Here is a 576,716-nt window from a genome sequence, read left to right on the forward strand (position 1 = left end):
GATAACTCATTTATTTATAACTCATTTATTTATAACTCATTTTGTGTTTAGTTTGTTGTCCTTCCCCCGCACCTCCGAGTAGCACGGTTGGCTATGCACAGTACAAATGAAGTTCAACATACAAACCGCATGCAGCCAAAACATAACCCCGGTGTTCGGGAAAAGATAACTGATTGGGTAAAGCGTGCACTTTACTGGCATAGCTGAAACACGCATTCGATAAAGCCGCATTGGGCAAGGTTCTACCGTATTGTGTTTGTTTTTACTGGCAAACGATGGATATTGCTCTCATATGGCAAAGCGGCAGGGTGAGTGCTGCCCCTCTACTCTATGAACCAGAGGTCACTTTCAGGGATATGTAGAACTTTTTTCGCACCGTATGTAGCCAACTGTGCTACTCGGAGGTGCGGTATCTCTGTGATATCCACTTCCGTGGGCTATTGTCTAACATTAAGATTTGTATTCCTGCACGGGATATTAGAATGGCATGTCAAGTGTATTTGTTTAACCAGGCGTTCAACTCAAGAGACCAGAATAGTCTCGGGTTGCAAGAGTGGCCTGGGTCATGGTCACTTCCCCATAGATATTTTATACTGGTAGGAAGAACCAGGTGAACTATGAGGCTTTCTCTCACAACTGTTTTGTCTCAGGACAATAAACTGATAGCATAATTGGGATACAATTGAAGGAACATTCCCTTTTTTTCCCTTACACATGGATAAAATATGTAAAGTATAATAGTCAGTTTCCATATAAACCCCAATTCCTATACGGCAAGACCTCGCTTAATGCACGGTGTTCACACAACGTGTTTTTCGCTATAACGCGGTTCTTCCATTCGGGAACCCTTTTCGCACAACGCAGAACGTGCACCGCTGTAACGCGGTACATGCACCGTTATCACGCGGTTTCTGAGAGGTCGATGAAGGGCTACGTTGGCGCTGCGTGGCCGAGTGGTATGATGCTGTTTCGCGGAATGATACAGAAATGCGGCCGCGTACCCTCGGCTATTATTTGTCCACCATCTTACTGTGTGCGTGCATCGTATCTCGCCAAACTTTGCAGCATTATTTATGGGGACATTGTTTTCGTTTAAAGAAGGCCTTTTCAGGAGCGCATATATCGCGTTAAACGAGGACTTATTGTATTTGCTAGGAGTTTGAAGAGTGCACTTTTACACCATTGGGTCGGATGAAAGTTGTATATGCAGTAGACTCTCGATTATCCGCTGTAATGACGGCAAAGATGGGCGTGGATATATAGTGGGTTCTATTGAGGTGCACACTTGGAAGTTGGAGGCAAAACGTTTTATTAACTAACACAACAGGCAACTCTTAACTTTAACAGGATAACGACATAGGGTGGTGACCACCACTCCTAACTAACACTCGAGGGGATAGCTAAAAGGCCGCCTGGTCCACGAGCGAAGACCGGAGACCAAAGATCGTAGATGGCGGCCTCATTCTCAGAGTTGACCCACCAGAACAGCCGCGCTCCCTCTCGGGATTTGGCTTATAACCGCTCTGGCATAGCCGGCTCTGCCCTTGGCCACGCCCCCTTCCAGATCCTTCGGGGGGAACCCTGGGTCCACATCACGTGACCCTCACACCCCCATCTGAGGGTCCCCTTGCCCCCTCATGCAGTCACGTGCCCTCTCGGGTTCACCCAGGATATCATGTCCTGACCCGACCTCGGTGATACCCGGACCCTGCCGTCGAGTGAACCATTCCGTGCCATGCTCACACTGGTGCCATCGAGTGGCACCACGCATACAGTACCACTCTTCACTCGATACTGTCACAACACAGTAGTGACACCATTTATGTCACGACAGATAATTCAAAATCGCGTATAATCCAAGAATGTCACTATTTTCTGCGAATCTCCATGCCTAAAACCACTAATATCGATATAAATTGTATTCTTTGGTTCCTTCGGTCAAGATAGGTTCGAATAAAATAACCTATCTACGTGACTTTGTCGAAAGACCCAAAGAATATGAATTCCTGCAGTCACAAAAGCTTTAAGTCAAGGTATAAATTGTGTTTGAGTGAAGAAAGTTGAGTTTGTTAATGAACAAAAGAACATCATGGGACCTCCTTTGCCACTGTCAAAATATAAGAATAGGTTTTCCCCTTTTTTCTGGCAACAAAACAGGTGTTAAGATGTTAAAACACCAAACTGAAACCTTTTTGCAAGGAATTATGCTCTGACAGTATATGCATTGTCTTTGAAACTGATTGGTCCACACCAGAGACAGCTTTCTTTAGAGCCTCGTCTCTGAACAAAACAACAATTTGTAGTAAACAATGTATTAATCTTGTTTTATTACAACAGTTCATACATACACACTCGCTTAAACAGGTTTGAAAGAATCATAAAATCGCTCAAAATGAAGCACAACTAACGATTTGTATTGTTACTTTTGCGATTTAGAACGATCGATGCGCTTGCTTAGTGATAATAACACTTTGCTGTTCCCGCGCAGAAGACTCGGCCCACTAATTGGATGATAGCAAAGCCACGCCAATAAACATCAAACTCCACCCACTGTTGTAAAGATATTGCAACTACTGTACTGTAGTGGTAATTGCGTGGATTTAAGATTAACCGGAGGAACATATTTATTCGGTTGAAGTACGTAATTTGTAATAAGCATTTCCAAGAATAACTATGGATTACTTTTTTTAGATTATTAATTTGCGCTTAATGGAAAATCCACGAGTTATTCATTTAAGTCAATCTCAGGTGCACTGTTAATCTCCATATCGGATAAACCGCACACTGATAATCGAGAGTCCACTGTATTGATTATCAGTTTTGAATTGGCATAAGAATACCTCCATATGTAGTAGCTATTAACTGTATGCAAATTACGTCTCGTAATTAGCGTATTCTCCCGACGTGGAAGTAGGATTCATTATTAACATCAGCGGCTCTGGACGAAGACCCCGGGGCTGGCTCAGGACACGCTGGCGGGACGATGTCGCTCAGCTGGCCTGGGAATTCCCCAGGAAGAGCTAGAGTCTGTGCATAGTAATGTAGTAGTGTATAGTGATGTATAGCAGTGTGTAGTGTATAGTAACGTATAATAGTGTAGTAGTGTGCGGTAGTACATAGGAGTGTTACTAGTGTATGGTGCATTACAGTGCACGAGTTTATAGTCTAGAAGTGTAGTGTATAGTGTAGTGTATACATTCCAACGTGTTAAAGCATATAACAGTGTACAGTGTAGTATAGTCGTGTATAGTTGTGTATAGTGTAGGATATAGTAGTGTATAGTAGTCCGGAATTAGGTTTTTGGATTAGATCGAGTAAATATATAAATGTGTCGTGAAAACCCGCCACCACCCGACACAGCTAACTAGTAAGGGTTGTCACATAAACAGAACGTGCCAATTCGTCACTAGTACAACACACTGGTGTGTTGGAGAGCCAAGCCACAACATTTACAATCTGAGTATGACGTTTCGCCAGTAATTACAACTAGCTTCATCAGGCGACAGCCAGATTCTTGTAGAAGTCTAACTGTTTCGTTCCTTATTTAGAGGCGTAGATGTGTTGACCACGCTTCTGCGCTCAAGCACAATGTGGGGGGGGGGGGGGGATTACTGAGACAACGTACATTATGTATGTGCATTATGCGAGCCCTTTGAACTTGTTCTTCCTCTCTGTTGTGTTTATTAAAATAGCCCTACCAACGGTAATCCCTATTGAAGTAAGGCATGCATTTAAATAATGTATTATTTGATTATGCGCTTCCACGTAGCACTAAGGGGGTAGCTATCCGAACGGTTATTTCAATTTCGATAGATTATCTAATTAGTCTTGGCCAGTAGTAGCTAGTTTTGCACAAAACTTCAACATTATCAAAATCAATTGTGTCCTTGTTGGCACGCATGTTCTGCTACTGCTGACAGTTGCATTTGGGAGAATTTAATATTTATCTGATGTTCTTTTAGTCTCGTGCTGATCATTCGTCCTGTTTGCCCAACATTTACCACACGTGCAGTTAATCCTGTACACACCTTCTGTTGATAGCTTCGTTAATACATCTTTTGTACCAGATATTAATTTCTGTATTTTATGTACCGTGCCAAATCTAACTCGGATGTTATGTTTTTCCAAACATCTGGCTAGTTTATCAGTTACTCCCGCAATGTACGGTATTTTGATCGTTTTTATTCCTTGGGCAGTTTCAATGCTCTTGTTATTTTATTTGTTGATTTGTGCATCATTGTAACTGTTCACTTGCAGGGTTTCTTTAACATGTTGAATTCTACTTCTCAGACTGTCACCATCTGACACTTTCTGAGCCAGTGTATAGTTGTGTATAGTGTCGTATATAGTAGCCTATAGCGTAGTTGTGTATAGTGTAGTATATAGTAGTGTATAGTGTAGTAGTGCTGTAGTCTGTCGCCAAAGAACGCGAGGTGTGGACCGCCACTCCTCAACACGCTGCTGCTGCCGCTGCAACCCTCACCAAACCAATCGTATTGAGAAACGAGCATCGGTGTCTCTCTCTCTGTCTCTCTCTGTGTCTCTCTCCCTCCGTGTGTCTCTCTGTCTCTCTCCTCTCACTCTGTGTCTCTCTCTGTGTCTCACTCTATGTGTGTGTCTCTCTGTGTCTCTCTCCCTCCGTGTGTCTCCCTGTTTCTGTCCTCTCACTCTGTCTCTCTCTGTGTCTCACTCTATGTGTGTGTCTCTCTGTGTCTCTCTCCCTCCGTGTGTCTCTCTGTCCTCTCACTCTGTCTCTCTCTCTCTGTGTCTCACTCTATGTGTGTCTCTCTGTCTCTCTCCCTCTGTGTGTCTCTCTGTCTCTGTCCTCTCACTCTGTCTCTATCTCTGTGTCTTGTCGGGGCCGCTGTCCCCCGACTCCTCCGTCAGGATCTAGCTACTGCTCCCCGACTGCTCTGTCGGGTGCGGGCTACCGCCCCCCAATTCCTCTCTCCCCTGTACCCCCGACTTTGCTGCTGCCCCCTGCGTATTCATGATTCAATTGGTGGAACTGACCGCTCTACGCTTACGATGCGCTACGCGGGCTCAAGGGCGGGCACGCTGTAGTGAGCACGCCGCGGGGTGAAACCCCGTCTCGTGCGTAAATAAAAGGGATACAGCGTGCCGACGTGTAACTCCGCGGCTGCACCGAGCGCCCACGCACGGGACTCAGGGTCGGGGGTCAGAAGTCAGGGGCGTACACCGTGCGTGCGCCACTGATTGGAGGGAGTCACTCTGCCCCGATTTAAAGGCCGTTTAAACAGCCGCGCGTGTACGCGAACACCAGGCGCTCTACCGAACGGTCGGATGTAATTACCGTGCGCCCCGGCGACCCGACCCACGACACTCCACCCTCCTTTCCGCGCTCACAGAGACCACACGACACGGTTTATACCCTCCCGACGATTTATTCTCCGCAACAAATCCAACGTAGCTCAGAGTGCCAATGTGGGTCAGCAGATGCTAGTCTATCCCTCGGTTGCCTGGAACTTAACCCTAACCTATCTCTCGTAACCTATCCTGCTGGGCGCTCCCTTATTCTCCCGTTGTTATTTAGCCCAAACTCACCTCTCCCTTACTTACGCTTACTCCCACTCTGATGCGCCGGAAGCTGTGGAAGGGCGATGCTGTGCGTCGTCTCCATAGAGAATTGGGCCTGGTTGCGTTGAACCTCGTCACACGGACGACTCGAACGGCTGGCTCCAACACCCCGCTGATCTCGATGCCTTGAAGAACACTACTCCCCTCACTCCCTGGTTCACCCTCTTTTATTGTCCTCCCTCACATCAAAAGGCACCGCGCTGCCCCGCCCCCCTGGCGTCCCGTCCAATCAGGGGTCCGGATTTTCCCGCTCTTTTGATAGTCGGATCCTAGCTCTGGTGATGTCACCGCAGTGGTCCCCTCGACGTCGGCTTTCTGCTCCTCCCGCTACCAGCCCACTGACCCGTGTTGCGTGTGCCTGTTTCCATCCGCGGTGGCTCAACAGCCCCTGCCGTGACCATGCAATTACACTCCCAGGTCACGGCGCCGTGGTGCACGTTAGCCTCGGGGGTAGGTCGCCCAATTCCCCGGCCGTAGGAAACCGTGAAGCTTGATCCCATTAGGGGCTTCTGGACGAAAACCTGCCGGCCAGGTGACTTCCCCCCGGGCTCTATGTGGGGTATGCGTGCATTTATGTGGGGGGCGGTGAGGGGCGAGCAGCATCGGTGCTGTCGCTCCTTGGTGGCGGCGTCACGGCGGTGGGTACGGCCCCGGCGGAGCGGCTCCGTGGCGGCGGCATCACAGTCTCTCTCTGTGTCTCTGTCTGTCTCTCACTTTCTCTGTCTCTCTGTCTGTCTCTCTCTGTCTGTTTTTATATGTCTGTCTCTATCTGTCTCTCTCTATATGTCTTTGGAGCCGTCTATAAATAACGTCACGCACCGAGGGGGGGGGGGGGGGGGTGGTCAGACATTTGTGACGATGTGTGACGAAGGGGGGGGGGAGAAATGTGACGTCACATAAATATGCGCAACTTGAAATAAATAATTAATTCTGCTTAATTTAATAGACTTTTAAATAAATGTTTTCTCCTACAACATCAGAGTGCAGCGCCACATTAAATACACACTACAATGACAATAGTTTAAAGCGATTTGAAGCATCAAATTTTGATTTAAAGCTTTCGTGACTGCAGGGATTCATATTCTTGGTTTTTTCGGTAAAGTCACGTAGAAGCGAAACAATAAAATAATAAAAATATAAACGATACAATTCCCACGACGTTTCGACTGCAACACAAGCAATCATCATCAGGTGTGAAAACCACAAAAAGAAAATTTGAAAAAAGTGGCAATGTACGATACTTTTTTCAAATTTTCTTGTCGCGATTTTCACACCTGATGATGTTTGCTTGTGTTGCAGTCGAAACGTCGTGAGAATTTTATTGTTTTATATTTTTATTTCCCTTCTACGTGGCTTTACCGAAAGAACCAAGTAAAACGATTTGAAGCATGTTTTATTGTTTTGGGGCGGGGGGGGGCAGAGCTTTGACGTCATATTTGAGGGAGGTCTGACTTTTTGTGACGCCGTGTGACCAGGGGGGGGGGGGCAAAAATCGCGTGACGTCATTTATGGGCGGCCCCTTTCTCTCTCTCATTGCGTCAGAGGCGGAGCATAATTAGCATATCCCCAACAGGCGTCACTTCCCGTGGAGCCTTCTCTTTCCGGTTGAGCCGGCGGCGGCACGGCGGGCAACGGCGCCCGGCAGTACAGAGATCGTTTTAACTTTTACAACAATCCTCTATCATCACGTCCGACAAGCCAAGGAAGGAGCGCTTCGCTAGTACGGCTATTGCTCGCGCACAGCCGTCGCCTGTTTTATAATAATTAACCCTCGCCCCGAAGAGCGGCGCACGTGGCAGTCCCGTGCGCCGTGGTCGCGACTGGGCAAAAGAGCGGCGCAGAAATGGACAGCCGTGGTCACTCTACTGCTGGATGGAGGCCTCCCCCACTCCCTTCTCCCTCCCGCCTGCACACGCAGCCGATGCCGTCGATGGGTCTCCTCGGCGAAGAAGTCGCGTCACGCTCCGAAAGGGGGGCAGCTCCTTGAGCAGTTAAGGTAAATGACGATTTATTAAATTCGAAGCCTTTCGAAAGCTCCCGTTCGACGAAGGGGGCCTCCTATATAGCACGTCGCTTGTGGGGGGTGGGGGGGTTGTGGTGGTTCGTAACGTAGCCACGCTTCAACCGTGCCGGTCTCACACCCCAAAGAGCTTCACAGTTAATGGGATCATTCCTTCAGCAGGATGAGTAAATATTCTGTAAGCGCGCGCGAGGATGGCGGTGTACGAATGTCTCCTACTTGAGGGGGGGTCAGCGCTGCGCTACGAACCCTGCCCACCCGAGTTCGATTCCCGCTCACGGCCAACGTCGGTGACGATTATCTGAACCGGTCCCGGGCCTCCCCTCGGTTGACTCGGCCTCAAATGAGTACCTGGTGCGGTGTGTAGTAAACATCGCCGCTGGGGAGACAAAGGCGGTCGGGCGTGGTGCTGGCCACGCCACCCCCTCGTGTGCCGTGCCGGCGTTCATTAGATGCTTTGCTAACAACACTTGCCCCGGCACTTAAGGCTATACGGGGGGATCTTTGTCTATATCATCCTCTAGGTCGGTCAGAGAGAGAGAGAGAGACGTCGTGGTTTGTTTTATTTATAACTACGTGACTTTACCGAAAGAACCAAAGAGTACGGCCAGAGAATACGCAGGTCGAGCTGGCATGTGGTGGGGGAGGGGGGATTCACCTGTTTGCCCGTTCAAGGACGGGGCGTGTATATTGCAGTCAATTTGAAATATCCAATAGAAAAATTGTTCAGCTCATGATTATTAATGAGGAGGGCGTTGCCCGATGTGGAGTGACGTCACCCGCTAATGGTTATTATGGCGGGGTGCTGCACGTGGAGTGACGTCACCTCATGGTTATTGTGGAGGGTTGCGGCATGTGGAGTGACGTCACCCGCTCATTAATGAGGGGAGGGGTGTGGCATGTGGAGTGCGCGACCTTGTGCGTTCGTGTAAATTTCAACGTGGGCATGAATATTAATGAAGGGGCGGGTGCTCTTTTGCAGTGACGTCACGCACTAATGGTGCACTGGTGTGTCTATTTTTTACCGTCACTTTCTGTAAATAAACGTCATTTTAAGCGACTTTGCGTAATACATAATTTAATTCAGCTCGACCTGCGTTGGTGTAAAAATCCACCCACTCGTTAATGTTAATGTGGAGTGACATCACGCGGTGGGGTGGGCCTAATGTGGACTGACGTCACGTGCGGGACGGACAGACATTTCTGGGTGATTATAGGAGGTAATATGGTCTGGTTTAAGTCCTTTTTTATTTTGTTACACGGAATTATCCCGTTCAGCCAGTTGCCTGGCTATTTTACACGGGAGTTCCGTTAGCACAGACAACAACAAAAACGTCACTGCTGGCAGACCTCGTTTAGAGCTTCAAGATGCGTTCCTGGAGAAGTGAGCGCTATCGAATCGGCACTGAAAGGGATTGTTATACCATTGCGTGTTCTCGTAAGCACGTATTCAAATTGTAAATGTTGTGGATTTACTCTCCAACACAAGTAGTAAACGAATTGGCACGTTTTGTTTAGGGGACGAAACTTAATGGATGTTTGGTCGTGGAGGGTTACGACACATTTATACTTGCGCGATCTCACCCAAAAACCTTTATGATGAGTAAAAAAAATTGCTAAAAATGTTCTCCAGGACGAAGAGCGTTATAAAGGATCAGAGTTCTATGGGGTCGCGCTAATCTAGGTCTGCCTGTACAGGGTCCTTAACGAATATTGCACAACTAGCAAACGTGGTATTTGACCGGGGCTGCCTTTTGGGTTGAATAATATCAAAGTCTTACGTTCGTCCCAGCTGAAATTACCTGGAGTAGTACCCGTCTCTATTTGCAGCCATAAGACTGTTGGGAATTTTCCATTCGCATGGCAGGTTGATAGGCTAGGTCAACTCCCGGCTAGGATTTGAACGTGCGACCTGGTTGGATTCCGACCCCGTGCTGGACACAACAAATTAATACTGCCTTTGAGTCTATACGTCACCATTCTAGTCACCATGACCTGCATGGCCTGGGAGAGTCCTTCATCCAAAAGTGGATTGACACAACAAAAGGCTGTACGTGTGGATCTGGGCTGCCTATGGCCTAACAGGCACAGAATATTTAGTTTGGCCCCAGTAATTATCATTGGCTAGCGTTGAGATGTCACGGTGTTGAGTGGTATGAAAACCGGTGGTATTGTGGTTTCTGGTGATGATGGCGTACTGTGTGACGATGTCTCTTTGCAGGAAAGCCTGCGTTGCTGAATACGCCTGCTGTGATGTATCCTGTGAGGGGTGTTGGGTTTGCATTTTGCCCACCACAAGATCATCGTGGCCTTGGCAGCCCAGAGTGGAAGAACGCAAAGCTAAATGTGAGTGCAGATGGGTACAGCACAGCCTGAGGGGTTTAGCAGATCGACATTAGCCTGCATGTACATGTTTCTGCAAAACAAATACACAAGGATATTCCATGTAACCTACACCAGCAGTTCCAAATATCTGTATACATTGTCTGCGTATCCCTACCATGGTATAGGCATGATGTTAGAAGTAATTAAATACATTTTTAATTCCATTTTCCGTCAACTGACACCTCGGGAGTTTAGTTAACACTTCACAATTAACAAAATAGTTTTAATTATCTCGCGTATTCCTCAGAGATATCACTCATACCCCCAGGTGTGTGCGACCTCTATTGGAAACCACTGGCCTACACAGACAGTAACTTAGTTTGTTTATTTTGAATTGTCTTCTCGCTTGCACAGACGTCTGCATTACTCGATGCGGGGACGCTGGGTGCGTTGAGACAATGACACAGGCTCGCTGTCGGAACGATGATGATCTCTAAGCCGTTTACCCAATTGAAGGCTGCTGTGATTTTAGTGGCCGTGAAACCGCTTTACTTGAACTGAAGTCCCACTGTGCGAGCCTGTGTGTTGACGTTTTGGTAAAATATTTTCATCATCACTTAAGCGAATTACAGCCCTTGCAGACATTCACTCAGGTGTTCCTTAGGCGAGCAGGAAAATGTTAGTCACAAACATAATGACGAGTACATGGTTGATAGATTGCATGTTGCCCATCAGGATGAAGGAGAGCGACTGGATAATTTGAAGGAGCTGCACACAGGGAGATGAGTTCCCATGAGCCGGTGAGTGCCGTTCAGGGACATGAGGCGGGGACGCTAGGATTGTTGAGACGGTGACACAGACTCGCTGTCGGGACAATGATGATCTCTAAGCCGTTTACCCAATTGAATGCGGCTGGAATAACAGCTGCTGTGAAAACAGCATTCATAACCAACTGAGGTCCCCATTATATAATTTGTGTGATGAAAGTGATGTTTTCCTTAAGAGGTTATTAACGTTTGCGTTATTTTTTATCTCTTGCCAGCTTGGTGAATTTGTACCGGCTGAACCTGGCATGGGGTCTTGAGTCCTCTGAAGCCAGGTGGAGCTTGCAAGGTGAGGCACTGGCGATTTGGAGTGAGCACTGCAGAGCGTTGAGCGCCACTGGGACGACGATGATGACTCTTAAGCCGTTTACCCAATTGAAGGCCGTTGAAGTGGCCGTGAAACCGCTTTACTTGAACTGAGTTCCCAGTATGCGAGCCTGAGTGTCGACGTGTCATGATAACCCTGTCAAAGCACAGAGCCAGAATAGCTTGATTCAAATTCTGTTTTTTGCCACCTGCGGTTAAATCATCTGTCGAGTCATCAAATCACTGCTGGAGTGAATCAGTAGGATAATATGCCAGTATTGGTGTTTAACTGTATTACGTCTTAACAGAGGTGGGGTATTAGTTTGGGACACTTGACAGAAAATGGTCCATGTGGCATGGAAACCAACCTTGATAGTAATTCCCTTGTTTCAGATGATGGTCATGTTCTTTGGGTCTTTCGGTCAAGTCATGTAGATAGGTTAAAAGAAAATAACAAAAACTACGACGTTTCGATCGCAACACGAGCGGTCGTCTTCAGGAAAAGGGGATTTAACTTCCAAAGGCAAACTGTTTATAAAGGTTTGAAATGGGCGTAAAGCACAACTAACATCGGAAGGTGGTAGGATGGGAACATCATGATGGTCATACGAGCATACATTTTTTAAAATTAACATTCTGAATGGACGTGTGTCGTCATCAGGATGAAGGAGAGCCACCGGAGGATTTGAAGGAGCTCCACACAGAGCGCGGAGTTCCCATGAGCCGGTGAGTGCCTTTCAGAGACACGAGGCGGGGACGCTGGGATTATTGAGACGGTGACAGTCTCGCTGTCGGGACGATGATGATCTCTAAGCCGTTTACCCAATTGAATGCGGCTGGAATAACAGCTGCTGTGAAAACAGCATTCATAACTAACTGAGTTCCCCATTATAGAATTTGTCTGAAAAAAGTGATGTTCCTTGAGAGGTTATTAATTTTGCGTTATTTTTAATCTCTTGTCAGCTTGGTGAATTTGTACCGGCTGAATCTGGCACCTGATCTTGAGTCCTCTGAAGCCAGGTGGACCTTGCAAGGTGAGCACGGGCAATTCGGAGAGCACTGCAGAGCGCTGAGCACCACTGGGACGACGATGATGACTCTTAAGCCGTTTACCCAATTGAAGGCTGTTGTGATTGCAGCGGCCGTGAAACCGCTTTAATTTAACTGAGGTCCCAGTGTGCGAGCTCGAGTGTCAACGTTTTGCTAAAATCCCTTCATCACTTCCATCACCTTCTATTTGCACTCGTTCAAAAGAGCATTGGGTGGTTCTCATCTCTTGTTTATTGCTGTGTGCCAGTGGTGGAAGTTCCACATTTCCACGCAGGGGGGTGGACATGAAGTTATGAGTTCACGTGCAGGAGTTAGATGCATGGTAGCAGCATGAAACCCTGAAAGATTTTCACGCACCTCTGATTAGCACAGTTGGCTACATAGAGTGTGAAATAAGTTTTTACATAAATACAAATATGGTGACTGTTGGGAGGCCTTCCAGCACTTGTTGATATAGTTGGATAGTGTTGGGTAATCTGCCTTTGTTCGTGTTGAACTTTACAGTGATTTAACAGTGAAAAATATTAAAATTACCAGAGGTGGTCGGGACGCATGTCAGATAATCCTTCACATTTGGCATCAAAACCGTCCGCCATAATGATTACCTTGACGCTATTTAGCAGTTGGAATAATATGGTTATGTAAGATACTGACGAGTACATGGTTGAGTAATTGCGTGTTGCCCATCAGGATGAAGGAGAGCGGCTGGAGGATTTGAAGGAGCTCCACACAGGGAGAGGAGTTCCCATGAGCCAGTGAGTGCCGTTCAGGGACACGAGGCGGGGACGCTAGGATTGTTGAGACGATGACACAGACTCGTTGTAGGGACGATGATGATCTCTAAGCCGTTTACCCAATTGAATGTGGCTGGAATAACAGCTGCTGTGAAAACAGCATTCATAACTAACTGAGGTCCCCATGACAGAATGTATCTGATTAATTGAATGTTATTACTGAATAAGTCATTAACATTTGCGTTATTTTTTTAATCTCTTGCTAGCTTGGTGAATTTGTACCTGCTGAACCTGAAATGTGATCTTCAGTCCTCTGAAACTTTGCAAGGTGAGCATGGGCAAGTCGGAGTGAGCACTGCGGAAAGCTGAGCACCACTGGGACGACGATGATGACACTTAAGCCGTTTACCCAATTGAAGGCCGTTGAAGTGGCCGTGAAACTGCTTTACTTGAACTGAGTTCCCAGTATGCGATCCTGAGTGTCGACGTGTCATGATAACCCTGTCAAAGCACAGAGCCAGAATAGCTTGGTTCAAATTCTGTTTTTTGCCGCCTGCGGTTAAATCATCTGTCGAGTCATCAAATCACTGCAGGAGTGAATCAGTAGGATAATATGCCAGTATTGGTGTTTAACTGTATTACGTCTTAACAGAGGTGGGGTATTAGTTTGGGACACGTGACAGATAATGGTCCATATGGCATGGAAGCCAACCTTGATAGTAATTCCCTTGTTTAAGATGATGGTCGTACGAGCATGAAAATGTTTTTTCACGTTCTTAATGGGCGTGTGTCATCGGTATGAAGGAGAGGCACCGGAGGATTTGAAGGGGCTCCACACAGAGCGAAGAGTTCCCACGAGCCGGTGAGTGCCGTTCAAAGACACGAGGCGGGGACGCTGGGATTGTTGAGACGGTGACACAGACTCGTTGTCGGGACGATGATAATCTCTAAGCCGTTTACCCAATTGAATGCGGCCGGAAAAATAGCTGCTGTGAAAACAGCATTCATAACCAACTGCGTTCCCCATTATGGAATGTCTGCTGAAAGTTTTGTTATTTCTTAAGAAGTTATTAACGTTTGCATTATTTTAATCTCTTGCCAGCTGGGTGAATTTGTACCGGCTGAACCTGGCATGGGGTCTTGAGTCCTCTGAAGCCAGGTGGAGCTTGCTGCATGGTGAGGCATGGGCGATTCAGAGTGAGCACTGCGGAGCGTTGAGCACCACTGGCACGACAATGATGACTCTTAAGCCGTTTACCCAATTGAAGGCCGTTGAAGTGGCCGTGAAACCGCTTTACTTGAACTGAGGTCCCAGTGTGCGAGCCCGAGTGTCGTTTTTCTAAAAATCCTTTAGTCATCACTTCAATCACCTCTGTCCCTGTTCAAAATACCATTGGGTGGTTCTCATGTCTTGTTGTCACATGCCTGTGGTGGAAGTTCCACATTTCTATGCAGGGGGTGGACATTTAGTGATGAGTTCACGTGCAGAAGTTAGATGCATGGTAGCAGCATTGGACCCTGAAAGATTTTCATGCACCTCCAATTAGGACGGTTGGCTACGTACGGTGCAAAATAAGTTTAACATACAAAGATGCCGACAGTGTGCGGAGGCCTTCCAGCACTTTCTGATATGTTTGGATAACGTAGGGTAATCTGCCTTGGTTAGTGTTGAACTTTACAGTGATTTAACAATTACAAATATTAAACTTAACAGAGGTGGTTGGGACGTATGACATAATTCTTCACATTTGTCATCGAAACCAACCTCCATAATGATTACCTTGATGACGCTATTTAGCAGTAGGAGAATATGGTTATCGAACACAATGATGAGTACAGGCTTGATTGATTGCTTGTTGCCCATCAGGATGAAGGAGAGTGACCGGATGATTTGAAGGAACTCCACACAGAGCAAGGAGTTCCCATGAAGCCGGTGAGCACCGTTCGGAGACACGAGGCGGGGACGCTGCGATTGTTGAGACGGCGACACAGACTCGCTGTCGGGACGATGATGATCTCTAAGCCGTTTACCCAATTGAATGTGGCTGGAATAACAGCTGCTGTGAAAACAGCATTCATAACTAACTGAGGTCCCCATGACAATGTATCTGATTAATTGAATGTTATTACAGAATCAGTCATTAACGTTTGCGTTATATTTTTTATCTCTTGTCAACTTGGTGGATTTGTACCGGCTGAACCTGGCATGTGATCTTCAGTCTTCTGAAACTTTGCAAGGTGAGCATGGGCAAGTCGGAGTGAGCACTGTGGAAAGCTGAGCACCACTGGGACGATGATGATGACTCTTAAGCCGTTTACCCAATTGAAGGCCGCTGTGATTTGACTTGGCCATGAAACCGCTTTATTTGAACTGAGGTCCCAGTGCGCAAGGCCGAGTGTCAACGTTTCGTTAAAATCTTGTCATGTTTCACTCGGTTAAATGTCTGCCCTTGCCCACATGAGCATTAAGTAGCACTCATTTCTGTGGCCTTTTACCAGTGGTTAAAGTTCCACTTTTCCATAGTGGAGGCAGGCTATTCCTCAGACAAACTTTGCTGATACAGAACCTCTTGCAAATACAGTCGACTCTCGATTATCTGCGCTAATGACGGCAAGGACGGCCGTGGATAATAAAAAAAATTGTGGATGATCCAAAAATGTAAATTTTCATTGATCGCTTTGCCAAAAACCATTAATATAGGGGTATAAATTATGTTTAACTTAAGAAAACACACTTTATTGCTCACGCGCAGAAGACTCGGCCCACAAAGTGGATGATAGAGCTACGCCAATCAAAATCAATCAAACTCTGCCCACTGTTGTAAAGATATTGCAACTACTGTACTGTAGAGGTGGTCACGTGTATTTCAAATTAACTGGAGTAAAATATTTATTCGGTGTAAGCACGTGATTTGTAATAAACATTTTCAAGAATAACAATACATAACTGTTTATAGATGATTAATTTGGGCTTAAGGGAAAATCCATGAGCTATTCATTTATTTCAAAATCTCAGGTGAACGGTTAATCCGCAAATCGGATAAACCGCACCCGGTTAATTGAGAGTCTACCGTATGAGGTGGTAGCATACATCAGCGCACATAGCCACATTTTATGGTTGGAAAATTGTGTGTGATCATATTCTTTTCTGGAGATGAGTACAGAGAATTTAATTTATCTGTGAGGTGGCCAATTGACCCAGGGGGAGGCTCACGATAACAGTGTCAGAGCACAGAGCCAGAGTTCTTTGGTTCTTAGTGTGAATCCTGGTTCCAGTCGCCCGTTACTAAAACGCGCGACAAGTCATCTTATTTTGATTTAAAGCTTTCGTGACTGCAGTAATTCATATTCTTAGTTTTTTCGGTAAAGTCACGTTGAAGAGAAACAACAAAATAACAAAATATATATAAAACAATAAAAAATTCTCACGACGTTTCGACCATAACTCAAACGGTCATCATCAGGTCGAAACGTCGTGAGAATTTTTTTTTTATTGTTTTATATATATTTTGTTATTTTGTTGTTTCTCTTCAACGTGACTTTACCGAAAAAACTAAGAATAAGTCATCTTATCACTGAAACTGTTTAGATAATGAGGTATTAAAACCCTTCTTGGTGTTGGAACTGTATTGTGCCTTAACAGACGGTTTCAGTTGGTATATGTGGAAGATCTTATTCATCTTATTTTAATTTATAATATTGCCTTGCCCAAGGCGCTGAATTGGCTTTTTGTACAGCAGAAGTGTGATGAGATGCTGCTCGTGTGGCATTGAAACCAACCTTAATGATTCTCTTTACACACTTCATGGAGATATCGCTCATAGGAGTAGGAGAATATTACGCATACTATTATAACGAGCGTGTAGTTAATCGATTTTTTGTTGTTCATCAGGATGGAGAGCGACCGGAGAATTTGAAGGAGCTCCGCACAGCGAAGGAGTTCCCATGAGCCGGTGAGCGCTGTTCAGAGGCACGAGGTGGGGACGCTGGGATTGTTTACAAGGTGACACAGGACTCGCTGTCGGGACGATGATGATCTCTGAAGCCGTTTACCCAATTGAATGCGGCTGGAATAACAGCTGCTGTGAAAACAGCATTCATAACCAACTGAGGTCCCCATTATATAATTTGTCTGATGAAAGTGATGTTATTCCTCATGAGGTAATTAACTTTTAATTTCTTGCCAGCTTGGTGAATTTGTACCGGCTGAACCTGGCATGGGGTCTTGAGGACGAGGAATCCTCTGAAGCCCGGTGGACCTTTCAAGGTGAGTGCGGGTGAGTCGGAGTGAGCGCTGAGCACCACTGGGACGACGATGATGACTCTTAAGCTGTTTACCCAATTGAAGGCCGCTGTGATTGTGCAGTGGCCATGAAACCGTTTTACTTGAACTGATGTCCCAGTGCTACTGCGTGCATTCATCGTCAATATTCCGAAGCTAAACGATTCCTGGGTTGCAGCTATCCCTCCCTGTTCTTGTTCGGTGGTGGAAGTTCCATTTTACTGTGGCAGGGTTTGGCCTCGGTTCAGCAACAAGCAGCCTCACCACATGGTTTACTGACCCCTGAAGTGCTGATGTTGATTTGGAGTTGACCTGCAATGGGATTTGCAGCTGTACCCCCTGATGAGCCGTATCACGGGTAACACTATCAGAGACTGGAAACCGACAAATAAGTGGCACTGCCAGGTATCTGTAACTATGTATGTATGTTGAACTTCTTTTGCACCGTATGTGGCCAACTGTGCTAATCAGAGGTGTGGGGTAAGCACAATAGATGAAACATAAAAAGCATTTATAAAAAAAAAGTTTTCAATTTAGACTTAAAAGTGCATAGCTCCAGTGGATTCCTAATATCGGAGGGAAGAGCGTTCTAGACGGCCGCAGAAGCGCACCTGAAAGCGCGCAATGCGGCGACCGTCTTTGTTCGATGGTTAGCCAAAATATGCTGTGGGGTAGACCCCGGAGTGTTATGGTTTATGGCCATGACAATAAATGGTCATGGCATATTAGGTTTAGAAAGGGGGACTGGATGCTTAAAAATATCAATCATGATTTGTTTTTAATAGATAAATGCTAAAACTTATATTAAAATTTTTGGTTGAAATGTTGCAACAGTTATTTTAATAAAATCACAAGCAGTTTAGTGTGATTGTTTCCCCATTGTTTTTCCGCCTGTGAATTTCCCACAGTTCATTGCCTGACCACATCGGCCAAGTCCAGGCAGTAGCCAGAGTTTGGGTAGCAAGGCCAATGGCATCGCACCACGCGGACGCAGGAGATGGCGCCGCCCCGCTTCCCACCAGCGACGCGGCCCACCGAGCGCCACCCCACGACTCGCGCTCGACTGGACCGTCTCAAGCCGACTCGGATGCCGCTCCGACAAACGAGGTTGCCGCAGACGACGCGTCGGCGAAGCGATGGCCACGGAAAGCGCGTCGGCCAGGGCCGTGGGGTTGCCAGGCGGCGGCAGCAGCAGCGAAGGCGCCGACGGGGGAAGCGTGTGCGGACGGTGCTTGGGAGGAATTTGCCAGATCGACGCCAAGTCCCGGACGCGGGTGGCTCACGGGAACGTGCGAGCGCTCGACGAGGAAGACAAGGTGGTGACACTGGTCGGCCAGCTGAGGCGCTACAACGTCATGATCTGCGGGGTCTGCAACACAAAACTGGCCGACTCGGGCAGCACTGAGATAGAGGATTACACCCTCTGGTGCAGCGGGTCCAAGGATGGACGGCTCCAGCTCGGGGTCGGCATTGCCGTCAGCAATCGAATGGAGAAGCACGTAAGCAAGTTCGAGCTGGTGGACGAGCGGATCGTCTTGCTGAGGTTGAAATTCAAGGTGTGCAACGTGACGGTCATCGAGGCCTACGCGCCGAGCGAGCCTGCGAAGGAGGACTCCAGGAAGCGGTTCTACAACAAGCTGCAGGAGATCTTGGAGTCGGTGCCCAAGCACGACGTCCTCCTGCTCCTCGGAGACTTTGGCGCGCAGGTGGGCACCAACTATGATTACTGGGGGGCACGTCCTGGGCCCGCACGGGATGGGGCCCGAGGATGCCAACGGAGTGCGTCTGCTCGAGTTCTGCAGCGGCAATAAGCTCGTCGTCTGCAACACGCAGTTCCAGCAGAAGAACTCCCACGAGGCCACGTGGGTGTCGCCAGAGGACCAGAGGGAGAAGATCGTTGATTTTGTCATCACCAGGGAGCAGCACGCAACGTCCGTTCTGGACGTCCGGCCGTACAGGTCCGCGGACATCGGCTCGGACCACAATCTCGTCTTGGCCGAGGTGAGGGTGAAGCTGTTTGGTAAGCGGCACAAGAATGCGGGCAGGTACTCCAATGTCCCCAAGTGGAAGGTTCCCAAGACGTGGCGGTACAACTACTGACGTGCTTTGGGGCAATGATAGAGGTTGCCGAGGCGTCTTTAAATCCCAACGCTACAGTGTTGGTGTTGCATGCAATTTGGGCTCCCTCGTTACTGGGAAGCATTGTTTTAGGAGGACGTGGCTTGCTGATGAAGCTCGCTGAGGTTGAAACAAAGTCGGAAGTTGCCGTGTGGATTATTTGCCACCAAGACATTTGGAACAACGTGTTCCAAATGTATGGGTACTCGTTGGCCGATGAATAAAAATGTTGCACCCTGCCGACAATTGAACACTAACCCTTTTTGCCGGTTGTACGTGTTGTTTACTTTGAAAAGTGTTATTTATTAAAGATTATATTGTAAAATGTTTTGTATGTGTGAAAGTAAATATGGAGTACCACAATTATTCTGTGATGTCTGAAAGAGTGAATATTAAGGACCCTATTTTCCGTCGACTCCTTGCTCTAGTTGCTGCTGCTATGGAAACTAGCGCTGAAGCATTTTCGGAGTGTAAATTGTGTCAAGAGATAGCTGTCTGCTCGCACTATGGGAGGTCAACATGCTTCCACCTGGACTCTGTCCACTGCGCTTGGCACGGATCCGTTAACTAAATAATTCAGGGAGCGCCGTCTTGGAAACTCACACTGCATCGCCTCTCGCTGCTGGGCTGTGGCGAGGCTGCCCCCCCTCACCACTTCGTAAAGGGACTCTGCTACTTACGAACATTCTACTTACGAACTTTCCGAAATACAAACCCGTCCATAAATGTGTAAAGACAGTACGGAGCAATAGTGGGACAGTAGGGTTCCCCGGGACCATGGTTACTAATGGACGTGCTAATGATTGATGGGACAAGCGTTGACAGTGTCACGTGAGGAGGAGCACGGGATTCAAGGGCGGAGATGGACAGAGCCAGGTGCGGTGAGAATTCCAGAATAGGGGTGTGACCGGATCGGGCGAGGGATAAGAGCCGGCGCGAACCGGGCCTGAGGGGCTTGTTGGTGGGGAATCGTTGCCGTCTTAGAACGGGTCGTCTCCATCTTCGAGATGTCTTGAGACTAGAAGCTATGTGTCTCAGAATAGTCTACCCAAGCGTAAATAGTCACGCATGGTGACTCGTTGAATTGTCAGACTTTATTCGAAATATACAGAAAGACAAGACGGTGTCTGAGAGCTACGTTACACATGTAGATGGCACATGAAGAACCAGTGGCATCTACATCAACATGAACCAGTTGCATCGACATCTGCAGAACATGAACCAATGGCGTCTATAAGAGATATAACTTTTTAAACCATTCCCCGTGTTTAGTGTCCATGCCGTACAACTTGTTTGGAATCAACAGGGGCAAAGTTGGACTTAGGAACAAATCAACTTACGAACAGACTTATGGAACCTCGTTCGTAAGTAGAGGAGTCCCTGTTTTAAACTTAAAAAAAATATATTTTACCACTGAGCTACGTAGCTCTTTTTCAGAACTGACCTGGTCACACATGATAGCTGAACAAAGTGGCTTGTCATGTAGAAAGTTATAGCAGCCAAACACTAAATGCACGTTTCTGAATGTGGAGGTAAAAACCCGAGGACACGGGGAGAACACGCAAGCTCCAAATATAGAAGCGTACCAGGCAAGGGATGTAACATCTTGCCACCGTGGCGCCCATCAAGAGCTCGAGACACGTGATGGTGCGTCGCTGTAGCGGTTAGAAAAGATGTGGCCCCCGAGCGATGCACTTGTGTGGAGCTCGGTTCAGTCTACAACGATGGAACCGGTGACAGGCTCGCTCATGGCACCACGTTGAGGCTACTAATAGTCATTGAGCCCAGACCAGCCGAGGTGACATCGCTCACGTGCTTCTCAATGGAGTGAAACGACGCGGACGTCCGCAATAAACGCCTCATTCCAGACCCAAATATTGCACCACCTGGCTTTATGGCATTCCTCGAAAACATTGGGCGTAACCCATCAACGGGCAGTGGATGCGCACATCCTAAATCTAAGATTACAGACTTGTGGCCATGCAACCCAAACTATTTAACCGTATAGTAAACGACTCCGCTGCTACGACGGAGGATTGGCAAAGCTGTACGCACTGCTCAAACCGCCTCGCATTTGGTTTATTGGCTCCTGAATATCCGCGCCTTGAGACATTCGTGGAACGTGCCTTACAAATAAATGTACGTTATTATATTGCCATGCGCAAGAATATAAGTGGCTCTGGTTCATTTGTGGCCAGCAACAGTCGAGTTATGTGATGGCGATTCCAAACGAGTGGGATTATCAGGTAATTCACACAGCCATATAAATGCTCTAAATTGATACGGCTCAAGGTTTGTTATCTCCGCTGGAACCGAGCGCTGCTCTGGCCCGTGCACTATAAATGTGGCTGTGATGTCCCAGTCTCGTTATAGCCAAATTTCAGAGAGAGAGAGTTATAAAAAATATACTCAGTTGGAATAAACACATTAATCGCCACCCCTTGGTGCAGTGGTTCTGAACCTTTACTGCAGCCTGCACCCCCTTTGGTTCTCAGAAAGGGCATCTCGCGACCGCAGCGGGTGCGTGCGCCTCAGGCTCAGAACCACTGGCTTAGTGGAAGACTCTTCCCGAGAAGGCCGTGAATCCACAAGGCTTTCCTGCACCAGCAACTCGCGGTTCAACCTGAAATGCCACAGTCGATACGATGCTTGATGTGCAGTAAACATGAGTTGGTGATGCTGGCGCGCAGTGGTGCACAATCAAAGTTGACATTCGTCAATGACACTGAGTGACCTCCAACAGGATTTAAAAAAACGCCCTGGAACGCAGTGGTGGGAGTGAACATTTGATCCAGGTGACTGCTTTCCGGAAGAAATTACGGATTCATCTTTTTTATTTATTTGACGCACAGATAGACCCCTAGACTAACAGAACCACAGACACGCACATATACCCACAGACACGCTCAGAGACCCACAGACACGCTCACAGACCCACAACCCACATAAACTTAGAGACCCACATGTACGCTCACAACCCCACAGACACGCTCAGACCCACAAAACCCACAGACACACTCAGAGACCCACAGACACGCACCGAGACCCACATACATTCTCAGAGACCTACAGACACACTCAGAGACCCACAGACACGCTCGCAGACCCACAGACACGCTCACAGACCCACAAAAACCCACAGACACACTCAGAGACCCACAGACACGCACCGAGATCCACAGACATTCTCAGAGACCTACAGACACGCACAGAGATCCACAAACAGAGCGAAGCTCCTCAGATCGAGTGAACGGTCAGCATCTAATAGGGGGTGGGGGGAATCTTTGATGAGTTCCGCAATAATTTATTCCCATTTCGAGCCCTGTATAGCACATAACTAGAGAGGCCAGGGAGAATTGGAGACTATTCGATTATACCATGGTGATAAATAGTTTCCTAATTTAAGTACTATTTTCTAACTTCTTTCGCACCGTGTGTAGCCAACTGTGCTAATCGGAGGTGCGAAATAGCATCTTGTTAGTAACACACCCTTCAGTAATCGCTAAGTATTAAGAAGCATGGTAACATTTGACTTTGCTATAAATTAGTTTATTTTGTGACACTGTTTCATGATGGAAGGTTTTGACAGCTCATCAACTAATATTGGGTAACTATTCCTACGTCAACTTGAAAAGCAACTGGAAATTCACACTTTCAACTTTTCATTCTCATCAGGCTCCTTGGCCTAAAGTGTAGTCTCCAACTCGTACTATCCGCTCTGTCTCTCTGGCATATCTATTCATGCGATACGGAGAAGGACCATTGCCCGAAACGTCGTTGTGGCTTGCAATTGCATGAATGACGCTATATAAAATGAAATTATATATACTAGTTCATAAAGCCTGTTTTCGCCAGGCAAAGGTTTTTAATGAATATAATAATCAACTTGATATTTTTTACAATTTGAATCGACGATCAGACAACTAACAACTACTCCAAATAGTATATTTCCTAAAAAAATAGTTGATTTGATTCAACTTTTATTTAAAGACGTGCTCATCGGAAACCGCTCGATTTGAAGATTCCGTTCTTTTTTATTAGAAAGAACAAAAATTAACGAACTTAATACTCTATGAGGGGAAGCTCCTTTCTTTTACTGTTTCCGAATTATTCTGATTTGAACGTCATAAAATGCGGATTTTTGCCTTCAAAACCGCTTGAATCCGAAACATCTGAAAAAACAATGAACGTTAGAACAATGATTCTTGCTTTAATTTGATTTACCGTTTAATGTTCTATCAAACCAAAAAGCCGGCAATTTTGAACGGTTTCTGAATGTTTATGGGGCACTTAAAATCGAGATTTGGGGGTCTTTAAATAAAAAATCTCGGATTTTCTGATTTTTCCTGTACCAAATGTCAGCGTTCTATCTTGTCGGCAAGTACCATATATGTTTTTGAGACCATACCTGGTCAATCACTTCTCAGTGCCTACCTTTTAACAGACCAATGCATACCTTATTGGTACCCCGTGCCCTTTTACATCTCCACATTCATCCTACAAAGTCCCATCACAAGGGAGAAACACAAACAAATAGAGAAAACACATTTTTTTGCCCTTATTGAAACGGCTGTACGCCGCATGGACCTGAAAACTCAATTTCCCCTTACAAGAATACGGTTTGAACCATATGGTTTGACAGCTATGTGAGACGTATAGATTAAAGTTTGTTTTGCTTTTAAGGACACTCATTAAAATATTCATGAGGCCAGGGGGTGGGTCCCTGCAGGTGAAGGGGCGGGGCCAGCTTCCCTCCTCCACAGCGGTCGCTGCTGCAGGTGAGCGGGCGAGCGAGTTGAGTGAGCGATGTGATGGCAATTTCGCAAAATCACCGGGCAAGGCTTGACCTCTGCACAAAAAAAACCCCGAGCCGCTGTGCGACTTCGCTCATGTATCCTTGCACTACATACACCCCAATATCATCCCTTTGCGGGGTCGATTGCTACCACTTGCGCAGGGGCCGTGGATGGGTTGAGCGAGATGCATTACAACTATCAACGATTGCAGTTAAGGAAAGGTCTCATGACTCGAGCACTATGAATATCCTACGATAACAATCGACCTGAATGCACCCGATTTCGGAAGCTAAGCAGGTATCAGCCTGGATAGCGCTTAGATCGCTGAGCACGGTTCATTGACAGCTCGTTATTGTAGGTTACTGCAGCGCAGCAGCATCCATTATTGCACTGCACTGGAAAAAACACTGCAACTGGAAAATAGGTTTATTGTGCTTGAGTTCAGGCGCTTGCAGAAGACGCCAGGATGTGCGTGGCACGATAGGGTAAGACACTTTTGTTGTCCGGAATCGAATGTGAAAAGACAGTCGTGTATGTGTCATCGAAATGATGAGCTCGTGTGATGGGCGGGACACGTGGTGTGCAGGGTGGAGCAGGGTAACCGAGACAACTGTGGGAGTGGCACCCAGAGGTCGCCAACCAAGGGAAAAGGCCTTAAGATCAGATGGTGGTGGTGATGATGAGATCGTGAAGAGTGGTCCTTGGAGAATGTGTATCCTGCACACCAAGGGAACAACCTCAAACCAGATGATGATGGCGGTGATGAGACTGTAATCGCATACCTTGGGAATGCCAACTGCGTAACAGCTCAGGATTGAAGAAACGAAGCAATGATAACATGTGGGCCCTGATGGCCCACGTGATCTTGACCTGCACTAGCTGGCTTACCTGACCTCACCTAACTCTGGGCATTCACAAATGAGACCCGTTCATCCGCAGGGGATGCTCTGGTCTGGTGATTTTTGCAGGACCTCCCCACCACCCCCAACCACGAGTGGCAGCAGTTTCCAGTTGTCAGTATTAAAACCACGCAGAGCGGCAATAGACATTAAACGCACGCAAGCCAACACCCCACCCCCCACCCCCCAGGCTCGTGAGGCTCATGAAACTTGCAGGGAGACTTCGTGCATGATGCATGAGGCTGCGCACCGTGGCGGTGCGGTGGCGCAGGCGTTTGGCATTTGCGGGGTAAGGGAAATTCCGAGTTGATCCCCGGTCGTTTCAGAGCAAGCCGCAGGCACTGAAACACTGCGGGTGCAACGCTGCGACGGGTAAAGCAAGCTAGATGCTAGTTGTGGCGGGGGTTGGTGGATCACGCCGGGATCACTGTGTGTTGCCAACGATGCTGTCGCCCCGAACATGCCCGATGTTGACAGATTTCGGAAGCGAATTCATTTTGTTGCCTGGCTCGTACTCAGATGGGTGGCTGCCTGCGATTACCACGTGGGGCTGTGAATGACCAAGAAATGGCAGTACAGCAGTGGATTCTTAAATCTACCTGTGCGTGATTTGAGCGTCATCCCCCCTCCCCTCCCCCCTCCCAATACGCTCAACAGGGACTCTGCTTTCCTCACACCGACAAATATCCTTTTAGGAATGCTGCTGGCCAAACCGCGCAGTGCAGAACTCTCCTGGAAAAGATAACTAGGGAGGCTTTTCCTGGGTAAATAAAGGCCATGATGATGAGGGTTCTGCGAGACTACAACCCCCATTGGATTGCCAGGTGGCCAGGAGATGGTGGGTACAGGCAAGCGGGCTCCTAGCCTGTCTGCGCCGAATAGTTTTCGAGTTATCGCTTGATACGTGGTGGGGTTTTCTCCTGGTGTTCCTTACGCAAGCAACACCACTACACCCAAAGGGGGAATTGCAAGCAAACATCCCAATGCAGGACGCCACCTTAATTCAAAGAAAGTTATTAGAAAGGCATCGTGGTCCGAGCCGCGTTCAGATTCATTGCCATCACCAACACTTGCCACGCAGCCACTCGAAACGTGGAGGTATATATTTGTATCTTTAAAAATAGACAATGTAACGTCAACAATTGGAAAAAGCAGAGTGCAAGCTGTTTTCATGTGTATAACGAGTGTCGAGTATTATTTTTGCCCGAGTGTCAGTTGCATATTCATGACTGGCGCTCTGACTGTTAATTAAGAAGGAACTTGTTTGTATACTGTTTGGTTCTTTCGGTAAAGTCACGTAGGTATAAAATAAAATAAATCACGACGTTTCGGGTGCAACACAAGCGTCCGTCATCAGGTGGGAAAGCATGGCCTGCTGCTGAGGCAGACTATTTTAAAAAGGCTTGAAATGGGTGTAGCTCAAGGGTCATAAAAAAGTGGCCGGGGCTAGTGCTGTTAATGTGAGAAATTAGCACGTAACTGTAAGATAGGAGAGCGGCCTCCTAAACGAGGGCACGGAAGTGGCTATGTTAATGTGAGAGATTTAATCCCATCTGTAAAGGATGTGATTTCTGACATGCGATACCCTGGTGTCTACAAACTGAATTGTGGTTGAGGCAGCAGTTATATTGCAGTCACGAAAGCTTCAAATCAAGATTGAACTTGTTTGTGTTAAAAACTGGCTGTGCGTGTATGGTTTGACAGTGTGTGAAATACATCCGTTACATGCGAGGTATCTCTGAATCAGGGCAGTAAGGTTGGCTTCTGGCATTGTGTATTCCGAATCAATCGTACGCTAGGCAAATCAAGTATATTAAAATAAATTACAAATACCTTCCAAAGCAAGCAAACACTCCTACAGCATACAGCATACTGTACAGTATAACCAAACTTAGCAAAGTTTTTATTATGGACAAAAAAAATACTTTTTTTTTACGGCCCGATGTCAATCCACTGATGGATGAGGGCCTTGTCATTTCTGGGCAAGCTGTGTGTGTTCCTTGTAGCTGTTGGGATGTTGTAACACACAGGGCGCGTGTGATTGAACGTGAACCCTGGCAATGCGGTGATGAAGATTGGCCCTCCCTTGATGATTAAAATCGCTGAGCTGCTGTGTTTCCCCTCCGTTGTCAGGGCTGCGCGTGACATCAACACTCCAGCACCTTTGAACAAAGCACACAGAGACATACAAAAACAAAGATCTCACGCATAGCCTTCACATACTTTTTAGGGCGAGTGCTGTTAGCGAGCACTTATGAAGGCCCCGACGGGGTGGGTGGCCAGCAACACGCCCGACCGCCTTTGTCTCCCCAAAAGTGATGTTTACACATCGCACCAGGTACTCATTTGAGGCTGAGTCGACCTAGGGGACGCCCAGTGCCGGTTCCGATCATTATCGTCACTGGTGTTGGCCCTGAGCGGGAATTGAACTCGCGTCGCCGGGTTCGTAGTGCAGAGCGCTAACCACTGCGACACCGCTCCCCATTACATATATGCACAGGCACATGTAGACACATACTGTACTTATATTCAAACGTGTACACATCTCGCTCATTCATTCACATGCACACTATGTCCATCATCAATATCCGTCTCTCGTTTGATTCTGGGTAAATGTCTGGCGTTCACTGCCAAACTGCAAAATTAAAGGCTGCGCAGTCGAATTTAAAACCCATGACCTCGCTATGAAAGTCAATCATCGTGGCCGAGCCCCAGTGAAAGTGTCTCCCTTCTTCAACGAGTGTCAGGTGGTGCAATTGCCCATTGGTGGCCCTGAGCCAGTGGTGGACATTCCACATCCTCATGACAGGGCCCAGTCTCTTTAAGCCAAGAAAGTCTAAGTATAGGCGCGCCCTGGATTTGGATTTTTCTTAATGTCTTTAATTTACCCGGATGATGGTGTGTGTATACGTTGATAGAGAGAGTAGGTGTGTGTATACGCATGTTTATATGTATTTGTACGTGTGCACACGTGCGTGCATACGTGTGTGTGTGTGCGTCTATGCATAGGCCGAATCAGCCTCAATTGAGTACCGAGTATTAAGTTCCCCCACAACACGTGTCACGCCCTCCACAACACGTGTCAAGTTCCCCCACAACGCGTGTCAAGTCCCCCCACAACACGTGCCAAGTCCCCCCACAACATCGCCACTGGGGAGACAAAGGCGGTCGGGCGTGGCGCTGGCCACCCACCCTCTCGTGTGCCGTGCCGGCCTTCACAAGCGCTCGCTTACAACACTTGCCCGACAGTCTGTTGGAGGCTTTACGGGGTTATCGTTGTCTTTGTGTGTGTGCGCTTGCACTGTTTGGCATGGCCTGACTCGAATGTTGAGCAAACACGATAGCGGCCGCTAAAGGCTCCTTTACCTGCAATATGTGGTGTCTCCTGGCAACCCGGCTGTGTGTGTGTGCGTGAGTGGAACCACAGTGGCTGAGGGCGGTAGCGGCGGGGGGAGGTGGATCGCGCGTGCCGCACGCCTCGAGCCTGCCAGACGCGGCTTCAGCTAATGACCGCCACGCACATCACATCATCGCCGGAGAGAATGTAAACTTCGAAAGCCTTGTCAGGAGCCTTCCCTAAGGTCGACTCAGCCTTAAGTGAGTACCGGTCGTCTCACGCACGCAGTGGAGAGCGGTGCTGAATCTCGCCACGGTGGCGAGATGTTAACTACCTCGCCTGATTTACAGGAGGTCGTGGGTTCGACCCTGACGACCGTGTATTTGGAATTTGGATGTTTCCCTCGTGGCCGCGTGGATTTTTCTCCGAGTCCTCCGGTTTTTATCCACCACATGTAGAATCAAAATGCCTTTGGATTGTTTTGCTGCTCTAAATTGCCACGTGATAATCCACTACTTTGGGCTATAATTTGTGGTAGCCAGGGCGCGTCTAAAAAAGAGCTATATAGCTCAGTGGGTCTTACCTGGTGACATAAAAAAATACTTTTTTAATGTATTTTTACCACTGGGCGCTGATCTCAGAGGTCCTGGTTTTATTCCTGGCTATGCTGCACAACACGCTTTGATGCGTTTCCCTTGAGCGTGATGTGGATTTCTTCACAATCGGAACGTCGCAAGGTGAATTACTGGTTGGGCATCAACTCAGCCCATCATCACCATCATCATTACCGTCATCATCATTACGAGTCGTTAAAATAATCACCGTCTTTAATCTGGAAAGTCAACAGCAGTCTGGACTTCCTGGCTCCTGCCATTGGAATGTGGACTTTCCACCACCGGGCCCAACTTTAGATGGGAGCCACCTCACCTTACCGGACCTCCGATTAGCACGGTTGGCTACGTACGGTGCGAAAGAAGTTCAACGTACGTACGCACACTCCTGTGTGAAGAGGAGACACACTCCAGGCTTTGCTATGTATCATTGGTGCATCATTGTTGTCCTTCATTGTATTGTGGGAAATGTCTATTCCTTTATATGTATTGTGTGTTTGTATGTTATTGCCTGGCTCTGTGGCTCTAGGCCAGGGGCGGGGAATCTTTTTTTCTGCCAAGGGCCATTTGGATATTTATGACATCATTCGCGGGCCATACAAAATTATCAACTTAAAATGAGCCTGTTATATTTAGTCAAACATTTAATTAACTCACCCATAATGTGATGGCTGGAACTGCTTTTCTTTAGTGAGGCGTGTGATGTTAGCTGGTATTGATGATGTTGCTACTCGCAACTGCTTTTCCACGTTTGCTCCTAGATTTATTGAAATTCGAGTCCTGCCTGCGGTTGCCTTGGCATGGCCAGACCAAATGATTTCGAGGGCCTTATACGGCCCGCGGGCCGGACGTTCCCCACCCCTGCTCTAGGGCATGACCACACCCAATATTAAGGATTGTGAGTGTGTTCTGTCTAACAGAAATGTTTCTCAAATTGTTTTGCCACACGGAGCATTCGGCCGATGTAAACATTCCTGCGAACCACACAGCCCCACAAAACACATTCACTTACTTCGAAACACCAGTCATACAAAATTAGCCATATTCCCGGAACATAACGTTCTTTTTTAAAAAATTAAATGCAAGCAAAGTATTCATTCATACCAGAAATAAAAGGTCGTTATTGGCGGATCAACCTGAATTCACATCGCAGCTAACCGCGGACCATCTGGAGGACCGTCAGGGTCCGCTGGTGGTGTGCGGACCCCTTCCTGAGAACCACTGCTTTAGTCTGTCTCTGTGAGCTGGAGGCCTCACCACGGAAGCCTGTGAATCCTCGGGGTCAATTATTCAGTCTCTCTCTCCCATGGATGGGCTGCATACCTCATGGTTGGTAAGTGTGTCCTACCCATGGGAGGCATTTACAATGTAACGCGAGTCCATTCCTCCACGGCGTTGAGCCTTGCTGTGGCTGGGTTCGGATTTTACACAGGGTCAGGCAGTGGCAGGGGGCGCTGTCGTGGTATAACGGATAGCGGCACACCCGACTTGGAATCAAGAGATGGGCCGGTTCGCTCTCCCGGTGCAGCAGTTGAATCATCATCGGTGCAAGTTGGATTTACAGTGAGGGAAAAAGGATTTGATCCCCTGCTGATTTTGTACGTTTGCCCACTGACAAAGAAATGATCAGTCTATAATTTTAATGGTAGGTTTATTTGAACAGTGAGAGACAGAATAACAACAACAAAATCCAGAAAAGCGCATGTTAAAAATGTTATAAATTGATTTGCATTTTAATGAGGGAAATAAGTATTTGACCCCCTCTCAATCAGAAAGATTTCTGGCTCCCAGGTGTCTTTTATACAAGTAACGAGCTGAGATTAGGAGCACACTCTTAAAGGGAGTGCTCCTAATCTCAGTTTGTTACCTGTATAAAAGGCACCTGTCCACAGAAGCAATCAATAAATCAGATTCCAAACTCTCAATTGGTAACACACTACGCCGTGAAGGACTGAAATCCTGCAGCGCCCGCAAGGTCCCCCTGCTCAAGAAAGCACATATACATGCCCGTCTGAAGTTTGCCAATTAACATCTGAATGATTCAGAGGACAACTGGGTGAAAGTGTTGTGGTCAGATGAGACCAAAATGGAGCTCTTTGGCATCAACTCAACTCGCCGTGTTTGGAGGAGGAGGAATGCTGCCTATGACCCCAAGAACACCATCCCCACCGTCAAACATGGAGGAGGAAACATTATGCTTTGGGGGTGTTTTTCTGCTAAGGGGACAGGACAACTTCACCGCATCAAAGGGACGATGGACGGGGCCATGTACCGTCAAATCTTGGGTGAGAACCTCCTTCCCTCAGCCAGGGCATTGAAAATGGGTCGTGGATGGGTATTCCAGCATGACAATGACCCAAAACACACGGCCAAGGTAACAAAGGAGTGGCTCAAGAAGAAGCACATTAAGGTCCTGGAGGGAGCTGAAGGTTCGAGTTGCCAAACGTCAGCCTCGAAACCTCAATGACTTGGAGAAGATCTGCAAAGAGGAGTGGGACAAAATCCCTCCTGAGATGTGTGCAAACCTGGTGACCAACTACAAGAAACGTCTGACCTCTGTGATTGCCAACAGGGGTTTTGCCACCAAGTACTAAGTCATGTTTTGCAGAGGGGTCAAATACTTATTTCCCTCATTAAAATGCCAATCAATTTATAACATTTTTGACATGCATTTTTCTGGATTTTGTTGTTGTTATTCTTTCTCTCAGTCCCTCTCTCCCATGGATGACCATTTCTTTGTCAGTGGGCAAACGTACAAAACCAGCAGGGGATCAAATACTTTTTTCCTTCACTGTAGCTACTATTTTACTAATGCTTTTACTATTATTTTACCAGGTAAGGTCTACTGAGCAATTTTGCTCGTTTCAGAAGCGACCTGGCCACAAATGATAGCTCAATGAAGTGGCTTATCATGTGAACATTTAGAGCAGCCAAATACTGTAAACGCGTTGTGATGTTGAGTCCAAATGTGGAGTGAAAAACCGGAGGACCCGGAGAAAAATCCACGCAACCACGGCGAGAGAGAGAGAGAGACACGCAAACTTAAATTATACAACGGGCACCAGGGTGGGATCGAACCCACGACCTCCTTCATACCAGGCGAGGTAATTCACATCTCCGAGCCACCGCGGCACCCCAGGTCACGTGTGATGGGCCACAGTGCGGGTGACTGTCGCGTCTTCCACGACTTCTGGCGGCCAGTGTGGACGAATCGCGAAGGCCACTTTACCGCAACGAGTGGCCTGAGCAAGGGGGTCGTATCGCCTCCACCGCCACCACCGCCACGCTGCCTGGACTTGCCTTGCGACAGCGCTAAGCACACAGCCCACCCCACGCGCGCGCGCACACAAACGACAACATCGCCGCGCGTAACAACAGCCGGCAGCGGGGCAATGTGAACGGTGCCGTAAGGCTTCGAGGCACCGTGACCCTTCTGCGCTCGCTGCCTGCCATATGCTCAGCGTGTCCCCCCGTCACTAGGGATTAGCGCCGCGTCGTTGGGTTCACTGTTGGGGAGGGAGCTGAGGGTCATTAGGGATGTTGTGCAACTGATTCGTCTGTGAACGTCCATTCCCAAGGGTAACGGTGCAAGCGTTGCATTTTGTTGAGGCTGACAGTGCGAGCGAAAACCGGTGGGGTGAAAATGAGACGAATTAACTACTGCTGAGAATGGTCAAGGCTGGATTTTAGCTGGGTCCGCGACCCAACAAATTCCGACACCCGGCAGAACCGCGCCCAGTCTAGCTCTCGCGATGGCGACGAGTTACTTGCAAACTTCGACGCCAGTCTACCAGCGACCCGGACAATATTTAGTGAGAAATTAAGGCCTGGCAATGATGCAATCGACATGTCCAAAACAACACAATACTGGGGGACTTGACACCTGTTGTGGGGGTACTTGACACGTGTTGTGGAGGGCGTGACACGTGTTGTGGAGGGCGTGACACGTGTTGTGGAGGGCGTGACACGTGTTGTGGGGGCGTGACACGTGTTGTGGTGGAACTTGACACGTGTTGTGGAGGGCGTGACACGTGTTGTGGAGGACGTGACACGTGTTGTGGAGGGTGTGACACGTGTTGTGGGGGTACTTGACACGTGTTGTGGAGGGTGTGACACGTGTTGTGGGGGTACTTGACACGTGTTGTGGAGGGTGTGACACGTGTTGTGGGGGAACTTGACACGTGTTGTGGAGGGCGTGACACGTGTTGTGGGGGCGTGACACGTGTTGTGGGGGAACTTGACACGTGTTGTGGAGGGCGTGACACGTGTTGTGGGGGAACTTGACACGTGTTGTGGAGGGCGTGACACGTGTTGTGGGGGAACTTGACACGTGTTGTGGAGGGCGTGACACGTGTTGTGGGGGCGTGACACGTGTTGTGGGGGAACTTGACACGTATTGTGGAGGGCGTGACACGTGTTGTGGGGGCGTGACACGTGTTGTGGGGGAACTTGACACGTGTTGTGGAGGGTGTGACACGTGTTGTGGGGGTACTTGACACGTGTTGTGGAGGGTGTGACACGTGTTGTGGGGGTACTTGACACGTGTTGTGGAGGGTGTGACACGTGTTGTGGGGGAACTTGACACGTGTTGTGGAGGGTGTGACACGTGTTGTGGGGGAACTTGACACGTGTTGTGGAGGGTGTGACACGTGTTGTGGGGGAACGTGACACGTGTTGTGGAGGGCGTGACACGTGTTGTGGGGGGCGTGACACGTGTTGTGGAGGGCGTGACACGTGTTGTGGAGGGCGTGACACGTGTTGTGGGGGAACTTGACACGTGTTGTGGAGGGCGTGACACGTGTTGTGGGGGAACTTGATACGTGTTGTGGGGGAACTTGACACGTGTTGTGGAGGGCGTGACACGTGTTGTGGAGGGCGTGACACGTGTTGTGGGGGAACTTGACACGTGTTGTGGAGGACGTGACACGTGTTGTGGGGGAACTTGACACGTGTTGTGGAGGGTGTGACACGTGTTGTGGAGGGCGTGACACGTGTTGTGGGGGAACTTGATACGTGTTGTGGGGGAACTTTACACGTGTTGTGGAGGGCGTGACACGTGTTGTGGGGGAACTTGATACGTGTTGTGGGGGAACTTGTCACGTGTTGTGGGGGGCGTGACACGTGTTGTGGGGGAACTTGACACGTGTTGTGGAGGGTGTGACACGTGTTGTGGGGGAACTTGATACCTGTTGTGGAAGGCGTGACACGTGTTGTGGAGGGCGTGACACGTGTTGTGAGGGAACTTGACACGTGTTGTGGAGGGCGTGACACGTGTTGTGGGGGAACTTGACAAGTGTTGTGGAGGGTGTGACACGTGTTGTGGGGGAACTTGATACGTGTTGTGGAAGGCGTGACACGTGTTGTGGGGGGCGTGACACGTGTTGTGGAGGGCGTGACACGTGTTGTGGAGGGCGTGACACGTGTTGTGGAGGGCGTGACACGTGTTGTGGAGGGCGTGACACGTGTTGTGGGGGAACTTGACACGTGCTGTGGAGGGCATGACACGTGTTGTGGGGGAACTTGATACGTGTTGTGGGGGAACTTGACACGTGTTGTGGAGGGCGTGACACGTGTTGTGGGGGAACTTGACACGTGTTGTGGAGGGCGTGACACGTGTTGTGGAGGGCGTGACACGTGTTGTGGGGGAACTTGATACGAGTTGTGGAGGGCGTGACACGTGTTGTGGAGGGCGTGACACGTGTTGTGTGTGGCGTGACACGTGTTGTGGGGGCATGACACGTGTTGTGGGTGGCGTGACACGTGTTGTGGGAGGCGTGACACGTGTTGTGGGTGGCGTGACACGTGTTGTGGGTGGCGTGACACGTGTTGTGGGTGGCGTGACACGTGTTGTGGGAGGCGTGACACGTGTTGTGGGTGGCGTGACACGTGTTGTGGGTGGCGTGACACGTGTTGTGGGGGACTTTACAGGGTCGTGAAGCATCGATAGCAACGAGAGTGCGTGTTCTCAAGAGGAACCTGGGAGGGTCCCTGAGGCTCGCCACCACCGTGAACTCATGGGGTGGCCACTGGGGCACGACCGCTTTACCTGAAGCCAGGCGGTGTCCCGGAACAATTCAGAGCCCGCGAGGACGCGGGCGGGTGACCGTGAGCGTGACACGTGAAGTGGTTTTTCATTGCGGGCTTACAGCGTGCCGTCCAATGAGCACCTCGACCAGTTCGGACTGCAATTGATCACCAGATAATGGGCGCACCCTTTCTTGGCACGGCAGCGCAGGCCCGTGACCGACTGCGCTTGTAATATATCAGGTTATTCGAAAAGGCACTGGTGCTGTGCAATTTCAAATCTAGGTAGAAAACTCACTTCTTTAGAACTGCTTTTTGTGTTTAGTGTTGTTCTTCCCCCCCCCCGCACCTCCGATTAGCACGGTTGGCTACGTACGGTGCGAAAGAAGCTCAACTTACATACATACACACACAGACAAAGGTCATCCGTATATCCTGGTCGGGCAAGTGCTGTTCAGCGATTAGCACCTATGAAAGCCGGGACTACACGCACTCATACACACAGTCGCCCTTTAAGATGCCCTTCTGCGGCCGTCTGGAACGCTCTTGCTTCCGATATAAAGGGGCTCCTGGAGCTCTCCACTTTTAAATAATCCAGATCGGAAACTTATTTCTTTATAACTGCATTTTGTGCTTAGTGCTGTTGTTATCATTCGCCCCCCGCACCTCCGATTAGCACGGTTGGCTACGTACGGTGCGAAAGAAGTTCAACATATACAGCTGAAATCCCTGAAGGTGACCTCGGGTTCACACAGGAGAGGGGACAGCACTCACCCAGCCGCTTTGCCGAATGAGAGCGATGTCCATCGTATGCCAGTCAAACAAACACAGTGCGGTTAAACCTTGCCAAATGCGGCTTTGTCGAATGCGTGTTTCAGCGAAAGCAGCTCAACACGCGTGTAGTGGATTCCAGGACACGGAGACGGCAGAATAGAAGCAGCACTATTTATTTAAACCTTAACAAGGGTTACACTAGAAGGGGTAGCGGCCCCTCCACCCGTATAACTCAGGAACACACCCCAGGCTCTCTAGCCTAAGCTCTAGGCTCCCAGTTCCTCCTGGTAGGGCTCTAAGGGAGGCTATCAGATCCGGCCCTGGTTAGGCACAGATCTCGGCACCCCGCCGACCAGACCGGCCCTTAGAAGGACTCTGACTCTGGGGCTCTGGGGCCGCACCACTGGCTTGCTGTGCCGGCCCTGAAAAGGGCAGCGGTCACAGGAGTTCCAGGGTCTCACCTAGCTGGCCTTCTTTCTTCACTGGTTGCTTCAGCCTCGGGCCCCACACTCTGCCCCGAGCTCCCTGGCTCCCCGCACTTTATACCCACTGGAGCCTTAGCGGACGTTGTTGTAGCCACCAAGGTGTGGGTGAACCACACCTTCCCGTGTCATGTGTTTATTCCCCATAGCACCCCTACATCACCCCCTCCCGTGTAACCCGCAGCCGTCCCGGCTGCAACAATACTCGAACAATAAACACAACAAACCCCCACCCGTGCGTGCCTCATAAGAACGAACACCCCAATAAATAACCCAACCCACCTATACAAAATTACACTATATACACATATACATTGTACCCGCCCCCCCCATCAACGCAGCAAGAAAACTTAACAGTGAACAACAAGAGTAACAAGAACCATTTTTACAACAAGCGGCGCATTTTGGCGCGAGTCCGATTTGCGGGTCCATCGTAGGGGGAGGGTCCGGTCGGCCCGGCAGTGGGCACCGGCTGTGCAGGTGCACCGTCTTCCGTCACCCCGGAAGGGCAAACTCCGTCCCCACCGGGTGGCGCAGGCGCGCTGGAAGCCGTCATTCTTGAGGCGCCTGAAGGTGGAACAGTTAGCGAAGCATCAAGGGCAGGTGACGAAGACGCCGTCCGGGAGTCAGCGGAGACATCACATGCTCGGCCTGTGTAATGTGGTGGAGGGACGCGCGGCGCCACAAACGGCTTCAGACGCGAGGGGTGTACGTACCAGCGGCGTTTCCCCCACTGGATACGAACGCACTGCGGCCGCATAACCTTCACAATAACCACAGGGCCCCTCCAAGGCCGCAACAATTTCGCCGAGGTTGCCAACGGCACCTGAGGGCAGTGCAGCCAGGCTTGATCGCCTGGCTTCCACGCATGTGTGCGTGATTGGCGCGATCGCAACCTCTCGTTGGCCTTCTGCCGAGAGGAAGAGTTTTGGGCCGCTGCCTCCCGCGCCTCGGTCAACCTCAGGATATTAAATTTAACGTGGTCGGCCAATTTCGATTTTCTGCTGGTTTCCGAGACGCGGAGCTGATTCGCAATTGGTGGGTCAACGTCGCGACCGTACATCAAAAAGAACGGCGAGAAGCCGGTTGCCGCGTGAGGAGCCATTCTATAGGCGGCCAAAACCCCCGGAATGTGAAGGTCCCAATCGGTCTGGGAGTCACACACCTGGTGACACAACATAGATGTGAGCGTCCTATGCAGCCGCTCCACCATGCCATCGGTTTGTGGGTGATAGGGGGATGTGCGAATCTTTTTCGTACCAAGAAGCGCACACACCTCGTGCAGAAGGATGCCAGAGAAGTTCTTCCCTTGGTCAGTCAGCAGCCGTTCGGGAGCACCCTTGTCGAGGACATAGCCCTGGACAAAGGCCTCGGCAACGGCTGCTGCTGACTGGTTAGCAAGAGGCCATGCCATAGGCCATCGGGTGAAATATTCCACGCCAACCAGCAGGTACTTGTTACCCCTAGGGGTCGCAGGGAAGGGCCCCAATATATCGAGTGCGACGAGTTCGTTAACCCGAGAGACCGTGATAGATTGTAGCGGTGGGCAGGCGCCTTTCGCTGGTGGTTTTCGTTGGGCGCACTGAGTGCATGCACCCAGGAGGTCATCCACATCCCTTGCCATACCCGGCCAGAAGAAATCCAGCTGGAGCACGGCAAGGGTCTTGTGGGTCCCCAGGTGCAAAAGCCGCTCGTGTGCGGCCCAAACGGCCTTACCCCGCAAAGCGGATGGCACCACAAGCCTGTGACGGCAGGCCCTCCCATCCCAATGCATTAGGAGCCCCTGGAGCAGCCCGTATGAATCAATCCCCGCGACCCCCCGCACGGAACCCCCTGCGCGACGACGCAACGCGAGGAGGGATGCGTCCTCCATCTGGAGGCGCCCCCATTCAGCAACGGACAACCCCAGCAAGGAGTCCGCACCTCCCTCCCCGACAGGACCCTCAGGCAAGGGGTCCTCAGTGGCAGCAGCGAGAACCGGGATATCTAAGGGGGGGCTATCCTCTGGCGGCTTACAACGCCCCGATCCCCTGAGACAAGCGCAATCTGAGGCGGGCGGCAGGCGAGACAGCGCATCCGCATTAGTGTGCCGAGCACCCTTCCGATATGTGGTCGTGAAATCATAATCCTGAAGGATTTCGAGCCATCGGGACAATTGCCCCGAAGGCTGTGTCACCCGCAAGGCATATTGTAATGCCGCATGGTCCGTACGGACAGTGAAATGCCGACCGTACAGGTATGGGCGATACTGTTGCATAAAAAATACAATAGCCAAGAGTTCCCGACGCGTGACGCAGTATCTCTGTTCCGCCGGAGACAAAACCCTACTGCCATAAGCCACGACGCGTTCCACACCACAGATCACCTGTGAGAGCACACCCCCAATGCCCGTATTGCTGGCGTCTGTATCGAGCAGGAAGGGTTCCGAAAAATCGGGGTAGCTCAATGGAGGGGCCCGCACGAGAGCGTCGCGAAGGGAACAAAAAGCGACCTCCTCCTCCTGGCCCCAGTGAAATTTCACTCCCTTCGCCGTCAGAGCGTGTAAGGGCTTAGCAATGGTCGCGAAATCCGCGACGAACCGCCGGTAATAAGACGCAAATCCAATGAAACTCCTGACCTCAGCCACCGAGGTGGGGGTTGGCCAGGAGTTGACACACTGCGTCTTTGCGGGATCGGTGGATATGCCCGAGCGGCTGACGATGTGCCCCAAATAGCGTACGGATTCCCGTAGCAGGTGGCACTTTTGCGGCTTAAATTTCAAATTCGCAGCACGCATTTTGAGGAACACGGCGCGCAAGCGCAAAAGGTGTTCGTCAAATGTCTTGCTGAACACGATGACGTCATCCAGATAGATCAAACAGACGTTCCACTGTAAGCCAGCCAAAACCAGTTCCATAAGGCGCTGAAATGTCGCCGGAGCGGAGTGTAATCCCATAGGTAACCGGTTAAATTGGAATAGGCCGTGTGGTGTGCGAAACGCAGTCTTTGGCTTGGACTCATCATCCAATGGGAGTTGCCAAAATCCGGATAACAAGTCCAACGTAGAAAAAAAACGTGCGCCAGCCAGAGCATCCAGAGATTCGTCCATCCGGGGAAGTGGATACGCGTCGGCCACGGAGATCTTATTAAGGCGGCGAAAATCCACACAGAATCGCAAGGACCCATCGTGCTTTTTGACAAGCACTATGGGTGCTCCCCATGGACTGGTGGAAGGGGCTATAATGTCTGCAGCCAGCATGTCATCCACTGCCAATTTGACATGATCTTTTTCGGCCGGACTTAACCGAAAGGGATTCTGGCGTACCGGGGCATTGTCACCCGTGTCAATGTGGTGACGCAACAATTTCGTGCACCCAATGTCATATTTGTGTTTACTAAAAACATCGGAAAATTCCGTCAGAAGGGTGCGTAGGCCGGCACGCTGGGAGTCGGACAGATCACTCGTGCCCGAACATAGTGTGTCCATCCAACTATCGTCCCCCTCAGAATGCGGTTGAGCCAGAGGATCGGTCCCCACATTACCCATAACCGTGTCTACCACGGGGACCGGTGTCGCGTGCGCGAGCACAGTTCCCTGAGGAACGACGGCCGTCTGTACGCCAACGTTAAGGACGAGGATAAACGGGTCATCGCTCCCCTTAACGAGCGTTTGAGCGGCCACCAGATCCAGCCCGTTTTCCCCAGCCCTCGAGGGCCCTAACAGAATTCCCTGGTCCAGAACACCGGGCACGAAAGGCCGACGCAAGCGAAGGGGCACGAGCATTTGCGCCCCGGGAGGTACACGCACCGTCCGAGTGACGAACGCTTGTATCGACGCGCACGCTGCCCTTGAGGTGACAGGGGAAGGCAGGAATGTTACCCGTCGGCCCGAGGGAAGCTCGATGCAACCCTGATCAATTAGAATTTTAATCGGCATTTTGCCCAAAAAGTCCGTCCCCAACAAGCACGGAACCGCCAGCGAGGACGAGACTAATATCGGCCCGGAGAGTTTGATATCGCCAATGCAAATTTGTGCTCGAATTTGGCCTATGATACCCAGCGAACCCCCGTTCGCTGCGTAACACGGAACGGTGACTGGGAGCAAGGGGCGGCTTTGAACGGGAAGAATATTATAAATCAAGTCTGACACAATGGTCGCCGAAGCTCCCGTATCGACGAGGATACGCACCTCGACCCCGTCAATGCGACCCGCGACCACGGACGAGCCTGCCGACGCAGCAACAATGCGGTGGGCCAATTCCGTCCACTGCCCCGGCCCGAGCACCCTCTCGACCCCGCCGCCACCCAACAACCCAATGGGCGTACCCCGAGGCCCGTACACCGAAACGCGCGAGGTGGGGACAGGTGTGTGCACAGGCCGAGCATGTGGGGTGCCGCGACTTGCCGGGTTGCGATGCGGAGGCCTGTAGGCTGGAGCGCCGTCCGACCGTCCCGGCTGTCGTTGACGAGGCGCCCGGCATTCCGCAGCCACGTGGCCCTTGCGGCCACAGTTGTAGCACGTGATGAGCGCCTTGGGGTGCTCCTGGCGATCCGGTGTGGTCCGAGCCGGCCTCCCTCCGGATCTCCACTCCACCGGGCGACCCGCCGCGAAGACCTCCTCGGAGGGGGGGATGGTCGGCGTCCCAGCGCACACCGCAGCTGCGCCCTTGGGGACGAGAGGTGATCGACGCTGCGCTATCAGGTGCGCGTGGATGTGTCTTGCTGCCCGCAAGGAGCACATGTCCGCGTCGTCCTCTGCGACGATGACGATCTGTAGCTCCTGGGCCAACGCCAGGAGCTTCTCCGTCACCATCGCGTCCACCCCTTCGCCGTCCATCCGCGGGAAAGCCGCTTTTGCGAGGGCCAGGAGAGCCGTGCGATACGCCAGCGGTGGCTCCTTCTGGCCCCTGCACCGCTCGTGGAAGAGTTTGCGGCAGTCCGACGATGGCCCGTAGACTATGGTGAGGACCTGGAGCGCCGACTGTAGCGTAGATCGCGTTGATCTGGGAGCTGTGATGAGCGTAGCAAGGGCGTCATCGTCCAGCATGGCCGGTAGCGCACTCAACGCCTCGTTGTCCGTCCAGCCGGCCATCTCTTGATGAGCGAGAAAGCGGCGTTGAAAGGCCCCCCAGTCGCCGCCGTCTGAAACGAACTCCTTCAACACCGGCAGGCGTTGTTGAAACGATGGCTTCGTCTCTGAGAGGTGCCGCGCGCCATTTCCGGCCTCTCCACCGGTGTCTGTGGGGCTGGGGACACCCATCGGCGGTCGCGCAGGTGATGACGATGCGCCCGCCGATTGGTCCTGACAGCGGGCGTCCGTTGGTGATGACGTCACCACCGCTGATTGGCCCACAGCGTCCACGTGGCGCTGCGACCCTCCAATCGCCGTGGCGGACACTGTCATGGCGGCAAATCCGAAATCTGGTGGCTGTGTTTCGGCGGGAATGGCCGTTGAACGGCGTTCGTCTCTCTGCCGCCTTTGCGCCCGCAGCCCCGCGCGGTTGATTTCCTCCAGCGTGGAAGCCGCGGCATACAGCAGCTCAGCCAGTCGAGAGTGAGCCGCCTGCAACCCGTCCTCCATCGGCGGCCACTCCTCCAGCGGCGGCTGCTGTTGGGGCGTCTGGGACATCCCAGGATCGTCGGCCGCAGCCTCTGGCGCAATCCCAGGCGAGCCGTCCTCCTCCTGGGGTTCCTGTGATCGGTTTGTACTCCTTGTGTCCATTTTAAGACCACTCCTGACACCAGTTGTAGTGGATTCCAGGACACGGAGACGGCAGAATAGAAGCAGCACTATTTATTTAAACCTTAACAAGGGTTACACTAGAAGGGGTAGCGGCCCCTCCACCCGTATAACTCAGGAACACACCCCAGGCTCTCTAGCCTAAGCTCTAGGCTCCCAGTTCCTCCTGGTAGGGCTCTAAGGGAGGCTATCAGATCCGGCCCTGGTTAGGCACAGATCTCGGCACCCCGCCGACCAGACCGGCCCTTAGAAGGACTCTGACTCTGGGGCTCTGGGGCCGCACCACTGGCTTGCTGTGCCGGCCCTGAAAAGGGCAGCGGTCACAGGAGTTCCAGGGTCTCACCTAGCTGGCCTTCTTTCTTCACTGGTTGCTTCAGCCTCGGGCCCCACACTCTGCCCCGAGCTCCCTGGCTCCCCGCACTTTATACCCACTGGAGCCTTAGCGGACGTTGTTGTAGCCACCAAGGTGTGGGTGAACCACACCTTCCCGTGTCATGTGTTTATTCCCCATAGCACCCCTACACGCGCACAAATCAGGGTTCAGGGCAACTAAGTGGTAATGCTCGGCTAGAAGCGCTTATTCTATTTTGTTACAATTGTCATATTTCATAGCCACTCGACAGGCTCATGTCATAGTTGGGTTTTTTTTTAGTGTGTGAGTTCACCTCGCTCGTGCATTACCGAATAAAGAAGACAAAAGGCAGGGACAGAGAGAGAGAGATCCAGAGGCTTGTGAACAGTTCAATAACAAACCAAAAAAAATCATGAAAGTTTTCGTTAATCCTCGAACGCACGCGGTGGCTGCCAGGATGTCTTCACCGCTAGTGGATCTCTCTCGCGCGCGCGCGGAGCAACGCGAATCTCCAGCGACGGTGAAGCGACGTGAGCAGTGAGCGAGCGGTTTGAGGAGCGACACAGAGAGAGAGAGGAGTTATTTTGGGCTCGGGAGATGACAACCGCGGGCGACTGATGGTGACGAGGAGCCAAGTTCATTAGACGCCCTGGACGTTGCTTTCCGTCAGCCCCGAGGGCATTTCTCACATGCGCGCTGCCTGTGTTTAGCCAGCATGGGGAGCGGTGGTGCAGCGGTTAGCGCTATGCTGCGCTACGTACGAGGCGGTTCGAGTTCGATTCCCCGCTCATGACGATTATCTGAATCGGTTCTGGGGCTCCACTAGGTCGACTCAGCCTCTAATGAGTACCTGGCACAGTGTGTACACATCGCCACTAGGGTGACAAAGGCGACCGCGCGTGCTGCTGGACACCCATCCCCTCGTGTGCCGTGCCGACCTTCACAGGTGCTCGCAAACAGCACTTGCCCCAACAGTCTGTTAAATTTTGATTTAAAGCTTTCGTGACTGCAGGGATTCATATTCTTGGTTCTTTCGGTAAAGTAACGTAGAAGGGAAAAAATACAATAATACAAATATAAAACAATAAAATTCTCACGACGTTTCGAATAAATGTTATACGGGGGATCTTTGTCTTTGTCTGGCCAGATCTTCTCAGCGAGGAGTGGCGAGGAGCGAGGGACCATGGAGATAGCTTCCAACCACACAGGCCTGCCTCTGGGTACGTATCTTTCCCACACTCTACGGGACGTCTGGAAAAAAAACGCATGACCAAGCTGCCGAGTGTACACAATTCTCTGGCACGTGTCGTGACGGGTACTGCAATATCCGACCGTGTCCGTCCAGTGCTCGACGAGCTGCATTGGATTCCGGTTACCAAACGAATATATTATGAGGTCGCACTCATTATACACAAAGTGCTTACAACAAATGAACCACAATACCTTGCTGATTTTCGTCAAGGAGCATACACTATCATCACGCGAACTCTCACGGTCAAGGAGCATAAACCATCATCACGCGAACTCTCACGGTCAAGGAGCATAAATCATCATCACGCGAACTCTCACGGTCATGGAGCATACACCATCATCACGCGAACTCTCACGGTCAAGGAGCATAAACCATCATCACGCGAACTCTCACGGTCAAGGAGGATAAACCATCATCACGCGAACTCTCACGGTCAAGGAGCATAAACCATCATCACGCGAACTCTCACGGTCATGGAACATACACCATCATCACGCGAACTCTCACGGTCAAGGGGCATAAATCATCATCACGCGAACTCTCACGGTCAAGGAGCATAAATCATCATCACGCGAACTCTCACGGTCATGGAACATAAACCATCATCACGCGAACTCTCACGGTCATCCTCGCAGCAGCGCCTTTTGGCTCGCCATCGAACAAAGACGGTGACTGCATCGCGCGCACTTTCAGATGCGCTTCTGCGGCCGTCTGGAACGCTCTTCCTCCCGATATTAGGAAGCCACGGGTTGCTATGCACTTTTAAACAAAAATTGAAAACTAATTTCTTTAGAACTGCTTTGTTCTCCACCACCATCACCACCACCAAGCACCGCCGCCGCATGGCTCTCTGTGTGCGTGTGCCCATCTCTGTGTTAGCACGCCTTCTTCTATAGCAGGGGTGGCCAAATCTGCCGATTCTCTACGACCCACAAATCCAGCATCTTTCACACAGGGGGCTCAACCACAGCCGTATTATCCAATAGGCCACAGTCGGCACTGCGTCTAGGGCCTACGAAAACTAAAGGGCCTACGAAAATAAATATTGACCACGTGTTTTTGTTTGTATGATAACAAAATGTAACCAAGATATATTATAGAAAAAATATATTTATATAAGCAAAGATAGGCATCGTTTAATCGGTTTTTTTCCATAAGGTGAGAGAAATTAAACACCAGAGATTAACTCTTCGAGTTTTTTTTTCATTGCAAAATTAGCAAATAAACATCTTCAAATGGGGATTTTCACGCAATCAAGCAGAGTGGCAGCAGCGGGTGGTGGTAACAGCAGGAGCTGGAGAGAGTTATCAGTGAAGGCGTACGAAACAGGGCTTACAAGAACCTTAATCCGGCCCTGGGCGTAACTTCCGATTACAACGCGGCTGGCGGGGGGAGGGGCTATGCAAGATCTGCGAGTCCCCCTCATTTCTCCCGACTCACTTTTACTGAAATAGCTACGGAAATTTGTGTTAACCGCGTATTGGATTTAGAGGAAGACAGACTCACAGTGGCGCATTAATATAAACGATTCAAAGGTACAATGCGACTCACAATGAAGTTGTCGTGCTTTCATGCCGGCCCCATCGGTCTAGGATTTCCTCAAAGGGGGTTGATTGCGTAACTTCATACTGCTCCGTTGATTCGATAGCGAGATGTCTTAATCATCGGGCTTGGCCCATGACAGTAGACCGCAGCTAATTTTTTATGAATACATTTTTGTTGAATATGTTTTACAAATGTTTTACTTGTTTATGTGTAGTTGCGCCACTGCTTCCACATGATACCGACAGTCAGCCGCAAGACAACACAGCCGTCGGGGGTGGCCACACAGCCGGACCCACTCGCGCTCGTTGGTTGTGGAGTTTTTAATTAAAAGATCCGTGGTTGCGCCACCCCACCACCCCCAATAGTTGCGCCCCTGCTTCCACATAATATCGACAGCCAGCCGCGAGACAATACAGTCGTCGGGGGAAGCCACCCAGCCGGGTCCACTCGCGCTCGTTGGTTGTGGAGTTTTGAATTTAGAAATCTGCGGAAGCGCCCCCCACCACCCTCCCCCCATAGCTGCGACCCTGCTTCCACATGAGACCGACAGCCGCGAGACAACACAATTGTCGGGGGTGGCCACCCAGCCGGACCCACTCATGCTGGTCGGCTGTGGAGTTTTTAATTTAGAAATCCGTGGTCACGCCACCCCCCCCCCCATTCACCCCCCGGTAGTAGCCGTGACAGCGGGGCCTAGGGGGGCACCGGGACCGATGGTTCTCGCCACAGATTTCTCCGGTGTCAAAAATCAAGTTGCGGTTCAATTATAAATTCAAGTTACAGACATTCCCTGCGTCTCCAAATGAGCCTCGCTTGAAACATCGTGGGCACGCACGCATGCCGACCGTTCGTCACGGCCCTCCCCGGCCCGGGCGCCCCCTGGCGCAGGGAGAGGCCGCTGGCCCCGCTTTTCGGTCGAACGGGAACAGCGCCCGTCCCATGCGCCCGCATTCCTCATCTGATCGCGGAAGCTAAACAAGAGGCTCGCGCTTGGACAGCGTTTGGATGTGGGCGGGTGACCGCGACACTTAACGGATTATTACAGGCGGATAACTGCTGCTGTAGGACTGCCTTTTTGGGGGCAGCAGAGGGCAGTGCAGCAAAAAGAATGGTTGTACTCTATTTCTATGCTCCCCGCCTGCACCACCCCGCTGTTGAGCGGCTTGGTGAAGTATGGTCAAGTAACCCCAACGGCTTTTATCCAGGAGTGCATCGACACACGTGGGTTGTGCGAGCGTGCGTTCCTGAAGCAATGGAAACTCCTCTGAAGGTGCCCGCGTTAATCGCTTACGAGCGACATTGCGGATAACAGGCGGGTGAAGGAATGAATGAATGATTGATTGAACGAATGCCGACGTCGTTCGTGTCCCCGAGCAGGCGTGCCGGAGCGAGCGAGCGCCCAGAGGCGCCGCAAGGAGGTGTACCGCCAGGAGCTGCTCCAGCAAATGGGACAGCAGGCGAGCAACCGGAGGAAGTGAGCCATCAGCATCATCAACAACAACAACAAAAGACAGATTCCCCTGTGTAGCCTTAACAGGCTGTTGCATACCTGTCCACCCTTTATCAGTGCCCTACCTTATTACAGACCAATTCAGACCTTATTGGTCACCCCGTGCCCCTTATACATCTCAACGTTCATCCTACAAAGTCCCATCGCAAGGTAGAAACACAACACAAATAGACAAAAGTTACATGAATTAACAAAAACTGTATTACGTATTAATTTTGATAATTGGTGTCAATGATGGTACTTATCATGCTACAGTCTGTGATCTGCATGCTGATGCTGCTTGCTTGATATGTGGATGTACACACTCATGTTGTAAATGTACAACAATAACCACAGAAGATACAATACACTGCTCTCATTAATATACATCCCAATCCTGTTTGTATAAGGTTCAGGGAACCCTCAACAGAAATGCTTTACAGAATCATTGTCACCAACACAGGTGTTGGTGACAACACAGGCTAGGTGCACGTTAAGGCCACGCGACGTGTCGAACCGCCCGCTGGCCGGAGGTCACGGGGCAGACCCACATGGGTCGACTGACTGAGACGACTGCTGGCCGATGCACCGCCCGTGCCCCCTACCGTGCCTCCTGACTCTCTCACTCGCTCGCGACTCACAACTCACTGACGGCTCCCACTCGCGTGCTCTCGCCCCGCTCTCTTCGCTGGTGGCGCGCGCGCCGGTCGTGGTTTGCAGAGAGAAGGAGCTCGACCTGAAGGTGGCCGCGTCTGGAGCAGTTGACCCTGAGAAAGAGGTGCCGTGTCGTATTGCACTCGCCGTGCTGTCACTTCGTGTTGTACCAGACTACTGTGCATCGTATTGCAATACATTGCATTGTATTGCTCTATATTGCAATGTGTACCACATGGCGTTGTGTTATACCAGACTACTGTGCATCGTATTGCAATACATTGCATTGTATTGTATTGCTGTATATTGCAATTTGTACCACATGGCGTTGTGTTATACCAGACTACTCTGCATCGTGTTGCAATTCATTGCAATGTATTGTATTGCTGTATATTGCAATGTGTACCACATGGCGTTGTGTTATACCAGACTACTCTGCATCGTGTTGCAATTCATTGCAATGTATTGTATTGCTGCATATTGCAATGTGCATCACATCGCGATGTGTTGTACCAGACTACTGCGCATCGTATTGCAATGCAATGTATTGCATTGTATTGCTCTATATTGCAATGTGTATGACATTGGGTTGTGTTGTATTAAATTACTGTGCATGGTATTGCAATGAAATGCATTGCATTGTTCTATATTATATTGCATATCACATCGCGTTGCGTTGCACCAGACTGCTGTCCATTGCATTGCAATGCATTGTATTGCACTCTGTATTGCATTGTATATCACGTTGGGTTGCGTTGTACCAGACTGCTGTCCATTGCATTGCAATGCATTCTATTGCATTGTTCTATATTCCATTGCATATCACATCGCGTTGCGTTGTACCAGACTACTGTGCATTGCATTGCAATGCATTGTATTGCACTCTGTATTGCAATGTATATCACATCGCGCTCTGCGATGTATATAACATCGCGCTCTGTGATGTATATCCCATCGCGCTCTGTGATGTATATCCCATCGCGCTCTGTGATGTGTATCACATCGCGCTCTGCGATGTATATCACATCGCGCTCTGTGATGTATATCACATCGCGCTCTGTGATGTATATCACATCGCGCTCTGTGATGTATATCACATCGCGCTCTGTGATGTGTATCACATCGCGCTCTGTGATGTGTATCACATCGCGCTCTGTGATGTATATCCCATCGCGCTCTGTGATGTGTATAACATCGCGCTCTGTGATGTGTATCACATCGCGCTCTGTGATGTGTATCACATCGCGCTCTGTGATGTATATAACATCGCGCTCTGTGATGTGTATCACATCGCGCTCTGTGATGTGTATCACATCGCGCTCTGTGATGTATATCACATCGCGCTCTGTGATGTATATCCCATCGCGCTCTGTGATGTGTATCACATCGCGCTCTGTGATGTATATCCCATCGCGCTCTGTGATGTGTATCACATCGCGCTCTGTGATGTATATCCCATCGCGCTCTGTGATGTATATCCCATCGCGCTCTGTGATGTATATCACATCGCGCTCTGCGATGTGTATCCCATCGCGCTCTGTGATGTATATCACATCGCGCTCTGTGATGTATATCCCATCGCGCTCTGTGATGTATATCACATCGCGCTCTGTGATGTATATCACATCGCGCTCTGTGATGTATATCCCATCGCGCTCTGTGATGTATATCTCATCGCGCTCTGTGATGTGTATCCCATCGCGCTCTGTGATGTATATCCCATCGCGCTCTGTGATGTGTATCACATCGCGCTCTGTGATGTATATCCCATCGCGCTCTGTGATGTGTATCACATCGCGCTCTGTGATGTATATCACATCGCGCTCTGTGATGTATATCCCATCGCGCTCTGTGATGTATATCACATCGCGCTCTGCGATGTGTATCCCATCGCGCTCTGTGATGTATATCACAGAGCGCTCTGTGTAGCCTGACTCTACACCAGCGGTTCTTCCCCTTTGCTGCAACCTTGCACCCCATTTGGTTCTTAATCGTTAAAAAGGTGCAATATTAATACACACAGAAGGTTTGATGAAACAAAGTAAGCTGTCACTTACGTGCCCGTGCTTAGTTTGTGTTTTCAAATTATTTACCTTCTAAACAAAAATCTGGCTGTGTCTCGCACCCCCCCCACCCCCAAGAAAGGGCATCACGCACCTTCAACAGGATGCGTGCACCCCAGCTTAAGAAGAACCGCTGCCCTCCGCTGTATCGTTCTGCACCGTATCACTCGCGTCGCGTTGTACTACACCGCTGTCAAATTGTATTGCACCCCCCCCCCCCGTCTTCCACCCCTCGACCAGCCCGGGCGTCTTCGGGAGTTCTCCGCCGTGGTTCGCGAGCCACCCCGGAGCCGCGTGCGCCCGGGGGGCCGCGTGGTCGCTGAGTCGGGCCCTCCGCTCGGCCGGGCCACCCCTCGCGCCTGGCACCACGACGGGGGACGCGGGCAGCGGCCGGACGAGGTCCCCGGAGCGGGAGGAGGAGGAGGAGCAGGAGGGGGAGCAGGAGGGGGAGCAGGGGATGAGTTCAGGGGATCTGGAGGCCCGAACCCCTTCATGTCGTGGGACATGCTCGCTCTCATGATGTCTCCCCGGTGAGCCGCCCGCCCGTTCCATCCACTCGACGGTTTTACTTTTTCCTCCGTTTGCCTTTACCTCTTCCTCCCGATTGTGTCCCGAACGTCGCTGGTAGCGTCATCACACAAACAATCCATTGCAATCTCGCTCGAGGCAGGCGCGACCCTTTTGCGTTTGAGTGGTTGCCTGTAGTGGTGGTTGTTGTAGCGGTGGTGGTTGTTCTGGTGGTTGTTGTAGAGCGGTGGTGGCTGTGGTAGCCGTGGTAGTTGCGGTGGTTGTTGTGGTTGTTGTAGCGGTGGTAGTTGCGGTGGTTGTAGTGGTTGTTGTGGTGGTTGCTGTAGCGGTGATTGTTGCGGTGGTTGTTGTGGTGGTTGTAGTGGTGGTGGTTGTGGTGGTTTGATGTAGCGGTGGTGGTTGCGGCAGTTGTTGTTGTGGTGATTGTAGCGGTGGTGGTTGTGGTGGTTGTTGTAGCGGTGGTGGTTGTTCTGGTGGTTGTTGTAGAGTGGTGGTGGCTGTGGTAGCCGTGGTAGTTGTGGTGGTGGTGGCTGTTGTAGCGGTGGTGGTTGCGGTGGTTGTTGTGGTTGTTGTAGCGGTGGTAGTTGCGGTGGTTGTAGTGGTTGTTGTGGTGGTTGCTGTAGCGGTGGTTGTTGCGGTGGTTGTTGTGGTGGTTGTAGTGGTGGTGGTTGTGGTGGTTTGATGTAGCGGTGGTGGTTGCGGCGATTGTTGTTGTGGTGATTGTAGCGGTGGTGGTTGTGGTGGTTGTTGTAGCGGTGGTGGTTGTTCTGGTGGTTGTTGTAGAGTGGTGGTGGCTGTGGTAGCCGTGGTAGTTGTGGTGGTGGTGGTGGCTGTTGTAGCGGTGGTGGTTGCGGTGGTTGTTGTGGTTGTTGTAGCGGTGGTAGTTGCGGTGATTGTAGTGGTAGTTGTGGTGGTTGCTTTAGCGGTGGTTGTTGCGGTGGTTGCAATGGTTGTTGTGGTGGTTGTAGTGGTGGTGGTTGTGGTGGTTGTTCTAGCGGTGGTGGTCGCGGCGGTTGTTGTTGTGGTGATTGTAGCGGTGGTGGTTGTGGTGGTTGTTGTAGCGGTGGTGGTTGTTCTGGTGGTTGTTGTAGAGTGGTGGTGGCTGTGGTAGCCGTGGTAGTTGTGGTGGTTGTGGTGGTTGTTCTAGCGGTGGTGGTCGCGGCGGTTGTTGTTGTGGTGATTGTTGCGGTGGTGGTTGCGGTGGTTGTTGTTGTGGTGATTGTAGCGGTGGTGGTTGCGGTGGTTGTGCTGCAGTGCCGCGGCCCCACATCCGGCGCCACCGCCCCCGCTCGTGATGGACAGCACGAGGACCCCGTACGACGAGGCCTACTTCTTCTATGGGGCCCACGACCCCCTGGACCCCAGCCTGACCCACCGTAAGACCTGCACCCTCGGCGTCTCCTCCTCACCGCACCGCTTGGAGCCAACCGTGTTGCTGGGAGGCTCGGCCAAAGACAAGACGCGTCGCCTCTTTTCCACTGCCGCGTCCGTGCCGCTGAGCCGGCGCCGTGCCGGTTAATTTCCACCGGCCGTTTGCCGAGCTGAGCCAGAACTAAAACCACGGTGCAGTGGCCTCACGAGATGTTAACTGCCTCGCCTGGTATGCAGAAGGTCGGGGGTTTGATACTGACCCTGACGCCTGCTGCGTGTCTCTCTCCCCGTGGTCGCGTGGATTTTTCTCCGGTTCCTCCGGATTTCCCTCCACAATTCGAAGCAACATCACACGTTGAGAGTATTCGGCTGCTCTACATTTCCACACGATGATAAGTAACTTCGTTGAGCCATCATTTGTGGCCAGGTCGATTCTGAAAAAGAGCTACGTAGCTCAGTGGTACCTGGTAAAATCAAAGAAATAGCTTTAGTTTAATTCGATGCTACGAGACGTCCGACGTCAGGGGGCAGGGTTAACCGTTTTCGTCGCTCAGATGCGCCTCGTCTCGTGCGTCTCCGTACGGCGTAAGCTGCAGCGACTCGCGCTCCGTAGTGGAAAGTCGACCTCCAGAGCCGCGCGGCCCCGGAGCAGCTCGCTTGTGCAGTGGAAAAGAGGCGATGGTGAGCTGGGAACCCTTCCCACGGAGATGAGCCTCAGGCACACCTGTGTGAGAGGGGAGCCACCCCCCTGACCAACTGACACCCAGCACGACCCAGCACCACCCGGCACCACCCAGCACCACCCGGCACCACCCTTCACCACTCTACACCACCCGGCACCACCCGGCACCACCCAGCACCACCCTGCACCACCCGGCACCACCCAGCACCACCTGGCACCACCCTTCACCACTCTACACCACCCGGCACCACCCGGCACCACCCAGCACCACCCTGCACCACCCGGCACCACCCAGCACCACCTGGCACCACCCGGCACCACCCAGCACCGCCACGGTGGCGATGTCACCCCTCGCCACCGTCGCTCCCCGGCGATCGGCGCCTGCTGCTGCTGCTGTCGTCTTTCTTCAGGAGGGCGCCCGTTCGAGGTTCAGCACTCGGCGGACGACCTCGCCCCGTACAGGCATCGTCAGCAGGGTCCGGGCGCCTCTGTGGCGGTGCCAGCGCCCCAGAGAGTCACGGCCGTCAGGTGAGGTCGCAGGATGAATGCGCATGTTAAATTCAACGTGTGCCATGACATGAAGTCGCGAGGGACCCCACCCCGGGGGGGAATCAGTCGGCCCCGCGATTTGAATTCGCCGCCAGCGCATTTACGCACCGCCGTCTGGCGGTTGAAATCTGATTCTGTAAATGAACGAAGGGAAATGCCGATTCGCATTTTAAACTTGCGGCTGCCAGCTGCAGGCTGGAGTGGCGCCATCAACGCATTTCAAATCTCAACCCCCCCCCCCTCCCCACTACATGCGCCGGGCTCCGTGGACTGACCCGGAGCGGCTCCCAGGATGCACCGCACGTCGCGATGTGCCTGGGGGTCGCGGGGGTCACGGTGGTTGTGGTGAGGGGACTCCGGCCGGGCTGGCACGTCGTGAGCGGTTGCTGTGATGGTGCACCTGAATGTCAATGCCTGAAGGCCGTGTCTTGGTTCAGGCGAGCCTGATGAGGCACTGAATGTAGACACCGGTCCAGAATTTGCTTGTGTTGAACCAGTGCTAGTGAGATCATGCACTCTCAGAAGGGTGGGAGTGCATGTTCAAATATATATATTTTAAATGTGTTGGTACATAGATATGCGAGGAGGCGGTTGTGTAATGGTTAACGCGCTTCGCTACGAACCCGCTGAACCGAGTTCGATTTCCGCTCACGGCCACCAACACCAGTGACGACCATCTGAACCGCTCCTAGGCCTCCCCTAGGACGACTCAGTCTCAAATTAGTACCTGGCGTGGTGTGTAGTCAACATCGCCACTGGGTAGACAAAGGCAGCCCGGTGTGATGCTGGCCGCCCACCCGCTCGTGTGCCGTGCCGGCCTTCGTAGGTGCTACTCGCTAAGAGCACTTGCCGCAACAGTCTGTTAAGGCTGTTTGGGGGATCTTTGTCTTTGTAGCGTTGTGTCATTGCATTGCGTTGTGACCCCCCCCCCCCACCAGCGGCGCGCGCAGGGCCGTGGGCCCCACGTCCCAACTGGGCTCCGATTTCGTGCCGGGCTCCGCCGACCGCGGCAAACAGCGCGAGAAACACCAGCGCTACCAGGAGGAGCTGGAGGAGCAGGTGCGGTGCCGGGCGCGGTGCACGCGTTGACGCTCGCTCGCTCGCGCGCTGCTACGGCGCTGCTCCGGCCGCCACTGGGCCGCGCGCCGTGTCGCCCTCTTCCCTCTCCCGTGTTAAAATTAATCATCACATACATGCAGCAGTGGTCAGCAGCAGAACTACCTTCAACACGGAGCCTTTCGCGACCAATATTATGCGCGATAGAGGTTTTTAATTGGGTTAGATTGTGTAAATGCGTCATTGAAATTATAAATGCTGTAGGTGTGCTCTCCAACACGCCGGTGTGCTGTGCCAGTAAAGAATTGGCACGTTCTGTTTACATGACAAACCTTGCTCATTGGCTGTGTCGGGTGGTGGCGGGTTTAACGACACATTTATATTTACGCGATCTAACCCCAAAAAAAACCTTTAATGGAGAACTACCTTCGCAAGTTCCACAAGGTCATATTCCAGCTCATGAATACGATTACTAACTACGTATGTGTGTGTATGTTGAACTTATTTTGCACCGTACTTAGTCAACCGCGTTAATCGACGGTGTGGGGGAAGGACAACAAACCAAACACAGGAAGCAGTTCTAAAGAAATGAGTGTCCAATCGTAGCGCAGCACGAGGCCGTCCGCCGAATGAACGTGGCTCTAGGCCGCGTGGTGCCGGCTGCCCTGCATTGTGGCCTACGAATCCCGCATTGTGGAGGCAGCGAGGGTTGGGGATCGTAGAAATGTTCCTGTAGGGCGGAGAGGTGCCGTGCCCTGGCTCTCCTGGAGATGGCGGCACGGCAAAGTGCTGACGAGTACCGTCCCATCTCTACGGGGATAGAGCGTCGCCCTCCCCCCCCTCACCCTCGTGGATTTTCGCCAGCTGCTCCGGTGACCTCCCAAACGTGTGAACGCTCGCTCGTTGTAACCTACGTGCCGTCGTGGTCACCGATCGTGCAGCACGGTGTGACACAGTGGCATGAATGACGCGAGATACAATAAAAAAAGATTACGTGGAGGATCGGTGGTGCAGTGTGGTTTAGTGCCGTGCACTGCAAACCCAGTGAACATCAGTCCCAATTACCAGCCATGGTCAGCATCAATGGCAGTGATATCCAAACCTATCCTAGCCCTCTCCGAGGTCCGAGTCGGCCTTAAATGTGTCACTGATGCGGCGTGTGAACATCGGCGTTGGGGAGGTGGCGCGGTGCTGGCCACACCACCCCCTCGAGTGCTGTGCCGGCCTTCATAGCTGCTGCTCGCTAACAGCACTTGCCACAACAGTCGGTTAAGCTTATATGGGGTATATTTGTACGCATATATCTGTGTGCGCCCGTGAATGGTTGTGTAGTGATCAGTGCGCCGCTCTACGAACCCGGCAACCCGAGTTTGATTCCCGCTCACGGCCACTAACATCAGTGACAATTATCTGAACCGGTTCTGGGTCTGCCCTAGGTCGACTTAGCCTCAAATGAGTACCTGGTGCGGTGAGTAGTCAAACATCACCACTTGGGAGACAAAGGCGGCCGGGCGTGGCACTGGCCAAACCCACCCCCTCGCGTACTGTCTCGGCCTTCATAGCTGCTGCTCGCGAACAGCACTTGCCCCAAAGTATGTGAAAGCTGCAAGGGTGGTCTTTGTCTTTGTGTATGTATGAGTAATGACATAAAGGACCCAGACTGTAGGTGATGGAGAGTCACGGAGCAACATGCAATTGTGAACATTCGTCCACATCTGCATAGCAATGTCTGGCCAGTGTGCTCATGACCTACTCCGGGTTGCTCTGCGGATGTCTCAGATTCAGTCGAGTGCCGTGCCCTCTCTGTCTCTGCGTGAACCCCAGATGCGCGTGCAGGACGTGCGGCGTCAGCGTCAGCGGGAGGAGCGCGAGCGCTACGAGTCACGCATCGAGGAGGAGGCGAGCGCGTTCAGCCCCTGGGGCAAGGGCGGGGGCGGTGCTCCCCTCCGCGACGCCGAAGGGAACCTCATCAGTGAGACCGATCGCACCACCCCCCCCCCCCCCCCCCCCGGTCACGCACAGACAACCTCTCGTGGACACACGGACTGCCGGGGCGCCGTTAGCGAGCACACGTGGAGTGTTGAGGCTACCACAGCACACGGGGGTTGGGCGGGGTGGTCTGGCTAAACACCACGCGCAGACGCCTAGGGGATGCCCAGGACTGGACTCAGATGTTCGTCGCTGATGTGGGCCGTGAGTGGGGATTGTACGTGTGCTGCTGAACTTCTTTCGCACCGGGCGTGGCTGTAGCCGCGCCAATCGGAAGGTGCGGGGGAAGGACAACAAACCCATCGGCGGGTTTGTAGCGCAGTGCCCTCACTCCTCCAAACGTACGCACGCTGTTTGATATTAGTGCTTACGGCACTTGCCCCAAGGCCTTTGAAGGCTATATGGGGGATCTCTGCCCCTGTATGTGTGCACGTGTGTCTGACCATGAATGGATGAATATATGTGCCCACATCAACTTGGGACAGTGTCATCTCAGTCAGTCAACCCATAGCACCTGGGTCTTCCCTGTGACCTTCACATGTAATTGCTTCAAGCTGCACCTAGCCTGGCACGATCACTATGGTGACTTCACCTGCCATGTATTGGTGAATGGCGGTAGCTATCTGTGTCTGTGTACATATGTCTATGTATGTAGATATCTGTGTCTGTGTACATATGTGTGAGTCCCGACCATAATCAGTGGCGAATATTTGAACTGATCCTGGGCATCCCCTTGGTCAACTCAGCTTTAAATGAGTTTCTGGCGCGGTCCGTGTTTGCGTGCTAGCCGACCTCAAGCAGATGCACAAGCAGAATGAGGAGGCGTACAAGAACCCACACCACCGGCCGCGGGGAGACGCCCGTGCCGTCCTCTCCCTGGACCTCAACCTCGCCACGCCACGCGCAGACATGGGGGAGGGCGGCAACAGCCCCCACAAGTACCCAGGTGATCGGGGGGAGGGCTGCGTGCGTGTGAGCATGCGTGTGTGCATGCGAGCGTGCACAAAACTTCAAGTCTTCTCGGCCACGGTCATTCCCTCCCTTCTCTACGCTTGCGAAACGTGGACCCCCCTAATGGAACATCTTCGCCAATTGGAAACATTTAGACTGGCCTGCCTACGATCCATCATAGGTTTAACCAGGCTGAATTGTGTGAGGAGCTCACAAATCCTCGAAAGATCTGGACAAAGTTCCATTGGTGAGCTCCTCTGGCAAGCAAGACTGCATTTGCTGGGTCATGTAGCCCGCATGCCCAGCCACCGTATGTCCAAACAGCTTTTGTTCGGCCGGATCGAGGGGGCTAAACGGGCGCGGCACGGGCTAGGGAAGAGATGGAGTGATGTGGTACAGGAGGACGTGGAGCTGAGTGGACTTGCCGATGACCGGTACCAGCGGTGTCAAGATCGGCCTCTGTGGAAGAGGCTCGGGAAAGACGCCTCTGGGCAGTTGGAGGCAGTCGCCCTCCAACAACGGAGTGCGGAGGAGCGACGCTCACAACAACGAGCAGAGCGCCAGGTGGCTAAAGCACAGCAAGTTGGCACAGTAGGGGGCACAGGTGGTGCATCAGCCAGTCATCTCAGTCGTCTCAGTCAGTCGATCTGTGGCACTTGGGTCTGCCCCGTGACTTCCTGCCAGCAGGCGTTCGACACTTCACGTGGCCTCAAGGTGCACATAGCCTGGCACAAGCGTCGTGGTGACGTCACCGCCACTTAGTGGCGAATGGCGGTTGTTGTTGAATGGCGGTTGTTGTTGAATGGCGGTTGTTGTGCATGTGAGCGTGTGTGCATGTGTGTGTAGGGAATGGTGTAGTACGGCCCCAGGGTGGTAGCGGTTAGCGCGCTGCACTGACCAGATTTCACTATTTGCTCGCCACCAATAACAGTGGCGTATATTTCAACTGGTCCTGGGCCTCCCCTAGGTCGACTCAGCCTAAAACGCGTATCTGGTGGAATTTGCAAACATTGCCACCCGGGAGAGAAAGGTGGCCGGGCATGGTGCTGGCCACCCACCCCCTCATAGGTGCTGCACGCTAACAGCACTTGCCCCAACAGTCTATTAAGGCCACACAAAGGACCTCTGTGTTTGTGCACATGTGTGTATGCACGTGCGCACAAGCTAGAGAAGAGATGGATTGATGTGGTACAGAAGGATACGGAGCTGAGTGGACTTGCCGGTGAATGGTGTCAAGATCGGCCTCTGCGGAGGAGGCTCGTGAAGGACGCTGCTACTGGGCAGTTGGAGGCAGTCGCCCTCCAACAACAACGGAGGGCAGAGGAGCGACGCTCACAACAATGAGCGGAGCACCGCGCGGCTAAAACGCAGAGAATTGTCACAGTCGGGAGCACAGGTGGTGCATCTGCCAGTCACTTCATGGCACCTGGGTCTGTCCCGTGACCTCCTACCAGTGGCAGCGGGCCTAAAACACTTGACGCGGCCTCCTAGTGCACCTAGCATGGCACAAGCGCCGCCGTGACGTCCCCGCCACTCAGTGGCGAACGGCGTGTGTCGTGGTCATCGCCGTCGGGCGCGCGCGCTCGGCGTGTCGTTGAGACCCCGTGCTGCCCCTCCCCCCCAACCCAGGCTTCGGCTACGCCTACCGGGGTGCCCTGCAGCACGCGGGGCCCGTGACGGAGCAGCAGGCGCGGGCGCAGGGCCTCTACAAGGACTTCCTGAAGCAGCAGGCGAGAGAGCTCCCTGGCACGCGCCCTCGAGACCGTCGCTCTCGCGCTCCGCGTGGCCCCGTGGAGCGCGAGAGGGGCGCCACCCCCTCCCCCCCCCACCTTGTCATGTCGATTGTCTTTTGCGTGCGATCGTTGAAGAGCGACCCGGGGCTGAGACCGTCCAATCGCGTGCGGTGGCCAAATGTGAGGCCAGGATCTGAGTCGTGCCGGCTCGGTGATCTCACATTGCCAGTACGAGGCCTCTTCCTCACCCAGAGGTGGCAGAGCGGCTGATGTCAGAGCGCTTCTGCAAAATTTGATCTGGGTCACTTATCACGACTATCTCAGTGTGTCTCTGCATGTCTCTATGTATCGACGTGTCTCTACTTGTCTCTGTGTGCCCCTGTGTGTGTGTCCCTGTGTGTTTGCGTGTGTCCCTGTATGTTTGCGTGTGTCCCTGTGTGTTTGCGTGTGTCCCTGTGTGTTTGCGTGTGTCTCTGTGTGTTTGCGTGTGTCCTTGTGTGTCTGCGTGTGTCCCTGTGTGTTTGCGTGTGTCCCTGTGTGTTTGCGTGTGTCTCTGCATGTCTCTGCGTCTCTGTGTTCCTCTATGTCTATACCTCCCTGCGTGTCTCTTTGCGTGTCCCTGTGTGTCTGTGCGTGTCTCTGCACGTCTCTGCGTGTCCCTGTGTGCCTGTGTTCCTCTATGTCTATGTGTCCCTGCGTATCTCTGCGCGTGTCGGCGTGCAGATCGAGGAGAAGCGACGGCGCGAGGCCGAGGAGCGAGCTCGCACGCGAGCGGACGAGGAGCGCGAGGAGCGGCGCCTGCAGCAGCAACGCGAGAGCATCCGCGCCGAGTACGAGCACGAGCAGGCACGCCGCCAGCGCCAGGGCCTCGAGGTCAGCAACAGCACAGATGCACTCACGCAGCAGCAGCACACACGCAGTGGCAGCACACGCAGTAGCGGCGGCACACACAAAGCGGCACACACAAAGCGGCACGCACGCAGCTGCAGCCAAACACAGACACACACGCAGCAACGGCACGCACGGAGCAGCAACACACGCAGCGGCGGCGGCACACACGCATCAGCAGCAGCCGCAGCACAGACGCACACACACAGCAGCAGCACACGCAGCAGCAGTACACATGCAGCAGCACAGACACATGCGAAGCAGCAGCAGCATACGCGGCGCAAGCGTAGCAGCAGTGCAGACGCAGGGTGCAGCACCACAGATATGCACAGGCGTAGTGTGGCAGGAACGCTGTGCACACCCCCACAGCGCAGAGTTTAACTCTGCAGCATCACTCTTCCCACCTTCCCTCTATCTTACGTTTGCTGCACGTCCCATCGCTCAGTTTCCTTGGACGCTTCCATTTCCCTGCGTTCATCTTCCACCTTATCATTGACATTTCTGTTAACGATTAGCACGTTTGGAATTGTACGGTGCGAAAGAAGTTCGAGGAACATCCATTCTGTACATACCGAAACTCCTAGACCTCCCTCTCCTAAAGCTACAGAAACTTCCCGCTCTGTCTTTCTGAAACCACTCACGGCGGTTTCAGAAAGACTGCCTTGGTGGCTCCACGTAGCTTCATCGGTCTCCGATGTAACATTTCCCTGCCCCTCACGATGCGGGCAAAGGGGCGTAGCTATCCTCAGTGGTGGGCTGGGGGTTGACGGTAGAGAGAAGCGTGGGGGCGGTGCTAGCGGCCGAGTGGGCGTGGCCACGTCAAAGTGGGCGTGGCTGGTGGAGCGAGAATGGGAGACTCCCCGGCTCGCCTCACCTTTGCCCCCTCTCCGCACCGCGCCACCACCGCCCCGGAGCAGCACAGAGCCAAGAACGAGGAGGTGCTCAGGGAGGCGGAGGAGAAGCTGAGGAGGGAGAGCGAGGAGCGGAGGCTGCGCGACGACGCCGAGCGGAGGAAGCAGCGGGAGGATTCCGCCCGGGCACGCGAGCAGGCACGCCGCCTCCTTCTCCCACCGCGGCGCTCGCGCCAGGATAGGTGCACCTTGAGGCCATGCTGAGCGCTGGTGGGAGGTTGCGCGGGACAGACCCAGATGTGGGCGCCATGGTGGCGAGATGCTAACGACCTTGCCTGGTGTGCAGGAGATTGCAGATTCGATCCAGACGAGTATGCGTGTTCTTTCTTCCCACGGTCGCGTGGATTTTTCTCCGGGTCCTCCGGTTTATTCCCTCCACATTTAGAGTCAACATTAGCTTTTTGGAGTATTTGGCTGCTATAAATTTCCACATGGCAAGCCACCTCGTTGAGCTATCATTTGTGGCCAGGTCGATTCTGAAAAAGAGCTACAAAGCTCAGTGGTCCTTACCTGGTAAAATAAAATAAAAAATGTGTTTATTTTTGGTTTGCTGATCGGACGGACCGGCAGATGCTACCACATGTTGCACTCTGCATTGCTTGAGCATTTCCGCCGCTCAGCTCCAGGCACACAAAGATGGCTTGCACACTGCCTGGGGTAGTTACCGTGTGTCGAGTTACTGTAGTTAGTGTAGCCAGCGCGAGTATGTTTATGGGTATTCAAATATTTGGACCATTTGGCTCTTTTGTCCGTGCTAAGGTACAAGTCTGGTCGACTAACTCACGGCTCAACAGCAGCCGTGAGAAACGACGAGTGACCAAAGCCACCTGAGGGGTGGTCAAACTACCACAGGGAGGGGTCCAGGGGTCAAATCATAGAGAGGGGTCAGGAGCGTCCCTCACGCCGCCGTTTGTCTGTGCAGCCGCGCGGTGGCCAGCGAGTAACCGACTCCCCCCCCGTGCCGGCGCTCATGAAGGAGCGGAGGCGCAGCGCGGAGAGGAGGGCCGCCACTCCCCCTGTACGTACCACGCACACACGCGCACGCACCCACACACACACATGTACAAGCACGCAGACGCACACACATAAGCACACACACACACGCAACACATGCACACACGCACAGGCACCCACGCACGCACGCGTGCACACACATGTACACGCGCATGAACGCACACAAACGCACCCGCACGCGTGGCTGGAATCACGAAGAAGAAGAATCGTGCAGATGCTTGGATTCTGTAAAGATTGCCAACGCGCGCTTGTCCCCAGAGTTAATTAGCGATGACAATGTGATATGCCACGTGATGCGGGAGTGGTCTGGACAACACCTGTTGACGTTTTTACGAAATACAACAGCTACTTGTTTCAGATAAGCGGGCCTGTCGGCCATGGCCAGGATCGAACCCAGGTCACTGTGTTCGTAGCAGAGTGCGTTAACCCCTGCTCTTCCGCACACCCTATACATTCATACAAACGTCTACATACAAAGACACACATCCCCTGTATAGGCTTTACACACCATTCGGGGCAAGGGCTGCTCACGGTTTGTAGCGTGCACTTCCACTCCCCACAATATATGCATACAGAGACAAAGGCAAAGATCCCCCATATAGCATTTTGACTGTTAGGGAAAGTGCTGCGAGCGAACAACCATGAAGGACAAAAGATCTGGACACAGTCCCATATATACAGACAAAGATCCCCCGTATAGTCTTAACCGAATTTTGGGGCAAGTGCTGTAAGCGAGCACCTATGAAGGCCGGCACGCCACACGAGGGGGTGGGTGGCCAGCACCACTCTCGGCCGCCTTTGTCTCCCCAGTGGCGATGTCTTTACACACCAAACCAGGTACTCATTTGAGACTGAGTCGACCTTGCGGAGGATCGCTGATGTTGACCGTGAGTGGGAATATAACTCGGGTTGCAGGGGTTCATTACGCAGTGCATTAACCACTGTGCCACCGCTCCCCACAGTATATGCATACATGCAAACATTCACGCACATGCACCTAAACACACAGAGACACGTACACGCGCACTTATGAATGCGCTCACAGCTAATTAATCCATGTGGCTGGAGCCAAACGCCCAGCAGGAGGCTAAAGCATTCCCCAGGAGAGCCGATGCTGACACAGCAGTGCGTTGTTCGAATATCATTAGCAATGCATTCATAAAAAACTAAAATCAGCTGATGAACATAATTCTGCTTTCCCCAATGGACTCTAACTTTGCCATCAGTGTCGTGTGTAACGGGGTTTAGGAAATTGCCCCTCGAAGTTCGCAGTGAGCAGTGCATCGCCCGGTGTTCGTTAACGGAGTTTGAACATGGTCACGGAGCTACTCTTGGAACCCCTTCTGTGATTTTCTCCGGGTGGAAACTCCTCTCGCAGTGCCCGAATATTGACGGATCCCCCGTTATAGCCTGAACAGACTGTTGGGGCAAGTGCTGTTAGCGAGCAGCACCTATGAAGGCCAGCACGGCACACGAGTAGTACGTGCCCAGCAACACGCCTGACCGCCTCTGTCTCCCCAAGGCCCAAGACTTGTTCAGATAATCGTCACTGGTGTTGGCCGTGAGCGGGAATCAAACTCGGTTCGTCAGGTCCGTGGCACAGTGCACTAATCACTGATGAGGAATACCCAAACAACGATGGTGACTCCTCAGCGCCCAAAAATACCAAATTAAGTGACAAACCAAATTCTTCGTGTGTGCAATCATCGCTGGCCGGGCCCAGACAGACGATGAGCGATACACTGAAGCCTGGATTGGAACCCAGGACCTTGGTGGTTTCGATTTACCGCTGTGGCCTCTGTGCAGTGCCCTGAACTCAGCGAGCCTCCTCCCCCTCCTGTCGTCATCATCGAGTCAGAGTTTGAAGTTTACTCGTGCCGTTACAGAAAGCTCTCAAGTACGAACGACCGGATACGGCATCGAGCATCGGCTCTCCTCGGAGGCATCTGATGAGGGGTAAGCGGTGACGCCAGGCGGACTCCCCGCTCAACACAAACGTAGCAACGTCATTCGATTTGCAGAGAATCAAGGCTCGTTTCATTTTATAATCACGGACCGTACGGCAAGTTGTTTTGTCCGCATCCTTCCCACGCAGCGTGTTGCATGTGGTAGGGTAAATCGGAGCGTTCAGAGACGTCGCCGTCGACCGAGCATCCCAATGCGGGGCCCCCGACGGACGCGCCTCTTGACGAGATGCGTTCGGCGCGGTTCAACCGGGGCGGTGGAGCGCCCCCGAGCTTCTAGTTCACCGCGCCGCGCTTTCCCCCTCCCCCCCCCCCCCCGTCATGTTGCGCATACAGATGGCGAGCAGGGTGCCCTCTCTGACCTCTCGTACCTGCGGCAGCAGCTGCGCAGCGAGCGCCAGCAGCTCGAGGGGGAGCTCCGCGCGGCCGGGAGGGCCTCGCCCGAAGACCGGCCCTCGCCGGCGCCGCGAAGGTGATGCCTCGCGCGGACCCCCCAGCGTCCGTGGGCACGCTGCTGCCCCTGAGGTCGTGCTCGGGACGGTTCGGCGATCAGAACGGTTTCTCCCGCCGGGGGCGGGGGGGGGGCTCTCGTACCGGGGTGATGCACGACCGCGCGGGAGGGTCATATGACAGCAACCCGGCGAAGACGCCCGTCGGAGGCAGCTCTGCTCCCCGGCCGTGTTGGGCAGGAGTCCGAACCCTCCGGGCCAGCTTCGGTTCCGCGGACTCGGCCCGATTTCACCGCATCGGCGTTTGAGCCGGGCAGACCTACACCGCTAAATACGTGACAGTCAAACGTAGCATTAAATGACTTAATTAACCCACTCCGAGATGTCTGCAAGTTGCAGGGTGGGTGGTGTCCCTTTCACCGCTGAATTTCGGAACGGGCGAGCGGCTCAGCATTCATTTTATTTAAAGATACATAGCGACGTTTTTAAAGACATTGCACTCACCGCAGAGGACCGTAGCTACACGACCGCCACACTCCACAACAGCTGGCGCCAAACTTTGCCACGCGCCCTCCCGCGTGGTCTTGTGGGAGCCTCAGTCTTCTGACCTGAACACCCACCGGTAAAATTATTATTTAGTTTTTCTTCTGATTCCGTTTTCAATCACGTACACGTATGGCATCAGAATAAAAACTGATGTCGTACACGCATGTACGTCATCGGAAATGAACGTTAAACATGGGTGATGTGGTCTCCTTTGTGGGTGCAGGTGTGGAGGGGTATGGTGGTAAAATATCGATGGCGTGTCGACGGCGTGTCGATGGTGGCTCTATCATGTGTCGATGGTGTATCAACGGCGTCTCTTTGGCATGTCGATGACGTGTCAATGGTGTGTCGATGACGTGTTGATAGCGTCTCTCTGACGTCTCTCTGACGTGTTGATGACGTGTTTACAGCGTGCCGATGACATCTCTATGACGTGTCGACGGCGTGTCGATGACGTGTCGATGGCGTCTCTCTGACGTCTCTCTGACGTGTCGACGGCGTCTCTCTGACGTCTCTCTGATGTCTCTCTGACGTGTGGACGTCGTCTCACTGACATGTTGACGGCGTGTCGACGCGGTGTCGCTCGCGCCGGTGCAGGCGCCGTGAGAAGGAGAGGCCCCGCTCGGCCGTGCGCGTCCTCATGCCGCCCACACCCGTGGAGGAGCTCAACTTCCAGACCCTGCGAGACTTTCACGACCTCAAGTACCGCGGTGAGGACGTGGAGGCGGTGAGGGCGTGGACGCGCCGCTTTGCGCTCGCGAGGGACATTCACAGTGGGCTGCGCTGGGGCGCCCCGGGGCGTAAACGAGTGCCAGACGCCGGGAGTAACCCTAACCCCAAGGCAACGACGTTTGAGCGGCTGAGGGCCAAGGTCAAAGGTTGGCCACTCCCTCGACGTTTACCGGAACGCCGCTCGGCTTGCCTCGGCGTAGGCGTCGTCAGGAATAAGGCACGAGGTATGCCGATCCATACTCATCCTATGTAAGCACGCACCACCGCGCACGTGCGACCGTGCGCGCCACCGCACGTGCCGCGTGTGGTTACGTTTGGGGGTTCAGGCAAAGTGAGATGCTTTGACAATGTAACACCATGCTGAGGACAAACCGATGCACCTGTTTTGGCACTGGGGAGACAAAGGCGCTGTGTTATCCTTCACCGATGACAGGGATTCGCTAACATCACGGTTGGCTACGTACAGTGCGAAAGAAGTTCAACATCTATACAAAATACATATATGAAGGATTGTTGTCATGGTGTGTGGGGAGCGGTAGTTGAGCAGTAGCGAGCTGCGCCATGAACCCGACGGACCGAGTTTGCTTCCCGCTCACGGCCAACACCAGCGAGGAATATCTGAACCCGTCCTGAACCTGCCCTAGATCGACTCAGCCTCAAATAAGTATGTGGTGCGGTCTGTAAACATCGCCACGAGGGAGACAAAGGCGGCCGGGCGTGGGTGCCGGTGGCCACCAATCCTCCCTCGTGTCGCCGTGCCGGCACAGCATACGCGCCGGCCCACTGACACCCACTTGCCCCGACAGTCTGTGAAGGCCACACGGGGGATGTTTGTCTGCGTGTGTGGCTCCCAGTGGACTCGCCGTCCCGTGCCGCCCTGCGCCGCCTCTTCCCCGAGCCGGCCACGGACGCCGCGGCGCTGGAGCTGCAGCAGACGACGCTGCTGGGCGAGCAGCAGCGCAAGCTGCACGCGCTACACGCGCGGCTGCACGGTGTGCACGCACGCGCCCCCCCCACCCGCGTGTGTGCGTGCAACTGTGTTTGGTTATATGTGTGTAGAGCATGTGTGTGTGTGCGCGCAGTTGGGGAACCGTGATTAGCGCGCTGCGCTATGAACCCGGCGTCCCGAATTAAATTCCCGCTCACGGCCAACAACACCAGTGACGATTATCTGAATCCGTTCTGGGCCTCCCCTAGGTCGAGTCAACCTAAAAAATGAGTACTTGGTGTGGTGTGCAGACATTGTCACTCGTGAGACAAAGGCGGTCGGGCGTGGTGCTGGCCACCCACCCCCTCGTGTGCCGTGCCGGCCTTAATAGGTGCTCGCTAACAGCACTTGCCCTAACAGTCTGTTAAGGCTATATGGGAGATTTTTGTCTTCGTCTGTGTGTATCTTTTTGTGTTTCTATGTCTGTTTGTGTCTCTTTGTGTTTGTGTGTCTCTGTGTCTCTATTTATGTGTCCGTGTATCCATGTGTGTGTGTGTGTCTCTGTGTCCGTGTCTCTACATGTGTCTGTGTGTTTGTCTCTGTATGCCCGTGTGTGTCTGTGGATTCCCCAGGCACGGGAGACTTGTTCCCAGCAGCTGCTGCCCCTTTTACCGTGAACGCGGTAGGGACCGCACGGGCGCCTGTCTAAGCGCAAACCTCCACCCAACTCGCACGCAGGGCACCGCTCACCCGGCTCTGTAAACATCCACTGCTGCCGCACGGTCCACGCGGTCCTCTCCAGGAGCTCAGCACCCCACCCTCCTCTGGCGGCGCGGCATTCACTCTGTGTGCGATCCGGGAGGTTACAAGTTCAAATGCTGCCCGGGGTTCAGAATCATCGCTCCTGGGGCTATTAAAGCGGCAAGGCGCTTTGTTGAAACGCCGCTCTTTCGTCTGGAGGAGAGACTGCGTCCTTCCCATGGGATTGTAGAATTTGCACCATTGGCCTAGAGCTTTCAATGGCGATGAGTGCCGCCCCATGCAGGATTAACGCTTTGCCTTGTGGATGAATCACCCCCCTGTGCTTGGGATGATAAATGTCAGCGAGCTCTCATTGATAGTTGATCCCGATATTTAAATGTGCATGGGACTTTGCAATCAGGACATAGTAGGTCAGTAGGGGCCGACGATCATGAAGTCATGAGTTAAAATCCCGGTTCAGGTGAATTGTAAGAACAAAATCGATGGCATTTTCTTAGCGCAGCTGGGATACAATGCTGGCAGCCGAGTCCACGACCTGGAAACACCTGGCACACCACATCCAGTATACCCCTCGCTCTGTGGGCTGTGGCTACCAATACAAGCAACGTGCCACCTACTCCTCTAGTCTACGAGCAATGCAGGAAATATGCAGTGAGAGATTAACCCCTGAGCAGGGCTGGAAATGGGAAGAAATGACTGGGGGGGGGGGGGGCAACTCATCAATGATTCCCCCACCCCCCACTAGATCTGTGTGGGTCTCTGTGCGTGTCTGTGGGTGTCTTTGGGCATCTGTCAGTCTCTGCGTGAATGGGCTCGTGCCAGTGAGGTCACGGCGACCCGAGTTCGATTCTCGCTCACAGCCAACACCAGAGACGATCATCTGAACCGGTTCTGGGCCTCCCCTATGGCGACTCAGCCTCAAATGAGTACCTGGTGCGGTGTGTAAACATCGCCACTCGGGAGACAAAGGCAAGCTGGGCGTGGTGCTGGTCACGCACCACCTCGTGTGATGTTTTATCCATCACAGGTGCTCGCTTACAGCACTTGCCCCAACAGTCTGTTAAGGCTATACGCAGGATCTTTGTCTTTTTTTCTTTGTGGGTCTCTATGCGTGCCTCTTGGGTCTCTGTTAGTCTTAGGGGCTCTACCTGTGAGTCAAATTAAAAAAAAGAGATGAATCCTCAATTTTTTTGGAACGCAGTCACAGGGTTCAAATGTTCACTCCCATCATGGCGTTTTGGGGCATTCCGGTCCATTTCCACTGCTGCCCCTGAGTGCTGCTTTATGGGAAGTTTGTAGTGCTCGGCTGACCGGAAGGCCGGTCCTCAGCATGGGAATGTGAAATTCCCACCTCTGGGAGCCACCAATGGCTTTAATCAAGGAAACGCTCCGACTTTGCTGTGTATTCTTCCCCTTGAAATTTGCGACCGCTACTGATTGAAGCACGATTTGGAAAACGTTCAACATGAGTCGAGCTGTCTCAGTTCTACACTCCCCCTGTCCCCGCAGGCTACGCACGCTCGTGTGCGTGTGTACGTGTGCATGTGTGTGAACGGTAGTGGAGCGGTTTACGCGCTGCAGCTACGAACCCCGTGACCAGAATTCGATTCCCGCTCCTGGCCAACACCAGTGACCATTATCTAAACCGGTCCTGGACCTCCCCTAGGTCGACTCAGCTTCAGATGAGTACCTGGTGGCGATCTGTGAACATCGCTACCGGAGAGACAAATCCTCTCGTGTGTCGTGCCACAACTCACAGGTTCTACTCGCTAGCAGCACTTGCCCCACGTGTCTGCGAAGGCTATCCGGGGGACCTTTGTCTTTGTGTGTGTGTGCGCAAGCAGGCGGAGCGGCCACCGTTCTCTCACCCCGGCCTCGAGCCTCGAGCCCCATTTCTCAGTGAGTACCGTCACCGCGAGGAGTAGCCGCCGCCTAAGAAGCGACATCAAAGGCTTCCGCCAATTTCATCACCGGCAATTTTCGCGCACCTCGGGGAGGGAGGGAGAGAGGGAGGGAGAGAGCGAGGGGAAAAACAAGAAAACATTTGCAAGGGCGAAGAGGAAAAACATTCCTTTGGAAAGTTTTATTTTCACTCGGCAAATGGATTCGCACTCTCGGTATAACTCTTAAATGCTTCCACGTTTGCCCAATGCGCGTGGTGTTTTTTTACATGACCCCGGCAGAGGCTCCCTCGGAGGTTCCCTCGGAGGTTCATGCTCAGGTATTTCTAGAAGTGCCTTTGGGGGTAATGCAGGAGGCGCTCCGCAATAGGCGAGTCGTGACACTGATCCAGCACGGCTGAGAGCCCGGGTTCGGATCACGGCTTCAGGCCACGTGCGATTCAACCCGGCTTCTCACGCGCAACGAGTCGATTGGTTGCGGCTCAGTCGGCCGGTGACTGCACAAAAAAATAAAACAAAATTCAGTCCCGAGGGCTTAAACGTGCACGTAAATTTCGCCAATTAGTGTGCGTAGAAACCACCGTTTGCCCAGCACGTCTGAGCGCCATTTGGTGGCGTGCGAGCGGGGCAATTGAAGTGACTCGGAAGTAGTTCTGTGGCGTCAACGTTCAGTGACTGTGGTGGGCCCAGAACGTTCCTTCACAGCGCCGCGTCATCGTGCAGCCTGGCGTTGGTTCTCTCGCTGGGATGTTTGGCCAATACCAGTTTCATTGTACGGGTTTTTTTTAGCTATGGGAAGATACAGGGGGGGGGGGACCCAGAGGACATCCATGTGCAACAGGGGTTGAGAACATACGAAACTCTGCCCGGAAAGGTGCCCGAGTCGGGAATTGAACCTAGGCCCTTCTTGCTCTGAGGCACTGCATCTGAGACAGAGGATAGGCACATGTGGAGAGTGCGTTGGAGCGGAAGCCATCGGCTGGTGCCCCCATGGGTACAGCGGTTGATGGGTGGCGGGAGGGGGTTGACACCTGGGTGAGATGGATGCACAGATCCTTATACCGCACGGGAAACGCTACGCGGACCGCTGAGGCTCGAACGCTCTTCGTTCCCATATTAGGAAGCCACTGGGGCCATGCACTTTCAAAACTAAATTTAAAATGTAGAGACTGGTTATGCACTTGTATATTCTTCAACCCACAGCCACACTCGTTCCTAAAACCAACCCCGAACACGCGTCTCGCAGCCCCTTTTAAACCCTCCATCTCCTCCCTCGTTCCCAATACACATCTCCATCTCGCACGCTGAGTCCATGTAACGTCAGTGCCCTTTGACCCTTGGCCCCTGTCTAGTGTATTCCTGTGTGTGATTGGTGTATGCTATGCTGAGTGCAGAGATTTCATGTCTGCGTGGTGCGAGTGCGTGAGGATGGCTCGCAGATCCCTTACACATACGTACATCCAGAGATCCACAGACACCCATGCCCATAGAGACACCCATAGAGACCTACAGAGACCCACATATTAGCGCGGTTGGCTATGTACGGTGAAAAAGAAGTTCAACATACATACATAGAGACCCACATACACCCAGACCCATAGAGCCCCCCCAAAGACCTATAGAAACACCCACAGAGACCTACAGAGAACCATATATTATGAGGGTTGGCCACGTACACGAGGAAGCAAGGACCCTCGTGTAGTAATCGCCGATGCTTGGCTTGCTGTGTGTTGGGCGTGTAGGCTCACTCGGTGACGAGTTCATGGTGGGCGACCTGGCGGACGTGCCCAGAGCGCGCAGGGTGAGCTTTGTGGATCCCAGCAGCTCCCCGGTGAGATGTGTGACAGAAAGACAAAGATCCCTCAGTAAAGCCTTAACAGACTGTTGGGGCAAGTGCTGTTAGCGAGCACCTATGAAGGCCGGCACAGCACGCAAGGTCGGTGGGTGGCCAACACCACGCCCGGTCGCCTTTGTCTCCCCAGTGGCGATGTTTACACATCGCATCAGGTACTCATTTGAGGCTGAGTCGACCTAGGGGAGGCCCAGGACCAGTTCAGATATCCTCGCTGGTGTTGGCCCAATGCGGGAATCGAACGCGGGTCGCCAGGTTCGTAGCGCAGCACGCTAACCGCTACACTACCGCTCCCCATACGCACGCACACACACACAAGCACTCAGCATCATCGGTAGCAGCCGTGATCTGTCGACTGCTGGAAGAGGGCCTTCCGAAGTTGTCACCGCCCTAGGTGGCTGTGTTCGTAACGCAGTGCTACTTGTCGTATGACCAACGATCGCCCATGTAGACACACTATTGGAGCGAGTGCCGTTAGTGAGCACTTATTAAGGGTTTCATATTCTTGGTTCTTTTGGTAAAGTCACGTAGAAGGGAAATAATAAAATAATACAAATAACACATAATAAAATTCGCACGACGTTTCGGCCACAACGCAAGCAGCCGTCCTCAGGTGAAGAAACAGAGCTGTCGGAAAGACGGCGTCCTAATGAACACTGCTTAGCTTGGCAGCGTATTTTAAGCTGGGTGGGAGGAGGAGAGCGCCTTGACAAAGGAGTTACATATCATGAAGCACTGAAATTGCAGTGCAGTTAATTGACCTGCACTGAACAAGCTGGGCCACGTGAAAACTGCCATTTTCCACTCGTAAACATTTGTTATTTCTCTCGAGATGACAAATGTTTACGATAGCGTCTTCGTGGTAGCTCTTCATGAGATGAATGTCAGTAAAATGGTTACCGCCGTCTGTGTGATGGCCGATATGGTTTTTGAAGGAAGAAAAACACGAATGTGATGAGAAACATCCAGGGGAAGTGACGAAACGCGGAAAGGGCGTCGACGATGCAGGCCAGGTTGTCCGCCTGTAGTGGACCCTGCTCATGTACCACGTGTGTAAAGTGCGTGTGTAACGTGTGCATGCGTGCGTACCGTGTAACGTGCGTGTGTAGCGTGTGTGTGTAATGTGTCACGTGCGTGTGTAGCGTGTGTGTGTAACGTGTAACGTGCGTGTGTAATGTGCGTGTGTAACGTGCATGTATAACGTGCATATATAACGTGCGTAACTTGCGTGTGTAGCGTGCGTAATGTGTAACGTGCGTGTGTAACGTGTAATGTGCGTGTGTAACGTGCATGTGTAACGTGTAACGTGCGTGTGTAACGTGCGTAACTTACGTGTGTAACGTGCGTGTGTAACGTGAGTGCTTAACGTGCGTGCATAACGTGTAACGTGCGTAACGTGTAATGTGCATATATAACGTGAGTAACGTGCATGTGTAACGTGTAACGTGCGTGTGTAACGTGTAATGTGCTTGTGTAACGTGCATGTATAACGTGAATAACGTGCGTGTGTAACGTGCGTAACTTACGTGTGTAACGTGCGTGTGTAACGTGCGTGTGTAACGTGCGTGCGTAACGTGCGTAACATGCGTGTGTAACGTGCGTGCGTAACGTGCGTAACATGCGTGTGTAACGTGCGTAACTTACGTGTGTAACATGCGTGTGTAACGTGCGCATGTAACGTGCGTGCGTAACGCGCGTAACATGCGTGTGTAACGTGTGTGCGCAACGTGCGTACCCAGCCTGGCACGCCCCCCACGGCAGGGTCGGCTCTCCGCCTGCTACCCGACTCCTTTTCCCTGGGCTCCACCTCGTCGAGCCTCAACGTGGAGAGGATCCAAGCGCGCAACCACGAGCGGCTGCGACGTCTCCACGGCTGGGACAACGACGTGGCGGCCGGGCCTGGTGAGCCCCCCCCCCCCCCCATGCTGCACCCATGGGAGCCATCGTGCGATGCTCGCTACGAAATGAATGGGGAGGCGAACTCGGGAAGAGCGCGTGAGTGGGTTCCGTAGCACTTTCCAGAATGGGAATCTTTATTTTCGCAGATGTCCAGCGAGGGCACGAGGTCAGAACGTTACAAACGACAAACACGATAGGAGTACGAAGTTTTAGGAAAGGTAAACAAATCACTTGAGAAATATATACGCAAATAAAAGTCAACTATTTTTCATTTGACCTCAACGAGAGGATCGCATCTGACCGCACGTGATAGCGGCTGATCGTCACGTGCAAATAAATATAGCAAGCAAATGCTCTAACAGCGTGACGCTGATTCTAATTTTGGAGGGAAAAAAACGGAGAACCTGGAGAAAAATCCACGCGACCACGGGGAGAGAGACACGCAAACTCCAAATATACAGCAGGCATCAGGGTCGGGATCAAACCCACGACCTCCTGTATACCAGGCAAGGTGGTTAACATCTCACCACCGTGGCGCCCGCAGCTCGTGCATCACGGAGATGGAGCAATTAAATCTTGCATCTGACCCCCTCTTTATCCTCGTGACCCCACTAGGCGAGGCGTCACCCCTCTTCATCCCCGGGCGTCACCGTCCCGGATCCGCCATCTCCGCCGACTCCATCACCTCCGTTGCCACGGAGCCCTGGCTCAGGCCTGGCTCTCGGGGCAGCCTGCGCCTCGACTTGGGCGTTCTGTCGACTGGTGCTGGAGACTAGAGCTGCTCTATCCAGTTATTTAAGTAATTGGTCACTCACCCGATTACCGGTCACTCACCTGATTATAATGATAATTATTGGTCACTCACCCAATTGTCGGTTTAATTAATCGACTCATCGGCCATAACACGGGAATAGTTGGAATAAAAATCTCACCTCATTCTCCACATGTGCCACTGGACGGGAGGTGATGGGCAGGGCTTGGTGACATCATCGGCTGTTGCGTCACGCTGGGCGTGGCTTGCAGGGGTTTGCTGCCTTCAGAAGACAGGATGTTTTGGCCGCCACGATTTTTAAAGGGGCCCCCAAGTAATCGATCACAAAACAAGCAGTCGATCACGATTTGTAGCCAAGTAATGGACTTGCAGTGAGTGGGTTCATGAACCCGTCTGTTCGGACTGGCGAGTGTTGTCTTCTTGCATGCTCATTGGTTTCCTCCGGATACTAAAAATACTTCTTTTAGAGTAATTGAACCTTATGGTGGTACCCCAGGGTACCATAGTACCCCGGCTCTCACTTAATGTCCATGATGTAGCCATTTTTAGTCTGTTGATGGACTGTGATGCGGCAATCGACGAGCTGTACACGATGCACTATGGTGGATTCAAGCATTCAAGGTTTCAGCGCAATCGTCCTCGCTGCATATCGACATTGCGGAGTAGCACTGATTTCGGATTCATTGGTACCCCAGTCGCGGAGTTAAGTACACCCCTCGAAAACATAGTGTCCCAGAAATAAAATATTTAATTTTGTGTTATTTGGTAAACTTGGGTACCGCCATGAGGATCAATTGGCCAAATAACCAAAATCAGGATCAGCCCTGCAGTGGACATTGGGGTGAAGCTCTCTCGGAAGATAAACAGCTTCCATTTTCTACTTGGATGTAATTGTGTGCACCAGTGTAAACTAAAACTGAACAATTGTTTTTATTTTACCAGGTAAGGGCCACTGAGCTACATACTGTAGCTGTTTTTCAGAAGCCACCTGGCCACAAATGATAGCCCAACGAAGTGGCTTATTACCTGGAAATTTATATAGCAGCGAAAGACTCTTACGCATGATGTTGATTCTAAATGTGGAGGGAAAAACCGGAGGACCTGGAGAAAAAAAATCTACACGACCACTGGGAAAACATGCAAAATCCAAATATACAACCGGCTTAAGGGTCGGGATCGAACCCACAACCTTCTGTATACCAGGCGAAGTAGTTAACATCTCCACAGGAAGAGAGACACGCAAACTCCAAATATACAGCAAGCATCAGGGTCAGGCTCGAGCCCACGACCTCCTGTATACAAGGCGAAGCATTGAACATTTCGCCACCGCGGCGCCCCAGTCAGACCAACGGCAGGGCGTGTGCGGTGGGGTAAAGTGTGGGTACTCCTAACTCCGAGACACGTGGACAGCGTGGGCGGGTAGAGGCCAGTACCCTCCGGAGGGGAGGTTCTGGAGCTCCCTCCAGTGGAGGCCGACCTGCTAGCAGCAAGTCATTGCAGGGCTGCGCCTTTATCTGATGATGTCACATCTGCAGGTTTATGATTGTTTGCTAGCAGCATGGGTTGTGCATTAATGGGCACTACCAATGGAGTGCAGTCCGCAGGGGGCCAGCACCGCTCAGGACCTGGGTTCGAATCTAGGCGCTGGCGTGCGGCGCCCGTCATTGTCTCGACCCGGTCGAGACAATGACGGGCGCCACGGTGGCTATGAGATGTTAACTACCTCGCCTGGTGTACAGGAGGTCGTGGGTTCGATCCCGACCCTGACGCCTGCTGCTGTATATTTGGAGTTTGCGTCTCTCTCTCTCATCATCATCATCACGGTGGCTAGGAGATGTTAACTACCTCGCCTGGTGTACAGGAGGTCGTGGGTTCGATCCCGGCCCAGACGCCTCCTGCTGTATATTTGGAGTTTGCGTCTCTCTCTCTCATCATCATCATCACGGTGGCTATGAGATGTTAACTACCTCGCCTGGTGTACAGGAGGTCGTGGGTTCGATCCCGACCCTGACGCCTGCTGCTGTATATTTGGAGTTTGGGTCTCTCTCTCTCATCATCACGGTGGCTAGGAGATGTTAACTACCTCGCCTGGTGTACAGGAGGTCGCGGGTTCGATCCCGACCCTATAGTGCCTGCTGCTGTATATTTGGAGTTTTCCATGTTCCGCGCACGATGCCGGATCGCGGGGGGGGGGGGGGGGGGCGTGCCCCCCGCCACCCCCACCCCCCCATGGCAACTCGCGTGAGGCCGTTTTAAAGACTCGCCCCATGGTCCGAGCGTCTGATCAGTGCCCCGAGATGGCCAAATCGACATTCAACCGCACATTCCTAATCATGGGTTCATCATGATTATTATTTTTACTACACACAATTCCGTGCCTTGTTGTTAGTGCGCTGCACCTGCTGCTTTGATCCGAGGACTTCAAAGCTGCCCCTGGGAGTCAGCTGCGGGGCTCGAGGGCTGAGGCTGGACGTGCCGCTGCGAGGGTTGACACGAGAACCCCCTTATTAACGCCGCTCAAGTCACACGCTGCCGCTGCTGCGCGCACACGCCCCTCTCTCTCTCGTGTGGAAACAAACAGCCCCAGCATCAGAAGCAGCAGCAGCAGCCTCGCTGTAAATTTCTGAGCACAAAATCCCAGGATGCCACGTGCCATCTCAGGCCACGGTCAGTCCACAGCTGGAGGAGAGGACCAACAACAAAATCCGGCGCGACCTCTCGCGGTCCTGCGGTGTCAAAATTCACCCGGCACCTGCGCACAAACGGAGTTCATTGCTCTTCGGGGTGTAACAATAGAGAGGGAAGGCTTAACGAGAGCAGTGACTTGCGAGACGAGACGACGGGAGAGAACTCCAAAGGGGAGCGGTGCCAGGGAAGAAGCAGAAATGGAAGTGGTGTTGCCTGCAGTGTGGTGAGTGGGTGAGTGGGGTGAATGGGTGAGTGAGTGGGTGAGTGAGTAGTTGGGTGAGTGGATGAGTGAGTGGGTGGATGGCTGAGTAAGTGAGTGGGCGAGTGATTGAGTGAGTGATTGTTTGGGTGGATGAGTGAGTAGGTGGGTGGGTGAGCGGATAGGTGATTGAGTGGGTGGGTGGGTTTTGTGGACGGAGTGAGTGGATGGGTGAGTGGGTGGGTGGGTGAGTGATTGTAGTTGAACACAGTGCGAATGAGAGGAAACACCCTCTGGCAGACCGAGTCCTCAACATGGGTGGATGAATCAACGAGTGAAGTTGACGGGAAACAGAAACCACGGTGGTTCAAGTCGATGTTGCTTCACCAGTCGAGAACTCGAGAGACCAGGATAGTCTCATTTGCAAGCGTGACACCTGATAGATAACAGTGATAAAATAGTGACGAGAAGGCGACTGACGGATCATCGACCGCGCCGACTGCTCGAACACTGGAATGGCGTTGCTAAAGCTCCCATGCAGCCTGATCGGTTTACAATTTGTTACTTATTTTAATGACCATAGTGTGGTGATGGGGAACCGTGGCCACTTTGTTGGAGTGATTTGTCTGCTGAGGAACTGGCCAGTGCCATAGGAATGTGAAATTTCCACCACGGGGTTCATGGTCGCCATTGGTGCTGAGCACCAATTCACATTCGTTTGAGTGTAGGGAGGCACTTCCACTTGACAATTATTGTTAAACACTGCGAGTAAAATACGTGTTGTAGTTATACATTAGGAAGGTTTGTTCTTTTTATTGTTTGAACATTTATAATTTTATCAGCTCATTATAAATCCGCATGACTATTTTTCACATCGATGTTAATCGTTGAATTATGACGACGATGTGGAATCACGGTATTATTCGTGTTTATTGTGAAATAATCGTATTAGCAATCATTTTACTAGATTCGATATTAAATCACCAAATCGTGTTTCGTTACCGGATGTCGATGACTTGTGTTTTGTCTGTTTGCGATCTCACAGCGTGCAGGGACTGGATGGGTCATTTGTGTCTCTACGTGGAGGCTCTGATTACGTCAGTGCTTGTGTCATGTATGTGTGTATGTTGCATTTATGTTGCACCATACGTAGCCAACCGTGCTAATCGGAGGTGTGGGGGGATAATAACAAACTAAACATTAGTAGTTCTAAAGAAATTCGTTTTCGATGTAGATTTAAAAGAGCATAGCGCTAATGACTTCCTAATATTGGAAGGAAGAGCGTTCCAGACGGCCACAGTAGCGCATCTGAAGGCGTGCGATGCAGTGACCATCTTTGTTCAATGGCCAGCCAAAATCCGCTGTTGCTGCGAGGATGATCGGAGTTCGCGTGGTGATTTATGCTCCTTGGCGAGATCAGCAAGGTATTGTGGTTTATTTGCGGCAAGCACTTTGTGTCTAATGAGTGCGACCTTATGAGTTCAGAATATAAACACAAGGACGGGGAAGGAGCCGAGGTGAGTATGTGGTGTCCAGCTGAGCTGTAGCAGCCACCCTGAGGCAGATCGGCTGGGCACTTTAAGGGCCACTTCATGAGAAACCTAAGTGGCTGGCCTTTGGGTATACCGACCTCCGCCATGGGAATATGGAGTTTCCACCACTTGCTCAGTGTCGCAAACAAGAGATGAGTGCATCCCAATGCTCGATTGAAGTGCGGAGACGTTTGGGTGTCGAACTGATCGCTAAGCGTCGGTTCTAACGAGCTCATCCGTCATTATCGGGAAGCTCCCGAACACATGGAGCGAAACGTCAAGACATCGTGCTGAACAACGCGTGGTGCGACCACACAACACGCCTGAGAGCCGTGAGTCCGCAGAGGCAATCACGCAAGCCTACGCGGCGGTCCTCGAGCCCATTGTTGGACATTTGGCAGATTCGATGAGCTGGAGGCTTCACATGCACGGTGATGATGTCACATCTGCAGGTTTAATAGAACAATTGGGAATTCATTGGTAATACGTGTAACTGCAATCACACAACGGCTGTGTTGTAAGGTGCTGGAACATTTATTATTTTAATCGGCACGAGGGTCGTGCCAGCGAGGTCACGGCGACCCGAGTTCGATTCCCACTTACGGCCACCACCACCAGTGACGATTATCTGAACAGATCCTGGGCCGACTCAGCCTCAAATGAGTACCTGGCGTGGTGTGTGGTAAACTTCGCCACTGGGGAGATAAAGGCGGCCAGGCTTGGTGCTGGTCACCGACCCTCGTCGTGTCTGGCTGATGAAGCGAGTTGCAATTACTGGCGAAACGTCGTACTCAGATTGTAAATGTGGCTTGGCTCTCCGACACACCGGTGTGCTGTACTAGTGACGAATTGGCACGTTCTGTTTACGTGACAACGCTTACTAGTTGGCTGTGTCGGGTGGTTGCGGGTTTTCACGACACATTTCTATATTTACGCGATTAACCCCAAATACGCCCTCCCCCCCCCCCCCTTTCTGGAGTGTGCCGCAAATGTGGGGACGAGCAACTCGTCCCCACCCCCTCCCCATCTCTTCAGCAGTCCATCTCGTTTGCGCTGTGTGTGTGTGTAGTGACGACTTGACACACTTCTCTTGAGATGGCACTTTGTTGAAGACACGTTGGCTTGACATCAGGCGGAGATCCCCACTGCAACAGCCCCCGAATCTCCCACGCATCTCCCTGAAATATCAACACGAGACCCCCCCTTCTCGATTATTCTCGCTGACTCTGGACGCTCGCTCTACCAGCAGACTCCACCGTCTTGTTCCGTCACCTGACCACGCTCCCCTTCTCGAACATTCCCGTAGCTGCCAGTCCCCTTCGCACTCACAGCTGATACCCCCTGTCGTTACCTCGCGTGGCCACTAGTCCCCTCACACCGCATGCAGGCTCCATTGTCATTTACATGTGTACAAGAAGCTCCGACGACGTGTCGAAGAAGAGTAAGGTGAAACCCCTTGTTTTATTTTTTTTATTAACAGTTTACAATCGGCGTTTTCACAACTCTCGACGAGGAAACACTCCAGCGTGGCATGCACACACTCCGTCTTTGTCAACTGTGGGTGACGGTCCTTCTTTCCTGCCCGGCCCTTCATTCTCTGTCCGCTCGCTGACCACGTTTCATTTACTGCTACCTTCGTTAATGATCTCTCCACCGCCTGTTCCATTTCCAGTTTCTCCACACCAGTCAAGCCCTGATCAGTGCCCTTACCTCATTACAGACCAATTCAGACCTCATTGGTCACCCCGTGCCCCTTATAAATCTCAACGTTCATCTTACAAAGTCCCATCGCAAGGGAGAAACACAAACATAGATACAACAAATGTTTGCCCCTATTGAGACGGCTGTACGCCGTATGGACCTGAAAACTCAACTTCCCTGTACAAGAATACGGGGTAAACCGTTTGGGTTGACACGGTGTGTTTCTATCAGCACCTGTGTAATTTCTATGTTATATATATCTTTAGTAGCTCCAGGTAACGTTTCTTCTCAGTTTAATCCCCTACATGTGTGCTCTCACCTGCACCGTCTCACCTGCACCGTCTCACCTGCACCGTCTCACCTGCACCATCGCACCTGCACCGTCTCACCTGCACCGTCTCACCTGCACCGTTTCACTTGTACCGTCTCACCTGCACCGTCTCACCTGCACCGTCTCACCTGCACCGTCTCACCTGTCCGGTCTCACCTGCACCGTCTCACCTGCACCGTCTCACCTGTACCGTCTCACCTGCACCGTCTCACCTGCACCGTCTCACCTGCACTGTCTCACCTGCACTGTCTCACCTGCACCGTCTCACCTGCACCGTCTCACCTGCACCGTCTCACTTGTACTGTCTCACCTGCACCATCTCACCTGCACCGTCTCACCTGCACTGTCTCACCTGCACCGTCTCACCTGTCCGGTCTCACCTGCACCGTCTCACCTGCACCGTTGCACCTGCACCGTCTCACCTGCACCGTCTCACCTGCACCGTTGCACCTGCACCGTCTCACTTGCACCGTCTCACCTGCACCGTCTCACCTGCTCCATTAGCCTCGAGTCATTTGCATACATCATAGAGTCTTATGCAAATTGTATACCATTTGCCGCGAGCAACAGAGTGGATTGTACTTGGTCAATCGCTTCATCATTAAGTGGCAGCCTTTTTCTCTTCGCCTGCCTATGTCCCGCCTCTCTCCGCAGCATAAACGTGCCCACTGATTTTGTTTTTCTCGACAGCCACTTGAGATGTGGTCGCGTCGAGACGTCAGCTCTGTAAATCCGCAGAGTTCTGTATCTTCATTTGTGTAAAAATAAAAAAAACATTAAACACGTCCCACACTCAAGTGGTGTCACTCTGCAGAGGACTCGACACGCCAATTAAAGGTCGCGAGTTCATATCCAGGTCAGGGGTTTACTTTGCCGATCATCATCATATCTCCAGGGTCAATAACTCAGTACTACTTTATGGGGAGACAACAGTGGTTGTCCTACGCTTGTATGTATGTTGAACTTCTTTCACACCGTGCGTAGCCCGTTTGCGCGGGGCAGTAACGATGGCGCGAGTGCACGCCTCTTGCCTTGAGCTTTGCAATATCGGTATGTTGAGCAAAATTTCTAGGGCGCAATCATCATCAAGGGAATGAGAGGCTCATTACCTCATTATCACGCAACACCCGGGCAGGTTTTGTTGAAAATTGCTTTACACTTTGTAGGGTTAGGGTTACACACTCGTTATGTCATTGGCATGCGGTGGCTTTAAGGGGCTCTGACCTAGGATTTGAGACATCCGTGGTGGCGCAGATGAGCCTCCAGCAGTGGCAATGGCACCACAGACACTGGGACGGAAGTCGCTGCTGCTGCTGCTGTTCAGTGTTCCAACGCGCACCGCAACCATGGCGCAGGGCACGTCTTTCAGGCAAGGAAATGCTGCAGTAGGGCATTAGGAAGAGGAGGTTGCGATGTGTGGGACGCGTGTTGCGGGGTGGAAGGAGGGCAGGTAATGAGGCGTTCGGTTGGCACCCAGAGGTTGGCGGCTGAGACCTGGTGATTGTGGCGTTGGTGGTGGTGCTGGGAAGTGTACCGGTAAGCGCGCTGAGCAACGAACCCGGCGACCCGGGTTCGATTCCCGCTCACGGCCAACACCAGCGACAATCATTTGAACCGGTCCTGGGCCTCCCCTAGGTCGACTAAGCCTCAAATGAGTACCTGGTGCGGTGTGTAAACATCGCCATTGCGGAGACAAAGGCCGCCGTATGTGGTGCTGGCCACCCACCCCCTCGCGTGCCGTGTCGCCCTTCATAGGTGCTTGCTAACAGCACTTGCCCCAACAGTCTGTTCAGGCTATACGGGTAATCTTTGTCTTTATCTTTGGTGCTCGCTAAACATCGCCAGCAGGGAGACAAAGGCGGCCAGGTGTGGTGTTGGCCACCCAACCCCTTCGTGTGCCGTACCGGCCCTCGCAGGTGCTCGCTAACAGCACTCGCCCCAACAGTCTGCTCAGGCTATACGGCGGAGGGGGCATCTTTGTCGGCGGCGGTGGTAGTGGTGAGACTGTGAGAGCGGGCGCTTTAAGGCAGGGCGGGCGACCGCAACAGCCAAGCTATCGAGATTTGAGGTGTTGTTTGGGGGGGGGGGGCATCGACTGCGCCGGGCCGTGGTAGAGCCGCGCTCCCGGTTCGAGCGGCGGCGGTGGCTTTGAGAGCAGAGTGAAAATTTCCGCGAGCGGGTGGGCAGGCGGACTGGCGGGCGGGCGACTTCAGAGCCGCGCCGAATTGACTCTCGGGGACTTGCACCTGCGAGTCCTGTTTTTTTTTTATAGGCTCTCTCGGCCCAAAGAACCGAGCGACGATTTGCTATATTATTGAACCGTTTCACTTTTATTCATGATTTTAAAGTGACCTTGCCCGTGCCCTTTGACACAGCCGGATAACAGCCATGAGCTAATTGGTGGAAATTCCACATTCCTATAGCGGTGGTGGTGGGGCAGTATCCCCCCTAGGACAATCGCTGTCGATTTACCACAAAGTTCGTGCTCGTTGTATTCATCCCAACTGGATGAGCTACCCGCCCCCCCTCCACCACCGCCTGCCCCCCAAACTGGGATTTGAACTCACGACCTTCCGAATCGCTCTCTTAAGCACAGCGCCCACCTGGCCGAGACCAAAATATTTATGCCGCGCCCGGAATAAGACTTCATTCATACGATTTGTGCCACATTATGAATTCTGTTTCACAAGAGGCTCTGGGCCATGAGCCCAAGACTCCAGAACGGAGTTTTATTTTATTCTTTGGCCCCTGCCCTGGCAACAGCTGTGAGTAATTTATGAGCAGCAGTCCTTCTGGGTGCTGTGAACTTTTTTTTGTTGTTGCTGCTGCTGCTAAAATGTAACTTTCATTTGATTTTTGTAACTGAAGAGTGGGGAAATAAGTGGCTTAAAAAAAGCAAATCCCGTGTAATTGAATCGTTACTTTCCATCACAACATGTTTTTTGAATTTATATATGAAGTCAGTTTCCTTGGTCAAAAAAGAGCACGGAGTGGAGCTATTCACCTCTTACCGCTCTAAACATCATCGTAAGCAACGGTGGTCAATCTGCTGCTGGATGAAGTATCCGGGTACATTTTAAACTGACTGGTGAAGACATTCCTAAGAAAGTGTGAAGTTTTTTCTCCGAATCCTATCCAAATGTGGTTATCGCTCCTCTTCTTGTGGCTGATGTTGAAGCACAGCAGCGGCTGTGATTCTACTTTGAGGTGAGATCATTACGTAAGGAGTAGCGGAGTGGTGAATCGTCACTGTGCGTTGATGCCTCCTCTGCCTTTGTGAATTGGGCAATGAGAGTCGTCATGTGAAGTGTACCGAATCTAAAGGTTCACATGATTTTCCACACGTGGTTATTGAATGTAGAATCATGAGGATAATTTTTGGCCATTTGTTTAATCAGGTGATCATTATCTATTATTAAGATCTAATAATATTTTACGTTTTAAATATGTTAAATGTTGATTTAAAGCTTTCGTGACTACAGGGATTCATATTCTTGGTTCTTTCGGTAAAGTTACTTTACCGAAAGAACCAAGAATATGTTAAATGTGTGAAAATCCTAAGGGGTTCACAAACTTTTTCTCGGCACTGTATGTATGCATAACTTCTTTCACGCCGTACGTAGCTAACCGTGGACAGCAAACTCTTCTTGCCTGGTGACCGCAGTCGCACACCGGAGAGTTTTTAATTTTCCATTCGTGCATCGAGTACAGAAGGCCGCATCTGCTGCTGCTGATGTCATGGTTCGTGCAGCGGATGGCGGTTGAGGGTTTCTGGCCCAGAAGCGTCGTGGAGGATCCCTCGCCTTGTCACAGCCACCTCACGAGATGAAGAATCCACGTGGGAAAGAAAACAAACTCCAGCAGTGCAGTCACACACGTGTAAAGGAACATCCCGTGGAAGCAGATATCGCAGAACTAACGAGATATATTAGTATACAGGAGGTCGTGGGTTCGATTCTGACCCTGACGCATGTATATTTGGAGTTTGCATCTCTCTCTCATGGTCGCGTGAATTTTTCTCCGGGGTCTCTGGTTTTTCCCTTCCACATTTAGAATCAACATCACGCGTTAAGAGTATTTGGCTGCAATAAATGTCCATGTGATAAGCCACTTCGTTGAGCTATTATCTATGACAGCCAGGTCTCGCTTCTGAAAAAGAACTATACAGCTCAGTGGGCCTTACCTGGTAAAATAAAAAAAACAGTTTTCACAGTTTTTCATCTCCCAGTTACCTCTCGCCACCCTGCTGCAGGGTAACGTTCATCTCATGCCGGCCTAAACCGATACGGTTTAAATGTGGGAGCTGGCGTTACTAAGCGCATAACCAAATGTAATACGATGGTGATTTTTGTATGCAGTGAGTGGTGACCGGGCTGAGACACTCAACGCACTACACTCGAGAACCCGGTACGAATCACGGGCGGCCGAAACCTGGATTCGAACCCAGATCCTCAGCCACCAAACGAATAGTGAATATATCTTAATGTTCGTCGTCTGATGTTAATTCATTGGAAATGGTGTCAGCGGTTGGTTAGAATGTTTGACATATATTATATTGGCTTTGACGAGGGATCGGTGGGTTCCCAAGAGATGGAACAATGGTGATGTGTGTGAAACACACCTTGCAGGCAATACTTCTTATTGGGCAGTACGGCGAGTAGGTTGGTGACATGGTATCTGTTCAATGGTGGAGTGCGTTAACACCTCCTACGCGCGGGGTTCACTGGGGGTTACTCCGGTTTCCTTCCATGCACAGAAACATTCAGAAATAAATCGGCCGGACATGCTCGCAGGCAATCCGAACCTGTTCACCGCTCAACTGCGCACGCGCACAGCAGCAGTTGGTCACGCCGTCTTTCGCCGTACACTGCAGAGTCGTGGCGATTTGGTGCATACATATAAACATGCAAGTGTAGTGATACGCAATGGGTCACTACGGCATGCAGCGCTGGCTGCTGGCAAAAAGGAGCTCGGCTGCCATGGCAACCATGTCGGCCAGCAGGTAAGTGGGTAGGCGGAATGAAAGGATGTAGAGAGAAGGTGATGGAGGGGGTACGGGAGAAGCCCAGGAACCTTCTCGGAGGTTCTAGAAGGGGGGCGTAGCCAAGGGGGAGCGAGGCTGCGCTGGGGGAATAAAAGGGGGACCCCGGAGAGGACTCAGGGCCGATGTTGGAGTGGACCCCTGGAGCCCGTCAAGTCTCGTCAAGTCTTCGTCATCATCGACAACATCATCTTACCCTCGTCTTCAGCAGCCTGTTGCTGTCTTGACCTTATTGTAGTTTTCCCTGTGCCTGCGAATGCTATAAATAAACAGAGTGCCTCCTGAAAGAGTCTCTCAAGTTTGTCTCTACACAAGCAAAAGAGAAAGTCCCGGATAACCTGGCCAGCCGTGCAGCATGCCTGCTCGCGTGTAGCGATTCTATCCCTACCGACAATACTCACAGACAGTCGGCAAGTAAAAACAAAGCCCTCTTATTGTTTACTTAACGGTGCCTGAAAGGGGATTGGTTGAAGGCAGGGAAATTGAAGGGGATTGGAGGTAGAAATACAAAAATGAAAAGAGCGGGAAACGGAAAATTATTGGCAGGTAGGTCGGTTGGGAAAGTGGAAGGAGATTGGCTGGAGGGAAAGTGGGTCCAGGAAACTTCGAGAAAAGGGGCTTGAGGGATATACAGTAAGGAGGAAAGTGGAGTAAGAGCTCGGGACGCTTGGAGTGAAGAGAATCTTTGAAGACGGTGTCTCGTGCCGGAGGAAATAGAGACTATCGATTCTTGAAGACTGCTGTGTCGGGTGTCACTGCACGTGTATGAGGCGCCCACTGCCAGGTGCTGGGTTGATCTTCTGTCAGTGGCGTTCTTCGTGCCCATGCTCGTGACAACAGCGGTTTACTTGGCACGGTAAACTCTCCGCTGTTCACCGCGGGATGGGTGGCAGTGGGTGTACAATGTACGAGTTGCATGTGTGTATGTATGTTTGCACCGTACGTAGTCAACCGCGCTAATCGGGAGGTGCGGGAGAAGGACAACAAACTAAACACAACAAAAGTTGTTCAAAAGAAATACTTTTTTTTTGTTGAGCCTCGATGTTGAATATAAAAACAACACTCTGCTGACTCGGAGATCACGCATGCAGTATATACTATATGTTTAAATATATAATTATAATAACAGTGATATAACACATTTAATTAACAAATTTAATTTGTTATATCTTATTTCGTGATTTAATGATTTCCACCGAGTCTCAAGACTCGTTTTTAGGAGGTACCTGCTGGTGGCGTGTGGGCCCAGGCCTTATTTTGTACTTTTGACAGTGCCCAGATAAATCCCATGCGGATGGGGGGGAAATCTGAAAAACGATAAGACATTGCTGACAATGAAATAATACATACGGTCTGCTCTATAACGCGGCAGTAGTTGCATTCCTGAAGAGCACAGCGTTATGGGAAAATTGGGTTATAATAAATAATGTAGGGTAAAGCACAGTCCGCAATTACACGTGAGATGTACACGCAGGCTGAACAAAAACTGAGGTGCGTGGGTAGCATCTAGAAGCATCCAGCAGCATCCAGCAGCATCCCAATGCCTTACGTGATCCTACTCGCGCGACATAGTTCACTCGATCGCGTTATATCCAATTCGCATACAGCGTTATAATACATTTGTCGCATAAAACACCCAATTCGCGTTATGAAAACAGCACGCAGCATTATAGGAGAATAGACTGTATCCGAAACTGAAAATCTGACCATTATCAAACAACATTTACAAACGACCTGTCAACCCTGACTTTCTGTACTGCCTCCGGTGAGCTCTACTTTGTTGAAGGTGTGCGTCGCACAAAACCGCTCACATCAGCGAGCTCAAATCATGCTTGCGGGTCGACTCGCCCCCATCGTCTCTCATCAGGGCTGGACAAACTGAGTGCGGGAAACCAATAGGAGCTGTCTGTCCTTCGTGAGAGCGGTTCCCTGACTTGGCGGTGCCGTAAATCGTCGCCGGCTCTCCATTCCCTGGGCCGTTGGTGCCCGCTCCGGTGTTTCTTGCCTTGGTCGCCGGTCCTCTGCGGCTCCCCGTGCCCATACACTCCACAGGGTCTCTCCCCTTAGCAGATCTCAGCCGACCTTATCTTGCGCGCCGTGTCCTAATGTCCGTAATTGTGTTTATTTTTCTGCCCGGCGAATTGTAAAGGTCGCCTTTGTAGTTTGTTTGCTTTCTTTTGTGTGTGTTTTTTTAAAGCGAATTCCCTGCGATGTATGGATGTAATGATGCGTATCCACAGCACTTTTACCATGCCCACACACACACGCAGATCCACTGTGCAGACTTTCACATCACACAGGCGAGTGCTCTTAGCGAGCACCTATTAACGCCGGCGTAGAGAACCACAGGGTCGTGTGGTCAGGACCACGGTGGCGAGATGACTACCTCGCCTCGTATATACGGAGGTCATGGGTTCGATCCCGACCTTGATGCTTGTATCTTTGGAGTTTGCGTGTCTCTCTCGCTGTGGTCCCGTGGATTTTTCTCCGGATCCTCCGGTTTATCTCTCCAAATTTACAATCAACACGCGTTTAGATTAGTTGGCTGCTGCTATACATTTCCACGTGATAAGCCACTTCGTTTAGCGGTCATTTGTGGCCAGGTTCTTCTGAAAAAGAGCTATGTAGCTCACTGGGCATTACCTGGTAAAATAAAATAAAAACTGTTTAGTCTATGCCAACCGATCCACCTTCGTGTCACAATATCTATGTAGTGGAGTATGAAGGTGTGTTGTGGAAACTGCGCGATTGCATGATCACATGGACAGTGTGGGTTATCTTGGGTCAGCCTGTGGAGAAGGCGAAAACAGTGTGGGTCGTGTTAGGACAGCCAGGTGCAAAGGCTGGGATGATGAGGTAACAGTTGGGCCAATTAAGCCAGAGGATCAGCAACCGCGGTGATTGGCTGTGGCTGTTGTCAAGGGCGAGGAGGCGTCGAGATGTTTGGAGAAAGGCAGGTGTTTGAGGACGCGAAGTGTGTGGAGGCACGCGGGCCAATTAATTAGCGATAATGAGAATGGGGATAAATTGGGGGAGACACACAGAGAGCGGCAGAGTTGGAGTTGGGAGCTGGACGAGGAAGACGTGGAGTTGGAAACAGAGTTTGGAAACAGAGTTTGGAAACAGAGTTTGGAAACAGAGTTTGGAGACAGAGTGGGAAACGGAGTTGGAACAGAGTGTGAAGCAAGACAAAGTAGTTAGCAGTGGAGTGAGCGTAGCGATAGCGAAGCTGAAGCAAGACGAAGTAGTTAGCAGTGGAGTGAGCGTAGCAATAGCGAAGCTGAGGCAAGACGAAGCAGTTAGCAGTGGAGTGAGCGTAGCGATAGGGGAGCTGAAGACGCTGTGTACAGAGTTGCTGAACGGGGAGTCGCTGAGTGCGAAGCAAGTGAAGTAATAGTAGGGAGACAAAGGTGGTGAGCGAGACGAGCACGGTGAGCAAGCCGTGGTGACCAGGATACTGTGGAGTGTGGAGGACATGTTGAATGTTGTAAATAAAGCGGTGTTCGAAGAAAGACAGAAGTTGTCCGCGTAAAGTCAAACACTACATTTGGTGTCAGAGTAACTACGAACCACGCCGAGATGTCAAAGAAGGTGGCAAAGAAGAAGAACGTGCCGGTGGACTCTTCCGACGACAGCAACGATGAGGACGTGCTGCCCGTGTCCGGCCACGTGGCCGATACTCCTCCGGAGGGTCTGGTCGACCAAGAAATAACAGAACGAGGCGGCGGTTCGAGCGGGGCCGAGACCCCGGGACCGTCGGGGGATTGGAGAGTCCTCATGGCCCCGTGGGAGGCCAGAATGGCGACGCTGACGGAGGCGTTCAACCACTTTATGACATCGAACCACGTACGACCAATGGTGTCAAGTCAACCAGCAGATGTTGCCGCGGGGTCGGAGCGATTGGAGAAATCTGACGACGAGGAAGCGCAGCCGTCGGGAACAGCACGGCGACTTCATGTGCAGTGGTTCGAGGCCAAAGTTGGTGATTGGACGGCATTTACATGACGGTTCCGAGCGGCTTATCAATCTCTGGAGTGGACTGAGGGTGCCGCGCTGCGGGCACTGCCGACGGCCCTCGATGATGATTCTTTAGCGACATTTAATGGTTTCCCTGCCGCCGTCAGGTCAACGCTGGATGGGGCATTCGTGGCAATGAGAAAGGTGTACGAGCCGCGGTCGGTCGCCAAACGTCGATTTCAGCAAAGGAAGCGGGAGGGCATGGAATCTCCTCTTGCGTTCCACAGCGCGTTGTTGGCCCTTGCTCAAGTTACATACCCGGCGATGGACCAGGGGGCCCTAGATTCCTTGCTTCAGGAGAAGCTTTTGCAGTTGGCGAAGGAGCTACGGATCGTCCTTTCGCTTCCTGACAGCAACAACGACGACGACATGTCATCTCTACAGATCGCCAGGAACATCCAAGTCAACCTGGACCTCCGCGACGAGCCAGCGGCGGTGGGTGTGCAGCCGCTGCTGATGAGCGCTGTTGCGGCCGAGAGCGCGGTGGCGGTGAACGAGGTGCCGCCGATTGCAGCAGTGGCCGGGGTGCCACCCGCGGGCGTGCTGCATCGTCCCGCGGTGTATGGAGGTGGCATGCAACGGAGGTGCTACGAGTGCGGACGGAGAGGACATCTCGCCCGTGACTGCTGGCGGCGCAGGGGCGGCCTTCCAAGAGCGCCGACCAGCTACAACCAAGGATTTCCCCAGGACCGAGGATTCTGGGTGAGTCACGATATGCTCAATACACGGCCGCTCTTTCCACATCACCCATACGCGTCATCTCACCCGTTCCCATCTCATTCGTATGGTGTGGTGCATCGTGTGTTTGGAGCCGCGCCGGGGTCGTCGGATGTGATGGCACATATTCAAGGAGTAATGGTCAGGGTTATTGTTGATACAGGGGCTTCTGCGACCCTTATTTCGTTGCAAACTTTTCGCTAGCTGCCGACTTCACCCTAGGCCCTAGAACCGGTAGACGGGCCGTGCATAGCAGCAAATGGTGGCAGCCTTGGTATTATGGGTTGTATGGTCACGACGATTCAAATTGGAGAAGTGAGCATTACGGGGAATGTCTTGGTTTCTACGGCCTTGGCGGTATTGTGTTTGCTGGGCACGGATTTTTTGCAAAGGATGCCGCTTAAAATTTCGATAGAGAAGGGGTGTTTGGAATTGCCATCGGGGAAATGTCTGAAATTTTTGGCAACGCCTTCTAAGTTCGCAGTTGCAAACGCCGTGGTGCAGGCCGTGGTGAGCCGCACCATTCGCATTCCGCCTGCGACTCAGATGCTTGTGCCGCTGCGCTTTAAGAAACAGTTGCCGTTCGATGAGCAACAGGAGGGTATATTGCTGACGCCCTCAAATGCTGTATCTCGGATGCCCACCTTGGTAGGGGCCTTGACTATTGTACCGGAAAATTGCGACCCTTTCATACAAATTGTAAACGCGGGACACGAACCGGTTGTCATTCAGGAGGGTACCATGTTAGCGCATGCGATGGCAGCGCCGGGTCCGGAGGGGGAGGCGTGTTTGGCAACGGGACAGAGTGAGATGTTGTCGGGTGATGGAGATGATCCGGACTGATTGCGAGATCTTTATGTGCAAAACCCCGAACTAACGCCTGTGCAACGGTCGCGTCCTCATGGGTTGCTCGTGGAATTGAAAGATGTGTTCAGTTCAGGTAAATATGACGTGGGTCGTACGTCGTTGTTGCGGCATCACATTGATACTGGGAATGTACCCCCAATCAGATTGAATACCCATCATGTAAGTCAGCTGGAGAAAGATTGTATTCGGCGAGCCGTTGATGAGATGTTAGAACAGGAGATCATTTCTCCTTCATCCATCCTGTGGGCAGCTCCTATTGTACTTGTTAAAAAGCGTGATGGGGCCATGCGATTTTGTGTTGACTACCAAAAACTGAACAAGATTTCTGTGGCAGAAGCGTATCCGCTCCCACGTATTGATGATTCGCTAGACGCCCTGTCCGGTGCGAAAATTTTTTCGACCCTCGATCTGTTGTCGGGCTTTTGGCAATTGCCCCTGGATGAAGAGTTGTTCCAATTCAATGTACTCCCGATGAGGCTCCACTCGGCGCCGGCCACCTTCCGACGATTGGTGGAACTTGTGTTGTCAGGACTGCAGTGGGAGTCGTGCTTAATATATCTGGACGACATCATTGTTTGCAGTAAGGATTTTGACGAACATTTGCAACGGTTGCGCGCCGTTTTTGGCCGAGTGGGGTGCGCTGGATTGAAATTTAAATCCCAAAAGTGCCATTTGTTAAGGACGTCGGTTAAATTTTTTAGGCACGTTGTTAGCGCGTCTGGGGTGGCCACTGATCCAGAGAAGATGAGTTGCGTGCGAACGTGGCCAGTACCGAAAACGGTAGGGGAGGTGCGTAGCTTCGTGGGCTTCACGTCGTATTACCGACTATTTGTTTAGGATTTTGCCACGATTGCGAGGCCGTTGCACACGCTCACCAGTAAGGGTGTGAAATTTCAGTGGGGAGATGTGGAACAACGATCGTTTGAAGCGCTGCGGGCCGCGTTGGCGGATGCACCGCCGCTTGGATACCCGGATTTTACGAAAACCTATATTCTTGACACAGATGCCAGTGATACGGGCATAAGCGTGGTTTTGTCGCAAATGGTTGATGGTGTTGAAAATGTTGTGGCATATGGCAGCCGGGTGTTGTGTAACGCACAGGGAGTTGCTGGCCATCGTGCACTTTGTTCGACTGTACCGACCGTATTTGTACGGCAGAGATTTTTTGATCCGTACTGATCACGCGGCACTGCAGTACTCGTTGCGAGTTGACCAGCCGTCAGGACAGATGGCCCATTGGCTCGAGACCCTCCAGGAGTACTCTTTCACAATCCAACATAGAAAGGGGATACGTCATGTTAACGCTGATGCATTGTCAAGATCGCCGCAACCGACTGGCTCGTGTCGGTGTGCGGAGGGCTTGCTGCGTTGCGGTCCGCCGCTGCAGGACGTTCCGTCAATGGTCGCTGCAGCGGATTCAATTCGGCCAGAAGCGATTCCTGCGGTGGGATCGGGTTTGTTGGGGTTGACGGTTAGGTCAGTGGAAACAGTTGCAGGTGGATGACTCCTCCCTGACCAGGATGAGGTTTCGTGCCTCTCGCTCAAGGGGATCGGAAGATCGCCCCTTTCTAAAACTTGTCGATGGTCTCTTCGTTCGCTGGGATGTTGAAGCAAAGAAGTTTTGTATTGTTGTTCCGATTGTATTGCGCGGGAAACTCATTAGGTGATACTCATGACAAATTGATGCATTTGGGGGAGAAGACCACATTTACCTTGGGGAAAGATTTCTATTGGCCGGGAATGTATAACGATCAATCTAAACAGTTTTCGTTGAAACCTTCTGCTGCCAGGCCACCAAGATTATACGGCTTACCAAAAATACATAAAGTTGATACACCTCTTCGTCCCATAGTCTCTACTATCAGCTCCCCCACCTACAAACTAGCTCGTTTTTTGTCTGAAATCCTGCGTCCTTTCACTGGAAAGACCACCTCTGCGGTACAAAATTCTACTCACCTGGTATCAACAATCAAGGGTATTTCCCTGTCCCCAGACGACCTGCTTGTCAGTTTTGATGTAGTTTCCTTATTCACCAAGGTTCCTGTACCTGACACCATTGCAATCATTGAAGACTTGGTTCATCAAGGACTAAACACTGAGGTACCCCCCCTGGTGAGACACTGTTTAACCAATACATACTTCACTTGGAATGGAACTTTCTACAAACAAACTGAGGGCACCCCAATGGGCTCCCCCCTTTCTCCAGTTATAGCTAACATTTTCATGGAGAAATTTGAGACTGACGCCATCCAGACTGCCACTCTGCGCCCAACCTTATGGAAGAGGTACGTGGATGACACTTTTGTCATCTGGCCACATGGCCGGCCTGCTCTAGACCAATTCTTCGACCACATCAATTCCATACACCCAGCCATCAGATTTACCATGGAAGTCGAAATAGATGGCAAGATACCTTTTTTGGATGTCCTAATTAAAAAGAGACCTGATGGTTCAATGAGCCACTGTGTCTACAGGAAAGCTACCCATACGGATGCTTATCTGAAACCGGATTCCCACCACCATCCATCACAGAAGAATTCTCTCATCAAGACTCTGTATCATAGAGCCCAATGCATATCCGACCAGGAACACATAAGCAGTGAACTCAAGCACGTACACCAAGCTCTTAGGGCTAATGGTTACTCCGACTATACAATCCGCAAAGCTATCACTCAAACCATGAAGAAGAACCCTCTTGAGGAGCCTTTCAAAACCATCACTTTACCCTACATTGCTGGGATCACAAAAAAGATCTCCAAAATCTTGAATAAACACAAGATCCAGGTCCGTTTCAAAACATTACATAAAATCCGTGATCTGGTTCCGTCTGTAAAAGATGTGATTCCGGACATACAATACCCTGGTGTCTACAAACTAAGTTGCCTCTGTGGTAGTAGTTACATTGGAGAAACCAAACGCCATATCTCGGACCGCATTCGTGAACATAAAGCAGACCTTAAACACGGTAGGACCAACACCTCGGCCGTAGCAGATCATTGTTCTAATTCAGTAGGCTCACATGCCATTGACTTTTCCAAGACGGAGGTTCTTTGTAAGCCATCTGGCTTCCATGAGAGATTCGTTCATGAGGCTATCCACATATACAAACACAGAGACAATTTCAACCGAGAAGATGGATTCTATCTTAGCAATCATTGGAAAGATTTGATAAATCATTTCAGTTCTTGATTGATTGTTCACACTTACAGTGGCTTTCAGACAGCATACATAAAAACAAATTTCGTCTCCCCCCTCCTCTTTTCAAAAAATAGATGGACTAGTCCTGGCAAACAGCAATCGTTGCGCGTGACGCAAACGTTATTTTTATATATATAAATAAATAAATATGCCGTTTTCAAAATAAATTTATGCAAACCGACACACCTGATGATGACCGTTTGAGTTATGGTCGAAACGTCGTGAGAATTTTTATTGTTTTATATATATTTTGTTATTTTGTTGTTTCTCTTCAACGTGACTTTACCGAAAAAACTAAGAATATGAATTACTGCAGTCACGAAAGCTTTAAATCAAAATGTATAACGATGTTCAGCGATTTGTAAAAGCATGTCATGAATGTGCGCAGAGGAAGGCGCCGGCGCGACCCTATCGTGTACCGTTGCAATTGATACAGGTTTCGCGTGTCAACGAAATTGTCGCCCTAGATATGTTGGGTCTGTTTCCCGTCACCCCCGGGGGCAATGGTATCTGCTCGTCGGGGTGGAGTACCTTACTCGCTGGCCTATGGCATGGCCACTGGTGGACCAATCTGCGGCGTCGATCGCAGAGACTTTCTTGCAGGGATATGTTTTCGATAAGGGTGCCCCGGAGCATTTGCTCACTGATCAGGGCAGAAATTTTTCGTCACGATTGATTAAGGAGGTGTGTGATTCATTAGGGACCAAAAAGATTCGAACGTCCCCGTACCACCCGCAAACTGACGGGATGGTCGAGCGCCTGCATAGGATGCTGACGTCTATGCTTTGCCACCAGGTGAATGCTTCACAGGATGATTGGGACCTGCATGTTGCGGCGACGCTGGCCGCTTTTAGACTGGCCCTGCATGCCTTGACGGGGTACTCGCCGTTTTATTTGATGTATGGGCGCGACCTGGAAGCGCCGGCCTTGGTCAAATTTGGTGTACAGAAACAAGGGAAGTCATCGACGGTGCCTGCTCCTATGCAGGTGGCATTGCACCGTCTGAGAGAGGCTCGGGAGGCCTCGTTGGGTAACACGGCGCGACGACAAGCCGCTAACGAATGGTTGCATGGTACGCAGCGGCACCGAGAGCCGTGGTGTGTTCGGGACAAAGCGTGATTACATTGCCCCATGGTACTGGTGGGAACCTCTCCAAAGTTCCATCGGCCCTGGCAGGGGCCCGTTGAGGTTGTTGAGGTACTCTGAGACCAAAGTGTACGGATTCGATTCGGTCGTCGGATATATGTTCACCCGTCGCGCCTTAAGAAGTTTGTATTGCCGTATGATGCGTCATCTCCCATCCCAGAGTGGCCTGTATTGGATGTATCCGACGAGCCTGTGAGGAGGTCGCATGTGTACGCGCCTCAGAAATCTGCCTCTCGTGTGCCTGCTGGACCATCCCTATTGACTCGACGAGGGGGTTCTGGCAGGTTTGCTGGCCGGACGCCGGTTGACCGGCCGCAACCTCGAAATGCTGTCCGGCCCGAGCATGGATGAAGGACGGTCCCGCCACCGGATGGTCGCTGGGACAGGGACGGGTGTGCGTCGAGGACCAGAAGCAGCCCTCACTTAACGGAGGAGCGTGGCCCGCCCTTGCCCCACGGTGTCCCGTGTAGGAGAAATGGGCCGGCAGCTGGAACTCGCTCCCGAGGACGGACCTTCCATTGACTTTGCGTGTTGCTGTTCTTGTACAAAGTTGTTGTGTTGTTTCGTTGTTACGTCCGAGAAATCTGAAGCAAGACGAAGTATTTAGCAGTGAAGTGAGCGTAGCGATAGCGAAGCTGAAGCAAGACGAAGTAGTTAGCAGTGGAGGGAGCGTAGCGATAACGGAGCTGAAGCAAGACGAAGTAGTTAGCAGTGGAGGGAGCGTAGCGATAGCTGAGCTGAAGACGCTGTGTGCAGAGTTGCTGAACGGGGAGTCGCTGAGTGCGAAGCAAGTGAAGTAATAGTGGGGAGACAAAGGTGGTGAGTGAGATGAGCGGAGCACGGTGAGCGAGCCGTGGTGACCAGGATACTGGAGTGTGGAGGACATGTTGAATGTTGTAAATAAAGCGGTGTTCAAAGAAAGACAGAAGTTGTCCGCGTAAAGTCGAACACTACATCTAGATACCCATTTAAGACTGATTCGACATAGGGGAGGCTTCGTACAGTTCGATATGGTCAGGAATTGAATTGACATTACATATTAACATCGATTTGTGTGTTGTGCAATGTTTTAGTCACACAGTTGCTTTTCGTGGCGATTTCTATTTACGTCGTTGCTGTACTTTGTTAACCTATGCTTTTGTAATGTTTGTGACCAGCCAGGCCACTTGCCTCTATCATGGTATCTCGAGTTCTCACTGTGGTCACACAGAATCACCTTGAATCCGTGTCGCCGGGATTGTGTAGGAGCCACTATGACATTATACACACGTACAAAGTTCCCCCATATAGCCTAAAAAGATTGTTGAAGACTGGCATGGCACTCGGGGTGGTGGGTGGCCAGCACCATGCCCGGCCACGTTTGTCTCCATAGTGGTAGTCTTTACACATCTCACCAGGTACTCATTCGAGGCTGAGTCTATCTAGGGGAAGGCCCACGTCTGGCTCAGATTATCGTCACTGGTATTAGCCATGAACGATAATCGAACTCGGGTCGCTAACAGCTAGACTACCGCTGCTCACACACATGCACATTCATATATATACACCCACTCACAACATATAGACAACACTACAAAGACAAACCCATACACAATTACTGATGTGTACACACATACACAGCACACACAATGCATCTCTGCTTAACTCCTTATACTGGACAAGAGACTTGTTTTTATTTGCCAACAGGTGAAAACATGTTTATACACAAGCCCCACAAATGGCATTGTCACTATCATGTTATTCTTTTGAAATCGTTCCAAATCAAAGAGGGAATATTTAGACATTTGTATCACCGATGACCTTCTGGGCGAGCTATGACAGTGAGCGATGCCGTGCGTCGAATGAGTGTCTGTGTGGGTCTCCCACAGGCAATAGGGCCTCACGGCAATCCAGGGATCGGCCCTCGAGATGTGGACATCACAGAACTACTGCCTCTTGCTCCAACTCTGGGTGGCACTGCTACACCCTCTGGTTTATGCCGCAACTCAAGTGGCCCGTGACGTTTTTTGTATTCAGCGCCAAAAGCTTAGCCTCGTCAAATTAAATAAAAAGCTAATTTCTTCGGTGGATTTTTGTGTGAAATCACTGGCGACCAGGCTGAGACCATCAGCCCTCATGGCACTGGAAAAAAAACCGCGGCCTTACCATGGGCGGCTGAAACACGAATTCAAGTCTCACACCACAGTGACGTAGGTTCAGTGTTTAGACACGGCCACTGTGAACCTCACATCCAAATAGAAATGTCAATTGGCCATTAACAGGGCTTAATTTCTCACTAAATATGTTCGGCATCACCGGTAACTGGAGCAGGCGGCGCATGACTAGGAGCCGCAGCCAACGGTACACTGGGTGTGGTGAGCATTTTGCGTAAATGTTTGCTGGGTTGGTGATGCCAACCGACCCGACTCAAATTAAGCCCTTGTCATTACCGCCTGCTGCTCAAATGATATGTCCACTCGGACTGCTCAAGTCCAGTCCAGTTCAATGTGTTCCAGTCCTGCTTGGTCCAGTTCAGTCCAGTCTAGTCCAGTCCAGTCTAGTCCAGTCCAGTCTAGTCCAGTTCAGTTCAGTCCAGTCTAGTCCATTCTAGTGTAACAGCACGGCTTCCGAACTCGGGTCTCCCCCAACTTGAAGGACGCACGGATCGCGCTGGGAGAATCTGTAAGAGGAGCATGGACGCGACATCACTCTGAGCTCTTCCTGAATTGGCGAGCCTGGCCATTCTGCCAAGGCTGCCAGTACAGTCCATTCCCACCCTATTAAGTCCAGTCCAGTCATGTCCAGTTCATTTCAGGCCTACAAAGTCCAGTCCAGTATGCTCTAATCTGTTTTGGTCTAGTCTAGTCTGGTGTAGTGCACTAGAGCGTGGTTTAGTTCAGTCCGGTCCAGTCTAGCCTAGTTCGGTTCAGTCCAGTACAGTCTAGTATGCTCCAATCCGGTCTGGTCTAGTCCAGTCCGGTGTCATGCGGTAGAGCCTGGTTTAGTTCAGTTCGGTCCAGTCTAGTCTGGTTTGGTTCAGTCCAGTCGAAGCAAAGTCCACCAGTCACATCCCCTGGGCTACGCCACGCTCACTATCGGCAGTTGCGCAGGGCGGCCGCGGCGATCATGGACACGGCCCTCGTGGCCTCGGCGCACGTGGGGCCGATCTGGCGCTCGGGCAGCAGGAAGCCGTAGCGGCCCGTGTCGCGCAGCTCCAGCGCAAACGAGTAGCGTGCCCCCTGCGAGTAGGCCCAGTCCAGCGAGCTGCCTGACGTCACGTCTGTGGGGCGAGGCAGGGAGAGGAGTCAATTTTTTTTTTTACCAGGTAAGGCCCACTGAGCTAAACAGTTCTTTTTTAGGGGCGACTTTGCCAGAAATGATATCTCAATGAAGTGGCTTATCATGTGGAAATATATAACAGCCAGCTCTTTAAATGCAGAAAGTCTCCAAACGAACCTCAGGAGTTGCGATGTAAATCAGCAGACGACACGCCTCCTTGCAATTTATGTTCTTCCACATATACTGTTTTTATAAAAATTACTAAAAATACACACATCCCATCAGCCACATGGCCTTTCTGGAGTGATTTTTTTTCAGCAGTATTGGTTCAAACAAGCAAAATCTGGACATTAACCCTAAATGTGATAACATTCCAGCAATATGGCCCACAACAAAATAATATATACAATTTTATTCAGTGTCGTCCCTGATGTCAGTGGTAGGGGATGTGACGACGTGGCGTATTTATTCACCACTCGTGCGATTTTACAGAAGAAGAAAAAAGTTACGTATTTTTTTCACAAATCTTGTTTTGAAATGAATCCTGGTACGGCTGCTTTCCGACATGCGGCTGCGAAATTGGACGCGAAAGCAATTCTTGTCTCATATTAATGGCCTTCCGTTATGCCGGCCGTAAACACGCAGCTTTTTTTCTTCTCTCTCTTTTAAAAAATAACAAACCCAGCAAAAAAAAGAATAAATAAGTGGCGAGTATCCTTTGATTGTATAAACACGGCTCCATGATGTATGTCTCGAACAAATGCATTTGTCATCTGCATCTGTTTCAAACAGTCCGTTACAGAGAAAGAGTGGGAGGGGGGGACAAACGAGGCAGCCACGAATGGCCGGCTCAGCTTGTGCCTCCTTTTGGGTTGAGATGATCATTTTTAGATCACCCACCTGAAGCATCAGCCCGGAATGTGTGACGCACACGTCTGTACTCCGAGAGGCGGTTAATGGCACCGACTTGAACAATCTCTCAAACCCATTGAGCTGCAGAGTTGGCCAGATGATGGCAGTGCAGCAAGTGGGTTTTGTGAGCGCATCTGTGCGGACCCCTCCTATTGGTGGCGAGATGTTAACTACCTCGTCTGGTATACACGGAAGTCGTGGGTTGGATCCCGACCCTGACGCTGTTAATTGGGAGTTTGCGGTGTCTCTCCCGGTGCTCGAGAGGATTTTTCTCTGGGTACTCCGGTTTTTCCCTCCTCATTTAGAATCAACATCACACGTTTAGATTGATTGGCTGCTATTCAATTCCACGTGATGATAAGCCACTTCGTTGAGCTACCATTTGTGATAGCAAGGTCGCTTCTGAAAAAGAGCTATGTAGCTCAGTGTGGCCTTGCCTGGTAAAATAAAAAAAGTTTAGTTGAGTGCCGAGTACTCCAGTCTCCCTCCCACATGCAGCGCGGTCATAGGTTGAGCCAAACATTCAGACACAGTACCCTCCCGGGAGAGAGTCAGTGAGGTTCTCGTTGGTCAAAACTAAATCCGAGTTCTTACTATTTATTATACTGTATGAGTACAGTGCAGCCCTTTTGTCAATCCACTATTGGATGAGGGCCTCCCCACACCGTGCGAGTCGTGGGGGCAATTTGACCATACTTCACCACGCTGGTCAGTGCGGGTCGGTAAAGGTCGGGAGGCATGTATCTGGGAGCATAGAAGTGCAGCATCATGATTATTTTCATCATTACACGACCTTTGTAAAACGCAAACTAATCTTCACACGCGTGTGTTGATGCGCGAAGCGTGAGAATAAGAATGTATTTCAAACCGATTAACCGTATTGTGTCGCAATGTCTCTCTCCTGCTCCCTAGCGATACCCTTACTGGGCCTTTGGTTGGCGCTGAGGCTCAGATGTTTATAACGAGCCTTAAGAATCCCCAACGTGTCTGACCACAAGCATTGTGGTTAATGTAGACATGATTCCTTGTAAAAGGTTTCAGTTTGGTGTTTTAACATCTTAACAGCTGTTTTGTTGCCAGATATAAGGGGAAAACCCTATTATCATATTTTGGTACAGACAAAGCAGGTCCCGTGATGTGTCAAGGTAGCTTTATGAGTGGCAGACACCTCACCTCTGCCTTGAACGTCTTAACTGGACCCTGAGAGTCCACCTGGGCCATGAGAGTCCACCTGGGGCATGAGAGCCCACCTGGGCCCTGAGAGTCCACCTGGGCCCTGAGAATCCACCTGGGCTCTGAGAGTCCACCTAGGCCCTGAGAGTCCACCTGGGTCCTGAGAGTCCACCTGGGCCCTGAGAGTCCACCTGGGCCATGAGAGTCCGCCTGGGCCCGGAGAGTCCATCTGGACCCTGAGAGTCCACCTGGGGCATGAGAGTCCACCTGGGACCTGAGAGTCCACCTGGGCCATGAGAGTCCACCTGGGCCATGAGAGTCCACCTGGGCCATGAGAGTCCACCTGGGCCATGAGAGTCCACCTGGGGCATGAGAGTCCACCTGGGGCATGAGAGTCCACCTGGGGCATGAGAGTCCACCTGGGCCCTGAGAGTCCACCTGGGCCCTGAGAGTCCACCTGGGCCCTGAGAGTCCACCTGGGGCATGAGAGTCCACCTGGGCCATGAGAGTCCACCTGGACCCTAAGAGTCCACCTGGACCCTGAGAGTCCACCAGGGCCCTGAGAGTACACCTTGGCCCAGAGAGTCTACCTGAGATTCCACCTGGGTCATGAGAGTCCACCTGGCCCGGAGAGTCCACCTGGGCCCAGAGTGTCTACCTGAGAGTCCACCTGGGGCATGAGAGTCCACCTGGGGCATGAGAGTCCACCTGGGGCATGAGAGTCCACCTGGGCCCAGAGATTCCACCTGGGCCCAGAGAGTCTACCTGAGAGTCCACCTGGGGCATGAGAGTCCACCTGGACCCTGAGAGTCCACCTGGGCCCTGAGAGTTCACCTGGGCCATAAGAGTCCACCTAGGCCATGAGAGTCCACCTCGACCCTGAGAGTCCACCTGGGGCCATGAGAGTCCACCTGGGCCCCGAGAGTCCACCTGGGGCCATGATAGTCCACCTGGGCCATGATAGTCCACCTGGGCCATGATAGTCCACCTGGGCCATGATAGTCCACCTGGGCCATGAGAGTCCACCTGGGACCTGAGAGTCCACCTGGGGCCATGAGAGTCCACCTGGGCCCCGAGAGTCCACCTGGGGCCATGATAGTCCACCTGGGCCATGATAGTCCACCTGGGCCATGATAGTCCACCTGGGCCATGATAGTCCACCTGGGCCATGAGAGTCCACCTGGGCCCTGAGAGTCCACCTGGGCCCTGAGAGTCCACCTGGGGCATGAGAGTCCACCTAGGCCCTGAGAGTCCACCTGGGCCTTGAGAGTCTGCCTGGGCCCAGAGAGTCCACCTGGGCCATGAGAGTCCACCTGGGGCATGAGAGTCCACCTGGGGCATGAGAGTCCACCTGGGCCATGAGAGTCCACCTGGGCCATGAGAGTCCACCTGGGGCATGAGAATCCACCTGGGGCATGAGAGTCCACATGGGGCATGAGAGTCCACCTAGGCCCTGAGAGTCCACCTGGACCCTGAGAGTCTACCTGAGAGTCCACCTGGTGCATGAGAGTCCACCTGGGGCATGAGAGTCCACCTGGGCCATGAGAGTCCACCTGGGTCCAGAGAGTCCACCTGGGCCCAGAGAGTCTACCTGAGAGTCCACCTGGGGCATGAGAGTCCACCTGGGGCATGAGAGTCCACCTGGGCCCAGAGAGTCCACCTGGGCCCAGAGAGTCTACCTGAGAGTCCACCTGGGGCATGAGAGTCCACCTGGGGCCATGATAGTCCACCTGGGCCATGATAGTCCACCTGGGCCATGAGAGCCCACCTGGGCCATGATAGTCCACCTGGGCTATGAGAGTCCACCTGGGCCATGAGAGTCCACCTGGGCCATGAGAGTCCACCTGGGCCATGAGAGTCCACCTGGGGCATGAGAGTCCACCTGGGGCATGAGAGTCCACCTGGGCCATGAGAGTCCACCTGGGCCATGAGAGTCCACCTGGGGCATGAGAGTCCACCTGGGCCCTGAGAGTCCACCTGGGCATGAGAGTCCACCTGGGGCATGAGAGTCCACCTGGGGCATGAGAGTCCTAACTGGGCATCAGTTTGCATTCTGTTTGTTTTCTGAAGCTTGGGGAACGCTGCCTCTTAAGGGTGGGCCAAAAGTTAGGACACATTGGGTTATTTCATTTATTTTAATGCTGGCATTAAAATAATCGTTCATTCTTGATTTGACTGCAGGAAAACTCTTTGGTTCTTTCGGTAAAGTCACGTAGAAAGAAAATAAATTAAATAATAGCATACGACGTTTGGATTGCATCCCCTCTCTATTTAACGGTGGACTGCCCCCTCTCTATTTAACGCCTCGACACAGAGGCGTTGTTTCTCTGTGTGCCTATGTGTGTGTCTTTCTCTCTGTGTGTGTCTCTGTGTGAGTCTCTCTCTGCTTGTGTGTCTGTCTGTGTCTTCGTGTCTATGTTTTGCGTCCCTCTCAACTTTAGAAATCTTTGGAAGAACGTAATTAATCAGGTAGGGTGTTGACTGTTATGTTATCCGACTCTGTGTTGTATTGCATATTTATATGTTCGTTTTGTTTTACCTTTCATTTGTACCTGATGATGATTTCTTGTGTTGCAATCGAAACGTTGTATGCTATTATTAAAAAAAAAATTCTACGTGACTTTACCGAAAGAACCAAAGAGTAATCGTTCATTCTTTAAGTTAATATTTTATCTATTATAATTATTAATATTTATTTGTCGTCTTCCTTTTTAGATGACATTTAAACACGGAAAGAAAATTGACTAAAGACGAATTCATTTCATGGACGCTAAAGGCAGCTATAATGTTAGAAAAAGAGTCCGAAATAAATGAAAAAATAGAGTTCGTGAATCACGCATTCATGTTAATGGCAGGCAGCTTTAACATTTGTTGAAGTAAATTAGATCACCCTAATATGTGATTTGTTGAAATAAATGTCTTATTTTGCGATCGGTATATTGTACTGGGCTCGCGTTAAGTTGCAATCCATTAAAAAAATCATAACCTTAACCCGTCCTAACTTTTGGGCCACCCGTGTATAGGGACGATCAACGTAGTTTCTCTTTCATAAAAAAACGACCAATGCATTTTCTGCTCTAGCGCGTCCGCAACGCAAAGCCTTGTGGTCGTGGGTGCAGGCACGAGGCCACGTGGTCTTGGGTGCAGGCACAAGGCCAAGTGGTCGTGGGTGCAGGCACGAGGCCACGTGGTCGTGGGTGCAGGCACGAGGCCACGTGGTCGTGGGTGCAGGCACGAGGCCACGTGGTCGTGGGTGCAGGCACGAGGCCACGTGGTCGTGGGTGCAGGCACGAGGCCACGTGGTCGTGGGTGCAGGCACGAGGCCACGTGGTCGTGGGTGCAGGCACGAGGCCAAGCGGTCGTGGGTGCAGGCACGAGGCCACGTGGTCGTGGGTGCAGGCACGAGGCCAAGTGGTCGTGGGTGCAGGCACGAGGCCACGTGGTCGTGGGTGCAGGCACGAGGCCACGTGGTCGTGGGTGCAGGCACGAGGCCACGTGGTCGTGGGTGCAGGCACGAGGCCACGTGGTCGTGGGTGCAGGCACGAGGCCACGTGGTCGTGGGTGCAGGCACGAGGCCACGTGGTCGTGGGTGCAGGCACGAGGCCATGTGAACGTGAGCACGGTGCTTGTTGTTACACCACCTCCTCTCCCCGCCCCCCAGATGTTGTGCAGAAAATCACGTGTGGGGATATTTTAGTCGGCTGTCTATTTCTTATAAACCATTGGCGCTGGCAATTAAAAAAAAATCCCAGAAGGAACCAATAAGAGATGATTAGCTGCTGTTTGGCAGCGCTCGTTCAATGCCAAAAGAAACAAAGATACGAATTGAATACAACGATCCCCCGTGTAGCCTCAGCAGACTGTTGGGGCAAGCGCTGTTAGCGAGCACCTATGAAGCCGGGACGGTACACGAGGGGCTGGTGGCCAGCACCACGCCCGATCGCCTTTGTCTCTCCTAGTGGCGATGTTTACAAACCGCACCAGGTAACTGATTTGAGGCTAAGTCGACCTAGGGGAGGAGGCCCAGGACTGGGTCAGATAATTGTCACCCATGTCGGCCGTGAGCGGGAATTGAACTCGGGTCGCCGGGTTCGTAGCGCAGCGTAGCGCTAACCGCTAACACCACCGCTCCCTACAATACGCGTACACACGCACGTAAACAATGCCATCAAGGTAGGCAAATACATGAGTTTACAGCGCTGCTCAGTGAGTAATGGACCAGGCGTTGGTTCAGCAGGGGTCAAGTTTACGTTGACTTGAGGGGGAAACTCGTCGTGGTTCCCGCAAGTGACAGCTTCCCTCCGTGCGCACGCGGTGTTGACGTGCGGACGTCGATCTGTGTGGCTGCGTCACGAAGGGCGCGCACGGCTGCGGCTAGGGTGTGTGTGTCTCTGTTGTGTACAGGGTGTGTGTGTGTGTCTGCAGTGTGCAGGGTGTGTCTCTGTTGTGTACAGGGTGTGTGTGTGTCTCTGTTGTGTACAGGGTGTGTGTGTGTGTCTGCAGTGTGCAGGGTGTGTCTCTGTTGTGTACAGGGTGTGTGTGTCTCTGTTGTGTACAGTGTGTGTGTGTGTCTGCAGTGTGCAGGGTGTGTCTCTGTTGTGTACAGGGTGTGTGTGTCTCTGTTGTGTACAGGGTGTGTGTGTGTGTCTGCAGTGTGCAGGGTGTGTCTCTGTTGTGTACAGGGTGTGTGTGTCTCTGTTGTGTACAGGGTGTGTGTGTGTATCTGCAGTGTGTGTGTTGTGTACAGGCTGTGTGTGTTGTATACAGGGTGTGTGGGTTGTGTACAGGGTGTGTGTGTCTGCAGTGTGTAGGGTGTGTGTGTTGTGTACACGGTGTGTGTTGTGTACAGGGTGTGTGTATCTGCAGTGTGCAGGGTGTATGTGTTGTGTACAGGGTGTGTGTGTCTCTGTTGTGTACAGGGTGTGTGTGTGTCTGTTGTGTACAGGGTGTGTGTGTTGTGTACAGGGTGTGTGAGTTGTGTGCAGGGTGTGTGAGTTGTGTGCAGGGTGTGTGTGTTGTGTACAGGGTGTGTGTGTGTCTGCAGTGTGTAGGGTGTGTGTGTTGTGTACAGGGTGTGTGTTGTGTACAGGGTGTGTGTAATGTACAGAGTGTGTGTTGTGTACAGGATGTGTGTGTCTGCAGTGTGTAGGGTGTGTGTGTGTGTTGTGTACAGGGTGTGTATGTGTCTGCAGTGTGTACAGGGTGTGTGTGTCTGCAGTGTGTAGGGTGTGTGTGTTGTGTACAGGGTGTGTGTGTGTTGTATACAGGGTGTGTCTGCAGTGTGTAGGGTGTGTGTCTGCAGTGTGTAGGGTGTGTGTGTTGTGTACACGGTGTGTGTTGTGTACAGGGTGTGTGTGTGTCTGCAGTGTACAGGGTGTGTGTGTTGTGTACAGGGTGTGTGTGTTTGCAGTGTGCAGGGTGTGTGTGTTGTGTACAGGGAGTGTGTGTCTGCAGTGTGCAGGGTGTGTGTGTTGTGTACAGGGTGTGTGTGTTGTGTACAGGGTGTGTGTGTTGTGTGCAGGGTGTGTGTGTGTGTTGTGTGCAGGGTGTATGTGTTGTGTACAGGGTGTGTGTGTTGTGTACAGGGTGTGTGTGGTTGCAGTGTGCAGGGTGTGTGTGTTGTGTACAGGGTGTGTATGTGTCTGCAGTGTGTACAGGGTGTGTGTGTCTGCAGTGTGTAGGGTGTGTGTGTGCTGTGTACAGGGTGTGTAGGGTGTGTGTCTCTGTTGTGTACAGGGTGTGTGTGTTGTGTACAGGGTGTGTGTGTTGTGTACAGGGTGTGTGTGTTGTGTACAGGGTGTGTGTGTCTGCAGTGTACAGGGTGTGTGTGTTGTGTACAGGGTGTGTGTGTCTGCAGTGTGCAGGGTGTGTGTTGTGTACAGGGTGTGTGTGTGTGTCTGTTGTGTACAGGGTGTGTGTGTTGTGTACAGGGTGTGTGAGTTGTGTGCAGGGTGTGTGTGTTGTGTACAGGGTGTGTGTGTGTCTGCAGTGTGTAGGGTGTGTGTGTTGTGTACAGGGTGTGTGTTGTGTACAGGGTGTGTGTGTAATGTACAGAGTGTGTGTTGTGTACAGGATGTGTGTGTCTGCAGTGTGTAGGGTGTGTGTGTGTTGTGTACAGGGTGTGTATGTGTCTACAGTGTGTACAGGGTGTGTGTGTCTGCAGTGTGTAGGGGGTGTTTGTTGTGTACAGGGTGTGTGTGTGTGTTGTATACAGGGTGTGTCTGCAGTGTGTAGGGTGTGTGTCTGCAGTGTGTAGGGTGTGTGTGTTGTGTACACGGTGTGTGTTGTGTACAGGGTGTGTGTGTGTGTCTGCAGTGTACAGGGTGTGTGTGTTGTGTACAGGGTGTGTGTGTTTGCAGTGTGCAGGGTGTGTGTGTTGTGTACAGGGAGTGTGTGTCTGCAGTGTGCAGGGTGTGTGTGTTGTGTACAGGGTGTGTGTGTTGTGTACAGGGTGTGTGTGTGTTGTGTGCAGGGTGTGTGTGTGTGTTGTGTGCAGGGTGTGTGTTGTGTACAGGGTGTGTGTGTTGTGTACAGGGTGTGTGTGGTTGCAGTGTGCAGGGTGTGTGTGTTGTGTACTGGGTGTGTGTGTGTCTTTGTTGTGTACAGGGTGTGTGTTGTGTACAGGGTGTGTGTGTCTGCAGTGTGCAGGGTGTGTGTGTTGTGTACAGGGTGTGTATGTGTCTGCAGTGTGTACAGGGTGTGTGTGTCTGCAGTGTGTAGGGTGTGTGTGTGCTGTGTACAGGGTGTGTAGGGTGTGTGTCTCTGTTGTGTACAGGGTGTGTGTGTTGTGTACAGGGTGTGTGTGTTGTGTACAGGGTGTGTGTGTTGTGTACAGGGTGTGTGTGTCTGCAGTGTACAGGGTGTGTGTGTTGTGTACAGGGTGTGTGTGTCTGCAGTGTGCAGGGTGTGTGTTGTGTACAGGGTGTGTGTGTTGTGTACAGGCTGTGTGTGTATCTGCAGTGTACAGGGTGTGTGTGTTGTGTGCAGGGTGTGTGTGTTGTGTACAGGGTGTGTGTTGTGTACAGGGTGTGTGTGTCTGCAGTGTACAGGGTGTGTGTTGTGTACAGGGTGTGTGTTGTGTACAGGGTGTGTGTGTGTGTCTGCAGTGTGCAGGGTGTGTGTTGTGTACAGGGTGTGTGTGTGTCTCTGTTGCGTACAGGGTGTGTGTGTGTCTGCAGTGTGCAGGGTGTGTGTGTTGTGTACAGGGTGTGTGTGTCTGCAGTGTGCAGACCGTGCCTGTTGCATCCTGGGTGCCTCTGTTGTGTACAGGGTGTTTCTGTGTCGATCCAGCGTGTCTCTGTTGTGTCCAGTGCGAATGTGTTCCCGTGAGAATTTCACTGCTAATGTGTCATTGCGAGTGTGCCACCGCGAGTGTGTCGGTGCGAGTGTGTCACTGCGAGTGTGTCACTGCGAGTGTGTCGGTGCGAGTGTGTCACTGCGAGTGTGTCACTGCGAGTGTGTCGGTGCGAGTGTGTCACTGCGAGTGTGTCGGTGCGAGTGTGTCGGTGCGAGTGTGTCACTGCGAGTGTGTCGGTGTGAATGTGTCGCTGCGAGCGTGTCTGTGCGAGTTTGTCACTGCGAGTGTGTCGCTGCGAGTGTGTCGGTGCGAGTGTGCCACCGCGAGTGTTTCGGTGCGAGTGTGTCACTGCGAGTGTGTGGCTCACACATGGTGGAGGAGGCGGGCCCGTAGTCGTATTTGCTGCCGTTCACGGCGTGCAGCGCCAACACCGCTTCATTGGCCACCAGCTCCTAGTGCCCACAACGTAGGACAGACAAAGGTCCCCCGTGTAGCCTTGACAGACTGTTGGGGCAAGTGCTGTTCGCGAGGAGCAACCGATGAAGACCGGCACGGCGCACGAGGGGGTGTGTGGCCAGCATCACGCCCGGCCGCCTTTGTCTCTATCGTGTTGATGTTTACACACCACACCAGATCACTGGTGCGGTGTGTAAACATCGCCTCGAGGTACTCATGTGAAGCTGAGTCGACGAGTGGGAGGCCCAGGACTGGTGTAGACACTTGTCACTGACGTTAGTCGTAAGTGGGAATTGGGCACACCCGAATATATACACACATACACTCGTTCATACTCGTGTACACACACTCCACACACAAACACCGATATAAACTGCTTTGGCATGAGGTGCCTGGGCATATGGGCTGCATCACCCTGCCAGCACATCCGCACCCGATGGAGGAGCTAAATTCTAATGGAACATTTCGATTTAAAGCTTTCGTGACTGCAATGATTCATCTGCTTTGGTTCTTTCGGTAAAGTCACGTAGAATGAGAATAAAATAATAAATTGATAAAATAAAATAACACAATAATATTCTCACGACGTTTCGGCCACAACACAAGCGGCCTTCATCAGGTGAAGGGGCGAGACTGTCTGGTAGGACAGCGCTGGAGTGAGAGAGCCACGTTCAGATCACGGCTTTTAAGCTGTGTGAGAGGAACAAGGAGCCCTCAAATTTCAGCTGAAATTATTATTTTATTCTCATTCTACGTGACTTTACCGAAAGAACCAAAGAAGATCTAATGGAACAGTGCCCGAGATCTTTCAAGGATCCGTGACCTCACATAATCTCAACTGGACGAACCCAGGATGGATCGTCGGCAGGTCGGTCTGAATTGTTTTAATCTGGCACGGGGTCTCCCTTGAATGGGATCTACATTTTCTTCCACAGGCGTAAAGAGAGGCAATAGCCATGGCTGACAATACACGGCACCTTCGTGTGGAGCGACAGGCCAGGCGGCTTCCACACAGAGCATCGCTTCCACAGCCGATGGTGATAAGAGGGCACGGCGCTCGACTGATTCTGAGACCTACCACTGCCGAACGGGAGTAGGTCACGAGCACACTGGCCAGAGATTGCAATACAAGTGTGAACGAATGTTCACAATTACATGTTGCTCCGTCATTCCATCACCTACAGCCTGGGTACGTTATGTCACTCGTAAATATACAGACACAAAGATGAAGATCCCCCGTGTAGCCTTCACAGAATTTGGGGGAAAGTGCTGTTAGCGAGCACCTATGAAGGCTGGCATGGCACACGAGGGGGTGGGTGGCCAGCACCACAGCCGTCTGCCTTTGTCTCCCCAGTGCTTATGATGTTTACACACTGCACCTGATACTCATTTGAGGATGAGTCGACCTAGGGGAGGCCGAGAAACGATTCAGATAATTGTCACTGGTGTTGACCATGAGTGAGAATCGAACTCGGTACGCCAGGTTCGTAATGCAGCATAGCGCGAACCGCTACAACGACCCATCCCTGCGGCACACTTACACGCACACACGCGTGCACACACATGCACACATATACACGTGTGGGCATAGCGGCACACACACAAATGCGTGGTGGGTCTTGTTAGTGCAGCGCATGATGGGTCAGGACCAGAGCTGTATTTCACCCTTCACAGACTGGCAGCCACGGGTGGCACTGAGTAGCAGCCATAGCGAGAGAACGTACTGGATGTGGTGTTCCGTGTGCAAGTGTATTTATCATTTTAATGAAGCGGACACAAACGTGGAGAAGGCCGAATCACGTGCAATATTTTCAATGTCATTCTCTCGTCTGGCTTCGTGCACTGTCCGCATCGTTCGTGACCATTCGGCCTGCAGTCACTTTGGCGCTCAGAGATGATCTCACATGCCGCTTTGGCTCCGGCGTGTTGAGATGTGGTTCATGAGCCCCGAGTTCAAACCCCTTCAAGAGAGACCTCAAAGAGCACTGCGCATGCGAGATGATGTAGCGTTCCTTAAATGGCTATTGACATTACATTGCACGGGAGGCGTCGGGCAGATATGAATTAATGATGATGATGGATAAATACATCCCGGGTCACCAACCCAGGCAAGCCTTGGTTACAACGAAGTCCTGGCCCTGGTGGCGAGGTCTTCGGGGCCCTGTCGATGCGGTGCACGACGGTGGCGATGGCGGTGGTAGTGGCGGTGGTGGCAATGGTGGCGGTGGCGGCCGTGGTGATGCCGGCGGTGGCGGCGTCGCGCTCTCTCACCACGCAGTGACGGTTGGGGATGGCGCTGCGGCGGTGCGCGTATGGGTAGAGGAGCAGCTGGGCATAGGCGTGCACCGTCACGTAGGCGCGGAGGAGCCGCCGCTGGCGCTTCAGGAAGCGCGCTGCCGCCTTCACCTCGGGCTCCGACTCGGGGCGGCCCCCGCAGTACGTCTCATCGCACGGGTGCACGGAGGCGCCCGCTCCTGGGACGAGCGCCGCAGACGCTGATTACCCCCCCACCCTTCACCCCCCCACCCTTCACCCCCCCACCCTCCACCCCCCCCACCCTCCACCCCCCCCACCCTCCACCCCCCCCACCCTTCACCCCCCCACCCCCCCCACCCTCCACCCCCCCCACCCTCCACCCCCCCCACCCTCCACTTCCCCCACTCTCCTCCCTCCCACCACCCATCCCCCCTCCACCCTCTATTCCGGCCTCCACTCCACCCCCCCATACCCCCCTCTACCACCCACTTCCCTTCCCTCCCACCACCCACCCTCCCCCCCATCCCCCCTCCACCTCCCCACCCCCTACTCCCCCCTCGCCCTCCACCCCCCCAACCCCCCCACCCTCCACTCCCCCATTCCTCACCCATCTCCCCTCTCCACCCCCCACTCCCCCTCTCCCACCGTGTAGGGTAGCCAACACCACGTCCGGCCGCCTGGTCTCCCATACTGCCGATGTTAGCACGCCGCACTCATTTAAGGCTAAGTCGAACTAGCGGAGACCACCACCCCCCGCTCCCACCCCGCCAGCACAGGTTCGGGTGAATGCCACTGAGGTTGTACCGTGGCCGGGAATAAAACACTTTCACTAAGTGGGTGAACCACTCAGGATACGCACGCACACACGCATCTTGATGACTCGGCTCATTGCCTATGGACAAGTTGTGCTTTCTTGCCATGGGAATGTGGAATTCCGAGCACTCGTTTGAGCAGGAAGGCACGCAGACTGTTGTTTTTTTATTCCTGTTTTTCGTGAGCATTCGAATCGTGTTTTCTCCCTTTCTCAATTGTCAAAATAAAAACGTGGAAATATCAGCGCAGAAAAAAACATCACGATTTGAGAAAAAATCCACAAGTACAGTGCGGCGGTTAAAGTGTGTTCCTGAAAACTGGGTGCAGGGAATGCACATGAAGTAAAAAAAAAACTGTTCTAATGAATATTATATTGTAAACCATCCTGGAATCACGCAGCCGAGTTTCACGTGTGTATACATAGCCGGCGGTTAGACACAATTCATGGAAACATGAAATGTGTTACCAATATTTAGCTTAAAAATACTCGGCCGAGTATAAACTTAAAGGCTCCGGCACGTTGCGTCGTTGATATTTTTCACCTATTACATTTCGCGGAAACCGCGTGATTATGGAGCGCTTCCAACGTTTGGGTTTTTACTTTGAGAAATGAACCCACATCTTGTGCAAGCCGTTGGTCGAGGCGAGCGAGCGTGACATGGCCACCTCCACCGAGTGGCTTCCGGCCAACGGTGGTGGAGACTCCACACCGATCCTGCAGAGGGGTTTTCACGAAGCTATTCGGAGCAGAAGCTGTGACCGCGTGCGCCGTGTTCCGCGTACCGCTCCAGCCGACGTTCCAGTTGCGGTTGGCGTCCGCTCCCAGGCAGCCTTTGCGTGACGTTTTGGATCGCGTCTTCCGCCACAGGCGATCCTGCCGAGGGGGCGAGGAGGCAGAGGGGACACACGGGGAAGCGTGGTGACGCATGCGGCTCACGAGGCCTCCGCTTCGCCCGGGGGACGAAGGGAACGCGGAGACTCGTGGGGCCTCACCTCCGGAACGACGCTGGTGTCGTGCGTGTCTCGCGTCGTTTGTCATCCGCGCTTCGCGACTCAAAACGGTTTATCTCGTGGCACGGACACACGAGTTACACTCCAATGCTGTCCTGAAGGACATACGGTGGTCCACCAAAGCATCATTGACTGTTCGCACACGTTGTTTGGTGACCAGCTGCACATGAAACAAAGATCCCCCGTATAGCCTTAACAGACTGTTGGGGCAAGTGCTGTTAGCGAGCACCTATGAAGGCTGGCACGGCACACTAGAACATGGTGCTGGCTTGCCGACCCCCCTCGGTGCCATGCCATCCTTCACAGGCGCTCGCTAACAGCACTTGTCCCAACAGTCTATGAAGGCTGATACGAGGGCCACCATAGCAGGCAAATGAATGACCACTCTAGGAGGAGAGTGAACGGGAGCTGGGCCAAAGCGACATTTGGCGGTGCATGGCCCGGCGCCACACTAGCGCCGGGCTGGTGCGGCCTTGAACCTGGACCCAGTTGAAAGGAATCCACAGTGCAGACGATCGGGGGGGGTGGAGGGGGCAGTTGTAGATAGTGGAGACAGCTAATGAGAAAGAGCTACCCCCACCTCACCCCATTGAACGGAGGTTCTCAGCGGCAATGTGAACTAAAGTAAACTATTTTATGTTTCCAGGTAAGGCACACTGAGCTATTAGCTCTTTTTCAGAAGATAATAGCTCAGTGTTATCACAGGTAATAGCTCAACGAAGTGGCATATCATTGCGTGAAAATGTATAGCCGCCAAAGACTCTAAACGCATGACATCGTTTCTGAACGTGGAAGGAAAAACCAGAGGACCTGGAGAAAAATGCACGTGGCCACGGGGATAGAGAGACACGCACACTCCAAATATACAGCAGGCGTCAGGCTCGGGATCGAACCCACGACCTCCTGCATACCAGACGAGGGAGTTAACATCTCGCCACCGTGGCGCCCTGATACTGAGCGACTGACCTTGTTCCAGCTGTAGGCGTAGCCGTCCACATTGAGCACGGGCATCACGTAGAAGTCGAGGCGGTTGAGTAGACGGCGCATGGCCGGGTCACTGCGCTGGGTGCGTATGGCCTGGAGGCGAGGGGCGGCAGGGGGTGGGATGGGGCGGTAGGGGGGGTGAAGGAGGGAGGGCACGGGGGTGGTCAGCCACAGATTAACACACAACAACACATTAACACAACCACACGTGAACAAACAACCACAGAATAATACACGACCACATATTAACAAACAACCACAGATTAACACACGACTACACATTACCACACAACCACAGATTAACACACGACCACACATTAACACACAACCACATGTTAACACACAACCACACGTTCACACACAACCACACATTAACACACGATCACACATTAACCCGCCACCACACATTAGCCCAGCAGATGCTCTCATATCATTACAAGAGGGAGAGTGCATGGAGGTGAGTAGAGTGAGATGAAAGGGGAGAGGTAGGAGAGTGAGTGGAGGGGAGTGGAGTGAGACGAGATTGGAGAGGTAGGAGAGTGCGTGGAGGGGAGTAGAGTGAGATGAGAGGGGAGAGGTAGGAGAGTGCGTGGAGGGGAGTAGAGTGAGATGAGAGGGGAGAGGTAGGAGAGTGCGTGGAGGGGAGTAGAGTGAGATGAGAGGTAGGAGAGTGCGTGGAGGGGAGTAGAGTGAGATGAGAGGGGAGAGGTAGGAGAGTGCGTGGAGGGGAGTAGAGTGAGACGAAATGGGAGAGGTAGGAGAGGCGATCTGCGAGACAAACAGACCCAATCACACAAAAGCTGCACCTCCTTCACGAACCACTGGCAAAAGGCCGGGCTGATCCACTCGCGCGCATGCATCCCGCAGTCGATCCACACCGAGGGCTTCGTCCCACCTTTCTTTTTCCCCACCTGGACAGAGGAGAGCGAGAAAGAAGGAGAGACAGAGAGAATGAGATGGGATGGGACACACAGAGGGACAAAGAGAGAGAGAGAGTGAGATGGGATGAGACACACAGAGGGACAGAGAGACTTTTAACTTTTAAACAACTTTTATTGCCGCCAGCAGCAACAGCACTGGAGGCGATTTCGATACGAAATACACAGTCACCAGCAAACAAATAACAAACGCTATAAATCCACGTGCTGTGACGCTAAATGCGCCGCGCACAACACAAAAGAAAAGTCACTATTTTTACTTTACCAGGTAAGGCCCACTGAGCTACGTAGTTTATATACCGAGCTACGTAGTAGTTCATTTTCAAAAGCGGCCTGGGCCGTGCACTCGGAATGCAGACCAAACGGTGCTACCCCATGACAGTTCAGTTGGCGATGGAGTAACTCGGTATTTAAACTAAAGTCAGTTTAACACGTAAGCTTTGCATAATGCGCATGGATAATGTCTGTTGACTCACGCTTCTGCGCAAGAGCACAGAATATCTACGCCTCTATATAAGGAACGAAACAGGTGGACTTCTCCACAAATCTGGTTGTCGCCTGATGAAGCTAGTTGTAATTCCTGGTGGAACGTCGTACTCAGATTGTAATTGGCATGTTCTGTTTACGTGACAACCCTTACTAGTTGGCTGTGTCAGGTGGTGGCGGGTTTTAACGACACATTTATATATTTACGCGATCTAACCCCCAAAAATATCTTATGTATAAACTAACGTATATATATAACATTTTTTTAATTTTGTATCAGGTAAGGCCGACTGAGCTACTCTATATCCCTCTTTTTCAAAGGGACCTGGCTATCACAAAAGATAATTCAACGAAGTGGCTTTTTACGTGTCTCTCAAGCCAAATAATCTGAACGCGTGTTGATTCTAAATGTGCAGGGGGGAAAAATGGAGGTCCCAGAGAAGAGCAAACGTGACCACGTTGAGGGAGACACGCAAACGCCAAATATACAGCAGGCATCAGGGTCGGGATCGAACCGACGACCTCCTGCATACCAGGTGAGGTAGTCAACATCTCCTCGCCACCGTGGTGCTCCACAGCGGGCCAGCCACAAGAGACATTGAGCCTGCAGCTCAGGCACGTTACTTGGCCGCTTTACCTGAAGAATGTAGAGAGGCCTCCCCTCGTAAGACTTTCCGATGAGAATGCGCGAGACCAGTGCAGGATTCTGTTCCGCGACGTCTGACATCCACGCCACAATCTGCACATGCACACAGAAACAAAGACAAAGATCCCCCGTATAGCCTTAACAGACTGTTGGGGCAAGTGCTGTGAGCGAGCACCTTGCACCGCACGGGGCCCGCTGCCACTGGGGGTCCCCTGGTGCATCTGTGTGCGTGCGAGTGCGTGTGTGAGAGTAATTTGGGCCATTAAAAAATGTATGTCACAGCCTTCCACCCATTTAGCCGCTGCCTTAATCGAGCACTGCTAATCGCCATGAATGCGTGAGACCAGAGCCGTGACGAGGTGAGCGGCGCACCTCCTCCAGGGGGTGGTACACATTGTAGTTGTAACCCCGGGCATTCCTCTTGTCTCTGGTAGAGGTCTTGAGCTGGGCATCGATCACCTTCTGGACATCGTCCATCAGAACCCTGCCATCGATATCACCACCAACATCGTTGTCATCAGCAGAAGAAGCATCATCATCATCAATGCTCTTCTATGCACCGTCGAATATGTGTGCTGATGTCATCGATATTACGGATCATCGGTACTTCATGGCCATGTTGTCGGGTGGTATCGCGGATCGAGCGCCTGGCCCTAAAGGAAGTGCTGCGAGTTAAATTTTGATCAGGGGCTGACTTAGCCCATCATCCCTCTTCGAGGGGGTAAAATGCGTACCACTTTGTGGGAGATCAACAAGTGGTGTGTTGTGGATATACCGGCCTCGGGGGGGGGGGGGGTTCATCCAGCAATGGATGGACAGAGGGCCAGGCATTATTATTGGTATTCATTCGATCAACAAAATGTCAAATGCTGCAACCCTCCTCTCATCCGTGCCTCCTGTTACAAGTGTAGCGTGCACTCTCCTCACCAACACGCAGGAGACAGGTAAGGGTTCCAGCACTTTTATTCTACCTTGCCTATCACACACAGCTCCCTCCTTCATCTACAGCTCTCTCCCTCCTTCATCCACAGCGTTCTCTCACCTTCATCCACAGCTCTCTCCTTCATTCACAGCAATCTCTCACCTTCATCCACAGCTCTCCTTCATATTGAGCTCTCCCTCCTTCATTAACAGCTCTATCTTTCCTTCATCCACAGCTCTTTATCTCTCTCTTGTCTCCTTTCACCACCACCACGGCCCCACTCCCATTCCCTCCCCTCATCCCCATCTTCTTATTCCGAGCCACCAACCCCCCCTCTCTCTACACCTCGGGGTTACTCCCGGTCAACTCGGTCCCAGGGATTGAGGTCAGCGTGTAGGGGGGGGGGGTAGGGAATGCCGATGTTGTTGGGGGGCCGTTACGGGGGACGGTTGCACAATTTGACTGTGATTGACATGCAATGAAAACTCGTAGTTGGCGATATATAAAACCCTCATGTAGATAGTTTTATATATATATATAGCCTGCTACAGCAGTAGGTTTCTACTGAAGAGACTTGTGCCACCCTCTGTCGAGTGGACCAGAGGTCATTTTAAGGGAAATCAGGAGTAGTTCTGTGATACCCACTTCCATGAATCATTCTTTAACAAATAAGATACTTCCTCACGTAACATAAATACAGAGAGAGCACATTATAGATAACGTTTGAATAAAAAATAATTAGACGGATGCATTTTGACAAAATAAATAAAAAATCCCCGTGGTCGCCACGTGAATTCACGAGGTCGCGAGTGGCACCCACGTGTGCGAGACGTTGGCACGCGACAGGAAGGCCTTGACTTCCTCGGAGCTCAGCGAGGCTCCACGTCCTCCGCGGCCCGATCCGGCCACGACGGAGCGGGGGACGCGGAAGTCGGTGGGGGCGCCCGGGTGGATGAGGTCGCCGCTGCTTGGGTGCCACAGGTCCAGCTGCGAACGAAGTCGACTCCGTCAAATGTTGCGAGTTGCGTGGATCCGCCGTCAAGAGGGCACTGAATTTGAGATGTTTGGCGAACTTTATTCGCGTGGTCGTTGCGTGACAGGGAATGGGAGTGCCCGGTGGACGCCCACGTGCGTGTGGGGAGATAACGCTTGATGGTTCGCGCTCAGAGGGGTTCACTAGACCACGTGCTGTAGATACAGCCTGGCGGTCACATTGCAGCCCTGATGCTTTGGGCGTTTCATCAATATGACCCACCAAGCTTTGCCTTCCAAACCCGATTCACGCACGCGCATAGAGACAGCTGGAGGGTTGGCCGTGAATCGTGACGAACAAAACTCATCACGGGGCCCTGCCGCTGGACTTATGTCTCCGGGATTCGATTCCATCTCCCGGCGCGGCAGACGTAACAATGTGGCAAGGTTCTGAAATCCCCCCGCTCCCGTCCCCCCCCCCACCCCTCACCCCGTCACCTCTGTCTACCCAGTAGCATAACTGTGCATCACAGTTGATGCGCAGGTCACGTGTGTGGTGGTGTAAACTGTGTGCACTGCCACCTCTTCCATGCCTGACGAGTATAGAAGAGTGGGCCAAGTACCCTTCGGGGTGGAGGGGGGGGGCTCTCTAGAGCAGAGATTCTCAACCTTTTATGGATATTGCTGTACCCCACCTTGTTGAATCTTGTTAACAACCGAGTCTGACCCAGCGTGGTTCTGAGAAATAAATGTATGAATAATGAACGTCAATATGTTAACCGATTGTCCATTTTGCGAGGTATCCTACTTAACTAGCTAGGAACTGCAAGTGAATACAACTAAAATTCATCGGACGCTCTGCGCGCGTGACGTGATGTGTTCTCGCTCGCTGGTTACTCTTGGAAATCCGTGTTGTTGATGATCAAGGTGTTTAGAAAGGTCTTTCATATCGTTCTAGGTTACCATATAGACTTAAATTGTATGATAATTATATCATATTGGCAGATGCATACATCATTATTCACCAATGACTCTCACGTACGATATAATTTCACACATGTAGCAATCACCTCACGTACCCCCTGGGACATTGCCACGTTACCCCCAGGGGTCCAAGTGTAACCCCCGGCTGAGAACCACTGCAGTCTAGAGCACCCTCTAGTTGGTGGTCGTTGCGCCAGCAGTGGAGTAAGCAACCAATAGCAGGACTGCGCCTCTACCTTATTAATCAGAGTATTGACTCAAGTGAAGGTGTCTTGGTGGCCCTCAGCTACCTCATCCACAGGCTGGCCACGTGGCAATGAACACACGGCCAGCACGGCTAGAGACCCGGGTTTCATTCCCGGCCATGCATGCCTGTGGCAATTCGTATCCGATCCCTGAGGTTGAACATCAACCTCGTGACCTGGACCGCTGCTACGGTCCTTGGTCGGTGGTCGGGTGGCGCTCGGGCACTCTGGCGGCACAGCTGACATCCTGGCGTTTTGAATCAAGGTTTTGGCTGCCCTTCGTTGATCTTCTTTTGCACCGTACGTAGCCAACCGTGGTAATTGGAGGGTAAGCCGGGGTTCTCAGCGTAGAGATTTGATGTTCTCAGCCTGGCCACCAATGGCTGCACAAACACAAAAACCCCCCAGCACATTGAATCTGGCTTTAAGCGTTATTCAGCTCATTCCATTTTTTGAGCGTCAATTCGTTGGACGTGCAATGAACACGCCAGCAGGGCCTTGTATAATGTTGTACGCCTCGTGTGGCTGAAGGTGTATCTACAGAAGTATTTTTGTGATATTCTTATTATCCTGGGATCCCTTATCTTGACACAGGCTGGTGGCACTGACAGCTATATAATTCTCGTGCCGTAACTATGACTACAGGGTTTGGAACCATATTTTATATTTGAAGTTTTTGTGACTGCAAGGATCCATATTATTTGGTTCTTTCGGTAAAGTCACGTAGGTGAAAAAATAATAATAAATAAAATAAATTGAATCACGACGTTTCGATTGCAACACATGATGACGATTGCTTGTGTTGCAATCGAAACGTCGTGATTTAATTTATTTTATTTTGTTATTATTATTATTATTATTTTTTCCACCTACGTGACTTTACCGAAAGAACCAAATAATTCAGAACCATAGTTGACGGAAAGCAACGCACACAGTAAGGACCGTGGCGTGTCGGCGACGTTCGCGTAAGCGCGGGCGAAACAAAACCGGCATCCCGCCGGCCCGAATAGGCGCCCACAAAGAGAATCTGCCCGCATAAGCCTCTCCAAGTTCAAATAGCTGAGAGTGAGAGAGAGCTTTGCGTGCAGATGCAGTGCATGTGTTCGGGCATAACACACGCAGCGTGACAGAGGGCAGGAAGGTTTGAAAAGTGACCCATGAACAATTATATGCCCTGCAGATAATTTCCCACACATGTGCCCCCCCCCACACCCCCACCGCAATGGTGATTGTCTCGGGGCCAGGTGCGAGCAATGGCTTACGGTCACTGCCGTTAAATGTCATTCCTGAAAACCGTTCGCTCTCCGGCTTCAAGCGTTCGGGGCTCCGAAACGAACACCGCGCCTCCGTTAACTCGTACCCGCTCACTAATTGGCTGGCCACGTGGCGTTCAGATGAGTTGCGCTTGGCTCCCAAATGGCTTCTGCATTTAAATCGAGGATGGTGAGGATTTCAACCCAACAGCAACATCATCATCATCATCGCCACCACCACAATCATCCTACCGGCGTTGATAAATTCAGAACCACTCTGTGGCAAATCCGTTCTGGCTGAGCTGTGGAAGATACAGGTTCCTTGTTGGAGGAATGGACCGCGAACGATGAGTTCTAAAATCGTATCGACTCTCAAATCAAGATTGCAACAAACGAGTTCAAGCAATGGGCTTTGAGGCGCCGTTCCTCGTGCACGCAGAGAGAGCGCGAGACAGAGCAGAGCGCGCCATAGACGCGAGAGGCCGTTACTCATTCCCGCTCCAGCGTTGATCATTTGCTTAAAGTTTCTTTAACGACGCCTGTATCGTGCACCCCCCACCTTTAAGACAAAGTCACGCGCCAGGGCTGCGAATTAGATGGACGCGAGAGGTGTGGTGTGCAGGTGGTCGGTGCAGGACGCGTGCAGTACAACTCCGCGTGATGGGAGTGCTGACACTTTACACGATTTACAAGGCGATTCTTTTTTAACATGCGCCCTTTTGGCTGGGAGTCAAGAGAAAACGTCGAGCCGCAATCCCAAGGTGGAACGCGCTTGCCCGTGGACTGAGCAACTCTGTCAAACGCCGTGAGTTCAATTCCAAAGCAGGGTCGATTTGGCCTGTCATCCCTCCAGGGTTCATAAAAAAACATAGAGAACCACTTTGTAGCAGGGCCGGCGCGAGGTGGGGGAACTGGGCTGGGCCCTGCCTGGCCAAAAGTCCCTTTGACTCCCCAAGTTGCAAGATTTTAACCACCTCGCCGAGTATACAGAAGGTCGTGGGTTCGATCCCGACGCCTGTATATTGGGCATGTTCTCCCCGTGGTTGCATGGAATTTTTTCGGGTCCTCCGGTTTTTATCTCCACATATGAAAACATGTATTTGGCTGCTATATATGTGTCCACGTGATAAGCCACGCTGTTGCTTAGCTATCATTTGTGGCCAGTTCACTTCTGAAAAAGAGTAGGCCTCCGACACACACAAAAGCTCTACCCTCCGCCCCGCCCCTCACCCCCCCATCTGAGAGAAGTTGGAGCTGGGCCGGCGTTGTAGAGAGAATCGAATTGTCCTAAGTGGAGGGATGAGGAATCTCCGTTGTCACCGGAGCTCCGATGGAGATAGGCACCACTCAATAAGCCATTTAATTACAGAGACAACAAAAAGCACCATGCAACACAATACTGTACTGACCGATTTAATGTGCAATCTGTAATGAGGATGGTGATGAGATGGAGCAATGAGATCGGCCCACGTGCTGGAGTGAGACGGATGGAACCGCGACGGCATGGGGAGGAGGCCTTGATCAAGCAGTGGATAGACCATGACTGCTGATGATGATATCTCCCGTAATGAAGCCAGTGATGGATATTCCATCATCCTACGATTTAGGTGGAGAGCCTGGTTGGCCGTGAAACATGGACACACACATAGACGGTAACATATAGATGAGCAGCAATCTCTCACACACACACAAACACGGTGCAATGTTCATCCAGCAGTAGACTGAGAACGGATGATGAAAATTACGTTGATGATTACCTTGGCATCGCGTGCAAGTGTGCGCAACATCTCTGCTTGCCTCGAGTTGGCCGGAATAACGCGGATAACCTGCTGCCTGTGACAGACACGACGCGTCATTCCAGCTCACGAGGCCTGCATCGTCATCATCGTCGTCGTCGTCGTCATCATCATCGCCGTCGCGTCCACGGAGCTCACCACCCCCACCCCTCATTCAATCGCGCGCGCGCAGCCAGGCGAAAGGACGCGCACAGTATCCGCAATCATTTACGTCGTGCGGATCACCTTGCCTGGGCCGCCCACAAAAGCCCGAGCCGGTCAATCACCTTCATTGATCATTGTTGCAGGCGGAAGCCTCCGACATGGGCAACAGGTCCGCCACCCCTGACCACACTCCCCCCCCCCCTTGGGGGTAATAAATAAATAATATATACGGAGACAAAGGCAGCGGGGTTACAAAACCGCTGGTCACATAGCAGATGGATCTCACTGCTGCGTAGGTCGTGCCAGCTGTGCTGTACAGCCCTCCCAGGAATTTCCGGGTTGTACCGATGATGATGATGGTGGTGGTGATGATGTCCAACATTTCGCTCCACGTGCTCAGGGATTCTTCATGAGCTGAATAGGATTTCTCCCCCCCCCGCACCCCCCAAACACCCAACCACCCCCGCTCCCGAGTACGTGCAGCGAAACGTCGGACGTCTTGCTGAACATCACGTGGTACGACCCGACAACACATCGGATGAATACATACAAATAATGACGCGGAAAGGGATATGCTCATGAGTAAATGCTTCTTAAGAATATTTTACTTAAATAAAAGTCAACGGTGAAAGAGTGCATCCATAGCTGTCAACCCATACGTTTCACCTCGTATTCTTGTACAGGGAAATTGAGTTTTCAGGTCCATACGGCGTACAGCCGTTTCAATACCGGCAATTTTGTTGTCTATTTGTTTGTGTTTTTCGCTTGTGATGAGACTGCGTCGGATGAACGTTGAGATCTATAAGGGGCACGGGGTGACCAATAAGGTCTGATAAGGGGTTGAGAGGTATTGTGTATCCCTACTCAATCCTGTGTGGAGTATTTGCACATCATATTCGGTGGCCTTTGGCCAGTTTTGGACATTCCTGCGGCAGTGACCAGTCTCGGGACGCTGAGCCGAGTCGATGAGCCGGGATGATGATGATTTTGCCTGCTCGCCCGTAAACTCGCAGCAGGGTCGTACCCGTTGTGGTTTGGCACGATGTACGACGTTTCGCTCCACGTACCGGAACACGCGGTACAACCCGAAACCCGATCGGCGAGCTGAACAACAGTAATGGTAAAAGCCCTAACGCAGCAGCAGCGGCATTACGGACCCAGTGCGTTGTTGCGGGTGTTCGGCACTCGATTTAAATTCGACTGGCGGTTCCGTGGCGGGCGACGGCGATCCGACTTACAAATAAAAAAAAGGTCGTGAGTTCAAATCGTTGTCGGGGTTAACTCGGCCCATCATCACCACCATCATCATCATCGGCATGGATAGCTAAGCGGTGGTATCCTACGTTTTGAGTGTTAGTGTTGTTGTTGTTGTTCTTCCCTGCGCACCTCCGATGACCACGGTTGGCCTACGTACGGTGCTCAAGAAGTTCAACATACGGGACGTACACACAGGGCCCCTTTAGCCCGGGGCACGGCCCCGCAGCGATGTCGGGAGGGGCTGCAGCGGATCCGTCTCCCGCGAGGGAATGCGTCTCCTCCAACCACGCACAAACGCGGGTGTTTGCGGACGGCCGAGACATTTAACGTCTGCGTTGGGGAAGAGACTGGCTCCCGTTCGGGGAATGTGGAATTTCCACCGCTGGCTCAGTTGCCGTCCGAGAGAGAGAGAGAAAGGGGAGGGCGGGAGAGATGAGATGAGATGAACACAGCTCGATGCGTGTGTGAGCGGAGAGACACCGAGAAGTCTGCGACGATCGAGCCGCGAGTTGCTTTCGTTCGAGCGAAGAAGCCCCTGCAAGACTTGGACGTTACAAAGGAACGATCACTGACAGAGGCACGATATTGGCATTCGAAATGTATTGCTACAGAGGGATGCTTGCTGCATCTAAGCCGGACCCAAACAGCGACCCACGTATACGCAAGAACAAAGTTGCGCGTAGAAGAAGACGACCCGACGATGATGATGATGATGCAGCCAGTGATGAGAAGGAACCTGGCACTATTTGGACACACGTGTAGGATGGACGGCAACAGGTACATTAAAAGTTTGTTGTTGTTCGGAAGAAATGGAAAGAACCGGAAAGAGAAGAAGACTTCACGGAGAATGGCTTGACGACGACGACGATATAAAAAGAAGAAGAGGTCGGTGAGGTGCGCACTACTCGAGAATATTGACAAACAAGACAGAGAGGAGAGTGGAAACGAATGCCGAAATGTGCGGTGGACACCTCCTACGGGGGCTATCTGCCCACGGATCGTGATGACGACGACGACGATGAAGAAGAAGCGCCCAACCTTCTTGGCGCGGGTGGCGTCTGTGTGGCAGTGCGAGCAGCGGATCAGCGAGCAGCAGCAGCAGCGAGGCGCGCGAACTCACCCGGCGTAGCGAGCGCCGTAGCCTTGCCTCCAGCCCGGCGCTTCCAGCTGCACCTCCACGGCGGCGAGGCTGAGCAAGAGGGCGGCGCTGATGAGAAACGCGTGAGCGTGAAACTCGACGGCGAATGCCATCGTCGTCAATGAATGGACGAATGGTCGGTGCAGGTGTGAGTGTGCGCGCGCGTGTGTGTTTTTACTCTGTGCACCGTGCACGGACGCGCGCGTACACGAGTACGTTAGAAGGTAGTTCTAGCGATGTTGTATTTATGTATGTCTCCGCTGATGAAGTTGTTTTCCCCAAGTTGAACGCCTCTCTAATCCATAGAGATGATGCGGAGGAGAGGAGAAGGTGAGTGGGAAGCAGCGAGTGAGGAGGCAGTTGGCTGGGTGTGGGAGGGTTGCTGGGTGGAGGAGTGAGGGGAGGGAGAGGCAATGTGTCTTGGCTTCCTGTGCGCCTGTGATGTGTGGGAGGGTGTGTGTGTATGTGTGTGCATGACATGTGTTCACATGTATGCGCGTGGGTGTGTACGAATGTGCGTGTTCACATCGGTGAACAGTACGTGCATGTGGGGAGCAGCATTGGAGTGGTTAGCCCGTTACGCTACGAACCTGGTGACCCGAGTTCGATTCCTGCTCACGGCCAACACCAGTGATCATTATCTGAACCCGTCCTGGGCCTCCCCTAGGTTGACTTAGCCTCAAATGCGTACCTGGTGCGGTGTGTAAACATCGCCACTGGGGTGACAAAGGCGGTCGGGTGTAGTGCTGGATACCCACTCCATCGTGTACAGTTCTGGCCTTCATAGGTGCTCGCTAACAGCACTTGCTCCAACAGTCTGTTAAGGTTATACGGGGATATTTGCCTTTGTATGTGCGTGTTAGCATAAGTGTGTTAGTGTGTGGGGAGTCGTGTGTGGGGGAGTGGTGGCGCAGCAGTTAGCGCGCTACGCTACGAACCCGACAACGTTAGTTCGATTTCCGCTCACGATCAATAACAGGGGCAAATATTTGAACCGGTCCTGGGCGTCCGCTAGGTGGACTCAGAATTAAAAGTGTTATCTGGTGTGGTTGTGTAAAAACATCGCCACTAGGGAGACAAAGGCGGCCGCGCGTGGTGCTGACCACCCAGCCTTCATTTCACAGACTGTTGGGGCGAGCGATAACAGCACTTGCCCCAACAGTCTGCCAAAGCAAAACGGGATAATATGCGTCTTTGTGTTAGCATGTATGCAAAATCACACTGTATAATTAATGTACCATGGTATTGCATTATTCATATTTCAGTGATCTATTCACTACTGCATATAACCTGGGCTCAATTTCCCGCTGTAATATGTCCTGGGTCGTTGGTAAGCTGGCGATGGTGCAGATGTTGTGTGCCTGGCACTGAACCGGAGAGACACGGCTGAATGTGTCACGCACGCCCCAGTGGCGAGATGTTAACTACCTCGCCTGGTATACAGGAGATCGTGGGTTCGATGCGGACCCTGACGCCTGCTGTATAGTTGGAGTTTGCGTGTCACTCTCCCCGTTGTCGCGTGGATTTTTTTTCCGGGTTCTCCGGTTATTCCCTCCACAGTTAGAATCAGCATCACGCGTTCAGAGTAATTGGCTGCTGTAAATTTCTACCGGATAAGCCACTTCGTTGAGCTGTCATTTGTGGCCAGGTCGCTTCTGAAGAAGAGCTTACACAGCTCAGTAGGCCTTACCCCGTAAAATAAAATAAAAATGTGTTTAATATTTGTGAATAGTTTAATAAAGCCCAGCAGAGCACACGCTTCCACACTGTATTCCTATATGGAGGCTCCAACTCGCACTCTCACAGGGCCAGTAATCACAGCCAATCATCCGACAGAGTTGAAGAGTCAAAGCGAAGTGTTTCTCCGGGTGCGGCGGGCCTCGACCAGTCGTGGAAATTCCACATTCCTATGCTGCGAGCCAAACTCTCATAGGACAACCAACTGTTGACTTGTATGGACAAAGCGGCGGCTCATGTTATTAAGCCCGGAGGTGGAGGGACGCTTCACCATCATGGGCCGAGTTGCATCCCTCCGAGACCACGGCATCGCCCAGCTGCCAGGCGGGGCGATGATGAGAGTGAATAAATTAAATTCAAGGCGTTTAACAAACGCAAATCGCCTGCCACTGACTTCGTGGGAGGGGGGGGGGGGCAGAGAAGCCCTGGGCACTCGGGGGGGGGGAGGCTAGAGGTGGGGGTGGGTGGGGAGGTTAGAGGAGGCGTGCGTGACACATTCCTGCAAAGTGTTCCTTTTGGCAATTACGCGCGTACACTAACAGGGCCAGCGTTTTCACGAATATATTTACCCGGGAACGCCTCGGCATCAGGTGTTTGGCCGGGTCCCTTAAATACTCCGCTTGCAACTGAGTAGCGCCGTGGCCACCGTCGACTCGGCGTGGGCATCCTTCAGTGGTCCGTTCAATGAGTAAGCGGCACGTTGTGGGAAGCCGACCGGCCACCGCTCGACTGCTGTGGGACATCCGCTGCGGCTCGTTTGAAACGAGGAGACACTCGGAGCAGCAACGTCCACGCGCGACTTATCTGCACTGCGTCGGCCAGCGGACCAGAGGCGCGCGGAGGAAATCCCAAATGGCACGGATGAGGGAGTAAACGCTGAAAATCGCCCCACTCGCTGTACCGCCACCTCCTGGCCACCTTGATGATCTCTGAGTGATCCCCCCCACCTATTCCATAAGCCTGGACCACCACACATCCAGTGCTAAAAAAAACCTCTCCCATTCTAGCATCACCACGTTGACGACATGACAGCATCACGACGTTCAGCACGTCCTCCTCGACGGGAACACTTTGCGAATGTGTACACGGGAACGATCCGTTTATAGATGCCCCATTAAACGAATAATTGGAGACTGTACAGATGAAAGAACGTTTGATTTCGATGCCGCTACGCCTCTCCCGCTAATTTCAATCCCCGCAGTACATCTGTTAACAAGCTTCTCTCGTGGAGACGTGAAGCCGCCGCTCTTTTAACTTGTGCAAAAAAAAGTCAGAGGGTCGATGTAAAAACCAACGGGGCGATCTATACATTGATTACCATGCGTGCCTGTTGCAAAGTACGTTTGATAATAGCATGGAGCGTGTTGCTAATATTAATGCTCATTCAACTCTGGTGTTACAGCTGGCGGAGGACTTCATCCCGCGGTGGATTAACCACGGCCGGCAATGTTAATGCTGACGATGAGCCGAGGTTGAATGGGGTCGCGTCGTCATCTTTGTTATGATCTTTCCCAGCCGTTGAAACCCTCCAGCGGGGTGGTGACTCGAGCCGGGCTACCGTGGCCGCATGGAACCCCCGCGCCAACCACGTCCCAACAATTGAGAGAGGGCACCGTGCGCCGGACTGGCTTGTGGGGCTTGCGTTCAGCACAACCCACGGCTCGTCTCGTGTTTTCTTCAAGTTAATTTAAACTCCAGAGACCAGGGATGAGTCTCATGAGGGATCCCTCCCCCTCGCGTCTGTGTTTATGTATACCAATAAAATAACTTGCGGTGGGGCTGTAATTTTCTACTTTTTGGCAAAATGTAGAGCCTGATGCCGGCAGGCAATGGTCCACTCTCTTGCCAATGACGCCACGGGGATCGTTAACGTCCCACTCTGAGCGAAGCAGACGGCGCGTAATCGTAATTATTTTAGGGTTAGTTGCAACTGCGGCAATAACCAGGGAGGCCCCTTGGATTCGAACCGCGAAACCTCTGTAACCGCAAGGCCACGTCACCGTGCGTTTACTTGTCTTGGGCACGGGGTTGTGGAGCTGTGTGTCGCTGTGCGCGTTGCGAGAGGGCTGTGAGTGTGACGCGTCACACGCAGGAGCCATCACATCCACGCGAGATTCCTCAGTCGCCATGTGGAGACTCTTCTCACACCCGCACGAAAGCCAAAGATCCCCCGTGTACCCTTAACAGGCTGATGGGGCAAGTGCTGTCAGCCAGCAGCACCTAAGGCCGGCACGACACACGAGGCCATTAGGTGGCCAGCAACACGCCCGGCCGCCCTTGTCTCCCTCGTGCTGATGTGTAAACATTTGATGCCCATTCTAGATTTAAATCTTTCGTGACTGCTAGGATCCATACTCTTTGGTTCTATTGGGTAAAGTCACGTAGGTGAAAATAAAATAACAAAAAATCACGACGTCGTGATTTTTTTGTTATTTTATTTTCACCTACGTGACTTTACCCAATAGAACCAAAGAGTATTTGATGCCCAGTCGACCTAAGGGAGGCCCAGAGCCGGTTCAGGTAATCGTCACCGGTGTTGGTCGTGAGCAGGAATCGAACCTAGGTAGGCGGGTGCATAGCGCAGCACGCTAACCACCGCGCCCCCACTCCCCACACATGAATACGCTGACATACACATACATTCAAACGCACACGCACACAGACACTGAAGCACACAAACTCACCCTTTCTCGCTGTAACGCCACTAAAGGGTCTCTTTCACTAAGCCGCATTTACAGCCTGTCAGGACGTGAGGCCATTCTGGGAATGTCTTGCACCGCCAATTTTCAATGCAAACGCCTCTGCCACATCCCAGAGGCGTTTGCAAGCGTAATAACCTGATGCGTCTTCGACGTGCGACTGCTAACTTTCACAGAGATAGGTTGCATCTGTGGAGACTTCCATTTTCTCTGTTCTAAATCACCGATTGGTCTGTGTGAACACGGATGTGTTTTTTTTTATTAAATGGTGCGAAAGCAAAAATATCGTAAATTTAGCGTTTGCTTTTTCATATTCACATTCGCAGGTGGCAACTTTGAAAAGTCATGCTTCTGTTTTTGGCCCTCGCAAAGCCTTCTGATACGCCTCACTTTAGCACGAGGTATCTTGTGGGGAGGAGGGATAGAGCATAGGCATTAAGGTTCTATCCTCACAATTGTTCATCTTCATAGAAGATAGTTCACGTCATTGGTGGAAGCGCTCGAATCGTATTCAATTGGGATGCCAATGGGCGATTGTCACGACGAGAGCGATACCCCGAGACTGCAGACAGATCGTCCCAACACTTGGCTTGGCATCTGCATCGAGCTTGAACTTTATTTTAATCGTGAAAAAGGTGGCTGCCGCTGTTACCTCCTTGTTTGCGCGGGATTTGTCCACGCCCTCTGATTTCCTTCCAAATGAAAACCAAAGCTCACGAAAGTAAATAACCCAAACTTCCCCAATAGGACGCATAAGACCCTCCGGTAAGAGAGGGCTCAGCGAAGAGTTTGGAGGTTTCGAATCCACACATCGGTTGACGACTCCTCTCACCAAATCGTTCAGGGATGGTCAAATGAGCTCCGCGTTGTGGCGAACTGAAGAAGCTGCTATAATTATATACTGGCCTCCCAGCATAGCAATTTGGAATTTCCACGATTGAATCTGGAATGCCAGTGGAAATGCTCACCTGCCCAATGCTTCTTTGTGTAGGCTGACACTTTAACCATTAATGCTGGACATTGATATGAGGTGGAATTATGTAATCATACAGCTTGCTTGCGTAACGACGTATATTTGGTCACTAGAGCGTCTCGCGCGAGTCATTGACAGAAAGTGGAATTGTGTGTGTGAAACCCTCTCTCAGACACGAGTGTATGTTATGGCATGGAAGGGGACTCTAGGGGGCAGGGTCCCAGGTGGCTGTCAGGGAGAGACAGTATAGGATGTGACAGTATGGAGGAACCCGGGTGGGGACGTGACGAGAAGGACAGGTGGAGTGAGGTCCCAAAGCTTTCTGGGAAGATCTCGGAGGGGGCGGGGCCGAGGAGGAAGGAAGGTCCCGCTCAAGGGATAACAAGATGATCCGGAGAGCCGAGGGGGGCTGTCTTCTGGGAATCAACTCGCCGTCTACTTCTCTTCGGTCTCTGGGCTTCGGGGCTTGTTAGTCGTGGACCAAGCAGGATGTTAACGGACCTGGTCCGGTTATATAGTTACCTGTGGTGGTCACCACTAGATGGTATCCCGTTGTAGGGTTAGGTAGTGGACCAGAGTACAGAGTTAGCTACGTTGTACGTTAAGTAGTTCGCCCTGTTGGGGTTGTGAAATAAATGTGTTGCCTCCAAGAACAAGTGTGTGTCTCAGTAAAACCACTACACTTGTATTGGTTCAATGCTGCTGAAATTAAGCACTCTCAGCAGGCTGTGCAAGTGTAGCGTCGGTGTCAGGCATTGTATATAGCATTGTTATGCACACTTACCTGAAGTAGCACACATGTGTCCATAGGGTTTGGCAACCCGGGATGAGCCGGGCCGTTTGGACACTAGGCTCTCCCAACCCCAAGAGAGGGGTTGGGGGAGATATTCCAGAGCCCCCTAGAGAGTTCCAGAAGGGGGGCGTGGCCAGGGGCGGAGAGACGAGTCCGGCAGTCTTCGTCAAGCTGAAGAAAGAAGACCAGCTAGGCGAAGGCCACTGGAAACCACCAGACCCGCCGTCCATCTAAGGGCCGGGGCTGTAGTGGGCCAGTGGTCGACCCTGGGAACCCCCTGACCCGCCGTCCATCTAAGGGCCGGGGCTGTAGTGGGCCAGTGGTCGACCCTGGGAACCCCCTGACCCGACGTCCATCTAAGGGCCGGGGCTGTAGTGGGCCAGTGGTCGACCCTGGGAACCCCCTGACCCGCCGTCCATCTAAGGGCCGGGGCTGTAGTGGGCCAGTGGTCGACCCTGGGAACCCCCGGACCCGCCGTCCTTCTAAGGGCCGGTGCTGTAGTGGGCCAGTGGTCGGAACCCGAGGACCTTGGCTGGGTCGGGTCAGATAGCCTCCCCCTAGGTCGCCTTAGCCAGAGGAACGCGAGTGCAGTCCGAGTGTTTAGGACATGCTAGCCCGGAGGCTATACCTCCTTGGGTATCGAGTAGAGGGGCCGCTACCCCTCTCTGTTAGGGACCCGTGCATTCCGCAGTTGTATTGAATAAACGTGTGCCTCAAGCGCTTCGTCTCCGGTCTCCCTGGGAGCCACTACACAAGCGATAGGTTGTGTTTATACATTATTTTTTATGTGCAGAGACAGATATTAAGGACAGATATCTGCTTATTGATATTGTTTATATATTACACAATAATGCAATGATAATTTTAAGCCACGTGTTTTTATTTTGCATTGAACCCATGTCGTAAAGAGAGGGTTCTTGTCTATTACATTTGGCCGTTCACCAACATCGATTCAAGAAAGCCTGACTGTGCTGATGAAACACCGTATGTTGAAACTGGTTCAGACTTTGCTTGTATTGGGTTAATGCTACTGAAATTATGCACTCCCTTGAGACTGTGGGCCCACTGGGTTGTGTAATAAAAACACAGTACATCTCTTTTTTTTGCTACGTAGAGACGGTCATGTGGAGGAGTATTGTCTGTCGATCTATTTTCTTGCTTATGTTCTCCACAAAGACGCTAATGATCCTGCTGCGTTACAATGAATTATGGCACTTTACTCCACTGTGGGGTTTGTGAAAGAAAAACAACGGAGAATGCTTCGTCAAATTGGAGCAGCTGGCAGCTATCCAAACCCAATTGGGTTCATATTCTTGGATCTTTAGGTAAAGTCACGGAGATAGAAAATAAAAAAAAATTGAAAATAATAAAAGCAAAAATCCACGACGTTTCGATCGCAACACAAGCGGTCTTCATCAGGCGGAGAGAAACGAGGGATTCCATCAAAACCTCAACGGTGAGTGCGTGACGGCATTGAGCTGGTACCGTTAACAACTTGGGGTTTTAATCCAGGCTTCAACCGCCCGTGGTTAAACCGGGTTTTGCAGTGCTCGGCCCGGCCAACCATGGTGCCTGCACAAAACTGACTTGTAATATTAAATTTGGTTTTTCACTTATTCTTTTGCCAAGATTCCAACCCTGAGGATTTAAGAATTTCGTTTTAAATACAGTACCATGCGACAAACACTCTTTGCTGGGCACACCCAACAAAGGGGTGTGAGTAACAGGATTTTAGAAGTGGTTCGATAACTTTGTATATTCTTGGGGCCCATTCTTTGACATGTCAGAATGACAATGTGGGATTTTTATTGATTTATTTCTTGGCATGGTGCGGGGTTAAGGTGGCAGTGACAGCAAGATGTACCATACAGTAGAGCAGTGCTTCTTCACCTTTACTGCAGCTTTGCACCCCTCTGGTTCTCCATCGTAAAACAAGTGAATAAATACGTAGGTTTGATGAAACAAAGTAATTTGTACTTACGTCCCCGCGCTTAATTTGTGTTTTGCATGATTTACCTTAAAAAAAATCTGCCCATGTCTCGCTACCCCCAGAAAGGGAATCACGCACCCCCAGTGGGTGCGTGCACTACAGGTTAAGGACAACTGCAGTCGATCATGACAGTCACTAAATCATGACTTAAATAATTTGTTTTTTCTTGCACATTATTGCATAACATTATGTTTTAGATGTTGTGATATGTTTCAAATCAAATCAAGTTCAAATCAAGTGTGATATGTTTGTTTTTGTGTTTTAAATGTGTTTACTATACGAAATTGTCCTAAATAAACATACAAAGAGACAAAAAGAAATATCCCACGGTAAAAAGTCACTGCATCTACTGTACCGCACTTACCATTCCAATCTCAAAGACCCTGCACGGAGTGATGCACGCACTATGCTCTTGTTTCTACAACGTGTTTGACGATCACCGGACAGATGCAGCCTTTAGAGCGGTGCTCCAGGGAACGCCGAATTACACAAGGCACTTTTCGCCGGATCACGCTGTTAAATACTTTGTTTTTTTCACCGTAGTTATTAGTCATGAAAAACATATATACGTGCAGCATTTTCATCGTTTAAGTTGTATGCATGTAGTGTATAATGTACAGTTTATAATATTTGACACTGAAATCAAGCGTAGCTACTCGTTTTGCATCATGCACATGGTGTCGATCACCGGACCGGGTCACGGCCTATGGAGCGACGTGGCCCGGGACCGCTGGATAATGTTGGAAAGCAGCCGGATAACCGCGCTGTGCCGGATAATCGGTGATCGACTGTACTCTCTTCCCACTCTGTTCCCTCGGCTATGCTCCGCCGTCTTTTCACGAAGCCCTCCACGACCCGATGGATTGATGGCCTCTGCGCAAATCCACAAATCACGTTGGGTAATGACGCAAACGCCAACGTCATAAGCCTTTGATTGTGACCAGTGGGGTTCGTGCCAGGGTTGCAAGATGCTGGGCTCAGCATTTTTTAGATGAGCATCCGTGGAACCTTTGAGCGACGACCAATGGTTGATGGCACGAATCTATAAACAGCCCAGTGAAACGTCTCAACGCGTTCACTCACAAACACCGAAACGATCGAGCGGTACGTTTGTAAAATATCTTGGGTTTTATTTTTGTAATGTTTGTTTACGAAACAACAACAACAAAACGAACAAAAGAACACGTCTTTAAGATGAAGTTAAGAGAGGAATGTGCGTGAATGGTGCAGGGTTGCCGTGTGCGTGTGAAGTACTAACGAGTGCACCCAGTTTGTGATATGCCTGCAGACGGGAAAGCAGGCGTTCGCAAACAGCTGCGCTCTGCCTGCGCCCGGCTAGAGCAATGTCACGATGGGATCTAACATCATCGTCAAAGATACCTTTTGGAGGCAAAAATTACTTGCAGCCTTAAAAAAACACGCATAAAGCAAATGCCTGCGGAGATTTTTTTGTACAAAATGTAATTTTATAGAGGGATCGACTTTAGATTCGTAGTCACGGGCTGACATCAGTGAAGCGTTTGCTATTTGAACCAGTGACCAAATCTTCCCACAACTGATATGGCATAGGGGAGGCCTTCATCCACTCGTGGATTGAGGAAGGGCTGCACGTTAGTTGGAATGTAGTTGCTGTACGCACACATGCACGGCATTGTTTATTTTGTGAATGTTTATTTGTTTTTTTTAATGTTACATTACAGTGCTCTTGTTTCGCAACTCCTCAGTTGTTTTCGATTCAAAAGCCCGAGCTGGCCACACTTCCTTGCCTACATTCCGTCGGCTTTTAGAGGGGGGCATCTAGGCAAGAGGGCAGAGTGGAATCCCCTGGGGCCTACCTTAATCCTTCTATAATTATTCAAAAAATGCCCCAACAAATAAAGACTGCTCATGTTTATGTAGGTTCTAATGTTAAATACGTGTTTGCTAAATGCCTTGACACCCTTGCAAACGAGATATTCCATCTCAAGGGACGAGGTGACCTATGAATGAAAATATAACTGCCAGAGACAAAGATGCACCATGTAACTGCAAGGCGTTTAAATGTAAAAATAAAAAAAAATACTTCACACAATCTATACACAGGGATAGAAATGGAGCAGTTACATAAATTAGTATCAGGTCTTTATATACAAAATGTGTATTTACACTGGGGTAGCAGTTACTATTGCGGGAGAAGGGAAAGTTGCAGAGAGAGAGGAACTCAGATGATAAATCATCGGAGATGTCAGACTTCTTCTCTAGTTAAGTGCAAACATTAAATCTCAGCCGTGTATAGTGGAATGCGGCTACGGAGAGCTCTATCGTTAGGTCTAAGTACATACCAACTACCGTGTATGGTTACATTGAGTTGGATCAGTCACATAATTATTGATACAAAGCCTATAGAACGTTTCGTTAAAAAAGGTCGAAAATGTCATCGATGACGTTGCGACATTGATGCAGTAGTCGTGGTGTCACTGTGGTGGTTGTGTAGATGTAGTGGTGGTGTCACTGGTGGTAGTGAGGTGGGGTAGGTGTGGCGTTACTCTGGTGGTGGTTGTGTAGGTGTGGTCGTGGTTGTGTCGGTGTGGTCGTGTAGGTGTGGTGGTGGTTGTGTAGATGTACTGCTGGTTGTGTAGGTGTGGTGTCATGGTGACAGTGGTGGGTGAGGCGGTTGAGGTGGTGCTGTAATCATGGTCTTAATGCCACTATGGTGTTAACGTGATGCAAGTGGTGTCTGCGAGTTTTTATTGTGGAGTAAATATTGTCTGTAACGTGTGATCTTCACTCCCATCATTATGATCATCGTCATTATCAACATCGTGGTATCATCACCATAGTCATTTTTATCATCATGTCATTGCCATGTTATATTCATCATCATTGTATTATCGTTATCATGACTGTTATTTTTCTTCGATTATCACGATGTAGTGGTGTGTTTCAATACATTGGCGTGGTGGTGGTCATTATCATAGTGCCACTGTCAGGTGTCATGATTTTATCATCACCATCATGATTAAATACCTGTGTTATCATCATGGTCCCATTTGTCATCTGCATCTTTATCAATGTCACCATGATAATCGTGTGATCATCACTGGCTTAATTGTGTCTTCATCACTATCACCTTTGTCAATCACAATGGTGTCATCATCATCACTCACCACCACAATTACGATGACCACCACCAGCACCCCCACCACCACCGTGATGACCATCACACCTCGTTACCATCGTTGCCCGCGTCGTCGTCACCGTCGTCGTCGGGGCAGTGTCGGTGGCAGGCGCACGTGCGCACCACCATGACGTCCCTGAGGGTCACGCGGTCGCCCGCGCACCGCATGCGCACGGCCCGTGTCAGCGTGCGGTGCGGGGTGCAGCAGCGGCCGTCCGAGCAGCCGCCGCAGTAGCGCGGGCGGTAGCGGCGCAGCGAGGTGCATGCGGCCCCGCCGGGCCCCGCCGGGTCCCGCAGACGCACGGGCGACGGTGCGCGGAAAGTGCGAGTGCAGCGCTTGCTCGGCTGTTCGTGGGGAAGGGGTGAAAAAAAAAACAGAATATTTATCTTGACCGGAGGAGGAATCCGATGAGCTGTGAAGCGCTTTCTCACATGTTTAGTAGGGACGGGTCGGAACGTTACAACAACAAACAATACACAAACACGATAGGAGTGCAAAGTATTGGAAATGTAAACACATCACTTGAAGAAGTATTCAAATAAAAACTCAACTATTTTTTTTATCTTACCAGGTAAAGCCCACTGGGCTATTACCTTATTTTTCAGAAGCGACTTGGCCACAAATGATAGCTCAACAAAGTCGCTTATCACGTGGATATTTATAGCAGAAAAATAATGAAAATAATCTAAACGCACGTTGCAGAATGTGGAGGGAAAAAACGGAGGACCCGGGGAAAAAAATCCACGCGACCACGGGGAGAGAGACACGAAAACTCCTGACCTCCTCTATACCAGTCAAGCAAGACAACATCATGCCACCGTGGCACCCCTGAAATAAATGATAAAAGTTCGAATTTTACATACATACCCTTAACTGAGAATACGTTTTTCTACTTTTTTATGGCAACAAAACAGATGTTAAGTTGTTAAAACACCAAACTGAAACCTTTTACAAGGAATCATGTTTGCATTAACTACAATACTTGTGGTCAAAATGCAAACAAAAAACATACTCTGATAATATAAATTGAAACCTTTTAGGTTTCAGTTTGGTGTTTTAACAACTTAACACAGCTGTTTTGTTGCCAGATAACAGGGGAAAAACCTATTCTCATATTTTGCTACTGGCAAAGGAGGTCCCTTGATGCAGATGGTCAACCCGAGCTCTCATTACTCTGATAGTGGCATTGTCTTTGTGCTGTTCGCCTTTTGGCGTCCTCTGGTGAACACCGTTTGAGACGAGGCTCAAAATAAAGCTGTCTCTGGTGTGGACCAATCAGTTTCAAAGACAATGCATATATTATCAGAGTATGTTTTTTGTTTGCATTTTGACCACAAGAATTGTGGTTAATGCAGACATGATTCCTTATAACAGGTTCCAGTTTATTATACGGCTTACCAAAAATACATAAAGTTGATACACCTCTTCGTTCCATAGTCTCTACTATCAGCTCCCCCACCTACAAACTAGCTCGTTTTTTGTCTGAAATCCTGCGTCCTTTCACTGGAAAGACCACCTCTGCGGTACAAAATTCTACTCACCTGGTATCGACAATCAAGGGTATTTCCCTGTCCCCAGACGACCTGCTTGTCAGTTTTGATGTAGTTTCCTTATTCACCAAGGTTCCTGTACCTGACACCATTGCAATCATTGAAGACTTGGTTCATCAAGGACTAAATACTGAGGTACCCCCCCTGGTGAGACACTGTTTAACCAATACATACTTCACTTGGAATGGAACTTTCTACAAACAAACTGAGGGCACCCCAATGGGCTCCCCCCTTTCTCCAGTTATAGCTAACATTTTCATGGAGAAATTTGAGACTGACGCCATCCAGACTGCCACTCTGCGCCCAACCTTATGGAAGAGGTACGTGGATGACACTTTTGTCATCTGGCCACATGGCCGGCCTGCTCTAGACCAATTCTTCGACCACATCAATTCCATACACCCAGCCATCAGATTTACCATGGAAGTCGAAATAGATGGCAAGATACCTTTTTTGGATGTCCTAATTAAAAAGAGACCTGATGGTTCAATGAGCCACTCTGTCTACAGGAAAGCTACCCATACGGATGCTTATCTGAAACCGGATTCCCACCACCAACCATCACAGAAGAATTCTCTCATCAAGACTCTGTATCATAGAGCCCAATGCATATCCGACCAGGAACACATAAGCAGTGAACTCAAGCACGTACACCAAGCTCTTAGGGCTAATGGTTACTCCGACTATACAATCCGCAAAGCTATCACTCAAACCATGAAGAAGAACCCTCTTGAGGAGCCTTTCAAAACCATCACTTTACCCTACATTGCTGGGATCACAAAAAAGATCTCCAAAATCTTGAATAAACACAAGATCCAGGTCCGTCTCAACACATTACATAAAATCCGTGATCTGGTTCCGTCTGTAAAAGATGTGATTCCGGACATACAATACCCTGGTGTCTACAAACTAAGTTGCCTCTGTGGTAGTAGTTACATTGGAGAAACCAAACGCCATGTCTCGGACCGCATTCGTGAACATAAAGCAGACCTTAAACACGGTAGGACCAACACCTCGGCCGTAGCAGATCATTGTTCTAATTCAGTAGGCTCACATGCCATTGACTTTTCCAAGACAGAGGTTCTTTGTAAGCCATCTGGCTTCCATGAGAGATTCGTTCATGAGGCTATCCACATATACAAGCACAGAGACAATTTCAACCGAGAAGATGGATTCTATCTTAGCAATCATTGGAAAGATTTGATAAACCATTTCAGTTCTTAATTGATTGTTCACGCTTACAGTGGCTTTCAGACAGCATACATTATAAAAAAAATTCGTCTCCCCCCTCCTCTTTTAAAAAAATATAAATGGACTAGTCCTGGGCAAACTGCCAAATCGCTGCGCGTGACGCTAACGTTTTTTTATAAATAAATAAATGCGCCGTTTAAAAATAAATTTATGCAAACCAACACACCTGAAGATGACCGTTTGAGTTATGGTCGAAACGCCGTGAGAATTTTTTTTTATTGTTTTATATATATTTTATTATTTTGTTGTTTCTCTTCAACGTGACTTTACCGAAAAAACTAAGAATATGAATTACTGCAGTCACGAAAGCTTTAAATAAAAACTTAACGCCTGTTTTGTTTCCAGATAAAAGGGGAAAAACGTATTCTCATATTTGAAACTGGCAAAGGATGTCCCATGATACCCTTAACTGTTTTTAATGTATACGGTATCAGTTATAAACCATGGCGTTCCATTTGTGCTTTGTCCGTCAACTAAATTATGAGAGCCTTTCAGAAGGCCTGATCAAAACGTTATAGAAAGTGCCCCCCCCCCCCGCAACCAGATGTGGGGGTAAAAAGTAGATCCAATTTGTTTGTATATATCTACACACCCTACATACAATAGTCAGTAGTATCTGTGGCTTTGTAGGCAAATATACCTACACACCCTACATACAATAGTCAGTAGTATCTGTGGCTTTGTAGGCAAATATACCTACACACCCTACATACAATAGTCAGTAGTATCTGTGGTTTTGTAGCCAAATGTACCTAGACACCCTACATACAATAGTCAGTAGTATCTGTGGCTTTGTAGGCAAATATACCTACACACCCTACATACAATAGTCAATAGTATCTGTGGCTTTGTAGGCAAATATACCTACACACCCTACATACAATAGTCAATAGTATCTGTGGTTTTGTAGGCAAATGTACCTAGACACCCTACATACAATAGTCAGTAGTATATGTGGTTTTGTATGCAAATATACCTGCACACCCTACATACAATAGTCAATAGTATCTGTGGCTTTGTAGGCAAATATACCTACACACCCTACATACAATAGTCAATAGTATCTGTGGCTTTGTAGGCAAATGCACCTACATACCCTACATACAATAGTCAATAGTATATGTGGCTTTGTAGGCAAATATACCTACACGCCCTACATACAATAGTCAGAAGTATCTGCACACATTGTGGGGGTGAAGATGACATCAATGGGGGCGACGGGCAAGGCGCAAAGCACCGAGAAGCCCTCCACAGGAGCTATAATAAGGCGGCCGTAAGCCGTCGACATTATAGTCTTTCAAATACGAATGACACGGTAGAAAGGGCATAGTGTCAGCGTTGGGAAACGTGGGGGAGAGAGGAAGAGAGACAAAGAGAGAGCAATACTGCAGCACAGCGCTGGAGCAAATAACAACAACGAGCGCCAGCCACAGCCGGGGCAAACTCCAGAGCATCCATGGGGGACTCGGACCCTCCATGCTGTAGAGTGTATGTGTATTTGTTGTGTATTTGCTGGCTTATAGGCACGTAATGATCGAAACCTGCCACGATTGGATGAAAGTCGGTATTCAGGGTCAACAATTTTAACTCGTGTATCGAGTCTTTCTTTTATGAGGTGTTGCATGTTAACATCCCAGTCGTGCTCCACTTTTGAGTCATTTCCAGAGATGGATGGAAGCAAGTGTTCCTACGTAGCGCCTATAGCCTCACAGAAACTCGTGGCCAATCGGGGGCCGACCCTGGAGGAGGATGCCATCGAACTGCTGCTCAGGTCACGAGGTGGCGCTCTTCTGTGCAAGGCAAAGAGGGCTTGCACCACAAATGTAAATCTCATGCATTTAACAAAGTACGTATGAAAAACTCAAATACAAAACTCTGCGTGTCCCCATCGGTGACCAGGCCGAGACCACCGAACTGACCACATTTGAGAGCCTAGTACTGTACGCACTGTGTTAGATCCAATCAGTGCTCTTGGCTTGACACTCACGCTGGACGTGGCCATTTTGAGCCCTCGGCTGGAAAGTCCATCAAACAAAACGTAAAGGGGGGGGGGGGGGTGGAATTAATTGCAAATCGTTGGGGTTTATGATGATAAGCAGTGCAGCCAAGAGACGCCTCAGGGTACCCGAAGGTAGTTCCCTTCACGTGAGGCAGAATCAGATTCAGCCTCCACTCCCCAACGTTCTCTCGGAACCTGCCGCCAATTTGAGAGACCGTGATATTTCACGAAGGACTCGCAGCGCCATCTGCTGCAGTCAATTCCATGCACGACCTCGCACCTCCGTCCTAGCACACGAGGTCTACCATACTTGCCAGATCCTTATCAGTGCCTGCCTTATTACAGACCAATTCAGACCTTATTGGTCACCCTGTGCACTGTATAAATCTCCTACAAAGTTCCATCACAAGGGAGAAACACAAATATACGTTTTTTTTTTCCCGTATTGAAACGGCTGTCCACCGTATGGACCTAGAAACTAAATTGCCTATACAAGAACATGGGTATACTGTATGGTTTAGGTATGGGTCTACAGCAGCGTGGAAGCCGGAGGGGGATGGCTTCATTCACCTCCGCATCGGTGATTCAGCAAATCTCTAACACTCTATTTATTGAATGTCACGCGCCTCGTGGTGCATGTAGAATCTCTCGTGTATCGCAGAGTTTGAATGACCCAATGGGAACTTTTTGGCAGTATCAAAGTATGAAAAAATAAGAATAGGTTTTACCCTTTCTGGCAATAAACAGGTGTCAAGCTGTTCAAACACCAAATAGAAACCTTTTGCAAGGAATCAAGTCTGAATGAACCAAATGTACTTGTGGTGAACCTGCAAACAAAAAAAAAGATCTCCAAAATCCTGAATAAACACAAGATCCAGGTCCGATTCAACACAGTACATAACATCTGTGATCTGGTTCCGTCAGAAAAAGATGTGGTTCCAGACATACAGAACCCGGGCGTTTACAAACTAAGTTGCCTATGTGGTAGCAGCTACATTGGAGAAACCAAACGACATATCTCGGACCGCATCAGTGAACATAAAGCAGACTTGAAACACGGTAGGACCAACTCCTCAGCCGTGGCAGATCACTGTAATAATTCAATGGGCTCACATGACATTGACTTCAACAAGACGGAAGTTCTCTGCAAGCCATCTGGCTACCATGAGAGATTCGTTCATGAGGCCATCCACATATACAAACACAGAGACAATTTCAACCTAGAAGATGGATTCTGGCTTAGTAACCATCGGAAAGATGTTATAAACCATTTCGGTTCTTAATTGATTGTATTTTACGGTAACCTTCAGACCGCAGTCCATTCGCAGGCACTGCCTCTTAATACCTTTCACACGACGGTCAATGGTATGGCTTAAAGCATGTTGTATAATAATAAATAGTATAACATTGTAATGTTTAACATAATTCATGGGGCAATATATAGTATCGTAATTGTATAGTGAATATACAGCAATGTGGTACACAGCAGGGTTGATAGAATAAGACATAGTGTACTATTACAAGTCTAATATTTTATAGTCTAAAGTATAGGGTAATGTATAATAACGCATTGTATAATTCAAAGGTGGAATTTGTCTATGGATATGATATTATACCATGTAGTTTAGATTGAAAGGTATACAGTGAGGGAAAAAAGTATTTGATCCCCTGCTGATTTTGTACGTTTGCCCACTGACAAAGAAATGATCAGTCTATAATTATAATGGTAGGTTTATTTGAACAGTGAGAGACAGAATAACAACATGAAAATCCAGAAAAACGCATGTCAAAAATGTTATAAATTGATTTGCATTCTAATGAGGGAAATAAGTATTTGACCCCCTCTCAATCAGAAAGATTTCTGGCTCCCAGGTGTCTTTTATACAGGTAATGAACTGAGATTAGGAGCACACCCTTAAAGGGAGTGTTCCGAATCTCTGCTTGATCCCTGTATTAAAGACACCTGTCCACAGAAGCAATCAATCAATCATATTCCAAACTCTCCACCATGGCCAAGACCAAAGAGCTCTCCAAGGATGTTAGGGACAAGATTGTAGACCTACACAAGGCTGGAATGGGCTACAAGACCATTGCCAAGCAGCTTGGTGAGAAGGTGACAACAGTTGGTGCAATTATTCACAAATGGAAGAAACACAAAATAACTGTCAATCTCCCTCGGCCTGGGGCTCCATGCAAGATCTCACCTCGTGGAGTTGCAATGATCATGAGAACGGTGAGGAATCAGCCCAGAACTACACGGGAGGATCTTGTCAATGATCTCAAGGCAGCTGGGACCATAGTCACCAAGAAAATAATTGGTAACACACTACGCCGTGAAGGACTGAAATCCTGCAGCGCCCGCAAGGTCCCCCTGCTCAAGAAAGCACATATACATGCCCGTCTGAAGTTTGCCAATGAACATCTGAATGATTCAGAGGACAACTGGGTGAAGGTGTTGTGGTCAGATGAGACCAAAATGGAGCTCTTTGGCATCAACTAAACTCGCCGTGTTTGGAGGAGGAGGGATGCTGCCTATGACCCCAAGAACAACATCCCCACTGTCAAACATGGAGGTGGAAACATGCTTTGGGGGTGTTTTTCTGCTAAGGGGATAGGACAACTTCACCGCATCAAAGGGACGATGGACGGGGCCATGTACCGTCAAATCTTGGGTGAGAACCTCCTTCCCTCAGCCAGGGCATTGAAAATGGATCGTGGATGGGTATTCCAGCATGACAATGACCCAAAAGACACGGCCAAGGCAACAAAAGAGTGGCTCAAGAAGAAGCACATTAAAGTCCTGGAGTGGCCTAGCCAGTCTCCAGATCTTAATCCCATAGAAAATCTGTGGAGGGAGCTGAAGGTTCGAGTTGCCAAATGTCAGCCTCGAAACCTTAATGACTTGGAGAAGATCTGCAAAGAGGAGTAGGGCAAAATCCCTCCTGAGATGTGTGCAAACCGGGTGGCCAACTACAAGAAACGTCTCACCTCTGTGATTGCCAACAAAGGTTTGCCACCAAGTACTAAGTCATGTTTTGCAGAGGGGCCAAATACTTATTTCCCTCATTTATATGCAAATCAATTTATAACATTTTTGACATGCGTTTTTCTGGATTTTGTTGTTGTTATTCTGTCTCTCAATGATCAAATAAACCTACCATTAAAATTATAGACTGATCATTTATTTGCCAGTGGGCAAACGTACAAAATCAGCAGGGGATCAAATACTTTTTCCCTCACAGTAATATTGTATTGTATAGTAGTCCAGATTATAGCACAGTCATAACGCAACACAGGACAGAGCACCGTGGCGGTTTTGTTGTATCCCTTTTTTACCCCCCCTCCTCCGTTCCGAGCTTGTCCCTATTCATAGGGAGTGCTCACTCTAGCGCTGTCTTCTGAAGAAGGCTACTTGTGTTGTGGCCGAAGCGTCGTGAGAATTTTATTTGATTATGTTTCATTTTTATTATTTTATTCCATTCTACGTGACTTTACCGAAAGAAGCAAGATATATACATATACTGCATACATGAACCAATTATTATATACACATATTTATAGATAAACCAGTGAATTAATATGAAAAGATACTCATTAGTAAAGGTGTGAAAAAAAGGACTGTACACATATATCGTGTATTTTGTGGAGAAAAAAATAACGTGCACTGTAATTTTTCTGTCCCTGTAAATGATATTTATTTTATTTTATTATGTTTTATTTTTACTATTTTATTATTTCCCTTCTACGTGACTTTACCGAAAGAACCAAGAAGATGAATCCCCGCAGTCACGAAAGCTTTAAATCGAAATGTAAATGATATTTGTTTACATTTTATGAAGTGATTTCATTCGTGCACCAAACGGTGTATTCGTTTATTTGTGCTTATGTACCGCAGGTCTCATTTGCAAAGGCACTTTTGTCTTCATGGGCTTCCATCTGGCTATGGGTAAAGTTAATTGGCTGATTGATATACAGTACTGCGTATAGAGCTTCCACCTGTCAAGATATAAACCAGTACCACGTCACGATTTTAATAACCATCCCATCTGAGTACCAATGCAGTGGTGGTGTGGACCGTGGCGTGGTTGCCAAATCACAGCAGGGTTTCTCACAGCTTATTGGCGGACTGGAGTAGGCACGTGACAAGTAGCGACCGCCATAGCCAGATGAGGTATACTTGATGTGGTGTGCTGGGCGAGGAAATATTTTGTGGGCAGCGGACCCAGACAGACCTGGCTGGCGAGCATCAATCTGAAAGTTGTGGACCACACAGTAACGCCCGCTGCCCACGTTGATCGTTCGCTGCCAACATTTCAGATAATTCAACACGAGGCGACTGCTGAAGTCGTGCAAGTGGCTCGCTCACGAGCCTCCACGCGGACAGAGAATCGCTCCTTTTGTGTTTAGTGTGTTGCCCTTCCCTCCCGCACCTCCGATGAGCATGGTTGGCTACGTACGGCGCGAAAGAAGTTCATCATACACATACATGCACCCGCCGCTGATCAACTCGCCGCCACACGGCGGAGGAGGGAGAAGCGCTGCAACGGTGGCTGTCACCTTTCTCGGCGGAGGGACGGGCAGGTCACAGGGCCGCACGACGCAAGCGCGCGACTGCCGCTCCATGCGGCAGCGCGGATTCTCGGTGGAGACGCGCGTGGAGATGCCCGCCCCGCAGCTCCGCGAGCAGGCACTCCACTCGCTCGAGTCGCCCATCTTGCACGTGAAGGGGGGCCCGGCCGCCGCCGCTCCCCCAGCTGGTTCCCCAGCAGCAGCAGCCTCGGAGCCGGATGATGATGACCCCCCCGGTGGCACCACCACTACCATCATTGTGTCCTCCTGGCGAAACGCTGGGGGGGGGGGGGGCGAGACGTTTCACAGGGAGAAGGGAGCAGCTTGAGGATGGCATTCTGCAGATTGTGTAACCGCAGTGAAGACCGGCGTGGAAACTGAAACTAAGATATTTTTATTCTTGGTTCTTTCGGTAAAGTCATGTAGAAGGGAAACAATAAAAAAAATAAAAATATAAAACAATAAAATTCTCACGACGTTTCGACTGCAACACAAGCAATCATCATCAGGTGTGAAAACCACAGCAAGAAAAATTTGAAAAAAGTGGCTGGTTTTTTTAACGTTAGCGCCACGGAGAGCGATTTGGCAGTTATTCGGATGGACGAGTCCATCTATCTTCGGAAAAGAGGAGGGGGGAGACGAAAATAATGAATGCGATCTGAAAGCCACCGCAAGCGTGAACAATCAATTAAGACCCGAAATGGTTTATCAAATCCTTCCAATGATTGATAAGCAAGAATCCATCTTCTCGGTTGAAATTGTCTCTGTGTTTGTATATGTGGATAGCCTCATGAACGAATCTCTCATGATAGCCAGATCGCTTGCAAAGAACCTCTGTCTTGGAGAAGTCAATGTCATGTGAGCATCCTGAATTATAACAGTGATCTGCCACGGCCGAGGTGTTGGTCCTACCGTGTTTTAGGTCTGCTTTATGTTCACGAAAGCGGTCCGAGACATGTCGTTTGGTTTCTCCAATGTAACTACTACCACAGAGGCAACTTAGTTTGTAGATGCCAGGGTACTGTATGTCCGGAATCACATCTTTTACAGACGGAACCAGATCACGGATTTTATGTAATGTGTGGAATCGGACCTGGATCTTGTGTTTATTCAAGATTTTGGGGATCTTTTTTGTGATCCCTGCAATGTAGGGTCAAGTGATGGTTTTGAAAGGCTCCTCAAGAGGGTCCTTCTTCATGGTTGGAGTGATAGCTTTGCGGATTGTGTAGTCGGAGTAACCATTAGCCTTAAGAGCTTGGTGTACGTGCCTGAGTTCAATGGCTATGTGTTCCTGGTGGGATATGCATTGGGCTCTATGGTGCAGAGTCTTGATGAGGGAATTCTTCTGGAATGGATGGTGGTAGGAATCCGGTTTCAGGTAAGCATCCGTATGGGTAGCTTTCCTGTAGACAGAGTGGCTCATTGAACCATCAGGTCTCTTTTTTATCCATTATTTTCGTCTCCCCCCTCCTCTTTTCCGAACATAGATGGACTCGTCCATCTAAATAACTGCCAAATCGCTCTCTGTGGTGCTAACGTAAAAAAACGCCACTTTTTTCAGTAGGCTCACATGACATTGACTTCTCCAAGACAGAGGTTCTTTGCAAGCCATCTGGCTACCATGAGATGTGTTCATGAGGCTATCCACATATACAAACACAGAGACAATTTCAACCGAGAAGATAGATTCTGGCTTAGGAATAATTGGAACGATTTGATAAACCATTTCGGGTCTTAACTGATTGTTCACGCTTACGGTGGCTTTCAGACCGCATTCATTATTTTCGTCTCCTCCCTCCTCTTTTCCGAACATAGATGGACTCGTCCATCTGAATAACTGCCAAATCGCTCTCCGTGGTGCTAACGTAAAAAAAAAACGCCACTTTTTTCAAATTTTCTTGCTGTGGTTTTCACACCTGATGATGATTGCTTGTGTTGCAGTCGAAACGTCGTGAGAATTTTATTGTTTTATATTTTTAGTATTTTATTGTTTCCCTTCTACATGACTTTACCGAAAGAACCAAGAATATGAATCCCTGCAGACATGAAAGCTTTAAATCAAAATTTAAGATATTTTTATTTACCAGGTGAAGCCGCTGAGCTATTTAGCTCTTTTTTCAGAAGCGACCTGGCCACAAATGATAGCTCATTGAAGTGGCTCATCATCACGTGAAAAGGTATAGCAGTCAAATACTCCAAACGCACGTTGATTCTAAATGTGGAGAGAAAAACCGAAGGAGGACCCTGAGAAAAATCAACATGACCACGGGGAAAACATGCAAACTCCAAGTACTGTATACTGCAGCCGTTAAGGTCGGAATCGAACCCACGACCTTCTGCATACCACGGCGTGGAGATGGAGCGATGAAGCGAGGCAGATGATGGTGTTGCAAGACTGTGAGGGTTGGTGACTGGGTGGAGGAGGCCTCCATCCAGAAGTTGATTGAGCATGGCTGTTCATGTTACTGTGCAGCATCTTGAGACACAAGTGGATGTAGATCCTATGCAAATTCGACTTGTATTGGAGGGGAATTGATGAACCATGTTCCTGATGGGCTAGAGCAAGATTTCCAAAACTCCTGACCATACGCTCAATCTCAGTCCGCCTTTCTACGTTCAGCAACCTTTCCTCTTCGAGTACAAATTAGGATGTTATGTACCGCACACGCCTGATGATTTGTGAATCTGACCCACGTGGGATTGTCAATTATAATGAAGCTAGAGATAAGAAAAGCAATTCAGAGTGATTCCTTGCACGAATGAGCATTGAGGCATTGGTGCTCATATCTCCCGTTTACAGCCCTGAGCCACTGGTAAAAAATTACACATTCCCATGGCGGGGTGGAGTGTATCCATAGAACAACCACTGTTTACTGATCCGCAAAGTTTATCTCGATCCATAATCGTGGCGAAACCCAGAGGCTCTTCTCGTACTGGTTGGAGTGCTGCGTGGTTACGCAGCATAATCAGCAGAGGGCAGCACAGCAAAGCGGCTGCCGGGGTTAAACCCGCTGCCGTCACGAACGTATTTGGGGGTAACATTTTGACACGCGTGAGTTTGAGCACCAGCTCGCGAGCAGCAGGTGCTGGCTGTATCGTTACATCGCAAATATCGGGGCGGCCTCCATCCAGCAGTGGATTGATTGGACGCGGTTAATGATGGTGATACTGAGTTTTAGTGTACTGGTACGCTATACTATCCGTGTCAGAATCTTTAGACTTCCCCATTGTGTAAATAGGAACTACACATTTATCCCGACCATATGAATGTGGCTCAGGCACGGTTGTGTAAATGAGTTTTGGTGCTCCGGTGAGCGTGCATACACATTGGCCTTTGCCTGGACTCAAATCCCTCAGGTGGGAAACTGCGATCAGAGTTCATATCTCGGTCGGGGATTGGTTCAGCCCATCATCATCATCATCATCCCACCAGGGTCACTCAAATTAGTAACCACTACCAATTCAACGTAAGTTTGCATTTTAAAACTGTCCCACTCCCTAGGAATGTGGTATTCATGGGATGATGGGGTAAGTTGGCAAGCGGCCAGAATGTTAACTCTCAGCTTTCTGATTGACAGTCGAGTTATTGCATCTTAATTTCAGCCATTCTCAATCTACTGCTGCACGAGGTCCTCCCCACACCGCATCACTATATGGGACTTGTTTGACCACACTTCACTTGTTAGTGCGGTTTGATGAAGGACAAGACTAGACCCGGTTTGGATATCATTCGCTACTTTATGTTGGCCGTGGCCTGGAAACAAACTCGGGTCCATGGGTTCATAGCGCAGTGTGTGAACCATTGCGCCACTGCTCCAGCTCCTTCACCTGCTCATGTATTCCACATCGCAATAATGGGTCAGGAATTTGACGTTGAGCAGTTCGGCGATTTTTTTTCTCTCGAACGGCTGAGCGTAAACAACCCCGCTATTCACGGTGAAATATCGCACAGGCGTTGTGTGCGTGGCGTGATTTACATGCGCACTGCGCTTTGGGGGTGGGGGGGCCCATTGGAAAGGTCGTGGTCTAATTGGGTTTAAACACGTACATTGTGATATTTATCCATCACAACATAAACATCTGCCCTGCAGCTCCTGAATGAGCGACTGGTAAAGGTCGACATCGCCGCTTGTGGCCCAGTGGTCAGAGCACTTGCAACTGCGCTGGCTCCAAGCAGAGTCGGTGGCCATATCCCGGCCACGGCACCAATGTAATGTCTGCTTTGAAGTGACCGTGGTTTCAGAAGGCCGGGTGACTCACGGTGCTCAGGGGACTCATAATTGCCATGTCAGAGAAGGTGGCTTCAACAATTTTAATCACTTCGGAACAGAAGTGAGGACAGCAGCAGCAGCAGCCAATGCACAGAGGTCATGACACACAACCTATGATACCAGAAGAGCGCTGTTGCCTTAGAAATACATCATTGGAATGCCTGATAATTTGAAGAAAGTATGGCGAAACAATAAAATAATATTTTATTATTTTATTGTTTCCCTTCTATGTGACTTTACCGAAAGAACCAAAAATATGAATCCCTGCAGTCACGAAAGCTTTAAATAAAAAAAATAAAGTATGGCGGTTAAGGAATTTGATTGTATGCATACAAAATGTGGTAATTATTCATTAACGCATCTGGAAAGTAATCATCTGCCTGTGACTACGAGTGCATGTGGAGGATATTCGCAACTCCATGGTGGGATTTGGATAAGCAACTTAGAAGTCCTGCATAGAACGTAACACGAAAGTGGGGAGCCTACGTGGCCGTCTGCCCCGCATATGGCCCCAGGGTTTACCGTGACTAGTGACAGACTGGGAATAATAATCGACCCAGCCATTTGTAAACACAGCTCAAATTGCTGCGTGATCTCACTGGCGTATTTGGAATCTTTGGGGCCACAGAATATGGGAATTAATGCCCACTGAGAGCGAAAATATGCAATTAAGCGTACAGGTGAGAGGTAATACAATATTTTAATACATGGAGTGGCCCACCGGGCATTTGCCCGGACTGCTGCCGTATGGCTAGTCGGCAGCCTGACCGTGAGCGTTGCCCTGTCACCCGTACCGGCCATCGCGTCGTGCCCTCCGAGCACCTCCCTGGTCCGTTTGCCGGTGCCCGCCGCCTCTGGCTGGCCACACACCCACTCGTGGCAGCACTTCCCCGGCGTGGGCGGCACGCGCCGCGGCTCGGGGCAGCTGGGCGAGGGCAGCATCTCGGACTGGGGGCAGGCGGGCACGCAGGCCAGGCCGCCGGCACGGCACGAGCAGTACTGCTCGCAGCCCATGTGGAACCTCTCGCCGTCCCGGTACAGCACCCCACCGAATTCGCACGACCGCGCGGGAGGTGGTGGCGGTGGTTGTGGTGGCCGCGGCGCCACCATGGCAGTGCCAGAGACACGGCGACCTACAACAGCCAGGGGAGGGAGAAAGGTAGGGGAAGGGATGCGCCGATTATTGCAACGTTAGCAAACCAAACCGTGGACTATAGCAGTCTAACCACTGTGGTCTGTGCTCCTCCAATGGAGGAGTAGGAACGGCGAAACTTCACGAACTCTCTCTCTCTACTAAGGATCTCTCATCGTGGCCAGCAGACCTCGACATTGGCATGAAGTCTATGGGCAATGTAAGCCTATGGGCAATGTGAGCTTATGGGCAATGCAAGCTTATGGCGGACAATGCTAGTCTATGGCCAATGTTCGTCTATAGGCAATGCAAGCCTATGGGCAATGTTAGTCTACGGACAATGTTAGTCTTTGGGCAAGGTAAGCCTATAACTGACAATGTTACTCTATTGGCAATGTTAGCATATGGGCAGTGTAAGCTTATAGACAATGTTAGTATATGGGCATTGTAAGCCTATGGACTATTTTTGTCTATGGGCAATGTAAGCCTATGGGCAATGTTAGTCTTTTGGGAATTGATAGTCTATGGGCAATATAACCTGATGGACAGTGTTAATAACGTGCACAAATAGAACTACAACGTTTCTGCACGCAGGGCAGCAGGAGGAAACATTCGTAAAGTTGAGCTTGAGTTACTTGTAGACTGTAATGTAGTTTGGTGGGGTTTATTTTAGGGTTGTGCGGGTAGATGGAGGAGTGGTGGGAGCTAAATAAGCAAATATGCAAAGAAGCTTACACTCTGATCATATTTGCAACTTCACCGCACAGTCCCACTGCACCAGCCATCAGAATGGAGCGACTCACCGGGCATTTGCCCGGACTGTTGCCCAATGGCTAGACCGGGGCCTTGACCATGGGTTTTGTGCTTTCACCCGTACCGGCCATCGCGTCGTGCCCTCCGAGCGCCTCCCTGGCCCGAATGCTGGCGCCCGCCTCCTCTGGCTGCCCACACACCCACTTCTCGCAGCACTCCCCAGGCGGGGGCGGCACGCGCCGCGGCTCGGGGCAGCTGGGCGACGGCAGCAGCACGGACTGGGGGCAGGCGGGCACGCAGGCCAGGGTGCCGGCGCGGCACGAGCAGTGCAGCACGCAGCTCACGCGAAATTTCTCGCCGTCGCGGTACAGCACCCCGCCGAATTCGCACGACCGCGCCGGAGGTGGTGACGGTGGCTGTGGCCGCGGCGGCGGCTGCGGCGCCGCCACCACCACGGCAGTGCCTGAGTCACGGCGACCTGGGATGACCAGGGGAGGGAGGGAGAGTGAGCGAGACGTGTTCACGCAGAGCTCCTGGCCTTACATCTAAAAACGTTATTTTATTCACCTTTTTTGTTGGATTTTCTTTTCATCAACAGTACGTGTTTTGCTTTATACACATTGTGATCATTTGTTTGCTCATTTAGTCAACGTTTTTGAGTCTTTCTTATTTTCTGGTTTGTTTCACTGTCCAGGGCGTGGCTCTGCAGTGCAATGTCTTTGTTCTCTGCACATTCCCCAGTTTAATTTTATAGTTGATTTCATAATTACACGTTTATATATATTTTCGATTTGAGTTTTTTTCTTCAAACTATTAATTAAGTTTTTTGATATTTAATATTTTGTTTGGTGTGGTTCCACATGAACACATCCGTGTTAGCACTGCCACACGAGTTGGTGTGAGTACAGTGCATCCCATTTGAACCCCTTTTATTTAGTACTGTGTGTTCACGTTATCATTTTTTTGGCGTGCTCCTTTTTCTACATTTTCTGTTTTCTCTTTGAAAGCTACTGAGGACTATCAATTCTGTTACCCTCTCGCCAGGGGAGCTTTGTGTGAATAGAATTAACGGTAAGAGAAGGTGGTCAAAACAAGATAGACCATCTTTATAGAATAATGCGTATTTCTTTATTTTCCTGGCTTTTGAAAACAGAGATTTGATTTAGTAGTTGTGTGTGACATCCCACACACATGCAAATGTCCACCCGACCAGTAACAACGTATGCGAAGCTACCATGCCTACGCAAGGCCAGTCTCCGGGGCCTGCAAGGCGCCCGCAGCAGCAGCTGGTGGAATCCACTGCCCGGCTTCCACCAATGTCCCGATCAACGTCTATGTCGAAGCGCTGGCCGCCGTCGTGCCTGCAGGCTCAATAAAGTAGGCCTCCAAGATGAGCGGAAAGGCGATTTTCTTCATGGAGTCCAAGAAAATGGCAAATACCGCCATGGGGAAGGGGCTGACTGTTAACGATTGGCACCTCACCTTGGAGCCACTGTCATCGCCCTCGGTACGCCTAATCATATCCAACGTCCCCCCCCTACATTCCTGATGAAGAAATATGAGACAACCTGGCTAAGTTGAATACACTGACCTCAAGTGTACAGCGTGTGCCTTTGGGCTGCAAAAAATCCCACCTTGAGGCATGTCTTGTCTTTCAGAAGGCAGGTCTACATGCTGGTGCCCAATGGGCAGCTGGGGGAGGGCCCCTTTACGTTAATAAACGGAGGAAGGGCCCATAGGCGGTTTTACTGTAGGGACGTATTAAAATTCAACCTATGCAAAGCAGAGGGGCATGTTAAAAGAAAAACGTCCCGAAGACAGAAAATGCCCAGCCCAACAACGAGGGGACTGTGAAAAAGGTTGATAAAGAAAAACACCCAACAGATGACTAAGGAGAGAGCCCTCACCACAGAGCTTACGCGAGGTGGCAGTAGACCCCGCTCCAACTGAATATATATATTTTTTTATAGAGGATTCAGCTTCATTATCTCCAGAGTCAAGTGGGGATGAGTTCGGTCCTTTTAAAGATCTCACAGAGTTGAAGTTGGACATCGCACCCATGCCTGGGGGATATATGGAGAGCACTGGTGGCAAAGACAGGGTCTCGCCATTCCCAGATGCTCGTAGAGGTGGGACATGCATAGGGAAAAAACCCCGTGCTGGAATTAAGACCAAATCCAGAATGTGTATTCTGTGGTGAGCTCGAAACAGTGGCGCATCAATACATACCCTGCAAAAGCCTAGACTCACTCTATAAGCTGCTATGAAATATCCTACTCGAATTCTTGTTTTTGGATAGAGGGGGAATGAGGGCACTAAAGATATAGAAGGGTTGGTGAACTTCATGAACAACGCCAAACTGGCTATCTATAGGGCAAGAAAATTCGCAATTGAAGGAAGCGGCTCATCCAGCCAATGTCGCATCTTCAAGGCCCTGGTTTCTGCCAGAATTTGGCTGGAATTTCGGTACACTAAGTTAACGGGGGGTGTCGCATCCTTTTTGACAAGTTGGACTACCGAGGGTGCTTTGTGTAATGTGACTAATGCAGGGAATCTGGTAATGTTTTTTTGAGGATGCTTTTTTCTTGTTTCTGTCTATGAATACAGTTGCACAAAATGGGATTTATGTTACATGGGAAAACCGTGTGATATCTTTCATTAAAAAAGGGGCACAAAAGCAAACGAAAAAATCGACACGATGAACGAAGCAAATTGCCGAATAACCGAGCATCTTTCTGTTTCTTCTGATTGTGTAAAAAGGAGGGAGGGGGCGCCGATTACTGCACCGGTAGCAATCCAAACAGTGGCCCATAGCAGAGAAACCACTGTGGTCTGAGCTCCTTCAATGGAGGAGAAACGGCGAAACTTCACGAACTCTCTCTCTACTAAGGCTCTCTCATCGACATTGGCATCGAGTCTGTGGGCAATGTTAGTTGATGGGCAAAGTAAGCCTATGGGCATACTAAGCCTATGGGAAATATTAGTCTATGGACAACGTTTAATCTATGGGCAATATTAGTCTATGAGCAATGTTAGTCTATGGGAAATGTTAGTCTATGGGCAATGCGAGTTGATGGGCAATTTTAGTATATGGGCAATATTAGTCTTTGGGCAATTTCAGTCTATGGGCAATGTTAGTCTATGGGCAATGTAAGCCTATGAGCAACGTTAGACTATGTGCAATGTAAGTTTATGGGTAATGCTAGTCTATGGAAATGCTAGTTTTGGGGGAATTTAAGCCTATGGCCAATGTTGGGCAATGGGCAGTGTACGGATATGGGTAATGTTCGTCTTTGGGAAATTTTAGTCTATGGGCAATGTTCGTCTATGGGCAATGTAAGCCATTGGACAATGTTAGTCTATGGGCACTGTTAGCCTATGGGTTATGTTGGTATATGGCCAATATAATCATATGGGACATGTTAGCCTTTGGGCAATGTAAGCATATGATGGGCAATGTAAGCCTATGGGCAATGTAAGCCAATTGGAAATGCTAGTCACGTGCACGAATAGAACTACAACGTTTCTGCATGCAGGATAGCAGCGGGCAACATTCGTGAAGTTGAGTTTGAGATACTTGTCGACTGTGTTTTCTTTTGTGTGTGTGTGTGTGGGGGGGGGGGGTAGATGGGGTAGTGTTGGGAGATGAATAAGCAATGAAGTGTTAGCATGGAGTAATACAATATTTATATATTTTTAAAGACATTTTTAAACTCTGATCATATTTGCAACTTCCCCTCACAGACTCACTCCATCGTCCCTCAGAATTGAGCGGCCCACCAGGCTAGACCGGCGCCTGACCGTGAGCGTTGCCCTGTCACCCGTACCGGCCATCGCGTCGTGCCCTCCGAGCACCTCCCTGGTCCGCTTGCCGGCGCCCGCCGCCTCTGGCTGGCCACACACCCACTCGTGGCAGCACTTCCCCGGCGTGGGCGGCACACGCCGCGGCTCGGGGCAGCTGGGCGAGGGCAGCATCTCGGACTGGGGGCAGGCGGGCACGCAGGCCAGGCCGCCGGCACGGCACGAGCAGTACTGCTCGCAGCCCATGTGGAACCTCTCGCCGTCGCGATACAGCACCCCACCGAATTCGCACGACCGCGCGGGAGGTGGTGGCTGTGACAGCGGCGGTGCCACCACGGCAGTGCCAGAATCACGGCGACCTGGGATGACCAGGGGAGGGAAATAGGGAGGCGCCGATTAATGCAACGTTAGCAACCGTGGACCATAGCAGTGGAACCACTGTAGTCTGCGCTCCTCCTATGGAGGAGAAAGGGCGAAAATTGTTACCCTATGGGTAATGCTAGTCTATGGGCAATGTTAGTATATGGGCAATGTAAGCCTATGGGCAATCTTAGTCTATGGGCAATGTAAGCCTATTATGGACATAATATAGGGAAATATGAGCCTATGAGCAATGTTAGTCTATGGGCATTGTGACCCTATGCTGTACAAAGGTATTTATGGGCAATGTTAGCCTATGGGCAGCGTAAATCTGAGGACAATGTTAGTATATGCGCAATGGAAGACTATCGGCAACGTTAGTCTATGGGCAATGAAGCCTATAATGGACAATGTAAGTCTATTGGCAATGTAAACCTTTGGGCAATGTTTGTCTATGGGAAATGTAAGCATATTAATGGAAATGTTTAGTCTATGGGCAATGTTAACCGATGGGCAATGTAAGCCTGTGGATAATAATAGTCTAGGGACAATGTAAGCGTATGGGCAATGTCAGCCTATGATTGACAATGTTAGTCTATGGACAGTGTAAGACTATGGAGAATGTTAGTCTAGGGGCAATGTAAGCCTATGGGCAATATGATGGACAGTGTTATTCTATGGGTGATGTAAGGCAATAGGCAGTGTAAGCCTATAGACAATGTTACCATATGGGCAATGTTAGTATATAGGTAATGCTAGTCTATGGGCTATGTAAGCCTTTATGCAACGTTAGTCTATGGGAAATGTTAGTTTAGGGGCAATGTTATTCTACGGGAAACGTGAGGCTATGATGTGCAATGTTAGTCTATGGGAAATGTAGGCTTATGGGCAATGTTAGTCTATTGGCGATGTTAGTCTATGGGCAATATAAGCCTTTGATGGCCAAAGTTAGTCTATGGGAAATTTAAGCTGATGGGCAATGTTAACCTATGGATAAGTTAAGTCTATGGGAATGTTAGTCTATGGGCAATGCAATTCTATGATTGACAATGTTAATCTATGGGCAATGTTAATCTACGGGTAATGTTAGCCTATGGGAAGTGTAAGCCTATGGGAAATGCTCGTCTTTAGAAAATGTGTCTATGGGCAATGTTAGCCTGTGGGAACTGTCAGCATATGAACAATGTTAGTCCATGGGCAATGTTAGTCCATGGGCAATGTTAGTCTATTGGCAATGTATGCCTATGATGGATAATGTTAGTCAATGGGCAATTTAAGCCTATGGGCATTGTTAGAGATTAATTAATTTAAATTTCAATGTGTATCTATTGCCCCCACCCCCGCCTTCGCACGTGAATGGCTCACAAGTGACGTCGTAACATCTATCCCTCTAAGAGACGAAACAGGAGAATTTCTCCACAAATATGGCTGTTGCATGCTAATGCTTGTCGTAATTATTGGCGAAACGTCGAACTCATTGTAAATGTTGTGGATTTGTTCTCCAACACGACGGCGTGCTGTGATAGTAACGAATTGACATGTTCTGTTTACGTGACAAACCTTACTAACTGGCCTACGCGTTAAACAGACTGTTATGAAGTTGAGGGGGTGTAGAAGTTGGCGGGGTAGATGGGGGAGCGGTGGGGGCTAAAGAGCACCCAGAATAATGTTTGCTTCGTGCCCATGGGCCACCATCACCGCTACATTCCGCACCCATTACTTAACGTCTCACTCTTTGTTCTTACTTTACATTTTTTAAAAAAAATGTAGCTTATGTTTAGGCGTTCGAGAAAAGGAGGAGCGGTGGTGCAGCTGTTAGCGCACTGGGCGGATGCGACCTTGCTCACCTACGCACACGCCCGTGCCACCCCTTCTACCGGACTCGTGCCGACGCTGCTGCTGGTGGTGGTGCTGCTGGCGGTAGCGACAAACGAGGCCGGCTCGCTGGTCGCACACGGCGCCCTCGCCGCACGGTTGCCCGCGCAGCCTCGGGCACACCTCGCAGCAGCCGCACGCGTCGCGCACGGGAGCCGCGCCCCCGGGGCACCGCGAGGGGGCGACGCCCGCGGGGCACCGGCACGGGGAGGGGCAGTCCGCCTGCCGCGCCTGCCTCGCCTCCGCCTCCAGAAGCTGCGGCTGCTGGCGGTGGTGCACGGACAGAGCGGTGGTGTAGCGGTTAGCGCGGCGAACATCAGTGGCGCTTATCTGAACCGGTCCTGGGCCTCCCCTAGGTCGACTCAGCCTCAAATGAGGACCTGGTGCGATGTGTAAACATCGTCACTAGGGAGACAAAGGCGGCTGGGCGTGGTGTTGGCCACCCACCCCCTCGTGTGCCGTGCCAGCCTTTACAGATGCTCGCTAACATCACCTGCCCCTACAGTCTGTTAAGGCTAAACAGGGGATCTTTGTCTTTGCACGGACAGTCAATCCATCACTCGCGCTGCATCACGACTAACTCAACACAGCCATCAAGATTTGACGAATACCTACTATAATCACCCAAATATGTCTGTCCTTAACGCTCGTGACGTCATTCCACATCGACCAGCCCCCCTCATTAATAATCATGACCGGGTGACGTCACTCTATATATGGAGTACTCCCTCATTAATAATCATGAGCAGGTGACGTCACTCCACATCGGACAGCTCCCCTCATTAATAATCATGAGCAGGTAACGTCCCCCAAAAGGACACCCCCTCCATTCATAATAATTAGCGGCTGACGTCACTCCACATGGGGGGCCGAGGCGCCTCCTCGCGCCTCGGCGTCAACTGACAACCCTCACTACAGAACCCTCACGTCACGTGATCTCCGTGACGCTATTGAGACATCAAAGTTAAAAGGACGTCATCATGAACAAGGGATTACAACCTTAGAATGAAATAGGTTTGTGTCACCGCGCCCTTACAAATGGCACACGCATTAATGCAATGAATATCACGTCGCGGTCTGCTTTTCGCTTGCAACTTTCAGATTTACTGCAATACACCCGTCCTTGGCCGGGCAAAAGGCTAGTATAAAATAAGAAAACAATTCGCCTCGTTCCCTGGACATTAAACGAATATATATCAAAAATTATGTTTTACATATCCCATCAGCCACGCGTCCTTTTGTCTGGGAGTGCATCATTTCCGCAGCGTGGGTTCAACAACAACAAGACAAACTGTGTACCGGTTTCGTCATTCAGGGTCTCATCAGCAGCAGAGGCAGCCTCGCTTGAAGCATCACTGGTGAAGCGCCAGATTTATGTCGACAAGGGCCCTCCCCCCTGGTCGATATGGTTCATACTTAGTTGTACGCAAAAGATTTACCAGCTGTGGCTTAATGTTTCCCTGGACATCTTGTAGAATGTTGCTGAGCTGCTCTGCAGTCGGAATTATCAGCCTAAGCCAGGACCACGGGAATACACGAAACGCATGTCAATACAGTCCTATATTGTTGTATATTACAAGAGCTTGGGAAAATAGACGATGATGATGACGATGATCACGATGTGAGGAGGGAAGTCTAAAGTGGAGCGGTGCGAGGGAAGAAGCAGGAAGAGAAGTGGGGTGACCTGCAGTGCGCACTGGTGGTTGAGCGGGTGAGTGATTGGGCGAGTTTGCGAGTGAGTGGGTTGGTGAGGGTGTTGTTGTTGTTGTGAACTGCAGTCTGGTGGTGGATGAGCACAGTGGGGATGAGACATCGCAGCCAGGGTGTGGTCGAACGATCTGACGAGGTTTGCGTGACCCGAACCCTCGACTTGCGTGCAGTCTGACAGCGCGGTGAGGAAAACTGGAGGGAGAGACCCCCTCACTCATCATATCCTCGTCCCTGCCCCGCTCACTGCCACCCCGTCTGGCCTGTCCTGCTGCGCCGAGAACATCTGGGCCACGCGCCAAGCAAGACACGCGATTGAATTCACACCCTCGGCTTACACGAGCATGGCCCTGCAAGGCGGCGAGCGGAGGGCGGAGGGCAGTGGGCAGTAGACGAGTTAACGAGAGTGCAGGAGGTGGCGGGGAGGGAGCTGCCACATTCCCCGCATTCCACGCTGGGGTTTATGTTTGTTGGCAACTGAAATTAATTAATCGGCGGAGGGGGGTTACTGAGCCAGTTTTGCACGGAAATCGACGGCTCGATTCCGCGCTACGGCTGCCGTGCATCGTTGGCACAAGCGGTCGGGTCACGCACAGCTTTGAGCTGGGGACATAGCCCCGCAAGTTATGGGGGGCGCATGCGAGCCACGCATTTGAGACTGCCCGCAAGTCGGAACAAAAATAATCAACACGAGAGAGAGATACATCCGAGTCTCCTGGCTCATATGAGCACATGGCGCAGTGCGAATGTTTGCTAGAGGTCTGGAGCCAGTGCTGAAAATTCAACATTTCCGTGGGAAGGACAATACTTTTAACATGACAACCGCAGATCAACCAGGCTGGATAAATAGCAAGTTTCTGTCCCGATATAATTTTGGTTTTCGGTATCAAAACCACAGAATGGATCTTAGTGGGATCCCACCCTCTTAATGGGCATTGCATGAGCAACATTTACAGAACCCGTCACTAACAACATAGCGACTACTACTAGTAGTAGTTCATATATTTGATGCTACTATACAGATAGTAACAGTCGAATTCTTTATTGAGCCTTGCGATGCAGTTCAGGCCCTGTTGAGACACATCACAAGAACACATTGCTTCTTTGCAAGGGCCATCTGGGCTACGTGGGGGCCCCGCAGAGCACGACGCACAATCCCTTGTAACGCACCAGGACGTGGTTCACGTGAACCACCGCCTTCTCATCCTCTAATCGCCGCCTGCTTGCGCGTTCCCGTGCGGCACGGGCGGCAGGAGGGTCACGCGCACGGCGCCCTCCCGTCAACCGCCCGCCCACTCGCGGTCTGTGAACCCGAGGCGCGCGCGCGCGAGAGACAGGGCTCCTTCACGGGATGGCATTACGCAACGCCGCCCATTAACGACGCCCGGTTTCGTGTTCTTGGAATTCATCGGCGAGCCACCGCTGGTTACGCAATTGCCGCAGTGCTGCGCGACCGCCCATCCGCCGCTCCCGCACAGATGGCTCGGGCCAGAGCAGACACAGGGCACGATCTGGGCTCTCTGTGTGGGGCCTCGCTGGCGATATGAGATGACACATTCCTGTGGAGAGAGAGCGGTCGCTCCGTCTTTAAGCACAACGCGCGCCCTTGGCTTCTATGCACCTCGTCGGGTGATCTCGTCAGGTGGTGGTGCTCGATTTACCCACCTCTGAGAGATGATGACGATGATGATGGTGTTGGTAATACTGTTGATGTAGATCATCAGCATAGGTTTACGACTGTGACGCTAATGATGATTATGATGGTGGTGCTGATGATAATAATGGGATGATTCTTCTAATGATAATTATCATAATCACCGTTACGTGTACGGCTATCGCGATGATGGTGATGATAATTGTCCTTAATAATTCCATGAAACTATTCCTACGTCTCAAGACAATTTTTCAAGAGGTTCATGCATTGGCATATTTGACCAAATCCATGATGAATGAGCGTTGTGCTTGATGATGACGACGATGATGATAATGATTGTAGTGTTGATGGTGGTGATGATGATAGTGAGCATTGTGGATTAGTAGTGGTGACGTGTAATTGATGACAATTCCTATTACCAACAATGATTGCACGATGATTTCAGTCGTGATGAGTCTGGGGCTTAGCCGTCTTTGATCGAGCTCTAACCTTGCACACACAACACAAACAACCCTACACACACAACGCAAACAACTCTACACACACAACACAAACAACTCTACACACAACACAAACGACCCTACACACACAACACAAACAACCCTACACACACAACACAAACAACCCTACACACACGACACAAACAACCCTACACACACACACAACACACACAGAACCCGACACATTGGACTCGTGACCCTGGCAGTGAGAGGCACCCCAGCCACTCACACTCCCGCAGAGACAAAAATCCCCCGTGTAGCCTTCATCAGACTGTTGGGGCGAATTCTGTTCGCGAGCACCTATGAAGGCTGGCACGGCACACGAGCGGGTGGGTGGACAGCACCACGTCCGGCCGCCTTTGTCTTCCCAGCGGCGATGCGTTATACACCGCACCGGGTACACACACACACGCGCGCACACACACGCGCGTGGTCTCACCAGCGGACCATGCAGAGCGAAGAAAGCTGTTGCCAGCACAGTAACCAGATGAATTGACGCCATCGATCGCTGTGAAGCGGCTGCTGCTGATGCTGCTGATGATGCTGCTGCTGCGCTTACCACTGCTGCTCTCTATTACCGGTGCCGCTGCTCTGACACTGACGGGGAGGCTGGTTCACCTCTCCACAGTACGTCTGTTTTCTGAGCCACGCAAACTGCAGTCACATCACTCACGGGCGGTGATCGCAACTTGCTCGCACACTGCCCATGCGCGCGTGTGTATATATATAGAAGTCTAAAGTTAACCGCTGCCAAGCTTGTTTAGAGTCGGGGCCGTGTGCCGGGGTGCGGAGTGGAAGGGGAGGGGGGGAGTGCGTTGGGCTGTTTTTGGGGCTCGGAACGTCTTAGACGTCCCCCCCCCCACCTACTCAGCCCTCCGGGTCTGAAATTATTTTACAAGAATTCGGATGTACCCATGCTGCTGCTGTGTATTGACGTGTTGTAGTTAAAGTGACAGAATACATCCAGGCGGCGATGGAAATACCGGAGAGGGTGGGGGGGCTCGGACTCGCGTTTCCCCTTTCCTGCGAGCTCGGCTAAACAAACCCAGCATTTGTACAGGTGAGCAGGGGGCGAAGCGGCGACGGTGAAGAGCCCCTTGCTGAATGAGACCACTGTCTGAATGATGGACGCGGTTGGTTGGTGGGCACGTGGACACTCCGGCAGGAGGGGGGGGCGACGTCACCCCGCACGCGCATCGACGTGGCGAGCGACTTCACGCAGCGCAACGCAACTCAAGAGTCGTTCGGGATTTTGTCAGTGCCGTCTTGAAATTGACTGCGGTGGTGAGATGTTGACTGCCTCGCTCGGTATGCAGTAGGTCGTGCGTTCCGTCCCAACACTGGCGCCTGCTGTATATTTGGAGTTTGCCTCTCTCTTTCTCTCTTCCTGCGTGGATTTTTCTCGGGGGTCCTCCGGTTTTTCCCTCCACATGTCGAAACACGCGTTTAGAGTAAGCCACTTCGTTGAGCAATCATTGGTGGCCAGGTCGCTTCTGAATAAGAGCTGTGTAGCTCAGTGGGACTTACCTGGTAAATAAAAAAAAGTAATAGTCGTTGTAGTTCTGGCCGTTTGCCCAACAGGTTCTGTTTATTTCCTGATTTCCACACACGGTTGCGCATTCGGATTCTACGGATTAATTGTGCCGTGCAAATGGTAACAATGATTATTGTCTGGGTGAATCAACGTCCACTGTGGCTAATTCCGCGCCTCCCGAAGATCTTGACTCGACAGCCTTAGCGGTACATCGCACGCGAACCACCGTTGTTACTCCGCGAGCCACCACCGTCATCGTCGTCATCATCGCTGCGTTCATACTCAGCCTCTAACCCTCCCTGCTCACGCGAGCATCGGAGTGGTGCTCACCTCGATGACAACCCCCCCCCCCCCGAGCCAGCGGTCAAAATTCCACGTTCCCGCGATAGGGGCTAATCTCAACGTACGGCCACCGCTGCTCGCTTGCCATGAACTATTTCCCATTTTAGTGACCTCCAGAGATCAGCGGAAAGGTGACTGAGCGACACCTGCCAGGAGTTCAACTCATGCCCTCCTGATTGTGAGTCTGGCACTCTAACTTAGACAGTGCTCACTTAGCTAGACATAACAAACGTGCATGGCTTCAAAGTGCACCTAGCCTGGCACCGGCGCTGTCGTGACCCTCGCGAGCACTGAGCAGTGAATATCGGTGGTTGCCATGCTCGCGTACACGTTGCTTGGGCCCACGTGCGTGTAAGCGGTAACGGTGCAACCCTGCAATTGCCATGCCCACGGATCTGCTGGTAGAACGGCCTTCGTGAGATGCAGCCCCTATAGAGGGCCTGTGGCCTAACTCTTTCATGCTCGCCAATACATTTTCGGAAGAAGCGGCAGGAGTATCCACTCTTTAACCCACCGCACGCGACATGCCGATCCGCTGCATTGAACTCCTTCACACTCCACGTGAACGGTAAAATATCGTTCTCATTGCTGAGTAGACAGAGGGCGGCGCGGATTAAGAAACGTGCACCGTTGTTTGAGCTGTCGCGCCGGGGGATCGAATCAAACCGGCGACTTGTGGATTGCAATTGATAACCATTCCGCCACGGCAGCTTCCATAGCGTGTGTACGCGCGTGTCTGTACGTGCGTTGAAATTTCAACCCTGTCGCGTGGAGAACAAGCCTGCACTCATTAACGGAATTCAACAACAACAACAGCTGCCCTGTGCTCGGCGAGAGGAAATGCTGGCTAATTATCTACGTCCAAAACATAGGCGAGCCTTGTGCCAATGGGCTCCCTGCGTTTACAGTGGCAGAGCGCGTTACAACCCTCTCGGAAGGCCCTGCAGCATTAAACGCTTGAGCCTCCCGTGCAGGGGACCGCAGTGCGCCTCTTCCACCCAGAAACCGGTGCTGCCTGGCCGGCTCACTCTCCTCTCGACAATGCAAATCGGCAGACCTCTGACCACCGATTTGCCTATTTGGGTCAAGCCAAGAGAACGGCACGGCCACGTGTCGCCCTTGTTTCGGTTCTCTATGCCAGAACCACCGGCGGTTGCACCAGCTGTGCCACAGCCACCAGCTGCTGCACAGCCGACATGCAGACTCCGCGGTGTACGTGTCGCCATCGGGGTCTTCGACCACCCCCTGAGCGCACAGTCCCAGCGCCTCGCTCAGGGACCGCTCTGACATCGTTAGCGCCGTCTGGCTTCAGGCGTTCCCGTTGGTTGCCGCCGTGGCGAGATCTTATCTCCCTCGCCTGGTTTGCAGGAGGTCGCGGTTTCGATCCCGACCTTGACCACCTGCTGTATATTTGGGTTTGGTGTGTCTTGCCTTCCTCTCTGCCCCGTGGTTGCGTGGATTTTTCTCCAGGTCCTCCGGTTTTATCCCTCTTCATTTAGAATAAAAATGCGTTTAGAGTATTTGGCTGCTATAAATGTGTCTGCTATACATTTCCACATGATAAGCCACGAAGTTGAGTTATCATTTGTGGCCAGGTCGCTTCTAGTAAAATAACAGAGTGCAAAAAAAATGGTCCCTGACCTCCGGGTGCTACTGCAATTCGCGTGTCGGTGACCTGCCCTCCTCCAGCCTGCACAGGCGTCCCACCCATCACAACCTTACATTATTTTATGCAAAATACCATTTAGAGCTTCCATGTTGCTCATCCTATAGTGCCATGAATTATCTGACACCTTATGGATTCTGCATCCAAATCAATAGCACTGAAGACACATTAGGAATCACTTGCATGCGAACAAAACCCTGAAATGTGTTCATGTCGCTCTGCTGAAATGACCACACGACAGTGCTCGTTTCCCTAAGGCAGCAGTGGAAATTCCACATTCCTGCAAGGTGCCCCAGCCTCTCCATAGAACAACCACTGTTGACTCACCAACCAACGTTTTTGGCCTTGTGTGTGTGATGGGGCGACAGCAATAAATCAATCAAACTTTATTTAGTATTGCGCCCTTCACAATGACATCGTCACAGAGCACTTCACAGATGGACACATTAAAAAGTATACAACGTTACGTCAATAACATTTAAATTACGCAACGCAACATTACTTATTCTGGCAAATCGCCCAGCGTAACGTCGGACTCAAATTGTAAATGTTGTGGATTTACTTTCCAACACACCGGTGGGCTGAAGTAGTAACTAACTGGCGCATTTTGTTTACGTGACAAACCTTACTGGCTCTGTCGGGTAGTGGGGGGTTACGATACATTTATACTTACGCGATCTAACCCAACATTCTTTATTATGAATAACATTGGTCACGAAAGCCTACGTGTTAAACGAACATTGATGAAACTTACAATAAACAAATTAAACAATCATCAAACCAATTCCCCCGAGCGAGTAAAGAGGCTTCATAAGCGACTCAAACTGGAATTTGAACTCGAGACACCAGCGAAGTTGCCAAAATCATCGCCGCGCTCTCCCAAGCTTCGACGAGAGTTGTACGGGTTTAAAATTGATCAGTTCTCACAGCCGCTCCTCATTCCCGGTGTTGCCTTCCCCTCAAATACCTGACCAAATGTGGAGGCCCACAATCATTCGATGTGCACGATGCTCACCGCTTGCAGAGAGACATATGCCGCCGCCATAGCAATGTGGAATTTCCACCGCTGTCTTTAGCCCAGCAGACCACACGCGGCAGCATTTGAATGGTGCTCATCTCCATTATTAGCCTTGAGCGAGCGGTGGAAATTACACATTGCTATGGCGGTGACCAGCCAGCCACATGACAGCCAATTACAATGAACCGCAAAGAAATCAAGGGATATAGCATGGAGGCCCTCACAAGGCAAGCAAAAAAGACAAAGATCCCCCATATAGCCTTAACAGACTGTTGGGGCAAGTGCTGTTAGCGAGCACCTATGAAGGCCAGAACTGTACACGAGGGGGTGGGTGGCCAACAGCACGCCCGGTCGCCTTTGATTCCCCAGGGGTGATGTTTACGCACCGCACCAGGTACTCATCTGAGGCTGAGTCGACCTAGGGGAGGCCGAGGACCGGTTCAGATATTCGTCACTGATTTTGACCGTGAGCGGGAATCGAACTGGGGCCGGCGGGTTCATAGCGCAGCGCGCTAACCGCAACACACCGCTCCCCACCACATACACGAACGCTGTCACACTGTGGCTTGCAAAGCCCCAATCGTGGATGGCCGTCATAGAGATCAAGAAAGACAAACGAAACACATCGGCCCTCGGAGAGCAGCGTTGGGATGTCCCAACAAATCTCTCTTCCGACAGACCACCTCCCCCCAGCTCCCCCCCCCCCCCCCCCCCCATTAGAAAGGTGCAAACCCTTCTCCCGTAAGTTACGCTGGGATATTTTTGGGATCCGTGACCTTCGTACGGGGGGGAGGGGGGCTGAACCGAATGTAAATAGTAAAGCTGTAAATTGCAGGAGCGTTTGTGAGGGCGAACTATTTGCACAACCTTTGCAGAACAAAAGCCGACGGGACGTTTTTTGGCCAGCGCCGCTGTGCGCGCTTTGAGGAGCCGCGTCGTCCGCTTGAGTGAGGGGCGGCGAAATCCAGCGGCTGCGTAAATAAAAAAAACACGCGGGGAGAATCAAATCCAGGGCCGCGCGAGGTCCACGGGCGTCTGCGAGCGCCAGAGTCGACACGTCGAAAGCGCTGGTGGCGGTCTCCGTGCGTTGCGTTCCTTTGCGCGCGGCATGAATCCGGAATGGGGGTTGTGTGGGGCCGGTGGTCAAGGCGAGTGATGCGTTGGTGGTACGGTTGGGGGTTGTCCACCTCTTACACTGCAGGCCAAAGCCAGACAAGCGTTTTCGACCAGGCTAGGTCTGCTATCAAAAACCGTGCAGTTTGCTGTGATGGAGCCCAACGCAGCAAAACGACCACCGCTACCAAATTTCGATGCGAATCAATTCCTGCCAGGCCGAACGCAGATGGCAATTCCTGGAGTGCCCGGTGGACCAAAGAGGGTCACACCCGGAGAGGCGACCATCCGTAATGTCAGGCTTCGAGCCCGGGAGGGCCTCCACTGTATGGAGGAGTGGTTCTTAACCTGGGGTGCAAGCACTCCCTGCTGGTGCCAGATACCCTTTCTGGGAATGGTGCGAGACATGGACAGATTTTTTTCGAAGGCGAATCCTCGAAACACACAAATTAAGCACGGACACAATAAGTAACAACCGTATTTAATCAAACCCTCCGTATTTATTAACATTGTACATTGTATTCTTAGCTCTTTCGGTAAAGTCACGTTGAAGGGAAACAATAAAATAATAAAATATATATAAAACAATGAAAATTATCACGACGTTTCGACCATAACACAAACGGTCGTCATCAGGTGTGTCTTCCAATGCGAAACGAATTCTTTTCAAAACTAGCTTAGCTCTTATCTCAGAAAAATCAGACTCATACGCACCGAACTAGATCAGTTAGACAAGACACTCTACAAATCACACTTATCATTGACGGCAACAATGTCCACATCGGATTGGGAATATGTAGACAATATGACTGCCTCTTCAGCTGCTACTATGTCGACCAAATGTAAGGACAAACTGATTGCCAAATTTATCCTCCTCTTCAACAAAAGACCAGACCCACACACCAAAAAGTTAGACGTTAACAAAGTCGTAATTAATCGCAGTAACAATTCTATTTCCGATGGTCTGAAATCCGTTTTAGCTAAAGGTCTAAACTTTGCAGTCACACCTAAACACATATCAGTTAATGATATAATTGCCCAAATAGACGTTGCTCTCAGGGGCCTGGGTCACATCGCTGCAGATGTAGCAAGATCTGAAATCGCTTCAACCCTCAAAAACGCTAAGATGCCAGCTAGCAACCTCAGCAAAGATGAGCGTTTTGAATTATATACATTAAAAAAGAAGGATGATATTGTAGTCCTCTCAGCTGACAAAGGCAATGCTACTGTCATCATGGATAAAATAGAATACAACAACAAAATTAAAGAATTACTCGACGATGGTAGTTATACAAAAATAAAAAAAGAGATCCCACCAACAGCCTCGTCACACAAACCAACAAAATAATTTCTGATTCAACCGCATTAATTGATCAATCTAAACAGTTTTCGTTGAAACCACCTGCTGCCAGGCCACCAAGATTATACGGCTTACCAAAAATACATAAAGTAGATACACCCCTTCGCCCCATCGTCTCTACTATCAACTCCCCCACCTACAAACTGGCTCGTTTTTTCGTTTGAAATTTTGCGTCCTTTCACTGGAAAAACCACCTCTGCGGTACAAAATTCTACTCACCTGGTATCGACAATCAAGGGTATTTCACTGTCCCCAGACGACCTGCTTGTCAGTTTTGATGTAGTTTCCTTATTCACCAAGGTTCCTGTACCTGACACCATCGCAATTATTGAAGACTTGGTTCATCAAGGACTAAACACTGAGGTACCCCTCCTGGTGAGACACTTTAACCAATACATACTTCACTTGGAATGGAACTTTCTACAAACAAACTGAGGGCACCCCAATGGGCTCCCCCCTATCTCCGGTTATAGCTAACATTTTCATGGAGAAATTTGAGACTGACGCCATCCAGACTGCCACTCTGCGCCCAACCTTATGGAATAGGTACGTGGATGACACTTTTGTCATCTGGCCACATGGCCGGCCTGCTCTAGACCAATTCTTCGACCACATTAATTCCATACACCCAGCCATCAGATTTACCATGGAAGTCGAAAAAGATGGCAAGCTACTTTTTTTGGATGTCCTAATTAAAAAGAGACCTGATGGTTCAATGAGCCACTCTGTCTACAGGAAAGCTACCCATACGGATGCTTATCTGAAACCGGATTCCCACCAACATCCATCACAGAAGAATACTCTCATCAAGACTCTGTATCATAGAGCCCAATGCATATCCGACCAGGAACACATAGGTAGTGAACTCAAGCACGTACACCAAGCTCTTAAGGCTAATGGTTATTTCGACTATACAATCCGCAAAGCTATCACTCAAACCATGAAGAAGGACCCTCTTGAGGAGCCTTTCAAAACCATCACTTTACCCTACATTGCGGGGATCACAAAAAAGATCTCCAAAATCTTGAATAAACACAAGATCCAGGTCCGTTTCAACACATCACATAAAATCCGTGATCTGGTTCCGTCTGTACAAGATGTGATTACGGACATACAGTACCCTGGTGTCTACAAACTAAGTTGCCTCTGTGGTAGTAGTTACATTGGAGAAACCAAACGCCATGTCTCGGACCGCATTCGTGAACACAAAGCAGACCTTAAACACGGTAGGACCAACACCTCGGCTGTGGCAGATCATTGTTATAATTCAGTAGGCTCACATGACATTGACTTTTCCAAGACAGAGGTTCTTTGTAAGCCATCTGGCTACCATGAGAGATTCGTTCATGAGGCTATCCACATATACAAGCACAGAGACAATTTCAACCGAGAAGATGGATTCTGGCTTAGCAATCATTGGAAAGATTTGATAAACCATTTCAGGTTTAATTGACTGTTCACGCTTACAGTGACTTTCAGATAGCATACATTCATTTTTCGTCTCCCCCCTCCTCTTTTCAGAACATAGATGGACTAGTCCTTCCAAATAAACTGCCAAATCGCGGCGCGTGGAGCTGACTTTTTTTTAATAAAAACACCGGTTTTAAATAAATTAATTAATGCAAACCGACACACCTGATGACGACCGTTTGTGTTATGGTCGAAACGTCGGGAGAATTTTTATTGTTTTATATATTATTATTTTATTGTTTCCCTTCAACGTGATTTTACCGAAAGAGCTAAGAATATGAATTACTGCAGTCACGAAAACTTTAAATCAAAATTGTACATTGTTTTAACGATCGAGAATCCAAGGGATGCAAGGCTGCAAATGAAGTTTAAGATCCGCTGGTGTAGATGGAGCCTTGAGATCGGCTCGTGTATAGGGCCTACATGGATTGGAAGCATTGCGCGAGGGATGGTGAATGATCTGGGAAGGCCTTGATCCACCAGTTCAATTAAATATCCAATTCTGGACACATCCTGCCGGGGCAGCTCAGCGGTAGAGCGAGTGGCTCGCAATCGGAACGTTGCGAGCTGAAATCTTGGATCGGGGTTGACTCAGCCCATAATTCCCCCGGGGCCGATACAATTTCGACCACTTTGTGGGGACGGCTCGGGGCCCCGGTTGTCGAATGGCGGCACGCGCCCCGCCATACCAATGTGGAAATCCCACCACTGGTTCAGGGCTTAATATGCGAGATGGCCTCCAACCTGGATGCTTAATTTTGCAATAAATCAATAACTCGATATAACACGGTATAGTACAATACAGTACGATATAATAAGGTAAAGTAAGGTCGAGATGACAACTGTAGGATAGATGCAACATCATCCTATGCAGCTAAGAAATCATCCAATCACTTCACGCTCGCGCGTACCGCGTTACAAGACTCGCGTGGCACACGACGGTCTTCTATTTATTTATTTATTTTGTTTCTCACACCGCGCAAACAAAATCCAGCCGTGGCATTTTGCACAGGAAATCGAGGCACGCAGATCACGCAGCTCCCGAGTGGGTAACGCTGGCGAGGTCACGGGACACGCGAGTAGCGGAGCCGACGCCACATTCCCAACCACTACCACCACCTCCATCGCCCCAGACGGAAATTCTAATCGCACCCTTCACAATTTTGCAATGCCATTTCGCGCCGTCATTTCCCATCAACGGCAGCGGCTTAGCGTTAGCCGAGCGTGGGAAGGCCTCTGCAATTTCACGCGCCCCCCCCCCCCCACCGTCGGCCGCCGGTTGGGGCCCAGGTGCTGGGCTACGCAGGAAGGGAGAGATTGGACGGTCTCGGGGCCCCATTTCACTTCTTGCGCCACAGTATAAATAAATATAAATATTCCAATTTTGATTCTGATGAAGCAGACGTCACATCTGGAGCGGAACTTTACACACATTTTGCTGAAATAACATTACGATGATAAAGATTAATGGGAAGGACGACGATGATGATGATGATGTTGAAATGCCATGATGACAATGATAATCATACTAATCGTGATGAAGAAATTATGCAAGGTTGTTGATTATGATGATGATGTGAAAAGGTTGATGATGATCACTGACATCTTTCGCACGAGCCTCCACCGTCGAGGAAGAAGTGTAACTCTGTGAATGTGGGCTCAAGTCCCGTACCTGGCGTCTCTCACGTCACGATATAGGTACGCAGTCCGGGCCCGGCGTGATTTAGACTAATTCTCCCGGATAGTACATCTTAAGTCTGCCACGTGGGACAGTGTTATCGATGAAAAATCACAGATTTCATTTTCTTCTCGCGTGGTGCTTGGCAGCAGCAGCAGTGGTGTGGTTCAGGAGCGAGATGCCAATGTCTAGGTCTGCAGCTGCTGTTGGCCACGACGAGAGGGCTTCAGCAGAGGGAAAGGTCGTGTCGTGTCGCTGTTCCTCCTCCTTTGTTAAAGGAGCGCAGACACTAATTTTGGTTGCATGGCCACAATTGCACTTCTGTGGCTTGTGTCTGTAAAAGGTCCACATTGAAGTTGTATTATTGGAAGGAAGCAAGGGATTATTTTTAAAAAATACAATTCCATTAAAATCCAATGTTTTGATATTGAACCACAGTGTGAGCCCATCAGCGTCATCATCTCAATTGCCATGCGGATCAGGAATGCAATCGCTACTCCAAGTCAAAGGTCGTGTCAAAGTGCATCTCTGGCTCAAACAAGCATCGTTAGCGCCGTAAGCCACTAGTTGGAGTTGCACATTCTTCTGAGTGCGGGTCACTCTCCCCACAGGAATACCCGTGGCCATGAAGCCGCATTTCATTTTCTGCAACCTTGTTGGAATGATGGGCTGAATCAATGATAGCTCAATACATTCTGATCGTGAGTCCAGTTCTCCAATCGGGCGGCATCCACCCTGGATCAATTGTAAAATGCCATATCTTGCTGTGCGCCCATTACCCGTCAAATCATGGAAACTGAGCAAGGATTAAGCCTTGGATAGAGTTTGCATGGGCGACTGCCACGCACGCCAGGTTGTCATGAGCTTCTGCGTGGCTGTTGCTACTTTGCGAGCAGCAGAGCGCAGATCAGCGAAAGCCATTGCTCCACGCCCTCGCATACTTACTACCCGCTTTCCCCAGCCCTCACTGACCAGCGTGGTGAAGTATGGTCAAATTAGCCCCCCCCCCCACGACCCACAGGGAGTGGAGTAGCCGTCACCCGGCAGTAGTCTGCAATGCGGAGTGTACACTTGGGTGGATCAGTTGCATCGAGATTATATTTTTTAACTAGGTGAAACTTGTTATTCTTTTAATTTGGACTTGATTTGAAGCTTTCATGACTTCAGGGATTATTCTTTGTTTTTTTCGGTAAAGTCACGTATAAATAAGAAATTAACATAATAGCGTACGATGTTTCGGTTGCAACACAAGCAGCCATCATCAGGTACAGAAGAGCTAAATTTACGAGAGAGGGGAGACACATAACCTCAGATGTATATACAGACACCCAAGTAGGGGGAACTGACACAGATACAACAGGGGACACAGAGAGAGAAGCATACCAGACAAACAGGGTTTAGCAAAATTTTTGGAAACCATGTAAAGCAACACAGACGGTCGGTCAAAACACAATTAACGCATAGTCCGGTTGATCACTTCAAAGATTGCTAAATTGCAAGTAAAGTATGAAACTCAAAATACAGACCACACACACACAGACAACCAAGTAGAGCGAGCCAGCACAGAGACAAGCACACAGTAAAGTTGCCTTAAATAGGCAGAGAAGGTAAGGCTGAGTGACAATGGGACAAAATTGGCATGAGGTATGCACGAGGTAAAGTGGGGCTCGGCAGCACCCACTCGGAAGCAACAAGGCCCACACACAGGCAGAGACAGCACAGAGCTAGCAAAGAGACAAGCACACAGTAAAGTCGCCTCATGCTAATTTTGTCCCATTGTCACTCAGCCTTACCTTCTCTGCCTATTTAAGGCAACTTTACTGTGTGCTTGTCTCTGTGCTGGCTCGCTCTACTTGGTTGTCTGTGTGTGTGTGCGGTCTGTATTTTGAGTTTCATACTTTACTTGCAATTTAGCAATCTTTTGAAATAGCGTGATCAACTGGACTATGCGTTAATTGTGTTTTGACCGACCGTCTGTGTTGCTTTACATGGTTTCCAAAAATTTTGCTAAACCCTGTTTGTCTGGTATGCTTCTCTCTGCGTCCCCTGTTGTATCTGTGTCAGTTCCCCTACTTGGGTGTCTGTATATACATCTGAGGTTATGTGTCTCCCCTCTCTCGTAATTTAGCTCTTCTGTTCCTGATGATGGCTGCTTGTGTTGCAACCGAAACGTCGTACGCTGTTATGTTATTTTATTATTTCTTATTTATACGTGACTTTACCGAAAAAAACTAAGTTATTCTTTTAATTTGCCAGGTAAGGCCCACTGAGCTATACAGCTCTTTTTTGAGAGGCGAACTGGCCACAAATAATAGCTCAACGAAGTGGCTTGTCACGTGGACATTCAGAGCAGCCAAATACTCGAAAGGCGTGATGTTGATTATAAGTGTGGAGGTAAAAACTGGACGACACGGATACAAAATCCACGCGACCACGGGGAGAGTGACACGCAAACTCCAAATATACAGCAGGCGTCAGGGTTGGGATCGAACCCATGAACCTCCGGCACACCAGATAAGGTAGTTAACATCTCGCCACCGCGGCGCCCCAGATTAATTCACCTGGCCTGATCAATGCCCCAGTATTATAGCTCTGCTAAGAGGGACCACCCCCACACAGTCATCATAGTGCTGGAACCCAGAACCTCAGACGTGTGGCATTTAGCACCACCATTATTATCACCGCTTTATTACAACATAGCTACGAACCTTCCATCGCAAACTTCATCATCATCTGCACCACCATCAACCTTCCATCACTACGACTGCGGGAGCGGTGGTGGCGGCGTGGACGTTGCAGGAATCCAGTTGGTGTTTTTGCGTGGCTTTCTGAATAAGAAGAAGCTGTGTTTTGGCAGTCACTTTTTTATTATTATTTGATACCACGTCCGGAGCGGCAGCCGAGCAAACAAACACTCCGTCTCCTCGAGGCGTGAGCTCGGCCGCAGCCTGCACCACACGTGCGTTTATTTGCGAACGTTATTTGTATTCCTGAATCTGGGCCCTGGGAATGATTGCCAAACCAGAAGTAAAATAAAAATTGCAAGCACAACAATTCGCTCACCCAAAAACAGTTTTTTCCCTCTCTTCCTCTCTTTCAAAGTCCGTTTTATGATGCGTATTGCGATTTCGGATTATTAGTATCGCTATTTAACGCAATAACAATTTTACGCTCGTGAATTATCATCGGTCAGCCATGGTCAATCCACTGCTGGATGAAGGCCTCCCTCCCCAAGCCGAGGGGCCGCCACCATCCCTCACGATCCGGCGATGGATAGCGTAGTTCTGGGTCTCCCGTAGGGTCGATTTAGCCTTAAAATAAGTACCTGGTGCGGTGCGTAAACATCGTTACTGGGGGAGACGAAGGCGGCCGGCCCAGGTGAAGGCCACACCCACACCCTCGATGTGTGCCGTTCCCGGCACCTCATCGGCGCTACTCGCACTGCAGCACTTGCCCCAACGGTCTCTTAAAAAGGCAACACGGGAGATGTGGGAGCTTTGTCTGTGTGTGAGGGCAAAGACGCAAGGCACGCGTGTGCCTCGGCTTGCGTTTGATGTTATTCTGGTGGCTGGGGAGAAATGTGGAAGTTAGGGATGAGGAGGTGGGTGGGGGGGAAATAGCTCCGTCCCTTCAAAGCCGCTGTACCAAAATAATCCGCGGGCCTCTGGCCACGCACCTACACCAACATAAACACCTCCTCGCCGCCGGCCGGATCGCGTCAGGACACACCGTGAACAAATCCGCGGCGAGCTGAGGTCAATCCGCGCCCGCTGCATGTGCGGGTGGGGCGTGGGGAGCTGTAAACACGTGGACCAATCGCGGTCTGGGAACGTCCGCCGAACGTCAGCCGAACGTAAACATGATTATAGTCCCGATTACAGCGATCTCCGTGTTTTGACCGTGCAGTGGCGTGGCGCTCGTGTCTCTCTCTCTCGCTCTTTTCACTCTTCTGGAATTGGGTCCCGAACTGGAAGGGTAAATTTCATATTCCCATGGCAGAGGCCGGTCTATCCATACACGGTGGTAACGATTGTTGACTTCACACAAAGTGCTCCTGATTTTATCGAGCTTAACCGTGAATTAAACTTATAGAGTCGCCGCGGTGGTGAGATGTTAACTACCTCTCCTTGAATGCAGGAGGCGTGGGTTCGATCCCTACCCTGACGCCTGCTGCTATATTTGCGTATCTCTCCCCGTGGTCGTGTGGATTTTTCTCCGGGTCCTCCGGTTTTTTCCCTCCACATTTAGAATCAACATCACGCGTTTCGAGTATATTTGGCTGCTATAAATTTGCAAGTGATGATAACCCACTTCGTTGAGCTATCATTTGTTATAGCCAGGTCGCCTCTGAGAAATACCTTTATAGCTCATTGGGCTTTACCTGGTAAGAACATCTACTGGACACCTGTGAAAAGGAGCTTCATAGCTCATCGGATTCCTTCGGTGTAAATATTCAGATTCTGGTAAAATAACAAAAAAATGAATAGTAAAAAAATAGCAATCGTGCAGTGTGACCTGTTTTAAGGGTGGGGGGGGGGCACAGGGGCGGGGGGGGCACGGGGGGGCACAGAGAGACTGGGAGGGGGCAGCCCGACACGGCGAGTGTTGAACTCTGACCGCACGGTCACATCGAGAGACGGAACGAGTAATCGACCCAGCCCGGGGATCTCACTCCTCGGGACCGCTTGAGGTGGCACGACTTGGACTCCCTCTGTGGTAGACACTTTTTGAATGAGTGGTGCTATCGAGTGGTAATCACCTCGTGTTAGGCCTTCTCCCGCACCTCCGATTAGCGCGGTTGGCTACGTACGGTATGAAATAATTTCGTTTTAAAGCTTTCGTGACTGCAGGGATTCATATTCTTGGTTCTTTTGGTAAAGTCACGTAGAAGGGAAATAATAAAATAATAATAAAAATACAATTCTCACGACGTTTCGATTGCAACACAAGCAATCATCATAACTTTACCGAAAGAACCAAGGGTACGAAAGAAGTTCAACGTACACACGTAAATACGTGGATACGACTAAATAGTTGCTACCTTAGGTGGTACGGATTGCTGACCTGGTCCATGGAGCAATATGAGGACAGTCTGTGACGACCATCAATAACTTCATTGTACTTTGGAGGCGGGGGCTCAGCAACATTCAAGCCCCCCCCGCCAACCAACCGACGCTACGATGTGTGTGGTGGGGAGGGGGGACACAGCCCCTGTATTGAACCGCGCCGACTGAGTCGCGCGAAGCCAATCAGAGGGCGAACCTGTGGCCGTGACACGGGGCACGCGCGCGTTTACCCCGCGGCCCCCGCGTGCCCAGTAACGCACGCGCGTCGACCACGGCCCACGCGGGTGCACGGCGAGCGGGCGCCTCGCAACTCGTTGACCGATCCGCCCGCCGGGCGCGCGCGTCGCGGCCCCTCTCTGATGAGACGCCGGCGGTGCGGCCTGCCAGGGGCTGCTGTGCGCGCGCGCCTAGAGTCGTGCACCGTGCGAGAGTAGCGGCATGAGTACTGGACGATGGTGATGATGATGACGGGGGTGATGATGAGGATGATGAGGAGGGTGATGATGATGATGAGGGTGATGATGGTGATGATGATGAGGGTGATGATGATGAGGGTGATGATGACGATGAGGGTGATGATGAGGGTGATGATGAGGGTGATGATGGTGATGAGGGTGATGATGATGATGATGAGGGGGGTGATGATGAGGGGGGTGATGATGAGGGTGATGATGATGAGGGTGATGATGATGAGGGGGTGATGATGAGGGGGATGATGATGAGGGGGGTGATGATGAGGGTGATGATGATGAGGGTGATGATGATGATGAGGGGGATGATGATGAGGGAGATGATGATGATGATGATGAGGGGGATGATGATGATGATGAGGGTGATTATGATGATGAGGGTGATGATGAGGGTGACGATGATGATGAGGGGGGTGATGATGATGATGAGGGGGGTGATGATGATGATGATGAGGGGGATGATGATGATGATGAAGATGAGGGTGGTGGTGATGATGATGATGATGAGGGTGGTGATTATGATGAGGGTGATGATGATGATGAGGGTGATGATGATGATGAGGGTGATGATGATGATGAGGGTGATGATGATGATGATGAGGGTGATGATGATGGTGATGATGACGATGATGAGGGTGATGATGATGAGGGTGATGATGATGATGAGGGTGATGATTATGATGAGGGTGATGATGATGATGAGGGTGATTATGAGGGTGATGATGAGGGTGATTATGATGATGAGGGGGGTGATGATGATGAGGGGGGTGATGATGACGATGATGAGGGGGGTGATGATGATGATGATGAGGGGGGTGATGATGATGATGAGGGTGATAATGATGATGATGAGGGTGATGATGATGATGAGGGTGATGATGATGACGAGGGTGATGATGATGATGATGAGGGTGATGATGATGATGATGAGGGTGATGATGAGGGTGACGATGATGATGAAGAGGGTGATGATGATGATGAGGGTGGTGATGATGATGGTGATGATGATGAGGATGATCGTGATGATGATGAGGATGATGGTGATGATGATGAGGGTGACGATGATGATGAAGAGGGTGATGATGATGATGAGGGTGGTGATGATGATGGTGATGATGATGAGGATGATCGTGATGATGATGAGGATGATGGTGATGATGATGAGGGGGTTGATGATGATGAGGGGGGTGATGATGACGATGATAATGATGAGGGGGGTGATGATGACGATGATGAGGGGGATGATGATGATGAGGGTGACGATGATGATGAGGGTGATGATGATGATGAGGGGGGTGATGATGAGGGGGATGATGATGATGAGGGTGATGATGATGATGAGGGGGGTGATGATGAGGGGGATGATGATGATTAGGGTGATGATGATGATGATGAGGGGGGAGATGATGTTGAGGGGGGTGATGATGACGATGATGAGGGGGGTGATGATGATGATGAGGGGGGTGATGATGATGATGAGGGTGATGATGATGATGAGGGTGATGATGATGAGGGTGATGATGACGATGATGAGGGTGATGATGACGGTGATGATGACGATGATGAGGGTGATGATGATGAGGGTGATGATGATGAGGGTGATGATGAGGGTGATGATGATGATGAGGGTGATGATGATGATGAGGGGGGTGATGATGAGGGGGGTGATGATGAGGGTGATGATGATGAGGGTGATGATGATGAGGGGGTGATGATGAGGGGGATGATGATGAGGGGGGTGATGATGAGGGGTGGTGATGATGACGATGATGAGGGGGGTGATGATGATGATGAGGGTGACGATGAGGGTGATGATGATGATGAGGGTGATGATGATGAGGGTGACGACGATGATGATGAGGGTGATGATGATAATGATGAGGGGGGTGATGATGATGGTCATGATGATGAGGATGATGGTGATGATGAGGATGATGATGATGAGGGGTGTGATGATGATGAGGGGGGTGATGATGATGATGAGTGTGATGATAATGATGATGAGGGGGATGATGATGATGGTGATGATGATGAGGATGATGGTGATGATGATGAGGGGGGTGATGATGACGATGATGATGAGGGGGGGTGATGATGACGATGATGATGAGGGGGTGATGATGACGATGATGAGGGGGATGATGAGGGTGACGATGATGATGAGGGTGATGATGATGATGAGGGGGGTGATGATGATGATGATGAGGGGGTGATGATGATGATGATGATGAGGTGGGTGATGATGATGAGGGGGGTGATGATGACGATGATGAGGGGGGTGATGATGATGATGATGATGAGGGGGGTGATGATGATGATGAGGGTGACGATGATGATGGTGATGATGACGATGATGAGGGTGATGATGACGGTGATGATGACGATAATGAGGGTGATGATGATGAGGGTGATGATGACGATGATGAGGGTGATGATGACGGTGATGATGACGATGATGAGGGTGATGATGATGAGGGTGATGATGATGAGGGTGATGATGAGGGTGATGATGATGATGAGGGTGATGATGATGATGATGAGGGGGGTGATGATGAGGGGGGTGATGATGACGATGATGATGAGGGGGGGTGATGATGACGATGATGATGAGGGGGTGATGATGACGATGATGAGGGGGATGATGAGGGTGACGATGATGATGAGGGTGATGATGATGATGAGGGGGGTGATGATGATGATGATGAGGGGGTGATGATGATGATGATGATGAGGTGGGTGATTATGATGAGGGGGGTGATGATGACGATGATGAGGGGGGTGATGATGATGATGATGAGGGGGGTGATGATGATGATGAGGGTGACGATGATGATGGTGATGATGACGATGATGAGGGTGATGATGACGGTGATGATGACGATAATGAGGGTGATGATGATGAGGGTGATGATGACGATGATGAGGGTGATGATGACGGTGATGATGACGATGATGAGGGTGATGATGATGAGGGTGATGATGATGAGGGTGATGATGAGGGTGATGATGATGAGGGTGATGATGATGATGATGAGGGGGGTGATGATGAGGGGGGTGATGATGAGGGTGATGATGATGAGGGTGATGATGATGAGGGGGTGATGATGAGGGGGATGATGATGAGGGGGGTGATGATGAGGGGTGGTGATGATGACGATGATGAGGGGGGTGATGATGATGATGAGGGTGATGATGAGGGTGATGATGATGATGAGGGTGATGATGATGAGGGTGACGACGATGATGATGAGGGTGATGATGATGATGAGGGGGGTGATGATGATGGTCATGATGATGAGGATGATGGTGATGATGAGGATGATGATGATGAGGGGTGTGATGATGATGAGGGGGGTGATGATGATGATGAGTGTGATGATAATGATGATGAGGGGGATGATGATGATGGTGATGATGATGAGGATGATGGTGATGATGATGAGGGGGGTGATGATGACGATGATGATGAGGGGGGGTGATGATGACGATGATGATGAGGGGGTGATGATGACGATGATGAGGGGGATGATGAGGGTGACGATGATGATGAGGGTGATGATAGGGGGGTGATGATGATGATGAGGGGGTGATGATGATGATGATGAGGGGGGTGATGATGAGGGGGATGATGATGATGATGAGGGTGATGATGATGATGATGATGAGGTGGGTGATGATGATGAGGGGGGTGATGATGACGATGATGAGGGGGGTGATGATGATGATGATGAGGGGGGTGATGATGATGATGAGGGTGACGATGATGATGGTGATGATGACGATGATGAGGGTGATGATGACGGTGATGATGATGAGGGTGATGATGACGATGATGAGGGTGATGATGACGGTGATGATGACGATGATGAGGGTGATGATGATGAGGGTGATGATGATGAGGGTGATGATGAGGGTGATGATGATGATGAGGGTGATGATGATGATGAGGGGGGTGATGATGAGGGGGGTGATGATGAGGGTGATGATGATGAGGGTGATGATGATGAGGGGGTGATGATGAGCGGGATGATGATGAGGGGGGTGATGATGAGGGGTGGTGATGATGACGATGATGAGGGGGGTGATGATGATGAGGGTGACGATGAGGGTGATGATGATGATGATGAGGGTGATGATGATGAGGGTGACGACGATGATGATGAGGGTGATGATGATGATGATGATGAGGGGGGTGATGATGATGGTCATGATGATGAGGATGATGGTGATGATGAGGATGATGATGATGAGGGGTGTGATGATGATGAGGGGGGTGATGATGATGATGAGTGTGATGATGATGATGATGAGGGGGATGATGATGGTGATGATGATGAGGATGATGGTGATGATGATGAGGGGGGTGATGATGACGATGATGATGAGGGGGGTGATGATGACGATGATGATGAGGGGGTGATGTTGACGATGATGAGGGGGATGATGAGGGTGACGATGATGATGAGGGTGATGATGATGATGAGGGGGGTGATGATGATGATGATGATGAGGGGGTGATAATGATGATGAGGGGGGTGATGATGAGGGGGATGATGATGATGAGGGTGATGATGATGAGGTGGGTGATGATGATGAGGGGGGTGATGATGACGATGATGAGGGGGGTGATGATGATGATGATGAGGGGGGTGATGATGATGATGAGGGTGACGATGATGATGGTGATGATGACGATGATGAGGGTGATGATGACGATAATGAGGGTGATGATGATGAGGGTGATGATGAGGGTAATGCTGATGAGGGGGTGATGATGAGGGGGGTGATGATGAGGGTGATGATGATGAGGGTGATGATGATGAGGGGGGTGATGATGAGGGGGATGATGATGAGGGGGGTGATGATGAGGGGGGTGATGATGACGATGATGAGGGTGATGATGATGATGAGGGTGATGATGACGATGATGAGGGTGATGATGACGATGACGAGGGTGATGATGACGGTGATGATGACGATAATGAGGGTGATGATGAGGGTGATGATGAGGATGATGGTGATGATGAGGGTGATGATGATGATGAGGGTGATGATGATGAGGGTGATGATGATGAGGGTGATGATGAGGTTGATGATGATGATGAGGGTGATGATGATGGTTGTTTTTGCTGTCGGTGAGGTGGTGCAGTTATCTGGAACATTCAACACGTTCATCAACAACGCTGCGGTCTTAAAAATTACAACATATTTATTTTCCATGTGACCCTTCTTACCGGTATCAAATTATGACACAAATACAGGCGGTGTTAAGAAGTTCAAACACCAAATAGACACGTACTACTCATTCAACCCGAGATGTGAATGCTTTGATATTTGCTTCAACCTTGTGCTGTTCGCATTTTGGCATTGTTCTCTGGTCTAGTACTTTTGGTGAGACAAGGCAATATAAAAGGAGGCTTGTGTAGACCTCTGAGTTTCAAAGATAATGCGTCTATTATTATCAAAGCAGGTTGGTTTACATGCCTTACCACAATAACGTGGAGTTAATGCAGATTTGACTCCTTGCAAAAGGTGTCTATCTGGTATTTGAACATCTTAACACCTCCTGTTCTAGTGCCAGGAAGGGTAAAACACAGCGCGTTTTTCTTTGCATGCTTTACGACGAGCACGGGCGGTCAATGCAGACTTGATGCCTTGCAACCGGTACGTCCATTCGGTGCTTGGACACCTCAACGCCTTCTGCATCATTGCCTGAAAGGGTGAAGCCTATGATTATTATTACTACTACTCGTCTTCTTCAACGTATTTATTAGGCGACGTTTCGGACAGTCGGGCGGCCTTCTTGCGCACCGCATTCGGAGGCCGGAGAGGTGAAGGTGCTGTGAACAAGAAGCCCCATTGCCCGAAATGTTCGCCTCTCGATTTCGTTTGAAGGTCGCGGTGCTCATGAGGAGCACAGCGCGACTTTGTTCCTAACCGCTCGCGGGCCTCCGGCCGACGCAGCACTGTCGCCAAATAAATTGTCCCAAACAACCTGGGTTCGACTCCCCTCCGTAGAAGGACAACCCAGTCCACAGTGCAGCAGCACCACTCGCTAGTGAACAAAGCGTTCACTGTGACGCCGCCGCCTTGCGTTTGGCGCAGATAAAATAAATCTACGTGTTATTTAGTTTTTCTCCCGAAGTTTGTGTCCTCCCCCCCCCCCACCGAGTTCAAGTTGTACCACCAATATTGCCACATGGAGATTTTACAGTGAGCAGTGCTCCACGCTGCGCATTGGGAGAACAGCCCTGGAAGATGACATGACGAGAGTTCTTACCGGTGGAAATTCCACATTTCCATGGTAGGGTCTAATCAAGTCTCCGCAGACGAGTCTGAGTGGATCTCCAAAGCAGGATTTGGGAATGAACCTCCCGATTTTGAGTTGCGTTTTTATGTTTACACCATCTGTGGCATTGGGCTATTTTAGGGCACACATTGTTTGACTTGGTTCTCATTCAGAGAGGAAATCGTCGGTTATAAACACGGACGTCTTAAAGTGTGCGTGTGTGTCTGGTGCGTGTGCGTCGAGCGTGGGTGAAATATGGCACAGCGGGGGGCACATGCGGTGCATCTGCCAGTCATCGCAGTCGGTCAACCCACACCACCCGGGTCTGTTGCGTGACCTCCTTCCTGCCAGCCTCTGGCACTTCACGTGGCCTCAACGTGCGCCTTGCTGGCAACAAGCCTGGCCTCTCAAGCTTAAACGAGATGACTGTTTGTATCGGGCAGGTGCAATATCATTCCACAAGGCCGAAACGTCGTACCCGAGGGCTTATCGACCAGATGTTGTTGTGTGCAGAGGGAGGTTTTTGTTTGCTGTGTGTCTGAAATCGTTTCGCCCGGCCCCAGCTGGAATGTTTCTGGGTGGTTCCCTCCGCTGACAGCCGCGCGGTTACGGGGCTGTGAGCCGCGCTCGAGGGCGACGCTCAGGTCCTGGCTCGCGCAGGTGCCCAGGGCGGGGGAGGAGGGCGAGAGGTGGTAGGGGGCTTGGGGGAGGGGGGGGGCTAGACCTCCCCCCCCCCCCCCACTGCGGCAGTGAAAGCGAAGCCTTGTGTGCGATCGGAATTTCTGGTGCGCGCCACTGCTGCTCACGCACGCACGCGCGCGCACGCGCATACACTCACAAACATACACACACACATACACTCACACACATACACACATACACACACACATACACACACACAACCCCCCCATCCAGCTGCATAGACCAGCTCAGTTCACTCTACAGTACTCCCCTCCACTCACTCTCCTACCTCTCCCTCTCATCTCACTCTACTCCCCTCCACTCATTCTCCTCCCTCTCCCCTCTCATCTCACTCTACTCCTCTCCACGCACTCTCCTACCTCTCCCTCTCATCTCACTCTACTCCCCTCCACTCACTCTCCTCCTTCTCATCTCACTCTACTCCCCTCCACTCACTCTCCTGCCTCTCCCCTCTCATCTCACTCTACTCCCCTCCACTCACTCTCCTACCTCTCATCTCACTCCACTCCCCTCCACGCACTCTCCTCCCTCTCCCCTCTCATCTCACTCCACCTCCCTCCACTCTCTCTCCTACCTCGCCCTTCTCATCTCACTCTACTCCCATCCACTCATTCTCCTACCTCTACTTTAAAACATGCCAATGGTTGTGCCATTGTCGGTCATAATAGGCGTTCGCAACCGCTGGCACCTGCACATAAATACACGTAAGAGTTAGGGGCCGTCCATGAATGACGTCACGCGATTTTGGACCATTTTCGACCCCCCCCCCCTCGTCACACGGCGTCACAAAAAGTCAGACCCCCTCTCAAATATGACGTCACAATGATCTGCCCCAAAAAAATAAAAACATGCTTAAAATCGCTTTAAACTATTGTCATTGTAGTGCGTATTTAATGTGGCGCTGCCCTCTGATGTTGTTAGAGAAAACATTTCTTAAAAAAGTATATTTAATGTAGAACGTGTTGTCTTTATCTATTTAAAGTTGCGCATTTTGATGTGACGTCACGTTTCTCAAACCACCCCCCCCCCTCGTCACACATCGTCACAAATGTCTGATCCCCCCCCTAGGGGCGTGACGTCATTTACGGATGGCGGTAACGTATCCCATGGCGCTTGTGCCAGGTTACGTGCATACTGACGCCAAGTGACATGGAGAAAGGTTACTGGCAGGCGGTCACGGGACAGATCCAGGTGACTCACTGACTGGCAGATATCTGCACCACCTGCGCTTCCCACTGTGCCAACTGGCTGCGTGTTAGCCATTGTTGAGAGCTTCTGCCAGACTGTCCCGTAACATCTTGCATAGGTCGACAAAGATCCCTCTATATCCGGTAATGCTGTTGCGATAAATGCTGTTAGCGAGCACCTATTAAGGCCAACACAGCACATGACCTCTTGGAGTGGTCACAACCACCCCTGGCCGCCTTTGTCTCCCCATTGCTGACTTTTAAACACCGCACCAGACACTTACCTAAGTCTGAGTCGACCTAAGGGAGACCCAGGACCGACCAGTTCAGATATTCGCGACTGACGTTGGCCATGAGCGGGAATCGACCTCGGGTCTCCAAGTTCGTAGCGCGGCACGCTAACCACTGCGCCACCGCACACACACTCACACACATGCCACACTCACACACGTGCCACACTCGCACGCGTGCCACACTCGCACGCGTGCCACACTCGCACGCGTGCCACACTAACACACGTGCCACAAACGCACGCAAGCACGCACACATATATATACTGAGACCTCCGTATTTACAACCGAGGATTTCCACTCTGACTAGGAACCAAGCGTAACAATCCGTGGCCTCAAAAATACCCTGCCAATAGCGGAGTTTGTTTAAAAAAAAACATCCACACGCTGTTCGCGCTGGCAGAGTTGGAGGGGCATTCTGGGTGGGCCCTCAGACCCGCGGGCCTGAATCCGCGCTCCGTGCCGCGTCCCAGGGACCCAGAGCGGTCACGTGGGCCGCGCGCGTGGAATGCGGACCAAACGGTGCTGGCGATGGAGTAACTCGGTATTTGAAATATAAACTAAACTCTTTTTTCGGTAAAGTCACGTAGAAGGGAAACAATAAAATAATAAAAATATTTAACAATAAAATTCAATAAAAATAACCGCCAATTTTTTTCAAATTTTCTTGTTGTGGTTTTCACACCTGATGATGATTGCTTGTGTTGCAGTCGAAACGTCGTGAGAATTTTATTGTTTTATATTTTTATTATTTTATTGTTTCCCTTCCACGTGACTTTACCGAAAGAACCAAGAATATGAATCTCTGCAGTCACGAAAGCTTTAAATCTAAATTTAAACTATATATTTTTTTATATATTTTACCAGGTAAGGCCCACTGAGCTGTATAGCTATTTTCAGAAGCGACCTGGCTATCACAAATGACAGCTCAGCGAAGTGGCTCATAGTGTTGAAGTTTTGCAGCAGCCAAATACTCTCAAAGCACGTTTATAAATGTGGAGGGAAAAAGCGGAGGACCCGAAGAAATATCCACGCGACCACGGGGAGAGATAGGTACGCAAATTCCAAATCGACATCAGGCGTCAGTGTCTGGATCGAACCCACGACCTCCTGTATCCCAGGTGAGGTAGTTAACATCTCCACGGGGAGAGAGAGAGACATGCAAACTCCAAATATACAGCAGGTATCAGGGTCTGAATCAAACCCACGCCCTGCTGTATAGCAGGCGAAGTAGTTAACATCTCGCCATCGTGGCGCCCTATAGTTTGTCCGACGTGTTTGAATGGCCTCGTGTGTGTGTTACCTGATCATAAATGATTGAATGTGAATATCGCAAAAAAATGTGGGGAAAAGCCAGGTTCACCACACCGGGCTCCGTGTGCCATCCACATGGCTCAAATTAGAGAGAGAAATTAGATTCACGCGTGACAATGACAGGACGCGAGCCTTGAGCTCTGAGTGGTTTGAATGACGAGACAAAAAACTTCTTCTGAACGAGGATGACAGCCGTGGGGCATCGCTGATGACGACGATGATGGAGATAATGGTTATGGAGATGTTGGGGATGGTGGTGATGATGGTGGTGGTAATCATGATGATGGTGATTATGGTGATAATGGTGGTGGTGATGATGATGATAATGGTGGTAATGATGGTGATGATAATGGTGATGATAATGGTGGTGATGATAATAATGGTGGTGATGATAGTGATGATAATGGTGATGATAATAGTGATGCTAATGGTGGTGATGATGGTGGTGATGATGGTGATGATGATTATGGTGGTGATGATGATGACGAAGAACGCAGATCATAGACGAAGGGTTTTTTTCCCCGGGACGGACAACCACGATCCCTTTCGAGACTCGGCTTATATTCTCTCCGGTGTGGCCGGCTCCGCCCCTGGCCACGCCCCCTTACCAGAACCTTCATGAAGAATCTCGGTTCCTATCACGTGACTCTCACAGCCCCCTCTTGGGGCCCCCCCTGTCATTATAACCGGTCACGTGTCTTCCCAGATCAGCCAGACTGTCATGACCTTACCTGACCTTCTCCTCAGGTTGACACACACGCCGTGCCCGTTAGGGCCGGCACTGCACTTACAGCATGGTGCCACCCAGTGATGGCACTACACACACACTGTGCCCCTCTAGGGCCGGTACTGCACCCACAGCATGGTGACATCCAGCGATGTCGCTACACAATAGTAGAGGACTAAGCAGTTGTGTGTTGGAAAGTAAAGCCACACATTTACAATTCGAGTACGACGATTCGCCAGTAATTCCAACCTGCTTCATCAGGTAACAGCCAGAGTTGTGTAAAAAACCTCCTGTTTTGGCCTGTTTCGGTCTTCGGGTGGTGGCGGGTTTAACGACACATTCACATTTACGCAATCTAACCCACACACCTCCATTACAGATACTATTGGTCGCGAAAGCCCACTACTACGAGTTAGTCAACAGCGAGGATATACTGGCCCTGGTATGAGAATGTGGAATTCATGGTTCAAGGTCATGAGAATTGAGTGGCGCCGTGTGCTCGGCTGGGCTGAGCTGGGCGGGGAGACGCTGGCCCGCCACGCTGCTCCTTTCACGGGTGACGGCGTCTGCGAGGCCACACTTGGGGATTGTGTCCCGGAGGTGGTGGGGGTGGGGCTGGGGGAGGATTTTGGTGGCTGCGGCCGCTGTCTCTGTGGGTGCGGCAACTCACGCCCCCCCCCCCCTACCCTCTGAGGGGCGTCCGGGCCAAGTAGCAGTGGCGCGAGGCGAGCGTCAAGCTGAAGGTCGCCGCGACCATGCTGGTGGCCAATACTCGGGTAGAGAGAGAGGAAGATGGAGAGGGCGAGAGAGAGGGAGAGAGATGGAGACTTTGACTTTTAAACAACTTTATTGCCGCCAGCAGCAACAGCACTGGAGGCGATTCCGATACAAAATACAGTCAGCAGCAAACAAATAACAAACACTATATATCCACACGCTGTGGCGCTAAATGCACCGCGAACAACATAAATAAAAGTCACGTGGTGGTGGTCATCGCGCGTGCCACGGTGACGAGCGAGCATTTCAGAAGGCGAACACAAGGGTGCCGTCCTCGCAGGTACAGAGGGCTTTTCCGGCCCCCCAGTGTTCAAAGAAGACACGCACATCACCGGCATGTGTGTGGGATGCGTGCTCCAGCCGGAGCTGCGCCTTGAGCAGGCCCCTGAACACTGGAAGCACAGAGCAGCCGTCAGTATCACCATCCAGCATCTTTTTCCTCGTTCTGTACACCGCCATCTTCGCCTGAGCACAGGCGAAGTTTTTGAGGTCATGGCGCTTGTTAGCCAGGTAAGGCATCCTATATACGAATCTGCTGTTGCAGAAGGGCATCCCTAGTTTCCTGAAGATGTCTCCCAAAAGGCGGAACATTGGTTTGAGGCGCTGGCAGCGTAAGTACTGGTGGGGCAGATCCTCCCTGGCATCACAGGAAATGCACAAGTCTGTTGCTCCCGGCGAGATTCGGCTGAGCAACACGGCCGATGGCAACATGCAGTGTGCCAATATCCACTGGAGGTCACCGCAGCGTTTGGCTACGGGAGACTTGTACATTTGTTTCCACTGGGGGGTGGCCGCAATGAGGGGGGTGAAATGGTCTCTCCATTTTGTGTCCGGTAGGTCGGCCAGGTCCCGGGAATGCAGTGCCTTGACACAGCACGTGTAGAGCACTTTGTTCGGGGCGCTCTTCAGGGGCACGTTCCTGCAGCCTCGGAGCTTCAGTAGCTTGCCGGAGTCGCTGTGGCCAGGGGGCTGCACGCAGAAGAAACACAACTCCGGGAAGGAGGTGGGAGGAGGGCCGCCACCATCCCCCGGCGCCTCCAGCTTCAGGCGCAGCTCCTTCATGGTGCAGAGCACATCCCGCAGCAGCTTCTCCCCGGCGAGCATGGAGCGGAGTCCGCGGTGCTGGCGATCTCAGGTGCGGTCTTCCACTTGTGCTGGTGGGCCTGCACGAGGTGGAAGACTGTCTGCAGCCCTGCTAATGTGAGGTATAGAGCCAGGGTTCTCTCTCCTCTGATCCCCTGGAAGAGGCCGTTGCAGAACAAAGGCTTGTTCAGGAACTGCACCAGGTCGTAGTGCGCACACGTTCTGCTCCACTCGAAGCTCCGCCACGCGTCCAAAAAGCTCTGGTGATAAACTGGCAGCCTCGTGTAGTCGACCAGGCTCAGGACCATCAGAAAGAGCTCCTTTCCGTACCCCAGGGACCCCCCTGCATTCCTCAGCATAGCGAGGGCCGGCGACTTCCAGGGTAGCTCCTCCCGGTCGTACAGCAGCCACCTGATGGCCATAAGCCTGAAGCTCATGACCCTGGCGGCGACATCCACTAGACCCTGGCCACCCTCGCCCACCAGCAGGCAGAGAACGCCTGGCCTGAGCCAGTGCTTCCCATGTCAGACGAAGTGTGTGAGTGAGTGGTTGACTCTGGTGAGTAGCCAAGCAGGAGGCTGGAGGGCCTTGGTCTTGTGCCACACCACGGATGCTGCCAGGGTGTTAGCAACGAGCACTTGGCGCCTGAAAGACATCTACGGAGCGAGGCATGCCCATGTCAGTAATTTAGCCTCGATGTTCGGCCCGCTTCGTCCAGTTGTTCATAGTGATGCGTGGTTTCCCCAGGTAAACCCCCAGGTACTTGAATTCCGTCAGCCTGCCAACTGACTCCTCCTGGGAGGAGCACAGAGCGAACGCCGCCTCGCGACTCTAAATAAAGGGCCTCGCACTTGGCCCAGTTGACCTTTGCGGAGGAGGCCCTCTCGTACACTGCGACTGCCTGGCAGAGCGCGGAGACGGGACCTTGAGGCCAGAGAGATTTCGTCTGAGGTGGCGTAGCAGTGGCTCAATGGACAGAGTGTACAGCAGCCCCGATATGGGGCATCCCTGTCTGACCCCCCTCATCACAGGGAAAGGGGCGCCGAGCTACTGGTTTATCTTCAAGAGGCTGGATGTGCCCGTGTACAGGAGCCTAACGTACGAGATGAAGGTTTGGCCGAAGCCGAGCGACATTAGGAGTTTGTGCAGGTCCTCGTGGCTCACCCTGTCAAAGGCCTTCTCCTGATCCAAGAAGAGGAGGCCCAAGTCCATGTTGTGTGCTTCTGCAAGGGAGATTATGTCTCTGGCCGTACCGATGTTGTCATATATGCACCGGCCTGGGATGCAATACGACTGTTCCGGCAGGATCAGCTGACCCAGCACTGTCTTGAGATGGTTTTGCCAGCACCTTGGACAAGATTTTGTAGTCGGCGCACAAAGAGGGACACGGGTCGCCAATTCTCTACGAGGCGCAGGTCCCCCTTCTTGGGTAGCAGGGAGACCGCTGCTCTCCTGCAGCTCTGTGGGAGTTCACCCTTCTGCAGGCTCTCCATCAACAGTTGCAGTAGTGGAGGGCCAAGCTCATCCCAGAAGGCCGCATAAAACTCAACCGGCAGGCCGTCAATCCCCGGGGCTTTACCAGCTGCAAACCCTTTCACAGTGGTGTGGAGCTCCTGCAGGGTGACGGGGCTGTCCAGGCGATCCCGCTCGGGGACTCCTAAGGTGGGGCTCCTGTACAGTAGCTCCTGAACAGCCTCGTCATGTATGATTTCGGCGTCGAAAAGTCGCGTGTAGAAATCCCTGGTGGTCTTGGCGATCTCGCTTTCAGATGTGGCTGTCCATCTGGGGTTCACAAACTGGAAATTTTGTTGGTGTTGGCAGGTGTTTGTTTAAGCAGATACATACTTAGAGGGAGAGTCTACCTGTGACAGGTGCTGCATATTTTTGCACACAAAAGCACGATGTGCCTGCTCATCCATGATGGACCTGAAAAGTCGCTGCTTCTCCAGTAGCGTCTCACCCTGCTGTGTGCCGTGGGATGAGCTCAGCTCTGCCTCTAGTGCCAGCAGCTCGTTCTGCAGTTGGCACGCCACCTTGTTCTTGGCGGCGGCGTGCTGGCTCATGAACTGCTGACAGAGTGCCCTGACCTGCGCCTTTGTGTTGTCGCACCATAGCTGGTGGGAGATGAAGCTGTCTTTAGCAGGCAGCCACTGAGCCCAAAAGGCTTTGAAGGTTTCCCTGAAGTCGGTGCCGTCAAGAAGCTGTATGTTGAGTCTCCAGTCGGCGCTGTGCTGCTCCGTTCTGGGAATTCGCAGCAGTACAGAGACCAGGTGGTGATTGGAAAACACGGAGCGAATGATTTTACTGTCCCCGAGCAGGTTAACGCTGCTGACATTGACATACAGTCAGTCGAGCCTGGCAAGGCTTATCCTGCCTTGAGAGCCGCAGCGGCACCAAGATTACTGCTATTGGGCTGGATGCTGTAGTCGCCACACGTCACGCAGATCCAGTCTAGCGGCCGTGCGGATTCAGGGTGACGTTCGGCGATGTTGCGGTCGAGAGCTCGTCTGTTGTAAGTGCGTCCCACAGCACGTCAAAGAAGAGCTTCCTCTCAGGGGCCCTGCTCAGCACGTACACGTTAAAGGACCTGAGGCTGGAGCTATTCAGGATGAAGTTTATAGAAATCAAGTGACCTTTGACGATTTCATAGATAGAGACGTTCTCTGGTGCAAACCACGAACTGAGCACAATCGCCACGCTGGCGAGGTTGTCCTCGGTGTGGCTGAAGAAAGCCCGGCCGCGTAGAAAAGGTTGGCGTTGAGCCTCCAGTGTGGCGTCGAGGTGAGTTTCCTGGAGGAGAGTCACATCTGCTTTGTGTTCCCCGACAGAGCGGCAAATCGGGTCCCACCTCTTATCTCTATGAGCACTGTTACAGTTCAGACTAGCAACCTTAATAGCTGAAGCCATCATGTTGTTGTGTGGTGGTGGTAGTGGTAAGAGTAGCTGCGGGGGGGGGGGGGGTTACTTCTGAGCAGAAGTAAGCTTCGCCTTGCACATGAACGCTTTTAGGTGGTAGCATTCCTGTGTCGTGAAACCAAACCTGTCGCAATTGCAGATAATTAGTTGGGATGCTTTGAGGAAAGCGGTGAGGTCAGAGAAAACGTCCCCGACCCTGACTTTACGCTTCCTGAAAGTTTGCACTAGGAAGCTGTGGATGTCCCCAGGTGAGTAATCGCAGTGGCCGTTGACTTGTGAGTAGCTGACCTCATTCACGTTGTCCTCTCCTTCGGTCTCCAACACCTCGTCGTCATAGTCATCCAGCTCGTCAAACTGCAACTCGGCAGAAACCTTTTTTGCCATTGGTGATGGCAGGGTCCCATCGGGAACAGGGTAGCTGCCCTCTGGTAGTAGAGGTTCTGTTGCTCTCCTTTTGAGTGAGGTGAGCCGGCCTTCGTCGCCTTCCTGTAGCGTGGCGCCATTAGGCGTCGCACCGGCTGGTGGTTCCTCTTGCCTTGAGGATGCTGAGGCGGCGTGCGGTGGTGATGGGGTGGCGGCAAAACTTTTCCTACTGTGCTGTCCTCAGGCGGGTCGCCATCGAGCATATCTTCATATTAACTCCCCGCAGCGCTGACTAGGACGTCACTCGCTGGGGGGCGTTGCTTGTCCTGCTCTGCAACCTTTGGGTAGGGCTCATGATTGGGCGGTGGCCCGCAGGGTCGCGTGGCCTCCTTCGCCGGGGCCGGGCTTCACCCTGCGCTTGCGCGAGGTGACGAGGGTGAAGCCGTTGTCGTCCTCATCGTCGGCGCTGCTGAGGCTGTTGCGGCTGCTGCTGATGCTGGCGCTGCTGCTGCATGACATTTGTTGCAGGCTGCAGGTTTTTTACTTTTGGTTTGCCCGTGCAGTTTATATGGGCATGGCTGAAGCCACCGCACACATAGCAGCACGGCAACGTGGTGGACACGTACACGGTGTAGGCGTAGCCTTCCGTCGTGTACTTAAAATTCACATTAAGTTCCGTGTTGTTGGCGTTTAACATCATTAAAGATTGTCGCTGAAACGACAAGACATGGACCAGTTCTGGGTCCCGTGTGCGCCAGTGCAGCATTATGATGCGGGACACAACTTTGTCGAACTGCTCAAAATCTCATTGTAGGTCGGCAATTTTGAGGAAAGGTGGGGTGTTGGAGATGAGCTCTTCTTGCGTGGGGGAGGAGAGAGGTGTGCATTGCACAAAAATCTCCCCCTTAAAGGTGAGCCCCATGGCGATGACACACTCCACCATCTCCGCGTTGGCGAGGAGGACCACATAGCCTCGGTTCATGCGAGCCACGGCAATGATGTTCGGCTTCCCCACACACTGTCCAGCGGTGGCTATCACGTCGTCCACTTTATATCAGGTGGCGGGAAGCAGAACAGTTTGTGTTGGGGGGATTGAGTAGAGGAACCTCTGGTGTAGTGTGGCGTGGTATTGTAAATAAATAAATAACGCATATAAATATATAAACTACCGAAATATATACGTTAGCTGCACGAATGAAATGAGAGAAAAAGACGAGGAGAGGTGAATGTAAAAGAAAAAAGGGGTTGAGGGAGGCACGGGGTGGTGTCAAGAGAGGGTGGGAGGGGCAGCGAGAGTTGTTTTCACGAGCGTCCCACGGCGTGATGGGTGCTGTAGGGGCAGGGAAACAACAGTAATGAAAGGAAAGGGTGGGAAGGAGCAGAGAGGAGTGGAGTGAGAAAGAGGAGTGATTGTGATGTTTACAATAATGCAGAAAATAGGAAGGATGTAACAGAGGGGGGGGGGGGAGGAATGGTGGTGGGAGCTAGGGCTGTGAGCAGGCCACAGGCCTGCCGAGTAAACGAGTGTGTTAAGAGGAGAAAGGGGTGCAGAGGTGGCAGACAGCACTACCCTGTGTTGTTGGAGGCACTCTCAGAGATGAAGGAGAGAAGGTGAGCACTCGGAGCACGGAGAGTGAAATAAGTCGCCGGGAAGTACAACAAACTCTGTCAGGCGAGGCTAGGATGCATATGAAAAACTAGGCCCTCACTAGCAGATAATGGTAACGCTTGGAGTACGGATAGACACCCTCTTCCCAGCATGCACAGATAGATGATGAACGAAGCAAAGTGCCGACTACACCGAGCATCTTCTTGTTTCCTCTGATTGTAAAAAGAGAGAGAGAGATGGAGAGAGAGATATGGAGAGACAGAGAGGGAGAAGAGGCCTCCCCTCCCTCTCAGCGAGGTGACGTTTGTTGTGAGCGGCGCTCGACTCACGGTGGCCAAGGTTGTGCGTTGCTTGAGCGCTGGATAGGGGGGCGATGGCAGGGGGCTCACATGACATTGACTTCTCCAAGACGGAGGTTCTCTGCAAGCCATCCAGCTACCATGAGAGATTCGTTCATGAGGCCATCCACATATACAAACACAGAGATTATTTCAACCGAGAAGATGGATTCTGGCTTAGTAACCATTGGAAAGACGTTATAAACAATTTCGGTTCTTAATTGATTGTATTTTATGGTGACTTTCAGACCGCAGTCCATTTGCTGGCACTGCCTCTTAATACCTTTCACACGACGGTCAATGGTATGGTTTATAGCATGTTGTATAATAACAAATAGTATAACAGTGTAATGTTTAACAATTCATAAGGCAATATATAGTATCGTAATTGTATAGTGAATATACAGCAGTTTGGTATACAGTAGGGTTGGTAGAATAATACATAGTGTAATATTACAAGTCTAATATTTTACAGTCTAAAGTATAGGGCAATGTATAGTAACGCATTGTATAATTCAAGGGTGGGTTTGTCTATAGCAGTGTATATTACGGTGTATAGTCGTGTAATGTAGAAAAAAGTTTAGTTGGAGACGTAAATATAATGCATGTTAGAGCTTACATTGGGCTGTGCATACGATATTATACAATGTAGTTTAGATTGGAAGGTATAACATTGCAATGTATAGTAGTCGAGTTTATAACATATTTGTAACGCAACACAGGACAGAGCAGCACATCGTGGCTGTTTCTCCCCCCTCCTCCGTTCCGAGCATAGATGGACTCGTCCGTCTGAACAAAGCTCGTCGCTTTCTGTGGTGCTAACGTTGAAAAAAAAACCCGCCCCCCTTTTTTCGACATAGAATTGTAATGTATAACGACTTATTGTTAGTAGCTCAGTTGATTGGAGAGTATATTGAGTTTATTGATAACATTGATGTAGTTTATATTTTAGTTTTTTATCAGTTTACTATGTGGTATTCATTATATAGTGTAGTGTATACCCAGTTACTTTATGTTAATAGCTCAACTTATTGAAGTATATATTGAGTACATTTATTATATTGATGTAGTTTATATTTAGTTTTTTCACATCGGTTTATTGTATGATAGTTGGGTAGTTGCAGTCCTTTAGCGTCAATATACTAAATGCATCTGTTGATATGTAAACTCTGACTTTAACATAGCTATTTCCGTGACCAGTTACATGCTAATCCCTCACATTAACATCATGCTAATCTCCCAGTTACATGCTAATTTCTGACTTTAACACCCTGCTAATCCAACACTTTAACACAGCTATTTCAATGCTAAATTCTCCTGTTTGATATGTAAACTCCTTTGTCAAGGCGCTCTGCTCCTCCCACCTAGCTTAAAGACGCTGCAAAGCTTATCAGCGTTCATTGAAGCGCTGTCGTCCCGACAGTTCTGTTCCTTCACCTGATGAAGGCTACTTGTGTTGTGGCGGAAACGTCGTGAAAATTGTATTTTATCATGTTTTATTTTTATTATTTTATTTCCATTCTATGTGACTTTACCGAAAGAACCAAGAAGATCCACGAAGGTTGTTTTAGTTTGGACATGGTTTTTTATAGTTTTAAACATTTCCGTAAGTTTGTAATACAATATAGTTTAAAATGAATAACGATCTAAATTTGTAAGGCACCACCACCGCACAGTGATCGCTCGCCTTCACAGAGAGGACGCAGAGCGGTGAGGAGGAACCACAGGCGAGCGGAAAGACAGCCACGCAGCGAGCCAGCGAGCGCCACCAACAATTGCCAAGTTCTGCGCTCCTATTTATTGGGATTTTATCGGTCAATCGACGCCTGCTTCTGCATGTCGGGTGAAACTGGAGCACCTGCAGATAATCCACGCCTGCGAGGGAGGAACACTCTATCCCGTGCAGACGGCAACAGGTGGAGTCCACATTTTTTTCTCTAACGCCTTCTCCCGGCGAGCCAGGGGCACGGGCTCCTCCTCTACGCCGTGATCGAGCAACCCTCGCTACTGCCTCCACAGCGCTGGGGTTGAGTCGGCCACGTGCAGCGCAGCCACCGCCGCCGCCGCGGTGAGCGAGGAGTTTCGCTCGCCCAGCGAGACCTACCAGTCAATGCGCTTGAGGAGGGGGCAGGGGTGGAGGGGAGGGGGTTGGTGGTGCGCACGCCCAGAACCTGAGCGTGCATTCACTTCATCGTCTCTCCATGCGATTTGTATGGAATTTTGAGTTGGATTCTATAAATAGCGTATGAGGTTCAAGTGCTCCGTAGAGAAATACCGCAGAATGTGCAAGGTTTAAGCACCGTTTGAATCATCATCAGCCATTTTCTATCCACTGTCGAATAATATCCCTGCGTTACTCAACGACCTCCCGTCTGCCTGCAGTGCTGTTAGCATCCGCCTCGTTCCAGTACCACGGATTTATCTCATCGCTCCATCTCCTTGCCGGTTGTCCTGTTGCTCCGTGTGTCTGTATGGGGAGCGGTAGTGTAGTGGTGAGCGTGTTGCGCTACGAACCTGGCGACCCGGATTCGATTCCTGCTCATGGCCAACAACGGTGAGGATTATCTGAACCGGACCTGGGCCTCCTCTAGATCGACTTAGCCTCAAATTAGTACCTGGTGCGATGTGTAAACATCGCCACTAAGGAGACAAAGGCGGCCGGGAGTGGTGTTGGCCACCCACCCCCTTGTGCGCCGTTCCGGCCTTCATAGGTGCTCGCTAACAGCACTTGCCCCTACAGTCTGTTACAGGCTATACGGGGGATCTTTGTCTTTGTGTGAGCGCGCATGACCCTGTGTGCGTGTGGAGTTGTGGTGACTCATTGCGCCTCTTCCGACCAGCAAGCCACCATCAGGGCTCGAGGTGAATGAAAATCAAATTAAAATGTTTTCTTCTATTGAGGTTACTTTCTTTTATGTTGTATTTACTATATGGTATGACAGTCTGTTAGGGCTATACGGGTGATCTTTGGCTTTGTGGGGAAATTTTACATTGCTATGGTTGGGACCAGTCGCTTCCTATGGGTCAACCCCTGTCGTGATGGAAGCTATAGCAGGTGTGGGTAGCGGAATGAGTGGCGCCACGGTGGAGAGATGTTAACTACCTCCCCTGATATTCAGGAGGTCGTGGGTTCGATCCAGACCGTGAAGCCTGCTGTATATGTAGAGTTTGCATGTTTCTCTCTCCCCGTGGTCACGTGGATTTTCCTCTGGGTCCTCCGGTTTTCCCCTCCACATTTACAATCAATACCACGCGTTTCGAGTATATTTGCCTGCGATACATTTTAACGTGATGATGGTGATAACCAACTTCGTTGAGCTATCATTCGTGATAGCCAGATCGCTTCTGAAAAAAATAAAAATGTAGCTCAGTGGGGCCTTAAACCTGGTAAAAAAACAACAACCAAACAAACAGTTTAAGTGCGTGGGCAAGGGGTTGCGTGGCTCCTGGTCTCCGTTGCGCGCTCTGAGTTTGCTGTGAAGTCTGCGTGCGTCACGGACGACCGAGCGGACGTGATCCTCGGGACCCAAGGGTGGGGACGGGGGGGACACCGTCCGCAAACAGCGCCACTGTGACTCGGCGCTTCCTGCTCACAGCTCACTTGCACACTCATGGTGAGTGTGGGGTGGGGGGGCAGCGATCCTTCTCTTTGGCCACTCCTCGTGTGTCTTTAAGGATGATTTCTGCCCGATTTGACCTCGAATTCATTTTTCCCGAGGCTAATCTCACCAGGCCATTCGCTCATTAACCCGATGCGTCGTATTGAGATGATGTACAACTCGGGTCGTCACTTTGCCTGGGGTTGACCCGGACAGTCAGGGAATTGCCGTCTCTCTGTGTCTGCTGGGTGGCAGGAATTGATCTGTGACGAGATCCGGTGGCATTGTGTTGAACTTCATTGCTCGATACAGCGCAGGTTTGATATTGGACCTCGTGCCGACTGAGGAATCTGTCGTCCGTTTGGTCTCTACCCAGGGGTCGGCAACATGCGGCTTCCGGAGCTGCATGGGGCTCTTTAAGAACTGCTCCGTGATGCCACGTTATTCATGTGGCATGGCGCGTCTTGAAATAGTTAGAAGTTTATGTACAGAGTCCTTTATCATTATTTTGGTTGGCGACCGATTAGGTGTATACGGTGAAAAAAAGTGATTAGCCTATGTACAGCGAGTAGATCCGTGCTCTACTCCAGTAGATCCGTGATCTACTCCAGTAGATCCGTGCTCTACTCCAGTAGATCCATGATCTACTCCAGTAGATCCGTGCTCTACTCCAGTAGATCCGTGATCTACTCCAGTAGATCCGTGATCTACTCCAGTAGATCCGTGCTCTACTCCAGTAGATCCATGATCTACTCCAGTAGATCCGTGATCTACACCAGTATATCCGTGATCTACTCCAGTAGATCCGTGATCTACTCCAGTAGATCCGTGCTCTACTCCAGTAGATCCGTGATCTAGTCCAGTAGATCCGTGATCTACTCCAGTAGATCCATGCTCTACTCCAGTAGATCCGTGCTCTACTCCAGTAGATCCGTGATCTAGTCCAGTAGATCCGTGATCTACTCCAGTAGATCCGTGCTCTACTCCAGTAGATCCGTGATCTAGTCCAGTAGATCCGTGATCTACTCCAGTAGATCCGTGATCTATTCCAGTAGATCCATGATCTACTCCAGTAGATCCGTGATCTACTCCAGTAGATCCGTGATCTACTCGAGTTGATCCGTGATCCACTCCAGTAACGCAGTCCCCTAGCCACTGCACCACCGCTCCTCGAGTTAGTCACACACACACACACACGTGAACGTGTCAGTGACCAAATCACCTGGGAGGAGTCCAACTTCTCCCGATGTCAGAAGCCAAGCAGGGGTGAGCCTGTATGGACGACCACCAAATGTACCACCAGGGTGCCACGGTGGTGGTGGTGGTGGCAGTGGTGGGCAGCAGAGGACCGTGGGGCAACACCCATTGTTGCATTCTTGGTTCTTTCGGTAAAGTCACGTAAATAGAAAAAAAAAACTAAAAAATATATTATTTTGATAGAATAATAATTTTTATTTTATTTTTATTCTTTTAATTTTCAATTTAAATTTTTATTTTTGGTTTTATTTGTTTAGTTTTCTATGTACGTTACTTTACCGAAAGAACCAAGAATATGAATTCCTGCAGTAACGAAAATTTTCAGTCAAAAATGTAACCCATTGTTGCACTCAACTCCTGTTTACGCGTCAATGCTCCCCGCCGTCATCTCGCACTGACCAGCACGGCGACGAATGACGGTGGTCACGCAACCTCCTCGCGACTTGCAAAGCGTGGTGCGGGGCCCTCATCCAGCAGTGGATATCGACACCCAGGGCTGTCCGCGCGCACACGGATGGGCGGTCACCCTGTCCCGCACGGCGGGGCGAGCCGTCCGCTTGGGGAGTGTCGAGCGACGGCGGGAATGAGGAACCGAGAGAGCGCACGAGACGCGGAGACAGCGCGGAGATGCGATGGGCAGGCGTGCGTGAGTGCGTGCCACTCTCGTTCAGCACAAAACTAGCGGTCGTGCGCTTTCAGATGCGCTTCTGCGGCCGTCTGGAACGCTCTCCCTTCCGATAGATGAGAGCCACTGGGAGCTGTGCAGTTTTAAATCATCTTGATTGAATACTAATTTATTTAGATTTTTTTGAATGTTTAGTTTATTGTCCTTCCATCTGCACCTCCGATTAGCACAGTTGGCTACATACGGTGTGAAAGAAGTTCAACACACTTACATACATACATATATACAAACATACCCCCTCTCAAACTAACAGACCATGAGGAATATCCATCCATTTGACTAGAGGCACACGTTTGATTACTTTGTGTTGTCCTTCCCCCCGCACCTCCAATTAGCGCGGTTGGCCTGCATACGGTGAGAAAGAAGTTCAACATACATTTACACAGCTGCTGGTCGGCGGCGCACTTATACAATATTAATAGAAAAACGACCGTTAGGTCGGACAGATTTGTGGCTGCCTATCCCCGCCGGAAATGCTGTCGATGTCTCTTCGTCTCATCGGCGAGCAGTGTCCCCATGAACCCGTGACTGGTGTCGACTCGTGGACTCACGGCACGCATTGGAGCCGCTTCACCAAAGTGGCAGACTTCTGGGACCCGTCGTCTGACTTTGCGCGCGACCCTCCGCTGACCGAGCGAGTTTGCGGGGGGCGGGAGTGGGTGTGGACGTGTCGTTGTCGCCTCGCGAACCTCAGAGGTGAATCCAGATGTCAAGTCGCGCCGTGCCGTGTGGATGAAAACCCGTTTGTCGTTGAGGCGCAGTGGTGCGTTGCCGCAGGTGCTACAGAGGTTAGCCGACTGTGCTTGGAGCTCGCCCTTGAGTTCAATTCCTGGCCCCGGCCAATGTCGGTGGCGAGTGATGGACCAGCCGTGAAGTAAGGTCAAAGCACCACCAAGTGACTGATATAGCATGGGGAGGCCTTCATCTGGCGGTGAATTAACAGAGCTGCAAAGCTATGATCACAGTGGTTCCTCGTTTAACGGGGGAGATGCGTTCCTGAAAAGTTCCATGTTGAGCAAAAACATGTCCTCATACATAATTTAACGATACAGTTTGGCGATATACGATGCAAGCACACACAGTGAGATGGCGGAATAAATAATGGACGTTATGCCGCCGAGTGACTAAATCATTGGGCGTACTGTGTCGTACCACTCAGCCGCGCAGCTGAATAAAGTTGTTACAACGGTGCGCGTTCCGCGGTATAACGGGGCGCGTTCAGCGTAATAATGGTGTGTGTGTTCCACGTTATAATGGTGTGTGTGTTCCACGTTATAATGGTGTGTTCCGTGTTATAATGGTGTGTGTGTTCCGCGTTATAATGGTGTGTGTGTTCCACGTTATAATGGTGTGTGTTCCGTGTTATAATGGTGTGTGTTCCGTGTTATAATGGTGTGCGCATTCCGTGTTATAATGGTGTGTGTGTTCCGCATTATATTGGTGTGTGTTTTCCGCGTTATAATGGTGTGTGTGTTCCGCGTTATAATGGTGTGTGTGTTACCCGTTATAATGGTGTGTGTGTTCCACGTTATAATGGTGTGTGTTCCGCGTTATTATGGTGTGTGTGTTCCGCGTTATAATGGTGTGTGTGTTCCGCGTTATAATGGTGTGTGTGTTCCACGTTATAATGGTGTACGCGTTCCGCGTTATGATGGTGTGTGTGTTCCACGTTATAATGGTGTGTGTTCCGTGTTATAATGGTGTGTGTGTTCCGCGTTACAATGGCGTGTATGTTCCGCGTTACAATGGCGTGTGTGTTCCGCGTTATAATGGTGTGTGTTCCACGTTATAATGGTGTGTGTGTTCCGCGTTACAATGGTATGTGTTTTCCGCGTTATAATGGTGTGTGTTCCGCGTTATAATGGTATGTGTGTTCCGCGTTACAATGGTGTGTGTGTTCCGCGTTACAATGGTGTGTGTTCCGCGTTATAATGGTGTGCACGTTCCGTGTTATAATGGTGTGTGTGTTCCACGTTATAATGGTGTGTGTTCCGCGTTACAATGGTGTGTGTTCCGCGTTATAATGGTGTGTGTGTTACCCGTTATAATGGTGTGTGTGTTCCGCGTTATAATGGCGTGTGTGTTCCGCGTTATAATGGTGTTTGTGTGTTCCGCGTTATAATGGTATGTGTGTTCTGCGTTATAATGGTGTGTGTTCCGCGTTATATTGGTGTGTGTGTTCCGCGTTATAATGGTGTGTGTGTTCCGCGTTATAATGGTGTGTGTGTTCCGCGTTATAATGGCGTGTGTGTTCTGCGTTATAATGGCGTGTGTGTTCCGCGTTACAATGGTATGTGTTTTCCGCGTTATAATGGTGTGTGTGTTCCGCGTTATAATGGTGTGTGTTCCGCGTTATAATGGTGTGTGTTCCGCGTTATAATGGTGTGTGTGTTCCGCGTTATAATGGTGTGTGTTCCGCGTTATAATGGTGTGTGTTCCGCGTTATAATGGTGTGTGTTACCCGTTATAATGGTGTGTGTGTTCCGCGTTATAATGGCGTGTGTGTTCCGCGTTATAATGGTGTTTGTGTGTTCCGCGTTATAATGGTATGTGTGTTCCGCATTATAATGGTGTGTGTGTTCCGCGTTATATTGGTGTGTGTGTTCCGCGTTATAACGGTGTGTGCATTCGGCGTTATAACGGTGTGTGCATTCGGCGTTATAACGGTGGTCGTTCCACATTATAACGGTGTGCGCGTTCTGCTTCATAACGGTGTGTGCAGTCCACGTTATAACGGTGTATGCATTCTGCCATATAACAGTGATCGTTCTGCGTTATAACGGGGTGTGCAATCTGCAATATATTGGTGCTCGTTCTGCGTTATAACGGGGTGTGCATTCTGCATTATGACGGTGATCGTTCTGCGTTATAATGGTGCGCACGTTCCGTGTTATAATGGTGTTCATTCCACATTATACCGGTGTGCGTTAACGTTATATCGGTGCTCTTTCCACGTTATAACGGTGCGTGCATTCCGCATTGCAACAGTGCGAATTCGGCGCTGGGCAAGAAGCGTTTCCAAATGGAAGATCCCCACTTCGGAGCGAAAACGTGTCGTGTGTGAAGACCACCGCCTTAAGCGAGGACTTCACGTAACCTCATTACAGGGATGAGCCTAGCGCCGCTGGTGGCGATGCCTCTCAATGTTCTCACCGCTTGCTGTGAATGTGCTGCCCTCTCTTGGCCGTGGCTGTACACGTGGGGTCGAATGAGTAACTGGCACAGCCCGGGTTCTGAGTTGGCTCTCCTTCTGCTTGGTATGGCTGGTGATGTTGATGGTGATGTATAGCAGCAGCTGTGATGATTCATCGGTGTGGTTTATGAGCCAAGATGATCCCGTCAGCAGTAGTGGAGTGCATCGCTGTGATGATGGCTCCTTGTATAAAAATACGAGCGGGAAGTACCCCGCGTTGCCGGGGCGAAAAATAGTTTCAAAACTTATCTTAAAAAACCTTACATCTACATACACAGATGCTAAGCTATTGTGAAAGTCTGGTGGGCCGTTTGTCCATTTATCCACCAACTAAATTATAGGAGGCTTGCAGAAGTCCAAAAAGTTATAGAAAGTGGGGTGTAAATAGTTGATATAAAAGGTTTGCCAAAATTGTCAACCCCCCCCCCCCTCAGAACATATACTATAGTAGTATCTACTGACCATAGCAGTATTTACTGACTCTATAGTAGTATTTACTGACTGTAGCAGTATTTACTGACTCTATAGTAGCATCTACTGACTGTAGCAGTATTTACTGACTCTATAGTAGTATCTAATGACTGTAGCAGCATTTACTGACTCTACAGTAGGATCTACTGAGTGTAGCAGTATTTACTGACTCTATAGTAGTATCTAGTGAGTGTAACAGTATTTATTGACTCTATAGTAGTATCTACTGAGTGTAGCAGTATTTACTGACTCTATAGGAGTATCTCCTGAATGTAGCAGTATTTACTGACTCTATAGTAGTATATACTGACTGTAGCAGTATTTACTGACTATAGTAGTATCTACTGACTGTAGCAGTATTTACTGACTCTACAGTAGTATCTACTGAGTGTAGCAGTATTTACTGACTCTATAGTAGTATCTACTGAGTGTAGCAGTATTTACTGACTCTATAGTAGTATCTACTGAGTGTAGCAGTATTTACTGACTCTATAGTAGTATCTACTGAGTGTAGCAGTATTTACTGACTATAGTAGTATCTACTGACTGTAGCAGTATTTACTGACTCTATAGTAGTATCTAATGAGTGTAGCAGTATTTACTGACTCTATAGTAGTATCTCCTGGCTGTAGCAGTATTTACTGACTCTATGGTAGTATATACTGACTGTAGCAGTATTTACTGACTCTATAGTAGTATATACTGACTGTAGCAGTATTTACTGACTATAGTGGTATTTACTGAGTGTAGCAATATTCACTGACTCTATAGTAGTATCTACTGAGTGTAGCAGTATTTACTGAATCAATAGTGGTATCTACTGACTGTAGCAGTATTTAGTGACTATAGTAGTATTTACTGAGTGTAGCAGTATTTACTGACTCTATAGTTGTATCTACTGACTGTAGCAGTATTTACTGACTATAGTAGTATCTACTGACTGTAGCAGTATTTACTGACTCTATAGTAGTATATACTGACTGTAGCAGCATTTACTGACTCTGTAGTAGTATTTACTGAGTGTAGCAGTATTTACTGACTCTATAGTAGTATCTATTGAGTGTAGCAGTATTTATTGACTCTATAGTAGTATCTACTGAGTGTAGCAGTATTTACTGACTCTATAGGAGTATCTCCTGAATGTAGCAGTATTTACTGACTCTATAGTAGTATATACTGACTGTAGCAGTATTTACTGACTATAGTAGTATCTACTGACTGTAGCAGTATTTACTGACTCTACAGTAGTATCTACTGAGTGTAGCAGTATTTACTGACTCTATAGTAGTATCTACTGAGTGTAGCAGTATTTACTGACTCTATAGTAGTATCTACTGAGTGTAGCAGTATTTACTGACTCTATAGTAGTATCTACTGAGTGTAGCAGTATTTACTGACTATAGTAGTATCTACTGACTGTAGCAGTATTTACTGACTCTATAGTAGTATCTAATGAGTGTAGCAGTATTTACTGACTCTATAGTAGTATCTCCTGGCTGTAGCAGTATTTACTGACTCTATGGTAGTATATACTGACTGTAGCAGTATTTACTGACTCTATAGTAGTATATACTGACTGTAGCAGTATTTACTGACTATAGTGGTATTTACTGAGTGTAGCAATATTCACTGACTCTATAGTAGTATCTACTGAGTGTAGCAGTATTTACTGAATCAATAGTGGTATCTACTGACTGTAGCAGTATTTAGTGACTATAGTAGTATTTACTGAGTGTAGCAGTATTTACTGACTCTATAGTTGTATCTACTGACTGTAGCAGTATTTACTGACTATAGTAGTATCTACTGACTGTAGCAGTATTTACTGACTCTATAGTAGTATATACTGACTGTAGCAGCATTTACTGACTCTGTAGTAGTATTTACTGAGTGTAGCAGTATTTACTGACTCTATAGTAGTATCTATTGAGTGTAGCAGTATTTACTGACTATATAGTAGTATATACTGACTGTAGCAGTATTTACTGACTCTATAGTAGTATTTTACTGACTGTAGCAGTATTTACTGACTCTACAGTAGTATCTACTGAGTGTAGCAGTATTTACTGCCTCTGTAGTAGTATCTACTGACTGTAGCAGTATTTACTGACTCTATAGTAGTATATACTGACTGTAGCAGTATTTACTGGGTGTAGCAGTATTTACTGACTCTATAGTAGTATCTACTGAGTGTAGCAGTATTTACTGACTCTATAGTAGTATATACTGACTGTAGCAGTATTTACTGACTCTATAGTAGTATATACTGACTGTAGCAGTATTTACTGACTCTATAGTAGTATATACTGACTGTAGCAGTATTTACTGACTCTATAGTAGTATTTACTGAGTGTAGCAGTATTCACTGACTCTATAGTAGTATCTACTGAGTGTAGCAGTATTTACTGACTCTATAGTAGTATCTACTGAGTGTAGCAGTATTTACTGACTCTATAGTAGTATCTACTGACTGTAGCAGTATTTACTGACTCTATAGTAGTATTTACTGAGTGTAGCAGTATTTACTGACTTTATAGTAGTATCTACTGAGTGTAGCAGTATTTACTGACTTTATAGTAGTATCTACTGACTGTAGCAGTATTAACTGAATCTATAGTAGTATCTACTGACTGTAGCAGCATTTACTGACTCTATAGTAGTATCTACTGACTGTAGCAGTATTTACTGACTCTATAGTAGTATCTACTGACTGTAGCAGTATTTACTGACTCTATAGTAGTATTTGCTGACTGTAGCAGTATTTACTGCCTCTATAGTAGTATCTACTGACTGTAGCAGTATTTACTGACTCTGTAGTAGTATTTACTGAGTGTAGCAGTATTTAATGACTCTATAGTAGTATCTACTGAGTGTAGCAGTATTTTCTGACTCTATAGTAGTATCTACTGACTGTAGCAGTATTTACTGACTCTATAGTTGTATTTGCTGACTGTAGCAGTATTTACTGACTCTATAGTAGTATCTACTGACTGTAGCAGTATTTACTGACTCTATAGTAGCATCTACTGACTGTAGCAGTATTTACTGACTCTATAATAGTGTAGTGTTCGACTTTACGCAGACAACTTCTGTCTTTCTTCGAACACCGCTTTATTTACAACATTCAACATGTCCTCCACACTCCACAGTTTCCTGGTCACCACGGCTCGCTCGCCGTGCTCCGCTCGTCTCGGTCACCACCTTTGTCTCCCCACCATCACTTCACTTGCTTCGCACTCAGCGACTCCGTGTTCAGCAACTCCGCAAACAGCGTCTTCCCACACAGCGACTTTGCACACTCCGCACACAGCGTCTTCAGCTCCGCTATCGCTACGCTCTCTCCACTGCTAACTACTTCGTCTTGCTTCAGCTTCGCTATCACTACGCTCACTCCACTGCTAACTACTTTGTCTTGGTTCAGCTTCGCTATCGCTACGCTCACTCCACTGCTAACTACTTTGTTGTGCTTCACACTCTGTTCCAACTCCGTTTCCCACTCTGTCTCCAAACTCTGTTTCCAAACTCTGTTTCTACTCTGTTTCCAAACTTCACATCGTCCTCGTCCAGCTCCCAACTCCAACTCTCCCTCTCTGTGTGTCTCCCCCCAATTTATCCCCATTCTCATTATCGCTAATTAATTGGCCCGCGTACCTCCACACGCTTCGCGTCCTCAAACGCCTGCCTTTCTCCAAACATCTCGACGCCTCCTCGCCCTTGACAACAGCCACAGCCAATCACCGCCGTTGCTGATCCTCTGGCTTAATTGGCCCAACCGTTACCTCATCATCCCAGCCTTTGCACCTGGCTGTCCTAACACGACCCACACTGTTTTCGCCTTCTCCACAAGCTGACCCAAGATAACCCACACTGTCCGTGTGATCATGCAATCGCGCAGTTCCCACAACACACCTTCATACTCCGCTACATCAACCCCCCCCCCCCCCCCTGTGATAAAAAAAAATCTAGCCGTCCCGGCTACGACGATACCTCGACTTCAGAGTAGTGGAGTACCGCGGACATAACAACGAAACAACACATCAACTTTGTACAAGAACCGCAACACGCAAAGTCAATGGAAGGGCTGTCCTCGGGAGCGAGTTCCAGCTGCCGGCCCATTTCCCCTACACGGGACACCGTGGGGCAAGGGCGGGCCACGCTCCTCCATTAAGTGAGGGCTGCTTCTGGTTCTCGACGCACACCCGTCCCTGTCCCAGCGACCATCCGCTGGCAGGACCATCCTTCGTCCATGCTCGGGCCGGACAGCATTTCGAGGTTGCGGCCAGTCAACCGGCGTCCGGCCAGCAAACCTGCCAGAACCCCCTCGTCGAGTCAATAGGGATGGTCCTGCAGGCACACGGGAGGCAGATTTCTGAGGTGAGCAAACATGCGACCTCCTCACAGGCTCGTCGGACACATCCAATACAGGCCGCTCTGGGATGGGAGATGACGCGTCATACGGCAATACAAACTTCTTAAGGCGCGACGGGTGAACATTTCATATCCGACGACCGAATCGATTCCGTACACTTTGGTCTCGGAGAACCTCAACAACCTCAACAGGCCCCTGCCAGGGCAGATGGAACTTTGGAGACGTTCCCACCAGTACCATGGGGCAATGTAATCACGCTTTGTCCCCAACACACCACGGCTCTCGAGGCCGCTGCATACCATGCCGTTCGTTGGCGGCTTGTTCTCGCGCCATGTTACCCAACGGGGCCTCCCGAGCCTCTCTCAGATGGTCCAATGCCACCTGCATAGGAGCAGGCACCGTCGATGACTTCCCTTGTTTCTGTACACCCAATTTGACCAAGGCCGGCGCTTCCGGTTCGCGCCCATACATCAAATAAAACGGCGAGGTCCCCGTCGAGGCATGCGGGGCCAGTCTATAAGCGGCCAGCATCGCCGCAACATGCAGGTCCCAATCATCCTGTGAAGCATTAACCTGGTGGCAAAGCATAGACGTCAGCGTCCTATGCAGGCGCTCGACCATCCCGTCAGTTTGTGGGTGGTACGGGCACGTTAGAATCTTTTTGGTCCCTAATGAATCACACACCTCCTTAATCAATCATGATGAAAAATTTCTGCCCTGATCAGTGAGCAAATGCTCCGGGATGCCCTTTTCGAAAACATATCCCTGCAAGAAAGCCTCTGCGATCGACGCCGCGGATTGGTCCACCAGTGGCCATGCCATAGGCCAGTGAGTAAGGTATTCCACCCCGACAAGCAGATACCTATGCCCCCGGGGGGTGACGGGAAACGGACCCAATATATAGGGCGACAATTTCGTTGACATGCGAAACCTGTATCGATTGCAATGGTACACGATAGGGTCGCGCTGGTGCCTTCCTCTGCGCACATTCATGGCATGCTTTTACAAATCACTGAACATCGTTATACATCCCTGGCCAATATAAATCTTTCCCCAAGGTCTAATGAGTTTCCCGCGCAATACAATCAGAACAACAATACAAAACTTCTGTGCTTCAACATCCCAGCGAACAAGGAGACCATCAACAAGTTTTAGAAAGGGGCAATCTTCCGATCCCCTTGAGCGAGAGGCACGAAGCCTTATCCTGGTCAGGGAGGAGTCATCCACCTGCAACCGTTTCCACTGACCTAACCGTCAACCCCAACAAACCCGATCCCACTGCAGTAATCGCTTCTGGCCGAATTGAATCCGCTGCAGCGACCATTGATGGAATGTCCTGCAGCGGCGGACCGCAACGCAGCGAGCCCTCCACACACCGACACGAGCCAGTCGGTTGCGGCAATCTTGACAATGCATCAGCGTTAACATGACGTATCCCCTTTCTATGCTGGATCATGAAAGAGTACTCCTGGAGGGTCTCGAGCCAACGGGCCATCTGTCCTGACGGCTGGTCAACTCGCAAAGAGTAATGTAGTGCCGCGTGATCAGTGCGGATCAAAAAATCTCTGTCATACAAATACGGTCGGTACAGTCGAACAAAGTGCACGATGGCCAGTAACTCCCTGCGCGTTACACAAAACATCTGTTCGGCCGGGGACAACACCTGGCTGCCATATGCCGCAACTTTTTCAACACCGTCAACCATTTGCGACAAAACCGCGCCTATGCCCGTATCACTGGCATCTGTGTCAAGAATAAAGGTTTTCGTAAAATCCGGGTATCCAAGTGGCGGTGCGTCCGCCAACGCGGCCCACAGCGCTTCAAACGATCGTTGTTCCACATCACCCCACTGAAATTTCACACCCTTACCGGTGAGCGTGTGCAACGGCCTTGCAATCGTGGCAAAATCCTTAACAAATCGTTAGTAATACGACTCGAAGCCCACGAAGCTACGCACCTCCCCTTCCGTTTTCGGTACCGGCCACGTTAGCACGCAACTCCTCTTCTCTGGATCAGTGACCACCCCAGACGCGCTAACAACGTGCCCCAAATATTTAACCGACGTCCTTAAATGGCACTTTTGGGTTTAAATTTCAATCCAGCGCCGCACTCGGCCAAAAACAGCGTGCAACCGTTGCAAATGTTCGTCAAAATCCTTACTGAAAATAATGATGTCGTCCAGATATATTAAGCATGACTCCCACTGCAGTCCTGACAACACGAGTTCCATCAATCATTGGAAGGTGGCTGGCGCAGAGTGGAGCCCCATCGGGAGTACATTGAATTGGAACAACCCTTGTGGTGTTCGAAATGCGGTTTTAGGTTTAGACTCTTCATCCAGGGGAAATTGCCAAAAGCCCGACAACAGATCGAGGGTCAAAAACATTTTCGCGCCGGACAGGGCGTCTAGCGAATCATCAATACGTGGGAGCGGATACGCTTCCGCCACAGAAACCTTGTTCAGTTTTTGGTAGTCAACACAAAATCGCATGGCCCCATCGCACTTTTTAACGAGTACAATAGGAGCTTCCCACGGGCTGGATGAAGGAGAAATGATCTCCTGTTCTAACATCTCATCAATGGCTCGCCGAATACAATCTTTCTCCAGCGGACTTACACGATGGGTATTCAATCTGAATGGGGGTGCATTCCCAGTATCAATGTGTTGCCGCAACAACTACGTACGACCCACGTCATATTTACCTGAACACATCTTTAAATTCTACGAGCAACCCATAAAGACGCGACCGTTGCACAGGCGTTAGTTCGGGGTTTTGCATATAAAGATCTCGCAACCAGTCTGGATCATCTCCATCACCCGACAACATCTCACTCTGTCCCATTGCCAAACACGCCTCCCCCTCCGGACCTGGCGCTGCCGTTGCATGCGCTAACGTGGTACCCTCCTGAATGACAACCAGTTCGTGTCCCGCGTTTACAATTTGTATGAAAGGGTCGCAATTTGCCGGTACAATAGTCCGAGATACAGCATTTCAGGGCGTCAGCAAAATACCCTCCTGTTGCTCATCGAACGGCATCTGTTTCTTAAAACGCAGTGGCACAAGCATCTGAGTCGCAAGCGGAACGCGAACGGTGCGGCTCACCATGGCCTGCACCACTTGCGTTCGCAACCGGGAACTTAGAAGGTGTTCCCAAAAATTTCAGACATTTCCCCGATGGCAATTCCAAACACCCCTTCTCTATCGAAATTTTAAGCGGCATCCTTTGCAAAAAATCCGTGCCCAGCAAACACGGTACCACCAAGGCCGTAGAAACCAAGACATTCCCCGTAACGCTCACTTCCCCAATTTGAATCGTCACGACCATACAACCCATAATACCAAGGCTGCCACCATTTGCTGCTATGCACGGCCCGTCTACCGGTTCTAGGGCCTGGGGCGAAGTTGGCAGCGAGCGAAAAGTTTGTAACGAAATAAGGGTCACAGAAGCCCCTGTATCAACAATAACCCTGACCATTACTCCTTGAATACGTGCCATCACATCCGACGACCCCAGCGCGGCTCCCAACACACGATGCACCAACGCGCCCCACATGTCCTGACCTTGCGCAAGATACGAATGAGATGGGAACGGGTGAGATGACGCGGATGGGTGACATGGAAAGAGCGGCCGTGTATTGAATGTATTGCGACTCACCCGGAATCCTCGGTCCTGGGGAAATCCTCGGTTGTAGCTGGTCGGCGCCCTTGGAAGGCCGCCCCTGCGCTGCCAGCAGTCGTGGGCGAGATGTCCTCTCCGTCCGCACTCGTAGCACGTCTATTGTGTGCCACCTCCATACACCGCGGGACGACGCAGCACGCACGCGGGTGGCACCCCTTCCACCGCTGCAATCGGCGGTGCCTCGTTCGGCAGCGCTCATCAGCAGCGGCTGCACACCCACCACCGCTGGCTCATCGCGGAGGTCCAGGTTGACTTGGATGTTCCTAGCGATCTGTAGAGATGACATGTCGTTGCTGTCAGGAAGCGAAAGGACGATCCATAGCTCCTTCGCCAACTGCAAAAGCTTCTCCTGCAGCAAGGAATCTAGGGCCTCCTGGTCCATCGCCGGGTATGCAACTTGAGCGAGGGCCAACAACGCGCTGTGGAATGCAAGAGGGGATTCCATGCCCTCCAGCTTTCTTTGCTGAAATCTACATTTGGCGACCGACCACGGCTCATACACTTTTCTCATTGCCGCGAATTCCCCATCCAGCGTTGACCTGACGGCGGCAGAGAAACCATTAAATGTCGCCAAAGAATCATCATCGAGGGCCATCGGCAGTGCCTGCAGCGCGGCACCCTCAGTCCACTCCAGAGATTGATAAGCCGCTCGGAACCGTTGTGTAAATGCCGTCCAATCACCAACTTTGGCCTCGAACCGCTGCACATGAAGTCGCCGTGCTGTTCCCGACGGCTGCGCTTCCTCATTGTCGGATTTCTCAAATCGCTCCAACCCCGCGGCAACATCTGCTGGTTGACTTGACACCATTGGTTGTACGTGGTTCGATGTCATAAAGTGGTTGAACGCCTCTGTAAGCTTCGCCATCCTCGCCTCCCACTGGGCCATGAGGACTCTCCAATCCCCCGACGGTCCCGAGGTCTCGGACCCGCTCGAACCGCCGCCTCGTTCTGTTATTTCTTGATCGACCAGACTTTCCGGAGGAGTATCAGCCACTTGGCTGGACACGGGCAGCACGTCCTCATCGTTGCTGTCGTCGGACGAGTCCACCGGCACGTTCTTCTTCTTTGCCGCCTTCTTTGACATCTCGGCGTGGTTCGTAGTTACTCTGACACCAAATGTAGTGTTCGCCTTTACGCGGACAACTTCTGTCTTTCTTCGAACACCACTTTATTTACAACATTCAACATATCCTCCACACGCCAAAGTATCCTGGTCACCACGGCTCGCTCGCCGTGCTCCGCTCGTCTTGCTCACCATCTTTGTCTCCCCACTATCACTTCACTTGCTTCGCACTCAGCGACTTCGCGTTCAGCAACTCCGCACACAGCGTCTTCCCACACAGCGACTTTGCACACTCCGCACACAGCATCTTCAGCTCCGCTATCACTACGCTCTCTCCACTGCTGGCTATTCTCCTCAGCTCCTCCGCACACAGCGTCTTTGCACACAGCGAATTTGCACACTCCGCACACAACGTCTTCAGCTCCGCTATCGCTACTCTCTCTCCACTGCTAACTACTTTGTCTTGCTTCAGCTTCGCTATCACTACGCTCAATCCACTGCTAACTACTTCGTCTTGCTTCAGCTTCGCTATCGCTATGCTCACTCCACTGCCAACTACTTCGTCTTGCTTCAGCTTCGCTATCGCTATGCTCATTCCACTGCTAACTACTTCATCTTGCTTCACACTCTGTTCCAACTCCGTTTCCCACTCTGTCTCTAAACTCTGTTTCCAAACTCTGTTTCCAAACTCTGTTTCCAAACTCTGTTTCCAAACTCTGTTTCCAAACTCTGTTTCTACTCTGTCTCTACTCTGTTTCCAAACTCCACGTCTTCCTCATCCAGCTCCCAACTCCAACTCTCCCTCTCTGTGTGTCTCCCCCCAATTTATCCCCATTCTCATTATCGTTAATTAATTGGCCTGCGTGCCTCCACACACTTCGCGTCCTCAAACACCTGCCTTTCTCCAGACATCTCGACGCCTCCTCGCCCTTGACAACAGCCACAGCCAATCACCGCCGTTGCTGATCCTCTGGCTTAATTGACTCAACCGTTACCTCATCATCCCAGCCTTTGCACCTGGCTGTCCTAACACGACCCACACTGTTTTCGCCTTCTCCACAGGCTGACCCAAGATAACCCACACTGTCTGTGTGATCATGCAATTGCGCAGTTCCCACAACACACCTTCATACTCCACTACAGTAGTATCTACTGACTGTAGCAGTATTTACTGACTCTATAGTTGTATCTACTGACTGTAGCAGTATTTACTGACTCTACAGTACTATCTACTGACTGTAGCAGTATTTACTGACTCTATAGTGGTATCTACTGACTGTAGCAGTATTTACTGACTCTATAGTAGTATCTACTGACTGTAGCAGTGTTTACTGACTCTATAGTAGTATCTGCTGACTGTAGCAGTATTTACTGACTCCACGCTAGGGGCGCATCTTGTCTCCAGCAGCGTTCTTCATTGCATGGCCACTGCGGGCCATTGGCGGCCCCTGGCGACCTTTAGTGCCGACCCTGACATGCGGCCCCGACAATACACAACGAGTGAAAACACCCCCCCCCCATCACAATCATCATCGTGCTGCCTTCCAACCCAACAACAGTGCCAAATTATGTGGCGATGTCTAATTGGAAAAAGTGGCCCCCTACTTCTAAAAAGAAGTCGAAAACCTCTGGAGTACATTACACACAGTACACCCTACAAAGAACATCGCAGGGCAAAGAAACTAAAATTGTGTTGCTCATCGGAGCCAAAATGTCGAGCGCGTTTAAGTGACGGGTGAGGTGAAACATGGCGGCCGTTTATCGGCGACTCGGCCGGACGTCAACAATGTCACCACAACCGACTGCGGGGGTTGAGTGGCGTGCAGCCAAAACATTGGATCTCGGGTCAATCCGTTCCCCTCGGACCGCAACGATCGACCCACGATGGAGCCACGTGCGTGGGTTGCGCACACTCCGAGTGGCACGGTTGGGCTGCGTACGGTGCGAATCGAGGTTCAGCGGATGCGCGTACAACGTCGCGCTGATCGCCACTTCAACTTTGCACCCTCCCTGCAGGGTTTCCAATGGGCAATCGGCTCCGTTGCTGGCTCGTGCAGGAAAGCACGTGCTGTTGAACTTCACACAGCCCCCCTCCCCCCGCCCGCCACACACCACAGTTAAGTACTGGACATCATTGTTATCGCATATTACACTTATTTAAATTTCCGCGTGATGTGGAGTTGCTGTGGGTGTTGCCTGAAGGGCTCCCTCGCATGTGCGCGGCACCACCGAACGTTGCCTTGCATTGCGAGCCACCGTCGGCCCATCACGAGCTCACGCCCGATGGGCCATCGTGATGTCTTATATTTTTCGATTTAAAGCTTTCGTGACTGCAAGGATTCATCTTCTTTGGTTCTTTCGGTAAAGTCACGTAGAATGAGAATAAAATAATAAATTGATAAAATAAAATAACACTAATATTCTCACGACGTTTCGGCCACAACACAAGCGGCCTTCATCAGGTGAAGGGGACGAGACTGTCTGGAGGACAGCGCTGGAGTGAGAAAGCCACGCTGTGATCGCGATCTTTAAGCTGTGTGAGAAGAAACAAAGCGCCTTGACAAAGGAATTAGCTTATAATTTAGCATTGAAATGGCTGAGTGATTAGCTTGTGACTGGTCACAGAAAAGGCTATGTTAAAGTTAAAGCATACACATCCGCAAAGGCACCCCTTGACAAAGGAATTAGCATAGAATTTAGCATTGAAATAGCTAAGTTAAAGTATACACATCCGCAGAGGCACTCCTTGACAAAGGAATTAGCACAGAATTTAGCATTGAAATGCCTGAGTGATTAGCTTGTAACTGGTCACAGAAATAGCTATGTTAAAGTCAGAGCATATACATTCACCGAGGCACCTAGTACAAATCAAACAGGAGAATTTAGCATTGAAATAACTAGGCGAATTTAGCATTGAAATAACTGAGTGATTAGCTTGTGACTGGTCACAGAAATAGCTATGTTGAAGTTAAGGCCTACACATCTGAGCTATTCACAGTAACTGGGTATACAATACAATATATAATGAATACTATATAGCGAACCAATAAAAAATACTAAAATATAAATTACCTCAATGTTATCAATAAACTCTATATTCTCCAATCAACTAAGCTACCAACAATAAGTCGTTATATATCACAATGCTATATGGCGAAAAATGGGTGGATTCTTACCTTCAACTTTAGCAACACGGATAGCTACGGGTCCCGTTCAGATGGACGAGTTCATCCATGGTCGGAACAGAGGTGGGGGAGAGAGACAGCTGCGAGGCGCTGTTATACTCCATGTTGTAAACCATACCATTAACCGTGGTGTGAGAGGTATTAAGAGTCAATGCCAGCGAAAGAGCTGCGGTCTGAAGGTCATCGTAAAATACAATTAATTAAGAACGGAAATGGTTTAAAACATCTTTCCAATGGTTAATAAGCCAGAATCCATCTTCTCGGTTGAAATTGTCTCTGTGCTTGTATATGTGAATGGCCTCATGAACGAATCTCTCATGGTAGCCGGTTGGTTTGCAAAGAACTTCCGTCTTGGAGAAGTCAATGTCATGTGAGCCCACTGAATTATAACAGTGATCTGCCATGGCAGAGGAGTTCGTTCTACCGTGTTTCAAGTCTGCTTTATGTTCGCGGATGCGGTCCGAGATATGTCGTTTGGTTTCTCCAATGTAGCTACTACCACAGAGGCACTTTAGTTTGTAAACGCCCGGGTACTGTATGTCTGGAACAGCATCTTTTACAGATGGAACTGGATCAAGGATTTTATGTAATGTGTTGAATCGGACCTGGATCTTGTGTTTATTCAGGATTTTGGAGATCTTTTTAGTGACCCCTGCAATGTAGGGTAAGGTGATGGTTTTGAGTGGCTCCACAAAAGGATCCTTCATGACTGGAGTGATGGCTTTGTGGATTGTGTAGTCGGAGTAACCATTAGCCCTGAGAGCCTGGTGTACGTGCTTGAGTTCACTGGTAATGTGTTCCTGGTCGGAAATGCATTGGGCTCTATGGTATAGAGTCTTGATGAGGGAGTTCTTCTGGGATGGATGATGGTGGGAATCCGGTTTCAAGTAAGCATCTGTATGGGTAGCTTTCCTGTAGACAGAGTGGCTCATTGAACCATCATTTCTCCTTTTAATGAAGACATCCAAAAAGGGGTAGTTTGCCATCTTTTTCGACCTCCATGGTAAATCTGATGGCTGGGTGTATGGAATTGATGTGGTCGCGGAATTGGTCTAGAGCAGGCTGGCCATGTGGCCAGATGACAAAGGTGTCATCCACGTACCTCTTCCATAAGGTCGGGCGTAGAGTGGCAGTCTGGATGGCGTCAGTTTCAAATTTTTCCATGAATACGTTGGCTACAACCAGAGATAGGGGGGAGCCCATTGGGGTGCCCTCAGTTTGTTTGTAGAAAGTTCCATTCCAGGTGAAGTATGTGTTGGTTAAGCAATGTCTCACCAGGGGGGGTACATCAGTGTGCAGTCCTTGATGAACCAGGTCTTCAATGATAGTGATGGTGTCAGGTACCGGGACTTTGGTGAACAAGGACACCACATCAAAACTGACAAGCAGGTCGTCTGGGGACAGGGAAATGCCTTTGATTGTCGATACCAGGTGAGTAGAATTTAGTACTGCAGAGGTGGTTTTTCCAGTGAAAGGTCGCAGTATATCAGCAAGAAAACGTGCCAGTTTATAGGTGGGGGAGTTGATAGTAGAGACGATGGGACGAAGGGGTGTATCTTCTTTGTGTATCTTTGGAAGGCCATATAATCTTGGTGGTCTGGCAGCAGAGGGTTTCAACGAGAACTGTTTGGTATCATCAATTAATGCTGTTGAATCAGAGATGATTTTGTTAGTTTTGGTAACCAGGCTGTTGGTGGGATCTCTTTTTATTTTTGTATAGCTGCCATCGTTGAGTAGTTCTTGAATTTTGTTGTTATATTCTGTTATGTCCATGATGACAGTGGCATTGCCCTGTCGGCTGAGATGACGACAATATCATCTCTCTTTTTTAATTGAGATAATTTAAAACGTTCGTCTTTGCTGATGTTGCTGGGTGGCAACTTAGCGTTTTTGAGGGTTGCAGCGATTTCAGATCTTGCTACGTCTGCAGCGATGTGACTCAAGCCCTTGAGTGCAACGTCGACATGGGCAATGATATCATTAACCGGTAAGTGTCTCGGTGTGACAGCAAAGTTTAGACCTTTAGCTAAAACGGATTTCAAGCCATCAGAAATGGAACTGTTACTGCGATTAATTACGACTTTGTTGACGTCTATCTTTTCGGTGTGTGGATCCGATTTTTTGCTGGAGAGGTGATTGAATTTGGAAATCAAATTGTCCCTACATTTGGTCGACAGTGGCAGCCGAAGAGGTAGTCATGTTGTCTACATGTTCCCAATCCGATGTAGACATTGTTGCTGTCAATGTTAAGTGTGATTTGTAGAGTGTCTTGTCTAACTGATCGAGTTCGGTGCGTGTAAGTCTGATTTTTTCCGTGATAAGAGCGAGGCTAGTTCTAGCTAGAATTCGTTTTGCATTGAGAGAAGTTGCAACAGCAGAGGTTAGTGTAAATGCGGTTGGTATTACCTTAGAGTCGCGGCATCTCTTCAGAAAGGTGAGAGACTCGATTAGTTGAGCCTTCTTATCCCGGAGTCTGTTGAATGATCTTAAGGTGGCGTGGAATCCCTTTCCGTAGAGGCGGTTAAATTTCGATTTAAAGCTTTCGTGACTGCAAGGATTCATCTTCTTTGGTTCTTTCGGTAAAGTCATGTAGAATGAGAATAAAATAATAAATTGATCAAATAAAATAACACAATAATATTCTCACGACGTTTCGGCCACAACACAAGCGGCCTTCATCAGGTGAAGGGGACGAGACTGTCTGGAGGACAGCGCTGGAGTGAGAAAGCCACACCTTAGCTCAAGGCGCTTCATAGTGTTTAAAAGCTGTAACAAAACGAGAGTGAGTTAGAAGACAAGTGATGAGGAATGAGTGACCGTTACGGAGGGCACGTGAGGGTCACGACAGGGCTACAGGGGAGGGACGGGAAGAAATCGAGAGGCAAGGGGAGGGAAGAGGCTGAGGCTTTGAGAGCGGAACGGAAGGAGGGCTGCTTCATGTACAGGGGAGATGTTGGGTCTATGGGCGGTGTTGAGTCTATGGCGAGTGTTGAGTCCATGGTGCAGTGTTGAGTCTACGGACAGTGTTGAGTCTATGGTGCAGTGTTGAGTATATGGGCAGTGTTGAGTCCATGGTGCAGTGTTGAGTCTACGGACAGTGTTGAGTCTATGGTGCTGTGTTGAGTCTATGGGCAGTGTTGCGTCTATGGGGAGTGTTGAGTCTATGGTGCAGTGTTGAGTGTATGGGTAATGTTGAGTCCATGGTGGAGTATTGATTCTATGGAAGATTGTGAAGGAAGAGCAAGTGGTGGGACTTGACGAGAGTTGATGGGCAGACTCAACACATGATCTCCTTTAATTTGCAATTAGAATGTGGGATATAAATTACACACCTCACTCAAAGTAATTAACAATTTCTATCTAAATACATTCCATCCAGTAATGTGTAATTTGAATAATGTACTTTGCCCAATAATATAAGTTACGTATGAAACTTGGATTCGAACCCCAAGCAGCTCGGAGGCGCTGGGTCAGTGTCCCGACACGAGCAACCTCCAAACAACCCGCACTCAATAATACACCCTTCACTCAGTCACACTCATTACCACTAATCCCCACTCATTCCCAAGCATTCGCACTTCTCATTCCCATTGCAGATGCGCGCACGAGTGGCCACGGGTCACCCGAGTGGGACACTTCCCATTGCAGCCTTTTGCAGTGAGCGGTGTAACAGCCCAGCGTGTCGTACCACGTCCCCACAAGATGACATCTGACCTGGATATCGGCCAAATTAAGTGACAAACCAAATTTGAGACGGTGCAATTATTCATTTTTTTTTTTTGGGGGGGGGGGGGGGTTGGCGGTGGGGAGGGGAGTGTAGCCATTAGTGGCCAGCCTGAGATCCGTGACTCGCTGCATGGTAATAATCCCCAGCGAAATCTCGGATGACTGTGCTTGACCTTGAACCCAGGTTTTCGGCAGTTGCGAGATCCTTGGCTTTCAAATTCGCTCAGCCACTTGAGCGCCGATCCCGCCAAGCTACCCCGCGACAGTCAGAGACTAAAGAAACATCCACACACAGATACATAGCCTTAGAAGACCGTTGAGGCAAGTGCTGTTAGCGAGCACCTAGGAAGGCCAGCAACACGCCCGGCCGCCTCTGTCTCCCCAGTGGCGATGTTTGCACACCGCACCAGGTACTCATTTGAGGCTAAGTCGACCTAGGGGAGGCCCATGACTAGTTTAGATAATCGTCACTGGTGTTGGCCGTAAGCAGGAATCGAACCCGGGTCGCCAGGTTCATATCGCAGCACGCTAACCGCTACACTACCGCACACATACACACACGGCCCTCATTCCACGTACAAATATAACAGCAGCACGGATTGTTAAAATCACCGCTTGGCAGACACCCAATTACGACGGGGGGGCTCCGTTGCCACTCATGCATAATTTACGATACTTTTTTTCGTGTGTTGAAATCCCCGAGTGAGCTGGGCATGGCTGTCATGACTCCCCCACGCATCCCTCCCACGAGCAACCCACCAGTCCCCCCCTCCCCCCCAGGACAAGGATCTCGCGATATTTTGGGACCAATTTGCCAATTCGGAGTGAGCAGGGGGAGATGTGGCTTGTACGTACTGTGGCACAAACGGCCTGAACAGAGAATTGCCCAAAAGGTCAAGTTTTACCATTCTGATTGAATTACTGTCATCAGCACGGTGATTTTGTAATTAATTTACAAAACGAGTTAGATTTGCACGTCAAACGCAACCGCATGTTAAAAACGATGCACAGAAGCGGTTTAAATATTTATTTGTATTTATATTAAATTACATTTATATATTTTGAAATTTAGAGAGGCTGACAGTCAGTGCAAGAGGAATAATAAACAGGTCTTGAGCCTGCAACTCGTTGTTAGGGAGTCCACGGCACGCATAGCGGGGGAGACACGTTGAACACGATGGGAATTACATCTAGGGAGCATCATCCCGCAACATCGTTCGATTATGCTGGTCGACGTAACTACCAGAGGAAACCTTGCTGCGCTCAAATTAATAAACGTGGATTTACTTCTTCTTTGGTTCTTTCGGTTAAGTCACGTAGAATGAGAATAAAATAAGAAATTAATAAAATAAAATAATAAAATTCTCACGACGTTTCGGCCACAACACAAGTGGCCTTCTTCATGTGAAAGGAACAGACCTGTCGGGACGACAGAGCTTACTTTCCAACACACCGGTGGGCTGAGTTAAGTAACGAACACGGAGGAGGCTTTCGCGAACAATATCATCCATGAGTTTTTTTGGGTTAGATCGCGTAAATATAAATGTCCTTAAACCCACCACCAACCGACACAGCCGTAAAGTAAGGTTTGTAACGTAAACACAGCGTGCCAATTCGTTACTAGTGTAACGTATCAATTCCAGAGACATTGACTGTAGGAACTTCTTTTTATTCTTCTCACACTCACTCAACTACAACTCGGTAGCACTTCTATAACGCTGCCTGTCTAGCGACGCCGACCCCTAGACAACTGGCTGACTACTAGCAGGCGACGTTGATGCAGCGGTGGCAAGGACGACAGCGACGACGAAGACGATCCCAATTCCCACCGGCGCCCAGAGTCCCGTTCCCTGCTCCCTTTTATGCTCCCAGCGTGACTGTGGCTCCACCCTGGCCACGCCCCCTTTCTAGAACTCTCCAGCGGGTTCCGGGAGTCCCCAGATGGTTCCCCTCGCTGACCCTTGGCCCAGTTATCTGCCCCTCTGGCCGTTGCCCTGAAGCTGTATTAACGTCGTGCCCATACAGGTTACACACACGCAATTACCCCCTACAGCCGCTAGTCGGCACACCACTATACACGAGTGCAGCACACCGGTGTGTTGGAGAACAAATCTACAACATTTACAATCTGAGTGCGACGTTTCGTCAGTAATTACAACCAGCATCATCAGGCGGCAGACAGATGTGTGGAGAAATCCTCCATTCCTTAAGTAAAGGAATAGTTGTGTCACTTGTAAGCCCTTCTTGTCCGAAATGGGGGGGGGGGGGGGGGTTAGTGAGTGAATGTATATATTGATATGGTAATCAACGTCCATGATATATGCATAATCTATGAAACGTCGTACTCGGATTGTAAATACTGTGGATTTGCTCTCCAACACATAGGTGTGCTGCACTAGTAACGAATTGGTATGTCTTGTTTCAGTGACAAACGTGACTTATTGGCTGTGTCTGGTGGTGGCGGGTTAACGACACATTTATACCGACGCGATCTAACCCAAACACCTTTATTACGAAGAACACCTTCTTACGTATGTACCTATGTTGAACCTCTTTCGGACACCATGCATAGCCAACGGGTGCTCATTGGAGGCGCTTCCCAAGAACCGTGGCCACACAATGCGCACACGGCGCGCGAGCGCCAGCGGGAGGAACCACAGGCGAAGTACGGCAGCAATTCTGTCTGTGTCAGTATATATGGATCGCTTCGTGAACGAATCTTTATTGATAGCCAGTCGGCTTGCAAAGTATCATCGTCTTACAGAAATACATTTCATGTGAGCCAGCCGCATTAAAGTAATGATCAGCCACGGCAGAAGTATTGGTCCTGCCGTGTTTCAGATTTGCCTTATGTTTACGAACACGGTCCGAGACATGTCGTTTAGTTTCCCTAATATAAATGCTGCTGCAGATACAGCGTAGTTTGTAGACGCCGGGATATTGCATGTCAGGAATCTTGTCCTTCACAGATGGAATCAGATCACGAATTTTATGCACTGTGGTAAATCGGACCTGGATCTTGTGTTTGTTCAAGATTTTGGAAATATTTTTGGGTATCCCTGCTATGTAAGGCAAGATGATGGTTTTGATTGGATCTTCAGATGGCTCTTTCATTACGGTTGGGGTGATAGCTTTGCGGATTATGTCGTCAGAATATACATTCGCCTTGAGAGCCTGGTGTACGTGTTTGAATTCACTGGTCATGTGTTCATGGTCGGAGATACAGTGAGCTCTATGGTGTAGCGTTTTGATGAGGGAATTCTTCTGGGATGGATGGTGATGGGAAGTAGGTTTTAGGTAGTCGTCAGTATGGGTTACTTTCCTGTAGACAGAGTGGCTCATTGAGCCATCTGGTCTCTTTTGGATTAAGACATCCAAGAAAGGTAGCATGCCATCCTTTTCTACCTCCATGGTGAATTTGATTGCTGGGTGTATGGGATGGATGTGATTGAGGAATTGTGTCAGAGCCGGTCGGCCATGTGGCCAGATGACAAACGTGTCATCCACGTATCTCTTCCACAAGGACGGGAGTAGAGTGGATGCCTAGATGGCGTCCGTCTCAATTTTTTTCCATGAAAATGTTGGACAACCGGCGAAAAGGGATAAACCATTGGGGTGCCTTCAGTTTGTTTGTAGAATGTCCCATTCCAGGTAAAGTATGTATTGGTGAGGCAGTGTCTCACCAGGGCTGGTAAATCAGCATTCAGTCCTTGCTGGACCAAATCTTCAATTATTGCAATGGTATCGGGCACAGGGACTTTGGTGAACAAAGAAACTACATCGAAATTAATGAGCAAATCACCTAGGGACAGTAAGATGTCTCTAATTGACGATACCATGTGAACTGAGTTAAGAACAGAAGAGGTGGTCTTACCAGTGAATGGCTGAAAAGTCTCAGATATCGGGCCAATTTGTAGGCGGGTGAGCCAATGGTGGAGACGATGGGACGAAGGGGTGTACCTTCTTTATGGATTTTATAGTCTGGGTGGTTTGGCAGCAGAAGGTTTTAAGGAAAACCGTTTGGTCTGTTCAATTAATGAAGCTGAATCAGTGATGATACTGTTCGTTTTCGTAACGAGGCAGTTGGTGGGATCTCTTAAAATTGTTGTGTAGCTACCATAATTATGTAGGTCCTGCATTTTTTTATTGTACACGTTTTTGTCCATGATGACCATGGCATTGCCCTTGTCGGCTTAGAGGATGAAAATATCTTCCCTCTTTTTTAATTGAGATAACTCAAAGCGCTCCTCCTTACTGATGTTGCAGACTGGTATCTTAGCGCTTTTGAGAGTTGCAGATATTTCAGACGTTGTCACGTCTGCAGCAATGTCCCAACCCATTTAGAGCTACATCGACGTGAGCAATAATGCCATCCACTAGTATGTGTTTGGGGGTGACTGCGAAGTTCAATCCTTTAGCCAAAACCGACTTTAGACCATCGGAAATTGGGCTATTATTCAGATTAATAACAGCCTTGTCAACGTCTAACTTTTTAACGTGTGGATCTGGTTTCTTCTTGGAAAGGAGGTTGAATTTGGAAATCAGATTATCTTTACATTTAGCTGACATTGTAGCGGCTGATGAAGCGGTCATGTTATCTACATGTTCCTAATCAGATGTAGACATTTTTTTCTGTCAATGTTAAGTGTGATTTCAAGAGTGTCTTGTGGCAAGCACTCTATGTATGTGTAATAAGTGCGACCTTATCATGTATTTGTTCGGTCAAGGCGGACTGGTGAAGGAGCCGTATTCAGCCGTCACTCGCCACACTGATGGTAGCCAACGAGTGGACATCGAAATTCGGAGCATGCCAGTGTCAAAAAGCGCAGCGTTGCTAACCACTGCGCCACCGCTCGACGCCAGGAATTGGGCCGTCGTGGTCTATCGCACATGACATTTGTAAACACACCGACCTTACATTTGGGCTGTAAGGAAATAATGTAATTTTTTTAACGGATTGTGCGACAACCCGTGAAGTAGCAGTACCCGTAGCTAGAAGATGTTGCGACGTGACTGTCAGCGTGATGTTGCTCTGCGATCTCGTTGGGCCATTTGAGGCTGGGCCCAAAAACCGAATGGGCCTGGCGAGGAAGACTCTTAGAAGGCAGCCGAACAGATGGCGACTGAATGCCAACGTTGAGGGCGTAAAATATGCAATTGAGGGTAGACATTATTGGTGTAATGAACCGTTTTGCTCGTCAGGAGTATTGGTTAATTCCAGCACAGTTCACATGGTGAGCGTCCAACGTCTATAAGATACTACCAGGTACACCCTGTCTCTGTCTCCACAGGGTCTGGGCATTCCCACTGGGCTACCGCACCCTCGTCACCCTCATCACCAGCGTCACCAGCGTCACCCTCGTCACCCTCGTCACCAGCGTCACCAGTATCACCCTCGTCACCAGCATCACCCTTGTCACCCGTGTCACCCTCGTCAACAGCGTCACCAGTGTCACTCGCGTCACCAGCGTCACCAGCGTCACCAGCATCACCCTCATCACCAGTGTCACCCTCATCACCAGCGTCACTCTCGTCCCCAGCGTCTCCCTCGTCACCCTCGTCACCAGCGTCATCAGTGTCACTCGCGTCACCAGCGTCACCAGCGTCACTCGCGTCACCAGCGTCACTCGCGTTACCAGCGTCACCAGTGTCACCCTCGTCACCCTCGTCACCAGCGTCACCAGCATCACCCTCATCACCAGCGTCACCCTCGTCACCAGCGTCACCCTCGTCACCAGCATCACCAGCGTCACCCTCGTCACCAGCGTCACCCTCGTCACCAGCATCACCAGCGTCACCCTCGTCATCCTCGTCACCAGCGTCACCCTCGTCACCCTCGTCACCAGCGTCACCAGCGTCACCAGCGTCACCCTCGTCACCAGCATCACCATGCGTCACCCTCGTCACCAGCTTCACCCTCGTCACCCTCGTCACCAGCGTCACCCTTGTCACCCTCGTCACCAGCGTCACCCTCGTCACCAGCATCACCAGCGTCACCCTCGTCATCCTCGTCACCAGCGTCACCCTCGTCACCCTCGTCACCAGCGTCACCAGTGTCATCAGCGTCACCCTCGTCACCAGCGTCACCCTCGTCACCAGCATCACCAGCGTCACCCTCGTCATCCTCGTCACCAGCGTCACCCTCGTCACCCTCGTCACCCTCGTCACCAGCGTCACCAGTGTCATCAGCGTCACCCTCGTCACCAGCGTCACCCTCGTCACCAGCGTCACCCTCATCACCAGCGTCTCCCGCGTCACCAGCGTCACAAGCGTCACCCGCGTCACCAGCATCACCAGCGTCACCATTGTCCACCGTGGAGACGACGAGGTGGAGGAGGACGAGATGCGAAGTCGCCCATCGTCTCAGATGCGGCAGCAGTGACACACAGAGAGTCCCCCTGTCTCTGAACCTGGCTCTTATATCGGAGTTTAAGGGCCTATGCCCAACTCTGCACCTGCCCCCCTTAGTCATTTTGATGGGCATCTGAACGTCCCGAACCAGTTTGTCCTCACTCCCCCCTCCCTCATATCTTTCCCTGCTCCCTCAATTATCGGTCATTGCAGACGTAACAAAATGTTTTAATTAAAAAAAATAAAGTCTTAACTGACTGTGATGTTCCCATCCTACCTGCCTATGTCAGCTGTTATTTCCGACTCTCTGTGTCTCTCTCTCTATACCTCTCTCTTAGATTCCTCATGCTCACATGTCCTTTGCATTGTACGCTCATGCGTTTGGATTGCACTCGTTGGGTTGCACTCATGCCTTTGGATTGCACCACTTTTCGATTTCACAGAAATATGCTAATTTCTCACATTAGCATAGTCACTTCCATGCCCTCGTCGAGGAGGCCGCTCCTCTATCTTACAGTTACATGCTAATTTCTCACATTAACAGCACTAGCCCCAGCCACTTCTTTATGACCCTTGGGCTACACCTATTTCAAACCTTTTAAAACAGTCTGCCTCAGCAGGAGACCATGCGCTCCAACCTGATGACGAATGCTTGTGTTGCATCCGAAACGTCGTGATTTATTTTATTTTATATCTACTTGACTTTATCGAAAGAACCAAAGAGTATAAAAAAATATATTAAAGAATTAAAAAAATACGTAAATATTAACTTTTATTTTTTACACTGATCACATTTGCAGATTCCCCCACACAGACCGGTTCCACAGGCCCCACCGCATGTCCCGGCCCCACCAGGGCATTTGCCCTACGGTCTGCTGCCCTATGGCCCAGTCCGGGCCCCGCTGTGCATTCACCTTCGCCGTGTCCGCGAGGGCCTCCCGCCCATGACACGGACAGCCCCCGGTGACAACCGGTGCACTGAGCGCGCACGATCGCCGCTGATGGTTCCGGACGGCACTGAGTTCCCAGGGTTTTGACTTTGCAAGAGATGAGCCTATTCCTTACACATGCCACACCACCTCTTCGGACGAAACTAAACTTTTTATAATACAAAGTAAGGCCCACTGAGCTATGTAGCTCCTTTATCAGAAGCGACCTGGCCACAAAGGAAGTAGCTTATCGCGTGGAAATGTATAGCAGCCAAATACTCTGAAGATGTGATGTTGATTCTGAATGTGGAGGGAAAAACTGGAGGACCTGGAGAAAAATCCACGTGACCACTTGGAGAGAGAGAGAGAGAGAGACGCAAACTCCAAATATACAGCAGACGACAGGGGCGGTATTGAACCCAGGGCCTCCTGTATACCAGGTGAGGTAGTTAACATCTCTACTGGGAGAGAGAGAGACACGCAGACTCCAAATATATGTAATGACATGATGACACCTGCTGGTGAGAAAAGGGAAACACGGGTACAGGCACCGCTAAAACAGCATCCAATCCCAAAGGGAGAGGTATCTGGGCCAAAGGTAATTGGCGGGGCTGGCCGGGATGCTTCGGGAACCCGCTCGAAGGTTTCATGATAGGGCGTGGTCAGAGGCGGAGCCGAGCCACGCCTGCGGTGATATAAGCGGGGGCGGAGGAGGATGTAAGAGCCATAAGACAGAAAGTGAGTGTATTATTTCTGTATATACATTTGATGTACATCCGTCATACATTTGTTGACGGACTGGTTATATTTGATTTGGAATATTCCAACTGTGTAGAAACCCCCCTGTGGTTTGACACGCCGTTGGCTGAACCCATGACATCACTTCCGGTTTTTACAGTATAAACGGCCCCCCCCCCATATGAGAAGAGCTGAGGGGGAGCGAGTGGATACAGTCTTTTGACCGTGCGACAGGGTGATACAGTACATGCGATGAAGTGACACAGTATGTGCGATGAAGTACGTGAACAGGCAAAGATATAACTTTAGAATAAGCTCGTTTTTGTGCAACTAAGAAATAAAGAAACAGTTTGATTTAAGACACCTCAAACACGCGTCATACTTTTTTTCTCCCACACGTTAAGGCGTAGCTTATTTTTTGGTACAAGAAAGCTGCGCTTACAGAGTTCTCGGGGTGCGTGTGTGCAGTCTTTGTTCCGCACTGCGTCACTGCTCACCGTCATCTCTCTCCGTCGTCCGGCCACATGGAAGATCTCCTGCGGGGTTCCATCACCTTTCCCGGCACGCCGCCAGCTCGCGGCGGAGCTGAGAGTGGACAGGTAGAACCACGCCGTGTGATAGACCGTGTGTGTAGCCAGTAGAGACGCTAATATCCAAGTGTTGTACTCAGAATGAGAAGATGAGGTTGGCCTGTGTTGTGCCCGTTGTGTGAATAAAGAAGAAGTACCCTACTCCGATACCAAAGTACTATGCAAACCTCCCGGTTATTACCAAAGATTTGTCCATGAAGCCATCCAGATATACAAACATAGACACAACTTCAACCGAGAGGATGGTTTTAAATTGAGCAACCATTGGAAAGATGTCATCAACCAAGTCAAACTTTTAGCTGCCTTATAATTGTACAGCCATTGCCATTTCTGCCAGTGGTTGTACAGTACTCGCTCTCGTGCAGTGCACCACCGCTACTCCGAACCCCCTGCAGCATAACACAAGGCGGCTTAACTTAGCCCCTCCCCACCTACGTCACTTCCTGGCTCCTCCCCCCCCCCTTAACTTAGCCCCTCCCCACCCACGTCCCTTCCTGGCTCCTCCCCCCCTTAACTTAGCCCTCCCCTCCGCACTCACGTCCCTTCCTGGCTCCTCCCCCCCTTTAACTTAGCCCTCCCCTCCCCATCCACGTCCCTTCCTGGCTCCTCCACCCCCCCCTTAACTTAACCCCTCCCCTCCCCACTCACGTCTCTTCCTGGCTCCCCCCCCTTAATTTACCCCTCCCCTCCCCACCCACGTCACTTCCTGGCTCCTCCCCCTTTGACCTGTATATAATCTTGGGTGTCTCAGAGCTGTTCACTTGATACAGCTATTTTGCTGTGACTGTTCCACCTGAAGACGGAAGCCTGTGTTGCCTCCGAAACGTCGTGATTTAATTTAGTTGTTTTCATTTATTTTATTTTACCTACGTGACTATACCGAATAAACCAAAGAGTATGAATCCTTGCAGTCACAAAGCTTCAAATCTAGAAGAAGTACCCTCTACACGACGTGTCGCGAAAGTCGCTCATTGCATATACAACAGGTGTCAGGGTCTGGATCGAACCCACAACCTCCTGTATACCAGGCGAGGTAGTTAACATCTTGCCACCGCAGCGCCCTGATACCGACATATTTAATAGGTGCTCGCAAGTTATCCCCAACAGTTCATTCAGGCTACGTAGGGAACGAGTCATTTGTAGTCTCCCGTGGCGTTGCTGCCATCGCTCATGCTCCGTGATTATTTGAATGATTCAGTTGCCCATGAGAGGGCATGTGTTGGTGACACGCGCCATGGAATCTCACTGAACGAGAGAAATCTGACCGTTCTCGGTGTGTGTGCGTGCATATGCAGCTGTGTTGTTGTGTGTGTGTACATGTGGATGTGTTGTTGTGTGTGTGGGGGGAGCGGTAGTGTAATGGTGAGCACAATGTGCTACGAAACCGGCGAGTTTTATTCCAGCACACGCACGGCCAATATCAGTTGACACATTTCAGAACCGACCCAGGGCTTCCCCTCGATCGTCTTAGCCTTACATGAGGACCTGGTCCGCTGTGTATTGTTGTATATGCCGGGTCTTGAAAATTTAATGAAAATAATAAAAAGTAAATGAATTTTGAAAAAATGCGTAATTGTCCGAAATTATGTTAATTGATGTAATTATGTACATACATTATGATATTTAGAGAGATAATCGTATTAATTTATGTGAATGTATGCGATTGTGCTAATGTGGGCAATTATGATAATTAAGCTTAGCTTCATTGCCCAGGGTAGTGTCAGCAATCGGGATCAGACAATGAATTGTATGAAGTTATGCAGGTGTACTGAAAGTATGTCAGATTAAGCTCGGCTTCATTGTCTAGGTTCGTATTATCGATCGGTATAATACAATTATTCTCACTTTAACATTTACTAATTATGTATTAGTGTGTTATTTCAGGTCTCCAAATTCAAATCTCACCGCAGGATACAGTTGTTATATTTTGATTTAAAACTTTCGTGACTGCAGGGATTCATCTTCTTGGTTCTTTCAGTAAAGTCACGTAGAATGGGAATAAAATAATAAAATAAAATAAGACAATAAAATTCTCACGACGTTTCAGCCACAACACAAGTGGCCTTCTTCAGGTGAAGAGACAGGTCTGTCCGGAAGACAGAGCTTGAATGAACGCTGTCATGCCAGGACCGCCTCTATTAAGCTGTGTGGGCGGAGTTAAAATATGAATTTGCATGTTATCAGCATCACCTGCGGAGAGGAGGAGGAAGGGGGGTGATGCTGGTAACATGCTTGTCCACCGGCAGCTGGCACCCTTGCTTGGTGGCGCTGGTGGTGCTGCTGCGCACTCTCTCTCGCTCCGTTTCTCTGCCCTTTCTCGAGGTTGATTGCTTGACGCTGAGAACAACTTCAGCGATACTCTGTCGGTCCATGCCGAACTCAGCACAGAGCATCAACTCGCCCCTCTTCTCTGCGATGCACCACACGCATCGTTGATCTCGAGGCCATGCCCCGGAGCTGGCTTGTTGTCCTCTTCTGGGCTGCTGTGTGTCTTCTTGTCGAGCTGATGGTCGCTGTCTTCTGCCCCTGGTAGCTGCTGTTTGAATGCTGGCTTGTGTCACAAAGGGCTGGAACTTCCTTTGATCTCGCTCTGCGTTGTGGGGGGGGGGGGGGTTGTATGTGTGTCCGTTTGTGTCATTTATTAAGCCATCTTTCCATCCGTGGAACACAGATGCCCCCTGCAATAAAAAGAGTAATTTCCCTCCCTCTGGGTGTTACATTCCTTACTATCCCGTGCTGCGGGAAGACAAAGACGTTTGGGCGGCTCTTTTCCTATGGAACAAGTTCATCTTGGTTGTGTAAGTTTGACCTATTTCGCCTCATCCCTGCTCGATAACCCTCGGTTTAATACTGCATAAACATTATTTGGTTTATGTTTCCTAAGATTTGTGATTTAACATTGTCATCCACGTATTTTTTTAGGGTTTATTAATTTCGTCCCCCCGTATGTATCCTGGGATCCGTGCTGTTATACTAGAGTCATTTTTTGGTGTCCTGAGTTCCAGAGGTATACCTAAGCTTCGGTTAAGCTTCTTGACTGCTGGAATTCATTTTTTTGGTTTTTGTAAAGTCACGTAAACGGCAAGATGTAGTGTAATTTAAGGTGAATAACATTAGCATTAATATAACATGTATGAGAAGTGATAACCCGCTAGGGCGATTGTAGTCTGTTTTTTATCGTAGTGAGTGTGTAGATTCCTATAATGTCAGCTTATTCTTGTTGCTGAGTTTTTATTGGACCTTCTGTTAATTAAAAGAACCAAAATTTGTCTGTCCGGTTGTCGCCGCCCTGGAAGCTGGCGAGGCTTGAAGCCGTGTCGGGATTTTTTTTCCTCATTAGGAATTCCCGCCCCCCCCCCTTTCTTTTTGTTTTGGGTTTATTACTTTTTATTGATATCTCCAGCGGCCTGTTGTGTGTGAGGGGAGGGGGGCTGTATCACCCCCTTTTGCCCCAAGTGACACCACGATTGAAAAAAATATATTGGCAAAATCCTTATTAATATCAAAAACAAAAATGGAAAAAGGCCTATATATACAACAGTATGCATCAACATTGGGGGAGACGAAGGTGGCCGGGTGTGGGGATGGCCACGACGAGCCGGCCTGAATAGGTGCTCTCTAACAGAACTTGCCCCCGACAGTCTGCATCGTCTGTGCACGTGTCCTTTTGATTGAGAATAGGTGAGGAACATTCAATGTGATCACAATCTCTGACTTTGTCCTTCACGATCCACGCTGCACGTGTCTATGATTCACGCTGCACGTATCTATGATTCACGCTGCACATGTCTATGTTTCACTCCGCACGTGTCTATGATTCACTCCGCACGTGTCTATGGTTCACGCTGCACGTGTCTATGTTTCACTCCGCACGTGTCTATGATCCACGCTGCACATGTCTATGTTTCACTCCGCACGTGTCTATGATCCACGCTGCACATGTCTATGATTCACTCCGCACGTGTCTATGATTCACGCTGCACGTGTCTATGATTCACGCTGCACGTGTCTGATTCACGCTGCACATGTCTATGATTCACTCCGCACGTGTCTATGATTCACGCTGCACATGTCTATGATTCACGCTGCATGTATCTACGATTCACGCTGCACATGTCTATGATTCACGCTGCACATGTCTATGTTTCACTCCGCACGTGTCTATGATTCACGCTGCACATGTCTATGATTCACCCTGCACATGTCTATGATTCACGCTGCATGTATCTACGATTCACGCTGCACATGTCTATGATTCACGCTGCACATGTCTATGATTCACGCTGCACGTGTCTATGATTCACGCTGCACGTGTCTATGATTCACGCTGCACGTGTCTATGATTCACGCTGCACGCGTCTATGATTCACGCTGCACATGTCTATGATTTACGCTGCACATGTCTATGATTCACGCTGCACGTGTCTATGATTCACGCTGCACATGTCTATGATTCACGCTGCACGTGTCTATGATTCACGCTGCACGTGTCTATGATTCACGCTGCACGTGTCTATGATTCACGCTGCACGTGTCTATGATTCACGCTGCACATGTCTATGATTCACGCTGCACGCGTCTATGATTCACGCCGCACGTGTCTATGATTCACACTTCGTTCTTCACGTTCTGCAGATGTATGATGGCACTGGTTCTTCATGTTCTGCAGATGTAGATATCAATGGTTCTTCACGTTCTGCAGATGTAGATGTCACTGGTTCTTCACGTTCTGCAGATATGTAGATGTCACTGGTTCTTCACGTTCTGCAGATGTAGATGTCACTAGTTCTTCATGTTCTGCAGATGTAGATGTCACCGGTTCGTCACGTTCTGCAGATGTAGATGCCACTAGTTCTTCACGTTCTGCAGATGTAGATGCCACTAGTTCTTCACGTTTTGTAGATGTAGACGCCATGCAACTGGACATTTCTGAAAGTTCGCAAGTCGAGTGTCCCTAAGTAGAGGAGTCCCTTTATCCGCCATAATCATTGACGATGCCCAGGCGTCTCCTGGATTAAAGGTGCGTGGGGAGTTTATCTCCTGGTGGAGGAGAGTGCTGGAGATTCCATATTCGTGTGGCGCGGACGGGTCGATCATAGTACAATTGCGGTTGAATTCCCACAAAGGTGGTAATCGTTTAATTCAGCAGCCCGCAGGGGTGTTTATGAACTAATTTTGTTTACGATTGTGAGTTGAGCGTTCAAATCATAGTGGCACACCGGACATATTTTGTGAGTCTCGTTCGACGATTTATTTAGGGATTATAAGCTAAAGTGTTTTGAGTGAAAATATGTAACAGGGTAGGGCTGTTGGTTGAGCAGTGGCGAAGAGGTGAGAAGGCGTCGCTCTACGTGAATCCAGAGAACTGAAGTTGGCGAGTGATGTCCGAGCCAGTCCCTGCTGGGTCTCCCATGTCACCAACCAATCCGCACTGACCAGCGTGGTGAAGTATGGCCACAGAGTGTGGCCTGGCGAGGCGTTCATCCAGCAGTGGCTTGAGAAAGCCGTTGGCTTTTGTCGGTAAGAGACACGTTCAATGCACGCAAAGCCTCTGCGAATCTTCGCAGGACATTGATGTGGTGGTTGGAATGCACGGACAACGACGACGACATCTACATTGGTGTGAATCTGAGAGCAATCCCATCGTGAATTGCGATGGATCCCAAATGGAAAGGCGCATTGCGTCACGGAGAGTGTCACAGAAAGTGTCACAGAGAGTGTCACAGTATCACAGAAAGTTTCACAGTGTCACAAAGAGTGTCACAGTGTCACGGAGAGTGTCACAGAGAGTGTCACGGAGAGTGTCACAAAGAGAGTCATAGAGAGAGTCACAGAGAGAGTCTCACAGAGAGTGTCACAAAGAATGTCAGAGAGTCACAGATAGTGTCACAAAGAGTGTCACAGATAGTGTCGCACTGTCACAAAGAGTGTCACAGTCTCACAGAGAAAATGTCACAGAGCGTGTCAGAGTGTCACAGAGTGTGTCACGGAGAGTGTCACAAGAGAGTCACAGCGAGTGTCACAGAGAGTGTCACAGATAGTTACAGAAAGTATCAGAGAGAGTCACAGATTGTCACATCCAGTGTCACAGTGTCACAGAGAGTGTCACAGAGAGAGTCACAGAGAGTGTCACAGAGATAGTTACAGAAAGTATCACAGAGAGAGTCACAGATTGTCACATCCAGTGTCACAGTGTCACAGAGAGTGTCACAGAGAGTGTCACAGAGAGAGTCACACAGAGTTTCATAGAAAGAGTGTCACAGAGAGTCAGAGAGTGTCACAGATAGTGTCACAGAGTGTCACAGCCAGTGTCGCAGTGTCACAGAGAGTGTCACAGAGAGAGTCACACAGAGTTTCATAGAAAGAGTGTCGCAGAGAGTCAGAGAGTGTCACAGAGAGTGTCACGGAGTGTCACAGCCAGTGTCGCAGTGTCACAGAGAGTGTCACAGAGAGAGTCACAGAGTTTCATAGAAAGAGTGTCACAGAGAGTCAGAGAGTGTCACAGAGAGTGTCACGGAGTGTCACAGCCAGTGTCACAGTGTCACAGAGAGTGTCACAGAGAGAGTCACACAGAGTTTCATAGAAAGAGTGTCACAGAGAGTCAGAGAGTGTCACAGAGAGTGTCATGGAGTGTCACAGCCAGTGTCACAGTGTCACAGAGAGTGTCACAGAGAGTGTCACAGAGAGAGTCACACAGAGTTTCATAGAAAGAGTGTCACAGAGAGTCAGAGTGTCACAGAGAGTGTCACAGAGAGAGTCACACAGAGTTTCATAGAAAGAGTGTCACAGAGAGAGTGTCACAGAGAGTGTCACAGAGAGAGTCACACAGAGTTTCATAGAAAGAGTGTCACAGAGAGAGTGTCACAGAGAGTGTCACAGAGAGAGTCACACAGTTTCATAGAAAGAGTGTCACAGAGAGAGTGTCACAGAGAGTGTCACAGAGAGTGTCTCCGTCTCTTTGGGGTCCCGCCGTGAGATGGAGCGACGTGGCGTTCCAAATGCGGCTCACTCAGGAGGTGGCGAGCAGTCGTTGTGATGGTTCCTGACCGACACCTCCCCCCCCCCCGCCGACGGATCCCAAACTCAGAGCCGCCGTGGCAGCCCCCGCTTGCGTGGCCACGGTTCGATGGTCAATGTCGTCACCGCGGGGGGAAGTAAGACGCGCCTCAAACTTGTGCACCCCGTTTGTGTCAATACAGCCGTCATACCGGGCCAACCCATAAAGTTCACCCCGTATTCTTGTACTGGGGAGAAATTTAGTTTTCAGTTCTATACGGCGGCATACAGCCGTTTCGGTCCGGCAACAATTTTTTTAAATATTTGTTTGGGTTTTTCCCTTGTGATGGGACTTTGTAGGATAAACGTTGCGATTTGTAAGTGGCACGGCGTGACCAATGATTTATGAGTTCGTCTGTAATAAGGTAGGGCACTGATAAGAGGTTGACAGGTGTAGAGGAGTGAAATACGCGGTGCGCACAGTTAACCGAGGGCAAACAGGTGCGCGTGTGCAACTTGAGGGTTGCACGGACAAACCGCCAGTTGTTATGGGGCGAAGCAGGTGCAAACGGGGACGACCGGTTGTGCACGTTGAGACCAGAGGTGTTGCTGGGGAGACGGGAGATAAGGGTTGATTGATGGGCCAACAGGCGTCGGACTGGCGAGAGCTTAAAGAGACGCACGAGAGGTCTCGGATAATTAGCAGAGGGATATAAGGGTATGTGCGTGAGCGGAGAAGAGAGTTGTCGCCGGGGTCGAAGAGTGAAGACATCTCGCCGCTGCCGCTCCAGCCGTCAACGGGACCTCAACCCTCACGCCGTCACCGGGCGGGTGTTGGCTTAACCCCCCCGCCCGGGACAGATGGGTGAGCTGGTCTGAGGGAGCGTAGATGAGGGCAGAGACGCTGTGTGCGGAGACGCTGAGTGCGGAGACGCTGTGCGCGGAGAAGCTGTGTGTGGAGACGCTGTGCGCGGAGACGCTGTGTGTGGAGACGCTGTGTGTGGAGACGCTGCGTGCGGAGACGCTGTGTGTGGAGACGCTGAGTGCGGAGTTGCTGTGTGTGGAGACGCTGCGTGCGGAGACGCTGTGTGTGGAGACGCTGAGTGCGGAGTTGCTGTGTGTGGAGACGCTGTGTGTGGAGACGCTGTGTGTGGAGACGCTGTGTGTGGAGACGCTGAGTGCGGAGTTGCTGTGTGTGGAGACGCTGAGTGTGGAGACGCTGCGTGCGGAGACGCTGTGCGGAGACGCTGTGTGTGGAGACGTTGAGTGTGGAGACGCTGTGTGTGGAGACACTGAGTGCAGAGACGCTGTGTGTGGAGACGCTGCGTGCGGAGACGCTGAGTGCGGAGACGCTGTGTGTGGAGACGCTGTGTGTGGAGACGCTGTGTGCGGAGACGCTGTGTGTGGAGACGCTGTGTGCGGAGACGCTGTGTGTGGAGACGCTGTGTGTGGAGACGCTGCGTGCGGAGACGCTGAGTGCGGAGACGCTGTGTGTGGAGACGCTGTGTGTGGAGACACTGTGTGCGGAGACGCTGGGTGTGGAGACGCTGTGTGCGGAGACGCTGTGTGTGGAGACGCTGTGTGTGGAGACGCTGAGTGCAGAGACGCTGTGTGTGGAGACGCTGTGTGTGGAGACGCTGTGTGCAGAGACGCTGTGTGTGGAGAAGCTGTGTGTGGAGACGCTGTGCGCGGAGACGCTGTGTGTGGAGACGCTGTGTGTGGAGACGCTGCGTGCGGAGACGCTGTGTGTGGAGACGCTGAGTGCGGAGTTGCTGTGTGTGGAGACGCTGCGTGCGGAGACGCTGTGTGTGGAGACGCTGAGTGCGGAGTTGCTGTGTGTGGAGACGCTGTGTGTGGAGACGCTGTGTGTGGAGACGCTGTGTGTGGAGACGCTGAGTGCGGAGTTGCTGTGTGTGGAGACGCTGAGTGTGGAGACGCTGCGTGCGGAGACGCTGTGCGGAGACGCTGTGTGTGGAGACGTTGAGTGTGGAGACGCTGTGTGTGGAGACACTGAGTGCAGAGACGCTGTGTGTGGAGACGCTGCGTGCGGAGACGCTGAGTGCGGAGACGCTGTGTGTGGAGACGCTGTGTGTGGAGACGCTGTGTGCGGAGACGCTGTGTGTGGAGACGCTGTGTGCGGAGACGCTGTGTGTGGAGACGCTGTGTGTGGAGACGCTGCGTGCGGAGACGCTGAGTGCGGAGACGCTGTGTGTGGAGACGCTGTGTGTGGAGACACTGTGTGCGGAGACGCTGGGTGTGGAGACGCTGTGTGCGGAGACGCTGTGTGTGGAGACGCTGTGTGTGGAGACGCTGAGTGCAGAGACGCTGTGTGTGGAGACGCTGTGTGTGGAGACGCTGTGTGCAGAGACGCTGTGTGTGGAGACGCTGTGTGCGGAGACGCTGTGTGTGGAGACGCTGTGTGTGGAGACGCTGCGTGCGGAGACGCTGAGTGCGGAGACGCTGTGTGTGGAGACGCTGTGTGTGGAGACGCTGTGTGCGGAGACGCTGGGTGTGGAGACGCTGTGTGCGGAGACGCTGTGTGTGGAGACGCTGTGTGTGGAGACACTGAGTGCAGAGACGCTGTGTGTGGAGACGCTGCGTGCGGAGACGCTGAGTGCGGAGACGCTGTGTGTGGAGACGCTGTGTGTGGAGACGCTGTGTGCGGAGACGCTGTGTGTGGAGACGCTGTGTGCGGAGACGCTGTGTGTGGAGACGCTGTGTGTGGAGACGCTGCGTGCGGAGACGCTGAGTGCGGAGACGCTGTGTGTGGAGACGCTGTGTGTGGAGACGCTGTGTGCGGAGACGCTGGGTGTGGAGACGCTGTGTGCGGAGACGCTGTGTGTGGAGACGCTGTGTGTGGAGACGCTGTGTGCGGAGGCGCTGTGTGCGGAGACGCTGCGTGTGGAGACGCTGCGTGTGGAGACGCTGCGTGTGGAGACGCTGTGTGCGGAGGCGCTGTGTGCGGAGACGCTGTGTGTGGAGACGCTGAGTGTGGAGACGCTGTGTGCGGAGACGCTGCGTGCGGAGACGCTGAGTGCGGAGACGCTGCGTGCGAATTCGCTGAGAGCAGAGCTGCTGAGTGCAGGATAAGCGAGGTAGAAAGTAGATAAAGAGTGGGGAGAAGTGACCATATAGAAAAGTATAGGAGTGCCTTCAACTGGTGCAAGAATAGCTGAATAAAGTGTAAGCAGGTGACTTGTTACAACGTTGCGGTGTGACACTACATAGGTATGGGTTGCACAAATCACGGTAACTCATAGGCATGGCTACCGGATACGACGCACGCCTCAGCGTGTGTGCGTTTTAAATGACAGAGGGGGGAAGCAAGTGCGCCTTATAATCCGGAGAATACGGTACCAACCCCAGCGGCTACGAGTTGTAGCGGTGGGCGCAGTGGTTAGCGCGCTGCACCCCATTCACCCCCCCCCCCCCCCACATCGTTGGCTTTTGACATAGAGGGGGTGGTGGAGGGGGATATGGGGGGGGTCGAAGTTAAGTGAGCGACGAGCTGCGGGGGCTCCGTGCTGGGCAGCAGAGGGCAGTGCAGAGGAATTGATCGTCGTGTTGTATTGCACTCCTCTACGTCCCCGCGTCTGCGCTGCCGCGCCCACTCCCCACGCCGCTTCTTGCGAGTCAGTCACCCGCTGCGTGGGGGCGCACGGGACCCTCATCATCCAGCAGTGGAGTGGCGGCGGTGGTTTCTGCCTGCGCCACGCGCGCGGACTGGAGAGGGCCCGCTCCCAATGGCCTAACGGAGGAGGTAGGAGGGTGGTGGTGGTGGTGAGGGGGTGGTGGTGGGGTGGTGGTGGTGGTGGTGATGGTGGGGGTGGTGGGGTGATGGGAGATGGTGGTGGTGGGGGTGGTGGTGGGGGTGGTGGTGGGGGCTGGTGGTGGTGAGGGTGGTGGTGGGGGGGTGGTGGTGGGGGGGGTGGTGGTGGTGGTGGTGATGGTGGGGGTGGTGATGGGGTTGTGGGGGTGGTGGTGGGGGGTGGTGGTGGTGGGGTGGTGGTTATGGTGGGGGTGGGGTTGGTGGTGGTGATGGTGGGGGTGGTGGTGGTGGGGGGTGGTGGTGGTGGTAGGCGGTGGTGTGGGGTGGTGGTTATGGTGGTGGGGGGGTGGTGGTGATGGTGGGAGTGGTGGTGGGGGGGTGGTGGTGATGGTGGGAGTGGTGGTGGGGGGATGGTGGTGATGGGGGATCTCTCTGGGGCGTCGTGAGGCACACAGCGAAATGCGAAATGCGCGAATTCTCACGGAGGGTCCTCCCCCAGCGTCGCCTCGGGTTGTCAGGGCAATGGGCAGCGGCAACAGCGGCGGCGGCGGCGGACGCGACGATGGACATCTGTCAACGAGAACTTCATAGCTCATCGGATTCCTCCAGGAAAGGAGGGGGGGAATTGAATGAAGATTCTGAATATTGTTGCTATGGTTTGATGATTGGGGCGGGCGGCGGGGAGTCACCCGCCCGCCCGCTCGCTTCCCATTCACGAAGGGTGCCCGTCTCCTGCGTTGCGGGGAGCGGTGGCGCAGTGGTGAGCGCCGTGGTGAGCGCCGCACTGCGCTACGAACCCAGCGACCCCCGAGGTCGATTCCCGCTCACGGCCAACGCCAGTGACAAATATCTGAACCGGTCCTAAGCCTCCCTTAGGTCGACTCAGCCTCAAATGAGTACCAAATGAGTACCCGGTGCGATGTGTGAAAATCGCCACTTAGGGAGACAAAGGCGGCCGAGCGTAGTGCTGGCCAACGACCCCACCCACCCTCGTGCGCCGTGCCGGCCCTTCATAGGTGCTCGCGAACAGCACTTGCCCCAACGGTCTGTTTAAAGGCTCTACGGGGGATCATTGCCTCTGTGTTTGCTATCTGTTGAGCCTGGTCTGATGGAGTAGTGTAGCGAGATGCCGGCTCCCTCCCGCACGCGCACAGAGGCAGACTCCCCCCCACTCTCGCTCCCTCATCCCTCGCCACTTCCCCACCCCCTCCTCCCTCTCTGTGGTCTGTGCCCAGTGCGCTCGACACCCTTGCTATGGTAAGAACACAGTCTCCCAGCTCCGCAAAGCGAGCCGCTCTTCACCAGCAACAACAGCAGCAGCAACAGCACAACAACCACTACCACCACCACCACCAACAACTCAACAGCACCTGTAGCCTGGAACAACCCCACAACAAACCACAGTACGTGATTCTACAGCTGCAGCCCTTACACCATCAACACCAACAGCCGACTCGCGATGCTGATGATGAACAATATCATCAGCAGCAGCAGCACAATCACTACGACGGCAGAGATAACGAGAGCGACTGTCGTAATCAGCTTCATCAGCGAAGAGGTTCAGAAGTAGCAGCAGCAGCCACCACCGATGGCTCTTCGGAGGTCACCACCAAGAGGCGGACACCTCCTGGCGAGACGATGAGCGGGGACTACCCAGAAGAAGGGAGACAATGCCGCACTTCGGTTCCAAACGCTCACGGTTTCATGCAGCTGCAGAGTCCCCCGCTGAGCCCCGGGATGGTGCATCATCACCAGCACCATCATCACCATCAGCAGCAGCAGGTGGTGGTGTCTCCTGGGCAGGTGGCTCCCCGGGGTGGTGCGCTGCCCGTGGGCTCGGGGCCCCGCCTGAGCCTGCTGGGCAAGCCGCTGGTGCTGAACGCGGCAAGGGTGGCGAGTAACGTGGGCAGGAGGAACGCGCGCTACAGGAGGATACAAAACCTCCTCTACAACCTGCTCGAGCGGCCCCGGGGACTCGCATTCGTCTACCACGTGTTCGTGTGAGTAACCGAACCGCGCGCGTGTGTGGATGTGGGTGAGTCGATGCTGTTGGTGGTTGTGTGTGTGTGGGTGAGTGGCTCACGGCCATCAGCAGTGATGATTGCCTGAACCGATCATGGGCCTCCCGTAGGTTGACTCAGCCTCAAAATAATACCTGGTGCGGTGTCTAATCATCACCACTGGGGAGACAAAGGCGGCCGGGCGTGGTGCTGGCCACCCACCCCGTCGTGTGCCGCACCGACCTTCATAGGTGCTGCTGGCTAACAGCACTTGCCCCAACAGTCTGTTGAGGCTCGTGGCTGGATGGTCAGTGTGTGTGGGTGTGTAGGTATATATTTATATGATTGTGTGCCCACGTGTTTGTGTGTGGGGAGCGATGGCGTCGCGGTTAGCGTGCTGGGTTGCGAACCCGGCCACTGGAGTTCAATTCCCGCTCACGGTCACCACCAACCGTGACGATTGTCTGAACTGGTCCTGGGCCTCCCCTAGGTCGACTCAGCCTCCTCAAATGAGTGCCTGGTGCGGTGTGTAGTAAAATGCTGCCGGCCGTTGTGCTTGCCACCCTCGCGTGCCGTGCCGATCTTCGTAGGTGATACGAACAGCTCTCGTCCGAACAGCCTGTTTAAGGCTATCCGGGGGATTTGTGGACAGGTGGCATGCACAGCACGGCGCTGTGCGCGCAATGGCCCAGCAAAGCGTCCGATGCGAATACAGCAGCACTCAGTTATGATCATACTTCACCACGGTGGTCAGAACGGCTTGGTGGTGGGGTGTAGATTTGGGGGGGCGACTCGTTCAGACGTCACTCGCCACTGACGTTTCACCATGGCCGGGGAATGGAACCGCAGTGGTAGGTCGCGAACCACTATCCCACATGTGTGTGCGTAACGTCTGCAGCAGTGGCGCACGCAAGGTGTTTCAGAGCTGCGCCTTTAACCGTCCGAGTCGGTAACCTTCCCACGTGCGCACTTCCCGATTGGCGCGGTTGGCTACGTACGGTGCAAAAGAAGTTCAACATACGTGCCTGCGTGCGTGCGTGTGTCGCGTGAATGTAAATGTGTCGTTAAACCCGCCACCACCCGACGCAGCCAATGAGTAAAGCTTGTCACGTAAACAAAACGTGCCAATTAGTTACTATTTCGATTTAAAGCTTTCTCCAAGACGGAGGTTCTTTGCAAGCCAACCGGTTACCATGAGAGATTCGTTCATGAGTCCATCCACATATACAAGCACAGATTCTGGCTTAGTAACCACTGGAAAGATGTTTTAAACCATTTCGGTTCTTAATTAATTGTATTTTACGATGACCTTCAGACTGCAGCTCTTTCGCTGGCACTGACTCTTAATACCTCTCACACCACGGTCAATGATATGGTGTATAACATGGAGTATAACAGCGCCTCGTAGCCGTCTCCCTCCTCCCTCCTCCGTTCCGACCATGGATGGACTCGTCCGTCTGAACGGAGCACGTACCTTCCGTGGTGCTGAAGTTGAGGGTAAGAATCCACCCATTTTTCGCCATACAGCATAGTGATATATTACGACTTATTGTTGGTAGCTCAGCTGTTTGGAGAATATATAGAGTTTATTGATAACATTGAGGTAGTTTATATTTCAATTTTCATTGGTTTACTATATGGTATTCATTATATAGTGTAGTGTATACCCAGTTGCTGTTAATAGCTCAGCTTATTGAAGAATACATTGAGCACATTTATTATATTGATGTAAGGTAGACTTAGGGTTTTTTCACGTAAGTTTACTGTATGATAGTTGATTTGTTGCAGCACCCATTGGCGTCCATGTACGAGGTACCTCTGTGGATGTGCAAGCCTTGACTTTAACAAAGCTACTTCTGTGACCAGTACTAGGTTCCTCTGTGGATGTGTAGGCTTCAACTTTAACATAGCTATTTCTGTGACCAGTCACAAGCTAATCCCCTTAGCTATTTCAATGCTAAATTCTATTGTTTGATTTGTGCTGGGTGCCTGTGTGGATGTGTAGGCTTTGAATTTACGTAGCCATTTCTGTGACCAGTCACAAGCTAATCCCTCAACCTTTTTTAATGCTAAATTCTACTGCTTGGGTGCCTGACTTTCGCTCAACCAGCTTAAAAGGGCGCTACGAATCTTAACAGCGTTTATTGAAGCTCTGTCGTCCCAACAGGTGTATCCCTTTCACCTGAAGAAGGCCACTTGTGTTGTGGCCGAAACGTCGTGAGAATTTTATTGTTTTATTTTATAATTTTCTCATTCTACGTGACTTTACCGAAAGAACCAAAGAAGATGACTTAGTTACTAGTTCAGCACTCAACCGGTTGTGTGTTGGAGAGTTAAACACACAGCATTGGTGGTGGCGTCAAAGACCCATTTATATTTAACGCCATCTAACCCAACAAAGCACCCCTCTATTATGAGTAACACTGGTTGCAAAATTCCAATGTGTCAAACTGACTCATTTACCGTTGCCCGCTACATCAAAAAACCCGACAGGTTGCGCCCTGACACCGACCAATGAGTCGCATTGCTTCCCTTCACCCTCGCCCCTCGAAGAGTAAAGTGTCCACCTCGTGCCCCCATCAATGGCCCACGCCTTAAAATCGCGCCGGGACATCGCTCCCTTTGTGACCGTCGCGAGCGCACTCGCTGCCAGCGCGCGACTGACCTCTCACGTGGAGACGCGTCGAGTACGCAGTCCTTAACCCCGGCGCCTCCGATTAGCACGGTCGGCTACGTACAGAACGGAACAGGAGGTTTTCGCCACACATTTGGCTGTCGCTTGATGAAGCTGGTTGTAATTACTGGCGAAACGTCGTACTTAGATTGTAAATGTTGTGGCTTGGCTCTCCCAACGCACCGGTGTGCTGTACTAGTAACGAATTGGCACGTTCTGTTTACGTGACAAACCTTACTTATTGGCTGTTTCGGGTGGTGGCGGGTTTAACGACACATTTAGATATTTACGCGATCCAACCCAAAAAGCGGTATTATGGATGACATTGGTTGCGAAAGACAACTGCGTGTTAAACCGAAAGCAGTCCAACGTATACGCACGAACAAGAGGAAGGCACTGGAAGCCAGATCGCGTCAGTGTGGCTCTGCCACAGGTGGACTCATCGACAACACTCGCTGGGCAGTGTGCGGAGACTGTGGTCCCTGCCCAGAACAGAACCGTGGAGCATGCAGCGTGGTCTGAATGCCCTATTCACAAACCCTGACGAGGTGGCATCATCATTGTTAATAATCATCGTCATCATCACAGCAGCGATGCACAACTCCGCTACTCCTGATGCAATCACCTTGGCTCATCAACCACGGCGATGCAGCATCACACAGCTGTGGCTTCACGTCTAAATCAGCCACACGAAGAAGAACAATAGAGCGTTCTATAGATTCACACCGAGGCCCATAGACTCACGCGGAGACCCATAAACTCACGCCGAGACCCTTCAACTCGCACAGAGACCCTCTGACTCACACAAAGACCCTCTGTCTCAAACAGAGATCTTCATAGAAGGAGCCACCGTCACAGCAATGCACTCCACTCCGCCGACTCCTGACGCGATCAACTGCCACAACACACCTCGATGTCAAAGTGCGGCTGCTGCTCTACGCGAACATCAGCCACACAACGACGGGTTGCCAGTGTTTCCGAGTGTGCTTGGGATGCGCCGCGCGTGGTAATGACATCGCTGATCTATGGCTCAACCGTGGCCATGCGAACTGGGCAGCCCCAGAGCAACGCGCGATGGAGCTGAATGTCCATGCCCTCCTCGGTTCCTACGTGTTCTATGTCAGACCACGGGACTCTCAGCGGATATGAATGCCTTCGTATCCACCAGTGTGTGATATGATCACGCGTGCGTGCGTGTGTGCGCGTGAACCATGAAACATCCGAAAGAAAAATCTGGATTTTAATATAATGAAAATCTAAACAAAATCAGTGTATACTCTTTGGTTTTATTCGGTAAAGTCACGTAGGTAAAAAAACAAATTAAAATAAAATAAACAATTAAAACACGACGTTTCGGAGGCAACACAAGCTTCTGCCTTCAGGTGGAAACAGTCACAGCAAAAATCGCTACGTGACTTTACCGAATAAAACCAAAGAGTATGAATTATTGCAGTCACGAAAGCTTCAAATCTAGATAAAATCAGTGTCCTTTGAACCAGTGGTTCTTAACCTGGAGTGTGAGATGCCCTTTCTGGGGGTGCGAGACATGGCAGATTTTTTTAGAAGCTAAATAATCGAAAATATATTCAGCACGGGCATGTAAGTTACGACTACTTCGTTTCATCAAACCCCATGTATGTGTAGGGGTGTTGTGAGAAGGAAATGCACGGTGTGGGAAGGTAACACACAGCCACACCCTGGTGGCTACAACCACGTCCACTACAGCCCCGCCCTCAGTGGTGTATGGGTATAAAGGGCGGGGAGCCAGAGAGCTCGGGGCAGTGTGTTGGGGCCAAGAATGAAGAACCAGTGAAGAAGGAAGACCGGCTATATAGACCCTGGGACTCCCCTGACCACAGACCTTTTGAGGGCTGGCAGGGTAAGCCGGTGGTGCGGCCCAGAACTTCAGAGCCGGAGCCCTTTTAAGGGCCGGTCTGGTTGGTGGGGTGTCGTGATCTGTGCTTGACCAGGACCAGATCAGATAGCCTCCTCTAGCGCCTGTAGCTGGAGGAACTGGGAGCATAGGAATTAGGCTAGATAGCCTAGGGGGTGTCCCAGAGTGTATACGGGTGAAAGGGCCGTTTCCCCTTCCAGTGTAACCCCTGTTAAGTTGAATAAACAGTGCTGCCTCTACTCCGCCGTCTCCGTGTCCCGTGAACCCGACTACATATGTATTAACATGAGACATATCTTTAACGATTGAGAACCAAAGGGATGCAAGGCTGCAATAGAGAGGTTAAGAACCACTCCTTTAAAGGATCAACCCTTTAAAGGATCAACCCTTTAAAGGATCACCCCTTTAAAGGATCAATCCCGGAGAGACGGGTTTACGAGTGACGACGAAGCGAAGGAAGAAGCTGCGAGCTACAGCTACTTTGAGATGAGAGAGACAGAACAGTTACTGTGGGCGGACATTGCAGCCTTCGTGATGGTGACGATAATGGTGACGATGTTGGTGACGATGGTGATGGTAATGGTGACGATGGTGATGATGATAATGGTGACGATGGTGATGATGATAATGCTGATGGTAATAGAGACGCTGGCGATGGTAATGGTGACGATGGTGATGTTGACGATGGTAACGGTGACGATGGTCATGGTGACGATAATGATAACGATGGTGATGGTGACGATGATAACAATGGCGACAGTGACGATGGTAATGGTGACGATGGTGACGATGGTAACAATGGCGATAGTGACGATCGTAATGGTGGCGATGGTGATGGTGACGATTGTAACAATGGCGATAGTGACGATGGTAATGGTGGCGATGGTGATGGTAATGATGGTGACGATGATGATGGTAATAATGGTAAAGATGGTGACGATAGTGGTGATGGTGATGGTAACAATGATCATTGTAACGATGGTGATGGCCCACGTGCTTCGCGTTTCGCGGGACCATGTGGAGTGGAGAGTGTGGGTTGCAGAGAAATCACTCCTCCCTGATGAAGTCACTCACCGCTCCCGACGTGAGGCCACGTGCGTTTTGTCATGCCTCGTGTGTGTGGTGTCTCTGTGTGTGGTGTCTCTGTGTGTGGTGTCTCTGTGTGTGGTGTGTGTAGTGTCTGTGTGTGTGTGGTGTCTGTGTGTGTGTGTGGTATCTGTGTGTGTGTGGTATCTGTGTGTGTGTGTGGTATCTGTGTATGTGTGGTAGCTGTGTGTATGGCATCTGTGTTTGTTGTTTGGTATCTGTGTTTGTTGTTTGGTATCTATATGTGTGTGTGGTGTCTGTATGTGTGTGGTAACTGTGTGTGTGGTGTCTCTGTGTGTGTGGTATCTGTGCGTGTGTGGGGTATCTGTGTGTGTGGTGTTTCTGTGTGTGGTGTGTGTGTGTGTGGTGTCTGTCAGTCTGTGTGACATCATAACAACAGTCTGGACCACTGGACGGGTTCCGCAGGATTGGAAGGATGCCCTGGTGGTCCCCCTCTTTAAGAAGGGGGACCGCACAGACTGTAACATCTACAGGGGCATCTCACTCCTCAGTGTGCCAGGAAAGGTCCTGGCAAGGATTATTCAACATCGCCTTGCCAGGCACGTTGAGGAGAGGCTTGCGGAGCCCCAATGCGGTTTCAGAAAAGGGCGGTCCTGCACAGATGCCATATTTTCTGTCCGTCTGCTACAGCAGAGATGTAGGGAATTCCAGCAAGACCTACATCTCTGCTTTATTGACCTGGTCAATGCCTATGATACCATCAGTATGCCTGGGCCCTGGGTTGTTCTTCGTGCTTTTGGAGTCCCTGACTCTCTGCTCACGATCATTAAGGACCTTCATGATGGTGAGTGGGCCCGGGTAAAACTACGTGGCTGGGAGTCAGAGCCATTCCCTGTACACCTTGGGGTGCGACAGGGTTGTCCTCTGGCTCCCACATTATTTAACATCTATTTTGACCACGTAGTTCGTGAAGCCTTTAATAGCTGTACCGGGGGAATTTCCATTTGGTACAGATATAATGGGAGGCTGATCGATGCCCGGGTGCGGTCAAGGGATGGCTCCCTATTGCTCAACCACGTCATGTATGCCAATGATTTGGTAATAGCTGCTCATTCAGAGGAGGAGTTGGAGACGCTGCTGCTGAGACTGGAGCGTGCCACTAGGAGATGGGGCCTTACCATCAGCCCCACCAAAACTAAGCACCTGCCTGGGTATTTTGTACCATCGGACACTCCACCCCCACAACTCCCAATCGGTGATGGGGCAGTTGTGAAGAGAGTGGAGACTTTCCCATACCTGGGCAGTGTACTTATGACCGGCTCCAGTTTAACAGCAGAGGTCTCACTCTGAATCAGTCGAGCGGCGATATCTTTTCATCGGTTGCGTAACGCTGTGTGGAAGCTGCCTGGTCTGTCGCTCCGCACTAAGCTTCAGGTCTTCTCGGCCACGGTCATTCCCTCCCTTCTCTACGCTTGTGAAACGTGGACCCCACTAATGGAACATCTTCGCCGGTTAGAAACATTTAGGCTGGCCTGCCTACGATCCATCCTGAGTTTAACTAGGCTGGATTGTGTGAGGAGCTCACAAATCCTTGAAAGATCTGGGCACGGTCCCATCGGTGAGCTCCTCCGGCAGGCAAGGCTGCATTGGCTGGGTCATGTAGCCCACATGCCCAGCCACCGCATGCCGAAACAGCTTTTGTTCGGCCGGATCGAGGGGGCTAAACGGGCGCGGCATGGGCTAGAGAAGAGATGGAGTGATGTGGTACAGGAGGACGTGGAGCTGAGTGGACTTGCCGATGACTGGTACCAGCGGTGTCAAGATCGGCCTCTGTGGAGGAGGCTCGTGAAGGACGCTACTGGGCAGTTGGAGGCAGTCGCCCTCCAACAACAACGGAGAGTGGAGGAGCGACGCTCACAGCAACGAGCGGAGCGCCGAGTGGCTAAAGCACAGCAGGTTGGCACAGTAGGGGGTACAGGTGGTGCATCAGCCAGTCATCTCAGTCAGTCGACCCGTGGCACCTGGGTCTGCCCTGTGACCTGCCAGCGGGCGTTCGAAACTTCACGTGGCCTCAATGCGCACATGGCCTGGCACAAGCGTCGTGTAGACATCACCACCACTTAGTGGCGAATGGCGGTTGTTGTTGTGTGTATCTGTGTGTGTGTGTATCTGTGTGTGTGCATCTGTGTGTGTGTATCTGTGTGTGCATCTGTGTGTGTCTGTGGTATCTGTGTGTGTGTATGGTATCTGTGTGTGTGTGGTATCTTTGTGTGTGGTATCTGTGTGTGTGTGTGGTATCTGTGTGTGTGTGTGGTATCTGTGTGTATGTGGTATCTGTGTGTATGTGGTATCTTTGTGTGTGTGTGGTGTCTGTGTGTGTGTGGTGTCTGTGTGTGTGGTATCTGTGTGTGTGTGGTATCTGTGTGCGTGTGTGGTATCTTTGTGTGTGTGTGTGGTATCTGTGTGTGTGTGATGTCTGTGTGTGTGTGGTATCTGTGTGTGTGTGATGTCTGTGTGTGTGTGGTATCTTTCTGTGGGTGTTTGTATAGTATGGGCGCTGTGAGACACAGCATGTATATGTCTATAACGCGCCACCATCCTTGTACTCAACAGTTGATGGTGCCCATTCAAATATTCGCATCTTGTACGCACTCAAGGGTCCGAGTGTGTATGGGGCATTTTAAAAGCACATCATGGACATATGGCAATTGTGCTTCACGGATGCCTTTTATTCAGCTTATATTTTTGTATTGAAGGTAGGGTTAGGACAGTAAAACGCGATTACGAGAGCGGTGAGAATGGCACCTGTGGGCACAATCATATCACTCATCGCGAACACCCCAACACGGCCTGCCGCAGTACCCCTTGTCAACACCCTGCACTACACCGACACGAATACACTACACTTCCACTACTACACAACACTTGCACTACTACACTACACCTGCACTACTACACTACAGTCACACTACACCTGCTCTACACAAGCACTACTCCCACACTACTCCCACACTACACCCGCACCACACTCACACTTCTATTCTTGCGTGTTAAAAATATATTCAGGGGCCAAATGTCTACGTCGAGGTCTGCTGCTGCTGGCCATGACGAGAGGGCTTCAGCCGAGCGAGAGACTTCGTGTCGTGTCGCTGTTCCTTCACCCCCTCCTTACAGCGGTCCATTGTTTGGGTTGCATGGCCACAATCGCGCTCCCTGTGGCTTTTCATTTTACATTCATGAAGGCGACGCGTTATGCAGCGGCCTGGTGCTGTTCATGATGCGGTTGATGGTTCCACCACTGGCGTCTTCGACGAGGAACGTCAACGCCACGAGGTGCGATGCTTGGGTCGCGCTACTGTGCCTTTAATACATCTTTAGATGTTTCTTATAAGTCTCTGCGAAGAGCCTGCACTACACCTGTACTACACCTGCACTACACCTGTACTACACCTGTACTACACCTGAACCACACCTGTGCTACACCTGCACTACACCTGTATTACACCTGCACTACACATGCACTATACCTGTACTACACCTGCACTAGACCTGCACTACACCTGAGCCACACCTGTGCTACACCTGCACTACACCTGTACTACACCTGCACTACACCTGTACTACACCTATACTACACCTGCACTACACCTGCACTACACCTGTACTACACCTATACTACACCTGCACTACACCTGCACTACACCTGTACTACACCTGCACTACACCTGCACTACTCCTGGACTACACCTGCACTACACCTGTACTACACCTGCACTACACTGTAACAATGCGTACAGTGGTGCTGTTTGTTTCTGGGACTTGGGGTTCCTGTGCTCAGCGAACCGCGATTTCAACAACCAAACAACAACTTCTTCCCCCTCTTTTGCTCGCGGTGCCACTCTGGCGCTCTGTGTGTTAGTGGTCAACAGGTGGCTAGGCCTTCCGGGGCTGCGGTGCCCTTAATTTGTTCTATCAATCTGCCACTTTGGACCCGGAATGATGGAATCGGCGGAGGGGGGGGGTGCAGACGCCGCAGATGAAACCCATCAGCACCTCTCGGTTTTGGGCATCCCCCCCCCGCCTTCCCCGGGGTGCTGGCTGGCACCCGCCTCATCTCGTAACCCCGAGGGGACTGCCAAGCAAGGTGCGTGCGTCATATCACCAGCTGGGGGTTTAGAGGCGGCCTCCATGCCTACACGAGGGTCGTCCCCACCACTACCACCACCTGGCCCGGACTTGCCGTAGGGCAGCAGTCCTTGGGGCAAATACTCCGCTGGGGCCGGTCCATTACGAGCGCTGGTGGGGAAATTTCAATTGTGGTGAGAGTTTAAAAAACAAATATTTAAATCGATTTATTACCTCTAATGTGTCACGCTTAATTGCTTTATTTGCACTCTCTGTTGACATTAAACGTCCCCAAATATTCGGCTGCTCCAGACATTCCTCCTCGCAGGGCCACCCATTTGTGATTTTTGGACCCAGCCCCAAATGGGGCAATGAGATGGCACGGCAAATAAAAAAAACAAAATCCACGCTCGCACCACGGCACGTCACATCGCAACGTCTCGCAGCTGCTTCTATGACTCCAGTTCGGGCCCGGTGTGTTTACAAATGCCCGAGACGATTTTTAGTCCACAGTCCGTCACTGACCACCGTCGTCATCGCCCTCGTTGTCGTGGTGGTACGCGATATCGCGCCTCGCACAGCTGAAAGGAAGGAGTGGTGTGGGAAGAGAGTTGCTGATGCTACCACAGTGGCTGGTTTAATGGTCAGTGCGGCTTTATTCCATATCCCGGCGTGGGTAGGAAAAAACGATGTTGCAGGTTTCTCTCTGCACCACCACCACCCCGAATCGCGGGGAAATAAATAAGACAAATAATTGTTGTGAAAGTTTTGATTGTATAACGCGCATCCACCGGTGTAGTACCGCCGATAGGTTCAAATGCCCCGAGGGCAGCGTCGCACGGAGTTGCCTGGAGGGCAGCGGCGCACGTGAAGTGATGGCGGGGTGGGGGTGGGCGTGCAGAGTGGCGCCCAGGGGTAGAGGCAGGGGCAGTGCCCGCATTTGGAGAGGCCACGGCGGTCCGTGGCAGCGACCCACGGCAAGGAGCCCCCCGATCTCTCCGTTAATACCGTGAGTCGGCGGAGTCTGGGTGGAGGGTGGGTTGTGGGTGGGGAGGGGGGTCGCGTTTTTAATCGGCGTCTGTAGTTTCACGGCTAAATATAGAGCGCTCGATACACCACGCGCCCGTGCGGCTCGTCCATCGGGAGCATGTCCCTCTTCTCCATCATCGCGGAGGAGTGCAGCACGGACACTGTGGAGGGGGTGGGGGGTCTATCTGTGTGGATCGTGAAATCGTAGTTGTCCCCTTTTTACACGCCTGGGGTGTTATCTCTGGGCGCTCGAGTCATCCTCCCATGGTGGGGGGGGGGTTGAGGAATAGTCGACGGGAGATTGTGGCCGACCCTTTTCAAGCTGCAACCTTCCCTGGAAATTCCTCAATTTCGTCATCAGTTCGCCCTTTCACTGAGACGGCGTTCGCGGCCGCGTTCTGTTTTACGCGTTTTGCGTGCCACTCGTGGGTCTTTTAAGTCTCGCGATTTTCCAGGTTCAGTTACTTTATTGTTTGGGTTCATTATAGGATGTTTGGGTCTGGCCACGCGCGCAATGACCCGGCCAATTCTGTGTGTCGTCAAGACCCTCCACCACCCGACACAGCCAAATGAATTAAATTGTCACGTGGTGGCACTCACGTTTAATTATGCTCAAGATTTGATTGTTGTTTCTAAACATGTGTCTATTATATTTTACCAGGTAAGGCTCCACTGACCTGTGTCGCTCTTTTTCAGAAGCGACCTGGTTATAATAAATTATAACTAAACGAAGTGGCTTATCATCACGTGGGTATTTTAGGCAGCCAAATACTCTAAATTGTGATGTTGATTCTAAATGTGGAGGGAAAAACCGGAGGACCCGGAGAAAAATCCACGTGACCATGGGGAGAGAGAGACACGCAAATTCCAAATATAAAGATGTCAGGGTCGGGATCGAACCCACGTCCTCCTGTATACCAGGCGAGGTAGTTAACATCTCGCCACTGCGGCGCCAGTAAGTGGAAGAACAATTCTCAGGACCAGATTAGGCAGCGGTTCTATGAACGACGTTTCGCTTGAAACTGCGCCGAGCATGTTCAGGACAACGTGCAGGAAGTCACAATAATCGCGTCACCGGAACCCAGGGCTTCTCTGCAAGCGACGTGAATCATAACGTGAGCTGCCTGCACCTACCTGGCCCTTGTACCTACATGGTCCCTACCGACCTTGTCCCTACCGACCTGGTCCCTTGTAGGTCACCCGGCCACTGTCCAAGTCAGAATCAGAATATTTAGACCAAAGGAATCCGATGAGCTATGAAGCTCTTTGTGTCGTGCAGATGTCCAGGTGGGGGCCGGGCGAGCAATCTTGTCGGGGGTCTACTCAGAAGAGCTGGGGCCCACAAGACGAGTAACCCACCCTGCGTTAGACATCAACTGAAGTTGTCAGAACGGATCGTCTGCCCCAAATCGGGGGAAATGTGGAATTTGCCACGCTTGGTCAGAGCAGGCGGGGGAGACGGCGCGAGCGAAGGCTCGAGCGCAAGGTGGCCTAGATTTGATTTTCGCTCAGGTGGAATTAAGCTTCGGGCAAACACCATTATCTCACCCAGGCATCCGCCTAACTCTGTTTGACGATGACCCCCCCTCCAATCCCCCCCCCATCCCACCCCCACCCTCCCCCCACCCGTGGCTTTTAATTTGTTTCCCTCTTCAGCTCAGAATTTCGCCGATTGTCTGCAGCGGTGACATTCTGGCAGTCGACATCTGCACGCTCTGCCATGGGGCCCAAGTCCAACTCTCGCACGCAGCCCGCGCGCAAGCGTAAGCATCAACAACAACAACGCCACCACCACCACCACCACCGCCATCGTCGTGGTGGTGGTGGCGGTCGTCAAGGGGGACTGATCTCGACGACCGTAGCGGTTTTATTGTCGCCGTTACTTTTTTTGTGACTGAAAGGTGCCCCCCCAGCCCCCAGCCCCCCCCCCCAGACCCCACCACCCCCCAGGAACCCCTCTCCTCACCTCCAATTGAGCTCTCAGCGTGCGGCTGTTCTGAACGTGAATGGGGGGAACGGCCTCGTGTCACGGGGCTGCCGCAGCTACATTCACAGAGTTCTGCAACAGAATCGTGAATGGTCAACGCTTTGTCATTGTGCCAGCGCCATTGGATCCCCAGTGCTGATGTTTACACAGCAGCAGCAGGGACTCGTTTAAGATGCTGGACAGGCACGGTCGGAACGGTGTTATTGTCGAGGGAGATAGATGCGGCAGCCATAGAGGAGGAGAGAATGGGTGAGCGGTGTGAGGGATGGGTGAGCGGAGTGAGAGATGGGTGAGCGGGGTGAGGGATGGGTGAGCGGGGTGAGGGATGCGTGAGCAGAGTGAGGGATGGGTGAGCGGGGTGAGGGGTGGATGGGGTGAGTGATCGGTGAGCGGTGTGAGAGATGGGTGAGCGGAGCGAGGGATGGGTGAGCGGAGTGAGGGATAGATGGGGTGAGTGATCAGTGAGCAGAGTGAGGGATGGGTGAGCGGGGTGAGGGATTGGTGGGGTGAGTGATAGGTGAGCGGAGTGAGGGATGGGTGAGCGGAGTGAGGGATGGGTGAGCGGGGTGAGGGATTGGTGGGGTGAGTGATAGGTGAGCGGAGTGAGGGATGGGTGAGCGGAGTGATGGATGGGTGAGCGGAGTGAGAGATGGGTGAGCGGAGTGAGGGATGGGTGAGCGGAGTGAGGGATGGGTGAGCGGGGTGAGGGATAGATGGGGTGAGTGATCAGTGAGCGGAGTGAGGGATGGGTGAGCGGGGTGAGGGATGGGTGGGGTGAATGATAGGCGAGCGGAGTGAGGGATGGGTGAGCGGAGTGAGGGATGGGTGAGCGGAGTGAGGGATGGGTGAGCAGAGTGAGGGATGGGTGAGCGGGGTGAGGGATAGGTGAGCGGTGGAAGTGATGGGTGGGTGAGCGATAAGTGAGCGGAGTGAGGGATGGGTGGGGTGAGTGATCGGTGAGCGGAGTGAGGGATGGGTGAGCGGGGTGAGGGATGGGTGGGGTGAGTGAGGGATAGATGGGGCGAGTGATCGGTGAGCGGAGTGAGGGATGGGTGAGCGGGGTGAGGGATGGGTGGGGTGAGTGATAGGTGAGCGGAGTGAGGGATGGGTGAGCGGAGTGAGGGATGGGTGAGCAGAGTGAGGGATAGATGGGGCGAGTGATCGGTGAGCGGAGTGAGGGATGGGTGAGCGGGGTGAGGGATGGGTGGGGTGAGTGATAGGTGAGCGGAGTGACGGATGGGTGAGCAGAGTGATGGATGGGTGAGCGGGGTGAGGGATGGGTGAGCGGGGTGAGGGATGGGTGGGGTGGGTGATCGGTGAGCGGAGTGAGGGATGGGTGAGCGGGGTGAGGGATGGGTGGGGTGAGTGATAGGTGAGCGGAGTGAGGGATGGGTGAGCGGAGTGAGGGATGGGTGAGCAGAGTGAGGGATAGATGGGGCGAGTGATCGGTGAGCGGAGTGAGGGATGGGTGAGCGGGGTGAGGGATGGGTGGGGTGAGTGATAGGTGAGCGGAGTGACGGATGGGTGAGCAGAGTGATGGATGGGTGAGCGGGGTGAGGGATGGGTGAGCGGGGTGAGGGATGGGTGGGGTGGGTGATCGGTGAGCGGAGTGAGGGATGGGTGAGCGGGGTGAGAGATGTGTGAGCGGGGTGAGGGATGGGTGAGCGGAGTGAGGGATGGGTGAGCGGGGTGAGGGGCGGATGGGGTGAGTGATCGGTGAGCGGTGTGAGAGATGGGTGAGCGGAGCGAGGGAAGGGTGAGGGGAGTGAGGGATGAGTGGGGTGAGTGATCAGTGAGCGGAGTGAGGGATGGGTGAGCGGGGTGAGAGATGGGTGAGCGGAGTGAGGGATGGGTGAGGGGGGTGAGGGATGGGTGAGCGGTGTAAGGGATGGGTGGGGTGAGTGATAAGTGAGCGGAGTGAGGGATGGGTGAGCGGGGTGAGGGATGGGTGAGCGATGTAAGGGATGGGTGGGGTGAGTGATAAGTGAGCGGAGTGAGGAATGGGTGGGGTGAGTTATCGGTGAGCAGAGTGAGGGATGGGTGAGCGGGGTGAGAGATGGGTGAGCGGGGTGAGGGATTGGTGGGGTGAGTGATAGGTGAGCGGAGTGAGGGATGGGTGAGCGGAGTGAGTGCTGTTGGAGTTACTGGGTCTTCGGGAGATAGGAGGCAGTGCTGCAGCAGCAGCTTCCTCTATTAATTCTGATCCTCTGCTTTTATTGAATTTTCCGTGAACTCGGGCGCGAGATGACGCGCCACTAAATCCTCATCGAGCGCCTTTGTAGCCACCGCGGGTGTTGTTTTATTACCACGACACTGGGGTCGGGGAGCAGAGGTCGCAGGTGGAAGGTCGCATACCATCACAACAGTCATCATCACCATCATCACCATCATCACCATCACACAGTCATCATCACCATCATCACCATCACAACAGTCATCATCACCATCATCACCATCACAACAGTCATCATCACCATCATCACCATCATCACCATCACACAGTCATCATCACCATCATCACCATCACACAGTCATCATCACCATCATCACCATCACACAGTCATCATCACCATCATCACCATCACAACAGTCATCATCACCATCATCACCATCACACAGTCATCATCACCATCATCACCATCATCACCATCACACAGTCATCATCACCATCATCACTATCACACAGTCATCATCACCATCATCACCATCACAACAGTCATCATCACCATCATCACCATCACACAGTCATCATCACCATCATCACCATCATCACCATCACACGGTCATCATCACCATCTTCACCATCATCACCATCACAACAGTCATCATCACCATCATCACCATCACAACAGTCATCATCACCATTACCATCACAACAGTCATCATCACCATCATCACCATCACAACAGTCATCATCACCATCATCACCATCACAACAGTCATCATCACCATCACAACAGTCATCATCACCATCATCACCATCATCACCATCACAACAGTCATCATCACCATCATCACCATCACAACAGTCATCATCACCATCATCACCATCATCACCATCACAACAGTCATCATCACCATCATCACCATCATCACCATCACAACAGTCATCATCACCATCACAACAGTCATCATCACCATCATCACCATCATCACCATCACAACAGTCATCATCACCATCATCACCATCACAACAGTCATCATCACCATCATCACCATCACAACAGTCATCATCACCATCATCACCATCATCACCATCACAGCAGTCATCATCACCATTATCACCATCACAACAGTCATCGTCACCATCATCACCATCACCACCATCACAGTCATCATCACCATCATCACCATCACAACAGTCATCATCACCATCATCACCATAATCACCATCACAACAGTCATCATCACCATCATCACCATCACAACAGTCATCGTCACCATCATCACCATCACAACAGTCATCACCACCATCATCACCATCACAACAGTCATCATCACCATCATCACCATCACAACAGTCATCATCACCATCATCACCATCACAACAGTCATCATCACCATCATCACCATCACAACAGTCATCGTCACCATCATCACCATCACCACCATCACAGTCATCATCACCATCATCACCATCACAACAGTCATCATCACCATCATCACCATCACAACAGTCATCGTCACCATCATCACCATCACAACAGTCATCATCACCATCATCACCATCACAACAGTCATCATCACCATCATCACCATCATCACCATCACAACAGTCATCATCACCATCATCACCATCATCACCATCACAGCAGTCATCATCACCATCATCACCATTATCACCATCACAATAGTCATCATCACCATCATCACCATCACAACATTCAACGTCACCATCATCACCATCATCACCATCCCAACAGTCATCATCACCATCATCACCATCACAACAGTCATCATCACCATCATCACCATCACACGGTCATCATCACCATCTTCACCATCATCACCATCACAACAGTCATCATCACCATCATCACCATCACAACAGTCATCATCACCATTACCATCACAACAGTCATCATCACCATCATCACCATCACAACAGTCATCATCACCATCATCACCATCACAACAGTCATCATCACCATCACAACAGTCATCATCACCATCATCACCATCATCACCATCACAACAGTCATCATCACCATCATCACCATCACAACAGTCATCATCACCATCATCACCATCATCACCATCACAACAGTCATCATCACCATCATCACCATCATAACAGTCATCATCACCATCACAACAGTCATCATCACCATCATCACCATCATCACCATCACAACAGTCATCATCACCATCATCACCATCACAACAGTCATCATCACCATCATCACCATCACAACAGTCATCATCACCATCATCACCATCACAACAGTCATCATCACCATCATCACCATCACAACAGTCATCATCACCATCATCACCATCATCACCATCACAACAGTCATCATCACCATCATCACGATCACAACAGTCATCATCACCATCATCACCATCACAACAGTCATCATCACCATCATCACCATCACAACAGTCATCGTCACCATCATCACCATCACAACAGTCATCATCACCATCACAACAGTCATCATCACCATCATCACCATCACAACAGTCATCATCACCATCATCACCATCACAACAGTCATCATCACCATCATCACCATCACAACAGTCATCATCACCATCATCACCATCACAACAGTTATCATCACCATCATCACCATCACAACAGTCATCATCACCATCATCACCATCATCACCATCACAGCAGTCATCATCACCATTATCACCATCACAACAGTCATCGTCACCATCATCACCATCACCACCATCACAGTCATCATCACCATCATCACCATCACAACAGTCATCATCACCATCATCACCATAATCACCATCACAACAGTCATCATCACCATCATCACCATCACAACAGTCATCGTCACCATCATCACCATCACAACAGTCATCACCACCATCATCACCATCACAACAGTCATCATCACCATCATCACCATCACAACAGTCATCATCACCATCATCACCATCACAACAGTCATCATCACCATCATCACCATCACAACAGTCATCGTCACCATCATCACCATCACCACCATCACAGTCATCATCACCATCATCACCATCACAACAGTCATCATCACCATCATCACCATCACAACAGTCATCGTCACCATCATCACCATCACAACAGTCATCATCACCATCATCACCATCACAACAGTCATCATCACCATCATCACCATCATCACCATCACAACAGTCATCATCACCATCATCACCATCATCACCATCACAGCAGTCATCATCACCATCATCACCATTATCACCATCACAATAGTCATCATCACCATCATCACCATCACAACATTCAACGTCACCATCATCACCATCATCACCATCCCAACAGTCATCATCACCATCATCACCATCACAACAGTCATCATCACCATCATCACCATCATCCCCATCACAGCAGTCATCATCACCATCATAACCATAATCACCATCACAACAGTCATCGTGACCATCATCACCATCACAGCAGTCATCATCACCATCATCACCATCATCACCATCACAGCAGTCATCATCACCATCATCACCATCACAGCAGTCATCATCACCATCATCACCATCACAACAGTCATCATCACCATCATCACCATCACAACAGTCATCATCACCATCATCACCATCATCACCATCACAGCAGTCATCATCACTATCATAACCATAATCACATCACAACAGTCATCATCACCATCACAACAGTCATCATCACCATCATCATCACCATCATCACCATCACAGCAGTCATCATCACCATCATCACCATCATCACCATCACAACAGTCATCATCACCATCATCCCCATCACAACAGTCATCATCACCATCACCACCATCATCACCATCACAACAGTCATCATCACCATCATCACCATCACAACAGTCATCATCACCATCACCACCATCATCACCATCACAACAGTTATCATCACCATCATCACCATCACAACAGTCATCGTCACCATCATCACCATCATAACCATCACAACAGTCATCATCACCATCATCACCATCATCACCATCACAACAGTCATCATCACCATAATCACCATCATCAGCATCACAACAGTCATCATCACCATCATCACCATAATCAGCATCACAACAGTCATCATCACCATCATCACCATCATCACCATCCCAACAGTCATCATCACCATCATCACCATCACCATTCCTCGTCATCAACAGTCATCATCACCATCACGACCATCACCATCCCCACCATCACAATCACTGTCGAAATCGTTATCACCATCGCCGTTATCCTCAACCACCATTACCACCACCGCCACTGTCATCATCATCATCACAATTATCATCGTCATCATCAACCCATGGAGGTTGACTAAACGAGTCCCACAGTGTGGATTGTCAACAGGACCCACGGACGAACTCTGGCCTCGAGCAGCGCTTTGAGATTCTTGATGGTAAGCGCAATATCAACGGAGTTATTTTCTCCATTGCCATAGCAATCTAGAATTTCTCCTTCAGCGGGGTCTGGCGCACCAACAGAGATGACAAGCAGCAAGCGGACGACACTCGAGCGAGACGAGAGACGTCCTTCTCCGGAGCACATCCTCAGCGCGCAGCAATGCCCAAACGCTGCCTGCCCATCGCTGGCACAGGCAAGATGAGTTATTATTTTTCCGCCAGGCCCGCGTTCGATCCACTTCTGGATGAAGTCCTCATCCATGCGTTGTCAGGCATGGCGTTGGTTAGCCACCAACGCAGCCTGGGCCGCTGAAGTGAGGGTCCAGGACAAGTTCACACATCACTGACTCTATTCAGCCTTCGGTGGGAAATTGTATCCGCGTTGACAGGGGGAGTTGACATTCGGGCCTGGAGATTTGAAGTGTTGCGGTGTCTCTTACTCTCGCCGTGGTCGCGTGCATTTTTTTTCCTCCGGGTTATTTCCCTCTGCGTTTACAATCAACTTCGCGCGTTCGGGGGCATTTGTCCGCAATACATTTCCACGTGGTGACGATAAGCGACGCCGCTGAGCTGTCATTCGTGACGGCCAGGGTCGCTTTGAAAAAGGAGCTACACAGCTCAGTGGGGACTTGCTCGGTGAAATAAAAACAAATTTAAAAAAATGTTAATCACGCTGCGCCACCGCTCCAGCGCACAACCAAAGGGCGCGGGTGGGGACTGAAACATCATTGCCAAAGCGTCGCCGCGCAATTTGGATCGCAGCAGAGCCTCGGGTGAGGAAGCCGCTCAACACAAAGAACCCCCCCCCCATATCGTGATCTGAGGAGGAGGGGGTAACGGGTTAACGGGGGGGGGGGGGGGCGCCCCTCGGAACAACGCGCCGCGTGAGCCCCCCGAGGAGGCGTTGCTGACGGGGCCCGGGGGTCGCGCCGCTCCGCTCCAGATCCTCGCGGTCGCTCCCAGAATTCCTCCGCGGGTCGCGTGCCTGCTGGGTGCGCAGTCCCCTCCCCCTCGTTCCCCCTCCCCCTCGTCCCCCCTCCCCCCTCGCCCCCCCATCACCACCCCCAGGGGCCGTCCATAAATGACATCACGCACCTGGAGGGGGGGGGGGGGTCAGACATTTGTGACGATGTGTGACGACGGGGGGGGGGGTGAGAAATTGTGACGTCACATCAAAATGCAAAACTTTAAATAAATATAGACAACACGTTCTACTTAATTAAATAGACTTTTTAATAAATGTTTTCTCCTAGAACATCAGAGTGCAGCGCCACATTAAATACGCACTACAATGACAATAGTTTAAAGCGATTTGAAGCATGTTTTATTTTTTCTTGGGGGGGGGAGGGGCAGAGCTTTGTGACGTCATATTTGAAAGGGCGTCTGACTTTTTGTGACGCCGTGTGACTAAGGGGGGGGGGGTGTCAAAAATCGTCCAAAATCGCGTGACGTCATTTTAGGACGGCCCTCCAGCCGAAATATCATAACACGAAACTATGAATTAAACTATTTTTTTTATTTTAGCAGGTAGGGCCCCACTGCGCTGTGTAGCTCTTTATTTTCCGAAGAGAACTGGCGATCACGAATGTTAGCAGCTCAACGAAGTGGCGGCTTGGCAACATCATCATCGTCGTCATCGTGTGGAAATGTCGAGCAGCAGCCAAATAACTCTAAACGCGTGACGCTGATTCTAAATGTGGAGGGAAAAAACCGGATGACCCGGAGAAAAATCCACGCGACCACGGGGAGAGAGAGAGAGACGCAAACTCCAAATATACAGCAGCAGGCGTCAAGGGTCGGAATCGAACGCACGACCTCCTGCAAACCAGGCGAGGTAGTTAACATCTCCTAGCCACCGTGGCGTCGGTAGGTTGGCCGACCAACGCAGATGCTTTGCCCAGGACTAATTGCTTTCACCAGGACTAATTGCTTTCACCAGGACTAATTGCAAGGATCTTGCATGGCAAGGATCTAGAGATTAATTTATAAAGAGTCCCCCCACACCTCAACATGTGATGATAAGGGGAATTACGGAATAAAAATATGGTATTAATTAATAATTTGACTCGTTAACTTATGGTCATGTTACATGTTAACGATAATAACGCCAACACTGCCATTGGTACTTGGTGGTATAATCCAGCGTTTGAAATTTAATTTTAAAATATTTTGTTTGATATATATGAAGATATATACGTGTTACAGGCTGTGTCACAATGCATAATAGAGGGTTTTTTTGGGGGTTAGATCGCTTCAATTTAAATGTGTCGTTAAACCCGCCTATCATCCGTGAGGGTTTGTCACGTAAACAAAACGTGCCAATTAGTTACTCCTGCAGCACGCCGGTGTGTTTTTATAGAGTAAACCCACAACGTTTGTAAATGGAGTACCGTCACGTTTCACCAAATGCAGTAATTACAACCAGCATCATCAGGCGACAGCCAGATTTGTGGAGAAATTCCCCTGCTTCGGTCTTAAATATTGACGCGATCTAACCCAAAAAAACCTATTTCATGGACACAATTGGTCGCGAAAGCCTACGTGTTTAAACTGTGTAACAATGAGAGCCTGAGCTCCTGTGACTGAATGAGGACCCCAAGCTACTTGACAGATTTATCGGATTATAAGACGCGCGTGCTTCCCCCTCTCTCCTGTATTTAGAGCAGACAGTGGTGGGTGCGTCTGATAGGGAAGGAGATCTCACTTTGGCGGTTCTACGCCCGTGGTGGAAATTCCACAAATCTGTTGCATGGCCCATTCTTTCTTGAACACACACACGCGCGCGTACAGGTATGAAAGATCCCACATTAGCATTTTTGGGGCCCAGCGCTGTTAGCGAGCGCCTACGAAGGCCGACACGGCACACGAGGGAACGGGCGGCCAATATCACGTCCGGCCGCCTTTGTCTCCCCAGCGATGATGTATACACACCGCACAAGGTCCTCATTTGAGGCTGAGTCGACCGAGGGAGAGGCCCAGGAGCGGTTCAGATAATCGTCACTGGTGTGGGTAGCCGTGGGTGGAAATCGAGTTCGGGTCGGTGGGTTCGTAGCGCAGCGTAGCGCTAACCACTATGCCACCGCTCCCCATGGGTAACAACAGCACGCACGCGCACATAACAACAACAGGTCCGTGAAAAAAAGCCACCATTCGACGTTCGGAAGTGGCGGTGTCATCAAGAGTTTAAATAGATTGCATCAGTCACGCTGACGATGGCCCCGTGTTAGTCGGTCACCCGGCTATTTTACACGGCAGGCCTGTGGTGCTGCGTGAGCGCAGCAGCAGCAGCAACAACAACAGAGACAAACTCATCAAATATTGCGGCAAGGGTCCCGAAGGAACATCGCATAACCAACACGCGAGGTATTTGACGGCCGTGAACGGCGACCGCGGCGGGAGTGCAAGAAAAGCAGTGCAAAATAGCAGATGACGGCGAGAGGCATTAAGACCCTCGTGCTCGTCTAGGTGCTAACATTGATACCATGCGGAGTGGTGAAAGATTAAACTGGCAGGGAATTGTTCAGCAGCACCCGGGTGGTCCGGATGAAGAGGCCGAGGTGACTGGCAATGGCAGAAGAGGGCCCCCCACCCACCCTCCTCCTCCTCCCTCCCCAACCCTCCTCCTTCTTGTGATGCCAGCGCGGCTCCAACCGCGCTACTGACTCTGAGACAGCGCTCCACCCTCTGTTACCATTGCTGGGGATTGGCTACGAGAGGGATGGGGGGGGGGGACAATGGATGTCTCCCGTCGTTTTCATTATTTTTGTAATTTAATAAAAAAAACAATTATCATTCACATTTATTAAGGTGCAGTTCATCCAGGGATCTGAGTGCGCCATGATGCACGAAGTTAGGAAATACAAAATGCTACAAAGTCCGGAGTCCGCTGGTCACACGTGGGAAGTGTCGGCTTGCAGGCGATATCGGTGAGTCTTTAAGAGAAGGCCTAAACAGGGCGAGTAGTCTCGCCTGTCCGACCACCGCTGGGGAGGGCATTCCATGGTATTGGCTCAGCGCACGCACAGGCTCGGTGACCCCAGGTGCAGAGTCGAGTTCTCGTCACGTGGAGCATACGTAAATCAGCGGATCGGAGAGGCCGCGACGGTACCTGCAGGAGGATCAACTGTTGAATGTAAATTGCTGCCAGGCTATTTAAGGGACTTGTACGTGGAGCAGCAATACATTAAATTATACTTGAAATTTTAATAGGAAGCCAATGGCAGAGATTTTATACTAGGGTGGTGGTAATGTGCTCACGGGATGAGGTTCGCGTGACCATCCGAGCGGCCACATTCTGGACCAGCTGCAGTCGGCTCAAGACCTTGGTCGGAACCCCGAGTAACAAGGATCAATATTCCATTCTCTCGCTCTCTTGTCCCCTTGGTATTGTTTCTAAACAATGTTCTCTCTCTGTCGCTTGTACAATTGTGTCCTACCCATCTGCTTAAATGTAGCATTCGAATATAATGAGCATACATATGTTGTATATAAAGTGAAATAAAATTGACTGGAACACGTGCGATCAGATGCGCTTGTATTGATGCTTCACCGATTAATCAGCGCACTGTGCGATGTCTGGCTGCCTACCATACGCCGCTCAGTAATAACCGTGTCAAGTCCACTCATCTCCAAGTCCTCCTGTGCCCGCATCCCTCACGCCATCCCATCCTCTGTCCCGTGCCTTCCCCTCTTCCCATTGGCTCCCGTCCACCGTGGAACCCCTCGACCTCTGCTCCATCGCCCCGCGCAGGATTCTCCGCACGCCCCACGCGGCCCCGTGAACCTAACCAGCGCCACGCGGGAGGGACGGTGGTTTATTATTTTATTATATTCGATGGAAGTCTTTCCCGTCACCCCCACCCCACCACCAACCAACATCAGCTTTCCGCCAACAACGACAACCGCGCCGCTTACACGGCGGGCACCAGGCGAGGGAAGAAGGACAGGCGAGTGGGCGAGTGCGCGAGAGGGCGGGCGGGCGGGTGAGCACCTCGCGGGCACGCCGAATCGGTGCCGCAGCGCCGTGCGCCTCCTCCGTGCACCGAGGGGGGCGGTGGGGGGGTGGCAGTGACTCCCGACAGCTGTTTGCACAAATCTGCGATCTGTAAACAGCGGCGTCGAGCTAAGCTGGCAGAATATGAGACGCGAAAAAGGACCTTCTTTATCGCCCCAGCCAAGATTCTCTCATCCTCCGAAGTTATAATTAAACGTCTTAGCAGATGGACAGCGGCGGTGGTGGCGGTGTTGGTGGCGTGGCGGTGGTGGTAGCGACGGTGGTAGTGGTGATTGTGGTAGTGGTGATTGTGGCGGTGGTAGCGGTGGTGGTAGTGGTGGCGTGGCGGTGGTGGCGGCGTTGGTGGCTTGCGGTGGTGGTGGCGGTGGTGGTAGCGATGGTGGTAGTGGTGATTGTGGTAGTGGTGATTGTGGCGGTGGTGGCCGTGGTGGTAGTGGCGGTGGTGGTAGCGATGGTGGTAGTGGTGATTGTGGTAGTGGTGATTGTGGTAGCGATGGTGGTAGTGGTGATTGTGGTAGTGGTGATTGTGGTGATTGTGGTAGCGATGGTGGTAGTGGTGATTGTGGTAGTGGTGATTGTGGTAGCGATGGTGGTAGTGGTGATTGTGGTAGTGGTGATTGTGGTAGTGGTGATTGTGGTAGCGATGGTAGTAGTGGTGATTGTGGTAGTGGTGATTGTGGTGGCGTGGTGGCGTGGCGGTGGTGGCAGTGGTGGCTTGGCGAGCGCTGCACCGAGGCGCGAACTTTGCCCGCTCTGAAAGAGATCGCCGCAAGCGATTGGTGGGTGCGGAAGATTTGCGGATGGTGCCAACTTTTAATTCCATTTTCAGTGAGCTATCAGATTGTGGACACCTTATTTGTATTATTATTTGGTTACGTACTGCACAGGCAGTTAGTGCACAAGAAAAACGCATTTCGACAAATACACTCAACGCGTTCCGCAACAACACCGTGGCCTATAGAAGCAGAAACTTGATTTATACCGAAGGAATCCGATGAGCTGTAGAGCCCTTTTTCACAGTTGTCCAGTAGGGGCGGGTCAGAAAGTTACAACAACAACAAAGAATAAATATGAAAAAAATAAGAATAGCTTTTACCCTTTCTGGGAATAAAACAGGAGGTGCTAAGATGTTCAAACACCAAATAGAAACATTTTGCAAGGGATCAAATTCTCATTAACCACACGTACGAACACACATGCTTCGGTAATATATGGCATTGTCTTTGAAACTGATTTGTCTACACCAGAAACAGCCTTCTTTAGGGCCTCGTCTCACCAGCGTTAGACCAGAGAACAACGGCAGAAGACGAACAGTAACAAAGACAATGCACTATCAGAGGATTTATTGCTCGGGGTGAGCAGCTACAAAATGTGACCATTTTGCCAGTATCAAAGTATGAAGAAAAATGATAAGAATTATATAACAAGCGACGTTTCGCGCAATGGCCCTTCACCACAGCACACAGAGAGACTGGCCGCTCGGGCAGAGAGACAGAGTGGATGACGCGAGCTTATCGCCGTTGCACAGTTTTAGAACGATGACCGTGTATCCGTGGTGTGTTGCCTTGGATGTGTTGAGCTGTTTCGGCTTGCGTAGCGGCTGTCCGACACTGCTTGTTGCAGTACCGCTCGTGGTCACAGCCACCCCTCCCCGGCTTTCAGGCGCTCTCAGCCACGCCGGAGTCTCCGTCTGGCACGACAGCGCACGCACACACAAGGGCCGTGTGGGAGCCGCTCCGTGGCTGCCTATGCCACGGTGGACGGCTTGTTCAGTAACGAGTGCTGCACCAGTGCTGCTGCTCATGCTGTGGGCTGGGTTGTCCTCCACGGAGGGGAGTTGAAGCCAAGTTATTGGGACAATTTGTATGGCGACAGTGCTGCGTCCGCAGTGGTACACAAGCTCAGCGAGCAAACTCGACTGTATTCGTCACTGTCGCCGCGGCCCTAAGCGGAGGATGTATATAACAGGTGACGTTTCGGTCAATGCCCCTTCTTCACAGCCTAACAGAGGGGCAAAGAGTGGGAGTCGCGTTCGTCTGCGGGGGCGTTTGAAGGGGATGTGAAGGGGCCGTTAAGGGGACGTGAAGGGAATGTGCAGGGGGCGTTAAGGGGACATGAAGGGGTTGTGAAGGGGACGTGAAGGGGAATGGCAGGGGGTGTTAAGAGGACGTGAAGGAGGATGGCAGGGGGCGTAAAGGGGACGTGAAGGAGAATGGCAGGGGGCGTAAAGGGGACTTGAAGGGGGCGTGAAGGAGGCATACAGGGGACCGGAAAGGAACAGGAAAGGACGTGAAGGGGACGTGAAGGGGGCGTGAAGGGGACGTGAAGGGGGCGTGAAGGGGACGTGAACCCCGTGATGCCGCTACTTTGCGCTGGAGCCGGGAGCTTCTGTGCTGAGCTCGTAATGATAACGATACGAACGTATATATTGTTGAACTTCGTTCGCACCGTACGTAACCAAACCGTGATAATCGGAGGTGCGGGGGAAGGCCAATAATCTTAAACACAAAAAACAGTTGTAAATACATGAGATGATTTAAAAGTGCATCGCTCCATTGGCTTTTAAATATCGGAAGAGCGTTCCAGACGGCCACAGAAGCGCGTTTGAAAAGTGCGCGATGCACTGACTCCCATCTTTAATCGACGGTGAGCCAAAAGCCGCTGCCGCGAAGATGACCGGAGTTCGCGTGATGATCGTTTATGCTCCTTCATGAGATCAGCGAGGTATTGTGGTTCATTTGTGGCAGGCACTTTGTGTGTGTGTGTAATGAGTGCGAGCTCATCATGATGTAGAGATGTAAATAGAGTCTCTATGGCGTGTACGCCATCTAGGCTCACGGGCAGGGAAATGCTTAGGTCACGTACCTCTCTCTCTGGCACTGGCAGGGAAGCGGGCCCTGGAGGGCATGGTCCCGTCGAAGGGAGAGAGAGGGCACGTGAACGACACGGGGTAGCAAGGGGCCTGAAAAGGGGGCTTGAGGGACACGTGACGCTGGGCCCGGTTCCTTCGGGAGAGCTCGAGTAGGGGGCGTGGCGGGAGGCGGAGAGGCCACGCTCGAGAGGATAACAGGGATGGGGGCAGAGCGATCGTGGTTGTCTGAAAGAGTGGACTCACCGTGTTATGTCTCTCCGCTCTTCGGTCGTCGGTTTAGATTGTATGTTAGGTTCCGTGGGTCAGGAAGAGTTACCGTCCTGACCCAGTTATGTAGTGACCCGGTTGGGGCCTAGTTAAACCGTTGCAATGTTAAAAGTAGTAGCCCCGTTGGGCCGTATAATAAATGTCGTGCCTCCAGATTACAGTGTGCGTTTCCGTGGAACCCACTAGAATGTATACCGCAGTAACTCGCCGTGTTGACGATAATAATTATGATTATATCTCACTGTGGTCATGAAATCACATCGAGGCCCGTTGTTTCGGGTCTTCGTGCGTTCGTTTCTCAGTCCGCTTGGCCTGGTGAGGGTCGCGGTGGTGGCTGCGTGTTGAGTAGTGGCGGGCAATACCTCCCTTTCCCTGGCGACAGACTCCAGCACTTCAACACTATAGTGAGGAGGAGACAAGAGGAGTGAGGAGGAGTGAGGAGGAGGTGACAGGAGGAGTGAGCAGGTGACAGGAGGAGTGAGGAGGTGACAGGAGGAGTGAGGAGGGGACAGGAGGAGTGAGGCGGTGACAGGAGGAGTGAGGAGGGGACAGGAGGAGTGAGGAGGAGGAGTGAGGAGGTGACAGGAGGAGTGAGGAGGAGGAGTGAGGAGGTGACAGGAGGAGTGAGGAGGAGGTGACAGGAGGAGTGAGGAGGAGACAGGAGGAGTGAGGAGGGGACAGGAGGAGTGAGGAGGAGTGAGGAGGGGACAGGAGGAGTGAGGAGGAGGAGTGAGGAGGTGACAGGAGGAGTGAGGAGGAGGTGACAGGAGGAGTGAGGAGGAGACAGGAGAAGTCAGCAAAGAGGAGAGCCCGGGGCAAGTCGACTGAGGAGCGATTCATCGAAGGCGGAGCAGGGAGCTTGCTCCATTTCGCCCCTCGGCAGTAGCCGCCTCTCCCCATCGCTCCTCCCGCTCCTGCGACCCAACCCCCCGTACCCCGTCCCGGGATCAATCTCCGTGGCACGGGAGGGGCTGGGATTGGCTCATTCCCCTGCAACGGTGGAGCTGACATCGGCCTCTCCACAGTGGACCCCCACCCACCTCCCACGCCTCGTTACCTCCCCTCCTCCCCCGACGGCTATTTTTTTTGCAACGGGAGGGATCGCAAGAGAAGCGCAGCAGCTGTAGCAGCAGTAGTAGTTGTAGCAGTATCAGCAGTAGCAGCAGCAGTAGTTGTAGCAGCAGCAGTATCAGCAGTAGTTGTAGCAGCAGTTGTAGCAGTATCAGCAGCAGTATCAGCAGTAGCAGCAGCAGTAGTATCAGCAGTAGTTGTAGCAGTATCAGCAGTAGCAGCAGCAACAGTTGTAGCAGCAGCAGTATCAGTAGTAGCTGTAGCAGTATCAGCAGTAGCAACAGCAGTAGTTGTAGCAGTATCAGCAGCAGTAGTTGTAGTATCAGCAGCAGTATCAACAGCAGTATCAGCAGTAGTATCAGCAGTAGCAGCGGCAGTAGTTGTAGCAGTATCAGCAACAGTAGCTGTAGCAGTATCAGCAGCAGTAGTAGTTGTAGTAACAGCAGCAGTAGTTGTAGCAGTATCAGCAGCAGTAGTTGTGGTATCAGCAGCAGTAGTTGTAGTATCAGCAGCAGTAGTAGTTGTAGTATCAGCAGCAGTAGTTTTAGCAGTATCAGCAGCAGTATCAGCAGTAGTTGTAGCAGTATCAGCAGTAGCAGCAGCAGTAGTTGTAGCAGCAGTATCAGCAGTAGTTGTAGCAGTATCAGCAGTAGCAGCAGCAGTAGTTGTAGCAGCAGCAGCAGCAGCAGTATCAGCAGTAGTTGTAGCAGTATCAGCAGCAGTATCAGCAGTAGTTGTAGCAGTATCAGCAGTAGCAGCAGCAGTAGTTGTAGCAGTATCAGCAGTAGCAGCAGCAGCAGCAGCAGTAGTTGTAGCAGTATTAGCAGCAGTATCAGTCAGTAGTTGTAGCAGTAGCAGCAGCAGCAGCAGTAGTTGTAGCAGCAGTTGTAGCAGTATCAGCAGCAGTATCAGCAGTAGCAGCAGCAGTAGTATCAGCAGTAGTTGTAGCAGTATCAGCAGTAGCAGCAGCAACAGTTGTAGCAGCAGCAGTATCACAGTAGCTGTAGCAGTATCAGCAGTAGCTGCAGTAGTAGTTGTAGCGGTATCAGCAGCAGTAGTTGTAGTATCAGCAGCAGTATCAGCAGCAGTATCAGCAGTAGTATCAGCAGTAGCAGCGGCAGTAGTTGTAGCAGTATCAGCAACAGTAGCTGTAGCAGTATCAGCAGCAGTAGTAGTTGTAGTAACAGCAGCAGTAGTTGTAGCAGTATCAGCAGCAGTAGTTGTGGTATTAGCAGCAGTAGTTGTAGTATCAGCAGCAGTAGTAGTTGTAGTATCAGTAGTTGCAGCAGTATCAGCAGCAGTAGTTGTAGCAGTATCAGCAGCAATAGTAGTTGTAGTATCAGCAGCAGTAGTTGTAGCATCAGCAGCAGTAGTTGTAGCAGTATCAGCAGTAGTAGCAGTATCAGCAGCAGTAGTTGTAGTATCAGCAGCAGTAGTTGTAGCAGTATCAGCAGCAGTAGTTGTAGCAGTATCAGCAGCAGCAGTCGTTGTAGTATCAGCAGCAGTAGTTGTAGCAGTATCAGTAGCAGTAGTTGTAGCAGTATCAGCAGCAGCAGTAGTTGTAGTATCAGCAGCAGTAGTTGTAGCAGTAGCAGTAGTTGTAGCAGTATCAGCAGCAGCTGTAGTTGTAGCAGTATCAGCAGCAGTAGTTGTAGCAGTAGCAGTAGTTGTAGCAGTATCAGCAGCAGTAGTAGTTGTAGCAGTATCAGCAGCAGTTGTAGCAGTATCAGCAGCAGTAGTTGTAGCATCAGCAGCAGTAGTTGTAGCAGTATCACCAGTAGTAGCAGTATCAGCAGCAGTAGTTGTAGCAGTATCAGCAGCAGTAGTTGTAGCAGTGTCAGCAGCAGTAGTTGTAGTATCAGCAGCAGTAGTTGTAGCAGTATCAGCAGCAGTAGTTGTAGTATCAGCAGCAGTAGTTGTAGCAGTATCAGCAGCAGCAGTAGTTGTAGTATCAGCAGCAGTAATTGTAGTATCAGCAGCAGCAGCAGTAATTGTAGTATCAGCAGCAGTAGTTATAGCAGTATCAGCAGCAGTAGTTGTATTATCAGCAGCAGTAGTTGTAGCAGTATCAGCAGCAGCAGTAGTTGTAGTATCAGCAGTAATTGTAGTATCAGCAGCAGCAGTAGTTGTAGCAGTATCAGCAGCAGTAGTTGTAGTATCAGCAGCAGTAGTTGTAGCAGTATCAGCAGCAGCAGTAGTTGTAGTATCAGCAGCAGTAATTGTAGTATCAGCAGCAGCAGTAGTTGTAGCAGTATCAGCAGCAGTAGTTGTAGTATCAGCAGCAGTAGTTGTAGTATCAGCAGCAGTAGTTGTAGTATCAGCAGCAGTTATTGTAGTATCAGCAGCAGTAGTTGTAGCAGTATCAGCAGCAGTAGTTGTAGTATCAGCAGCAGTAGTTGTAGCAGTATCAGCAGCAGCAGTAGTTGTAGTATCAGCAGCAGGCGAGGCGAAGCCGCACTCAGGGCGCGGGGCCCGTCGCAGCGCGCCACTCCCTCTCCCTCCCTCTCTCTTTGTCGGCGGTGGCGATTTCGCATTATTCGCGGCGCCGTTCACGAGCTACTCCTCGTCGGAGCCTCCTCATCATCATCACCTTCCTCCTCATCATCCTCCTCCTCCACCTCCTCATCATCATCCTCCTCCTCATCATCCTCCTCATCATCCTCCTCCTCATCATCATCTTCTTCCTCATCCTCTTACTCCTCATCATCCTCCTCATCATCCTCCTCATCATCCTCCTCATCATCTTCTTCCTCATCCTCCTCATCATCTTCTTCCTCATCCTCTTACTCCTACTTATCATCCTCCTCTTCCGCTTCATCATCATCTTCTACCTCCTCCTCATCGTCATCCTCATCCCTTCCTCAGGGCCGCCGCTCTGTAACGCGCGAGACAACTCGTCTGAACACATTGCCTGTGCGATGCTCCCCTAAGGACCACGTACAGCATGCACGCCTTCTCGACTGGACGTCTGTGAAACAACTGGACGTCGATATTCGTTTTCTTGGTTCTTTCGGTAAAGTCACGTAGAAGGGAAATAGTAAAATAATAAAAATAAAACAATACAATTATCACGACGTTTCGACTGCAACACAAGCAATCATCATCAGGTGTGAAAACCACAGCAATGTATTTTTTTAAGTGGCTTTTTTTTCTTAACGTTAGCACCATGGACAGCGACTGGCGGTTGTTCAGATGGACGAGTCCATCTATGTTCGGAACGGAGGAGGGGGGGCAGAAGGAGAATGGACGTCTGTGAAACAAAAAAATTGATAGCTCGTCGGATTCCTCCAGTATGAATACATATGATGATTCTGTGCAATGTTGTTGTTAATGTTGTCGGTGCTGTGCTTACGCAGCACCGCGGGTCTGCTCGCATAAAATAGCCAGGCGGCTGGCAAAAAACGGGGACCGTCATCCGTGTTAGAGATCGAAATTAACTTAAACTTCAATGCGACGCGTTGCTCAGGTTCGGCCGCGTGCCCACGGGTAGATTCATAATTGGTCGTCTCCACAGCGTGGAGCCAGCACGGCCCACATCCTGAATTAAAGTCTGGATTCGAGTTGCCGGCTGAGTGTTTAACGAATAAAGAGATGTACTTTCATTTTTCTTCTTGCGACATATAGTAAATTATCAGCAAAACCTCACAGAGTCCCATGGTATGTTTTTTTCAGGAGGGACCTGCTCGTTTGGGATGTTTGGCTTCGTGTCTTTTTGAGGAAATGTGTGTGTCCGTTGGAGGAAACCAGAATACACAGAGACCAGAATACCCAGAGACCAGAATGCCTGGAAAAAAACCCAACGCACATGAGGGAAGAAAACTCATCAAACCCGGCACACAGATCGCCTGTCCCATCATCATCATCATTGATGTGCATGTTTGCACTCACTTCAGTGGAAGCGAGCTGTGTAGAATATACGCACACGATTGTTATCGGGTGACAGGCCACACAGTTGGCAGAGCGGGAAGGAGCCCTGTCCACTACTGGATGAGACACCGGTCGATTTGCAGTGGCTCCAGAACTCGTTCCACGGTGTCACCTTCCGGGGAGCCATTCCCTGCAGTGGCACATCTCTTCACCTCGAAACGTGACTCAATTGATCGTCATCATCAGCAGCAAGAGCAGTCATGATCCATCCACTGCTGAATAAAAGCCTTCCCAAGCCGCCTGTGATGTAACAGTCCCCATCACGAGCACTGACGATTCGCATATGGATATATCTTAGCTCATTTCGTATTGATTGAGCGAACTTTGTTAGTTGTCTTGACGCTAAAATTACGAAAGAATACTAGGGGTATTCAAATAAAAAATTGTTAATGTTCATATCCATCATCGTCAATGTCAGCCGTGGTCAATCCACTGCTGGATGTAGGCTCTCCCCCAAGCCACGGCCACCTCTCATCATGGAGAGTGGTGGCAGGTCTGACCAACTACCACACGAAGAACGTTAATCCAGTGGCATTGATTGGGGATCGCCAATTAGGGCCCTAATGCCATCTCAACATTAACCTTCACTGGCACTCGCACTTCTTGAATGCGGCTCAATGCCAAGAACAACCGAGAGACGAATCACCAGCACGGGATGCCCCAGGGGTGAGGACCCTGATGATCGGGTTAGGGTTCGCGTTGTCGTTGGGGTTTGGGTTATGGATGCGCATAATTTATCAGTCGCCTTCTTGGTGACTACATTCCCTCTCGCGGGATTCCTCTTGAAAAGAAATCGATTATTACTGGTTAATGTAATCGGTTATCACCGGCTACCGTAATCGATTATAGCTAGTTAATATAATCGATTATTGCTGGCGACTGTGTTCGGTATTGATGGTTACTGGTACTGTAAACGATAATAATCGATTACTGTAAACGATTATAATCGATTACTGTAAACGATTATAAACGATTACTGTAAACGATTATAATCGATTACAGTAACCAACATTATAGCAATCAGCAATAATTATTGCTGGTTACTATAATTAGGTATTACTGGTTACTGATTATTACTGGTTACTGTAATTAGGTATGTCTGGTTACCGTAATTTGGCATTCCTGGTGATTGTAATCGATTATTGCTGATTACTATAATCAATTATTGCTGGTTACTATAATTAGGCAATGTTGGTTCCTGTAATGTGGGGCAATCCTGCTTCTGCTATGGTGAAAGCGATGTCATCTCACTCATGGGTTCCTCGTTGCCAATCCTCACAACCACAACAAGCTTCCCATCCAAAACGTGCTGTTTGCAGAATCATAATCTTTATTTGCACCGGAGGAGGAATCCGATGAGCTATGAAGCTCTTTTTCACAGGCGTCCAGTCGGTGACGGGTCGGAGCGTTACTACAACAAACAGTACACAAACACGATAGGAATGCAATGTGTAGGAAAGGTAAGCGAATCAATTTAAAATATAAATAAGAATAGGCTTTACCCTTTCTGGCAATAAAACAGATTTTAAAACACCAAACAGAAACCGTTTGCATGGAATCATGTCACTGCATTAACCACATATACTTGTGGTGAACATGCAAACATGCTCTGGGCGTATACAATGCATTGTCTTTGTGCTGTTCGCCTTTTGGCGATCTCTGGTCTAACACTGTTTGAGAATAGGCTCTAAAGAAAGCTGTCTCTGGTGTGGACCAATCACTTTTAAAGACAATGCATATATTATCAGAGCGTGTGTTTTGTTTGTATGGTCACCACAAGTATGTGTGGTTAATACAGATGGGATTCCTTGCAAAAAGTTTCTGTTTGGTGTTTTAACATCTTAATACAACTGTTTTTTATTGCCAGAAATGGTAAAACATATTCTTAAATTTAGATTCTGGCAAGAAACGTCCCATATTAAAATATATACAAATAAAACGTATAAAAAACAGTCGCATGCAACATATTTCATATTTCTGAATCATCATCAAATTCAAACCACTGCTGGATGCAGGCCTCCCCAAGTCGCCACCGCCTCTCGCGATCCTGCAACGCAGCAATCCGCCCAGCGGCTCGCTGCACACAGGGACATTGATGCCGTCGCTCCGTCCCCGTCGGTTCCAAGTCCCCCCAGGGGCGTGCCACTCCTCGGCTGCCACTCTCCCAGAGGCGACTCCGTGGTGGTGGGGGTGGGGTCGCGGATTATTACCCCCCCCCCCCCCCACGTGAATAATAACAAGACCTCTTCCACTTAGATCCGCCACTTGCCTCTCCGTTATTCTTTTTGACCTGTGCTGTCTCGTGGTCATCTGTGCTGTGCCTGTGGTCCGTGTCTGTGCTGTGTCTGTGGGCTGTGTCTGTGCTGTTCCTGTGGGCTGTGTCTGTGCTGTGCCTGTGGGCTCTGTCTGTGCTGTGCCTGTGGGCTGTGTCTGTGCTGTTCCTGTGGACTGTGTCTGTGTTGTTCCTGTGGGCTGTGTCTGTGCTGTTTCTGTGTACTGTGTCTGAGCTGCTCCTATGGAATGTGTCTGTGCTGTTCCTATGGACTGTGTCTGTGCTGTGCCTGTGGGCTGTGTCTGTGTTGTTCCTGTTGACTGTGTCTGCTGTTCCTATGGACTGTGTCTGTGCTGTGCCTGTGGGCTGTGTCTGTGCTGTTCCTGTGGGCTGTGTCTGTGCTGTTCCTATGGACTGTGTCTGTGCTGTGCCTGTGGAATGTGTCTGTGCTGTTCCTGTGGGCTCTGTCTGTGCTGTTCCTGTGGACTGTGTCTGTGCTGTGCCTGTGGAATGTGTCTGTGCTGTTCCTATGGGCTGTGTCTGTGCTGTTCCTGTGGACTGTGTCTGTGCTGTTCCTGTGGGCTGTGTCTGTGCTGTTCCTATGGGCTGTGTCTGTGCTGTTCCTGTGGACTGTGTCTGTGCTGTTCCTGTGGGCTGTGTCTGTGCTGTTCCTGCGGGCTGCGTGGTGTGCGCTGGCTGCTGCCGCCGCTGTCCTCATGCTAACCCCAGCTGCTGCCTCCGTAAATTGAATCTCGTAATTGTTTTTGAAATCGTAAAAAAAACATAACATGAGACTAATTATGAAGACGAAATCAAGCGGTGCATACTAAGTAACAATAATCTGATTGTACGGACACCTCGTATTCTAATGCGAGATGAACAAAACCCTGCGTGTGGCCATGTGAATGCACTGCAGGTTACCAGCAATGAGTTCAATTCCAGACCAACAACGCCTGGTTCACATCAACGACAAAGATCCCCCGAATAGCCTGCAACAGACTGTTGGAGCAAGTGCTGTTAGCGAGCACCTATGAAGGCCGGTACGGCACTCGACAGCTACTCATTTGAGGCTGTGTCGACCTACGGGAGGCCCAGGATCGGTTCAGATAATCGTCACTGATGTTGGCCGTGAGCGGGAATCGAACTCGGGAAAGTCGGGTCCGAAGCGCGAGTGTTCATTCGCGTGCGAGGGAACCGCGGCACCCGCAGAAAATCCACGCAATGTCGGGGGGTGAGGGGGGGGGACGATGAAAAATCGCGCAAATTAAAAAGGCGGAATGTTCCTACGAAGTTACAACGGTTGACGTAATAAGTGAGAGGGAAAGGCGGGTTCTGGAAGGCAGCTGTAATCTTGTTGTACATAAATAGGGCTCCCAGTGAGCGTGGGATAAATAACTGGACTGATTTGCCCGCTCCCAGCGAGATCCCTCCTGTGCTTATTATGGATTGAGTCACCGCCTTTTAATGGCCCTGCGCTATTCTCGCTCCGTAATTGATTGTAGCTGAACAGATAACGCGGAGCCGTTCGCGTGTCCCTATGCATGTTGCGCGATGCATGTGTGTGTGTACCGTATCCGCTGCCCGTATTGAGGGGAGTGGTGATGTAGCGGTTAGCGCGGTTTCGCTTCGAACCTGGCGTGCCGAGTTCGATTCCCGATCACGGCCAACATCAGGGACGATTATCTGAACCGGTCCTGGGCCTCCCCTAGGTACCTGGTGCGGTGCGTAAAAACATCGCCACTGGGGAGACAAAGGCGGCCGGGCGTGGTGCTGGCTACCCACCCCCTCGTGTGCCTTTCTGGCCTTCATAGGTGCACGCTAACAACACTTGCCCCAAGAGTCTGTCAAGGCTATACGGGGGATCTTTGTATTCATCTTGTACCGTATCTCCTAAGGGGAGCGGTAGTGTGGCGGTTAGCGCGCTGCGCTACGAACCCGGCGACCCGGATTCGATTCTCGCTCACGGCCAACACCAGTGACAATTATTTGAGCCGGTCCTGGGCCTCCCCTAGGTCGAATCAGCCTCAAATGAGTACCTGGTGCAGTGTGCAGAATAATTGTCACTAGGGAGACGAAGGCGGTCGGGCGTGGTGCTGGCCACCAACCCCTTCGTGTGCCGTGCCGGCCTTCATAGGTGCTCGCTAACAGCACTTTCCCCAACAGTATATTAAGCCGATACAGGGGATCTTTGTATTTGTACCGTATCTCCATAAAGAGCCCCCGTATCGCCTTAGCAGACTTTTCGCGAGCACCTATGGAGGCCGGCACGGGACACGAAGGGGTGGGGGGCCAGCACCACGCTCGGCCGCCTTTGTCTGCCTAGTGGTGATGTTTGCATATCACACTAGGTGCTCTTTTGAGGCTGAGTCGACCTAGGGGAGGCCCAGGGCCAGTTCAGATAATTGTCACTGGTGTTGGTCGTGATCGGGAATCGAACTTGGGTAGCCACGTTCGTAGCGCAGCACGCTAACTGCTGCTACACTACCGCTCCCCACACAACAACAAAATTAACAACACCTGCATGTCCATTGCACCTCCGATTAGCACGGTTTTAGCCGAGGAGACTTCTTAATGACGCTTGTAATATTTGGGCAGGTGCGTGGAGTTAACCTGGGCTCAATGTCTCACCGAGTATCTTCCTGCTCGCTGGTAGGCTGGAGTAAGTAGGTGGCACGCGTCTGGCAGTAGCCACAGCCATCGCGAGACGCATACTGGATGTGTGGTGTGCAGGCTGCGGAAAAATATTTATCCTGGTCCCAGGCCACAATTAAGCCGCCCTGAAGTCAGCCAACTTCCGAGACGATTTCACTTCGTGCTGCTGACATTTCAACCTTGATTCCACCAGGGGATTATTTCATTGATTCGTTTTGCTTTTGGTTTCCATTCGAGCTGATTCTCCCCATTGTGGCACGGATGAATCGATGCTGGATAATATCCAGAAGAGCCTCATCATCATCATCAGCCATGGTCAATCCACTGCTGGATGAAGGCCTCTCCAAGTAGCCCCTCAGACGCCCACAAAATTTTGATGTAAATCATCCGCCCAGCACCTGCTTCACACGAACTGATGCCATCGCTCCATCTCCCCGGGGCGTTTTCCCGTCCCTTGGCTGCCGCTCCGCTATTCGGAACTCACGACCACGATGTTGTCGGTTCGAGTCCCAGGCGAGTGGCAACTAAGGCCATCGGCGTCAATGAAATGAGTACCGCCCAAGTGGGAAGTGTGAGGCTTCTTCCGACTCTCACCACGTAAACAAAAAAACACCGTGGAATCACTGGCTCAGAGGTTACAAGCAGAGATGGGTTGAGCTCAGGGATCGGCAACTTGCGGCTCTGGAGCCACATGCGGCTCTTCACGTACTCATTTTTTTCTATGCAGGGTGCTTTGACATTTTTTTTATATGCAGGGTGCTTAAACATTTTTATATGCAGAGTGCTTAAACATTTTTATATGCAGGGTACTTAAACATTTTTTATATGCAGGGTGCTTAAACATTTTTTTATATGCAGGGTGCTTAAACATGTTTTATATGCAGGGTGCTTTAACATCTTTTTATATGCAGAGTGCTTAAACATGTTTTTTATATGCAGGGTGCTTAAACATTTTTTTATATGCAGGGTGCTTAAACATGTTTTATATGCAGGGTGCTTTAACATCTTTTTATATGCAGGGTGCTTAAACATGTTTTTTATATGCAGGGTGCTTTAACATTTTTTTATATGCAGGGTGCTTAAACATTTTTTTATATGCAGGGTGCCTTAACATTTTTATATGCAGGGTGTTTAAACATTTTTATATGCAGGGTGCTTAAACCTCTTTTATATGCAGGGTGCTTTGACAATTTTTATATGCAGGGTGCTTAAACATTTTTTATATGCAGGGTGCTTAAACATCTTTTATATGCAGGGTGCTTTAACATTTTTTATATGCAGGGTGCTTTAACATTTTTTTATATGCAGGGTGCTTAAACATTTTCATATGCAGGGTGCTTAAACATTTTTTTTATATGCAGGGTGCTTTGACAATTTTTTATATGCAGGGTGCTTAAACATCTTTTATATGCAGGGTGCTTAAGCATTTTTTATTTACAGGGTGCTTTAACATTTTATATATGCAGGGTGCTTAAACATCTTTTATATGCAGGGTGCTTTAACATTTTTTATATACAGGGTGCTTTAACATTTTTTATATGCAGGGTGCTCAAACATTTTTTAAGACGTATATGTGACTATCGTTTTTTATTTCGATTTAAAGCTTTCGTGACTGCAGGGATTCATCTTCTGGGTTCTTTCGGTAAAGTCACGTAGAATGGAAATACAATGATAAAAATAATGATAACAGAATAAAATTCTCACGACGTTTCGGCCACAACACAAGTAGCCTTCCTCAGGTGAAGAAACAGGACTGTCCGGAAGACAGCACTTGAGCGCTTGAGTGCTGTCTTCCGGACAGTTCTGTTTCTTCACCTGAGGAAGGCTACTTGTGTTGTGGCCGAAACGTCGTGATAATTTTATTCTGTTATTATTTTTTTATTATTTTATCTCCATTCTACGTGACTTTACCGAAAGAACCCAGAAGATATCGTTTTTTTAATGGCAAAAGAACGGATAGTACACTGTAACGTGATAACATATGTAATGTTAATAGCTTCAAAAAGTCAAAGAGTCTCCACTTGGTCGCCATCATTGTCAACACATTGCCTGGAATCTTCTCCAGGTGGTCTCCAGAGCCCCGAGGCACATTTCCCGTGGTATTGTTGAAAATTCATCAGAAGTGTTAACATTTTCTTTGAAGCACCCTGCATTATGTACAGAATTCAATTTATTTTTTGGTCTCTTCTTATTAGTTTTGTTTGCCGAGCCCTGGTTTAGCCCCAGGTATGCTTGAGTGGAGGATTGCACCGCCTTGCTGCAGTCGTCGTTGGCTCGACGTCTCAGGCCCTCGCGCTCGATTTAAATCGCGCCCGGCGAGTCGAGGGAAATGCCGCGAGCGCTGGGCACTGATGTATGGCGCGCGTTATCGAGCGCATTAGCGCACGGGTCTCGTCAATTCCCGCGATGGCATTGTTGTTTCCCTTGGAGCGGCTCATCATCCCGAGGTGTTAATTGCCCTGGAATAATTGTAATTGATGAAAATGGCTTCTGATGAGAAAGGGGGCATTTTCATTACCGCCACGCTGTGCCACACCACGCTATGCCACACAACACCACGCCGTTCCACACCAGGCCACGCTGTCCCACACCGCGTTACGCCGTGCCACACCACGCCACGCTGTGCCACACCACGCTACGCCGTGCCACACCATGCCACGCTGTGCCACACCACGCTACGCCGTGCCACACCATGCCACGCTGTGCCACACCACGCTACGCGGTGCCACACCATGCCACGCTGTGCCACACCACGCTACGCCGTTCCACACCATGCCACGCTGTGCCACACCACGCTACACCGTTCTACACCACGCCACGCTGTGCCACACCGCGCTACGCCGTGCCACACCACACCATGCCGCGCCACGCCGCGCTACGCGCCTCGATCTCCGCATCGTGAGGCGGTCCCCAGGCCTGTGCCCGGTCTCAATGCAGTTATGCAAAATACAAAATACAAAGCCGGGTTCGTAGCGCAGCGCCAACCGCTACACTTTGACACACAGCCACACACAGACAAAGATCCCCCTATAGCTTTACCAGACTGTAGGGGCAAGTGCTGTTAGCGAGCACCTATGAAGGTCTGCACGGCACAGGAGGGGGGTGTGTGGCCCACACCACGCCCGGCCGTCTTTGTCTCCCTAAGTAGCGATGTTTAAACACCGCACCAGGTACTCACTTGAGGCCGAGTCGACCAGGACCGGTTCAGATAATGGCCCCTTGGTGTTCGCCGCGAGCTCGGGGATCGAACTCGAGTCGCCGGGTTCGTAGGGCGGCGCGCGATCGTGGTGTCACCGTGTCACGATCAGGGCTGGGGGGCCCTCGCGAGCAGGGGGGGGGGCCTCGCGAGCCCCACGCGCGCAAAACCCCGACGCATTCGCGAGCTCCACTGCGCTCCCGTTGGAGGCTTTGCCGTGGTGGCGGCGGCGAGATTAGCGATCAGGGAGGGCCTCGGGGCCTTCGGAGACGCGCGGAGTTTTAAGAACCCGAAATAGCGAAGCCCGACGATCGCCGCCGTCGATAAGCGACCAAATGTGATGTTTGTGATTGACACGGCGATTGCGGTTATTCGCGGACGGCTCGGGCGAGCAGATGCATGTTGTGTTGTGCGCGATCTTTACTGAAGTGACCGACGCGCGGATGCATTTGCAAGTAGCCACGGTGTATCGGTGGGCTCACTGTGTCCATGTCACGGACATTGGCATCGCTCGGACGCAGAGGTCGATATGGAAACGTCTCATAGGGGTGCTGGGGGTGGGGCTGACGCATGGCGGCAGGAGGGGGGGCATACATTTCAAGATCTTGAAACAGGGCGAACTGCTTTCAATATTAATAAAATTCACAAAAACCCCCCACCATTTTTCGCCATATGGCATTGATATATAATGACTTATTGTTGGTGGCTCAGCTGATTGGAGAGTATATAGAGTTTACTGATAACATTGAGGGAGCTTATATTTTGTTTTTTTATTGGTTTACTATGTAGTATTCATTATATAGTGTAGTGTATACCCAGTTGCTTTGTGATTAACAGCTCAGCTTATTGAAGAATATATTAAGTACATTTATTATATTGATGTAATATAGATTTAGTTTTTTCACACCGTTTACTTTATGATAGTTGGTAGTTTGGAGGCCTTTAACGTCCATATACTGAATGCCTCTGTTGATATGTAAACTTAGACTTTAACACAGCTATTTCTGTCACAAGCTAATCCCTCAGCTATTTCAATGCTAAATTATCCTGCTTTGATAGGTAAACTCCTTTGTCAAGGCTCTCCATGCCTCTCACCCAGCTTAAAATACGCTACAAATCTTAACAGCGTTCATTCAAGCTCTGTCGTCCCGACAGTTTCGTTCTTTCACCTGAAGAAGGCTACTTGTGTTGTGGCGAAACGTCGTGAGAATTTTATTGTCTTATTTTATTCTCATTCTACGTGACTTTACCGAAAGAACCAAAGAATATGAATCCTTGCAGTCACGAAAGCTTTAAATCGAAATGTAATCGCCTCTACGGGGAGGGATTCCATACAACCTTAAGATCATTCAACAGACTCTGGGACAAGAAGGCTCAACTAATCGAGTCTCTCACATTTCTGAAGAGATGCCGCGACTCTAAGGTAATACCAACCGCATTTACACTAACCTCTGCTGCTGCAACTTCCTTTAATGCAAAACGAATTCTTGATAGATCTAGCTTAGCTCTTATCTCTGAAAAAATCAGACTCACACGCACCGAACTAGATCAGTTAGACAAGATACTCTACAAATCACACTTAACATTGACAGCAACAATGTCTACATCGGATTTGGAACATGTAGACAATATGACTACCTCTTCGGCTGCCACTATGTCGACCAAATGTAGGGACAATTTGATTTCCAAATTTAACCGCCTCTCCAACAAAAAATCGGATCCACACACCGAAAAGATAGACGTTAACAAAGTCATAATTAATCGCAGTAACAGTTCCATTTCTGATGGCCTGAAATCCGTTTTAGCTAAAGGGCTAAACTTTGCTGTCACACCGAGACACATACCAGTTAATGATATCATTGCCTAGTCGACGTTGCACTCAAGGGCTTGAGTCACATCTCTGCAGACGTAGCAAGATCTGAAATCGCTGCAACCCTCAAAAACGCTAATAGCCACCTAGCAACATCAGCAAAGATGAGCGCTTTGAATTATCTCAATTAAAAAAGAGAGATGATATTGTCGTCCTATCAGCCAACAAGGGCAATGCCACTGTCATCATGGACAAAACAGAATATAATAACAAAATTCAAGAACTACTCAACGATAGCAGCTATACAAAAATAAAAATAGATCCCACCAACAGCCTGGTTACCAAAACGAACAAAATCATCTCTGATTCAACAGCATTAATTGATCAGACCAAACAGTTTTCGTTGAAACCCTTGCTGCCAGACCACCAAGATTATATGGCCTCCCAAAGATACACAAAGAAGATACACCCTTTCGCCCCATCGTCTCTACTATCAACTCCCCCACCTATAAATTGGCACTTTTCTGGCTGATATACTGCGACCTTTCACTGGCAAAAACCACCTCTGCGGTACTCAATTCTACTCACCTGGTATCGACAATCAAAGGCATTTCCCTGTCCCCAGACGACCTGCTTGTCAGTTTTCATGTGGTGTCCTTAGTCACCAAAGTTCCGGTACCTGACACCATCGCAATCATTGAAGACTTGGTTCATCAAGGACTGCATCCTGATGTACCCCCCCTGGTGAGACATTGCTTAACCAACACATACTTCACCTGGAATGGAACTTTCTACAAACAGACTTAGGGCACCTCAATGGGCTCCCCCCTGTCTCCGGTCGTAGCCAACGTATTCATGGAAAAAATTGAAACTGACGCCATCCAGACTGCCACTCTACGCCCGACCTTATGGAAGAGGTACGTGGATGACACTCTTGTCATCTGGCCACATGGCCAGCCTGCTCTAGACCCATTTCTCGACCACATCAATTACATGCACCCATCCATCAGATTTACCATGGAGGTCAAAAAAGATGGCAAGCTACCCTTTTTAGATGTCTTAATTAAAAGGAGACCTGAAGGTTCAATGAGCCATTCTGTCTACGGAAAAGCTACCCATACAGATGCTTACTTGAAACCGGAATCCCACCACCATCTATCCCAGAAGAACTCTCTCATCAAGACTCTATACCATAGAAACCAATGAATGTCCGACCAGGAACACATTGCCAGTGAACTCAAGCACGTACACCAGGCTCTCAGAGCTAATGGTTACTCCGACTACACAATCCGCAAAGCCATCACTCCAGTCAAAAAGAAAGATTCCCTTGAGGAGCCACTCAAAACCATCACCATACCCTACATTGCAGGGGTCACTAAAAATATCTCCAAAATCCTGAATAAACACAAGATCCAGGTCCACTTCAACACAGTACATAAAATTCGTGATCTGGTTCCATCTGTAAAAGATGCTGCTCCAGACATACAGTACCCGGGCGTTTACAAACTAAAGTGCCTCTGTGGTTGCAACTACATTGGGGATAACCAAACGACATATCTCGGACCGCATCCGCGAACATAAAGCAGACTTGAAACACGGTAGGAAGAATTATTCTGCCGTGGCAGATCACTGTTATAATTCAGTGGGTTCACATGACATTGACTTCTCCAAGACGGAGGTTCTTTACAAGCCAACTAGCTACCATGAGAGATTCGTTCATGAGGCCATCCACATATACAAGCATAGAGACAATTTCAACCGAGAAGATGGATTCTGGCTTAGTTACCATTGTAAAGATGTTTTAAACAATATCGGTTCTTAATTGTATTTTTCGGTGACTGTCAGACCGCAGCTCTTTCGCTGGCATTGCCTCTTAATACCTCTCACACCACGGTTAATGGTATGGTTTATAATATGGAGTATAACAGCGCATTGCAGTTGTTTCCCTCTCCCCCCACCTCCATTCCGAGCATGGATTGACTCGTCCGTCTGAACGTCGCTGTCCGTGGTGCTAGCGGTGAGGGGAAGGAAGAAAAAAACACCATTTTTCGCCATATGGCATTGATATATAATGACTTATTGTTGGTGGCTCAGCTGATTGGAGAGTATATAGAGTTTACTGCTAACATTGAGGGAGCTTATATTTTATTTTTTTATTGGTTTACTATGTAGTATTCATTATATAGTGTAGTGTATACCCAGTTGCTTTGTGATTAATAGCTCAGCTTATTGAATAATATATTAAGTACATTTATTATATTGATGTAATATAGATTTAGTTTTTTCACACCATTTACTTTATGATAGTTGGTAGTTGGAGGCCTTTAACGTCCATATACTAAATGCCTCTGTTGATATGTAAACTTAGACTTTAACACAGCTATTTCTGTTACAAGCTAATCCCTCAGCTATTTCAATGCTAAATTCTCCTGCTTTGATAGGTAACTCCTTTGTCAAGGCTCTCCACGCCTCTCACTGAGCTTAAAATACGCTACGAATCTTAACAGCGTTCATTCAAGCTGTGTCGTCCCAACAGTTCTGTTCTTTCACCTGAAGAAGGATACTTGTGCTGAGGACGAAACGTCGTGAGAATTGTATTGTCTTATTTTTTTTTCTTATTGTACGTGATTTTACCGAAAGAACCAAAGAAGATGAATCCTTGCAGTCACGAACGCTTTAAATCGAAAAGAGCCACATCGTTCAGTGGGCCTTATCTGGTAAAATAAAAAAAACGAGTTTCGTTTATTGGTTTAGTTTGTAGCCTGGTGGCTTCTGAAAAAGAGCTACATAGCTAATTGAGCCTTACCTGGTAAATAAAAAAAAATAGTTTAGTTTGTGGCCAGGTCGCTTCTGATAAAAGCCACATAGTTCAGTGGGCCTTAACCTGTCGAATAAAAAAAAAAAACAGTTTAATAGTTTAATATTGACCCTGATTTGGAGATAGGCCGAGAGCGGATACGATCTGACCGGGCTCCCGAGAGCTTGCGAGGGCGGTGCGAGAGTAAGATCCCACCACGACGCTCCCCGCGGCCCGCGGAACCGCTGCGACAGGGAACGTTTATCGTCAAATTACGGTGGGTAATCTGAATAATGATGATGTGGCCCTTTGAGATGTAAATAAGTGTGATGGGATATCATTTGACCTTGCAGCGATGTCCCGGGGGCTTGGTGCATTTCATTATGGAATTGCATTTCGTGTCAATCAGTCCACTCGAGTAGAGGTTTTTGTTCACAGTTCATGCATTCCTTATCATATATCTGATTTGTATTGTACATATGAATATATAAAATCCCGCGTTGATTCCCTTAGCCTTCACTCATCCTGTCAGCCACACATCTCTGTCAGAACATCCGTCACCTTCTGTCTCACGTCCGCGCCACTCACCCCATAGATTCCTGCGACTCAGCAATGTGTCACCGTGGAGAGAGTCGACTCGTATCGTGAGAAGTTCGTAAGGTAAAAATTTGGCTGAGGGGGTCCACTCGGCACATTTTCGTTTTTTCAGCAGCAGTAGTTATCATCATCATCAGAAGCAGCAGCATCATTTTCATAATCGTCGTCATGAACATCATCATTCCTTTTTGGGGTAATGTGAATAAATTGGTCAAGTATGCCATATGAATGTGGAATGTCCACCACTCGTGCAGGGCCAGTGCACATGGGAATCGCCTGCCACTTTTGTGAGCAGGCAAACAATATCATTCCCATACAATCCACTGCTGGATGAAGTTCCTCCAAGCAACTCCCACCTCTCGCGATGCTGCGATTTGAGAATCCATACAGCATCCTGCACGCGAGTTGATTTCATCGCTCCATCTCCCCGGCGGAGGTGCTCTGTCGAAGGCATTATGCTCCATGGCAGCCACTCGCGCCAGTATTGTTGATCAAATGGCAAAGCGTTCACATCTCGCCGCGGTAGCGAGATGTTAACTACCTCGCCTGGTATGAAGGAGGTCGTGGGTTCGATCCAAACCCTGACGCCTGCTTTATATTTAGAGTTCACATGCATCTCTCTCTCCATGGTCACGTGGATGTTTCTGCGTGTCCTTTGATTGGGCTCTCATTTGTGATAGCCCAGTTACTTCTGAAACCAAGAGCTATATAGCTCAGTGGGCCTTCCCTGGTCAAATAAAAAATGTTTAGCAGTTTGGAGTAAAACTATGGAATATGTTGAATACATTCTCGCTATCCTCTTATGCTGACAGCTCAGGCACACTTCACCATTTCAGAATGACCCAGAACTGAAATGACTCATCACTCAAAAGGTGGCGCTCCCTCTGCCTGTGAGAGATCTGGCAAGATGACTCGGGGGGGGGCTCATAATGGCCGTGTCAGAGCGCAGAGCCAGCACGGCTGACATCCTGGGTCTCAAGCGTAGAGAGCTAATGGTCTCAGGACGGTCACTGTTGACTGCACACGCACACAGACACGCATGCACAAAAATCCCCCCATCGCGTTACATTTGCAGTCTTACCCAGGAGGCCCGGCTGCCCGGAGGTCACAGCGCTGGGGCTGACACCGCTGAAATCCCGGGCCTCAATTCGTGAAGACGCCCGCGATTAAATCGGCATCCTCTCAATGCGGCGAGTTGACAGTCCCAGCCCGATCGCCAGTGACTGCACGAGAAAACCGTGATGTTAACATTGGCTTCTCACTTGATTTTGCTAAATTCCATCCTGAGAACCAAGCAACAGCAATAACAAACATCGGAATGATTGCCACGCAGCGCTCTGCGGAGGTCATTTAAATGTGGCCCCGTCTCTGTGCGGTTAAACGTCCTTTTGAAATGTGGCTCAACCACTGCTCATTTTCCATCAGACCGGATCTTCGTTTCATTGATCCGCGGGGCGACGATGGCCCATGCCGGCCAGCTGCTCGCTTGCAATTAACGAATCGGGGGGGAGGGGGGGGTGGGGAACCGCGCGATTGTGAGCCGAGTGGATCGCAGCGAGAACCAAAAGTGAGGCCCTCCGGAGCTCTTGACGCTCGGGCTCTCACGCGCGAGGCCGCCCTCTCGGCTGCCCTCTCGGCTGCCCTCTCGTCCGCTCTCCGCTCGCCCGCCCCCGCTGAGGTGCCGTCGCCGCGGCGAATTGCTCTCGAATTAAATCGCGGAACTCGCCCTGCGACGGGGTTTCACGGAGATTTTTTCCTCCATGAGGGATTTTTGTCGCCCCTCCTCCCCACAACCCCTCAAGCCCACGGTAACCCGGTTAAAGATTCATGATCACGGTGCTTTATTGCGCTGGCAGAAGCGACGCTCAGAATCAGAATGTTTATTTTTTTCTTGCGAAATCCGATGACCTGTGAAGCTCTTTTTCTCGAACGCCCGGTAGAACGTCTGCTCACAGGTCATCGTGGCCAACGCGGCTCATGCTGTTGCCCGCGTCACCTTCATTGGCTTCCTGCTGCCTGATCGTGTGGCTATTGCAACGTTGTTTCTCAGTCTCACCACCACCACTAAACAAGGAATTAGCCAAACACCTCAAAGCAGGACCATCCTGACCAAAAGTAATGATACTCGGTGATGCTGGCAATGGTTTAAATCATACTAACATTTTTATTTTACCAGGTAAGGCCCACTGAGCTACATAGCTCTTTTCAGAAGCGACCTGGCCACAAATGATAGCCCAATGAAGTGGCTTATCGTGTGAACATTTATAGCAGCCAAATCCTCTAAACGAGTGATTTTGATTCTAAATGTGGTGGGGAAAAACCGGAGGTCCCGGAGAAAAATCCACGCGACCACGGGGATAGAGAGACACACAAACTCCACATTTCGAGCAGGCACCGCGTCAGGGTCGGGATCGAACCCACCGTGAATTGGCTTTCGTCCATCGGCGGATTAACAGAGGGTTGTAAATGAGTATTATTTTTTTGTTATTGTTCTTCCTCTGCGTAAGCTACGGGGTCGCGGTTTCTGTCCGACAGCAGTGGGTTGTCGAGGTGCGGACGATCAAAAAGGGATTTCTCTGCTCGCGTTCTATTATTGTCGCCGCGATATATATTTGATATTTTTTGCCGTAATAAAATTTTTTTGCACCTTTCTTTATTGGCACAAAATTCCGAGTCAATACGGGAGGATTAATCACCTTACGCGTTTTACGCGATATGGATGATATTGGTCGCGAAAGCCTACGTGTTCAACTCGCCGAGGTTATGTCGCCATTCGTTTGGAAGCGAACGCTTGCGAAGGGCCTTAAGAGTGGCCGGTGCTATTGACGCCGCACTGCGGTGTTTGACAAAGCAGCTGTGAGTCGTGAAATATTCACCCCGATGAGCGGAACCGACTTACAGATCTTCCTCTATCACAATCCGACTTTTTTGTTTTATCCTGGAGGAATTTGATGAGCGATGGCGCTCTTTTCACAGATGTCCAGTATTTCACAGATGATGTCCAGTAAGTTCTGTCTGTGCGGTGCCTTTGAGTCGAGGTAGTTGGCATCTCCTAGCCACCGTGACACGAGTAGCGCTGTGGCACAACAACAATCGGTTGCAGCGTTCCTCGGCACACGGGGAAAGTTCTCGAACATTAGGAGAGCGATAAAATACCTCCCTCTGACTACGTTTCACAATGTTCTGGTCGTTAAAAAAACAATATTTACTTCTTATCGTTAATTCACCAGCTGAGTGAACACAGCGGGGCAAAGATTCTCCACGTCTCAGAACGTGAGACAACTATCTCTGAAGTTTTGCGATGATTGTATCTGTCGGTTGTTAGGTTCGTGATGCAAAATGAATGAGGCGTTTGTGTGTGCGCGCTCGCGCGCGTATGCACGCATGCCATGTGCGCACGTGTTGCAAAATCCACTGCTGGATGAGGGCCTCCCACCGTACCGTGCGGGCCGCGGGGGTTCCTCGACCCCGCGCGTCACCATGCCGGAGGATGTGGGAGCGTAGAAGGGCAGTGCAACAACGGATATTGCTTAACTCCCTGCTGCTATATCCTTAGCTCTTTCGGTAAAGTCACGTTGAAGAGAAACAATAAAATAATAAAATATATTTGAAACAATTAAAAATTCTCACGACGTTTCGACCATAACACAAACGGTCGTCATCAGGTGTGCTGCTGTCCACCACGCAGCCACGCACGTCCGCCTGTCACTCATAGTGGACACACAGTGATGTTAACGAGCAGCTTTATAGGTGCTCACTAACAGCACTTGCCCAAGGTGTTAATGGTGCCCATGTGGAGAATTCTAGTGTACGTGTGCGTGAGTGTGTGTTTTACATATTCGGTGGGGAGTGGTAATGTATCGGTTAGTAGGCTGCGCTACAAACATGGCGTCCCGAGTTCAATTCCCAATCACGGCCAATACCGGTGACGATTATCTGAACCGGTCATGGGCCTCACCTACGTCGACTTAGCCTCAATGAGTACCTGGTGTGGTGTGTAAACATCACCACTGGGGAGACAAAGGTGCCCGGGCGTGGTGGTGGCCACTCACCCCCTCGTCCGCTGAGATGGCCTTCATCGGTGCTTGCTAAAAGCACTTGCCCCAACAGTCTGTTCAGGCTATATGGGGGATCTTTATTTATTTTACAAACACGGCCGACACCAGTGACGATTATCTGAACTAGTTCTGGGTATCCTCTCGGTCGGTTCAGCCTTAAAAATGAAAAATGAGTACCTGGTGCGTGTGACGTGTCAACCTTCATAGGTGCACTCGAACAGCACTTTCGCCAAAAGTGCGTGAAGGCGAGACGGGGTATCTTTTTTAGAATCGTGGCTTCAATATTTACGAAGAGTATTTAATATCCGTGCTGTTGACTTTTCCACGCGCTCGTACAGTTATAGCGTGACCTCTCTCCCACCATCTTTCCTCATTGTTCCATCCTGTGGATCTCATACATTGTTAAGGAAAACAGTGCTGAGGGAGACCAAACCGTGACTCAGACTGGTCTGTCAGGCCATTGCTTAGAGACCCCATCAGAGGCCGGTCCACCAGGCCATTGCCTAGAGACCAGTCTGTCAGGCCATTGCCTCGAGTCCCCATTAGAGTCTGGTCTGTCACGTCATTGCCTAGAGACTCCATCAGAGACCGGGCTGTCAGGCCATCAGAGACTGGTCTGTCAGGCCATAGCCTAGAGTCCCTATCATATCCCGGTCTGTCAGGCCATTGCCTAGAATCCCCATCAGAGAAGGGTTTTGTCAGGCCATTACCGAGAGACCAATCAGAGACCGGTCTGTCAGGCCATTGCCTAGATACCTAATCAGAGACAGGTCTGTCACACCATTGCCTAGAGACCCATCAAAGACCATTCTGTCAGGCCATTGCCTTGAGATCCCATCAGAGACAGGTTTGTCAGGCCATTTTCTAGAGTCCTCATCAGAGGCCAGTCCATCAGGCCATTGCCTAGAGACCCCATCAAAGACCGGTCTGTCAGACCATTACCTAGATACCCCATCAGAGACATTTTTGTCAGGCCATTGCCTGCAGATCCCATTAGAGACCGGTCTGTCAGGCCATTGACTAGAGGCCCCATCAAAAACAGGTCAGTCAAGCCATTGCCTAGGGTCCCCATCAGATGCCGGTTCATCAGGCCATTCCCTAGAGACCTCATCAGAGACCTGTCTGTCAGGCCATTGACTAGAGGCCCGATCAAGAACGGTCCATCAGGCCATTGCCTAGAGTCCCCATCAGATACTGGTCTGTCAGGCCATTGCCGAGAGACGCCATCAGAGTCTGGTCCATCAGGCCATTGCATAAAGATCCCATCAGAGGCCGGTCTATCAGTTCATTGCCTAGAGCCCCATCAATAACCAGTTTGTCAGGCCATTGCCTAGAGTCCCCATCAGAGTCCGGTCTGTCATGCCATTGCTTAAAGACCCCATCAGACACCCGTTTGCTAGTATAAACATAATGATAAGGTCCCAAATTCACAATCTGCTGGGGTTAACTCAGCTCATGTTCATCATCCCCTTTAAGGAAAAGTGATTTTTTTGTGGTGGTTGTCTATTTCTCTAACTGACACTAACATAGCAATATGGAATGTCCCACTCCTCACCCATATGGCTGCCTACAAACGGCGAGAACCTCCCAACATGGTCCGCAGAGCAAGACGCTGCATGGTTTTGATTCTGCTTTGGTCCGGGAGGGTTCAAGTAACGGGCAGCGCAGTGGGCGATTGGAAGGCCCACGAGCAGAAGGCTACGAGTTCAAATCCTATCTGGGGTTCACTCCACCCATACTCCTTCTGATGTCAATAAATCATCAGTAGTTCTCTTCTGGATGGACTCAGCATGGGAATGTGGAAATACCACCACTGGTTCAGGACTGTATGTAGGAGATGAGCACCGATGCCTCAATGGTCTTGTGAGCTGGAGAAATCACTTCAACATTTTTTTTACCTTTGTGCCTTGAAGTGACCCCAGGTCAAAACTCATCCCATTTTTTGACGATTTCTCCCTGTCGCTCCGCAGTCTGTGGGTTGGGGTCGGCGGTGCTTGGTGTATGGCCGGGTGCTGCTGCATGCACCGCCCTAGCATTCCCTCGCTTCTGAGATCCACCATTCGGTGTGCAACCGGACGTTGCTGTATGTGCAGCGTCGAGATCCCTCGTACCTGAGATCCGCGTCGAGTGACCCCCGGGTGGTGACTCACTGGACCAGCGGCGATGGCAGCGCGGTTCACCGCTTGTTGTTGCAGAGGTTTCCACAGGTTTGAATCCAGCGGCTACTCTGATTAATACTGTGTTGGTGTGTAATAATAAACCCTTTCCCATTCTGAAGATGTACACGAAAACTTTGTCGGTACCGAGGCGTGTGGCACCATTTGGGGCTGGCTATCATAGAGTGCGGTCGTGTCGCTACAGTTATTTGCGGTGAGTATAATGTCTCTAAAATAACGGCGTTACGCCTCTCTAAATAAAATTAAGACTAAGCGCTCGTGCATTCTAAAATTCCACGGTGAACGAGATCCCACCCACCTTCCAACTTGCAGACGTCTCAGAACGGGAGAGGGCTAATAACTAAACTATTCATCGCCTGCTTCACTCACAGTGTCATGTTCCACATTTTTACCGAATTTCAAATATTACATCGCAAATGACTCAATCGGAATATGCATAGCGATCATCCCCCCCTCTCTACCCCCTTTACTGCGATAACTTGGCCTGAACCCTCCTGAAAAATAGTCTTGAGACTCGGTGAGGCTCCACTGGGTGAACAGTTTTGTCGTCTTAGTACCCGCACACTCCGATTAATGCGGTTGGCTGCGCACTGTGCGACAGAAGTTCAACGTTCACCATAAACGTATAAACAAGCGGAATAAGAACAGCAGTCGTGATAATAACGATAAATCGCAGCGACTGCACCGATTGGCATTCTCAGTAGAAACACTTTCCTAGCTGTGCTTTCCTCCGGTGGGATTATTTGGATTCATCGGGTGCTGAGGTTTCAGATTCTGTGATGTAGCCATACCCGCTCGCTACTAACAAAGTGTTCTGATCTCGGCAAAAGTAAACATTGATTTATTGGAAGTTTATAGTGCATTTGGCTTAAGGCTAAGCTCAAAGATAAAACTGCTCTGTGTGTGTGTGATACGAGTGGTGTCACTGATTCAAGCACTGCAATATCAACCCAGTGACATAGGTTGAACTCCATGTGAGTCTTTGTGTGTTTTTGGATGTGTGCGTGTATGGATGTCTTTGTCTGGGGGGGAGGGGGGGAGCGATAGTGTAGCGGTTAGCGCACTATAAACCCGGCGATCCAAGTTCAATTCCCGCTCACGGCCAACACCAGTGACGATTATCTGAATCGGTCCTGGGCCTCCCCTACGTCGACTCAGCCTCAAATGAGTACTTGGTGTGGTGAGTAAACATCGCAACTGGGGAGACAAAGGGGGCCGGGTGTGGTGTTGGCCACCCACCCCTTCGTATGCGCTGTCGGCCTTCAACGGTGCTCGCTAGCGGCACTTTGCCCAACATACTGTTAAAGCTATACGGGAGACTTTGTATATCTTTGTGCAGCCATACAGAGTGCCGGTGCAGGCTCTTAAAGCGAACACCCACTTGTGAAGGCCAGCACAGCAACACGGGGGCCCTTTGTAGTTTATACCTCTCTGTGTGGGAGCATATTTCACTAAAATGATGCTTCCTTTGTTACGTCTGCAAAGCATAGAGGGTGTTGTGCCCCGTTCACAACACTTCTCACCCCCCAGAGCCGTTTTCAACCCCTGCGCTCTGATGTTCAGCGATTCATTCAAAGTGCATAAACCAAACGCGATCCTGTGCCGAGGACACTCTTCACACGGAGGGTTCCTCTCGAATTTTATTTCGAGGCTGAACTCTATGCTGCTGCTTATATCACTGCTGTATCGACCCCGTGCTGGCCCGTCGCTGATTTCCCTCTGCGTTCCTCCTGAAAAGTCCTTGTGGCACTGAAGATCTTCGCCCAGAATATCATCGATCTCTGTTGGAACGCCGCTGGCGTTGGAACCCCCACGCATGGACGAGAGTGCCGCTGCCTTGATCCGAGCCGCGCCGACACTCGCGCGGGGACATTGCTGGTGGTGCTCGTCTTCGTAGGTTGCACTGAACAAGTGGTGAAAATTCCACATTCCCGTGGCGGGATTAGATGTTAAATGCATCCCTTGGTATGCAGGAGGTTCGTGGGTTTGATCCCAACCCTGACGCCTGATGTATATTTGGAGTTTGCATGTCTCTCTCCCTGTGGTTGTGTGGAATTTTATCCAAGTCCTCCAGTTTTTCCCTCCACATTTAGAATCAACATCACGAGTTTAGAGCATTTGGCTGCTATACACTTCCACGTGAGCAGCCACTTCTTTGGGCTATCATTTATTGCCAGGTCGCTTCTAAAAAATAGCTATGCAGCTCAGTGGGCATTACGTGGTAAAATTTAAATTAGTTTAACAGTTTAATATGAGACTTTATTCTGGTCTTTTGAGTTATTATCCGGCAAAACAAATACACTTGAAAATCTGAAATCGATGGGTGAAAAAAATCACCAAAGCCTCAACCTTCATTACGAATTGTAATTTACGTTACAGCTTCGATACATTTGGCCGGGTACCAGTCTGCGTGGGGATGACCGATCGAATCAATAAATCAGCCGCGTGTTGTTCCATCCCAGTAGCCGCAAAGCCATCAATGCAGGCCGACGTTTTCGAATTTTCCTCCGGGTTATGCGATCAATCGGCGGGCTGGAACGCCCGGTTGAAAACGAGCTGCATGCCGGGTGAGTAGGTGGGCGATATTGCGAACAAGAAAAGTCAGCGACATCGGTGGGGTGGACTCGGGGTCAAAGTTGTCATGCAACCGTGCCCTAAAGTGCCACATGCTGGGCCATGGTGTACACCGGGATGGCTGGAGGTTGATTGGAATCCATGGCCAGCGGGATCATTTGATCGCAGCAGACTCCCAGTCCCATTACCTACTTACCTCACCAACCTACCTTCTCATCTAACCACCTACCTACCCACCTACCTTCTCATCTAACCATCTACCTACCCACCGACCCACCTACCTATCCAACGACCCACCTACCTACCCATCTACCTACCCACCTACCTACCTAACCCACTTACCCACCCACCTACCCACCCACCTACCCGACTACCTATCTATCCACCTACCTACCCACCCTCTACGCACCTACCTGCCTACCTACCCACCCACATACCCGTCTAATTACCCACATACCTATCCACCCACCTACCCATCCACATAGCAGTGAACACGCAAATATTTTACAGACGTCCTTCTGGATAATCGTGGGTGGAGGGGAACAGAATCGCGTTGCCGCAACGGCGTCTTCCACGCCGTCAACGCCAACACGTCTCGGCTCGCCGGCCGAGCGGCGTTCCGAGACGCCGCGACTTGGCGCCCGTGGGCCGCCGTGCGCTGCGCCCCGCCCCGTGGTGACGACCGTCGGCGCGCGCGAGGAGTCAGGACGTCGCGACGTCGGCCGAGCGGCGCGGTGCTGGAGCGAGCGAGGGATTGCGAGCAAGCCACTTGCAACCTGGAGGGTCGTGAGTTTTTCAATCTTCGTTGGGGGCGTTGGCTCAGCCCATCAGATTGGAACGAGAATATGTATTTATACCGGGGGAATCCGATGAGCTATAGAGCTCTTTTTCACAGATGCCCAGTAAGAGGCGGGTCGATAAAATTAATACCAGAGATTGTTGGGAAGTGAACAGTGATTGTCCTGTGGGGAGACTCAGCCCCGCCATGGGAATGTGGAACTTCCACCACTGGCTCAGGGCTGTAAAACAGGTGATGGGCACCGCAACAGTGGTGAAGACATTTATTTGGAGTGTTTGACTGAATTTGTTTTAAACTGTCCACGGTAATTCCACTCATAGTGATGATAATAATAAAAACACAGATATATCAATACGTTGGTAATTAGCTTAATTTGGTATGTGCGTGTGTGTGCCGGTAAACGGCAAGGCATTCGTGATCACAACATGAGATTGCTTTAGGTTCGGCTTGCTATATGTAATTAAGTTGCCGGAAATAGGCTTTGGGCTAATCAATGTTTCAATGCTCGGCGGTGTTTGGATAACGCTTTGGCTGTCAGCGCCGTTGACGTTTGACGAATTGCCGGAGTCGTACCTCGCGAGCGGCTGTGGAATGACGATAAGCCATCCGCGCTTGATATTTTGGGGCGTCACGGTGCCGATATTCAACGTCTTGCGAGCGTGAGAGCGTTCATTTGTGTGGGACGGTGGGGGGGAGCGGTCGCGCAGTGGTTAGCGCGCTGCGCCATGAAGCCGGCGACCCAGGTTTGATACCCGCTCACGGCCAACACCACCACTGGCGACTATTTTAATCGATCCTGAGGCCTCCACTAATCAGCCTCAAAGGAGTACCTGGTGCAGTGTGCATTTAACATCAGCACTAGCGAGAAGAAAGGCGGCCGGGCGTGGTGCTGACCACTCACCTCCTTGGGAGCCATGGCGGCCTTCATATGTGTGTTGGGGCTTATGCCCCCTCCCCACTCCTCATTACGTGGGGGCTGATCTCCCTCTCACTCACCACGAGCGGGGGGGGGGGGCGCCACGTCTAATTGGTGGGGGCTAATGCCCCCCTCACCCTCCACGCGCGGGGGGGGGGGGGTGTTTGCCTCCCCCACCCCTGTCCCCTCCGCGTTGTTGTCTTTCGGCGTCCCCCACGCCCCCGAGCGGGTGACCCCCCCCCCGCCCGTATAGCTAGCGGCTGGCCGACACCGCCTAGGGGTTGATGACGCGCGCGCCCTCACCCCCACTCGCGCGTCCTCACCCCCACTCGCGCGTCCTAACCGCGCCGATTAAGTAATATTGTGACTCGCCGCTCGCCGCGGTTTGGAGTTAATTAATTATTTCCACTAAGCCGTTGTGTCAACAAGGCGAAGGGCCACAGGGTTACTGAATAACTCGCTGGCAGCCACCGACGCTCCGGAGCGGTCCGGATATTTATGAGTTATTAATCGGCGCTCGCGCGGTACCCACCCACTGATTTTCTCTGCGCGATACCCGCGCGTGTCTCGCCGTTAATACTGCGGTTCTCGCATGTACACGCGCTGGCGCGGGCAACCGTTTATATTTTAATATGCGCGTGCGTCATACACACACACAGATTTATAGTCACCCACACACCGTCGTGCGCCGATCGCTGTCCCACCGCTCTTCACACACACACACATGCACCACGCGTCAAACATCAGTCTGTGCTAAGGGTTTATTCCCGGAGCGAATGGTGAACCCCTGTCTATGGCCCCCTCCAGCCGGTACCCTTCGGACAGCGCCCCACCTCCTATCACCTGGCCGTCGCAGAGTGCGTCTATCCTCCAAGCTCGAGCTGACTGCGAGCTGGGCTGAATTGCCGTACTTACTTACCTTTCCAGCTGCACGATAGGGGGTGGTGAAGATGCCCGCCTCGGAGAATTTGCCTGGCCAATCGTTTTTCAGCTGCACCTTGCAGGCGTCGAATGGACGCTGAGGACGGCTGGTATCTTCCATTGCTCCAGAAGAACTCTGATCCAATTTTCCCTCCCTCCTTCCCCCCTTATGTTCCCAAAGCCCGTTAATCCCCGGGTCATATGACGTCATCCTGCGCGTCCAATCAATCCTCTTTTCGGCCGTTTTGAGCGCTCTGGCCGTTGGGGGGGGGGGGTCACATCATCCCCCCCCCTGTCCATTGTCTCTGTACCTGCGTTCCCCTCCGCTGACTCACCGATAATCCCCTCGGGCCCTCTCTCTTAAATCCTCCTCTATGCCTACGGGCTTTTCCCTCCCACCCCACTGTTTACATTGCCGCAGGGTGCTTGCCTTGGAATACCATCCCCCGTGCTGTGTATGCTTCATCGCGGCCGGCCTGTAAAGCTCTATGCCCCCTTTTAAGGGGGACCACCATGTAATTCGGTCTGGGGGGCTCAGCCAATTTCCTGGTCCGGGGAAACCGTGGAACGTCCCTGTTAATGGGGTCCTCGGGTGAAAACCCATCGTACCAGGTGATCCCTCCTCGAGACCCTATGGGGGTGCATGTGAGTGTTTAGTGGGGCGTGCGTGCGTTCGTGGGGGGGGGGGGGTGCAAGGAGAGGGTAGCGCTGGCCGAGCTGCTTTGCTGCGGTGGCACCACAGGTGTTCACTAAATAGCACTTGCCCCAAACGGGGAGATCTTTGTATTTGTTGTTTATTCATATGCCCTTAACAGGTGGTCACAAACAGCCGTGGCTTCACGTGAGTAGCCTCTCTCGCCCATCCCTCGGCAGTCAGTGACTATCCACGCTGAGTAAACATTGCTCGTACATGTGCCAGCCACGTGACGTACAGCGGTAGAACTGCACACACCCACGGATGGTCCCGAAGAGCCGAGGCCTCGACCGAAGGGCGTCGAACCCACGTTCAATTTTACGTGGTTCACGTGCAGCCAGTGTCTGTCCGACCTGCGGTCAACAATTCCCAGGGCGACGCGGTGGCGAGATGTTAACTGTCTCGCCTGGTGTGCAGGCTGCGTAGGTTCGATCCAGAACCCGGGGAACTGCTGTATATTTGGAATTTGCGTCTCTCTTTCCCCGTGGTCACGTGGATTATTAGAAGCACACGTTTAGAGTATTTGGCTACTATACATTTCCACATGATAAACCACTTCGTTGAGCTGTCATTTGTGGCCGGGTGGCTTATGAAAAATATCCATATTCATTTTTATATTGCGATTATGATTTGCTAAATATTTCTAATTTCGCTTATGTTATTGTTTATTCGTGATTTATTTTTAATGTGATTTGTTGCATATGTCAGAAAAGCGGTGTTGTTTTTTGCTGATAAAACCCGATTTAACAGCATCTTGGCTCACAGGGTAATTCAAAATAAACTATAGCCCAGTGGGCCTTACTTGGTAAAATAAAAAAAATGCTTTTAGTATAGTTTGAAGAATTCCAACGGTGCTGCCCGTACACTCTATCCCTATTCCTACCCGCAACCCTGACACTGCCATTATGGGGGCCCTTGAACTGCTGGGCAACCCGGCCGACTCGGTCATCTGACGTGGAAAATGAGAGACAAAAGCCACAGGGGCTGCCACTGTGGTATCCGTGCAGCCCGAACGTATGGACCAGTTAGTGAACCCACTGTAGTCCTAGCTCCTTCAACGGTGGACATGGAACCACAACACGACACGGACTCTCTGTCTCTCTCTCTCTGCATCTCTGCTGAAGCCATCGTCGTGGCTACCAGCAGCACCAGCAGACCTTGACATTGGCATCTCGCTCCCGAACCACATCGCTGCTGCCGCTGCCATCAGCACGCGACAACGGAATTGAATCTGACGAGGGCCTCGGCTCGCTGGGGATGTCTGCGACCCGGCGACGGGGGATTTTAACGGGGCAGTGGAGGTTTAGGGGGGGAGGGTGGCGGGGGTGGTGGCGGGTTGTCTGCTTCTTATTAAAGATTAAGCGACAATGACTTTTTTTTTCTCGAATGGAGAGCGAGAGAGTTGATTGGCGCGGCCGGGCTTGAGTCCACAGAGTCGACCGGCGAGCCCCCCCCCCCCACCACAAAAGGGTTTATCGACTCCCCCCCCCCCAAAGTGGGCGCACAGGAAATGTGGCTCGATGCGGATTGAAAAGCGGAAATCAATACAAATGAAATTGTGAGCAAACACACATGCGTAAAAAAGACAAAGACCTCAACACACGTTTGGGGCAAGTGCTGTTTGCGAGCACCTATTAAGGCCGTGCACGGCACACGAGCGGGTGGCCGGCGCGACGCCCGACCGCCTTTGTCTCCCCAGTGTCGATGTTTACTACACACCGCAACCAGGTACTCATTTGAGGCCGAGTCGACCTAGGGGGAGGCCCAGGACCGGTTTCAGATAATTCGTCACTGGTGTTGGCCGTGAACGAGAATCGAACTCGGGACGCCGGGTTCGGAGCGCACCGCGCTAACCGCTGAGCCACCACTCCCCGCCACGCTAACACACACTGACTATATTCGCGAGCACGTAAATGCAAACATGGTCGCACGCACAATCACACAAGCAGTCACAATTGCATGCTCATAAATATGCACATTCACCTGCGCAGCTAAACATATCCCTACAAACTAAAACACGTACATATCAAACAAGTAACACCATCGATAAGCAAACAGGTAGTAATAATAACTCCTCCATCACATATCTGCCCCTCTGCACACACCCACACATTTCTAACACGGGTATATTTTACGAAGCCCATCAGCCACGCAAACGTTTAACGTAAGAATGTTAGCGCTATTTGTTCTCCTCATTTCACCAAACAGTGCGCTGTGAGTGCCGGAGAGCCTCGCCGAGGGCCCCGTTACTCCATCACCACCTCCTCCTTCTCCTCGCTCCCCATCATCTCCGCGTGGCTCGGAGCCAAATCGCCTGTGCGACCACCTCCCCCCCACCCTGTTCATGTTTTTGTTTGTTGCGGTTGCACCCGATTCAAGAGCAGAATGGCTCACAGGGCTATACCAAGTAAATGAACTGAAAACTGAAACCGCGAACGCACCGCCTGATCACCACAGCAGCGTCCGCGGACCGAGTGCCTTCGCTGAGTTTATCGTTTCTATTTATTTGATTTGATTGAATTCTAGTATTTTTTTCTCTGCCCCCACCCTTGCTCCCCCCCCACCCTTGCTCCCCACTCCCGAACGCGCTCGGAGTTATAATAAACATTCCGATTTGGCAGGACGAGGAATGTGCAAGCGAGTGCCTAGAGCGCATTAAGTTGACAACGTTAATGCGGCCGACGCTGGGTCACATCATTATCATCCTCGTCGTCGTCGTCATGGGGAAGTGAAAATGAAAAGTTGCGTTGAGTTGGTGATCAAAACACGAGAGGACGCGTCTCGTTCAACAAAAGTGCTCGGGAATCTCAGTCGCCGTGGCTGCGCGCCTTGCTCCCCCTACAGCTCGTGCGTGCGCCTCGCAACGATCGTTGTGCTGACGTGGTGTCCGACGTTTCGCCCCCCCCCTCCTCTCCACCCCCCATCGCGAGCTTTAATCAAGAACGTGGTTGTCTCAGTAACGTGGCCGTTCACTTGTCGATGAAGCTGACATCATCCCGGGCACGTGGCGGCTCGAGGCGTCAGAGGTGTGTGACGTCACGACACTCGGCCCAGGGTGGACGCGGCCACGCCCCAGAGCTCGCGTCGGAGGCGGTGGGCTCGGCGATTCCCGGAGTCAGAATCGGAATATTTGTTCATGCTGCAGGAATCCTTTGGCCGCCTCGCCACCTTCCACGCCCGCTCTGGTGGACCGGAGGCTGCGTTTCGTGGAGAGTCGCCTGCGCATTGTTCCTGGGGGGATTCCTTTTGGAAAACATTTCACTTCACTGTATCAGGCGCGTGGCGGCGAAACGTCGGACACCGCGCCGAACAACCCGAAAACAGCGCAGAGGGCACAGGAAGGAGCCAAAGCCTCTCTACTCAACAATAAGTAATATTAAAAAAATACTTTTTTTAAAAACACGCTTTAATGAAATGTACCGTACTCGTAATGGCAAAACTCCAGGAAGTGGCCCCGAAGCTTGCCATAACGTAAGGGACCGTGGTGATTTACAGCCAACGTCAGTTAAGCGTGGACAATTAGACCCAAGCCGAAACATAACATATAAAAAAGACGGTTTAAATTGTTTTTATTTTTAATGATGCAATATAGTATTGTCATCAGTATGACGTAAGTATACTAAGTTTGCAGTCGATGCCACATTGGGAAGTGGGTTAAAATTGAGTTACAAGATTTGAGGATACGACAACAACAACAGAGTGAGTTAAATAAAAGCGTGTAATAATAAAATAGGGAGCGGTGCTCCTCTCGAATGGCGGATCAGGGGCAGTCGTGGATAGTCCACAACACTGTGGGGTGGACGAGGATATCGGGACCTTGCATGGCCGTAGACTCGGTAGAGAGCTCCTGGTTGCACACGACTGTTGTGTGTGTTGTACATCTCTCGCACCGTACGTAGGGCAACCGTGCCAGTCGGAGGTGCGGGAAAGTCGAGTGGGTGTGAAGTTGAGTGGAAAATAAGATGAGGTTTCACCCTTTCTGGCAATAAAACAGGTGTTAAGATGTTCAAACACTAAATAGATGATACATTTCGCAAGGGATTAAGTTTGCATTAACCACACACGGTACTTGTGGTGACAATGAAAACAAACATGCTCTGAAATTCAGCGCTGGATTATCTCGGTAACAAAAGTAGCTACATAATACTACGGGTCCCGCACTTTCAAGGGCCACGCGCTAAATGCTATCAAGCTTTCAATTCCGGTTCAATGATTCTACACTTGCTCCATTACTATAGTACTATACTGCCTTTAATGAACGACTGGGTATTTAAGGTGAGCGATTTGTCGTTTTATCTGGCTGTATAACAAATGAAAAAATACAATTACTTTAATATGCAAGTAAAAAATGTGTATTTTAATATTTATGGTTATTTTGGGCCCCTTTATAACATATGCTACAGGCCCCGCACTAGCTTAATCCGGCACTGCTGATACTGGTAGGAGCCTCCTGGTTACACCACCAGCCCACAGGGGATTATTCTGTCCGTCCGTCGTGCATCCAAATATGGGAGGGGTGGGGCTGGGTGGAGAGGGGAGGGTGGGGAGGGAGGGGCTGGGTGGGGAGGGGAGGGGCTGGGAGGGGCTGGGTGGGGAGGGGCTGGGTGGGGAGGGAGGGGCTGGGTGGAGAGGGGAGGGTGGAGAGGGTGGGGAGGGGCTGGGTGGAGAGGGGCGGGGAGGGGAGGGGCTGGGTGGAGAGGGGAGGGTGAGAGAGGGGAGGGTGGGGAGGGGAGGGTGGGGAGGGGCTGGGTGGTGAAGGCGGCCACGGCACACGCGAGGGGGTGGGTGGCCACCAACCACGTGCGGCCATCTTCACGACATTCTTTCCCTCCACGTGGAGACTCAACAACATGAGTTTGGGGTATGCGGCTGCTCTCAATCTCTACATTGTAAGCCGCCAATTCGTTGAGCCATCATTCGAGGCAAGGTCACTTCGGAATCGTATACAGCTCAGTGGGCCCTGCCCGGTCAAAATAAAACATTTATTTGAGCACTGTACACATTTCTGCACAGTACACGTGTGTACTGTATCAACTACCGACCTTGGGAGCTGCTGCTATACGAGCCGCGGTTCCTGTTTCGAATAATAACTAATGTATGCATTGTCCTTGAATCTGATTTGCCTCCACCAGAGCTGCAGCCTCGTGGCCTTGTTCTCACCACCAGTGTCAGACCAGTGAACAACGCCAATAGGCAAACAGTAACATACAATGCAAGCATCAGAGCAGTTATAGCACGCGTTAAAGCAGCTTGAACATCTTAACACCTGTTGTATTGCCAAAAACGCTCACACGTATTCTTAATTGTCATACTTTAATACTGGTGGTGGTGGGGGGGATGGTCACGTAGATACGTCGAGTGGGTTCACAAAAATCTGCCATTTCCGTGAGCACCATTCTCGACTCTGCAGGCAGAAGGGAAATTGAGCGTCAGTTCATCGTCCCCGTCATGAAAAAAACTTTTCCGCGAACGCTCTTTCCCTTGTGCCCGACGCCTCGCTCGCGTCAGAGGTTTCGTCTCCTTGCCGGCAAATAATCTCAGGGCCCAGCCGACGCCGCTAGTCACCCAGGCCCCCCTGGGGTGACTGACTGTGTGTGTCTGACCCAGGCCCAGCGGGAAGCGGTAGTGTAGCGGTTAGCGCGCTGCACTACGGACGTGGTTCGATTCCCGCTCACGGGCAACGCCAGTGACGATTTGCTGAATCGGTCCTGGGCCTCCCCTAGGTCGACTTAGCCTCAAATGAGTAATCTGGTGCGATGTGTAAACATCGCCACGAGGTAGAAAAAGGCAACCGGGCGTGGTGTTGGCCACCCAGCCCCTCGTGTGCCGTGCCGGCCTTAATAGGTGTTCGCTAACATCACTCACCCCAACAGTTTTGTAAGGCTATAGGGGGATCTTTTTCTTTGTTTTTAAAACCAAGCCATCTGGGGGTGACTGACTGTGTTTGTGTGGGGTCGTGTAGCGGTTAGCGCGCTGCGCTACGAATCCGGCCAACACCGGTGACGATCATTTGAACCGGTCCTGGGCCTCTCCTAGGTCGGCTCAGTCTCAAATGAGTACCTGGTGCCATGTGTAAACATCACCTCGAGGGATACAAAGGCGGCGTGCCGTTACGGCCTTCATAGGTGCTCGCTAACAGAACTTGCCCCAACAGTCTGTTAAGGCTATACGGGGGACCTTTGTCTTTAACCCATCGTCGAGCCGCTCTCCTCTGTCGCCTTCGGGAGCAGATGTCATTCAAGGGCAACGAGCAGCAGGGTCGATCTCATCCACATTGCGTACTTTTGAGCCTACGTTGGCAATTCCGCGTTTCTATGACGAGATCCAGGCTATCCTTAATTAAACACACACCGCGCAGCATCAGCTGGTGGTGCTCGTTGTACCTACCCTGGAGAGAAAACTATGATGATGCTGATGATGAGGGTTGCGCTGATGATGATGGGGGTGGTGATGATGATGGGGTTGGTGGTGATGATGATGGGAATAGGGGCTATTATGAAGATGATGACAGTGATACTGCTGTTGCTGCTGAAGGGAACGATACCATTGCTACTGCTGATGATTATGAAGAAGAAGATGGATTATACTGCTGTTGATGCTGTATGTATGTCGAACCTCTTTCGCACCGTACGTAGCCAACCGTGCTAATCGAAAATGCAGAAACTGATAACGTCCCTGCTGCTGAGGATGAAGTTGATGGATGATCATAATGCTGCTGATGATGGTGATGATGATTAATTATGATCATTGATAATGTTTGGGGTGAAAATAATTATTGTGGCAAAGCCCTGGCCAGGATTTGAACTTGGGATCTCTGTGTCTGCCTTGTTGTTGTTGTTATGACAGGCTCCCACTGCCCCCGCTCCCGTCCCTCCCAACCCTTCCATTATGAGTGCTAAGACGAGGTGTGTTCTGTGCAGCGTTGGCTGCAGACGCCACGATAATGAAGAAGGCTGCTAAGTGGGTGTTACCACAGCCACGGCGAGTAATGCATTCCACGTAAATATGAAGGGCATCTCGTTGTCTTTTCATCATCATCACCATCCTCCTTTGTTTGCGCCGGGAGAGAGGACGCGTGACCCGTGTATTTTATATTTTCGAGCGTTGATGCTCCTCTAAGAGGGCGCATTTCCGCGGGTCCTCGCCATTAGCGACGCGCGCACGCAACCCAACGCACGTGTGAATTCATAGATGGGAAATGTGACCTTTTTAATATAAAAGTTTCCTTCATTTTCAATTCATATTTAAATCGAGTGATTCTTTTTTTATACAAATGGGCTAAAGGTGATGTAAAATGCGTGGCCGATAAGTGGGCGAACGGTCACGTAGGTGGAAATATATTGTGTAATATATGCAGAGAGGTAATTTTTGGCGAGGAGCGGTGGGTGCACTATGAAGCCGGCAACTTCGGGGTTGATTCCCTGACCACAGTGGTGAGTACTGTTGCCACCTGTCCTGATTTTCTGTGGGACGTCCTGTTGTCGAGCCAGCGTCGGGTGCCGATGATAATCGCCAAAGGCAACGCGTTCGCGGGTCGTGCTTCTCCCCGCCTGTGTGATGAGACATTCCTCTTCTCCCCGCGGGTGGTTCCGATTTGTGACATCTGAACCAGTCCTGGGCCTCCGCTCACCAACCCGCACTGACCAGCACAGTGAAGTATGGCCAAACAACTCGTCTTCAACTAGACTATTTATTTGACCCGGTACGGCTCACCGAGCTACGTAGCTCTTTTTCAGAATCAACCTGGGTACAAATTATTTCTCAACGAAGTGGCTTATCACGTGGAAATGTATATCGGGCAAATACTCGAAACACGCATGTTGATTCTAAATGTGGAGGGAAAACCCAGAGGATCCGGAGAAAAATCCACGTGACCCCTAGGAGAGAGACACACAAACTCAAAATATACTGCAGGCGTCAGGGTCGGGATGGAACCCATGACCTCCTTGTATACCAGGCGAGGTAGTTAACATCTCCAAGGAGAGAGAGAGAGAGACACAAACTCCAAATATACTGCAGGCGTCAGGGTTGGGATCGAACCCACGACCTCCTTGTATACTAGCCGAGGGAATTAACATCTCGCCACCGCGACGCCCAAAAGGGGAAGCCTTCATCCAGTATTGGCTTGACAAGAGGCTTTTATAATGGACTCAACATAATCAGTGTACTCACCAGCGTCGTTGTGGAGAACACAAATAACACAATTAATCGGCTCCGACTGAGAATGCATTTTGCTTCGAGGAGGAACCTCCGAGCGGCTGACCCCAAGCAGCAATGAGCCCTTTGTCTTAGAAAGGGAAGAAGATGAGCAGTTTTGACAGACTCAATAATAATACACTGTGCACAGAGTATGTCGTCAGCACGAGGCGATTGCGATCAGCGGGGGAGGATCGCAGATGGCCGAGAAGGGAGTTGCAGTGACGCGCAGAGAGAGCAGTGATCGGGGAGAAGGCCCCAAGTGCCTCACGGCGATGAGACCGTGACGACTGCAACCCGGAGGCCGGGTGGTGACTTTATAGCGGCTGTGGAATCTGGCGGAAGGAAGGGTAGAGATGATGGCGTGCATGGTGGTGACATCAACACTCTTGGCCTCGATTGGGCAACACGACACAATTGGGATCCATGCTTTTATCTAAATGCGACCACGTCTCATGACGCCGGATAAATAAAATACATAAACGACGGGCGGTTTTATTTCATTTATGTGTATATATGGAGAGAGAGGCAGTAGGCATGGATAAGAGCAGACGTGGGAGATCGCGCACCTGGACTTAAACACTGGACCGGGGGAGGAATTACAGACTGTGTGGAGGGGGGGGGCAGTGGAAGAGAATGAGCGACGTCCTCATTGAGTGAATGGATTTTTTGTTTATAATCGAGGGGTTTGTTTTTGGGTTACATCGCGTGAACATACATGTGTCGTTAAAGCCGCCACCACCCGGCACAGCCAATTGTTGTGGGTTTGTCACGTAAACAAAGCGTGCCAATGTGTGACGAGTACAGCACACACCGTTGGCGATTAAACCCACTGCAGCATTTACAATTTGATTACCGTGACATTTCGCCAGTCAGCATCATCAGGTGAGAGCCACATTCATATTTACGCGATCTACCCCCCACCCCTCCCCCCTCTATTATGGATAGCATTGGTCGCGAAAGCCTCCTTGCTAGGTGCTACACCTGGGGGGTTTTTGTTATCCCAACCCCGTTCTGAACGTCTTTACCGTGCGTCCCTCTACCCGGTGACTGCGTGCGTCCGACACGAACGTCCATCTCGCTGGGGACGGACGGGGAACCGCTAACAAACCGAAATTCCCAGCAGAGCGCCTTTTTACGCGTTTTCAATCGCTCGTATTGGCTGTACGGTTGTCGTTATATTTTTGTGTTTCTTGGGGGGGAAACTAAATAACGGCAGCCGCAACTACATCACCAACGGGACTGTGGGTGGCACGCTACGGAAAATCAATGCGGCGGGGGGGGGGAGGTTTGCTTTAAAATAGTTTTTATATATATAACTACGTCGCTCGAGATATTACGACACTTTTTCAAGGAGGGAGACAAAATAAACACACACAACTACACAAATCTGTGGCGGGGGAAAAAAAGCTATTTATATACAACGTGAAAGTGGGCAGCGATGAGAAAGAGAGAGAGATTGGTTTTGTTGTCGTTGGGGCAGTCGGTGCACAAGTGATGGTTTCTTCAGCCCTGAGTTGAGCGAGTTAATGAGGCGGACAAAGAGGCGCCAGGATCGCAAACTGCCACGGAGAGGGAAGAGTCACGCGCCTCGCTCTCTTGCTCCCTCGCCTCTCGCATCGCTTCCTCTTTTTTACGATCAGAGGAAACAAGATGCTCGGTGTAGTCGGCACTGTGCTTCGTTCATCATTTCGGTTTTTTTAAAATGCTTTGCTTTATGTAACCCCCCCCCCCCCCTTTAAATGAAAGATTTAACAAAATATTTATTGCTCTGCTCTCCTTACCCCTTCCCTCTCTCTCTCTACCCCCCTCTCTGCCCCCCTCTCTCTCTACCCCCTCTCTTCCTACTCCATGTCGCTCTCTCGCTCTTTCTCTCGCTCTCTCTCTTGCTCTCTCTCGCTCTCTCTTTTTTTAAACTACAAGTGCTGCATCTGCACGCAGCCCTTCTCGCAGTCCAACGGCCTCCAACGGGTAGCTCATATTTGCATGCAGAGCTCTCCGTCTTCTGCCACCGAGCACACGGCCTTCTCCAGCTGCCACTGCTCCTTGAAGGCCAGCATGGCGTGGGTCAGCCGCGCATGGCGGAACTCCAGCCACACCCTGGCTCCGACCAGAGCGCGGAAGATGCCCAGGGTGCTGGCCGGGCGTTTCCCCTCCAGGGCCACCTTCCTCACCCTGTATATGGCAAGCTTGGCATAGCCGACGAGCACGTTGACCAGCCCCTGAAGATGTTGGGGTCCGTCGCCCTTCGGGTATCCAAAGATGAGGACCGTCGGGGAGAAGTGGAGGCTGAACCTTAGGAGGATGTTTCTCAGGACCTTGAACGAGTCCAGGCTTTTGCACTCCACGTATTGGTGCGCCACCATCTCCACTTTTCTGCAGAACCGGCAATCCGGGGACGTGTCCGTGAAGCACGCCAGGGAGGCGTTGGTGGTGATGGTGCCGTGGGCGATGCTCCAACTGAGGTCGCCGATGCGGTTGTATGTCTGGCTGGAGTAGAGTTGCCTCCAGCGAGGCCTCTCCGGAGAGATGCAGGGCAGGGGCTCTCCTCCAGGCATGGTCCTTGTGGCTCCTCAGGGTGTCCTGTTGGTGAAACCGGACCATGTAGGAATAGAGCACCTTCCTCTTTACATTTGCGAAGGCCACCTCCGGTAGGTCTTCCAGCCGGCACAGGTTGTGATCCGTCTTCGTTTGTCGGCATTGGCGATGCAGTGGCACGACGGAGAGTTCCGGTGGAGGGGGACCATGAGGGGCCTCGTCATCCCTAACGCCGATGTGGGGCGTTCTCCCCGCTGCCGCTGAGAAGGCCCTTTTGGCTTCAGCCACCTCGCTCCCTCCCTCGCTCCCTCGCCTTGCTCCCTCTCTCGCTCCGTCGCCTCCCTCTCTCGCTGCTTCTCTCTCTCTTCTCGCTCCCTCCCTCGCTCCCTCGCCTAGCTCCCTCTCTTGCCTCGGCCTTGGCGTCAATTCTGGGGGGAGGGGGGGAGTTGAAATGCCTCTGGGGCTTGCACGGACCCCATCGCAAGTAAGACACGCCGTCACAGCAACAACAACTACAGTAGCAACAACAACATCAATAGCAGCAACAACAAGTGTCACGGTCTGCCGTTGTCGTCGTTGTCAAGACTGGGACTTCCCACATTTTATTAATTATTTACTTACGATGAGAGAATGTAAATAACCCGCTTTGTTTTGTGTTAGTTTGTCCTTCCACCCCCCGCCGCACCTCCGATTAGCACGGTTGGCTACGTACGGTGCTAAAGAAGTCATACATACAAATATACCCACTCGCAAACTAACAGGTCTTGAAGAATCTTCATCCATTTCATTCGAGGCACACCTTTAATTGCTTTGTGTTGTCTTCCCCCCCCTCCTGCACCTCTGATTAGCGCTGTTGGCCTATGTACAGTGCAAAAGAAGTTCAACATACAAACAACGCGATGACGACCGATCGTATTTGTGAAATGGAACCGTGGTAGGGAGATTCTATTTGCAAGATGTCCAAGTGCTCCGCCGTTCGGTGTCTGCAGCCCGCATCCGTTGTTGTGGGGACAAATACACATAGCTACAGGGGCCAGGTTACCCTTTGCACGACTTCTTTGACTCCTCCCACAATTGGTGGGCCCTCCGAGCGAGGCTCCGATTGACTCCGTGGCCTCAACACCCCCTAGGTGGCACCAAACGGGGCCGGCCCCATGCGACCCCCCCCTCCCCTGCCCGCCCCAGATGCAGCCCGTGCCTGGGGCGTTCATCAACACCGCCTCTGCGCTCATTTCCCGAGATTGGCGAGTTTGCCATAGGGGCAGCATGGGTCAGCAGGGGGTCAGCAGGAGGTCGGCAACCTGTGGGCTTCAAATCCGCGTGCGCCCTCTACTTAAAGGGCTGTTTCGTTATTGATTATCCACCACCGTTTCATAGTAACGCGCGTTGTGGCTCTTGAAATACTGAGAGGTTGGGGGGAGGGGGGGGTTTTTGTCCAGAATTTGAAAAAACAGTGGCTCCCCATGTTATTATTGTTGCCGACCCCTGAGATGAGAGTAAATGTTTGCAAGGACGTGAGCGGCTGGGGTGGCGTTACCACGTGCGCACACCGCGGTCCATGATTGTAAGTTGGGCGAGCGGCGCTTGCCGCTGCTGTTCTGGGCCGCCTCGTGGTTGTCGTGACGGCCTTACTAGGTGGCCACCACCCGTGCCTATCGTGGCTTCTGTGCACAGTGACGCGCGCCTTGTCAGGAACGTGCGTGCGATGTTAAAACAAAAATTCACACTGCACAAACACGTCCAATTCTGCACACATCTCGCCAGTAATAGAATCTGCAATGTGGGCAACAATGGACGATGTGCCTCGGACGTGTCGGCAATTTTGTCCGCATTACTACCGCGACGCTGCACCTGTCCTCGCAGCATCGTGTCCTCGGGGGTCAAGAGCTTCATTTTGCCTCCGGAGAAACTCATTATATGAGCAGCCCCAACGGTGTGGCTGTCACACACGCCGTGGAATGCTTCCCGCGTGGAATGAGAAGTGAATGAGCTGTCTCTCCCGCAGGCAAGTCCGCTGCTATGCTCAACGCGCTGCAACAGCAAAAGAATGAATCCCGCGGCAGAGAATGAATGGTAAATAATGTAAAAAAAATCAGGACCATATGTTGGAGGAATTGGGGGTGGCTTTGCCCAATTTTGTTCTTCTTGCACAAAGTAAGGAACACTGGAGCGGGAATCGTCAGAAACCATCCCGATTTACCTGCGGCAAAATGGTCCAAAGCTCGATCGCTGCTCGATTGCACAGATGCGGTACGGCGCGATCACGACCGCGCATTTGGGGTTTCGGGATGACATCGAACTTTTAATTGAAATCCAGTCGGACATCAAACAGCCGTACATTGCTGACGGCAGAGCGCCAGGCTCACAGGAGAAATGTTGCAAGTTCGAGTTGGGAACCGATTCAGCAAATCTTCCATTTGTGATCGGGTTCAACTTTGTGTAATGTGCTGCCCTTTTCCAGCATACTTCACCATGCTGATCAGTGCTGGTTGGTGAAGTACAGTGCACAGGACTGGTTGAGATATCACTCACCACTGATGTTAGCCGTGGCCTAGAATCATACCGGGACTGATTTCCATCCTGCATTTACGGTCAATAGCGGTGAGAATCAGCAGCCGAGAACTTCACTCTTTTGATTCCTGCCAGATACTGTGTCGTCTAATCCACCACCACCACACCGCAGGTCTCAACACATGCGCATCGACTCACCCACCCACCCAGCCACTCACTCACCGACCTACCTACCCACCCACTCACCCAGTCATTCACTCAGCCACCCACTCAACCAACCAACTCAATCACCCAGTCAATTACTCACCCACCCAGCCACTCACGTACCTACCCACTCACTCACCCACTCACCACACTGCAGGTCACAACACTTCTCTCTTTGCTAGCTCCCACGTACGAATCCACTTTTTTCCGAATAAAAAATATAATTTCTTATCTATTATACGTTTAATATTGCTGATTGTTGCTGAACACTCCGTATGTTGGGCCTTTGGACCTGTGCTCGGCAACTCTGATTTTACAAAAGTATCGCATTCAGATTTATATGTAGCTGGACATTTACGGAAGTGGTGCAAATACGGTGGACCTGGCCAGGGCAACGGGAGTTCCCATTGCCAATGGTGCCATGGGATCTCTAGGCAATAGACTGGCAGACTGGTGGAGTCTCTAGGCAATAGACTGGCAGACTGATGCGGTCTCTAGGCAATAGACTGGCAGACTGGTGGGTTCTTGAGGCAATAGACTGGCAGACTGATGGGGTCTCTAGGCAATAGACTGGCAGACTGGTGGGTTCTTGAGGCAATAGACTGGCAGACTGGCGGGGTCTCTAGGCAATGGACTGGCAGACGGGTGGGGTCTCTAGGCAATAGACTGACAGACTGGTGGGTTCTTGAGGCAATAGACTGGCAGACTGGTGGGGTCTCTAGGCAATGGACTGGCAGATGGATGGGGTATCTAGGCAATAGACTGGCAGACTGGTGGGGTCTCTAGACAATAGACTGGCAGACTGGTGGGTTCTTGAGGCAATAGACTGGCAGACTGGTGGGTTCTTGAGGCAATAGACTGGCAGACTGGTGGGGTCTCTAGGCAATGGACTGGCAGACGGGTGGGGTCTCTAGGCAATATACTGGCAGACTGGTGGGGTCTCTAGACAATAGACTGGCAGACTGGTGGGGTATCTAGACAATAGACAGGTAGACTGGTGGGGTCCCTAGACAATAGACTGGCAGACTGGTGGGGTATCTAGACAATAGACTGGTTGACTGGTGGGGTATCTAGGCAATAGAATGGCAGACTGGTGGGGTCTCTAGGCAATAGACTGGCAGACTGGTGGGTTCTTGAGGCAATAGACTGGCAGACTGGCGGGGTCTCTAGGCAATGGACTGGCAGACGGGTGGGGTCTCTAGGCAATAGACTGACAGACTGGTGGGTTCTTGAGGCAATAGACTGGCAGACTGGTGGGGTCTCTAGGCAATGGACTGGCAGATGGATGGGGTATCTAGGCAATAGACTGGCAGACTGGTGGGGTCTCTAGACAATAGACTGGCAGACTGGTGGGTTCTTGAGGCAATAGACTGGCAGACTGGTGGGTTCTTGAGGCAATAGACTGGCAGACTGGTGGGGTCTCTAGGCAATGGACTGGCAGACGGGTGGGGTCTCTAGGCAATATACTGGCAGACTGGTGGGGTCTCTAGACAATAGACTGGCAGACTGGTGGGGTATCTAGACAATAGACAGGTAGACTGGTGGGGTCCCTAGACAATAGACTGGCAGACTGGTGGGGTATCTAGACAATAGACTGGTTGACTGGTGGGGTATCTAGGCAATAGAATGGCAGACTGGTGGGGTCTCTAGGCAATAGACTGGCAGACTGGTGGGTTCTTGAGGCAATAGACTGGCAGACTGGCGGGGTCTCTAGGCAATGGACTGGCAGACGGGTGGGGTCTCTAGGCAATAGACTGACAGACTGGTGGGTTCTTGAGGCAATAGACTGGCAGACTGGTGGGGTCTCTAGGCAATGGACTGGCAGACGGATGGGGTATCTAGGCAATAGACTGGCAGACTGGTGGGGTCTCTAGACAATAGACTGGCAGACTGGTGGGTTCTTGAGGCAATAGACTGGCAGACTGGTGGGTTCTTGAGGCAATAGACTGGCAGACTGGTGGGGTCTCTAGGCAATGGACTGGCAGACGGGTGGGGTCTCTAGGCAATATACTGGCAGACTGGTGGGGTCTCTAGACAATAGACTGGCAGACTGGTGGGGTATCTAGACAATAGACTGGTAGACTGGTGGGGTCCCTAGACAATAGACTGGCAGACTGGTGGGGTATCTAGACAATAGACTGGTTGACTGGTGGGGTATCTAGGCAATAGAATGGCAGACTGGTGGGGTCTCTAGACAATAGACTGGCAGACTGGTGGGGTATCTAGACAATAGACTGGTCGACTGGTGGGGTATCTAGGCAATAGACTGGCAGACTGGTGGGGTCTATAGGCAATTGACTGGCAGACTGGTGGGGTCTCTAGGCAATAGACTGGTAGACTGGTGGGGTCTCTAGACAATAGACTGGTAGCCTGGTGGGGTCTCTAGACAATAGACTGGTAGACTGGTGGGGTCTCTAGGCAATAGACTGGCAGATTGCTGGGGTATCTAGACAATAGACTGACAGAGTGGTGGGGTCTCTAGGCAACAGACTGTCAGACTGGTGGGGTCTTTAGGCAATAGACTGGCAGACAGGGGGGTCTCTAGTCAATAGACTGGTAGACTGGTGGGGTCTCTAGACAATAGACTGGTAGACTGGTGGGGTCTCTAGGCAATAGACTGGCAGACTGCTGGGGTATCTAGACAATAAATTGGCAGACTGGTGGGGTTTCCAGGCAATAGACTGGCAGACTGGTGGCGTCTCTATACAATAGACTGGCAGACTGGTGGGGTCTCTAGGCATTAGACTGGCAGACTGGTCGGGTCTCTAGACAATAGACTGGCAGACTGGTAGAGTCTCTAGACAATAGACTGGTAGACTGGTGGGGTATTTAGGCAATAGACTAACAGACTGGTGCGGTATCTAGGCAACAGGCTGGCAGACTCGTGGGGTCTCTCGCCAATGGACTGGCAGACTGGTGGAGTATCTGGACAATAGACTGACAGAATGGTGGGGTCTCTAGGCAACAGACTGGCAGACTGGTGGGGTCTCTAGGCAATAGACTGGCAGACTGGTGGGGTCTCTAGGCAATAGACTGGTAGACTAGTGGGGTCTCTAGACAATAGACTGGTAGACTGGTGGGGTCTCTAGGCAATAGACTGGCAGACTGCTGGGGTATCTAGACAATAGACTGGCAGACTGGTGGGGTTTCCAGGCAATAGACTGGCAGACTGGTCGGGTCTCTAGACAATAGACTGGCAGACTGGTGGGGTCTCTAGGCATTAGACTGGCAGACTGGTCGGGTCTCTAGACAATAGACTGGCAGACTGGTCGGGTCTCTAGGCATTGGACTGGCAGACTGGTCGGGTCTCTAGACAATAGACTGGCAGACTGGTAGAGTCTCTAGACAATAGACTGGTAGACTGGTGGGGTATTTAGGCAATAGACTAACAGACTGGTGCGGTATCTAGGCAACAGGCTGGCAGACTCGTGGGGTCTCTCGCCAATGGACTGGCAGACTGTTGGAGTATCTAGACAATAGACTGGCAGACTGGTGGGGTCTCTAGACAATAGACTGGCAGACTGGTGGGGTCTCTAGACAATACATTGGCAGCCCCGTGGGGTCTCTCGGCATTGGACTGGCAGACGGGTGGAGTATCTAGACAATAGACTGGCAGACTGGTGGGGTCTGTAGACAATAGACTGGCAGACTGATGGGGTATCTAAACAATAGACTGGCAGACTGGTGGGGTCTCTAGACAATACATTGGCAGCCCCGTGGGGTCTCTCGGCATTGGACTGGCAGACGGGTGGAGTATCTAGACAATAGACTGGCAGACTGGTGGGGTCTGTAGACAATAGACTGGCAGACTGATGGGGTATCTAAACAATAGACTGGCAGACAGGTGGGGTCTCTAGACAATAGACTAGTAGACTGGTGGGGTATCTAGGCAATAGACTAACAGACTGGTGCGGTATCTAGGCAACAGGCTGGCAGACTCGTGGGGTCTCTAGGCAATAGACTGGTAGACTGGTGGGGTCTCTAGACAATAGACTGGCAGACTGGTGGGGTCTGTAGGCATTAGACTGGCAGACTGATGGGGTCTCTAGGCAATAGACTGGTAGACTGGTGGGGTCTCTAGACAATAGACTGGTAGACTGGTGGGGTCTCTAGGCAATAGACTAGCAGACTGCTGGGGTATCTAGACAATAGACTGGCAGACTGGTGTGGTCTCCAGGCAATAGACTGGCAGACTGGTGGGGTCTCTAGACAATAGACTGGCAGACTGGTGGGGTCTCTAGGCATTAGACTGGCAGACTGATGGGGTATCTAAACAATAGACTGGTAGACTGGTGGGGTCTCTAGACAATAGACTGGTAGACTGATGGGGTCTCTAGACAATAGAATGGTGGGGTCTCTAGACAATAGACTGGCAGACTGGTGGGGTCTCTAGGCAATAGACTGGTAGACTGATGGGGTACTAGACAATAGACTGGCAGACAGGTGGGGTGTCTAGACAATAGACTGGTAGACTGATGGGGTATCTATGCAATAGACTAACAGACTGGTGCGGTATCTAGGCAACAGGCTGGCTGACTCGTGGAGTCTCTCGCCAATGGATTGGCAGACTCGTGGAGTATCTAGGCAATAGACTGGTAGATTGGTGGGGTCTCTAGACAATAGACTGGCAGACTGGTGGGGTCTCTAGGCAATAGACTGGCAGACTGTTGGGGTCTCTAGGCAATAGACTGGTAGACTGGTGGGGTCTCTAGACAATAGACTGGTAGACTGGTTGGGTCTCTAGACAATAGACTGGCAGACTGGTGGGGTCTCTAGGCAATAGACTGGCAGACTGGTGGGGTCTCTAGGCAATAGACTGGTAGACTGGTGGAGTCTCTAGACAATAGACTGGTAGACTGGTGGGGTCTCTAGGCAATAGACTGGCAAACTGCTGGGGTATCTAGACAATAGACTGACAGACTGGTGGGGTCTATAGGCAACAGACTGGCGGGGTCTCTAGGCAATAGACTGGCAGACTGGTGGGGTCTCTAGGCAATAGACTGGTAGACTGGTGGGGTCTCTAGACAATAGACTGGTAGACTGGTGGGGTCTCTAGGCAATAGACTGGCAGACTGGTGGGGTATCTAGGCAATAGACTGGTAGACTGGTGGGGTCTCTAGACAATAGACCGGCATACTGGTGGGGTCTCTAGACAATCGACTGGCAGACTGGTGGGGTCTCTAGGCAATAGACTTGCAGACTGGTGGGGTCTCTAGGCAACAGACTGGTAGACTGGTGGGGTCTCTAGACAATAGACTGGTAGACTGGTGGGGTCTCTAGACAATAGACTGGCAGACTGGTGGAGTATCTAGACAATAGAGTAACAGACTGGTGCGGTATCTAGGCAACACGCTGGCAGACTCGTGGGGTCTCTCGTCAATGGACTGGCAGACTGGTGGAGTATCTAGACAATAGACTGGCAGACTCGTGGGGTCTCTAGACAATAGACTGGCAGACTGGTGGGGTCTCTAGACAATAGACTGGCAGCCCCATGGGTTCTCTCAGCATTGGACTGGCAGACGGGTGGGGTAACTAGACAATAGACTGGCAGACTGGTGGGGTCTCTAGACAATAGACTGGCAGACTGATGGGGTATCTAGACAATAGACTGGCAGACAGGTGAGGTCTCTAGACAATAGACTGGTAGACTGGTGGGGTATCTAGGCAATAGACTAACAGACTGGTGCGGTATCTAGGCAACAGGCTGGCAGACTCGTGGGGTCTCTCGCCCATGGACTGGCAGACTGGTGGAGTATCTAGACAATAGACTGGCAGACTGGTGGGGTCTCTAGACAATAGTCTTGCAGACTGGTGGGGTCTCTAGACAATAGACTGGCAGACTCGTGGGGTCTCTCGGCAATGGACTGGCAGACGGGTGGGGTCTCTAGACAATAGACTGCCAGACTGGTGGGGTCTCTAGACAATAGACTGTCAGCCTGTTGGGGTATCTAGACAATAGACTGGCAGACTGGTGGGGTCTCTAGGCAATAGACTGGCAGACTGGTGGGGTGTCTAGGCAATAGACTGGCAGACTGGTGGGGTTTCTAGGCAATAGACTGGTATTCTGGTGGGGTCTCTAGACAATAGACTGGTAGACTGGTGGGGTCTCTAGGCAATAGACTTGCAGACTGGTGGGGTCTCTCGTCAATAGACTAGTAGACTGGTGGGGTCTCTAGGCAATAGACTGGCAGACTGGTGGGGTCTCTAGGCAATAGACTGGTAGACTGGTGGAGTCTCTAGACAATAGACTGGCAGACTGGTGGGGTCTCTAGGCAATAGACTGGCAAACTGCTGGGGTCTCTAGGCAATAGACTGGTAGACTGGTGGGGTCTCTAGACAATAGACTGGTAGACTGGTGGGGTCTCTAGACAATAGACTGGCAGACTGGTGGGGTCTCTAGGCAATAGACTGGCAGACTGGTGGGGTCTCTAGGCAATAGACTGGTAGACTTGTGGAGTCTCTAGACAATAGACTGGTAGACTGGTGGGGTCTCTAGGCAATAGACTGGCAAACTGCTGGGGTATCTAGACAATAGACTGACAGACTGGTGGGGTCTATAGGCAACAGACTGGTGGGGTCTCTAGGCAATAGACTGGCAGACTGGTGGGGTCTCTAGGCAATAGACTGGTAGACTGGTGGGGTCTCTAGACAATAGACTGGTAGACTGGTGGGGTCTCTAGGCAATAGACTGGCAGACTGGTGGGGTCTCTAGGCAATAGACTGGTGGGGTCTCTAGACAATAGACTGGCATACTGGTGGGGTCTCTAGACAATCGACTGGCCGACTGGTGGGGTCTCTAGGCAATAGACTTGCAGACTGGTGGGGTCTCTAGGCAACAGACTGGTAGACTGGTGGGGTCTCTAGACAATAGACTGGTAGACTGGTGGGGTCTCTAGACAATAGACTGGCAGACTGGTGGAGTATCTAGACAATAGAGTAACAGACTGGTGCGGTATCTAGGCAACACGCTGGCAGACTCTTGGGGTCTTTCGTCAATGGACTGGCAGACTGGTGGAGTATCTAGACAATAGACTGGCAGACTGGTGGGGTCTCTAGACAATAGACTGGCAGACTGGTGGGGTCTCTAGACAATAGACTGGCAGTCCCATGGGTTCTCTCGGCATTGGACTGGCAGACGGGTGGGGTATCTAGACAATAGACTGGCAGACTGATGGGGTATCTAGACAATAGACTGGCAGACAGGTGAGGTCTCTAGACAATAGACTGGTAGACTGGTGGGGTATCTAGGAAATAAACTAACAGACTGGTGCGGTATCTAGGCAACAGGCTGGCAGACTCGTGGGGTCTCTCGCCCATGGACTGGCAGACTGGTGGAGTATCTAGACAATAGACTGGCAGACTGGTGGGGTCTCTAGACAATAGTCTTGCAGACTGGTGGGGTCTCTAGGCAATAGACTGGCAGACTGGTGGGGTCTATAGGCAACAGACTGGTGGGGTCTCTAGGCAATAGACTGGCAGACTGGTGGGGTCTCTAGGCAATAGACTGGTAGACTGGTGGGGTCTCTAGACAATAGACTGGTAGACTGGTGGGGTCTCTAGGCAATAGACTGGCAGACTGGTGGGGTCTCTAGGCAATAGATTGGTAGACTGGTGGGGTCTCTAGACAATAGACCGGCATACTGGTGGGGTCTCTATACAATCGACTGGCAGACTGGTGGGGTCTCTAGGCAATAGACTTGCAGACTGGTGGGGTCTCTAGGCAACAGACTGGTAGACTGGTGGGGTCTCTAGACAATAGACTGGTAGACTGGTGGGGTCTCTAAACAATAGACTGGCAGACTGGTGGAGTATCTAGACAATAGAGTAACAGACTGGTGCGGTATCTAGGCAACACGCTGGCAGACTCGTGGGGTCTCTCGTCAATGGACTGGCAGACTGGTGGAGTATCTAGACAATAGACTGGCAGACTGGTGGGGTCTCTAGACAATAGACTGGCAGACTGGTGGGATCTCTAGACAATAGACTGGCAGCCCCATGGATTCTCTCGGCATTGGACTGGCAGACGGGTGGGGTATCTAGACAATAGACTGGCAGACTGGTGGGGTCTCTAGACAATAGACTGGCAGACTGATGGGGTATCTAGACAATAGACTGGCAGACAGGTGAGGTCTCTAGACAATAGACTGGTAGACTGGTGGGGTATCTAGGCAATAGACTAACAGACTGGTGCGGTATCTAGGCAACAGGCTGGCAGACTCGTGGGGTCTCTCGCCCATGGACTGGCAGAATGGTGGAGTATCTAGACAATAGACTGGCAGACTGGTGGGGTCTCTAGACAATAGTCTTGCAGACTGGTGGGGTCTCTAGACAATAGACTGGCAGACTCGTGGGGTCTCTCGGCAATGGACTGGCAGACGGGTGGGGTCTCTAGACAATAGACTGCCAGACTGGTGGGGTCTCTAGACAATAGACTGTCAGCCTGTTGGGGTATCTAGACAATAGACTGGCAGACTGGTGGGGTCTCTAGGCAATAGACTGGCAGACTGGTGGGGTGTCTAGGCAATAGACTGGCAGACTGGTGGGGTTTCTAGGCAATAGACTGGTATTCTGGTGGGGTCTCTAGACAATCGACTGGCAGACTGGTGGGGTCTCTAGACAATAGACTGGTAGACTGGTGGGGTCTCTAGGCAATAGACTTGCAGACTGGTGGGGTCTCTCGTCAATAGACTAGTAGACTGGTGGGGTCTCTAGGCAATAGACTGGCAGACTGGTGGGGTCTCTAGGCAATAGACTGGTAGACTGGTGGAGTCTCTAGACAATAGACTGGCAGACTGGTGGGGTCTCTAGGCAATAGACTGGCAAACTGCTGGGGTCTCTAGGCAATAGACTGGTAGACTGGTGGGGTCTCTAGACAATATACTAGTAGACTGGTGGGGTCTCTAGACAATAGACTGGCAGACTGGTGGGGTCTCTAGGCAATAGACTGGCAGACTGGTGGGGTCTCTAGACAATAGACTGGTAGACTGGTGGGGTCTCTAGGCAATAGACTGGCAAACTGCTGGGGTATCTAGACAATAGACTGACAGACTGGTGGGGTCTATAGGCAACAGACTGGTGGGGTCTCTAGGCAATAGACTGGCAGACTGGTGGGGTCTCTAGGCAATAGACTGGTAGACTGGTGGGGTCTCTAGACAATAGACTGGTAGACTGGTGGGGTCTCTAGGCAATAGACTGGCAGACTGGTGGGGTCTCTAGGCAATAGACTGGTAGACTGGTGGGGTCTCTAGACAATAGACTGGCATACTGGTGGGGTCTCTAGACAATCGACTGGCCGACTGGTGGGGTCTCTAGGCAATAGACTTGCAGACTGGTGGGGTCTCTAGGCAACAGACTGGTAGACTGGTGGGGTCTCTAGACAATAGACTGGCAGACTGGTGGAGTATCTAGACAATAGAGTAACAGACTGGTGCGGTATCTTGGCAACACGCTGGCAGACTCTTGGGGTCTTTCGTCAATGGACTGGCAAACTGGTGGAGTATCTAGACAATAGACTGGCAGACTGGTGGGGTCTCTAGACAATAGACTGGCAGACTGGTGGGGTCTCTAGACAATAGACTGGCAGCCCCATGGGTTCTCTCGGCATTGGACTGGCAGACGGGTGGGGTATCTAGACAATAGACTGGCAGACTGGTGGGGTCTCTAGACAATAGACTGGCAGACTGATGGGGTATCTAGACAATAGACTGGCAGACAGGTGAGGTCTCTAGACAATAGACTGGTAGACTGGTGGGGTATCTAGGCAATAGACTAACAGACTGGTGCGGTATCTAGGCAACAGGCTGGCAGACTCGTGGGGTCTCTCGCCCATGGACTGGCAGACTGGTGGAGTATCTAGACAATAGACTGGCAGACTGGTGGGGTCTCTAGACAATAGTCTTGCAGACTGGTGGGGTCACTAGACAATAGACTGGGAGACTCGTGGGGTCTCTCGGCAATGGACTGGCAGACGGGTGGGGTCTCTAGACAATTGACTGCCAGACTGGTGGGGTCTCTAGACAATAGACTGTCAGCCTGTTGGGGTATCTAGACAATAGACTGGCAGACTGGTGGGGTCTCTAGACAATAGACTGGCAGACTGGTGGGATCTCTAGACAATAGACTGGCAGCCCCATGGATTCTCTCGGCATTGGACTGGCAGACGGGTGGGGTATCTAGACAATAGACTGGCAGACTGGTGGGGTCTCTAGACAATAGACTGGCAGACTGATGGGGTATCTAGACAATAGACTGGCAGACAGGTGAGGTCTCTAGACAATAGACTGGTAGACTGGTGGGGTATCTAGGCAATAGACTAACAGACTGGTGCGGTATCTAGGCAACAGGCTGGCAGACTCGTGGGGTCTCTCGCCCATGGACTGGCAGAATGGTGGAGTATCTAGACAATAGACTGGCAGACTGGTGGGGTCTCTAGACAATAGTCTTGCAGACTGGTGGGGTCTCTAGACAATAGACTGGCAGACTCGTGGGGTCTCTCGGCAATGGACTGGCAGACGGGTGGGGTCTCTAGACAATAGACTGCCAGACTGGTGGGGTCTCTAGACAATAGACTGTCAGCCTGTTGGGGTATCTAGACAATAGACTGGCAGACTGGTGGGGTCTCTAGGCAATAGACTGGCAGACTGGTGGGGTGTCTAGGCAATAGACTGGCAGACTGGTGGGGTTTCTAGGCAATAGACTGGTATTCTGGTGGGGTCTCTAGACAATCGACTGGCAGACTGGTGGGGTCTCTAGACAATAGACTGGTAGACTGGTGGGGTCTCTAGGCAATAGACTTGCAGACTGGTGGGGTCTCTCGTCAATAGACTAGTAGACTGGTGGGGTCTCTAGGCAATAGACTGGCAGACTGGTGGGGTCTCTAGGCAATAGACTGGTAGACTGGTGGAGTCTCTAGACAATAGACTGGCAGACTGGTGGGGTCTCTAGGCAATAGACTGGCAAACTGCTGGGGTCTCTAGGCAATAGACTGGTAGACTGGTGGGGTCTCTAGACAATATACTGGTAGACTGGTGGGGTCTCTAGACAATAGACTGGCAGACTGGTGGGGTCTCTAGGCAATAGACTGGCAGACTGGTGGGGTCTCTAGGCAATAGACTGGTAGACTGGTGGAGTCTCTAGACAATAGACTGGTAGACTGGTGGGGTCTCTAGGCAATAGACTGGCAAACTGCTGGGGTATCTAGACAATAGACTGACAGACTGGTGGGGTCTATAGGCAACAGACTGGTGGGGTCTCTAGGCAATAGACTGACAGACTGGTGGGGTCTCTAGGCAATAGACTGGTAGACTGGTGGGGTCTCTAGACAATAGACTGGTAGACTGGTGGGGTCTCTAGGCAATAGACTGGCAGACTGGTGGGGTCTCTAGGCAATAGACTGGTAGACTGGTGGGGTCTCTAGACAATAGACTGGCATACTGGTGGGGTCTCTAGACAATCGACTGGCCGACTGGTGGGGTCTCTAGGCAATAGACTTGCAGACTGGTGGGGTCTCTAGGCAACAGACTGGTAGACTGGTGGGGTCTCTAGACAATAGACTGGCAGACTGGTGGAGTATCTAGACAATAGAGTAACAGACTGGTGCGGTATCTAGGCAACACGCTGGCAGACTCTTGGGGTCTTTCGTCAATGGACTGGCAAACTGGTGGAGTATCTAGACAATAGACTGGCAGACTGGTGGGGTCTCTAGACAATAGACTGGCAGACTGGTGGGGTCTCTAGACAATAGACTGGCAGCCCCATGGATTCTCTCGGCATTGGACTGGCAGACGGGTGGGGTATCTAGACAATAGACTGGCAGACTGGTGGGGTCTCTAGACAATAGACTGGCAGACTGATGGGGTATCTAGACAATAGACTGGCAGACAGGTGAGGTCTCTAGACAATAGACTGGTAGACTGGTGGGGTATCTAGGCAATAGACTAACAGACTGGTGCGGTATCTAGGCAACAGGCTGGCAGACTCGTGGGGTCTCTCGCCCATGGACTGGCAGACTGGTGGAGTATCTAGACAATAGACTGGCAGACTGGTGGGGTCTCTAGACAATAGTCTTGCAGACTGGTGGGGTCACTAGACAATAGACTGGGAGACTCGTGGGGTCTCTCGGCAATGGACTGGCAGACGGGTGGGGTCTCTAGACAATAGACTGCCAGACTGGTGGGGTCTCTAGACAATAGACTGTCAGCCTGTTGGGGTATCTAGACAATAGACTGGCAGACTGGTGGGGTCTCTAGGCAATAGACTGGCAGACTGGTGGGGTGTCTAGGCAATAGACTGGCAGACTGGTGGGGTTTCTAGGCAATAGACTGGTATTCTGGTGGGGTCTCTAGACAATCGACTGGCAGACTGGTGGGGTCTCTAGACAATAGACTGGTAGACTGGTGGGGTCTCTAGGCAATAGACTTGCAGACTGGTGGGGTCTCTCGTAAATAGACTAGTAGACTGGTGGGGTCTCTAGACAGTAGACTGGTAGACTGGTGGCGTCTCTAGGCAATAGACTGGCAGACTGCTGGGGTATCTAGACAATAGACTGGCAGACTGGTGGGGTCTCCAGGCAATAGACTGGCACACTGGTGCGGTCTCTAGGCATTAGACTGGCAGACTGGTCGGGTCTCTAGGCAATAGCCTGGCAGACTGGTGGGGTCTCTAGGCAATAGACTTGCAGACTGGTGGGGTCTCTCGGCAATAGACTGGTAGACTGGTGGGGTCTCTAGACAGTAGACTGGTAGACTGGTGGCGTCTCTAGGCAATAGACTGGCAGACTGCTGGGGTATATAGACAATAGACTGGCAGACTGGTGGGGTCTCCAGGCAATAGACTGGCACACTGGTGTGGTCTCTAGGCATTAGACTGGCAGACTGGTCGGGTCTCTAGGCAATAGACTGGCAGACTGGTAGAGTATCTAGACAATAGACTGGCAGACTGGTGGGGTCTCTAGACAATAGTCTTGCAGACTGGTGGGGTCTCTAGACAATAGACTGGCAGACTCGTGGGGTCTCTCGGCAATGGACTGGCAGACGGGTGGGGTCTCTAGACAATAGACTGCCAGACTGGTGGGGTCTCTAGACAATAGACTGTCAGCCTGTTGGGGTATCTAGACAATAGACTGGCAGACTGGTGGGGTCTCTAGGCAATAGACTGGCAGACTGGTGGGGTGTCTAGGCAATAGACTGGCAGACTGGTGGGGTTTCTAGGCAATAGACTGGTATTCTGGTGGGGTCTCTAGACAATCGACTGGCAGACTGGTGGGGTCTCTAGACAATAGACTGGCAGACTGGTGGGGTCTCTAGACAATAGACTGGCAGACTGGTGGGGTCTCTAGACAATAGACTGGCAGCCCCATGGGTTCTCTCGGCATTGGACTGGCAGACGGGTGGGGTATCTAGACAATAGACTGGCAGACTGGTGGGGTCTCTAGACAATAGACTGGCAGACTGATGGGGTATCTAGACAATAGACTGGCAGACAGGTGAGGTCTCTAGACAATAGACTGGTAGACTGGTGGGGTATCTAGGCAATAGACTAACAGACTGGTGCGGTATCTAGGCAACAGGCTGGCAGACTCGTGGGGTCTCTCGCCCATGGACTGGCAGACTGGTGGAGTATCTAGACAATAGACTGGCAGACTGGTGGGGTCTCTAGACAATAGTCTTGCAGACTGGTGGGGTCACTAGACAATAGACTGGGAGACTCGTGGGGTCTCTCGGCAATGGACTGGCAGACGGGTGGGGTCTCTAGACAATAGACTGCCAGACTGGTGGGGTCTCTAGACAATAGACTGTCAGCCTGTTGGGGTATCTAGACAATAGACTGGCAGACTGGTGGGGTCTCTAGGCAATAGACTGGCAGACTGGTGGGGTGTCTAGGCAATAGACTGGCAGACTGGTGGGGTTTCTAGGCAATAGACTGGTATTCTGGTGGGGTCTCTAGACAATCGACTGGCAGACTGGTGGGGTCTCTAGACAATAGACTGGTAGACTGGTGGGGTCTCTAGGCAATAGACTTGCAGACTGGTGGGGTCTCTCGTAAATAGACTAGTAGACTGGTGGGGTCTCTAGACAGTAGACTGGTAGACTGGTGGCGTCTCTAGGCAATAGACTGGCAGACTGCTGGGGTATCTAGACAATAGACTGGCAGACTGGTGGGGTCTCCAGGCAATAGACTGGCACACTGGTGCGGTCTCTAGGCATTAGACTGGCAGACTGGTCGGGTCTCTAGGCAATAGCCTGGCAGACTGGTGGGGTCTCTAGGCAATAGACTTGCAGACTGGTGGGGTCTCTCGGCAATAGACTGGTAGACTGGTGGGGTCTCTAGACAGTAGACTGGTAGACTGGTGGCGTCTCTAGGCAATAGACTGGCAGACTGCTGGGGTATATAGACAATAGACTGGCAGACTGGTGGGGTCTCCAGGCAATAGACTGGCACACTGGTGTGGTCTCTAGGCATTAGACTGGCAGACTGGTCGGGTCTCTAGGCAATAGACTGGCAGACTGGTAGAGTATCTAGACAATAGACTGGCAGACTGGTGGGGTCTCTAGACAATAGTCTTGCAGACTGGTGGGGTCTCTAGACAATAGACTGGCAGACTCGTGGGGTCTCTCGGCAATGGACTGGCAGACGGGTGGGGTCTCTAGACAATAGACTGCCAGACTGGTGGGGTCTCTAGACAATAGACTGTCAGCCTGTTGGGGTATCTAGACAATAGACTGGCAGACTGGTGGGGTCTCTAGGCAATAGACTGGCAGACTGGTGGGGTGTCTAGGCAATAGACTGGCAGACTGGTGGGGTTTCTAGGCAATAGACTGGTATTCTGGTGGGGTCTCTAGACAATCGACTGGCAGACTGGTGGGGTCTCTAGACAATAGACTGGTAGACTGGTGGGGTCTCTAGGCAATAGACTTGCAGACTGGTGGGGTCTCTCGTCAATAGACTAGTAGACTGGTGGGGTCTCTAGGCAATAGTCTGGCAGACTGGTGGGGTCTCTAGGCAATAGACTGGTAGACTGGTGGAGTCTCTAGACAATAGACTGGCAGACTGGTGGGGTCTCTAGGCAATAGACTGGCAAACTGCTGGGGTCTCTAGGCAATAGACTGGTAGACTGGTGGGGTCTCTAGACAATATACTGGTAGACTGGTGGGGTCTCTAGACAATAGACTGGCAGACTGGTGGGGTCTCTAGGCAATAGACTGGCAGACTGGTGGGGTCTCTAGGCAATAGACTGGTAGACTGGTGGAGTCTCTAGACAATAGACTGGTAGACTGATGGGGTCTCTAGGCAATAGACTGGCAAACTGCTGGGGTATCTAGACAATAGACTGACAGACTGGTGGGGTCTATAGGCAACAGACTGGTGGGGTCTCTAGGCAATAGACTGACAGACTGGTGGGGTCTCTAGGCAATAGACTGGTAGACTGGTGGGGTCTCTAGACAATAGACTGGTAGACTGGTGGGGTCTCTAGGCAATAGACTGGCAGACTGGTGGGGTCTCTAGGCAATAGACTGGTAGACTGGTGGGGTCTCTAGACAATAGACTGGCATACTGGTGGGGTCTCTAGACAATCGACTGGCCGACTGGTGGGGTCTCTAGGCAATAGACTTGCAGACTGGTGGGGTCTCTAGGCAACAGACTGGTAGACTGGTGGGGTCTCTAGACAATAGACTGGCAGACTGGTGGAGTATCTAGACAATAGAGTAACAGACTGGTGCGGTATCTAGGCAACACGCTGGCAGACTCTTGGGGTCTTTCGTCAATGGACTGGCAAACTGGTGGAGTATCTAGACAATAGACTGGCAGACTGGTGGGGTCTCTAGACAATAGACTGGCAGACTGGTGGGGTCTCTAGACAATAGACTGGCAGCCCCATGGGTTCTCTCGGCATTGGACTGGCAGACGGGTGGGGTATCTAGACAATAGACTGGCAGACTGGTGGGGTCTCTAGACAATAGACTGGCAGACTGATGGGGTATCTAGACAATAGACTGGCAGACAGGTGAGGTCTCTAGACAATAGACTGGTAGACTGGTGGGGTATCTAGGCAATAGACTAACAGACTGGTGCGGTATCTAGGCAACAGGCTGGCAGACTCGTGGGGTCTCTCGCCCATGGACTGGCAGACTGGTGGAGTATCTAGACAATAGACTGGCAGACTGGTGGGGTCTCTAGACAATAGTCTTGCAGACTGGTGGGGTCACTAGACAATAGACTGGGAGACTCGTGGGGTCTCTCGGCAATGGACTGGCAGACGGGTGGGGTCTCTAGACAATAGACTGCCAGACTGGTGGGGTCTCTAGACAATAGACTGTCAGCCTGTTGGGGTATCTAGACAATAGACTGGCAGACTGGTGGGGTCTCTAGGCAATAGACTGGCAGACTGGTGGGGTGTCTAGGCAATAGACTGGCAGACTGGTGGGGTTTCTAGGCAATAGACTGGTATTCTGGTGGGGTCTCTAGACAATCGACTGGCAGACTGGTGGGGTCTCTAGACAATAGACTGGTAGACTGGTGGGGTCTCTAGGCAATAGACTTGCAGACTGGTGGGGTCTCTCGTAAATAGACTAGTAGACTGGTGGGGTCTCTAGACAGTAGACTGGTAGACTGGTGGCGTCTCTAGGCAATAGACTGGCAGACTGCTGGGGTATCTAGACAATAGACTGGCAGACTGGTGGGGTCTCCAGCCAATAGACTGGCACACTGGTGCGGTCTCTAGGCATTAGACTGGCAGACTGGTCGGGTCTCTAGGCAATAGCCTGGCAGACTGGTGGGGTCTCTAGGCAATAGACTTGCAGACTGGTGGGGTCTCTCGGCAATAGACTGGTAGACTGGTGGGGTCTCTAGACAGTAGACTGGTAGACTGGTGGCGTCTCTAGGCAATAGACTGGCAGACTGCTGGGGTATATAGACAATAGACTGGCAGACTGGTGGGGTCTCCAGGCAATAGACTGGCACACTGGTGTGGTCTCTAGGCATTAGACTGGCAGACTGGTCGGGTCTCTAGGCAATAGACTGGCAGACTGGTAGAGTCTCTAGACAATAGACTGGCAGACTGGTGGGGTCGCTAGACAATAGACTGGCCGCCCCGTGGGGTCTCTCAGCATTGGACTTTCAGACGGGTGGGGTATCCAGACAATAGACTGGCAGACTGGTGGGGTCTCTAGACAATAGACTGGCAGACTGATGGGGTATCTAGACAATAGACTGGCAGACAGATGTGGTCTCTAGACAATAGACTGGTAGACTGGTGGGGTATCTAGGCAATAGACTAACAGACTGGTGCGGTATCTAGGCAACAGGCTGGCAGACTCGTGGGGTCTCTCGCCATTGGACTGGCAGACTGGTGGAGTATCTAGACAATAGACTGGCAGACTTTTGGGGTCTCTCGACAATAGACTGGCAGACTCATGGGGTCTCTCGGCAATGGACTGGCAGACGGGTGGGGTATTTAGACAATAGACTGGCAGACTGGTGGGGTCTCTAGACAATAGACTGGCAGACTGATGGGGTCTCTCGGCAATGGACTGGCAGACGGGTGGGGTATCTAGACAATAGACTGGCAGACTGGTGTGGTCTCTAGACAATAGACTGGCAGACTGGTGGGGTCTCTAGACAATAGACTGGCAGACTGGTGGCGTTTCTAGACAATAGACTGGCAGAGTGGTAGGGTATCTAGACAATAGACTGGTATACCAGTTTCTGATGGGGTCTCTAGGCGCATGTGGGTCTCTCTTTAAAGACAGATGTCTGGTCACCCATCGATCCACATCAATGTACATCCATAGTGACCAGCGCGTGTTCCCAGCTCGTGTTCACGTGCGTCTCCGTGTCTGTGCTCCGACATTTTTTCGAAGTCACGATCATTAAGTATTACCGACATGAAGGCCCTGGTCTATAATAAGGTCAGCAACAATATGTATTACTTTTCAACAGATTACACATAAAGGTCAGGGCGTTACTGCTTAAGCACATGCATAGCCGGTGTACAGAAGAATACTTGTCCTGTGTATGTGCCTGTGTGGAGAGGCTTTTCTGAATATGTTTTTGGGTATTTTTTTCTCGGGTTTTTACTCGGCCCAAATGAGTTTCATTCGTCGTGTGAAAAACATCAGCACCGCTGAAGCAAAAGGGCTGCCCGCCAGGGATCTTGACACACCACTCCCTTCGTGTGCCGTGCTGACCTTAATAGGTGCTCGCTAACAGCGCTGGCCCCAACAATGTATAAAGGCTCAGTCTGTAATGGCTATTTAACACGTAGGCTTTCGGGACCAATATCATCCATATTACAGATTTTTTTGGGAAGATCGCGTAAAGATTTAAATGCATCGTTAAACCCGCCACCACCCGACAGCCAATTAGTAAGGGTTGTCGGGACGAGTTCCTTCCCTGGACTGCCACTCGGTCGTCGTTCTTCAAAAAACTTCACACGTTACGCAAATGAAGAAAGCGGCATTGTTGTCACGTAGCCCCACGTTCGCCGTGGGAGTGAAGTCACCAACCAGAGGCGCCGGAGTGACGTGGGCCCACCAACACGGGCGGGTCTGATATGTATTTATTTCTCTTATCACGACGCGTCCAATCTCGTGTCGGACTGACTGATGGCACCCGACTGTTGCTTGCGTCTCCCCCGCTGGACGAACCTGTCCCCGCTGCGCCGCCACCGCCACTTGGATATAATGACTTCGCACCCTCGCTCACCTCGCGCAGCTATTACTCATCGCACCTTTGCCCTTCACGTTGGGGGCGAGTCTCTTAAACTACGGGATGAGTGAGCCAAGGCGTCTCGGAGGTCACGCGCGACTGCGCACGCACGCGCAGGCACGTGACTGCACGTGCGTGCGTGGAGCGCGTTTTTCTCACCTGGAGAGGCAATCTCACAGCAATTAACGAGCCCCCCCCCCTCCCACCACGCCTCATGCACAGCTCACTGGCGTACATCGCCGTCTCGTCTCCAAAAGGAGATTAAGATGGCCTCAAGCTGCGAGAAACAATTCCACACGTGTCTCCAGGCGTGGCGGCGCGAGCAAAAAAGACGCCTCCTCGCCTGCTGTTTACAGATTGTGTGCGAGGCGCGCCGAGCGCCCCGCGTGTGCAAGTCCGACGTCGATCATGGCCCGAGAGAAGCTCTGCTCACGATCGCAAAGTTTGCGGACCTTAAAATCCCCAGTCGCCGGTCAAATCTGCTGCCAAATGACTCTGAACGCGTGACGATCATTCTAAATGTGGAAGGAAAAAAACGGAGGACCCGGAGAAAAAACCCACGCGACCATGGGGAGAGAGACACGCAAACTCCGAATATACAGCAGACGTCAAGGTCGGGATCGAACCCACGACCTCCTGTGTACCAGTCGAGGTAGTTAACATCTCCTAGCCACCGTTGCGCCCAAACAACGAAACATCCGGGCCCTGGCGATAAAAAACGAAATCTATCGCAGCGACCACCTCCCTTGCGAGGGACCGAGTCGGGAGGGATCCAAGCGTGAAAACGGAATGAGCATTCACTTCCTCGCATAGCCCGCGGTCTCAACCCCCACCCTCCCTGCCTCGCTCCCACTCCCTCCCTCCGTCTCTCCCCTCTCGCCTCTCACCGGCGCTTTCCTCCCCCAAATGGCTGTGCACTTATCGCGCGCAAATTGCCCGTTTTGGCAGTCTGCTGACCTGCCAGCACCAATTTCTGCAGACAGCACTGTAATTGTATAATCAGGAGAATTGACTTCACCGATTTGAATCGAGGGCCAGCAGCGCCGTGCGTGCCTCGGCCGTCTCCGGCGCGGCCAGGTCGCGGTGATCAGCATTAACAGGGGGGCCTTCTGTGATTGAATAATTGAACCCATTTGGCCGAGGAGGCCGAACGCGACTCGGCCCTTTCGTTAAAGTGGGCGCCGCAATGCAGGCGGGGCCTACCGTGCTCCCCTCCCCCCCACCTGCTGCCAGGCGGTGTAGCGGTCAACACGCTGGACTTAGAACCAGGCGATCCGGGTTCGATTCCCGCTCACGGCCAACACCAGTTACGATTATCTGAACCGGAGCTGGAACCTCCTCTAGGTCGACTCAGCCTGAAATGAGTGCCTGGTGTGCTGTGTGAACACCACCACTGGAGATACAAAGGCGGCCGGGCCACCCACCCCCTCGTGTGCCGTTCCGGCCTTCATAGGTGCTTGCTAACAGCACTTCAGTTCAGGCTAGACGGGGGATCTTTGCCTTCCCCCCCCCCACGTTTGTGATGGAAATTTTGATGCAAAACGCGTGGATCGTGCAATCTGCGGCGATGTAACGGCGAAGCTGGCTGGACCTGCAGTCCAGAGGACACCACCGGTTCAATCTATCCCCCCCCCACCCCCGATTCTGTCCAGTATCGTAACATTTAAATGGCTACACCGCCACAGTTAGTCGATAGGGAAATCGCGTGCGGTGGGGTAAAGTGTGGGTACCCGTGACTCTTCCGAGATGTCTGGCCAGTGTGGAAGAGTAGACCAAAAGGAGGCCGCGACACAACTCGGCTTTATTTAAATTCCCTCTAGAGGTACTCTTTAGTTTGTCGGCCGTCCACAGGCACCTCAGATAAGCACGGTTGGCTACGTACGGCGCGAACGAAGTTCGGCACACATCCATACGAGCCACTCGCCCCACCAGTGGCGTGAGCGAGGCATTGCAGGGCTGCACCTGTATCCCTTTGGGCAATGGAGACGAAGTAAAATGGCTCGTGGTTATTTGTGGCGGAAGGAGCCAACGACGCTCCCCGGTGCGCTGTCGTCGGGCGCTCTGCCGTACTGACTAGCACGGTGAAGTATGGTCAAAAATATACATGCATACAAAGCACGACCCCCCCCCGTCAAGCCTGACCGGGATTCCGTCCATCAGCGGACTAACAAAGGATCGTGAATTAGTTTCGTTCTTCTTACTCTGCTTACAAACGGTAACTTACGGGTTCGCGGTTGTTGTGCGACAGTGGAGGAGGCTCGTGAAGGGCGCTGCTGCCGCTGCTGGGGTAGTTGGAGGCAGACGCCCTCCAGCAACAACGGAGGGCAGAGGAGCGACGCTCACAACAACGAGCGGAGCGCTGGGTGGATAAAACGCAGGAAGTTTGGGGCACAGGTGGTGCAACGGCCACTCATCTCATTCGACCCATGGCACCTGCTGAGTCTGTTCCGTGACTTCCTGCCAGCAGGCGTTCGACCCTTCACGTGGCCTTAACGTGCACATAGCCTGGCACAAGCGTCGTGGAGAAGTCACCGCCACTTAGTGGCGAATGACGGTTGTTGTGCAGAAAATCAAAAGGATTTCTCTGGTCGCGTTCCATTCTTGTCGCCGCTATAAATATTTTAATTTAGAATTGTTTTGCCGTAATCCAAATAAATTTGCACTTCTTTATTGGCACATAAAATCCTGAGTAAATACTGTAGGATTAATCATCGAGATTATATCACCATTCGTTTGGAAGCGCGTGCTTATGAAGGGTCTTAAACTACGGGATTACGTTAATCATTCCGCATTTGCTATTCTGTGCCAATATTGTAATGTTAAATCCTTTGAACCTTCACATTTTGATATCAGCCTTTACTCTACAGGATGTGCACGCATCCCTTCGTCACGAGCCCACAGTTTTTTTTACTGAATGTCAATGGCCTTTATCTAAGAATGCCTAACAGAGCCTCAAGATCTGATCCCATCCGTGAAGGATGTCATTCCTGACTTACAGTACCCCGGGGTTTACAAATTGAGTTGTACCTGCGGTGATTGCTATATCGGGGAGACAAAGCGACATGTCTCTGACCGAATTCGCGAGCACAAATCAGATTTGAAACACGGCAAAACAAATTCTTCTGCCGTGGCTGATCACTGTTACAACGCTGTGGGTGATCACGATATAATTTTCTCCGATACCAAGGTTCTTTGCAAACCCACGGGTTTTTATCAGAGATGTGTTCACGAGGCAATTCAGATCTACAAACACAGACACAATTTCAACGGAGAAGATGGTTTCAAATTAAGCAACCATTGGAAATATGTTCTAAATCGAACTAAACATTAAACTAATTTCAATGGTACAGTATATTTTTCAAGTAGTGGTACCCCAAACTTTCGCAGCTCTTATAAATTCCCTTTTCACACCATCAATAGGTAAACTCCCCCCCCCCCCCCGCGCCAAACGGCAAGTCCACCGGCACGTACACCACCTCTTTCTAAAATCAGCCAATCAAATGCCAATTTTTATGCTAATTTCTTTGTCAGGACACCTTGTTTGCTCGCACACAGCTTAAAGGTCGGCGGTCTGAGCGTGGCTGTGTTTCACTCCAGCGCTGTCCTCGAGACAGCCTGATCCCTTCACCTGATGAAGGCCGCTTGTGTTGTGGCCGAAACGTCGTGATTTTTGTTATTTTATTTTTTTACCTACGTGACTTTACCCAATAGAACCAAAGAGTATAGAGCCTCAAGACTGAGATTTCCGTATTGCAATGATTTGCCAAAATTCACGTTTACGTTGTGTTTAAATCTAAGTTCCATTTCAATAGTGATGTCAGTTTCATTACAACGTATTGTACATGACTTGACATGCTAATTCCAACGTTACTTCTTATTTCGTACGGCTGATGTAGTCGATGTAGAGTAACGGCTACAATTTCACATTTCAGGTGGTCAGCCAGATAACCGCGTCAGGAGTAGCGGAGTCGTGTATCATCATCACTGTGATTTCTCCCTTCGTATTTGTGGATCGGGGCATTGCGTCGTTACACGCTGTTGGGTCTGTTTTTGATGACCACAGTCGCACACTGCTACTGGAGAGTTTTTAATTTCCCATCTACTGCTGCCGTGGTTTGTGCAGCAGATGCGGTTTGGGGTGGACCACGAGCTTCGTGGAAGATCAAACCTCAGGGATCTTCTGCGTCGGGGTCTTTCACAAGGTGGTGTTTGTGAGTTCTTTATAACTCCATTCAGCTCTCAAGGCCCCATCTGGGGCTGAACTCGCATTGATTTAAGGTCAAAGCTCGTGGGGTCTAAAAGGGGCTTGCGCCGTGACTTCAAGCGATGGCGATGGACGTAATTAAGGTCCTGTTGGATGGGAAGCGCCCTCTTAAGTTTTATGATCACTCCCTCCTGTGCATCGTTGTCAAACAGGAAATGGCCAATATCGCCTGCGTTAATACATCCATGCCTCTATTTCTCACATCAAAGTAAGATATCTCGTGGCGCACCTGTGAATAGTCGTGTTCGTCTCCTGATTATTTTGAGTCATATGTTGATACTTTGTGTATTATCAGTGCAGCTGTTCCATCTTTAAACATTCTATATATACACACTGTATGTATTTATTTTTAATTGGGCTTGGTTTGTGACATGCTTGAATGACTGCATCCCTTCCTTCATCGACGAAAGCTAAGCAGAGGGTATTTGATATTCATGGGAAGTAAGTGTGTATGCGGGGCAAGAATATGAGCCCCGTAACTAAATGCCATTGTGAGGCTGTCATCTGTGGTATTCGCAAACACTTTACGTACCCGTGATAAAAGTACCACTTCATAGAATATCAGCATTTACAGTTCTGCGGAAATACTTTTTTTTACCCATCCATGGGAAAGTGGAATTTCAACTTTGAGTTGTCATCGGAGATGAACGCCACACCCTGGCTCACTTGGGCAGGGAGACATTGAAATAACAACAATATCATCACCGTCATCAACAGCATCTTGGCCCAGTGAAAGTGAGCGCAGTAAATTCCAGCAGAAAAAACGTAGAGTGTCACAAGAAGCGTGGTGTGCAGTTTGGCATGTGTGTGATGGTCTGATGATCGGGATAATGGGAAGAGGAAAAACCAATTAATCAGCTCCCGTGTTTTCCAGATATTGGCTATTACAGGAAAACAACTTAGCGCGATTATTTTAAACTCTTTCAATCTATAGTGTCCGATCATGTGTCAGTATGTGCGTCTTGCGTGAGTCGAGTGGGGCGTTTGGGAAGCGGTAGGCGAGTGGTTAGTACCCCAACAGTCTGTTACAGGCTATACGGGATATCTTTGTCTTTGGTGGATAGGTAGTGTAGCAGTTAGCACGCTGCACTACGAACCCGGCGGCCCGAGTTCAATTCCTGCTCACGGCCAATATCGGTTGCAGATATCTGAACAAGCCCTGGTCCTCTCTTAGGTCGACTCAGCCTCAAATGTAAATATTTGAGGTGAGAGACAAAGGCAAGCTGGACGTGGTGCTGGCCACTCACCCCATGTACCGTGCTGCCTGAATATATTCTAACAGCACTTCTCTGAACAGCCTATTTAAATACACGAATATTGGTATTTGTGTGTGAGGGGAGCCGTGACACAAGTGTGGGGTACCACACGGGGCGATGTTACTCGCCCTAGTAGGTGCTCGCTGACAGCACTGTAAAAGGGTCACCAGTGTCTCCATACTCAACTGCGAATAGGGCCAGTGTTCATCCGTGTGTTCTATCAAATAGCAGCAGTTCAAACTCCACACTTCCTTGGCAAGAGCCAATATCCCCATAAAAGGAAAACCACCATTACAATGAGAATAGTTTTTAGCCTTTCTGGCAATAAAACAGCTGTGTTAAGATGTTAAAATAACAAACTGAAACCTTTTTGCAAGGAAGCATGTCCGCATTAACCACACATACTTGTGGTGAACATGCAAACACAAACCACATGCTCTGGTAGTCCAGTATATGATGCATTGTCTTTGAAAATGAGTGGTTCTCACCAGAGACAACTTTCTTTCGAGCCTAGTCTCAAACAGTGTTAGACCAGAGGACGCCAAAAGGTGAACAGCACAAAGACAATGCCACTATGAAGACATTGAGAGCTCGGGGTGAGCAGCTGCATCATTGGATCTCTCTTTTGCCGGTATTTTTGATACTGGCAAAGGAGGTCCCATGATGAAACCACCACTGTTGGCTTCCCACAAAGTTTTACTCATTTTAACGATCCCCAGGGGATGATGGGCCGCTTGGAGTTTGAGTCGAGCAGTCTGATAACCACTCGGTAACTACATCGCCTCGTATGCAGGAGGTCGTGGGCTCAATCCCGACCCTGACGATGCCTGCTGTGTATATTTGGAGTTTGCGCGTCTCTCTCGACCCGTGGTCGCGTGGATTTTTCTCCGGTTCCTTCGGGTTATTTCCTCTGCATTTAGAATGTACGTGGACTTTCTTTCGCACCATACATAAGCCAACCGTGCTCATCGGAGGTGCAGGACAATCAACAACATCACGCCTTTAGAGTATTTGGCTGCTGTACATTTCCACGAGACGATATGCCACTTCGTTGAGTTGTAATTTGTGATTGCCAGGTCGCTTATGAAATAAGAGCTACTATAAAGCTCAGTGGGGCCTTTACCTGGTAAAATTTAATTTTAAAAAATAGTTTTTAAGAGGCCTTTTCCTGGTTCAAACGTTGCCTGCCCCATACCTGTCAAGCCATAAGGTTTACCCAGTATTCTTGGCTTGATTGCCAACCTACCCGGACGGTTTATCACAGTGCTACGGGATTGTTCTTCAACCATAACACAGCTGTCTGTGTATTCATAATTTTACATGACCCCTCAAAATCCGCAGCCCGAGGCAGCAGCCCCCAAAGCCGCGGCGTTAAGCCGGCTCCTGCCAATGGCGAGGGGCAGCATTCTGCCCGCGGGGGCAACCGCGGCGATGAAGTCCGACCAAGAGCCGCTCATTTTATCGACAGCAGAACGTCAACCGCCGAGTCGAAACCCGGTCAGAATTATTGCAGCCACGGCATGTTAGGACCGTGAGCCGAGACATTCCGAACGTGGGGTCAAGTGTGACGCTGTTGGGAGGGAGGTGAGGGCCGACTGAGATGGGCCCTGGATTCCCGGAGTGATTGCGACACCCGGTGACCAGGGGGTTAGGCGCATTGCTAACACGGCTGTGGAAATGGCCGCCGCTCAGGAGTGGAAGAGAGGGCCCAGATTTGAGACGAGGTCAGAAAAATCGTGCACTTAAGGGGGGGGGGGGGGAGGGGGGGGTGTTCTTTCATCTACTGGCTGACAGTAGATGAGAGTGTTTGGGTTTAAGGGGCTATAATGCTGAGTGTCGTCATTGGGGAATTGAAGGTTTTGCTTGGAGCTTAAATTAAAACTCGTAAAACGTCGTCTTGCAGAGCTGGAATGTGTCACGTTAATTGGACAGCTGCATTTAAACGATGGGAAAGCTCTGGCTGTCCCACGGATAGATTGGGACCTGCCACATGAATATGGAATTTGCTGGCTGAGCCCCCTTCTTGCGACCAGCGTGATTCCCCCGAGCCACTTGGCCACCGTCCACTGCATGAAATAACAGAAATCCTGGCCTGATAAAAAAAAAAACATTTTTTTTCTGACACAAATCTTCGTGCTTTTCATGAGGATAACGATAGCACCCTGGGCAGAGCCGTGACAGACCTCAAATAACGGATGATTGTATCTGCAATCGCGTGCCCTTCGGAGTGCCGATTGTGTCCCTGAACCCAGCGTTCTGCTACAATTCACTCCGCATTTGGCTGCCTCGGAGGGGCGGGGAGGAAGGAGCTCATAATGGCCATGTCGCAGCAATGAAAGAGCACTGCTGAGAGCCAGGCCACGAATCAATGTTTCAGCCACCCGGGAGAACTTAATGGTCACAGTCAGGTCAACAATAACTCCACAATAATCCACAATAAAAAAAATACCTTAGCAACATTTAATTCGGAATATTCCCGCTCTCGAGGACGAGAATTGTCAGACTGTTCAAATGCAGCAAAACCGCTCATTACAGTGGCGGTGGGATAAGCCGTGGAAGTGACTTCGGGCGTTGTTTCTTTTGTATTGGTTGTGTTCCGGGGTCCTTTCCCTGAAATGTCGTGAGGCTGTGTGTAGGTGCGGCATTGCTACGTTCTTGACGCCACTTCATCTCGTGACGTGCGTCGTCAAATCCGCTGCTGGATGAGGGCCCTTCCCACGCTGTGCGAATCCCGAAAAGCTACTTCACCACTTCACCGCCTTTCCTTGACTTGGCCTGTGCCTCGACCGGTGTGAGTTCCAAAAATGCACTGTGGTACGCAGTGGCCTTGTGTCCCTGCTCGACAGTGCAGAGCCGGGGCTGGCCCGTCTCTAGGGTGGGCCCTGCACGATTAAATGTCCCTTTGCCCCCCCTCTCCCCCCCCCCAAGTGCCCTCTCTTTAGCGGTGAGTAATAGTTATAGTGGCCCCCCACACGACAGCTCTGCTGCGCTACCCTCCCAATCCGAGATGAGCTGGAGCCGGGCTTGGTGCAAGCTATTCTACAACATGAGCACCACCACTTCGTGTTGAGCACCACCACTTCGTGTTGGTGCTCAGCAGCGATTGTCTCATGTACAAGACACACTGGTCCCCGATATAGTAGCGCAATATAATAATAATAATTAAAGTACCTAATGAATAATTTAAAGTCCTTTATCATAAACTGCTGCTCATTTAAGGCTTCCCCCACACAATGTCCATCGTAAAGATCGCTTCACCATGCCGCACCACACTGTCAGCGTTCCAATACGACTCGCCACTGGTGTTAGCTGCCACGTTCAAAGTGCAGTGCGCTAACCGCAGCGTCACCACTCCCCATCGCCGTCATCTCAAGACCACCGGTAGTGGTGATCGAGCCAGTGGTGGAAATGTCCACACATTCCTATGGCAGGGCCCGGGTCTGTCCACGGGACGACGACTCTCAATGAACAGAACGGCTGACTCGCGTCGGACAGCCTGCGGGGATCGCGGGCCGGGCGCGTTGCCGCATCTCCACTCCGCAGCGGCGGCCGCTTGCGCGTGGGGCCGCGTGACCGCCCCCGCAGCGCGAGCCGCACAAATCCCAGTATCGTGGCTCGACAGCGGCGCGTGCCCTCGCCCGCGAGCCGACGTCACTGTCGCCGCGAGACGAGATTTGGCGCAGGCACTCTTGACGGATTAGTGAATCGCACGGCGCTGCTTGAGGCTCGATGTCACACGGGAGCGCCACGGCTTCTCCCTCGGGCAGCGTGGTGAGATATGCGCACCGTGAACGCGGTGTCGGGGCTGAGACCCCTGGCTTTGAATCCCGAGATTCAGCGGCCCGTGATTAAACCAGGTTGTCGAGTGAGGCGACTTGATGGCGGCAATGGGCATCACAGCGCTGCACGGAAACGGCACGCTACGTGCGGTTTTTCACTTCACATTTTCATTATTCCACCTCTGAGGATGAAAGAGAAATTGGTTAGATCGCCGTGCAGCAAACAAACGAGCCGATGGAAATGTTCCGCGACGAAAAGCGAGTTGAGACTCGTGCTTGTTCCCTCGCGACGTCCCTTTCGCTCCGATTCATGACCAGCGCACCTCTCGAAGAAGCTCTCGGCACGTGGAGCGAAACGTCGGACGTCGTGCGGCACAACCTGAAAATGCATCAGAAGGGATGTGCAGCAACAATCGCAAACACCTACGCAGGAAAATATGAACGGATGTGGTGCCGCCTCTTGTGGGACCTGCTGACAGGATCCCAGTAGTAGCTCTGTGAGGTCATCTTCTGCTGCTGTTCTCTTGTCACGCGGCGATGTTCCGCGTGCCGTGGCGAAGCTTCCGACAGTAGATGTCCCTGCGTCTCGTTGGAGCGACGCCAGTCCACACGCTTGTGTCGTAATTTTCGGGGAGGGGGGGGGTAACCAGTGGCCGTTTTCCCTCCCAATGATTTGCAACTGTGTAGTGCACCGGTGTCTCTGGGGATTACTCCGTCTTGCTGTGCGTCGATTGCCTGTGTTGAGTAAGACGCAGCACACCAATAGGCCCAGCGAGGAAAGTTTCAGGCAGTGGCCAAGACATACGGATTGTGAACGACAGTCACCCTGGCACCAGCTCCAAGGCTGTCCACTGAAATCACAGAGTTCATGGGTGAGTAGACAACAGCGAAAGCCTTGAACGATCAACAGATTAACATAGCCACCATTCAGAGCCCCCTGGGAATCCACTGCTGGATGAAAGGCTCCCCATGCCGTGCCCGTCCAAAGGAATGGTGTGACCATACTTCACGACGCTGGTCAGTGCGGGTTAGTGTTGTTGGGAGACCCAGGACCGGTTGAGATGTCACTTGCCCCTGTTGTTAGCCATCGCTAGGGATTCGAGAGCATTCTAATTTATTATTTAGAATCAGAATCTTTCTTTAGACTGCAGGAGGAATCCGATGAGCTATGAAGCTCTTTTTCACGGATGCCCAGTTTGGGCTTGTCAAGAGAAGGGATGTTTTTTCACAGGAATTCCAAGTCATTCGAGTTAATATTTCCCAGTGTATACAGTATATATGGTTTGTGCAGTCACACTGGTGACCTGCCTGATTGTATCATTAACCAAGGGTGGCTCATATTTTTATCGTGACATCAGTATTATGTACTGTGCTCATCAGTGTATCCACCTGAGGCTCACCCTTGACCCGCCTTATCACTCACGTTTCAACATCCAAAGTGTTACGGTCAAATCGTCATTCCCCTTGCCATTTGCACGACCCACAGGACGTGGGCAAACCCTCATCCAGCAGTGGCTTGAGACTGCCGGGATTGTCGCCGTGTCCCCTTGCCGGGAGCGCGCGAGGATGAACGCGCCCCACGTGTGCGCCCTGGAGACGGGGATCATTTGGAGACGGAGATTATTTGGAGACGGGGATCATTTGGAGACGGGGATTATTTGGAGACGAGGATCATTTTGGCAGACATTTTTAGTCGTCACCTCCCAACGGATGCATTTTGGATATTTTTAGAGGCGGAATTTTTTTTTCTATGGAGACATTCCATTCATGAATTCACCCATCACGTGGACATTTCCTTATGAATATGTCATTGAAAAATTAATAATCTATTGTCTGTTTAACACGGAGGAGGCTTTCGCGACCAATATCATCCATAATAGTTTTTTTGGGTGATAGAGCGTGTAAATTTATAAATGCATCGTTAAACCCGCCACGACCCGACAGCCAATTGGTAAGGTTTGTCACGTAAACAGAACATGGCAATTCGTTACTGCCATAGCACACCGGTATGTTGGGGAGCAAAGCCACAACATGTATAATCTAGAGTACGACGTTTCGCCAGTAATTACAACGAGCATCATCAGTTATTTTCTGTAGAGAGCCCCCGTAGAATGCCACTTACAGTTGCCCAAACCCCACGTGTGGGGAGCAGTGGCGCAGTGGTTAGCGCTGCACTGCTCTACGAACAGTCGTGAAGCGAGTTCCTTTCCCACTTACGGCCAGCACCAGCGGCGGGTATTTTAACCGGTCCTAGGCATCACCTAGGTCGACTCAGCCTTAAACCAGTACCTAGCGCAGTGTGTAAAACATGAGCACGGGGGAGACAAACGCGGCCAGGCGTTGTATTGGCCACCCACTCGTTCATAGCACTTGGTCCAGCAGTCTGTCAAGGCCACACGGGGGATCGAGTGCACGGTTTCCAGGCCTGGAGGCCCCCTTTCAGTGACGCATCCCCGCGTGCAGGCCACGTGCGGAGCGAGCTCCTGAAGTACTACGCCGTGTTTGAACACCTTAACACTTCCCGTGTTCTTCCCAGAACGGGCAAAAACCTATTCTTTAAAAAAAAATTCGTCATCTTGATACGGCAAAAAGGCGCCCCATGGATTTAACTGCTCTAGCCAAGCTATTAATGCTTTGATATTTGCATTACCTTTGAGCTGTTTGCCTTTTGGCGTTGTTCTCTGGTCTGACACTGGTGGTGAAAACAAGGCCATGAGGCTGCAGCTCTGGTGGAGAAAAATCTGATTCAAGGACAATGCATAGATTATTCTTATTATTAAAACATGTTTATTTGCATGTTTTACCACAAGCATGTGTGGTTGATGCAGACTTGATGCCTTGCGATGGGTGTCCATTTGGTGTTTGAACATCTTAACGCCTCCTGTATTATATTCTTGGTTCTTTTGGTAAAGTCACGTTGAAGGGAAACAATAAAATAATAAAATAGATATAAAACAATCAAATTCTCACGACGTTTCGACTATAACACAAACAGTCATCATCAGGTGTGAAAACCACGGCAAGAAACATTTTAGTGATAGGCTAGCCTTAAACAGAATCCGTTTAGACTTCGGTGAAGATACAGCATTCTGTTTAGAGGAAGTTCACCCACACAAACTCCTACTTGAAGCCTGATTCCTACCACCACCCGACTCAAAAGAACTCTCTCATCAAAACATTATACCATAGGGCTCATTGCATTTCTGACCAACACCACCTGGCCAGTGAATTAAAACATGTACATCTGGCCCTCAAGATGAACGGATACTCTGACCGTACCATCCGCTAAGCTGTTTCTCCCACCATACAGAAACAACCACCTGATACTCCGATCAAAATCATCACACTACCTTACATAGCAGGCGTTACTATAAAGATTTCCAAAATTCTAAACAAACACAAGATCCAGGTCTGGTTCAATACAGTACACAAAATCCGTGATCTGATCCCATCCATAAAGGATGTCATTCCTGACTTACAGTACCCCGGTGTTTACAAATTGAGTTGTACCTGCAGTGACTGCTATATCGGGGAGACGAAACGACATTTCTGACCAAATCCGCGAGCACAAATCAGATTTGAAACACGGCAGAACAAATTTTTCGGCCGTGGCTGATCATTGTTTCAACACAGCGGGTTCTCATGACATTGTTTTCTCTGATACCAAAGTTCTATGCAAACCTCCCGGTTATTACAAAAGATTTGTCCATGAAGCCATCCAGATAAACAAACATAGACACAACTTCAACCGAGAGGATGGTTTCAAATTGAGCAACCATTGGAAAGATGTCATCAACCAAGAAAAACTTTAGCTGCCTTATAATTGTACAGCCATTTACATCTCTCAGTGGGTTGTATGTCCAACTTTAGTTGCCTTATAATTGTACAGCCATTTCCATTGCTTTCTAACAAAAAAATGGGGCTGTACTCGCTTTCGTGCCGCACGCCATTACTCCCCCCGAACCCCCTGCAGCATAACAAAAGGAGGTTTTACCCGCTTGTCGCGCAGTGCACTACCCCTCCCCCCGAACCCCCTGCAGTTTAACAAAAGGCGGCTTAACTCAGCCCTCCCCCCCACCCACATCCCTTTCTGGCTCCTCCCCCCCCCTTAACCTATATATAATCCCGGTTGTCTCAGAGCTGTCCACTTGACATAGATATTCCGCTGTGACTATTCCACCTGAAGACCGAAGCTTGTGTTGCCTCCGAAACGTCGTGATTTTATTTAGTTCTTTTATTTTATTTTACCTACGTGACTTTACCGAAAAAACCAAAGAGTAGCATTGCCTTTGTATGCAAGGGCGATCTGGGATGTGAATCGGGTAATCTGATTTGAAACGATCGAATTCTGCAATACATTGTCATGTGCAGAGGCCGTGTGTTCATTAAACATTCAAATTAACGGTTTCCTTCCCGACCACCGCTGTGCTTGGATTCACAATGCGCGGCGCGCGCAAGCTTATTGGAAACGTAACACTCTGCTCATTAATAGCGGCGTCGCTCACGATTGTGGGTGCTACTCCTCCCCAACGTCTGCTATCGAGCGAGTTACGAGACCGCTAATTTTCCTCTAATGAGAGCCCCCTTATGAGCAGCGCATTGATATTAAAATGTAAATTGTTTATGATTTCCGCGCATGGCGGTAATTGCAATTAAATTGTATCAAGCGCAAGATAGTGTCATTCTTAATCACGTCTAATGCATCCCCAGTGCTAAGCACACGCATAATAAAGGACGCTGCTCTGCTAATCTGTAATTGGATTACCGAATGGCAGGTAGGCAATAGTAATCTTCTACTATCACTTTTTCTCCATGTGTAAGCAGATTATTGCTACTTAGCGGGTATCGACTGATTACTTTTCAATTTTAACTTTCGTTTTTTTTTTCCGAGCGCAGTGTTGTATATATGAGCCTTTTCCAAAGTTAAGATTAACAATTATATTTGCCGTTATATATATAATTTTTTAGTGAAAAAATTAATTAATGAAAAACATAAGCCAGTCACACAGGGAAACCAGATGCCCATCGTAACAGGGCCATTAAACCAGAAAATCCAGGAGATGAGTAATAAACAACAATAAAACCAGTCAAAGAAGAGGGTCGCCCCCTCCCCCCCCCAGGATCGTATAACGCAGATGGCTTGTGGAATGCCACACAGACCATGCCCCCCCCCCTTCACTACGCAGAGTGGATATTTTTTTTTAATATAACGGTCCAACCATTTCAAAAGTTCAGTCAAGACGGATCAGTGGTTCAAGAAGTTCGACAAGACACGAGCAGTTGCAGCGAACGGCTGGCTCCAAGGAGCGTGAGCCTCGCTGAGTAGCGAGGATCGCTGAGTCGCGATGTATCAACGAAAGTGATTTCAGAGCCGAAGGGACGAAGTATCACTCAAAACTGTATTCCTACATCAAGTGCCATCTTCCAGCTGCAGCGCGGCCAGCGCCGCCAAGCAAGAGCGTGCAGCTCAGTCATCGAGCAGTGAAGAAGCCGGCTGCCAACAGAGACAGCGCGTGCGACTTGGCTCATCCAGCAGCGGAAAGAGCCTGACCAGCAAGAGTGTCAGCGCCAGCGCGCGCCACTGCGCGCCACTGTTCGGGCCACCAACGCCACCACTGCGCGCCACTTCAGAGCGCGCCACCAGCGCCAGCGAGCGCCACCAGCACTGAGAGCGTTCGAGCAGCACCAGGAGAGGGCAGCGGGCCCGCACTCAACACCCATCGGCGCGACGACGGCGAGCGTCGTGCCGACTCTTCCAGCCAGCTGTGGACAGAAACTGTGTACCGTGTTCGTATGCCCCCTCCCCCACACGCTCACCCTCACACCCCGACCGCTCCGCAGGGAACAAACACATTTTTGACACAAGAGATGCGAACCTCGGTGTCTGCTTTACGCAAAGAATTGAACCAGTGATAAAGAAGACACACGATACGCATATCGGGATAATCAAGAAGGGTTGCCACTCCAAGGTGGTGCATTAAAAATCAATTGATAATGAAAAACACTGCTGCCATTGAGTTACGTGGATAAGGTCATTTAGAAGCAAATCAGTTGTACGTTTTTTTGTTTTGTTTTCAATGGCATAATCTTGCCAACGAATCCATTAAAGCACATTTGTGCCTTTAGGAATAATAATTGTTTGATTATTTTTCGTATGAATACCTTCGCATAATTTTAAGGACTTTATTCATATTTCTCATATGTTCGTGTTACATTGCATAATAATTAATTGCCGATACCCAAAGTGAAACAACGTGATAAGAATTGACTTGAAGGTCTATGAATGGATGTGGTACTGTGTGGGCAATTTTCAAATACGAATTTGCATATTATAAGGTTAAGGTTTTTGTTAGGATAGCATATACATGTTCTTAGCATATCTCTCTCTCTCTCTCTCACCAACTGCTCGCGCTACGCGGGGGGAATGAATCAAAGTGAAACAACGCAATCGTGATGGTTACCGTGTTAATGCTGTGTTGAAATTCCGAGATTGAGAGTTCTCATATTATCCAAAATTAAAGTTTAGCTAGAGAATAAAATTGATTAAAGCAAAAGGGTTGTGTGTGATTCTTTCTGAAATTCCGCATAAGAATTGTTCTGCGATTGAGATCTGAACCTGGTGGACCTATCATAAGCACACTAACACACATAATCAATAAATGTTAAAGCGAGAATAATCGTATCCTTATTGATAATACGCAGTTAAACAATGAAGTCAAGTTGACTCAATCACGCTCACAACACCTGCATAACTGAATACGATGAATTGCGTTGTTCCAATTGATAATCAACCTTCGTCACTGAGGCTGGGCCCGATTATCATAACGACATGCATTATCATAACCACACCCACTCGCATAAATTAATCGATTATCTCTCGAATTAGCATAATTTATACGCATAATTACACAAGTTAACAGAATTTCAGTTAAATTATGCAAATGTCAAATTTCATTTAATTTTCATTATTTTCATCTAATTTTCATAACCTACATATACAACAGCAGTTAGAAGAGAAATGTAATGGGCGGCGTTGGCAGCTCGGGTTAATGAGGGCAGCAGCAGACCATGCACGCAGACCACGCTACTTACAGTGAGGGAAAAAGTATTTGATCCCCTGCTGATTTTGTACGTTTGCCCACCGACAAAGAAATGATCAGTCTATAATTTAAATGGTAGGTTTATTTGAACAGTGAGAGACAGAATAACAACAAAAATCCAGAAAAAAACGCATGTCAAAAATGGTATGAATTGATTTGCATTTTAATGAAGGAAATAAGTATTTGACCCCTCTGCAAAACATGACTTAGTACTTGGTGGCAAACCCCTTGTTGGCAATCATAGAGGTCAGACGTTTCTTGTAGTTGGCCACCAGGTTTGCACACATCTCAGGAAAGATTTTATCCCACTCCTCTTTGCAGATCTTCTCCAAGTCATTATGGTTTCGAGGCTGACGTTTGGCAACTCGAACCTTCAGCTCCACAGATTTTCTATGGGATTAAGGTCTGGAGACTGGCTAGGCCACTCCAGGACCTTAATGTGTTTCTTCTTGAGCCACTTCTTTGTTGCCTTGGCCGTGTGCTTTGGGTCATTGTCATGCTGGAATACCCATCCACGACCTATTTTCAATGCCCTGGCTGAGGGAAGGAGGTTCTCACCCAAGATTTGACGGTACATGGCCCCGTCCATCGTCCCTTTGATGCGGTGAAGTTGTCCTGTCCCCTTAGAAAAACATCCCCAAAGCATAATGTTTCCACCTCCATGTTTGACGGTGGGGATGGTGTTCTTGGGATCATAGTCAGAATTCCTCCCCCTCCAAACACGGCGAGTTGAGTTGATGCCACAGAGCTCCATTTTGGTTTCATCTGACCACAACACTTTCACCAAGTTGTCCTCTGAATCATTCAGATGTTCATTGGCAAACTTCAGACGGGCATGTATATGTGATTTCTTGAGCAGGGGGACCTTGCGGGCACTGCAGGATTTCAGTCCTTCATGGCGTAGTGTGTTACCAATTGTTTTCTTGGTGATTATGGTCCCAGCTGCCTTGAGATCATTGTCAAGATCCTCCCGTGTAGTTCTGGGCTGATTCCCCACCGTTCTCATGATCATTGCAACTCCACGATGTGAGATCTTGCATGGAGCCCCAGGCCGAGGGAGATTGACAGTTATCTTGTGTTTCTTCCATTTGCGAATAATCGCACCAACTGTTGTCACCTTCTCACCAAGCTGCTTAGCAATGGTCTTGTAGCCCATTCCAGCCTTGTGTAGGTCTACAATCTTGTCCCTGACATCCTTGGAGAGCTCTTTGGTCTTGGCCATGGTGGAGAGTTTGGAATCTGATTGATTGATTGCTTCTGTGAACAGGTGTCTTTTATACAGGTAACGAGCTGAGATTAGGGGCACTCCCTTTAAGAGTGTGTTCCTAATCTCAGCTCGTTACCTGTATAAAAGACACCTGGGATCCAGAAATCTTTCTGATTGAGAGGGGGTCAAATACTTATTTCCCTCATTAAAATGCAAATCAATTAATACCATTTTTGACATGCGTTTTTTTGGATTTTCTTGTTGTTATTCTGCCTCTCACTGTTCAAATAAACCTACCATTAAAATCATAGACTATTCATTTCTTTGTCAGTGGGCAAACGTACAAAATCAGCCAGGGATCAAATACTTATTTCTCTCACTTTACATCAGCAGCAGGTACAGTGCAGCATCGGCGTCTCTGGGGGTTACTCCGTCTTGCTGTGCGTCGTTCGCCTGTGTTGAGTAAGCCGCAGCACACCAATGGGCCCAGCGAGGAAAGTTTCAGGCAGTGCCCAGACATGCGGATTGTGAACGACAGTCACCCTGTCACCAGCTCCAAAGCTGTCCACTGAATTCACAGAGTTAATGGGTGAGTAGACAACAACGAAAGCCTTGAACGATCAAGAGATTAACATAGCCACCATTCACAGCCCCTTGGGAATCCTCTGCTGGATAAAGGCCTCTCCATGCCGTGCCAGTCACAGGAATGGTGTGACCATACTTCGCCACGCTGGTCAGTGTTGGCTCAGGACCGGTTGAGATGGCACTTGCCCCTGATTTTAGCCATGGCTATGGATTCCAGCTCATTCCAATTTAATATTCAGAATAAAGAATCAGAATATATACGGGAGGAATCTGATGAGCTATAAAGCCCTCTTTATCAGATATCCTGGCGCGGCTGGTAAGAATGTTACAACAACAAACAGAACAAAAACACGATAGGAGTGCAAAGTACAAGTAAGGTAAACAAATCACCCAAACAAATACAACACTAAACCCTCCCCATCCTACCAGGATAAGCCCACTGAGGTAGTAACTTATTTTGCAAAAGCGATCTGGCCACAAATGATAGCTCAAAAAGTGGCTTATCGTTTGTACATTTATAGCAGCAAAATAATATAAATAGTCTAAACGCATGTTTCCAGGTTTCCCAGCAAAGCCTCGCCGAGTCTCAACATGCATTATCAGGAGGGTCCCTGCCAAGATTTCACGGTAGGGGGGGGGGGGCGACGATTACGGTGTCGATTCCAATCGAGTCACTCGCAGTGTAATTTTTCAAATTTGGCAATTGGTTAAAATCTACTCCGGGGGGGGGGGGGGGGATCGGCAAATCCTGCAGGTTTTTGGCTGTCTGTTTTTTCGAAAAAAAGACAACTCCATGTCAAATCAAAACTCGATGTTACTTTACCCGCATATTTACGCTCTAAATCGCAGTCATACGGGCGGTCCCCGCTTTTACGACGTCACAATGCGTCCCCGGAAACCCTGCGGTAAATCGGATCGTCGTAAAACCGGACCCTGCTCTCCCACGGACGCCAAACCCCTGTCGTGGTGACAACACAAACATTTGGTCAAACTGTAGAATAACTCGCTGGGGGGGGGGGGGGGGGGTGGGACACAACTAAATAGACGCAGTTTATTCCATCAGCTATTATATTTAATTACTCCAGATGTGTGTGTTCGTCATGTGTCGTATACACACCTGTCAAACCGATATCAGTACTTACCTTATTACAGACCAATTCAGACCTTATTGGTGAGCCCGTGCCCTTATAAATCTCAACGTTCATCCTACAAAGTCCCATCACAAGGGAGAAACGCAAACAAAAATACAAAAAATAAATACTTTTGCCCGTATTTAAATGGTTGTACGCCGTAGGGACCTGAAAACTCAATTTCTCAGCACAAGAATACGGGTAAACCTATGGGGACAGGCAGAGTTTGAGCCAGGAGAAGGCGTCTTATAAACGAAACTAAACAATTGTTTTTATTTTACCAGGTAAAGGCCCCACTGCGCTATATTGTCGCTCTTTTTTCAGAAGCGACCTGGCCATCACAAATGACAGTGGAACGAAGTGGCTTATCGTCTCGCGGAAATGTACAGCAGTCAAATACTCCAAACGTGTGATGTTGATTGTCCTTGGACAAGAATACGGGTAAACCGCATTGGTTAACAGGTGTGCGTACACCTGCTGCTGTGTTTGTGTACAAGTGACTCCACGGCGTGATGCGGCTCTCCAACTATTCGTGGTCAAAGACGAAAATTGAACGGCTCTTCTGCTTTGAAATGGTTGCCGGCCCCCTGGCGTCTAGCCACAACCAACGCGCATCGGGCTGTGGCGCGATTGTAAATCTGTACGAGATGAGAAGACGAGATAAGGAACGTGGAATGTTTAGCACGGACTTAGGACGGCCCACAGAAATGAGCACTGCCAGTGACCTTTGCGAATGAGAAGACTCACCCCCTGGTCTCGTGAATCCTCCCTTGGGTTGCACAAAATACATGGGAATTTTGCCGCACGCTCCTTGGGGATTTCTGGTTTACGTAAAGATGCGGGAATGATCTGGAACACCGTGTACACGGTCATTCATTAAATTATTTATCACTGAGAGCCATGCTGAGCCGGAACGACTCTCGTTTTATATTTTCTTTTCAGGAGGGCCCTGCCACGTTGGGAGTTTTATTTGACGATTTTTTTTCAGCCAACGGAATGCGCTGCTCACACAAGTGGGAAGGGAACCGGAGAAACCGCACGTGTTCAAGGGGGGGAGGGCAATGCTCTATCCCCGTGCAGATGGAAACAGACGGCGATTCGTCCACTTGTTGTACTGTCTTCTCTCGGCAGAGCCAGGGTACGTGGCGTCTCCCGGAAGGCCACGCGAAGGGAGTTTCACAACATTTGTACGGTAATCCACCAACCCTCCTTTGCCGCTGCCTCTGCAGCACATAGCCACCGCGGTCCGGCTTGAAGTGCATGCAGATTAAGAGCAAGGACTTGACATACGCGGTTCTCTTTACATTAGAGGCGCTTCAATGCCGCGCGTTTCGTGAGTAGAGGCAGTATTTATGATGCCCGCTTATGTTCAGTGAATGGGTCCGCGTCGTTTTATTAAAACGTTCCGTCAATGGGCTCACACCGTCATCATTATTGTCGGTTGCTTCTAATGAAAAAAAAATACTTGTTGCGGCACGCACGCACTGCCCCAGTAACACTTTTTTTTGGGCGAGCATTAAAAAACAATCAAATTTCTCACATGCAAAACACGCGCCGCGTTCTTGCGGTTTAAATATTCTCAGCGTGGTGATGTTTAATTGAGCGCGATAACACATTCCTAATGTAGCCCTCGAGTATGGCAACGGCTGGGCCATAATAGTCACCGCTATTAACGATCTCCCGCGGAGGATGGGTGAATAAGAACTGGTTGTTATTTTTTTATTTTTCCCCAAACGAAGACGCCTCGAACATATTACCGACGTCTGCGCTTCGGGGATTCATTGACGCGGCCGGGCAGCAGCATGTTGCCGCTGGAGGTCAGCAGGTTTAGAGCCAAGTGGCTACACTGGTTAATACCGCATGCCTCTCGTCCATAAACGTGTGGCCCGGCTGTTTCGCGGTGGATGTTAAATAACCTGACGTGAATCTGAAGAAAAAAAACGAAAGTGTAAAACATTTTTAAGACGAAGGTTTTCGCGAGCAATATCCAAAATACAGTTTCTTTTGGGTTAGATCGCATACATATAAATGTGTTGTTACACCCGCCACCACCCAACACTGCCGAATAGTAAGGTGTGCTTTACTAGTGATGAATTGGCATGTTCTGTTTATGTGACAAACCTTACTAATCGGCTGTGCCGGGTGGTGGCGGGCTTAACGACTGATTTGTATATTTACGTGATCTAACCCCCCAAAAAAACCTGGATTATGGATGTAATCCATGTGTTGGTGTCATGGCCCAAATTAGTCAACATTTTCACCGCTAGAATTTCTTCAACGCCTCGGCATCTTCCAGCGCCGTACATCTCATCACAGTCATTCCAGCGCCCTGCTCTCAGTCTACTATTCTAGCTCCTGTGGAGGGCTTCTTGGCGATTCGCGCCTCGCCCGTCGCCCCCACCGATTTCCTCTTCTCCCCCCTCCTCTCCCCACAATGTGTCCAGATACTACTGGGTGGTACCTCAAAGTTAATTAGATATTTTTTATTGCACCCTCCGTCCATGACCGCAACTATCAGAAATTTAAACAAATGCTCAGTAAATGGAAAATTATGTATGTCTGGATAATGGGTGAAACAGTAATTGATGAAACGATAATTAGATTGATTATACTGGTTCAGAAGGCTCTCATATTTTAGTTGATGGACAGACGAATAAGCGGACAAACGGAATGCCGGCTTTGATAATAGATTACCCGCAAATTACTCAATTGGGAAAAAACACACTGCAACATCGTTCCCTACTGTCAGACTAATGCCCATATGTAGGGCGGTGCTGTATACAATACAGGGACATAATAAACGTTTTTGGGTTAGATTGCGTTATTTATAAATGTGTCGTAACCCTCCACCACCCGACACGGACAATCAGAAAAAAGTGTCACGTTGACAAAAGACAAATAGTTTACTACTTTAGCCCACGGGTGTGTTAAAGAGTGAAGATTCCCAAAAATGTTTATTATGAATAATATTGGTCGCGAAAGCCTACGTGTTAAATACAGGGACAGCTACCACTGGGGGTAGACTTCGAGCAGGGTGTCGGAATGACCGTGATGGTGCTGAAGCCAACGCCCTGGACATGCAAATCCTGACCCCGTGACCTCGTGCGCCCGATTCACGTGGAAGAATGTTGGTGGCTATTGTTCCGCCACGCCTTCGGCACAATGACGGAAAATCGGTCACGCGTTGCGCAATTTCGCGATTCCCCAGCGGCCGTTTTCACGACGGCCAGCAGACTGCGCCCGCCCGTCCGCTGCTACTGCTCGCCCCGCGCACGCCGAAGGGCTCGACATTAGTGGGGGGGGGGGGGGGGGTTGCGGAGGAGTTGAGCCATGTGTCATCGTCGTGACCATCGATTCGCTTGGACAGCCGGCGCACGGCGCATTGATCCGCGGCGACCTCCGCCAATGGCCCACGTCTCCGCATCTCGTTGACGTCGGCAAGATGGAGTCAGCCGCCGACGGAGTTGATTGTGGGAGTTTTGGGAATTTCCCGCGCGGTCTCGTCAATCGACTGGTGATGCTGGGCTGGTGACTCGTCCTGCTCGTTTCGTGCGGAGTTTTCACCGGAACTCTGCACTTTTTAGGTGGAATTGTTTCCCTGAAGAAATGTAGAGAAAATGTTGCTCCCATGATAGTGTCTACTGAGGCGGTTTGGATGCAGAGCGTGATCATGATGACGATGAAATGATGATCATGACGACGGTAGTGCTGTTGCTTCTGCTGCTGATGCACGGTTGGCTTTTTCAATTGCGAAATAAGTTTAACATACATACATGATGCAGATGATGATGATGATCCGATTCATACAGAAAATCCTCAAAGAGTCTTAAGACTCTTTTATGTGTTTTTCATCCAGGAGCATGTCGAGGGAATAATATCTAAGCTTCCAAACATGCACGAATATTCTTGTCGTAGTGGCACCTCCTGAGTGATGGATTCGATGAACACACCTACCAGGTACCCATCTCATGCGGAGCTGACCTAGGGGAGTTCCGCAGCAAGTTCAGACCCCACTGGGCGCAATGTCCATCTGATGCGGCGCGCACCAGATGCGCAGCACGTTGTTCTCGGCGCACGCGACGATGCGGGTGACGACGCCTGCATGACGGCCCGTCATTGTGTTCTCGCCATCCGACCACATGCCGATCAGCTTGGCGCGCCACTTGACGTAGAGCGCGTCCATGAACTTGGCGATAATATTGAAGATGTTGACCGCGGAATGACGTTAGAACATCGGAATCGCAACGAAATGCAAGTTGACCAGCTCGCCACGATAGCAGACTTGCACGCGCAGGTCGAAGAACGATTGGACGCGATCTCCTGCAGCGCGACGGTGACCAGGATGCGCGTGTACTGCCCGACGATGCCGTCGTTGATGCCAGTGAGCTTCGCCGTCTTGGTCCGGTCCTTGGCCTTCTGGATGGTCGCCGCCGTCTGCCGGAACAACAGGCCGATGCCGATGCCGATGTAGTCCATGGCGAGGTCGAACCGCAGCACGTCCTTGATCGTCACCGTGTCGACGGCCTTGTCCTCCTCCTGAACGAACAGCTTCATTGCATTAGCCTTTCCCTTCTGCTTCTTGGCGAGCTTCTTGCGGACTGCGTCGGCTGCGTTCTCCTCGCCCTGGTCAATGTCGTCAATGTCGTCGAGCTGCTCGTCGTTGCGAAACAACAGGTCGCCGACAATCGTCGTTTCAACAATGGCGGCACTGATGAAGAACTGCAGTGTGTTGGTGGCCAGGTCCACGTGGTGTTGCGGCGTGTTGGTGAGCTTGACAAGCCCGTCGAAGTAGTGCTTCTTCTCCTCGACCGACAGGTCCTTGTACTTCGTCCACGAGGACGCGTGCTGCCCCTCGTGGTGGCTGCGATGCTTGAACGCGGCGAACGGCTTCCTGAAGTACTGGATGTCGCTGCGCTGTTTGTGCTCGCGCCCCGCCACGCCGACCTCCACAACGTCGCGGCCCTCGTGCAGGCAGAACTTGCACCGGACGGTCACGTCGCCATTGGCCTCCGTCGAGACGATCTCCAGCGTGTATTCCAGGGCGTGCGACTTCTGGAACGGTGTCGACTTCTTGCCCTTGCCCTTGCTCGCCATCCTCGCGTAACCTCGTTAGTTTTGAGACTGCCACTAACTTGATTTTGAGATATCCGGAATTATTTTTGAGAAGTCTCAAATTTTATGAGGCCTGGTCTAGAAGCATCCAGAAAAATCCTCAATGCCTTGTGCGTTGCCACGCAGAGGCAGCCACACGACCGCTTATTCCTACTCGCGCGACGTAGTTACGTTTACTCGATCGCGTTATATCCATTTCGCATCCAGCGTTATAAAACAATGTGCTTCCGAATACATTCGTCGCTTTGATACTCAATTCGCGTTCTGAAAACGACACGAAGCGGTATCGGAGAAGAGTCTGTACGGTGAGAGCGCGCTAGGGTTGCTGAAGTCTGGGAACTGGCGTCTGCATTCGGGTGGCAGGAATCGATTTGTACCGAGGTCTGGTACTTTTACCGCAGTAGACTGCACAGTACGTACTGATTATGGACTGAGAAATATGCTGGCTGAGACAGAGACATAAGTCCCACTTTGGTCTCTAGTAGGAAAGGTGGCAGCCTGAGTGAGCACCTATTAAGGCCAGCTATGAAGGGGTGATGTGGCCTTCCCCATGCTCGGCCAGCTTTGTCTCCCTAGTACCATGCCAGATACTCATTTGAGGCTGAGTCACCCTAGGGAAGGTCCAGGACCAGTTTAGTGGATATTTTGGCCACTCATTTTAAACCATGGCCGAAAATGAACCTCGGGGACACTGGATTCGTTGGCGAGGAAGAGCGCCAGTCATTGCACCGCTGCTCCCCCGCACTCTCACGCCCAGCCACGTGCCCTTCAGCAGCGAACGGTGCGCAATGGTCTGCTCACCGCTATTGCGAACCTGATAACCTGAGCACAGTCGACCCTCGTTCTGATACCATTGGCCACCTATTCTGTGCCTCTCATACGTAGCCAACCGTGCTTATCGGAGGTGCGAGGGAAGGACAACAAACTAAAGACAATAAAACAGCTCTAGAGAAATTGGTTAATGGGTGCTTGACTCGTACACATCAGTGCTGGTGCACAGCTGTAATCCATCACTCCGGAGGCAAGGGTTCGTGGATCACGTAGCTTCTTCTTTCGTACGGCTGATGCAGATGTAGAGCAACAGCTACAATTTCACATTCAGTTAGTCAAGGCCAAATGATTTTTTCAGGAGCAGCGGAGTAGTGTATCATCAAAGCTGTGATGTCTCTCTTCGTATTTTGTGGATCGGCGCGTCGTTCTACGTTCTACGGTTTGTTCTGGATGACCGCAGTTGCACACCGCTACTGGAGAGTTTTAAATTTTCTATTTTTGTATCAGGTGTAAGCATCTGCGGTTGCCATGGTTTGTGCAGTGGATGCGATTTAGGGTGGACCACGAGCTTCGTGGAAGATCAAACCCCAGGGATCTTCTGTGTCGGGTCGACGAGGGGGTTAGTGGATCACAGAGCTGGCAAAGAAAATGGGTGTTGGTAGATCATTGATGCCAGCTTAGTGCTCTGACGTGGCCTTTGTGAGCCTCCTGAGCCACTCTGAGTGAGTTGATGATCTCAGTGACTGCAGGGGTGTTGGCGCAATATCCAATCAGCGTGCGGGAATAGCATTGACCTCTTTTTACTCCCCGCTCATGCGGGGAGTAAAAACGTACGCTGGGAGAGTGGTGGGAGTGGTGAAAACTCCACATTCTCGCGCCATGAGCCTATTTCTCCAAAGCTCTCCCACCGTTCACTTCCCACCGAGTGGGACAGCTTATTCAGGAATGTAATGATTTTATCCATGATACAGATTTTTGGGTTAATATAATGTGCCGTGAATATAAATGTGCCGTTAAACCCGCCACCACCCAACAGCCAATTAGGTTGTTGGGTGGTGGCGTCACGTAAACAGAACATGCCCATTCATTACTAGTACAGCACACCGGTGTGTTTGAAAGTAAACCCATAACATTTAGAATGTGGATTTGCTCTCCAACACACCCGTGTGCTGTACTAGTATTGAATTGGCATGTTCTGTTTACGTGACAAACCTTTCTAATTGGCTGTGTCGGGTAGGTGACGGGTTCAACGGCACATTTATATTTATGCGATCTAACAAAAAAAAACCTCTATAATGTATGATATTGGTGGCTAAAGCCTGCAGGTGTTAAACTGATAATTATTTTAACACACCCGCAATTCATCAGTTTAGGACTAAAGTCCCGTAAAGCCGTTGTGTTCAGATAGCTTGCGAATGACTCAAATGCAGTAGACAGAATTGAAAGTCTCACATACAACGTGGCTTTCCGAATTGCACCTGTAACTCGCGTGTACGTGTACATTGTCTGCACCGCGGTTGTTTGCGAGCAGCGCGTGTCGGCTGAAATCACTTCCCTGCCGAGTCATTATCTCAAACTCCCTTTTTGTTCCGGTGCCTCGAGATGTCCTGCATGGGCGGCGCAGTCTAAATAATAGACGGCGACGATGATGATGATGATAGTGGTACTCGTTTTTAGAAATGTGGGATTCGCGATCAACGAGCGACTTCGTTTCCCTGACCAGAAACGCAATCCCGTTTATGGGACGATTAAAATATGTGAATGTCTCGCACGGCTTGGACAGAATAACGTAGATTGGCAGGCAAAACGCGGCAGCAGTACACACAATGTTGTGGCACACGCAGTGCTCACGTGCGATACGTCGGATGCCATGATCTATATTTAAATAGCGAAGTCGTCTGTCGCGTTCATGACGAGCATAACAAATGGATTCGTGTCCTCATTTGAAATTCCAAAACGCAATAACGCGTTGCGCAGATACGGGACCTTCTATGTCCGTGATTTAATATGCATCTTGTAAAGACGCCGGTGTATCTGTGTGTGTGACTGTGTGTGTGAAAGTGTGTTTGTGTGTATGGGGGAGCGGTGGTGGAGCGGTTAGGGCGTAGCGCTACGAACTCGGCCACCCGAGTTCGATACCCGCTCAAAGCCAACACCAGTGATGGATATTTTAACCGGTTCTGGGCCTCCCCTAGGTCGACCCAGCGTCAAATGAGTATCCGGTGCGGTGTGTAAACATCGCCACTGGGGAGACAAAGGCGGTCGGGCGTGGTGCTTGCCACCGACCCTCTCCTGTACCGTGCCGGCCTTCATAGGTCGCTGACAGCACTTGCCCCAACAGTCTGTTAAAGCCATACGGGGGATCTTTGTCTTTGTTGCGTGCAATCGTTTGTATTCATGAGGTGACTTTCGCTAATCTGCTTGCACAACGCTTTTGTCCATCCGCTGCTGGAGGAGGGCCTCCTCACACAGTGAGGCTCGTGCGGATTATTTCACCATACTTCACCACGCTGGTCAGTGTGGGTTGGTGAATGCAGGGAGCATACATGCGGGAGCATAGGCGTACAGTCCAACTATGGGCTTTCGTGCACTGCCCTCTGCTGCCCACTATGTAGCCCCACGCAGTAACCTGTAACAACCTGCTTGCCCATCCAGGCACTATCCAGGCTCAAGACCTGCTAAGTTTCAGAGCCCAGCGAGGATGCCTGGACGTTGGTCGAACACCACCGCCACCACCACCCCGCGCGCGCGCGGTGACAACACGGAGACTGCCGATACGGCGTTGTTTGGTCAGAAGGCGACGCGGAATCAGAGTTGTTTGTGTGTAATCTGATTGACAGTCACAGTGGTTACGTGCAGGGCTACAGTTTCCAGACCCACGCCGCTACCCTTGACGAGGCGTGAGGAATTCAGAGTCGGCTCGCACTCCCTCCCTCCCCGGGATCGTGGCGGTCCCATTTGTAAACAACGACGCACGCAATCAATGGCGAGCGCTGCTTGTCGGCGTGGGAGCTGCGCCGTCGAGTGCAAGGTGGCTCCCGTCAAACAAAAGAATCAGCGCTAGCAAGATAGCCGGGTGCGTGGCTCCCGGGGGTAGTTTCCGTGTCGGAGCAATGAGAGGGCCGCGGATGGAATCCCGCATCGCAATCGGGGTTTCGACCGGCCCTGATTTAAAATGTGTTTCTCAACGGCAGCGAGTTGATGGGACTCGGTCGGGTCGCCAATAGAGTCACCGAGTCAAAATTGTGTCCTTGTTCAAATGAGGGTTCCCATTCATCTCCCTGACTTCACCCTGCCGTTATGGCCACACAAACAGGCTGTGATCAAGGTGTGCTCAGATGACCACTGTTTAGCATTTACCGGTCGAATGCGTTTTAAAGATTAAAATGTATTCTTCTTATTATTTTTTTCTCAATGCCATTTTAAGAAGCGATTAATCGGAGTCAACAGCTGGGGTTAATTAGCGGCACGTGAGCCGTCACGGCAGGCGGCGGCGCAGCCGAAGCATTTCAGCCCCTTTTGTTTTATTTTTATTTTTGCAACGTTGAAGCGGCCTCGTGCGCGACGGATCGCCGGAGAAGTCCCCGCGAGTGTTGCGGAAACGCGGCTACGTTGCGCTTTAAAAATCTCGGTGAATGGGACCCCCATTGCGCGAGAGCCGCGCACCCATCTCGTGCCCCGCTTAGCAAAACACGGCTTGGCACGTCTGTGCGGGCGACGGTACGGGTGCGGTGATGGGCGACCCAGAAGAGTCGGTGGGCCATGTGAGCGGCCCTCCTTCCCGTCAGGGGGCCGCAAGCTTGACCTCGTGCCTGTGCGCTCATCGCGACCCCGCGCATCGCCCCGAGAGACACTGAGACCGGCCCACCACGAGAGGTTCCACGGGGTGCCTGCGGCCCGAGGGCCGCAAGTTGCCCGCATCTCTGATGAGCACGGTTGGCCTATGTACGGCGCTAAAGAAGTTCCAACATAGATACGTACACATACATTGCTGCCGTGTCTCCCCGTGTAATTTATCGAACCGTGTGTAAGGCGATAAGCGGTGGGGAGGAGTGTGAGTAGGACGAGGAAGGAGGAGTGACCGCAGGTTAAGATGAGAGGCAATGCTGAATGAGCGGCGGCGAGGCCTCGCGCGGATGGGCGACCCCGCAACAGGAGGGCTCGCGGGGTCGAGGGTCGTCGCGCGGCGCCTGCCGGGGAGATTGGCTCTCAGCGCTCCGAACCCTCTCTTGGAGATGAGCGTTACTGATGAGCGTTGCCGCCCTGGCCAGTGCCTTAAGGGTCTCTTGCCCTGCCCGTGTTCAATCGGCCAGCAGGGCTGAAGCGTGGATTTGAGTCCAGATCTTAGCCACCCTGTATTAGAAACTGGGTTCTTTCTCAAATATACCGATATCATTGCTCAACCCGAGCTATTAATGCTTTGATATTTGCATTGCCTTTCTGCTATTTGCCTTTTGGCGTGCGCTGGTCTAACACTGGTGGCATATTTTACCACAAGCACCTATGGTTAATGCAGACTTGATGATGTCCCGCAAAAGGTGCATCTATTTGGTGTTTGAGGGTATAAAACCTGTGCTTTTTTTCATCTGGCCGAGGTGATGTTCACGATCTCAGCCTGGTAACCAAATGTCTGCAGAAAAAAAAACATTGGGAAACGTGTTATTTTTTTCTTTTTTTACTCAATCTGGTTAAACTTCGCGCCGATGGCTCGTCATGTAATGCCGACCATCCCCGGACGCGCCGTGCCACTGCGCGGGGCTGCGCTCTGGCACGTTGCCAGATTGCGCCCGTGTTTTCTGTTTCGATAAGAATTGCCGGGCTTCTTGAGGCGCCGTCAGCTCGCCTCGCTGGAGAAGTCGCCTTAATCACTGGCGGCTGCAAAACGGCGGACTCCAACGCAGGGCCTCAGAGGTGGCCGCCCGATGCTTTGACGCGGCGGTTCTCACCCGGGCGCGGACCCCTGGGGGTAACGTGGTAATGTCCCAGGAAACACGTGAGGTGATTTTTAAATATGTTAAAATTATATCGCACGTGGGAGAGTCATCGGTGAATAAACGTGTATGAATATGCCAATGCAAAATAGCTATGATACAATTTTAATCAATTTGGCAACCTATAACGATATCAAACACCTTTCTAACTCATTGGTCGTAAACAACGCGGGTTTCCAAGAGTAACCAGCGAGCGTGAACACATCACATCACGCGCGCAGAGTGTCCGTTGAATTACATTTTTATTCGCTTGCAGTTACTAGCAGCTCGTTAGGATACCTCATAAAATGGACAATCGGTTACCATATTTACGTTAATTATTAATACATTTATTGATCAGAACCATGCTGGGCCAGGCAAGGGGGTCGGTTGAAACAAGATTAAACAAAGGGCGGCAGAGTAGCCATACAAAGTCGGGAATCACTGCTACAACGCCTGACGTGGCCATTGCGAGACCCCACGGCGTACCTGTCAACCCATACGGGTTGCCCCGTATTCTTGTACAGGGAAATTGAGTTCTCAGTTCCATACGGCGTACAGCCGTTTCAATACGGGCAAAAAAAGAACGTGTCTTTATATTTCTCCCTTGTGATGGGACTTTGTAGGATGAACGTTGAGGTGTATAAGGGCACGGGGTGACCAAAACTCTCTGAATTGGTCTGTCAGAAGGTAGGCACTGATAAGATGTTTACCAGGTACAGTGAGGGAAAAAAAGTATTTGATCCCCTGCTGATTTTGTACGTTTGCCCACTGACAAAGAAATTATCAGTCTATAATTTTAATGGTAGGTTTATTTGAACAGTGACAGACAGAATGACAACAACAAAATCCAGAAAAACGCATATCATAAATATTATGAATTGATTTGCATTTTAATGAGGGAAATAAGTATTTGACCCTTCTGCAAAACATGACTTAGTACTTGGTGGCAAAACCCTTGTTGGCAATCACAGAGGTAAGACGTTTCTTGTAGTTGGCCACCAGGTTTGCATACATCTCAGGAGGGATTTTGTCCCACTCCTCTATGCAGATCTTCTCCAAGTCATTAAGGTTTCGAGGCTGACGTTTGGAAACTCGAACCTTCAGCTCCCTCCACAGATTTTATATGGGATTAAGGTCTGGAGACTGTCTAGGCCACTCCAGGACCTTAATGTGCTTCTTCTTGAGCCACTCTTTTGTTGCCTTGGCCGTGTGTTTTGGGTCATTGTCATGCTGGAATACCCATCCACGACCCATTTTCAATGCCCTGGCTGAGGGAAGGAGGTTCTCACCCAAGATTTTACGTTACATGGCCCCGTCCATCGTCCCTTTGATGCGGTGAAGTTGTCCTGTCCCCTTATCAGAAAAACACCCCCAAAGCATAATGTTTACACCTACATGTTTGACGGTGGGGATGATGTTCTTGGGGTCATAGGCAGCATTCCTCCTCCTCCAAACACGGCGAGTTGAGTAGATGCCAAAGAGCTCCATTTTGGTCTCATCTGACCTTAACACTTTCACCCAGTTGTCCTCTGAATCATTCAGATGTTCATTGGCAAACTTCAGACGGGCATGTATATGTGCTTTTTTGAGCAGGAGGACTTTGCGGGCGCTGCAGGATTTCAGTCCTTCATGGCGTAGTGTTACCAATTGTTTTCTTGGTGACTATGGTCCCAGCTGCCTTGAGATCATTGTCAAGATCCTCCCGTGTAGTTCTGGGCTGATTTCTCACCGTTCTCATGATCATTGCAACTCCACGAGGTGAGATCTTGCATGGAGCCCCAGGCCGAAGGAGATTGACAGATCTTTTGTGTTTCTTCCATTTGCAAATAATCGCACCAACTGTTGTCACCTTCTGACCAAGCTGCTTGCCAATGGTCTTGTAGCCCATTCCAGCCTTGTGTAGGTCTACAATCTTGTCCCTGACATCCTTGGAGAGCTATTTGGTCTTGGCCATGGTGGAGAGTTTGGAATCTGAGTGATTGATTGCTTCTGTGGACAGGTGTCTTTTATACAGATAGCAAGCTGAGATTAGGAGCACTCTCTTTAAGAGTGTGCTCCTAATATCAGCTCATTACCTGTATAAAAGACACCTGGGAGCCAGAAATCTTTCTGATTGAGGGGGGGGGTCAAATACTTATTTCCCTCCTTAAAATGAAAATCAATTTATAACATTTTTGACATGGGTTTTTTTTTTATTTTTTGTTGTTATTCTGTCTTTCACTGTTCAAATAAACCTACCATTACAATTATAGATTGAGCATTTCTTTGTCAGTGGGTAAACGTACAAAATCAGCAGGGGATCAAATACTTTTTTCCCTCACTGTATGTTACGGTCGCGCAGCTAAACCCAGACCCAAACTCTCCCCTAGGCGCTACGGCTCTAGGGGTACGACTGCTGACACGATGCGAATTCCTGGGCTCGCTAGGGCACCGATCAGCGAATGAAATGAGCATCGTGCGATGATCCAATCATTGCCGTAATGCGCTAAATGTGCCGATAAGGAGAGCGCACACGTAGCGTAGAAACGTCACACGTGATCGTGGTGGGGAGTTGTAATACTATCGCCTCCCCACTCGGAACGTCGGCTCCTTGATGCGGCAGAGTCCCCTCCGAAGGGTTTGACTCAGGTCCTTCAAACCCTATTTCCTCCTGTTCTGATCGAAACGTCGTGGTTTTAATTTGTTTTAGTTGTATATCATTTTTATTTTATTTTGATTATTTTTTTATTCTTATTCACCTTTTTTTTCTATCTACGTGACTTTACCAAAAGAACCATAGAATATGAATTCCTGCAGTAACGAAAGTTTTAACTAAAAATTTCCTTCAAAGCGTTCAAGTTATCGCTTCGTGCAGTGAACGAGAGAAAAACAAATGCAGTGCCTTCCGGTGAACGCAAACGTTGGGTGGTGATCATCTCCTCCTCCTCCTCCTCCTCCTCCGCAGGTCGCAATCCAGTGATAGGGAATCGGAATCGCCTTGGACAGCCGCTCGTCTGTCCCCTTTGGAGAAACGAGGTCATCGAAATATGGCTCGGATTTGAACTCAGAACCTTCTCACCCGGGGTGGGGGGGGGGGGGTCAAGCGCTCCGTCGCGGTGCCACCCGCTCGGCGTGTAATACCAAGGCTGGCATCGTCGAGTGGCAGTGGGGTTCACAACGGTTCAGGGTGTTCATAATGGCCACGTCGGAGCCAACTGAGCTGGCACAGCTTAGATAACTGCTTGTAAATCCCGGGTTTCCACCACCCGTGTTTGAGCCCACTTCCTAAGCCCAGTATCTAACGTTGTCTCCAGAGTCCTGAGCACTGAGCGAGCACTCCTGAGAGCCTGGGTTCGAGTCCCAGGCTTAAGCCTCCGTGATTAAACCGGGTTCCCCAGCGTTGCGAGAAAGATGATGCTCTCAACTGGGTAGTGAATACTTCTTCACCTTAATAATAACATCGAAGGGCCTTTGATGTCTGCTTTACACAGGATGGCATTATTTGATCATGTCAGTGCCGGAATCTCCCGATGTCTGCAGCGGGAATCCAATCGTAGACTCTAAGCAAACCGGCTTAGTGGTGAGACCTTTGATCGCTGGGCCATTAATCTGCAGAAGAAATGCAATCTCTTGCGCCCGTGTGTCCTGAGAGTGCAATATACTTTTGCGGTGATATATTTGTTCCCGTTTGCGTAAAAAAAAACACACACACCAAATTAAAAATAAATCATACACAAGCTGTTGTGTTGGTAATTAAACAAGGCAGCGATCCAGCTTTGGCATGGGAACACAGACACCGTTTGTGCTATCCAAAATAACACCAGAAACCCTCCATTGGTTAGTCATTCATCTTGCTGCACAAATATTTACGGAATGAGCTTCCGTGATAATCAGCTGTGACTAATTCTCCCTCTAATAATCAGCTGTGTTGATGAATTATAATAAAGAAATTAACAACAACAATACAATTTTTTTTATTTAAATCAATGGCTTGGAATGCCACCAGCTGGAAAATTTGTGAGCCGGGTTTCAGGGGCCACGCGCTACCAGTGTTTGGAGGAGTGGGCTCCGCCAGATGGATGTATTGGTGGTGGCTACACTCCCCGTGGCGGCCTGTAACCCAGCACTGTGGAGGCAGCGGCGAGGTTTGGTGGATCGCCGCACAAATGTTGTGGAAGTCCCTTGACGTGGCCGTCGAGGAGGAGGCCGTACCTTCGCTCACCAGAATGTGGAACGGTAAAAGTATCACCTGTACGGGATAGAGTGTTTCCCCCTCGCACGGGTGGGTATTCACCGAGTGCTGCGTTTTCCTCCCACGTCTAAACACTCACTGATTGGCTGATAACACCTTCATATATAGAGAACCGCAGAGCTTGGGGGGAGGGATTTTGTGCCAGCTCACCGCCTGGCTGCTTGCCTCTTGGTTGAGTGTCGCTCTTTCTCTCTCTTCGATAGTGATTGGATTACGAGTCGAACTAATTGATTGTTACTCATGGTTATTCCATATTGCTGCTGTCTCTCTTCAGTGTGGAATCACGTTACAATACTTAACCATCGCAGGGCAAAAGTTTACCATGAATGTACTGCACTCGTAGATGACAGCACCTCATCCGGGTGGCTCGGCGGTGGAGCGAGCGGTTCGCAATCGGAACGTCGCGAGTTCAACTGCTGGTTGTGGGTTGACCTCGGCCTATCATCCCTCCGGAGTCGCTAAAATAGTTCCAATTAGTATGGAAGTCAACGGTGGTGATTCCGCGGAGAGACTCGCCCCTGTCATAGAAACGTGGATTGTTGTTTTAGTTTAACATGTAGGCTTTTGTGACCAATATCCATCACAGAGGGTTTTTTTTCTGGGTTAGATCGAGTAAATATGAATATGTCGTTAAACCCGCCACCACCCGGCACAGCCAATTAGTAAGGTTTGTCACGTAAACAAAACATGCCAATTTGTTACTAGTACAGCACGTCGGTGTATTGGAGAATAAATTCACGACATTTACAATCTGAGTACAAGGTTTCGCCACTAATTACAACGAGCATCATCAGGCGACAGCCAGATTTGTTTACGTGACAGATTTCTTAATACGTGACACTTTACTAATTTGCTGTGTCGGGTGGTGCCGGGCTTTAAGACATTTATATCCATGTGATCTAACAACAACAAAACCTTGTAGGAATAGGTTTTACCCTTTTAACTGGCACAAAAACTGACACCTTTATTCAAGGCATCATGTTTGCAATAACCACAACACAAGCAGTCAAAATGCAAACAAAAAAGACAACTCTGATAATAATATGCACTGTCCTTGAATTTGATTGGTCCACACCTGAGACAGCTTTTCTTAGAGCCTAGTCTCCATTGGTGTTGGACCAGAAGACGCCAAAAGGCGTACAACTCAAAAACAGCGCACTATCAGAGTATTGAGGGCTCGGGGTGAGCATTTACATTGTGAGACCTCCTTTGCCAGTAACAAGATATAGGAAGTTAAAAGGGTAAAACCTATTCCTATCTCTTGTTACTGGCAAAGGAGGTCTCATAATGTAAATGCTCACCCCGAGCCCTCAATACTCTGATAGTGTGCTGTTTTTGAGTTGTATGCCTTTTGGCGTCTTCTGGTACAACACCAATGGAGACTAGGCTCTAAGAAAAGCTGTCTCGGGTGTGGACCAATCAAATTCAAGGACAGTGCATATTATTGTCAGAGTTGTCTTTTTTGTTTGCATTTTGACTGCTTGTGTTGTGGTTATTGCAAACATGATGCCTTGAATAAAGGTGTCAGTTTTTGTGCCAGTTAAAAGTGTAAAACCTATTCCTATATCTTGTTACTGGCAAAGGAGGTCTCATAAAACAAAACCTTGATTATGGATTTTTTTTTTATTAACCACTGGCTGCTCAGGGCTGTCGACAGCAGAAGAGCCACTCCCTAAATTTCCATTCACCAGACCTATAAACTAAACTACGATTTAAACTTTTATTTTATTTCACCGGGTTAAAGCCCACTGAACTATATAGCTGTTATTCAGAAGCGACTTGACCACAAATTATAGCCCAAAGAAGTGGTTTAAGGTGCGGAAGTTTAAGAAAGTCAAATACTCCAAACGCGTGATGTTAATTCTAAATGTGGAGGGAAAAACCAGAGGATTCAGATACAAATCCACACCACCATTGAGAGAACATGCAACTCCAAATATACAGCAGGTATCGTCATAGTAGGGATCAAACCCAAGACCTCCTGTATACCAGGCGAGGTAGTTACTATCTCGCCACTCTGACCTTCTGTTAGCCCACAGAACTGATGTTACGTTCCTGTGCTGCTCCCGTGATGCGTGCTCGCTGATTCACTGCCATGGATTCACGAACCAGAATCAACAGGTCGGATCATATAATCCGACCAAATCACGAGGATGTTTGGCGTTCTGGGCATTGTTTACAGCGCGAGCGCTGTCACAGAGTTGCGGTGTTTCAAACCCTCATTCTGCAGGAGTTTCACTCGCGGTGGCGTGCGCTCCGTGTTTCCCCAAGTGAGTCATTTGTGCTGTAATTTAACAAATTTGGCTAATTCAGGCCGCGTCTCGGGCGCACGCGGCCAGCTGCTGATAGATAATTTGTGCGACCGGCATCGCGGGACCATTAACATCCGCTGTGAGGCGCGTGTCTATGGCTGACCCCCCACCACCCCAGTGTCAACCACAGAGCGGTTGGGAATCCCGGGCCGTGAACCGGATCACGACGATGCGTGGCGTGGGATGGCGCGTGCGAGTAGGGGGCAAACAGCTGGTGGGTGCATCGGCCAGTCATTTCAGTCGGTCGAGTCATGGCACCACCTGGGTCTGTCCCGTGACCTCCTGCCAGCAGCGAGCCTTCGACGCTTCACGTGACAGCCTCAAATTTTCTCCCCACTGGGCACAGGCGCCGTGGTGACGTCACCATCAATTAGTGGCGGAGGGCGGGTGTTGTTATTGTCGTTGTGAGACTCAACGACGCCCCACCCCGATGCACGTGTAGTGAGTTCAACTGAGTCGCAGACGTTATTCTTTAGAGGCAACGCATTCATTTAACAACAACACGTTAACACGAAGGGGTAACTGGCCCTTTACAAGATACAGCCTAGGGTCGGACCCTCACTCGGGTCCCCGACCACGTGTTGATGCCTCGTAGGACGTAGAGCTTCCAGCTTGTAGACGTAGAGCTTCCAGCTTGTCGAATGCAGCGACCCCAGTCCCTTTCAGGGACCCACCTTATATCCTCCCGGGTTGGGGCCGCTCCGCCCTCGGCCCCGCCGGCCTTCTCGAGCGTTCCAGGTCCCTCTCGATCCCCCTCCAGAGCTCTCTCTGGACACGTGATCACCCTCCACCCCCCCACTTGGGGCCTTCTCTGTGGACACTCCAGATCACGTGCCTACGGGGTCCCCCATGTCACTACACACGCAAGCGACGCCGGGATGTTCCGTTCACCCTCGTGAATAGAGGGAGTAAGAAGGAAGGCGACGGACGGAATGAGACGGTAAAACCGAGACCGATGGACAAGGCCCGCGACAGAATATAAGCCAAAGGACAGAAGCCATGCCACAACCCGTCTCCCGGTGAGACCGATTGCGGCATCGCAGTTCATCATCCAGCAGTAGGCGAATCATGCCTTTTGACAATGATGATGGTGCCTCAGAGCTCTGAACACTACAATAACGCGAGTCCCCTAAATGACCCAATTAACTTTCTTACATTGCAACATATTTTCTCTCTCTGCCGCTGCATCTTGCTAGATTTCCCGTGGCTTTCCGTAATGGAAATGGTTTCATCTTCTTGGAAGTCGTCGGAGTGCATTACAATTTCATAAACCGTGCACTTATTCAGCTTGAGCGGGGATGGGGGGGGGAGAGGGTGGGGTGGGGAGCGCCTGCCTTCAGGAGAGGGCTATGAGCGAAGATTCCCGTCGCTGCTCGCCGTCCATGGAGCATGACGGTGGCGGCGTCGTGCGTTTGTGGAGCCCTTTCCCGTCCGCTCTCTCTCTCTGTGTCCGATCAGCGGGGCCAACCACTGAATGAGAAATATCAGGAAGAAGGAAGGCGTTGTTCCGTTCGGCAGAGCGCTCCGCGTGGAAGTCGCCTGCTGAGATCGTGAACGTCACCTCGGCCTGGTGAAAAAAAGGACGGGGTTTTATACCCTCTCCCGACAACAACAAAAACACGGGAGGTGTTACGATGTTCAAACACCAAATAGAGGCACCTATTGCGAGGCTTCCTCAACGTCTGCATTAACCACACGTGCTTGTGGAAAAAGATGCACGCATTGTTTGATGAGGTACACATTGTCCTCTAATAAATTATAAAAATATATACATATACATTTGTATTTTATTAGGTAAGGCCCACTGAGCTATGTTGCTCTTTTTCAGAAGCGACCTGGCCACAAATTATAGCTTAACGAAGCGGCTTATCACGTGGAAATGTATACCAGCCAAACACTCTAATGCATCCATGATAGAGGCTTTTGGGTTAGATAGCGTAAATATATCAATTTGTCATACTCTTTGTTTTTTTCGGTAAAGTCACGTAGGTAGAAAAATAATAGATCACGACGTTTCGATCGCAACACAAGCAACCGTCATCAGGTGGGACAACCACATACATTTGTCGTTAAAACCCGCCACCACCCGACACAGCCAACTAGTAAGGTGTTGTCACGTAAACAGAACGTGGCCAATTCGTCACTAGTACAGCACACCGGTGTGTTGGAGAGCCAAGCTACAACATTTACAACCTGAGCACGACGTTTCGCCAGTAATTACAACTAACTTCACCAGGCGACAGTCAGATTTGTAGAGAAGTCTTTCTGTTTCGTTCCTTATATAGAGGCGTAGATGTGTTGACCACGATTCTGCGCTCTTGCACGATGCGGGGGGGGGGGGGATTACTGAGGCAACGTACATTACGCACATGCGCATTATGCGAGCCCTTTGAACTTATCCTTCCTGTCTATTGTGTTTATTCAAATATCCCTACCAACGGCATGAGGCCCCGGGCTGCAGCCACTCGTGGTGAGGCCGGGTTTCTTGGGCGCTGTGAGCCGCACGGTCTCGCCGTGATGCGCAAACACATTTTTCTGGAGAGAATTCCGCGACCATCGAATACGCAACCAGTGGGTTTTCACTTCGATTGAACCGGCCCGCTTCCGATTGTACGATAATCACGTGGGCACAAAACATAAAAAGGCTTCCCCCTAATAACGAACGTGGTTTTATTTTCATCCCGGAGTCGCTGCGATTGACAAGTGATGACCTCATCCCCCTCACCGCCCGATTTTCCCGCACCTCAGATGAGCACGGTTGGGTACGTACGGTGCGAAAGAAGTTCAACATACAGACAATCATAGGGACGTTTTCCGCTTTACGATTTTTTACGATGCCATACGATTTCCAATGTCAACGGTACGATGCAAATCGCGACATGAATTCCTCTAAATATTGCAAACGGGTTTAGTATTTTTTATCGTCCTATGTTTTGTACTTTGCTGTGCTTCAAATGCGAATTAAATATTGCGGAACAAAGTATCCGATCTTTCGAGCTGGGAGCTTCTGCAGCAACTGAATGGCAACGGACGCTCGAAGCATGTGGAGCGAAACGTCGGACATCATGCCAAACATCGCGCGGCTCGACCCGACATCACGGCCGAGAGGGAAAAAGCGCAGCCGCGAAAACCCGCGCGCTCAAAATCTCGAACTATCCTGCCCGCTGTCTTTATGCCATTTCCTTTGGTTTCATTTCGCCGGCCTTGCTGCAACTCGCGCCTCTCTTGAAAAGGAGGCCAACTTTCATCAAACGACTGAATGACGTCGCATCAGCTTACCATTTGATTAGCGCCGACTCGGAGCACGTGCGTGCGCGCGTGCACCTGTGCTTTTGTTTGGCGAGCTCGCGTGAGTGGTTATGCCGCCAGCGCGTGTTTATGGGTGCCTAATTGCGCGAGCGTGTGCGTGCGCGCGCGCGCAATCAGCGAAATATTTCGAGGAGAGAGGGAGGCGGACGGTATACCACGGCTTGCCAAGCGTTGTCCCACGGCCTAGAACCGACGATGGCGCAGCGCCACATGGCTCGTCGGGCAAAACGCTCGTCGCAACGAGAGAGCACGGCGCTGCGCTCCGGCGTTTACCAGCGATCGAAACGTCCCTCTCGCTCCTCCTCCGGCGGCAACGGCCTCCCGCGTTCCGCTCGCGGCCGCGCCCGGCGTCGCATCGCGCGCGCGGAGTCGTGACCGAAGCTGTCCCGGTAAAAAGGTAAAGGCGCAGCTCCTGCAATTTCTCGTTCACGCCACTGCTGCCAGAAGGAGCTCCACCGCTGCGATCTCTACGAGGATATTTGGTCTTCCCTTCAAGCGTTGACCGGACGCGTTGGCAGGTGTAAGCCGACCCACACTCTACCCCACCTGCCGATCGAATTTCCGATAGGCTAACTGCGGTGTACCCATTGTTGACTGCTTGGTGGACAGAGGCAGGAGGAGTTTAGCGACATCATTTGAGCTGCCACGCCAGGAGATGGAACCGAATCGGAGACCTCTGGATTGCAAGTCCGGTCGGTGGGCTGATCGTTACACCCGGCGGCGCCACCCTCCTCTTTTGGGCCTCACCTAAGTCAACTCAGCCGAACACGAGTAACTGGTTCCACCTGTCAAAAGGTGGCTGGGTGTCGTTCTGACCACACGGCATAGATTAGCAGCAGCTGGATGCTTAGTCCAATCGTCATCTCGCAGGTCCCATAGCTGGAACCTGTCGTCTCATGTATTCTCACGTAGCCGGTTCCATCCTGTCTCACAGTTGCCTCTATTCAAACGGCCCCTATGGCAGGGGTGAGTCCATCACTGTTGACTTCCCCACAAACCCATTGTATTGACCCTGATGGGGGGGGGGGGGGGGGGGGATGCATGGCAAGCCAATCCACAGCCAGAATTTCAACTCATAACCTTTCCGATCGCGAGAGCCGCTCGCTCCGAACTCGGGTCAGGGATTTCACGGCGCAGTTCGCAAACCACCGCGCCTCCGCTCCCCCCGCGTATTGTTCTTACCACCGCAGTGACCGACGCAGCGGAGCAATTGGGAGGAAGAGTGGCCCGGTGGGATAGTCGCGTTCCGCTTGCGGGGCGAACGTCGAGAGATAATTAAAGTGCACGGAAAGGAAACGGTGTGCAGTGTGCCGGGGCTGTTGCTGGCTCACTCGCTCGCTCACGGGGCCCGCTTGAGAGCTGCCCTGTGATTTGTCGCCAGTGGCCGCCGTGTGGACGGTGCCCTCTCGGCACTCTCCGCTGAACACGCGATCCGGGCTCCCCCGCGCGCGCGCTTGGCTCTTGCACGCCGACTGCCTCGTCATAGCGGGTGGCGAGATGTCAACTCCCTCGCCCGGTATACACGGGGTCGTGGGTTCGATCCCGACCATGACGCCAGTATATTTGGAGTTTGCGTGTCTCTCTCTCTATCCTTGGTCGCGGGGGGTCCTCCACCTTTTCCCTCCACATTTAGAATCGCCATCACACGTTTAGAGTATTTGGATGTTATACATTTCCACGTGATAAGCCACTTCGTTGAGCTGTCATTTGTCGCGAGGTCGCTTCTGAAAAAAGTTATACAACTCAGTGGACCTTACCTGGTAAAAGAAAAAGTTTTATTTAGTTTTCGATTTAAAGCTTTCGTGACTGCAGGGATTCATCTTCTTGGTTCTTTCGGTAAAGTCACGTAGAAGGGAAATAATAAAATAGTAAAAATAAAACAATAAAATAAAATTCTCACGACGTTTCGGCCACAACACAAGTAGCCCTCCTCAGGTGAATTAACAGAACTGTCTTAGCAGTGTTCATTGGAGCGCTGTCTTTCCGACAGTTCTGTTTCTTCACCTGAGGAGGGCTACTTGTGTTGTGGCCGAAACGTCGTGAGAATTTTATTTTATGATGTTTTATTTTTTATTATTGTATTATTTCCCTTCTACGTGACTTTACCGAAATAACCAATACGATTTTATTTAGTTTTTAAAAGTTTAGTTTAAAAAGTTTAGTGTGCGTGTGTGTAGTGGTGCACGGCGGTTGTGTTGTCGTGTGTGTGTGTATTTGATTCCTACTCACGACCAACACCAGTGACGATTATCAGAACCGGTCTGGGCCTCCCCTCGGTCGACTCAGTCTCAAATTGAGTACCTGGTGCGGTGTGTAGTAAACATCGCCACTGGGGAGACATTCATTTTTATTTTTACCACCAATCCTGACAATCCATGAAAATCGCGGTTCCGCACCTCGCCCGCCCCCCTCCCCCGCGTTTCACAAGCGCGCGTCTCTCTGCGGCGAGCTTATCTGTGCAAAATTGAGCAGTGACACGTGCGCGGAATTGGTTGTTCGACCTTCGACCTTGGAAAAAATGCTGTCCTGTGTGAGGAACCGTGGAGTCGGCCAACTACGACATAAAATACAAATTAGCCGCCTGTGTCCACGGCCACTGCAATTTGAACTCATTCGGTGACAGTCACTCAATTTGGAATCAAAGCGTGCGCGTGTGTATGCGTGTGGAGTCAAAAGCGTGTGTGTACATGTGGAGATAAAAGCCTGTGTGAGTGTGTGGAGTCAAAACGTGTGTGTGTGTGCGTGTGGAGTCAAAAGCGTGTGTTCACATGTGGAGGTAAAAGCGTGTGCGTGTGAAGTCAAAGGCATGTGTGTGTGCATGTGGAGTCAAATGCGTGTGTGTGTGCGTGTGGAGTCAAAGGCATGTGTGTGTGCGTGTGGAGTCAAAGGCGTGTGTGTGTGTATGTGGAGTCAAATGCGTGTGTGTGTGTGCGTGTGGAGTCAAAGGCGTGTATGTGTGCGTGTGGAGTCAAAGGCGTGTGTGTGTGCGTGTGGAGTCAAAGGCGTGTGTGTGTGCGTGTGGAGTCAAATGCGTGTGTGTGTGTGCGTGTGGAGTCAAATGCGTGTGTGTGTGCGTGTGGAGTCAAAGGCGTGTGTGTGCGTGTGGAGTCAAAGGCGTGTGTGTGTGCGTGTGGAGTCAAAGGCGTGTGTTTGTGCATGTGGAGGTAAAGGCGTGTGTGTGTGTGGAGTCAAAAGCGTGTATGCGTGTGGAGTCAAAGGCGTGTGTGTGTATGCGTGTGGAGTCAAAGGCGTGTGTGTGTGTGGAGCCCCAGTGACCCGCATCCACACTAGCCATGCGCAGCGTCAGTGGGCTAGTCACATAGCAGCCTGTCCTGAAAGTCCTACTCTTTAAAAGCTGACTCAGCCTCAACAGAGTAGCCGGTGCAACGTCGAGACATCCCCACTCGGACAAAAAAAGGTGGCCCAGCTCGCCTCGTTGTGCCACAGTTGCGGTCTTAAGTCGGTGCTCGCAAACAGCACTCGCCCCAAAACGTCTGTTAAGGCTACACGGGGGATCTTTGTCTTTGTCGTTGTGTGCCTGTGCAGGTTCGTGATGGTGTTCGCCTGCTTGGTGCTCTCCGTGTTCTCCACCATCCCCGACTTTCAGATCCTGGCCAACCAGGTGCTGCTCATCCTGGTAACGTGAGAGAGATACAGAGACGCTGAGCTGCTGCAGCGAGGGAGAGAGAGCGCGAGTGACCGCGAGAGAGAGAGATGCGGAGAGAAACAGGGAGAGGCTTTCACCTTGAAAACCCATTCCATTGCTCACAGACGCATCACGGATCCATATTGTTACTGTGCAAATATTATATTCTTGGTTCTTTCGGTAAAGTCACGTAGAAGTGAAACAATAAAATAATAAAAATATGAAACAGCAATATTTTTTTTTAATTATTATTGTATTGTTTCCCTTCTACGTGACTTTACCGAAAGCACCAAGAATACGAATCCCTGCAGTCACGAAAACATTAAATCAAATTCGTGCAAATATTGTTTAGTTAAAAAATGTACGAAACATACGAGAGAGATAGAGCGATAGTGACAGAGCAAGAGGGCGAGAGAGAGAGAGAGATGCAGGAAGTAGAGATAGCTAATAGAGAGCGAGAGAGAGTCGTACAAAGAAAGGAGAGATGGAGGGAGAAAGAGAGAGCGCGTTAGCTATTAGCTGCAAATCTCAGAAACTGAATTATTGACGTGAAGATGTCTCTTGATTATTTGTGGGTGGATCATCTCGAAAGCAGATTCAGCATGCTCTGGTCTTCTCCGTATGGCTGGAGAAGCAGTCATAGTTTGACGTTGAGGTTCGCAATCCATTCAGCGGCTTCAGCGTATGGTGTTCCCCACTCGTTGACGCTGCCACTTTTCCCCACTGCTCCCACTCGAGACTCGTGAGAGAAGCACGAAATAGTGACGACACAGTCTGCACCGTCACCCCTCCCTCCACCCTCCCACCCCGGTCTACGGAGCTTAACGGTGGATGACGCGTTTCGTGTCGCCTAACTTTTACAATGTTCACCATTGTCCATTGATTTCGATTCACATGGGCCACACCCCTCCACTAGCCCAGGCAAATCGAGAGATGGCCGTAGTTCTGCGAGATGATTTCGGGGAGAGGGGTCATAATGGCTATGACAGTCTCTTTGAGTCAGCATTTGCAGACATGGTGGGTTCTAATCCAAGACTGCGGCCACCCCACGAATAGGTCAAGGTCCAGAGGGGAGTGATGCGTACAGTTGCCCAGCCGCCAGTGACTCAAGTGATGTGATCGTGGCCAAGGGCGATTATGCCGCCCCGCGCCTCCTCGTCAGCGCCTTCTCCCCTCCGCCAGATTCCACCGCTTGCTGCCGAGACGCGCAGCCACCTCCGAGACTCTGACCCCCCCCCCCCACAGCCTCCCGCCAGTATCCGCTCTTAGGCCTCCCCCTCGTCTGCGCGACCACCCCCCCCTCCCCCCATGCACAAAGAGAGATCCGGCTTTTTGAAGTTGACTGCAGCCATATTCAGATGGAAGTTACAGAGCCACCGACGGCTCACGCGATCCTGTGACCCCTCGGCCCGTGACAGATGACGCCAACGGAAGGAGATCTTCAAAAAGCCCCTTTGACCCAACACGAGAGCCTGCTGTGTTTTTGTAATGTGTGACTGGATGTGTAGCATATGTGTGTACAGCATGTGGCTGCGTGTCTGCATAATGCATGATTGTGTGTGTGTGTATATATATAATGTGGGAAGCGGTCGTGTAGCGGTTAGCGTGCTGCGCTAGGAACCCAGTGACCCGAGTTCAAATCTCGCTCATGGCTAACACCAATGATGATTATCTGAACTGGTCCTGGGCCTCGCCTAGGTCGATTCAGCCTCAAATGACTATTTGGTGCGGTGTGTGAAATGATCGCCACTAGGGAGACAAAGGCGGCCGAGCGTGGTGTTGGCCACCTACGCCCTCGTGTGCTGTTCTGGTCTTCATTTGTGCTCGCTAACAGCACTTGCCGCAACAGTCTGTTAAGGCTATATGGGTGGTCTTTGTCTTTATATAGCGTGTCTGTGCGTGCATAGCATTGGCCAATGTACGTATTCTTTTTCTTCATCGATATCGCCGTCCACTGGTAATTATCTATTGTTCAATCGCTGCTCTAAGAGGGATTGTGGCTGACGTTGTTGAGAAGCCACCCCTCACCTACCCCTACCTTCCCCACCGACCTCGACCACTGCTGCCCCCCTTCCTTGCCTCCACAACCCCCACAATCACCTAAAATAGTCCAACACCGTGCCTTTGGGGCCGACCATAAATTACGTCACGCACCTGGGGGGGGGGGGGGGTCAGATATTTGTGAGAAATGTGACGTCACATCAAAATGCGCAAGTTTAAATAAATATAGACAACACGTTCTACTTAATTAAATATACTTTTTAATGTTTTCTCCTACAACATCAGAGTGCATCGCCACATTAAATACGCACTACAATGACAATAGTTTAAAGCGATTTGAAGCATGTTTTATTTTCAAAATGGAAATGTTTCTTGGGGGGGGGGGTTGAGCTTTGTGACGTCATATTTGAGGGGGGGTCTGATTTTTTTGTGACGCCGTGTGACGAGGGGGGGGGGGGTCAAAAATCGTCCAAAATCGCGTGACGTAATTTATGGACGGCCCCTTGGGGAAGGAGCGGCAGCCTGCAAGAAATAGGTGGGGCCTAAAAAAGTGGTGGGGGGGGGGGTAAAATGGAAAGGTGCAAAGTCAAAACAGGAAGGAGTGGGGATCTGAACAGACAGGAATGGGTGGGGGCCTAAACAGGAATGGGTGGGGGCCTAAACAGGAAGGAGTGGGGGCCTGAACAGGAATGGGTGGGGGCCTAAACAGGAATGGGTGGGGGCCTAAACATGAAGGAGTGGGGGCCTGAACAGGAAGGGGTGGGGGCCTAAACAGGAAGGGGTGGGGGCCTGAACAGGAAGGAGTGGGGGCCTGAACAGGAAGGGGTGGGGCCTAAACAGGAAGGAGTGGGGGCCTAAACAGGAAGGAGTGGGGGCCTAAACAGGAAGGGGTGGGGGCCTAACAGGAAGGGGTGGGGGCCTAAACAGGAAGGGGTGGGGGCCTGAACAGGAAGGGGTGGGGCTTAAGGAGTATGGGGGTGAAGCACACAGAGGAAAGAGGTGCAGCCTAAAGAGGAAAGGCCGGGGCCTACAGAGGAAGGGCAGGGCTTACAGAAGTATAACTTAATTAAATCAAGGTAACAAAAGTTTAAGATGTGGCTACATGCCGGCTAGTTAATGACTATTGTGATTTCGGCCATGGGCACAGAACGTGGTGCCGAGCGAGAGGTTTGAGGTGGGCTCTGTGTGCCCCTCCCCCCGTTAGTGAATCCTCTTCATCCTCTATGGGACACAAGGCCACGATGAGCTCCCTCCACTTCTTCCTGTCCTTGGCAACATGTTGAGCCTCGCCCAAAGCGAGGTTGATCGCTGCCACCGGCTCGTCCTTCACGGTCTTGCACCAGGTGGTCTCGGGTACTCCCAGGTTTCCTCTTGCCCGGTGGTGTCCACCTTAGGGCAATTTTTTGTAAAAGGTCCTGGTCCATTCTGAGTACATGTCCGAGCCATCTGAGTCGCCATCTCTTGATGTCTTATGTGATATTCGGACAACCAGTCTTCTTGCACAGTTCAGTGTTGTGGATTTTGTTTGGCCAAAATCACCTAATTTCCACCGGCCTGCTACCTCACCTGGAGCAGGTGCAGAGAAAGAGAGAAATGGCCATCCTCACTCGAGAGTTTGGACAAGTTGTTTAGAACGATAGGTAGAGTCGAGCAGAGGTGTGACACTTCATGTACACCTCTATTTGTCTTTATCCGCTCCAGTAGCTTCGAAATGTATGTCGGCCTTTAGGAAATGCTGATAATGAATAAACAAATATGTAGCTTGAATGATACATTTTGCCTGCATGGCTCCCCAGTGTCGGGTTTTGGCTTTGCTGATGTGGTCTGGAAGTCACCGTGACCACGAGGCATTTGGGAGCCACTGCGCATAGTTTTATATCTCGTCGGATTTGTGGCCACCCTCAGCCTGCATGCGCCCGAGTGCCACGGTGGCGAGATGTTAACTCCCTCGCCTGGTATACAGGAGGTCGTGGGTTCAATTCCCACCCTAACACCTTTATATTTGGATTTTGCATGTCTCTGGTTTTTCCCTCCACATTTAGAATCAACATTTAGAATATTTGGCTGGTATAAATTTCCACATAAGCCACTTCGTTGAGCTATAATTTGTGCCCTTACCTGCTAAAATAAAAATAATAATTTAGTATTTGTTTATTTAACCTGTCCAACCTTAATAGGTGCTCGCCAACAGTCTATTAATCTCTATACCTGGGGGGGGGGGGTGTTTGGCTTTGTACAGCGCATGTGCTAATGTGTAAAGATGAGCAAAGCATGTGTGTGGATATTGTGTGCTTATGCAATGTAAGAAAGTGCATCGTGTGTGTGTACACATTAGTGTTCGCCACACTACCATCTCGCTAACAGTACTTGCATCCTCAGACGTAAAGAGCCTTTATTTAAGGTGGTCCCCATCACGTAATACAATTCATTATGACTTCATTTGTGGTAGCTAACGTCACCATATCTGAAGGCGCTGCACGTAAATTTCTGGGATATTTATTAAAGAGAGAGCAAGAGACAGAGAGCAAGGACAGGCAGAGGGAAAACGAGTATGGATCAATGACATTCCCGAGTCACCGAGTGTGGAGTCCTCGATGCCGAGTGTGGAGTTGTTGTTTCCGAGTGAGGAGTTGTTGTTGCCGAGTGAGGAGTTGTTGTTGTCAAGTGTGGAGTTGTTGTTGCCGAGTGAGGAGTTGTTGTTGCCGAGTGAGGAGTTGTTGTTGTCAAGTGTGGAGTTGTTGTTGCCGAGTGAGGAGTTGTTGTTGCCGAGTGTGGAGTCGTCATTTCCGAGTGTGGAGTTGTTGTTGTCAAGTGTGGAGTCCCCGTTGCCGAGTGTGGAGTTGTTGTCAAGTGTGGAGTCCTCGTTGCCGAGTGAGGAGTTGTTGTCAAGTGTGGAGTCCCCGTTGCCGAGTGTGGAGTTGTTGTCAAGTGTGGAGTCCCCGTTGCCGAGTGTGGAGTTGTTGTTGTCAAGTGTGGAGTCCCCGTTGCCGAGTGAGGAGTTGTTGTCAAGTGTGGAGTCCTCGTTGCCGAGTGTGGAGTTGCTGTTGCCGAGTGAGGAGTCCTCGTTGCCGAGAGTGGAGTCCTCGTTGCCGAGAGTGGAGTCCTCGTTGCCGAGTGAGGAGTCCTCGTTGCCGAGAGTGGAGTCGTCTTGTTTTTGGCAACAATGCTTTGGAGTTAGAAGCGATCCAAGCTGAGAGCGCGCCAGGGTGTGACGGTGGATAGCGAGGCGGGGTTCTCAGACGCAGTGCCGCTTATATGGAAACAACAGGAGCACGAGTTCAGTGGTTAGTGTTGTGCGCTACAAAGCTGGGCGACCCGAGTCCGCTTCCCAGCCACCTCGACGGTCGGTGACCAATATACTCGAACCGGGTCTTGGGCCTTCCCTGGTGTGTGGTGGATAAACATCAGCGCCGGGGAGACAAAGACGACCGGGCGATGTGCTGGCTCCACCACATCGAGCGCAGCGTCTGCCATTCATAGGCGCTCGCCAGGAGCCCTTGCCCCGACAGCCTATGTAGGCTACACGGGGGATGTTTGTCTTCGTGTCTCCGCAGGAGGGCATCATGATGGTTCTGTTCGGCCTCGAGTATTTCGTGAGGATCTGGGCGGCCGGGTGCTGCTGCCGCTACCGTGGCTGGCAGGGGCGCCTCCGCTTCGCCCGCAAGCCCTTCTGCATCATCGGTGAGGAACCCGCCCCGTCCGTGTTCACATAGCTGTGTGTGTGTCCTCATGGCTGGGTCTACAGACACATAGCTGTGTGTGTGTCCTCACGGCTGGTTCTAGCGACACATCGCTGTGTGTGTGTCCTCATGGCTGGTTCTAGACACAGATAGCTGTGTGTGTGTCATGGCTGGTTCTACAGACATAGCTGTGTGTGTGTCCTCATGGCTGGTTCTACAGACACATAGCTGTGTGTGTGTCCTCACGGCTGGTTCTAAAGACACGTAGCTCTGTGTGTGTCCTCACGGCTGGTCCTAGAGACACACAGCTGTGTGTGTGTCCTCATGGCTGGTTCTAGACACACATAGCTGTGTGTGTGTGTTCTCAAGGCTGGTTCTACAGACACATAGTTGTGTGTGTGACCTCACGGCTGGTTCTAGAGACACATAGCTGTGTGTCCTCAGGGCTGGTTCTAGCGACACATACTGGTGTGTGTGTCCTCATTGCTGGTTCTAGACACACATAGCTGTGTGTTACCTCACGGCTGGTTCTAGAGACACATAGCTGTGTGTGTGTCATCATGGCTGGTTCTACAGACACATAGCTGCGTGTGTGGGTCCTCACGGTTGGTTCTAGACACACATAGCTGTGTGTGACGTCACAGCTAGTTCTAGAGACACATAGCTGTGTGTGTCCTCACGGCTGGTTCTAGAGACACATATCTGCGTGTGTGTCCTCATGGCTGGTTCTAGACACACATAGCTGTGTGTGTGTCCTCACGGCTGGTTCTAGACATATGTAGCTGTCTGCGTCCTCATGGCTGGTTCTGCAGACACATAGGTGTGTATGTCCTCACGGCTTGTTCTAGAGACACATAGCTGTGTGTGTGACCTTATGGCTGGATCTAGCGACACATGGCTGTGTGTGTGACCTCACGGCTGGTTCTAGAGACACATAGCTGTGTGTGACCTCACTGCTGATTCTAGACACACATAGCTGTGTGTGTGACCTCACGGCTGGTTCTAGAGACACAGCTGTGTGTGTGACCTTATGGCTGGTTCTAGCGACACAGAGCTGTGTGTGTGACCTCACGGCTGGTTCTAGAGACACATAGCTATGTGTGACCTCACGGCGGGTTCTAGAGACACATAGCTGTGTGTGTGTCCTCATGGCTGGTTCTAGCGACTCAGCTTTGTGTGTGTTCTCACGGCTGGTTCTAGAGACACATAGCTGTCTGTGTGTCCTCGCGGGTGGTTCTAGAGACACATAGCTGTGTGTGTGACCTCACGGCTGGTTCTACAGACACATAGCTGTGTGTGTGACCTCACGGCTGATTCTACAGACACATAACTGTGTGAATGTCCTCATAGCTGTTTCTAGACACACATAGCTGTGTGTGTGTCATCATGGCTGGTCCTAGAGACACATAGCTGCGTGTGTCCTCACGGCTGGTTCTAGAGACACATAGTTGTGTCTGTGTCCTCATGGCTGTTTCTAGACACATGTAGCTGTGTGTGTGTCCTCACGGCTGATTCTACAGACACATAGCTGTGTGTGTGACCTCACGGCTGGTTCTCGAGGCACATAGCTGTGTCTGTGACCTCACTGCTGATTCTAGAGACACATAGCTGTGTGTGTGACCTTTTGGCTGGTTCTAGAGACACATAGCGGTGTGAGTAACCTCACGTCTGGTTCTAGAGACACGTAGCTGTGTGTGTGACCTCACGGCTAGTTTTAGATACACATAGCTGTGTGAGTGTGTCCTCGCGGCTGGTTCTACAGACACATAGCTGTGTGTGTTTCCTCACGGCTGGTTCTAGAAAAGCATAGCTGTGTGTGCGTCCTCACAGCTGGTTCTACAGGCACATAGCTCTGTGTGTGTGTCCGCACGGCTGGTTATAACGACACATTGCTGTGTGTGTGTCCGCACGGCTGGTTCCTACGACACATTGTTGCGTGTGTGTCCTCTCGGCGGGTTCTAGAGACACATAGCCGTGTGTATGTCCTCACGGTTGGTTCTACAGACATATAGCTGTGTGTGTGTCCTAATGGCTGATTCAAGACACACATAGATGTGTGTGAACTTACGGCTGGTTCTACAGACATATAGCTGTGTGTGTGTCTTCACGGCTGGTTCTAGAGACATAGCCGTGTGTGTGATCTTATGGCTGGTTCTAGCTACACATAGCTGTGTGCGTGATCTCACGGCTGGTTCTAGAGACACATAGCTGTGTGTGACCTCACTGCTGATTCTACAGACACATAGCTGTGTATGTGTTCTCACGGCTGGGTCAACAGACACATAGCTGTGTGTGACCTCACGGCTGGTTCTAAAGACACATAGCTGTGTGTGTGTGTCCTCCCGGCTGGTTCTACTGACACATAGCTATGTGTGCGTCCTCATTCCTGGTTCTAGAGACACATAGCTGTGTGTGTGTCCTCACGGCTGGTTCTAGAGACACATAGCTGTGTGTGCGTCCTCATGGCTGGTTCTACAGACACATAGCTGCATGTATGTCCTTATGGCTGGTTCTAGAGACACATAGGTGTGTGTGTGTGACCTCACGGCTGGTTCTATAGACACATCGCTGTGTGTGTGTACTCACGGCTGGTTATAGTGAAACGTAGCTGTGTGTGTCCTCACGGCTGGTTCTAGCAACACAGCTGTGTGTGTGACCTCACGGCTGGTTATAGATACACATAGCTGTGTGTGTGTGTCCTCACGGCTGGTTCTAGCAACACAGCTGTGTGTGTGACCTCACGGCTGGTTATAGATACACATAGCTGTGTGTGTGTGTGTCCTCGCGGCTGGTGCTACAGAAACATAGCTGTGTGTGTTTCCTCACGGCTGGTTCTAGAAACACATAGCTGTGTGTGGGTCCTCACGGCTGGTTCTACAGACACATAGCTCTGTGTGTGTGTCCTCATGGCTGGTTCAAGCGACACATAGCTGTGTGCATGTCCTCACAGCTGGTTCTAGAGATACATAGCTGTCTGTGTGTCCTCGCGGCGGGTTCTACAGACACATAGCTGCATGTGTGTGTCCTCACGGCTGGTTCTAGCGACACATACCTGTGTGTGTGTGTCCTCACGGCGGGTTCTAGAGACACATAGCCGTGTGGATGTCCTCAAGGCTGGTTCTACAGACACATAGCTCTGTGTGTGGCCTTATGGCTGGTTCTAGAAACACATAGCTGTGTGTGACCTCCCGGCTGGTTCTACAGACATATAGCTGTGTGTGTGTCCTCACGGCTGGTTCTAGCGACACATAGCTGTGTGCGTGACCTCACGGCTGGTTCTAGAGACACATAGCTGTGTGTGCGTCCTCATGGCTGGTTCTAGAGACACATAGCTGTGTGTGCGTCCTCATGGCTGGTTATAGAGAGACATAGCTGTGTGTGTTTCCTCTCGGCTGGTTCTAGAAACACATAGCTGTGTGTGCGTCCTCACGGCTGGTTCTACTGGCACCTAGCTCTGTGTGTGTATCCTCCCGGCTGGTTCTAGCGACACATAGCTGTGTGTGTGTGTCCTCACGGCTGGTTCTAGAGACACATAGCTGTCTGTGTGTCGTCGCGGCTGGTTCTACAGACACATAGCTGTGTGTGTGTGTCCTCACGGCTGGTTCTAGCGACACATAGCTGTGTGTGTGTCCTCAGGGCCGGTTCTACAGACACATAGCTGCGTGTGTGTGTGTCCTCACGGCTGGTTCTAGAGACACATAGCTGTGTGTGTGTCTTCACGGCTGGTTCTAGAGACACATAGCTGTGTGAGTGACCTTGTGGCTGGTTCTAGCGACACATAGCTGTGTGCGTGACCTCACGGCTGGTTCTAGAGACACGTAGCTCTGTGTGACCTCACTGCTGATTTTAGAGACACATAGCTGTGTGAGTGACCTCACGGCTGGTTCTAGAGACACATAGCTGTGTGTGTCCCCTCACGGCTGGTTCTAGAAACACATAACTGCGTGTGTCCTCATGGCTGGTTCTACAGACATATAGCCGTGTGTTTCGATTTAAAGCTTTCGTGACTGCAAGGATTAATCTTCTTTGGTTCTTTCAGTAAAGTCTCGTAGAATGAGAATAAAATAAGAAATTAATTTAGCTATTAATTTATTATTTTATTCTCATTCTACGTGACTTTACCGAAAGAACCAAAGAAGATAGCTGTGTGTGTTTCCTCACGGCTGGTTCTAGAGAGACATAGCTGTGTGTGCGTCCTCACGGCTGGTTCTACAGACACATAGCTGTGTATGTGTGTCCTCACGGCTGGTTCTTGCGACACACAGCTGTGTGTGTGTGTGTCCTCACGGCTGGTTCTAGAAACACATAACTGTGTGTGTGTCGTCACGGCTGGTTCTAGAGACACATAGCTGTGTGTGCATCCTCATGGCTGGTTCAAGCGACACATAGCTGTGTGTGTGTGTGTCCTCACGGCGAGTTCTCAAGACACATAGCTGTGTGTATGTCCTAGCGGCTGGTTCTACAGACACATAGCTGTATGTGTGCCCTTATTGCTGGTTCCAGACACACATAGCTGTGTGTGACCTCACGGCTGGTTCTACAGACACATAGCTGTGTGTGTGTGAACTCACGGCTGGTTCTAGAGACACATAGCTGTGTGTGTGACCTCATGGCTGGTTCCAGCGACACATAGCTGTGTATGTGACCTCATGGCTGGTTCTAGCGACACATACCTGTGTGTGTGACCTCACTGCTGATTCTAGAGACACATAGCTGTGTGTTTGACCTCACGGCTGGGTCTACAGACACATAGCTGTGTGTGTGACCTCACGGCTGGTTCTAGCGACACATAGCTGTGTGTGTGTGTGTCCTCACGGCTGGTTCTAGAGACACATAGCTGTGTGTGTGTCCTCACGGCTGGTTCTAGAGACACATAGATGTGTGTGTGTGTCCTCACGGCGGGTTCTAGAAACACATAACTGTGTGTGTGACCTCACGCCTGGTTCTAGAGACACATAGCTGTGTGTTTGTCCTCACGGCTGGTTCTACAGACACATAGCTGTGTGTTTGTCCTCATGGCTGGTGCTACAGACACATAGCTGTGTGTGTGACCTCACGGCTGGTTCTAGCGACACATAGCTGTGTGTGTGTGTGTCCTCACGGCTGGTTCTAGAGACACATAGCTGTGTGTGTGTCCTCACGGCTGGTTCTAGAGACACATAGATGTGTGTGTGTCCTCACGGCAGGTTCTAGAAACACATAACTGTGTGTGTGACCTCACGCCTGGTTCTAGAGACACATAACTGTGTGTTTGTCCTCACGGCTGGTTCTACAGACACATAGCTGTGTGTGTGACCTCACGGCTGGTTCTAGAGACACATTGCTGTGTGTGACCTCACGGCTGGTTCTAGAGACACGTTGCTGTGTGTGTGTCCTCACGGCTGGTTCTATAGAAACATAGCTGCATGTGTCCTCACGGCTGGTTTTACATACAAATAGCTATGTGTGTGTCCTCACGGCTGGTTCTAGAGACACATAGCTGTGTGTTTGACATCACAGCTGGTTCTAGAGACACATAGCTGTGTGTGTGACTTCACGGCTTGTTCTAGAGACATATAGCTGTGTGTGTGTCCTCGCAGCTGGTTCTACAGACACATAGCTGTGTGAGTTTCCTCACGGCTGGGTCTAGAAACACATAGCTCTATGTGCGTCCTCACGGCTGGTTCTACAGGCACATAGCTCTGTGTGTGTCCTCACGGCTGGTTCTAGCGACACATAGCTGTGTGTGTGTCCTCACGGCTGGTTCTAGAGACACATTGCTGTCTGTGTGTCGTCGCGGCTGGTTCGACAGACACATAGCTGTGTGTGTGTGTCCTTATGGCTAGTTCTAGAGACACATAGCTTTGTGTGACCTCACTGCTGATTCTAGAGACACATAGCTGTGTGTGACCTCACGGCTGGCTCTAGACACACATAGCTGTGTGTGACCTCACGGCTGGTTCTACAGACATATAGCCGTGTGTGTGTCCTCATGGCTGTTTCTAGAGACACATAGCTGTATGCGTGACCTCATGGCTGGTTCTAGGGACACATAGCTCTGTGTGACCTCACTGCTGATTCTAGAGACACATAGCTGTATGAGTGACCTCACGGCTGGTTCTAGAGACACATAGCTGTGTGTGTGTCCTCACGGCTGATTCTAGAAACACATAACTGCGTGTGTCCTCACGGCTGGTTCTACCGACACATAGCTGTGTGTTTCGATTTAAAGCTTTCGTGACTGCAAGGATTCATCAACTTTGGTTCTTTCAGTAAAGTCTCGTAGAATGAGAATAAAGTAATAAATTATTTTATTTTATTAATTTATTATTTTATTTTCATTCTAGTGACTTTACCGAAAGAACCAAAGAAGATAGCTGTGTGTGTTTCCTCACGGCTGGTTCTAGAAACACATAGCTGTGTGTGTGTCCTCATGGCTGGTTATTGCGACACATAGCTGTGTGTGTGTGTGTCCTCACGGCTGGTTCTAGAGACACATAGCTGTCTGTTTGTCCTCGCGGCTGGTTCTACAGACACATAGCTGTGTGTGTGTCCTCATGGCTGGTTCTAGCGACACATAGCTGTGAAGTGTGTGTGTGTGTCCTCACGGCTGGTTCTGGAGACACATTGCTGTGTGTGTATCCTCACGGCGGGTTCTCGAGACACATAGCTGTGTGTATGTCCTCACGGCTGGTTCTACAGACACATAGCTGTATGTTTCCCCTTTTTGCTGATTCTAGACACACATAGCTTTGTGTGACCTCACGGCTGGTTCTACTGACACATAGCTGTGTGTGTGAGACCTCACGGCTGTTTCTAGAGACACATAGCTGTGTGAGTGACCTCACGGCTGGTTTTACAGACACATAGCTGTGTGTGTGACCTAAGGGCTGGTTCTAGAGACACATAGCTGTGTGTGTGACCTCACGGCTGGTTCTAGAGACACATAGCTGTGTGTGTTTCCTCACGGCTGGTTCTAGAAACACATAGCTGTGTGTGCGTCCTCACGGCTGGTTCTACAGGCACATAGCTCTGTGTGTGTGTCCTCCCGGCTGGTTCTGGCGACAATATAGCTGTGTGTGTGTGTGTCCTCACGGCTGGTTCTAGAGACACATAGCTGTGTGTGTGTGTGTGTCCTCACGGCTGGTTCTAGAGACACATAGCTGTGTGTGTGTCCTCACGGCGGGTTCTCAAGACACAAAGCTGTGTGTTTGTCCTCACGGCTGGTTCTACAGACACATAGCTGTGTGTGTGCCCTAATTGCTGGTTCTAGACGCACATAGCTGTGTGTGACCTCACAGCTAGTTCTTGAGACACATAGCTTTGTGTGTGACCTCACTGCTGATTCTAGAGACACATAGCTGTATGTGTGACCTCACGGCTGGTTCTACAGACACATAGCTGTGTGTGTGACCTCACGTCTGGTTCTACACACACATAGCTGTGTGTGTGACCTCACGGCTGGTTCTAGATGCACATAGCTGTGTGTGTATGTGTCCTCGCGGCTGGTTCTACAGACACATAGCTGTGTGTGTTTCCTCACGGCTGGTTCTAGAAACACATAGCTGTGTGTGCGTCCTCACGGCTGGTTCTATAGACACATAGCTCTGTGTGTCTGTCCTCACGGCTGGTTCTAGCGACACATAGCTGTGTGTGTGTCCTCACGGCTGGTTCTAGAGACACATAGCTGTGTGTGTGACGTTTTGGCTGGTTCTTGCGACACATAGCTGTGTGAGTGACCTCACGGCTGGTTCTAGAGACACATAGCTGTATCTGTGTCCTCACGGCTGGTTCTAGAGACACATAGCTGTGTGTGCGTCCTCATGGCTTGTCCTACAGACATTAGCTGTGTGTGCGTCCTTATGGCTGGTTCTAGAGACACATAGGTGTGTGTGTGACCTCACGGCTGGTTCTAGCGACACACAGCTGTGTGTGTGACCTCACGGCTGGTTCTAGATACACATAGCTGTGTGTGTGTGTGTCCTCGCGGCTGGTTCTACAGACACATAGCTGTGTGTGTGACCTCACGGCTGGTTCTAGCGACACATAGCTGTGTGTGTGTCCTTATGGCTGGTTCTAGAGACAGATTGCTGTGTGTGTCCTCACGGCTGGTTCTACATACAAATAGCTGTGTGTGTGTCCTCACAGCTGGTGCTACAGACACATAGCTGTGTGTGTGTCATCACGGTTGGTTCTACATACAAATAGCTGTGTGTGTCCTCACGGCTGGTGCTACAGACACATAGCTGTTTGTGCGTCCTCACGGCTGGTTATAGAGACACATAGCTGTGTGTGTGACCTTACGGCTGGTTCTAGAGACACATAGCTGTTTGTGTGTCCTCGCAGCTGGTTCTAGACACACATAGCTATGTGTGTGACATCACGGCTGGTTCAAGAGACACATAGCTGTGTGTGTCCTCAGGGCTGGTTCTACAGACACATAGCTGTGTGTGTGACCTCACGGCTGGTTCTAGAGATACATTGCTGTGTGTGTGACCTCACGGCTGGTTCTAGAGACACATTGCTGTGTGTGTGTCCTCACGGCTGGTTCTATAGACAAATAGCTGCATGTGTCGTCACGGCTGGTTTTACATACAAATAGCTATGTGTGTGTCCTCACGGCTGGTGCTACAGACACATAGCTGTGTGTGTGACCTCACGGCTGGTTCTAGAGACACATAGCTGTGTGTGTGTCCTCACGGCTGGTTCTAGAGACACATAGCTGTGTGTTTGACATCACAGCTGGTTCTAGAGACACATAGCTGTCTGTGTGTCCTCATGGCTGGTTCTAGAGACACATAGCTGTGTGTGACGTCAGGGCTGATTCTATAGACACATAGCTGCATGTGTCCTCACGGCTGGTTTTACATACAAATAGCTATGTGTGTGTCCTCACGGCTGGTGCTACAGACACATAGCTGTGTGTGTGACCTGACGGCTGGTTCTAGAGACACATATCTGTGTGTGTGTCCTCACGGCTGGTTCGCAAGACACATAGCTGTGTGTTTGACATCACAGCTGGTTCTAGAGACACATAGCTGTGTGTGTCCTCATGGCTGGTTCTAGAGACACGTAGCTGTGTGTTTGACATTACAGCTGGTTCTAGAGACACATAGTTGTCTGTGTCTCCTCATGGATGGTTCTAGAGACACAGCTGTGTGTGACGTCAGGGCTGGTTCTAGAGACACATAGCTGTGTGTGACCTCACGGCTGGTTCTATAGACACACAGCTGTGTGTGTCCTCATGGTTGGTTCTAGACACACATAGCTGTGTGTGTGACGTCACGGCTTGTTCAAGAGACATAGCTGTTTGTGTGTCCTCAGGGCTGGTTCTACAGACACATGGCTGTGTGTGTGTCCTCACGGCTGGTTTTACAGACACATAGCTCTGTGTATGTCCTCACGTTTGGTTCTAGAGACACATAGCTGTGTGTGACCTCACGGCTGGTTCTAGCGACACATAGCTCTGTGTGTGTCCTCATGGCTGGTTCTAGAGACACATTGCTGTGTGTGTCCTCACGGCTGGTTCTACATACAAATAGCTGTGTGTGTGTCCTCACGGCTGGTGCTACAGACACATAGCTGTATGTTTCCCCTTTTTGCTGATTCTAGACACACATAGCTTTGTGTGACCTCACGGCTGGTTCTACTGACACATAGCTGTGTGTGTGAGACCTCACGGCTGTTTCTAGAGACACATAGCTGTGTGAGTGACCTCACGGCTGGTTTTACAGACACATAGCTGTGTGTGTGACCTAAGGGCTGGTTCTAGAGACACATAGCTGTGTGTGTGACCTCACGGCTGGTTCTAGAGACACATAGCTGTGTGTGTTTCCTCACGGCTGGTTCTAGAAACACATAGCTGTGTGTGCGTCCTCACGGCTGGTTCTACAGGCACATAGCTCTGTGTGTGTGTCCTCCCGGCTGGTTCTGGCGACAATATAGCTGTGTGTGTGTGTGTCCTCACGGCTGGTTCTAGAGACACATAGCTGTGTGTGTGTGTGTGTCCTCACGGCTGGTTCTAGAGACACATAGCTGTGTGTGTGTCCTCACGGCGGGTTCTCAAGACACAAAGCTGTGTGTTTGTCCTCACGGCTGGTTCTACAGACACATAGCTGTGTGTGTGCCCTAATTGCTGGTTCTAGACGCACATAGCTGTGTGTGACCTCACAGCTGGTTCTTGAGACACATAGCTTTGTGTGTGACCTCACTGCTGATTCTAGAGACACATAGCTGTATGTGTGACCTCACGGCTGGTTCTACAGACACATAGCTGTGTGTGTGACCTCACGTCTGGTTCTACACACACATAGCTGTGTGTGTGACCTCACGGCTGGTTCTAGATGCACATAGCTGTGTGTGTATGTGTCCTCGCGGCTGGTTCTACAGACACATAGCTGTGTGTGTTTCCTCACGGCTGGTTCTAGAAACACATAGCTGTGTGTGCGTCCTCACGGCTGGTTCTATAGACACATAGCTCTGTGTGTCTGTCCTCACGGCTGGTTCTAGCGACACATAGCTGTGTGTGTGTCCTCACGGCTGGTTCTAGAGACACATAGCTGTGTGTGTGACGTTTTGGCTGGTTCTTGCGACACATAGCTGTGTGAGTGACCTCACGGCTGGTTCTAGAGACACATAGCTGTATCTGTGTCCTCACGGCTGGTTCTAGAGACACACAGCTGTGTGTGCGTCCTCATGGCTTGTCCTACAGACATTAGCTGTGTGTGCGTCCTTATGGCTGGTTCTAGAGACACATAGGTGTGTGTGTGACCTCACGGCTGGTTCTAGCGACACACAGCTGTGTGTGTGACCTCACGGCTGGTTCTAGATACACATAGCTGTGTGTGTGTGTGTCCTCGCGGCTGGTTCTACAGACACATAGCTGTGTGTGTGACCTCACGGCTGGTTCTAGCGACACATACCTGTGTGTGTGTCCTTATGGCTGGTTCTAGAGACAGATTGCTGTGTGTGTCCTCACGGCTGGTTCTACATACAAATAGCTGTGTGTGTGTCCTCACAGCTGGTGCTACAGACACATAGCTGTGTGTGTGTCATCACGGTTGGTTCTACATACAAATAGCTGTGTGTGTCCTCACGGCTGGTGCTACAGACACATAGCTGTTTGTGCGTCCTCACGGCTGGTTATAGAGACACATAGCTGTGTGTGTGACCTTACGGCTGGTTCTAGAGACACATAGCTGTTTGTGTGTCCTCGCAGCTGGTTCTAGACACACATAGCTATGTGTGTGACATCACGGCTGGTTCAAGAGACACATAGCTGTGTGTGTCCTCAGGGCTGGTTCTACAGACACATAGCTGTGTGTGTGACCTCACGGCTGGTTCTAGAGATACATTGCTGTGTGTGTGACCTCACGGCTGGTTCTAGAGACACATTGCTGTGTGTGTGTCCTCACGGCTGGTTCTATAGACAAATAGCTGCATGTGTCGTCACGGCTGGTTTTACATACAAATAGCTATGTGTGTGTCCTCACGGCTGGTGCTACAGACACATAGCTGTGTGTGTGACCTCACGGCTGGTTCTAGAGACACATAGCTGTGTGTGTGTCCTCACGGCTGGTTCTAGAGACACATAGCTGTGTGTTTGACATCACAGCTAGTTCTAGAGACACATAGCTGTCTGTGCGTCCTCATGGCTGGTTCTAGAGACACATAGCTGTGTGTGACGTCAGGGCTGATTCTATAGACACATAGCTGCATGTGTCCTCACGGCTGGTTTTACATACAAATAGCTATGTGTGTGTCCTCACGGCTGGTGCTACAGACACATAGCTGTGTGTGTGACCTGACGGCTGGTTCTAGAGACACATATCTGTGTGTGTGTCCTCACGGCTGGTTCGCAAGACACATAGCTGTGTGTTTGACATCACAGCTGGTTCTAGAGACACATAGCTGTGTGTGTCCTCATGGCTGGTTCTAGAGACACGTAGCTGTGTGTTTGACATTACAGCTGGTTCTAGAGACACATAGTTGTCTGTGTCTCCTCATGGCTGGTTCTAGAGACACAGCTGTGTGTGACGTCAGGGCTGGTTCTAGAGACACATAGCTGTGTGTGACCTCACGGCTGGTTCTATAGACACACAGCTGTGTGTGTCCTCATGGTTGGTTCTAGACACGCATAGCTGTGTGTGTGACGTCACGGCTTGTTCAAGAGACATAGCTGTTTGTGTGTCCTCAGGGCTGGTTCTACAGACACATGGCTGTGTGTGTGTCCTCACGGCTGGTTTTACAGACACATAGCTCTGTGTATGTCCTCACGTTTGGTTCTAGAGACACATAGCTGTGTGACCTCACGGCTGGTTCTAGCGACACATAGCTCTGTGTGTGTCCTCATGGCTGGTTCTAGAGACACATTGCTGTGTGTGTCCTCACGGCTGGTTCTACATACAAATAGCTGTGTGTGTGTCCTCACGGCTGGTGCTACAGACACATAGCTGTGTGTGTGTCCTCATGGCTGGTTCTAGAGACACATTGCTGTGTGTGTGTCCTCACGGCTGGTTCTACATACAAATAGCTGTGTGTGTGTCCTCACGGCTGGTGCTACAGACACATAGCTGTTTGTGCGTCCTCACGGCTGGTTATAGAGACACATAGCTGTTTGTGTGTCCTCGCGGCTGGTTCTAGACACACATAGCTGTGTGTGTGACGTCACGGCTGGTTTAAGAGACACATAGCTGTGTGTGTCCTCAGGGCTGGTTCTACAGACACATAGCTGTGTGTGTGACCTCACGGCTGGTTCTAGAGACACATTGCTGTGTGTGACCTCACGGCTGGTTCTAGAGACACGTTGTTGTGTGTGTGTCCTCACGGCTGGTTCTATAGAAACATAGCTGCATGTGTCCTCACGGCTGGTTTTACATACAAATAGCTATGTGTGCGTCTTCACGGCTGGTGCTACAGACACATAGCTGTGTGTGTGACCTCACGGCTGGTTCTAGAGACACATAGCTGTGTGTGTGTCCTCACGGCTGGTTCTAGAGACACATAGCTGTGTGTTTGACATCACAGCTGGTTCTAGAGGCACATAGCTGTCTGTGTGTCCTCATGGCTGCTTCTAGAGACACATAGCTGTGTGTGACGTCAGGGCTGGTTCTAAAGACACATAGCTGCATGTGTCCTCACGGCTGGTTTTACATACAAATAGCTATGTGTGTGTCCTCACGGCTGGTGCTACAGACACATAGCTGTGTGTGTGTCCTCACGGCTGGTTCTAGAGACACATAGCTGTGTGTTTGACATCACAGCTGGTTCTAGAGACACACAGCTGTGTGTGTGTCCTCATGGCTGGTTCTAGAGACACATAGCTGTCTGTGTGTCCTCATGGCTGGTTCTAGAGAGACATAGCTGTGTGTGACGTCAGGGCTGGTTCTAGAGACACATAGCTGTGTGTTTGACATCACAGCTGGTTCTAGAGACACATAGCTGTCTGTGTGTCCTCATGGCTGGTTCTAGAGAGACATAGCTGTGTGTGACGTCAGGGCTGGTTCTAGAGACACATAGCTGTGTGTCACCTCACGGCTGGTTCTATAGACACACAGCTTTGTGTGTCCTCATGGCTGGTTCTAAACACACATAGCAGTGTGTGTGACGTCACAGCTGGTTCAAGAGACACATAGCTGTGTGTGTCCTCAGGGCTGGTTCTACAGACACATAGCTGTGTGTTTGACATCACAGCTGGTTCTAGAGACACATAGCTGTGTGTGTCCTCATGGCTGGTTCTAAAGACACGTAGCTGTGTGTTTGACATCACAGCTGGTTCTAGAGACACATAGTTGTCTGTGTGTCCTCATGGCTGGTTCTAGAGACACAGCTGTGTGTGACGTCAGGGCTGGTTCTAGAGACACATAGCTGTGTGTGACCTCACGGCTGGTTCTATAGACACACAGCTGTGTGTGTCCTCATGGTTGGTTCTAGACACACATAGCTGTGTGTGTGACGTCACGGCTTGTTCAAGAGACATAGCTGTTTGTGTGTCCTCAGGGCTGGTTCTACAGACACATGGCTGTGTGTGTGTCCTCACGGCTGGTTCTACAGACACATAGCTCTGTGTATGTCCTCACGTTTGGTTCTAGAGACACATAGCTGTGTGTGACCTCACGGCTGGTTCTAGCGACACATAGCTGTGTGTGTCCTCATGGCTGGTTCTAGAGACACATTGCTGTGTGTGTCCTCACGGCTGGTTCTACATACAAATAGCTGTGTGTGTGTCCTCACGGCTGGTGCTACAGACACATAGCTGTGTGTGTGTCCTCATGGCTGGTTCTAGAGACACATTGCTGTGTGTGTGTCCTCACGGCTGGTTCTACATACAAATAGCTGTGTGTGTGTCCTCACGGCTGGTGCTACAGACACATAGCTGTTTGTGCGTCCTCACGGCTGGTTATAGAGACACATAGCTGTTTGTGTGTCCTCGCGGCTGGTTCTAGACACACATAGCTGTGTGTGTGACGTCACGGCTAGTTCAAGAGACACATAGCTGTGTGTGTCCTCAGGGCTGGTTCTACAGACACATAGCTGTGTGTGTGACCTCACGGCTGGTTCTAGAGACACATTGCTGTGTGTGACCTCACGGCTGGTTCTAGAGACACGTTGCTGTGTGTGTGTCCTCACGGCTGGTTCTATAGAAACATAGCTGCATGTGTCCTCACGGCTGGTTTTACATACAAATAGCTATGTGTGTGTCCTCACGGCTGGTGCTACAGACACATAGCTGTGTGTGTGACCTCACGGCTGGTTCTAGAGACACATAGCTGTGTGTGTGTCCTCACGGCTGGTTCTAGAGACACATAGCTGTCTGTGTGTCCTCATGGCTGCTTCTAGAGACACATAGCTGTGTGTGACGTCAGGGCTGGTTCTAAAGACACATAGCTGCATGTGTCCTCACGGCTGGTTTTACATACAAATAGCTATGTGTGTGTCCTCACGGCTGGTGCTACAGACACATAGCTGTGTGTGTGTGTCCTCACGGCTGGTTCTAGAGACACATAGCTGTGTGTTTGACATCACAGCTGGTTCTAGAGACACACAGCTGTGTGTGTGTCCTCATGGCTGGTTCTAGAGACAAATAGCTGTCTGTGTGTCCTCATGGCTGGTTCTAGAGAGACATAGCTGTGTGTGACGTCAGGGCTGGTTCTAGAGACACATAGCTGTGTGTTTGACATCACAGCTGGTTCTAGAGACACATAGCTGTCTGTGTGTCCTCATGGCTGGTTCTAGAGAGACATAGCTGTGTGTGACGTCAGGCCTGGTTCTAGAGACACATAGCTGTGTGTGACCTCACGGCTGGTTCTATAGACACACAGCTTTGTGTGTCCTCATGGCTGGTTCTAAACACACATAGCTGTGTATGTGACGTCACGGCTGGTTCAAGAGACACGTAGCTGTGTGTGTCCTCAGGGCTGGTTCTACAGACACATAGCTGTGTGTGTGACCTCACGGCTGGTTCTAGAGACACATTGCTGTGTGTGACCTCACGGCTGGTTCTAGAGACACGTTGCTGTGTGTGTGTCCTCACGGCTGGTTCTATAGAAACATAGCTGCATGTGTCCTCAGGGCTGGTTTTACATACAAATAGCTATGTGTGTGTCCTCACGGCTGGTTCTAGAGACACATAGCTGTGTGTTTGACATCACAGCTGGTTCTAGAGACACATAGCTGTGTGTGTGTCCTCATGGCTGGTTCTAGAGACACATAGCTGTCTGTGTGTCCTCATGGCTGGTTCTAGAGACACATAGCTGTGTGTTTGACATCACAGCTGGTTCTAGAGACACATAGCTGTCTGTGTGTCCTCATGGCTGGTTCTAGAGAGACATAGCTGTGTGTGCCGTCAGGGCTGGTTCTAGAGACACATAGCTGTGTGTGACCTCACGGCTGGTTCTATAGACACACAGCTTTGTGTGTCCTCATGGCTGGTTCTAGACACACATAGCTGTGTGTGTGACATCACGGCTGGTTCAAGAGACACATAGCTGTGTGTGCCCTCAGGGCTGGTTCTACAGACACATAGCTGTGTGTGTGACCTCACGGCTGGTTCTAGAGACACATTGCTGTGTGTAACCTCACGGCTGGCTCTAGAGACACGTTGCTGTGTGTGTGTCCTCACGGCTGGTTCTATAGAAACATAGCTGCATGTGTCCTCACGGCTGGTTTTACATACAAATAGCTACGTGTGTGTCCTCACGGCTGGTGCTACAGACACATAGCTGTGTGTGTGACCTCACGGCTGGTTCTAGAGACACATAGCTGTGTGTGTGTCCTCACGGCTGGTTCTAGAGACACATAGCTGTGTGTTTGACATCACAGCTAGTTCTAGAGGCACATAGCTGTCTTTGTGTCTTCATGGCTGCTTCTAGAGACACATAGCTGTGTGTGACGTCAGGGCTGGTTCTAAAGACACATAGCTGCATTTGTCCTCACGGCTGGTTCTACATACAAATAGCTGTGTGTGTGTCCTCACAGCTGGTGCTACAGACACATAGCTGTGTGTGTGTCCTCACGGTTGGTTCTACATACAAATAGCTGTGTGTGTCCTCACGGCTGGTGCTACAGACACATAGCTGTTTGTGCGTCCTCACGGCTGGTTATAGAGACTCATAGCTGTGTGTGTGACCTTACGGCTGGTTCTAGAGACACATAGCTGTTTGTGTGTCCTCGCAGCTGGTTCTAGACACAAATAGCTATGTGTGTGACATCACGGCTGGTTCAAGAGACACATAGCTGTGTGTGTCCTCAGGGCTGGTTCTACAGACACATAGCTGTGTGTGTGACCTCACGGCTGGTTCTAGAGATACATTGCTGTGTGTGTGACCTCACGGCTGGTTCTAGAGACACATTGCTGTGTGTGTGTCCTCACGGCTGGTTCTATAGACAAATAGCTGCATGTGTCGTCACGGCTGGTTTTACATACAAATAGCTATGTGTGTGTCCTCACGGCTGGTGCTACAGACACATAGCTGTGTGTGTGACCTCACGGCTGGTTCTAGAGACACATAGCTGTGTGTGTGTCCTCACGGCTGGTTCTAGAGACACATAGCTGTGTGTTTGACATCACAGCTGGTTCTAGAGACACATAGCTGTCTGTGTGTCCTCATGGCTGGTTCTAGAGACACATAGCTGTGTGTGACGTCAGGGCTGATTCTATAGACACATAGCTGCATGTGTCCTCACGGCTGGTTTTACATACAAATAGCTATGTGTGTGTCCTCACGGCTGGTGCTACAGACACATAGCTGTTTGTGTGACCTGACGGCTGGTTCTAGAGACACATATCTGTGTGTGTGTCCTCACGGCTGGTTCGCAAGACACATAGCTGTGTGTTTGACATCACAGCTGGTTCTAGAGACACATAGCTGTGTGTGTCCTCATGGCTGGTTCTAGAGACACGTAGCTGTGTGTTTGACATTACAGCTGGTTCTAGAGACACATAGTTGTCTGTGTCTCCTCATGGCTGGTTCTAGAGACACAGCTGTGTGTGACGTCAGGGCTGGTTCTAGAGACACATAGCTGTGTGTGACCTCACGGCTGGTTCTATAGACACACAGCTGTGTGTGTCCTCATGGTTGGTTCTAGACACACATAGCTGTGTGTGTGACGTCACGGCTTGTTCAAGAGACATAGCTGTTTGTGTGTCCTCAGGGCTGGTTCTACAGACACATGGCTGTGTGTGTGTCCTCACGGCTGGTTTTACAGACACATAGCTCTGTGTATGTCCTCACGTTTGGTTCTAGAGACACATAGCTGTGTGTGACCTCACGGCTGGTTCTAGCGACACATAGCTCTGTGTGTGTCCTCATGGCTGGTTCTAGAGACACATTGCTGTGTGTGTCCTCACGGCTGGTTCTACATACAAATAGCTGTGTGTGTGTCCTCACGGCTGGTGCTACAGACACATAGCTGTGTGTGTGTCCTCATGGCTGGTTCTAGAGACACATTGCTGTGTGTGTGTCCTCACGGCTGGTTCTACATACAAATAGCTGTGTGTGTGTCCTCACGGCTGGTGCTACAGACACATAGCTGTTTGTGCGTCCTCACGGCTGGTTATAGAGACACATAGCTGTTTGTGTGTCCTCGCGGCTGGTTCTAGACACACATAGCTGTGTGTGTGACGTCACGGCTGGTTCAAGAGACACATAGCTGTGTGTGTCCTCAGGGCTGGTTCTACAGACACATAGCTGTGTGTGTGACCTCACGGCTGGTTCTAGAGACACATTGCTGTGTGTGACCTCACGGCTGGTTCTAGAGACACGTTGTTGTGTGTGTGTCCTCACGGCTGGTTCTATAGAAACATAGCTGCATGTGTCCTCACGGCTGGTTTTACATACAAATAGCTATGTGTGCGTCTTCACGGCTGGTGCTACAGACACATAGCTGTGTGTGTGACCTCACGGCTGGTTCTAGAGACACATAGCTGTGTGTGTGTCCTCACGGCTGGTTCTAGAGACACATAGCTGTGTGTTTGACATCACAGCTGGTTCTAGAGGCACATAGCTGTCTGTGTGTCCTCATGGCTGCTTCTAGAGACACATAGCTGTGTGTGACGTCAGGGCTGGTTCTAAAGACACATAGCTGCATGTGTCCTCACGGCTGGTTTTACATACAAATAGCTATGTGTGTGTCCTCACGGCTGGTGCTACAGACACATAGCTGTGTGTGTGTCCTCACGGCTGGTTCTAGAGACACATAGCTGTGTGTTTGACATCACAGCTGGTTCTAGAGACACACAGCTGTGTGTGTGTCCTCATGGCTGGTTCTAGAGACACATAGCTGTCTGTGTGTCCTCATGGCTGGTTCTAGAGAGACATAGCTGTGTGTGACGTCAGGGCTGGTTCTAGAGACACATAGCTGTGTGTTTGACATCACAGCTGGTTCTAGAGACACATAGCTGTCTGTGTGTCCTCATGGCTGGTTCTAGAGAGACATAGCTGTGTGTGACGTCAGGGCTGGTTCTAGAGACACATAGCTGTGTGTCACCTCACGGCTGGTTCTATAGACACACAGCTTTGTGTGTCCTCATGGCTGGTTCTAAACACACATAGCAGTGTGTGTGACGTCACAGCTGGTTCAAGAGACACATAGCTGTGTGTGTCCTCAGGGCTGGTTCTACAGACACATAGCTGTGTGTTTGACATCACAGCTGGTTCTAGAGACACATAGCTGTGTGTGTCCTCATGGCTGGTTCTAAAGACACGTAGCTGTGTGTTTGACATCACAGCTGGTTCTAGAGACACATAGTTGTCTGTGTGTCCTCATGGCTGGTTCTAGAGACACAGCTGTGTGTGACGTCAGGGCTGGTTCTAGAGACACATAGCTGTGTGTGACCTCACGGCTGGTTCTATAGACACACAGCTGTGTGTGTCCTCATGGTTGGTTCTAGACACACATAGCTGTGTGTGTGACGGCACGCCTTGTTCAAGAGACATAGCTGTTTGTGTGTCCTCAGGGCTGGTTCTACAGACACATGGCTGTGTGTGTCCTCACGGCTGGTTCTACAGACACATAGCTCTGTGTATGTCCTCACGTTTGGTTCTAGAGACACATAGCTGTGTGTGACCTCACGGCTGGTTCTAGCGACACATAGCTGTGTGTGTCCTCATGGCTGGTTCTAGAGACACATTGCTGTGTGTGTCCTCACGGCTGGTTCTACATACAAATAGCTGTGTGTGTGTCCTCACGGCTGGTGCTACAGACACATAGCTGTGTGTGTGTCCTCATGGCTGGTTCTAGAGACACATTGCTGTGTGTGTGTCCTCACGGCTGGTTCTACATACAAATAGCTGTGTGTGTGTCCTCACGGCTGGTGCTACAGACACATAGCTGTTTGTGCGTCCTCACGGCTGGTTATAGAGACACATAGCTGTTTGTGTGTCCTCGCGGCTGGTTCTAGACACACATAGCTGTGTGTGTGACGTCACGGCTGGTTCAAGAGACACATAGCTGTGTGTGTCCTCAGGGCTGGTTCTACAGACACATAGCTGTGTGTGTGACCTCACGGCTGGTTCTAGAGACACATTGCTGTGTGTGACCTCACGGCTGGTTCTAGAGACACGTTGCTGTGTGTGTGTCCTCACGGCTGGTTCTATAGAAACATAGCTGCATGTGTCCTCACGGCTGGTTTTACATACAAATAGCTATGTGTGTGTCCTCACGGCTGGTGCTACAGACACATAGCTGTGTGTGTGACCTCACGGCTGGTTCTAGAGACACATAGCTGTGTGTGTGTCCCCACGGCTGGTTCTAGAGACACATAGCTGTCTGTGTGTCCTCATGGCTGCTTCTAGAGACACATAGCTGTGTGTGACGTCAGGGCTGGTTCTAAAGACACATAGCTGCATGTGTCCTCACGGCTGGTTTTACATACAAATAGCTATGTGTGTGTCCTCACGGCTGGTGCTACAGACACATAGCTGTGTGTGTGTGTCCTCACGGCTGGTTCTAGAGACACATAGCTGTGTGTTTGACATCACAGCTGGTTCTAGAGACACACAGCTGTGTGTGTGTCCTCATGGCTGGTTCTAGAGACACATAGCTGTCTGTGTGTCCTCATGGCTGGTTCTAGAGAGACATAGCTGTGTGTGACGTCAGGGCTGGTTCTAGAGACACATAGCTGTGTGTTTGACATCACAGCTGATTCTAGAGACACATAGCTGTCTGTGTGTCCTCATGGCTGGTTCTAGAGAGACATAGCTGTGTGTGACGTCAGGCCTGGTTCTAGAGACACATAGCTGTGTGTGACCTCACGGCTGGTTCTATAGACACACAGCTTTGTGTGTCCTCATGGCTGGTTCTAAACACACATAGCTGTGTATGTGACGTCACGGCTGGTTCAAGAGACACGTAGCTGTGTGTGTCCTCAGGGCTGGTTCTACAGACACATAGCTGTGTGTGTGACCTCACGGCTGTTTCTAGAGACACATTGCTGTGTGTGACCTCACGGCTGGTTCTATAGAAACATAGCTGCATGTGTCCTCAGGGCTGGTTTTACATACAAATAGCTATGTGTGTGTCCTCACGGCTGGTTCTAGAGACACATAGCTGTGTGTTTGACATCACAGCTGGTTCTAGAGACACATAGCTGTGTGTGTGTCCTCATGGCAGGTTCTAGAGACACATAGCTGTCTGTGTGTCCTCATGGCTGGTTCTAGAGACACATAGCTGTGTGTTTGACATCACAGCTGGTTCTAGAGACACATAGCTGTCTGTGTGTCCTCATGGCTGGTTCTAGAGAGACATAGCTGTGTGTGCCGTCAGGGCTGGTTCTAGAGACACATAGCTGTGTGTGACCTCACGGCTGGTTCTATAGACACACAGCTTTGTGTGTCCTCATGGCTGGTTCTAGACACACATAGCTGTGTGTGTGACATCACGGCTGGTTCAAGAGACACATAGCTGTGTGTGCCCTCAGGGCTGGTTCTACAGACACATAGCTGTGTGTGTGACCTCACGGCTGGTTCTAGAGACACATTGCTGTGTGTAACCTCACGGCTGGCTCTAGAGACACGTTGCTGTGTGTGTGTCCTCACGGCTGGTTCTATAGAAACATAGCTGCATGTGTCCTCACGGCTGGTTTTACATACAAATAGCTACGTGTGTGTCCTCACGGCTGGTGCTACAGACACATAGCTGTGTGTGTGACCTCACGGCTGGTTCTAGAGACACATAGCTGTGTGTGTGTCCTCACGGCTGGTTCTAGAGACACATAGCTGTGTGTTTGACATCACAGCTGGTTCTAGAGGCACATAGCTGTCTTTGTGTCCTCATGGCTGCTTCTAGAGACACATAGCTGTGTGTGACGTCAGGGCTGGTTCTAAAGACACATAGCTGCATTTGTCCTCACGGCTGGTTTTACATACAAATAGCTGTGTGTGTGTCCTCACGGCTGGTTCTAGAGACACATAGCTGTGTGTTTGACATCACAGCTGGTTCTAGAGACACATAGCTGTGTGTGTGTCCTCATGGCTAGTTCTAGAGACACATAGCTGTCTGTGTGTCCTCATGGCTGGTTCTAGAGAGACATAGCTGTGTGTGACGTCAGGGCTGGTTCTAGAGACACATAGCTGTGTGTTTGACATCACGGCTGGTTCAAGAGACACATAGCTGTGTGTGTCCTCAGGGCTGGTTCTACAGACACATAGCTGTGTGTGTGACCTCACGGCTGGTTCTAGAGACACATTGCTGTGTGTGACCTCACGGCTGGTTCTAGAGACACGTTGCTGTGTGTGTGTCCTCACGGCTGGTTCTATAGAAACATAGCTGCATGTGTCCTCACGGCTGGTTTTACATACAAATAGCTATGTGTGTGTCCTCACGGCTGGTTCTAGAGACACATAGCTGTGTGTTTGACATCACAGCTGGTTCTAGAGACACATAGCTGTGTGTGTGTCCTCATGGCTGGTTCTAGAGACACATAGCTGTCTGTGTGTCCTCATGGCTGGTTCTAGAGAGACATAGCTGTGTGTGACGTCAGGGCTGGTTCTAGAGACACATAGCTGTGTGTTTGACATCACAGCTGGTTCTAGAGACACATAGCTGTGTGTGTGTCCTCATGGCTGGTTCTAGAGACACATAGCTGTCTGTGTGTCCTCATGGCTGGTTCTAGAGAGACATAGCTGTGTGTGACGTCAGGGCTGGTTCTAGAGACACATAGCTGTGTGTGACCTCACGGCTGATTCTATAGACACACAGCTTTGTGTGTCCTCATGGCTGGTTCTAGACACACATAGCTGTGTGTGTGGCGTCACGACTGGTTCAAGAGACACATAGCTGTGTGTGTCCTCAGGGCTGGTTCTACAGACACATAGCTGTGTGTGTGACCTCACGGCTGGTTCTAGAGACATATTGCTGTGTGTGACCTCACGGCTGGTTCTAGAGACACGTTGCTGTGTGTGTGTCCTCACGGCTGGTTCTATAGAAACATAGCTGCATGTGTCCTCACGGCTGGTTTTACATACAAATAGCTATGTGTGTGTCCTCACGGCTGGTGCTACAGACACATAGCTGTGTGTGTGACCTCACGGCTGGTTCTAGAGACACATAGCTGTGTGTGTCTCCTCACGGCTGGTTCTAGAGACACATAGCTGTGTGTTTGACATCACAGCTGGTTCTAGAGGCACATAGCTGTCTTTGTGTCCTCATGGCTGCTTCTAGAGACACATAGCTGTGTGTGACGTCAGGGCTGGTTCTAAAGACACATAGCTGCATGTGTCCTCACGGCTGGTTCTAGAGACACATAGCTGTGTGTTTGACATCACAGCTGGTTCTAGAGACACATAGCTGTGTGTGCGTCCTCATGGCTAGTTCTAGAGACACATAGCTGTCTGTGTGTCCTCATGGCTGGTTCTAGAGAGACATAGCTGTGTGACGTCAGGGCTGGTTCTAGAGACACATAGCTGTGTGTTTGACATCACAGCTGGTTCTATAGACACATAGCTGTTTGTGTGTCCTCATGGCTGGTTCTAGAGAGACATAGCTGTGTGTGACGTCAGGGCTGGTTCTAGAGACACATAGCTGTGTGTGACCTCACGGCTGGTTCTATAGACACACAGCTTTGTGTGTCCTCATGGCTGGTTCTAGACACACATAGCTGTGTGTGTGACGTCACGGCTTGTTCAAGAGACATAGCTGTCTGTGTGTCCTCAGGGCTGGTTCTACAGACACATAGCTGTGTGTGTGTCCTCACGGCTGGTTCTACAGACACATAGCTCTGTGTATGTCCTCACGTCTCGTTCTAGAGACACATAGCTGTGTGTGTGGCCTCACGGCTGGTTCTAGCGACACATAGCTGTGTGTGTGTCCTCATGGCTGGTTCTAGAGACACATTGCTGTGTGTGTGTCCTCACGGCTGGTTCTACATACAAATAGCTGTGTGTGTGTCCTCACGGCTGATGCTACAGACACATAGCTGTGTGTGTGTCCTCATGGCTGGTTCTAGAGACACATTGCTGTGTGTGTGTCCTCACGGCTGGTTCTACATACAAATAGCTGTGTGTGTGTCCTCACGGCTGGTGCTACAGACACATAGCTGTTTGTGCGTCCTCATGGCTGGTTATAGAGACACATAGCTGTGTGTGTGACCTTACGGCTGGTTCTAGAGACACATAGCTGTTTGTGTGTCCTCGCGGCTGGTTCTAGACACACATAGCTGTGTGTGTGACGTCACGGCTGGTTCAAGAGACACATAGCTGTGTGTGTCCTCAGGGCTGGTTCTACAGACACATAGCTGTGTGTGTGACCTCACGGCTGGTTGTAGAGACACATTGCTGTGTGTGTGACCTCACGGCTGGTTCTAGAGACACATTGCTGTGTGTGTGTCCTCACGGCTGGTTCTATAGACACATAGCTGCATGTGTCCTCACGGCTGGTTTTACATACAAATAGCTATGTGTGTGTCCTCACGGCTGGTGCTACAGACACATAGCTGTGTGTGTGTCCTCATAGCTGGTTCTAGAGACACATAGCTGGGTGTTTGTCCTCACTGCTCGTTCTACAGACACATAGCTGTGTGTGTGTCCTCACGGCTGGTTCTACAGACACATAGTTGTGCGTGTGTCCTCACGGCTGGAATCACTGCGCTGCAGACAGTATCGTGCTGGTGGCGTCCCTGGCGGTGATTGCCGCCGGCACCCAGGGCAACATCTTTGCGACATCGGCGCTGCGCTCGCTGCGCTTCCTTCAGATCTTGCGCATGGTGCGCATGGACCGCAGGGGCGGCACCTGGAAGCTGCTGGGCTCCGTGGTCTACGCACACAGCAAGGTGACGCGCACACCCGCACAAGCATGCACACGCCCGCACTCGCACACGCCCGCACTCGCACACGCCCGCACTGGCACACGCCCGCACATGCTAGCACATGCTCGTTCATGCTCGCGAGTGCCTGCACGCGCTCGCCTATGCCCGCACATGCTCGCGTGCACAAGCACACACTCACACGTGCGGGCACCATACGTGCGCAGAGGCAGAGATTCCCGACAGTGTAGCCATGGAGGCTGTTGCAGCAAGTACTGCACGCGAGCACCTTTGATTCCCCAGTGCTGGCGTGTACACACCGCAGTAAGCACTCATTGAACGCCGTGTTGACCTAGGGGAGGCAACACCTAAATGGGGACCTAACTTAGAACTCATCCCCCACTCCATTGCCCAGACCTAGAACTCATCATCCACTCTATAGCCTAGACCTTGAACTCATCCCCCACTCTATTGCCCAGACCTAAAACTCATCATCTACTCTATAGCCCAGACTTATACCTCACCCCCCCACTCTATAGCTGAAACGTAGAACTCATCACCCACTCTATAGCCCAGACCTAGAACTCATCATCCACTCTATAGCTCAGACCTAGAACTCATCACCCACTCTATAGCCCAGACCTTGAACTCATCATCCACTCTATAGCTCAGACCTAAAACTCATCACCCACTCTATAGCCCAGACCTAGAACTCATCACCCACTCCATAGCCCAGACCTTGAACTCATCACCCACTCTATAGCCCAGATCTAGTACTCATCACCCACTCTATAATACAGACCTAAGACTCATCATAATCAGAATAAGTATTTAGACTGGAGAAAGCCCATGAGCTATAAAGCTCTTTTTCACAGATGTCCAGTAGGGTCTGGTAATAAAGTTACATTGACAAACGATAAAAAACATGGTAGGAGTGCAAAGCATAGGGAAGGTGAGCAAGTCACTCAAATAAATACGTAAATAAAAATGAAAAAGGTATATACGTACAAATGACGTAAGTACATCGATTGCTGCCGATGTTTCAACACTAAATGCAAGCTTGGGCAAGGTGGCAAAACAACAACAACAGCAGTCCCAGACCACATCAAGACAACACAGCAGCCCCTCAATAAAATTGCACATAACAATTGAACTATCGCATATCTGTCAATCCCTTATCAGTGTCCTGTAATAAGTTACAGACCAATTCAGACCTTATTGGTCACCCAGTGCCCTTATAAATTTCAACGTTCATCCTACAAAATCCCATCACAGGGAGGAAACACAAACAAATAGACACATTTTTGTGCCTGTAATGAAGCGGCTGTACGCCATATGGACCTTAAAATACATTTCCCTGTACAAGAACACATGCGAGCCGTATGCGGTATTATATTGGCACGCGGGCAAGGATCAAAGTTACCAATCAAATTGGCAAATGCGGCTGCATCCAGCACTAATCCGTCTGCTTCAGGATATTTTCTGAAGGTAGATTTACGATGCCAAGGGAGAACACGTGGTTTGTTTCTGAAACGTTGGTGCTGCAACGGCAGAGGCGGTGTGTCACCTATTCCAATCCCTGTTCTTTGGAAAGTTAAAAAAGGCAATTAGATGGACGCCTTAGGTTTCTTGGTTTTGACAATGGGGTGATTGGCGAAGCATAGCACAGATTTGCCAATCGGGATTTTATGGATGAACAGGGCCCAATGTAGATTTATCCCTGCATCAAGTGATGTGAGATTGAATTTTAAGTAGACGTCACAATGGCAAGTTCTGTATGGAACATCCAGTGCAATTTGAAGAGCAGAATGATGATGCGGGTTGAGCCTGCTTAATGTTTTATTAGTAGCTGACCTGCAAGCAGTGTCACAGCAGTCAAAAAGTGGTAGAGTGATAGCTTCAACAACAATGTGCGACCAAAGGCAAATGGGGAACCAACAATGTTTGTTTCTGGATACAAATCCCCACTTTTGCATTTGATTTTATTTGAGATGTTATCGATATAGGGGCTGGAATGTAAGTCTCAAATCAATCAGTGAAACCCAGGTATTTGAAGCACTCTGTTCAATGATGCTGTATCAGATATCCATAATAGGTGATGGGAATAAAACTGAATGTTTGTTTGAAGAAAATACCATAATGTTATTTAAGTGATGAGAATTGATATTCAATTAAGTCGAAATTGTATTGGAGATTCTGTTTGATTTTGTTTGGAGAATTACCCGATACTATCCTTACAGCGTCATCAGCAAAATTCTGAGTGATTTAAGTTTAGTCCAAGATTGTTTAAATATAAGGAGAACAGAATTGGACCCAGCACGGAAACAGATCCGTTAAGAAGCAGTCAAGGGACACGTGCGCGCGTGCGTGGGCGGACGGGCACGACTTTCTGTGAATATCCAAGTGGGTACTGTGAACAATAAGAAGGCGGTGGCCTGTGATGCCCTGCCAAGCACTCGCCGCGCCGCTCCCCTCCCCCCGCCGTTGTTGCCTCCCGCGCTCGTGCCATGGCACGACGATCAGCAATGTGAGCAGAGCACACAATGGAGTCGCCGCCGTTGGTCGTGTCCGGCGAGGTCTCCCGCCACGCGACACGTTCCTCCGTGGCTCCCGCACACCCCCATGCTCTTTGTCTGTTTGTCCGAAATCTCCCGCTGCTGTGTCGAGACCCGTCTTGTCGGTATTTTTCCTCCCAGTAAACGTGGAACGTTGGGCTAACGTTGTATCTGTGGTTCCATTCACACACAATGCCAACGTTGGTGCAATGTTGCAAATTCATAACCCCTTATCAGTGCCTACCTCAATACAGACCATTTCAGACCTTATTGGTCACCCCCGTACCTTTATGAATCTCAATGTTCATCCTACAAAGCCCCATCACTATGGAGAAACAAAAAAAAGACAAAAAACGCGTTTTGCCCGTATTGAAAGGACTGTACGCCGTATGGACCTGAAAACGAATTTTCCCTGTACAAGAATACGGGGTAAACCGTGTGGCTTGACAGCTATGCAAGTTTACCGGGTTCCCACGTTCTAAACATTCGCAATGCAACGTGCCAAACATGCCAGGGCAGAATTCTCCTAAAATTGAGTCTTAATACTCAGTGTGGCTTTTCTGGTTCGATAACTGGCATCATCATTATCATTCTTATAAGCCTGGTTGTTCTACGGGTAGTTTGTCGCCAGCCAATGGTGAATGTCAATCAACGGTGGCAATGAGCATTGTTGGCGCTGCTCTGGAACAGATTGATGTTTTGAATATCGAATTGTGTGAAGGAGCGAGCTCCACAGATACGACCAAAACAAAATCTTAATCTGGAATCAGCCGAATATCTTTACAGGATAAGTCTCTCATTAACAACCGGGGCTTAAGCGGGTTCCTGTGCGTCGCGGCATCGCAGCTGATATTTATTCTGCAAATGCCACGCTGTGCATGTTTGTATAACACTAGCTTAATTGCCGAATGGAAATGCGGACGCAAAAGGTTGCTTTAATTAACGGAGTTGTCAGCCGCCCGCTGCTGCTGCTGTTGTTTTGGAGCAAATTGTCCGCCTCCTGGCGATATTGCAGACAGCCAAAGTAGACAGCACCCATCTGAAGTTGTTAAAGAATCGGCATCGATGCCGTGAGATCTGGAGCGTTGCCGTCCCAGCAGGGCCTAAAATGGCACATGTGTGATTCGGATCGCAGTGCATCCCACTTTTTGCCTCTCTCAGTGAGATCCTAGCTCGGGTGGCTGTAGCGACAATGCGGGAGCTCTCCTGGCTCTTCAAAGACCAATGGAACGTGTGAAGAAATCTGCGTTAGGGATGTAATTAAAGAGGAAGAGGAGATTGCAGTGGGTGGGGCGAGCAAACAGGATGCAGGAGGGCAGGTTAGCAACGCAGGCCAGGAGTCGAACTCGAGTTGCCGGGTTAATAGCGCAGTGCGCTAACCGCTGCGCTGCCACTCCATGCCGAGAAGCCGTCTCACCTACATTAACAGCCCTGAGATACTGGCAGAAACTCCACATTCATATGGAGGAGGCCAGTCTATCCACAGGGCAATCATTGTTGACTTCCCGCAAAGTGGGCTCTCATTTGATCATCCCTGAAGATATTATTGGCTGGGTTGGACGCTCCCACTGGGATTTTAAGTTATGACATTCTGAGTGGGGGGGGGGGGGGCTTGTAGAGATGAGGGGAATGGATGTTGAATTCTTCGGTGTGCGATTCTCAACGCTGCACATTCCCGGGACACGGTCCACCCTTCGTGATGGCACCGCCGCACGGCGTGGCTTGGGATTCGGAATCTCTCCAGGAGCCGCTCTTAACCTCGGAGGCCGTGTTTGCTTAAATCTCGGCGGCGAGGGCTCCTTTTGTGGGGCTAAGTGCGCTGTCCATTTGGAGAAGAAAAGAAGTGCATGCACACACACACCGGCGTGTATCGCCTGAGACTCATTAGGCCACCACAGAGGCCGCGTGGTTATCGCGTTCCTCCAGGTATGGCGCGCGAGCGCTTAGGCAGCGCATGTGCACCGTGCTCCGGAGGCGTGGGGGGGGGGGGAGTTCCTCACTCACCCACTCACTCATTCATTCACCCACCCACGTGCTTTCTCGCTCTCTCTCTCATCCGCTAATGCTCGTTTAATGCAAAAGCGAGCGCGGCTCCGCTCGGCCTCCACTGGGTATCTTAGAGCTCTCGCTAAGTGCACACATGTGAAGTGTGGTGTGTGAAGTGTGGCGTCTGAAGTGTGGTGTGTGTTTGGGAACGGTAGTGTAGCGGTCAGCACGCTGCTCTAAGAACCTGGCGACCCGGGTTCGATTCCCACTCACGGCTAACACCAGTGACGATTATCTGAACCGGTCCTGGGCCTCCCCTAGGTCGACTCAGCCTCAAATGAGTACCTGGTGCGATGTGTAAACATCACCACTAGGGAGACAAAGGCGACCGGGCGTGGTGTTAAGCCACCCACCTCTTCGCGTGCTGTGCCGGCCTTCATAGGTGGCTCGCTAACAGCACTTGCCCCAACAGTCTGTTCAGGTTACACGGGGGATTTTTGTCTTTGTCATAGCGTGTGAAGTGATTCGTGAGATTTTTTTGTCAGTGCAACAACAAAAAAAGTGTATGTTGTTCAATGCGGGGAAAGAGCGGCGGCTCTATGGGCTGTCAGCAAAAGCTCTGACATCACTTTTCTCACCGTCGCCTGCTTCTTGAAACTCGCGCGCACCCAGCCCACCACGCGTTGCATCCACCACCAGCGCCGCCAGCATCGTTCTCCTACGCCGGTGGTTCTCAGCCTGTGGTTACACGCGGACCCCTGGGGGTAACGTGGCAATATCCCAGGGGGTACGCGAGGTGATTTATAAACGTGTGAAATTATATCGTACGTGAGACTCATTGAAATGAATCAGCCAAAATAAAATAACTACGATACAATTTTAATCCATTTGATAATCTAGAACGATATTAAATACCTTTATAAACCCATTGATCGTTAACAACGTGGTGTCCAAGAGTAACCAGCGAGCAGGAGCACATCACGCCATACTTGTAGAGTGTCCGTTAAATTTTAGTGAGTTAGGATACCTTCACAAAGTGGACAATTGGTTAAAATATTGGCGTTTATTATTCATACATTTATTTTGTCAGAACCATTCTGGGTCAGGCAAGGGAGTAATCGGTTGAAACCAAATTCAACAAGGGGCACAGTAGCCTATAAAAGGTTGACAACCACTGCCCGACATCGTCCTCCATCCCACGGTCGCCCTCCCTTCCGCCCAATCAACACGGAGCCACACCAACCCCTCTGGTGTGCCGCCTTGGCCTTCGCAGGTGCTTGCTAACAACACTTGACCCCAGTGGCCCGTTAAAGGCTATACGGGTCGTTGTGGGGACCTTTGGTCTCTCTGTGTGTTTTCCCACAGGAGCTCATCACGGCCTGGTACATCGGCTTCCTGGCGCTCGTCTTCTCCTCCTTCCTGGTCTACCTGGCCGAGAAGGACGACAACAAAGATCAGTTCGCCACCTACGCCGACGCGCTGTGGTGGGGCACGGTACGCCGTGCGCTGCCCTGCGGCGGCTTGGCCCCATGGAGATGTCCCTCGGAGCGATAGACCTCGGGTGTGCAAGCGGTGAATCTGCACCGGGACCCAGGCACCGGGGCTGCGAAGGAGAGAGAGAAATTGGACATCGGGACCCTTGGACTTGCACTGAGGTCCACGGATTCACACAGAGACCCATAGACTCACGCAGAGATCCAGGGAATCACATAGAGACCCAGAGACTAACACAGAGATCCACGTAATCATATAGAGATCCATGGATTAACACAGACATCCACGGAATCACATAGAGACCCATATACTAACACAGACATCCACAAAATCACATAGAGACCCATAGACTAACACAGAGATCCACGGAATCACATAGAGACCTCTAGACTAACACATAGATCCACGGAATCTCATAGAGACCCATAGACTAACACAGAGATCCACGGATTCACATAGAGACCCATATACTCGCACAGAGATTGACGGATTTACATAGAGACCCATAGACCCACACAGAGATCCATGGAATCACATAGAGACCCATAGACTCGCACAGAAATCCACGGATTTACTTAGAGAGCCATAGACTCGCACAGAGATCCACGGATTTACATAGAGACCCATAGTCTCGCACAGAGATCCACGGATTTACATAGAGACCCATAGACTCGCACATAGATCCACGGATTTACATAGAGACCCATAGACTAACACAGAGATCCACGGAAGAAGAAGGGCATTGGGAGTTCAGGATAGAAAGTGGCAGGACAGTGCTGTAGATGTGATCAGGGAGAGAAGGAAGAGGTTGTGGTGGGTGGGACGCGTGTGCAGGCTGTGGGAGGAGGAGGGCACAGGCCACCAAAGTCAGACGCTGCGGTAGCACCCAGAGGTGGGCGACCACGGGGCAAACACCATGCCAGGTGATGGCGATCATGGTGGCAGTGGTGGTGGCGGTGGTGGTAGTGGTGGTGGCGATGGTGGTAGTGGTGGTGGTGACGGTGGTCGCGGTGGTGGTGGTAGTGGAACTCTAAGAGTGCTTCTTGGAAGTTAGATGATAATAATAATAATTTATATGTATCTGTAAGGCGCCTTCTACTGTCTCAAAGCGCCTTGTAAGAGTAAGGATAACAAAATGCCGAGAGACACAGAAGCTAAATAAAATAAGATGTGTTTTAAGACAAGATTTAAAAGTATCCGCATTATCGGATAAACGAATTTCCAACGGTAGGCAATTACACGACCGTGGCTCAGACACAGGAAGTGGCAGCTCACTCCAGGAATGCAGCCAGGATCGAGGTACGCACAGAAGGGCAGAGTCTGCGGATCTTAACGACCTTGAGGGGATGTACAGATGAATTGGCTCTTGAATATATGGTGGTGGTGCTTGTCTATGCAAGGCTTTAAAAACTCGTTGAAGACTCTTAAACTCTACTCGTTTCAAGATCGGAAGCTAGCGTAATGATAAGATAGCCAGAGAAATACGATCACGTAATTGGGGTTCGGGTGAGCACCCTAACTGCCGCTATGCAAAGACTGCAGGATGCGGCTAAAGTCGGGATGCCCTGGCGAGGTGTGGGAGCATCAGTGACCAGCCGCTGGTCGTGTTGCCCCCATTGGGTATGGTCTGCATCATACTGGAGGCTGTTCACTCGTGTGAGAGCTCGCCGCTGACATTCAGTTAATTTCACTTGTCGCGTATGATGTTTATTGTGATTATGCACTCGCGGTCATCCCGGCATCCCTGGCGAGATCACGTTATTAACCCCCGGCGCGCAGCCTCTCTGTCAAATCCTTTGGCGTACACGCGGCTATTATATTCTGCTGGCGAGAGAGATCTGTCATCGCTCAGAGGGGCATAACTTTAAATCACCGGCGCATTCATTTCACTGCATTGTCCATCATCCTTCAGGGGTCGGTGCATATGTGGGGGTTGACGTCCACCTCCCAGCTCCCCGTGAGCGGGCGGGGCACGACCTCCACCCCCTCCACTCCCCCTCCCCCCCTTCCTCTTCAGCCGCCTCTCGCCGGGCCCCCCCACGCCAGTGCCCTCTCTGAGGGACATATATTACCACCGCCGAGGTTATCCCGCACCTGCCGAGCACTAATCAACAGAAACGGCAGCAGTATGAATATACATACTTACCCCCCCTCCCCCCCCCCCCCGGGTGGATAAGCCCTAATCCGCGTGCCCGCAATGCTAATGCTAGTGGAAAAGGAACAGCGGGGATAGCGCTATGAGGCACGCCTCACTGTTAATGCTATTTCTACTGTGTAAACGCGCTGCGTAAAGCGCGCTGTGTAAACGCGCACGCGAGCGTAAACACGCGCAAACGACGGCAGTCATATATGCTGCAGTACACGTACCTCACGCGCACGCTCAAATCACTCACACCACACCCACACTGGAGCCCTGCCCTCGCTCTCACGCCGGGCACACCGTCGCTCCACGCAGAAACATCACGTGCAAATCGCAGACACCACGCCAAGGTTCTACCCACAAACACAGAAATCACACTAAACCGATATTCTGAACTAAAGTTTATTCATGGCGCATGAATAAACACACTTCCTGGAGGAGGAATATTTCACGAGGAGAGCCGAGCGTAACTCTGCCTATGAACCCAGCTACTCGAACGTCCTAACACATACCTTGAAACTGGACTCGCGGGGAGAGTCGGAGGGAGAAGGACGAGAGAAGACTTGCCCAGTCATTGCTTCGCAGCAGCACTCGCTGCCATCATAGGGATGCTGTGAGCGGGTTGAAGAGGCAGGACGGCAAGCAGGGAGTGGGTCATGACGGCCCGGAGGTTCTAGACAACTGCCCTAATCGTCCCGGGGCTCCCACCTTTATACTCTAAACTTCAAAGGCCCGGAGGCGTCGTGTCACGCAGCCAATCACGCGCCTACCTTTCGATTTACAACTGATGCCCCGCCCTCACCTGAAGCGTCCGTTACGCCCCCACCCATTGTCCCTTGCTCAGGGTTCCTTGCTCAGGGTGCCTTGCTCAGGGTGCCTTGCTCATGGTGCCTTGCTCCCCTCATCGTTTTCCCGTGCCCAGTAGTTCGCGTCTTAGGGTCTGCTCTTTATGGATAATATTCCACCCTACGTCCTCCCCCCAATGTTGTATGTAGCTCATTGCGGTTGGCCCAGGGAACCTTTTCTTTTTGCGCCCATACAATTTTAAGCCAGTTTTGGGGCACCCCAATGTAACCTGTCCTGTGGGGGTCGGCTAATCTCCTGGCACCGGGAAACCGTGGAACTCTTCCCCTAGGGGCCCTTCGGATTAAAACCCGATGTGCTAGGCAACCCCCCGCCAGGACACTACGTGGGTGCACTGCGTGCAGGTGTGTGTTTAGTGCGGGGCCGGTGGGGAGTCGCGGCGCTTGCAGAGTTGCTCTGCGGTCGTGGAACCACACATCCTGGCAGCGCTTGTATTTGCGCAAAACCCTCGGCCGGTTTCAACTTTCTCGTCGGCATCAGCAGCTTGTGGCTTTTAAATGGATGCCACCGTGTGGCCCGATGGCACGAGCACCACTAAACGACTGCGATAACAACTTAACGTGACTCCCACGCTGTTTTGCTGATCTCCTTTGACAGCGCCATGCCCGTGCTGGTGTTTGACCATACTTCACCACGCCAGTCGGCACTGGTTGGTGAAGGGGAGGGGACACAGAAAACCCGTTGAGATATCAGGCATCACTGATGCGGCCAGGAATCGGACTCGGATCCTTTGATTCGTAGTGCAGTATGCTAACCACTGCGCCACTGCTCCACATTGAGAATTCGACTCATCTCCATCGGCAGCTTTGAGCCTTGGAAGAAACTCCACATTCCCATGGCAGAGATCAGTCTATCCACAAGACAAGCACTGTTTCCTTCACACAAAGCGGTGATTATTTTTTTATCGATCCCAGAATAATTATTGATTTGGATGATGATGATGATGATGATACCAGTGGTGGTGGTGGTAATGCTGATGGATGACGATCCTGCTGATCCTGCTTTATGATGGGCCAAATTGTCCTCTGGCCACGATTTGAACTCACGGCCTTCTCCTTGCTTGACAGGCGCTGTGGCCACAGCGTCACTCAGCCAGATTAATCTCCGCTCACGTCCGCGTGGGCTGTTGTTCGTAGATCACGCTCACCACCATCGGCTATGGAGACAAGTACCCCAAGACATGGCCAGGGAAGCTGCTCGCGTCTGGCTTCGCACTGCTGGGTATCTCCTTCTTCTCTCTGCCGGCGGTGAGCGCCAATCCCCCGACCTTGCCACACCACCTCCCCCTCCCCCCTCGTGTGCCGTGGTGGCAGACCAGCGCGGTCCTGCACCTACGCCGTTATCTCTGTCTGTCTGCTACGGCAAACATGTAGGGAATTTCAACGGGACGTACATCTTTGCTTATTGACCTGGTCAAGGCCTATAATACCATCAACAGGCTAGGGCTCTGGGTTGTTCTTCGTATTTTGTAGTCCCTGACCCTCTGTCCGCAATTATTAAGGTATTTCATGATGGTGGGCAGGCCCGGGTAAAGCTGCGTGGCCAGAAGTTACTGCCATTCCCTGTTCACCTTGCGTTATGACAGGCATGTCCTTTGGCCCCTACACTATATAACATCTTGTTTGATGACATAATTTGAAAATATTTCCATGGCTGCACCAGAGAATTTATATCTGGTACAGATGCAATGAAGGCTGATCTATGCCCAGGTGTGGTCAAGGGATTACTACCCTTTCGGTTAACCGTGTTATGCAAGCTGATGATCTAGTAATTACTACTCACTCAGAAGAATGTTGAGACGCTGCTGCTGAACCTGGAGCGTGCCAGTAAGAAGTGGAACCTTACTATCAGCCCCACAAAAACAAAGCACCACACACTCAGTATTGTGGCATCGAATGCTCCACCCCCTCCACTCCTCGCGAGTGATGGGGGCAACTGTGGCGAGGGTGGAGAAGCTTCTGTACCTGGGCAGCGTGCTTATGACCAGATCCAGTTTGGCAGGGGCGGTCTTTACTCAGAATCACTCGAGCGGCATTATCTTTTCATCAGCTGCATAACGCTGTGTGGAAGCCACCTGGTCGTATCACTGCATAGACAGCTCTGGGTCTTCTTGGTCGCAGTTATGCTCTTAATTTTCCTATGATTACGAAACATTAAAGGAGCCCTTTAAACAAACCATTTTTATAGACCCACTGAGCTATGTATCTCTTTTTGAGAAGAGGCCTGGCCACTTCTGATAACATATGAGTAAAGTTGCTTATTGCGTGGAAATGTATAGCAGCCAAATGTTCTAAACGCGTGTTTCTAAATGTGGAGGGGAAAACTTGAGGACCCGGATAAAAAAAGCATGTCTACGATCCATCCAACCAGACTGGATTGTGTGAAGAGCTCACAGATCCTTGAAAGATTTGGACACATTCCCATAAGTGAGCTCCTCTGTCAGGCAAGGCTGCATTGGCTGGGTCATGTAGCCTGCATGCCAGCCAGGACGTGCTCACGCAGCATCTGTTTGGCTGGATAGAAGGGTCTAAATAAGCCCAGCATGAGCTAGCAAAGAGATGGAATCGTGCGGTACAGAAAGATGTGGAGCTGATTGGACTTGCCAATGACTAGTATCAGCATTGTCAAGATCAGACCCTCTGAAGGAGTCTCTTGAAGGATGCTACTGGGCGATTGGAGGCAGTCGCCTTCCAACAACAGCAGAGGACAAATGAGTGGTGCTCACAACAACGAGCGGAGACCGGGGTGTCTAAAACGCATCTGCCAGTCGTCTCAATCAGTCAAACCATGGCACCTGGGTCTGTCACTTTACGTGTCATCAAAGTGTGCCTAGCCTGGCATAAGTGCGACGGTGACGTCACTGCCACTTGGTGCCGAGCGCCCATTGTATATATGTTGAACTTTTTTTTCACCGTACGTGGCCGCCGTGTTAATGGGAGGTGCAATTGTTGGTGTTGTATTCGGTGCCCCTAGGGCATTCTGGGCTCAGGATTTGCACTCAAGGTGCAGGAACAGCACCGGCAGAAGCACTTTGAGAAGCGGCGCAACCCGGCGGCCAGCCTCATCCAGGTACAGCGCAGCACAAACGCGGCACACATTGTACACGCAGCACAACAGCACATTGTACACGCAGCACAACACGGCATACGTTGTACACGCAGCACAACACAGCACACATTGTACACGCAGCACAACACGGCACAGATTGTACACGCAGCATAACACGGCACACATTGTACACACAGCGCAACATGATGCACGTTGTACACGCAGAACAACACGACACACATTGTACACGCAGCACAACACGACACAGATTGTACCCGTAGCACAACACAACACAGATTGTACACGCAGCACAACACGACACAGATTGTACCCGTAGCACAACACAACACAGATTGTACACGCAGCACAACACGACACACATTGTACACGCAGCACAACACGACACACATTGTACACGCAGCACAACACAGCACATTGTTCACGCAGCACCACATAACACACATTGTACACGCAGCACCACATAACACACATTGTACCCGCAGCACTACACGACACACATTGTACACGCAGCACAACACGGCACACATTGTACACGCAGCACAACACGGCACACATTGCACACGCAGCATAACACGGCACACATTGTACACACAGCGCAACATGATGCACGTTGTACACGCAGCACAACATGGCACAGATTGTACACGCAGCACAACACGGCACAGATTGTACACGCAGCACAACACGGCAGAGATTGTACACGCAGCACAACACAACACACATTGTACACGCAGCACAACACGGCACAGATTGTACACGCAGCACAACACGGCACAGATTGTACCCGCAGCACTACACGACACACATTGTACACGCAGCACAACACGACACACGTTGGACACGCAGCACAACATGGCACAGATTGTACACGCAGCACAACACGGCACACATTGTACACGCAGCACAACACGGCACAGATTGTACACGCAGCACAACACGGCACAGATTGTACACGCAGCACAACACAGCATACATTGTACACGCAGCACAACACGGCACAGATTGTACACGCAGCACAACACGGCACACATTGTACAAGCAGCACAACACAGCATACATTGTACACGCAGCACAACACGGCACAGATTGTACACGCAGCACAACACGGCACACATTGTACACGCAGCACAACACGGCACACATTGTACACGCAGCACAACACGACACACGTTGGACACGCAGCACAACACGGCACAGATTGTACACGCAGCACAACATAGCACACATTGTACCCTCAGCGCAACATGGCACACATTGTACACGCAGAACAACACAGCACACACAGCACACAGCATGGCACAGCACACGCAGCACGACACAGCACACACAGCATGACACAGTACACACAGCATGACAGTACACACAGCATGACACAGTACACACAGCACCACACAGTACGCAGAGCACACACAGGATGCACAGCAACGACACAGCACACACAGCACACAGCACAACACACCACACACAGCACGGCACAGCACACACAGCACAACACGACACAGCACACACAGCACACAGCACGACACAGCACGACAAAGCAAGTTCATACCTGTCAACCCCTTATCAGTGCCCTACCTTATTTTGCATACCAATTCAGACCTTATTGGTCACCCCGTGCCCCTTATAAATCTCAACGTTCATCCTACAAAGTCCCATCACAAGGGAGAAACACAAACAAATAGGCATGTTATTCATTTATTTTGCCCGTATTGATACGGCTGTACTCCGTATGGCCCTGAAAACTCAATTTCCCTGTTACAAGAACACGCGTGAACCGTATGAGTTGACAGCTGTGGGCTTTACAGGTACACGTGTTCACCCAACGCCTGGTCCTTCAATATTTCATATTGAGCCGTGTATTTTTGTTTTGTTTCCTTAATCGAGCACTGAATTATTAAACTTCGAAGGATCATGATAGCCGATTAATGTTTGATGCGTAGCATGAACTGTGCCCACCACGATCTATTCACAAAATGTGGATATTCTGCACTGACAAAACCCACACTCCCCCGGAGGGTTTGTGGCGTGTTCTATGATGTATATATGAAGTATATATTCCAGTGCCTTTGTGGGTATCCTAGAATTCCCGCTTGTTACTCTCATGGAGTGGTTACGGTACCCCCCACATCGTGTGCAAGAGTGGCGACTCCTCCCCCCCCCTCCCTCCAGAAAATGTCTTCGCAGAACTACTTCCGAGCTCGCTTATGCAGTGGAGGAGTGGGGTGGGGGTGCCCCCTTGTCCGCAGCCCGTGCCGTGCCACGCGAAGAGTGTTGGGCACGGGTCAGTCACCCTAGAAATGTTTCGTTGACGGAGCGGGGAATGCGTCGGAATCGAGTGACAAAATAAATTAAATTGAGGCAGAGAGGTAAAAATAGATCGACTTGATGGTTTTTTTGGTCAAATGTTTTTTTGCGGCACACGTTAAGCCAGACGAGGACTCGCGAGACCCGGGGATCGGAGTCTCAACTCAGACTCCACCTGAACGAAATCTCACCACAGACTTTGAGACCGAGGGTATCAAAGAGAATCGTCTCTCACCTCGTCTCTAACCTCGTCTCCTACGGATGCCTTGTAGGAATACAGTACATAATAACGATGTTATTCTATTTGTTTTATTCGCCACGATTACTGAAACTCAGACGAAGCCCACACACGTTCCTCATACGTGAGAAACAGCGACGTCAGGAACGCATCCCCATGTATACAATGGTATCGTGGCCCCTTTTAGCAGCGATTCGACTCGCGCTACCTTCTCCAGGAGGGTGTCTTGAGGAGCGCTCGGCGTGGACTGCCTGCGCATGTTGAGGAGTTGGGGGTTTGTTGTTGTTTTTGTTTGCTGTGCCACGCGTTCCTTGGTTGCCAGGCTGACGCCATCAACTCGCTCCACGCGGCCAGCTGCTTGTATCGCATTGGGCGGCGAGACCGCTGCAGTGGTGGCGGTAGTGAAATAACACCACCACTGCCACCACCACCGCCACCTCTTCTGCCACCATCACTACAGCCACCACCATTGCCAACAATACTAACGCCGCCACTACCACTACCGGCACCACCACCACCACTACCGGCACCACCACCACTACCACCACTACCGCCACCACTACCGCCACCACTACTGCCCCCCCCCCCCCCCTGTTAGCGAGCACCTATGAAGGCCGGAACGGTACACGAGGGGGTGGGTGGCCAACACCACGCCCGACCGCCTTTGTCTCCCCAGTGCCGATGTTTACACACCGCACCAGGTACTCATTTGAGGCTGAGTCGACCTAGGGGAGGCACAGGACTGGTTCAGATAATCGTCACTGGTGTTGGCCGTGAGCGGGAATCGAACCTGGGTCACCGGGTTTATAGCGAAGCGCACGAACCGTTACACTACCGCTCCCCACCATCACTACCACCGCCACCACCACCTATACTGCCACCACCACTGCCACCACCACCACTGCCACCACCGCCACTACCGCCACCACCACTACCGCCACCACCACCACCGCCACCACCACTGCCACCACCACTACTGCCACTACCACTACCGCCACCACCACTACCGCCGCCACCACCACCACCGCTTCCACTAACACCACCACCACTATCGCCACCACTACCACCACCACCGAGAATGAGAACGTTCAACACGCATTCAGATGTTCAAACACCAAACAGAAATCTTTTGCAAGGCATCAAGTCTGCATTCGCCACACGTACTTGTGGCAAACACGCAAACAAACATCCTCTTACAATATACGCATTGTCTTTGAAACTGATTAGCTTACTCCAGAGACTGGCTTTTATATGGCCTTGTCTCACAAGTGTCAGACCAAAAAATGCAGAAAGCGAACAGTACAAGGACAATGCACGTATCAGAGCATTTCTAGCTCAGGTCGAGCAGTTGCATCTATGGGGACACTATCAAAAATGGGTCAAACCTATTCTTATTTTTCCTTCATGTTTGATACTGGCAAACAAAGGTCCCATTGGATATAACGCTTAGCACGTGAAGTCAATCACACATGCGTCACCGTGCAAGGAAAAACGACACAACGGGGAGACGGTATTGGCCAGTGTCCCCTTCTCCCTGGCGGCCCAAAAAGAGAGAGGGGAGGGAGAAGCGTTGCCCCCGAATGGTCGCCCGTTGTACACGCCTCGTCGTCGCGGTCACGGTGTTATCGACGAGCGCGTTGACGAGCCTTCTTGCTTCAAGGCGCGAGAAGGGCCGCGGAGTTGCAATGGCAACGAAGGAGCTCGACGTCCCGCGACGTCCCGCTGCCGTTCACCCAAAACGACCGGCCCAACTTTACCGAGCCACGCGGCAAACTCTCCCACAGCCGCCGAAGTTTTGAGGAGTCGGGACGCTCAGGACTCATGGGGGGGGGGGGGGTGGACCACGGTTCAACTCCCGAAGCAGACGCGCCCCCATCCCCCATACCGAAAGACCCAAATAATATGAATTCCTGCAGTCACGAAAGCTTTAAGTCAAGATTTAAAGTTTGGCACCGCCCTTCGCACGAGTGAGCGTTGGGGTATCGAACCGGGGCCGTCTGGTTATCCGCGTCATTGAATACGGACAGCCATGGCGACAAATTGAGCTCAGTTCGCCGGGTTCGTCGCGCAGTGCTCTAACCGCTGGCCCACCGCTCCCCACCCAGACACATGCAGACATTGTCTGGCTGTATAGGAACACCGAGTATCTTTCACAACATGGTACGAATAGTGATCATAATAATAATAAAAGACATTCACATTTTGAGCACCGATTGTCCTTTACGCACTGCATTGGACATTCCGAATGGGATCAATTCCAATTTAAATGTCACTTGCGCTGTGCGCCGCTCGCTCGTCATGAAACAGAACACGAGACTCGGATTATTACGTGTCCCTTACCGGCCGTGCTGCGAGCATGGCGACGACAGCCGCAACCAAGGCCGGCGACATTGAGTCCAGATTAATTAACACGGCCCATCAAACCCTCCCAGTACCCCCCCCCCCCCATCGCCCCTTGTCGCGTGCCAAGTGCCGTCCGTCCGGAACTCTGCCGCTAATGAAAGTCGTCGTGACCAGCCCGACGAGCGTGTCACGTTCGACCTTTTCAGCGCGTTCCACGAGAGTTTGGCCCCTGGTCGCAGTGGCGCCGCCTCCGGTGCCGCCAGTGCCGCCGCTGATGCCACCACCACTCCGGTGGTCTCACAGAGCAGAGGGAGGGCTGCTCGTCAACACTCCCAGCCCCCGGCGTTGACTCGGCCCGTCATCCCTCTGGGGGGAGGAGGGTGGTCGCTAACACACGACTTGCTCATTTGTGAAGACGTTCAAACCAGCGGTGTCATTTGGTGTTTCTGCTCACGCAAAGTGCGCCGATACAAAGGTAACCCGTGCGGTAACTCTTGCCCCAAGAAACATCGGCGCTGGGGAGATAAAGGTGAACGAGCGTGGTGCTGGCCACCCACCCCCTCGTGCCCCTTGTCCCAAAAGTCTGTTGGGGCAAGGGCTGTTAGCGAGCGCCGATGAAGGTTGGCAAGGAGCATGCGGCGGGGTGGGTGGGTGGGTGGCCAGCACCACTCCCGTTCACCTTTCTCTCCTCCAGCGCCGATGTTTACACCGCACCAGGTACTCGTTGAAGGCTGCATCCACCAAGGAGATGCCCATGTCCATTTCAGATATTCGCCACTGGTGTTGGGTGCGATTGCGACTCCAACTCAGGTCGCCGGGCGCATAACGCAGCGCGATAACCACTGCACCACCGTTCCCCACACAATAATCACACACGTACGCACCAACACACTCCCAACATATATCCGTACAATCACTCCTAGGCAAGGGCACGCACAGGAATGTCAACACACCCACTCAGATCGAAATTTATACTTAACAGCAAGGCATGCGTGCGCGCACACACACACGCGCGCATTACTACACACCGCTATGCGCACGCACGCACCAGCTCGGGTCACCGAGTCCTGAACGACTGCAGAGGAGACGGAGCGATGAAATCGGTGCACGCGGTGGGGGGACCGTGGATTACTGCGCCGCCGGATCGCGAGAGGTTGGCGGCGCCTCCTCCTCGGGGGAGGCCTTCATCCTGCAGCGGGTGGATCGCGCGTTGTCATTCTCTCGTTGGTATCGTGCAGTAAAGTAACGTGATTATGTTTAACGGCCACTCTTGTTTTGTGTAACCTCACGAACGGCAGCGCTGTGCCGTGCCTGCGGGTTGTGCCGTGGGCTGTGCTGTGCGCATGGGGAGAGTGGTCCGCATGCGTCGCGCTCTGTGTGTGTGTGCAGCACTCGCACGCAGAGCGTCGTTGCAATGGGCGATGGTTATAAACGTAACACGGTAAGAACGCGGGTGTTCGGCTGTATTATATCGTTGTTGTGTAAAAAAATGTCCGGAGCGCTGATTAAATGGGTGGCTCATAATGGCCAATTCAGGATAGATACCTGGGGTTTGATCTTCCACGAAGCTCGTGGTCCACCCTAAAACCATGGCGGCAGTAGATGCTAATAGCTGAATGCTGCACAAATTAGAAATTAAAACTCTCCAGTAGCAGTGCGCGACTGTGGTCATCCAGAACAGACCGTGCAGCGCGTAACAACGCAATGGCCCGATCCACAAATACGAAGAAGGAGATATCACAGTGAAACAGTACTACACCCTTGCTCCTGACGCGGTTATCTGGGCTTGACAATCCGATTGTGAAACTGTAGCTGTAGCTCTGCAATCTACATCAGCAGCCGTACGAAAGAAGAAGCAGAAGAAGAAAGGTAGTGAGTTGACACCCAGAGCGTTACTGCTGGCGTGCAGAGTCGACAGCACATCCCGGATACCAGTGACTGCAGATATAACAGCTGCGTCAGCGTGTCGCACAACGCCATGCACAGTATCTACTCCCGAAGAGAGAGAGCGAGAACCACGCGGGAGGCGCTCGGAGGAGCCACGGGCAAACCGAAATACGGCAGCAGCAGCAGAAGCCACGTGGTGAGCTGGAGCCAACAGTTTCCCAAGCTCTGCAGTCCTCTACAAAGGTGTTCTATCGGACAGTTAAACTACAGTACTACAAAACTACTTCGCTATTTATTTTACCAGGTAAGGGCTACTGGGCTACATAGCTCTTCTTTCAGAAGCGATCTGGCTATCACAGATGATAGCTCAACGAAGCGGCCTATCACGTGATGTTCATTTTAAATGTGAAGGAAAAAAACCGAAGGACCCGGAGAAAAATCAACGCGACCATGGGGAGAGAGACACCGCAAACTCCAAATGTACAAGCGTCGTAGGTCGGGATCGAACCTACGGCCGCCTGCATACCAGGCGAGGCAGTTACCATCTCACCACGGTGACCCCCAATAAATCAGTGTTGACACGTGGGAGGAAATTGGAGCACCCGACGAAATCCCGCGCGTGCGACGGGGAAACACTCGATCCCGTGCAGACACAACCTTGTTTCTCTACTGCATTCTCCTTGCGAGCCAGGGTGCAGCTTCTCTCGCGATGCCCACATGAAGGGGAGTTTCACAGCATCCGTGCGGCGATCCACCAACCCACGAGGCTCCGCAGCGCCTGATCACGGGCAGCCCACGTGCATAGCCACCATAATTGCCCCGGCTAAAAAGAATTAATTCATTTTTTTTTTAAATCGCACCACGAACATTTGGTTGATAATTTAATTCGTATTCCTCCATCTCCCGAGGACGACGATTCACATAACACCGCTCCCCCATGGGATGCGTGCGCGGGCGTGGTGGGGTGGGGGGGAGCAGGGAGGGATGGGGGAATGAGAATGCTCGGCCGCGCGGGATGGCGAAGCGCCGCGTGCCCGGCACGACGCCGCAGCGAGGGATTCCGATTGACCCTCGAGCCCCGTCTCGGAGTGTCCCCGAGTCATCCTCGATCGGGCACCACAGCCGACTGAAGGGCAGAGTTTAAGGGGTATTTTTATTTGATTTTTACTGATTTGGAAATTCAATTGCGCTGCTGCTGTTGATGAACGGATAATGGTTGTGTTCGTGATTGTGGTGATTTAGAGTTGTTCTGATTATTGTGTGGTGGTGGTTAGCACGCTGCACTACGAACCCCCGCGACCCTAGTTCGATTCCCGCTCACGGCCTACACCAGCGACGAATTTATACCTGGTGCCCCCTAGGTTGACTCGGCCTCAAATAAGTACCTGGTGCGGTTTGTAAACAACACCACTATGGAGATAAAGGCGGTTTGATGTGGTGCTGGCCACCCACTCCCTCGTGTGCCGTGCCGGCCTTCACAGGTGCTCCCCAACAACATTTGCCCCAACAGTCTGTTGCAGGCTATACAGGGAGATATTTGTCTTTGTCGTGGTCATGGTCGTGATAGCGATAACAGTGGTAATGGTGGTGTTACAAAGTGTGGTGGTAGTGGTGGTGGTGACAGTGTTGTTGCTGTTGTAGCTGGTGGTGGTACTGTACTGCATTTTCCCTCCACCTGAGTTCAATTCCCATTGCAGCTATACACATAGGAGGTGTCTGAACCTCCCCTGATATTGACTCAACATTCTTCAATATTCTTTCAAATGGCTCACCTCCAAAATGACTCAGCATGGAATAAGCAGTCCCGGTGCGTTGGTGTACATCTTCTGCATTGGGGAGACGCTAACAACGCTTTGACTCTCGAGCCTGTGGTCGCTCCGCGGGGTTCTCCGTCCCTGTGCAGCGAGGCGAGGTGCGAGTAAGCGAGCGAGTTTGTGAGTGTGTGAGCTACAGGGTTGTGGGGAGCGGTCGTGTAGCGGTTAGCGCTACACTGCGCTACTAACCTGGCGACACCAGCGGCGATTATGTGAACCGGTCATGGGCCTCCCCTAGGTCGACTCAGCCTCAAATGAATATCCTGGTGCGATGTGTAAACATCGCCACGAGGGAGACAAAGGCGGCCGGGCGTGGTGCTAGCCACCCACCCCCTCGTGATCTGTGTCGGCCATCATAGGTGCTCGCAAACAGTACTTGCGCCAAACAGTCTGTTACAGGCGAAACGGGGGATCTTTGTCTTTTTTCATCTTTGTTGCTACAGGGTTACAGGGCCAATGAGGCCTCCTTTTCCTCAAACAATCTTCCGATGCCCTCGTGTCCTCGCATGCACCGTCACTGCCCCCCCCCCCCTCCGTGTCTCTGCCCTCGTAACTCTGTGCGGCACTCGCCCTGTGACCACGACCTCCCGCTGACCACCCTCCCCTCTGTGTAGGCAGCCTGGCGCTTTTACTCGACTGACCCCAGCCACCCGTACCTGGTCTCCACGTGGAGAATTTACCAGTGCGTTCCCACCCTCAGGCACGTAACTCTCGACCGCCTATGCTACTCGCGTGCTTCCTGTCTCTCTCTTTTTTCCTCACTTTCTCGCACTGTGCATGATCCATCCGCTTCATTTGTACAAAGCGCGACCGCCAACCAAGGTAGGGCCGTTGCCCATTCCGCCGGAGACCGAACCCGGACACATCCTCGGCACCGTGCGGTCTATTTACCAAGAGCAGCAGCACCGTGCGGTTGACTGCGATAATTCAACGCAGCAACGTCCGGTGGCCAGATCTCGGCACAAATCAATCGCTGCCAGTTTCGCGGAAACTGTCCGGAACGACCCCGGCTTGAACGGTGGCAACCTTCGGGTGGCCCCTCTGCTTCCCTTGAACAGACGTGACGGCCACCTCAAATATTTCTGCACCCGGCACACCACATCCAGTGTACCGCGTGCGGACGTGGGCGCGTGCGTTTTCTCTTCACTCGCTCGCTCAGCCGAGTTATTTTCCCACGCATGTTGAGCTGAGGCCGAACGGCGCGCATGCACATACTCGCTTTTTGATTTTCGTCATTCTCCGCATCACCCGACGCTCCGGAACGTAGGAAGCACCCCAAATCTGGTGCCACGTGTCATTAAGGGCTGCACAAGTCCTGTCTCGCGCACGCACGCACGAATCTAGTGGACTGCAAGACGCACCCCCAAATTCAAGTTTAAAGTAGGAGGGGATGAAGCGAGTCTGTCCTCGAATGCGGAAAACATCCCCGACTCAACGACGGCGAGGTACTCGCATGCAATTCTCCCGTCGCCCGGTATCGTGAGAATCCCCCCCTCCGCCTCCCTGCGACTCGCGTCCCGGGCCTCTGTAACCTGAGAGGCGGGCGATCCGACCGCAGCGGTGCTTGGGGGGAACCTGCCCCGGGCTGTCGGCTGCAGGCGACACGAGTGGGTGGTTTGGCTGTGGGTATGTGGTGATGACCCCCCATGATGACCTCCCGGGGCCGAGCTGCAGACGTCAGAGTGGCGCCCCTGGATTCCCTGCCGCCGGCTAGCGGACGGAATGCCGACGAAGCCACCACCACCGCGTGCCGACTCTGCAAACCAACCCCCGTGTACACGATGGCTAGAGAATGGGAAAGCAGAAATGGGAATCTGTCCCATTGATTGGGCACGAATGACAGCAAGCCATCGGTGGCCCCGTGTTGAACATTACGCAACAACGTTTCTATGTACGTTCGGAAAATCAAGAGAACCCAGAATGTAACGCGGCAGGTTTTCCTCGCCATTGGTGTTATGATTCGTGATTGATATTTGGGGCGAGGCTATGTGAATGATAGAACCAAATGTGTGTCGGAAGACCTCTCCATCGCCCGAGATATTAACTACCTCGCCCGGAATACAGGAGGTCGTCGGTTCGATCCCGATCCTGACGCCTGATGTATATTTGGACTTTGCGTGTCTTCCTGTGGTCGTGTGGATTTTTTGTCCAGGTCCTCCGGTTTTTCCCTCCACATTTAAAATCAACATCGCGCGTTTAGAGTACTTTGGCTGCTATAAATTTCCACACGTGATAAGCCACTTCGTTGGTCTATCATTTGTGGCCAGGTCGCTTCTGAAAACGAGCTACATGGCTCAGTGGGCCTTACCTGGTAAAATAAAAATGGTGAATTAAATAATCACGTGGTGCACAAGCATGTAGCGATGCGCCGATTGTTATTGCTGCTACTGATGCTGCTGTATCAGCTCGTCGGTGGGATGGAGAACTGGATGCAATTTGGCTGTGAAGATCGTTCCTAGGCTCACCAGCGAACAAGCCGGCATGGCAACAACAATAATAAAAATGGGGCATCGCTATACGCTTATGCACCACGTGACGGTTAAACTCGGTTCGCTATGTTGGGTGGTGGAGGGTCTTGCGACACAAATTTGGCCTGGCCGTCCACTTGGCTTCACACAAAAAAAATCAACGATTAATCGGTATCAAGATTCCTATCCAGCAGGGTCCTGCATTGGGATGTTTGGATATTTGCATATGGGTGGAAGCTGAAATGGTTAGAGAAAAGCAACACGAACGAAATGAATCTTAATAGACAGGTCAGCGGTCCACTGGCTGTGCTGCCACCTCTCGGCTACCTTAGGATCTCAGAGCAAGCGGGGAATCTCCGAGTGATCCACCAGCGCCACCTCCACAGCACGACACTACGCATCGCCACGCTTCTCCAAGTGTGTCGGCGCGCCATCGCCAGGGGCACTCCGCAACATTATAACCACCGCTCGCTCCACTCATCCGCTCGCAACATCCACACTCGGCTTGGTTTGCATGGACTGCATTGCTCCGTTGTGTTTGCCATTGCACCCGTGCGCGCGGCTTCGTGCGACGTGTGCTGCGTGCCGCTTCGTGCCTGCTCGGTTGCAATCTCCGTGTCTGTGCATGTTTGTGCGTGCGTACGCGCGCACGCGCGTGTACGCGCGTGCTCCCTCGTGTCGCGCCGCCGCTTGCGTTTGCCGTGGCGGCAGCGCTCTCTTCGTGTCCGTGCCTCGCGAGCGTCCCCGGCCTTCGATCGCGCTATACGTCGTGTGGCCGTGCGTTCGGCTCGGTTGGCATCGCCTCGCGTTTGCGCCCCGTGCCTGTCAGTGACCTTCGTTAGTCCGTGTACTCCCGCTTCGTGCTGCCCGTGTGCTGCTCTGTGTCGACTAAGTTACGCTGGCAATATATGAACGCCCTCGCCTGTAATGCAGGGGTCGTGGTTTCGATCCCGACCCTGACACCTGCTGTATATCTAGAGTTTGCGTGTCTCTCTCCCCGTTGTCACGTGGAGGTTTCTCCAGGTTCTCCGGTTTTCCCTCCAAATTTAGAAGCAACATCACGCGTTTTAGAGTATTTGGCTGCACTAAATTTCCACGTGATAAGCCACTTCATTCAGCGATCATACGTGATAGCCAGGTCACTTCTGAAAAAGAGCCACACAGCTCAGCTGGGCCTTACCTGGAAAGAAAATAAAACAAGTTCAATTGCATTTGCGGTGCACGTGGCGAGTTTTACACGACGGATGGGCTCCCCGCTGCCAAGTGAGAGCCGTGCGCCGGTACTCGTGGCTGTCGGGTATCGGCAGGGCACCCCTGCGTGCCCCCCGTGCCACCCTATAACGTGCGATGGGGCGGAGGCGCTCTTGCTCCCCCCCCCCCCCCTCGGTATCTCCACTGGCATCACGACAACCCGGCCGTTTCTGCGAAGATCAAATCCAGAGCAATCGCCGCGTGGCTCGGCAGTAGAGCGATCGGAAGTTTGCGCCTTCAAATCCCTCGGTGGAGGTTGACTCGACCCGTCGGCCATCCGTCGTCGATTAAAATAACTACCGCTTTGTGGGGAAGTCAGCAGTGGTCGTCCTATGGATAGACTCGTGCCTGCCGTAGCAACGTGGAATTTCCACCACTGGCTCTCTTGCAGGGCTGCAAACGGGAGATCAGCACAAATCCATAGATGTTCATTTGATCTGGAAATCACTTAGACTTTTAAATACAGTCCGTTTTCCTATAACACTGCGTCTCATTTTCACGACCCTAATTGGATATATAACGCAACGAATTTATTAGGGAATACATTGTTGTTTAATAACGCTGGATGCGAATGGGATATAACGCGATCGAGTGAACTATGTTGCGCGAGTAGGAATACGCGGTCGACTGGCTGCCTCGGCGTAGGATCACACAAGGCAGTGGGATGCTGCTGGATGCTTCGAGATGCCACCCACACGCCTCGGTCTATGTTCAGGCTGTGTGGATTCTGCTTTTCCCTACACGATTTATTAATTATCACCACGCGATTTTCCATAAGGCGGTGTTCCTCAGGAGCGCAACTACTACCGCGGCGTTACACGAGAACAAGCTCTGTACGTAAATAATAAGAGCCCAGTGTCAATACACTGCTGGATGAAGACCTCCCACACGCAGTGTCACTGGGCAGCGCGGGCTGATGAGGTTGGGTGGGCAGGAACGACGCCGGCGGTAAGTGAAACCTCACCCAGTTTGGTGGCTTGCCCGGGGAAATGAAGGTGAGCAGTTGTTGCAAGTTGCTTGTTGCACTTTTGTTCGCGAGTAGAGTCGTTTCATTTGCCCTCTGCGAGACAATCCGTACACCGATTGGGTGCACATTGTCGAAATATACGCGTCCCAGCAATCGCACTCAAGTCGGACGTCGTAGCGTCGCCCCGGCCTCAAAAGAGTCGTGAAAATTCTACATTCTCTTGGCGGCGGACGACCCGCTCATTGGATCGCAACTCTATCCCGACCCGCGACCTTGAGACTGCGAGCTGCGGTTTCTCGCGATGACGCTGGCCCCCCGGTGATCATATTGTAAGCTGCCGGTGAGGGGTTTCCGTAGGTTAAAGATTAAATACATCTGCGCTCGGAGAGACGGTTCGTGTACGTTACGCGCACGACATCAATACAATAATTATTGTTTGTGGCTCACGCGTGTCTCTGTGTTTGTGCCCCCCCTCACCACCCGTTGTGTGACCCCTCTCTGAAGGAAGGAGCAAGGAGACATGCATTGCAGGTTGGTCTCCCCACGCGGTGTGAGACTCTCAGCCTCGAGCGCGCGACGGCGCGAGAGAGGGTGGCGCTGAGAGAGTGGCTCTGAGAGTTTCTCTGAGAGAGTGGCGCTGAGGGAGTGGCGCTGAGAGAGTGGCTCTGAGAGTTTATCTGAGAGAGTGGCGCTGAGGGAGTGGCTCTGAGAGTTTCTCTGAGAGAGTGGCGCTGAGGGAGTGGCGCTGAGGGAGTGGCTCTGAGAGAGTGGCTCTGAGAGAGTGGCGCTGAGGGAGCGGCGCTGAGAGAGCGGCGCTGAGAGAGCGGCTCTGAGGGAGTGGCTCTGAGAGAGTGGCTCTGAGAGTTTCTCTGAGAGAGTGACGCTGAGGGAGTGGCTCTGAGGGAGTGGCTCTGAGAGTTTCTCTGAGAGAGTGGCGCTGAGGGAGTGGCTCTGAGGGAGTGGCTCTGAGAGTTTCTCTGAGAGAGTGGCGCTGAGAGAGTGGCGCTGAGGGAGTGGCGTTGAGGGAGTGGCTCTCAGGGAGTGGCTCTGAGGGAGTGGCTCTGAGAGAGTGGCGCTGAAGGAGTGGCGCTGAGGGAGTGGCTTTGAGGGAGCGGCGATGAGAGAGCGGCGCTGAGAGAGTGGCTCTGAGGGAGTGGCTCTGAGAGAGTGGCTCTGAGAGTTTCTCTGAGAGAGTGGCGCTGAGGGAGTGGCGCTGAGGGAGTGGCTCTGAGGGAGTGGCTCTGAGAGTTTCTCTGAGAGAGTGGCGCTGAGGGAGTGGCGCTGAGGGAGTGGCTCTGAGGGAGTGGCTCTGAGAGAGTGGCGCTGAGGGAGTGGCGCTGAGGGAGTGGCTCTGAGGGAGTGGCTCTGAGAGTTTCTCTGAGAGAGTGGCGCTGAGGGAGTGGCGCTGAGGGAGTGGCTCTGAGGGAGTGGCTCTGAGAGAGTGGCGCTGAGGGAGTGGCGCTGAGGGAGTGGCTTTGAGGGAGCGGCGCTGAGAGAGTGGCGCTGAGAGAGTGGCTCTGAGGGAGTGGCTCTGAGAGAGTGGCTCTGAGAGAGTGGCGCTGAGGGAGTGGCTCTGAGAGAGTGGCTCTGAGAGTTTCTCTGAGAGAGTGGCGCTGAGGGAGTGGCGCTGAGAGAGTGGCTCTGAGAGAGTGGCTCTGAGAGAGTGGCTCTGAGGGAGTGGCTCTGAGAGAGTGGCGCTGAGGGAGTGGCGTTGAGGGAGTGGCTCTCAGGGAGTGGTGCTGAGAGAGTGGTGCTGAGAGAGTGGCTCTCAGAGAGTGGCTCTGAGGGAGTGGCTCTGAGAGAGTAGCGCTGAGGGAGCAGCTCTGAGGGAGTGGCGCTGAGGGAGTGGCTCTGAGAGAGTGGCGCTGTGGGAGTGGTTCTGAGGGAGTGGCTCTGAGGGAGTGGCGCTGAGGGAGTGGCTCTGAGGGAGGGTGACTCTGAGAGAGTGGCTCTGAGAGAGTGGTGCTGAGGGAGTTGTGCTGAGAGAGTGGCTCATAGAGAGTGGCGCGGAGTGGCTCTAAGTGAATGGCCACATTTCACGATCGCTGTCATCGTTTCATGAGCTGTATTACCGTGATGTCATCTTTTAGACTTCATCCCGATGATGCCGTCTGCTTATCCTGCGTTCACACGCTCATCCTGCGTTCACACGCTCATCTGCATAGCTGTGGATTTCCATCATAATGATGACAGTTATCATTCTTTGGTTAAGTCACGTAGAATGAAATTAAATTACATAATAATAGAATATGACATTTCGATTGCATCACAAGTAATCGTCATCAGGTACACCTCGAGGCCTCGACACATAGGCGTTTGTTCTGTGTGCCTATGTGTCTCTCTCTGTTTGTCTCTTTGTGAGTCTCTCTCTGCTTGTGTGTCTGTCTGTGTGTCTCCGTGTCTGTGTTTTGTCTCTCTCTCAAATTTAGAACATAATCAACCAGATAGGGTGTTGACTGTTATGTTAGTCGACTCTCTGTGTTGTATTGCATTATATGTCTAAGTTTACTAGGTTTGTTTTCTCATTCATTCGTACCTGATGACGATTGCTTCTGTTGCAATCGAAATGTCGTATTCGATTATTATTAAATTTATTTATTTATTTTCTACGTGACTTTACCGAAAGAACCAAAGAGTTTTGATTTAAAGTTTTCGTGACTGCAGTAATTCATATTCTTAGCTCTTTCGGTAAAAAAATTCTCACGACGTTTCGACCATAACACAAACGGTCGTCATCAGGTGAGAATTTTTATTGTTTGATATATATTTTATTATTTTATTGTTTCCCTTCAACGTGACTTTACCGAAAGAGCTAAGATTATAACCAAAGAGTTATTCCTGCAGTCACGAAAGCTTTGAATCAAGACAGTTGTCATCTTCATGATAATGCTCATCATAACTCAATTAACCTTTCTACAACCACAATCTATTTACCAACTTTATCATCATCACAATCACTAACAATGCTACAAATGTACCATCACCACTATCATCATCACCATCGTCAACACCACCGTAGCCACAGTTTATATCGAACTTGTCACCACCGTTATCCACCTCCCTGCAGATGGCACCCACACCGCCCAGGACTCGCTTGGTCACGCCCTCTCCCCACGTAACTCTCCCCTCCTGCCCCCCCACCCCTCTCCCCACGTAACTCTCCCCTCCTGCCCCCCCGACCCTCTCCCCACGTAACTCTCCCCTCCCGCCCCCATTCCCTCTTTCAACGTAACGCCCCCCCCCTCCCGCCCTGTCTTTCCACTCCCACCAGAAATACCAAACATGTCACACTGCGGTTTCCCCGGATGCGGACCATTCGCAAGGCTAGGTACCGGCCGTGGTGCGGCTTGCGTGCACCGTGCGGGGCATGCGTTTGCGGTGCCGTTCTAGTGCCGCGTTTTCACGCCCCAACGACGATCGAGTTGCGCATTCAAAATCGCTGCTCTCCAAATCGCGCGGCTCAGGTCGTCGCCCGCCGCCACCGCTGCTGCCTTCCGAGAGAGCGGTCGCGGCGCGACGGGGTTCTCACTATCATGGAAGCGTGGCGTAGTCCTGTCGTGGCAACTGACTCGTTGTTAACGACGGTGGCGGCGTCTCCGCTCGTCTTGTATAACACGCGAGGATCACCCGACGCATCTCCTTGTTGCCAATGTTGTCGTGGCTCGGATTCTCGTGAATCTGCCGCCTCTTTCGCAACAAGGAGATGAAACGGCACTCGCGGCGTCGTAATGACCGTTCCGCGGTCCGTAGGTCACTCGCGGCAGCTGGCGTCGCTGCCGATTGCCGCCGAGCAGATCGATGCTGCCAATCCGAGTCAGTTTCCGCTGCGAGCCACCGGTCCCATGGACGACCGCGTGTATGTGATTCTGCGTTGCGCAACCGATCGCCCAGGCATGGAGCCGGCTTCAGGGCCTCTACTCCTTTGTGCCCTCTCTGCTGGCATGCGGGTATGCATGACGGGAATTTCCTCGATCGGAAACGAAAGCAAAAAAATCAACCGATGAACGTGATGGCAGGGATGGTTTCGTTTGCAGCTCTCTGGAGAGATGCGCTCATTGTGCGCTTCACGTTCCAGGAATTCGTCGTTGAGCGATGAGGGGCAGGCGGCTGCTGTCTCAGAAGGCAGAGCACTGAGCTGGCACCACCCCGCGACCTCCGATTAGCACGGTTGGCTACCTCCGGTGCAAAATAAGTTCAACGTACATACCGCTGAGTTCTCCCTTCGAAACCCAGGCTCGGGGTCCAACCGGGTTCTGGAATCTGCCACATTACGTTTGGTCCTGCGCTTAATTTGGCCCAATAAAAAAAACAATTCTAATTAACCGTCATGCAACGAAGACTACTCCCAGCTGTCTGTCAGTCTGTCAAAGCGACAAACCCGAGCGACAGTCTGGGACGCGGACGCGATGCCTGCGTAGCAGCGATCCCACACACGCACTACACTTACATCTGTTCACTGAGCTCAGGACTCGGCAAGTTGTCTCATGACGTCGTTGGCGGCTCCCTCGCGACCTGACCCGGCTCCCACGTCTCACTTTCTCTATGTGCACCTCACCACATCTTTCCCACAGCCCTGCTCTGTGCTCCTCAATCAGCCCAACTATCCGGACAGCAGACCTCTGCCCCGACCCCCCTTCCAATACCCTAATCCATGCCTCTCATCCACGTTGCACCCATCTGTCACCCTCATTTACCATCACACTTCAGATCATTCCTCCTTCTCTACCCCTGCAACAACACGCGGCTACATTCCTAGCTCGTGTCCCTCCATCCCTTCCGTCACCTCCCTAACTGATAGCCGTACCACCCCACACATTGCTCTCCTTTTTCCCCTTTGTGTACTGCCGTGGGCTTGCATTGTAAAGTACCCTTGAAAGGGCGCTGCCATATAAATCCTAAATAGAATAGAATAGACGTGTGAGGTGTCTTTGGACGACTTGAATCCACTCTTGTAAATCCCAGTCGTGCATCGGGGCACCTTTTCTTTCGTCTTTGCTGATGTTTCTCTCTCACCTGAGTGTAACTTTTTTATTACTAATTTGTTCCACGTTAAATTCCTTTTCCTCCGTGAGCCGCTCGTGGAATAAACTTAGAAACTGCAGTGCGGTCACTGGTCACTGCACCGCACGGCCTCGGTGCCACTTGCACGGCAATCGCTTCCTGTCCTGGAAGACAAAAACAACCAAACAATCCTCCCTGTAGACCGAGACGTGAAACAGGAAACGCTGGCTTCCTCCACGCAAACTACCATCTCTCCCTCCGAACCGGCGGCCGCTGAAGGCGTGGAGTCGTGCTCTGGCAATGGGCCTAGGAGAGGATCGCGATCAGATTAATTCATGTTGACAACTATTCAAAACGTCACGTTTAACCAGTCCTACATTGGAAAATGGCAATATTATTTCCACAATGCGCTGTGATCCAATTACAGGCGGCGGCCTTAATTGATTGACTTATCTTCAAACCTGTAATCAGATTACAATTGCATTGCCATCGATTGACCGGGGTTTCACGCTGTAATCAGATTACAGTGACACCACTGGGGCGAATGGTGATGAGCGCTGTCCCAGGGGGTCATCTGAGCGGAGATGTGACCGTGGATGTTTAAAGCACTCGACCTATAAGCAGAAAGTCATCATGAGTTAAAGTCCTGGTTGGGAGTCGATACAACCTATCATCACGGCGACCTGAGTTTGATTTCCGGCCACGGCTAACAGCAGTGGTGCTTGGTATCTGAACCGGTCCCCGCTCCTCCACTCTTCACCAACACGCAATGACCAGCATGGTGAAGTATGGTCAGACAATGCTCACAACCAACGTGGCGTGGGGGGAAGGCGGGGAGGTCTTCACCCAACGAGTGACTATTGTAAAAGTCGGTGCAGTGCTGCTGTACGTATGGTTCCGACAAAAAGAAAATCATGCTAAGATTTATTGCGTCAATCGGAAAACGTCAAAGGTATCCATCAGTCGAAAAAAGAGCCAACTTCCTCGGCCCTGGGGTCTCAGAGTGGCTTGGTGTAGTAGAGGGACCTTGAAGTCTCAGAGGGCCTTGGTGTCTCAGAGGGCTTTGGTGTCTCAGAGGGTCTTGGTGTCACAAGAGTGCCTTGGTGTCTCAGAGGGCTTTGGTGTCTCAGAGGGTCTTGGTGTCACAAGAGGGCCTTGGTGTCTAAGACGGCCTTATTAGAAGGGCCTTGGTGTCTCAGATGGCCATGGTGTCTCAGATGGGCCTTGGTGTCTGAGAGAGGCCTTGGTGTCTTAGAGGGGCCTTGGTGTTTCAGAGGGCCATGGTGTCTCAGACAGCCTTGGTGTCTCAGAGGGGCCTTGGTGTCTCAGAGGGGCCTTTGTGTCTCAGAGAGGCATTGGTGTTTCAGAGGGGCCTTGCTGTCTCAGAGGGCCTAGGTGTCTAAGAGGGGCTTTGGTGTTTCAGAGGGCCATGGTGTCTCAGAAGGTCCTTGATGTCTCAAGGGGGCCTTGGCGTCTCAAAGGCTCATTGGTGTCTCAGAGGGCCTTGGTATCTCTGAGGGGCCTTGGTGTCTCAGATGGGTCTTGGTGTCTCAGAGTTCCCTTGGTGTCTCAGAGGAGCCTTGGTGTCTTAGAGGGGCCTTGGTGACTCAGAGGGCCATGGTGTCTAAAATGGGTCTTGGTGTCTCAGAGGGCCTTGATGTCTCAGAAGGGTCTTGGTTTCTGAGAAGGGCCTTGGTGTCTTAGAGGGGCTTTGTTGCCTCAGATGGGCCTTGGTGCCTCAGTGGGCCTTGGTGTCTCAGAAAGGCCCTTGTTTCTCAGAGGAGCCTTGGTGTCTTAGAGGGTTCTTGGTGTCACAGAGGGCCATGGTGTCTCAGAGGGCCTTGGTGTCTCAGATGGGCCTTGGTTCCTCAGTGGGCCTTGGTGTTTCAGAAAGGCCCTGGTTTCTCAGAGGAGTCTTGGTGTCTTAGAGGGTTCTTGGTGTCTCAGAGGACCATGGTGTCTCAGAGGGCCTTGGTGTCTCTGCGGGGCCTTGATGTCTTAGAGGGGCCCTTGTGTCTCAGAGGGGCTTTGATGTCTCAGAGGGGCCTTGGTATCTCAGAGGGCCTTGGTGTCTTGGCGAGCCTTGGTGTCTCAGAGGGCCTTGGTGTCTGAGAGGGCCTTAGTGTCTCAGATGGGCCTTGGTGTCTCAGAGAGGCCTTTGTGTCTTAGAGGGCCATGGTGTCTCAGACGGCCTTGGTGTCTCAGAGGGGCCTTGGTGTCTCAGAGGGGCCTTGGTGTCTCAGAGAGGCATTGGTGTCTCAGAGGGGCCTTGCTGTCTCAGAGGGCCTAGGTGTCTAAGATTGGCCTTTGGGTCTCAGAGGGCCTTGGTGTCTCAAAAGGGCCTTGGTGTCTCAGAGGGGCTTTGGTTTCTCAGAGGGCCATGGTGTCTCAGAGGGGCTTTGGTGTCTGAGAGGGCCTTGGTGTCTCAGATGGGCCTTGGTGTCTCAGAGAGGCCTTGGTGTCTTAGAGGGGCCTTGGTGTTTCAGAGGGCCATGGTGTCTCAGACGGCCTTATTAGAAGGGCCTTGGTGTCTCAGATGGCCATGGTGTCTCAGATGGGCCTTGGTGTCTCAGAGAGGCCTTTGTGTCTCAGAGGGGCCTTGGTGTCTCAGAGAGGCATTGGTGTCTCAGAGGGGCCTTGCTGTCTCAGAGGGCCTAGGTGTCTAAGATTGGCCTTGGGGTCTCAGAGGGCCTTGGTATCTCTGAGGGGCCTTGGTGTTTCAGATGCGTCTTGGTTTCTCAGAGTTCCCTTGGTGTCTCAGTGGGGCCTTGGTGTCTTAGAGGGGCCTTGGTGACTCGGAGGGCCATGGTGTCTCAGATGGGTCTTGGTGTCTCAGAGGGCCTTGACGTCTCAGAAGGGCCTTGGTTTCTGAGAAGGGCCTTGGTGTCTTAGAGGGGTTTTGTTGTAACAGATGGGCCTTGGTGACTCAGTGGGCCTTGGTGTCTCAAAAAGGCCCTGGTTTCTCAGAGGAGCCTTGGTGTCTTAGAGGGTTCTCGGTGTCACAGAGGGCCATGGTGTCTCAGAGGGCCTTGGTGTCTCAGATGTGCCTTGGTGGCTCAGTGGGCCTTGGTGTTTCAGAAAGGCCCTGTTTTCTCTGAGGAGCCTTGGTGTCTTAGAAGGTTCTTGGTGTCTCAGAGGACCATGGTGTCTCAGAGGGCCTTGGTGTCTCAGAGGGGCCTTTGTGTCTTAGAGGGCCATGGTGTCTCAGACGGCCTTGGTGTCTCAGAGGGGCCTTGGTGTCTCAGAGGGGCCTTGGTGTCTCAGAGAGGCATTGGTGTCTCAGAGGGGCCTTGCTGTCTCAGAGGGCCTAGGTGTCTAAGATTGGCCTTTGGGTCTCAGAGGGCCTTGGTGTCTCAAAAGGGCCTTGGTATCTCAGAGGGGCTTTGGTTTCTCAGAGGGCCATGGTGTCTCAGAGGGGCTTTGGTGTCTCAGAGGGCCATGGTGTCTCAGAGGGGCCTTGGTGTCTCAGAGTGGCCTTGATGTCTCAGAGGGCCTTGGTGTCTGAGAGGGCCTTGGTGTCTCAGATGGGCCTTGGTGTCTCAGAGAGGCCTTGGTGTCTTAGAGGGGCCTTGGTGTTTGAGAGGGCCATGGTGTCTCAGACGGCCTTATTAGAAGGGCCTTGGTGTCTCAGATGGCCATGGTGTCTCAGATGGGCCATGGTGTCTCAGAGAGGCCTTCGTGTCTCAGAGTGGCCTTGATGTCTCAGAGGGCCTTGGTGTCTGAGAGGGCCTTGGTGTCTCAGATGGGCCTTGGTGTCTCAGAGAGGCCTTGGTGTCTTAGAGGGCCATGGTGTCTCAGACGGCCTTGGTGTCTCAGAGGGGCCTTGGTGTCTCAGAGGGGCCTTGGTGTCTCAGAGAGGCATTGGTGTCTCAGAGGGGCCTTGCTGTCTCAGAGGGCCTAGGTGTCTAAGATTGGCCTTTGGCTCTCAGAGGGCCATGGTGTCTCAAAAGGGCCATGGTGTGTCAAAGGGGCTTCGGTTTCTCAGAGGGCCATGGTGTCTCAGAGGGGCTTTGGTGTCTGAGAGGGCCTTGGTGTCTCAGATGGGCCTTGGTGTCTCAGAGAGGCCTTGGTGTCTTAGAGGGGCCTTGGTGTTTCAGAGGGCCATGGTGTCCCAGACAGCCTTATTAGAAGGGCCTTGGTGTCTCAGATGGCCATGGTGTCTCAGATGGGCCTTGGTGTCTCAGAGAGGCCTTCGTGTCTCAGAGGGGCCTTGGTGTCTCAGAGGGGCCTTGGTGTCTCAGAGAGGCATTGGTGTCTCAGAGGGGCCTTGCTGTCTCAGAGGGCCTAGGTGTCTAAGATTGGCCTTGGCGTCTCAGAGGGCCTTGGTATCTCTGAGGGGCCTTGGTGTCTCAGATGGGTTTTGGTTTCTCAGAGTTCCCTTGGTGTCTCAGAGGGGCCTTGGTGTCTTAGAGGGGCCTTGGTGACTCGGAGGGCCATGGTGGCTCAGATGGGTCTTGGTGTCTCAGAGGGCCTTGAGGTCTCAGAAGGGCCTTGGTTTCTGAGAAGGGCCTTGGTGTCTTAGAGGGGTTTTGTTGTAACAGATGGGCCTTGGTGACTCAGTGGGCCTTGGTGTCTCAAAAAGGCCCTGGTTTCTCAGAGGAGCCTTGGTGTCTTAGAGGGTTCTTGGTGTCACAGAGGGCCATGGTGTCTCAGAGGGCCTTGGTGTCTCAGATGTGCCTTGGTGGCTCAGTGGGCCTTGGTGTTTCAGAAAGGCCCTGTTTTCTCTGAGGAGCCTTGGTGTCTTAGAAGGTTCTTGGTGTCTCAGAGGACCATGGTGTCTCAGAGGGCCTTGGTGTCTCAGAGGGGCCTTTGTGTCTTAGAGGGCCATGGTGTCTCAGACGGCCTTGGTGTCTCAGAGGGGCCTTGGTGTCTCAGAGGGGCCTTGGTGTCTCAGAGAGGCATTGGTGTCTCAGAGGGGCCTTGCTGTCTCAGAGAGCCTAGGTGTCTAAGATTGGCCTTTGGGTCTCAGAGGGCCTTGGTGTCTCAAAAGGGCCTTGGTGTCTCAGAGGGGCTTTGGTTTCTCAGAGGGCCATGGTGTCTCAGAGGGGCTTTGGTGTCTCAGAGGGCCATGGTGTCTCAGAGGGGCCTTGGTGTCTCAGAGTGGCCTGATGTCTCAGAGGGCCTTGGTGTCTGAGAGGGCCTTGGTGTCTCAGATGGGCCTTGGTGTCTCAGAGAGGCCTTGGTGTCTTAGAGGGGCCTTGGTGTTTCAGAGGGCCATGGTGTCTCAGACGGCCTTATTAGAAGGGCCTTGGTGGCTCAGATGGCCATGGTGTCTCAGATGGGCCTTGGTGTCTCAGAGAGGCCTTCGTGTCTCAGAGGGGCCTTAGTGTCTCAGAGGGGCCTTGGTGTCTCAGAGAGGCATTGGTGTCTCAGAGGGGCCTTGCTGTCTCAGAGGGCCTAGGTGTCTAAGATTGGCCTTGGGGTCTCAGAGGGCCTTGGTATCTCTGAGGGGCCTTGGTGTCTCAGATGGGTCTTGGTTTCTCAGAGTTCCCTTGGTGTCTCAGAGAGGCCTTGGTGTTTTAGAGGTGCCTTGGTGACTCGGAGGGCCATGGTGTCTCAGATGGGTCTTGGTGTCTCAGAGGGCCTTGGCATCTCAGAAGGGCCTTGGTTTCTGAGAAGGGCCTTGGTGTCTTAGAGGGGTTTTGTTGTCTCAGATGGGCCTTGGTGACTCAGTGGGCCTTGGTGTCTCAAAAAGGCCCCGGTTTCTCAGAGGAGCCTTGGTGTCTTAGAGGGTTCTTGGTGTCACAGAGGGCCATGGTGTCTCAGAGGGCCTTGGTGTCTCAGATGTGCCTTGGTGGCTCAGTGGGCCTTGGTGTTTCAGAAAGGCCCTGTTTTCTCTGAAGAGCCTTGGTGTCTTAGAAGGTTCTTGGTGTCTCAGCGGACTATGTTGTCTCAGAGGGCCTTGGTGTCTCAGAGGGGCCTTGGTGTCTCACAGGGGCCTTGGTGTCTCAGAGGGGCCTTGGTGTCTTAGAGGGGCCTTTGTGTTTCAGAGGGGCTTTGATGTCTCAAAGGGGCATTGGTGTCTCAAAGGGCCTTGGTGTCTCGGCGAGCCTTGGTGTCTCAGAGAGTCTTGGTGACTGAGAGGGCCTTGGTGTCTCAGATAGGCCTTGGTGTCTCAGATGGGCCTTGGTGTCTCGCCGAGCCTTGGTCTCTCAGAGCGCCTTGGTGTCTCAGAGGGCCTTGGTATCTCAGATGGGCCTTGGTGTCTCGGCGAGCCTTGGTGTCTCAGAGGGGCCTTGGTGACTCAGAGGGGCCTTCGTGTCTTAGAGGGGCCATGGTGTCTCAGAGGGGCCTTGGTGTCTCAAAGGGCCTTGGTATCTCAGATGGGCCTTGGTGTCTCAGAGAGGCCTTGGTGTCTTAGAGGGGCCTTGGTGTTTCAGAGGGCCATGGTGTCTCAGGCGGTCTTATTAGAAGGGCCTTGGTGTCTCAGATGGCCATGGTGTCTCAGATGGGCCTTGGTGTCTCAGAGAGGCCTTGGTGTCTTAGAGGGGCCTTGGTGTTTCAGAGGGCCATGGTGTCTCAGACGGCCTTCGTGTCTCAGAGGGGCCTTGGTGTCTCAGAGGGGCCTTGGTGTCTCAGAGAGGCATTGGTGTCTCAGAGGGGCCTTGGTGTTTCAGAGGGCCATGGTGTCTCAGACGGCCTTATTAGAAGGGCCTTGGTGTCTCAGATGGCCATGGTGTCTCAGAGGGGCTTTGGTGTCTCAGAGGGCCATGGTGTCTCAGAGGGGCCTTGGTGTCTCAGAGTGGCCTTGATGTCTCAGAGGGCCTTGGTGTCTGAGAGGGCCTTGGTGTCTCAGATGGGCCTTGGTGTCTCAGAGAGGCCTTGGTGTCTTAGAGGGGCCTTGGTGTTTGAGAGGGCCATGGTGTCTCAGAGGGGCCTTGGTGTCTCAGAGTGGCCTTGATGTCTCAGAGGGCCTTGGTGTCTGAGAGGGCCTTGGTGTCTCAGATGGGCCTTGGTGTCTCAGAGAGGCCTTGGTGTCTTAGAGGGGCCTTGGTGTTTGAGAGGGCCATGGTGTCTCAGACGGCCTTATTAGAAGGGCCTTGGTGTCTCAGATGGCCATGGTGTCTCAGATGGGCCTTGGTGTCTCAGAGAGGCCTTCGTGTCTCAGAGTGGCCTTGATGTCTCAGAGGGCCTTGGTGTCTGAGATGGCCTTGGTGTCTCAGATGGGCCTTGGTGTCTCAGAGAGGCCTTTGTGTCTTAGAGGGCCATGGTGTCTCAGACGGCCTTGGTGTCTCAGAGGGGCCTTGGTTTCTCAGAGGGGCCTTGGTGTCTCAGAGAGGCATTGGTGTCTCAGAGGGGCCTTGCTGTCTCAGAGGGCCTAGGTGTCTAAGATTGGCCTTTGGGTCTCAGAGGGCCATGGTGTCTCAAACGGGGCTTGGTGTCTCAAAGGGGCTTTGGTTTCTCAGAGGGCCATGGTGTCTCAGAGGGGCTTTGGTGTCTGAGAGGGCCTTGGTGTCTCAGATGGGCCTTGGTGTCTCAGAGAGGCCTTGGTGTCTTAGAGGGGCCTTGGTGTTTCAGAGGGCCATGGTGTCTCAGACGGCCTTATTAGAAGGGCCTTGGTGGCTCAGATGGCCATGGTGTCTCAGATGTGCCTTGGTGGCTCAGTGGGCCTTGGTGTTTCAGAAAGGCCCTGTTTTCTCTGAGGAGCCTTGGTGTCTTAGAAGGTTCTTGGTGTCACAGAGGGCCATGGTGTCTCAGAGGGCCTTGGTGTCTCAGATGTGCCTTGGTGGCTCAGTGGGCCTTGGTGTTTCAGAAAGGCCCTGTTTTCTCTGAGGAGCCTTGGTGTCTTAGAGGGTTCTTGGTGTCACAGAGGGCCATGGTCTCTCAGAGGGCCTTGGTGTCTCAGATGTGCCTTGGTGGCTCAGTGGGCCTTGGTGTTTCAGAAAGGCCCTGTTTTCTCTGAGGAGCCTTGGTGTCTTAGAAGGTTCTTGGTGTCTCAGAGGACCATGGTGTCTCAGAGGGCCTTGGTGTCTCAGAGGGGCCTTTGTGTCTTAGAGGGCCATGGTGTCTCAGACGGCCTTGGTGTCTCAGAGGGGCCTTGGTGTCTCAGAGGGGCCTTGGTGTCTCAGAGAGGCATTGGTGTCTCAGAGGGGCCTTGCTGTCTCAGAGAGCCTAGGTGTCTAAGATTGGCCTTTGGGTCTCAGAGGGCCTTGGTGTCTCAAAAGGGCCTTGGTGTCTCAGAGGGGCTTTGGTTTCTCAGAGGGCCATGGTGTCTCAGAGGGGCTTTGGTGTCTCAGAGGGCCATGGTGTCTCAGAGGGGCCTTGGTGTCTCAGAGTGGCCTGATGTCTCAGAGGGCCTTGGTGTCTGAGAGGGCCTTGGTGTCTCAGATGGGCCTTGGTGTCTCAGAGAGGCCTTGGTGTCTTAGAGGGGCCTTGGTGTTTCAGAGGGCCATGGTGTCTCAGACGGCCTTATTAGAAGGCCCTTGGTGGCTCAGATGGCCATGGTGTCTCAGATGGGCCTTGGTGTCTCAGAGAGGCATTGGTGTCTCAGAGGGGCCTTGCTGTCTCAGAGGGCCTAGGTGTCTAAGATTGGCCTTGGGGTCTCAGAGGGCCTTGGTATCTCTGAGGGGCCTTGGTGTCTCAGATGGGTCTTGGTTTCTCAGAGTTCCCTTGGTGTCTCAGAGAGGCCTTGGTGTTTTAGAGGGGCCTTGGTGACTCGGAGGGCCATGGTGTCTCAGATGGGTCTTGGTGTCTCAGAGGGCCTTGACGTCTCAGAAGGGCCTTGGTTTCTGAGAAGGGCCTTGGTGTCTTAGAGGGGTTTTGTTGTCTCAGATGGGCCTTGGTGACTCAGTGGGCCTTGGTGTCTCAAAAAGGCCCCGGTTTCTCAGAGGAGCCTTGGTGTCTTAGAGGGTTCTTGGTGTCACAGAGGGCCATGGTGTCTCAGAGGGCCTTGGTGTCTCAGATGTGCCTTGGTGGCTCAGTGGGCCTTGGTGTTTCAGAAAGGCCCTGTTTTCTCTGAAGAGCCTTGGTGTCTTAGAAGGTTCTTGGTGTCTCAGCGGACTATGGTGTCTCAGAGGGCCTTGGTGTCTCAGAGGGGCCTTGGTGTCTCACAGGGGCCTTGGTGTCTCAGAGGGGCCTTGGTGTCTTAGAGGGGCCTTTGTGTTTCAGAGGGGCTTTGATGTCTCAAAAGGGCATTGGTGTCTCAAAGGGCCTTGGTGTCTCGGCGAGCCTTGGTGTCTCAGAGAGTCTTGGTGACTGAGAGGGCCTTGGTGTCTCAGATAGGCCTTGGTGTCTCAGATGGGCCTTGGTGTCTCGCCGAGCCTTGGTCTCTCAGAGCGCCTTGGTGTCTCAGAGGGCCTTGGTATCTCAGACGGGCCTTGGTGTCTCGGCGAGCCTTGGTGTCTCAGAGGGGCCTTGGTGACTCAGAGGGGCCTTCGTGTCTTAGAGGGGCCATGGTGTCTCAGAGGGGCCTTGGTGTCTCAAAGGGCCTTGGTATCTCAGATGGGCCTTGGTGTCTCAGAGAGGCCTTGGTGTCTTAGAGGGGCCTTGGTGTTTCAGAGGGCCATGGTGTCTCAGGCGGTCTTATTAGAAGGGCCTTGGTGTCTCAGATGGCCATGGTGTCTCAGATGGGCCTTGGTGTCTCAGAGAGGCCTTGGTGTCTTAGAGGGGCCTTGGTGTTTCAGAGGGCCATGGTGTCTCAGACGGCCTTCGTGTCTCAGAGGGGCCTTGGTGTCTCAGAGGGGCCTTGGTGTCTCAGAGAGGCATTGGTGTCTCAGAGGGGCCTTGCTGTCTCAGAGGGCCATGGTGTCTCAGACGGCCTTATTAAAAGGGCCTTGGTGTCTCAGATGGCCATGGTGTCTCAGAGGGGCTTTGGTGTCTCAGAGGGCCATGGTGTCTCAGAGGGGCCTTGGTGTCTCAGAGTGGCCTTGATGTCTCAGAGGGCCTTGGTGTCTGAGAGGGCCTTGGTGTCTCAGATGGGCCTTGGTGTCTCAGAGAGGCCTTGGTGTCTTAGAGGGGCCTTGGTGTTTGAGAGGGCCATGGTGTCTCAGACGGCCTTATTAGAAGGGCCTTGGTGTCTCAGATGGCCATGGTGTCTCAGATGGGCCTTGGTGTCTCAGAGAGGCCTTCGTGTCTCAGAGTGGCCTTGATGTCTCAGAGGGCCTTGGTGTCTGAGATGGCCTTGGTGTCTCAGATGGGCCTTGGTGTCTCAGAGAGGCCTTTGTGTCTTAGAGGGCCATGGTGTCTCAGACGGCCTTGGTGTCTCAGAGGGGCCTTGGTGTCTCAGAGGGGCCTTGGTGTCTCAGAGAGGCATTGGTGTCTCAGAGGGGCCTTGCTGTCTCAGAGGGCCTAGGTGTCTAAGATTGGCCTTTGGGTCTCAGAGGGCCATGGTGTCTCAAACGGGGCTTGGTGTCTCAAAGGGGCTTTGGTTTCTCAGAGGGCCATGGTGTCTCAGAGGGGCTTTGGTGTCTGAGAGGGCCTTGGTGTCTCAGATGGGCCTTGGTGCCTCAGAGAGGCCTTGGTGTCTTAGAGGAGCCTTGGTGTTTCAGAGGGCCATGGTGTCACAGACGGCCTTATTAGAAGGGCCTTGGTGTCTCAGATGGCCATGGTGTCTCAGATGGGCCTTGGTGTCTCAGAGAGGCCTTCGTGTCTCAGAGGGGCCTTGGTGTCTCAGAGGGGCCTTGGTGTCTCAGAGAGGCATTGGTGTCTCAGAGGGGCCTTGCTGTCTCAGAGGGCCTAGGTGTCTAAGATTGGCCTTGGGGTCTCAGAGGGCCTTGGTATCTCTGAGGGGCCTTGGTGTCTCAGATGGGTTTTGGTTTCTCAGAGTTCCCTTGGTGTCTCAGAGGGACCTTGGTGTCTTAGAGGGGCCTTGGTGACTCGGAGGGCCATGGTGGCTCAGATGGGTCTTGGTGTCTCAGAGGGCCTTGAGGTCTCAGAAGGGCCTTGGTTTCTGAGAAGGGCCTTGGTGTCTTAGAGGGGTTTTGTTGTAACAGATGGGCCTTGGTGACTCAGTGGGCCTTGGTGTCTCAAAAAGGCCCTGGTTTCTCAGAGGAGCCTTGGTGTCTTAGAGGGTTCTTGGTGTCACAGAGGGCCATGGTGTCTCAGAGGGCCTTGGTGTCTCAGATGTGCCTTGGTGGCTCAGTGGGCCTTGGTGTTTCAGAAAGGCCCTGTTTTCTCTGAGGAGCCTTGGTGTCTTAGAAGGTTCTTGGTGTCTCAGAGGACCATGGTGTCTCAGAGGGCCTTGGTGTCTCAGAGGGGCCTTTGTGTCTTAGAGGGCCATGGTGTCTCAGACGGCCTTGGTGTCTCAGAGGGGCCTTGGTGTCTCAGAGGGGCCTTGGTGTCTCAGAGAGGCATTGGTGTCTCAGAGGGGCCTTGCTGTCTCAGAGAGCCTAGGTGTCTAAGATTGGCCTTTGGGTCTCAGAGGGCCTTGGTGTCTCAAAAGGGCCTTGGTGTCTCAGAGGGGCTTTGGTTTCTCAGAGGGCCATGGTGTCTCAGAGGGGCTTTGGTGTCTCAGAGGGCCATGGTGTCTCAGAGGGGCCTTGGTGTCTCAGAGTGGCCTGATGTCTCAGAGGGCCTTGGTGTCTGAGAGGGCCTTGGTGTCTCAGATGGGCCTTGGTGTCTCAGAGAGGCCTTGGTGTCTTAGAGGGGCCTTGGTGTTTCAGAGGGCCATGGTGTCTCAGACGGCCTTATTAGAAGGGCCTTGGTGGCTCAGATGGCCATGGTGTCTCAGATGGGCCTTGGTGTCTCAGAGAGGCCTTCGTGTCTCAGAGGGGCCTTAGTGTCTCAGAGGGGCCTTGGTGTCTCAGAGAGGCATTGGTGTCTCAGAGGGGCCTTGCTGTCTCAGAGGGCCTAGGTGTCTAAGATTGGCCTTGGGGTCTCAGAGGGCCTTGGTATCTCTGAGGGGCCTTGGTGTCTCAGATGGGTCTTGGTTTCTCAGAGTTCCCTTGGTGTCTCAGAGAGGCCTTGGTGTTTTAGAGGGGCCTTGGTGACTCGGAGGGCCATGGTGTCTCAGATGGGTCTTGGTGTCTCAGAGGGCCTTGACGTCTCAGAAGGGCCTTGGTTTCTGAGAAGGGCCTTGGTGTCTTAGAGGGGTTTTGTTGTCTCAGATGGGCCTTGGTGACTCAGTGGGCCTTGGTGTCTCAAAAAGGCCCCGGTTTCTCAGAGGAGCCTTGGTGTCTTAGAGGGTTCTTGGTGTCACAGAGGGCCATGGTGTCTCAGAGGGCCTTGGTGTCTCAGATGTGCCTTGGTGGCTCAGTGGGCCTTGGTGTTTCAGAAAGACCCTGTTTTCTCTGAAGAGCCTTGGTGTCTTAGAAGGTTCTTGGTGTCTCAGCGGACTATGGTGTCTCAGAGGGCCTTGGTGTCTCAGAGGGGCCTTGGTGTCTCACAGGGGCCTTGGTGTCTCAGAGGGGCCTTGGTGTCTTAGAGGGGCCTTTGTGTTTCAGAGGGGCTTTGATGTCTCAAAGGGGCATTGGTGTCTCAAAGGGCCTTGGTGTCTCGGCGAGCCTTGGTGTCTCAGAGAGTCTTGGTGACTGAGAGGGCCTTGGTGTCTCAGATAGGCCTTGGTGTCTCAGATGGGCCTTGGTGTCTCGCCGAGCCTTGGTCTCTCAGATCGCCTTGGTGTCTCAGAGGGCCTTGGTATCTCAGATGGGCCTTGGTGTCTCGGCGAGCCTTGGTGTCTCAGAGGGGCCTTGGTGACTCAGAGGGGCCTTCGTGTCTTAGAGGGGCCATGGTGTCTCAGAGGGGCCTTGGTGTCTCAAAGGGCCTTGGTATCTCAGATGGGCCTTGGTGTCTCAGAGAGGCCTTGGTGTCTTAGAGGGGCCTTGGTGTTTCAGAGGGCCATGGTGTCTCAGGCGGCCTTATTAGAAGGGCCTTGGTGTCTCAGATGGCCATGGTGTCTCAGATGGGCCTTGGTGTCTCAGAGAGGCCTTGGTGTCTTAGAGGGGCCTTGGTGTTTCAGAGGGCCATGGTGTCTCAGACGGCCTTCGTGTCTCAGAGGGGCCTTGGTGTCTCAGAGGGGCCTTGGTGTCTCAGAGAGGCATTGGTGTCTCAGAGGGGCCTTGCTGTCTCAGAGGGCCTAGGTGTCTAAGATTGGCCTTGGGGTCTCAGAGGGCCTTGGTGTCTCAAGAGGGCCTTGGTGTCTCAGAGGGGTCTTGGTGTCTTAGAGGGCCTTGGTGTCTCAGAGGAGCATGGTGTCTAAGAGGGGCTTTGGTGTCTCAGAGGGCCATGGTATCTCAGAAGGTCCTATTTCACACAACAAGCAACTCACCCAATCACTCACGCAATCACCCTCTCACTAACCACACTACAGGTCACAACAACACACTCAGCCACTCACTCACCCTCTCATTCGCCACACTACATGTTACAATTACTCACTCACCCATTCACCTTCTTACTTACCACACTACAGGTCACAACATCCCACTCACTCACGCACTCAGCCTCTCACTCACCACCCTACAGGTCACAACAACACACTCAGCCTCTCACTTACCCTCTCACTCGACACGCTGCATCTCACCCCACTTCTCTTTCCGCTTCTTCCCTCGCACCGCTCCACCTTGGAATTCTCCCCTACCTCCGTCGCCCCTTTCCCCAAGCCCTTACGACAGTAGCCTTGCTCAGGTCAAGAAACACGTTCCGCCCTTACAATCCCAATCTTCGATAGCGCCGCTTGCTGCGCGACGTTTGGGGCCGTTGCGGCGTCGTCCATGGGGCATCGCGCGACGCTGTTCTCGCCATGAGACCATTTCTGCCAATATCAGAGAATGAAAAATTAGAACAGATGTTCATCCATTTCTGGCAAGAAAACAGGAGATGTTCAAACACCAAATAGAAACCTTTTTGCAGGGAATCATGTACTGCATTAACCACACGTACTTGTGATGAACATGCATACAAAACATGCTCTGATAATAGTCTTATTTTTTCATGCTTTGATACTGGCAAAAAAGCTCCATTTTGTAGCTGCTCACCCCGAGCTATAAATGGTCTGAGAGTGTCGTTGCCTTTGTTCAGTTCGCTTTTTGGGGATCTCCGGTCTGACACTGGTGAGTCTAGGCCCTAACAAAGGCTGTCTCTGGTGTAGGCCAATAGGTTTAAAAAACAATGCATATATCAGAGCATGTTTTTTTTGCATGTTCACCACAAGTACCACGTGTGGTTAATGCAGTGACTTGATTCCTTGCAAAAGGTTTCATCTATTTGGTATTTGAACATCTTAACGCCTTCTGTTTTATTGCCAGAAAGGGTACAAACCTATTCTTACTTTTCATTCTCTGCACGCCATCAGAGTTCCAGAGAGACGTTTCTCCACTTGCCAAGCGACGCTCGCTGGGAGCCTGGGATCCCGTTACGATGCGGCACTCGCCGGGAGCCCGGGATCCCGTTACAATGCTGTGCTCGCTCTCGAGGTTGTACGGCGCAGCTCTCCCACGCATCGCGCTGCATGCCGACATGATGTCCGACCTTTTGCACCACGTGCCGGGGAGCTTCTTGTGGAACTACCGAATTCCCGAATCGTCCGTCTCAACTGAAATCACAACTGAAATCACAACAGAGGCGGAAATGGGGGGCGATCCGGCTCCTCAGGTGATCGATCACTCTACCAATTAGCGGTTACGTTACTCAACTTGGCGGATTGCTGGAATCACAATATTTCGCCTCTGTTCTCCACGTGTGCCACTCGACGGGAGGCGATAGGTTGGTGCTCGGTCACACCATCGGCATCATCGGCGGCATCACGCTCGGCGTGGCTTGCAATGGGGTTTTCAGCCTTCGCGAGGCGGAGTGCCGTTCTTAAAGAGGCCCCGGGTAGTAGGCCACGGAAGAAGCAGTCGAAGTTTAGTCGATTAATCGACTGCCTAAATAGGACTCCTGGTCCCACTCTCCTTGCCGAACAATGCCACGACGCACACAGCAGCATTGCCGCGATGTACAATATGAGGCAAAATCCACACGGCATCCTGGTGCTGTGTTCATCCCAGCAGGCGACCGGGTGCCTGTGTGTGCACCACGTTTGCATGAGCGCTTGGAAGGGCTGCATGTATAACCGTGCACCTGCAAGCGCACGTGTGGCTTCTGGCCACAGTCACATTGCATGCTTGTGTGTGTGTGCCTGGGAACGTTGGACGAGGATGCACATCCCCGTTTATCCCCTGCAAAAGATTGTGCTGTTCGCGAGCACCTACAATGGTGCACGCATGCCGGGGTTGTGGGCTGCGTGTGGGGAGCGGGCGGTGTGGTGGTTGTAAATGACTTGTGTGACTGGCGCGCATTTAACGCATTGACACACATTTTTTTGTGAGATGATGTGTGCTCGTTTTAATTGTGCACGACTGATAATCTACGCTGACTAAAAAATATATATGTGTGTGTGCGGATGATGTATTGTAAATATGTGTCCATTCATGTGCGTAGTGGGGAGCGGTCGTGTAGCGGTTAGCATGCTGTGCTACGAACCCAGCGACCTGAGTTCGATTTCAGCTCACGACCAACACCAGTGGCGACTTTCTGAACCGGTCGTGGGCCTCCCCTAGATCGACTCAGCCTCACATGAGTACCTGGTGCCGTGTGTAAAAACATCACCGCTGGGGAGACAAAGGTGACTTGGCGGGGTACTGGCCAGCCACCCCCTCGTGTACCATGCTGGCCTTCATCGGTGCTCACTAAGAGCACTTGCCCCAACAGTCTGTTAAGGAAGTATGGAGGGGGGGGCGGGCTTTGCCTTTCTAGTGGTGAGTGCCAGCGTAGCGTTTAGCGCACTGAACTACGTACCCGGCGACACAAGTTTGATTCACGCTCAAGGTCAAAAAACAGTAGTGATTTATTTGAACTGGTCCTGGAACTCCCCTACGTCGACTGAGCCCTAAACGAGTGCCTAGCATGGTGTGTAAACATCAGCGCAGGCGACCGTGTGTGGTGTTGGCCACACACTCCTTCGTTTGCCCTGCCGGCCTTCATAGGTGCTCTCTAACAGCACTTGCCCCAACAGTTTGTTAAGTCTATGCCGGGGATCTTTTGTCTTTACTGAGAGCTCTTGTCCCAACATTTTGTCTTTATTGTTTTTTTGTCTTTAGTGTGTTTGTGATTATGTACTGTATATATATTAGGGTTTAGTTTTCAATGTGGGGAAAATAGATTTGGGTTTGTTAGAGAAAATGTTAAATCATTCTAGATTTCCTCATGTTTCACACGACGCGATGATCTAACGGCGTATTCCTGCTCATGAAAGTGACGTCACTCGATGTGGCATCACTTCCTGCGATAGTGACATCACATGATGTGACGTAGTATTTCGGATCAATCGGACGCGAAGCGGAAACATTTTTGGATCGCCTAAAATGTCTAATCTGGGAGACCTCCCTAGTAGTGCCACAGTGGCGAGATGTTAACTACCTCCCCTGGTATACAGGAGGTCGTGGGTTTGATCTCGACCCTGACGCCTGTTTCTCTGGAGTTTCCGTGTCTCTCTTTCCCCGTTGTCGCGTGGAGTTTTCTGCGGGTCCTCCGGTTTTTTCCTCCACATTCAGAATTTTAATGCGTTTAGAGTATTTGGCTGCTATATATTTCCACGTGCCAAGCCACTTCGTTGCCCTATCATTTGTGGCCAGGTCGCTTCTGATAAAGAGCTACACAGCTCAGTGGGCCTTACCTGGTAAAATAGTTTGTATAGTACACACACGTGTACGAGTGTCTCTGTCATCGCGCGTGGTGTACCGCACGCATGCAGCGGTATCGTCGTCACCAAAGCGCCCCACCGTGTGCCCGCGTCGTGTGCAGCCAGAAGCTGAGTCTGCGCGAGCGAGTTCGCCTCTCCAGTCCCCGCGGGGCCGCGGCCGCCACCACCGCCAGCGGCGGCTATGGCGGCAGCGTCGGCGGCGGCGCGGCGACGGGCGGGTGCATTGCGGCGGGGTCGGGGGGAGGGGCCCAGGGCCCTCCCCGTGGGGGTGCGGGGGGCCGGGCCCCCCCGGGCGCGGATCGCCGCTCCCCCAGCACGGACACGGCAGGGCCCAGCAGCCCAGCCAAGGTCACCAAGAGCTGGAGCTTCAACGACCGCACGCGCTTCCGGCCCTCGCTGCGGCTCCGTGCCGCACAGTCTCGCCAGTGCTCCGAGGGTACGCAGCCAGCAGCAGAGAGAGACTGGCTCGGTGTGGTAGTGGCGTGGTGGTGGTACATTGTTTAACAGTGGAGACAGACTTGCTCGGTGTGGTGGTGTTGGTGGTACATTCTCTAGCAGCGGAGAGAGACTGGTTCAGAGTGGTAGTGGTACATTGTCCTGGAATGGTGAGAGGCTGGTAAGATGTAGTGGTGGTGGTACAAAGCGTGCTACGACCCGGACGACTCGAGTTCAATTCCCTCTCAAGGCCAACACCAGTGACGATTCTCTGAACTGGTCCGAGGCCTCGCCTAAGTCGACTCGGCCTAAAATGAGTGCCTTGGTGCGAAACAAAAGTGGCCTGGCGTGGTGCTGCTCATCCACACCCTTGTGTGCCGTGCCAGCCTTTATTGGTGCTCGCTAACAGCACTTGTCCTAGAAATGGTGTTAAGTCTGTACGAGAGATGTTTGTACGTGCATATGCAGAGAGGGGATGGGAGCGATGGTGCAGTGGTTTCATTCCCACTCATCACCAACCACAGTGGCTAATATCTCAACCGATTCTGGACCTCCACTAGGTCGGCGCAGCCTTAAAATAGTGGCTGGTGCGGTGCATAAACCACTGGGGACGCACAGCCTGCCCGGCGTGGTGCTGGCCACTCACCTCCTCGCGCATTGTGGCGCCGGCCTTCAAAGGTGTTTGCTCATGTTACTCGTTTGTCCCTTAGAGAGCACGGACGAGGTGTTTGACGACCGGAGGTGCCACTGTGAGATGGCGGTGGAAGAGCTCACGCCTGCACTGCGCATTGCCATCCGCGGGGTGCGGTACGTACCGCGCGCGTGCACACACAAAGACAAAGATCCCCCGTATAGCCTTGACAGACTGTAGGGGCGAGTGCTGTTTGCGAGCACCTAAGAAGGCCGGCACGGCACACGAGGGGGTGGATGGTCAACACCACGCCCGGCCGCCTTTGTATCCCTAGTGGCGATGTTTACACCACATCACACCAGGTACTCATTTGATGGAGGCTGGGTCGACCTAGGCGAGGCCCAGGACCAGTTCAGAAAATCGTCACTGGTGTTGGCAGTGAGCGGGAATCGAACTCGGGTCGCTGGGTACGAAAGCAGAGCAAATTGACCGCTACATTACTGCTACCCACAATAACACACGCACACAATACACACCCATACACACACGCGACGCACACACGCGGAGACGATAGAATCACACGTGTGGCCGCCGCCGCTCGTCACCGTGCGTTCAGGATCATGAAGTTCCATGTGGCCAAGAGAAAGTTCAAGGAGACGCTGCGACCGTACGACGTGAAGGACGTCATCGAGCAGTACTCGGCGGGCCACCTGGACATGCTGAGCCGCATCAAGAGCCTGCAGGCCCGGTGAGCGCCGAACGCACCACGCGTCGGCCCCGTGCAGGCACCGGCACATGGGCACCGAGATCGCCCGGCGTTGGCTCTGGAGGCCGTGCTGATAAGGACGTCGCCATCTCCCCGTTCCCCCCATCTCGCGTCCAGGGTGGATCAGATCGTGGGCAAGGTTCAGCCGGCGTTGAGCACTGAGAGAATCCGATCGCGGGAGAAGGTTTCCCAAGAGTCTGACATCCGGGAAGACCAGAGCATGATGGGTCGGGTCATCAAGGTGGAGAAGCAGGTAACGCACCTCGCGGGTAAATTCGCTGTGACTCTCCCCTCCAGCTCTGGCCCCAGGGAGCAGCCGTGGCCTCGGGGGAGCAGCCATGGCCCTGGGGGAGAGGCCGTGGCCCCGGGGGAGCGGCCGTGGCCCCGGGGACGAGGTCGTGGCCCCAGGGGAGTGGCCGTGGCTCCAGGGGAGCAGCCGTGGCCCCAGGGGAGCGATGGTGACCCTGGGAAGTGACCGTGGCCCAAGGGAGGAACCGTGGCCCCGGGGAAGCGACCGTGGCCCCGGGGGAGCGGCCGTGGCCCTGGGAAGTGACCATGGCCCCGGGGTAGAGGCCGTGGCCCTGGAGGAGCGGCCGTGGCCCTGGGAAGTGACCGTGGCCCTAGGAAGCGACCGTGGCCCCGGGGACGAGGCCGTGGCCCCGGGGGAGCGATGGTGATCCTGGGAAGTGACCGTGGCCCAGGGGAGGAACCGTGGCCTCGGGGGAGCGGCCGTGGCCCCGGGGGAGCGACCGTGGCCCTGGGAAATGACCGTGGCCCCGGGGGAGAGGCTGTGGCCCTGCGGGAGCGGCCGTGGCCCTGGGAAGTGACCGTGTCCCTAGGAAGCGACCGTGGCCCCGGGGAGGGCGTGTGCGCGGTGCTGCCGCTGGTGAAGGTGCTCTGCCAGGCCAGGCCCCGACGTGGCCCACAGCAGCAGGAGGGTTCAGCACTCTCGGTTTTCTCTCTGTTCTCCTTATGCCAGTCCGCGCTTTGCATCCCCAAAAGCAGCGACCTCGCACCTTTACAATCGAGGTTACCGACAATCGTATCGAACTTTTTCCGTATAATGGTTGTTAAAAGTAATTTGTCCGAGCCAACCTTCGTTCCAGAAAATAACTTTTTTTCAATGATGTTTTCATTTATTCTGGAATGCGGTTGCACCGATTTCACTTTGCTTCATTGCTCTATTTTTACTCTGTTTTATTTATGTTGTCATCCTGCTGACCCACGCCACTCTTGCCCATCGAGTTCTCACCACCGGGTTCAACAAAATTGCTTGAAACTCGCTCAAAGGGCAACCCTCCTCCTTTCCCTCCTCCACGCGATGCATCACAGTCTTGCAGCTGTAGCATGTGCACTCTGGGTTGCCCCGGATGCCCCCCGCTTGTCGCACATTGACCAAATGACCCAATGACCTTATCGTGCGTACAAAATCTTAAAGCAAAAATAAACTTTTTTTTATTTTACTAGGTAAGGCCCCACTGAGCTACGTATCTCTTTTCAGAAGCGACCTGGCAATCGTAAATGATCGACGAACAAAGTGGCTTATCGCGCCGACATTTTATAGCAGCCAAATATTCTAACCGCATGTCGATTCAAAATGTGGAGGAAAAAACCATAGGACCCGGAGACAAATCTACGTGACCACGGTGAGAGAGACACGCAAACTCTAAATATACAACAGGTGTCAGGGTCGGGGTCAGACTCACGACCTCCTGCATACTAGGCGAGGCAGTTAACAACTCGCCACCGTCGCATAAGCGGGTGCCACGTTCGTAAATGTGTCGCTTGCATTTGCCATCGGCGATATCTCCATCGTGCAGAGAGAGAGAAGCGTGCGGGGCTTGGGCAGGGGGCGCGTGCCGCCCAGGGTGGATGATGTTCCGCTGGTGAACATTAATGGCAGAGTAGCTGCCAAGAAATGGAACGAACCCGAGAGGATTCTCTAGCGAGGAGACGGAGCGACGAGATCGGTTCCTGAGCAGGCGCTCGGTGGATCGTGGGATCGTGAGAGGCGGCGACGGCCTGGGAAGGCCTCCGTCCAGCAGTGAATTTATCTTGACTGATGATGAGGGTGCTGGTGACTCGCAATGTGCCGACCCATGTACGTATGTTGAACTTCTTTCGCACCGTACGTAATCAACCGTGCTCATCAGAGGCGCGCGGCAAGGACAACAAACTAACACAAAAAACAGTTCTAAAGAAATGAGTTTTCAATCTTGATGATTTAAAAGTGCACAGCTCCAGTGGCTTCCTAATATCAGAAGGAAGAGCGTTCCAGACGGCCCCAGAAGCACATCTTAAGGTGCGCGATGCGATGACCGATGGTTAGCCAAAAGCCACTGCGAGGATGACGGGAGTTTGTGTGATGGTTCCAGCTACCGGCTGGAACCTTAGTGGTGAATTGGCGTTTTTTTTTTTACAAAATCAGATTTCAGCTGCAATTTGGGTAGTGGTGGCCACACCCACTTTTAATCCAGCACTGTAGAGGATGCAGCGAGGGTTGGTGGATCAGACAAATGTTGTGAAATTCCCTTCCCATGGGCTTCAAGGAGAACCCATAACCTGGCTGGCCAGGAGAAGGCAGTACCCTTGTTCCTTGGGATACAGTGTTTCAAATCATTTTCACGGAAATCTTTAAAATTTAGCAGCTTTTGGGCCGCGTGAAGCCGGCTCGCGTGACATTATTTAACGAACGTCGTCACGGAATCTTCAACGTCCACTGTGAAGCAGGTGGCGCGTGGCAATATTGCTACACAGCGCAGTATTAGCCAGGGCGGCCGCCGGATTCGTACCGCGAGCCTCTGCGACGAGCAACGAATGCGCTGCTGGCTGGGCGCATCAGATCTGGGTCTCGTGTGTGCGTAAACACACGCACTGTCTCGTGTGTGCGTAAACACACACACACGCACTATCTCGTGTGTGCGTAAACACACACACACACGCACTATCTCGTGTGTACGTAAACACACGCACACACACACAGTCTCGTGTGTGCGTAAACACACGCACGGTCTCGTGTGTGCGTAAACACACGCACACACGCACGGTCTCGTGTGTGCATAAACACACACGCACGGTCTCGTGTGTGCATAAACACACACGCACGGTCTCGTGTGTGCGTAAACACGTACAACACAAACAAAGATAAAGACAAAGATCCCCGGTATAGCCTTGACACCTATGAATGCCAGCACGGCACGCGAGGGGGTGGGTGGGCAGCACCACGCCCGGCCGCCTTTGTCTCCCCAATGGCGATGTTTACTACACGCCGCACCAGGCACTTATTTGAGGCAGAGTCGACTGAGGGGAGTCCCAGGTAACGGTTTAGATAATCGTCGCCGGTGTTGGCCGTGAGCGGGAATCGAACTCGGGCGGCCAGGTTCGTGGCACGGCACGCTAACCGCTGCACCACCGCTCCCCACACACACGCGTGCACGCACACACACGCGCACACACACGCGCACACACAGACACGCACACACACACGCACAACAACAACCGCCATTCGCCACTAAGTGGCGGTGACGTCACCACGACGCTTGTGCCAGGCCATGTGCACCTTGAGGCCACGTGAAGTGATGAACGCCCGCTGGCAGGAGGTCACGGGGCAGACCCAAGTACCACGGGTCGACTGACTAAGATGACTGAGATGACTGGCTGATGCACCACATGTGCCCCCTACTGTGCCAACCTGCTGTGCTTTAGCCATCCGGCGCTCCGTTCATTGTTGTGAGCGTCGCTCCTCCGCCCTCCGTTGTTGTTGGAGGGCGACTGCCTCAAACTGCCTAGTAGTGTCCTTCACGGGCCTCCTCTACAGAGGCCGATCTTGACACCGCTGGTACCAGTCATTGGCAAGTCCACTCAGCTCCACGTCCTCCTGTACCACATCACTCCATCTCTTCACTAGCCCGTGCCGCGCTCGTTTAGCCCCCTCGATCTGGCCGAACAAAAGCTGTTTCGGCATGCGGTGTCTGGGCATGCGGGCTACATGACCCAGCCATCGCAGCCTTCCCCGCCGGAGGAGCTCACCGATGGGACCTTGCCCAGATCTTTCAAGGATTTGTGAGCACCTCACACAATCCAGCCTGGTTAAATTCAGGATGGATTGTAGGCAGGCTAGCCTAAATGTTTCTAACCGGCGAAGATGTTCCATTAGGGAGGTCCACATTTCGCAAGCGTAGAGAAGGGAGGGAATGACCGTGGCCGAGAAGACCTGAAGCTTAGTGCGGAGCGACAGACCAGGTAGCTTCCACACAGCGTTACGCAACCGATGAAAAGATATTGCCGCTCGACTGAATCGGAGTGAGACCTCTGCTGTTAAACTGGAGCCGGTCATAAGCACACTGCCCAGGTATGGGAAACTCTCCACTCGCTCCACAACTGCCTCATCACCGATTGGGAGTTGTGGGGGTGTAGTGTCCAATGGTACAAAATCCCCAGGCAGGTGCTTAGTTTTGGTGGGGCTGATGGTAAGGCCCCACCTCTTAGTGGCACGCTCCAGTCTCAGCAGCAGCGTCTCTAACTCCTCCTCTGAATGAGCAGCTATTACCAAATCATCAGCATACATAACGTGGTTGAGCAATAGGGAGCCATCCCTTGACCACACCCGGGCATCGATCAGCCTCCCATTATATCTGTACCAAATGGAGATTCCCCCGGTACAGCTATTGAAGGCTTCACGAACTACGTGGTCAAAATAGATGTTAAATAATGTGGGAGCCAGAGGACATCCCTGTCGCACCCCAAGGTGTAGAGGGAATGGCTCTGACTCCCGACCACGTAGTTTTACCCGGGCCCGCTCACCATCATGAAGGTCCTTAATGATCGTGAGCAGAGGGTCAGGTACTCCAAAAGCACGAAGAACAACCCAGAGCCCAGGCCTACTGATGTTATCATAGGCCTTGACCAGGTCAATAAAGCAGAGATGTAGGTCTTGTTGGAATTCCCCACACCTCTGCTGTAGCAGACGGACAGAAAATATGGCATCTGTGCAGGACCGCCCTTTCCTGAAACCGCATTGGGGCTCCGCAAGCCTCTCCTCAGCGTGCCTGGCAAGGCGATGCTGAATAATCCTTGCCAGGACCTTTCCCGGCACACTGAGGAGTGAAATGCCCCTGTAGTTGTTACAGTCTGTGCGGTCCCCCTTCTTAAAAAGGGGGACCACCAGGGCATCCTTCCAATCCTGCGGAACCCGTCCAGTGGTCCAGACTGTTGTTATGATGTCATATAGGGCAGTCTGTGCACAAACGCCACCCTCCCTCAGCATTTCGCTTGGGAGATCATCTCTGCCCAGTGCCTTTCCTGGTCTCAGACTCCGGATCACCTTCAGTACTTCCTCAACAGATGGCACCTCAGCCAGCCACTCACAGGGGGTGACTTCTTCCAATATTTGAGGCACCGCAGCCTCTGCAGGGTCATCCTCACTTTGTGCCACGATGTTTTCCTGGCTGAGGGATTTTCCCTCCCCCAGGACCTCACAGAAATGCTCAGCAAATCTGCAAACCTGTTCCTGGGGGTCGAAGATTGGATCACCGTTTTTTCCCCTAATGATTGTAATAGGTGTGGCGCTGCGGGTTACTTTTCTGATGGAGTTAAATAGAGATTTGTGATCACGGGCCACTGAGGCAGACTCCATCTCCTCAGCAACCCGCGACCACCACCCATCCTTGCAGCGCCTCACGGCTCTCCGAACCTCCGAGCGAAGGCTGCGGTAAGCCTCCTCATTCTCTGACGTGGGATTCTGTAGCCAATGACAGTGGGCCTGTCGCTTTTTCTCAACCATCCTGAACACCTCCTTTGTCAGCCAGGGTCTCTGGGGAGGTCTGGACCGCGTACCCAAAGCAGCCATTGCAGCTGCATGAGTCACAGTCCTAAACCTCGCCCATTTACCCGCGACATCAGGAGGAGTCGGGGACGAAGCCAATCCCAGCCGCAAGCGATGATGAAATTCTCGCTTGCAACTTTCATCAGATAACTGAGACCAGGCCACTTTAGGTTGGAATGGGGTCCTGGGTGTACACCCACCACCGGAGTGGAAGAATGGCAGGCGCATCTTACAGATGACAAGTCGATGGTCTGAGGGCAGATCAGCTCCACGGTAGGTCCTGGTGTCAAGGACATGGGCTCGCATCCGCTGGTCCGTCACTATGTAGTCCAGCAGATGTTCGTGCTTGGACCCGGCATGCATCCATGACGTTGTGTGGATGCGCCGATGCCGGAACAGCGTGTTGGTAATTACAAGCCCATGGGCTGCACAAAAATCTAGCAGCCTCCTACCGTTGTTATTGAGCTGATCTGGCCCATGCCCTCCAATCACTCCAGACCAGGTGCCAGCATCATGACCAACTCAGGCATTGAAGTCACCCAACAAGATGACTCTATCCCGAGGGGCCACTTTAGCCAGCACCTGTGACAGGAGGTCATAGAAGGCATCTGACTCATCGGCTTTGCCTGCATCCCTCCACAGATGTTCGTCTTCGGTGGGGGCATAAGTAACCACGACCACCATTCCTCGCCTCCGGTTGATGGGAAGGCGAGCCCGAAGTAGCCTGGGGCTTACAACTTCCCACACCTCACCGCCATGCTCCCACGCCCCCTTCATTCTTTTGTTCAAAAGAAGAGCCACACCCTGTTGTTTGGCAGTCTGCTGCCCCGAGTAGAGGACTGTCCACCCCTCATAGTGGCAGGAGCCAGAACCGGTCCACCGGACCTCCTGAATCCCACATAAATCCAGGCGGTACCGGTCCAGCTCCCGACAGAGGAGTGGCAGCCTCTCCTCCGCATTGAGCGTTCGAACATTCCACGTGGCCACCCGCAGTGGTTTTTCGTTGTTTCTGGAGGTGCCCCGAGGGTAGATATTCAATCTCCTGGCTCCGCCAATTGGGGTTTGGCCAGGAGACGTCATAGACGCCTGGCCCCCCGGGGCCTCCGGCACAAGCTTATTAGATATATTTTTCCGTCGTAGTTTAGTGGTAATTAATTGAAGGTGGAGGGGTTACCAGCCCCTCGCACCCGTCCAGAGCCCCCGTTTAGCCCCTGTGGTGGACACAGATGCCATGAGGGGAAGAGCCAATCGAAATTGGACCTCCCCCCACAGCACTGTCCATGACAGAGTTGCCCATCCGGCACCGCGCACGCACACGCACACACACGCGCACGCACACACACACGCACACACACACACACACGCGCACGCACACACACACGCGCATGCACACACACACACGCGCACGCACACACACGCGCACACACATACGCGCACGCACACACACACGCGCGCGCCAATTAGCTGAATCTCTGCGTTTCCCATTTTGTATTCTCGCGCCGAGTGCTCCCCGGGGCTTGCGCCTCTTCAGCTGCCGTCCTCAACGGGCGGCCACGCGAGCGGAGCGAGGGCGAGCGGGTGGGCGGGTGGGGGGGGGCTTGTGGCACCTCACAATCAAGATCAGAATCTGTATCTAGATTGGAGGAATCCGATGAACTAGGCAGCTCTTTTTGACACAGATGTCCAGTATGGGGTGGTGTCGCCCCCCCCCCCCCGCCTGCCCCCCCCGTTGGCTTGGCACGGAGCAGCGCTCTCGCGGTCGCCGAGTTCTCGGTTTGAAGCGGATGCGAGGGGGGCAGCGCTCCTGCGTTCTGTCTCCACGCAGAAGTGACCGCCGCGTATTGACGGTTCGACTGTAACGTGCCATTTTATTGAGGCTGCTGCTGGTGTTGTCTGTTGTTGTTGTTGTTCACTTGGCATGGTCTGGGACTAGTTTCGTTTGTTGTTTTGTTGCCTTTCCCCAAGCTTGCATTTGGTGTTGATACATCGGCAGCAATTTATGTAAATATGCAATTTGTATTCGTACACACTGCAGTTTATGTATTCACTCTTCGTGACTGGCTTACCTTTTCTCTATCGTTTGTTGTTGTGGTAACTTGCTGAACCAGCCACCCCTACTTGACAACAACGAACAAGAGCTGCCAGAGCCCATCGGATTCATCCTCCGGTCTACATACATATTCTGATTCTGGAATACAAATATCCTTTTTGTCCATCAGACGATTCACTTTCCAGACCACTGTTAGCAAGCGGCATTTGTTTAAGCAAGCAAACTCTCGAACCGCTTTTGGACTTGCTAGACCCATCACCTCCACCTGTCTATTTTAAATATTCCCTTCTATTTTCTGGGGGTTTATTTGCTTATTCTTTGGTTCTTTCGGTAAAGTCACGTAGATATAAAAATGAAAATAAAATGAATAAAAATAATACAAATTAAATAAAAATAATATAAAAAAATACATTCATGTAGACTGTAGCCTGGTTCTTAATCTGAATGAGTGTACTAGCAGTCTATAATGTAGACTATAGCCTGATTTTTAAGCTTTGTGAGCGTACTGGCAGTCTATAATGTAGACTGTAGCCTGGTTCTTAACCTGAGTGAGTGTACTGACAGTCTATAATGTAGACTCATTCTTGGTTCTTTCGGTAATAAAAAATAAAATTATAAAAAATAAAGATAAAAAAACAAAAATCACGACGTTTCCATCACAACACAAGCGATCGTCTTCAGAAGCAAAGAGAAGACGATCATGGAAAAAATATTGTCCCAGAAAAATATTTGGTAGCCCGGGGTACCGCCATGAGGATCAATTCCAGCCACTCAGACCGTGGCGTTGGCGGATCACAAAAGGAGGTGCGCCCGTTATGACAACCACAACTTCGCCGCCGCTCCCCGGCCGCGGAGCGCCTATTGTACGATTTAGTATTTAACCAGGTAAGGCTGACCCCAAAGGAGCTGTTTAGCTCTTTTTTTCAAAAGCGACCCTGGCGATCGCGAATGATCGCTCAGCCAAGTAACTCATCATCATCACCTGGACATTCATAGCGGCCAAATACTCTAAACGCATGATGTTGATTCTAAATGTGGAAGGGAAAAACACCGAAAGGACCCGGAGACACGTGGGAATTGCAAATATACAGCAGCAGCAGGCATCAGGGTCAGAATCGAACCCACGACCTCCTGTATACCAGGCGAGGTCGTTATCATCTCCTAGCCACCACGGCGCCCCTGGCCGCATGTGGAGCCCCGCTACGACGCTCGCTCTCTCTCCATGCCTTCCGGCCTCAGAATTGCCTTCAATTTGTCTTCTATTCCCCCCGCCTAGGCCCATGGTATGTTTATTTGTGATTCCTAGTGCCTTGAGCACTCAGTAGAAAGCTGCCTTATGAATGTCACGTATCATGATGATCATCGTTACCGCGCACGGCTCGTCAAGAAAACAGCTGCCTGCTGAATAGCGCATACTGTAGACAAACACAGTGTTGTACCTCTGTATCTCTGTGTGTATGTATCTCTGTATCTCTGTGTATATTTATCTCTGCATCTCGGTGTATATGTATCTCTGTGTATATGTCTCTCTGTGTATATGTACCTCTGTGTATATGTATCTCTGTATCTCTGTGTATATGTATCTCTGTATCTCTGTGTATATGTATCTCTGTATCTCTGTATATATGTATCTCTGTATCTCTGTGTATATGTATTTCTGTATCTCTGTGTATATGTATCTCTGTGTGTATGTATCTTTGTGTATATGTATCTCTGTGTATATGTATCTCTGTATCTCTATGTATATGTATATCTGTGTATATGTATCTCTGTGTATATGTATCTCTGTGTATATGTATCTCTGTATATCTGTGTATATGTATCTCTGTGTATATGTATCTCTGTGTCTATGTGTATATGTATCTCTGTGTATATGTATCTCTGTGTATATGTATCTCTGTGTATATGTATCTCTGTATCTCTGTGTATATGTATCTCTGTGTATATGTATCTCTGTGTATATATCTATTTGTGTATCGCATAGCCACGACCAGGCCTACCTTAACCCCTATCACTACCCCTATCAATCTATGTATGTATGTTGAACTTATTTCCGACCGTACGTATCTAACCGTGCTTATCACTACCCCTGTTTAGTTTGTTGTCCTTCCCCTGGACCTTCCGATTAGCACGATTGGCTACGTACGATGCGAAACAGATTCAGTGTACATACGTACACTATCCCAAACCCTATCACTATCCCATCACTCCCAAAGCCCTATCAATACCCCAACCCCTATCACTACCCCAACCCCTATCACTACCCCAACACCTATCACTACCACTACCCAACCCCTATCACTACCCTGACTGCAACCCCAAACCCTCCTTCATCACTCACGTCTGTTCTCCTACTGTCACCATAACTACACCACCACTTTTAACAAATCTGCTCTTTATCTCAACCACTAATCATCTAATGCACAATTAAATAATTGCCATGAAGGGCAATGGAGTAAGGCGCATCGTGCAAATCAAGGGACGGTAAGATAGTGTTTTACGTGCGATGTTATTTCAGCGCAACGCCATCGATGTATGCGCGACGGCGTCTCAGTCCGGACAGTTGAAGCCGCTGTAAATCTGCTGCTGCCCCTTAGTCCATGAGGATGTTTGTACGTATTTCCGAACTTCTTTCCCACCGTGCGTAGCCACCTTGGCTCAAGGTGCTCTATAACGTAGTTTAAAAGCGGTGACACGAACGTGGAGTGATTTAGATGGCAAGGAGCCGAGGAATGTGTGACCGTTACAGAGGGCGTGTGGGGGTCGGTATGGAGTGGAGAGGCGAGGGGAAGGAGAAGTGAATGGGCGATGGAGATGAGGTGGTGAGGCTTTAATGTATGTATGATGAACTTCTTTCGCACCGTACATAGCAAACCGTGCTCATCGGAGGTGCGGGGGAAGGACAACAAACTAAACACAAAAGCAGTTCTAAAAAAATGTGTTTTAAGTCTAGATTATTTAAAAGTGCATTGCTCCAGTGGCTTCCTAATATCAGGAGGAATAGCGTTCCAGACGGCCGCAGAAGCACGTCTGAAAGCGTGTGATGTGGTGACCGTCTTTGTTCGATGGCCAACCAAAAGCCGCTGCTGCGAGGATGAGCAGAGTTTGCATGATGATGGTTTACGCTCCTTGACGACATCAGCGATGTATTGTGGGTTCATTTGTGGCAAGAACTTTGTATGTGTGTGTGATGAGCGCCACCTCATGGCGTATTCCTTCGGCAACCGGAAGCTAATGCTGCTCAGCGAGCACTGGACAGACACGTACGTGTGCATAGAAGTACGTTGAACTTCTTTCACACCATACGTAGCTAACCATGCTAATCAGAGGCTCGGCACGTGGTCGGATCTTGCAGTGCCTGTCATGTGCCCAAGAGTTTTGTACATGCCGCAGCTCGCTAAAGTAAACGAGGAGGAGGGGCCGCAAGGGGATTGTGCAAGCACGGGTTTGAGGCATTGCAGTAGGAGCAGCGGCAGCAGCAAGCAGCAGGTGGCCCACGCTGCTGGGCCCTGCCTGCGCGCCGGAGGCGCCGGCGTTGCTGGCGTCGCTCATTTGCCGGCCCCGTGCAGGTGCAGTCCATCGAGAAGAAGCTCGACTTCCTCATCGACTTCTACCGCCAGTCGCTGGGCCAGGGGGGCGGCTGCTCGGCCGCCACACCGGACTCGCACGGCAGCCCCGTGGACGGCGCGTCGCTGGCCTCGGCGCCGCCGTCAACGCCGCGGGGCCGCCTCAGCGTCTCCAGGTGCGTGCCTCGACAGCGTCGTCGTGAGGAGTCGTGAGTCGCGAGCCAAGCTGTCGACAGTGACGGGGCAGGGCAGGAGGAGGAAGCGATGGTGAAATGCGTTGGGATTTCATGGCGGGGGTGCCAACTCGTCGCCATTAACGATCGTTGTCATCGTTATGAATCGTGATCGGTGCACTACTGGATGAGGGCCTTCCCAAGCTGCCGCCACCACCTCACACGACCGCCCGTACTTAATTTGCCTCCATCGTCTCCTCGTCGGCTGTTCTCATTATGTGTCCTGCCCATTCCACGAAACTCCCGGCCCTGTCCTTATTTAGTAACCCTTTCCCATTTCGATTATGTACGTCTTCGTGAATCGATTCCGAACGGAAGTAAAAGCCGTGCGGGAGGGCATGTGGCACTGTTTGCCGTCCGCGGTCGTGTCTCTACGGTTCTCTGCGGTATGTACAATGTCTTTAAAATCAACGGTGCTCCTATGCCTCTCTAAATAAAACACCGAGCCGCTCGTGCGTTCCGCGATTGTGTGAGCGGCGAAAGAGATGCCAACCCTGCAACTTGCAGACGTCTGGGACACGTCAAAAGGTTAATTGTATTTTGCCCATCTCATCGCCCTGCGCGTGTGTCCACAATGCCTTCCTCTCACCTCCCCCGTGGCCCCCCACCCCTTCGCGGTCGTCCCAAAATCCTGAGAGTGCTCAATGGCTGCGGTGATACCCCAGGTCGCTGGCGACGCCGTGCTCCACATCAGACGGCCTGCTCTCGCCGCTGCACGCTGACACCGACGCAGAGGCCTCGCCGCCCCGCACGGGCGACACGGGCGGGACGGGCGACTCGGGCCACTCGGCCGGCATCGGCAACGTGGCTGTCGAGGCCGTCGGGCACCGTGACGGCGGCGCCCCCAGAGCTGCCGCAGCTGCGGCCGCCTCGGCCTTCCTCTTCCCCTCTGCCCTGTCGTATGCACCCCTCGATGGCACCCAGTACCCTCGGCGGTCCGTCACCTCCTCTCCAGATGACCTGGACTCGCCGTTCGGGCCTCAGCCTCATCATCATCATCAACTTCACCAGCAGCAGCACCAGCAGAAGTCTCGGACGTCCGAGCGGCCCCACGGCGTGCCTGGGACGACCGCCGCCGTAGCTGCTGTGGCCCCCGGCGTGGCCCCACCGCAGCCATCAGCGCTGGAGGAGGGAATGGCGCCGTGCACGTGGGAGCTGCCATGGCGAGCTCCGTGCGCCCGCCCGGCTCTCGCCCGCAACTCCTCCTCCTCCTCTTCGCTGTCGTGCGGCCGTGAGGAGCAGGGCTCGCTCGACACGGTGGACGAGACGGACGAGGGGCGGCACCCCTCCCCAAAACCGCCCCCCCTGCCGCCCCCGCAACCAGGGGGGTTGGCGGCGGGGGCGCTGGAGGAGGCGGAGGTGTAGGGCAGATGAATGGGAGGAGATGGAAGAGAGGCGGTGGTGACGAAGGGTAGGGGTGGTTGCGGGGTGATTATGTTGGAGGAAGCGGAAGGGATGGGGATTGTGGAGGTGATGAATCACGAACCGTGGATGCACGATGTGGTGGGTGGAGACTGCTGCTGCTGCTCCCAGGGCCCGCGTGGGGTGGAGGAGCCGTTGGCTTCGTTTCCCAGGGCCCCGAGCTCTCAGGTGCTCACGAGAGACGGTGGCATCGCCACGCGGCACGATGCTCGTGTTTGCTTTGTGTTTCCGTTCGTTTATCCGATGCGTGCGTCTCCCACCTACAATGAGCGCCGAGTGGAACCTATTTCACTTGCCAGCCCCCGAGCCAGTAGTGGAAATTCCACATTTCTCTAACGGGGGCCGGTCTATCCACAGGACAACCACCATTGACTTTCTACAAAGAGTTACCCATTTTCCCAGACGTAGAGGGATGATTGGCCAAGTTGACTTGTGACCGGAAACTTTGTGGGTGGATCGTGTTATATGTCGTTGTCGTCGTTTGGCTTTCCCGAGCCGTGGTACCACCAGTTTTTCCCGAGCATTGCCTCCATTTGAGGACTAACGCCAACCCCGCCAGGAAGCCATTCACGAAGCCTTCCTTGCCGTCGAGAGGAAGTGAGTGAGGTGGTGGCCGGGTCGCTCGGAAGTTAGAGCACTGAGCCGGCACCGCTCAGAGCCTGGCTTCCAATCCAAGTCTCAGCCACTGCCGTGGTTGCACCGGGGGGTGGGGGGGGGGAGGTTTTCGGTGCGGCGAGTCGATGGCCGTGGCCCAGGTTCGCAAACAGCTCGGCAGTTTGCAGCGATGCGGTCGTAACGAGCATGAGAGTGTGTGCAGCGTCGCTTCCTCGGTCAAGCGACAGGCTCACTCGTGGACAAAGTGGTTGCTGGCGATTATTTGAGTCGCGATTTCTCTCAGACACCGTGATTTTGGTGGCACAGCAAACCGATCGGAGTCGGCTCGGGTTTCTGTAGAACCCACGGGCGCGACGTTTAGTCGCTAACCTCGTGACTCGCCGGTGTTGAGTGCGCGGCAGCGTGCACGCCGTGAGCTCATTGCAAGCGCATCGGGAGGTCCCCGCGTGCATAACTGCCCACTGTTTTGTTAACCACTTCATTTTTTTACAGAGCTTGACAATGGAAAGGTGAGAATCATCATGCCTCCAATACTTTTACTGCCATCGATTTACTTGGATTTTCTCGGAGACAGATATACAAGTCACATCAGCTGCCATGCCGTGCAAAATCTATAGCCTTCGGTATTTTTGATTGAAGAGCCGATCGACTTTCTGACATAGGAAATTGACTAATGGTGATTAAATTACACCGTCAACGTGCATTTATATTGCACCCGTAACATTATGAGCATCTTGATGATGCTCGTAATGTGTTTTAGCCTCGGGGACCCCCCCCCCCCACCAATGACAGCTGTCCCTGTGCGGCACGAGCCATAACCGTCACGTGCCAATTCGCCCATGGACACCGGGGGGGGGGGTCCTCGGCGGGGCCGTGAGAAGCGCGCTAAAACTATGAACTACCAAACTACTTTTTATCCGACGAAGTAAGGCCCCGCCAGAGTGATGTTGCTCTTTTTTCACAAGCGACCTGGCTGTAACAAACGATAGCGCAGCGAAGTGGCTCGTCACCGTGTGGGAATTAATAGCGTGGAGCTGTCACGGCTGGGGTTCTTTCCTGCTAAACACCACGCACTGCACCCTGAGACACTTTGCCGATTCCTGGATGTCACCTGATGAAGCTGGTTGTAATTGCTCGAATTGTAGATGCTGTTGGTTTCACTCCCCATCGTACCGGTGTACTGAACTAGTCACGAATTGGCGCGTTTTGTTAACGTGACACAATCTGACTCATTGTCCGCGTTGGGTGGTGGCGGGTTTAACGACACATTTATATTTACGTGATGTAACCCGAAAAAAACCTTTAATGGAGAACATTGGTCGCAAAAGCCTACCACATGTGAAACTCTTAATTACACTGACGGTCGACGGTGGTGCTCGGGGTGAGAACGGTTGGGAGCCTCGTTGGTCACGGACCATTTTCCGAGATGTTGAGAAATCTACGATCGTAAGCGAAGTGATGAACAGTTCGTGATGACGCGTAGGGATAACCGCGCATGCTCCTGGGGCCACCGCGGCCCAGTGGCCCCTACCGATTCGCGTGCTTGTTGGAAGCATCTTGAGAGGTGGATGACGTTACAAAAAGTCACTTTTGATGTGGCGTCACGGTGGCTAGGAGATGTTAACTACCTCGCCTGGTATACAGAAGCTTGTGGGTTCAATCTCGACCCTAACGCCTGCTGTATATTTGGAGTTTGCATGTCCCTCTCCCCGTGATCGCGTGGATTTTTATCCGGGTCCTCTGTTTTTTCCCTCCACATTTAGAATCAACATCACGTGTTTAGAGTGTTTGGCTACTGCCATGAATGTCCACGTGATGACGAGCCACTTTGTTGCGCCATCATTTGTGATAGCCAGGCCGTTTCTGAAAAAGAGCTACATGATTCAGTGGGCCTTTACCTGGTAAAATTAAAATAGTTCATGGTTTATGTCCGACGTTTCGCTCCACGTGCTGGGGCTACCACAAGTTGCTGCAGCGTTCCGTCAGAGAGCTTGAATGAGTTTCAGAAGAACCTCCCCAAATACATGAAGCGAAGCGAATCGACGTGCGGAGGCGAGAACTCCGTATTATCTACGCGCCGTGTCTACGCGGCCCCACGTAGAAAGATAGCCTGTGAATGACCACCAACCAGTGAACGTGGGTGACAAATAACTACGGTGAGACTGCTGCGTGAACCCAAAGTCATGGCTACTCCGCAATTTTTTCTGCAATGCCTACTCACTTTTCTTTTTATTTGCCCGCTTGGATTTTGCTCAGCGTGGAGGCAAGAGGGAAGGGTGGTTGGAGGCCGTCGTCCTGACAGCCCCAAGGGAAACACACCTACCGCATTCTCCGGAGTGTGAGACGCTCTGGAGAGTGAGACGCAGTCCCCGAAATTTTGCGTTGAAATACGGGGGAGCGAAAGTGATACTTTCACCCCAGAGAATACGGTAATGGTTGAGATGTGCACTTATTTTTGATTTGTTACACGGATGACGATCCCGTATCGCCAGCTGCCCAGAATTTTTTACGCGGAAAGAGATCCGTGGTGCTGCGTGAGCACAGACGACAACAACAATGGCAACAACAAAACCGTCAACATTGCAGAGAACGAGTACAGGGTCCCTGAGGCAGATTACTCTACTCAAGATGCTCTACTCAAGATGCACTACTCAAGATGCACTATTCAAGATGTACTACTCAAGCTACTCTACTCAAGGTACTCTACGCAAGATTGTCTACTCAAGATGTTCTACTCAAGATTGACTACTCAATATACTCTACTCAAGATTGACTACTCAATATACTCTACGAAAGATGCTCTACTCAATATACTCTACTCAAGATGCTCTACTCAAGATACTTTTCTCAAGATACTCTACTCAGAACCGAGCGATGTTTTGTCTGCGCGACAACGAAACGTGTGGGCCCGTGTGCATGTTTTTAGGGGAGTGGTAGTGAAGCGGTTAGCGTGCTGCGCTATGATCCCAGCGACCCGGGTTCGATTCCCGCTCACAGCCAACACCAGTGACGATTATCTGAACCGGTCCTGGGCCTCCCCTAGGTCGACTCAGCCTCAAATGAGTACCCGGTGCAGTGTGTAAACATCGGCACTGGAGAGACAAAGGCGGCCGGGCGTGGCGCTGGCCACCCACCCCCTCGTGTACCGTTCCGGCCTTCATAGGTGCTTGCTAACGGCATTTGACCCTACAGTCTGTTAGGCTATACGGGGGATATTTGTCTTTGTTTAGGCTGGCCTGCATACGCTCTATCCTGGAATTTGCAAGGCTGGATTGTGTGAGGAGCTCAGAAATCCTTGAAAGATCTGGACAAAGTCCCATCGGTAGTTCCTCTAGCAGGCAAGGCTGCGTTGCTTGAGGCACGGAGCCCACATGCCCAGCCAGCGCATGCCTAAACAGATTATGTTCGGCCAGATAGCGGGGCCTAAACAGGCGCAACACGGGTGAGAGAAGAGATGAAGTGATGTGGTACAAGATGATGTGAAGCTGAGTGGACTTGCCGATTACTGTACCAGCGGTGTCAAGATCGGCCTCTGTGGAGACGGCTCATGAAGGACGCTACTGGAGGGCAGAGGAGCGACGCTCACAACAACGAGCGGAGCGCCGGGCGGATAAAATATGGCAAGTTGGTACATTCGTGGGGTACAGCTGGTTATCCTCCAGTCATCTCAGCTAACCCATGGCACCTGCTGGGTCCGTCCCGAGACCTTCCAGTCAGCGAACCTACGTGGCCTCAAAGTGCACCTGGCCTGGCACAGGCGCCATGGTGACCTCACCGTCACTTTGTGGCGAGTGGCGGGTGTTGATATTGGTCGTGGTTTACGCGAGTTGCAGTGCTGTGACGGCCGGTGCGATGCTCTGCGCCACAAGCCCAGCGAGCCGCCGCTTTGGGAGGGCGGGCAGGCGGGCGGGGGGGGGGGGTTCCAAATCCTGGCCACGGTTTGCAAACACTGCGAGCCTCCCGTTGGTCCGGTCAGCCTTAAGCATGCGTGCGGTGAAGCATTCTCTCTCTCTCAAGCGGACGCCCGCGTTGGGAAGACACAACGCGGGGCGCATTTGCCGCTCGCTCACGCGCGCCGCTCCGGTGCTCTGGTGCTCGTTAACAGTGCCCCCAATCACCAAGAGTCGCGGCAGGCCAAAGGAAGGAACCTGTGTGTGTGTGTGCGCGTGCATGTGTGGAGCAACGCTTATAACAACGAGCGCCGGGTGGATAAAGCACTGCAAGTTGTCACTGTAGGAGGCACAGGTGGTGCATCGGCCAGTCATCTCAGTCGACCCGTGGCACCTGAGTTTGCCCCGTGAGCTCCTGCCAGCGGGCGTTCGACACTTCACGTGGCCTCAACGTGCACCTAGCCTGGCACAAGCGTCGTGGTGACGTCACCGCCACTTAGTGGCGAATGGCGGTTGTTGTTGTGTGTGCGTGTGTGCGCGTCTCTCGTGCGAGCGGCGTGATTTGCGTAATCTTGAACCCGCTGGCTGTACCCTGTTCATGCCAACCGTGCATGATGTGACGCATGTTCGCTAAATTTAGGCTTCGTTTCCTTAGAAAACGATGGGTTTTCATGGTGGGTGGGTGTTAGGGAGGGCAGGGGATGTCTGCCGAATTATAAAAAAAATAAGTTGCAAACCGTATTGTGAGAGCAGAAGGCATCATTATCGCCACTTAAATGGGACGTACGGGAAATCGGAGTCTAATTTGAGATGTGGAGTGACGCCTGTGGTTTGTCGACGGGTGAATGCGAAATGTGATGGAATTCGCATGACTTTGGTTTCTCAGTTCGCATGCTCATCACCATTACTACGTGTAGACTTTGTTATTCTTGATTTGAGGAAGGTTATTATCATTCAAATGACGTATTTTTGTAATCCCTAATTTTCGAAGCAATGATTTCACGTGCACATGCCCACAATGCAATGATTTATAATCCTGCGTCAAAGTGTCTCGAACGATCCACCGCCTGGTGCCCCCCTGCGCCAGTGGTGCCAATTCCACATTCACATGGACAGGACCTCGGAAGGATACGTTTTAACAACGTGCCAAGGTGTGCTCACAAAACAGCAGGAAGGCACGACTCCCATCGTACCCTGCGTGCATTATCACGTGGTCGCCCTCATTGTGTGTGCAAAGTTCACAGCCTTGTCCGAACCACCAGCTCAGGAGCTGAATGTGTGTGGCAGGACTGGTTCTTTATAACCACCAACTTCCTGCTGTGTGTGGGGAGTGGTGGCGTAGTGATTAGCGCGTCGCCCTACGAATCCGGCGACCCTAGTTCGATTCCCGCCCACAGCCACCATAACCAGTGACGATTATCTGAACCGGCTCTGGGCCTCCCCTAGGTACACTGAGCCTCAAGTGAGTACCTGGTGCGGTGCGTAAACATCGCCACTTGGGGAGACAAAGACGTCCGGGCGTGGTGTTGGCCACCCACCCCCTCGTGTGCCATGCCGGCCTTCATCGGTGCTCGCTACCAGCACTTGCCCCAACAGTTTGCTCAGGCTAAACGGGAGATATTTGTCTATTTATAACCATCAACTTTCCGCTGTGTGAGCAGCACGCCTTTTGTGCATTGTTAAATCTGTGCGAGGGTGTGTGTGCGTTCCCAGCCGGCACTCATTCTCCTGTTGTGATGATGGTGATGATGAACTCCTCTCTCCGCAGGCTAACCCGTCCCCTTTGACTTCGCGCACCGCGTCATTTAACCGACCAGAGCGATTGGCTAACCGCAACAACAAAAAAACACTCCACTGGGAACCCGGCGGTGCTTTTTTTTGCTGTCTCAGTCCGGTGGCATTGGCAAAACTGAGGCCACAGGTCAGAGGAGCCCGGTTCAATCCCCCCGATCCCACGACGGCGGAGACATCAACAAGGCGGCAGAGAGACTCCGGTGCCACGCGCCCACTGGAGCGGTGTGCGTCGTGAGAGTGGGTTTCGGTGGGGTGCAATGTGGGTATGTCCCACCCTCCGCCTGTCCGGCCCCCACGTGGAGGCAAGCGGGAGTGTAAGATCCCAGCAGGAAGCAGAGAAAGAGTAATGTTCAGTAATCCGTGCACCTAAGGGTGGTCTCGGTTACAGAACAGACTCAATCGGTTAATTGCAGCTTAAGATTACAAAGTTGTCTACGAATGCGTTGTTATTTTTTGTTGTTAACGGTATCAAATGTGCATGCCCTGAAAATAATTTTATCAAGGGGGCACGGTCAAACATACATCTGAGCCATTTGGAAATCATATCATGAAGTTTGACCGCGAAGTGTTGGGATATTTTCAATAAAAGTTTAAGAGAAACAAAGAAGGAATCAAATCCGTCAAGTTCGTCCATGGCTTATTCGCTGCTCTTCAAGAGATGAGGGGAAATGAAGACACTCCACCCCTACCCCCCACTGACCCCACCCACCCCCATTGACCCCGCCTACTGATCCCGCTCACCCCCACTGACCATGCCCCACTTAGTGGTTCGGCTCCACTGAATGGTGGAGCCTAAACACTAAGTGGTCGGGCGTAATCACTGAGTGGTGGGGCCTAGTCACTGAGTGGTGGAGCCTACTCTTTGTTTTTTTTTAGGTAAAGTCACGTAGGTAAAATAAAATCAAAGAAAACAACTAAATTAAATCACGATGTTTCGGAGGCAACACAAGCTTCAGTTCCCTGTGGAAGAGATATGTGGATGACACTTTCGTCATTTGGCCACATGGCGTCCCAGCTCTGAACCTTTTCCTACACCACATCAATTCCAGACATCCCGCCATCAAATTCACCATGGAAGTGGAGAAAGATGGCAAGCTACCATTCTTGGATGTTCTGTTTGAGAGGAGACCTGATGGCTCATTGGGCCATTCTGTCTACAGGAAACCCACCCACACAGATTCCTACTTGAAACCTGATTCCAACCACCACCCAGCTCAAAATAATTCTCTCATCAAAACTTTATACCATAGGGCTCATTGCATTTCGGACCAAAACCATCTCACCAGTGAATTAAAACATGTATACCTGGCCCTCAAAAGGAATGGATACTCTGACCGTACCATCCGCCAAGCTGTCTCTCCCTCCATACAGAAACAACCACTTGATACTCCGGTCAAAACCATCACACTACTATATATAGCAGGCGTCACTAAAAATATTTCCAAAATTCTAAACAAACACAAGTTCCAGGTCCGGTTCAATACAGTACACAAAATTTGTGATCTGATCCCATCCGTGAAGGATGTCATTCCTGACTTACAGTACCCCGGGGTTTACAAATTGAGTTGTACCTGCGGTGATTACTATATCAGGGAGACGAAGCGACATGTCTCTGACCGAATTCGCGAGCACAAATCAGATTTGAAACACGGCAGAACGAATTCTTCTGCCGTAGCTTATCACTGTTACAACGCTGTGGGTGATCACGATATAATTTTCTCCGATACCAAGGTTCTTTGCAAACCCACGGGGTTTTTATCAGACATTTTGTTCACGAGGCAATTCAGATTTACAAACACAGACACAATTTCAACTGAGAAGATGGTTTCAAATTAAGCAACCATTGGAAGGATGTTCTAAATCGAACCAAACATTAAACTAATTTTCAATGGTACAGTATATTTTTTAAGTAGTGGTACCCCAAACTTTCGTGCTTCCCTTTTCTTCCCTTTTCTTCCCTTTCACACCTCCCCCCCTCGCCGACCATCACATGTTCACCTTTCATCATGCTAAATCCGCCAATTAAATGCTATTTTTTAATGCTAATTCCTTTGTCGAGGCACCTTAATCCCTCTCACACAGCGTAAAGATCGCGGTCTGAGCTTAGCTGTGTTCACTCCAGCGCTGTCCTCGAGACAGTCTGGTCCCTTCACCTGATGAAGGCCGCTTGTGTTGTGGCCGAAACGTCGTGATTTTTTTTTTTACCTACGTGACTTTACCGAATAGAACCAAAGAGTATACAACCTTCAGTCTTCAGGTGGAACAGACACAGCAAATATCGCTGTATCAAGTGAACAGCGCTGGGACACCCGAGCTTATATACATGTTAAGGGGGGGGAGGAGCCAGGAAGGGACGTGGGTGGGGAGGGGAGGGCTAAGTTAAGCCGCCTTTTGTTATGCTGCAGATGGTTCGGGGGGAGCAGTGGTGCACTGCACGAAAGCGGGTAAAACCCCCTTTTGTTATGCTGCAGGGGGTTCGGGGGGAGCGATGGCGTGCTACACGAGAGCAAGCACCATTCTGGTAGAAACGGAAACGGCTGTACAATTCTTTTATTTTATTTTTATTTTACCTACGTGACTTTACAAAAAAAAACAAAGAGTATGAATCCTTGCAGTCATGAAAGCTTCAAAACTAGAATGGTGGAGGCTAGTCACTGAGTGGTAGGGCCTAATCACTGAATGGTGGGGCCTAATTACTGAGTGGTGGGGCCTCATCACTAAGTGGTGGGAAGAGGCGGGGCCTAACTAGAAAGGGACTGGGGCATGAAAAGGAAAAGGCGGGCCTAATCATGAAGGGCGCTGCCTAATTGTCAGGGGTTGTAATGAAAGGAAGGGGCGGGGCCGAATCCTGAAAGGGTGGGGTCTAAATAGTAGCGGTGGGCCTGAAGTAAAAGAGGCAGGGCCTAGTTGTGAAGGGGCGGGTCCTAAAGAATAATGGGTGGGGCATGACGAGGAAGGGGCAGGGCCTACAGAGGTTGTAGATCTTGAGGTAATGGAGGTGTAGAGTCAGATAGGTGCAGCAGCTCAGCTATTGTGCCGCAGATGTGGCCACAGGCCGACCGGCTATCCAATAGAAGGTCTCGAACAGTCCAGCACACACCGACAGCCCTCGGATGCACACGTGCGGGTCAGTGCAATGTCCGACATTTCGCTCCACGTGTTGGGACTGCCTTCGGTCACTCTGTCGTTCCTTCGGAAGAAGCTCCCTCCGTACGTGAAGCAAAACGTCGGACATCGCGCCGAGCCACGTGCGGTAGAAAGCCGAGCGCAAATCAGTGTCATTACTCCTGCCACTAGAAGCGCCAGAAAGTGTGTGTGCGTATAACTTTTACATTTTCGAGTTAAACAATCGAAGCCAAGCCCTGCGCTAACAAAGTGCCACCGAAGTGCCAATGGCTGTCGTCAACGTAGCACCAACATCATCATTGCAACTCTCGCACGTGGCCTGTAATCCTTTCCGTAGACTTAGAGGTGCCATGCACCCTAGCTAACCAGGAGAAGGCAGTAGAGCAAGCGGACTAATCGCCATCTGTTTCCATCTGTATAGGGATACAGCTTTGCCTCCTCGATTGTCTCGATTGTCTCGAAAATATCTTAACGTAAAAAATGCAATGTAGCGGAAAAAAATGTAGTGGCAGGACGCTCCTGAAAAAGATCCCTGCGTCTTAGGGTGGCTCTCCGGGCTGGACAAGTAAAATCTCCAACTCTTATCATGATGCGCCACTTGCGATAGACATGTTGGCATGACGTAATAATAACGTGCGCTACACTGAAGCAACGAATAATTATTTCGGACTCTTGTAATTATATCTATGTGTATCTCAATGTAGAGTATCTAATGTATCTCTATGTATCTCAATGTAAAGTATATATGTATCTGTATGTAGAGTATATATGTATCTCTATGTATCTCAATGTAGAGTCTCTATGTATCTCTGTGTATCTCAATGTAAAGTATCTATGTGTAGTGGATTCAACTGAGTCGCAGACGTACTCTTTGGAGGCAACACATTTATTGACACCAATACAAAGGGGTAACTGCTCCGTTACCAGATTTCAGGTTTCAGTTAATTTATTTTGGTATAGCCCTGTGAGCCATTCGGCTCTTGAATCGGGTGCAACCACAACAAACAAAAAACAAAAATACGATCAAGAAAAAACATCTTAAAGTGACTATGTGACTGTGCAAACACAAAATCCATGAAAAAAAACAGCAAAATATTCCTGACAAAAAAGCACCGTACACCAACGCTGTGTGCAAAAAATCCCAGTGGGATGCAAGTCCAACAACAAAAACAACCACAAGAAAACTTAGATTAAGGTCATCAGTCTAACTCCGTACTACAACAAAACAAATATGTCCAAACCAAAAAACGTTTTAGAAATCACCAAAAAATAAAGCCATAATTGCAACGTAACAGTGATCACAGGGACTGTGACCGAATTTTTACAATAAACTACTTAAATAACATGTAACACCAAATCCTAGAGCCATAGCTGGCTGTCATGATTTACTCCATAACAATAGAAGCATCAGTCGGAGTATCAAATTTTTCAATGCACCTTTAAGATCAGCACGCTAAATCAAAATACAGATAATACTTTGCAGCGTCATCCAGAGCGAAATATTTCATTTTATTTTACGACAATGAATAGCAGTGGCAGCTAGGAGTGTACAACTCCTCTAGAGCAGTATTGAGAGAAGATCTCATTGGTAGCGATTCAAGTTGCAGTTTATTGGCAATAGCATTCCAGACCCTGGGGGCATCAATAGCAAAGGTCCTTCCTCCAGTTTTTGTACGGCAATAGGAAATGTAAAGCTGGTAAATGAGCGAAGACCTGAGGTCAAATTTGTTCTTTGAAACAGAGAGGAGATCCAGCAAGTAGTCTGCGGATTTTTTGTAAGTACATCGTGAATAAATAAGATCTGGTGTACAAGCCGTCGAACATTAAGAGATGTTAAGTTTGACCCAATGTAGAGATCACAGTGGTGAGTCCTATATGGGCAGTTCAATATAAATCTAAAGGCCGAGTGATAGATGGAATCAAGCTTCTTCAGTACAGTACTTGGGACTGATTTATACACGATGTCACAGTAGTCAAGTAGAGGCAGTATGGTAGCTTTTATCAATTCCAAACGGAACATTGGGGAGAAGCAGTGCTTGTGTCGATACAGAAAACCAATATTTATTTTTGTCTTTTTACCACTATAATCAATGTGATCTTCAAAATTCAGTTTTGAATCCAGGATGACCCCAAGATACTTATAGATCTTGACTTGCTCTATTTGATAATTATTTAAGGAATGCAATTGGGGAAAATAACTTCCTGCTTTAAGAGCAACTAGCTGATGTTGTAGTTTGTTGAAATCACCCTGTAGCTTAGCAATCACGTCATCCGGAGAGCGGCCAGCAGTAATCAGTATCGTGTCATCTGCAAAAAGATTTACCCCGGAATGATCGAGGTCAGTGCCAAAGTCATTGACATGAAGAGAGAACAAAAGGGGGGCGAGGATGGAACCCTGTGGACCTCCAACCATCTGTGAATACAGTTTGGGTGCGAGAAAAGAGGTGATTTTGTAGCCATTTTACTGCGTTTTCGGAAAAGTCGAGGCAACTTAGTTGACGAAGCAGGGTGTTGTGGTCTACTGTATCAAAAGCTTTGGACAGGTCTAGAAAAAGACAGGCACAGTACTGCTTATTATCAAGGCTACTGTAAATGTGATTCAGAGAGTCTAATGCAGCAGATGTGGTGCTGTATTTTTTTCGGAACCCAGATTGTTTTAGATGTAGTAGATTGTTGGTGGACAGGAAACTGTTAATTTGGTAGGTTAATATTTTTTCAAGAGTTTTCATCAACGGGGACAAAATTGAGATAGGTCGGTAGTTATTTGGATCATCTTTAGGGCCCCCTTTGTGAAGTGGACGGACATAGGAATGTTTCCATTCTAGAGGAACTGATGCTTCTTTAATGGACAGGTTGAAAATATGGGCTATAGGTTTGTATATTAGGTGACCAACAGTTAGTAGAGCAAAGACGGGAATACTATCTGCTCCGGTAGAGGAGGACCCTTTGAGGTAGAACAGTTGTTTCAGAACATTACTTTCGTGGATTGGCTGGAAACTAAATTTGTTTAACGTTTGGAAGGAGGTGTAGGAATTTGCATGAGCAGTGGGGACTCCCAATACATTATTAAAAAGATTACCAGCTTCAGAAAAATGAAGGTTAAAATTGTCAACTATTTTTTTAGGATCTGAAAAATATTCCACATTTCGGTTAAGCTCAACGGGCAGATTGTCTGTTTTGGATGCCTTTTCGATACATGTGATTGTTTTCCAGAAAATCTTGGCATTTCCATGTGATTCCAGGAGATTGGAGGAAAAGTAGGCATTTTTTGCATGCCGTATTTTTTTGACGCATCTATTCCTTAAAATCCTGTATTCTAGCCAGTCATTGACCAAATTACTCTTTCTGAGCACATGCCCAAGCCTTGTCCCTAGTTTTAATGAGCTTTCTAACCAAAGGTTCAAACCATGGTGGGTGGCCTCACTCAGGCTGCGCCATGTGCGCAATTTAGTAGGCCTCAGGCTGCACCACGTGTATGATTAAGCCTCACTCAGGCTGCGCCAGGTGCACGATCAGCTAGGCCTCACTCAGGCTGTGCCAGGTGCACGATTAACTCAGCCTCAGGCTGTGTCATGTGCAGTACTGCCTAAGCCTCACTCAGACTGTGCCACGTGCACGATTTACTCGGCCTCACTCAGGCTGCGCTACGTGCATGATTAGCTAGGCCTCACTCGGGCAGTGTCACGTGCACAATTTTCTAGGCCTCACTCAGGCTGCGCCATGTACACGATTTACTAGGCCTCAGGCTGCACCACGTGTATGATTAACTAGGCCTCACTCAGGCTGCGCCAGGTGCACGATCAGCTAGGCCTCAGGCTGTGCCACGTGCACGATTAACTAGGCCTCACTCGGGCTGCGCCAGGTGCATGATCAGCCAGGCCTCACTCAGGCTGCGCGAGGTGAACGATTTACTCGGCCTCACTCAGGCTGCGTCATGTGCAGTACTACCTCAGCCTCACTCAGGCCGTGCCACATGCACGATTAACTAGGCCTCACTCAGGCTGTGCCACGTGCATAATTAACTAGGCCTCACTCAGGCTGCGCCAGGTGCACGATCAGCTAGGCCTCATTCAGGCTGTACCGCGTACACGATTAACTAGGCCTCACTCAGACTGTGCCAGGTGCATGATCAGCCTAGGCCTCACTCAGGCTGTGCCAGGTGCACGATCAGCCAGGCTTCACTCAGGCTGCACCAGGTGCACGATTTACTTGGCCTCACTCAGGCTGTGTCATGTGCAGTACTACCTAAGCCTCACTCAGACCGTGCCATGTGCACGATTTACTAGGCCGCACTCAGGCTGCGCCACGTGCACGATTAACCAGGCCTCACTCAGCCTGCACCAGGTGCACGATTTACTCGGCCTCACTCAGGCTGTGCCACGTGCACGATTAACTAGGCCTCACTCAGGCTGCGCCAGGTGAACGATTTACACGGCCTCACTCAGGCTGTGTCATGTGCAGTTGTGGGGGCTACCGTCCCCCGCCATCACCGAATTGTCGGGGCCGTTGGCCCCCGACTCCCCCATTAAATTCATACCACTACCACAACTGCAACAACCGGTGTATGATTATGCACGTGAGTACCCGTGTACCTCACGGCGCAGCTGTACTCACGTGGTAACCACCGCCAGCAGCATCGCGTGCTTTAATTGTGTAATCTTGTTTTATTTACCGTCGCAGCCGTTCGGAAGCAACTAATTAGGCTGCGCTACGGAATACCCGCTCACCAATTTATCTCTACGCGCTACACGCGCGGCGCGTGCCGTGAGTGCCGCTGCTCCTACATTCCCCCGTACTGGCGCGGGCGAACTACAACCAGGACCACACGATGCATAGGCTCACCACACCACGCACTAGTGAATTTAGTGATCGAAGGAACCGTACTTTAATTCCCAGGGTGATAGCACGTTACTGCTGCCCCGGCATGCGCCTCAAGCCCCGAGTGAACCCACCCGTGCGAGCGTAAACACGTGGGTAAAATTACTCACTCACGCGCAAACAAAAGAATCACCGTGGGCAGGCTCGCCACACAACGCACCGCCTCTCCGTACTCACAGAGACAACACGACAGGGTTTATACCCTATGGACGGTTTATTCCCCACGAATTAACGAACTAGACTGTGCGTGTCAGTACGGATCAGCAGGACAGGTCTAACCTATCTCTCTACTGCCTGATTCTTAATCGGCCTGCCCGCTCTCTATTTTCTCTCCAAATTTCGTCCCTTTGTCTTACCTCTCTCCCTCGTACTTACGGTCCGACCTCGCAGCGATGGAGGTCGCGGATAGATGATCCTGTAAACAGACTCTGGCTGTTCTCTACCCCGTCCCACGGACGTGCGAGTAACAGTGAGATGACGGCTCCTCGGTCCCTCCCTCCTCTTGATCTCCAGTAAAAAAAAATGGCCCCATGCTTCCCCAAAGCGTCCATTTTTATGTTCCTTTCAAAGCCCTCGCACCGCCCATCCGCGGTGCATCACGGGTCAGGCCGTTAATCTGCGGTGCATCATGGGTAGGGCCGTAAATCCGCGGTGCATCATGGGTAGAGACGCTAACCCGCGGTGCACCATGGGTAGAGAAGCTTAACCCGAGCTGCCCCGCTCCCCACCTGTCTGCTGGTCCGCGTGTGTCCTGGGCATCTCCTCACTGCGGTTCTCAGTGAGTTCGCCGTGGTCATTTAATTCTAAGTTAAGCCACGGTGCCGCATTGCCATTTGGCCTGGGGGGGGGGGGGTGCTGCCAATTCCCTGACCCTGAGAAACCGTGGAGCACCCCCACGACGGGGCATCTCAGGTAAAAACTCAGGGCAGGTGCCCCCCCCCTCCACATGAGGCCTTACTTGAGTGTGTGTGTGTTTATGTGGGGGGGGGGGGGGTGGCGGGGGAAGTGCTGTGACGGGAGCCGGGTGGCTTCTCGGTCGCAGCAGCACAGCGACGGCTCCGGTTTCGATGGAGCGGCTTTGCTGTTGTGGCACCACACAGTACTACCTAAGCCTCACTCAGTCCGTGCCACGTGCACGATTTACTAGGCCTCACTCAGGCTGCGCCAGGTGCACGATCAGCTAGGCCTCACTCAGGCTGTGCCACGTGTACGATTAACTAGGCCTCACTCAGGCTGCGCCAGGTGCACGATCAGCTAGGGCTCACTCAGGCTGTGCCACGTGCACGATTAACTAGGCCTCGCTCAGGCAGTGTCACGTGCACAATTTACTAGACCTCACTCAGGCAGCGCCATGTGCGCAATTAACTAGGCCTCAGGCTGCGCCAGGTGTATGATTAACTAGGCCTCACTCAGGCTGCGCCAGGTGCACGATTTACTCGGCCTCACTCAGGCTGTGTCATGTGCAGTACTACCTAAGCCTCACTCAGACCGTGCCACATGCACGATTTACTAGGCCTAACTCAGGCTGCGCCACATGCACGATTAGCCAGGTCTCACTCAGGCTGCGCCAGGTGCACGATTTACTCGGCCTCACTCAGGCTGTGTCATGTGCAGTACTACCTAGGCCTCACTCAGGCTGCGCCAGGTGCACGATCAGCCAGGCCTCACTCAGGCTGTGCCTGGTGCACGATTTACTCGGCCTCACTCAGGCTGTGTCATGTGCAGTACTACCTAGGCCTCACTCAGGCTGCGCCAGGTGCATGATCAGCTATGCCTCACTCAGGCAGTGTCATGTGAACAACCTATGGTGGTGGACCACCAGGCTAACTACACGAATTACATTGGGAGTAGCTACAATGGACAGGACCCTGGCTTGGGTCCAGGTCCATGTGTTGGTGACTCTTCTCGGACATAGAATGTAGAACGTAGATCTTCAGGATAACAACAGCAACGATGAACCCCGGTCCCTCTGGGGACCCGGTTTATATCCTCACTGATCGTGGCTGCCCCCCCCTCTGGCCACGACCACCTTTAATCCTCTAGCAGGATCTCGCCCGACAAGTGACCACCCCTAGCCCCCACTTGGGGCCCCTGTGTAGACTTTACCGTCACGTGCCTTCCAGGGTCAACCAAGAGTGCCATGGCCTACATTAACCCCATTCATGCCCGGCACCCTCACATCCCCTCCTATAGGGGACAGCACTGCACGTCGAGCATGGTGCCACTCAGCGCTCTCTATCAGTGCCCCTCTAGGGCTGGTACTACACCCACATGTACGGGGTGTCCGCGATGTCAATACATCGCACGCCGTACCTCGCTAGAGCCGGCATTACCCAGTGACATCCCCCTTCATAGCATTCAGCCGTCCCGGCTGTCAACTCCCCCTTAAAATGAACCAAGTGAATAAGGTGATAAAAAGTGAGTGAAAGTGACTAAAACACTGTGTGCCTCAACAATAACAATTACCAATTAAATACCCAAGTCCACCATACAATATATACACTACCTACATATGTACATTAACAACAGCGAAAAGGGTGTTAGTCCAGAACAACATGGGAAAAAATGCAGTAAACCGTGAACGCTCGGAATCCTCTCCATCGCCAACATCTCCCATCCTCACCATAGACAACACCCGCAAGCACAATAAAGGTTAGGTTCAGCCAATAGCCGATACGGCCTACTGAGTGCAACAACCAACTGACAGTGTGGGAGTGTGATGGGGATCACGGAAACCAAGGAGTTTTTGATCGAGGCTTTGCGGCCGGGCGTCCAGGGAAGGTGGGCTCGCTCTCCCTGGGGAAGATGCAAAAGTCCCGTCGAACGCAGCTCTTCACGAAGAGCAGTAGGCCAGGTTGATGGGTTCTCCTCTCCCGAATCCAGTGGAGACAGCACAGGCGGCGGCTCGGGTGACGTCAGGCACGCTGCACCTGAGGACGGGATCACACGACTCCGCTGAGGAACAACCTCAGTGGCACACGCCTCAGCTCGCCGGACACATCTGACACTCGGCCCCTGCGGTGTGTGGAACAAACTCGCGTGGAGCGATGAAAGGCTTGAGGCATGAGGGATGTACAAACCAACTCTGCCGCCCCAAGCAGATGTGGACACACTGTGGTCAAACGATCCGAATCACATTAACCGGCCCTCTCCAGGGTTTGAACAATTTCGGTGACGTACCCACCTGTACCTGTGGGCAGTGCAACCAGGCTCTATCCCTAAGCACCCACTCATGTGCATGAAGCATGGAAACTCTTGAGCTGCTCATTGGCCAATTGGCATGAATCAGAATTTACCCTGGAAGCTTCCCGCGCTTCAGAAAGCTTTTGAAGGGGGGTCGTGTTCTCTTTTGTACATTAAAAAAAACTGTGAGTAGCCGGTGGATGCGTGAGGGGCCATCCTATATGCAGATAGGACTCCGGGAATATGCAAATCCCAGTCGAGTTGGAGACTCGCTGACCTCATGGCTAAACATGGAGGTGAGAGTTCTGTGTAGCTGGTCAACCATGCCATCCGTCTGCGGGTGGTACAGTGACATGCGTACTTTATTTGTTTCAAACAAAACGCACACCTCTCCCAACAATTTTGAAGAAAATGTTTTGCCCTGATCGGTCAGAAGACGTTCGGAAGCACCCTTGTCCATTACATAGCCATTGAGGAATGCCTCAGGGATCGCCGCCGCTGACTGGTTGGGGAGCGGCCAGGCCACAGGCCATCATGAAAAATATTCGACTCCCACTAGCAAGCACTTATTCCCACGAGGGGTAGTGGGAAATGGACCAAGGATGTCCAGAACTAGTTCATTTACACAGGAAACCTGAATCGATAGCAATGGTGGATAACAGGGTTTCACCGGCGGCTTCCGCTGTGCGCATTGCACACACCTCTTCAACAAATTAGCGACATCCTCAGCAAGGCCAGGCCAGAAGAAGTCCAACTTAAGTGTGGCCAACATCTTATGCACACCCAGGTGCAACAGGCGCTCGTGTACCGCCCAAATGACCTTACACTGCAGGACAGTGGGCATAACAATGTTATGAAGGCACAGCCCTCCGTCCCAATGCATGAGTAATCCACCACTAAGCATGACAGAAGCGACACCCCGTCGATCCTTGCCCCCATCAGTCTCGGACACTGCATAGCAATTAAAGCAGGGAAGCGTCCTCAATCTGGAGGCACCCCCATTCTTCATGGTCCAACCCAATGACGGCGTCACACACCACCCGACCCTTGGCCACCTCAGATGTTACAACCTCGGCCGACGCTGCAAGGGGAGCGGGCGAGGGCTTGTTGGGTGGCTTACAGCGCCCGGAGCCCGAAAAGCACGCGCACCTGCTGCTCGTTGGTAATCGCAACAGGACGTCAGCGTTCGTGTGACGGGAGCCTTTGCGATAGGTTACCTTAAAGGAGTAGTCCTGGAGGACCTCCAACCAGCATGAAAGTTGGCCAGATGGCTGATCAACACGTAGCGCGTACTGGAGCGCTGCCTGGTTAGAGTGCCCCTCAAAGTGTCTACCATAAGGGCGATACTGTTGCACAAAAAACACAATAGCTAACAGTTCCCGGCATGTGACAAAATACCGTTGTTCGGCTGGAGACAGCACTCTGCTTCCATATGCGACAACACTTTCGATATTCTTGGTTCTTTCGGTAAAGTCACGTAGAAGGGAAACAATAAAATAATAAAAATATAAAACAATAAAATTATCGTGACGTTTCGACTGCAACACAAGCAATCATCATCAGGTGTGAAAACCACAGCATTGACAACTTGGGACAACAGCTACAATTCCGGTGTTACTTGCGTCTGTATCAAGGACGAACGGCAAGGAGAAGTCGGGATAGCGGAGGGGAGGGGCGATCACCAAGCCATCCCGGAGCACACCAAATGCGGCCTCCACCTCCTCCCCCCAGTGGAATTTATGACCCTTTGCCATCAAGGCATGGAGAGGTTTAGCGATGGTAGCGAACCTGGTGACAAAATGGCAGAAATATAACGTGAATCCTATGAAACTGCGCACCTCCCCCACCGACGTGGGGGTCGGCCAAGTTCGAACACACACGGTTTTGTCTGGGTCAGTCGCAATACCCGATTCACTTACTATGTGGCCAAGATACCGAACCGATTTTTGGAGGAAGTGACACTTCTGTGGTTTAAATTTCAGGTTGGTTGCACGCATTTTACAAAGACAGTGTGTAGCCATGCCAGGTGTTTGCCAAACTTATGGCTGAACACGATAACATTGTCGAGATATATCAAGCACGAGTCCCACTGGAGATCAGGCAGAACCAGTTCCATTAATTGCTGGAACATAGCCGGCGCAAAATGAAGACCCATCGGAAGCTAATTGAATTTTAACAAGCCTTGTGGTTAAATCTTGACTTAAAGCTTTTGTGACTGCAGAAATTCATATTCTTTCTCACTGGATGCTAGAGCATGCATTCGAGATAGAAGGTAAGCATCAGCAACAGAAACCTTATTAAGCTTACGGAAGGCAACACAAAAGCACAAGCTACCATCGTGCTTTTTAACAAGTACAATTGGGGCTCCCAATGGGCAGGTGGACGGTGAAATAATGTCCGTAGCTAACATTTCGTCAACTGCCAGCTGAACCTGTTCTTTATTTCGTAGGGCACAGCCGGTAGGGATTCTGCCAGGTGGGAGCGGCGTCGCCCGTATCAATGTGATGCCTCAAAAGTGTAGTGCGGCCGATATCAAATTTCCCTTTGCTAAAAACATCTGAAAATTTGCGCAAAAGCACCCTCAGTTTCCCCCACTGGACCTTGGAAAATTCCGCATTCTCGGACCAAAGCTTATCCATCCACCCCTCATCAGGATTCTGGTGCAGCCGTGTATTCGATGCAGCACCCACATTGCCAACGAAGCTTCCCTCATGAAGTGCTGGTGACGCATGAGCTAGCACGGTACCTTCCTGGATGACCGACATGTCTAACCCTGCGTTAAGAACGTGACTGAAGGACTCCTAATCGTTGGATACCAACGTCTGGGCCCCTACTAACATCAATCCACGATTGGCTTTATTAGAAGGTCCCAAGAAGATTCCTCCTGCCATCGCCCCCTGGTCTAGCGACTTTCGCAATTGTAGGGGGACCAACATTTGCACACTGAGAGGAATCTTAACCATCCTGCGCGCAAGCGCTTGCACGGTAGCGTTAGCTGTGCATTAGCGAGTGGGAGAAGGCAATAATGCCATTCGACAGCCAAAAGGTAATTCCAGGGACCCTTGGTAAATCAAAAATTTGAGGGGCATCCTTCCCTGAGCAAGCAAGGATTAGCAAGGGACAATGAAACAAGAACCTGTCCCGTCAATTTAACATCAGCAATGCACACCTCTGCTGTTATTCTCCCAATAATGCCCAATGAGCCGCCGTTTGTGGCAAAGCACGGAGCTTCGACAGGGAATAAGGAACGACATTTATAGGGCAAGATATTATAAATCAACTCCGAAATGATGGTTGCTGACGCACCGGTGTCAATGAGCATCCTAATTTATACCCCTTCAATCAATCCAATAATAGCGGGCAAACCTGTGGTCACGGCCACCACTCGATGGGCCAGCTCCGACCACTGACCTGGTCGGAGCGACCGGCTGGCCCCATCAAAATCAAAAAATCCTCCTGCACCGACACGCGACCGAAACGAAACCCGAACACACTAGATGGGTGAGGTGGATTCAGGGGCCGAGTATGGAATATGCCGTTGCAAGAGCTGTTCAGCCTGAATGCATCTTGCAACCTACAGCTGGCAGGATGACGTTGAGGTCCTTAGCCAAAGCCAGCAGACTCTCGAGGACCAACGAGTTAACTCCATCATGGTCCATTCTCGGGAAGGCAGCCTTCGCTCATGCCAAAACTGCGCTACAGAAGGCGAGGAGCATCTCGGTTTCCCCTCTCTTTCATGTAATGAACTTGTGGCACACGTTCAATGGCAGCTCGTAAGTTGCTGTCATTTGGTCGAAGGCTTGAGTCAGTGTGGCCCTCTCCGACGGCGGGATAATAAGAAATGCTGCCAGGGCGTCGTCATCAAGGGCAGCGGGCAGTGCTCTCAGTGCCTCCGCCTCCGTCCACCCCGCCAAGTCGGCGTTCGTCAAGAACTGCCGCTTGAAGGCTACCCAGTCACCTCCGGCGGCTGTAAATTATTTCAGGAAGGGAAGTCGTCGCAGGAGAGATGGAAGGTCCACCGGAAATTTCGACGCAGCTTCAGATGACGGCCGCAAGCACGGGCTGCGCCACAGAGGTTTCTGCTTGGAGGGAAATGGCGGCGGGAACTCCATCTCCGCGCGGCTCAATTGTTCCCTTTTGCACCGCTGGCTCCACGGGGTGGAGCTCCACAAGAATGGATGCTGCGGCTTGGAGGAGCTCTGCGAGCTGGCCGTGTGCTGCCTGGAGCTCCCTCCCCACCGAAAGTGAACTGTCGCGTGCCCGGTCGGTGCTCTGCTCCGCCGGCATCGCTTTGCCTCCATCCTCTGGGGTCGCCATCACCGCGGCTCTTGCGGGATGAGGTCTTCATCCTCGTCATCCGACGTCCAGGTACGTCGTCTGTGGTGTTTATACATAGTCTAACAGCTAGCTAACTAAAATAGCGTTTGTCCACTTCTGACACCAGTTGTAGTGGATTCAACTGATTCGCAGATGTACTCAATGGAGGCAACACATTTGTAGTGGGTTTGAATTACGTGCACACACACACAGCTTGGAGGCAACACATTTATCAGAACGGTAAGTAATATAACACTGTACATAAGGTGGTGACCACCTTTCTCAACTCACTAATACTCTGGAACACTATACAGCGTGACTCAGGCAGCCAACGGGCTGCCTGGTCCCAGACGACGACCCGGGACTTGAGGATCGATGATGTCATCTTTACTTCGGGGTTGAACAGCCCCGCTCTGCATTCATACCCCGCTTATAACCGCTCCGGCATGGCCGGCTCCGCCCAGGCCACGCCTCCCTTCCCCCACCTCTGGGAAGGTCCGGGTCCTCCACCACGTGACCCCTTAGGCACTCCCTTGAGGCCCCCAGCCCTCGTACGGGCCGACACAGTAGTGACGTCCTATGTCACTACACATTTATTGACACCAACACAACAACCACCCCACGCCGCGAGGTAGATTTCCACACAGCTCTCTCATTGACATGCTAATTTCTCTGCCCCCCCCCTCTCTCTATTTAAGGCCTCAACATAGAGGCGTTGTGTCTCTGTGTGCCTGTGTGTCTCTCTGTGTGTGTCTAAGTGTGAGTCCCTCTCTGTGTGTGTGTGTCTGTCTGTGTGTCTTCATGTCTGTGCTTTGTTTCTCTCTCAAATGTATCAATCTTTGGAAGAACGTAATCAACCAGGTAGGGTGTTGACTGTTATGTTAGCCGACTCTCTGTGTTGTATTGCATTATATTTCTAAGTTTACTAGGTTTGTTTTCTACCTGATGACGATTGCTTGTGTTGCAATCGAAGCGTCGTATTCTATTATTAAATGTATTTTCTTTCTACATGACTTTACCGAAAGAACCAAAGAGTTACTCCGTTTCATCAAACCCAAAGTGTGCATTGAGATTTTTACATTTCTCCAACGATTGAGTACCAAGGGGCTGGAGTATAGGTTCAAAACCCACGGCGATAGAAGAAGAAAGGGATGATAATGACGAGACGGCGCTGTGTGCTTGGCCGTGCGGCTACTCCACGGTGTCCCCGCGTCTCCATCTCGTGGCCCGAGCGCGCGACTGCAGCGTAACCCAATAAACAATTGCCATGTGCAAAACACTGACGGGGAGTGTAAAACAATCAGAATAGTAGTTCTGTACGCCTTTCTGGCAATAAAGCAGGAGGTGTTAAGATGTTCAAACACCAAACCCTTTTGCAAGGAATCGTGTCTGCATTAACCACACACATACTTGTGGTGAACATGCAAACAAAATGGTCTGCTAATATGTGGGCACTGTCTTTGAAACTGATTGGCCTACACCAGATGGTTGAATAACGTTCTTCCAAAGATTGCTAGATTAGAAGTTACGTGCGAAACAGACAAGCAAAGATTCATTTAGAGGGAGAAATAGGAAGTTTCACAACAAATTTAGTAAAATTAGAGTGTAATGTAATGCAACGTAGAGAGTCGGCTAACAACACAGAGTTAACGCATAGCCTCGTTGATTAACGTTCTCCCAAAGATTGCTAAATTTGAAGTAAAGTGTGAGTAAACCCTCCCCGTAGAGGTGGTTCAAACTAGATTCGAAGCTTTCGTGACTGCAGGAATTACTCTTTGGTTCTTTCAGTAAAGTCACGTAGAAAATAAAATAAAAATAGAATACGGCATTTCGGTTGCAATACAAGCAACCATTATCAGGTAAGAATAACACCAACAACAACACCTACAGAGACACCCAAAGACTCACAGCGACACCCACAGAGACACCCACACAGACATACAGAGACCCATCGATTAGCACGGTTGGCTACGCACGCTGCGAAGGAAGTTCAACATACATATATTCCTTAAGAGCTGCACGCGTGCGTACTCGTGACTTAGAGATCACGCGTGAGACGAAGAGTCCCGATCATCGTTCACTGCCGGCGACTACAAGGTGCAGGTGGGTTGGTGTCGGAGTCACGTGGCGGCACTGTGCGCGCCCACACAGCTCCCGCAGGATGGCTATGAGATGTTAACTACCTCGCCTGGTATACAGGAGGTCGTGGGTTCGATATCGACCCTGACGCCTGCTGTATATTTCAAGTTGTAGTGTCTCTCCCCCCCCGTGGAGATGTTAACTACCTCGCCTGGTATGAAGGAGGTCGTGGGTTCAATCTCGACCGTGACGCCTGTTGTATATTTGGAATTTGTGGTGTCTCTCTTCCTGTGATCAGGTTCTCTCCGGTTTTTTCCTCCACATTTCGAATCAACAACATACGTTTAGAGTAGTTGGCTGCTATAAATGTCTATGTGATAAGCCACTTCGTTGGGCTATCATTTGTGGGCCGAATCGCTTCTGAAAAAGAGCTACACACCTCATTTGGCCTGTCCTGCTGAAAAAAACGTAGTTTCGTTTTAATTGTAGCCCTGTTACTATCACGGCATTACGGCGTTGGGTAAGAAGCATTGGCCGACTTAATCAAAGGGTTTTCCCCGCCCCTAACATGCTAGAAATACTTTTTTTTAAACAGCGCTAAAAGTAATTTGCCCTGGCGGCCGCGGAGTGGCACGCATCCACTCCCAGGACCGACACTCACGACTGAACGCGTTCCAGAATCCATCCAACCACGTTTCAGAGGCATGGGTCGTCTCCTCTTCGTGTTCAAATGCCATTGGTCCCCCCCACTCCCCCTCCCAGTGCTATTCCCATTACAACAACCTATTTGTGTGTGCGTAGTTTGTTGTCCTTCCCCGGCAACCTCCGATTAGCTCTGTTGGATACGTACGGTGCGAAAGAAGTTCAACATGTACACCCAGACACCGAGCCCCATAGAGACACACAGATCGCCCATGGAGATACCAGACACCCACAGAGACCCACAGAGACCCACAGCTTAGCACGGTTGACTAGGTATGGTGTGTAAGAAGTTCAAAATACATACAGAGACCCGCAGATACCCAAACCTATAGAGACCCATAGAGACACCCATAGACCGATGGAAACCCACAGAGACACCCATATTGACTCCTACAGAGACCTATATATTAGCACGGTTGGCTACGTACGATGCGAAAGAAGAGACCCAGACGCCCCAAACAATAGAGACCCACAGATACCCATAGAGACACCCATAGTGACCCACAGAGACACCCACAGGGACCTACAGAGACGCACAGATCAGCATTTTTGGCTACGCACGGTGGGAAAGAAGTTCACCATACATAGAGACCCAGAAACCCAGACCCATAGAGACCCACAGATACCCATAAAGACCCACAGAGACCTACAGAGATCCTCAGGTTAGCACGGTTCGCTATGTATGGTGCGAAACAAGTTCCCCATACATTCTTAAAACATGGCGGCTGTGCAGCACGACGCGAAGACTCCACTCGGACCCCTTTCAGAGCCGTGCCAACACTAGAGATCGGGGTTGGCAACCTGTGGCTCCAGAGCTGCATGTGGCTCTTTCGCAGCCCACTTTGCGGGCAGTCGTTTAAAAAATAATAACATCTTAAAATAATTGAACGTAAAGATAATTGTTTTTAAAAAATTGGCAGGGAATGGGGGTGTCACTCTCTCCAGCTCCCTCCTGCTGTAGGCTCTTCCGCCAGCATGGGCGTGAGCGGGGATGGAGGTCGTGGGTTTCGATCCAGACCCTGAGGCCTAATATATGTTTGGAGTTTGCGTGTCTCTCTCGCCGTGGAGATGTTAACTACCTCGCCTGGTATACAGGAGGTCGTGGGTTCGATCCCAACCCTGATTCCTGCTGTATATTTAGAGTATTCGTGTCTCTCTCTTCGTGGCCGGTTTACCCCTCCACATTTTAGAGTATTTGACTGGTCTAATTTTCCACGTGATAAGCCACTTCGTTGGGCTATCATTTGTGATAGCCAGGTCGCTTCTGAATAATGTTTACGTAACTCAGTCGGCCTTACCTTGTAAAATAAAAAGTTTAGAATTACAATTACAGTGATTGCCACTGGCTTGACTGACACCTGGAGCATTGGTTCCGTTTTAGTGTCATTGTCCCGAGTCACCCAGGCCACCTATCTGCTATAGAGAAGACCCATTGACCGAAACGTCGCCTCATATATATGTCCTTCCTTTGAAGGCAACGGGTGTTTCAGTGTATTGACAAATATGTGCCGAGTGTTTGCGGTGTCTCTCTCCCCGTGGTCGGGTGGATTTTTTCTCCGGGTCCTCAGGATTTTTCCTCCACGTTTAGAAACACGCATTGACATCATTTCGATTATTTTGCTGGTATAAATGTCCAAACAATGGACCACTTTTATTTTCTTTGGTTCTTTCGGTAAGGTCACATAGAATGAGAACAAAATAATAAAATAACACAATAAAATTCTCACGACGTTTCGGCCACAACGCAAGCGGCCGTCTTCAGGTGAAAGGTACAGACCTGTCGGGACGACAGGTCTCATTCTATGTGACCTTACCGAAAGAACCAAAGAAGATGAATCCTTGCAGTCACGAAAGATTTAAATCGAAATGGACCAGTTTGTTGAGCTATGATGTGTGGCCAGATTGCTTCTGAAAAATAAGTTAATACCTCAGTGGGCTTTGCCTGGTAAGATGGGGATGCTTTAGTTTTATTTGTATGTGTTTAGGTCACATGTTTACCTTTCTTGTACTTTTCACTACGATCATGTTTTTTTGCACTGTGTGTTGTTGTAACGCTCTTACCCGCAGCCTGGACTGGACATCTGTGAAAAAGAACTTCACAACTCATCGGATTCCTCCAGTACGGATAAATATTCGGATTCTATTCCTCTACCTTCGCGAGTCATGGCTGACGGAGCCGCGCGTGAGCCCCACGTGGCCGCGAGGTGGCGCTCAAACTGCGCTCGCGGTGCTGCTGCGAGCACGTGACAAGCGCCGGGGCACCGCGGTCCTTTGAAGGGACCACTGGCGGAGCCAGTGGGGGGTGGCACGTGCCCCCCCCCCCCCCCCCCATGATCCGATCGAAATACCTAATTTTGATCGGACCATTGGGATTTATTAGTAATACATCGGCATTGTGCGACCCCCACTGCCACTGTGTAGCATAGTATTACGTGCCAGGGACTCTATGAGATGATAGAACAATAGTCTGAGTCCATAATTCGCAATAAGTAACGGCAAAGCAGTTATTAGTGACTCAGAATTGTGAGCAGTTGCGTATAGAGTACACGACTTCCCTGAAGGCATTCACCTTCAGCGAGCGCGATGCAGATCACATACCGAGATTCGAATTCGACTCTCGATCGATGGCTGCGCCATCGCCGCACACGGGTCGAATAAAAAGCAAGGGACAAGTCCTTACTAACAACTCCTCTATCATTTTTCATTGCTGGAGGGGTTGCCCCCCCCCCCCCTACCTGAAAATCCTGCAAATGACTAGACCCACGTTAAGCTACCAGGCAGGCGCGTTGTAACAGGATAAAATTCCCGTAATCAGCGACAGAATGAATAACAAGTTGTGTTAATGTTGGAGGAAGATAAATTAGCGTCAAGGGGCGGCCTAACGAGGCGGGCTTTTTCGATCCACGAATCGTCTCTTTAGAGCCAGACATCACTTGAGAGGAATCGCTTTAACGATTTACCAATTTGTATTCAAAATATCCAAGCTTGACCCATGCTTGATCCATGCTTGAACCATGCTCGAACACATAGGCACAGGTATTCAACATATCATAGCCGTGCTTGATCCATGCTCGAATACAGAGACACAGGTATTCAAAATATAACAGCCAGTCGTAAAGTGCCTACAGATATCAATGCATATATTATCATAGTGTGTTTTTTGTTTGCATTTTGACTGCAGGTATTGTGGTTAATGCAGACATGAATTCTCGTAAAAAAAAGTTTCAGTTGTGTTGCAAAAAAAAAAGGGGGAAACCCCTATTATTACATTTTGGTACTAGCAAAGGAGGTCTAATGATGTAGATGCTCACCCTGAGCCATCATTATTTTGAAAGTGCATTGTCTTTGAGCTATACGCCTTTTGGCGTCATCTGGTCGAGCACCAATTGGGTCGAGGCTCAAAAGAAAGCCGTCCCTTGGTGTGGACCAATCAGTTTCAAGGACAATGCATATATTATCATAGTGTGCTTTTTTGCATTTTGACTGCAGGTATTGTGGTTAATGCAGACATGAATCCTCGTAAAAAAAGTTTCAGTTTTGTTGCCAGAAAAAATGGGAAAAACTCTGTAATTATATTTTGGTACTGGCAAAGGAGGTCTAATGATGTAGATGCTTACCCCGAGCCCTCATTACTTTGATAGTGCATTGCCTTTTAGCTGTACGCCTTTTGGCGTCATCTGGTCGAACACCAATTGCGTCGAGGCTCAAAAGAAAGCTGTCCCTTGGTGTGGACCAATCATTTTCAAGGACAATGCATATATTATCATAGTGTGTGTTTTTGTTTGCATTTTGACTGCAGGTATTGTGGTTTATGCAGACATGAATCTTCGTAAAAAAAAAGGTTCAGTTTTGTTGCCAGATAAAAGGGGAAAACCCCTATTATTATATTTTTGTACTGGCAAAGGAGGTCTAATGATGTAGATGCTCACGCTGGGGCCCGCATTACTTTGATAGTGCATTGTCTTTGAGCTGTACGCCTTTTGGCGTCATCTGGTCGAGCACCAATTGGGTCGAGGCTCAAAAGAGAGCCGTCCCTTGGTGTGGACCAATCAGTTTCAAGGACAATGCATTTATTATCATAGTGTGTTTTTGGTTTGCATTTTGACTGCAGGTCTTGTGGGTAATGCAGACATGAATCCTCGTGAAAAAAGCTTTCAGTTTTGTTGCCAGAAAAAAAGGGGAAAAACCATGTTATTTTATTTTGGTACAGGCAAAGGAGGTCAAATGATGTTTATGCTCACCCCGAGCCCTCATTACCTTGATCGTGCATTGTCTTTGAGCTGTACGCCTTTTGGCGTCATCTGGTCGAGCACCAATTGGGTCGAGGCTCAAAAGAGAGCCGTCCCTTGGTGTGGACCAATCAGTTTCAAGGACAATGCATTTATTATCATAGTGTGTTTTTGGTTTGCATTTTGACTGCAGGTCTTGTGGGTAATGCAGACATGAATCCTCGTGAAAAAAGCTTTCAGTTTTGTTGCCAGAAAAAAAGGGGAAAAACCATGTTATTTTATTTTGGTACAGGCAAAGGAGGTCAAATGATGTTTATGCTCACCCCGAGCCCTCATTACCTTGATCGTGCATTGTCTTTGAGCTGTACGCCTTTTGGCGTCATCTGGTCGAGCACCAATTGGGTCGAGGCTCAAAAGAAAGCCGTCCCTTGGTGTGGACCAATCAGTTTCAAGGACAATGCATATATTATCATAGTGTGTTTTTTTTTGCATTTTTACTGCAGGTATTGTGGTTAATGCAGACATGAATCCTTGTAAAAAAAGGTTTCAGTTGTGTTGCCAGAAAAAAGGGGAAAACCCCTATTATTATATTTTGGTACTGGCAAAGGAGGTCTAATGATGTAGATGCTTAGCCCGAGCCCTCATTAATTTGATAGTGCATTGTCTTTTAGCTGTACGCCTTTTGGCGTCATCTGGTCGAACACCAATTGCGTCGAGGCTCAAAAGAAAGCCGTCCCTTGGTGTGGACCAATCATTTTCAAGGACAATGCATATATTATCATAGTGTGTTTTTTGTTTGCATTTTGACTGCAGGTATTGTGGTTAATGCAGACATGAATCCTAGTAAAAAAGGTTTCAGTTTTGTTGCCAGAAAAAATGGGAAAAATCCTATTATTATATTTTGGTACTGGCAAAGGAGGTCTAATGATGCAGATGCTCACCCAGAGCCCTCAATACTTTGATAGTGCATTGTCTTTGAGCTTTACGCCCTAGGCATCATCTGGTCGAGCACCAATTGGGTCGAGGCTCAAAAGAAATCCGTCCCTTGGTGTGGACCAATCAGTTTCAAGGACAATACATATGTAGAGGTGTTAACTGCGCGCTGTTGCGTAACCTGCATTGCCACCAGGGCAGTGCAGCATTAACCCTGGGTACAACGGTTGGGGTCAGTCGAGGTGAAACGGATCGTGGCCAGGGTTTGGTGCGAACCAATCAGACGGTTCCACGTGGGAATGTATGATTGGTTCTACCTGGCCACGAAGGGGTATAAGACGGGTGACCCAACGGACCTCGGGGAATTCTCTCCCTGCACGAAGATAGAAGACTGGGCTGAAGCCTAGCTAGGACCCTGGACCAGCCTTTCAGCCCTTCTAAGGGCTAAGGCTCGGCATACCCAGTGGTCAGGACCCACCGGGCCAGCGGTGGGTCAGATAGCCTCCCCTAGGTCCTAGCCGGAGGACTAGGATAGCGGTAGACGTGTGAGTCCCGCCAAGTCCCGAGGTTGTACCTCCTTAGGTATTAAGGGAGTTAGCGGTAGACGTGTGAGTCCCGCCAAGTCCGGAGGCTGTGTACCTCCTTAGGTATCAAGGAGGTTAGTGGTAGGCGTGTGAGTCCCGCCAGGTCCGGAGGCTGTACCTCCCTAGGGTATCGGGTGAGGGGACCGAATATCCCTCTGTGTGTGTTAAGCGTTGTATAAGGAAATAATACAATAAACAGAGTGTGCCTCCTAAAGGAGTCTGCTCATCCTTACAACACTACAACTGGTGTCAGAAGTGGTTGGAAATGGAAACCAGAAGTTCAGCCCACGCGCGGAGCCAGAACGAGGATAACGCTGCCTCACCTGCAAGCACCGCCAGCTCCGCTGAAAACGCTGTCACGTTGACAGCTGCCCAGCCTCCAGTTGAGCAGCCAGTCGCTCCCCCTGCCATGGGGGACGGACTCAGGGCAGCACACGGCCGTCTCGCTCAACTCCTACATGCCGCGGCCTCCATTCTCGAAGAGATCAACTTGGAGGTCGCGGGCAGGCCGAGTCAACCGCCGGCAGACGTTCCCGCCATCGGCCGGGGCGGACATTTTGATTTTCCCGCCGGAGAACCACGTGATCCCGCCGGAAGCGGAAGCCAGGGGCATCCTGGGAATGCGGGGGGCCAATCACAACCCGCAACGTCATCAGCACGCGACGCTGCGAATTCAAGTTCCTCAGCGGACGCCGCATCATCACTGTACCGACATGGTACAGTAGACTCTATCGGCCGGGAAATCACCGATCTCCGGCTCGAGATGGTGCAAGCTGAGGGAGAGACGACGTCCGCCCTCCAATAACGCCTGCCCATCTTCCGGAAATTCACATCTGAAGGGGGTGACTGGGAGGCGTTCCAGCGTCGCTTCCTGAGCCACCAATAGATGGTGGGCTGGTCGGACGCACAGGCGCTCCGAGCGCTACCGGCCACTCTGGACGACGACGCTCTCGCCTCGCTCCTCACCATCCCCAGGCACAAAAGGGCGACTCTCCAATCGGCCCTCCGACGGATGTCCGACGTCTACGGGCCTCCATCCGACATCCGCAGCCGATTTTACGACAGGTGACGCCGCCCTAAAGAGTCTCCGTTGGCATTCCGGACCACTCTACTGGCGATGGCAAGAGCGGGTTACCCTCGCATGGACGACGAGGCCATCGACGCCATCGTTCTCCAGGAGATGCTGGAGCTGGCGCGCGAGCTGCGCATCGTCATCCAAGCAGTGGACGACGATAGTATGTGCTCGCTACGAGCCGCTCGGTGCATCCACGCACATCTGCTGGTCCACACGGAAGCGACCATCGCCGCTTCGGCTTCGATGTCGGAGCCTGCCAGCAGGGACGCCGAGTTCTCCCCCGACCGGGCCTTCATGGCGACCAGGTCAACGGGTCGGCGATCGTCCGACCACGCTGGTCGCCGCAACGACCAGCAGCGGGGACGGCCTTCTCCACGCGGCGACGTGACGTGCTTCAACTGTGGCCAATGAGGCCACATCTTCTCTGACTGCCGTGCGCCTCGACGACGCCCCTCCGCATCCCGGGGCCAGGACTAGAGGACGTCCACGGCATCGGGGCAAAACCGGGCAAGTCGCGACGCCTCTCACGCTCGGCCCTCATTCACACCATACACACTGCAACGCACCATAAGAAGGGCTCGCGATTCGGCGTGTGATGGGGGGTATTCTGGCGTTTGTTCGCGGCCACTCGGACCTGGGCAGTGGTCTAAGTTGGCCCATAGGGTAGTCGCGGCGACGGCAGGTTCGTCCGTGGTTGTCGGATCAATCGAGGGTGTGGAATTTCGCTTGTTGGTCGATACTGGTGCGTCGGCTACGATCATTTCGGATATGATTTACAATATACTGCCCGTACGATGCCGCCCCTTGGAACGGGTTTCTATCCCGTGTTTCGCCGCTAATGGCAGTTCACTGGGCATTATTGGGCAAATTCGGGTGCAAATTTGGATTGGAGACATTAAATTGGCAGGGCCTATTTTGGTCTCTTCTTCCCTCGCCGTGCCGTGTTTGTTAGGCACTGATTTTCTCGCGAAAATGCCTATTAAGATCCTTGTAGATCAAGGCTGCATCGAACTCCCGTCGGGTCGACGGATGGCGTTCTTGCCCACACCCTCACATCCGCGCATGGCTAGTGCCTCGGTGCAGGCGTTTGTCGCGAGCACAGTCCGCATTCTGCCAGGGACACAAATGCTCGTGCCCTTGCAACTTAAAAAACCGCTAGCCCCGGAGGCCTCGGCACATGGCATTTTGCTGGGGCCTTCAAACGCAGCTGCTAAGGGGTTAGATTTGGTGGCTGCACAGACCCTCGTAGCAGCTGACAGGGAGCCGTTCTTGCAGGTTTTGAATGTCGGATTGTCCACAACCGTCATTCCGCAAGGAACTGTGCTCGCTCACGCGACCCCGGTGCCATTGGGGACCGGTGTCGCGGGACACGTGCATGACACGCCGTAGGTCCCACCTCCTTCCGAATCGGATGCGAGATAGTTGGACGCGCTCTGCACAGACACGAGTGATCTGTCTCATTCCAAGTGAATTAAATTGCGCGCTCTTCTGCGAGAATTTTCCGATGTCTTCAAGTAAATCTAAATTTGATATTGGCTGTACCAAGCTGCTGCGTCACCACATTGATACTGGTGACGCTGCCCCTATTCGACAAAACCCGTATCGGCTTAGCCCGGCGGAGAAACAGCATGTTAAATCGGCTGTGGATAACATGCTGGAGGCCGATATAATTTCTCCCTCCACTAGTCCCTGGGGTGCTCCAATGGTGCTGGTCAAAAAGCACGATGGCAGTCTCCGTTTTTGCGTTGATTTTCGGCGCCTAAATAAAATTTCGATAGCGGACGCCTACCCTCTCCCTCGTATGGACGAGTCATTGGATGCCCTGGCAGGGGCGCACTATTTCTCCACCTTGGACCTTCTGTCGGGGTTTTGGCAACTCCCCCTCGACGAATCGTCAAAACCTAAGACTGCTTTTCGGACACCACAGGGCCATTTCGAGTTTAATAGATTGCCCATGGGTCTCCACTCGGCCCCAGCGACGTTCCAGAGGCTCATGGAGCTGGTCCTCGCTGGGCTCCAGTGGGACTCATGTCTCATTTATCTTGACGACGTCATCGTCTTTAGCCGCACATTCGGCGAACACATTGAACGGTTGCGTGCTGTCTTCTTGAAAATGCGGGCCGCTAACTTGAAATTCATGCCGCAGAAGTGTCACCTTCTGCGTGAGTCTGTGTGCTATCTGGGCCACATAGTTAACCGCTCGGGCATCTCTATCGACCCTGAAAAAACCAAATGTGTTCAACATTGGCCGACCCCTACATCTGCGGGCGATGTTCGTAGTTTTATTGGTTTTGCGTCGTACTACTGCCGGTTTGTTGCTGGCTTCGCGACGATTGCCAAGCCGCTCCACGCCCTTACGTCAAAAGGGGTGGCGTTTCATTGGGGGGACGCAGAACAGGCTGCGTTCGACTCCTTGCGGAACGCGCTCGTGACGGCACCGTCCCTTGCGTACCCCGATTTTTCCGTGCCATTCGTGTTGGACACCAACGCTAGCAATACGGGGATTGGGGGTGTTCTGTCCCAAAAAGTTGATGGCATTGAAAGGGTTGTTGCCTATGGTAGCAGAGTCTTGTCTCTTGCTAAACAAAGATACTGTGTGACCAGACGTGAGCTGCTGGCCATTGTTTTTTTTATTCAGCAATACAGGCCGTACCTGTATGGTCAGCATTTTACCGTGCGATCTGATCATTCGGCTTTACAGTACGCTCTGCGGGTTGACCAACCATCTGGGCAGCTTTCTCGGTGGCTCGAAGTCCTTCAGGACTACGATTTCAATGTCACTTACCGTAGGGGTGCACAACACACGAATGCCGATGCGTTGTCTCGCCTCGCGCCGGCTCAAAAATGTGCGTGTTTTTTGGGCTCAGGCCGTTGTAAGCCGCCACTGCCTGCGCAGGTCGCGCCTCTCACAACGGTGTCAGCCGCACTTCCTGCCGCCTCAGCGCCGATGTTGGATCATGCAGATCCAATGGCCAGTGACGATTTGCTGGGGCTAACTTTGGCCGAATGGGGTCGGCACCAGAGCGAGGACATGTCGTTATTGAGGTTGCGTCGCCACGCGAATAATGCGGTTCCAAGACAGGGCAAATTTTATTCATTTGTCATGAAGCACGGCTTGTTGATGCATTGGGATGCTGACTCGTGTCAACATAAAATCGTCGTGCCATCCGCCTTGCGATGCAAGGCCGTATGGGCGGCGCATGATCGTTTATTGCACCTGGGTGTTCATAAGACCATTGGGTTGTTGCGGTTGCAATTTTTCTGGCCGGGCATGCTGCGCGACGTCACTGACATTTTGCTGGGATGCACCCATTGTGCGCAACGTAAACCGCCGGCTAAACTGGCATGTCCACCCCTGCAACCCATTTCGGTCTCTCGTATACATGAGTTGGTGGCTCTCGATATTTTGGGCCCTTTTCCTACTACGCCACGGGGTAATAAGTACCTTCTGGTTGGGGTAGAGAATTTTACACGGTTGCCTATGGCCTGGGCCCTCCCCAACCAGTCGGCGGCGGCCGTTGTGGACGCCTTTGTCCAGGGCTACGTCCTGGACAAGGGCACACCAGAACGGTTGCTGACCGATCCGGGAAGAAATTTTTCGGGAGCCTTGCTGAATGATGTGTGCCGCCTGTTGGGCACTAAGAAAGTGTGCACTTCGCCCTACCATCCCTAGACCGACGGCATGGTGGAGCGCCTTCATAGAACTCTCACCGCTATGTTATGCCATCAGGTCGATGAATCCCACCTCAATTGGGACTTGCAGGTTCCGGGGGTCCTCGCCGCATACCGTATGGCACCTCACGCGGCAACGGGATTTTCCCCGTTCTTTCTAATGTACGGCAGGGATGCCTTTCCTCCCGCCGACGTTCGGCTGGAAATCGAACAGCCACCGCAAAAGTCAAAGCTCGTTGACCACTTGCGATTCAACCTCCGTAAGTTGGCCGAGGCACGGGAGGCCGCCATTGAAAATTCGGCTTCCCGCCAACGGGCGAATTTGCGACTGCGTGACCCTCGGACGTACACGCATCGGTGGGCACCGGGAGACAGGGCATGGCTCCACTGCCCCCAGGTGCCGGTGTCCACGTCGGCCAAACTCCTCAGACCATGGCGAGGCCCGGTTGAGGTAGTGGAAGTCCTGCGTCCCCAATGTGTTAAAATTAGCTGGGGACGGCGTCGCTGGTGCGTTCACCCCTCTCGGTTAAAACCCTTCGTCACGCCACGCGTCCCTCCACAACACACACGACACGGGGGCCAAGTGTGCGACGCGTCCGACGAGCCGGATGTTGCCCCGTTGGTGCCTAACCCACAGCGCAGGTGTGTAATTTGGTAATTTCGGAGTTTCCCATTGTTGCAGCCAGGACGGCTGGAGCTTCCGAACGAGGGGGTGATGTAGAGGTGTTAACTAGGCGCTGTTGCGTAACCTGCATTGCCACCAGGGCAGTGCAGCATTACCCCTGGGTACAACGGTTGGGGTCAGTCGAGGTGAAACGGATCGTGGCCAGGGTTTGGTGCGAACCAATCAGATGGTTCCACTTGGGAATGTATGATTGGTTCTACCTGGCCACGAAGGGGTATAAGACGGGTGACCCAACGGACCTCGGGGAGTTCTCTCCCTGCACGAAGATAGAAAACTGGGCTGAAGCCTAGCTAGGACCCTGGACCAGCCTTTCAGCCCTTCTAAGGGCTAAGGCTCGGCATACCCAGTGGTCAGGACCCACCGGGCCAGCGGTGGGTCAGATAGCCTCCCCTAGGTCCTAGCCGGAGGACTAGGATAGCGGTAGACGTGTGAGTCCCGCCAAGTCCGGAGGTTGTACCTCCTTAGGTATTAAGGGGGTTAGCGGTAGACATGTGAGTCCCGCCAAGTCCGGAGGCTGTGTACCTCCTTAGGTATCAAGGAGGTTAGCGGTAGGCGTGTGAGTCCCGCCAGGTCCGGAGGCTGTACCTCCCTAGGGAATCGGGTGAGAGGACCGAATATCCCTCTGTGTGTGTTAAGCGTTGTATAAGGAAATAATACAATAAACAGAGTATGCCTCCTAAAGAAGTCTGCTCGTCCTTACAACACTACAACTGGTGTCAGAAGTGGTTGGAAATGGAAACCAGAAGTTCAGCCCACGCGCAGAGCCAGAACGAAGATAACGATGCCTCACTTGCAAGCACCGCCAGCTCCGCTGAAAACGCTGCCACGTTGACAGCCGCCCAGCCACCGGTTGAGCAGCCGGTCGCTCCCCCTGCCATGGGGGACGGAGTCAGGGCAGCACACGGCCGTCTCGCTCAACTCCTACATGCCGCGGCCTCCATTCTCTAAGAGATCAACTTGGAGGTCGCGGGCAGGCCGAGTCAACCGCCGGCATACATTCCCGCCATCGGCCGGGGCGGACATTTTGATTTTCCCGCCGGAGAACCACGTGATCCCGCCGGAAGCGGAAGCCAGGGGCATCCTGGGAACGTTGGGGGCCAATCACAACCCGCAACGTCATCAGCACGCGACGCTGCAAATTCAAGTTCCTCAGCGGACGCCGCATCATCACTGTACCGACATGGTACAGTAGACTCTATCAGCCGGGAAATCACTGATCTCCGGCTCGAGATGGTGCAAGCTGAGGGGGAGACGACGTCCGCCCTCCAACAACGCCTGCCCATCTTCCGGGAATTCACATCTGAAGGGGGTGACTGGGAGGCGTTCCAGCGTCGCTTCCTGAGCCACCAATAGATGGTGGGCTGGTCGGACGCACAGGCGCTCCGAGCGCTACCGGCCACTCTGGACGACGACGCTCTCGCCTCGCTCCTCACCATCCCCAGGCCCAAAAGGGCGACTCTTCAATCGGCCCTCCGACGGATGTCCGATGTCTACGGGCCTCCATCCGACATCCGCAGCCGATTTTACGACAGGTGACGCCGCCCTAAAGAGTCTCCGTTGGCATTCCGGACCGCTCTACTGGCGATGGCAAGAGCGGGTTACCCTCGCATGGACAACGAGGCCATCGACGCCATCGTTCTCCAGGAGATGCTGGAGCTGGCGCGCGAGCTGCGCATCGTCATCCAAGCAGTGGACGACGACAGTATGTGCTCGCTACGAGCCGCTCGGTGCATCCACGCACATCTGCTGCTCCACACGGAAGCGACCATCGCCGCTTCGGCTTCGATGTCGGAGCCTGCCAGCAGGGACGCCGAGTTCTCCCCCGACCGGGCCTTCATGGTGACCAGGTCAACGGGCCGGCGATCGTCCGACCACGCTGGTCGCCGCAACGACCGGCAGCGGGGACGGCCTTCTCTACGCGGCAACATGACGTGCTTCAACTGTGGCCAACGAGGCCACATCTTCTCTGACTGCCGTGCGCCTCGATGACGCCCCTCCGCATCCCCGGGCCAGGACTACAGGACGTCCACGGCATCGGGGCAAAACCGGGCAAGTCGCGACGCCTCTCACGCTCGGCCCTCATTCACACCATACACACTGCAATGCACCATAAGAAGGGCTCGCGATTCGGCGTGTGATGGGGGGTATTCTGGCGTTTGTTCGCGGCCACTCGGACCTGGGCAGTGGTCTGAGTTGGCCCATAGGGTAGTGGCGGCGACGGCAGGTTCGTCCGTGGTTGTCGGATCAATCAAAGGTGTGGAATTTCGCGTGTTGGTCGATACTGGTGCGTCGGCTACGATCATTTCGGATTTGATTTAAAATATACTGCCCGTACGATGCCGCCCCTTGGAACGGGTTTCTATCCCGTGTTTCGCCGCTAATGGCAGTTCACTGGGCATTATTGGGCAAATTCGGGCGCAAATTTCGATTGGAGACATTAAATTGGCAGGGCCTATTTTGGTCTCTTCTTCCCTCGCCGTGCCGTGTTTGTTAGGCACTGATTTTCTCGCAAAAATGCCTATTAAGATCCTTGTAGATCAAGGCTGCATCGAACTCCCGTCGGGTCGACGGATGGCGTTCTTGCCCACACCCTCACATCCGCGCATGGCTAGTGCCTCGGTGCAGGCGTTTGTCGCGAGCACAGTCCGCATTCCGCCAGGGACACAAATGCTCGTGCCCTTGCAACTTAAAAAACCGCTAGCCCCGGAGGCCTCGGCACATGGCATTTTGCTGGGGCCTTCAAACGCAGCTGCTAAGGGGTTAGATTTGGTGGCTGCACAGACCCTCGTAGCAGCTGACAGGGAGCCGTTCTTGCAGGTTTTGAATGTCGGATTGTCCACAACCGTCATTCCGCAAGGAACTGTGCTCGCTCACACGACCCCGGTGCCATTGGGGACCGGAGTCGCGGGACACGTGCATGACACGCCGTAGGTCCCACCTCCTTCCGAATCGGATGAGAGATAGTTGGACGCGCTCTGCACAGACACGGGTGATCTGTCTCATTCCAAGTGAATTAAATTGCGCGCTCTTCTGCAAGAATTTTCCGATGTCTTCAAGTAAATCTAAATTTGATATTGGCTGTACCAAGCTGCTGCGTCACCACATTGATACTGGTGACACTGCCCCGATTCGACAAAACCCGTTTCGGCTTAGCCCGGCGGAGAAACAGCATGTTAAATCGGCCGTGGATGACATGCTGGAGGCCGATATAATTTCTCCCTCCACTAGTCCCTGGGGTGCTCCAATGGTGCTGGTCAAAAAGCACGATGGCAGTCTCCGTTTTTGCGTTGATTTTCGGCGCCTAAATAAAATCTCGGTAGCGGACGCCTACCCTCTCCCTCGTATGGACGAGTCATTGGATGCCCTGGCAGAGGCACACTATTTCTCCACCTTGGACCTTCTGTCGGGGTTTTGGCAACTCCCCCTCGACGAATCGTCAAAACCTAAGACTGCTTTTCGGACACCACAGGGCCATTTCGAGTTTAATAGATTGCCCATGGGTCTCCACTCGGCCCCAGCGATGTTCCAGAGGCTCATGGAGCTGGTCCTCGCTGGGCTCCAGTGGGACTCATGTCTCATTTATCTTGACGACGTCATCGTCTTTAGCCGCACGTTCGGCGAACACATCGAACGGTTGCGTGCTGTCTTCTTGAAAATGCGGGCCGCTAACTTGAAATTCAAGCCGCAGAAGTGTCACCTTCTGCGTGAGTCTGTGTGCTATCTGGGCCACATAGTTAACCGCTCGGGCATCTCTATCGACCCTGATAAAACCAAATGTGTTCAACATTGGCCGACCCTTACATCTGCGGGCGATGTTCGTAGTTTTATTGGTTTTGCGTCGTACTACTGCCGGTTTGTTGCTGGCTTCGCGACGATTGCCAAGCCGCTCCACGCCCTTACGTCAAAAGGGGTGGCGTTTCATTGGGGGGACGCAGAACAGGCTGCGTTCGACTCCTTGCGGAACGCGCTCGTGACGGCACCGTCCCTTGCGTACCCCGATTTTTCCGTGCCATTCGTGTTGGACACCGACGCTAGCAATACGGGGATTGGGGGTGTTCTGTCCCAAAAAGTTGATGGCATTGAAAGGGTTGTTGCCTATGGTAGCAGAGTCTTGTCTCTTGCTGAACAAAGATACTGTGTGACCAGACGTGAGCTGCTGGCCATTGTTTTTTTTATTCAGCAATACAGGCCGTACCTGTATGGTCAGCATTTTACCGTGCGATCTGATCATTCGGCTTTACAGTACGCTCTGCGGGTTGACCAACCGTCCGGGCAGCTTTCTCGGTGGCTCGAAGTCCTTCAGGACTACGATTTCAATGTCACTTACCGTAGGGGTGCACAACACACAAATGCCGATGCGTTGTCTCGCCTCCCCCCGGCTCAAAAATGTGCGTGTTTTTTGGGCTCAGGCCGTTGTAAGCCGCCACTGCCTGCGCAGGTCGCGCCTCTCACAACGGTGTCAGCTGCACTTCCTGCCGCCTCAGCGCCGATGTTGGATCATGCAGATCCAATGGCCAGTGACGATTTGCTGGGGCTAACTTTGGCCGAATGGGGTCGGCACCGGAGCGAGGACATGTCGTTATTGAGGTTGCGTCGCCACGCGAATAATGCGGTTCCAAGACAGGGCAAATTTAATTCACTTGTCATGAAGCACGGCTTGATGATGCATTGGGATGCTGACTCGTGTCAACATAAAATCGTCGTGCCATCCGCCTTGCGATGCAAGGCCGTATGGGCGGCGCATGAGCGTTTATTGCACCTGGGTGTTCATAAGACCATTGGGTTGTTGCGGTTGCAATTTTTCTGGCCGGGCATGCTGCGCGACGTCACTGACATTTTGCTGCGATGCACCCATTGTGCGCAATGTAAACCGCTGGCTAAACTGGCATGTCCACCCCTGCAACCCATTTCGGTCTCTCGTATAAATGAGTTGGTGGCTCTCGATATTTTGGGCCCTTTTCCTACTACGCCACGGGGTAATAAGTACCTTCTGGTTGGGGTAGAGTATTTTACACGGTGGCCTATGACCTGGGCCCTCCCCAACCAGTCGGCGGCGGCCGTTGTGGACGCCTTTGTTCAGGGCTACGTCCTGGACAAGGGCGCACCAGAACGGTTGCTGACCGATCCGGGAAGAAATTTTTCGGGAGCCTTGCTGAATGATGTGTGCCGCCTGTTGGGCACTAAGAAAGTGCGCACTTCGCCGTACCATCCCTAGACCGACGGCATGGTGGAGCGCCTTCATAGAACTCTCACCGCTATGTTATGCCATCAGGTTGATGAATCCCACCTCAATTGGGACTTGCAGGTTCCGGGGGTCCTCGCCGCATACCGTATGGCACCTCACGCGGCGACGGGATTTTCCCCGTTCTTTCTAATGTACGGCAGGGATGCCTTTCCTCCCGCCGACGTTCGGCTGGAAATCGAACAGCCACCGCAAAAGTCAAAGCTCGTTGACCACTTGCGGTTCAACCTCCGTAAGTTGGCCGAGGCACGGGAGGCCGCCATTGAAAATTCGGCTTCCCGCCAATGGGCGAATTTGCGACTGCGTGACCCTCGGACGTACACGCATCGGTGGGCACCGGGAGACAGGGCATGGCTCCACTGCCCCCAGGTGCCGGTGTCCACGTCGGCCAAACTCCTCAGACCATGGCAAGGCCCGGTTGAGGTAGTGGAAGTCCTGCGTCCCCAATGTGTTAAAATTAGCTGGGGATGGCGTCGCTGGTGCGTTCACCCCTCTCGGTTAAAACCCTTCGTCACGCCACGCGTCCCTCCACAACACACATGACACGGGGGCCAAGTGTGCGACGCGTCCGACGAGCCGGATGTTGCCCCGTTGGTGCCTAACCCACAGCGCAGGTGTGTCATTCCTCCTGCAGATGACTCGGGAGTGACGGCTCCATGCAGGCCACGTTCGGCCTCAATGGACCGTGGAGCAGCAGGTGTCCCCATGGAGATGCCTAAAGGCCCACCGGATGCTCTGGCTCATCCTCCTCCTTCCCTTGTGCCGCCGACAAAGCCTGCCATCCCCTACGAAGGTCCCGCGAAACACACGCGCGCGAAATCTCGCCGGTTGTTATAATGTTTTTTTTGGCATGTCTAGTGCCTTGTACATACGTTATGTTGTTAAGGGGGGTATTTATAGGGGTTTTATTGTTCTTGTTCTTGTTGTTCGTGAGGCACACTCACAATTCTTCTACCGTTGGTAATTTCGGAGTTTCCCATTGTTGCAGCCAGGACGGCTGGAGCTTCCGAACGAGGGGGTGATGTAGAGGTGTTAACTAGGCGCTGTTGCGTAACCTGCATTGCCACCAGGGCAGTGCAGCATTACCCCTGGGTACAACGGTTGGGGTCAGTCGAGGTGAAACGGATCGTGGCCAGGGTTTGGTGCGAACCAATCAGACGGTTCCACGTGGGAATGTATGATTGGTTCTACCTGGCCACGAAGGGGTATAAGACGGGTGACCCAACGGACCTCGGGGAGTTCTCTCCCTGCACGAAGATAGAGGACTGGACTGAAGCCTAGCTAGGACCCTGGACCAGCCTTTCAGCCCTTCTAAGGGCTAAGGCTCGGCATACCCAGTGGTCAGGACCCACCGAGCCAGCGGTGGGTCAGATAGCCTCCCCTAGGTCCTAGCCGGAGGACTAGGATAGCGGTAGACGTGTGAGTCCCGCCAAGTCCGGAGGTTGTACCTCCTTAGGTATTAATGGGGTTAGCGGTAGACGTGTGAGTCCCGCCAAGTCCGGAGGCTGTGTACCTCCTTAGGTATCAAGGAGGTTAGCGGTAGGCGTGTGAGTCCCGCCAGGTCCGGAGGCTGTACCTCCCTAGGGTATCGGGTGAGGGGACCGAATATCCCTCTGTGTGTGTTAAGCGTTGTATAAGGAAATAATACAATAAACAGAGTGTGCCTCCTAAAGAAGTCTGCTCATCCTTACAACACTACACATATATCATCATAGTGTGTTTTTGTTTGCATTCTGACTGCAGATATTGTGGTTAATGCAGACATGAATCCTCGTAAAAAAAAGTTTCAGTTTTGTTGGCAGAAAAAAGGGGAAAAACCCTATTATTATATTTTGGCACTGGCAAAGGAGGTCTAATGATGTAGATGCTCACCCCGAGCCCTCATTACTTTGATAGTGCATTGTCTTTGCGCGGTACGCCTTTTGGCGTCATCTGGTCGAGCACCAATTGGGTCGATGCTCAAAAGAAAGCCGTCCCTTGGTGTGGACCAATCAGTTTCAAGGACAATGCATATTTTATCATAGTGTGCTTTTTGTTTGCATTTTGACTGGAGGTATTGTGGTTAATGCAGAAATGAATCCTTGTAAAAAAAGGTTTAAGTTTTGTTTCCAGAAAAAATGGGAAAAACCCTATTATTATATTTTGGTACTGCCAAAGGAGGTCTAATGATGCAGATGCTCACCCCGGGCCCTCATTACTTTGATAGTGCATTGTCTATGAGCTGTGCGCCATAGGCATCATCTGGTCGAGCACCAATTCGGTCGAGGCTCAAAAGAAAGCCGTCCCTTGATGTTGACCAATCACTTTCAAGGACAATGCATATATTATCATAGTGTGTTTTATTTTTGCATTTTGACTGCAGGTATTGTGGATAATGCAGACATGAATCCTTATAAAAAAGGTTTCAGTTTTTTTGCCAGAAAAAGGGGGAAAACCATGTTATTTTATTTTGGTACAGGCAAAGGAGGTCAAATGATGTTTATGCTCACCCCGTGCCCTTATTACTTTGATAGTGCATTGTCTTTGAGCTGTATGCCTTTTGGCGTCATCTGGTCGAGCACCAATTGGGTCGAGGTTCAAAATAAAGCCGTCCCTTGGTGTGGACCAATCAGTTTGAAGGACAATGCATATATTATCAGTGTGTTTTTTGTTTGCATTTTGACTGCATGTATTGTGGTTAATGCAGACATGAATCCTCGTAAAAAAGGTTTCAGTTTTGTTGCCAGAAAAAATGGGAAAAACCCTATTATTATATTTTGGTACTGGCAAAGGAGGACTAATGATGCAGATGCTCACCCCGAGCCCTCATTACCTTGATAGTGCATTGTCTTTGAGCTGTACGCTCTAGGCGTCATCTGGTCGAGCACCAATTGGGTCGAGGCTCTAAAGAAAGCCGTCCCTTGGTGTGAACCAATCAGTTTCAAGGACAATGCATATATTATCATAGTGTGTTTTATGTTTGCATTTTGACTGCAGGTATTGTGGATAATGCACAAATGAATCCTGGTAAAAAAAGGTTTCAGTTTTGTTGACAGAAAAAAGGGGAAAAACCCTATTATTATATTTTGGCACTGGCAAAGGAGGTCTAATGATGTAGATGCGCACCCCGAGCCCTCATTACTTTGATAGTGCATTGTCTTTGAGCTGTATGCCTTTTGGCGTCATCTGGTCGAGCATCAATTGGGTCGAGGCTCAAAAGAAAGCCGTCCCTTGGTGTGGACCAATCAGTTTCAAGGACAATGCATATATTATCATAGTGTGTTTTTTGTTTGCATTGTGAATGCAGGTATTGTGGTTAATGCAGACATGAATCCTCATAAAAAAAGGTTTCAGTTTTGTTGCCAGAAAACAGGGGAAAAACCCTCTTATTATATTTTGATACTGGTAAAGGAGGTCTAATGATGTAGATGCTCACCCCGAGCCCTCATTACCTTGATAGTGCATTGTCTTTGAGCTGTACACCCTAGGCGTCATCTGGTCGAGCACCAATTGGGTCGAGGCTCTAAAGAAAGCCGTCCTTTGGTGTGAACCAATCAGTTTCAAGGACAATGCATATATTATCATAGTGTGTTTTATGTTTGCATTTTGACTGCAGGTATTGTGGATAATACACAAATGAATCCTGGTAAAAAAAGGTTTCAGTTTTGTTGACAGAAAAAAGGGGAAAAACCCTATTATTATATTTTGGCACTGGCAAAGGAGGTCTAATGATGTAGATGCTCACCCCGAGCCCTCATTACTTTGATAGTGCATTGTTTTTGAGCTGTACGCCTTTTGGCATCATCTGGTCGAGCACCAATTTGGTCGAGGCTCAAAAGAAAGCCGTCCCTTGGTGTGGACCAATCAGTTTCAAGGACAATGCATATTTTATCATAGTGTGTTTTTTGTTTGCATTTTGACTGCAGGTATTATGGTTAATGCAGACATGAATCCTCGTATTAAAAGGTTTCAGTTTTGTTGCCAGAAAAAATGGGAAAAACCCTATTATTATATTTTGGTACTGGCAAAGGAGGTCTAATGATGTAGATGCTCACCCCGAGCCCTCATTACTTTGATAGTGCATTGTCTTTGGGCTGTACTCCTTTTGGTGTCATCTGTTCGAGCACCAATTGGGTCGAGGCTCAAAAGAAAGCCGTCCCTTGGTGTGGACCAATCAGTTTCAAGGACAATGCATATATTATCATAGTGTGTTTTATGTTTGCATTTTGACTGCAGGTATTATGGTTAATGCAGACATGAATCCTCGTAAAAAAAGATTTCAGTTTTGTTGCCAGAAAAAAGGGGAAAAACCCTATTATTATATTTTGGTACTGGCAAAGGAGGACTAATGATGCAGATGCTCACCCCGAGCCCTCATTACCTTGATAGTGCATTGTCTTTGAGCTGTACACCCTAGGCGTCATCTGGTCGAGCACCAATTGGGTCGAGGCTCTAAAGAAAGCCGTCCTTTGGTGTGAACCAATCAGTTTCAAGGACAATGCATATATTATCATAGTGTGTTTTATGTTTGCATTTTGACTGCAGGTATTGTGGATAATACACAAATGAATCCTGGTAAAAAAAGGTTTCAGTTTTGTTGACAGAAAAAAGGGGAAAAACCCTATTATTATATTTTGGCACTGGCAAAGGAGGTCTAATGATGTAGATGCTCACCTCGAGCCCTCATTACTTTAATAGTGCATTGTCTTTGAGCTGTATGCCTTTTGGCGTCATCTGGTCGAGCATCAATTGGGTCGAGGCTCAAAAGAAATTTGTTTTTTGGTGTGGACCAATCAGTTTCAAGGACAATGCATATATTATCATAGTGTGTTTTTTGTTTGCATTTTGAATGCAGGTATTGTGGTTAATGCAGACATGAATCCTCATAAAAAAGGTTTCAGTTTTGTTGCCAGAAAACAGGGGAAAAACCCTCTTATTATATTTTGGTACTGGCAAAGGAGGTCTAATGATGTAGATGCTCACCCCGAGCCCTCATTACTTTGATAGTGCATTGTTTTTGAGCTGTACGCCTTTTGGCGTCATCTGGTCGAGCACCAATTTGGTCGAGGCTCAAAAGAAAGCCGTCCCTTGGTGTGGACCAATCAGTTTCAAGGACAATGCATATTTTATCATAGTGTGTTTTTTGTTTGCATTTTGACTGCAGGTATTATGGTTAATGCAGACATGAATCCTCGTATTAAAAGGTTTCAGTTTTGTTGCCAGAAAAAATGGGAAAAACCCTATTATTATATTTTGGTACTGGCAAAGGAGGTCTAATGATGTAGATGCTCACCCCGAGCCCTCATTACTTTGATAGTGCATTGTCTTTGGGCTGTACTCCTTTTGGTGTCATCTGTTCGAGCACCAATTGGGTCGAGGCTCAAAAGAAAGCCGTCCCTTGGTGTGGACCAATCAGTTTCAAGGACAATGCATATATTATCATAGTGTGTTTTATGTTTGCATTTTGACTGCAGGTATTATGGTTAATGCAGACATGAATCCTCGTAAAAAAAGATTTCAGTTTTGTTGCCAGAAAAAAGGGGAAAAACCCTATTATTATATTTTGGTACTGGCAAAGGAGGACTAATGATGCAGATGCTCACCCCGAGCCCTCATTACCTTGATAGTGCATTGTCTTTGAGCTGTACACCCTAGGCGTCATCTGGTCGAGCACCAATTGGGTCGAGGCTCTAAAGAAAGCCGTCCTTTGGTGTGAACCAATCAGTTTCAAGGACAATGCATATATTATCATAGTGTGTTTTATGTTTGCATTTTGACTGCAGGTATTGTGGATAATACACAAATGAATCCTGGTAAAAAAAGGTTTCAGTTTTGTTGACAGAAAAAAGGGGAAAAACCCTATTATTATATTTTGGCACTGGCAAAGGAGGTCTAATGATGTAGATGCTCACCTCGAGCCCTCATTACTTTAATAGTGCATTGTCTTTGAGCTGTATGCCTTTTGGCGTCATCTGGTCGAGCATCAATTGGGTCGAGGCTCAAAAGAAATTTGTTTTTTGGTGTGGACCAATCAGTTTCAAGGACAATGCATATATTATCATAGTGTGTTTTTTGTTTGCATTTTGAATGCAGGTATTGTGGTTAATGCAGACATGAATCCTCATAAAAAAGGTTTCAGTTTTGTTGCCAGAAAACAGGGGAAAAACCCTCTTATTATATTTTGGTACTGGCAAAGGAGGTCTAATGATGTAGATGCTCACCCCGAGCCCTCATTACTTTGATAGTGCATTGTTTTTGAGCTGTACGCCTTTTGGCGTCATCTGGTCGAGCACCAATTTGGTCGAGGCTCAAAAGAAAGCCGTCCCTTGGTGTGGACCAATCAGTTTCAAGGACAATGCATATTTTATCATAGTGTGTTTTTGTTTGCATTTTGACTGCAGGTATTATGGTTAATGCAGACATGAATCCTCGTATTAAAAGGTTTCAGTTTTGTTGCCAGAAAAAATGGGAAAAACCCTATTATTATATTTTGGTACTGGCAAAGGAGGTCTAATGATGTAGATGCTCACCCCGAGCCCTCATTACTTTGATAGTGCATTGTCTTTGGGCTGTACTCCTTTTGGTGTCATCTGTTCGAGCACCAATTGGGTCGAGGCTCAAAAGAAAGCCGTCCCTTGGTGTGGACCAATCAGTTTCAAGGACAATGCATATATTATCATAGTGTGTTTTATGTTTGCATTTTGACTGCAGGTATTATGGTTAATGCAGACATGAATCCTCGTAAAAAAAGATTTCAGTTTTGTTGCCAGAAAAAAGGGGAAAAACCCTATTATTATATTTTGGTACTGGCAAAGGAGGACTAATGATGCAGATGCTCACCCCGAGCCCTCATTACCTTGATAGTGCATTGTCTTTGAGCTGTACACCCTAGGCGTCATCTGGTCGAGCACCAATTGGGTCGAGGCTCTAAAGAAAGCCGTCCTTTGGTGTGAACCAATCAGTTTCAAGGACAATGCATATATTATCATAGTGTGTTTTATGTTTGCATTTTGACTGCAGGTATTGTGGATAATACACAAATGAATCCTGGTAAAAAAAGGTTTCAGTTTTGTTGACAGAAAAAAGGGGAAAAACCCTATTATTATATTTTGGCACTGGCAAAGGAGGTCTAATGATGTAGATGCTCACCCCGAGCCCTCATTACTTTGATAGTGCATTGTTTTTGAGCTGTACGCCTTTTGGCGTCATCTGGTCGAGCACCAATTTGGTCGAGGCTCAAAAGAAAGCCGTCCCTTGGTGTGGACCAATCAGTTTCAAGGACAATGCATATTTTATCATAGTGTGTTTTTTGTTTGCATTTTGACTGCAGGTATTATGGTTAATGCAGACATGAATCCTCGTATTAAAAGGTTTCAGTTTTGTTGCCAGAAAAAATGGGAAAAACCCTATTATTATATTTTGGTACTGGCAAAGGAGGTCTAATGATGTAGATGCTCACCCCGAGCCCTCATTACTTTGATAGTGCATTGTCTTTGGGCTGTACTCCTTTTGGTGTCATCTGTTCGAGCACCAATTGGGTCGAGGCTCAAAAGAAAGCCGTCCCTTGGTGTGGACCAATCAGTTTCAAGGACAATGCATATATTATCATAGTGTGTTTTATGTTTGCATTTTGACTGCAGGTATTATGGTTAATGCAGACATGAATCCTCGTAAAAAAAGATTTCAGTTTTGTTGCCAGAAAAAAGGGGAAAAACCCTATTATTATATTTTGGTACTGGCAAAGGAGGACTAATGATGCAGATGCTCACCCCGAGCCCTCATTACCTTGATAGTGCATTGTCTTTGAGCTGTACACCCTAGGCGTCATCTGGTCGAGCACCAATTGGGTCGAGGCTCTAAAGAAAGCCGTCCTTTGGTGTGAACCAATCAGTTTCAAGGACAATGCATATATTATCATAGTGTGTTTTATGTTTGCATTTTGACTGCAGGTATTGTGGATAATACACAAATGAATCCTGGTAAAAAAAGGTTTCAGTTTTGTTGACAGAAAAAAGGGGAAAAACCCTATTATTATATTTTGGCACTGGCAAAGGAGGTCTAATGATGTAGATGCTCACCTCGAGCCCTCATTACTTTAATAGTGCATTGTCTTTGAGCTGTATGCCTTTTGGCGTCATCTGGTCGAGCATCAATTGGGTCGAGGCTCAAAAGAAATTTGTTTTTTGGTGTGGACCAATCAGTTTCAAGGACAATGCATATATTATCATAGTGTGTTTTTTGTTTGCATTTTGAATGCAGGTATTGTGGTTAATGCAGACATGAATCCTCATAAAAAAGGTTTCAGTTTTGTTGCCAGAAAACAGGGGAAAAACCCTCTTATTATATTTTGGTACTGGCAAAGGAGGTCTAATGATGTAGATGCTCACCCCGAGCCCTCATTACTTTGATAGTGCATTGTTTTTGAGCTGTACGCCTTTTGGCGTCATCTGGTCGAGCACCAATTTGGTCGAGGCTCAAAAGAAAGCCGTCCCTTGGTGTGGACCAATCAGTTTCAAGGACAATGCATATTTTATCATAGTGTGTTTTTTGTTTGCATTTTGACTGCAGGTATTATGGTTAATGCAGACATGAATCCTCGTATTAAAAGGTTTCAGTTTTGTTGCCAGAAAAAATGGGAAAAACCCTATTATTATATTTTGGTACTGGCAAAGGAGGTCTAATGATGTAGATGCTCACCCCGAGCCCTCATTACTTTGATAGTGCATTGTCTTTGGGCTGTACTCCTTTTGGTGTCATCTGTTCGAGCACCAATTGGGTCGAGGCTCAAAAGAAAGCCGTCCCTTGGTGTGGACCAATCAGTTTCAAGGACAATGCATATATTATCATAGTGTGTTTTATGTTTGCATTTTGACTGCAGGTATTATGGTTAATGCAGACATGAATCCTCGTAAAAAAAGATTTCAGTTTTGTTGCCAGAAAAAAGGGGAAAAACCCTATTATTATATTTTGGTACTGGCAAAGGAGGACTAATGATGCAGATGCTCACCCCGAGCCCTCATTACCTTGATAGTGCATTGTCTTTGAGCTGTACACCCTAGGCGTCATCTGGTCGAGCACCAATTGGGTCGAGGCTCTAAAGAAAGCCGTCCTTTGGTGTGAACCAATCAGTTTCAAGGACAATGCATATATTATCATAGTGTGTTTTATGTTTGCATTTTGACTGCAGGTATTGTGGATAATACACAAATGAATCCTGGTAAAAAAAGGTTTCAGTTTTGTTGACAGAAAAAAGGGGAAAAACCCTATTATTATATTTTGGCACTGGCAAAGGAGGTCTAATGATGTAGATGCTCACCTCGAGCCCTCATTACTTTAATAGTGCATTGTCTTTGAGCTGTATGCCTTTTGGCGTCATCTGGTCGAGCATCAATTGGGTCGAGGCTCAAAAGAAATTTGTTTTTTGGTGTGGACCAATCAGTTTCAAGGACAATGCATATATTATCATAGTGTGTTTTTTGTTTGCATTTTGAATGCAGGTATTGTGGTTAATGCAGACATGAATCCTCATAAAAAAGGTTTCAGTTTTGTTGCCAGAAAACAGGGGAAAAACCCTCTTATTATATTTTGGTACTGGCAAAGGAGGTCTAATGATGTAGATGCTCACCCCGAGCCCTCATTACTTTGATAGTGCATTGTTTTTGAGCTGTACGCCTTTTGGCGTCATCTGGTCGAGCACCAATTTGGTCGAGGCTCAAAAGAAAGCCGTCCCTTGGTGTGGACCAATCAGTTTCAAGGACAATGCATATATTATCATAGTGTGTGTTTTTTTTTGAATTTTGACTGCAGGTATTGTGGTTACTGCAGACATGAATCCCTGTAAAAAAGGTTTCAGGTTTGTTGCCGAAAAAAGGGGAAAAACCTTATTGTTATATTTTGGAATTGGCAAAGGAGGTCTGATTATGTAGATGCTCACCCCGAGCCCTCATTACTTTGATAGTGCATTGTCTTTGAGCTATACGCCTTTTGGCATCATCTGGTCGAGCACCAATTGGGTCGAGGCTCAAAAGAAAACCGTCCCTTGGTGTGGACCAATCAGTTTCAAGGACAATGCAAATATTATCATAGTGTGTTTTTGTTTGAATTTTGACTGCAGGTATTGTGGTTAATGTAGACATGCATCCTCGTGAAGAAAAGGTTTAAGTTTTGTTGCCAGAAAAAAGGGGAAAAACCCTATTATTATATTTTGGTACTGGCAAAGGAGGTTTAATGATGTAGATGCTCACCCCGAGCCCTCATTTTTTTGATAGTGCATTGTCTTTGAGCTATACGCCTTTTGGCGTCATTTGGTCGATCACTTATTGGGTCGAGACTCAAAAGAAAGCCGTCCCTTGGTGTGGACCAATCAGTTTCAAGGACAATGCATTTATTATCATAGTGTGTTTTTTGTTTGCATTTTGACTGCAGGTATTGTGGTTAATGCAGACATGAATCCTCATACTAAATAGGTTTCAATTTTGTTGCTAGAAAAAAGGGGAAAAACCCTATTATATTTTAGTACTGGCAAAGGACGTCTAATGATGTAGATGCTCACACCGAGCCCTCATTACTTTGATAGTGCATTGTCTTTGAGCTGTACGCCTTTTGGCGTCATCTGGTCGAGCACCAATTGGGTCGAGACACAAAAGAAAGACGTCCCTTGGTGTGGACCAATCATTTTCAAGGACAATGCATATATGATCATAGTCTGTTTTTTTGTTTGCATTTTGACTGCAGGTATTGTGGTTAATGCAGACATGAATCCTCGTAAAAAAAAGGCTTCAGTTTTCTTGCCAGAAAACAGGGGAAAAACCCTCTTGTTATATTTTTGTACTGGCAAAGGAGGTCTAATGATGTAGATGCTCACCCCGAGCCCTCATTACTTTGAAAGTGCATTGTCTTTGAGCTGTATGCCTTTTGGCGTCATCTGGTCGAGCATCAATTGGGTCGAGGCTCAAAAGAAAGCCGTCCCTTGGTGTGGACCAATCAGTTTAAAGGACAATGAATATATTATCATAGTGTGTGTTTTTTGTTTGAATTTTGACTGCAGGTATTGTGGTTACTGCAGACATGAATCCCTTTAAAAAAGGTTTCAGTTTTGTTGCCGAAAAAAGGGAAAAAACCTTATTGTTATATTTTGGAATTGGCAAAGGAGGTCTGATTATGTAGATGCTCACCCCGAGCTCTCATTACTTTGATAGTGCATTGTCTTTGAGCTATACGCCTTTTGGCATCATCTGGTCGAGCACGAATTGGGTCGAGGCTCAAAAGAAAACCGTCCCTTGGTGTGGACCAATCAGTTTCAAGGACAATGCAAATATTATCATAGTGTGTTTTTGTTTGAATTTTGACTGCAGGTATTGTGGTTACTGCAGACATGAATCCCTGTAAAAAAGGTTTCAGTTTTGTTGCCGAAAAAAGGGAAAAAACCTTATTGTTATATTTTGGAATTGGCAAAGGAGGTCTGATTATGTAGATGCTCACCCCGAGCTCTCATTACTTTGATAGTGCATTGTCTTTGAGCTATACGCCTTTTGGCATCATCTGGTCGAGCACGAATTGGGTCGAGGCTCAAAAGAAAACCGTCCCTTGGTGTGGACCAATCAGTTTCAAGGACAATGCAAATATTATCATAGTGTGTTTTTGTTTGAATTTTGACTGCAGGTATTGTGGTTAATGTAGACATGCATCCTCGTGAAAAAAGGTTTAAGTTTTGTTGCCAGAAAAAAGGGGAAAAACCCTATTATTATATTTTGGTACTGGCAAAGGAGGTTTAATGATGTAGATGCTCACCCCGAGCCCTCATTTTTTTGAAAGTGCATTGTCTTTGAGCTATACGCCTTTTGGCGTCATCTGGTCGAGCACTTATTGGGTCGAGACTCAAAAGAAAGCCGTCCCTTGGTGTGGACCAATCAGTTTCAAGGACAATGCATATATTATCATAGTGTGTTTTTTGTTTGCATTTTGACTGCAGGTATTGTGGTTAATGCAGACATGAATCCTCATAAAAAAGGTTTCAGTTTTGTTGCTAGAAAAAAGGGGGAAAACCCTATTATTATATTTTGGTACTGGCAAAGGAGGTCTAATGATGTAGATGCTCACACCGAGCCCTCATTACTTTGATAGTGCATTGTCTTTGAGCTGTACGCCTTTTGGCGTCATCTGGTCGAGCACCAATTGGGTCGAGGCTCAAAAGAAAGCCGTCCCTTGGCGTGGACCAATCAGTTTCAAGGACAATGCATATATTATCATAGTGTGTTTTTTTGTTTGCATTTTGACTGCAGGTATTGTGGTTAATGCAGACATTAATCCTCGTAAAAAAAGGTTTCAGTTTTGTTGCCAGAAAACAGGGGAAAAACCCCCTTATTATATTTTGGTACTGGCAAAGGAGGTCTAATGATGTAGATGCTCACCCCGAGCCCTCATTACTTTGATAGTGCATTGTCTTTGAGCTGTACGCCTTTTGGCTTCATCTGGTCGAGCACCAATTGGGTCGAGGCTCAAAAGAAAGTCGTCCCTTGGTGTGGACCAATCAGTTTCAAGGACAATGCATATTTTATCATAGTGTGTTTTTTAAATTTTGATTTAAAGCTTTCGTGACTGCAGTAATTCATTTTGACTGCAGATATTGTGGTTATCGCAGACATGAATCCTTGTAAAAAGGTTTCAGTTTTGTTGCCAGAGAAAAGGGGAAAAACCCTATTATTATTCCTACAGGTAGTCTGTGAGGAAAAGGGGTCCGCACTTCCATCTGATGTGCAGACCTTTTTTTGAAGAGCAATTGGGGCAAGGCCATGAGTTCCAATCCCTGTTGGGTTCAGCATTCCTTTTCGGGTAGATACAATGGGTTTTGTGAGAAATTACCACTCGCTGTTGCACGGACAGATTGATCCCAGCCATCGGCACGTGGAGTGTGGAACTTTTACTCCTGAATATGAGCGCAACCCCAATCTAAAACTATGAACTATTTCATTTGTTTAACCAGGTAAGGCCCACTGAGCTATGTAGCAATTTTTTTTCAGAAGCGACCTGGCCATCACAAATGACAGCTCAACGAATTGGCGGCTTATCATCATCGCGTGGACATGTTAAAGCAGCAGCCGAATTCTCCAAATCTCATTTGACCACACACACGCACTCGCGCACACGCACGGTTCGGCCGAGAGACAATGACGTGATTCAAACAAGAGCCCCGCATGCAGGGAACCCAGGTGCAATGTGAATGACTCAGGAGGGAGTACCCACACTTCACCCCACCACACGCGACCTGCCGACCCGAGGCTAACTATAGTCATACCCAATCATTCCTACATTATACCGCTAATGGGGTGGGGGTTAAGAATTGTCCCCAACGCTTCAGCTGCCGCACCGGGAGATCGACGTGACCTGGTGACCTCTGGATGGTGAGTAACTGGAGGAGGCCAGGTCTGCTGCTCACCCTTCTACCGTGCCAATGTGGCAGCAGCTTCTCCCGCTCTGGAGAATCCCGCTCCTGTTACATGTCCACGTGTTCACGTGAAACGCATGTTCACGCATTCGCATATTCATGCGTCCGCGTGTTCACGTGTCGGCGTGTTCACATATCCGCGTGTTCACGCATCCACATGTTCACGTGTCCGCCAGTCCACGTGTCCACCTGTCCACGTGTTGTTGTTCACTTGTCGAAGTTACCATGTCAAGTCGAGTTTACGTGAGGTTACCGTGTCAAGTCGAGTTTACGTGAGGTTACCGTGTCAAGTCGAGTTTATGTGAGGTTACCGTGTCAAGTCGAGTTTACGTGAGGTTACCGTGTCAAGTCGTGTTTACGTGAGGTTACCGTGTCAAGTCGAGTTTACGTGAGGTTACCGTGTCAAGTCGAGTTTATGTGAGGTTACTTTTGTTTACATGCACGTGGTGCTGGTGGCGCCTTTCCTGCACGAATCTTTCACCCCAAAGCGCCGTCGTCACATTATTTCTCAACATATACGTGGAACATTCTAAACAATGAGAGAGTTGTGTGTGTACTACCTATAGTCATGTTTGCCAAAAGTGCACTTGGTTAGTGCAGTAACTTGATGCCTTGCAAAAGTTATCTATTTGGTGTTTTAACATCTTAACACCTCCTCTTTAATTGCCAGAACGGGTAAAAACTATTCTTATTTTTCACGGCCATCTAAAGCCGTTTAAAATTAAAAAAGCAAGTTGTGGCTATGCAGGTGCTCAGAGATGGTGTTATTGGTGTTGAGTTGTGAACGCAGTAATGGTGGGATGCTGAGTGTGTGTATGGCTTCAGGGAGGTTGTTACAGAGGTGTGGTGCTGCAGATGAGAAAGATCTTAGTGGAATTAACAGACACTCATTGGGGGCCTCTCATCATCATCACCACCAGCCATTGTCTATCCACTGGTAGAAGAATGCCTTCCCACGCTGTCGCCATTTCTCATTGTCCTGTGATGCCACAATCCATCTCACTCCTGCACGTGAACTCCGTACGTACGTATGTACATTGAACTTCTTTCACACCGTACGTAGCCAACCCTGCTAATCAGAAGAACAGGAGGAAGGACAATAAACTAAACACAACAACAACAAAGAGTTCTCAAGAACTCCATCGATGCGGTGGTTTCGTCCTCTTGGATGCAACTCCCTCCTTTGGCTGCCGTTCCATTGCCGCTCTCCTTCACCGGCCATCGTCACGAGGCCACTTAACTTTCAGAGGTAGCCACCGTGGTGGTGCCTCTGATGTGCAGTTCGTTCTCTGATCCACGCGCTCTTCGTCTCCCCGGTGACACCCCACGCAGCTGAGCTTCTCTTTCAGCTGCCGCTCCAGGCTCCCTTTCCAGCCGTGGTGTGGCCGCGTTTCGTCGCTTCCGTCTCAGGGCGGGTAGCCCGGGGGGGCATTGGCCACACGCGTTTCTCTGCCCGCACCCCGGGAGAACGCTGCTTGACATCATTGTATCCATTTGCCCTTCCCCCCCCCCCAAAAAAAAAAACACACGAAAAAAGTACTTCACCGTCGGGCGAGTCCGCGCCTATATTTATTAATGTAATCCATCGTCTTGATGTCAATTTTCCTTCAGTGCTTTCCATCGGTGTACACATTCGGCAGTCGTTTTCCATGAGTCGCGACTTTTTGAATGTGCCATAGCGAACCTGTTGCACGCGACTTTTCTTGATATTCATCCTGAGATCCACCTCTACAGTCGAAGGTCTCTGTGAGGGGAGCCACGGTGGAGAGGTGTCAACTAATTCTAGATTTAAAGCTTTCGTGACTTCAAGGATCCATACTCTTTGGTTCTATTGGGTAAAGTCACGCTGTCCTCCGGACAGTCTCGTCCCTTCACCTGATGAGGGCCGCTTGTGTTGTGGCCGAAACGTCGTGATTTTTGTTATTTGTTTTTACCTACGTGACTTTACCCAATAGAACCAAAGAGTAGGTGTCAACTATCTCGCCTGGTATACAGCAGGTCGTGGATTCGATCCCGACCCTGACGCCTGCTGTATATTTGGAGTTTGCATGTTCTCCCCGTGGTCGCGTGGATTCTACTCCGGGTCCTCCAGTTTGTCCCTCCACATTTAGAATGAACATCACGCGTTTAGAGTATTTGGCTGCTTAAAATGTCCACGTAATTAGCCACTTCGTTGGGCTATCATTTGTGATAACAAGGTCGCTTCTGAAAAAGAGCTATGTAGCTCAGTGGGCCTCACCTGGTAAAATAAAATAATTCTTTATAATAGTTTCACTTCCTTAAAGGTACGGTCGCCCGTCACTCTTGCGTAGGGCCGGTACAGTGAACCAGCGTGGCCTGAACAGGAGGAGCGGGAAAGGCTCAGCTTGAGCCTGCAGACCAACACTGAGCCGGGCCGGTGGTTCGGAGCGTTGGTCACTGTGAGTGGAGGGGCAGGAGCGTAACGAGCGTGGGGGCAGGCAGGGGGTGCCTTGCCCCCCCCCCCCCCCCCCCCCCCTGATGACCAATGCTACAATGAGATTTGTTTTCACCAACCGTGTAAAAGAACAACATATTTGACATGCGGTTTAAATGTATCTTCATGAAAATGCTTTCATTTACGATCCACGTTTTATTTTAATGTAATTAGAGCAGTAACGTTTGTAAAAGGTATTTCGTGAGATAGGCGTCAATTATATTGCAAAGAGGTAACTACTACGGAGCTGCAGTGGCTGCATTTGGCGAAAACGGAGCGCCCCCTACAGCGTTAAATGTCCGAGACTGTGAGCGATGTATAAGTAATATTTAAAAATACTTTTCTTTTAAACACGCTTTTAATGAAATGTACCGTACGAGTAATGGCAGAACTCCACGACACAAGGAAGTGGCCTCGAAGCTTGCCACAACGTAAGGAACTGTGGTGATTTACAGCCAAGGACAGTTGAGCGTCGACAATTAGACCCAAGCCGAAACATAAAATATAAAAATATTGCTTAAAAATATATATTATTTTAATGATAGAATCTAGTATTGTCATCAATATGACATAAGTATACCAAGTTTGCAGTCGATACGACATTGGGAAGTGGGTTAAAATTGAGTTACAAGATTGGTGGATACGACAATAGACAGAGTTGAGGATAGAACAGAGTGAGTGAAATAAAAGCGTCTAAATTAAAAATAGCCAAGCGTGCGACTGTGCGAGACAAATTGACTATCGGGGCCCCACCTGACCGATTGCTGCATCCCCTGAGCTGACATAATCGAGTTACTACGCCACTGTGAAGAGGGCAGACCCAGCGGTGGTGTTCACCGTGGCCTGGTATCGCATTCAGGTCTCCGGGATCGTAGCACGGCGTGGTTGGTGGCTCACAGTGTGATGAGAGTCTGCGTGACACCTCCGAACTGCCTGCAATGAGGTGGTGCCGATGGAGGTGGTGCAGCAAGTGGCTTGCTAAACTCCCACGTCTGGTTGATGAGGCTATTGTCCCCTCGTGTGTGCGGATGTCCATCAGGATTAGCTCCTGCACATCGCCGGATCATGTGAGGCGGCGACGGCTTGCGGAGGCCTCCATCCAGCAGTGGATTGATCACGGCCCTTGTGTTCAGCGCAATGTTAAGTTAGCTTCACGACCGGCGCGGTGGTGTCGTGGTGGTGGTGGTGGCATGCCTGCCTGGAGGGTTATGGTTTATGGATCACTTGGAAGAATGGATTGTCTGTGACGCAGCCACCTTGTGGAGCACGTGATTAGTTTTGTTGAGGGGGGGCGGGCAGTACAGCAAGCAGTTGTCGACCTACCCGCGCGTATTCCCCGATTCGTGAGAGGGTGCGTTTGTCCCTTCGCGTTCGTGCGAACTTCTGAGGTGCACTCTCGTTTCCTCCCACTTTTTAAAAACGCTCAAAACCAAATTGGCCAAAGTTTCCCCTTTGCAAGACGCTCCCCCAAGTACCGAGGGGGAGGAGGTGGGGGGTTTGAGAGACCGTGCGAGGCGCCTTTCCTGGGTAAACACAAGCCGATAGGATCCTCCGTCGTGAACGCTGGGAATACAGGAATTCAGCGTGGGCAGATACGCGTGACCTTCATCGGGGAACAATGCTTTCCTCTGCAAGTAACACACGAAAAAACACCTCGACGAATGTGGCTAAATAATAAATAAAGTACATTCGACAACAAAACAAAAAAATATATTTACGGTTAAATTCATTTCCCCGAGGGGATCTTAAGAGAGTGAGTGCAGTGAACAGAGAGAGAGAGAACAGCACAACACACACACGCGGCTGATCTTTTCACGTGGCCAGGTTTCCTCCCATTGTTGTGGAAAAGCCGCTTCCGCTGAGGCCTCGCGGTTATTTCCCCGTCTATTCCTGGCCTCTCCGGGAAAAAAATATATATATCTTCCCCTGGCCCCGCGGGCTCCAGGGGCCTGGCTGCGGTGGACAGAGTAGTTTGCCCCCACACCACCTCCCCTCCCTCTCCCCTCCACCCCCACCGTCTCTTCCACCCCACGAAATGGAATTCGCGTGGATGGACTCGACTGAAAACCCCGTCACGGGAATGTGCAAGTGTTCGAGCGACGGTGCCACCCCCACCCCACACTCACCCACCCCCGCGTCCCTTCCGACCGAGGCATCGCCGTGACTTTTGAAAGTGACCGGCACATTCTCCGGATTATTAGACGCACCCCACCCCTGTCTTCCACCCCCACCACCCCACAACTTTAAATGGTTACATTTGAGTCGAGATTCGTGTTCGAGAAATTTACACGGTTCCGTCTCCCTGCGGCGGGCGGACGTCATCTCTCGATCGCCCGGAGTTCGGAAGCTGAGGCAAAGTGCAGCAGCAGTGGAGGAGGGAATCTGCCCATTGGCCTCCCTGAGCCGCCAGTGGAAATTCCACATTACCGCGACGGGGTGCGGGGGGAAGCCAGAACCTGGCTTTTGGTCGACCTCTTCATCTTTCCTGTTGCAGCAAATGTTTCCCTTCCACCTGCAGTGATTTGGAAAACTTCGTGTAAATTGGCTGGACTATTTGGCTTTGGCGTTCAGTTCTCTCTCCGAGAAACCGCTTAAAAGGACCAACTCCCGGAGAGATGACGAATGCCCCACTTCTTCATCTAATCTATATTTATATTTTAGCAGGTAAGGTCCACTTGACCTGCAGAAGCGACCTGGCTATCACAAATGATAGCCTAACGAAGTGGATTATCATCGCGTGGAAATATATTCGCATGGTGTTGATTCTGAATGTGTAGGGAAAAACCAAAGGACCCGGAGACAAATCCACGCGACCACGGGAGCAGAGAGACACGCAAACTCCAAATATACAGCAGCAGGCGTCAGGGTGGGGATCGAACCCACGACCTCCTGCATACCAGGCGAGGTAGTTAACATCTCCTAGCCACCGTGGCGAGATGTTAACTAGGAGCGCCATGACGGACGACGTAAAGGCCCTTCAGCGGTCGAGCTGCAGTCCACGATCCGCTGGTGGAGGTCGCTCTCTCCATGGGGGAAGCAGGGCACCTCCGATGAGCACGGTTGGCTACGTACGGTGCGAAAGAAGTTAACCATCCATAACCCCAAAAAACCTTCTATTATGGATGATATTGGTCGCGAAAGCCTACATGTTGATGTTCACCATACACACACATATACACACGAAGCAGGAGACTCTGTTTGATCTCGACTCACGATTTCTAACTTCCACCTTCGTCAAAAAAACACCACCACCAATTCATGGCACTGTCAGTCACAGGTGAGCGGTGCCTCTTGAGCGGTGAGTTTATGGTGAGGTGTCAGGCGAGTGGAAAGGGCCGTCCATAAATGACGTCACGCGATTTTGGACGATTTTTGACCCCCCCCCCCCCCTCGTCACACGGCGTCACAAAAAGTCAGACCCCCCCTCAAATATGACGTCACAAAGCTCTGTCCCCCCCCCAAAATATATATATAAAACATGCTTAAAATCGCTTTAAACTATTGTAATTGTAGTGCGTATTTAATGTGCCGCTGCACTCGGATGTAGGATAAAACATTTATTAAAAAGTATATTTAATTAAGTAGAACGTGTTGTCTATATTTATTTAAAGTTGCGCATTTTGATGTGACGTAATTTATGCTCGGCCCCTAATAGTCCATCTAGTAAGTGGCTGGCGAATATCTGGCGAGCGTCAGGGGCGAGCAATTGCGAGTGTGCGGTAAGCGGTCGCAAATGAGCAGTGCGAGGTGAGTGCCTCACGAGTGGCGAGCGTCGGGGGAGTGCTCGTGGTGAGGGACAGGTGAGCGTCTAGTGAGCGTCCGTGAGTAGTTTCTAGAGCGTTTGGTGAGCAGTGGAAGACATCTAGTAAAGGGTGAGCGTCTTACCTGTCTGCTGAGCGGTTGTTAGGCAGTAAGGGGAGTGTTGAGGCTCGGGTAAGTGTCGGTGAGGCTCGTACCACGTGTCGATGGCTGTCGCCACGTGCGTTACACATGACCACCGCCAGGGATTGAACACGGGTGGCTGAGTTCGCGACGCCGCCTGTGATCCCGCGATTCGCTTACTATTACACGCTTTCTTTTAACTCACTCTGTTGTTGTATCCTCAAATCTTGTAACTCAATTTTAACCCACTTCCCAATGTGGTATCGACTGTAGAACTTGGTATACTTATGTCATACTGATGACAATACTATATGCTGTCATAAAAAAATATATATTTTTAAACATTCTTTTTTATATGTTACGGACCGTCCATAAATGACGTCACGCACATTTGTGACGATGTGTGACGAGAGAGGGGAGGGATTGAGAAATGTGACGTCACATCAAAATGCACAACTTTCAATAAATATAGACAACACGTTCTACTTATTATTTTATTGTTTCCCTTCTACGTGACTTTACCGAAAGAACCAATAATATGAATCCCTGCAGTCACGAAAGCTTTAAATCACGTTCTACTTAATGAAATAGACTTTTTAATAAATGTTTTCTCCTACAACATCAGAGTGCAGTGCCACATTAAATACGCGCTACAATGACAATAGTTTAAAGCGATTTGAAGCATGTTTTCTTTTTGGGGGGGTGGGGGGGGGCAGAGCTTTGTGACGTCATTTATGGATGGCCCCTCGTGTTTCGGCTTGGTTCTGATTGTCCACGGTCAACTGACATTGGCTGTAATTGGCCACGGTCCCTTACGTTATGGCAAGCTTCGGGGCCACTTCCTGGATTCGTGGAGTTCTGCCATTACTCGTACGGTACATTTCATTAAATCGTTTCTTTTAGTTTTTAAAAATATTACTCATCTTCTTTGGTTCTTTCGGTAAAGTGACGTAGAATGAGAATAAATTAATTAATTAATAAAAAATTCAATGACACAAAATTCTCACGACGTTTCGGCCACAACACAAGTGGCCTTCATGAGGTCAAGGGACGAGACTGTCTGGAGGACGGCGCTGGAGCGAACACAGCCAAGCTCAGACCGCGACCTTTAAGCTGTGTGAGAAGAAACAGAGCGCCTTGACAAAGGAATTAGCATAAAAATTAGGATTTAATTGGCGGACTCATTTTATGTTCATATACACAGCGCCGTAGGCTCGACGCGCTCTTTAAAGTAAAAACGGTGACACAACAAACAAAAAAACACAACTGGAGTGATTTAGACGGCAGGGGGCAGTGCAATGGGGCGAGGAATGAGTGACCATTATAGAGGGCGCGTGGGGGTCACGCCAGGGCTCCGGGGGAGGGATGGGAAGGAGTGGAGGGGCGAGAGGAGGAAAGAGGAAGTGAATGGATGAAGGATAAGAGATGGTGAGGCTTTGGGAGAGGACAGGAAGGGGGTTAAAGAGGGCGATAATTGCTTCATGCACAGGGAACGATTATTCCAAATCGGCATCCATTGTCTATCCACTCCTGGACGGATGCCTTGCAAGGCCATCGCACACGCAGATCTCATCGCTGCATCTTTGCGGTGGTTGTCCTCTCGGGAGGGTCAACGCGACGCGTTGCGCTCTTTATTAATTGTCCGCAACTTAATCATTGCTAGGGACGACATTTTGCATTGCTTATGCGTGCAGTCAGCAAGAAGTGACTCAGCGAGAAGTGACTCAGTGAGAAGTGACTCTGTGAGAAGTGACTCAGTGAGAAGTGACTCAGTGACAGGTGAGTCAGTGAGAAGTGACTCAGTGAGAAGTGACTCAGTGACAGGTGACTCAGTGAGAAGTGACTCAGTGACAGGTGACTCAGTGAGAAGTGACTCAGTGAGAAGTGACTCAGCGAGAAGTGACTCGGTGAGAAGTGGCTCAGTGAGAAGTTACTCGGTGAGAAGTGACTCAGTGACAGGTGACTCAGTGAGAAGTGACTCAGTGGGAAGTGACTCAGTCGGAATTGACTCAGTGGGAATTGACTCAGTGAGAAGTGACTCAGTTAGAAGTGACTCAGTGAGAAGTGACTCAATGAGAAGTGACTCAGTGAGAAGTGACACAGTGACAGGTGACTCAGTGAGAAGTGACTCAGTGAGAAGTGACTCAGTGACAGGTGACTCAGTGAGAAGTGACTCAGTGAGAAGTGACTCAGTGACAGGTGACTCAGTGAGAAGTTACTCAGTGAGGAGTGACTCAGTGAGAGGTGACTCAGTGAGAAGTGACTCGGTGAGAGGTGACTCAGCGAGAAGTGACTCAGCGAGAAGTGACTCAGTGACAGGTGACTCAGTGAGAAGTGACTCAGTGAAAAGTGATTCAGTGAGAAGTGACTCAGTGAAAAGTGATTCAGTGAGAAGTGACTCAGCAGAAAGTGACTCAGTGAGAAGTGACTCAGTGAGAAGTGACTCAGTGAGAAGTGACTCAGTAAGAAGTGACTCAGTGAGAAGTGACTCAGTGACAGGTGACTCAGTGAGATGTGACTCAATGAGAGGTGACTCAGCGAGAAGTGACTCAGTGATAGGTGACTCAGTGAGAGGTGACTCAGTGAGAAGTGACTAAGTGGAAAGTGACTCAGTGAGAAGTGACTCAGTGAGAAGTTACTCGGTGAGAAGTGACTCAGTGAGAAGTGGCTCAGTGACAGGTGACTCAGCGAGAAGTGACTCAGTGATAGGTGACTCAGTGAGAAGTGACTCAGAGGAAAGTGACTCAGTGAGAAGTGACTCAGTGAGAAGTGACTCAGTGAGAAGTTACTCGGTGAGAAGTGACTAAGCGAGAAGTGACTCAGTGACAGGTGACTTAGTGAGAAGTGACTCAGTGACAGGTGACTCAGTGAGAAGTGACTCTGTGAGAAGTGACTCAGCGAGAAGTGACTCAGCGAGAAGTGACTCAGTGAGAAGTGACTCAGTGAGAAGTGACTCAGTGAGAAGTGACTCAGTGAGAAGTGACTCAGTGAGAAGTGACTCAGTGAGAAGTGACTCTGTGAGAAGTGACTCAGCGAGAAGTGACTCAGCGGGAAGTGACTCAGTGAGAAATAACTCAGTGAGAAGTGACTCAGTGAGGAGTGACTCAGCGGAAAGTGACTCAGTGAGAAGTGACTCAGTGAGAAGTTACTCGGTGAGAAGTGACTCGGTGAGAAGTGACTCAGTGAGAAGTGCCTTAGTGAGAAGTGACTCAGTGAGAAGTGACTCAGTGAAAAGTGATTCAGTGAGAAGTGACTCAGTGAGAAGTGACTCAGTGAGAAGTGACTTAGCGAGAAGTGACTCAGCAAAAAGTGACTCAGCGAGAAGTGACTCAGTGAGAGGTGACTCAGTGGGAAGTGACACAGTGAGAAGTGACTTCATTATGGATATTGGTCGCGAAAGCCTACTACTTGTTATACCGATAGCAGTGGGCCACCAGCACCACGCACGGCCGCCTTTATCTCCCTAGTGACGATGTTTACACACCGCACCGGGGTACTCATTTGAGGCTGGGCCGACATAGAGGAGGCCCAGGAGCGGTTCAGACATAATCGTCCCCAGTGATGGTCGTGGTGGTCGTGGTGGTGGTGGTGGTCGTGGTGGTCGTGGTGGTGGTGGTGGTCGTGGTGGTGGTGGTCGTGGTGGTGGTGGTGGTGGTCGTGGTGGTCGTGGTGGTGGTGGTGGTCGTGGTGGTCGTGGTGGTGGTGGTGGTGGTGGTAGTCGTGGTGGTCGTGGTGGTGGTGGTCGTGGTGATGGTCGTGGTGGTGGTCGTGGTGGTGGTCGTGGTGGTGGTGAGCGGGATTCGAACTCTGGTCGGCGAGTTTGTAGTGCAGCGCAGCCACTCACACGGACGATGCTGTCGTGCAGAAGGCGAGTCGACAATGCACAAAGATCCCTCCGCCTCGCCTTCAACACCGCGAGGGGAGCAGCTGTCGTTAGCCCCCGACTATTGAGGACGGCACGGCACACCACAAGCCGCGGCACTGACAGCGACACGTGGCCCAGCCACCTTTTTCTCCCCCGGTGTTGGTGAACAGAGATGCGAGGCACTTGTTAGACCCAGCTTGCCGTCCGCACATTACTCCATCAATCCCTTCGGCCTCACATCCCTCCCCTCCCTCTCTCCCTCCCTCCTCTCCCTCCCTCCCCTCCCTCCTTCCTTATTTTACGATCAGAGGAAACAAGATGATGCTCGGTGTAGTCGGCATCATTTCTCTTTTTTTACTTTTTTTTCAATGCTTTGCTTTATGTGCCCCCCCCCCTGTTTAAATGAAAGATTTCACAAAATATTTCACGCTCTGCTCTCCTCCTTCTTACCCCTTCCCTCTCTCTCTACCCCCTCTCTCAAGCATGGCTTGGGTCAGCTGCACATGCCGGAACTCCAGCCACACCCTGGCTCCGACCAGAGCGTGGAAGATGCCCAGGCTGCTGGCCGGACGTTTCCCCTCCATGGCCACCTTCCTTGCCTTGTATACGGTGAGCTTGGCGTAGCCGACGAGCACGTTGACCAGCCCCTGAAGATGTTGGGGTCCGTCGCCCTTCGGGTATCCAAAGATGAGGACCGTCGGGGAGAAGTGGAGGCTGAACCTGAGGAGGATATTTCTCAGGACCTTGAACAACGAGTCCAGCCTCTTGCACTCCACGTATTTCGTTGCGCCACCATCTCCACTTTACCGCAGAACCGGCACTCCGGGGACGTGTCGGTGAAGCGCGCCAGGGAGGCGTTGGTGGTGACGGTGCGGTGGGCGATGCTCCAGTTGAGGTCGCCGATGCGGTTGTACGTCGGGCTGGAGTAGAGTTGCCTCCAGTGAGGCCTCTCCGGAGAGATGCAGGGCAGGGCTTTCCTCCAGGTATGGTCCTTGTGGCTCCTCAGGGTGTCCTGTCGGTGAAACCGGACCACGTAGGAGTAGAGCACCTTCCTCTTTACATTTGCGAAGGCCACCTCCTGTAGGTCTTCCAACCGGCACAGGTTGTGACCCGCCTTCGTTTCTCAGCATTGGCGATGCAGTGGCATGACAGAGAGCTCCGGTGGAGGGGGACCGAGAAGGGCCTCGTCATCCCCAATGCCGATGGGGGGCGTTCTCCCCGCTGCCGCTGAGAAGGCCCCCTTGGCTTCGGCCAGGATCTGGGCAGCCACCCGGAGCGACTGCAGCCCTGTCTTTGTGGCCATGTCTGCTGGTCCGAGCCACCGGCCCCGTGTTCCAGGCTCCAGCAGATCTCCCATCCTGGTGAGCCGCGCGTTGGCGAGGCGCCTCTCCATGCCGGGTGTGGTGGTGGTGGATGGCAGCTTTGTCTGTGGGTTCCTGAGGATCGGTTTGAAGACCAAATCCTCGGCCGATCGTGGCTGGTTCAGCCTCCTGACGGCGAGGGAACTCCATGTCTGCAGGACGCTCCTGTAGAAAGGTGGCAGCTGTCCTAGTGGGAGGCCCTGCAGGTCCATGTAGAATAGTTTTTTGGAGCACTGCAGACCCCCCAGCTGTTTCAGGAGGAAGGAGGCCGTGACGCTCCAGGCCGGTGCAAGGGCGGCGTGCAGGAACTCTTGCGCAGGCTGCAGTCAGAAGGTGGTCAGCTGACTCCGCACGCACACCAGCCCGTGACCGCCCTCGTCCAGTGGCAGGGCCAGGACCCCAGCTGCAACCCGGTGTCCTCCACCCGACCAGAAGAAGTCGAGGACTCGCTTCTGAAGTGCGTTGACGAGGCAGGGAGAAAAGCCGGTGCCACAGCATGGACATCACCAGCTGGTTCACCACCAACGTCTTTGTCCTGAAGGTGAGGGACTTGTACAGGCGACTCCAGGTGGCCAGCCGCTCCTTCACCTTCTCCTCCAGCTCGACCCAGTTATTCTGCGGTGGTTCCTCCTCTGGTCCCAGGAACACCCCCAGGTGGTGCAGCGATGTTGTGCTCCAATTTATGGCTTTGCCTTCTCGGGACACTCGGTCATGTCCCACGCTCCAACCAGCAGCCCGCTGCACTTTTTCCAATTAATTTTTGATGAGGAGGCCTTCGAAAAGACCTCCTGGCACTCGTGCAGCAGGGAAACATCATCCAGCGAGCGCAGGATGAGGAGGACATTGTCGGCGTATGCCATCAGGACCAACTTGACTCTTGGTTCCCTGAGCACCAGGCCGCTGAGTCTCCACCTTATGAGACTCAGGAAAGGCTCTAAAGCCAGGGCATAAAGTTAGCCTGACAATGGGTATCCCTGTCTCACTCCTCGCTCGAATTTGACCGGGGCAGTGAGGGCGCCGTTGACCTTGATCATGCACTCCGCCTTGGTGTAGAGTAGGCGCCTGTGCCGCTCCCAATGTTTCTTCAGGGGAGAACAGGCTGCCGTAGAAGTCTCTGATGATGGTCGACTTCTGCTGGAGTTCATGTGCCAGGACACCGTCACCATCAAAGGGGCACTCCATATATTTGCACATCCTGTTCTGCCTCCCGAGGGAGTAGAAAAGCGAGGATCCCGTGTCGTGGTCAGTGATGAGCTTCACCCAGGATAGCACAAACGCCCACATCGTCTGCTCCTCATGTAGCCTTTTGAGACGCTCCCTCTTCTCCTCGTATTCTTGGAGAAGAGCAGGGTCGCTGTCCTCGGCGAGGCGACACTCCAAATCGAGGACTCGGGCTTCCATATCGATGATATCCGCGTTCTTCTTTCTGGTGCTCCCCCAGGTGTATTGTTGGCACAGCAGCCGGGTGTGCACTTTGCCCACATCCCACCACTGGGCCAGAGAGTCGAACTGCATTTTGGTTTTTCGCCACGCATCCCAGAAATCCTTGAACATTTCTATGAAGGCGCCATCCTCCAGCAGCGAGTTGTTAAAATGCCAGTGTGACGCGCCCTCGCGGGCTCTCTCCAGCCTGACACGGAGCACGATGAGGTTGTGGTCCGTGAAGGGTGCCGCCCTGATGCCAAACATTATGGCACACGTGACAAAGCTCTTAGAGATGTAAAATCTGTCGAGCCTGGACTGCGTCACCAAGCCATCGCGCCTCGTCCTCGTGTACGTGAACTGGCGTTGGCCCGGGTGATGTATGCGCCACACATCCACCAAGGCGGCGTCCTCCAGGAGGCCCTACATTTCCCTCTTCGGCCCAACTCCCCCTGGCTGCCTCCCCAAACGATCCAGGGCGCCGAGTGTGCAGTTGTGGTTGCCACCCCCAATCACGCGCTCGTCATCCGGGATCCCTGCCAGGTGCCTTCTCAGGAGGTGCAGAAACGGGATATTCTCCTTGTTGATCACCGGCGCGTACATATTCAGTAGGTGGGTGGTGACATCGCCCACCCTGACCATTACCGCGAGCAGCCTTCCCTTCACCACTTCGGTCTGGGTGATGAGCTCAGGATGAAACCCTTTAGCAAACAGGTCGCAACTCTACAGGAGGTGTTGTCAAGGTGACTGTAGAAGGACTAACCTCCCCACTCCTTCCTCCAGTCATCCTCGTCCTCAACCGTGAGATGCGTCTCCTGAATGAAGAAGACAGAGGCAGCGTGTTTCCTCGCAAGAGACATTGCAGAAAACCTCCGCACTGCCTCTCTGCACCCGTTTACGTTTAGGGAGCCGATGTACATAGGCATTTCTAGATTTAAAGCTTTCGTGACTGCAAGGATCTATACTTTTTGGTTCTATTCGGTATAGTCACGTAGGTAAAAAAATAAAACAACAAAAATCACGACGTTTCGGCCACAACACAAGTGGCCTTCATCAGGTGAAAGGACCAGACTGTCTAGGGGACAGCGCTGGAGTGAACACAGCCAAGCTCAGACCGCGACCTTTAAGCTGTGTGAGAGGAAACAGAGCGCCTTGACAAAGGAATTAGCATGAAAAATAGCATTTAATTGGCGGACTTAGCATGATGAACGGTGTAGAGGGGGTGAACATGTGCAGGTCGGCGAGGGGGGAGGGGAGGGGGGAGTTTACAAATTGATGGTGTGAAAAGGGAATTTAAGCAGCTGCGAAAGTTTGGGATACCACTACTTGAAAAAATATACTGTACCATTGAAAATTTGTTTAATGTTTGGTTTGATTCAGAACATCTTTCCAATAGTTGCTTAATTTGAAACCATCCTCTTGGTTGAAATTGTGTCTGTGTTTGTAAATCTGAATTGCCTCGTGAACAAATCTCTGGTAAAAACCCGTGGGTTTGCAAAGAACCTTGGTATCGGAGAAAATTATATATTTGATCACCCACAGTGTTGTAACAGTGATCAGCTACGGCAGAAGAATTCGTTCTGCCGTGTTTCAAATCTGATTTGTGCTCGCGAATTCGGTCAGAGACATGTTGTTTCGTCTCCCCGATATAGTAGTCACCACAGGTGCAGATCAATTTGTAAACTCCGGGGTACTGTAAGTCAGGAATGACATCCTTCACGGAAGGGATCAGGTCACGGATTTTGTGTACTGTATTGAACCGGACCAGGATCTTGTGTTTGTTTAGAATTTTGGAGATCTTTTTAGTAACGCCTGCTATATATGGTAGTGTGATGGTTTTGATCACAGTATCAAGTGGTTGTTTCTGTATGGGGGGAGAAACAGCTTGGCGGATGGTACGGTCAGAGTATCCATTCCTTTTTAGGGCCAGATGTACATGTTTTAATCCACTGGTCAGGTGATGTTGGTCCGAAATGCAATGAGCCCTGTGGTATAACGTTTTGATGAGATAATTATTTTGCGTCGGGTGGTGGGAATCAGGTTTCAAGTAGGAATCTGTGTTGGTGGGTTTCCTGTAGACAGAATGTCCCAATGAGCCATCAGGTCTCCTCTCAAACAGAACATCCAAGAATGGCAGCTTGCCATCTTTCTCCACTTCCATGGTGAATTTGATGGCGGGGTGTCTGGAATTAATGTGGTCTAGGAAAAGGTTCAAAGCCGGGAGGCCATGTGGCCAAATGACGAAAGTGTCGTCTACATATCTCTCCCACAGGGAAGGTCTGAGGGTGGAAGTCTGGATGGCGTCTGAGTCAAATTTCTCCATGAAAATATTGGCTATCACTGATGACAAGGGGGGTCCCATGGGGGTACCCCCATTTTGTTTGGTGAAGGAGCCATTCCAAGTAAAGTCGGTATTGTTGAGGCAGTGCCTAACCAGTGCAGGTGTATCGGGGTCCAGTCCATGTTGGACCAAATTTTCAATTATTTCAATGGTATCAGGTACTGGGACCTTGGTGAACAAAGAGACCACATCGAAGCTGACAAGGATATCGTCAGGGGACAGTACAACGTCTTTGACCATAGAGACCAATTGGGCTGAGTTAAGTAGATGATATCATCTCTCAGGTCGATGTAGCCCTCAAAGGCATAGGACACATCCAAGCAAACGTTGCGAGAGCTGAAATAGCCACTATTCTTAAGAATGCTAAGAAACCCATTAATAACATCAGCAAAAATGAACGCTCTGAACTCGCGAATTAAAAAAACAGAAGTGATATAGTCATCTCAGCCGATAAAAGCAACGCTACTGTAATTATGTATAAAGATTCATACAGCAACAAAATCCAGAATCTGCTCAACGATGGAAGTTACTCAAAAATAAAAAAATGACCCTACTAATAGCCTAGCGATGAAAACCAACAAGATCATCACAAGTTCGACCTCCCTAATCGACCCAACTAAACGTCCCTCCCTAAAACCTTCTGCTGCAAGACCCCCTAGATTCTATGGTCTTCCCAAGATTCATAAAGAAGACACCCCACTACGACCCATCGTATCCACGATCAACTCCCCTACCTATAGACTAGCCCGTTTTCTGTCAGATACCTTGCTGCCTTTCACTGGCAAGACCGCCTCAGCAGTACTTAACTCAGCCCAATTGGTCTCTATGGTCAAAGACGTTGTACTGTCCCCTGACGATATTCTTATCAGCTTCGATGTGGTCTCTTTGTTCACCAAGGAAGTGGAGAAAGATGGCAAGCTGCCATTCTTGGATGTTCTGTTTGAGAGGAGACCTGATGGCTCATTGGGACATTCTGTCTACAGGAAACCCACCCACACAGATTCCTACTTCAAACCTGATTCCCACCACCACCCGACGCAAAAAAATTATCTCATCAAAACGTTATACCACAGGGCTCATTGCATTTCGGACCAACACCACCTGACCAGTGAATTAAAACATGTACATCTGGCCCTAAAAAGGAATGGATACTCTGACCGTACCATCCGCCAAGCTGTTTCTCCCTCCATACAGAAACAACCACTTGATACTCCGATCAAAACAATCACACTACCATATATAGCAGGCGTTACTAAAAAGATCTCCAACATTCTAAACAAACACAAGATCCTGGTCCGGTTCAATACAGTACACAAAATCCGTGACCTGATCCCTTCCGTTAAGGATGTCATTCCTGACTTACAGTACCCCGGACGGAGTTTACAAATTGATCTGCACCTGTGGTGACTACTATATCAGGGAGACGAAACGACATGTCTCTGACCGAATTCGCGAGCACAAATCAGATTTGAAACACGGCAGAACGAATTCTTCTGCCGTAGCTGATCACTGTTACAACACTGTGGGTGATCAAATATATAATTTTCTCCGATACCAAGGTTCTTTACAAACCCACGAGTTTTTACCAGAGATTTGTTCACGAGGCAATTTAGATTTACAAAGACAGACACAATTTCAACCGAGAGGATGGTTTCAAATTAAGCAACCATTGGAAAGATGTTCTGAATCAGACCAAACATTAAACAAATTTTCAATGGTACAGTATATTTTTTCAAGTAGTGGTATCCCAAACTTTCGCAGCTGCTTAAATTCCCTTTTCACACCATCAATATGTAAACTCCCCCCTCCCCTCCCCCCCTCGCCGACCTGCACATGTTCACCCCCTCTACACCGTTCATCATGCTAAGTCCGCCAATTAAATGCTAATTTATATGCTAATTCCTTGTCAAGGCGCTCTGTTTCCTCTCACACAGCTTAAAGGTCGCGGTCTGAGCTTGGCTGTGTTCACTCCAGCGCCGTCCCCTAGACAGTCTGGTCATTTCACCTGATGAAGGCCACTTGTGTTGTGGCCGAAACGTCGTAATTTTTGTTGTTTTATTTTTTTACCTACGTGACTTTACCGAATAGAACCAAAGAGTATACATAGGCATTACTTGTTCCTTGCCTCCGTGGCCTCCCACCTTGTAATTTGTTTGCGGAAATATCTCAGCTTTGCCCTCTTCTTGCCCCGGGACTCGAGTCCCTGCTTGGCGAGAAGTCTCTCGACTTGAGTCACAGAGGCCTTTATTGCCTTGATGTCCTTCCATCGAGCCAAGGCAATGTCCGCTCTGTCCTTCAGGTTGGTCTCGTCGAGGAAGTGCCAGAGATCTTCTGGGGCGACCAGGGGAGTCGGAGGGTCAAGGAGTGTTGACCCCTGGCTGCTCTCGCTCCCCTCGCTGAAGCAGTCGTCCCGATCTGAGTCGATCTTCCCGCCATCCGGCTCAGCTGGAAGAACTGCAGCGGCTGGGCTGGCGCATGGCCCAGTGACGTCTTCTCCCCCAGTGTCAGAGATGGCCTGGGATGGCTCCCTCCCTCCCACCCTCCCCTCCCTCCCTCCCTCCCCTCCCTCCCTCCCTTCCTCACCTCCCTCCCTCTGACCCTCCCCTCCCTCCCTCACCTCCCTCCTTCCCTCCCCTGCCTCTCCTCACCTCCCTCCCCTCCTTTCCCTTCCCTCCCTCCCCTCCCTCCCCTAGCTCCATCCCTCCCCTCCTCCCCCTCCTACTCTCCCTTCCTTCCCACCTCACCTACCTCCCTCACCTCCCTCACCTCCCTCCCCTCCCTCCCCTGACCTCCCTCCCCACTCTTCCCTTCCCTCCCTCCCCTAGTTCCCTCCCTCACCTCCTCTCTTCCTCCCCCTCCTACCCTCCCTACCCACCTCACTTCCCTCCCTCCCTCACCTCCCTCGCCTCCCTCCATCATGTACTGCAACGCTATTCCCCACTCCTTCTCCCCTTCCATCCCTCATCCTTCTGACCCTGGATTCATCCACCCCTCCAAGTACATACGGTCATATCTACATAGGCATGTATACATGGGCATGTATACATACCCACAACCCTTACATTAATCTCAATCCACCCATCTCGTTCCGCAATCCCACATCACCCCCACCTGCTCGTTTAAACTTCTCACACTCCACCTCTCCATCCAACGTATTGTGGTTCCACAATTGCGGAGCAACTCCGCAAGTGCTGCGATTCCCTCCCGGCCCCCACACTAAACACACACCCATACGCAGCGCACCCATGTAGTGTCCTGGCGGGGGATTGCCTGGCACATCGGGTTTTAATCCAAAGGGCCCCTAGAGGGAGAGTCCCACTGTTTCTCGGTGCCAGGAAATTGGCCGACCCTCACAGGACAAGTTACATTGCGGTGCCCCTAAATTGGCTTAAAATTGTATGGGCGCAGAAAGAAAAGGTTCCCTGGGCCAATCGCAATGAGGTACAACTTGGAGGGGAGAATGGAGGATGGAACATTGAGCAAGAAGGGCACAAGAGCCCTTCCAGACAAAGTGACTATGGGTGGTCGCCGCCGCCCGCCGGTCGAAGCCGCCACCGCGCAGCACTTGAGGGGGGACGGAGGGTAGCAAAAGCGCGGGAGCCCTCCCAGACAAAGGGGGCGGGGGGGGGGGATAACCGCAGGTAAGCGCACGATGGGCCACGCGGTACAATGGCACCCCCGGGCCTTTGAAGTTAAAAGAATAAAAAGAGCAGCCCGGGACAATTCCAGCCAGTTGTCTTCAACCTCCAGGCCGTCAAGACCCACTCCCTGCCATCCTGCCTCCTCGAGCCGCTCGCAGCCTCCGTGGGATACCAGTGAGTGCTGCCACGAGGCAATGAGAGGTAAAGTTTTCACCCGTCCTTCTCCCTCCGACTCTCACAACGTCCGTGCGACGTCGTGAGTCCAGCTTCGAGGTACGTGGTAGGACGCCTGAGTGACTGGGTTCGTAGGCGAAATATTCCCCCTCCAGGTAGTGTGTATTTGCGCTGTTAATAAACTTTAGTTCAAAGTATTGGTGCAGTGTGATTTCTGTGTGCGTGGGTAGAACATCGACGTGGTGTCTGCGATTGTGTGTGGTGTGACTGCGCGAGGAGACGGTGTGCACAAGAGAGCGAGCGCAGGGCTGCAACGTCAGTGTGGTGTCGGTATTTTGAGTGTGTGTGCGAGGCGCACGTGTGTATTAAAACGTAAGCGCTTGCACGTGTTCGCGCAACAACAATAGCATTGATGGCGAGGCGCGTGCGCAAATTTGCGCAGCCCTTTAGCTCTCGCCTTTGTGTGCAAGCAGATTAGGGCTTAACCACCCAGAGGTGCACGCCCATATTCAAACTGGCGTTTTTAGCGCTAGCCTTTGTGTAAAATGAGCGCCTGCAGGGGCACGCGTGTGTACACATAAGGGTGGTGTGAGTGGGCGTGTGTGGGGTAACCCCGTGCGGCGGTCGGTGAGCAAGCAATTTAGCTATGTCTCTCAGAGGGGGCGCTCACGCGGGGGGGCCGATCACCCGGTTGGCGGAGGCCTGGCGGGGGCCGAACAACGTGGTAGAGGACGAGGAGGAGGGGGGAGTGGAGGGAGTGGACTTCGAGCCCCCACAGTATGGAATGTTCCACAATCTTTCATTCGGTCTCTATATCCTCTGTAAATGCCCCTTTTCATTCTTCTCGCTGTGCATCGTTTCATCCGTCCACTCCCACCTCTATTTAGACTCACTAAGAAACGGCCCATCTATACTCTCCTCCATCCATCAACTATCTATCCCTCTGTCGCTACCACTGCTCTTTCCTCCATCCAATGTTACAAATCCAACCCTTCAGTTAACTACACTGCCTCTAATCCCTCTGTTACCCCGTCCCTCCATAAACTTGCAATCTCTAACAAAAGACATTCCTAAAACATCTGTGTAGATTTACACACCCATTCTTCCATCCATTCATAAAATATCTCTTCATCCCAACCTCCATCTCGCCATTCCTCCACCCATTCATAAAATCTCTCTCCATCCCTACCTCCATCTCGTCATCCCTCCATCCATTCATAAAATCTCTCTCCATTGCTACCTCCATCTCGCCATCCCTCCACCCATTCAAAAAAATCTCTCTCCATCCCTACCTCCATCTCGCGATCCTTCCAACCCATTTATAAAATCTCTCTCCATCCCTACCGCCATCTCGCCATCCCTCCACCCCATTCATAAAATATCTCTCCATCCCTACCTCCATCTCGCCATCCCTCCACCCATTCATAAAATATCTCTCCATTGCAACCTCCATCTCGCCATCCCTCCACCTATTCATAAAATTTATCTCCATCTCTACCTCCATCTCGCCATCCCTCCACCCATTAATAAAATCTCTCTCCATCCCTACCTCCATATCTCCATCCCTCCAACCATTCATAAAATCTCTCTCCATCGCTACCTCCATCTCGCCAACCCTCCACCCATTCATAAAATCTCTGTCCATCGCTACCTCAATCTCGCCATCCCTCCACCCATTCATAAAATCTCTCTCCATCCCTACCTCCATCTCGCCATCTGTCCACCCCATTCATAAAATCCCTCTCCATCGCTACCTCCATCTCGCTATCCCTCCAAACATTCATAAAATATCTCTCCATCCCTACCTGCATCTCTCCATCCCTCCACCCATTCATAAAATCTCTCTCCATCGCTACCTCCATCTCGCCATCCCTCCACCCATTAATAAAATCTCTCTCCATCCCTACCTCCATCTCGCCATCCCTCCACCATTCATAAAATCTCTCTCCATCGCTACCTCGATATCTCCATCCCTCCACCCATTCATAAAATCTCTCTTCATCGCTACCTCCATTTCTCCATCCCTCCACCCATTCACAAAATCTCTCACCATCCCTACCTCCATCTCCCCATCCCTCCACCCATTCATAAAATCTCTCTCCATCCCTAGCTCCATCTCGCCATCCCTTCACCCATTCATAACATCTCTCTCTACCCCTTCCTCTATCTCGCCATCCTTCCACCCATTCATCAAATCTCTCTCCAACCATAACTCCATCTCGCCATCCCTCCACCCATTCATAAAATATCTCTCCATTGCAACCTCCATCTCACCGTACCTCCACCCATTCATAAAATCTCTCTCCATCGATACCTCCATCTCGCCATCCCTTCACCCATTCAGAAAATCTCTCTCCATCCCTACCTCGATATCTTCATCCCTGGACCCATTCATAGAATTTCTCTCCATCGCTACCTCTATCTCACCGTCCCTCCACCCATTCATAAAATCTCTCTCCATCGATACCTCCATCTCGCCATCCTTCCACCCATTCATAAAATCTCTCACCATCCCTGCCTCCATCTCGCCATCCCTCCACCCATTCATAAAATCTCTCTCCATCCCTACCTCCATCTCGCCATCCCTCCACATATTCATAAAATCTCTCTCCATCGCTACCTCCATTTCCCCATCCCTCCACCCATTCATAAAATCTCTCTCCATCACTACCTCCATCTCGCCATCCCTCCACCCATTCATAAAATATCTCTCCATCCCTACCTCCATATCTCCATCCCTCCACCCATTCATAAAATCTCTCACCATCCCTACCTCCATCTCGCCATCCCTCCACCCATTCATAAAATCTCTCTCCATCCCTACCTCCATATCTCCATCCCTGGTCCCATTCAAAAAATCTCTCTCCATTGCTACCTCCATCTCGCCATGCCTCCACCCATTCATAAAATCTCTCTCCATCGCTACCTCCATCTCGCCATCCCTCCACCAATTCATAAAAGCTCTCTCCATCGCGAACTCCATCTCGCCATCCATTCACCCGATTCATAAAATATCTCACCATCCCTACCTCCATCTCGCGATCCCTCCACCCATTCATGAAAGATATCTCCATCGCTACCTATATAACTCCATTACTCCATCCATTCATAAAGTCTCTTTCCATCGCTACCTCCATCTCGCCATGCCTTCACCCATTCATAAAATTTCTCTCCATCCCTACCTCCATATCTCCATCCCTGGACCCATTCATAAAATCTCTCTCCATCGCTACCTCCATCTCGCCATGCCTACACCAATTCATAAAATCTATCTCCATCGCTACCTCCATCTCGCCATCCCTGCAACCATTCATAAATTATCTCTACATCCCTACCTCCATCTCGCCATCCCTCCACCCATTCATAAAATCTCTCTCCATCACTAACTCCATTTCTCCATCCCTCCACCCATTCATAAAATCTCTCTCCATCGCTACCTCCATCTCCCCATCCCTCCACCCATTCATAAAATATCTCTCCATCGCTACCTCCATCTCGCCATCCCTCCACCCATTCATAAAATCTCTCTCCATCCCTACGTCCATCTCGCCATCCCTTCACCCCATTCATAAAAACATCTGTCCATCCCTACCTTCATCTCACCATCCCTCCACCCATTCATAAAATCTCTCTCCATCGCTACCTCCATCTCGCGATCCCTCCACCCATTCATAAAATCTCTCTCCATCCCTACCTCCATATCTCCATCCCTCCATCCATTCATAAAATATCTCTACATCGCTACCTACATATCTCCATCCCTCCACCCATTCATAAAATCTCTCTCTATCGCTACCTCCATCTCGCCATCCCTCCTCCCATACAAAAAATTTCTCACCATCCCTTCCTCCATCTCGCTATCCCTCCACTCATTCATAAAATCTCTCTCCATCCCTACCTCCATCTCGCCATCCCTTCACCCATTGATAAAATATCTCTCCATTGCAACCTCCATCTCGCCATCCCTCCACCTATTCATAAAATTTCTCTCCATCTCTACCTCCATCTCGCCATCCCTCCACCCATTAATAAAATCTCTCTCCATCCCTACCTCCATATCTCCATCCCTCCAACCATTCATAAAATCTCTCTCCATCGCTACCTCCATCTCGCCAACCCTCCACCCATTCATAAAATCTCTGTCCATCGCTACCTCAATCTCGCCATCCCTCCACCCATTCATAAAATCTCTCTCCATCCCTACCTCCATCTCGCCATCCGTCCACCCCATTCATAAAATCCCTCTCCATCGCTACCTCCATCTCGCTATCCCTCCAAACATTCATAAAATATCTCTCCATCCCTACCTGCATCTCTCCATCCCTCCACCCATTCATAAAATCTCTCTCCATCGCTACCTCCATCTCGCCATCCCTCCACCCATTCATAAAATCTCTCACCATCCCTACCTCCATGTCGCCATCCCTCCACTCATTCATAAAATCTCTCTCCATCCCTACCTCCATCTCGCCATCCCTTCACCCATTCATAAAATCTCTCTCCATTGCTACCTCCATCTTGCCATCCCTCCACCCATTAATAAAATCTCTCTCCATCCCTACCTCCATCTCGCCATCCCTCCACCATTCATAAAATCTCTCTCCATCGCTAACTCCATATCTCCATCCCTCCACCCATTCATAAAATCTCTCTTCATCGCTTCCTCCATTTCTCCATCCCTCCACCCATTCACAAAATCTCTCACCATCCCTACCTCCATCTCGCCATCCCTCCACCCATTCATAAAATCTCTCTCCATCCCTAGCTCCATCTCGCCATCCCTTCACCCATTCATAACATCTCTCTACCCCTTCCTCTATCTCGCCATCCTTCCACCCATTCATCAAATCTCTCTCCAACCATAACTCCATCTCGCCATCCCTCCACCCATTCATAAAATATCTCTCCATTGCAACCTCCATCTCGCCATCCCTCCAACCATTCATAAAATTTCTCTCCATCTCTACCTCCATCTCGCCATCCCTCCACCCATTCATAAAATATCTCTCTATCCCTACCTCCATATCTCCATCCCTCCACCCATTCATAAAATCTCTCTCTATCGCTACCTCCATCTCGCCATCCCTCCACCCATTCATAAAATCTCTGTCCATTGCTACCTCATCTCGCCATTCCTCCACCCATTCATAAAATCTCTCTCCATCCCTACCTCCATCTCGCCACCCGTCCACCCCATTCATAAAATCTCTCTCCATCACTACCTCCATCTCGCTATCGCTCCACGCATTCATAAAATATCTCTCCATCCCTACCTCCATCTCTCCATCCCTCCACCCATTCATAAAATCTCTCTCCATCGCTACCTCCATCTCGCGATCCCTCCACCCATTCATAAAATCTCTCACCATCCCTACCTCCATCTCGCCATCTCTCCATTCATTCATAAAATCTCTCTCCATCCCTACCTCCATCTCGCCGTCCCTCCACCCATTCATAAAATCTCTCTCCATCGATACCTCCATCTCGCTATCCCTCTACCCATTCATAAATTATCTCTCCATCCCTACCTACATCTCGCCATCCCTCCACCCATTCATAAAATCTCTCTCCATCCCTACCTCGATATCTTCATCCCTGGACCCATTCATAGAATTTCTCTCCATCGCTACCTCTATCTCACCGTACCTCCACCCATTCATAAAATCTCTCTCCATCGATACCTAAATCTCGCCATCCCTCCACCCATTCATAAAATCTCTCACCATCCCAACCTCCATCTCGCCATCCCTAAACCCATTCATAAAATCTCTCTCCATCCCTACCTCCATCTCGCCATCCCTTCACCCATTCATAAAATCTCTCTCCATCCCTACCTCCATCTCGCCATCCCTCCACCCATTCAGAAAATCTCTCTCCATCGCTACCTCCATATCTCCATCCCTCCACCCATTCATAAAATCTCTCTTCATCGCTACCTCCATTTCTCCATCCCTCCACCCATTCATAAAATCTCTCTCCATCGCTCCCTCCATCTCGCCATCCCTCCACACATTCATAAAATCTCTCATCATCCCTACCTCCATCTCGCCATCCCTCCACCCATTCAGAAAATCTCTCTCCATCCCTACCTCGATATCTTCATCCCTGGACCCATTCATAGAATTTCTCTCCATCGCTACCTCTATCTCACCGTCCCTCCACCCATTCATAAAATCTCTCTCCATCGATACCTCCATCTCGCCATCCTTCCACCCATTCATAAAATCTCTCACCATCCCTGCCTCCATCTCGCCATCCCTCCACCCATTCATAAAATCTCTCTCCATCCCTACCTCCATCTCGCCTTCCCTTCACCCATTCATAAAATCTCTCTCCATCCCTACCTCCATCTCGCCATCCCTCCACATATTCATAAAATCTCTCTCCATCGCTACCTCCATTTCCCCATCCCTCCACCCATTCATAAAATCTCTCTCCATCACTACCTCCATCTCGCCATCCCTCCACCCATTCATAAAATATCTCTCCATCCCTACCTCCATATCTCCATCCCTCCACCCATTCATAAAATCTCTCACCATCCCTACCTCCATCTCGCCATCCCTCCACCCATTCATAAAATCTCTCTCCATCCCTACCTCCATATCTCCATCCCTGGTCCCATTCAAAAAATCTCTCTCCATTGCTACCTCCATCTCGCCATGCCTCCACCCATTCATAAAATCTCTCTCCATCGCTACCTCCATCTCGCCATCCCTCCACCAATTCATAAAAGCTCTCTTCATCGCGAACTCCATCTCGCCATCCATTCACCCCATTCATAAAATATCTCTCCATCCCTACCTCCATCTCGCGATCCCTCCACCCATTCATGAAAGATATCTCCATCGCTACCTATATAACTCCATTACTCCATCCATTCATAAAGTCTCTCTCCATCGCTACCTCCATCTCGCCATGCCTTCACCCATTCATAAAATTTCTCTCCATCCCTACCTCCATATCTCCATCCCTGGACCCATTCATAAAATCTCTCTCCATCGCTACCTCCATCTCGCCATGCCTACACCAATTCATAAAATCTATCTCCATCGCTACCTCCATCTCGCCATCCCTGCAACCATTCATAAATTATCTCTACATCCCTACCTCCATCTCGCCATCCCTCCACCCATTCATAAAATCTCTCTCCATCACTAACTCCATTTCTCCATCCCTCCACCCATTCATAAAATCTCTCTCCATCGCTACCTCCATCTCCCCATCCCTCCACCCATTCATAAAATATCTCTCCATCGCTACCTCCATCTCGCCATCCCTCCACCCATTCATAAAATCTCTCTCCATCCCTACGTCCATCTCGCCATCCCTCCACCCCATTCATAAAAACATCTGTCCATCCCTACCTTCATCTCACCATCCCTCCACCCATTCATAAAATCTCTCTCCATCGCTACCTCCATCTCGCGATCCCTCCACCCATTCATAAAATCTCTCTCCATCCCTACCTCCATATCTCCATCCCTCCATCCATTCATAAAATATCTCTACATCGCTACCTACATATCTCCATCCCTCCACCCATTCATAAAATCTCTCTCTATCGCTACCTCCATCTCGCCATCCCTCCTCCCATACAAAAAATTTCTCACCATCCCTTCCTCCATCTCGCTATCCCTCCACTCATTCATAAAATCTCTCTCCATCCCTACCTCCATCTCGCCATCCCTTCACCCATTCATGAATTCTATCTCCATCGCTACCTCCATCTTGCCATCCCTCCACCCATTCATAAATTAGCTCTCCATCCCTACCTCCATCTTGCCATCCCTCCACCCATTCATTAAAGCTCTCTACATCGCTAACTCCATCTCGCCATTAATCCACCCATTCATAAAATCTCTCTCCATCGCTAACTCCATATTGCCATCCCTCCACCCATTCATAAAATATCTCTCCATCTCTTCCTCCATCTCGCCATACCTCCACCCATTCATAAATATCTCTCCATCCCTACCTCGATATCTCCATCCCTGGACCCATTCAGAAAATCTCTCTCCTTCGCTTCCTCCATCTCGCCATCCCTCCACCCATTCATACAAGCTCTCTCCATCGCTACCTCCATCTCGCCATCAATCCACCCATTCATAAAATCTCTCTCCATCGCTACCTCCAAATCTCCATCTCTCCACCCATTCATAAAATATCTCTCCATCGCTACCTCCATCTCTCCATCCCTCCACCCATTCATAAAATCTCTCTCCATCGCTACCTCCATCTCACCATACCTCCACCCATCCATAAAATCTCTCTCCATTCCTACCTACATTTCGCCATCCCTCCACCCATTGATAAAATCTTCCTCCATCGCTACCTCCATCTCGCCATCCCTCCACCAGTTCATAAAATCTCTCTGTATCGCTACCTCCATCTCGCCATCCCTCCACCCATTCATAAAATCTCTCTCCATCGCTACCTCCATATCTCCATCCCTCCACCCATTCGTAAAATCTCTCTCCATCGCTACCGCCATCTCGCCATTACACCACCCATTCATAAAATATCTCTCCATCCCTACCTCCATCTCGCCATCCATCCATGCATACATTAAATCTCTCTACATCCCTACCTCCATATCTCCATTACTCCACCCATTCATAAAATCTCTCTCCATCGATACCTCCATCCCGCCATCCCTCCACCCATTCACAAAATCTCTCTCCATCGCTACCTCCATCCCGCAATCGCTCCACCCATTCATAAAATCTCTCTCCATTGCTACCTCCATCTCGCCATCCCTCCACCCATTCATAAAATATCTCTCCATCGCTACCTTCATATCTCCATCCCTCCACCCATTCATAAAATCTCTCTCCATCGCTACCTCCATCTGGCAATCGCTCCATCCATTCATAAAATCTATCTCCATCGCTACTTCCATCTCGCCATCCCTCCACCCATTCATAAAATATCTCGCCATCCCTCCACCCATTCATAAAATCTCTCTCCATCGCTACCTCAAAATCTCTATCCCTCCACCCATTCATAAAGTCTCTCTCCATCGGTACCTCCATATTGCCATCCCTCCACCCATTCACAAAATCTCTCACCATCCCTACCTCCATCTCGCCATCCCTCCACCCATTCATAAAATCTCTCTCCATCGCTACCTCCATCTCGCCATCCCTCGACCCATTCATAAAGTCTCTCTCAATCCCTACCTCCATCTCGCCATCCCTCCACCCATTCATACAATCTCTCTCCATCGATACCTCCATCTCGCCATCCTTCCACCCATTCATAAAATCTCTCACCATCCCTGCCTCCATCTCGCCATCCCTCCACCCATTCATAAAATCTCTCTCCATCCCTACCTCCATCTCGCCTTCCCTTCACCCATTCATAAAATCTCTCTCCATCCCTACCTCCATCTCGCCATCCCTCCACCTATTCATAAATCTCTCTCCATCGCTACCTCCATTTCCCCATCCCTCCACCCATTCATAAAATCTCTCTCCATCACTACCTCCATCTCGCCATCCCTCCACCCATTCATAAAATATCTCTCCATCCCTACCTCCATATCTCCATCCCTCCACCCATTCATAAAATCTCTCACCATCCCTACCTCCATCTCGCCATCCCTCCACCCATTCATAAAATCTCTCTCCATCCCTACCTCCATATCTCCATCCCTGGTCCCATTCAAAAAATCTCTCTCCATTGCTACCTCCATCTCGCCATGCCTCCACCCATTCATAAAATCTCTCTCCATCGCTACCTCCATCTCGCCATCCCTCCACCAATTCATAAAAGCTCTCTCCATCGCGAACTCCATCTCGCCATCCATTCACCCCATTCATAAAATATCTCTCCATCCCTACCTCCATCTCGCGATCCCTCCACCCATTCATGAAAGATATCTCCATCGCTACCTATATAACTCCATTACTCCATCCATTCATAAAGTCTCTCTCCATCGCTACCTCCATCTCGCCATGCCTTCACCCATTCATAAAATTTCTCTCCATCCCTACCTCCATATCTCCATCCCTGGACCCATTCATAAAATATCTCTCCATCGCTACCTTCATATCTCCATCCCTCCACCCATTCATAAAATCTCTCTCCATCGCTACCTCCATCTGGCAATCGCTCCATCCATTCATAAAATCTATCTCCATCGCTACTTCCATCTCGCCATCCCTCCACCCATTCATAAAATATCTCGCCATCCCTCCACCCATTCATAAAATCTCTCTCCATCGCTACCTCAAAATCTCTATCCCTCCACCCATTCATAAAGTCTCTCTCCATCGGTACCTCCATATTGCCATCCCTCCACCCATTCACAAAATCTCTCACCATCCCTACCTCCATCTCGCCATCCCTCCACCCATTCATAAAATCTCTCTCCATCGCTACCTCCATCTCGCCATCCCTCGACCCATTCATAAAGTCTCTCTCAATCCCTACCTCCATCTCGCCATCCCTCCACCCATTCATACAATCTCTCTCCATCGATACCTCCATCTCGCCATCCTTCCACCCATTCATAAAATCTCTCACCATCCCTGCCTCCATCTCGCCATCCCTCCACCCATTCATAAAATCTCTCTCCATCCCTACCTCCATCTCGCCTTCCCTTCACCCATTCATAAAATCTCTCTCCATCCCTACCTCCATCTCGCCATCCCTCCACATATTCATAAATCTCTCTCCATCGCTACCTCCATTTCCCCATCCCTCCACCCATTCATAAAATCTCTCTCCATCACTACCTCCATCTCGCCATCCCTCCACCCATTCATAAAATATCTCTCCATCCCTACCTCCATATCTCCATCCCTCCACCCATTCATAAAATCTCTCACCATCCCTACCTCCATCTCGCCATCCCTCCACCCATTCATAAAATCTCTCTCCATCCCTACCTCCATATCTCCATCCCTGGTCCCATTCAAAAAATCTCTCTCCATTGCTACCTCCATCTCGCCATGCCTCCACCCATTCATAAAATCTCTCTCCATCGCTACCTCCATCTCGCCATCCCTCCACCAATTCATAAAAGCTCTCTCCATCGCGAACTCCATCTCGCCATCCATTCACCCCATTCATAAAATATCTCTCCATCCCTACCTCCATCTCGCGATCCCTCCACCCATTCATGAAAGATATCTCCATCGCTACCTATATAACTCCATTACTCCATCCATTCATAAAGTCTCTCTCCATCGCTACCTCCATCTCGCCATGCCTTCACCCATTCATAAAATTTCTCTCCATCCCTACCTCCATATCTCCATCCCTGGACCCATTCATAAAATCTCTCTCCATCGCTACCTCCATCTCGCCATGCCTACACCAATTAATAAAATCTATCTCCATCGCTACCTCCATCTCGCCATCCCTGCAACCATTCATAAATTATCTCTACATCCCTACCTCCATCTCGCCATCCCTCCACCCATTCATAAAATCTCTCTCCATCACTAACTCCATTTCTCCATCCCTCCACCCATTCATAAAATCTCTCTCCATCGCTACCTCCATCTCCCCATCCCTCCACCCATTCATAAAATATCTCTCCATCGCTACCTCCATCTCGCCATCCCTCCACCCATTCATAAAATCTCACTCCATCCCTACGTCCATCTCGCCATCCCTCCACCCCATTCATAAAAACATCTGTCCATCCCTACCTTCATCTCACCATCCCTCCACCCATTCATAAAATCTCTCTCCATCGCTACCTCCATCTCGCGATCCCTCCACCCATTCATAAAATCTCTCTCCATCCCTACCTCCATATCTCCATCCCTCCATCCATTCATAAAATATCTCTACATCGCTACCTACATATCTCCATCCCTCCACCCATTCATAAAATCTCTCTCTATCGCTACCTCCATCTCGCCATCCCTCCTCCCATACAAAAAATTTCTCACCATCCCTTCCTCCATCTCGCTATCCCTCCACTCATTCATAAAATCTCTCTCCATCCCTACCTCCATCTCGCCATCCCTTCACCCATTCATGAATTCTATCTCCATCGCTACCTCCATCTGGCCATCCCTCCACCCATTCATAAATTAGCTCTCCATCCCTACCTCCATCTTGCCATCCCTCCACCCATTCATTAAAGCTCTCTACATCGCTAACTCCATCTCGCCATTAATCCACCCATTCATTAAATCTCTCTCCATCGCTAACTCCATATTGCCATCCCTCCACCCATTCATAAAATATCTCTCCATCTCTTCCTCCATCTCGCCATACCTCCACCCATTCATAAATATCTCTCCATCCCTACCTCGATATCTCCATCCCTGGACCCATTCAGAAAATCTCTCTCCTTCGCTTCCTCCATCTCGCCATCCCTCCACCCATTCATACAAGCTCTCTCCATCGCTACCTCCATCTCGCCATCAATCCACCCATTCATAAAATCTCTCTCCATCGCTACCTCCAAATCTCCATCCCTCCACCCATTCATAAAATATCTCTCCATCGCTACCTCCATCTCTCCATCCCTCCACCCATTCATAAAATCTCTCTCCATCGCTACCTCCATCTCACCATACCTCCACCCATCCATAAAATCTCTCTCCATTCCTACCTCCATTTCGCCATCCCTCCACCCATTGATAAAATCTTCCTCCATCGCTACCTCCATCTCGCCATCCCTCCACCAGTTCATAAAATCTCTCTTTATCGCTACCTCCATCTCGCCATCCCTCCACCCATTCATAAAATCTCTCTCCATCGCTACCTCCATATCTCCATCCCTCCACCCATTCGTAAAATCTCTCTCCATCGCTACCGCCATCTCGCCATTACACCACCCATTCATAAAATATCTCTCCATCCCTACCTCCATCTCGCCATCCATCCATGCATACATTAAATCTCTCTACATCCCTACCTCCATATCTCCATTATTCCACCCATTCATAAAATCTCTCTCCATCGATACCTCCATCCCGCCATCCCTCCACCCATTCACAAAATCTCTCTCCATCGCTACCTCCATCCCGCAATCGCTCCACCCATTCATAAAATCTCTCTCCATTGCTACCTCCATCTCGCCATCCCTCCACCCATTCATAAAATATCTCTCCATCGCTACCTTCATATCTCCATCCCTCCACCCATTCATAAAATCTCTCTCCATCGCTACCTCCATCTGGCAATCGCTCCATCCATTCATAAAATCTATCTCCATCGCTACTTCCATCTCGCCATCCCTCCACCCATTCATAAAATATCTCGCCATCCCTCCACCCATTCATAAAATCTCTCTCCATCGCTACCTCAAAATCTCTATCCCTCCACCCATTCATAAAGTCTCTCTCCATCGGTACCTCCATATTGCCATCCCTCCACCCATTCACAAAATCTCTCACCATCCCTACCTCCATCTCGCCATCCCTCCACCCATTCATAAAATCTCTCTCCATCGCTACCTCCATCTCGCCATCCCTCGACCCATTCATAAAGTCTCTCTCAATCCCTACCTCCATCTCGCCATCCCTCCACCCATTCATACAATCTCTCTCCATCGCTACATCCATCTCGCCATCCCTCCTCCCATTCATAAAATTTCTCACCATCCCTTCCTCCATCTCGCTATCCCTCAACCCATTAATAAAATTTCTCACCATCCCTTCCTCCATCTCGCTATCCCTCCACCCATTCATAAATTAGCTCTCCATCCCTACCTCCATCTTGCCATCCCTCCACCCATTGATAAAATCTTTCTCCATCGCTACCTCCATCTCGCCATCCCTCCACCCATTCATAAAATCTCTCTCTATCGCTACCTCCATCTCGCCATCCCTGCACCCATTCATAAAATCTCTCTCCATCGCTACCTCCATATCTCCATCCCTCCACCCATTCGTAAAATCTCTCTCCATCGCTACCGCCATCTCGCCATCCCGTCACCCATTCATAAAAAATCTCTCCATCTCTACCTCCATCTCGCCATCCATCCAATCATACATTAAATCTCTCTCCATCCCTACATCCATATCTCCATTACTCCACCCATTCATAAAATCTCTCTCCATCGATACCTCCTTAACTCTATCCCTCCACCCATTCATAAATTCTCTCTCCATCGCTACCTCCATCCCGCGATCCCTCCACCCATTCACAAAATATCTCTCCATCGCTACATCCCTTTCGCCATCCGTCCAACCATTCATAAAATCTCTCTCCATTGCTACCTCCATCTCGCCATCCCTCCACCCATTCATAAAATATCTCTCCATCGCTACCTCCATATCTCCATCCCTCCACCCATTCATAAAATCTCTCTCCATCGCTACCTCCATCTGGCAATCACTCCACCCATTCATAAAATCTCTCTCCATCGCTAGTTCCATCTCGCCATCCCTCCACCCATTCATAAAATCTCTCTCCATCGCTACCTCAAAATCTCTATCCCTCCACCCATTCATAAAGTCTCTCTCCATCGGTACCTCCATATCGCCATCCCTCCACCCATTCACAAATCTCTCACCATCCCTACCTCCATCTCGCCATCCCTCCACCCATTCATAAAATCTCTCTCCATCTCTACCTCCATTTCGCCATCCCTCGACCCATTCATAAAGTCTCTGTCCATCCGTACCTCCATCTCGCTATCCCTCGACCCATTCATAAAATCTCTCTCCATCGCTACCTCCATCTCGCCATCCCTCCTCCCATTCATAAAATTTCTCACCATCCCTTCCTCCATCTCGCTATCCCTCCACCCATTCATAAAATCTCTCTCCATCCCTACCTCCATCTCGCCATCCCCTCACCCATTCATAAAATCTCTCTCCATCGCTACCTCCATTTCGCCATGCCTCCACCCATTCATAAAATCTATCTCCATCGCTACCTCTATCTCGCCATCCTTCCACCCATTCATAAAATATCTCTCCATCCCTACCTCCATCTCGCCATCCCTCCAGCCATTCATAACATCTCTCTCCATATTTTGATTTAAAGCTTTCGTGACTGCAGTAATTCATATTCTTAGTTTTTTCGGTAAAGTCACGTTGAAGAGAAACAACAAAATAACAAAATATATATAAAACAATAAAAAATTCTCACGACGTTTCGACCATAACTCAAACGGTCATCATCAGGTGTGTCGGTTTGCATAAATTTATTTTGAAAACGGCATAGTTATTTATTTATATATATAAATAACGTTTGCGTCACGCGCAACGATTGGCTGTTTGCCAGGACTAGTCCATCTATTTTTTGAAAAGAGGAGGGGGGAGACGAAATTTGTTTTTATGTATGCTGTCTGAAAGCCACTGTAAGCGTGAACAATCAATCAAGAACTGAAATGATTTATCAAATCTTTCCAATGATTGCTAAGATAGAATCCATCTTCTCGGTTGAAATTGTCTCTGTGTTTGTATATGTGGATAGCCTCATGAACGAATCTCTCATGGAAGCCAGATGGCTTACAAAGAACCTCCGTCTTGGAAAAGTCAATGGCATGTGAGCCTACTGAATTAGAACAATGATCTGCTACGGCCGAGGTGTTGGTCCTACCGTGTTTAAGGTCTGCTTTATGTTCACGAATGCGGTCCGAGATATGGCGTTTGGTTTCTCCAATGTAACTACTACCACAGAGGCAACTTAGTTTGTAGACACCAGGGTATTGTATGTCCGGAATCACATCTTTTACAGACGGAACCAGATCACGGATTTTATGTAATGTGTTGAAACGGACCTGGATCTTGTGTTTATTCAAGATTTTGGAGATCTTTTTTGTGATCCCAGCAATGTAGGGTAAAGTGATGGTTTTGAAAGGCTCCTCAAGAGGGTTCTTCTTCATGGTTTGAGTGATAGCTTTGCGGATTGTATAGTCGGAGTAACCATTAGCCCTAAGAGCTTGGTGTACGTGCTTGAGTTCACTGCTTATGTGTTCCTGGTCGGATATGCATTGGGCTCTATGATACAGAGTCTTGATGAGAGAATTCTTCTGTGATGGATGGTGGTGGGAATCCGGTTTCAGATAAGCATCCGTATGGGTAGCTTTCCTGTAGACAGAGTGGCTCATTGAACCATCAGGTCTCTTTTTAATTAGGACATCCAAAAAAGGTATCTTGCCATCTATTTCGACTTCCATGGTAAATCTGATGGCTGGGTGTATGGAATTGATGTGGTCAAAGAATTGGTCTAGAGCAGGCCGGCCATGTGGCCAGATGACAAAAGTGTCATCCACGTACCTCTTCCATAAGGTTGGGCGCAGAGTGGCAGTCTGGATGGCGTCAGTCTCAAATTTCTCCATGAAAATGTTAGCTATAACTGGAGAAAGGGGGGAGCCCATTGGGGTGCCCTCAGTTTGTTTGTAGAAAGTTCCATTCCAAGTGAAGTATGTATTGGTTAAACAGTGTCTCACCAGGGGGGGTACCTCAGTGTTTAGTCCTTGATGAACCAAGTCTTCAATGATTGCAATGGTGTCAGGTACAGGAACCTTGGTGAATAAGGAAACTACATCAAAACTGACAAGCAGGTCGTCTGGGGACAGGGAAATACCCTTGGATTCTATCTTAGCAATCATTGGAAAGATTTGATAAATCATTTCAGTTCTTGATTGATTGTTCACGCTTACAGTGGCTTTCAGACAGCATACATAAAAACAAATTTCGTCTCCCCCCTCCTCTTTTCAAAAAATAGATGGACTAGTCCTGGCAAACAGCCAATCGTTGCGCGTGACGCAAACGTTATTTATATATAAATAAATAACTATGCCGTTTTCAAAATAAATTTATGCAAACCGACACACCTGATGATGACCGTTTGAGTTATGGTCGAAACGTCGTGAGAATTTTTTATTGTTTTATATATATTTTGTTATTTTGTTGTTTCTCTTCAACGTGACTTTACCGAAAAAACTAAGAATATGAATTACTGCAGTCACGAAAGCTTTAAATCAAAATTTAATCGCCTCTACGGGGAGGGTTTTCACATAACTTTAAGATCCTTCAACAAACTCCGGGATAAGAAAGCTCAGCTGATCGAGTCTCTCACCTTCCTGAAGAGATGCCGCGACTCTGGGGTAATACCAATCGCATTTACACTCACCTCTGCTACTGTAACTTCTTCTAATGCGAAACGAATTCTTTTCAAAACTAGCTTAGCTCTTATCTCAGAAAAAATCAGACTTATACGCACAGAACTAGATCAGTTAGACAAGACACTATACAAATCACACTTATCATTGACGGCAATAATGTCCACATCGGATTGGGAACATGTAGACAATATGACTGCCTCTTCAGCTGCTACTATGTCGACCAAATGTAAGGAAAACCTGATTTCCAAATTTAACCTCCTCTTCAACAAAAGACCGGACCCACACACCAAAAAGTTAGACGTTAATAAAGTCGTAATTAATCGCAGTAACAGTTCTATTTCCGATGGTCTGAAATCCGTTTTAGCTAAAGGTCTAAACTTTGCAGTCACACCTAAACACATACCAGTTAATGATATAATTGCCCAAGTAGACGTTGCTCTCAGGGGCCTGGGTCACATCGCTGCAGACGTAGCAAGATCTGAAATCGCTGCAACCCTCAAAAACGCTAAGATGCCAGCTAGCAACCTCAGCAAAGATGAGCGTTTTGAATTATATAAATTAAAAAAGAGGAATGATATTGTAGTTCTCTCAGCTGACAAAGGCAATGCTACTGTTATCATGGATAAAATAGAATACAACAACAAAATTAAAGAATTACTCGACGATGGTAGTTATACAAAAATAAAAAGAGATCCCACCAACAGCCTCGTCACACAAACCAACAAAATAATTTCTGATTCAACCACATTAATTGATCAATCTAAACAGTTTTCGTTGAAACCTTCTGCTGCCAGGCCACCAAGATTATACGGCTTACCAAAAATACATAAAGTTGATACACCTCTTCGTCCCATAGTCTCTACTATCAGCTCCCCCACCTACAAACTAGCTCGTTTTTTGTCTGAAATCCTGCGTCCTTTCACTGGAAAGACCACCTCTGCGGTACAAAATTCTACTCACCTGGTATCAACAATCAAGGGTATTTCCCTGTCCCCAGACGACCTGCTTGTCAGTTTTGATGTAGTTTCCTTATTCACCAAGGTTCCTGTACCTGACACCATTGCAATCATTGAAGACTTGGTTCATCAAGGACTAAACACTGAGGTACCCCCCCTGGTGAGACACTGTTTAACCAATACATACTTCACTTGGAATGGAACTTTCTACAAACAAACTGAGGGCACCCCAATGGGCTTCCCCCTTTCTCCAGTTATAGCTAACATTTTCATGGAGAAATTTGAGACTGACGCCATCCAGACTGCCACTCTGCGCCCAACCTTATGGAAGAGGTACGTGGATGACACTTTTGTCATCTGGCCACATGGCCGGCCTGCTCTAGACCAATTCTTTGACCACATCAATTCCATACACCCAGCCATCAGATTTACCATGGAAGTCGAAATAGATGGCAAGATACCTTTTTTGGATGTCCTAATTAAAAAGAGACCTGATGGTTCAATGAGCCACTCTGTCTACAGGAAAGCTACCCATACGGATGCTTATCTGAAACCGGATTCCCACCACCATCCATCACAGAAGAATTCTCTCATCAAGACTCTGTATCATAGAGCCCAATGCATATCCGACCAGGAACACATAAGCAGTGAACTCAAGCACGTACACCAAGCTCTTAGGGCTAATGGTTACTCCGACTATACAATCCGCAAAGCTATCACTCAAACCATGAAGAAGAACCCTCTTGAGGAGCCTTTCAAAACCATCACTTTACCCTACATTGCTGGGATCACAAAAAAGATCTCCAAAATCTTGAATAAACACAAGATCCAGGTCCGTTTCAACACATTACATAAAATCCGTGATCTGGTTCCGTCTGTAAAAGATGTGATTCCGGACATACAATACCCTGGTGTCTACAAACTAAGTTGCCTCTGTGGTAGTAGTTACATTGGAGAAACCAAACGCCATATCTCGGACCGCATTCGTGAACATAAAGCAGACCTTAAACACGGTAGGACCAACACCTCGGCCGTAGCAGATCATTGTTCTAATTCAGTAGGCTCACATGCCATTGACTTTTCCAAGACGGAGGTTCTTTGTAAGCCATCTGGCTTCCATGAGAGATTCGTTCATGAGGCTATCCACATATACAAACACAGAGACAATTTCAACCGAGAAGATGGATTCTATCTTAGCAATCATTGGAAAGATTTGATAAATCATTTCAGTTCTTGATTGATTGTTCACGCTTACAGTGGCTTTCAGACAGCATACATAAAAACAAATTTCGTCTCCCCCCTCCTCTTTTCAAAAAATAGATGGACTAGTCCTGGCAAACAGCCAATCGTTGCGCGTGACGCAAACGTTATTTATATATATAAATAAATAACTATGCCGTTTTCAAAATAAATTTATGCAAACCGACACACCTGATGATGACCGTTTGAGTTATGGTCGAAACGTCGTGAGAATTTTTTATTGTTTTATATATATTTTGTTATTTTGTTGTTTCTCTTCAACGTGACTTTACCGAAAAAACTAAGAATATCTCTCTCCATCTTTACCTCCATCTCGCCATCCCTCCACCCATTCATAAATTAGCTCTCCATCCCTACCTCCATCTTGCCATCCCTCCACCCATTCATTAAAGCTCTCTACATCGATACCTCCATCCCGCCATCCCTCCACCCATTCACAAAATCTCTCTCCATCGCTACCTCCATCCCGCAATCGCTCCACCCATTCATAAAATCTCTCTCCATTGCTACCTCCATCTCGCCATCCCTCCACCCATTCATAAAATATCTCTCCATCGCTACCTCAATATCTCCATCCCTCCACCCATTCATAAAATCTCTCTCCATCGCTACCTCCATCTGGCAATCGCTCCATCCATTCATAAAATCTATCTCCATCGCTACTTCCATCTCGCCATCCCTCCACCCATTCATAAAATATCTCGCCATCCCTCCACCCATTCATAAAATCTCTCTCCATCGCTACCTCAAAATCTCTATCCCTCCACCCATTCATAAAGTCTCTCTCCATCGGTACCTCCATATTGCCATCCCTCCACCCATTCACAAAATCTCTCACCATCCCTACCTCCATCTCGCCATCCCTCCACCCATTCATAAAATCTCTCTCCATCGCTACCTCCATCTCGCCATCCCTCGACCCATTCATAAAGTCTCTCTCAATCCCTACCTCCATCTCGCCATCCCTCCACCCATTCATACATTCTCTCTCCATCGCTACCTCCATCTCGCCATCCCTCCTCCCATTCATAAAATTTCTCACCATCCCTTCCTCCATCTCGGTATCCCTCAACCCATTCATAAAATTTCTCACCATCCCTTCCTCCATCTCGCTATCCCTCCACCCATTCATAAATTAGCTCTCCATCCCTACCTCCATCTTGCCATCCCTCCACCCATTGATAAAATCTTTCTCCATCGCTACCTCCATCTCGCCATCCCTCCACCCATTCATAAAATCTCTCTCTATCGCTACCTCCATCTCGCCATCCCTCCACCCATTCATAAAATCTCTCTCCATCGCTACCTCCATATTTCCATCCCTCCACCCATTCGTAAAATCTCTCTCCATCGCTACCGCCATCTCGCCATCCCGTCACCCATTCATAAAAAAATCTCTCCATCCCTACCTCCATCTCGCCATCCATCCAATCATACATTAAATCTCTCTCCATCCCTACATCCATATCTCCATTACTCCACCCATTCATAAAATCTCTCTCCATCGATACCTCCTTAACTCTATCCCTCCACCCATTCATAAATTCTCTCTCCATCGCTACCTCCATCCCGCGATCCCTCCACCCATTCACAAAATATCTCTCCATCGCTACCTCCATATCTCCATCCCTCCACCCATTCATAAAATCTCTCTCCATCGCTACTTCCATCTCGCCATCCCTCCACCCATTCATAAAATCTCTCTCCATCGCTACCTCAAAATCTCTATCCCTCCACCCATTCATAAAGTCTCTCTCCATCGGTACCTCCATATCGCCATCCCTCCACCCATTCAAAAATCTCTCACCATCCCTACCTCCATCTCGCCATCCCTCCACCCATTTATAAAATCTCTCTCCATCTCTACCTCCATCTCGCCATCCCTCGACCCATTCATAAAGTCTCTGTCCATCCCTACCTCCATCTCGCCATCCCTCGACCCATTCATAAAATCTCTCTCCATCGCTACCTCCATCTCGCCATCCCTCCTCCCATTCATAAAATTTCTCACCATCCCTTCCTCCATCTCCCTATCCCTCCACCCATTCATAAAATCTCTCTCCATCTCTACCTCCATCTCGCCATCCCTTCACCCATTCATAAAATCTCTCTCCATCGCTACCTCCATTTCGCCATCCCTCCACCCATTCATAAAATCTATCTCCATCGCTACCTCTATCTCGCCATCCTTCCACCCATTCATAAAATATCTCTCCATCCCTACCTCCATCTCGCCATCCCTCCAGCCATTCATAACATCTCTCTCCATCTTTACCTCCATCTCGCCATCCCTCCACCCATTCATAAATTAGCTCTCCATCCCTACCTCCATCTTGCCATCCCTCCACCCATTCATTAAAGCTCTCTACATCGCTTCCTACATCTTGCCATCCCTTCACCCATTCATAAAATCTCTCTCCATCGCTACCTCCATCTCGCCATCCCTCCACCCATTCATAAAATCTCTCTCCATCCCTACCTCCATATCTCCATCCCTCCATCCATTCATAAAATCTCTCTACATCGCTACCTCCATATCTCCATCCCTCCACCCAATCATAAAATCTCTCTCTATCGCTACCTCCATCTCGCCATCCCTCCTCCCATTCATAAAATTTCTCACCATCCCTTCCTCCATCTCGCTATCCCTCCACTCATTCATAAAATCTCTCTCTCCCTCCCTACCTCCATCTCGCCATCCATTCACCCATTCATAAAATCTCTCTCCATCCCTACCTCCATCTCGCCATCCCTCCACCCCATTCATAAAAGCATCTCTCCATCCCTACCTTCATCTCACCATCCCTCCACCCATTCATAAAATCTCTCTCCATCGCTACCTCCATCTCGCCATCCCTCCACCCATCCATAAAATCGCTCTCCATCGCTACCTCCATCTCGCCATCCCTCCACCCATTCATAAATTAGCTCTCCATCCCTACCTCCATCTTGCCATCCCTCCACCCATTCATTAAAGCTCTCTACATCGCTACCTCCATCTCGCCAACAATCCACCCATTCATAAAATCTCTCTCCATCGCTACCTCCATATTGCCATCCCTCCACCCATTCATAAAATATCTCTCCATCTCTACCTCCATCTCACCATCCCTCCATCCATTCATAAAATCTCTCTACATCGCTACCTCCATATCTCCATCCCTCCACCCATTCATAAAATCTCTCTCTATCGCTACCTCCATCTCGCCATCCCTCCTCCCATTCACAAAATTTCTCACCATCCCTTCCTCCATCTCGATATCCCTCCACTCATTCACAAAATCTCTCTCCATCCCTACCTCCATCTCGCCATCCCTTCACCCATTCATGAAATCTATCTCCATCGCTACCTCCATCTTGCCATCCCTCCACCCATTCATAAAATCTCTCTCCATCGCTACCTACATCTCGCCATCCCTCCAACCATTCATAAAATCTCTCTCCATCCCTACCTCCATCTCGTCATCCCTCCGCCCCATTCATAAAAGCATCTCTCCATCCCTACCTTCATCTCACCATCCCTCCACCCATTCATAAAATCTCTCTCCATCGCTACCTCCATCTCGCCATCCCTCCACCCATTCATAAAATTGCTCTCCATCGCTACCTCCATCTCGCCATCCTTCCACCCATTCATAAAATATCTCTCCATCACTACCTCCATCTCGCCATCCCTCCAACCATTCATAAAATCTCTCTCCATCGCTACCTCCATCTCGCCATCCCTCCACCCATTCATAAATTAGCTCTGCATCCCTACCTCCATCTTGCCATCCCTCCACCCATTCATTAAAGCTCTCTACATCGCTACCTCCATCTCGCCATCAATCCACCCATTCATAAAATCTCTCTCCATTGCCAACCCCATATTGCCATCCCTCCACCCATTCATAAAATATCTCTCCATCTCTTCCTCCATCTCGCCATACCTCCACCCATTCATAAATATCTCTCCATCCCTACCTCGATATCTCAATCCCTGGACACATTCATAAAATCTCTCTCCTTTGCTTCCTCCATCTCGCCATCCCTCCACCCATTCATAAAAGCTCTCTCCATCGCTACCTCCATCTCGCCATCAATCTACCCATTCATAAAATCTCTCTCCATCGCTACCTCCAAATCTCCATCCCTCCACCCATTCATAAAATATCTCTCCATCGCTACCTCCATCTTTCCATCCCTCCACCCATTCATAAAATATCTCTCCATTCCTACCTCCATTTCGCCATCCCCCCACCCATTGATAAAATCTTCCTCCATCGCTACCTCCATCTCGCCATCCCTCCACCCATTCATAAAATCTCTCTTTATCGCTACCTCCATCTCGCCATCCCTCCACCCATTCATAAAATCTCTCTCCATCCCTACCTCCATATCTCCATTACTCCACCCATTCATAAAATCTCTCTCCATCGATACCTCCATCCCGCCATCCCTCCACCCATTCACAAAATCTCTCTCCATCGCTACCTCCATCTCGCCATCCCTCCACCCATTGGCAAAATCTCTCACCATCCCGACCTCCATCTCGCCATCCCTCCACCCATTCATGAAATCTGTCTCCATCACTACCTCCATCTCGCCATCCCTTCACACATTCATAACATCTCTCTCCATCGCTACCTCCATTTCGCCATCCCTCCACCCATTCATGAAATCTCTCTCCATCCTTACCTCCATATCGCCATTACTCCACCTATTCATGAAATCTCTCTCCATCCCTACCTCCATATCTCCATCCCTCCACCCATTCATAAAATATCTCTCTATCGCTACCTCCATCTCACTATCCCTCCACTCATTCATAAAATATCTCTCCATGCCTACCTCCATCTCGCCATCCCACCACCCATTCATAAAATCTCTCTCCATCGATATCTCCATCTCGCCATCCATCCACCCATTTATAAAATTCTCTCCATCGCTACCTCCATCTCGCCATCCTTCCACCCATTCATAAAATCTCTCTCCATCCCTACCTCCATCTCGCCATTCCACCACGCCATTTATAAAAAAAATCTCTCCATCCCTACCTCCATCTCACCATCCCTCCAGCCATTCAATAAATCTCTCTCCATCCCTACCTCCATCTCGCCATCCGTCCACCCCATTCATAAAATATCTCTCCATCTCTCCCTCCATCTCGCCGTCCCTCCACCCATTCATAAAATCTCTTTCCATCCCTACCTCCTTCTCGCCATCCCTCCACCCAATCATAAAATCTCTCTCCATCGCTACCTCCATCTCGCCATCCCTCCACCCATTCATACAATCTTTCTCCATCCCTACCTCAATCTCGCCTTCCCTCCACCCATTCATAAAATCTCTCTCCATCCCTACCTCCATCTCGCCATCCCTCCACCCATTCATAAAATCTCTCTCCATCGCTACCTCCATCTCGCCATCCCTCCACCCATTCATAAAATATCTCTCCATCCCTACCTCCATCTCGCCATCCATCCACCCATTCATAAATTATCTCTCCATCACTACCTCCATCTCGCCATACCTCCACCAATTCATAAAATCTCTATCCATCCCTACCTCCATATCCCCATCCCTCCACCCATTCAAAAAATATCTCTCCATCGCTACCTCCATCTCGCCATCCCTCCACCCATTCTTAAAATCTCTCTCCATCGCTACCTCCATATCTCCATCCCTCCACCCATTAATAAAATCTCTCTCCATCGCTACCTCCATCTCGCCATCCCTCTACCCATTCACACAATATCTCACCATCCCTACCTCCATCTCGCCATCCCTCCACCCATTCATAAAATCTCTCTCCATCCCTACCTCCATCTCGCCATCCCTTCACCCATTCATAACATCTCTCTCCATCGCTACTCCATCTCGCCATCCCTCCACCCATTCATAAAATCTACCTCCATCCCTACCTCCATCTCGCCATCCCTCCACCCATTCATAAAATCTCTCTAAATCCCTACCTCTATATCTGCATCCCTCCACCCATTCATAAAATCTCTCTCCATCGCTACCTCCATTTCGCCATCCCTCCACCCATTTATAAAATCTCTCTCCATCGCTACCTCCATCTCGCCATCCCTCCACCCATTCATAAAATATCTCTCCATCCCTACCTCCATCTCGCCATCTCTCCGCCCATTATGAGACCTCCTTTGCCAGTAACAAGATAAAGTAATAGGTTTTACCCTTTTAACTGGCACAAAAACTGACACCTTTATTCAAGGCATCATGTTTGCAATAACCCCAACACAAGCAGTCAAAATGCAAACAAAAGAGACAAATCTGATAATAACATGCAATGTCCTTGAATTTGGTTGTTCCACTCCCGATACGGCTTTTCTTAGAGCCTAGTCTCCACTGGTGTTGGACCAGAAGACGCCAAAAGGCGTACAACTCAAATTCTGCGCTCTATCAGAGTATTGAGGGCTCGGGGTCAGCATTTACATTATTAGACCTCCTTTGCCAGTAGCAAGATATAGTAATAGGTTTTACCCTTTTAACATGCACAAAAACTGACACCTTTATTCAAGGCATCATGTTTGCAAGAACCACAACACAAGCAATCAAAATGCAACCTATTACTATATCTTGTTACTGGCAAAGGAGGTCTCATAATGTAAATGCTCACCCCAAGCCCTCAATACTCCGATAGTGCGCTGTTTTTGAGTTGCACGCCTTTTGGCGTCTTCTGGTCCAACACCAGTGGAGACTAGGCTCTAAGAAAAACCGTCTCGGGTGTGGAACAATCAAATTCAAGGACAGTACATATTAATATCAGAGTTGTCTCTTTGTTTGCATTTCGATTGCTTGTGTTGTGGTTATTGCAAACATGATGCCTTGAATAAAGGTGTCAGTTTTTGTGCCAGTTAAAAGGGTAAAACCTATTACCATATCTTGTTAATGGCAAAGAAGGTCTCATAATGGGCGGAGGGATGGCGAGATGGAGTTAGGGATGGAGAGATATCTCCATCCCTCCACCCATTCATAAAATCTCTCTCCATCGCTACCTCCATCTCGCCATCCCTCCAACCATTCATAAAATCTCTCTCCATCGCTACCTCCATCTCGCCATCCCTCCACCCATTCATAAATTAGCTCTCCATCCCTACCTCCATCTTGCCATCCCTCCACCCATTCATTAAAGCTCTCTACATCGCTACCTCCATCTCGCCATCAATCCACCCATTCATAAAATCTCTCTCCATCGCCAACTCCATATTGCCATCCCTCCACCCATTCATAAAATATCTCTCCATCTCTTCCTCCATCTCGCCATACCTCCACCCATTCATAAATCTCTCTCCATCCCTACCTCGATATCTCCATCCCTGGACCCATTCATAAAATCTCTCTCCTTCGCTTCCTCCATCTCGCCATCCCTCCACCCATTCATAAAAGCTCTCTCCATCGCTACCTCCATCTCGCCATCAATCCACCCATTCATAAAATCTCTCTCCATCGCTACCTCCAAATCTCCATCCCTCCACCCATTCATAAAATATCTCTCCATCGCTACCTCCATCTTTCCATCCCTCCACCCATTCATAAAATCTCTCTCCATTCCTACCTCCATTTCGCCATCCCTCCACCCATTGATAAAAATCTTCCTCCATCGCTACATCCATCTCGCCATCCCTCCACCCATTCATAAAGTCTCTCTTTATCGCTACCTCCATCTCGCCATCCCTCCACCCATTCATAAAATGTCTCTCCATCGCTACATCCATATCTCCATCCCTCCACCCATTCGTAAAATCTCTCTCCATCGCTACCGCCATCTCGCCATTACACCACCCATTCATAAAATATCTCTCCATCCCTACCTCCATCTCGCCATCCATCCAATCATACATTAAATCTCTCTACATCCCTACCTCCATATCTCCATTACTCCACCCATTCATAAAAATCTCTCTCCATCGATACCTCCATCCCGCCATCCCTCCACCCATTCACAAAATCTCTCTCCATCGCTACCTCCATCTCGCCATCCCTCCACCCATTCACAAAATCTCTCACCATCCCGACCTCCATCTCGCCATCCCTCCACCCATTCATGAAATCTGTCTCCATCACTACCTCCATCTCGCCATCCCTTCACACATTCATAACATCTCTCTCCATCGCTACCTCCATTTCGCCATCCCTCCACCCATTCATGAAATCTCGCTCCATCCTTACCTCCATATCGCCATCACTCCACCTATTCATGAAATCTCTCTCCATCCCTACCTCCATATCTCCATCCCTCCACCCATTCATAAAATTTCTCTCCATCGCTACTTCCATTTCTCTATCCCTCCACCCATTCATAAAATATCTCTCTATCGCTACCTCCATCTCACTATCCCTCCACTCATTCATAAAATATCTCTCCATGCCTACCTCCATCTCGCCATCCCTCCACCCATTCATAAAATCTCTCTCCATCGATACCTCCATCTCGCCATCCATCCACCCATTTATAAAATTCTCTCCATCGCTACCTCCATCTCGCCATCCTTCCACCCATTCATAAAATCTCTCTCCATCCCTACCTCCATCTCGCCATTCCACCACGCCATTTATAAACAAATCTCTCCATCCCTACCTCCATCTCACCATCCCTCCAGCCATTCAATAAATCTCTCTCCATCCCTACCTCCATCTCGCCATCAGTCCACCCCATTCATAAAATATCTCTCCATCTCTCCCTCCATCTCGCCATCCCTCCACCCATTCGTAAAATCTCTTTCCATCCCTACCTCCTTCTCGCCATCCCTCCACCCAATCATAAAATCTCTCTCCATCGCTACCTCCATCTCGCCATCCCTCCACCCATTCATACAACCTTTCTCCATCCCTACCTCAATCTCGCCTTCCCTCCACCCATTCATAAAATCTCTCTCCATCCCTACCTCCATCTCGCCATCCCTCCACCCATTCATAAAATCTCTCTCCATCGCTACCTCCATCTCGCCATCCCTCCACCCATTCATAAAATATCTCTCCATCCCTACCTCCATCTCGCCATCCATCCACCCATTCATAAATTATCTCTCCATCGCTACCTCCATATCTCCATCCCTCCACCCATTCATAATATATCTCTCCATCACTACCTCCATCTCGCCATACCTCCACCAATTCATAAAATCTCTATCCATCCCTACCTCCATATCCCCATCCCTCCACCCATTCAAAAAATATCTCTCCATCGCTACCTCCATCTCGCCATCCCTCCACCCATTCTTAAAATCTCTCTCCATCGCTACCTCCATATCTCCATCCCTCCACCCATTAATAAAATCTCTCTCCATCGCTACCTCCATCTCGCCATCCCTCCACCCATTCATAAAATCTACCTCCATCCCTACCTCCATCTCGCCATCCCTCTACCCATTCATAAAATCTCTCTACATCCCTACCTCTATATCTGCATCCCTCCACCCATTCATAAAATCTCTCTCCATCGCTACCTCCATCTCGCCATCCCTCCAACCATTCATAAAATATCTCTCCATCCCTACCTCCATCTCGCCATCTCTCCGCCCATTATGAGACCTCCTTGGCCAGTAGCAAGATATAGTAATAGGTTTTACCCTTTTAACTGGCACAAAAACTGACACCTTTATTCAAGGCATCATGTTTGCAATAACCCCAACACAAGTAGTCAAAATACAAACAAAAGAGACAAATCTGATAATAACATGCATTGTCCTTGAATTTGGTTGTTCCACTCCCGATACGGCTTTTCTTAGAGCCTAGTCTCCACTGGTGTTGGACCAGAAGACGCCAAAAGGCGTACATCTCAAATTCTGCGCTCTATCAGAGTATTGAGGGCTCGGGGTCAGCATTTACATTATTAGACCTCCTTTGCCAATAGCAAGATATAGTAATAGGTTTTACCCTTTTAACATGCACAAAAACTGACACCTTTATTCAAGGCATCATGTTTGCAAGAACCACAACACAAGCAATCAAAATGCAACCTATTACTATATCTTGTTACTGGCAAAGGAGGTCTCATAATGTAAATGCTCACCCCAAGCCCTCAATACTCCGATAGTGCGCTGTTTTTGAGTTGCACGCCTTTTGGCGTCTTCTGGTCCAACACCAGTGGAGACTAGGCTCTAAGAAAAACCGTCTCGGGTGTGGAACAATCAAATTCAAGGACAGTACATATTAATATCAGAGTTGTCTCTTTGTTTGCATTTCGACTGCTTGTGTTGTGGTTATTTCAAACATGATGCCTTGAATAAAGGTGTCAGTTTTTGTGCCAGTTAAAAGGGTAAAACCTATTACCATATCTTGTTAATGGCAAAGAAGGTATCATAATGGGCGGAGGGATGGCGAGATGGAGTTAGGGATGGAGAGATATCTCCATCCCTCCACCCATTCATAAAATCTCTCTCCATCGCTACCTCCATCTCGCCATCCCTCCACCCCATTCAAAGAATATATTTCCATCCCTACCTCCATCTCGCCATCCCTTCACCCCATTCATAAAAAAATATCTCTCCATTTCGACCTCCATCTCGCCATCCCTCCACCCATTCATAAAATCTCTCTCCATCCCTACCTCCATCTCGCCATCCCTCCACCCATTCATAAAATATCTCTCCATCCTTACCTCCATCTCGCCGTCCCTCCACCCATTCATAAAATTTCTCTCCATCGCTACCTCCATCTCGCCATCCCTCTACCCATTCATGAAATCTATCTCCATCGCTACTTCCATCTCGCCATCCCTCTACCCCATTCATAAAATCTCTCTCCATCGCTACCCCGATCTCGCCATCCCTCCACCCATTCATTAAATCTCTCTCCATCGCTACCTCCATCTCGCCATCCCTCCACCAATTCATAACATATCTCTCCATCCCTAGCTCCATCTCGCCATCCCTCCACCCATTCATAAAATCTCTCTCCATCCCTACCTCTATCTCGCCATCCCTCCACCCATTCATGAAATCCCTCTCCATCGCTACCTCCATCTCGCCATCCCTCCACCCATTCATAAAATCTCTCTCCATCCCTACCGCCATCTCGACATCCCTTTACCCGATTCATAAAATATCTCTTCATCCCTAACTCCATCTCGCCATCCCTTCACCCATTCATTAAATCTCTCTCCATCACTACCTCCATATCTCCATCCCTCCACCCATTCATAAAATATCTCTCCATCGCTACCTCCATCTGGCCATCCCTCCACCCCATTCATAAAATATCTCTCCATCCCTACCTCCATCTCGCCATCCCTTCACCCCATTCATAAAATCTCTCTCCATCCCTACCTCCATCTCGCCATCCCTCCCCCATTCATAAAATATCTCTCCATCCCTACCTCCATCTCGCCATCCCTCCACCAATTAATAAAATCTCTCTCCATCGCTACCTCCATCTCGCCATCCCTCCACCCATTCATAAAATATCTCTCCATCGCTACTTGCATCTCGCCATCCGTCCACCCCATTCAAAAAATCTCTCTCCATCGCTACCTCCATCTCGCCATCCCTCCACCCATTCATGAAATCTATCTCCATCGCTACTTCCATCTCGCCATCCCTCCACCCCATTCATAAAATCTCTCTCCATCGCTACATCGATCTCGCCATCCCTCCACCCATTCATAAAATCTCTCTCCATCGCTACCTCCATCTCGCCATCCTTCCACCCATTCATAAAATATCTCTCCATCCCTAGCTCCATCTCGCCATCCCTCCACCCATTCATAAAATCTCTCTCCATCCCTACCTCCATCTCGCCATCCCTCTACCCATTCATGAAATCTCTCTCCATCACCAAATCTCTCCTCCCCCCATTCCTCGCGTTTGCATCCCGCCCTCCTCGTTCCCTCCCTCCTTCCTCCCTTCCTCCTCCCTCCCTTCAATCATAAAATCTCTCTCCATCGCTACCTCCATCTCCCCATCCCTCCATCCATTCATGAAATCTATCTCCATCGCTACTTCCATCTCGTCATCCCTCCACCCCATTCATAAAATCTCTCTCCATCGCTACCTCGATCTCGCCATCCCTCCACCCATTCATAAAATCTCTCTCCAACGCTACCTCCATCTCGCCATCCCTCCACCCATTCATAACATCTCTCTCCATCGCTACCTCCATATCGCCATCCCTCCACCCATTCATGAAATCTATCTCCATCGCTACTTCCATCTCGCCATCCCTCCACCCCATTCATAAAATCTCTCTCCATCGCTACATCCATCTCGCCATCCTTCCACCCATTCATAAAATCTCTCTCCATCGCTACCTCAATCTCGCCATCCCTCCACCCATTCATAAAATCTCTCTCCATCGCTACCTCCATATCTCCATCCCTCCACCCATTCATAAAATCTCTCTCCATCGCTACCTACATCTCGCAATCGCTCCACCCATTCATAAAATCTCTCTCCATCGCTATCTCCATCTCGCCATCCCTCCACCCATTCATAAAATATTTCTCCATCCCTACCTCCATCTCGCCATCCCTCCACCCATTCATAAAATATCTCTCCATCCCTACCTCCATATCCCCATTCCCTCCACCCATTCATAAAATCTCTCTCCATCGCTACCTCCATATCTCTATCCCTCCACCCATTCATAAAGTCTCTCTGCATCGCTACCTCCATCTCGCCATCCCTCCACCCATTCACAAAGTCTCTCACCATCCCGACCTCCATCTCGCCATCCCTCCACCCATTCATGAAATCTCTCTCCATCACTACCTCCATCTCGCCATCCCTTCACACATTCATAACATCTCTCTCCATCGCTACCTCCATTTCGCCATCCCTCCACCCATTCATTAAATCTCTCTCCATCCCTACCTCCATATCGCCATCACTCCACCTATTCATGAAATATTTCTCCATCCCTACCTCCATATCTCCATCCCTCCACCCATTCATAAAATTTATCTCCATCGCTACTTCCAATTTCTCTATCCCTCCACCCATTCATAAAATATCTCTCTATCGCTACCTCCATCTCACTATCCCTCCACTCATTCATAAAATATCTCTCCATGCCTACCTCCATCTCGCCATCCCTCCACCCATTCATAAAATCTCTCTCCATCGCTACCTCCATCTCGCCATCCATCCACCCATTTATAAAATTCTCTCCATCGCTACCTCCATCTCGACATCCCTCCACCCATTCATAAAATCTTTCTCCATCCCTACCTCCATCTCGCCATTCCACCACGCCATTTATAAAAAAAAAATCTCTCCATCCCTACCTCCATCTCACCATCCCTCCAGCCATTCATAAAATCTCTCTCCATCCCTACCTCCATCTCGCCATCCGTCCACCCCATTCATAAAATCTCTCCATCTCTCCCTCCATCTCGCCATCCCTCCACCCATTCATAAAATCTCTTTCCATCCCTACCTCCTTCTCGCCATCCCTCCACCCAATCATAAAATCTCTCTCCATCCCTACCTCCATATCTCCATCCCTCCACCCATTCATAAAATCTCTCTCCATCGCTACCTCCATATCTCTATCCCTCCACCCATTCATAAAGTCTCTCTGCGTCGCTACCACCATCTCGCCATCCCTCCACCCATTCACAAAATCTCTCACCATCCCGACCTCCATCTCGCCATCCTTCCACCCATTCATGAAATCTCTCTCCATCACTACCTCCATCTCGCCATCCCTTCACACATTCATAATATCTCTCTCCATCGCTACCTCCATTTCGCCATCACTCCACCCATTCATGAAATCTCTTTCCATCCCTACCTCCATCTCGCCATCACTCCACCTATTCATGAAATCTATCTCCATCCCTACCTCCATATCTCCATCCCTCCACCCATTCATAAAATTTCTCTCCATCGCTACTTCCATTTCTCTATCCCTCCACTTATTCATAAAATATCTCTCCACCCCTACCTCCATCTCGCCATCCCTCCAACCATTCATAAAATCTCTCTCCATCCCTACCTCCATATCTCCATCCCTCCACCCATTAATAAAATCTCTCTCCATCGCTACCTCCATCTCGCCATCCCTCCACCCATTCATGAAATCTCTCTCCATCACTACCTACATCTCGCCATCCCTCCACCCATTCATAAAATATCTCTCCATCCCTACCTCCATATCCCCATTCCCTCCACCCATTCATAAAATCTATCTCCATCGCTACCTCCATATCTCTATCCCTCCACCCATTCATAAAGTCTCTCTGCATCGCTACCTCCATCTCGCCATCCCTCCACCCATTCACAAAATCTCTCACCATCCCGACCTCCATCTCGCCATCCCTCCACCGATTCATGAAATCTCTCTCCATCACTACCTCCATCTCGCCATCCCTTCACACATTCATAACATCTCTCTCCATCGCTACCTCCATTTCGCCATCCCTCCACCCATTCATGAAATCTCTCTCCATCCCTACCTCCATATCGCCATCACTCCACCTATTCATGAAATCTTTCTCCATCCCTACCTCCATATCTCCATCCCTCCACCCATTCATAAAATGTATCTCCATCGCTACTTCCAATTTCTCTATCCCTCCACCCATTCATAAAATATCTCTCTATCGCTACCTCCATCTCACTATCCCTCCACTCATTCATAAAATATCTCTCCATGCCTACCTCCATCTCGCCATCCCTCCACCCATTCATAAAATCTCTCTCCATCGCTACCTCCATCTCGCCATCCATCCACCCATTTATAAAATTCTCTCCATCGCTACCTCCATCTCGACATCCCTTTACCCGATTCATAAAATATCTCTTCATCCCTAACTCCATCTCGCCATCCCTTCACCCATTCATTAAATCTCTCTCCATCACTACCTCCATATCTCCATCCCTCCACCCATTCATAAAATATCTCTCCATCGCTACCTCCATCTGGCCATCCCTCCACCCCATTCATAAAATATCTCTCCATCCCTACCTCCATCTCGCCATCCCTTCACCCCATTCATAAAATCTCTCTCCATCCCTACCTCCATCTCGCCATCCCTCCCCCATTCATAAAATATCTCTCCATCCCTACCTCCATCTCGCCATCCCTCCACCAATTAATAAAATCTCTCTCCATCGCTACCTCCATCTCGCCATCCCTCCACCCATTCATAAAATATCTCTCCATCGCTACTTGCATCTCGCCATCCGTCCACCCCATTCAAAAAATCTCTCTCCATCGCTACCTCCATCTCGCCATCCCTCCACCCATTCATGAAATCTATCTCCATCGCTACTTCCATCTCGCCATCCCTCCACCCCATTCATAAAATCTCTCTCCATCGCTACATCGATCTCGCCATCCCTCCACCCATTCATAAAATCTCTCTCCATCGCTACCTCCATCTCGCCATCCTTCCACCCATTCATAAAATATCTCTCCATCCCTAGCTCCATCTCGCCATCCCTCCACCCATTCATAAAATCTCTCTCCATCCCTACCTCCATCTCGCCATCCCTCTACCCATTCATGAAATCTCTCTCCATCACCAAATCTCTCCTCCCCCCATTCCTCGCGTTTGCATCCCGCCCTCCTCGTTCCCTCCCTCCTTCCTCCCTTCCTCCTCCCTCCCTTCAATCATAAAATCTCTCTCCATCGCTACCTCCATCTCCCCATCCCTCCATCCATTCATGAAATCTATCTCCATCGCTACTTCCATCTCGTCATCCCTCCACCCCATTCATAAAATCTCTCTCCATCGCTACCTCGATCTCGCCATCCCTCCACCCATTCATAAAATCTCTCTCCAACGCTACCTCCATCTCGCCATCCCTCCACCCATTCATAACATCTCTCTCCATCGCTACCTCCATATCGCCATCCCTCCACCCATTCATGAAATCTATCTCCATCGCTACTTCCATCTCGCCATCCCTCCACCCCATTCATAAAATCTCTCTCCATCGCTACATCCATCTCGCCATCCTTCCACCCATTCATAAAATCTCTCTCCATCGCTACCTCCATCTCGCCATCCCTCGACCCATTCATAAAATCTCTCTCCATCGCTACCTCCATATCTCCATCCCTCCACCCATTCATAAAATCTCCCTCCATCGCTACCTATATCTCGCAATCGCTCCACCCATTCATAAAATCTCTCTCCATCGCTATCTCCATCTCGCCATCCCTCCACCCATTCATAAAATATTTCTCCATCCCTACCTCCATCTCGCCATCCCTCCACCCATTCATAAAATATCTCTCCATCCCTACCTCCATATCCCCATTCCCTCCACCCATTCATAAAATCTCTCTCCATCGCTACCTCCATATCTCTATCCCTCCACCCATTCATAAAGTCTCTCTGCATCGCTACCTCCATCTCGCCATCCCTCCACCCATTCACAAAGTCTCTCACCATCCCGACCTCCATCTCGCCATCCCTCCACCCATTCATGAAATCTCTCTCCATCACTACCTCCATCTCGCCATCCCTTCACACATTCATAACATCTCTCTCCATCGCTACCTCCATTTCGCCATCCCTCCACCCATTCATGAAATCTCTCTCCATCCCTACCTCCATATCGCCATCACTCCACTATTCATGAAATATTTCTCCATCCCTACCTCCATATCTCCATCCCTCCACCCATTCATAAAATTTATCTCCATCGCTACTTCCAATTTCTCTATCCCTCCATCCATTCATAAAATATCTCTCTATCGCTACCTCCATCTCACTATCCCTCCACTCATTCATAAAATATCTCTCCATGCCTACCTCCATCTCGCCATCCCTCCACCCATTCATAAAATCTCTCTCCATCGCTACCTCCATCTCGCCATCCATCCACCCATTTATAAAATTCTCTCCATCGCTACCTCCATCTCGACATCCCTCCACCCATTCATAAAATCTTTCTCCATCCCTACCTCCATCTCGCCATTCCACCACGCCATTTATAAAAAAAAAATCTCTCCATCCCTACCTCCATCTCACCATCCCTCCAGCCATTCATAAAATCTCTCTCCATCCCTACCTCCATCTCGCCATCCGTCCACCCCATTCATAAAATCTCTCCATCTCTCCCTCCTTCTCGCCATCCCTCCACCCATTCATAAAATCTCTTTCCATCCCTACCTCCTTCTCGCCATCCCTCCACCCAATCATAAAATCTCTCTCCATCCCTACCTCCATATCTCCATCCCTCCACCCATTCATAAAATCTCTCTCCATCGCTACCTCCATATCTCTATCCCTCCACCCATTCATAAAGTCTCTCTGCGTCGCTACCACCATCTCGCCATCCCTCCACCCATTCACAAAATCTCTCACCATCCCGACCTCCATCTCGCCATCCTTCCACCCATTCATGAAATCTCTCTCCATCACTACCTCCATCTCGCCATCCCTTCACACATTCATAACATCTCTCTCCATCCCTACCTCCATCTCACCATCCCTCCAGCCATTCATAAAATCTCTCTCCATCCCTACCTCCATCTCGCCATCCGTCCACCCCATTCATAAAATCTCTCCATCTCTCCCTCCATCTCGCCATCCCTCCACCCATTCATAAAATCTCTTTCCATCCCTACCTCCTTCTCGCCATCCCTCCACCCAATCATAAAATCTCTCTCCATCCCTACCTCCATATCTCCATCCCTCCACCCATTCATAAAATCTCTCTCCATCGCTACCTCCATATCTCTATCCCTCCACCCATTCATAAAGTCTCTCTGCGTCGCTACCACCATCTCGCCATCCCTCCACCCATTCACAAAATCTCTCACCATCCCGACCTCCATCTCGCCATCCTTCCACCCATTCATGAAATCTCTCTCCATCACTACCTCCATCTCGCCATCCCTTCACACATTCATAACATCTCTCTCCATCGCTACCTCCATTTCGCCATCACTCCACCCATTCATGAAATCTCTTTCCATCCCTACCTCCATCTCGCCATCACTCCACCTATTCATGAAATCTCTCTCCATCCCTACCTCCATATCTCCATCCCTCCACCC

General features: G+C 50.7%; 4 protein-coding genes and 1 long non-coding RNA gene across 9 annotated transcripts; 2 read left to right on the forward strand and 3 right to left on the reverse strand.

Moving 5' to 3' along the window:
* Positions 1 to 27,311: 27,311 nt before the first annotated feature.
* On the forward strand, positions 27,312 to 76,619 carry LOC116941500 (centrosome and spindle pole-associated protein 1-like). Of its 3 annotated transcripts, none has more exons than XM_076066668.1 (23): positions 27,312 to 28,549; positions 43,399 to 43,471; positions 46,426 to 46,522; positions 47,258 to 47,315; positions 49,495 to 49,784; positions 51,037 to 51,158; positions 52,246 to 52,363; positions 53,323 to 53,443; positions 55,265 to 55,412; positions 56,217 to 56,375; positions 58,010 to 58,110; positions 58,837 to 58,986; positions 59,919 to 60,050; positions 60,835 to 60,930; positions 62,813 to 62,882; positions 63,227 to 63,362; positions 64,483 to 64,595; positions 65,472 to 65,609; positions 66,178 to 66,227; positions 68,152 to 68,206; positions 69,951 to 70,039; positions 71,800 to 71,962; positions 72,575 to 76,619. In XM_076066668.1, the coding sequence occupies exons 2-23, from the start codon at positions 43,435 to 43,437 to the stop codon at positions 72,733 to 72,735; spliced, it is 2,604 nt and encodes an 867-aa protein (XP_075922783.1). In that variant the 5' UTR covers positions 27,312 to 28,549; positions 43,399 to 43,434; the 3' UTR covers positions 72,736 to 76,619. The 3 variants fall into 3 exon arrangements, with proteins under 3 accessions (XP_075922783.1, XP_075922784.1, XP_075922782.1); XM_076066669.1 differs by lacking the exon at positions 27,312 to 28,549 and adding an exon at positions 41,767 to 41,860; XM_076066667.1 differs by lacking the exon at positions 27,312 to 28,549 and having other exon boundaries at positions 42,388 to 43,471.
* A 19,197-nt stretch (positions 76,620 to 95,816) lies between these two features.
* LOC116941499 (carboxypeptidase A6-like) lies at positions 95,817 to 123,505 on the reverse strand. The gene is made up of 11 exons (XM_032952622.2): positions 123,092 to 123,505; positions 120,532 to 120,607; positions 116,141 to 116,307; positions 114,771 to 114,882; positions 114,390 to 114,491; positions 113,135 to 113,239; positions 112,311 to 112,421; positions 111,117 to 111,207; positions 109,536 to 109,738; positions 107,176 to 107,260; positions 95,817 to 97,427 (listed from the first exon to the last, which is right to left on the reverse strand). Exons 1-11 carry the CDS (start codon positions 123,220 to 123,222, stop codon positions 97,240 to 97,242), a joined length of 1,371 nt encoding a protein of 456 aa, XP_032808513.1. The 5' UTR covers positions 123,223 to 123,505; the 3' UTR covers positions 95,817 to 97,239.
* An 8,905-nt stretch (positions 123,506 to 132,410) lies between these two features.
* Positions 132,411 to 161,185, reverse strand: LOC116941498 (uncharacterized). 2 transcript variants are annotated; one of them, XM_076066670.1, is made up of 7 exons: positions 160,321 to 161,185; positions 155,993 to 156,281; positions 153,812 to 154,144; positions 150,109 to 150,462; positions 148,894 to 149,232; positions 143,817 to 144,106; positions 132,411 to 134,803 (listed from the first exon to the last, which is right to left on the reverse strand). In XM_076066670.1, exons 1-7 carry the CDS (start codon positions 160,381 to 160,383, stop codon positions 134,501 to 134,503), a joined length of 1,971 nt encoding a protein of 656 aa, XP_075922785.1. In that variant the 5' UTR covers positions 160,384 to 161,185; the 3' UTR covers positions 132,411 to 134,500. The 2 variants fall into 2 exon arrangements, with proteins under 2 accessions (XP_075922785.1, XP_032808512.2); XM_032952621.2 differs by having other exon boundaries at positions 155,993 to 156,284; positions 160,321 to 160,690.
* Positions 161,186 to 238,266: 77,081 nt separating this feature from the next.
* LOC116941495 (potassium voltage-gated channel subfamily KQT member 4-like) lies at positions 238,267 to 472,833 on the forward strand. 2 transcript variants are annotated; one of them, XM_076066672.1, is made up of 15 exons: positions 238,267 to 239,795; positions 373,494 to 373,569; positions 379,149 to 379,275; positions 403,844 to 404,019; positions 409,899 to 410,027; positions 414,168 to 414,278; positions 416,005 to 416,100; positions 425,301 to 425,390; positions 429,881 to 429,903; positions 451,093 to 451,427; positions 452,137 to 452,233; positions 452,674 to 452,805; positions 452,941 to 453,076; positions 464,267 to 464,439; positions 465,162 to 472,833. In XM_076066672.1, the coding sequence occupies exons 1-15, from the start codon at positions 239,050 to 239,052 to the stop codon at positions 465,859 to 465,861; spliced, it is 3,147 nt and encodes a 1,048-aa protein (XP_075922787.1). In that variant the 5' UTR covers positions 238,267 to 239,049; the 3' UTR covers positions 465,862 to 472,833. The 2 variants fall into 2 exon arrangements, with proteins under 2 accessions (XP_075922787.1, XP_075922786.1); XM_076066671.1 differs by having other exon boundaries at positions 238,268 to 239,795; positions 373,494 to 373,584.
* LOC116941497 (uncharacterized) lies at positions 405,700 to 413,483 on the reverse strand. Its single transcript, XR_012941594.1, has 3 exons — positions 412,680 to 413,483; positions 409,172 to 410,136; positions 405,700 to 406,718 (listed from the first exon to the last, which is right to left on the reverse strand). It is a non-coding gene; the product is annotated as an uncharacterized LOC116941497 (long non-coding RNA).
* Positions 472,834 to 576,716: the final 103,883 nt, after the last annotated feature.

This window comes from Petromyzon marinus, chromosome 12 (assembly GCF_048934315.1).
Source record: "Petromyzon marinus isolate PM22_M1 ecotype Great Lakes invasive population chromosome 12, UKy_Petmar_22M1.pri1.0, whole genome shotgun sequence".
NCBI lineage: Eukaryota > Metazoa > Chordata > Hyperoartia > Petromyzontiformes > Petromyzontidae > Petromyzon > Petromyzon marinus.

What these genes read in the sequence shown, in the direction of transcription:
- LOC116941500 (XM_076066667.1), top strand. Translation starts at nt 43,363, where the DNA reads ATGTTATACGGGGGATCTTTGTCTTTGTCTGGCCAGATCTTCTCAGCG. An exon ending in CCACACAGGCCTGCCTCTGG is followed by an intron (nt 43,472 to 46,425) that starts GTACGTATCTTT and finishes GTCCCCGAGCAG; the next exon opens with GCGTGCCGGAGCGAGCGAGC. An exon ending in TCGGAGGCATCTGATGAGGG is followed by an intron (nt 62,883 to 63,226) that starts GTAAGCGGTGAC and finishes TTGCGCATACAG; the next exon opens with ATGGCGAGCAGGGTGCCCTC.
- LOC116941499 (XM_032952622.2), bottom strand. Translation starts at nt 123,222, where the DNA reads ATGGCATTCGCCGTCGAGTTTCACGCTCACGCGTTTCTCATCAGCGCC. An exon ending in TGTACCACCCCCTGGAGGAG is followed by an intron (nt 114,492 to 114,770) that starts GTGCGCCGCTCA and finishes GTGCATGTGCAG; the next exon opens with ATTGTGGCGTGGATGTCAGA. An exon ending in CTGGAACGTCGGCTGGAGCG is followed by an intron (nt 109,739 to 111,116) that starts GTACGCGGAACA and finishes CGCTCGTCCCAG; the next exon opens with GAGCGGGCGCCTCCGTGCAC.
- LOC116941498 (XM_032952621.2), bottom strand. Translation starts at nt 160,383, where the DNA reads ATGGCGTCAATTCATCTGGTTACTGTGCTGGCAACAGCTTTCTTCGCT. An exon ending in TCGCTCTGCATGGTCCGCTG is followed by an intron (nt 156,285 to 160,320) that starts GTGAGACCACGC and finishes CACCACCGCCAG; the next exon opens with CAGCCGCAGCTTCTGGAGGC. An exon ending in CCGTCCCTCCGCCGAGAAAG is followed by an intron (nt 134,804 to 143,816) that starts GTGACAGCCACC and finishes CCCCACGAACAG; the next exon opens with CCGAGCAAGCGCTGCACTCG.
- LOC116941495 (XM_076066671.1), top strand. Translation starts at nt 239,050, where the DNA reads ATGGTAAGAACACAGTCTCCCAGCTCCGCAAAGCGAGCCGCTCTTCAC. An exon ending in TGGTCTACGCACACAGCAAG is followed by an intron (nt 404,020 to 409,898) that starts GTGACGCGCACA and finishes GTTTTCCCACAG; the next exon opens with GAGCTCATCACGGCCTGGTA. An exon ending in GCGTTCCCACCCTCAGGCAC is followed by an intron (nt 425,391 to 429,880) that starts GTAACTCTCGAC and finishes CTCTGAAGGAAG; the next exon opens with GAGCAAGGAGACATGCATTG.